Raw genomic sequence first — 576,716 nt, forward strand, 5'->3', positions numbered from 1 at the left:
CTTTTCTTTTCTTTTCTTTTTCTTTGTTAAGAATAAAAGCACAGTATTTGAGATGGACAGGCTTGAGGACACTTTTTTCTCTTTGAGTGAGAACACTTTCTCTTTGAGTGAGGACACTTTTTTCTCTTTGAGTGAGAAAAATTAAGAAATACCACTCTTAAGTTCCATTTTGGCCACTATCACAAATCCTGGCTGGGGCTTCACTAAAGATCACATGCCAAATTCTGCCGTGCCTGTATACCTGGTGCATGAGGTCCGTAATGCTACAGAATTTCAGGTCTGCATCCTTGCTTGTCTGCTAAGTGCATCCTACTGACATCATTTGATTTACAGGGAGGTCATAAAGGAAAGAACTGAGCTAGAAAGCTGCATTTTGGGGATTGCAGGGAGAAATCTATTCTCAAAATAAAAAGCTCTTTAAGAGCATATCTGCTCTGTGATATGGAAGACAGCAGGAAGTGCAGGAGCTGGTAAGAATCCAAACTGGAAGTCCACTAAATCCTATGGGAAGGTCCTAGATGAGGTCTGGAAGTACAGCAGCCATATTCATGGGAACTCAGACCAAATACCAAGACCCTCAGCTGCAAATGAGACCTGGAACAGGATGATTTTTGGAGGTAACACTACGGAAACCAACCTGGGTCCAGCTGCCTCCCAGCCTCCCTCCCGTACAAACAATTTCAGGGGAGGTGAGGATTGCATGACAAATTCAATTAGAGATGAGCCTGAGGGGGAAAGAGGTTGTCAAAACAGATGATTAAAATGAATGCAGTTTGAAGCCAAGGGGAGTAACCAGCATTAAGTCATGCCCACAAGCAAGGAAAAATAACGTGTTAGGAGCTACAAGGTAAAGTGGACTCATTTGTTTTTTTTCATTGTGTTTCCACAGTTTCTCATTTTCTTCCCCTCCCACTCTCTATAATGCTACTGCTTGGCTAAGCATTAAACACTTTGATGGTCACACAAAATCATCTAACATTTCCACGGCAGTGAAACACTAAAACATAAACAGTTTATTTCTCGTGAAATCTGTAAGGAAAACAAACATTTTACAAGGCTCCAGTTCCCTCAGCCTTTTCCTCCCCTGTACCCCCCAAAATTATTGCCAATGTAAAAGGCAGGAGAGAAAATAGACCTTAAGTAAACAGAAACATGAGTGTTATTTACTATCCACTGGTTATATGCCAAGGAGATATCAACCGAGCAGACATTAGGAAAATATTTATCCAAGCATTAATATATTCTTTGCACATGACACATTGCACATCATTATTTAGCTGGGCTGATAACACGGAAGCTTTACTAACAGCATATTTCTTCCTGTGCTTAGAAGTCTTTAAAGCATTTCTAAGCCTAGCAGTAAATCACAGCCTGGTTTGCAGATATATTCTGTATACACATGCATATTCCGCTTCAGCCCTTCTAATCACATTGCTGAACATCCATGTCTTTTCATCCTTGGTACTGCAATGTCATTTTTGTTATTATAAAAGGAAAAGCAAAACAATTAAGGTCAGTCACATCCTAAGTTCCTACTAAAATTCCCAGCAGCATCCATCTCCACTGCTTAATGAGGGGACTGATCGGGTGAAGATCAGAAAATACAAGAACTGACACAAATCTGAAAAGACTCCTAAACAAATCAAAAAAGCCTTTAAAATGTCTGAAGTGCTCTATTGTTCCAGGACTGGGCGGTGGTGGGCTTATCCTGGTGATCTGTCAGTATATCTGTCCCCAGAACAAATCCCAAGAATTCTTATCTTTGGTCTGATTCTCTGTATTATTTTTCTAAGTTTGGCAGATAAAAACATTGGGATAGTTCCCAACATAGTTCTGTCCAAGGAGCTGAACTTCTGGATGTTCAGACTGCTGCAATGTAATAAATACCAAGTCCTATATACAGGAATTAAAGGGAACCTGATCATATTGAGAAGAAATGACATTAATGGACACAGAATTAGGGGCTGGATTTCTTAACTGTTTAGGCAGCAAAAAATACCTGAGACCTTAATTGACCAAAGGACAACACGGACTGAGCTCTGAAGGGAAGGAAAAGAGGAAGAAGGCACAGACAAAGACAGTTTCTTTGCATTAGGCTTCACACCAGCTCCACCAGGACTTTGAGCCCTTTACAGTGTCCTTTTCAGCAACAAGGTTACTGGGAAAACAAAGGTGTGGATGCAGGGAGTCCCCTAACTCTCCCCTAACACTGATCTGAAACACTTCTTCATACTTCCCGAGGATGCCATTTAGCCAACCCTTTCTTTAAGTGTTCACAAAACAATAAAAGACTCCAGATCTGGCTATGCCTGTTTTATGTGGAAAGCTGGAGCCTGGAGAACTTTAGTGACACGGCCGGAGTCAGTGACACTCTCAGGAACAGAAACTGAGTCATGACTCCTCTTGTCCTGCCTGAACTCCCAGGCCCTCATCAAAGAGCCTGGACTGTCTTTGCAGCTACAGATCTGCGCAGAGATCCACAGGGACTCATAAAGGCTAAAGCCGCCTTTAAAAATGACTTCTTAGGCATGCAAAGGCATAAAGTTAAAACTTTCAGAGATAAGTTGTAACTTACAGCTCCAGCACATGCCTGCCTACTAATCCATCTTTTCACTGCAAAACGTCACAAGGAATTGCAACCATTCTCTTTGTAACAGCAAGATTCAGGGGCCAGTCAGTCCAACGGCACCGCTCTCTCACTTAGGGATTTGTCATGCTCTTTAACAAAGAGTTAACTTAATAATGTTCTAATAATTTATCATGTTAAGAAGAGAAATAAAAAAGGGAATTGTTAAGGCAGTAAGATTCCCCCCCACACACACAAACACTTAAAGGTTTGAAATCAGGGTCTTGTGACCTTTCTGTGCCATTGGCTGATGACACACGTAATCGCTTGCATGTGGGGCCTGATTTTCCAGCTCTTGAATCAAAAGGGAAGCTTCAAACCACCCAAAAGCCCAAGACTACTGAAGTGAGTGAATTAGTCCAAATAGGCTTATGACTGTTGGTTTGCATTTTAGCAGTTGTTGGGTGCTCCAGCCATACATTTGCAAGAAAGAGGAGGAAAAAAGTCTGCACGTTATTTCCCAGGGAGAAACTCTACAGGAGATAAGGACATTTCAGAAATAACTGATAAGCTACATCCTGCTGGTGTTTGTTTTTGTTTATATTAATGGATTAGCTGCATTGAATCCAGTATTCTGGGTGAGGAATGCCTTCAAAATGAATGGGATTACAGTGCTCATGTGAGCGGTGCTCCACTGGACTGAACATTGCCTATTGATTTAATGGCACGAGTAAGGCTTGGTTAAGGAAGTGAGGCTTCATCTTAGAGATACATAGATTTATTTTTGAGCCCGGATGGCACTAGTATCCTCAAGGTGGTCTCTTGTGTTCAGTCACACCTACTTCAAGTTTGTAACTTCTGGTTGAATTGTAACTCCTCTCTTAGGACTGTAAGCAGTCTGGATTGAGACATTTCAAATAAGAGACTTTTCCCAGGAAATGTCTCGCACTTCAATGCAAAATTAATAGCATAGCAAGATTTGTAAATTCTACTTAAATTACAGGTGGCAATAACAATACTGCAGCATGGCTGATTTAGTTTGTTTAGAAAGTCTACCATGTGTTTTGCTAGTTTCCCATGCTTAAGCTGACACCAGTCAATTCTGTTTTCTACATACCTCTGGGATATACATCTCCAGCCTAACTGGTGGAAAATTGGTTGTTGATGCTCAGGAAATAACCGATTTTCCATCTATTATAATGTGGCCTTACTGAAAGTATACACTGCCGATATACAAACCACTGATTACAGTTTTTAGTTAACAAATGGGTTTTGTCAATTGCCCCAGGCACTGCCTAACAAAGTTGTGCTTAACAGCTAAGAAGACCGATTTCTTTGGGGATATTGCTTAAATGGAGCACAGATCTAGCATACACAACAGTTGCTATTCATCAGGCACTGGGGAAAAAAAAAAAAGGGAAAAAAAAAAAAAACTGGCAGCAAGCCAGAAATGTAAAGCAGCCTTATAAGTTGACAGAGTAGTTTATAATTACTGCTATTAAAATATACACACACGCACACACACACATACACACACACATGAGATTTTCTGAGATATAAAATGCCAATGCTAACTTCAGGGCAATATTTCTATGATGATTTCATTCCATGATTAAGTATTTCGGAAGGAAGATACAAGATATTAATTAAAGCAGAGGATAAATACTTTCTTAATTAGCTGATGAAATACAATTTGCATGGAAGTGAATTCTTTTTAATAACTGCTGAATGTGCCTGGGGCAATGTTCCAGCATGTCCCCAGCTTTTCCCTTCTGTCATCCTTCGGGAATTCTAAATAAATGATTAGAGACTAATTCTGATCTCACTCACTGTTTTTCTGATTTCATTTAATTTTGGTGGAATTTCTCCTGTCTGAGAAATCAGGAAGAGAAATCAGAAGGGGAAATTTGATTTTTCTTATTATTTCTCCCCTTCCTTTTGCACAGCAATGTGAAAAGAACCACACTCAGACCCATGAAAGGATGAGATTTTCTAGGGCTGAACACAGAAGAGAGCAAGGAGAGATGCTACTGAATGGGTGGGGTTTACTACCCTGATGCTATTGTCATGTAAATCCTCATTTGGGCCTGTTTGCTCACCCTCTTAGTTTTCTGAAGCCATTAGATATTCCCTGCTTAGACATATGCCAACACAGAAACTTTGGAGAAGGTTATTCTTGCAGCTACTGAATTGCAAGGGGTTGAAAGATGTCCTTATTTGTTTTCATTATATTTTGGTTTTGGTAGCACCCTTGCTTAATTTAACAGCCCACAAGCAGTGCTAGCTTAATAAGGAGATGCTGAATATTTTACTTTAACATATATGATCAACATGTGGTCCCATGTCATCTCTTTTCAGCACACTACTCAAACTTTGCTCTGAAGTTGGAATTGTTCATTTCCTTGTGGCCTCTCTATGTCATTTATCACAAAGGAATCCAAGCATTTCATAAATGATGATGATAATGGGTTTATTTTCACAGCTTACTGCTGAGCAGCTAGTTTGGCTGGTTTCACTGCTGCTTTATGGATGGAGAATGGATGCACAGATGTATTAAGATCCACATTTCTCTCAAGTCTGAGAAGTACAAATGGCCCGTGATTTGAGTTTTCAGCTGATAGTGCGCCCTTGTTTATTGCTTATGACCAGACTACCTTTACCACAGGTGAAACTGTGAAAGCTCAGGACTTCCATAAACCCAAACTTTGCAAAGCCAGGATTAATCTAAGTAACCTCTTATGAGAAACTGATGTAAGGATTTGCCCAGAGCAGACCACAATGCGGTAGCTTGTTCTGCCTTCTCCAGAACTGCGGCTGAGCTTCAGACTGCACTTTCTTCACCACCTTCTCACATTTGCATCTCCTCAGTCTTACAAGATCTCTGCATCGCCATGGCCAAAAAAAGGAATCTCTGAGACTGTGGAGGAGACGAGTGATGTCTGCTTTACAGGTGGCACCCCCTGGTTCCCTGGGCCCTCCTAGGAAGTGCTGGATGTGTACATGTTTCTGTACTCTGGAAGTCCCAGTTTGAGTTTTTGATCTCATGCACATTTTCAGAGCTTGCTTTCTCTTTCATTACATCTTCCTTGTACCGTAAGTGGTGCCTACTCCCTTGTAGGGAACAAATCTGTACTTTTGGAGGGGTTTTGACCATCCCAGATAGGGATTTGTTGGCAGCAGAGGCAGATGTCTCCAGAAGATAAGTTATTTCTGTCTGCAGAGTGGGGCTTTCCTGAGCACTCAATAAAGGACTGGAGTTTGGGGGTTGGGAGGATCACACATATAATCATTCAAGGCAGTAAACGCTGCCATAAAAGAGGTTGAATTAAGGTTTTCAGGGGCATTTAGCATCCTCATTAAACAGTTAAGAAAAGAAATACAGCAACTGCATTATCTGGATAGGACTTCAGCCATCTGAACAAAGGCCTGATGAGCCCATTCCAGAAGAAAGCTGTCCTCTCATCAGAGCACAGTGAGGCAGGCAGGTTTCTCCTGGGACTGGGGTCTCTGCTGCCAGCTGGGTAATGGGAAGAGACAGGTATCACGGGTCCTAATCTAGCCTAGTATAAGGGTGAGGTGCTGCAAGTTGTAAATTCTTCCCTTTCTTTCCAGAGGTGTCCATTTTCATCATTCTGTCCCCCCTCACAGAAATTCAGGAGAAAAGAGGAATTGAAAATGTCAAATTAGCTACTTGTTTCACCATGCTGTTAGAAGGGAGAATGAAGATGGCACAGGTATTTAAAGGCCACAATGGGATAGCTTCAAATATTTGTGTTGTTTACATGAGCAGAACAATGCAGTTTTCCCTCTAGACACATTCTAGGATTTTTTGTTTGTTTGTTTGTTTTCTTTTAAAGCAATAATGTTAATGCTGGCATCCAATCTGTTAGATTTCAACCCAAATTTCAACTACATTTTAAAAAGGTGAAAACAGAGTTTTATAACGACAAGGTCTGGCCCACCCTAATATTAAAGCCGTGCTCCTCCTCCCACCTGTACTAACCACAGGGTAGGTGAAAGGTTGACTTTCTCACAAAACATTGAAGGCACAGCCACAACTTCAGCCTCTCAAATCAGATCAAGACAGCATTCATCTGCACTGTAGGCATCAAAGCCCTAGGGCTACATCTTCTCTACATTCTCCTACCCTGGCACCAAAATGCTTCCAGCACTGAAGAAAGCACAGCTCTCACCAAGCAACCTCTTCCATAGCCCAAGTTACACAGGTCAGCCTTTTTACTGGGTTACAAAACCTATTCTGGTTGTCTGTTCCACTTTATTGCATTGGCGACTTCCTTTCAAAGACTAAATTTTCGCTGGGCTTCCTGCTTAATTTTCCAAAGCAGCCTCACTATGCTATCAGGAGAAACTTCGGACCAAACCCACTCACCTCCCCTCTCTGGTGCTGCATTCCCACCCGTCAGGGATGGACAGGTGCTTTTGGACACACCACAGACTCACAAAGAGCAGGAAATCCGCTGTCCAGTCGAGGATGAAAATAGTTACCTGCCCTGGCATTTGACCCCAACTCCAGAGCAACACATGATTTTGGGAGGGGGGGCCCTCACACTGGATTTTTAATGACTGTCATTTATGGCAGGACCTTAGACTGATGTCACATGTGAATGACAACATGGTGTTTGTCAGGAAATATCTAATATTGCAATAACTTCTTTTTTTTTTTTTTAATTCTACTTTTATTGAGTGGCTTGTTTCTACAGCGTGGATGAAGTGAACAAGGAGAAGGCAATGAGTCCTGTTCAGAACTAGAGAGTTCAACAAATGATTTCTACAAAGAAAAATGCTATTCTTTTTATGCCAGCACCTTTCAGTTGGAGGACTTAAAAGAGTTTGGGGTTCTTTGTTAACCACTTGGACCGATGCCCAACAGTTGTTTTCATTTATCCTCGACATTTTCAACTGCTCCCATTGAAGTGAGATAAAGTAGCAGAAAGAAAAATAAACGGGCTTTCTTTCTCGCCACTCTCCCCCCAGCCGTGTTGGTCGCTGCTCTGTCTTATTTTATGGAGATCTGAGCGGGTGCTGGACAAGCGGCCGCGCAGGCACGGCCGGGGAGGCAGGAAGGACAGACAGCCTGCGGTTACGGCGAGGGGCTCGCAGCACTCGGGTGCACCTCCCCGCTCCTCTGCAGCCTTCCTGCGCTGTCTTTGCCAAGCCACTTCACCTCTCCGGGCCTCAGTTCTTTATCTGTGAAAGAAGATACCGCTTCTTTTTCTCATCTTGTACCAGCTTTGTGTCTATAGGCCAGAAGATTTGTCAGACAAAGGTTATTTTTTTACTACCTGCTTCTTGCCCTGCCTAAAACAATGGGGCTTTGGTCTGTGCGAATATTTAGTTAGCAGAAAAATTTAACCAATAACAAGAGTACTTGTCCAGATCTGCATGTCCTCTGGGTTTGCCTGAGCTTCCTCATGGCCAGAGCTGTTGGAACGGTTTTAATCACTCTGTGAATGTACTTGACAGCATTGAATCAAGCCCAAACCCAAATTGAAAACTGATTCAAATTGTTATTTCTTTACAAACCCAGAACTGAACCTAAACTCTTACTTTGAAGCCTCTGTGGGACTCAAAAGAAAACCAAACAGAGCAAAACTTTCTCTGTAGTTGGACCAGAACTTGACCAAAAAAAATGACTGTTTTAAGTTCATAACAGATTTACTTCCTTGTTGATTTCAGTTCCCAGTTATTCATCCTGTTGTTTATCCTCATACCTGAAGATATTAGAAAATCACCTCTATTTGTGTAAAAATTCATAATTCCTGAAAGCTTTGAAGACTTTGGCATGAATGGTTACATGATGGAAACTTTTTATGAAATTTCATGCTCACTCGTAGCCAGTTTTCCACTTAGAAACCTTTGGTCACTTAATTAGGGAGAAAACACAATTAATAAACAACCAAAGACAGTCTGATGGTGACAAGCAATTCCCTGAAGCCATCAAAAGAGATGAAAATCACAAAGGTCACCTGACAATCAGAAATGATGTTTGGCTTTGATTTTCTATCTCAGTTCTGGCTGCTGCTGAGCCTAAGTTACTGTGCTTGGATTTGAGTTCCTCTCAGCTTTGGTTAAAAATAGGTAAAGAGGAATTTGGGATACTGTGCTCGAGACAGCGAGGTGAGTAGCAACAATAAAACCCAGACATGGAGCCAAAGGGCTCCTGGGAAAGAGTCATCCCAATGTTTTTCCATATCTCAAGAGATATGAGTTTGTGCCTTGCTCTTGATTGCTATGAAAAGCTGTCCCCCGTTAATGGAGCTGTGTGAGATATTGGGTCACTGCTGCTGGTGAACCAGAGGCAGCCCAGTTTAACACTGGTTGTGCCTTGTTTATAGCTGGCCAGAGAGGCTGGTGCACCTTCATCGTGCTAGCTAAACCCAGCTGGAATTTTTTCTCTTAATTCAGTTACATTTTTTGACCAAGTCTTACAATCCAGCATGATACATGCATTATGTTTCATCTTCTGGTTTTCTTAGTTTGAGTTTGAAAGGAAAAGTCTTGCAAAAAAAGAAAGTATCCAAACGTTTTACTTTGAGTTTCATGAGGTGTTGGTGTTACTTACCAGTCAGGCTTGTGTACTTAGGTACAGTTTCTCTATGGACTTTGATCTCTGCAACTGCAGACAGCCACTGTCAGAAGCCAAAATCATTACAGATTATCTCACATATGAGACAGGCGTGCACGCGACTGTGCTCTTCTTGGAAACCTGCTGTCTGCTGCTGTTTTCATAATCATAAAATTGAGGCCGTGTTGAGTGAACAGCACTGTCTTGGTTTTGACTGGTCAAAAAGAGAAAGGGAAAAAAAAAAAAAAAAAAAAGAAACAGGCCTGGGAAAAGACCAGGTATGCCAAACTCTGCTCTTCCTTTTGCCATCCGTGAACAAGTAGTGATGAGTGATTGCAATGACTGGAGGTATTAATCTACAGCTCAGATGAATTAATTCCATTTTTGTTGAAAAAAAATTGTTCCCAAATACCCAGGGAAGTCCATCAGAATTAAGGAAAAACAGGGGAAGACAGGATATAAAAAGCAGCTGTTGCTCAAAAAACCCTTACATGCCCCTCATCATTTATCTTACTCTTCCAGAGCAAAACTTCAGCCCCAGTCCCATCCGAGGCTTTTGCAACCACCAGAACAATGTCCAGATGATGTGACAAGGCAGCTAGTGGGTCAGGAAATATGCTCCTGGGCAGGTTATCTGCTGTGTAATATTTGAGGTTTTTCTCCTAGATGGGGCTGTAAAGCACATTACCCTCCACATAGTAGGTGAAGAGAAGGAACAGCTTTCCTTTCTATAGGCAGTCCTATAAGCATTTCCTTTTTATATGCTTATAGGACTGCCCTTTGTGAGCACTCTGGTATGGCTATTAGTGGTATGCCAGAAGAGAGATGCACAGAGTGCATCTGTGCATGGTGATGAGAACCTCAGTTCCCATTGCCTTTCTATGGCTGAAGAAAGAGAAGGCTGAAATGGAAGGTGAATCCTTGCTCCGGTGTTGTTCATCACTCAGATGGAAGAGCTACCAGAGTAGATTATTTGAGACACTCTCATTAGGAAACAGGAAAGTTTCTAGAGGCAATAACAACTCTGCATCTCTGAAGGAAACCCCAGCCATTCCCGAAAACCATAAAGCTCATCTCTGCACCCTTCCTTATCGTACCCCCAGATTCATGGCAGCTCAGTTAAGGCTCTGCTGCCCACAGTGATACCATGGCCAGACCCAAGGCGCTGTGCATGCAGCCCAGCGACAGAGATAAGGCCCATGGTGTCAGAGCAGATGTCTTCTGTCTCCCCGGCTCCTCTCCTTGTTTGTTTGTTGCCGTGACCCATAAGCTGTTCCCACTCCACTAAGTGACTGGTGAGTCACCACAACCCACAGTGTTGGGAAGATAAAGGCAGTATCCAGAGCATCCTGTGATCAAATGAGCCCAGACACCTGATAAACCCTTTCCCCTCCCTCCTCATGGAGGTCCGTAGGCAGTCCTGCCTGCAGGCATTTGTTTATGTGGCCGTGTTTGAAACCCTCTTCCGTGACACCTATGCAGAGGCCATCTAGCTGGGGCTAAGTCCTCCACAATAATTCTCTGGTCCTCCCCCTCTTCCACTTTGAATGGTGAAGATGGGGTCAGTGGCTTGTGAAAATAAGCCAAACCAGATCAGGTGATGGTGTAGGATTAGGTGCGGTTCCCCACTGGGTGTCAAATCCCAGCACACCCACTGCTAGCCCATTATATTTTAATGGGAGGAGGGTGATAAGACAACACTTCAAAGGGAGAAACAGGGCTGCAGAGAGCTTCCTGGATTCCCCTTTAAGGGGAAGAATCAGTCTTAATTGAATTCATTTCTTATCTGCTTCCATCATTTTTATTTCATGAAAGTGGGAGGTTAAAATGGACAAGAAGAATAGCACAGGAAGAGTCTGAAAGAGAAAACAGTTTTTCCTTGTTGCTGCATGTCCCCTTTGTGATTTTCTTCCTCCACCCTGAGTGGATGAAATGACACAAACCTGCCAAAACCTGTACAAACTCTTATCTACACCTTCAATTCCCATAGCTTTGTCCTTTGCAGTCTGCAAGACCCAGTGCTCTGACTTCTGCCCCGTTGCTCCCATACCTGAAAGGGCATTTAAGAGAGCTGACAATCCCTCTTGGACCTCCTGCCACCTAGACAGATGTAGTTTGGCATTAATGTCATCGCACTGGGAAATAGTTGACAATTTCTGCTCTTAGGTTGTACCTCAAGCTGTTTTGGGAGGCCCTCATTTGAGAAGGAAGAGCACTGGCCTTACCCATAGCAAAAGTAATAGCAAAGGACTGAGCTGTAAGGATTTCTGTTACACAAGTGTTTGCTCAAAGACGTTGTCGTTTTCACTGGGGAAAGAGGCATATATCTTTCTGTTTGCCAGAGTTTGGGAAGTAAAATGACAAAGCCAGTGAAGATGGAGCAGGAGTTGTAAAAGCATGTGGTGAGAGGTAAATGTTGGCTACTCCCTATAACCTTTACTGTGGCCTGCTCACACTTGTTCACACAGCAGACTTGTCTACACAAGGGTTTAAACTCCAGGCCAGGTACCTCATGAACCTCAAAGAAGAACACAATATTTTCTCCTAGTGCAGGCACAACCTGAACTACTGCTGTGCCTTCTTCTTTGGTCCCCTTCCTGAGTTACCACTGGACATAGCAGCCTGGGCAAGAAGAACAGGAGCAAAGAGTGAAGTAGGCAAAACCCTTCAGTTACTGCCTCAAGCTGGCTTCAAGCTCATCACTTGCTGTGCCAGCAAAGCAGGATTCTGTTTTGGGTTTTGTTTTTTAAGGAAAACTCCCTCCATTTCCTTTTCCTCTGGGGGAAATTTCTTCAAAGCCCCATTGTTGGAAAAGCCATCACAAAAGGAGCTACTTGGCATTGAAGCTGACCCTGATTTAACATCCGGATTCATCAGCCACTGCTATCCCCTAAAGGTAACTGCTGCCCTGTCATAGACAGAGATGGTGAGATCACACTGATGTGTCTGCTGCACTATTTTTGGCTGAGGCATGGATTATGAAAAATTTTAAAAGATATTTTTATAGCACTAGTATCTTTTTGTTTTTCTCCATCATACACTGAAACCATGTATGTTCTTCTACTTGGAAGAAATATGAAAATTAGGATCTGTAGATCCTGGAGAAAATATTAACATCAGTACCATGCTGGTGTGAAGAAAAGGAATAGCATGATAAAAGGTCTGGGTGAGTTAGGTTAATTGTGCAGTCAAAATACAGCACTCACAGAATTAGCTCACCTTGGTGAAAACTGAGACCAGGTGACGGGCTGGCATCACTGACTGCATTTCCAAACTAACATGGAATAACTTAAGCACCTTCAGAAGAGGAGCTGGATAAAGGAAAAGACAAAAAAAAAAATAGTGAGGAGGTTTTACTTTTAGATTGATTTCCCAAGGAAATGAAACTTGTGAGCCTGTCCTGTTTGTGTCTCAGTACATGACTGTCTGAGTTTCCCAATGATTTTTAAGTGTCTACTTCTTTCAACTAAATTTAGCACAGATGTGGAAGAATAAAAAATTATGTTCTTGCCTATTTCTTGAACAGAAGTCACTGGGTAGAGAAAAATCACTCTACTAACAAAGTCCTCATAGGACTGCATGGATATTTCCTCCTTAACCATTGGAAAATCCACATTACATTGACCCTTGAAGCCCTAATTCATAGGATGCCACTGGAAGTGATGATGCTTATGGCACAACTTGTTTTAAACTAACATGGACCTAGATCATTAAATGAGCTCTCCATGATGTCAGGATTTTGCCCCAGTGAAGATACAGAAAGGTCAGACTGGGCAAAGCCAGTTCTAGTTATATGTAAATGAAAACGTAGTGAGTGAATGAGCACAAAAAATCCTGGAGATCAAGGAAGACAAACATCAATTCCCCAAATGCAGTAAAGTATACACAATCCTAAATATTTGGTTTACAAATCTGAACCAGGTTTGTAAGGTAAGAAGCCATACAGCACTGGATTGCATGCATCCACACGCACAGGTTACAGATGCCAAGACAGAGTGGACACTCCATGTAGCTCCTAATTCAAGCTGTTGGTTCTTCAGATACCCCTCACAGAGCAGCCCAACTAGAAATTGGGGTGTGAGCATTTCCTTATAGCTGAGGAGACCTGGTGCTACTTTTCATTGGACTGAAATAGCAGTTTGGGTGAAATCTAGATTTTAGACTGAAAAAACGGTATACAACTGAGAAAAATTATGGCTCCCTCCCCCATTTGCTGATCAGTGCATCATAGGTGTTGGGTGGGAAAGATCCATAGTGGCATGGAAGGAACAAAGGAAAATGAAAATGAAAGGGGCAGAGTGTTCAGATATTAAATGATTCCATTTTACACTGGTGATGCAATCTGAGCAAACCAGCAATTTCCTTTTGGCCTCCGTTTTATGAGCGATCCTATTCAAGCTTTGATAATAAAAGGAACACAGGTGTGTAATTAAGGAGGTGTGAAACACGAACCAATAGCCAGCTTTTCTCAGTGTGTTCTGGAAGGCTATCTGCATCGAAGTGCTGAGTGATTGAGTGACCTCACAGACTGACCTGGGGACTAATTTTCTTCCAAAACAGAACAAAACTCAAAAGGTTTCTGTAAAAATTTTGCTCTAAAAATTACTGGCAGCTTTGCCACTCCAAGAACTGTTTAGTAACAACACTACATCACGTGTAATCACACTTTTCATAGATTGCAACAGAACATAGAGACACCCATACTGAGTCAAACCAAAGGTCCATCTAGTGCAAGATACATCTGGCAGCAGTCAGCAGTGGGTGTCTAGCAAAGAGCGTAATAAGGCGAGTATAGAATAATCCTTCCCCTCTCACTGCCTCCCAATTCTTGCTTACAGATTTACTGGATCAGAGGTTGTATTTTAACCACCATGTTTAATAGCCTTCTGTGGAGCTCTCCTCCAAAACTCAACAGGAATATACCATCACTGACTTCAGATTCACTGATAAGGTTAAAACTCAGAAAGTTTCACTCCAAAAATACGGATCACTCATCTGAAGTACAATAATCCCTGCAGTGCAAAACCTGAGAAAGCCATGAAGTTACATGCATTCACACAGTCTGAAGTTCTGTGTAGCTTCAGTGCACTCTTTACAAGGCAATAAACCATGCAGTTAGCATTTTGATTTACCTATGTAAACACATAAGAGTCTATGAATATGTTTAATATCTGTTACATATACCACATAAATATTATATATACACGTAGGAGAGCAGATCGTTCTCACTGCTTTTTTAATTTTGTTGTGAAGGATCACAGTGAATAATATACTTAATGTATATGGGTATGTAATGACCATACACTTTGCTAACAAATCACAGAAAGCTGCAGTTAAATATTGAGGAAGACCCTCTCTCCTCCTGGAAACAGCAGGTATGTTTACTTTGTTTTCTTGGTATATTTTGGTCCATGTGAAACCAAATCTAAAATCAGTGATGCTGAGGCTTACAACCTGCCTGACCATTTCTCAAATGCACATCATGAGACCCAAGCAAAAAAAAAAAGGAAGGAAACCTCTGTTGTTAGAGAGGCTAAATCCTTAAAATTATTCCATACATTTCAGTCTGACTCGTGGGGCTAAGTGGGTTAACTCCCAGTTAACTTCTGCCTGTATCATTGAACTTTCATGTTTGTGTGTTTTACTGAAAACCATGATCCCAACTCTGCTTTGATTTTTCATACTGTTATTTCAGGTTTATATTTTGTTTTCCTGTTGTTTTGCTTATTTGTCTGTTTTCCTAAAGACTACTTCAGGATGCAGTAAAGTTTCTAAGCTGCAGAAATAATGCTATATTGTAAAGCTGATGTCTCTGTGTTACCTTCTGCATGAAGTCTAGCTTGATGGTGTCCTTTACCAGGCACAAACAAAAGTTTGAGGCCAGCTGATCACAGTCATCTACAAATTTTCTACCTGTTCTAGTCCTCCTGTCCATGGCTTAGCAATGATGGCTTTAAATGAGGAAGTCACATCTGTAGTGAATCCAACCACAACAAAATCCACAAGAAAAATAATTTCAGAGGAAATATATACTGTTCCCAGGTATGATTATCAGGTGTCCTAAAAGTGCATAGATGTGTGTTTTTGGGTCTTTTGCACTCACCCCAACCCTTGCAAACTGGCACCTCCTCCATTCCTGGAAAGGGCCCTCCTCTATTGACACGAGTACAAGAACACCATTCCTGTGCCATTCCCTTCTCATCACCTGAAGTGTGAAAATCTGGGTAATTGCAAAGTGACCCCAATGGCTCCACAGAGAGCTATAATCTCAAGATTACGTCCTTTTAGGAAGCTTGATACCGAATATCCAAACGCAGCTCAGTAAAAACAAAATCCCCTACCTACTATCTCTGCTCATAAAAGTGATTTAGATTGGTTCTCCCCATACATGAGTTCTCCATCGGCTGCCTGAATCAATTAACAAAACAAATAATAGATTGCAATGTTTTTCTTTCCAGACAGGCTTGTGCTTTATGAGTGAGCAGTTAAAACATACTTCTTAAAATGTAAAAGCCTGGAACCTTGGAGGTCCCTTAGCTGCCAGTGGGGGAAAGAAAAAAACAAAAGAAAACAAAAGAAAACCAAACCAAACCAAACCAAACCAAACAAAACAAACAACAAAAAAAAAACAACAAAGCTCATTTGCAGAGATCTGCAACCAAAGTCTTCTCATCTGTGCTAGAGATGCTCCCTTCAGGGTAGAAGTGCAAAGTGAACTGCAGCTCCTGTTCTGACCATCCAAACACTACCTTTATTAATTCAATCCTTAAAATTAATTCAATGCCTAATTCAATGCTAATTTTTAAAGGAAAAAAGGAAAAGAAAAAAGAAAAAAAAAGAAAAAAAAAAAAAAGCAGAGGCTAGAGGTTGTTCTGCTCCTAGGAAATGTTGCAAGAAAGATGTGCAGTGTCATGCCCTTTGGGACAGAAAGTTCTCCTCCCTCCAGCATGTAGGTGTGGTGAGACAAGGAGGTGATCCCAAATTGAGTGAATACCTTACTGGAGAGTGCAGGAGGTCTGTTGAGGAGTCTTGTGCTCAGCAAAGCCCCAAGTGCACCAAATGTGACTATGAAAAAGAAGAAGCCATGTGTGGCACAGACAGCTGAGGCCATTCATGCTTTGCCTGTGCTGTTGCTGAACCCCGCTGTCCAGACAAGAGCACGATTTACATCCTTCTGACATAACATGAGTGATGCATACCTCCAGGTGATGTGACCTAACAAATGGACCCAGAAAATCCCCTGAGTCAGTGTAGGTACAGGGGAAAGTGGTGGCAGCTCTGGACCTCTAGATAGCTGGCAAGAGAAACTGCATGAGGATTGAGTAGAAAGTGATGCAAAGACATAGACATAGTCATCCTGTTTCTTTTCTTTCTCTTTGAAGACTCAGAGGCTTCCATCATCTAGGGAAAGATGTGGAAAAAATTAGGCAGGCCCCTAATTACCACACAAAATCTCTGCTACCATGAAATCTCCAGGGTCTTCTTTCTTTGGTTAAGGCACCGGTAAACGTGTTTTATCAATTGGCCACAGTAACCAAAGCTGAGTCTTGCTTTGCAGCAAGATAAATATGAAATACAAGTTACATAGGTGCCTGCTAGCCAAACCTGATTCCTACGAGGGATGGGGGAAATGGAGAAAGGAAGATCCTTGTCAGAGCAAAGATGAATAATATCTTGCACATGAACATGTCAGTTGCTTGAGAATCAAGCCTAGGAACTATCCAGTTTCTAGTCACATCATCAGTGTTTACTCTGGAGTAAAAATTAGTGACTTTTGCCATTAAATTCTATTGATCTATTTCTCCAGCAAGAAGCTTCTTCATCTAAATCACTGGTTTATTGTGCCTCTGATTGTTTAAGAGGATGTCATGGGAGCCATTGATGAGTCACTTAAAATGCTATTCGTCCTACCACACATGGGCAAGCAATGTTTCCATTCAAAGCATTGCTGCACAAATTGAATCTTTCAACATAAAGTGGGCTTTGTTTGCAAAATTAAAGTAATATGTATAGTATTTTACATGTTCACAGACTTTTGCAGAAGACTGGCTGAAGCACTCTGCTCTTCAGTTCTTTAGGCCTGAAATGCAAAGGAAATATTAACTGATGAAATCCACATATACTGGTTACAACTTTCTAAATGGGATGCAGGTATACAATGGTTTTGCATCAGTAGGCATAAACAGGGTTTGACAGTTTACATGCATACTTACACAGACAGCTCACCCAGGGCCTAAAATACAAAATGTTTTGTGTGCCACACTCTTTCTCTGCCATCTACCTAAAAGATAATATTTAACATTTTTGCCCATTCAAGTAGCAGAGATCTATTCTTTGATCCAGGAGTCCTTGTATGGTCTGTGACAACCCGTGATACTCACAGTCTATTATAAATGTAAAAAATTAGTGAGTAGACAGTCTTGGCAGCAGACAGAAATTCACTGTTTGTGCACAGTACGGCAGGAGGATATGTGAGGTAGTCCAATACTTGGAAATGTGCTTCTGAAGATGTCCCTGAGCTTTTGGGATGAGAAAGCAGTTCAAATGAAATATGGTCTGAAAGACAGTCCTCCACAAAAGGGGTTACAGTTCCCTTATAATGCCCTTCTTCCTGGCAGCTCTACCACAAAACTTTGGAAAATAACAGTTTTCTGGTTATCCTCAGCCTTACAAGCAACAGAATACAGCCATCTTACCTATTCCTGCATATTTTATGCTCTGGGAGAGACACCGGTATCACTGACTTGGAAAATTGACATTACCTGAAACAGAAATAATCCTCCTCCACTTTAAACTGAATATCCCAGGATCCCTGAATTTCATTATGTTATTATACTATCCAAAAATGTTTTTAAAAGTGCTCCAGGAATTCCACTGGACAACCAGAAATAGACACTCCTTTCCCAAATCATCCAACTATGGCTCAAATATGAAAATAAAATGGAGTGGAGAAAGGCAGTGGAAAAAAAAAAAAAAAAGATAAAGGAAAAACTCTTCCATTTTGCTGGTGCTTTATTCCAGAGAATAATATGTTCAGAAGCCTTCAAGTTGGAGAAATAAATGTGTGCCATTTTCCTTTGAAAATACCATGTCATTTGGACATTTAAAAACCCCTGCATTCCATCATATCCCACAAGGTTTTAAGAGTCGACATTGAAATCAGGCATGCTGATTTCCTCAGAATGAAATACTTTCTTTGTCCAGAAAGAAACTTATTCCCAAAATTTTTTAACAGAGAATTTGGAATTTTAAGTCAGAATAAGAAATCTCTGAAACTTTCTCTTTGCATTTTACAGTTCAAAATCTTGTTTGTTTGTTTGTTTGTTTGTTTGTTTTGTCAGGGAGGAGAACATTCCTCTGAGGGGAACTGTAGCTCTTCAGTGCCTAAGAGTCAGTCCCACCAAGGGTACCAGAGCCCGACACAGAAAGAGGGAGAATATTCAAATGCCTCACTTTTTCCACTGGTCTGCTTTTCTTGGACTGTTATATGGATTTTCATTAGGCTCCCAAATTCGGAGAACTTTTATTATTGTTATAAACCCTGCTCGTGAAGTAGATTTTCTAACCCTTTCATGCCAGACATTTGGCTAAGTTCAAGTGCAGTATCAGTTTAATATCTGACACATGGTCTCATGGGAGCCATATCCTGCCACTGACAAAGGAATATATGTTGTCATCAGATAGATCCATTCTGCCTCTGTGCTTCTAGCGGAGCTACCTGTTTTTAATAATGGCGATATTTGAGGAAAACATGTGTTCCTTCGCCGTGTGATTAGAGTTCAAGAGAACAAGCCACACACTGCAAATATTTCTTGGAATTGTGAACTACTGTTCTATTTAGCAAAGCTCACATCCAGCTGGAGGCTGATATTCCCAAATACTCATGAGTGTAGATCAGCAAATGCCTGTCTTTCATCTAGAAACTCTGATTCCTGTGTCAGCAAGGGCAGGCAGGATTCATGACTGTGTCTTTGCCATCTGTGGTCTCTTTTGGAACAAGTTTCAGACTTCAAATGGCTATGAGACAGCTCCAGCTGAATGAGAGGACTAATTCACAAGTGGCAAGTACAGAACCAACACTGAAGTCTAAAGGAGTTGAACTTTGAAGTGATTCATTGCTCTGGTTTTAGTCTATTTAGTAATATTCTCATCAAGTTGGGTAATGGATCTGCTGTGTGACTGGGGAGACAAAGGGGTGTCAGCTCATCCTGACATTAACCAAGGCCTAATACATTGAGAACTGACCATCTCCAGAACAATGGCAATATTATTCAACCCTGTAATTTAATGGAAAGCAACAGCAATCATCACCGTTCTTGGAGAATCCAGAACTGCATGGGACAGAAACATACAGCAGCTTTCAGATTTCTAAGATGACTGCTATCGAAATTCAGAAGTGCTCTGTTTCCTAAATTATGACTCAGGACAAGCAATGCTTTAACATCTGTCCTGTTTCTGCTCATCTCCTGGCACTGGCTGGACACACACTCAGGCAGCATCTCTAACGAGTTTATTTTCCTTTCAGCCATGTGCAAAGGAACAAGAGGAACTTGGGAGAATTATTGTTATCTTTGCACTCTTCTGCAACTCGATCCACTTCCTATCTCCAAAGCTCTTTGTAAAACAATGGATTTTCCAGTACATTAGGACCTGCCACTAGCCCAAGGATTTTCGCTGCTCCTGGCAGCCGGCTGCATTGGCAGAGTTCCCTCTGCATCCTCGACCTGCTGCTGATTGATCCCCGTAATCCAATCCATTTTCAACAAGCCACTTCAGCTCCAATAAAAACAAGGGGCTTTGCTGATTGCTGGTTTCAGCTGCAGCTGTTGGAGCCACAAATCTGAAGAGAAATATTTTAAGTCTATTTGTAAAAAATCTACGGGTAAAAATAAAATGTTTCACTGCTTTTATCCAGTTAAACTCAAAGGAAAATGAATTAAAGCTTATTTTTATGAATTGAACCATCTTTATTGTTTTATTCCTCTGTACTTTTCTCGGTGTGATCATAGTGTTCCTCTATGTAAATAGGTAAGGAAATGTTAGGATTACATTTCCCCAGGGCTTTGGCATATGCAAGCATGAAATAGCTTTCACAACATGGGTGCTACAAATATTTCACAGACCTTAAATCTCTAATGTAGAAGAAACTGTTCTAATCTGCCCCTTCCACAAAGCACCAGCCAAAAAATAAAATCCCATGTCACTCAAGAATTCTTGCAGTATGATTACACTTTCTATCCGAGCTGGAAAAAAAAAAAAAAAAAAAGAAAAAGAAAAAAAAATTGTCATCTAGACAGCAAATTAGAGACAATTCTCAATGCTTTCAGTTAGTTCATTCTATTTCTGCAATGTTTTTAAACTGAATTTGAAAAGCTGCAGCTTCCAATCAGGGGATCTAGCAAGGTTTTGTTGCCATAGAATAAACCAGTTATCCCACATAGTGCATCAAAAAGAAAGTTTAGCTAGTTTATAGATCAAGCTGTCTTCTTTGAAAAAAAAAAAAAATATCTATATATATATATATATATATATATATATATACATTTAGAGAAGAGGCAACGCTTTCACTCCCCTTTGTAAAGCATGTTTTCTAGATTCAGATCAACATCACTTTTTCTAAGATCTTTTCCAAATTTCTGTAACTTTATTTCTGTTATTAATATTTGTCGCTCCATGGTTTTGAGAAAGACTGTTGACAAAAATTGGCACTGTGATGGGAGCTCCTAAAGTAGTAGCAATATTTTGAAGACATGTTCCACAAATACTTCTAGCACTGAAATTACAAAAGGAAAGCTGGCCTAGGCTGGGATATCCTGGAAAGAGTGGTACAGAGAAGTCTATAAGAGACAGCAGACAACTAAGATACAATCTGGCAGAGCTATAAATTTTTCAGTTATTTTTTAATTATTTTGGGTCACTGCAGTAGTGGTCTTTGGCTAACAGTTTAGCTCTCCTCTTGTTTACAGCTGTTGTATACAACAGCTAATTTTGCTGTGAGGGCAAAGAGGCAGTAGAAATAGAAAGTATGGGCCAGAGAATTGTATTGGGAAAACTATGAGAGCCAGTGAAATTTTTTTCATTGAGCCCGATATGCTACACTTGGCACAGTAGGGGTTTAATGAAATTTTATTGAATCCAAGGCAAACTTCCAATGGAAATCTGCCCAGATTCCTGGGGGTCTCTGCTGGGGCTGAAGACCTTAGAGGTGCAGATCCTTGGCTGTAGCCTTTCTGTTGATGAGTCTGTCCTTCAGACAGCAGACCAAGAAAGCCCCAAAGAGGCTTCTCTGTAAAATGATATCCCTGTCAACAGTGCTGCTGCCATTCGCTCAGAAACTGAAAGGACGATAATTTCCAACAGTCCTTGCTGAGTCTGGGGAACTTCTGGTATATTAGGAATTAAGAGAAGAATAGATTCTGGTCCAATTTAGCCAAATATTGGGGGGAGGAGGGAAAAAAATGGAAATGCTTACATATTGGAAAACTGTACCTCAATACCAGTGTAGAGGAAAGAAAAAATAACTCAGAGGTTAAGTATGGAAAAATATTTATAGGGGGAAAGGGAGAAAAATGGAGGGCCGATAACCCAAAGACACATAAAGGAACACCTCAGACAGCCTCCGTGCAAAGGAGCCATGTACCAAGGTGCTGTGAGGGAGAATGGAGCTGTCAACATCAAGTAAACTACAGCACTAGAGCAGAATGTAATGCTGTGTGCCCAAGGCCAAGAAAGTCTTTTAAATATCCGGCAAGCTTTGAAAGGAACACCCATATCAGTAAAAGAGTTAGTTTACAGTCTTTAAATACACCTACTAGAAGCAAGCCGTATCCATCCACAAATAGAAATTAAGTAGTAGAGATCTGGGGCTGCTCAGAGAGCTCATAACAAACAGATATGCCATTCAGAGCCTGCAGCTGGGAAGCAAGTTCTGTTGTTTTTAAACCTCAAAAGCCTCCTGAGGACCCAGCCCGAGGAGCTGTGGGGTAGTTTGACATTTGCATGTTTGGGATATACCAAAAACTTAGTTCCCTTTGACGTGAGAAGCATGTTTATTTGTGGGGGAAGGAACTCTTCAGGTCACCCTGCCCTCATCTATAGTGCAAGATTTTGCCTCTTACAGTATATAAGGAATTAATTTCTCCAACACCCTTCCGAAGCAAGATTAACACAATTAGCATGGGATGGGTAGTGCATAGCTGGAATAACAGTGGTGACCTTCATTTCGTTGAGTATCTTCCCTTCTAAACAGTCCCAGATTAGAGTGCAAGCCTTTGAACAGGCATGGCAGCATCACAGTCTCCAAGCAACGTGATTTTATTGTGGCACTCCTCCCCATTTTCATTTCTCTAGCGAGATCTTCTCCACATAGGGCCCAGAGAGACTTCTTTCTGCAAATCTCATCAAGTTTCAAAGAAAAATATGAGTTCAGCTTCTTGGGGGTTTGCGATTCTCCTAAATTAAACTTCTCTCCTTGCAAAGACTTCAATCCAACAGGTAGTTAGGGGAGAATTTGCTACTGTGGAGAAAGTCACTGCAGCAACTAGTCATCACTTAACATACAGTTCTCAGTTCAGATGAATGTCATCCTTACCTGAGACACGAATGAAGGCTTACCTTGCTCCCTACTTTGTGTAAACAGAAATGTTTTCATGGGATTTTCACCCACGAGGATCCTGTTAAGGGGTATTTCAACATTTTTTTATGTGTTTTCAGGCCTCACAGGGAAAGAGAAAAAAAAGAAAGAAACAAACAAAAACATAACATCCAAATGCAATTATTGCCGCGCTGTACAGATACAATTCTAAGCAAAAAATTCCTATTGCAGAAAACAGCCACAAAGAAGCTGGTCCCGTAAAGATTTTGCTTCCCTCCTTTACTCAAGCTCACAGGAGGCCTGTGTCAGCAAGTGGGGAGCAGTAAGAAATCTGTCTTCATAGCACTGGCACCTAGAGCCAGGAAGTGAAATCAGCTGGAGCAGCGGGCTCTTGGGCAGACAGTTCATAAGGCAGGGTCACCGCAGCAGAGCACAGACCGCATCTATCCTGCGCTCGTGTTTCCTTTATTCTCAGATGGGGTCAATTCCCCTCACCTCTGTGACCTTGTAATCTTGTTTCTACCTTGTCTGTGTTTCTTTAAATTCACTGTTTAAAAAGCTGTTTGAACAACTGGCCATTCAGCAGCAGAAGGAGGGAGGGTAAGCAGAGCTGAGGCTCGAGCAGTGAAATGGGCATATGAACCTCCCTGCTTTGTTTTGCCAGGCTGCCTGCACACTGGATTCTGCCCAGATTTGTGGCAGAATCCACTAACCCGGAGAACCCAAATTCATTTCAGATCAGCTAGGAAAAGGCATTAGTATGAAGCAATTCATTTTATACTATCTCTGTGGCACAGCCAGCTCCCAACTGATGTGGATGCAGAGTAAGCCAACTTGGAATGAAACCACCTGAAAAGTCCCTCAGTGTTTCAGATCATTGCCTTGCACAAACTACAGGCAATAGTAAAGCTTGGCTTAAAGCAGAATTTAGGCAGAGGGGGAAATGGATGCAATTAGCTTAGGAGAGTTCCACTGCTTGGATTGGAGATTCCCATTAATCATACCAGTCTGTACCCAACACAAAATTTTGCCTGTAGAGACTATCCTCATAGACATGATAGAAGGTAATAATTAATAAAGGCGGGTGGTTTAGGCATAGACTCAAGGCCCCTGCTGTTAGGCCATCATTGAATTCAAGCCAATTACTTTAACTCTTGAGATGGAAAAAGATGGTTTCTAGTTACTTTCCAATGAAAATCATTTTAGAGAGCAATTCCATTGTTGTTCTCTTGTTCTAACAAATGAAAGTTTGTGCTTGATATTTGTACGTGATGTGCTGTACAAAGAGCTTGCAAACACAAATTGTTGTAAAAGCACCAACATTGCTACAGTTCGGGGCCTCTAGAGTGGCACTGCCAGGGGAGGAATCCACTGTGCAGGCAGCCCATTGGCACCACTGGTTTTAAGACAGAAAGCACAATAGGTTCCCCTCTTCAAGGTTTAATTAGGCTTAGGATTTCCATATCTTTTGTGTGCTTCCACTTTTTCCTCCTAAAACTCATGTCCTCACCTCTACAGTTATACTTTTTTATTTTCTGTTCTTTCAGACTTATTTCTCCTTTATCCTCCTGGGTGGTTTACTGTAGGTAATGAGCAATGCACGGTCTGCAAAAACAGATTTCATGGTGATGCAAAGTTGACATCGTTGTTTAGCTTCTAGCTGGATTAATTAGTCTGATCCAGTTACACTGTTTATTAGAATGCCAGTGACATCCTAAATAAATGTATAGTATTGCTTTACATGGTGTGGATATACTCTGATTCCTTCAGTCAAAGCATTTGACCTCCTAAATCTGTGATGGGGGATAGGGATTTCATTCAAGTGCTGCCTCAGAGAAGTTAATATCTTTCACAGCCTCAAATTTCAGCTGAAAAGTGAGAAGGAAAGCTGGTTAGGAGAGATTGCTTGAACAGCAGCAATCAGGGAGAAGGGATGGTGCACAAGAGAAGAAAACAGGGTTACAGGATGGAGTAAGTTTAGATATTATTTCACTTGTTGAAACTGACAACATAATGCATGTCACGTAATTCAGAAATGGTGCCATTTCCTTGAAAATCAGAAGCTAATATATGCAACCCTACACTGTGCAAAAATCAATCTTTCACCTTGCCTTGGAAAAAAAAACACGTGCTATGATTTATGGCAGAGGAAAAGAAGCTTAGATTTTCTTTGACTTCATGCAGTACTCCTTTCACATGTCTAATGTACTGCCTGCAGCTATATTTCTTGTGGAAGGTGAGTATGTTTGTCAGCACTGCCCCTAACAGACTTAGAGAAATACAGGATTTTGTTTTCTAATTGCTATTTTTTTCTTTTTATTTCAATCAATTTATTGCATTTGATCTTTTGATTTGCACACTGTTTTATTTGCAGTGATTTAAGATTCTTGGACACTTCTTGATGATAAACATCTCTAGTGAAATACCCAAGAAGAATGACTTAGCTTTGTGGTGGGAACTATTAGTGTTCTGAGTTTGACCCCAGAGACCATATCTAAAGGTAAGAGAATAAAGTTCTTAACCATGGTCAATTGCATCTTTGATCTTTCCACTGAGCTGGCTCACTAAAGGGCAAATGGTGACAACTCTGATGACTTTTATACTGTAAATAAACTCGTATCTCTGGACATTTATAAAGTATTCACTCCCATGGTGTCTAGCATGAATGACATAGATCAGCAGATTTTGCAATATAGGCGCATGAATGGCCTTCCAGTAGCAGTAATAAAAGCAACACTTTGCAAATCCTCTCTGCAAATCTGAAAGCAGACATTTAATAACTGCTGGTCACTCCTGATCTGGAATGGGTTTGACCTGCTGACCTCAGGGTGAAAGGCTCTGTACTGCATTACCACTCCCAAGAGCTCTCTGACTCTCTCTGAGGCTGGGATTTTTATTATTTTGTAGTTAACTTCAAGACAGCATCACCTACAATGGATAACATCTGCAGAACACTATCTAGGCATCTGAAGATTTTTTGCCTTACAACTAATCATTGGCACTCAATGAATTTGAAGGTTAAAAAAAAAAAAATGGATGGCCACATACTCACTGCAGAAACAGGGAAATCAAAATGTGGGGAAAAAAATAAATAAATACTTAATAGGGCCTTTCTTGCCACTGGTTTATTTTTTCACTTATTTACAGGGGTTTGACGTTTCTTTTCATCTAATGGAAGATGTAATGATTTTAGGGGAAGTCATCAAAAAGTTGTTCTTTTTAGCAAGAGAGAACCAAACAACCAGCAGCCCTCCAGGAACACCCAAAAAACTATTCTAGAGGAACAAGAAAGTTCTCATTTGTGTGATGCCTATACTCCTGCAAACTAAAAATGCAATCTGCAACAAGGCTGTCCTTTACTTCTCTATCATTTTCTGTCATTAGGACACTATTTAAATACCCACCTTGCATTCTGCAATGAGGACATTAACAATCTCATTGCTGAGTTTGGAACAGTAAGGAACGAAGACCTATTTTCAGTGGCACTAGGAGGACTCTATATGAATTATATTGATCTCCACCCACAGCGGATCTGACCACTGGAAGCCATAATTTCCACCATTAACAATGAGTCTTTGTTAATTCTGATTATTTGGGAAGCTCTGCATATGCACCTTTGTATACAAATGACAAATCGTCACTTAATGAGCATGAACTGAATTTACATTGAACTGTCCATCTCGTGAGCATCAAGATGTCCAAGAAAGGAAACTCACTTGTTTATTCCCAGCAGTGCTTTGGGATACAGCCTGCAAAAGCAGTGGGAATCAGACATGAGGAAGCAGCAAGATATTTTCCCCATTACATATTCACCCATCAATCATAGCTCTCTTTGAAACCTGGCTGGTGGCCACTGGTCCCTGCTGGGAAAATGCTAGAAGTGAGAGAAAAAGGGACATTTTTCCTCTTTGTGCCAACTTTCAGTGTAGAGTTAACTTGGAGCCACAAGTAGCACAGCCCAGCTCCTCTCTGGCAGATCTTTGAGAGGAGATCCATTGTGGAATTGCACAGCTGGATCTCAGCATCTCATTCTGCTCCATGGTTTGACATTTTGGACACATTTCACCATTGTTTCTCCAAATTTTCTTCTGCAACATTATTAGAAGAATAAATTTAAAACAAGTTCAGTCCATCAGAGAGTGTGTACTGTCAAATTTATTTTTGTCAGTATAACAGGAAGCCAATGAATAGAGAGCTGAGGGCAGATGCATCACTGTAGATATGGTATAGAAGAGCAAATTAGATGTAGAGAAAAAGCCAGTTGATTGAGCCAGATGGCATTTTCTGGCTGGTATTTCTAGGACTTCATGAAGCAATCTGGTTGGTCTGGAGAAGCAGATGACTCTGGGGTGGTCAATTTTGTGGCAGAAAAGGAAAAAGCAACTATCACTATCTCTTGGATGAATTAAACAGCTCCAGGGGACCAGAAGCCAACAGTGCTGTGGGGAGATGCTATGTATGCCCAAGCTTCTATTCTCCTTTTTGACAGAGGGGAACTAGGAGGAAACCGTGCCACAAGTCATATGGGAAAATACAACTGCAGGAAGTGGTAAAACCAAAACAGTTAAGGCAGAATAATGTTTCTGGGGAAATTAGGAGTACACAATGTGAGGATAACAACTTCTAAAACAGCCCAAAACATTATTTTAGAACAGCCAGATGTCAAGTCTACAGGCAGAGAGTCTCTGTAAGATAAGCCTAGCTCATAGGCAGAGAATCTTCCCTCTAAAATTCTTGCTTTGTTTTTCCTTTTGGAAGTTTATGTGTGATAAGCCCTATCTTTTCACTTATGTACTACCTAGACACAGTGACTTTATAACAGGTGAATTTCCACATTCCAGAGTTATCATTCAAACAGCCAAGTGGTGCCAGGCTCAGTGACAAACTTGGCAAGGGCAAACATTTTGTAAGAAGATTGAGGACTGGCCTTGGAAAGAAACTCACAAGACAGTTATTGATCATTCATGATGCAAACAATTTTTCAGTTTGGCAAAAACAAGAGATCCACTGTGTTTCCTTACTATTTCATTACCACTTACACATAAGGAATTCTGCAAATCGGTTCTTAGCCTTTCTGGAAGGAAGGGGAGGAGAGGAGAGGAGAGGAGAGGAGAGGAGAGGAGAGGAGAGGAGAGGAGAGGAGAGGAGAGGAGAGGAGAGGAGAGGAGAGGAGAGGAGAGGAGAGGAGAGGAGAGGAGAGGAGAGGAGAGGAGAGGAGAGGAGAGGAGAGGAGAGGAGAGGAGAGGAGAGGAGAGGAGAGGAGAGGAGAGGAGGAGAGGAGAGGAGAGGAGAGGAGAGGAGAGGAGAGGAGAGGAGAGGAGAGGAGAGGAGAGGAGAGGAGAGGAGAGGAGAGGAGAGGAGAGGAGAGGAGAGGAGAGGAGAGAAGAGAAGAGGAGAGAAGAGAAGAGAAGAGAAGAGAAGAGAAGAGAAGAGAAGAGAAGAGAAGAGAAGAGAAGAGAAGAGAAGAGAAGAGAAGAGAAGAGAGAAGAGGAAGAGAAGAGAAGAGAAGAGAAGAGAAGAGAAGAGAAGAGAAGAGAAGAGAAGAGAGAAGAGAAGAGAAGAGAAGAGAAGAGAAGAGAAGAGAAGAGAAGAGAAGAGAAGAGAAGAGAAGAGAAGAGAAGAGAAGAGAAGAGAAGAGAAGAGAAGAGAAGAGAAGAGAAGAGAAGAGAAGAGAGAAAGAAAAAGAAAAGAAAAGAAAAGAAAAGAAAAGAAAAGAAAAGAAAAGAAAAGAAAAGAAAAGAAAAGAAAAGAAAAGAAAAGAAAAGAAAAGAAAAGAAAAGAAAAGAAAAGAAAAGAAAAGAAAAAGAAAAGAAAAGAAAAAAGGAAAAAGTTTGTATGCAAGTTGACTTTAAAGTCCTGGACTAGCTCTGACCATCTCCTGGAGCTGGACTCCTCTCAGAGGAATGCAATTTCCCATCCTATCATGGTCATTCTGGCACCTGCTTTGCAGCAGTTATAAATCCCTTGCAGGTCACAGGACTGTGAACTCAAAAACATTATACCCAAGTGCTCTTGTCCTGTCCCTGCAGATCAGGAGAGGAACCAAAAGGCATGCCTCATCCAAAGAAAACTCTGCCTGGCTTTACACTGCTAATAGCTCAGTGGGAAAGTCTGTTTAACTGTGCACATCCTGCAGAGGTCTCTGGTATATAACCTGTTAGACCCTCACCTAGAACACATTTCTTTGGCTTTTGAAGGCTTGCTTGTCTGCAGGGTGCCTGCCAAGCAAAAGAAATGAAGATTAGGGAGCAAAGAAATGCAGTGGCAGCTGTGCATCAGGTCCCAATTAAGACATCAAACTAAACCCTTCAGCCCTAGTTCTCAAACATCCTTGTATATAATATTTCCCATGAGGCTTGAATTCTTCTGTGAGGTTTATGCTGGCTTTAATGTATAGCATCAGGGTTCAGTAAGGCTTCGTGGCATTCATGCTGCTGTTTGAGAGCAGCAGGGTATGCTTTTTCACCCCCACCCTCCAAACAAAAGACATGGGGCATGCCTTACGATATTTCTCAACTTGGACTGAGGTAGCAGGTCTGAACTGTTTAGCATGAAGCCTTGCATCTGCCACTGTGTCACACTGGTTCTGGGTATCCCAGTGCCCCAAATCCACCAGTTTCTAGCTGTAATTTTATAATAGTCATTTGGACCATTATACATTCAATTGAAACACAATTCATCTGCCCAGGACCAGTCTCTCCTTGGGTCCAGGTAGCAAGGAATATTTTTCCCAGATCTCACTAAAAGTCCCATCTGTACATCCCCTGAATTCCTGCAGGAAGTCCTGTATTTCCTACTATTTTCTACAGTTTCTTGGAAAACATCCATAGTATCACTGCAGACTATTACCATAGGGGCAGTGCAAAGTGCCTGGCTAGCACAGTAAGCCCATACTTTGTTTTTTCTTTGCTCACCATTGCTCCCTGATGAGAAGACCTCTGTCACCCAGCTGTCCTTACAAACAATTAACCAAATAATCCTGCAGGAGGTCATTTAAAATTCCTCCACATAACAATGTGAACAGGTGCAGCAAGCCTGGTCTCCACTCCCACTGCTTGACAACTGAGAAGCGATTTGGTTTGAATACAGCCACAATAAGAACATCTACACCATCAAACAGCTGAACTCCCCAGTTAATTCCTCTGGAAGCAGTCTGTCCCAGCAACTCCTTGGGTTAAGATCTAGGAGCATACCGTCTGGCTCTCTGAACATTGTCACTGTGAAACATAGCCCTCATTTCAAGTCCCATGATGTGAAACTTCCCTAGTGGGAAATCACAGCCACTGTTAGAGGCTATGGCACAGTCTCAAGATATTTCCATGCAAAACTACCTGAAGTAAGCATACAAATAAATTCTTCTCAAATTTCAAAGCCATTACATGTGGCTGAGAAGGGATCAAGAAAGTATTGTGAAGCATCGGACAAAGCCCGCTCACTTCGGAGAAGACTAGCTTTGAATTTTGTGGATGCAAACTACATTTCTCTAGGTAGAACCAGGAGCTGTTCCCTGGAGTGGAGGCCTTTAGAAGCAAAGATGTAGCTGACTAAAGGAAAGATAGTAAGATGGTGATCCCAGCAGTCTTGGTACCCACTGTGAGATTTCCTGGAAGCATCGCTTCTGACAGTGAACAGATACAAGCTCATTGTTGCACGGACATGCAATAGGATGTTTCACCTGGCGTTACACCAGCTGCAAGACAGACACTGCCTGAATCAGCATAATGTTAGATAGGGTCTAACATGATTTGTCTGCTCCATTCCATCATAATTGCCTGGACAAAATCCCTTCTCTGAATGTCTTTCAATTAACAGACAGGATTTGCGTCATTTCAGTACCCTACATGATAGGAAATGCCCAGAATGTTTCTGATCTTGAGTGAAGTATTCAAAAGGCACCTGGCTTTTGAAACATGATTGAAAGAACTTCCTTTTAAAACTTGGAAATCATAAGTCAGTTTCTGAAGCCTTCCTAGCACATGGATAAGCCAAATAGCCAAATACAATGTGCGTGATTCCTCTGCCCTTTTAGAGGAGGCATTGAAGTGTTCCTTGGGGCAAGGTGGTTATCTGAAGGAGGGGATGACAGGGTAGAATGGCTCTTTCAGAACTAGTCGAAGACTGTGAACGACAAAAGCTGCATGATAACCTGCACAGTGCTGTAGTCAAAAATGTAGTAGCAACACGCTCCACTAAGAGACAGAGGAATTTGGGTAGGTTGCTGTCTGTCAGGAGGAGGTTTAAGCACTTCTGGCCTCTGGCTGTGCATTGAAGTGTCAACAGTTTGAGTTCGCTTTTAAACACATGCAGGATACCGAACTGTGAACTCTGAACATAAATGTTCTTCAGAATCAAGGAAATAAACATGTTATTTCTAGGAGTACCAGAACTAATGAAGCTTGGCTTATCACAGATGAGTGTCTAAGGGTAATTGTTTTGCTGTCTGAGAGTAAGCTTGTATTGTAAATTGTCTCACATTACCCAGCCTCTGAGTTCCACAACATTTTCAGCTGTTTGACATTTTTGGAATCTGCACTCCTCTGTTATACTTGTGGTTAAAATAAATCAGCAAATTTTAACACTGTTGGGATGGGGGGTGGACAGAGAGAAACAGACGTATGAAGCATGCAGTGGCATGTTTCTCACTTCCTTAGGAAACAATCTTAAAAGATAAAGATGGCAGAGCCCTACCACATTCTGGTGGAGTAGAGTTTTAATTGGTGAGTTGCCTGTCAAGAAAATCCTCTTACTAAAGAAAACTAAAAAAAAAAAAAATAAAAAATATATATATAAAAAAAAGAGGTTATTGCTATTTTATGAGTCATCTCTATCCAGAACCTTAAACTACACAGCAACAAACACCTTTGTTGGAGGTAGAAAAAGATGAATTACTTTGTAAAATGCAAGTCAGATGATGAGGATAAAGTTTTACAGTGGATAATTCCCCTTTTCAACAACGGATTCAGGCAACATTAGTTGTTCTGGGAATGATCTAAGGTTTACCCATCAAGTTATTTCCTGGAGTTAAACACATTAGAGAATCAGAATAGTTAAGGAAAGGCTCCCGCACATACTTCCTTAATCTGATTTATGTTCTCTTTATCTAAGACTTCACCTCTTCAAGTCATCTTTTGACTAACCTGCTGAAAATACAGAAGACAGGAGTTGGAACATTCCTGAAATTGTCAGTGCAAGACACACGTCAGTCATTCACCTGGCAACACTTTCCTAAGTAGCATTTTAGTTTGAAAAACAGAACAAACAGAAGAGAAAGGTTTTTTGTTTGTTTGTTTTGCTGTTGTTGTTTTTTATCAGTAAATTAATAGCAAGTTATATATTAGGGGGTTATAACCTAGCTCAGTGAAATTAAGATGTCACTTACAGGCCAGACTCTGAATTTGCAATTTTTTTTTTCAAGAATTCAATTTCCCCGGCTAAAATTAAAAAATACTTCAGGAGCAGTAAATGATTCCTAACATTGCAAAAGATATCTAAGATCGAAGTGAACTGTGGATTGCTATATATTAATTAGTTAAGCACAACAATGGCTCCATAATCATCTTGATAGTGTTTCTTTCTTTTCATGTTGTTTCATGGTATCTGCCTGAATGCTGCCCATCCACAGGACGACATTTAGAAGACCTTGCCGCAGGGTTCTGCCTGATTTTTAAGACTGTAGTCTTTTAAGACTCTATAATGGGTGAGCTCTTAAATCTTGGGGACTCTTTTGAGCACTTTTGTGATAAAAAGTGTGCTTTCCTATCTCTTCCTCCACATGGTTAAACTGGCTTTCCCCAGGGTCAGTCCTGTCCCTGGCACATCTTAACCATTTCCTTTCCTTAATCAAAGGAGGAAGCTTGAGACTGAAAAGAGCAGACCAACACAAAAAGGCTTGACAGGGACATTCTACTCAGTTTATCCTTAAATAAAACATAAGGTCACATACTACTAGAAAGGCAATTCACTGCACTGCTTCCTAGGAAGTCCTTGGAACAGCCAGATAATGTGCAATGGAATAGGCCTGGTAGCAGGACAGATGTGCTCCTGCCTTTTATTATTTAATGTCTAAATGATGTTTTGATCAGCCTCTTAAGGAATAACAAGCTTCTGCCAGATTTTATTTTCATAGAAACCATCTTCTTCAATTCCCATGTCAGACAGATCTCCTTGGCAGTCCCTAACTCGCCAATTTAGTATCAGCCCCACTATTTCATATCAGTAGTGGATCACTCATGTCAATGGCATCTTGGTGCCAGCTCTGCACCAGCACCTGCAGGAATGATACAACAAGAGGGCAGAAGGAAGCAAGATCAGCATTAAACAGGCATCATGTGGGCTGTATTCAGTCTGTGAGCAGCACATTGCTTCCAATTTAACACCATTCCTCCTGAGTAGTGCATCCTAGCCACTCCCAAATCACTAGGGAACAATTCAGACATAAATGGGCAGAGCCCAACTTTGCAAGTGAGAAATGGGAAAAAAAAAAAAAAAAAAAAAAAAGACAGCAAACAGGAAAAACAAGGGGGAAATGAGGCCGTGGGAAGCTCCTGAAAACCTGTGGGTCAAGTCAGTGACTTTCATTGTGCGTCTGATTGTTGTACCTGCCCATCTATTACTGTTAAATGCTCTCTCAGCTGTCATTGGAACCATTCTGGGTCCAGTCCCAGGGTCAATTCACTCCCTATGAGAAAGAAAAGACAAAAACAGCCCTGGGGAGACGGAGAAGGAAGTGGGAGCCTGAGTGAGTCGCTGACTGATCAGAAAAGACATCCACTCTCTCTGACCTGGCTGCAGCTCAGAGGTAGGTGGGAGTCTTCCAGGGAAATGAGCTGCCCAGCTCATTTCTGAGACCAAAGAAGTCAAATTTGGAATCAGCTTTGCTTGGTGAAAGGGCCATCTTTTCACTCTCACAGAGCATCCCGATCTGGCTTTGTGCCACTGCCACACTTCAAACACAATCAAACTCATTCTCAAACATTTTTCCATCTCCTCTCCTCTTGGGAAAAGTTCCCAATTGTTCAGCTCGACCTTGCTGTTTTCCTATCCCCCTGGAAAGAGCTTGGGAAAGCAGAAACCATGCACAGCCTTCTGATGAGGTGAGATAACTTCGGTTCCAGGGAGATTTCAACAAAATGCCACAGCTGTATTTGACATTGGTAAAACCAGGGCAGAAAGCTTTCTGCATTGAATTCCAGCACATGTTTTGGCTGAGATGGGCCTTATCCTAAAGCAGCTGTCCATGTATTCGACTCTGCTGTGAGGCACAATGCCTCAACTGCCTAAATGCATATTTACACAATGTTCACAAATGTGTTATGCTGGAAAAGATTTATCCTTTAATTATCCAACACAGGCAACCACCTTCATTGGGATCCTTCCCAAGTTTATTCAAGAGGAGGAAAAAGTTATTAAGAAAATTACCACAGCATTTTTTTTCTTTTTGAAAACCAAGAATTTTTGTATCGATGCATAAACCACAAGAATGATCATCACTCTAATAGTTTCCTGCGGGTGAACTCTTTCAAGTCAAGCTGTCAGTTAGAAGCATGGGTGGGGAGCCCATTTGGAGGAGAAGTGAGAATAATTCCCTTTCACAACACCCCCTGAGGGCAGCCGAAGATCAGAATTACTCTGGGACAACTCACTTCACCCTCCACATGCTGTGGGCAGGTCTCAGCCTTCGCTTTCAGCAGTGTCAGCATGTACCGCAGAAAAGTCATTCTTCAGCAGGTTGATACCTCTGGAAATAAATACATGATGTTCTCTGATCTGCAGGTGAACATTACACCACTGGATTTGTGCTGCTGCTCCCAACTGCTGAATCATTCACGTGACTCACAAAAGGAGGTGTTATGTGGGCAATTCAGTTATAGGAGGGCGTCACAAAGCAATAGTTTTCTACTTTTGTTTTGTTTTGTTTGGTTTGGTTTGTTTTTAATGCAGGTTACATTAACCTAAAATATGAAGCCCTTTTTAAAATCAGATTTTTTTCTGAAAAGTTCCTTACCATCCAATCTACCAAAGAAGATTTTTTTTCATTAAAAAAAAAAATAATAATAACAAAGATGTGATACATTTAGAATTACTCTCTGCCCTGAAAATGTTAACTGTAGGCAAAGCAATTAATTCGGGGGGAAGAGGGGAGGAGGTTATGTTATTGGAATAGGATGTTCACCCTTCATCTTCCAATATGACTAATGATCCTCTTCTGATGAAGGCATTGTATGCTTGGCCCTTCGATAACCAAAATCTTTTCCAGCAGTGGCCCCATGATCTTCCACTGACCTTGCAATAACTCTCTCCCTCCTCTCCCCACCCCCACTATTAGAACTGGCTTGTAGTTTTGCCTAGAACTTGCTGTCATTTTTCATTAAAAAAATGTGGCTTTTCTTTAAATACTTGCAAAAAAAATGTATTTTAGTAAGTGTTTCTATCGAAAAACAGTGGCTGATTTTAGGGCTTGGTGATTTTTTTTTTTAAAACATCAAACATGCATTTCAGCTTTGAAGATATTTCAGCATTGGCACTGTTTCTTTTACCTCTGAGATTTTTACAGGCGATCTGGACAGAAATGAACATTTTCTCATGCTTTCGCATAAGAAGTAAATGCCAAGCAAATTTTCAAGCCACTGGAAGCTGAGGTACCTGATTTCCAGGTTGCCCAGTTTCAGAGACATCAATGGGACTGATGTTAATAATCGGAAATCAAAGTCGTTTTTTTAAGATGTCCACCTGAACTTGCCCCTTTTTTATATTAATGTGGCAATAGTGTTTCCCCACTCTAATTCACAGTATCACTGCACAGCTATCATTGCACTGCTCAGTTGTGTTTGGGAAAGAGATACAAGAGAAAAAATGTCCATTAAAAACAAACAAGCAAACAAGCAAAAGAAATGATATATAAACTAAGACAAATCAGAAGGAATGATACAAAGAATGAACACATGGGGGGGAGCAATATGGTGTTAATGCAAAACAACTTTGTGATTCAGTATTTCTCATTTCTGTGTTGGACTAGGAATTTGTTTTGTGCTGCCCAGGGTCCCATGGTGCTGGGATCCTTTCTGGTGATGCTGTTCACAGTTGTCCTTCCTCTCTCTCCTCCTGCACAGCAGCCAAATGCTCCTCCAAAGCACGTGGCATGCAGAGTATAGACTGCCTATCCCTTCTCCTGACTAACAGAATAACCTTGAATGAAAAGTCACCCCCTGCCTACACCTTAGCTTCTCAAGGGCTTAATAACGCCTACAACAAAGGTAAGTCCTGGGGTAGTTGCCAGTAGTTTAAAGGCATTTTGAGATCCTTTGATGGAAGGATGATAGCTGAACCTGCATTTGAAATAAATTCTCAATTGTCTTTTTGCTAACACTTTTTTTTTTCTACTTTTCTATTCTTTAAGCTGTAAATAGTGCTTTCCTTTTCATCTGTTTAATAAAAAGGAAGGATACAAATCTCTTTGGTAAAAATGCCTTAGTAGTACCACAGTATTTTACTTTAATTAACAATGCAAATTTAAAATAGTCATAGATTTTGACTCATTAATTAGACTAAAGCATTACCATGATTAAATGTACCTTTAATTATTATTGCTGTAGAAAAAGTTGGACTTGGTAGAAACAGGAACGGAGATATGAATTGTTTCCTTTATATTAGGACAGGAGTTTTCAGTCTTTTCCCATCTTAGGACCCTGAACAAGTTTCCAGTGAGGATGAAGAACATTCAGGAAATTCATGTGGGACCCTGTATCACACAGTATAACTTGATTTTGCCTCATTCTTAGAAGTTTCACAGGCTGAAACCCACTGACCTAAATGGTCTTCCCCCACATCCTTCTATGCATGAGCTCCCAGAGTTCAAGCCTGGTTCATGCTACGGAGTGTGACGTTGAGACATCAGTTTCTAGTGCTGGCAGGGGACTGAGCTTAGCTTTGACAGGTGAAAACTGTGCAAGAGAGCCCCAGGGCAGCCCACAACATAGAGGCTGCAAAGGCAGTTCAATCTTTATCACTGGGTATCTCTCTGTTGCTTCTGCAGGGATGGTTTTTGAGCTGCAGCTCTCAGGAAGGAGCACCATAGGGAAGGTAGCTGTCAGTAGCTGAAGATGTTAGGTTTTTCATGTTTGTTTTTCTCCTTTCAAGTCAGCAGATCTAAGTTCTTTCTGGGAAATCCTGTCATTGACAGACAGTGAGACAAAAACAGATCTCTTTCTCACTAATATCAAGGAAGCATGACAGCCATGGTCCAATGCTCTGGCATTGGAGCAGACACTGAAGTCTAATTAGTTAACAACACGATTGGGATTTGCCAGAAAAATCCACTCTCATTAAAAACTGTCAACAGAGATTTGCAAAGGAACAATGATGATTACAATTGCAAATACAGCTGGGTGTTACCTCCATGCCCCAAATGCAACTGTTAACATCACTGACTTACTGCGGTGACAGCAAACCACTGGGATCCTGTCGCGCTAGGTGCTTCCCAAAGGGATGGTACAGATAGTTCCTGCTCTAAAGAGATGGTTTACACTAGAATCTGTAAGCTCAGCTTCAGCTAGACAAATGTTCCTTGACCCCAAAGGAAGACATACCGGTCCAATTTCTTGGTGCCCACTGTTCTTGCAACTCCTCCTGCAAATGATTCCAGATATGTGGGTGGACGATGAAGGGAGGTTGTTCTGGCTCTTTCTTTGGCCTGAAAGATCTTGCTACTGGTGTGATTTTCCCAGACTTCCTGTTTTTCATCCTTCTTGGCAAAGATGTAGTATTTTGGTATTTCTTCATTTCCATGTTGTGCCTCCCTTTCTCCCTCAGTTGTGCTTTCTTGCTTTACCATCACCTCCCTTTGCTTTGGTGCTATTTGTGAACTATCAAGGACATCCTGAGTATCCCAGTGTGTAACATGGGATGAGGGCTTGAGCATCTATTGTTAGTGAAGAAGATTAATTACATTAGAGGAGTGTATTCCTCTGAAAGTGTATTCTATACTGTTTTACTACCTGGCTGTTCCTGGGAAAGGTTGCACTAAGTTAGAGAACCAGTCAAAATTTAGAAACTATCAGTTTTTGTTTGTATTCAAAGACACGTCTTCAATAGGTACATTCTCTGGGTCCTTTTCCTCCAATACCATATTTCCTTCTTGACAGACTAAATTGCAGTTCAGGGTCTTGCATAAGCATCTTGACCTTTACAATGTCCTGAATGATACATGTCCCATTCTGTACTCCTTTTTCACTTATCTCCTTTCACCACAGCAAACCTGTCCACCAAGCAGTTGAAGAAAAGCTATCTCTAGATGACTTCAGATGCCAAGAATTACAGGCTTCCATTTCAGGAACCCCTGGGTAGAGGAATTCAGATTTTATCTACAGGCTCAGCCACATTTGTTTCTGCTTCCCGCATTCCCTGTAGCCCTTCACAGTGAGCACCAGCACATCTCAGACCTAACCTGCATCCTCCACGGGAGATGTTTGGCTGCCTCCAGCAACACCACAAGTCCCTTTCCTGCCTTCTCCTTCTGTTACTCTTCAAGAAGCCCTGGCTCAGAACTTGAAAGAATGAAAGTGCTTCAATGTGATCCACAGTCCAGAAACTAACATTTTGGGATTATGAGCCCACATTATTCTACAGAGCAGCCTAACCGCTGGCGTGAAGTCGGTGATAAAACTATCACTGGCTTCCATAGAAGCTAAATCAGGCCAAAGCAGGGAGCAAGTGCACTTAAAAATTTCACCTGCAAGGTCTTCTAGCCATCAGCAGTATATGGCAGCACTTCAGCCGTGTCTGGTTGCCGTGTGTGAGGCTGGAACTGGTTTCACTCTGACTTGCTTTTTCCATATATCTCCCCTCAAAGCAGAGTATTTTTACAGAATTAGCAAAAGGTTTTGTAGAAGTTAAAAAAAAAAAAAAAGCAACAACCAACCAAACAAAAGAAACAACAACCAAACCATGAAGAGAAACAAAAAATTTCACAGATGAATCACTGTGAGGTTGAAACAATAGAAACTTCCATATCAGCCAAATTATGGGAAGCATTCAGTCTAACTGAGGTCTCTTCCCTTAGATGCTGCAGGAGACAGGGGTGTCTGGTTATTGTTAGTGATGAGAAGACGGTGGGGAAGGGCTGGGAGTCTCCGAGCACCTCCAGAAAGCATCCAGGATACAGGATCTCTCCAGCAGCCAGTCGCTCTCTGCATGCTCTGCAGGCTGGACAGCATAGCATGCAGACAGCCTTCCCTGGCTTGGGTTCCTTCCAAGATCAAAAATTGAACCCACCTGAGGCAAACGGACTCACAAATCACCTTATCTTGCGTGACATGACGGACAGATGTTTTCCTGTTATACTGAACTGCACAAATGGGACATGTTTTCCTCCAGTCAGGTTCCCAGGTTAATGCCTGGCACATGGAGCTGCCTGCTTGCCTTTCGCAGGGGGAGGCCAAAGGCAAAGTGCAGACACCACGGGCTTGCCAGCAAGTCAGGAGCTGCAGAAATCAACCAGGAGGTCCCAAAGGTGCTAACAGCATCAAGCCACCACTGAAAATGTTCTTTGTGCTGTTTCATTTGGACCATAAAATATGGAAGCAGGGACGTGTAGATGAACTACACAACCACAATATCTGCTCCTTTCCCATCTCCTGTGGTCTGAATTGCCACACTTAAATGAGGAGGACTTCTGAGGCCAGATGTGCACAGCTATGTTCACAGGAGCTGAGATGTTAATGCCATGGCATAATGATGCTTGCAGCTGATTCTCTGCCTATCCATCGACCGCCACCCGGCGAGCACTCCCCAGCCCATGGAGCACAGGGGTTAGTGCTGCACGAGGACAACCTGCTTCAAGGCCAGGCAGGAACGCACCAGGCCCAGTTTCTGCAGTGTGGCAATGGCTGTCTGGCACCCAATCTCCAACCCCCAGTTAGCAAATGGTCTTCTAGAAGCTCAGAAACACCACACCTGCTACAGTAAAGCAGAAAGGATTTACATTCATGATTCTGGGAAGCTGTTTTAATTGCAGAGGATATTCCCATCAGAGCCTCTAATGTAACAGCTGTATGCTTTCCCTTCTTATTCTCCTAAGAGACAGCTCTGCTAAGCAATGTTAAATATGTAAATTACTGCTGACTTTAACTCCTCTCTCTTCAGTGACTAAACATAGCACCTATATAAACAATCTCCTTAAATTTCGTGATGTGTTTCAGTCAAGTGAGTTGTTCTCCTTCTTTACATTTCATCCCACACCAAAATAATATAGAACATAAGGAGCTTCCTTGCCCACAGAATTCAAGGTGAAACCTTGGTGATGGTCATGTTTGAGACCACTCAGATTCTTCCAGGGTAGGAGCTTTCATTTTGCTTTCTCTACAGATTTATGGCCAGGACTACAAACTGGTAGATCAATGTTATGAAGTTTCTGATGATGAACAAGGGGACTGAACATGCTTCTAACACTTTTATCAAAACTTTGAACAGGCCTTTTATGTTGTCCAGCTTTGTGGGCTCAGCCTAAGCTGTTTTGTTGGACAACCAGAGTTGCATGAAATATTGCTCAGTACAGTACAATAGCTGGCACCAGACCAACTGAATGAAACAAGGATTTGCAGAGATAGTTTGGTATTCCTCTACCTATTTTCATATGTAGCACTCCTTGTGTTTCTGCACAAACAGGATTTGCACATGCAAACCAGATCTACCCATTAACTAGTGATTTGAAAGAAGGATCCCCAAATATTGTAGTATATTGCCATCACAGAGAAAAGATGAATAGAATAAGAGCAAAATGAATCCTTATTATTACTCCTATTCTTGCTTCTATTCCTGGAATAGAATTCCAAGGAATAGAATAAGGAGCAAAACAGTTTCCCAGTGAAGAGAAACAACATAAAAAGCTGACCTGCATGTAGAGCTTTGTAGAACTTCAGGTTGGTGTTACTAGCTTGAACCCAACCTCTTCCACTCCAAAAACTGGCAACCTTAATGACATCATCTCATCTTTATCTACAAAATAACTTCACAAATAAATAAATAAATAAATAAATCCTAATAATAAACAAAATAATTCCTGTTTAAATTTTAGACACAATGAAAATAATTTTAGGATTTTTCCTTAAGCCTATTTTCCAGAGAAAAGAGAGTGATTTTTTTGTTTGTTTGTTTTGTTTTTTAACTGTCTGATACATTGATAAAAATCACAGCAGTTCTGAATTTTACATTGGAATTCAATGAGGCATTATGGATTTAAGTAATATAATTACTATATTTTATATTCATTATAAAATTGACAAAGGTGTTGCTTAATGGTATATAGAGATTGAATCACCAAATATCTTTGAATTATACCCTGTACTTAGGAAGCTCTTGAATTAACTAAAAAAAATAAAATGCATTGCTAACTTATAAATTCCCAGTAAAGTGCAACATTTGACTGGATATTGCTGAATTTTCTGGAGATGCTCAGAAGAGATCTCTATTACTCTCTAGCACACAGTACTCTGTTTTAGCTGTGCCATATTCCACTACTGAGCTAAGATTAAAATCTTCGTATGGCAATTTGTAATTTCTGTAGCATGCAATAAATTGATTTGCCAGAGAGGGGAAGAAACATGATTCTTAAAATGATAAGATTCATTAAAAATAAAACTGAAATGTCATTTCAAAAAGATCATAAAAGGTAAAACATGCCATTCAGAAAATTGCTCGGGCTCATTCCATTTCCTCCTTCCTGAAGAGAATTAAAAAAAGAATCTGATATGAAACAGTTTCTGTTAACCCCATATATTACTATTTTTTAGTGTATAAAAGTTTTCCTTATGGATCTGTGGCAACTATTTTAGAGCAATTATTTGATTTCTTGAGTGGCTGAAACAGAGTAATTGTTTTCCTGGTTCCCATATTTATGATAGCAAGAATGCAAGCAGATAGCGAGCATTTTCAAGGTCAGAATCAGAAGTTGTATTAGCACATTCCTGCTTTCAAGTTAAGCATGTGCTTAAGTGCCATGCTAGACTGAGACCTGACACCTGTTTAAATCAAAACATAACTCCATTGAACTCAGTAATGTTGCATCTGTACGTAAGCAGTATATGTGAGAAGAAAATGAGACCCATATGGTTTTGAAAAATCATAGGAAAATGTTGAACTAGTGTTGTGGATTAAAAGGAGACCTAAAACTCAAAGAAATACTATTATTTTAGTTGACAGCGCCATACTTATCTGGTATATCCTGGCTGCCTATGATATATTTAAGATTACATAGCCTCATCAATTTATACCAGCTAAGACTTTGACCCTAAAAGTAAATTTTAAATGTATTATGCGCTCCAGAAGTCAAATCTTGAGAATTACACTCCTTTAATCAGGGAAAAGTGACATCATACGCTTATCAAGGCACAGCTCAAATTTCAAATGTTGCACTGCTCGGAGCAATCCAACCAAGTGAACAAATAAAATCTTCAGAACTGAAGACAACATCTGAGAAAGCCATGAGGATTCTGTCTATGATGAAGATGATGGCATTCATTAAATCAACTTTGTCTTTCTAGAAAAAATATACAGAAAATGATGTTCACACACAGTATAGCGACACTGTGATCGTATAAGTCAAGAAGACAGCTAATGTACCTTAGACTGAGCCCTACAGTCTACAGCTAGATGATCAACAGACATTGTATAGCTACACTTCCATGATCTGTTTCTGTCACCCCCAGACATACATGTCCTCATTGACATTGGAGAGAATTGTGAGAGATAAATGTCATTCCTCATACTGCTTATGTTGTACTGTACCTCTTTGAACAACTTTGTGAAGGCCTACTGAATGGACTAATACAAATTTCTTCTTCACAAATGTCTGTTTCTAGATTGACCTATTCAAGGACATAAATAAGTGATAACTGAAGATGAAAAGCGTTGGCCTCGATCCCCAGCAGATATAGTCTGGCAAAGATCCACGAGCATCCACATTGCTAAGGTAAAGATCTGAAGCTGTCTGGTTTCTTTAAAGATAAGTCCAGAAACTGTTTCAGTGAACTGCGAGTGAAAATTTTCTTCTGAAAACAGTGCAGTACTTATAACTCCCATCTCACGTCATGAATGCTGCCACCAAGGAAATATTTAGCACAATTATGTATGCACAATTTCCATTCATTTGCTCTTTTTTATTTGAAAGGAAATTGCCAAGTGTTCTCAAGATGCTGGGAAAATAAAAGAAAGAAAAAAAAAGACAATGCCCTGCACAGTAGTTTTTTCCAGTGTTTTAGAGCAATCCCAAGGAACACCTCAGTTTTATTCCGTTTCAGAATGACAGGATGCACATTGCAGGGAGAATCAGCCAAGAGGCAGTGTGAATACCTGAGGAATATCTCAGACCTGAGAATTAGATGCCTGTCTACCTTATGACTGTGGCCAGTAGAAGAGTGCTACTCAAGTTTACCACTATACCACTATATTACCACTATAGGCAGCAAATCTCAATGAGCAAACATGAAGTCAGTAATATTTTATATTAAGTAAGTGAGCAGGGAGGTAAACTCTGATACCCCAGAGTGGATTGTGCAGTTACACATCACTGGTGCAGTCTGAGTCATTGCTCAATGGAATACAACAGTACAAACTCCAGAGTACAGTAAATGAAATTATTAGGAGCAAAGATAAAAATTACAAATGTCTCTGCATATGCCAGGCAGATGAACTGCTAAAGCCCTGGCTACAAGACATTGTGGACAATAGGAATTTACACAGACTCAAGGGGAAAGTGAACAAATTTATGGAAGAAAACTCCACTGAGGTTACCATCAGCTTGTGCCTGCCTTAGCAAGTTCAGGGTGATAGCATTTAGATGTCAAAAAAGCATAGGAGATTTTAGGAGATTTAGAGGTCAAGAAAGCATTAGGGAGAGCTATAGCTTTAGGAAGAGCATGCACCCGGTTCTCGTACCCTTTGCTAATTCCCTACTTGCCAGCAGTAAAAAGAAACGCCTTGGTGGCAAGCATATAAAGGCAGTTGACAATGCAGTACTGCCATCAGAACAGAAACTCTGCTACCTTGGCAATGTGCTGTCTTGGAGAGGCACGACTGCTGCACACAAGCCAGCGTAGCCCCGGGGAGATGAATGCAGTGTGTCTGGAATGAAGGCGACATCCGACTTCACACAAAAGCAAATGTCTACAACACAGTTGTCATTACTCTTTTGTATGCCTGAAAAGACCGGACAATTTATAGCTGTCATGGCAAGTGTTCTAGTCAATTCTTCACGCACTGCCGCCAAGTCTTGGCTGGTACAGAAGGGCACGATGAGATCGCCACAGCTGAGATCTTGTAGTATTGCCAAATCCTCCAACGCTCTTCAAAAAGTCTGGAGCACGTGTCAGTTAACAGCAATTTCAAAGCCACTTCTGATGGCCCACTGACAGATCACAGAGCTGAAAGACTCTGAAGAAATGTTGTCAGCCCCTGCTTGAGCCATGGGGCACAATGCTGACAACCTTGGCTGGGACAGAAGACATCCCGAGTTGTCCCAGGCTAAGAAGATATGGTGCAGTATGAACAGTGACATGGGAAAGCACGCATAAGAAAGTCTGGAGAGCAGGTGTAAGGAAGTCAGAAATCTGCAGTACACACTGCCTTGGTGGATTATGGAACTCTGACTTGTTTCTCACCCAAAAGGCCATTCAATACTTACAAAATGTCATGCAGAGAGGAGATTCTTCTTTGCTGATGTCCTCCACCCTCTGAAGCACTTGCAGTCCAGACCATCAGTGAGCACAAATCACCATCCTCTATGGGGACCTGCAGATTGACCAGTGGGGCCAGCATTGTCACCTGGCAAGGCATGGCTTATGGGAGCAGACATGCAGATCCACTAACTCTTCCTGGTGATTCAGTGTTCTTATCATGCAACTTCAACATTGCCATTTACTCCTGACCCCCACTGAATCATTTTATGTACCAGAATGCTCTCTCCAGAAACAACCCTACGTTTCTTGCTGCATACACTTCTTTTTCCTAATAAATAGATTTTCTTTGGATTCATTTTCTCCACCGAGTTCTTACTTGCTTTCTCTCCCTCTTGTATTATCTTTCTTTCCTGTAACCCATCTCTGTCCTTATCAGTTTTTGTCCAATCTTCTTAAAGAACATCAGCAGATTTCATGACCAGTAACACACAATGTTCTTGAGAATTTGTTTTGTTTCATTTAAAATCAGCTCTGCAGGGTAAGAAGATTTATGCTAGTCTCTTCAGTGACCCACCAAAAAATATACCTTCATCTTAAGGCTGGCTGTTTTCATTACTCTCCTAGACAGTATTTTAAACCCAACAATGCTATTCCTCTCCAGGCCAACTTTGCATTGATTAGCTAAATAGGTTTCACTGCAAGATACGGTGATTGCATATTGCCCTAAAAAGCAAGTAATCCTTTAAAAAAAAAATACAAGTTTTCTAGGCAAGATTGACTTTTTATAAACTCATACTGCTTATTTTCATGATTAAAATATAAGTAAAAATCCAATGAGACAAGATGCTCCACTTCAGGTATAGCAGCCCCCGAACAGATTACTTGAAAAGCAATTGCAACATTTACACATTTTATTTGGAGTTTGAAGATGGAGTGTGTTGCTCTACTCTGCCATTTCACTGTGTCCTTTCAAAAGCTTAAGTTTTTTAAGCTATTCCCTAAATATCCTAGGATGCATAATAACTTATTATCTCTGTATGTTTGCATGTTCCCTTAACAGTTGAGGCTTGATCTTTCTAACCTGACTTCACATATTTTTCTTGGAATAAGATTTATTTTTAAAGGGGATCATTTTTTCAGCCAACTTTTGCATCATTAACCACCTCCTCCTCTTTATTTATTTATATTTTAATAAGCCACTAATTTCCCAATCAAGAAACAAGGACAGCTTTGGCTAAGAGCCAAACTCAAACACAAAGACAACCGTAATAGAAAAAGCTACATGAAAACATTTTTTTTTTAAGAAGGAGTAGATAACATTAAATACCAGTTAGAAGCTATGAGCTGCAGGTAACTGATAAAGGGAGCAAAAGATACCAGGAAAATCACCGGTGGCAGAGTGAAAGCCAAAGACAAGTGCTCAAGCAAGAATGTAATAACAGAAATTCTAACTATTACAATTGCCTGTTACCTAACTGGAGAGTGTAAAATTGCTGATAAGAGATGACTGAAAGAAGAAGAGATATTCAGCAAGTAGTTTAGCTCTGGGTATAGAATACTTAGGATGTTTCACCTTGGACAGTCTGGTCTACGTGGATGTGTGAGCCCCCAAATACTTAGCCATATGTCATTAGATTATTCGTGTGTCCTGAAAAGCTGAGAAATTCAGGAGAACCTACACATGTTCAACACAGGGTGAGTTTCTGAAAGAATATACAGTTTTACTCCGCCAATTTTAATCCAGTGAGCCTGGAGCCAGCACGGGCAAGAGAATGGAAAAGTTGATAGACTATTCTGCTGAAAGGGAAATAAAAAATGTACAGCAGAAAATATAACTAATGCCAGCCAAGAAAGTTTTCTGGAAAATAGAGTTTGATGTACAGACCTGATATCAGCTGGATAGCTGGTTGGTAAATGTGATGTGTGAAATCTGGGTATTTATTTGACTGTACAATGTACAGCATTCCACATACAAACTGGCATTAAGACGTATCGATAAAAGGTACATTTTAAGCAAAACTTGGAGAGAAGACTTCAGAGGGGACACACAGATGATATGAAAGGAATTAAAGATACGGCGTTTCCATGACTAGATCAACAGAGAAATGGGCAGCCATGTAGAACAGTGGTCCTCTCTTTGTGTAGCCCTAGCACAGTAACACCAGCTCTTGTGTGAATAATTAAAACAGATTTAAAATAGTTAAAATAGATATTAAAATAGAAGTTTGGAGAGGTTTTGGGAGAAAAAGTGTAAGTAAAGAAATATAGAAAATAGTTCTTAACAATAGACTTAGAGCTTGGTTGGTTATCAGAAGGACAGAGACAAGTTGATTAGATGAAATAAAAATATCTGCAGCCAGTGAAAACACCACAGGTCAAAGGACTCTTTCAGCCCGCAGAGAAAGGCATAGTTAAAGTCTGTGCCTGAAAGGCAGAGCGAGAGACTGAGAAATAAAAGACACATTTTGAGCAGCGAGGATGATTAATTTTAGGACAAACTACTGGGGGAAGTGGTGAATTCTCATACGATTCAGGTCAGCACTAGGTGGGATCCATCAGCCACTGACAAGAGATCTGATTAAATCATTTGCAGACCATTTTTGGCATTAAGGTCTCTGCACTGCTGAGGAAAACTTGTGTTAAGCCACACCATCTGACCCAATAACCTGCGGCAGGAAAATGTCTCTGGTCATCTGCACGGTACAGCCCCACTCTTCCTTGCTCCCACTCGCAGAATGGATTGCTCCCTCGTAAAGTGCCCATCCTGGCAACACAGGAGCTTAAGAGATGAACAGAGCTGGCTTTGAATTGAAGGGGAACTCATATACATACCTTACCAGCAGGGAAACACATACTTTACAAGGCAAACCGCACCTAAGAATTTTTTTTCCTTCCCTCTCTTTTCCAATCAATCAGGCCCTGTAAGTTCGACTCTATATGCACCTCTCTTGCTTTCTGTCAAAGAAAAAAAAAATCCATTCTAGGTGAATATACAATCTCTTCCATTCAGGACCGGTGCTGGCAAAGCACAGGATGATGGGAATTTGCTGCTGGCAACATGGAGATGGGCTGTGGCCACAGAAATGCAATGAGATCGCCACATGCTGACACGGCTTGGATGCCGTCGAGAGTTTGGGGATCTGGGACGCCCTGCTCTGAGAGGCAGGGTGCAGCAATCAGGGCTACAGCTCACTCGGGAAGCAGCAGCCACCATGGGAACCCCTGCCTTCTGGGGATGCTGGTCCCGTAACCATCGTTGTCCTGTCCTGCCCCAGGTTCATCCCTCGGCAGACTGTTTGTCACCTTGTCACAAACCATGTCACGACAGAGCCTGGCTGCCCCATGCACCAGCAGGGCTGGGCACCCATGAGACACACAGGTCTTGGATTCCCAGCAGGAGACTTTTCTGAGCGCTGCTCAAAGGCTGAAGGGACAAGATTTTAGACCTACATGCAATTTGGGCTTTGCCAGATCGGAGCATAGAGACCTTCAGTTTTCAAGTCCGTCAATCCAGTTTCCCATGCCAACTTCATATTCACTGGAGGAAATAAATGAGAAAGAAGGGGTGGGAGAGATGAACTTTGTAACAAGCCACATCAGTGTAGGGAAGCAGGGAAAGGTAAGTAGAGTTTATTTTATCAGCACTACACAGGAAGTCTCAGTACCAAAAATTGCTCTCATCCCAGCCAGCACTCCATGTTATTTCTGGCACATTTGTAAACTGGTTTGCAAAAAAGCCCTAGGAGTCCCTCAGCATGCCCTGCCTCTCAGCTCCCTCAGCCTTGAGTGCTTTACTGAAAATGAGGGCTGATCCTGAACAGCCGGGTGAAGCATCTCTTGGGGGCTGGTGACACTGCAGCCAGCGTAGGCACAGATTCCTGTTGCTAAATCAGAAAAGCTGCTTCTGGGCAGAGGCTGTTCAGGAAGTCAGCTTTGTGCTGCTCCAACCAGTTAAATTAAGCTAATTTAGGTACAGAAATACAGAGAGCTTGCACCTTCAGCTGCAGGACAGCTCTAGTTTAAGGGAAAGGTCCTGAGCAAGACCCCACTGCCTCATTTCCCCGGGAGAGATCTGTGCCGTATGAGACCTGATTGGGATGCAATGACGGGGGTTTGTTTAATTTCAGTTATTCTCTTTAAAAACAAACCCAAACCCTTCTCCTGCTTTCTAGTGCAAAGGAAGCATTTTCCAAGCTCCTTTTCTAATTCTGTTTCAAAAAGAACCCGCGAGCTGTTCCCCGGGTTGTCCTGCTCAGAGGGAGGATCTCCTCCCTTCGCATCCTCAGCACTCCGGTTTTCGGGCACGAAGCTGGAGCAGGGGGGTCAGACTCAGGCCCACGGCTCTGCAGAGACCCATAGAGGGCACCAGACGCTCATTTTTAGCGCAGTGGCCAGGTGCTCTGCCCGGCCCGGGGACTGTGCAGGGGCTGGGGGCTCCTGGGGTGAGCAGTGGAAGGAGATCCAGGGCGATGGAGCACCTGAACTCCGACCCCAGCTGCTGGGTCGGTGGCTATGCCCATTTGCTGCCACTTCCAGATTAAACCCATAACGTAAGATGTTGGCTTGATACGAAATTTCTTTCACAAGTGTCTGATTAAATGAGGAACAGAATCAGACAAAATGTTTTCTTTTCCATTTCAAGAATTCAAATAAGAAACAAGAGATGCTCAGTGACATGAAAAGTCTCTTTACATGGGAAAATTCGAGCATTTCACTTGGAAAACATCAAAATGATCTCTTCTGACTTCTTTTTTTTTTTTTTTTCTCCCCCTTCTATAACAGAAATAAAATTAATTTAGAGGTCAGTGTCACTGAATCTGCCTTTTTCACCCCCAAAGTAAATAAATAAATAAATCCAAACAGGACATTTCCTCCCCATTCAGCCACAGTTGTCTCAGATCAGCTCAGGGCGGAGGAAGCATTTCAGTGGCCTTTGGAAAGACCACACTCCGAGAAACTCATTTCACTGTTTACCCACCGCCGGCGATAAACAAGAGGTAAATGAACGGGAAGAAAGCGAACCCGCGGCGTGACTCACTGTCATGTGAGAAGTGTGCTGTCTGCCATAACCACAAGCCATGGTATATTATCACAGTGGTTTATTTAATCTGGAGTGAGCTCTAGATATCATCTAACACATCTGCTCCCATCCTGTGGCCCGTGGCTCTCTGTCCTACAGGCAGAGCCTTTCTGAAGCCCATTTCCACAACTGATGGGGAAAACAGGAGCTCAGACAGCCCCACACCACCATCAGCCTGATGCACGCAATGGTACATCTGTTTCCAGGGCATCTGCAGCACCTACCAAGGCCAAAATATTACACAGAGAGCTGCACAGAGACTTAGCGCTACACAAACATGGATGTAGCTTGTTAAACAGATAGGATCTAGGAAGTAGCTCTCAGTAAACCGAAATAAATTTGGGAAAGGGAGGGCAGGAACACCAGGCTCGGAAGCCAGATTATGATCAAAATATCGAGGCAGTTCCTCTCTCTTGGTAACTGTCCAAACTAGAATCCTCAATCCCAGCCCCTCCAAGTCTCTCTGGGTTTGAAATCTGCTTGCTTCTGTGAGTTTCTCAGTTGAGGCCTCTCTCTTGTTTTCATCAACCTTTACTCCCCCTTGCCTCCCATCTTTCAGATGTCTCCTAGTTTCTTGCAGCATAGAGGATGCAATCTTCATGAGTTTTTCATCTTTAGTGGAGTTGGACTGGGCCTTAAATTCCTGCAGCGACTGGAATTTGGGTGCCTTCCTACGACCAAATATTTCTCTGTGCCTAGGACCGAGTTTGCTCTGTTCTCTACAGCCCTTCCTCTTTTTTTTTCTTTCTTTTTTTTTTTTTTTTTTTTAAAGAGATTAGATTATCCTTAAATAATGTGTTTTCCAACTGTTTTGTGTGGCAAAACCTCTCTGCTTCCTATTTTATACGTGGTTTGCATCCTGTGCATGTGGCTTAAGAGAGCAGCCGTTCAGCTTCAGGGGGTAATTAATCCCCAGCACCGTAATCTGCACAGAGGCATTTAATCTTTCAGGAAAGATGCACCTGAAAGGAACTTTTTGAGAAGCTCAGGGCTGATAGAAACCACTGAGTAAAGCCATCAGCTTAGCCAGAGGCTGGGAACCTCCTTTCTGCTCTGATCAGGTTTCCTCAGCAATTAAATGCGGAGCCATCCAACAGAACTATTTTGTCTAAGGGTAATGAGCAGAAGTCCCTGGGATTCAATTTCAAGATCTTCTCAGAGGGCCCTGTTGCATAACCTTGGTTCTCCCAGGACAGTGTTTGATCGTGCTCCCGCTGCTAGAGGAGTCTTTCTTGGCATCATCTTATCCTGCCCTGATACGAAAGATAAGTTTCCAGATCATGGATCTGCAGGGCAGAGACTCTCCCCATCGCACAAACTCCAAATTTACGTTGGTTCCTTTGGGTCTGGAAGTGCAGCTAAGGCCACAGCAATTTGAAAGGTCTTCAGTTATGTAATCAGAGGGCGATACATCCTTCATTTTTGCCACCTTACTCTGCACCAAGTTATTCTGGATGAGTTTTTCAGTCTCTCCAGCTTCAGGATGTTCAGACTCTTCCAACAGAGCCCGTTCCAAACCTTCTGCCAGGGATTTCTCTGGAAGTAGGCTGATTTTCCAAAGCTATTTCTCATTTGGCTTCCTTGACTTCTTTTCCATTCATGCTGTCCCTCCCTGTCCCCTCCAATAGCTCAACCTTTTTTTGTTTAGAGGGTTGGCTGAGGACAATGGGAAGCAGCATGGTAATCTTACTCTGGGAGCAGCAGGGAACTGGCACTACATCTTCCTCTTATGATGTACGCTCAGGTGCCCAGACAGGAAACAAGTATTGGTATGCCAACAACGCTCCCTCCTGTAGCACATTGTCCAGAGATGTCAGAGATGTTTTACAGCCATGAAAAACTTAGATTTATGGCCTGTGGGACTTGTACCCACTGGACTCCCTGTAGGAGCTCCATGCTGGGGACCACTGCACTAAGATAGCCCTCAAAGGAGATAAAGCCTTTTTTTCCCCCCCCTTTCCCTGTTTTCACCTTTCTGTTTTAGCCTCAAAAAGGAGTTTTCATCTCTTTGCTCAGCTACAGACCCTTAAAGCATGGTTGGATGGAGAAAGCAGGTGGGTTTGCTTTTCTGATTCGCCCATACTCAGCACACCCTCTTCTTCCCACCCAGCCCACCAGAAGCACAGCTGCTGCCTTCAAACCAGTGCCATCCACTTGCATTCCCACTGCCTTCATGCCTGCATCTCCTCTGGAGCACCTCTGAAGCATTCACCTGAGTTGGGTACAAGAAATAAAGCTACGTCCCATCCTTTCAGTGGGGCTGTAGGCCCCTTCAGCCAAGACATCTCCCTGTTACCTGCAAAGTTACACCACTGCTCCAGTGCCTGGATAAAACAGCTGCCTTTGCAAGGTCTGGTGCTTCTGCCAGGCACGCAGGTGCGGGGACCCCTTCATTTGCAAGAGGTGAGGCTCACAGGTCAGCAGCACACATCAAAAGGGACACATAAAGACCTACATTCAGGGCTGTGCTTTCAAACCGAGGAGACAGACAGACAGACAGACAAAAAAAGACATTAAGCAGATAATAAGTTTAAGGCAAACATCTCTTGTGAAAATGGCTCCCTGGAAGCCTACAGGCTTTTCCTGCCATTAACGAGGTTTCTGCTCTAAGCTAAGAGATGTCTGTAGTGCATATCACATTAATGTGTTCAGGATAATGGGGCTTTAAATCAGCAACTAGTACTGGACAAGCATGGGATGAGGTCAGTCTTAACAAAACTAAAATTAAATTACATTTGAACTGGTGTCAGATGAAAAGATGTTTTCCACAAAGCTGTTTTTTTTTTTTTTCTTTTTTTTTTTTTTTTTTTAGGAAAAACAGAAGGGGGAAAAAAAAGCAACCTATGAGTCATCAGGTTGAAAAAGGTTATTCAATCATCATGTCCTGCAGCCACATTTTCTCTCCAGTAAAATGGGTTTGAAGCTTGGTGTCTCATGAGCTACTCAGGAAGATGAGCTCAGCAAGAGGGACGAGAGACACTGCCCTCTCAGACCACTGTTTGCTGCTCTGTCCCACCCACCTCCAGCCCTGGGTGGCTGCAGCGGCTGCTTGGACATCTTCAAGGACTGGCTGGTGCTGCTTAGTGTTCCCTTCAGTGCCCCCCTCTGCACCTCTGTTCCTAAGTTTTTGATAAACTTAGTATTTTGCCTCTTTATTTCATTTGTTCTCTCTGTATTTGCTTGGTTTCTCCTCATTATTTGCTTTAGAATCTCTTTGTCAAGTATTGCTGTTAGTTTTTGTTTGTTTGTTTGTTTTTAGGGATGGGTTGATGATATTTCTAAGGGGAAGACAAATGGGAACAATGAATATCTTAGAAAAAAGACTAAAACAGAGGAAAGGGATAGCAGTGCTTCTTCTGAAAAGCTCCAGCCTCCAAGGACTTCCTGAGCCAGACTGTGTGGCTTGGTGCTTGGTAGCCTTTAATAGATTTTTCCCCATGGACTTGTTCAGCCATCCTTTGAACCCCTGTAGGTGTTCAGCAAACATAACTTGCCCCAGCAAGGTGTTCCAGAGCTTAGCTATGAGCTGGCTACTGCAAAACCATTACTCAACCTCATATTACACTTTGAAAATGTTTACTATCATTATAGTGTCCAAATTGCTGGTAGGCTTTCTGAGAGATCTAACACCCACATTACAGTGGATACCCACATCCTGAACTCTGTTGCAAGGTTTTTCAGGTGAAACACGCCCCAAACATAGTTCCTGAAATCAGCTTTGGTATGATTTTTTTAAAAAATCACATGAAAAGAAATGAACTGTATCTGAAAGAAGAGATATAATTGAATATGGGGTAAGAAATGGTGAGCTTTAAAAAGTTTGTAGGGTTGTGTGTAAGCCAACAGGTCTCCATGTCAGCTGCTCTTAGAAAGCTGTAGGTGCCCAGGTACAGGAGCTGTGCCAGAGTCTGTACAATGGGGAGGAAAAAAAAAAAAAAAGGGGGGGAGGGGGGATAAATTGGGCTATATTTAACTAATCAAGTCTCTCCTTATCCTCCCGGTATTGTGAACAGCAGGAAAGCAAACAAGGCAATGTTTAATTGCTTCTCAAATAAAAGGGGGAGAGCAAGCTTGAAATTGAGTTTTAGGCTGAAATTTCCACAGCTCTCTCAAGTTTCTTTGCTCGCTGGTAAAAGACACCTTCAGGAGCTCCTCCCCAAAACCCTGTCCCGAGGGATCCCGGGGGAGAACAAAGCCGGGGATTTATCAGCGCTGCCGGGCACCAAGGGACCCCCAGGGACCCGCAGCTGGGTGCTGGGCGGCCCCAGGGGGGCGAGAGGGAGCCGGGCAGGCTGGAAAGTAAAAGTCACCTGCAGGGACCGCAAGGCAGAAAGCTCAAGCTGAACTCCACCAGGTTTTCATCAGCATTTCCAAAGGGGAGGCAGCAAACTGTGGATTGAAATGTGACATCGCCGGGCAAAGGGACTGAACCGCAAAATGAGTAACTTCCTCCGAGAGCTCCCCCGGAGGGACGGGGATTGCTTTAAGGTGCACGGCCTCTGTTATGTAAATTGTCTTGAACCCTAAGAGGTTTTGCAGATTTACATGATAAGTAATTGTTTTCTCCCCCAGCTATTAAGCGCGGTGTGGGGGAGCGAGCTCAGGGTGAGAAGGAAAGCAGAAAGTGGGAGGGAGGCTGCGGGCAGGGAGGATCTTGCAGCAGGCTGGTGAAGGAAGGTGGAAGTCACTCGGTGAAAAGAGCAAAAGCTGCACTGGGGACAGGGCTGTGTGAAGGGAACCGCAGTGGGTGTAAGGTGGGGGCCACCAGGACCCACCAGCCTCCTGGGGCACCCAGTGCAGAGCCACGGGCCAGTCCGGGACCGAAGCTGAGGGAGCCATGCCTCTCTGAAATACTTCTCCAAAGTTCATGAGTCATGAATTCAGGCAGTTCTAGAGCCAGGGCACTGCGCCTTTGGATTTTAAAGGACGCCATGGGTTTTCTTCCAGGAATTTTGCCTGATTTTCAGCTTCTATGGCTTCACGTGGTGAGGAGACCATACCTTAAGGAAGCACATACCCTGCTCCGTTGCCGAGGGGTGTTGCTTCTCCCATGCACAGCATTTGGAAAGGACCCTGCCATGCAGGAAGTGTTGTAGGGGTTATCTGAGGGTATGGATCATATATGGATCCTTTAAGTCTGCAAAAGCAATAAAGAGGGGTCGCAGAGGCTGCAGGTGTGTGAAGCTCAGGGTCTATGCTCAGGGTGCTGCTCCCGTGAGGAGCAGCAAGGCAAGCTTGGGAGCCTGCAGTGGCATGGGGCTTGAGATGAAGATGTGAGACAAATGGATGTGGGGAACCAACATCATTCAGTGAAGGGAAGGGAGCTGAAGGCTGGCATGGAAGTGATTTCTCTGAGTCTAAAGGAGATTTGCAATTCTTCCTGGGAAGATTTTTTCATCTCTCATTCCTCCAGGTCTTGTCACAACAGAAAGCTTCATTTTCTTCTCAGTGGTGCAACTCCCTTCACATCAACAAAGTTATGCCAATGGAGGAACGCACACCGAAACCCAGGGCTGGAAGAACAAACCTCCCTCATCATGAGTCCCCTGGTACAGCATGTGAGAAGGCTCTTTCCTTTCAGCCTTGGAGAGGCTATCAAATTGCTTTTAATGTTGCATCTATCAGTGCTGGGCCACAAGACGTTTGTTTGCTTCAGGTGTCATGGGAGCTGAAAAATCTTTTTGAGGAATGATATTATCCCTCTAAAGTCTTATCTTAAGGGAAACATACGTGATCTTGCAGAGAAGCCTCTCTCGGTTACATTTTAACTTACTGGTCTTGTTACAGTGCGACTTCACACCACCAGCACTATGCTGTGGGTCACAGCCATGCGAACGGGGGGGAGAAAGTAACTCATACACTGCTGACACTGCTGGAGTGGGAACGGGTGGGTTCTGTGCTCTGAGATAGGGCAGAAGAGGTTCAAGTTACTGACAGATTTGGAGAAGCTTTTAAAGTGGGATCTTCAAAGGACATGTTACTTGTCCTAACTCTGATGGTGTCAAAGAATGTCACGAAGCGGGCATTGAGCACTTTCAGATGTCTCACCTTTAATGTCTCTAGCTTCTGCTCCTCCCGCATAAATGTAATTGCCTACCTCATCTGTGATTTGCTCCAGAGGGAAAACTTTTACCCTATAGAAGGCTCCCATACTCACTGGGATTATAAAGTCTGTGCTGCATAATCACACTGAGAAGAAGAGTGTCTCCTGCAATCTAAACGTTGTGATAGAAATTGAATTCATAAATTGTTAGCACGGCTCTGTAATAAACAACTGAAATCATTCATACCTTTATTCTCTCCTTAACTCAATATCGTTATGATTTTCCAATTGTTTGTTTGTTTCTTTCTGTGGCAGAACACTCTTTTCAAAACATTTTAAAATTATGGCTGTTTTTACCCATTGTTATCCTATTTCATTCTAATGACTTCATTCTACGACTTCAGCAGAAATATGATCATGGCTCACAGGCAAATCTCTGAAGTAACACTACAATGAACTAATAAAAGTGGAAGCATTGCTATTATTTTTCCAGCTCCTTTGGGCACAGTCATCTCTCCTTGGGATAGGTTTGTACAGCACTTTGCCCAGTACAGCCTAGAGCTTGTCTAAGGTTTGTGGGCATCGCTTTTAGACAAACAGCAGCAGTAAAGCAAACTCTAGTAGCATGAGTTCAGCCCTGCTGCCAAGCAGAAAGCTTCATGAGACCAGCTACTCCTCATCCCTTCTGAACCTGGAGGAAATCCATCGATTACACACTGTATCTCCGAGGTCAGCGGTTTGGGGTTGTTTTGAACTGAGGGCCTCATCTAAAACAAACTCAGATCAGCACATGCACATACAGCCTCCCACACACAAACCACATACATCACTTGTGTGATAAAACCCCTTCAAAGCAAGCAGTCCACTGCTCTCAGATAATTTACCCCTGTAAAGAGAGAACAAACAGCATGATAGACACGAGTCACTCTGCCACCAGAAGCCTCTAAAATCTTCTGGCGATAAAGGTGGCATGAAAACACAGCTAGAAAGGAAACAGGAGCAGTCAGAAGCATGGATGTTTTCATGGGAACTGTGGTTAAAGAGAGAACAGGAAACATTAAAAAGCAACAGGGGAAAAATGAGAAGGAAAATTCTGGCCTTTAGTGGATCTGAAGGAGCCTGTAGCATCTCAAGACAAACTCTTCCATCTTCCCCACCTCCTCCCTGAATGTCCTGCTGGAAAGCAGGAGGTGGAGTTTCTGGCAGAGGGGAATGTGACCTTTACTGCTGCTGCTGAAGTCTCCCTTCCCCATGGCACTCCTGCAGCAGCTGTGGTTTTGCTCACTGGACCACTGCAGGTAGGAGGAATCTTGTATCCAGTCTGGAAACACCAGTAAGGAATGAAAAAAAAAAAAAAAAAAAAAAAGAAAGAAAGAAAGAAAGAAAGAAACCTTCCCCCTGAACTCAGCCAGTGTGCTAGGACTAGAAAAAGAGCTGCTGTTGCCACCACCGTAAAGCACAAATCACTTTTGTTTCTGCCCAGCAGCATCTTACCTCGTCCATCAGCCCAGGCTACTCCCCTGCCTTGACTGCAACATGACTGGAAACTTCCAGCCAGAGGATTTTTACTTTGCGGGTCAGGTTTCTTCTTGAGTATTAGGAAAAAAAAAAAAAAAAAAGGCATTTTTTGCATCTTGTGTTGCAAAGTGGCCTGAATCAGAACAGCCTCCTCGAGCACCCCAGCCCCTCTCTCAGTGTCGTACCGTGGCCCTGCTCCCAGTCCTAGAGATATTAGGGCAAGGCAGTAGTTTGTGCCAGGCTGCTCTGTTCTGAGGGATCAGAAAGGTCTCTGTTTTCTTTGTGAATTTGTAAGGGAACATTTTGCCTTGGGATTGCTGGGTCGTTGATGCAATCCTAAGGCTAAGAACTACTTCAAAAATAACAAAAATGTATTTTTCTGCCTTTCACTTCTAGAAGAAATGAGAAGAGCCCAGTTTAATATGCAAGCCTTGAAGAGGTCAAGTAAAATCTACTCCTTGTATACAATCTAATGCTCTTGCTGTAAATTCAGACTTGTTCATGACCACAACAAAGCCCTTCAACGGTTGAGGAAGATCATTACAGGATTTTCCTTGTTATTACAGCCCAGCAGAGAAAGCGGTTTGAGCACAGCTGACAGGAGTTTCCATCTCGCAAACTCTGCAGATGGGCTACAGGCTTCCAAGAGCTGTATCGGGCAGAGATGAATTGGATTAAAGATAATCTGCAATGTGAAATCCTGTTAGAAAAGCCTTCAGGTCTCCACTGCTTCCAGAGCTGAAACTCTCCTGGATTGAAAAAAAGCAGATGATGTTTGTTTTGACAGCTGCGAGGAGCGAGAGGTGTGTGTGTGCGTGCCAGGGAACAACACATATGGTGGCCATGTGACACGACCCACAACCAGATGAAAGAAAATTGTCCAATATCTCCAGCAGCATGGTTCAAATTCCACTTCAGCCAAATTGGCGGGCGTGACAAATGCCAGCTAGTCCCTGCTCCCTACGCTGATTTAGGAGGCAAAGTACTCCATTTGATCACCTGCGTGCTGTCGTTTTCATCCACTCCTAATATTTTGGGACACCAAAATAGGAAAAAGCTGCTGGTTGTTAAATCATCTCATTGCTTCTCCAGTTCAAGTTTCTCACTCTTCCTCTTCCCTTTTTAAAAATACCTTTTCCTTCTGAGGACAGATTCAACCTGTAGCTTCACAAACATTTCCAAAACTGAGTTAGGAAACTCCTTGTTCCCTACTTTTCCAAGTAGTTCCAGCTTGACTTGCTATTGGTAGGTACCAGGGATGTGTAAGATGTTTTGCCTCCCAGCCTATTAGAGTAAAACACTGCAGTACAACCATCTCAGCGAGGGAAGGATCCGGCTTCTCTCAAGATGCTCATCAAAGAACGGGTGATACAGTTCAAGTTGAAAGGAGACCAAGTCTTAGTTTGACTACCAAACCTTTCTACAGACAAATAATCCAGGCTGAGCTACTGCAGAGCAACTTTTTTGAGGAGCTGGTCTGGTTGCATGTGTCCCAAATCATTTTGGGCAGAAAACTCAACAGAAGGAGCAGTGTATTTAAATGATATAATCAAAATATTTTACTCTGAAGATGCTCAAAAACATCTTGTCTTTTCCAAAACTCTACTTCATGGGGACATCAAAAAGATAAAGTTTTTGTGAATTGTCCAGTGGGTAATGTTCTCTCCTTGCCCTGAATGGATCCTGTCCACACAGACATCATGTGAGCTCCAAAGCTGAATTATTAAATGAGCAGTAAACCACATATAATATATAATTAAATGAAAAATTACTTTTGGTGATCTTGAACCTTTTTCCTAACCATTTTAAATTGGTATTACCAGAAATTTATTCATTCAAGACTGTCCACACAAGCTTTGCAGTAAATCCATTAGGAGAATAATTACACCTTTAATTCAATCAGCTCGGTGTTGATTGCAGACCAATGACTGCTAAGTGGCTGCAGATCGCCTAGAGTTTTGTCAAAAATGCCATGGCCAGTCCTGCAGTGAGCTTTGCTAGAAAATAAGAGTATCTTGAAAGCTTGAGCGTGAGCAATGCCCACTGCTTTTCTGGTCAGACTAAAAGTCCTTTCCACAACTGGCTGCTGAACATCACTTTAACAAGATATGCTTAAGACATAAAGACTGTTCCTGACAGCAAATGGGATGGGGGGTAGGTGGGGGAAGAGGGAGGGAATTACGCATGACTCAACTATTTCCTTGCTACAATTTATTAGATTTTAAATGTGTGCATGTTGTACCCATCAGCCTCTCTGCTGCTATGGAGTCAGTGCCAGAATTATGACAAATGAGATTTTTCTGTTCACTACAAGTTTTATCTGAATTATCTACCATGTTAGAGGTCATGGGTATAACACTTCATTTTTCTCTGTACCACAGATATACTGAAAGTGAATGCCAGATCATGAACCATTTCACAGGCCTGCTGTCATGAACTCATGTGAAAAAAAATGTAATGCACAATTAGCCTTATCTTCAGGAGTTCCCAAGGATGAAGTCCAGTCTACACTGATTTATCTGATCTTCCTTGTGAACTAGAATAAGGATAGTGTTGGGGCACAGCATTCACCCTGCGCGACTGTCGCAGAACAAAAGCAGTATGAAAAGAATGGATAACAGGACCTGTGGAATGGGACCCTTAGATGTCTTACAAGAGCTGTCCTTTGAAGCAAATTGTCTTCTTCTAAATAATGACTTGGTAAACACAAACCACACTGCGATAGCCAGCTGACCCCCAGAGGAGAGGAATCTCTGGCACCCGTGGAGAGGCAGAGCTCTGGGGAGAGCTTTCTTTCTGCGGCTGCTCTTGACCCTAAGATAGCGTTGGAATAGCCAAGCCCACATCTTCCTCTCAAAGACAGTGGTGGTGCCTTTCTGTCAACATCTGGGGTTACAAGAGAACTCCAAAGCACTGAGAAAGCAAAGCAAGAACATGCGAAATGTGGGATTATCCCAGATGGTGCACTTTAACTTCAGTTGGCAAAACCACGACCCGAGTCACCTTGTGAGATGGATTGCAGTGCAACTGGATGTATATTACCCGTATTATTGGCCTAATATTTCAAGCTGATCTTCTGCTTACAGTTCACGTCAGCACATAGACTGGCTTATTCAACCTCTTGAAAACATCTTGCAGAGATAAAACACATGTGTATATACTATAATCTTTGGTAAGTCAGTATCTTCTTTTGTGAAGCAGTGACGTTTATGGGGGGGGACTGATCATTTTCAGATGTTTTGTTTAATTCAACTGAGCAGTTAGACAGATACTAACAACACAAGAACAGTCCTGAACTTTTTAGAGTCAGAATCCCTTCATCACCCTGGACCAGTCCCTGATCCACAGCCCTGTGAACGACATTTCCACTTTGAGTTTCATTGTCAGAAATTGAAACTTGGACGTGTCCCCAGTTTTAAAACCTTTTACAACACCGTCCCTTTGAGGAGCTCATGGGATTTGTAATTAAGTGCGATGTCACTCTTTGAGCTAAGCATTATTCTCCCCCACACATTTTTTTTTTAATAGATTTGAACTTGAAGTAGAGACAGGGGCCATGGTAGATGCAAAGCAATGAATTAGAGCAGAAAGAAACACTGGAGACACAGTCATTTGAACATACACCAGCTACATGCAAAGCCCGGTGAATAAAAGCTTCCAGCCCACTGTAATACAACACCTGAAAAACCACTTGATATCCCAGAAGCTGGCCCCACTATGTAACAGGAGATTGCTTGTAAATTTAGAAAAGAAATAGCCAAGCTACTGAACTACCGTGGGAAACTTGCCAGGGCATCACCTTAAGAAAGGCAGCCCTGGCTACTGGGACTGTGGTTGCCTCTCATTAACTGCACGAACAGCTTGTGGAATAAAACATTTCTCTGTAGCATTACTCTGGCAGACTGGAACTAAGGAGTTGGAGAAGACAAGCCCTGCTCTCAGCTGGCAGGAACCTGACAGCCATTTTCTGACCATGCTTTCCCTGCTGCTATTGGGAAAGGATCACCCAGGCTTTCCCCTATGGGACACAATTTAGGAAAGCACATCTTTTGTCCACAGCTCTTCTGCGTGCGGTTTAAGCATAATTGCAAATCAACCACAAGGAAGACATTAGCATATATATTTTTGGAGAAGGAGAAAGTAAGAGAATATTTATCTTTTCAACTCCATGGTCCAGAATGCTTTCTGGTTTAATGGCATAGATCCATTGATTTCAAAAGACTGCTACAAATGGAAAAACTCAGGTGACATCCAGACACTTTTGGATGGTCCTGTTGGTGACCATCCAGACTTCCACAGGAATCGGGAGAACAAGGACTGAAGGCTTTCACTGCTGCACAAACCACCAAGATCAACCACTCTTCCCAGTTGTCCCTAATTACAGTGGAGCAACCTCTTTCATTTCAAGGCCAGGAAGCTACTTCTAATGCAGAATCAGGATGTGGCTGGCTGAGATTAGGGTATGAAAATCTTCACATATAAACTTTGTTTTGATGAATGTCCTATTTTTTTAAAGGACTGAAGCAGAGATTATCATTGCTCAGCAGTCAGATTGTCAAAATATCCCTTTTGCTCTTTTCACCTAAAAAGTTGAGTCAGATTTATAGTGGTGTTTAAATACTTATAGTTGATGAACATGAAGAATCAGATCTGCCTCCCAACTGTAGACAGATACAGAATAAAATACCAAAAATGGAAGACACTTAACTGCACTTTTTTCCACAAGATGAAGTGAGTACTTAGAGCTGTGACTTCCCTGAGCTATTTTGGATGTCTTTCTAAGGATGGGATAAACTGCACTCTAAAAAAGCCCATTTCTCTCTCAGTCCAGTGATGTTTTTCAGAAGCACTGAGACGTTTATCTGCTATTGTAGTTGTATGCTTGAACTGTATGAGGATTGCCAGCATGGCATGCTTTATCTTTGCTCTCCATTTGAGGACAAAGTCGTTCTTACTAACACCATTTCTTACAGCATTTCAAGGCTTGGCTAATATTCAATATAGATCAATACATGCAGTTCTGGAAGGGTCTATATTGCAGATTTCTTGGAAGTCTCGGCTATTCTGCAAGAAACACACATGAAGTTTTATTCCTTATGGCCTTTGCAGATATTGATGGAAATCCAGTGTCTTCTGTTAGCTATCAATGACTCAGCTTGGCCTCATCATATGAAGCTATTAAGGAATAGTGAGAAAAAGAGGAAGAATGCATTGAACTAGTCAAATTGCAAAGTCAAAGTGAGACATAGAGCTAGAACACTGACAAAACAATGGAAGAAACAGTTCTCAACAGCTCTCAGAAACTTTCCTCCCTCTCCTGAAGGTTACTTCTTCTTCTTGTACAACCTTTGGTCTAAAATCCTGTGCAGCATTATGGAAGGAGAAAGAGTATTTGCTGACTGTCTTGCTGTCCCCTTGCAGAGGGGTGAAGGAGTCTAATGAAATGCTGCAATTATACCGACAGACTCAGAAGTGCACTGTGCTCATTCTTCAAAATTAGACACTGCTCTTGAAGACTGTCTGGAAAGGCATTTGCATCTGCATAATGTAGCAAAGCCTGAATGAGGGTTCATGTGTACATTTTATCAGATATTACAGGAAGGCTGGTCAAGCTTTAAGTGCGGAATGGGAAGATACTTTCATGAATTTAAACTAAAATGTTTTATATTTCATATAGAAGAGATGAATGCTGCAGAGCAGCTAATGATTTTGAGACTTATACAAAATGTAGTAAGAAGCTTTCAAGATCATCTGCTCCCAAAGGTTTTCTGCATCTCCAGCAGATGGGATGGTAGCATACGAGCCATTCTCCCTGTCTCTTGCTCTCTTCTTTACCACACTGACACTTTGGGGAAGGATGGAGGGAAAAAAGAAAAAAACAGCTGGAAGTCTCTCCTCCAAGAGTGATAAAATGCTGCTTTTCCCTTTCTTTCAGGATTTCATTCCCAGAGGTTCTTTCCAATCTTGGGCAAGCTTGAAAATACCATGATGTGTTCACAGTTTTTCTCATTCATTTTAAGACCCAGAATGGGGTCTGGAGGCAGATTGCCGTGGCAAGCTATATCAAATTTTAGTGATTTAAATATGGGTTGTGTATGCTGGGGGAAGACACTTGGGTGAAGAGTACAACCTACAGCTTTGTGAAACAAAAAGGCAGCAGGAAAAGTGTGGCTTAACACTGAGCTTCCAAACATGTCCTACAGGGAAAGGGATATACCATCTCTGTGTGTAATGGTGTGGCAGATGAAACCATTTTCTTAAAGGTTATTTCATTAGCTGTGTCTGCCATTGTCTCTCATCTCACTCTTTTGTGCAGAGAGGCACACTACCTTCATCACACAGCACCAGAAGAGTTAGCTGCTCTCCAGGGCACTGGCTTCTGAGACTTCCAGTAATGCAAACACAAATTACAGTGTGGGTGAGATCTCTGTTGCAGTGGCAGCACAGCTGTGACAGAGTTCCCACTGCTTGAGTTTCCCATGAAAAAAAAAAAAAAAAAAAAAAGAAGAAAGAAAAAAGAAAGAAAAAAGAAAACACTCTCCAGTCAATGGGACATATTTTGTAGCCTGCCCAACCAAGTTACTTTTTTTTTTTTTTTCTTTTTCTTTTTTTCTGAGCTCTCCAGAGCTGGTTCTGCTCTGAACATCCAACAGCAGCAGCAGAACTTTTCTTCACCAGATGACTTTGTTATAACCCAGACAAGCTGCCTCTGTGTTCAGCAGCACGGACAGGATACAAATGCATGCCAAGTGGGAGGAGTATGGAAAGTGCGATTTTGTGGTAAAACTCTAGAAAATTGGTTTAGAGGAATCTCACGGAGCTTGAGAACTGAGCATTACTTGAATTTCAGCCAAGTGATGGGATCCGGGCTTCTGATCTGGGGTCTGTGGACCACAGCAGAGGAATCTGCTGGACAACAGAGAAATATCCATGAAGTCTTAGACAGAGCACCCCAATCCTGAGAGTTTCTCCAGTCCTCTGTGTTTTGATAACTCAGACAGGACTCATTCTGCTTTCCAGCAGGTCCCACTCCTGTTGTGCACTTTGGTTTCCTTTTCTTGCTCACGTTCATGCTGAATGACTAGGAGAGACTAGGAGACTCAGGGTGATCGGTCTCCAGCTGACAGGAGGATGATGACCAGAGGACCTTGGCCCAGAGGCCTGACTGCCAAACCAGTGTGTCAATCATACACGTGCAAATTTAATCCATGTTAGCATTTGAGGGCAGCACCGTTTCACATGCCAGCACTGGCAAGGCAGAGGAGAGATCCAGCCCAAATAGCCCCAGAGGCAGCAGACAGCCCAGAGGCACACAGGCAATTGGCAGCACCCCACGGAAACCAGGAGAAGGGCTTGGCCTGCCTGCATTTGTTGTTTGGGGATGGAGAGGAATCCATATCTGCTTGGATGCAGATAAAAAAAAGTCTCTTCCCTTCAGGAAGTCAGCTGGCACAGCAGGGTTATTAATGTATGATAAAAGGATTCACAATGCTCTCCCTTCCTTCTCAAAAAGCCCCAACCCCAACAACCCAAATACATCTCCATGTTGGTACAAATCTCCTGACGACTTGAGCTAAAAACTCAGAGTAATGCAAAATTCATTTCCAGAGTAGACCCATTTTCCTCAGAGAGCCCAACAGTCCACGTGGCACCCTTTTCATTCACGAAGCAGGTACCCTTGGGGTACATTTCTTTTCCCAGGGCTCACATTCAAGCAGCCCTGGTCTCCTTGCAATATAGGATCCCTTTCTAACAGCACCCACCAGCATGGGCAAACCCTTGGAAGTGCTGAAAGCAGGCATAGCAGCATGAGCTATGCGGTAGCTGCCGGCAAGCCCCAGTGCTTCCTTGGCAGCCAAATTCACAGTTTCATCTCTGTTACTCACTTAGCCTACCCTGGAAAATGTTTTAAACGTTGGTGTAGTTACAATTAGTGTTACCATGCTGGCAAACCCTCCTAGCATCAGCATCAGCATGATTTATGACTTCTACCCGGAGTGAAATAACCCCCACCCAGAGACCAGGTAAAAGCTTTCTGTTAGTCCCGTCTTGGGATCGGGATGGTATCCTATGACTCAAGCTTCTTCTGGGGTGTGAGCCGTCCCAGTGAGAAGTGCTGGGTAATCCAAATTCCTGGCTGTGGCAGGAAACGAACCAGCGGGACAGCTGCGTCTGAAACAGACGGGCTAGTTCGAGATGCTTCCCAGTGGGATTCTGAAGGGAGCCACCTCTCTCGCTGAGAAGCTGTCCTGTTTTCTGAGAGATCTACTTTGAGTCTTGTGGCTCTTGGCTACAAGACGATTTTGCTGCAAGGCAGACAGGGTTGGGAAAGTCGGCCACTCCCTCAAAGAAGGCTTTTGCTAGTCCAGAAGTATCATTAAAAGTGAAATCACATTCTTAACTTATGCTGGCAAGTGATTAGGGTAGACCCAGCGTGAGGCTGCCAGTGGCGATATGTCACAGTAAGCCTGAATAGCTTGGGTAGGTTTTATTTCTTTAACAACGCATTGCAACCCGTGGGTCGTGCGTCTGCCAGACTCCAGCATTTGAATCTGCATCACCGACATCTGAGCAGCCACTGGCTGACATCTGATCCTGCTCCACTGAGCTCACTAACTCTGTCTACTTGTCCTGCTGAACTTTTTGTGGCCACTCCATCCATTACAGCTACCCAAAGGGACAGGAAATCAATGCTGGTATCAAGCAAATGCAAATTCTGAGTCAGCTGTGTGGAGCAAAGGCATCACAGCTTCCAAATACGGCATCAGACACAACGTGGAAGCGGAGAATTGTGGTTAACACAGCTCTGAATATTTCTGGGCATTTTACCCAACACAGCAGGAGCGTCTTCAGATGAATGAACTGGGCTCCTGACGCTGTGTGTATAAATTTTCAAGTGGGTTTTACTGTCTCCTTTCTCCAGAGGAAACAAGGGCCACGATAGACACACGCGCACGCACACACACACACACAAAATCAGTAACAGAAACACACACAGACAGAAGTCCCCAAGATCAGCTTGTTGATGTAAACCATAATAGAAAACACACTTTGGTTTGCAGAAGATTCTCTGGAGACTTTCAAGAAAAAAAAAAAAAAAAAAAGAAGTATGCACACTTTCTCTCTACTATTTTTAAGCCTCGTTTTCAAATGGATACTGAAGGTCACCAGAGCTTGCAGGCAGCAGCTTTGACAAAGGAGATCTTTAACTGATCGGGAAGAAAAAGTCAGGGTGGGATGTGGCAGCAGTAACATACTGGTGTGCCATTAGCACGCCTTCTGAATTGCTTGGTGCCCATGGTAGGACACTTTGCTTGTGGACCAGCCATCTGGTGGGAGAGTCCTTAGATTTAGGAGGATCTGTCAGATTTCTGGTTGCTCCACGCTTCCTCCTGGAATGAGGAAAGTAGATGTCAACGATCCACGGATGCTTTGTGCAAAAATGTAGCATTCCATTGGTAATACGCATGGAAAAGTCTAGCTGCGGAGGGCAGAGATAAGATTTGCAAATGATATTTAGCAGCTCTGTTAAACCGCCAGCCCCTTCCTCTTCTCCCTCAGGGTCCTTATTTTCTTATAGCTGGGGCTAACAAGAAAGGATTATTGTCAAGATAAAAGAAATACCCAGAATCCAAAGACATTCCCTGTTATTACCAATTTAGGTATTCCAGTCTGCCTGCCTTTCTCAAAACAAATCCAGAAGGTTGAAAGCATGTTCTTGGAGCTGTAAAATCCTAATTTTGGGGACAGTACTAGCAAATCTCTTTTTAGACTATTTCAGGCATTGTCTGGATAATCGGCCTTTGCCATTTTGCATCTTTAGTTTGAATGCCTGTGGAAAAGTTGGGAGAAAAAGATGTTCTGCTAAAAAGAGTCACTGATTTCACAAAATGCTTACAGCCACCACCACCACAACAATGGAAATCAGTGATGAAATATGGACTCAAAACCAAACCTTCCAAAGCCCAGGCTAGCTTTCTATCATGAAGAATCCTTCCTTGTGAACAATCTGATATTCTTTACAACGACCATAAAAGTTAAAAAAATGCAGGAAAATTCCAACCTTCTTTAAAAGTACAGAAGGCAATTTTTGGGGTTTTCAGATCCAGATCAAAAAGATTACTCTGTTTGTGATTTAAACACATTGCATTTTTGTAGCCAGCAGTCAAAGCATTAGAATAAGAACATTTCTGTCCTGAAAGTCTGTGAATTTACCATCTGCAGAGAGAAAAAAGCTCAGTTGCCTTTCACAGTTCACATACCAATGGCCTGGTTCTGCCTCGAGCTAAATTCCCTTGGATTTCCACCACTGTCCAGTGAGGCCAATACATTTCCCTAAATATCTATCCAACGTGTAGAAAAGCCAGTCAAAAATGTACTCAGTACAAAAACAAGTCTCCCTTCCCTACAATGCTAAATATTTAACTATTGCCAAGTAGTGAAGGCTTGCTAAATCTAGAAAGTGTGGGTTGGTAAAGCTTCCCTTCACTTTTAAAAAGTTTTATTTTTTTCCCTCTCAAGCTTCATGAAATACATACAAGATCTTCAGTCTGGAATTTCAAAATCATAATCTTTAACTTTTTAATCTTCTCCACCAGGTGGAGGTAGATGTGTGCTGGATTTCCTTTGGGAAAACAAGTGAGATATGTAGTTCATAAAGCAACTCTATGTGCACCTAAACAACTGCTTGCAATATTTGATATATCATCTGGTGTTTCCCTTTAGTTACCACTCGCTTTTGTCTCATTCTCAGCACACCTGAGTGAATGAGGAGGAGAAAGTTTTCTGCATTTAGAATGCAAAAATACCTTTTCTCCCTTGAATCCTCTGGAAACCCTGTGTGGATACAATTAAAAACTCGTCGTAACATTGAAAAAGTTCCTATTACTCCTTATTTTTTTGTCTCTCGTTTTCAACTTTTTCCACAATCTCAGTTCGGAGATGGAAAGTCAGTATTGTTCTTGACAAGGTTTTTCTCCAGAAGTCTTCTGTTTCACAAACAGGGGCCAAATGTTTGTGGTAGAAGGGGTTCGATCACATTTGGAAAGTTCCTGTGAAGCCCTTTCTTTATAGCCTGCCTCTCTTTGCCTCACACTTTGCTCTGAATGCTTGTTAGAAGGAAGAGTTTTGGAATATATCCTCCATGTGAATTCCCTCAGACAGACTGTTCTCAGGTCAAGTCCACGAAATTACTGGTGTCTGGACAAACATGAGAGAGGGGTCACAAACCTTGTGGTTCTCAGGGGGAGCTTTCTCTCAGCAGACCTCACTGTGTGGGGAAGGGCCTCTCTCCACTAATGACTCAGATGCTCAACTCCAAACATTCCTATCCCACGTTGATCAGATAATGATCTCTAAAAAATTATAACTGCCATCGCAATGGAGGGCAGAGGAAGCTGGAGACTCAGATTCCTGGAGGATTTGTGTTCCAACCTGATGGAATCTCTGGCTTGTCAAAAGGATTAGCGTGAGCCTAACAAGGCTCATCCGCATCTTCTCGTTTGAGTACATTTGGGCCAACGAGGATTTTTCTCATTGGGCTTCATTTGCAGCCCCCTTTTGATAAGGGCTTTCCCTGGAAAGCCTCAGTTGTCAGGGTTAATGGTTTAAGCAGTGTTGATAGATTCTGTTTATGTTGGGTGAGGGGGTTCAGGTGGCCCAGTCTAATGTAAGCTTTCCATCAACTGTAAACAGCAGCTTTTTATGTCAAAGCTGTGTTTCTGCCTTTTGACAAAGCATTAACAGATCTACTGAAAGGAAGAACCCGGGGTGACGACAGTGGGAAGAGCAACGAGGTTTAATAGGTCATTTCCACCACAAATTCTGATAATTTGACAAAGTGGCATGTCTTTTCCGCTGAGGCCCTGCGAAGAGTTCACATCTGCCATATTCTGGCTCCTGTTCCCAGTTCTGCTCCAGGAGCTGTAGGGAACTTTGTGGTGGTGGCCATGGAACTGGAGGAAAAGCCTCTGCTGTCTCTGCCCAGACTACTGTGCCAACCTGGACTGAGCTGGGGAAGTTTTGCCTCTGATCGCAGCCTTGTCCTGAAGCACACGGTTATAAACAGCCTGGTTGAACTGGGAGACTTTTCCTCCTATGGATTCAGAGGAAGATTTGTGCGTGTGGCCTATATGCACAGCTATTCCTGGTCTGTCAGCTCTGTGATGATGACAGGACTAAATTAAGCCTTACTCTATGCCTGTGGTCTGGCATTAAGACATGACACCTTGTCTGGTATCTTCAATATCTGGTCCCACCCAGGAATTAGACAGATCCAAGACTCTTTGGCTTACAAGATCAGGCAGTTATGAGCAGGATTGGCCACTGGCCCAGCACAAGCGCATAAAGAATGTGGAGCTGTATATCATGGGATGCAGGGATACCATCTTTCCTTTCACATTCCCAACCCTTCTGGCCAGATATACTGAAAGGGAGAATGCTACAAAGCATGCCCTTTGCTCCAGGAACCCAGATGAAATTGGTCCATGGGCTGAAATGTTGACCCTTGTGCTTACAGATGAAGGATTCAGTCAAGAGGTGCAGTGTAAACCTAGGAGTTCTCTTAGGAACAGAAGAGAAATGTGGGAAATGAAATTCATGTTCATTCAGAACAAATTAGACAGTTTAGAAGGAGGAAGGGGTCCTCTGGGAATTGTATGGCTAATTTACTGTTGATTTTGTCCTATGAAGAGACCATCCATAGCCCAAAAAGCTTATGAAAAGCCACAGCAACAATATTTTCCCTTTTACCTCAGTCACCCCTAAAGGCAAGCAGAGTCCTGGTTTAGAGGGGAAGTGTCTGATGATGTTTGTGCAATACAACAACCCCATTTCGCCTGGAGGAGCCATGGATGCCCCATCCCTGGAAGTGTTCAAAGCCAGGCTGGATGGGGCTTTGAGCAACCTGGTGTTGCTCAACCATGGGATGTGTCCCTGCCCATGGCATAGGGGTTAGAACTGGATGATCTTTTAGGCCACTTCCAACCCAAACCATTCTGTGATTCTGTGATTACTTTTTAACCTGGGAGCATCTCAGAAACTTTAACACACTGGGACTCCTCTCAAAGGACAAAGACCTTCAAATCCTGTGTAAATGTGGCGGTATGTGGATAACTTTGGTTGGATCGTGACAAAGCCATGTTTACCAAGGGTACGTGCATGTGGCAGAGTAAAAAGGCACCTGGGTCTGCTTGAGATCCTTGTTTTTGTTGTAACAGAAACCTTAAAAAGCAAATGGAGAGCTGTGTGGTGTGTGACCCTCTTCTCCTCCTGGATGCAGGTGCCAGGATTAGGGACAATCAGAGACGAAGGGATTTAACTGAGATCACACAACTCAGTCTCACTCACTGCTTGTGTTTTCTATGGAGCATACAGGTTCCCAGCGAGGCATCTCCAACATCTGCTCTACCAACAAAGAACCAAGCTGAGACCACCTCCTTTCTTTCTGCAGGGATCTTTTCCATCGCTTGCAGGCCTTCAGGATAAGATGGAACTTATCTTTATAACCACTTATTAATGTCGTCGACTGATGAACTGGCAGGAGAACAATCTGGCGGAGCAGTGAGTCTGCTGAGAAACGACCAGTGGGAGGGCTGGGTGAGACAGCAACGGACTGTAATCAGGCTTGCACCATCTGATTTTGCTTCTCTTATGCTGATGGATTCTTGGCTCAGGCCCAGTAACTAGCAGAGGGTGAAGGATGGCAGCTAGCATTTTGGCACAGGAATTAGCAGAGCTATCCCAGGATGGCATTGCAGGATGTCAGAAAAACCATCAGCTCGAAGGGGTGCAAGGTGGTAAAAATGTAGCTTAGAGGGTTAAGCTGTGTTATAATGAACTTGCTTCAAAACAGCTGAAAAATCTGTTATCTCCATTTATTAGTTTAATCCTTTAATCCACCTTGCTGTCCAATTAGATTAATGAAACTGGAATCCTATTTCCAGCTTGACCTGTGTTATCACACTTACAAAATGGGAATAAAGGAATTTATGTGCCTGGAAGGGGTATGGAGGTTCCTGAGTGAGGACTGCCCCACAGTTTATTTTCTGAGGGCTGAATAGCTCATTAGTGACCCGAAGGGCGTTGGAGGGCTTGGGGGACTAATCCACTGTTGGAAGACAAGCTGATGTTCACACTATGATGTTGCCTAACAAAAAAAGTAATGGTTCAAAGGAGAATTTATTGCTTTGCTCAAGTGCTCCTGAACTCACAGATTTTTTTATTTTTTTTTAAATACATAATGTCTGTGGCCAAATTGCTTTATATATTAAGACTTGGGTCTGCTTGCATGCAGGATCTGTGATAACTATTTAATGGAAACCAGTGAAATGTTTTGCTGGCATTTCTGTAGAACTTTCCTTAAATTGCTAGAGGTGTTCAGAAGAGTTTCACTGACAAGTGCTGACACTCTTTTTCTCTTTTCTTGGGCCAGATCCTGATCCCATGACTCAATCTCCAGAGTATTTTGACTTCAATAGTTGTCTTGACCGTTGAGACTACTTATGGATAAAGGCCAAGGCTGAGCTACTCTTGACACCAGCGTCTTTTAGAAGTCAGTGGGACTGAAAGAGTAGCTACTCACTGGAGAAAGGCTCTTCTGAAAGGACACTACTGCTCCACGTTACACAGTGCCCGAAGTGCATGTGTCTATCTCAGCATTAAGCTCAAATTCACTCTATGTGCCTGCCGAAGAAAGCTAGGTAGAGAGGCAAAAGTGGTTAAGGCACTCTTCAGGGTTTGGGGGACCTTTAATTCTCTGCTCTAAGATAGGCTCCCTGTGTGACCCTAAGGCAGGCCCTCAGCCCTGAAGTGTTTCATTTGTCAAAGGGGCAGGGTATCACAGTGCTCCTGCACAGGAATGAAGCAAGGAGAAAGTGTTAGAGACCAGGATGTCTTTAATGTGCTGGTGAAGATAAGGTGTCACGGAAGCCATAAGAACTTAAAATATGTTGAAACAAAGCTTTAGGAACTCACTGTTTTTCTTTATTTCTCTCTCAACATTATCTGCATTAATAGGTTAGGGCACAAGAAGAGCAGAGTACTTTTCAACTGTCTTTCAACTCCTGCCACTTGTTCTTTGCCCCCAAAGTCCTACTGACAGAAATGAGATACTACATGGTAAATCCACCACATACCACATTTTTTAGTCATTCTGTACTGTGCGATATCTGAATTTACATGTGTTAGAGACTGATGCTTTGGTGAAAGCCACAGGGAGGTGAGGTAACACTCTGCTTTCTCATTCTGAAACCATGGTGTGGGAATGACATGAGCTCACGCACCACTTTTGCACTGGGTAAACAGCCTGCAAAAGTATGAAAAAAAGGTGCTTACGATTGTAAAGGATCCTGGGAAAACTTTAAAAAAGCCAGTGTGGTGAGCTGTTTCTAGCCATTTCTAGCAGTCACATTGTTAGAAGATAAACCTTGGCCCCACTGACTTCTGATTCCCAAACAAGTACTTTCTGGCGCAGGAGCTCTTTCACAGAGCCTTATTTGATGACCCGTAGGCTGTAAAATCACAGGATAATTTAGGCTGGAAGGCACCTTTGGAAGTCTCTGATCCAATCAATGCCACAAGACTTCTCTGGATTTCCCCAGGACCTATCTGGAGGAAAAGGAATGATAATACAAGGGAGATAGCTTTGGGAACTCTAATAGCGACATCTTTGATGATTAGGATGGCTTTATTGCTTTTCCTGTTGGGGAAATTAATAAAGGTGTCTTCATAAGGCAGCAACATCCAGTGGGCTGGGAACAAGGAATTAACAGCCAGACCTTGGCTCTGTTTTGAATATACATTCACTTGTAGGATAAGGCTGAATAGAACAATTGTTCTTTTTGAATTGCCTAATGCAAATTCTATCATCATCTTCAGCAGCAGTAACAGAGAGCTTTGTGTAGTGGATAAAACACTTCCCAGGAGTCATGGATCCTGATTCCAGCTCTGACATTGGTTTATTCTGTCACCTCAGACAATTCACTTTACTTCCATGCCCTCTTTTTGCCCTCATCTGCAAAATGTCCTTTGAGATGTACTGATGAAAAACTCTATATGTAAACACAGACAATGCAAGTTATATTAATTGGGCATATACTTACTCCTGCTTGAATGACTGATGCCTTGATATAAAAATCCTGGGAAACGCAACTTTTCCTTGAGACTAAGTCAGGTGAAAGCTGCCAGAGAAGCAGCGTTTTTAGCTTTCAGTATGTGTTTACTTGACTTGAAAGATTCTAGGATTAATGCAGCCCAAGCTCAGGGCTTGATCAAGTGAACAATTTGTCCCTGCTGTCTGTAAAGCAGAAATACATCTTGAAAGCTTGACTAGAGCAATGCTTGCCACTTCCAAACACAGAGCTCTGAGCACAGTCTGACTGCAGTCTGTCTGCCGGGCTCACACTGAGGTGAGGGACAAGCAGCATGTGGCAGCCCAGGAGTTATGAGCAGATAAACTGGGTGATAAGCTTTCTTTGTTATTAAACATTCAGTTTGGCTCAACAAATAAAATGTCACTGGGGAAAAGCCCTCAGCTCTTAAGTCTTCAAATACGCTGAGGTTAGACTCAGCTCTTCGGAGGAATCCAGGGACAATATGAACCAGTTTCATTTCTGTTTTGGAGCTGATTCTACACCAGGAAGAAGCATGATCTGTCATTATGACTGAGTGGGCACAGAAATCCTGGGCAAAGAAATGGGAGAGCACCTTTGTCCCGAAAACTCAGTGCTTTGTCTCAAGCCAGGCACTGTGCAGCTGCAGAGCGACTGCACATCAGGTCTAGAACATGCCTTTTCTAGAACATAAAACAGTCATTTCCAGATGGTGGAAGAACAAAGGAGAAAGATCATAATTGGATCTCACAGTTTGTGGTTTTATTTTCTCCCCTCCCTTGGCTCTCTGATGAGAGTCAGCGATTTGAAGAGTTTGTGGGCATAGTTTTCACTGGAGGAGCTTTCATTTCATGGTTCCCCATTTGTGCTCATTGCCAACTTTACAGCTAATTGAAACAAAACTGAGCTTGTAGATTAAATGGCAGCCCTTGGGATTTGTTTCTGCAATTACCAGCCCTCCTCCTAGACAGATTCTAATTCAATAGTGAGTTCCTGGACCCACACGCAGAAAACACTGGGAAAAATCGCGCTGCCTGGTGACATCAGAGTTAACTCTGTGCAGTCCATTGCAGCCCCCGCAGTCCTCCACAACAGTAGGTGAGACCCTGGCCTGCTGAAATCTGGGAAGTTTGCCACCAGCTTCATATAGTTAGATAGAGGCTAGGATTTCACCTGGGAAGACTGAAGGAACTGTCTCTTCTTGACAGCACAACATTTCCAGCTTCGCAGCTAGCCTTGCAATGGCTTAAATTTTTTGGAGTGCATTTTCCCTCAGTGTGGTCAAAGCTATTCATGCGTTTCATAAAACACATGCTCAGCTTTTAGAGCAGAATCCTCTGCTAGACCCTAGCAGATACCCTTGTGCCCAGATTGAATTCCCTGGGCGGGAAGAAAAGGGGCTACAAAATGCAGCATTTCCCAAAAGCTTTTTGAAAGTAGTTTCCAGGGGTTAAAAAGAAACCAGTCACCTCTGAACTATTTTCACCAGCAGAGATAATCTGTTGAAATGTATTCACAGATCAGGGAATAAATATGTGGTTAAGCAGATTCATAATGTGATCACTAGGCAAGAACAAAGTTGGCTTTTGCTGGATCTTCTTATTGGCAAACAGAGCTAGGGGGAACGCACACTGACTGGCAGTGTTTTCTACTACCATATCCGTTTCCATGGTGTAAAGCAAAATTCATCTGCCAACCCACTGACAAACTTTCTCCACTTCTAATTCAATTGAACCTGCTCTCCTTCCAGACACTGCAGCTGGAGAGTTAACCTGATGGAACAGAGCAGGAACCAGCCGTATCTGGTTCTGGATCACCTTTCCTTGCCCTCTTTCAGCTCACCAGCAGGAATGTGAGCAGGGAACAAACCCGAGATTGCTCTAAGTGATGTTACATGCCAAACAGCCCTTGGCTCAGCCCTGGGAAACAGGCAGTTACAATCCAGCTTTTCACTGAACATCAAAGGACATAGTAAAAGTGGAATAGGTATGGGAGAGAATGGCTGGAGATCTTCTGTGAGAGAAATCATTAAATGGGCTATGTTGCTGGAAGGTGGAAGACAGATACGTTCAAGGTCTATAAAACTACAAGGGGCATGGAGCGGGCTGTGAGGGGCAGGCAGTCCCGTGCAGGGCTCTGAGAGCTGCAGGACATCAGCTGGGATCGGCTGGAGGTGGGTTCAGAGGAGGAGAAGGGAGACAGGTCCTCACACATCTGCAGACACAGCTGAACTATGGAGCTCTGCCACGTGTCAGCCATTGACACGGGTTCAGAAGTAAGTTAGACAAAAACATGGAAGAAAAATCAATTGCAGGGCTATTAAAACACAACAGATACCACTTCTGGCTCAGTCTCTGAACCACAATTTTCCAGAGGTTGAGAGCGAGCACCCTGAGGAAGTATTTATATCATCTGCCTTGTCTTTTTACTTTTTCCTGGACACCTGCTATAAACTACCGGCGCAGACAGGATCCTTAAGGAACTGGGTATAGGAACATACGAGCTATCATCCTGGGTCAGCCCAAAGATCCTCCCTAGTGGGAAGGAAATCCACCTATACTTTTAGCCTTTACATGAGGTCGGGCTGCTTTAGCATCTCTGTCTTCCTGTCCACCTCCCTTCTGATGCAGCCCGACTCAAGGAAGCAGAGATGGAGAGCTCAGTGGTGTTAGACATCAAAGAATCCACGCAGGGTGGGATGTATGGGGAAGGGGGCAACGTGTTCTGCCCTCACACGGGGATTGCTTTTGTTGTCAAGTCAGCAGCGGAGGCCTGCTCCCTTTCCCCAATTCAACCCACGCAGCTCCAAAGCCCTGTTTATGAAGACAAAAACGGGGACGTGGCGGCTGCCATGCAAATGTCACATTTTATGAGCAAGACAATTGCTCTAAGAAGGGCTTTTTTCTTTTTCTTTTTTTTTTTTTTTTTTGGCAGGCTCTCAACCCATGGCCTGGGTCTCTGTGCCCCCCGGCTCCTCCACCACACAGCACAGAAATGGACCCTGCAAATTTCTGTCGGAGGCCAGCCTTGGCAACGCAGCCAACGAGAAGAGAAACAGCCTGTGCTCTAATAAGTAAAATATTTATGTCTTGCTTTGGCTAACATACCCTCTCTCAATAAAATATTTTTCCCAGGAGGAAATCTATGAAAGGGAGGGGGCTCCTTTATTATGTCCCCAAATCACTCTTTTCTGCTCCCCTTCAAAAGCCTCGAAATCAAAGGACGCTGTGCTCTGAAGCTTTTTGTTGCCATTCTTGACTTTGTTATCATTAGTTATTACAATCATTACATTGATTACCGTTATGAGTTCTCAAGGGGCCCTGGCTAATCAGCACCCCATTCCAGGAAACGCTCTGACAAATCTCTCGCAGCATATGCATACACAAAGCTCGTAGTCTAAAAAGACCAGCTTAAACGCCGTTAACCCGTTCCCATGCCAGGGAACTGCAGTACAGAAAACGCAAACTGCAGCTATGGCTGAAGTCTTTGTCAGAGGGAGCGAAGCTCTTAACTCTGGTCCTAAAGTGAAGAGCCTGGTCCTTTCTTGCTGGAGTCTCAGAAGACCTTTCTGCCCCAGGAAGAGATCCCAGAGATACTCCTCACCTGCTGAGGGTTCACTGATGATGCCATGCCCTTTGGCTCACCACTAACCTCGACAACCATCTCGACAAGTTCCTTCCCCCAGTTTTGCTGTCAGGAGATTAACATGAAGGGAAGCAGCAGACACCCCTGCTGTTGTAGAGATGCCTCTTCCTCAGAATGCTTTTTGTTCGCTGCTTACATGGATTTCAGGCCAGGCTCACGTGCACTTCCATATAATTCTTCTTAGCCATCTATCTCGGGATCCTCATTTCCGTAACACCAGAAATCAGGTTTTTTATATGCTTATAACACTTATGTGAGACTGCATGAAGCTGTGTTCTTGAGAAAAACACCTGAAACCTCTTCCCTTTACTTGTCTCAGGCTTTTTCTCCAAAGCTATTGCACCTTGGTCTTCCAAATTTCCAAAAGGCAGCTGTGGGACAGTCCAGGAGGCACAGCCGTGATCTGAGCTGGCCCTCATTAGCTTCCCAAAAGTGTAGAAGTGACAGAGATAGCAGGAACGTCTCAGCCTTGCAGAAGGTTTCCATGGGGACTCACCTTATTATGTCCCAGAGAATCCAACGCAGTCATAAATCCCTACTGCCCCACAGCATGATATTTTGTGACAGGAAATCAGCTACAGCTCTCAGATGGCAAACCCCCGCGGATGTCACTTCCTTTGGCTCCATTTGAACTAATGACCTCAATGCAAAGGGATCCGCGCTTCCCTCCTAATCCGCAGCCTCGCTCAGGTTCTTCTCCTAGGTCACCGGCCTCACAGAAACCACAGTGGGGTGGGGAGGAGGAGAGGAGAACAACACAAAAAACAACCCCAGACTCTGTTAGGGAACGACAACGGTAAAAGTCACATGGATATCAATGGCAAAAACACACATAAACGGCAAGGGAAGGAGGAAAGAAAACCCTATTTGGGATTTTAAAAGAAAAGCTGAGCACGCATACACAATACCCTTTGGCAAAGGAGCCCGGGCCGGAAAGTGTTGCAACTCCAACATGCTGTGCTCAGAGAAGGTGTTAATGGTCCAGCCATCCTGCAGTATTGCACACAAACAGGAGAGGCCCTGCAGAGCTGTAGGGGTCTTTAAGATCCCCACCCAGATGGAAAGAGCAGAGAGAGTTATGTAGGATTAACGAGGGAAGAGGAAGGAAAGGGGTGAAGGAAAGGTAATGTCCCAAGCACTGGAGAGCTCTGAGCTAATGAGGCAGGTTTGCTGTGTCTCACGCCTTGGGATGGGGATGCTGTGCCTGCCCCTCTCCCACACCTTGGGGTCTGCTTCTCGCACTCAGGGCAGGACACCAGGGCTCCCCTCCTCTCCAGGACTCTGTGGGCCAGACCTGTGATTTATTGACCAGCTGCATTTAGGGTCACCAGTCCCAAACTCCTCTGAGCTCCCAGTACGAGCCAAACGCTTCAGGCGCTCTGCTCAGAAGGCACATGCATCACGTATTTGTAGCTGATGCCTGTTGCTGAGGTCTCGTCCTAATGTGGTCGGAGATCCTGCCTCTAACACGTGGGGAAAGAGATATTGGAAAGTTCATGACACTAGACTATGAATGTTTCCTTAATAAGAGCTAGCAAAATCCTCACACGTGTCAACCTTCCCGGCCCTACAAGCCACACACCGAAATCGTCACATGGCTACGGGCTCCCAGGCACAAAGCTCTGGGTGACAGCCAGGAGTGTACGTGCTTGTGGTTTGGGAATTTACATGCTGCACGGAATGGGTGGTATCTTCCCCAAAGCCTGCCACCACAAACACAATGGGATACCCAAGAGCTCCTTTGCTTTGCCAGTGATGCCGTAACAAGATCTCATGTCCAGAGAAAAGAATTGGTCATATCCCAGTACAGGCTACAGCTTTCTGGGTGTTAGTAGTGAGGGAGAGACGTTACTGGCTTGCACAGGACCACAGGGTGTAGCTGATTCTTCGTTGTCCAGAGGGTTTAATAAAGACCGAAGTTTTCCAAATCGGCCACAGATTAAAAGGGCTTACATGAGGGAGACGCTCAATGAAATTCTGCTAGCTAACCTCTCCGAAAGCCATTTGTGATAGTATTGAACACTCATCAATCTCTTCTGCAGCACATAAAGCCCAGGCATAACCTGGTAACCAGCTCCTCTGAGAGGTATTTCATGTCCAGAATAAAGCACAGCAGACAATTCTGACAGTGAGCTGGACTTCTGGAGAGGCCAGCACTGGCTTTCGCATTTGCAGACATGATTCACCACTGCCATCTCCACAAGCATTCTCATCAGAAATGTTTGGAGACCATTTTTAACTGGTCATTTGAGGGGCAGCTCCATGATTATAGTCAACTGCACACTACTAGGCAAAGTGCTGGACTGTTGAACTCGTGTACAATTTTCCTGTGGATCAGATCAAATTCCTGATGTAGGAAAAACTATTAGGGCCTCCGTTCTGTTTTCACTTCTGAGAGCTTAACACACATGTTACTGACTTCAACCAAGTGATTTCCAACATATACCTGTGAGAATGCAGGATCAAACCACAATGTGTTATGTTTCAAAATATTTTTTCACAATAAGCTGGTTTAGTGAACTCACTTTTAACCCCTGGAGAGCTGACGGTAATGAGATCATGCAGAGAAAGGATATGGAGTTTCACCCCAATCTCCAGGAGACAACAGGCCATATCCAAAAATCCTCCCTCAAATCGGTAGTACGTTTGGCCATGGAGCAATACCATCTGTGGAGATAATTCGAAGGAAAGAGCAAGGTCAGATTTTCAGCTGTCAGAGAAAGATCTGAAGCATACCTATCTGGGATGCTGTACGGATATGCTTGCTCCAACACGGGAAGTGCTTTCAGCCTGTGCTTTTCCTAAAGCCTCACCTCCTGGAGTCCTGTGAATATCTGAGACATTTTTCCTATAGTCCTTTTTCTCACCTCTTTTATTTGAAAAAAAAAAGAAAATAATGCTATTTGGAAGTATATTTTCTAATAGGAACAGCTTCAGAATGAGTCACGAAGGTGGGACCACATTAAATATCGTACTTTGGATAACTCTGCTGTGACTTTTGCTTTAGCAACAGAAAGCATGACAGGTTGATTTGAGGCACCAGCTAGATGTGTTGCTATAAGGAAATGAGACTCATAAAAGTTGCTCCCATAAAATCATGCAGCAAATTAGTGAGATCAGAATCCTGATCTTCCAGATCCTAGTCCAACACTGTAGTAACAAATCTGCGAGGGGAAATGTTTGTCCCTGCCCCATCTGCATCACGCCAGGATTTAACTGGTGTATTTAATCCTTCATTTTCAGCGCTAACATTTGACATTCAAGAAAAAAAAAAAAAGTGGTGTTTGTCAGTTCTAATTAAATTATATGTTCTATTTTTTTAATTAAATAGCCTAAAAGGAAATAAACTGGAAGAAATATCCTAACAAATGATTTAGAAATATTTCATATGTATCTAAGAAGAGAGCCAAATATAAATTGACAACTTAGTGCAAGAGAACTTCAGTCTGGGTTTTATTGCAATAACAAAAGTGCGTATTTAAAAGCCTTCACACAGAGCATCTATTCAGAAACAAGCCCGAAGACAGTCAGGGAATTAAAAGGAGGATAGTGTTTTGAATTAATCTAGAACATTTTTGCGGATTAGTTTACAAGCACAGAATGCCTCAGGGGGCTAGGGAGAGCGCAGAGCACTGAAGTCAGAAGGATCTGTCTTTTTCCTGTTGCTAGTGATTAGTTCATATCTCTTTGACACCATGTTTACAAGCCCCTAATTGCCTCATTAATACCTCATTATTACTTAGAAAGTGAAGAAGCTTTTAGCTTTGAAGCTGCTTTGCTGCACTTGAAGGCAAATATAGGGTGAATTTTGAATGTGTTGGTACTAATTAAAGTTGAAGTCTGTTTCCTGTTGCTTGTGGGTGGGTGTTAATAGCTTCAAAGAAAAAAAATTAGTCTTCAATTTATATTATACACCTCCTAACTTACACACAGAGGAATAAGAGCAAGTAAGAAGCCCAGTGCCACAAACTGGATTTACAAGGGGACACATACCCAAACATCTACTTTCTTTTTGTGCTTTTTACAAGCAGACCAGACTCTATGAGCACTCCTTAACACCATGTTAGAAAGCCTGCAGCAGGCTGAAGATGGCCAGTACAGTCCATGCAGATGCAGCATGCAACCTCCTGTGCTGTCACACGTGTTACTTTTTGCACCACAGTTACTTTTTGCACCAGAACGAGAAAAAGAAACAGATTAACCACTGCATAAAATGGGCCCAGGTTCCTCTGCCTCTTGCTCAGGATGGTCACTGTTCCCAGGGTGAAGTCTGTTAGAAAGCAAAGCTAAAATCAGGCACAAAATGTGCATCCCATGACCTTTCACTTCCAACCATATGTACATATCACATATATATTCAAATATAGTAAAAATGTGTACACGTAATGCACAGTGCTGCAACCACTAAGTGCATTTTTTCTGACTTGAGCCTTAAGCTGTGAGATCTTTGACCAATTTTCAGTTTTCAAATCGCTGTTGAAACACCTATTACAGCACACAAATTGCAACCAAACCAGCGACCACAACTATGGTTACTGGATTATTGCATAAATGAATACATGAGATGTTTAGAAGCTGACTTGGGCTATAGAGATGCACTGGCTGATAATGATTTTGAGGAATTTTCTTCCAGTTCCAAACAGAAGAGAGACAGAACAGACATTAACCACAACAAAATCATTTCCATGGGAAATTTTTAAAAGAAATGTGCTTTCTTTCAATTATCTTGTTTTCAGGGGTCTGGGGGGTGTTGTGTATGGAGAAGGGGGGTGAAGGAGAAGGAAAAGATGCCCATTTTTGGTAAAAGCATTCAGTTTTTCAATAAGAATTTTGGACGAGAAAAAGAGTGAAAAATAGCCTTTGCGAAAAGCAAATGGAAAACCCTACATAGACTGGAAGATTTGGATACAAAACTAAAATGCTTTTCATACAAATTAAATTCCCAAAGAGGCGTTTTTCACCAGTATTGTTTTTCAGTGGTGGGGGCAGAGGGTGGGCGCAGGAAAAAATCAAGTCGATTAGGTTGAACATTCCCAAACGGAGTAGTCAGGACTTGGCTACCAGTCCCCAAGGCTCAGGATTTAGCCCAAAGGGCTCAGCGTCACCACTGATTTTCAGACCTTCTTCTTGCCATGGCCCGGGACAGCGGGGTCTTGGCTATCAGCACTCGCAAGGCACAGCTCAGAGCAACGCAGCCTCTCACGTTCCCCTCACACCTTGCATCTCCTCTAAGAGGACGTGAGTTAATACAATTCTGACATCATTTCATTTTTATATTAAAAAAAATCTACGAATGTCAATGACACTAAATTACATTCTGAACTTGACAGCATCCCTTTACATACAGGACCGTAAAGAATACACGTATGAAACAGGAAATTCACCTAAAATTATTGGTCAGGAACCTGGCCTACAAAACGGCTGAGGGAGGACCCCCCTCCTCCCGAATTGTATTTACAATATCTTTGATTTATATCAAACATTTTAAAAAGTATTAAAACAAAAATAATTAAGGCAAGCCAAATCCTTTTCTTGCCAGCATGCAAGGCTTGTCCGACTGGACATATTGAGGCTATCAAAACGTGGTGTGTATTTATAACCTAGCGCTCAGACAGCTTGGAACGACAAACGCAAACAGCCACAAAGAAGTCACTTTGTTCGCTTGGCACAAACAAATCCCCAAGATGAAAAGCAGCCTGGCGTTTATTTTGGGCCAAGCTTCCTCATCTGGCAATCCCCGACGTGGCACGACAATGGCAGTGTTACCAAAGGACACACAGCACATGGAGATGCATCATCAGAGCAAACACAGGCCAGAGTGCCAGATCTTGGTATTCCCGCTTCTTCCTTCCCAGAAAGGATGTCACTTTCCCTTCCTTCTCCTCAAAGCACATGGTTTTGGGGCTTTTTTTTTTTTTTTTTTTTTTTTTTTTTTTAAGGGCCAGGCTTGTCAGCACAGCCTGAAAGGCTCTAGCAGCTATAATTTAAAGCTGAATTGTGTTGATTGAAAACATGGCCAGCATCTGACTGCAGACATGTCTGAAGACTTCCACATGCGTAGCCAAATGAGGACTGGTGAAGACATGGTGAGATTTGCCAAAAACATTAAAGCAAGCTTAGTGGGAGACATGATCCACAACTGTGAAGCGGTAGTAAACAGCCTGGGAAATGCCAGTTCACAGATCTGGTAGGTTCCCTAAACCAGAGAGCCATGGAGACCCAAGACGCCTGGGAGATGCAAGGAAAAAAAGGACAGTATGGTAGCAAATCTTTCTCAAGAGGTTTTTCAGAACACTGAATCCAAATCCAAGACAGGAGGAGGAAATCTCAGTGTGCTCTGCATTGGTTTGATATTGGTTTCTCATTTATCCTTCCATGAACATGACCAAGGCAGAAGAGATGCAACCGAGGAGAACAGGAGGGGTAAAAGAAACCCAGCAGAGGAGCTATCCAGGGGATATGCAGCCTATGGGATGGGTAACACATTTTTGGGGGGCACCAAGCTGAAAACTACCAAAAGGTAATGAACAGTTTGCAGGAGACCAGGTGCAGTTTGGTTTCAGGAGTGCTGATATGTGTTGCCTCAATTCAAAGTGAGTATCTTACCATCTCCCATGGCTCCTTCAGGGGAGGAGCTGGTAAGGTTTGTAGTCCTCATCTCAGCACGGACACTGGGCCTTGAGTCACATTGCCCCATGCATGGGTAGCATGGGAGCTCAGATAGCTAAAGGCTTTAGAAAGTCTTTATAAAGCCTTAACCTTCTGGTGACTTTCAGGATTTGAAAGGAGGGTCTTAGGTGATCTCGGGTACTTCTCTCTCTTGCCACTTAAAAAAAAAGCATTTCCCACAGCTCCTTAAACACCGGAATAGATATGTGTGTATTTTTCAGTATACGGATTCAAATCCTTGGTTTCTTTGGCAAAAGGCCATATACATTCTCATGGATTTGTTATTGCCTGCTATAAATTTACTACTCAGAAAGAATAATATTTCATTTGCTTTATTGTCGGTGCCTCTAAAGAGGGTGAAAATAGATTTAAGTCTTTCACTGGTCACCTTGATGAGGGCAGAGAAGGAACAGAAAAAGAACCATTAAAAGGACGAGTTAAGAATTGATGTAAGGCTCCATCATTTACAATACAGTTGATAAACTTAGGTCTCCTTTGTAATGAGTTACAATGCCAAGAGATTTGTTCTGTAAATTCTGTCCAGAACTTGGCAACACCATTTCTAAGAAGGAAAACAATCTCCTAGGTCTAGCTCATGTAACCCTGGGGACTTGGGCAATACTTTCCATCTGAATAAGCAGAGGGTTTGGTCTCACTCACGTTGGGTCTGGTGCTTTTCCGATTTTACACAGAGGAATATGGGCAGCAGAGAGAATTCACCAGCACAGGTGGGAACAGGACCTCAAACTCATGTTCAGTTTACATATTCATGATACATATAACTCAACTTCGTGGAGTTAAATCTATCAAGCTAAAGCCATTCCCCAGGCAGCTCTACTTACCCCATGATCCTTTACAGCCTCCACAGTGACCTCGTTTAGAGAATGCAGTGCAGTGATCTTATCTCCCTGTATCAGACCCCGAATGAGGTAGGCTTGGGATGCACAGACCAGGACCTGGACTCAAGCAGGGAGAGCTCCAAGCACCCAGAAAAGTGTGCTTGGTTTGGGTGATGGTGTCAAGTGAAATCAAGCGTTCACCCTGTTTGTACTCTGGAGTTTGTCCCGAACTTACGTTCAGACCCAGGCTTGCCTCCGTTTATCAAGATGTTAGGCAAGCTTGAAGAGCCTGACCACATGGCTACCGTTATATTAGTATCTGAGCTATATTAAGTTTATATTGCTGAACAAATTTATGACTTGAAAGCCTGACCCTTGTCATTGGGGATCCAAGATGTGGACAGATGAAGCAATTTGCACAAAGTAAAGCAAAGGGTGGGTTACGAAGCTGAGGATCAAAGCACAACTCCTGAATCCCACATGGCTGGCCAGCTCCCAGGGTGATCCTTTCTCCAGTGATTGAAAGATCAGTAAATTACTCTCTAAATGCTTCCAGCATGAACTCTCCAAAACACAGCAAATGGGATTTTTCACACTTTGACTAATGAAAACTTGGCACATGGCATGAAAAATAAAATCCTCACTGCCAGCAGTACATGTATATAAAATAATGTTTATTTCTACGGGGCTTGTGAATAAGCAAGACATTTTTCATCTGTGAAAGGCAGTTTCTGTGTGTATGTGTAAGTCAGCAACAACAACAAAAAGTGTGACTGACGATCCCAATGAACATTATCCTAGTGAGACTCAGTCATAACTTCTTGCTTCTGAAAAGAAAGTCTCTTTTTTTTTTTTTTTATTTCACCCTGCAAACTTTTGGGTTTATTGTAGCTATATTTGTCTACTTTTGACAAAAATACATACATAACCAGTCCTTTTGTCTCACCGCGGGGCTATGTACCAGGGCAAGGCATTTATAGGTAGAGATTCAATGAAAGGATGTGCCCAGAAAGCACAGCTCAGTTTTCACATTACCTGCAAGATCTACTTCCATATGAAAGCAAGGCTAGTTTCTGAAAAAGTGGGGATAGCTCACTCTTCTTGACAGTTTCTGATATTTTCCTTAATCTGTTATTTTTTTTCCTGCTTTCTTGGTGCTCTCCAGATGACCAGTGCAAACATCAGAGAGATTAACCTAACTCCTCACACAGGCAGACTGAAAGTGAGTAGCACAAATTGGGAGCAACGGTACACTGTAAACACCCTTTCAAAACAAAGTCAGTATTGTCTCTTTGTCTGCTGAAAAGGTTTTGAAAAAAAAAAAAACAAAAAAAAAACACTGAAAATCATACCATCTGAGATAAACTGATATTGGTACCCTATTGGCACACGGATAAAAGGTGACCCAGCCGCAAACAGTCCTCCAGCTCACAGCTAACATTTGATACTCATAAGGACAGAGCTTAGTAGAGAAGCCCTTGTAGACTTTTTAGGGACTTGCAGAAGTGGGAAAGGTTTACTTTTTCTCAAGTGCAAAGGGATTACTGGGGCTATTGTAAATTTACTTCAAAGAAACAAAAAAAGAGTGTTACAGTTCTGCAATATTCAGAAGACATGTAAGAAGAGATAGGTAAGTTGTGATATGCTTTAGCATAGCAGAGCATCAGGTTTTATTTGATTAATTCTTCCCTACAGCTTGTAATGGATATACACAGTGTGATTTCAGGGCAGAAGTAGCTTCAAAGTACAGTCTGAGTATCACAGATTCAAGCAAGCACAGCTGGATCTCAAATATATAAACCACTTTGAGTTATGCAGGAGGAAGGAAAGGGGAAGATTACTATGATCTGAAATGTTAAAGCTTCTTTCTTGTGATTAAGTGCATTTACATGTTTTACTCAAACCAGCAGAAGCTGTTTCCAGTTGGCAGAAAGAATCAAGTACAAAAATTTTGCCACTCTACATGTGTGGGTGTACAACAAATGCATGGCCTGCTCCTCACCTGAAGCTTCACAAAGATAGTGCAAAACCCATGCTTGTTGATTTGGATAGAGAACTGGCAGTGTTACAAGAAAAATGAAGACCTTGAAAAAGGTCTTATGGGAGAGGAGAAGGGAGACAGCATGGAGAGGGGTAGGATTGCCTTCTAACAACCACCACCAGCTTTCATTGTAAGGGAGGCAGCCAAATTTCTCCTGCAGCAGATGTTCTAGATGACTAGGTACACAGAAGGTAATGCACACTGGCTGTGGTAGCTCCAGTAGCCCATTTATCAGAAAACATTGCCACAGGCTGTGATTTACCCTGGAGAGAATACCATGCCCATGCTGACCCTGCAAACACCTTTCTGCAGTGCTGGCACAAACTAGCAGCCAGCTAGTTTAAACTCTCACCTCTCCCAGAAGTTTGGCCTAAAGCAGAGTCCTTCTAGTCTAGTGATCTCACTATCCTTCTTTAACTTCTTAGGCAAATGTGTCATTCACCATTTTTAGCAGGCTTAGGATAATGTGAAGGTCTCATCAAGTATTTATGTAAAGGTCCAGAGGAGCACAAGTACACTTTGTTCTGGACCAGAATTAAAAAACAGTATGCAGATGACCAGATCTAAAAAGGCATCTATCTGGTGCCTGTGCAAGAGGCAGCCTGGCAGGAGTGCTCCTTTCTGTGTTATTTTATAAACAGGTACAGTCTCGACCATAGTCTCACTCAGGGTGGATCTTGGACTCCACTGTACTCTTGGAAGCATTGGCTGTTCTTGATTTGAAACAGCAGGGAGTCTGAATGACCCTTCTTTGAAGCCACGAAAGCTTCTTAGTGAAACTTGGCAGCTGAAGAGTCCAGTCACCCTCATGGGGAGATCAGCTAGACCATCTCTGAGGAACTCCACAGATCAGGAAGGGAAAATGGCCATTACCTGAACAACTTTCCTAGAACCTGGCCATAGGCCCAGTCTTCTGCTCAGAAAAATGGGGACAGGGCATGAAAAAACGACCTGACGACCACAGGAAATATTCATATATATAATTGTATATTATTATATACAGTATATAGTTATATGCACTATGTTATGTATAGCATTATGATACATACTATATATTATGCATTTATAATAATATTTCCCATGTGTATATATATGGGAATTGTATCAGAAAGAATAATGTGGACACAGAGTTCCAGAAATGAGCTCAGTGGCTATTACTGAGCTCTAGCCATAGCCCCCACTCCTCGGTGGGACGGGGATCTGTTTGGGATGATAGCTGTCCCTCTGATCTAATTCTAGTCAGGCTAGATGAGATCCCTTCTAAACCAACTTGTCTATGATTCATGAAGCCAAGCACACGGACCCATATGGCACTTTGAGATTAGGGAAGCTGAGATCCTGGACAGTTTGTATTGTTGAGCTCACAAAACACTAAGATAAATAATGGAAAATGCTTCAGCTGCTATTTATTTAGGGCAGTTTTGCCATGTGACATCAGAAAATATTCCATGGTGGAATTTATTAACAAAAAAATGGACTTGGTGAGACTTTGTGATCTATTAAACTTCCAGCTAACGAGACTTTTGTTTATCCAATCGACAGATGGTGTTTTTCTGAACCAGTTATGTTGATTCACAGCACTGAAGTGGTTACTGGAAAAAAAAGGACCATGAGTTTAATAAGGAGCAGGCCCATACACAGGCAACAAATATGAGACGTGTTTCACCAGCTCCAAAAGAAAAAAAAAAAAAAAGTGGTTTTTAAACCAAATCACCAGAATATTTGCATGCCCACTATGCATGTTCAATGATCCTGGAACAGGAATGCCATGGGTAAACCAGCTATTTCAGACACACGCACCAAGTTAATTGAATTTCCTTGGAATATTCTGCTCTGGGTTAGAAAAATGACAGTCATACATAGTCATACATACTCCTCCTTCAGAAGTGCTGTCTTGGAAGGCTGGTTTATCTGTTTTATAATAAAGACTCATCCCACTTATGAAACTCAGACTTCTCACTAATAAACACTAACAAATATAAAAAATATAAAGGCTGTAGAAAGCAATGGCAATCTAAAAACCAGGAAAAGAAAAACAAAGTGAAGGACAATAAAGAGTGGAACCTTTATAGGACTCTGGAGCAGCTGAATTCCCAATCATTCTACAAAAATGAAGCGATTTGAACTGTTTATGAAATTAAGTGGAGCTTCTGGAACTGCACACTGAAGTATGCTGAACAGGAAGAAAACTCTTTGCTTACTAGGCCTCAAGGAAAAAAAAATCTGTTGTGCTACAGAAAAGAGATACTGCTTTAGTTGGGCAGCAGGGCGCTTACTCCTGCATGGGTAGATGAGTTGTTTTCGGACCTTTCTTTCACCATCTCTCTAACTTAACATGTTTAAGGAATGGAGTGGTAATGCCAGGGCTTAAGGTGCACACGGGAGGTCTCCAACAGTCAGGATTCACTGTGCTTGTAGTAGAAGAACAGCACTGAAGGGCAGGTGTCTTCCACCTCTACCTGCTCAAACCCAGAATATGTTTGGGAGAATAGGAGAAAAAAAGCTGAAAAGCATTAACTGGAGTGCTAATAGCACTCACCTATCCCATCGTTTTGTGCATGTGTAGGTGTATTATATATGTAAACACAATGATATATAGAAACACACACACACAGTTTCATATCCCTTCATAGGTGTGTGCACATGTAATATTATATACATACACAAATTCAGACTAAACTTTATACAGAGGGAGAATACATACCAGAATCTGACACTGGGAAAGGTTTTCTTCAGCATATTTACACGCCTAGTCTCAGGCAGGATGTGGTCTGTCATTGCAGAGGCCACAGCACAAGGTGAGACTTCGCAAAATGTAATACAAGCTATTAATGCTAGTAGGGCTGCAAAATTCATACCCAGTCCTTAGAAGGGAGGATGTTAGGATTGAGAGGGGATTTTCTTCAAGAACTAGGTTGGTTGTTTCTGGGACGCTGAGACAAAAGGCGCTGAATTGGACACATGAGGACAAACAGGCAAGGAAATATAAGACTGAGTACAATGACTGCATCATATTGGTTGCAATACACAGGGAAAAAAAAAAAAAAGAAAAAAAAGATGTAAAACATGTTAAAACAGTTGTGATAATTGAGCAGTTTCAGTGTGACAGCCTTAATAAGCAGAGTGCTGTTCCTCTAGCAACTGCATGTTTTGAATCATGAATTGTATGACTGAACAATGATGTTATACACAAATACAACTGCTACCATCAAAATCAATCTTCGGTGGGAAAATCTGTATTTGCTAGACACATCACAGCACAGGTGTCATGGCAAATAACAGGTTGTGACATGATAGCTAGCAGTGCAACTGCTTTAGGCTTGTTACTTTCCGAGTCCAGGACAGCTACGTATAATGCCACCTGTGCATAGGACAGCAGAGAAATCTAATTAGGATTCTTACTTGGACCTCAGCAACCTGATCTGAGATTGCAGTTAACCCTGCTCTAAGTGAGGCCAGTTGGGCCAGAAAGCTCATGACATTCTTTACAACCTAAATTATTCTATGATCTGCAGCATACAAAAAGAGGGATTCTCATTTGCCATCTCTGGTTGGAGCAGAAGACACTTTCAGCTTCATTCATGAAAAAAGGACAAAGGAAAAGCTGGGTTCTGACTTCCAGTTTTGCCATAGGACAGCTTTTGGGAGAGCCTGTGGGTCAGCCATTGTCCTTTTTTAAAGGAAAGGCCTAAGAAATACAGAGACTGTGCTTTGAAATCCTTCAAATGAAAGTACAGCATGGCAGAGACAGAGAAATACAGATATGGCACAGGCTAACGGTATGAAATTTTTCCTGGTAGGAAGGTGGGAGGAGATGAAGAGACAAAAGGGTAGCTAGCCCTGTAAGGAGCATGTTCTGATAAAAGTGCTACACCTCCCTGCGTGCAAATACTGATCCTTCACAAGCTGTTTCCTCCAAGATCTAATGATCTTTACCTGTTGGAAACTCTCTGTAATCACAAGTTCCAATGCCAGTTTCTCATTAACAAAGAAACCTACCACGAGTTTTTGCTCTTGGTGATTAAAGATATTGTTAAAGCCTCCACAAATATTTTTTGTACCCACACGGGCTCCTTATTGAATCTGGCTGTCCTCGCTTCCTGTCTCAGTACAACTTACTTGTTAGTTGCTGCCTCACCGCACCCCTGAAGTGGTTGCCTTTAAGTGGCTGGTGAAATGATTAATATTTATTTAGGAAAGCTCTTTGAAGATGATACATGACATAAATATCAGCCAACGTTATTATGCTTCCAAAAAACAATACTGCTTTTGTAAGATTAAAAGCCTGTTCCCCCATTAGATTTCTTGAAATTTGTAAAAACAAAATAACGTAACCTTCCCTTTGCAGTTTATCCCTCTTATCTCTTCACAGTTTTTAATAGTCAGTATTTCCCATCTGATTACTGCTAATCACATTGTTATACTGCTTTTACAGCCTTGGGGTTTATTACAAAGCTTCTCCCTTACTCCATATAGGAACAAAACAGTAGCAGGTAGACAGCAGTATCCATTTTCCAAAGATCAGAACCATTATTTAATGTTTTTGTAAATATTTACTTTAGAAGCAGGCTAAACGTTATTTAAGATTCGTTCTAAACTGCTGTGTTTAAAGAAAAAAAAAAATCAAGAGGACATATGGAACTCATCTGAGGGAGAAAAAAAATGTAACAATTACACAAAAGAATTAATTTCCCTTGCTGTTACCAAAGTGTTATCTTCATAAAAGCTTGTGGCATGCTTTTGAATCTTTGGTTGAACATTGTGATACATATCATGTGGTTTGTGGTCTCTACTTCCTAATGCTTGAAGCTCTGGCTGGAGTTTCCCCAACCTGACTGTCCCACCAAATCGGTACACACCCACATCGCGCTCCCACTGGGATTTCTGCTCCTGTTCCTTTTTTTTTTTTTTTTTTTTTTTTCCTTCTTCTTCTTAGTCATCTTACCCACAAGCAGCATAAATCAAGGCGAGGCTGTGTTTTCACAGCTAGGCAGTTCTTGCAACATCAGGGCTGAGTTCAGGGAAATGGCTGGAAAACTTGCTGTACCCCCCCACACCTGCCTTTTGGCTAAAGGAAGATGAGCACAGTGCCAAAGATGTTTGTTTATTCTTGCCCTGGGTGCTTTGATATGTATGTCATTGATGAGGGTAATCGCCCTACCTCACAACACGGCACCCACGACTGAACAGGGCCTCGCATCGCCTTACAGACCTCTTGGGCGTCTTCTCCGGTGTGTGAGATGTTGGGTCACGTCACTGGAGGTGTTCCTGCCAGATTTCTGATGAGGCCCCTCTGTGCTTCCACAGCTTTGGAAGAGGTTTGGGAAGGAGCCCGAAAGGGGACGACTGAGTCAAGGCCACACAGCCAGACAAAAGCACCCGTGTCCCATGGGAAGCTGCTGTGAACACGTGCAGCAGCCCCTCCATGCTATAGTATCACGACAGCATCAAGCTTATAGCTTCTAACAGGCTTGTGGCAGCTTTCTAGGGAAAGACCGTGTACTGTGTTGTGACTGGACATTTAGCCCTTGCGGCACCACATCTGCTGGGACGCAGATTCATCCAGACATCGTCTGAGCTGGGGGGCTTGGCCACGTTCGGTGACCACCCAGCACCCTGCATGCCCCTGAGTGGGCTGGAGGTGAGCGCTGAGGCACGTTTGGGAGAAAGGTGGGGCTGCAGGAGAGAGTCATGGCGTGGGCACATCCAGCCGGGCCTGAGTCGTCGTCAGCAGCACGAACTGGGGGGCCCAAAGGCCCCAGGGTGAGTGGTGCAGGTGTGAGCTTGCTGCTGACAAGATGGCCTCGCTGGACTCCATGCCACAGTGAGGAGGCAGAGGGAGAAGCAAATGCAAGTCCACATTTCAACTGTGCTATCTGGTGCTGATGCTGTGGTTAGGAGTGTGCTCCTGAGTTTCTGGAGCCCAAGAGCAGAGTTGTGGCGATGCACATGCGGTGCTGCGAAAGCCTCTCCTCATGGCGGCCCGTGGCTGTGGCTGTTTACGGCAGCCCCAGCCCTCGGTGTGCCTCTCACACTGTTCAGGAAGCCACATCTCAGCCAGCCAGGCCCTGGCAGAATCCCTCTCGACTTTGCCCTGAGTTTTGCTACAGCAAGGGCCTTGCCTTGTACCAGCAATTAATACTTCTAATAAAAAGGAAACCTAGTGGCTTTGGTTGTTCTCAATACAGCAAGGAACTTCCCAGTTTGGGGAAGGTTTTAGTCCTGGAGGTGGTGGACAGGCTGGGATCCCATCTCTGCAGTGTGCAGCGCCCTGAGAAGACGCTGAGGCAGCTCCTGCAAGCAGTGGCCGCCAGCCATTGTCAGCCTGTCCTTGCCTCAGAAATCCTCACAGCTTTAACAGAGATGGGCATTTGGGAGGAGGCTCGAGGTGCAGCTGACAGACTTGAGCACCTGTGGCAGTGACCTCCAAAGAAAGTTCCAGGCTCAGTGGTCATGGATGTGCCCTGGTCAGCAAGGACCAGCCAGGAGAAGGGCACTTTCTCCTGAGGCGTGACTGGGAGCGGGGCAGATCACCAGTGATAGCACTACAGGGAACGACCTCAAGTTGCACCAGAGGAGGTTTAGGTTGGAAATTTGGATAAATTTATTCTCAGAAAGAGTAGTCAGGTATTGGAACAGGTTGCCCAGGGAGTCACCACCCCTGGGGGTGTTCAAGGAAACGTTGGACCTGGTGCTTTAGCGTCATGGTTTAGTGGGTGATATTGGTGGTAGAGGGATGGTTGGGCCAGATGATCTTGGAGGTCTTTTCCAACCTTAACGATTCTATGATTTTATATCTAACCACCCAAGCACCCTTCAGAGGGGTTTTCTTCAGCCTTCCTGAGCTACTGAGGCGACAGCGGATGCCCAGGGTGGTGATGGCAGTGAAGATGGCTGAGGCCAGCTCCATGTGGTGCCCATGCTCTTGACCTGCCCTCCACCACGACCTCATCCAGGCTTCGCTGCCCCTGCTGTGAGAGGTCCATGAGGAGCGCGCACCCCAACCCCTCAGCGCCGAGCTCTCAGGAGCCAGCCCTCTTGTTTGAGCACTTCGGGGACATTTTGCGGGGCGGCAGCGCCAGAACTCCCCCGAGTGCCTCCATCGGGCTTTTTGCTGGGCTGAGCCCAGCGCCACGCAGGTGCCGCCGCAGCCCAGGGGTCGCCGCCCTCAGCCCGGTCCCAGCCGCCGCTGCTCTGGGGCGCGATCGCCCCCTGGCGGCGGTCCCGGCCCCGTCCCCGTCCCGGCCGCGGCGGCAGCGGGAGGCGCGGGGCGGCCCGGGGCGGCTGCGCGAAACTTTGCAGCGGAGCCCGAGCTCGGCCTCCCCGGCGCGGTGTGCAGCAGCCGCCAGGTCCCGGGGCTCCGCGGGAGCTTCTCTTCTTCTCCGCCGAAATTTAGAAAAAAAAAAAAAAAAAAGAATTTTTTTTTTTTTTTTAATTGTTGGAGCTATTTCTCTCCCCTCCACCGCACTCCCTTCCAAACCTCCTCCCGAACCGGCGGGGAGGGAAGGGAGCTTCTCCGGTCTGCAAAAATCAAAGCATGGCGGAGGCTGGCGATGAGAAGCGTCCTGCCCCGAGCATCCAGCGGCTCTGACAAGCCCGCAGCCAGCGCGGGTGGGGGTGGGAGAGGGCGGGAGGGGGGAGAGCATGGGAGGGAGGGGGCGGCCAGTCCTTCCCCCTGCACTTGTCAGATGCAGATGGGACTGGCAAAGTTTGTTTGAATAAAAAAAAAAAAAAAAAAAAGCCAAAAAAAAAAAAAAAAGGGGGAAGAGCAGGAGGAGGGGGAGGGAAAAAAAAAAAAAAAAAAAAAAAAAGATCCTAGAAATCCAAAAAGGCTCATCTGGGAAAGGAGAGAGAGAGGAGGAGAGCGAGAGGAAGCGGGATGCAACTCAACCTGACGCTGATCTGCTTCGTCTTCGGGGGGTTCCTGCCCGACGCCGCGGCCCGGCGGGAGCAGATGGACACGGGGCAGTGCGACCTGCCCCGCTCGGTGAGCCGAGCCGAGCCGAGCCGGGCCGGGCCGGGCCGGGCCGGGGGATGCGCGGGGGGAGTCGGCGCCGGGAGGGCGAGGGGGGCGCGGAGCGGGGGGCGAGCGGGGCCGGGGGGGACACGCGTGGCCCCGCAGGTGTGGCGCTGCCCCCGCGGGACCCCCGGCACGGGAGCGCGGCAGCGGCCGGGGGAGGGAGAGGGGAGAAGGGGGGGACACCCTGGTTGTCGCCACGCCGCTGCCCGCGGCACCCGAGGGTCCCCGTGGGGGTCCCCTCGTGGGGCTGTGCTGTGGTTGTGTGCTCGCCGTGGGTGTCTGCTTGCTGGGAGCTGTGCTGTGGGGTGTGTTGGAAGGTGCCCCCCCCCTACACTGCTCTGTCCCCACGGGCCACCCATGGGTGGTTTGCCCATGGGTGGCTGCCACCGGCACTGACCTTCCGTCCCCTGCTTTCCTCCCGCCAGCAAGGAGAGCTCAATTCCTTCCTCTGGACCATCCGCCGCGACCCCCCCGCCTATCTCTTCGGCACCATCCACGTGCCCTACACGCGGGTGTGGGACTTCATCCCCGACAACTCCAAGGCCGCCTTCCAGGCCAGCTCCAGCGTCTACTTCGAGCTGGACCTCACCGACCCCTACACCATCTCGGGGCTGGCCAGCTGCCAGATGCTGCCCCACGGGGAGAACCTGCAGGACGTGCTGCCCCGTGAGCTCTACCGCCGCCTCAAGCGCCACCTGGACTACATCAAGCTGATGCTGCCCCACTGGATGACCCCAGACCAGCGGGGCAAAGGGCTCTACGCCGACTACCTCTTCAACGCCATCGCCGGCAACTGGGAGCGCAAGAGGCCCGTCTGGGTGATGCTCATGGTGAACTCCTTGACGGAGACCGACATCCGCTCCAGAGGGGTGCCGGTGCTCGATCTCTACCTTGCCCAGGAGGCCGAGAGGATGAAGAAGACAACGGGTGCGGTGGAGAGGGTGGAGGAGCAGTGTCACCCGCTGAACGGGCTCAACTTCTCCCAGGTAAGGAGGCTGCTGGGCCTCGTGGCTTATCCCAGGAGCTGGGAGCCATTCTCCTCAAATTTTAGTCAGTTTACCATAGCGAAATTGAAGCCTGTTGCAGTGGGGTGGGATGCTCAAAGGCTTCAGTGGCCTTTGCACTGGTCTGTCTGTTCCATCACACTGGTCCATGCTGCGTGAAAGAAAACAACTGTGATGTGCACAGTGAGCACTATGAGTTTATCATGTGTATTATTTATTTGAGAGGCAAATGTCCAGGGTGTGAATGTGTGTGTCTGCTGGCTTGTCACTTGTGAGGGAAACTTAAACGCCTCTGGTCAGTTTCTGGAGCTGGGTAAAAAGTGCTTTTTTGTTTGTTTGTTTTTAAATAAAGCAGCTCTGTGGTACTTGTCACGAAGGGGATAAAGCATGAACAATGAAAAAAGAAATTCAACATTGTTCAAATAGATTTAAGTATGTGCAAACTGTTGGTCGTCTTTTAGTAGTTACTCTGGGTCAAAACAAACTGGCTCGAGTTGTCCTCGTGGTCTGGGGGAAATTAAGTGTGTAATCTGCATGGATTTTTTTTTCATTTTAGAACAGGTAAAGTTCAGAAAAAAAGAAAAGGATGTAGATTAAGAAAAAAAAGTTATTGGTGTAACTGAACTCCAGAATTCTTTCAGTGGATTTAGCTTTAAACAACCAAATACTAAGCCATGAGGTCTATTTCATTTCAGTGGATTAATCAGGAACACAGTCACAGCTATTGACTTTGCTTTGTGAAACTGTTTATGTGAAATCAGATTTACTAGAAATTCAGGAAATGAACGTGTGTGGAAGAAAACAAATAATCCAGGGGAAATTTAAGACGGTGTCAGTTACTGCTACGATATTTCATTTTTAACCTTCTTTTCGGCATTAATTTTAGATCAGTTATTTCCAGCTGTACCTTACTGTCCTAGTTTTAGCAAAAAAATTGTTGGTGATGTGTGAGTAAGGATTAAAGGACTGATCTTTGGTGTGATTAAAATGTCCTTGGAGTGCCTTCAGCCCGTTCTTCCCTGAAGTCTAGTGGGAGCTGTCTTAAGAGCAAAAAGTCTAGCTTTCACTAAGAGTTGGTCCATCTGATGTTATCCGCTAGAAGACTAACTCTGCATTCAGACTTCACAGGAGAAGATTGGTCATATACACTTTTTTTTGGGGGGGGAGGGGTTGTTTTTCAACAAAAATAATAAAAATTAAAAGCCCCCTGGACATTTTCATTAGTTGAGATACATGAAAAACATGGAATTTGTTTTTCCTTCTTCTTTTCAAAGTGCTTAAGTGCCTGTCCTTGCTATTGAACCGCTTCTTTAAGGTGAGGTAAAAATAATTAATCATTGCAGAGCTCTAGTAGCATTTGGTTGTGTTAGGTCAAACATGGAAGTTAGAATCGAGCATGTGCAAGCAGTTGGTTAAAGACGTACCTCTTGGAAGCCTTTTAAATATGAATCATATTGCATTCTTTTTATTTTTAGAGAGAGAGAGAAGGAGTGAGAGAGACAGGAAAAGGGACAGAGCATAAAACTCACTGCTGTGCTTACCCTAAGTCTGGTTTTCGCTCAGTCACTACCCTCTAAATAGTAGCAAAAATTTCCCCTTCATTTTGCTACATTAGTAAACTAAAAAAAGAACAGTGTTACCGCCATAGGCAAGTAAAGGACAATCATTCCTACAGGAAGTTTGAGTTGATTAAAAAATACATTTTAATTATTGCAGAGAACTGATATTACTACTTATACACATAAGTGTACATGAGGATTTTTCCTAGATTGAAGCTTTTTCTGGGAACGAGGCCACCAGAACAACATGAGACAAAATTAAATAAAACAAACCAGATATTTATTTTCTTGCTTCCTCTAGATTTCATGCATCCTGACACCTGGCTAGTTGTTTAACAATAGTAATTTGTAATGTTATCACACCGTCTGGCAGTCCTACTGCTTGGTGTATTTCTGTGCTAATTTAGTGGAGTGGATTACTATTGCTAGGTTTCACCTCCTAATTCCAGGTCTTAGAGCCTTCCTTAAGCAACACATAATTAAACCACACTAAAATGGAAATCAGAAATTGAGCAGCTTTTGTCTTGTGGGGTGTTTGCACAGTTTGATGAGAACATCTGTGATAAATTACAGTCCCGAATCTGCTAAGGGCATCAGCAGTTTTTACCTGTTTTCAGCATTACTGTTACAGGAATACTGCATGTAATTCCAGCATTTGGAGTTCAGGTTTTCAAACTGCGCCTCGCTGAATCATGTCAATGCTTTTGTTCCCTCTGTCCCCAAAGTCCAGTATTTTTGCCCTTAGCAAATTAAAAAAGAAAAAGGCTTTTTTTACTTCCCCTCAAAGGCAGCTTTGTGCTACTGCAAATATTTAATCTGACTACATGCACCAAATCTGTTAATCTGATACCGTGAGGAGGAGGAAATCTAGGAGTGGTCCCGGTGTGGTACTTGGTTTTGATCTGCTCTGAAAGAAAGCGGATACACTTGCATTTTTGACCAAGAACGATCTTTGAAACGTTCTGTGCGTCACTTTGAAATGTTGATTGTCTTAGCCGGATGAAAAGATTAAGGTGGCTCATATAATTGGCTGCTTCCTGGAGAGCTAGCTCTTGCAGGTAAGAGCACAGCACATTGTTTTGTTGTGTGGTGCGTGTGGTGCGTTTTTTCTTTCTTTTTTTTTTTTTATTGTAAGCTCAAAAACTTTGTAGTTTGAGACCCTATTTGCCCTGGAATTTCTGGTCAGTGTTTTGTGCAGCTTTCCCAGCTCCATTCCTTTGCCCTGCCTTCCCACCGCCTGGCTGCACAGCTCTCGGAGCATCCTTGCTTCTCCTGTGGCTCTGGCAGCCGCTGGGGACACAAAATCCATGTGTGGGCCCTAGGTCTTAAATAGCTGGTGGCAGGGCTTCTAAGGTATAGGTAAGGGCTGGGATGGGAACCTGACAACAAGGGAATTCAGATCAGATTTAGGCCAGGTTGAAGTTTCATAGGTCCTTGGTTTAAGTAGATTCAGGGTTTCACTGAAGGCAAGACCGAAAAAGCTAAAAAACGCACAGAGAAGAAGCAGCAGACAACTTTTCTATCTGACAAGACAGACGTTTATTTATAGAGTGACCAGAAAAGTGCCACATCAAATGTCCCAGGACGGAGAAGAGCTGATAGAGGACAGAAGAAGTTCCGGGCCTTCTCTGTTTGGGATTCTGGCCACGCAGGCAGGCCCATGCATCCTACAAGGCCTAGATAGGGGAGGGCTTTCACCTCCTCTCTAGGACCCTCTCCCCAGACTGAAATATACTTTTTGGGCCAGGGGGATGCTGAAGGTAACTGCTGCAGCTGCTCAGTGTCCTCTGACAGCCCTGTCCCGTTGCAGAGGGCAGGTACTGGGCTGTGAGTGCTGTGGGGAGCTCCTGCTCATCACCCCGGCCGTGTCTGTCCTCGGGCCACAGCTCGTCCACACCAAGAGCCAGCGAGGCCAGCAGCAGCTCCACACAAACTGCTCGGCCCTGGGGAGCTGTGTGTAGTTCTTGTTTCACAGCTCAGGCCTACCTCTCAGCCGGGTTCCCGAACTGAGAATGTAAAGGTGTACGTGTTCCTTACCCAAAGCTGAAAATAAAACCTTCCTCCCGTCCCATCAGACTTCTCACTGCAGGGAGAATCTGCATGCAGCCGTGCCAGATGCCCTTAATCCCAAGCTTTGTAAGGGGAATTTGGCGTAGGGATCTGACTTTATCCTTACCAATCTGTCAGGGAAGTTGTTAGGCCAAAGGGGAGCCATGAGCAGCCCCTTTTCTCTTCCTCTGGTTGAGGTTTTCTAAGCTGTGACTGAGTATTCTCTGGCTGGTATCATTTCAAACTGCAGGGGGAGATGTTAAATATCAAACCGGTGTTGATTGGATCAGAGACTGCCTCAAAGAAAGAAACCTTAGACTGTGCCAGATTAAACTTCACACTTCACCATTCTTCCCCTTTCATTTCTTTGCCGCCTCATTCTCTGCACAAATAAACCTTGTCTCCCTACTTTCTACCAATGAGACAGCATTCAAGGGGCAGAAATTACTTTGTTAACAAAATCAGTCTTCATTTCCCAGGTCCTGCTGTTCCATCAAACCCTGGGACATAGCAGCTTTGATTACTCTGGTGATAGGATTAGAGGAGGAACAAGTGCTGTTTAATAAAAGGCCAATGGGTGGTCCATCAAGTTTGGTCACTGACAGATCTGCAGTCTTGAAGCTAGACCTTCAATGGCAAAACAGCATGACATTAATATATAGACAGGCCCACGGCTGTGGACTTGCTATTCCATCTCCCCTGTTCCCTCAAAAAAATTAAACATTTCTGTAATCCCAAAGCTGAGGTTCTGGGAGCTGACAGGAACTGGCATAACTCACTTCATGGGGAATTTGCCTGTTTGCATGAATGAAAGATCCAGGCTCCAAGTTTGCAGAACCAGATTAAAGGGCTCAGTTTCAGAGCTATCTGACTTTTGACAGCCTGTGTAATTTAGTTGAGAGAATATTCTTGTTTTGTTTTATTTTATTTTATTTTATTTTACTTTATTTGTTAGGAAATATGGTATATGCCTAATAAAAACTATACCTTTTTGCTTTCAAAACATTTCAGTCTTTATCAAAAGGGCAAGAGAATCAAAAATAGTTTTCTATCATCTGTTTAGATTGCTGATTATTGTTGGAAGAAATGTTGTTAAAAGGCTTGATTATGCATGCGTGCACATAATTTTCAGCTTGCTGGCTCTAATTTAATTATCACCCCCTTCACCTCCCTCCCCAACCCCAGAGTAAAAAACAAATACAAAAATTCCCCACTAAAATCAAACTTGGGGTAGAAGTTCATCCAGCAGAACCAGAAATCTTTCCTCTGAGTACTAACGGTGCTGTTTTATGTCTGTGCCGGGGAACTGCTGAGGGTGAAACTGTGCAGGTATTAAAACAGGGGTAGTTGCAGAAACACCTGAAAGGATCAGCAGCTGGTGTTTTGTAGGTGTAAGGGGCTGTACGTGCTGCTCTTTACAGCCAGTTGCTGTGCACTTCTTCACCATAGTACCCTTGAAAGGCTCACCCTGGAGTTTGAGGCCTATCAAGAAAATAGCCAGTCAGCTAATGACAACTTGATCTGGCAGTTCATCTCCTATAATTGTTGGGTATATAGCTACAAGAGGTGCATACCGAGCAGGTGAGGTATGAGCCCTTCACACCTCCCTTGGGAAGATTCAGTTCTGCCGGCCTTCCACAAGCAGGCCCGAAGAGATCTTTGCTGGTTGATTTGTTTGCAAAATTATGGGTGCTGCTAGTAAGAGATTTTAGGCAGGAAGTGTATCTTTGTAAGGTGGGCTTTGAAAGGAATAAACCCCAGAAAGCCATGGTGAACAAGGCGTGTTTGAGGCAGCTGAACGTTACCAATGTATATGAGCAAATTAGCAGGATTTGGGCATTTTTTTCCTGTGTGTGTGGTGAGAGATGAGTTGGGATCAGAGCATGGTCTGCCTCTCCGCAGCAGTGGGGAGCCCTGAGGAGCACAGGGGACACTGGGGCACATGCTTTGCTCCCTGGGGTAGATCTACTCCCCAGGTTATGCTCAGGGAAGTGATCAGAAGAGTACTGATGGCCTGAATCCATCCCTGTCCTCAGGCACTAATGGTGCTTTCGTACTCCTGTGGGATCTTCCCTGGATAGTTTGTCACCTTCAAACTGCTCCCCCAGTGAGTGCAAAATACACCCCTTTTCAGTAAATGATATTCCTACGATGATTTTCTGTCCGTTTGTTGTTTGTTTTCTGTTTCTGATGCTCTTGCAAGAGCTGTCAGGATCCTGCCCTGGGCCCAGAGTGCTTTACTTATAAACAGAACGAACCATTGACCTTAAAAACCTCAACTTGAAGTATAGTGCAACCTACAGTCCTCAGAAAGTCTTTAACAGCCTCCCCTCAGCTCCCTGGTGAGTAGCAATCCACGTTATAAAGCCAGCCCACATCATTCAGGCTTGTCGGAGGTTCCTGTATTGAAAAGGCCAGAAATGATCTTAAGCAAGGGCACTCATTCACCTTGCACTCCTGTGGAGACAGAGATCAGTGGCAGGGCTCCTGGCAAAGCATATTTGGGAACTTCAGAGGGACATACTGTAAAATAACAGGTTTCCCCTGTGCTAGGCCTTACACTCCAAAACCATTAATTTCTTCACTGTCGTTAGGAGTTGATGAGACAGGTAAAAAACAGAAGGAATCAGAGAGTTGCTTCTTGAGCCACATGAAATTTCTTATTTCTTTCATCTTTTGGTCCTGATTAAGGAGTTCCCTGCATGCTTGGATAAGGGATTTTAAGGTATTGTCCCCAGGGCACATACCATTTATGATAGTACCAAACCTGAGTTTTTCATCAAGGACTGGTGTTCGGGAACTTCATTTTTTAACTTTCAAGAGTTAACATTAGAAGAGCCTTATTTTGCAGGGAAACTTGTCTGCTTCGTGCCCACATGCTTTCCCAGGTTCCTGTTTCAAACCTATAAACAATTCAGATCCTAGATGCTTCTAGATTTAAAATCCACAGAAAGCACTGCAGGGTGGCCACAAAGCTTCAATATCTTCCTGAACTTCTCGAATTATTTATGTGTGGAAGCCTCTTAAGACATTTTTCTGAATATTGTAACAATTTGTGGACCTAACATTCTTTCTGTAACCCATAAAGCATTATGGGTTCCAGCTTGCTTGAGATACCAGAAATTAAACTGGTGCGTACAGAGCTTAAAATTGCAGATATCACTGTTTGAATGTAACATCCCAGTTCTTGGACTGGGAGTGGAACAAGGCTGTACTCTCTGCAGACTGGGAACAGACGTGCAACTCAAACGCATGGCTGGTTGTACCCACCACAACTAGTAATTATGGCATCTCGCTCATCTCCGCAGATTTGCTTTCTCTACTGTTTAAGAGCACAGTGTATCTGTCTTCTGTTACTGTTGTTTATTGGATCTAGTTGTCATTTAAATGCACAGACAATTAGAAGTGACACGGTTAATACCTGTATCAGAAACTCCAGCAGGAGTTAGTACAGATGACTGCTACTTTTATCACCAGTTATTCCAACAGCAGTGCTTGCCATTTGACTTTCCAGTTTTTAGAGCTTCTTCTGCAAGTCATTTCAGGACTTGTAGCACAATATAAATGAAAGTTGCTAAAAACTGTAAATTAAAACCATGTGTTCAGCATTTTGGGATGGATGTTGTGTGACTTGAGGAGGCTCATTAGCAGAAGTATTTTTAGTTTGAATAAGATCAAAGACCCAAGATTTTCCACTCTGAGGGTCATTTGACATAGGCCTAGACACCCCATTTCTCATCATACATAGATTCCCATAGCCAGTTTTGCCTGAAGAAATCATCATCCCTCAAATACTGTAATTATATTTATTATCAGTGAGTCACTGCTGATCACCTCTGTCCGGGCACTGCAGCAACAGTGAGGGTTGAAGAGTCCTGCAGATGTCAAAAGGGAGTTTTATTATTGACTTTTTTTCAGAATCACGATTGCAGACCACACCTTTGAATAGCAGTTAGATGTGGAAGACCACTGGGTATGGACCAGATCCTATATGTTGCACTCATTCCAGAGTGTCCCTTGAAGCCAGAGCTAACAGTGAACCATTCCCAGAAATTCCTGTTAGCAAACAGAAGAAAAGATTGTACAAAAAGAAAGCATCCTGATTTCTTCTTTTCCTAGGCTCTGTTAACATGGAAGTTATGGAGCCTTTCAAATATGTTCCAGTCTAGAGGTTCTTCATGCTTGGTTATCCCTGCAGAATCACCGAGTCCACTGAGATGCTGATTCAGGCTGCTAAGCACGGCTCAGAAAAGCTAGCAATGCCAAAATGCTAGCTTAACAACACAATTAAGGGAGTAACACTAAATGCTTTATGTTTTCCCCAGCTTCATCAAACTTGCTTTTTTTACCCTAATTCTTGTATTGGGGTACCCACTGGGAGACATGAATATCCCCAGTACAGAAAATGGAGAAGGAGCTGCCTGTGTGGAGCAGAGCAAAATTCATCAGGCTCACCTCCTGAGCCAAGCAATGAGAAAAAGGAAAGAGAAACCTTCAAGTTATTTTCAAACCTCTTTCCATTTTAATAAAAGTCAACTTATGAGGAACACAGGGAAAATATTTCTTTAAAGTAGGAGCTTCTATGTCTTGAAAGTACCCCCTCAATATTTTAGAGACTTTATTAAATCCAAGGTCTCCATTAGGCTCCCTCACTTTTGTTAACAATCACAATGAAGACTGATTATTCTCTGTACACTTTCTGCCACCACACAAATTTTGCTTTCCTTTGATTTCTTGCAGGCTTTTCCTATTACAGGTGACAGCATAATAGTGATGGGGAATATTTATTTAAATGTGAGACAGAATGCTCCCACTACAGGAGTTTGCAGAGTCAGCAGAGGGGGAGAGGGCAAAAGGGTGATTTGAGAAACATGCCCAACTTTTTGAAGGTCTTTGTATTTCTGGCATGTGATTGATTTACAGTTTTAGAAATAATCATCGAGATTAATGTTATTCCAGCAGTGAAGTATGATGAGATACATCCCAGTGTGTCCCATTGGCTCTATAGCACTGGTAAAATCATCACAGTACAGTTAATTGCAAAAGTGTTAAGCCTTACAGCACATGCAGAGCTGGTTCTAATATAGAAAAGACCACTGGGATCCAACTGGATGCTAACTTCGGTGGTTTGTTTTCAAGCTCAGGTAATGTTTTATTTTTGGGACATCACAGGAAGAAGAGGGGGCATGTATGCCAAAGGGTCTCAAAATGATTGTTTTTATGAGAGTTGGCTGTACAAAAAAAAGGCCTTTCTTTCTCATAATGACTTTCTTTCCTGATTAGTACAGGAAAAAGCCAGAATGAACATCCTCAAAAAATCTCATTATTTGCTTGCTGAAGGAAATAACTCATTAACACATAGAATTGAGCAAAACTGAGTTTCTAGTACCAAGTTATGGCCAAACCAGTTTTAATACAGCCAGGCCTTCAGACACTGGGATGCTCTATTGGTTGACAGCTGCAAGCAAACTGCAGTTCAGTGCCTTTGTCGTTTCGCCTTTCAGTTTGCAGAACAACAGGAAGATATTTTCTTTCCTCGAGGCTCTGAAAGTCAGGCCATGAAACCAGGTTATACCAACCTGAAATAATCCTGTTCTTGTGGTGGCGAGGTGAAGTTCAGAGGGTCACAGCAGCAGGTATTCGCAGGCATGAAACAGTGTTCGACTTTATGGATTGGCTTGTGGCTGTATGCAGACTTGTGCTGACTAGCTTTTTACCCAGCTAATTGTGTGAGGCCAGGGAGGATTTTCTTTATTAACTCAAGTGGCTTGGCTGTGAAATGAGACATACTGTACAGTATATAATTCAGCTCACTTTCAAAGGCGTTTTTGTTGGAGCTGGGTATCCAGAGAGACCCGAGCCTTCAACATATATGCATCTGAAACAGAAATTTAAGAATTTAAAGTCAGCTTTTACACTGCTTCATGTTCCAGCAATGGAATAGTGCTTGCTTTAAAAAATACCCTATGTTTTAGTGCAAAACAGTTGTTGGTGGTAGATTTTATTTATTTATGTTATTTTTGTTATTTTTTTATTTTTTTATTTTTTTTTCTGATGCACTCCTGCCACTCTGATTATTTTCTGTGTGTTACTAGGGCCGGACAAGTTTGTAAGTGACTTAGTATGTAGGCTCTTCAGCAAATTATGGCTCTGCAGTTGAAAGGAAGCATGGGTGCTCACTGCAGTACTTGATGTACATTCTCAAGCCTCCTGAAGTACAAGTTGTTGAGAATCACTTGTGTATCCTTTTGTGTTTTGGGAAGTGCAAACAGCTATAATCTCCCAAAAGGTGTCATATTTTGGCATATTTTGGATGGATTTTGTCATTACTGACAAAGAGATCCCAGTGGAAGATATCCGTAGGAATGCAAAACACAATCACCCAAACCCACACAAGATCCCTTATCGTGCTCTCTCTAAAGCTGTTGCAGATTCATTTGAATTACACTGGAAAGATTTATCTCTTATTAATGGAGCGCTCTTCATTTTTTAAAATTGAGTTGTTGTGCAACACATCAAGTAACAATGTCATAACACATCATAAATCAGTTTGTTCTCTGAAGGATTCTAGATGAGTTAATCTAACATCCTGGACACAGTTCATGAGCAGTTAATTTTAGCAGTTCTCTTTGATATATATCAGTTAAAGCAAAGCAACTCCAGCCATTACGGGGAGTCAAAACTGGTTAACGGCAAAGCAAGTACAGACAAAGATTGTTCAGAGATAAAGCCTCTGGCAGATCATTCAAGGGATCTTTGCTTTTTATAGAACAATTGTAGCTCTAATACCAGCAGTGCAGACACTCTGGGACAAAGAGAAAACACACACACACACCAAACCACAGAATAAACCACACACACCACTTGGTAGTCGCATCGAACAAGAAAGTCAAGCTAAAGTTCACCAACCCTGACGTAGTTACCAAAGAACTCCATGGCAGGCAATGAGATGGGAAGAAATACCCTAAAAAAGGCATTCAGGAATTATTCCCATTGTTAGGGGGAGAAACTGAGAACGTTTGATTTGAAACACAAAGTCATCCGGCAGCCTGCCAGATGCCATTTATCTCAAGGTCATGCAATATAAATAACCCCAAGAGTTAGCTCTAAAGCGGAGGAGCAGGAGGTAGCTAAACAAAAATAGAGGAAGGGATTCCTCTCTCTTTCCTGTGGATGTTCGGCATGCTACTGACAAGGTTTCAAGGCCTGGCACTTGCAACGAGTCTAAAATATTAAGAGCAGTAACACACGCTCCAAACAGGGAGTATAGTTGAGTAGGGCATTGTGGAAGGGCCTGCGGTCTGACACCAAGCCACTAAACTGTCACACATTTCTGCAAGAATTAGTCAGGGAGCCTAATTAAAAAAGAAAAGTCAGCCAGAAAAAATTCCTCTTGGAAGTTAAAGTCTGAAAAGATTGATCCCTGTTACGCAGTAGAGACAACAAGTATTTATTTACTGTTTAGATTGGATGGCCATGTGCATTTTCCCCTTCTTCCAACACACCAAAGTGTCAGAGCCTTCCTACAATTTTTAAGAGAAAAATAGGCTTAACAACTATCAGGTTCTGTAATCCATCATCACTACCAGTCAAGGAAGGAAAGGATGTGCTTTGCAGTGATCTCTTGCACCTGAGAATATAGCTTTGAAAATACCAGTGCAACACTCCCCAGAAGGCTTGGCAGCCATTCTTCCATTCTCTGGAGCAAAGCTCGGTGTGGTTCCTGTTAAAATAAATAAGACAAGTATGTGGTCCTTAGATCTCTGGAGCTCAAAACCATATCCCTGTGCTCCTCAAAACTAGGCAACGTGCCTCCTACTGGTTTATACAGAAAGGGGTTTTGTGTAGCTAAATAATTCATGAAGATAACTAGGAAGAAAAAAATAGTCAATATTTGGCTAATTTATTTGTGATACAGTTAAGCTTAAAAAGTAGGCTGAGTGAAGTTACCTGTGGTTTCATGCTGAGTTGTTGATGCAATGAAAAAGTGACCTAAACCAAGTAAGCTGTCAGAAGGACAGTTTTAAACTGGAAGTGTTTTGGTTCATGTATCTCTTGCCTTGTTCAGCCAGCAATGGTAGAGATCACTATACCGAGTCCTTTGTATGGTCTGAGCTCTGGTCCTTCAGAACAGAAAGCAAGCAAGCTGGCAATCTGGTTAAGACTAATTTCAGACTAAAAACTAATTTCAGCAGGATTGGGGAACCCTGATCACTTTTATATTTATATCTGTATCTATATTTATATCTATACCTTACAATTTTATATCTATAGACTTTACATAATGAGTTGGAAACTGAAGTATGACCTCAGAAGCAGAAACATCCCATTATTATGCCTTGGGCTAAGATTGTGATTTATCCATCTATAAACTTCTCTTTTCAACTTACTTATGTCTCTTAGAAAAAGGTTACTTGTATGTGGCAGGACTGCAGTCAGTGAAGCAGTGATGTGAAGGGCCACTTACAGAAATCCAGGCTGGTTGCCATCTCTGGAGCCCTGTAGTTCTGGCAGGAGTTGGAGGGACACATCTACATCCCTTGGCAAATAGACCATCTCCACCCATCTTTGCACCTCATTTTAGTTCCTACTGAAACTGATTTTCTCAAACCCAAATGTTCTTTAAAAATGGCAGACAGCGAAGAATTGCATCATTAGCAATGAACCAAGGACTTTTGTGTTGCAACAACTTTTGTTGAGGGATTATTGTGTTGAAAATCCACAGATTTTGGCACAGGCTGGAGAACTCAGCAGCTCCACTATGCGTGTCCTGCCATCATTCAACAAGCGGACTTTGTTGCTCGACGTCGCAGTAGGGCAGCCAGTTGGCTTCTCCCAACCTCTTTAGGTTTCCAGATGTCATAACAAAATGAGAGAGAGAGACTTAGCCATCTTTCATTTGTTTACGCTGGAGCTGCTAGGCAGAGACCAAGCCACAACACTGCACAGCTTTTCAAAAAGGACTTAATAGGCCTCTCTGTAAACAGATCTAAATATTTGCTCCAGTGACATTTATCGCATCACACGTCTGGCGCGAGTGTTTCGTCCTTGTTTTGCTTGCATGTTTGGATTCTCTTATAAACATTAATGAAGTGCTTGAATACAAATGAATAACCCCCCCCTTCTTCCCACCCTGAAGGGGAGGGGAATAGAAGGGCATGAAGTAATGATAGTTCAACCTTCAACCCGTAATTGTTCAGTACGTTTTGATGACAGCTTTCATTCTCACATGCTTTAAAAGACTTTATTCGGCATGTACATCCATGCAGAAGGCATTGCACCTTTCTTCAAAGGCAGCTGCAGCTGGGGTTGGGCTGGGGGGCAGTCAGCAGACAGCACTCTGTAGTTTGATGTTCGGTTGGTCTTAGCAGGTTGCCCCGCGGCTGGGTTGCCAACAGGCAGCATTATGCCCCATTAAAACGCATTTAGTAGAGGATATATTTAATATAGTCATCTTGACATCTGTTTTTGGCTTTTGGCTGGACAGAATAATGGGTCTGAAACACCTCAGGGTTCATCTACCTCACGCTGGAGAGCTGAGGTGCGAGGTGCCTCTTTGCTGATCATAAGAGGGACGAAGTTCAGGCTGAGAAAACATTGAATATCTCATTCCTACGTGGGAGCAGTTACAACACTATTCCTTCTCCTTGCCTAGTTCAAAATGTCACAATATCTTCCATGCACAAGGAATTAGCATCACCTCCTACCAGGTCACGCAGTACTTTGCTCAGGACCTTGCTGAGCATCTTTAGTTTCCAGAGCTGGCCTTGTAGCAGTGGTGGTTTGGTTACTTTGGAAGCTGGTAGAAAAAGAAATTCTGTGTTAACCAGGGGAGTTTCTTCAGAAATTCCCTAAACCCATGCAACTAAGCTCTCGGTTCTTTGTTAAGAGCAAAACTGCTGCATTTATTCTGTGGGACATAAAAAAAGTCGTAAATGCCTAGAAAGTAATCAGGAGTTTATTCTTGAGATGGTCTTTAAGAAAAACATCATGCTGTACAAGAAATCTGCGGGTTAGCTGTCTGCAAGAGTACTAAGTGGGAAGGATTTATTTCCCAATAATCAGGCTTTGGGAGGTCAAGATTAGTACCCAAGGAAAAAAAAAAAAAAAAAAAAAAAAAAACGTGTTTCCTTCATCTGAATGATTAGGTACAAAATGGGTTAAAAATAGTCCTGCCTTTGGATCAGTATGTATATGTAACCATTCAGTTTGCACATACTTGTGTAGTATTAGAAAGTGCCTGTCAACTCCATTAATTACCAAATTGCTTATTCATCCTATACATTCCTTGCATAAATCCATATCAGCTTGGCCTTTCGTAACAGTATTTGTTTATATGAACCGGAACTCTCGATCCTGAGGAGTCTTAAAACGCCTCTCGAAAGAATTTCTTCCTCCGCCCCTACAGGGACCCAGGCTAAGTGCTATTGAGAGGATGCTCTGTGGGGTGATTTACTGCTGGGTGGGTGGGAGCAGCGAAATTGTGTGCAGAGGTGTTCCCTTGTCACTTCTGTCCTGTCGGTAGTTGAAATGGAGAGCTGATTTTTACAGTCCTCAGCAGCTGGGAAGTGCACACCAGAAAAAGGAAAAGCTGGGGGAAAAGGACCAAAAAAAGAATTTGCTGATATTTTTGTCATCCTCTGCCTGATGTGCCAACACTAATGGAGGCTTTTTTTTTTTTTCTCCTGATTTATAGTCCAATGCACTCCAGGGTCCCTGTCGCTCAAGCATTCTGCCTTTCGCTCATTTGCTGGAACACAAACATGGAAGTGTATTTGGAGCTTTAAAAAAAAAAAAAATAAGGCAAGCTGCCAGATCAGAACCTAATACACAACATATGTTTACAGGGTTATAGTCTCTTGCCATGCCGGCTTTAGCGGCGTTCCAGTATGAAATAGAGTAAATGCCTTCCAAGACCTTTTATCATCCATCGTGCTTATCAAAACAGTAAAAATACTGTTTTTATTTCAGCAAACGTGCCTTTCCTCTTGTCTGAAGCCTTTTGAATTCCCTCCTGCATTTGGGATCAATGGAAGAGCACGCCCTTGGTCTTGTTTCTCTAGTTCTCCTCTTCACAAGAGCTCATCTGCCTCGGAGCTGGCCGGGTTCATCCACCAGCTTTGCCAGTGTCCCTGCATGGGACCCCTGGTCTGTAAGGAGAGGATTCTGCCTTGTGCGTCTGTAGTGTGAATCATGGCACTCTACAAAGAGTCTGTGAAAAAGAAGGGGTTGTGCAAGTGTAAGGCACAGAGGGCTGAAGTGAGGGAGGTGCTTTAAGCCAGCTTGGGTAACCTCAGCTGGTCCAGGTGCAGGGGGTGCCACTGGTTAGCACTTAGTTCAGGCCACAGCCTACCAAGAATTAGCCAGCAGTGATTCAGTTTACCTTTCATCACCTTTTTTGTATCTTGAGCTTTGTGGTTCCCTCCTGGGCTCTGCTATCTGTGCCTTGCACGGTGCTGGTAGCTCCTCGTGGGGCACTGCCCTCCCTCAGTCCAGGGAAGACAGGAACATTGAGAATGAAATCTGCTGCACGGGGGAGCTGCAAGCTCACACCAAGGGCTCCTGTGACTGCCCCAGATTTAGGAATGGGGTGAAATGGACCATGCACAGGGAATGGAAAACAGGGACTGTTACTCCAGGCTGCTGTCACCTCTTGTGGCTGCTCTGCCTGGCGTGCAGTAGCTGCAAAGCTGCTGGAGCAGCGGCTGGACGAGGCCTGCAGAATGGGTAATGAGTAACAGTACACAGAGCCCAGGAAAATTCAGCTTGAAGTGTCTGAAAATGTTGTGGCATAAGTCAAAGTCTTTTCTTGATGGGTATATACAGCTCTGAAAGAGCAGCAGCCAAAGCAGCTATAAGCCCATTGCTTTTTATTCTCCCGCTCATTCTTCTCATGTCGGATATGCCTCACACGATTTATGAAGCATGCTAGGCCACCTGAACCCGTGGGATCTGCATGCACTCCTCCAGGCTAACCAAGGGCTGTGCTAGCACGCTGGCTGCCTTAGCAGGAGGCAAGACTCGTCTGGAGCCTCAGACACAATCCTGATGCGGCTCTTTGTGTGCGTGAGAGATGGGCAAGATAGTAGAGCTATTTATTTTTGGAAAATCCTTTCTTTCTTTTCTTTTTTTTTTTTTTTTTAACAGAAACAGTGCTCATGTAATTATTTGTATTTTGAGGAAAAAAATGTTACTTCAAACGTCTCAATTTTAAACTTGAAGTGTAGCTAGAAACACCCAAGAGCCTCATCAGCAAATCAACAGTCTGATGATTGACCCAAATGGACATTTTTGTGCCGTTAGTTCATAAAAACACAATCAAGACAGAAAAGACTGAATTCTTAACTTTTATCTGCGGGTACAATTATTGTTCCCTGCTGAACTGTGGAAAGCAACAGAAAGGTGAAAGTCTCTAGGCAGCTTTGAATGAGTATGTTAAGAGAGGAGAAAGTTCGTCGGGTGCTTCCTTCATGGGAGGTCTCTAACACAACCCCAGGATACCTCACTAGCAGGTCATTTGACATAGGGCAACTCCACCTCTACAGCTGTGTTCTCTGCTGACATTGGTAGAGTTACAGTGCTTTACATCTTGTGAGTTGTTCTTGCCCACAGGAAATTTCATGTGTATTTTTCATTGGATTTCCAGCAGGTCGGATTTCTCTAGCTCTGCTAACATTTAGTAGTGTCCTACGCTGTGAGCAGGCATTGTTCTTGAAGTAGTTTTGGATCAAAAATGGGAGGCAGGATGTGGCAGTTCCACCTCGACATCTTATCAGGGACGTCTCTTCTAGGTTGTCTTAACTAAAAGTTCATTTCAGAAATATAAATCATACGTATGGAAGTCACATAGACAAAAGTATAAATACAGATGTTGCGTCTCTTGCAGCTCAGGTGACCCAGATCTCTCGCCTTTACCCCCAGCCACAGCCAGGCAGCTACTGGTTTTGTTTTAGGAGAGGTTGAAGAGGTGGTCATGGACTGGACTTTGAGTCCCTCATCTCTGTCTTTGCTCCCCAGAATTCTCCTCTTTCCATCACCAAGGAAATGAGCTACCTGTGTGCTTGGTTCAGCTTTTGAGTCAAACGTTTAGCCTTCTGCCTGAAATTCTTATTTGTCTTTGCTGCTTGGTTTTAAAGGAATTTCTGTATCTGTTCCCCATTCCATTTCAGTTATGCATAGTTTTATGTGACTGGTAGGCGCAGAGCAAAGTTTAAAGGACTCAGCCAGTAAAAGTCCATATTGGGTAATTCCTTGAACATGGTGAATGCTGGGACAGTGACGTTGCTTGGACATAGGCTCAGTTTCCTATATTTCAACAGTATTCTAGCTCCTAATCACTTGTTCTGTGCAGAAAGCTTTTACTGTATGCTCTGCTGCTGCCCAAATGCAGTTGTAGGTTGCAGATTATGAGATTTCAGGTTCGGTGTATCAGCATGGGTTTTAGTCCTCCGGTGACACAGCCAAATACTGTTGTTATGATAAAATTCAGAATTCGTCTCCGAAGCACCTCTTGGTATTGTTGCCTCATGCATTCTCAACCAGCAACGTATTCCTTTGTCTAAGTGACTTCCAGTGTTGGAACTTTTTCCTAGCATATTTAAGGTTTTTCTTTACTACTTCCAGATGTAGTCTCTTGTTTTACCATTCTCTGACTCTGTAAATATATTTTCTCTGGTGTTAGTACCGCTCGGTTATTTGGACAGAGCTGTCGTGATGTACAAGATGTCTCCATTAGGAGATTTCTTTATTAAAGCATTTTTGCATAACTACGGTCAAACAAACAGGCTTCTCCAGAGACTGGATTTCAGTTTTCTTGTGTTTGTTTACCAACACTCACACACTCTCTGGGACAGTTCATAGAGACACCTCGTGGCTGTCAGGAGCTCTACAGAGCGCATCACAATCACATCAGGTTGATTTATACAAAGCCATCACGTGCAGAGACATTTGTGGAAGAGTTACAAGAGAGAAATTATCTAACCTGCAAATCTGTAAGGACTAGAAATGTTTTAAATTCTGTTTTGATGTAAACAAGTAGGAAAATCTGTTCTAAAGTAGAACTATACCCCCATCACCACCTGAAACAACACAACATATTGAGTGCAATTAGAATTATCAAAGAAAGTTTTCTATTTAAACCTAAAAAAAAGTTGGTTAGTTTCTCAATTTGTTTGTCCCAGTTTATCCTCCCACTCTTTCCATTCTGTACAAGTAATGCAGACAGCCCAGACTGCATGAATGCAATTTGTTGGTGTGATTCTTAGCTTTTTCGTGAAAAGCCACGCTAGTCACTGTGAGAAAAGCAAAAAAACAAGCCCCATTCTCTTCAAACACAAGTCAAGAAGAATGAATTAGACAGTAAGCTTTATGCAAGAGAAACCCAGACTAACTTCTTTAAGTTTCAGGTCATCCATTAATGTAGATAATTTAAACAAGGGAGTCCTGGTAAGATTGTTCACCAGGCAATAAGTCTTTCAAATGTTAAATGAGCAAGACTTTGTATCTGCTATCTCCCTGACTTGGCAAAGTATACAGCCTTTCTTCTGTTCGATAGAAACTCTTCCATGAAAGTGGTACTTTCAAAAACAGAAGCCCTTAGAGGAATAAAGTATATAACCAAGTAGTTTTACTGGATGTAATTGCTCTAGATCTGGCTGAATAGAGGCTTTGTGATTTTATTGATCCAATTATTCAAAATCATATCATATCAAAATCAAATTACAATGATGTACATATATATGTTGAAAGGACAAGGAGGGAAGTAGAAATAGTCATGAACTGTTTGTCATTTCTGTTACTAATCCATTTCTCATTGAAAACTGAATCTTGTGAAATGTTGGAAACTGTCTTTCCATAACAAAGGAGAACGAAGTCCTTCGTGTTCTTTGCACAAGGCAGAAAGAGGCTTTTCCTGGAGAAATTAGTCTAAAGGTCCAAAGATTTCCTCAGAATTCAGGGGTTAGTTCCTACTCTCAGCTTGAGTAGAGAGGCAGAACAGAAACAAGATGTACAGAGGAATGGAAAGTATGAATTCAGAGCATTTTGATGGTAAGAGTCAATCCCCATCCTCACAAATATATAAACATCAGAACAAGAAGTGCCAGTCCACCTTTAAGATTTCTAGAGCATCTCGGGGGAGTAGGAGAGTGCCATTACAGAAAATGACAACTCCAAGTCAGTAGAAGGACTTTACAAAAAATTTTTAGCCTTAATCAGAATTTAAGACCACCTAATTGATTAGAGCTAGGTGTGTGTGTTGAGCATCATGCTTGATTTGAGACCATATCCATATCTACGGGTACTTCCACACATTTTCTCTAAATGCCCATGTAGACTTCTCAGGTTGGGTGCAGCTAACTCTTCTTTCTATTCTGTGAAAAGCGTACGCTATGTAGGGTAACATTAAGGTCTTCCAAGCATTAAAGCTTAAAAAATTCACCATGTTTACTTCAACTTTCCCTTTCTGAATTGCTTTGACAGCCCTGTGCTTTTCTAACTCGTTTCAGGGAATATCCAGTCTGCCATTGGAATTATTTGAATTGTACAGAAAGAAAGGAGGGCCTGTTTTGCTCCGAATTCCATATATTGTGTCGCTGGAGCTTTTCATGTTCCATAAACAATGCTCTCTTTTTCTAACCCTCTCCCCCTCCTGCTCATAGCCTGACTTTCTATAATTTTCTTGACATGGACAACTCAGCATTTTTGTGAAAAGCTATGACTGATTTTCTGCAGCTTTACAAACAGGAGCTTGCTAGTGATTTCAGGAGGATCAGGTAGTTTGATGCAAGTGAGATTGGCTGGAGTCGCTGGAACTTCAAACACGTCTCAGCAGTGCATCTGGTTGTGAGTGATTGTTTTCCCATAAAACATTCACTGTCTCCCATTGGCACGTCTCCTCTCATAACTAAGGAGACATTTGGAAGAAGGTTGGTATTTTTAAATGTCTTCTTAATCCCTGTAGATCCCTGTCCGCATGCAAGCTAGTGGCTTCATTTTTCCACACACCGCTTTTTTTTTTAGTTAATAATTCAGTTATTATCCAAGTGAAATCCCCAGAGGTACTCAAAGTTGTTGGAGCTCTGGAATTTAAGTTCATTTCAAGCTTCCTATGAATCTTTTAATATTTGAATGGTGTTTCATGGTCTGTCTTTCTTTGGTGACTTATGAAGTTGGATCCCAAGAGAAAAATCACAGCCTAGATAAGTTGCCATGGTAGATATTGCAAAACCAGTAGTGCTTCTGTAGCTCTTCAGTGGCTTGATACTTCAGTATTTTTTTTTATTTTCTTTACAAGGAAGATGGATAATTTTCCATCTTGCCAACCACACATGGGAGAGATGAATAACCAGGATTTGGGAAGGGTGTCTGACTGGTAACACTGCCATCTGGCTACACTTACCAGTGCATTTTGCATACCACTTCTGGGATACTTGTGCAGTAGTGAAGGGGTTATTGCAGCATTTGATTTCAACCTTATGAAGGCTTTAAAAGAAGTGCCAAGCTCCTGTAGGCTGGAAGCGGCAACACTGATCGTGTGCCATGTCACGAAGGGGAAAAAAAATCTCTTTCAGTGTTTGCTCTGAACATGAGTGTCACTTTAAAGCTCTAAGTTGCTTTTAAAACTGCCTTGCAGCCCAACTGCTTTGCGGTGGACCTGAAAGGTCTTGGGTTAATGTCATCTAATGCATCCTAATGGGTAGTCTAATTGTAACTGCCATTCCAGCTGTCCCTCGTGTGTTTAACTCATGTAAATGAAAAACACAGCTTTCCAATTTACTCCTCAGCTTGAAATATTATCTTCTCCGTAAGTAATGTGTTTTAATTGCAGAAGCAAGATACATTATATATAGGAAGAGTGGATGAGAGCATGAAGATCATATATAAATAGCAAGGCTTCTTAGCTGTTTCTTTTCTTCACCATTGACCTGTCTCAGCTGACTGCCGACTAAACAGACACCAAATGGGTGACCCAGCTGATCGAGAGGGAGGATAAGAGGGCAGGTAGAGATGTGCCATCAGTATCCCAGCTCCCATCTGCTGCAGGATGTCCAGACAGGTAGAGAGCAACAGCAACATACTGAAGCATGCACATGCCCACTTGATGTCAGTCCGGAGTGATTCTCCTGATTTACAGAGGCAGAGAAGATCAAAACCTGGCTTAAAAATTAGGTGGCAGAGGCAGAGGCAGAGACAAAAAAAAAAAAAAAAAAAAAAAAAAGAAAAGTCAGCAGACACTCGGAGGCTGGGAAAGGCTGCCAAACAAGCATTCCTGCCCTTGCTTACGATTCTCCCCCACATATAACTGGCTGTGTGCGTCTTGGAGCAGCCAGCATAGTGATCTATTCATAAAGGGCCAAATTCAGGAACCGACCTGCAAGGCTTGAGTACACTGACTACACACAGGGAAGGTGGAGAGAGGGCTCAGAGGGGCTTCTTGGAGTTGTGCGGGACAAAAATCCCCTTCTTTCCAGCTAGCTGAAAAGCCTGCACACCAGAGGGAAAGGCTGGTGTAGTGGTTAGGGGTTTAACCTGGGACTTGGGACAGCTCTCTAGTCCATCAGAGACTAGGTCAAATTTAACTTCTGGGTTATTTTCTTTCTGTCAGGACAGGGGAAGTATGGTTCAGCTCTCTCTTGGCTTAATATTGGCAGCATTAGGAGAAAACTTACGGTGTGTTGGGCTCGCAGAAGGAATGTGATGGCTGGGAGAAGCAGCCTGGGCACAGCCCCTGCCCCACAAATGGAGGCAGCACTGTGCAGAGCACCAGCTCCTTGTGCCCCCTGCACCCTTGCAGCACCCAAACCAGCTCGAGGCAGGGCTTTGCCTGGTCCCTGAGAGAGGAGACATGAGGGGTGTAGGCTGAGCTTGGCAGGTCGCTAGCAGACACTAGAGAATGTTTTCTCAGAGCATTTTGGTTTGCAGTGTTTTGCAGCAAGCAGGTAAAGATTAATGCTGTCCTGAAATGGGCTCCTGGCTCTCCTATCACCTGGGCAGTGCTCTCAAAATTGAGACGGGATTATTCCATTTAGTCATTCAGGGAGAGGCGTCTAGGCTTGGAAAGCAAAACAAAACCTAACCCCTGTTGGCATTTCACAGTGTGCACCTGGGCTGAGCTTCTTGAGTCATCCAGCCCTCCAAAAACCAGAAGGTACCAGCACTTCCAAACAGACAAGCCGGGGAGTGACCTTAAAAGCTCCTGTCTGTGTTTGTGTGTCCTTTGACTGGAGCTGGAGGTGTCCAACAGGCAAATCACTGGGTGGTCCTAAAATGGTGGCTGTGGACACAGTGGGGATGAAGGAGTAACCCAGTGACCTGAGATGCTTCTTGATTGCTCCCATCTGCTGAGAGGAGAGACAGCGTCCTGTCATCCCACAGGGGTAAGGAGGAATCTGGGAACAAGCCATGGAAGAATTCATGCACCCCCTTCCATATTATAAACATAAAGGAAGTTAAAAGGAGAAGGATATCAAAACACGAAACATTTCAGGAGATTTTGAATATACTGCTCTGGTTGAAATTGAATTAATGATGAGGACCAGCTGCTGGGCTTTGCACAGACACTTTAAAAGAGATAAAAAAATGAGATGCTGGTTCCACCCCATTTATGCAAGGTAGGAACCACCGTTCCCTATTTGCGTGGGGAACAGAAGGTGCTCGCTGACGGTGGCTTGTTTGTGCGGACACACAGACAGCCTGAGCTGCCCAGGGTCAAAGAGAGGAAGGGGGCAAGCTCCTGTCACTTACAGGTTAATAGAGTAAAAGGGAGCAGCGCTTTCATTTTCCTGTGATCTGCAGCCGCCTGGGTTTTTGTGATGTAGGTTAGAGCTCCTGCAGGGGTGCTCTAATCCAAATACTGCCCCACACGCACTGCAGATCTGTGATTTGGTCCTCCCTGTGCTTGACTGCTTGGCCTGTCACAGGCATGGTCCCAGCAGGGCACGCTGTGGAAAAGTAGATTTGTAGAGCACATGCTGTCACCTAATGACAACTCTTTCTCTGTGCCATTTTGCAGGATTGCTTTGAGACCTGGCGTTGCCTTGATGTAGAGCCCCGGAGGTGGAAGGGTAGAGGTTGTGAAGGAGACAGGATTCTTCTCCAGATGTGCAGCTAGCTGGCTTAGCTGTCCTGGTCAGGGCAAGGGTTTGTGTTTTCTCGTTATGGGCTGTGTGGTCTTTGTCTCCCATCATCCAGGTCATGCCAAGGGAAAACCGTTTGCAGTGCCACATGTTTCTGTGTCTTTTTTCAAGGCCTGGTACATATTCCCATCTGTAACACATACCAAGGCAGAAAGTTATAAGATGGAGAGAAGGAGATTTGGGTAAAACTTTGCTATAAGTGCAGAAACAACACATGGCTCCTGGAATGAGATTTGTCTGGTTTTTAAACTCCTTTGTTAGACATGGAGAAGTGCAGGTAATACCACTGCACTAATGGTTGCAGACGGAGGGGGGAGATTTGTGAGTAGTTTGATAACCTGAAATGTGGGCAGGAAAGAGAGAGACATGTTCCTCCTTGTATGCATTTATTTCAAGCTATCTGCCTTTTATGTTTTGTTTTGTTTTGTTTAATCCCTGCTGTTAAATACAACGTGATCAGAAGTACTTTGCATCCCCTACAAACCAGTATGGTGAGGAAAAGCAGTCAAAGCCTAATCACATCCCCGAAACTGCCATACACTACAGAAGACCCTAAGAGTGTATAGCGAGGAAACGGGTCCTTTTTTAGAGTTGTAACCTCCAAAATTGACATCCTCTGCACCTTAACAAGACTCTCTTGGGATTTGGGGTTCAGGCATGCCTGAAAAGGAAGAGAACACACCTTGTCCACACACATGGTAGCCTTAATCTCTTTGGCCACACTAGTAGCTTTTAGTGGCAACTGTACTGCAGAGGCAGGGAAGGATTTCACTGTGGTGAGAATTTTATAGCTGCAAGTGTGAGGTTTGAGACCATGCACTGTCCTCCTTGGGACCATAGGAGCCCCTAGGGAAGGACTGCACAAGCTCTAGGAGAGAGGCTCAGCCTGAGCATTTATAAGCTGTGCTTATAAAAGTTAAGAAAACATAGCCCTGCTCTACGGCATTTCACCCTCAGGAGGAGGGGAATTAAGGCAGTTTCTTCCTTCTTTCAGCACTTTAGGCACAAACTGAGGTGAGTTTATTTGTGATCCAAACTGGACTGCCCTTATCCAATATTTAGACATCCCTAGCAGGGTTTCTGAATCAGCTGTGGCTTGAAAATAATGTTTATTGGGAGTTCCAGCCTGTTTTGCTGCTCTGTTCGAGACCTAAAAGAGATAGCAAATCTGATTTCTGTGACTTGTGAGCTGTGTTAAGAAGAGACTTTAACATTTGGAGCTCATTCAGGAAATGTTTAATTTCTCCTGTTATTAGTTAGTGGTGTGTAATTGGTAACTGGTCACAGTGGGAACACCTCTAATTTGATTAGTTCCTACAAAGGGACAGAAGGACCAGCTGTGAATGACATTTTTTGCATGTGCCTGAAGAGTGCTTCCACTGTCCATGTCCCAGTTTAGGTCTGGCAACGTTGCTCATCTCAGATAGCTTCTCTTTGGTCACTTCTTCAGCAAAAGGGCTGCGGATGACCAGATCAGCACCTGAACATGAAAAAGCAGTTACCAGTGGTAATGTTCCACTGAAAACTTACTTGCCTTCGCTCAGTATTGGCATGTCCTCTTCTGTGTTTTACCGTGCATTTTGCTTGGGAAGAACGGCCAGTCGTTGCACTGAGCAGGTGCTTCCTTGTATTTCAGCTGCTGGCTCTCCTATGCACAGGTACGAGTTCTCACAGGGTTATAGGGCTTTGCTTACAGCAGAGGAAGCCGACCATTTTTCCCGAGTGCTGTCAGCCAGGGCACTGCAGGTTTAATAAGGGAGATAATCACAAGGCACAAACGCTTCAGAAAGGAATTTCTTTGGTGAAAGATCCTGTGTATGTGTGCCTGGCTAAGCTGGATTTCTCCACGTGCTCTGTACAGAAATACCTTTCCTTATGCTCTCTCTGCCTGCATTTGTGACCCCCCTCTGTGGCTCCAAAGGGTTTCAGACAACCTGGACACTTGGGGTCTACTCTCGCTTCTCTCATATGGTACAGCACTTCCCAGTACTTCCCATTTGGCCCTAGTAATAAGATGAAGACTTTTTGTAAGAGTTTTTTTCCTTAGGTGGCAGTTGCTGTGTAGGACCGTGCAGTGACTGGACTCCGTGCTGCAGGCAGTGCATTCTATTGCATCTGCACTGGTAGGTTCCACTTGAAAGTACAATCTTGTCTCAGGGTTTGCACACAGTATATTTAAGAAAAAGACCACAAAATAGACAGGCTGCTTCAAATGCACGTGTTCACGCAATGTCCTGAGTTTCAGATCCCTAGAGTATGTCAGGCTCTGCCAGGCTTTAACTCTGGATGATATGAAATTAAGAAGTCAGTTCCTAACAGCTACAGCCTGATCACATCTGTACGCACAGAAGCACACATGCTGAGGGAAACTGGAAAAACAGAGCTACAAAAGAAGCGATTTATCCCGTTCGTTGTTTTCCTCCTTCGGCATGTGAGCACAGCTGGGAACTGTGCTCTGCTGGGTGTTTACAAGGGGGCAGGCAGTTCGTGGAAAACCCTCTGCTGAAGGTGAGCAGGGAGTTCGGATCTCAACTCCTCCACTCAGTGTGAGGAGCAGAGCTCGACTGACCTCACAACATGAGAAAATGAGGCTCCCTAAGCAATTCTGCTAAGAAGAATGGCAGAAGAAATGAAAGTAAAGAAAGCCTCTTCCGAGAGGGGCAGAATTTCAGTGGCCTGTTTTCTGCTCATTGTTAGAAGATTAACTGCCGGTCATGTTCCCAGTTAGGCACTCTCAGAGCTTATTTGATCCTGGACAACAGGTTTATTTGCCTAATTTATTATTGCTCTTAGACTTTTAAACTCAAATATAAATTAAAAGTTTTTGTTCTGTGCAATTTAAAAGCATGTCCAGGATGGGGGAGCCCAATATTTGGCTTGGCTTCATGTTCTGAGATCTATTTCAAGAGCTTCTGGGCATTAGTAGAAAGGTTTTGGAGATGGTGTTTGTTTTCTGAAGTATTTTGGTCCTTAGAGTTTCTGTATTAAAGGTCACTGCCAGCTGCTGAGGACTGAGGAAGAGCAATTGTTGGAAGGAGGCTGCCTGGCAAGCCACTTGTTGGGGGATAGCTTATGAAACGTGACAAGGTTAGGAGCTTTTATGCTATCACAGATAATTTTTGCAGGCATTAGGGATAATACACCTCTTTGGAAAGAAACATTTCCAGAGGGGTGATGAGTGAGTAAACCTTGTGAGTTACAGCTAAAAAGATCTGCTGATTATTCCCTAAGACAACTCAGAATGTTGCTGCATCCAAGAAACTGTGAATCCTTCAATAAGTTTAATAAATGTATGGGCAATGTGAACACGCTGGCCCTCTGAATGACCTAAGATAAAGATACCTCCAGCAAAAAAAAAATGTTAGTGTAATCCACACTGACGGAAGAGAAACAAGAATAAAATGCTGAACTGAGGTTTGGTACAAAATTAAGTTTTATTTTGGTAGTGAAAGCGTACTTTTTTCAGAGTTCCCATCATTAAAACAAGGAGGATCTTACTTTGTCTTACTTACTTTGTAATCCTGTCTTGGATGGCAGCATTGTGGGTCTAGTGGATCAAATGCTGAGCTAGGACTTAACCAGTTCATCCGTGGTTCATCATTGTCCTTGGCGTGCTGGATGACCCAGGGCAATTTCAACTCACAAATTTTGTTGGCTTACTGAAGAACACCGATTTTTTATGGATGGTATTTATATCCCCATTATGTGGGGAGATTGTGGGCAAGGAGATCACAGCTTTGAGTCACTTCCACCCAACTGCATCTACCAGATTTGCTGAACTCTTCAGGGTACCGTGCCTCTTCTCTCTTTGAAGCTCGTCAAGATATCCTATCCCGCCAAAAAGATATGTTTGGGATGTCAGTTATTGGAATATATTGTTCTTGGCCCACAGGGAGTCTGACACAGCAGCTCTAGCTTAAATATAGCGATCAGCCTGCAAAAGCCAACAAAATCCCACAGACCAAGTGATAACAACTGTTTCACTTTCTTAAAGCTCCCAGTAATCTGTGGGATGAATGAGCTTCGTAGCTGAGAATTGTTCTTACGTACAATTTACTGGGGTTTGTTTCTTAATAACCATATTTATTACATTTTTATTTTTTTTTAAAGAAAGTCTTTTCACAAGATTTGCCAAAGAACACAAAGGTTTGTCATAACGGATCAGATCACTTATCCCTATAAGTCCGGTACCCCATATCTGCCACTGGTGACTTGGCTCAGCTTGAAAAATCAGCTTGTACTGTGCAGCTGGGTGCAGGCGTGGATTTACTGCCGGGCTAAAGGCCTCCTTCCTTCCATCTCCTGTTAGACTGACCGTGGTAGCCTGGTGTCAGCATCCCTCTCTTGAGATTGCCGAGGATGCACTGCCTGTAGTTGGGAAAGGCTCGGGGAAGGCCAGTAATCTCCAGAGGAGCAGAAGTGTTGGGAAAGAGAAAAATAAAATATGAAATGCACTGGGCAGATCACAACTGTGCATAATAACTGCCAAGAATAATAGGATGGGTCTTGTTCTTTGGGTAATCTACAGGAAAAACAGATTGACTAAGAACTGCAGCAGTGATCAAAGGCTTTGAGCTGTTTCTGGTGTGGGTTGGTGTCGCAGGTGCTTCCTCCACTTCCACTGTAGATGAAGCTACAGCAGCTAAAAGAAGGTGTCACAAGCTGAAGGGACAACCTCACGCTGCTGTTCCTAAGGTTGCAAAAAGCCTGGAAAGTAGTTCTGTGCTAGAAATGTTTTTTTTTTTTTTTTTCCTATGTGTTACCATTACAGTGCTATGCCATTATGGAAAACTAAGGTTGCTGTTCCAGCAAGGGACTATCTAAGTGCGTCTGTCCTGGTGCAGTCGGTGCCGTGCACGCTGGTGGGTGAAGGACCATTCTGAGGGAGGACATCCAGCTGCTCCCTGCTGTGCGTGGGCCACATAACCTCGGGCAGTAGTGCTCTTGTTTTCCTTCTTGCCTTTATCTGTATTCCACCATGCCGCTGCCCGTTGAAGGAGGCAGCTTAGCTTGCCATCCCAGGGAGATGCGGGAGGAGGAAAGAAAAAATGAAAATCCCACATGTATTGGATAGGAAAAAACATCCCAGTTGTGATCTACTGCTGCATGCATAGGTCAGGGAAAGATTACACTGCGGTTAAGGAAGAGGATTGTGTCAAGGGACAAGTCCTGTTCCCAGTTCAGCCACAGACTTCCTTTCGGACACTAACACTTAATTCTTTGTGACTTTGTTTACTCACCTGTCTGAAGGGAATAATACTGCCTACATCAGAGGCACATTGTGCTACTCTTTATGTTGATGCACGTGGTATTAGTTAGAGACATTAAAATGCTTTGAGATCGATAGAATCATAAAAATTAAGTATTAATGGCCAGGGCTGATGCTTGAGACTTAATTTCCAAGCACTCACAAATCAAAGCATCACCTTTTATTTCTCATTGTGGAGGGTTACGAATCATCCAGTGGGCATAAGGCAACATTTACCTACAGAGAGCAAGTGCAAATTTTGGACATCCCAACTAAAATCTAGTTTTATTTTTTAAACTTTGTATATGTTCTAGTTTCCATAGCAATTTATTATGTTACTTTAACTTGATATTTACTTACAAAATGCTCCTTTGAGTTTATTATTGTTAGTTTGTTAGGTTTACTTATTTGTTGTCCAGTACCATTTGGTTCCATATGTGGTATTTCAAGACTTACATTACATCTCCCTTAGCTTTGGAGAACTAAATTATTTCCGTGCTAGTGAGATGAAATTTAGAAGGAACTTCAGATTTATTTATTCATTAAGAACATGTTTTTGTTACAGGCTTCACTAGCTCGTGTAAAAATCCTTTAAGGAAGGCACCAAACAAGAAAGTCATAGAATCATGGAATATCTTGAGTAGGAGGGGACCCACAAGGGTCGTTGAGTCTAACTTCTGTCAAGCAGCAATTCATTAATTCTGCCTGATCTCAAGTCGTCTGACATTGGAGGTCAACTACAGAATATAACCGTGTTCAGGGGTCTTCCTATTGTGTAAAAGGTGCAAGGTTTATAGGCTGTAAAGGTATATAAAAAAAGACAACTTTGGGACAGGTTGTCTAAGGTCATTAGGAGGGCTGTAGGTTTAGGGCCCCTGATTTAAACACCCTCCATAGTTTTAGAGCAGGGAGCGAGCCCTTTGCCCCTGACAGCAGCAAGGCATTGAGTTGCAGCCACACCATCCAAGCTCTGCAGGCAGCCATGCCTTGGGAGCAGCGAGTGCTTCACTCCATGTGCTGGGAGATGGGACACTGGGCTAGCCAGAAATTAGGCCAGCCTGTCTCGGGGCCACAGGGTGGTAACTTTGCATGAGCCTATGGCTGATAAAAGAAGCCCAGAGCTGGAGACAAAGCCCTGTTCACATCTTCACTGGAGATGGACAGCTGCATGGGGATTAACTGCTATTAATTGTAATTTCTCTTGCTGTGTTAACCATCAGAGGCCTAAGAAGGCAATGTGTTCGGTTTGCTTTCTCCAAAGATGACTTCCTGACATTTGGCTTTCTGTTACAGAGGCGGTATCTGTAATTTTTGTCCTACTGCATAAAGAACAGGGCATACAGATACTGGGGGGTAGGGTCAGGAATGATGCACTGAAAGGGGAAAAAGGTATATGTGCTTCAAATGGGTATGCTATAAAGCATGATTTGAATCATGTAAAGAGGGGATTAGCTGTAAAAGCTGTAGCAAAAAAAAAAAAAAAAATAGTTTGAACCTCTCATGTCTTTTTTTTCACATCCTGGTGTAAAACTTTGGTTTCTTACAAATCTTTACTTCTAGGCTAAGCTGTTTAATTTCAATTCATTTTTCTTATCAGTTATCTTTGTGGATGTGAAATCGAGATTTCTGGGATAACACGTTGTCCCTTTCCTATCCCTCTAGCCAGCCTTGTGGGCTGTAAGCAGGGCTCACCTCTTCTACTTCAGCAGTCTCAGGGGTCTTTGCTGGCACTCACCAGGATCCTGCTGGAATTTCATACCACTGTTATCTGCTGCCTGTGTAAAATTAGTCAAATTTTTGCATGCTACCCTTGTATATAAGAGATACTTCCTTGGGAGTGGGGACAGGAAAATGGGGGAGGGACTGCGAGGGAGCGGGGGTCCATCCCTGTGGTGTGCCTGTCTGGATGCAGAGGAAAGCGATGAGGGAAGGGGGGAGGCATAGTTTATTGTGCTAAAGGCAAACAGAGAGGACATTCTGCCGGTGATTATTGACACAAGCCTCAGCAGTCACTCCGGGCTTCCCCTCCGGCTGTGAGTGACGGGCAGAACAGGCCGCTGCCTTGTTCGGCCGGGCCTGGAGCAGACAGGCTGCTGGATCCTCCTAGGGGCTGGGGGACACCACAGAAAGGCAGGGTCCTTGGGCTGGCCTTCTGGGCAGACATTTTAGAAAGGCCACTGCTGTTAAATCGGGGGCATCTTCTCCAAGGAGGCACCTTTGGGTTCTCCTCTAAGCCTGCCATTCTGGTGCTCAAAATTAGAGTTATTTCTGTCAGGGTTGGCCTTGTGGGACGCATCCAGCCTGTCACTGTGGTTCCTCACTCAAGCTCACCTCCATGGCCAGTGCCCCCAGCGCCTGGTTGCCTCCCGCTCAGCTGATGCTGTCACTGTTAGGAGTGACAGAAGTGGGCCTCTAACGCAGAGCAGCTCACGCACAAGGCAGAAGATGGCTCATCCCTGACGTGCTGCTTCGATCTGTGGTCCTGCAGAGCCGCACCTCGAGGGCTGGGAATCCTCGTTCGAGGGAACCTAAACCACAGCCATGGATGTGGCACATCCTTGGTGCGTGCTGTGCCTGGACGTACAGCCAGAGAGTGCTGTTGTGCATTTAATTGTGGTTTGTTCTGTGCTCAGAAAAGCCCCCTGAACAACCCTGTGTGCCCTGGCAATCTATCTTGGCTGTTGTGAGCAATAAACATCCCGTTATAGATCAAGAAGGCTGTATGAAAATCTTACGGTGCTTGTTGTAGGACAGTCTTGTTGTAGGACTTTCCCTTGAGTGAATGGCTTCTGCAGAATGGGTAGAAGACTGTTTTGGCTTTACATGTACATCCACACATACCTTCAGCAGGCATAAAATACATAGGGAGATAGGGAAGAATGGGGAATTAAGGAAGTCAAGATAAAGGAAGAAATGTAGGAGAAAGCACTTGCTGTGGCACTGACCAGTATTCAGGACTGTATTAATTGCATAGTGCTAAAAGAAAGTCACGGGGATGCTGAAAAATGAGATGTAGATCAGCTGGAAAAGATTTTGCCATTGAGTGGTACTTTGCTGGCTGGGCAGGTATATTTGGAGATGTGAGGAGCTCTGATTACAGATCTTTGTGTGCGGCAAGGTTCCTACATTCAGAGTTCACAGCCTGGAAGGACCATTAAATCAGCAAGTCCAACCTCTTGTTTTTCACAGGTCCCTGTGAGCATCAGTCCATTATTTCAGTGGAGAGGCCCACAGTGGTTGGGTGGCTGAAGCACATTTTCCAGAGAGGTGGCCAATTTTGATTTTGATGAGATGAAAAGATGATCCACCTTTTTTTCTTGGGAACTTGTCTTAATGGTTAATTACACCCTCGTTTTAAAATTTGCACTTACCCTTGTGCAGATTTTTCAGGTGTTAGAAGCTACGGGATGACTTATGGGTATCTCAGACAAGAAAAGGCAGGATGAGGGCAGCTGATGGCATGGAGAACTTCCTCAAAAGTGGAAAAATACAGGCATCTGCCTTTCAAAGAGAACGGGTCCTTTATTAGAGGTAAACTCTGGTGCTGTCATTTCTGTGAACTTCAGCTGTGTGAGTCAAGACCAGTAAATACATTGCTCTGCCAAGGTCTGAGCTAATTGAGGGAATGCCCAATGTTTTTAGCTGACCTTGAGGGAACACAAGTCCCTTTCGGTTAGCAGAGTGCTATAGGTAGATGAGATCTGGGGGTAACTGAGGCTTTGCTGTAACCAACTTGGAGCTCATGAATGTGTTAAAACATCACCCTGAAGCCGCAGACATGTGGAGAAAAAACCCATTGTATCAAAGCTGTGGTTAGACAGGACAGTCAGTGAAGGTCAGTGGAATATAAGGCAAATAGTGTGTTCAGGAAAAAACATATTTTCTTGCTATTTGAAGCCAAGACCAGGGTGTTTGTTTTTGGAGAGGGCCATTTGCAAACAGGGAAGGGCTGCCAGAGATAGGAGAAGCATTTTTGATGCATAGCAGGTGCTCCTCAGACCTGAGCAAAGAAGGAGCCAACTGGGAGGATGTTTTTTTCTGAACATTGTGAACTAAAAGAAGATAAACAAGTTTCTAGTTCTGTAGAAAGTAACAGGAAAACAATGATTGCTGTGCTGGAATAGGTGAAAAGTTTGAGCCACATGATATGGGGTATTTAGCTGGGGCGTCCAGGGGTCGTGCAGTGGGAATGTGTACAGGGAGTTGTGTAATGAGCATGGGACTGATCTTCAGCTGAAAAAAGAAGCTGCAGAGCAAGGATTTTTAGAAGGGCTTCTCTGGGTGTGCGTGTTTGGGGTCATAACTTTTCCACCACATCCTACCCACCAAATAAATTTTGTCTAGTTGAGGGTGCTTCATGCTGCACTGCTTAACAACTGGATTTTTCCTTTCATGGAGAATATCAGTATTTCTAAATAACTTTCCAAACAGGAGTGGGAAATCAAAATGCTTGCCAAGGAGGCAGAATATTCAAAGAAATTAAAATTTCAGGAGAGTTTTGAGTTAGAAAAGTTGCCATTGGAAAGGGTTTAGTGTTTCAACGTAAATAAAATGCTTAGCTTTGTCAGGATAACATTACTCTTACATGGACATCAATTCCTAATGAAACATGCCAGTGTGCTAGAATCAGTCAATTTTGAACTATTTCAGTTTCAGTGCTGTGGACAGGAAAATAAATTAAAAGAAATGTGATTTGGAAATATATGTTTTTCCTGCTTGCTTACACTAGGTGAGAATTTGGCTCAGACAGCAGGTCACCGTCTAGTCTTATTGGGGGATTTAGGACTGAATGTCTCAGAGCACTGGACATATTTGAATCGAGGCCACTTGCGGCCTAAACCTTGAATTCAGTAGTGCTTTGCAGCTGCAGATAAGGATGAGGTCATACGCCAGATTGTGGTCTCCACAATACATCATTACCAGGATAATCACATCTGCAAGAAGGACTGTTAGCGTCATGCATTATTGAATGAGATCAGGTACTTGTATTTCTGAAATAAGTCCAAGACTATGTAATTTGCCTGCTTATTAGTTTCCAGGGTGAAGCTGCCAAGAGACCATTACCAGGAGTTATGTGAATTGACAAGGAAGGCTCAGAGGACAGTTTGAACCCTGTGATGGACAGGCGGAGATTTTGCAGGCAGTAGGCTATCAGTCTAGTTTAAAAAAAAATAAATCATAGTCAACAGACGTTCAGTTTCTGGTATATTTGCTATATCTTTTTCTTTCCTTCATTGCCTGATTTCCAAAGGCAGCTTTCTCTGATACCAACATTGAGGTTCAAATCCAACTGGTTTAATTGGATGCTGTTCATTCAGGACAAACAATTTTGGTGCTGAGAGAATTTCGTGTTTTAAAATGTCCGCTGCCTATTGAGCTCTTTGGCATCACTGGGGTCTGCCTAGAGGCAGGCCAGCTCACTTTGTCATTCTGCACGCAGATGCCAGCTCTTCTGACTGTGTTTGTACTGAACAGATGTTGTATAGCCGTATTAACTCCACTGCGAGTTTGAGACAATGTGTGATGGCTTTCAGCGTGGTACACCCAGCTACATACTCACAGCCAGCATTTGTTTTGGAGCTGGCTCATGTCTAACAAATTTGGAGCATAAAGGAAGTGCAAGCCCACATCTGCTGCAAAATCCTTCTAGACATGCCTTGAGACAACAGGATTTCATAGATTGTGACACTGCACCTGAAAAGTAGGGTTTGGCATTTACTCTTTGTGCCAGGCATGCAAAGGATAACAGACCAGAACAGGAGGCTGCAATTTGGATGCCCAAGCCTAGGCAGTTGAAGCCAGGACTGCCAGAAATGGCTGCTTGTCCTGGTTGTTCCAGCTGCAATGGATGATGTGAATCCTCCTTAGGAAAGTCCTGACTTTTTTTTTTTTTTTTCAGGCTGATTTCCAGCTCTTTTAAATCAGGACTTCTGAGGCATCCTAAAGGGAGCACTTCAAAACGGCTAGACTCTTTCCAGGAATGTAGTCCTAAATCCATTCTGTGGGTCCTAAATGAGTGGTTGGAGCAGCACAAATTCATGGGTTTTATAATCCTTAAAGATGTCTCTGGTTTAGCCTTCTGCATAAATGGTGAACCCTACTGAGGAATTAAGCCCGTAGCTTCTCTTCAAGCTACAGCAGAATGGAAAGACTGACGTCTTGATTTGAAACACTTCACTAGAAAGAGGATACGCCCTGGTTTCAGGGACACCAGCGATGTCTTTGATCTCCTCCACTTCCTTCTCCTGGCATGTTGCAGTTGTGACATTTGGTGTCTCAACAGTGCCTCAAAGTGTAGGTTTTTGGGTGCTGTTTTGTGGCTGGGGAGAGGGGGTGGCATATGGAACAAATGTTCTGCATTCAATCACTCCCCTGGGCTTCAATGCAGGCTCAGCACACTAGCAGATCTAGACAAAGGAACATGGTATTTCTAAATTCTGGGATTTGAAAAACTATTAAAGTCATTTTCCCACTATAATGTACAAGGATTCTTGAAACAGAAATAAGTTCCTGTCTCTGCCACTTACCCAGAGCTCTAGAGATGCAATCAACCCAGCAGTCGTCCCCTCACCAGAAATAAAAATATCCATGATGGGGTTTTTATTTCCTTCTTCTGGAGACCTGGGATAAGCAACACATGATTTGGTGCTGCTGACATCTGGCAGCATCGTTCCTATTTACTGTAAACACGAGTCATCGCCCATGGAGTATTTTATTGCTTGTGGTTTCCATCTTGTTGTATGCAGCAATTATGCACATGGCGCAATCTTTCCGTCTCAATAAAAATGTTTCATTCTCAGCAAGGAACATAAGAATAAACCCAGCAATTCTGATGGGCTACTGTGCTGCGTTAAAGGCGATGTGACGGGGAGGGCAGGGGGTTTTTCTCCTGCGGGGTCTCTAGGTGGAACCCACGCGCTCAGGGGCAGCAGAGGAGGGCTGCTGTGTGCGGTCGCTTCTCCGGCCGGCGGCGGAGTCGGGGCCTCGCAGCCTTGCTTTGTGTCCTTGGCAAGGTGCTGTGCAGCAGGATGCCTCGCGAGTGCTGCTGGAGACATCCCCTCATGTTAATTTCTATTTTTGTCCTTATAAGTTCTTTTTTTCTGGTTATTCAGGAGTTTAGAGAAGTTTTTTTGGTGAAGGATTCATGAGAGAATCTTTAAAAGGGACCACAGCCAGGGGAAAGTTGTAAGGATGAGTGGAAAAGCAGTGTTTTAAATTAGCGTGAAAGCTTGGAGGAAGTCACTTCGGCCCAAATCCACATGCTGATTTGAGCCTCTTATTCCTGCTGAGGTATCCTGCTTTCCCTTTGGAGCTAGGCATCTACAGGTCTTTACGACCAAGCACTTACTCTTCATTCTTCCCTTGGCTTAATGGGAAACCGAGTACAACATTTGCCTGCTTTGGTGGGAGGTGTAAGTCTGGGGCTCCAGACACCGGAGCTAGTCTTAGCAAGTCACCCAGCCTCTCTGCAGTCGCTGGGGAGGGACAGGCTCTTCTGGGGTGATTCATCTCCACCGCAGAAAGGTGGCTGAGATACGTGGGAAGCATCGCTCCCTGGAGGTGCCAGCCTCTCTCCACTGGCTGTCAGTGGAGCCTAGCCAACGAGTTTAGGCTAGGCGCCTACGTTTTAGACAGCTAATGGTATGGGAGGTGAATTTCACCCCCAGGAACTTTGGGTGGAATTTAGGCTGTCTGAAAATGACAGTTGTGCAAGCAATAATAAACAGTCTGTAGTTCCACGTCTGGAATCTCCTTATAAACAGGGGCATGCAAATCAATTAGATAAAAATCTGAACATTTTTTAATCTCTTGCCCAAACTTGAACAGAATCTTCTCTTGGATTTGATGAGAATCCCCTTCACTCTTCAAACCCTACGTATCTCTTGTTCTCCCACACGAGGAACCTTCTCCTTGGCTCACAGAGGGTGAGGAAACAGGAGCCTTGGGTTGCTGTCAGATCCTCTTCTCTCTGGACATCCCTGGCGTGGCCAGTACGGTGAGGCTCGGTGCTGGGAACCTTCTGGGAAGAGACGAAGATCACACTCTGGCGTGATTCCTGGCTGTGCTGCTGATCGAAGCGCTCCAGATAAGCTGGCTGAGATGTAGATAAGCACCCCAACTCCCAAGTGCTTATCCAAACCAAACCTTTCAGCGTTTATCCACCTTGACTGTACATGACTTTGCCCTTAGCAACGGAGATTACACCCACTTTTTTCTCCTCTGTTTCCAGCAGAGGAGCAAGAACCTACATGACGACAAGTAAAACACCTTAGGCTTTTAGGTTCCCACACCTTTCTTCTTTCTTTTTCAGAAACCAGTCTGTTATGTATTCCTTTCTCATTGTAGTCACTACCTGTGAAACTGCAAATTCTGGTAGAGGTGCTAGGGAACTCACTGCGAAGGTGGCCGCTTCCGAACTCCACTAAAATGGGGCAGGCCACTGCATGTGGGTCTCGTTTTCATCAGCATCAGTAACCAGTTCCTGGGGACAGGCCTGTAGGCTCATGGCAGCAGTGCACATCTTGTACACATCTGATGCTCATTGGATCTTCTGGCTGTCTACAAAGGGGGGACTTTTATTTACTTATTATTATTTTGTTTCTTCTTCCTTCCTAACTCGGAATGTTTTGTTGCTCTTGGTATTTTCCCACCTTCCCTTGAGATCATGGAGATAAGTGAATAGAAATGACCACAGGTCATGCATTGCTCCATTTGGTGTCTTAAAAATGCTCCGATGCCTTGTGGCTTTGTGGTGCTCGTGCACTCAGTATAAAAGCACCCATTTTACTTAGCGTCAGGAAGTTTTCCCAAAGTTAGTGACAGAAGCTATTCTTTTCCTTTTTCCTTTTTATTTTTTTTCCTTTTTATTTATTTTTTTTAGTGTTTCCAAAGTAGCGTGGGGTATAGGCCACTTTCTGTGACCACTAGGCATTATCACCTAACAAATTACCTGTTCTTGCAGAGACTTAGGGTTTCTTCTTTCTGCCTGTAGTGCATTGTATTTTTTTGTGGCTTTTGGTTTTTCAAATTAAAGATTTTAAGTTGTTATAGATTACGTGGAAGTGTTTTGTGGCTTGTGGTGTGTAGAGTTATGTGGAGTCAAGTTTGGTGGACCTTTCTGAATAAAGGTTGTTATACATCGACTGAGAGGGGCTGCATGTGATGAACCAAGAGATTTCTGTGCTCGGGTCTGGGAGTTCTTTGGCTCCTCCATTCATTTGGGTACATATAGTAAATGCACTGCACTTTCTTTCAAAAACTGCCTTAATCTTTACATTTATGGGGAATTCAAACTGTCTAGAGGTGTGAACTCACCAGGCAGCCTTAGACATTCATGTTCTCTCATTCCTTATTCATAGATCAAGCAACTCATTGGCAACAGTATAAGAAGCTTCAGTTCTTACCTGGAAGGTCATTTCTGAAAAGAGGCCTTTCTTTTTCCCATGTATCTCTCCCCTCAGCCTTTCAGTTAAGGAGGACTGGTTCAAGAACACGTTTTTCACAGAAAACTGGAGTAGAAGTACTTATGTTCATAGAAAAAGATAGTTTTGTTTATTAACTAGTTAAAATATATTTTTGTATTGTATTTGTGGGATGTTTTATGTGCATTCTATGACAAATATTGAAAAGTTTCCATTCTGCATCCCCCTTTTTCTTTACAATAAATGTTGTGGTTTCAGGCCCTTTTTTGATGTATTGGACAATTCTGATGCAAATGGTTTCTTTAATCCCATGAAGTGTTAATTTTTGTCAAAAGCCCACTTTTCATCAAGCATATTTTGATTAAAAACATTTCAGCTATTCCTACTGTCAAGACTCCAGGCACAGATGCTAATTGGTATAAATTGTGGCAAGGCTGCGTATGTACAGCAGCTTATTTCCTGGAATCCTTTGAATGGGCATCAGATGGAAAAAGCCTTTAACCACAGCGACGTGACCTGCATATGACCATGGTATCTAGAACCAGTGGGTCCATATCCTATGGGTTATCCAAGTTGGTTATATTTTATTTTAAAATATTGAAACAGTCTCCTGAGTAAGTGAAAACTCTCACTGGCAGAATGTGCTGAAACACACGTGAATATCAGAGTACTGGACGTACACCTTAAAAATTAAAAGTGCAGTTGAATGCTTCATTTCGCTTTTGCCCAGAAACACAACCAGACCTGCCGAGAAAGGTTAAAGAGGGAAGGTACAAAGAATGTTTACAACAACAGCCTAAGAAACATCACAGACTACCCATGTCATGTCACTCTGAGCTTGCTTCTGGCTCCCTGCTTACAGCAGGGCTGTAACGTCAGGGCCTGCTCCAGGTGAGTGTTGGAAACCTCCAGTAGTGAATCCTTTCGTGAGTCCATTCCTCCGTGTTTTTAATGCACGTTCCAAACCAAAAGAGGTTTAAACGTTCCCTAATACTCATCCTAACCACACAGAAGCTCTGGCCTCTTAAAGCTGTGACCTCTAAGGGCAATATTTGCAAAACAAAACTGTCTGACCAGGGCGGGTGTTGGTAAATGTTGGTGGTTTCTTGGCCTTGCAGACATTGACCAGGTCTCTCTCTCAGACAGTTTTGGTTGCAGGAAGCTTGCTTGAGTTACTGTCTTAAAGATGACGGCAAAATGAGAGCATCTGGAAGTCAACAGAGTGGCCCTTCTTCGAGGGATGAGCCTGCAGAAAGCCAACACATGCTTGGGGCTGTGCATGGAAAATGTGTACGGCACTCGGGTGCTTGTGAGGTTGCAGCGAGAGGAACCGAAGCAGCCCTGCCAGACGCTTGCACAGCTGTGGGTGGGTTGGGGGGGATGTCTGACCACCAGCACATCCTGCTGTGTAATGTCTGCATTTATGCGCATGTATCTTCTCTATGTGGACTTCAGCCTTCAGCCTGGAGTGGTCAGGTCATCCTCAGCTGATGTGTGTGCCTGCCAGCCCCACAGAAATCAGAGGGGAATTTGTCCTTGTATTTTCTATTTTCTTGCCATGGGGTGAGAGCAACTCTTTCTTAGGCATAAAATTGAGCATCGAGGATAGCTTGTGCACTCAGGAAAGCTACAAATGGCCTCTGCAAGTGCAGCTGGATGGCAGTCAGAAGGATCTATTTTTACTTGACTTGCATTTGCACAGAGGCATCCATGCACGACTTTCTGTTGTTCCTGAAGTCTTTCAAGCGTATGGTAAATAGAGTTTCAATGGGTTGGAACCTATTGCTTCAGGAAATGTTACAAATTGTTTTTCCACTGCAGTGCATGGAGGGTTTTTCATGCCACCCCCGACATGTGCAGCGAAATCCAAGTGGTCACCAGAAGGGAGTGGCCAAGAGGATTTTAGGTGAGGTGAAACCCATCAGGCTTGCAGAGAAAGTCATAAAGGCATCACAAAACATATCTTAGTGTAGAGAAGCAATGCTCAGAATGCAGTGAAAGCATGTTTCTCTAACTAGATTAGCTTACATCTTGTGGTACATAAAGAAATAAAAATTCCTTAGATTGCAGTGAGCCATGTTTTTCTAGCAAAATAGATTGACTTAAATCTTGTGGCAGGAGGGGAAAAAAAAAACTGCCTGTAAGACTTATATTTATTTAGTCCCACTTGCCAGGCTGGATTTTTTTGATGCCTGTGTTGTTTAGTGATAATCTTTGGCTATAGCTGTCTTTGGGGCCCCTTCTTTTTTGGTTAGCTGTTTTCCTTATATGCTTGTTGAAGAGAAGTTACCCATAAAACCTACAGGCAAAACATTTTTCTATACTGATCACCCTTACAACTGTTCTCCATCTCTCTCAAACCTTTGCCTCACAGGAACCTGTCTATTATGTAGGACATCTCTTGACCATGAAACATATGGAGACACAGGAAAAAACACTTTTTTCTGCCACATGAAATGTTCTCACCAATTTTTCCTAGAAAAGCTTTGTATCTGTTTTGAGAATGTCTTTCACGCTGCACACCCTTCAAGATGTCAAGGTCTTATCCAGTTTTCTTCTCAAATTAAAGAAGTTGATGTATATGGCAGAGATCCAAGGATTCCAACGTGTTTTCCATTTATACCATTTAGCAGATCTCATTTGGTGAGTTGAAAATGTGAGAAATTGAGCTGAATGCCCAGCACAGCAAACTGTTGTAGGTAGGACTGACGTGAAGGCTGGATGGAAAAGATGGACAGGTTTGCTGCTTATGGGAGACATGCAGAGACGTTGAACAGAAATAGGTTCTCACTTCATGGAAAATCTGAAGTAGGAGATCACAGCATTGAACTTTGATTACAAATTTTGGGGGGCAGTCTCCCTTCTGCTAGACCAAACCATCCATCAGCTTTTGTGGCATCACGCTTGTGGTCTGGGTTTGGAGGTAGGCAGTCAGTGGCCTGTTGGAGAATTAAAGGTTGGGTTCAGATCACAGACTGGCTGTTAACTGAGCACCACAGAAATCTCTGCATTGTCCTCTGAAGCAGCTGATAATCCTCATTTCCTATGATGAGATACTGGATGTAGGACTACTGTTGTGGTATTATCAGTCAATTCTGTTGTTTTGATAGCTAGAAATAGACAAAAACAAGAGAAAAAAGTTCTCTCCTGCAGTGGGTGTAGACTCAGAAATAATTACCTTCTGGCAAATTGTGGTGCCTCCAAATCCTTCTCTGCAGTTTGTTGGAATCCCATCTCCTGGGAGTCACCTTCGTATTGATGGGGTGTGTGCTGGATGTTAACTTCTGTTGAACATGGTAGGATGTGTAGAGACTAGCCAAATTCGTGAAACTCCAGAAAGTAAGTGCTCAACTTGTACCTGAAATGAAGACTGGGCAGAATAAAGCCGGAACAGCAAGGTATCTGTGTGGGTGAAATAATTAAACAGAAAAATCCATCTACCTTGAAAGCCTTCTTGAGACAAATAGAAAGCAGATGGAAGGCGGTTAGAAGAAATTCGGGCTGTCTGAATTGCACTGAGTCAGATAAAAGACTTTACTGAAGAATATATCTTCCACTTAACTTAGAGAGGAAGTCCTACAACTCATGTGGGCTCCAAGTGCTGACATATGGTTCAAGTATCATGGTCCTCTTCTGAGCAAACAGCACAAAGGCTTGTCACCACCCTGGTGAAACATTCAGAAGGCTGTGACAGGACTGAGTCTATTCTCTTGGAACAGAAAACAGAGCCAAGGACTCTGATGACAGCAGATGAACAGAGATTTTTTTTTTTTTTTTTAAGGGAAACAGCGTGTATTTAGAGGCCTTGAACCCCTCAACCGTAAAGGATTTGCCCTTATATTGCATAGATACATGGCGGGTATTTCCAAATATTGATGTCTCTCTGTCGTCTCTGAGCTTCACAAAGGAAAAATTGGCCACGTACATCTTCTTCAGATCCCTGTTCTGTGGTGTGAAACGGCCTCCTTCATAAACACACGCAGCAAAATAAACCACATCTATGAGGAAATCTTTTATTTTATGGATTGCTTTTGTGAGGCTGTAAAAAGTACATGTCCTCTTGTTACAGCTGCAGTTTAACTCGTCTGAGTATGTGGATTGTTTTGGGGTTCACTGTGGCTACCAGCACGTCTCTTTGTTAAAACAGCAAGTCTGCGACAGTGGCCAAGTGAGTATGGATAACTGCTTTCAGGTTTGAAATGACACCTGTTGGTCTTGAAATTTGAGCCAAATTGGGACAATCATTTCTCACCTCAGTGCAGAAATACAGCACATAACCTGCCCGTTGAGAAATCTCAACTTTTGAAGATAAAATGAGCCCCCCAAACCGCCTGAAAGCAAGCCTCTGCCCCCATTATCCCTGGCCCTAATTACTAAGGAAGAAATTTTAAGTACACGCAAGGCAGTTGAGGGTGTGTGTTAGTCACCCAAAAATAAACAGAGAAATTAACTAAAATAAAATGATTCATTATAAATTATTCTCCCAGCTACATTCATAATGATGTGAGAAATATTCCAAATAGTATTAGAAAAGCACTCCCTCCGCCCCTAGTATTTCTGGCACCTCTAGAAACAGCAAGTGCTGAAACTCCCACGTGAGGGATGTTTCCTGTGAGCTGCACTGCCAGATTGTACCTGTATTTTTGGATAAGTATTTGAACATTTGCCTGCTTATGGAAAAAGAGCCTGAAGCCTAAACTTTTCTGAGGGTAGCTGTTACCAGGTGGATCCCCACATTTCTGTGCTGGGGCCGAGCACAAGTAGATAATAGGAACGAATGCGGAGTAATGCCTAGAAAAGGTGAAATGTGAGCTAAGGCAGGATGAGGCTCTGGAGGACCACGATCGCGTGGTTGCAGCCCTGTTTAACTCCTGGAGATCAGAGTCCTCGCATTGATTTGACCTCTGGCTTTTTTAAAGGGCAGTGACATCTTCCTTCCCACTGGGCTTCCAGCGATGCGGCACTGCCCGTCACATCAGATCCTTTTACTTGCTCGTTGTAAAAAACAAGACATGCCTCCTTCCTCCCCCCAAAAAACAACCCAAAGCCCCCAGCCTGGTACGTGTCAGGGTCTCCTAAGGTGCTCTGAGTGAGTGTGTGTGTGTCTGTGTTACACATGTGTTTAATTCACATATTTTCTACTGGAAGGGATGTGAAAGTGTGAGTTTAGAATTTGAAACAGAACAGTTTGGGGTTATAAAAATTTAGCTTGGCTCAGAAAACCTGTGTGTAAGCAAAGGCTTAATTGACTTCTGCTGCCTCCGATGGGTCTCTGCCAGTCATTCAGGCTAGATCGACGGGCTGTCACGTAATCTGTGCACTGGGGGAGTTAGACCAATACTTCCACAAACCGGGCATTTATTTTAGGCATCCCAAGGGACCCCTGGAGGACCAGCCCCCAGGTCTGCAGTCTCTCTCGGGGCGCTGTTTGTGAGCAAGAAATTCACCTGCTCTGTGCCTCTGACTTTGTTGCTGATGTTTAATTTGCAGGTGTTGCCTTGCCTCTTTTTCCTTCTGCTGTTGTGTCTTGCAATCTCTTCTGAAACTGCTAAACAAACACTCTATTGCAATCTTAGAAGTTCCTGAAGAGCAAGCCTACCAAGTGCTCTGGAAGGAGAGGCTCACAGTGCTGCTTGAGGTGGAAAACAGCGCTCAGTAACTTCAAACTGGCTTAAGCAATAAAAAGGAATTCAATGGAGAAGCCTGATGAGTAATCACCATTGAATTCATAAGGCAAGTTTTATGATACCCCAGCTCTGTTTAGCAATACCTTCCCAGAGTCTTTTTCTGCTTACGGTGGTCCTCATGTCATCAAACCCTTCAGACCTTCTGGTCCGGCATTAATGCCATAAAAATCCTAAATCCCTCCCAGCAGGGAGAGCCTGAGAAGTAATTTCAAGACAAACTCGAGGTCTCGTCTGGGCTGCGTATCTGGAGAGGAATCTCTCCAAGTTTACTGAAACAGTTTTTGCCATTCACTGAAACACAGCATTCATTGAAAAACAATGTTCCACCAAAACACTGAGGGGGAAGTTTTATTCTGTTTCATTTGTTTAAGACCAGGGATTTGGCCTGGGAGTTTTGTTTATTGAAATATCGAAGGAAAGTCTGTCTGGCCCCATCTTTGTAGTATCTGAACTCTTTCCAAGTTTTTGAGGGTGGGGATGCAAACTCAGTCTTCTCAAGCCCTTTATAATTTCTCACCCTAAAAGTACTATGACAGTATTTTTGCTGTGTCTTCGCTAGCATAATGGGGCGTGTTTTTACCCGGTGGTAACTCACACATCGTGGTTACGTGCAACAAAAGTACATTGCAGCAGGGTAACTCACCTAGATCAGATAAGGACACGGAGTGTACAGAGCTCAGTATATCATGGGGAAAAAGGGCAAACAGCCTGGTCTTAGTTTAGGGGCTGTCATAGGTATGTATTATGTATTAACAATCTCAGAGTACATTAATAGAATATCACGATCTGTGGAAAGGTGAAATTTTCATCACTATTTCTCCATATTGTGGAGGAAAGCGTTAGTTTTTATATAGCATTTGGAAACTGCATGTTGAAAATAAATCATGGATGTGTGAAGAAGTGATCAGAGGGGAGCAGAAGGGTGAACTTTTGTACTTAATCTTGAAAATGGTGAAATCTGATACCATCTATGACAGCTGGGAATACAGATAACCAAAAAAAATCTAATTTTTTCGACTACTCATGAAAGATATTATATATATTTTTATTTGCTCTAAAATATTGCTATTTAAATTGAGAAAATGTTTTTGTTTTAATTTTATCTTTTTAGTTTAAAAAGGGTTTTCCATTTGCTTTTCTTTTAAACTTAATTGATTTATAATGATGAAAGCCCAAAACATTTTAGAAAATTTGTTTTCCATTACTGATTTTAATTGTCATAGTAACATTTTCATTATGTGTGTGTCTTTGCTGAAGATGACCCATTTCATTGAAACATTTCAGTGAAAATACTTTGATTGGCATCTCCTTGGCTCATCAGTGCTTGTGCCAGATGTAATTTCATGATCGCAAGATTGCTAGATAGCTAAGATATGTGGGGTGGGATCTTGTTTTAAAGCTGTTAGGGAGTTTGTTACTCAACTTCTTTGAAATTAATGAGAAAAATGTGGACTTTGAAAAGCACAAACACCAGTTTCCTTGCACTTTATTTTGACACTTGGTGGGAGGGATGCAGCCTTCATTTACTTCAACTGGAAAAGTGTTTCCATTGCATGAAGAGGATTTCCTGATCCAAAATCAGGCAAGAATAGCGAAAACAGTGTTAGGAAAAGAAAAATCTTCTTGGTCAAGAAATGAGGAGACATTCACTTCTCCTTTCACTAATTAATACAGATTTTTAGGTGCGTTACAACAGGGAAATCCTCTCTTGCAAACCTGAATCTCAGGCGAGGTTCCTTAGGGCCCCATGACCCTCTCAGCAAACCTGAGGCCATTTGGACACATGCTGGAAGGAGCTTGACCTGCAGTTGGCCTGGAATGAGTTACCTCTCCAGCTGGAAACTGTGCAAAATGTGATGGTTTCATATAGCTAGACATAACCCTAATCCAGAAGGATTGCTTAGGCTAAAATAAGCAACTGGAGATGTGGATGTTTCCTCCAAACCACCTTCCCGTGCTTCCTGAAGCTCATCCATCATTGTTGAGGTGTAAATATTCAAAACGCAGTAAATTGGTGATCTTGATGAAGAACAGAGATGGAGTTTGATATAAGTTGATACAATTCCAGTTGGTAGAACTCAGTTTGATTCACTTGACTGAATTTAACCAGAGTTAAGCTCCTTTGGAGGTTACAGTGATAAATCAGAGGAATTGATGATCCCAAAGATAGAGTTCCCCAGGTGAAGGAGAGGGAGTAAACCTGACTTGCCCATGGTAGAGGTCGGTAAGAGTGAATTTATATTGGGTTGCATCACTCAATCCCTTCTGGTCTGGTGCACAATATTTCTGTGAATACGTTGTGAATGAAACAAAAGCCTATCAGCATCTTGATGTGGAGACAGAGCAAATAGTAAATACAACTGTGTTTAAAGGGTCACACATCACTGAGACGAGTGGAGCTGCAGGTGGCAAACAACGCGGTGCAATGGAGGCTGGGCTAGAGCTACGTGGGAGCCAGCATAGGAAATGTGGGCTAAAAGCAACAGTCAGGAAATGAATGTGGAAATTATTGTTGAAACAGCCCAGGGCAAAGCTGCAGAACAGAAATGGCTGCTGACCTCCTACGGTAGGTTGTAAGAGCCTGAATGAGTAAGCAGAGGAAAATGCCTAGTCTGGAGATCAGAAACTGGTGCTTGCTCTGCCAGATAATTCAAGGACAAGGGGACATTGATAAAAATGGAAAGGCGATGAAAGAAAACACATCTTCACAGGGTATGTAATTAAAAAGGGGAACCCATTGCTTCAAGGTGTCTTTGAGATCAGGAACTTAGCAGGAAAAAAAAAAAGCAGCAAGACAAAACACAGCCCCTCCAAACCTGTGCTATTTCCATGGATAACAACAGTATCCAGTTTTGTCAGCAGTTCTGCTTCATTGCATAAAGTCACCTCTGACTTGGCAGGGTTAATTCTCTCTTCCTATGAGACTGATACTCAGACTCCTTGCTGTTGGCTTTGTTGCTCTGGAAGCGCTGGCACCACCAGGAGTCAGGCACAGAGCGGGACCAGGCTGACTACTGATTTGGTGCAATATCCCCGGGTGATGCTTTTAAGGCGTCTGGCTCTCTGTCTATCCCAGTAAGGAACATTGTTCCGACTGGGGCCGCCGGACCACAGACAGGCATTATTGCTCTTGGAAGCCGCTGTCTGGGATAATGAGGTGATAGACAGTCTCCTCGAGGAATGCTTAAAAGATGTTAATCTCACCTAGTGAGAAGGGACTGCAAAACTGTGGCACGTATCACGTAATTAAATAGCTCATTGCTCCAGGATATTGTGGAGGCCAAGAGTGCAGATGGATCTGAGAGGGGAGCAGACATGTTCATGGAAGGCCGTGAGCATCTCCCAGTCCTGATGCGACCCCCAGTTCAGGCAGTCCTTAAAGCGACGATTTCCAGGCACCGGGAAGAGATACCATGGAAAGTGCCCATTTTCTGTGCCACTTTTTCTTTTATGCTCTTTCCCTTTCAGTCAGTATGGAAGACAGAACAGTTAACTAGAGGGATGCACACCTCGATTCTTCCTTTGTTTTTATCTTTACTTGCTTAAGAGGGCTTAGAAATTCCTGAAGGGCAGATGACTCACGTTGGCAAGGGGCTCAGAAATCAGAGGATAGTCTAAAAGCGCTGCGAAGCTAGATGGGAACGAGGCAGACGTACTATGCTCAAAGAGTGCTTAAGCATATGGAATAAGTTACTGGGGAATGGCAAGCGCTGTAAAGACATTATATTAAGACTTTAAGATGATACTTCAAGGCAGCACTTTCTAAGTTCAAGGGACACCTCCATCTTTCTCTTGAGGAGGAGCTTGGGAAAGGAGCAGCCTTACGGAAAGGAGTAGGATTAAGAAGATTGCTGGGAAATGGCAGGCGGATCGTGCTGGATGCCCTTTCCCTGTTCCTAAAATTTCTACCGTCCTCCTGAGAGGAAGAGAAAATAAACCGAGGAATGGTAATGCTCGGGGTTACATAATCAGGGTCGGAGGCTGCCGACCTTGCCGCTAATGGTTTATGGGCAGCCACAGGCGTCCGCCGCTGCCCCGTGTTTTTGTTACACATTATCTCGCTGTTGCCAAATGACTCTGTCCCAATATGCAGGAAATTACTCGAGAGCTATATTTAGCAAGATGAGCCCATATCTTGATTTGGCTGGAAGCTGAGGCAGATTGAATTAATCTAGGGGAAAGATGGAGCGTGTGGGGTCCCGGCAGAACGTTTTCCCCCAAGTTTCCTGAGGTCCTTTGGCCTCCACGGGGTTTCTATTGTGGACTAGCCCGAGTGCCATCTCTGTGAAGGCTGAAGAAAGGGGTGGGTTTGTGGGCTCCTGGTGCCTCAAGGAGGCCAGTCCCAGCCCTGCAGTGCACTGGGGACAGCCGTGGTGAGAGTGAGTCCTCCCAGGGGACCCCTGGACATGGTCCCCCGTTAGCCACGATGCTTCCTAGCACTCTGCCACCTCCAGCTCCTTGCTCTCATGCTGCTCTGGTTCCTCAGCCTCTTCCTAAACACAGGGATCGAGGTCCCTGCTCTTCATGGTCACCATGAAGATAAAGCCGGCTACAAGGCTGGTCCTCCAGGAGCAGGCCTTGTCCCTCCCTGTCCCACCTGCTGGGGCACTGCCTCAGCCCCAAGAGAGAAGGCACCCGTGAGGCCTGAAATCTGCACGTGGAAGGTTTCTCCCCGTGTTTCTGCCTCCCCAGAGCCATGCAGGTTGCCTGCCCTTCCTGCGGTTGTCTTCTTGAAGGTGTGTGGGGAGCTGTTTGCAGCGGGCCTGATTCACAGCCCGCAAGATCAGATCGGTTTGGGATCAGACCCCGTAAGGGGTTTGTGTTGTGTTTCGGCACACGGGAACACAAAAGAGCGGAGCCCGGTTATTTGCTCGGTAATTAGCAGCTTTGTTCCCTAAGGGAAGACAGATCAGTGCCGGGATGAGTCTCCAGCCGAGCTGCCTGACATTCCCCTGCAGCTACCGTGCGGCAGCCAGGTGTTGTGGTGAGGAGGGATTTTATCAGCACTGCGCCGCATTAATGGCATTTACTGTGCAGGAAGCTTCCAGGGTGTTACGCTGGATACAGGCTCGTGTGAGGCAAGGAAGGCGATCTCTGGGCTAATGCAGAGTCCTGATTTTATTGAACATATTGAGGTGTTTTGTGTGGCCTTCCGCACCGTGGTGTGTAGCTGACAGGAGGGAAACAGCAGGACACATACTCAGGGAGACAAGTGCCAGGGAGAAAAGATAAAAGAAAGCTTCTGGCTTAAAGAGTTACCTTGAAATGTCCCCATTTCTCTCCCTCGAGGGAACTTGAGGGAGACTTCAGTGAAACCTGAACTTGGGTGCTTTTGTGAGTCGGGGCTTTCACTGCTTTCTTTCTTACCAAATTAATCGCTGAGATTCTTTACAGATGTCCCGTCGTTTTGGGACATCTGCCCCTTGAAGCCGGTGGCGCAGGGGCTGCTCAGAGAGGTTGGATCTGTGTGTCCCCTGCAGGAAGCTGCAGCAGGCGGTGCCACCACGGCGCTGGGAAAGCCCACCCTGCGAGGACGCGGGTGGCTGCTGGCATCCGCAGGCGCCAGCTCACAGGCAGCCCGTGCTGCCTCCCGCCGTCAAAAACACACTCTTGGTTTCGGCAATCATCACCATTCGTCTCGTGTAATTCCATTTTCCTGAGCACTAAAATTAAATCAGCAGTGACAGAATCTTTACAGCTCAGAAATATTCTGGACGGTTTCTAGAGAAGCTGTTTCCAGTTTGGTTATTTATGTTCTTTTATCATGGGTTTTATAGTGGGAATGGGGAACTAAACGGCAGAAAAACACATGAAACATGCAAAATGATTTCCTTCTTGAGCCAACCCTACGTTTGTGCTAGGCAAAAAGCTGCCGGTCTGCGTGCGTGCCGTTCGGAGCACCCGGACCATGGCCGGTGCTTTAGCTCATAGTCACGGTTTGCGGAGAGACGCCGACTGGATCCTCGCTGCAGCTCAGCTCTTCTGGCACGTTTTCTTCGTTTGGAGGTCACCACCATTTGCTGGAGAAAGGTGAACTTTGGCTTTGTTGAATTCAAAGATTTTGATAATTTTCCTCCCCAGTAATTTTGCCAATATCAGCATCCCTCTGAGGAACATTCTTATATTGGTATTTTATCACATAAAACTGTTCCTTATGCAAAGCCGACTATTCTCAGTGATAAAATCTCTTTACGGTTCCTATCCCGGTTTCAGTCTTAGCCTCTCCGTGTTACTGTAACTTTTTTATCGTGTGCTATAAATAAATAGTAATCATGTACAGAAGGAGTCTTGATCTCGCGAGGGCGTGTCACGATCTAGCCATGACGATGATGTATTGCCGGCTGAACTGATGACCCCGGTACTGATTGCAATTTCGCGCATGGCTTGGATCAGGCCTAGAGATACAGCCAGCCTGCCTTCCTGTGGGATTCCCAAATTTTCACATGGCATTGAGCCATGGGACGAACTGTGTGCCTCGGAGGGCAGAGGGATGGAGCGGCTGTGGGGCTGGTTCGGCAGCCAGTGGAGGCAGCGATTCCCTGGGTACCCCCCTGCACCCACAACGGAGGCACTGGGGAGGCAGGTGATGCTCTGGCCATAGCCTCCTGCTGCATCCTTTCCTTGTGCCACCATCACTTTTCTTTTTTAAGGAGCCGCAGCCCCAGCACAAGCTTGCAGGAGGTGGTTTTTAGGTGCTGTCTGTGGCTCAGGAGGGCTGCAGATGCAAGGACTGACCGTGGCGTCTTTGCATTCTCCTTTATAAAGAACAAAGCAAACCAATGCTGATGATCCTTTTCAGGTTTTCCTCTTGATGGTTTTTGTAGCTAAAGCTGATTTTCAGGCCTGTCCTTTCCTGAGGTCCAAACAGCTATCCCTGAGATATTGTAAAGGAATCCTGTGCAGCAAACAGCACAGCGAGGGAGGCAGGGAGGGAGAAATAAATAATAATAAAAAGAAATTAAAAGGAGGACCTTTGTCTGCCTTTAATAGTCCAAGTGTTTCCTCAGACATTGCAGGCAGTCTGCCCTTCCTGCAGGCTGGCTGGCTGCAGCACAGGAGATAATGGCATATCTTTTTATAGGATGTTACAGACTGTAGGTGGAGAGCCCAGTTCAAAGTGCAGGTCACTGAGCTCCTATAAATCGTCCCTGACGTCCCTGATAAAACCCGTGCTCTCCCTTCCCCGTTGCGTCTTCTTTCGGCAAGGGGAAAGGGCTGGTAGTAAAGATATTATGTTTCCACTTCAGTCAATACTTTGATGTTTAAAGCTGTTTAATATTCATTAAAACTGCTCTTCAAATGTAATTGCAAGAATTACGCTTCCCTTTTTACGATTGTCTGTAAACGTTATAGGTCGGGCTGTTAAAACCATGCCCGTGACAGAGGCGTTCTGGGGAATGGTGCATCCAGCACAGAGCTTCCCCCCTCTCCTCTCCTGCAGGGAAGCTGGATCAGGCCTGAGGTCTCCCTGCTCCCCTAATAAAGGTCAGATGTATGGGGCAAATAGATTATTTCCTGCAAAAAGCCTTTTTTGAGTTAATGGAGAGTATTTGGAAATCTGCGCTGAGTGCTGTCATCCCCGCCCTCCTCTCGCACACTCCATTCCTACCAAAAGTTTCCATTTTAATCTTTTCGGAAAGAAACATTTTGATTTCTTGTTTCACCACAAAATTCAGTTTGAAATTTGTTGAAAAGTTGTGTATACCTTCTTGTCTTTGAAAGGGTTTTGTTTAGGGGATGGAAAAACTCTGAGAGATGAAGCGAGACACTTAACAATCCCCAAACCAGAACTTTTACGTGACTAAAACTAAGAAAATTGGAAGGAATAAAAAAAAAACGGTCTTTTCTTGGCAACGTAATGCAATATTTCCCACTACTGCTGACTGGGAGTTTTTCAAAAAAAAATCTACTGTTCCCCCACCTTGGAATGAGCTATTGGGTATCTTTGTCAAGGTCTTTCTGCAGCTCCTGCAATTGCAGATCTGTCGCCTGAAGAACATCTCTGAAGATCCTTTCATGCCTCGCTGTGACAACGCATCTAAGCATTTCACAATGCTTTCATCAGGACGCACTCACAGGGAAGCACTAATATCTCCATTGTTTGGATGGAGGAACGATGAAAGACTGATTTATCCCATCTAATTTTAGTTACCTAAGTGTTAGACATCTCGTCTAAGCTGCTTGTCTGAGGGCTCATTAGAGTTGACTTTCTCCCACTGCTAGATCTTCTCGCGGGGGCTGTGGAATGTGGCAGGGAGAACAGTTTTGCCTTTAGGAAATTTCTGAGCCGTATTATCCAGGGAGGAAGAAAAGTCAGGAACTGATCTATTTCTTCTGTGGTAGCATCATGCTCCAAATGTCTTCGGAGATGAGAATTTGGACTTGGTGATGCAGCTGGGAGAAACGCTGCTCCTCCGGCCATCTGCTCTTAGTGGTGATTTGGCTGACGAGGCTGGGGAGACATCGCTGCTGGAAGGGAAGGTAACCGCTTGCTGTCTTCATCCTGGGCTGGGAGACATTTACTGAGGTGACCAGGAGGCCTGAGAGGCTCGGATGGCCCTTGCACTATGGCTACATTTAAGAGAGAAGTTTGCTTACCAATGCGAAAGCTTTGAGACATTTAGACTCAGCAATTAGAGCAGGTGGCAACAGCTTTCAGGAGAATATTTCCACCTGTGATGTTAAGCTCCCATTGGGATTTCTTTGCAGTCCGGCTCCTTGCTTCAAGAACTGTCATTCAGCTCCAAATACACTCCAAGAGCTACAAAAGAGCCACTGTCCTCTGCTTAATCCATGGATTGTATGTCTCTATTGGTGCCTGGCTGCAGTATAGTACACACAGCACTAATAGAAGCAATTAATGTCAATCAAATGATACCTCCTCCCACACACCATTTGAACTAATACAGCCATCTTAATTGCCCAAGTTTCTTTGCTTTCAGAAGTACGCTCCACTTAATGATGCCTTTTCTAACACTGCTGGTCTGTTGCAGCAGTCCTGTTTCTACCAGAAATACTTTTCAGCAACAATTCTCTCTCCCTGCTCCCTTTCAGTCCCTTAACTTTTGCTTCCTTCATCCCCGAGCTATGCACAGACCCGTTGGCTCCAGCCAGTGCTAATTTCCTTCGTTGTCCTAGAGAAGCACTTGCATAAAGGCTCTGACATTTGACAGGGTGGTATTGTTCTGCTTGTGTTAGCAAAGCTTCTGAGTTGTACAACAGCGTTTGGAAATGCTCTTCTTAGCAAAGGGAGACGTCCTGAGAAAGGAAAAGCGAATTGGCACGCAAGGAAAGAGCAATTGCTCAGGCACATTAAAGCTGAGGCAAAATGTTTCTTTTTAAAGAGCTTTAAAATAGTCCCTAATGTAAAAGCTTAGCAGCTGCAGCAACACAGAACCTGAATAATTTCCATGCATTTGCTGCAGCAACACGGAGCCCGAATAATTTCCATGTATTTATGTATGTGTGTGCCCACACGTGTGTGTATTTTTTTTCCAATCTGCTGCGCCAGAGCTGCACCGGGCGGCACAACATCACATGCTCTCAGGTTGACGCTGATTTGTTTGCCACTCAGGTGTGAAGAACAACCCGTTGGGTTGTGTCAGGCTGAAGTGGGCCATCTGATTTCAATTCCAGCTCCCAACAATTAATGCCTTGCACACTATTTCGGCACAATACCCAGCTTACAGCCTATTATGTTTATCATCAGACCATGAAGTATTAGTTACAGCAAGCCAAAATATGTCAGATACCCCTGGCTTTCTCTAGCATTCTTGAGAGAGAGTTAAAAAGAAAATGTTTGTTCTGTGAGCAGGAAAGTGAAGCTTTGAAACCCTTAAACGCACATGGTCAGCCTGTGAAATCTAGCTTCGATTCTCCTTGCCAAACTGGCTGTAATGGATTTCCAAAAGAAATTAAACTCCAGCACTGAATTAGAAGAAGGAGAATGATGTATTCTGTGCGCTAGATGGAAACAGGTGGATATCTAGGCGTAAGATAGGAATCACCAGGGAATTGGTTCATTCTTTTAAGCATGGCAATGCAGAATTCTCTAGGCAAAAAATAGGTTTCACTGTGTTCTGCAAAAAGGTGGTTATTTTCTTAATCTTGCACGTTAAATAACTGTACAAGGAGTGCATACTGGCATCGTGGCCCAGTTGGAGGGGGGAGTTAGCATCATGTCTGTGAGAGCTGTAAAGAAGAACAGGGACATTCATCATAGGGACTTACATTGTGACAGTGAATTTTGCCTAAAGTTCCTTCTTGGATGTATGTAGTTACTCTTTTTATCCTAGACTTGCTTTTGGTATTTCTGGGAACTTGTGAACTAAAAAGTCTTGATTTATTGATCTGCAAGTTTAGCACTCTGCTCTCTGAACTGAGATAAAGTGTTGTCTAAAAGATTCAGCACTATAGCACTGCTTTTTCCACATTTCATTCCAGGAAACGCAGAAGTATCGTACAAACTCAGCCTGAGCTCGTACTGATAGTCTACAAGTGATCCCATGACTGTAAGAGAAGTGTTGAAGTATAGGTGGGTAGATGGATATGTTCACATGATGTTAGTGGAATGGGAGGAAAGCAGGTAGGTGATGGGATGCTGCAAGCCCTCAGTGCAGAAAGTTTGTCATGCCCCTTAAAGCAAGTGTGACGAGCCAAAGTCCTGTCCTCCTATTTGCTTGCTGACCTTTCAGTGTGGTGCTGCTGCTGCAGGACCTGAACACCTCCACGTGAAAGCAATGCAAAGTGCTGCCTCTGTGGGTTTGGGACTCTTTGATGAGACACTGGCACCCACAGGGTGCCTCCTGAGCTTCCCTTGTACATGGAGGAGCCCAGGTGTGGTAACATCTCACCACATGCAGCTTTTAATCTGTCTGTCCTTCAAAGAATTAGCTAAGAAATTGCTTTAAGTATTTTTTTATATATATATATAAAAAAAAAGGAAGCTGAAGACATAAATCCTTGAAGTATCCTGTTCTGGATGGGACAAGATATACTCAAGATGTGCATATATTCACTTTATAAATGTGTATGTTTTAATATCTCCACATATAAGAAAGAAATTCAAATAAATAAATAAATAAATAAAGTTATGTCCCATTCAGTAAGGAAAGAGTACATCTTACCAGGGCTAAGTGTTTGTCTTGTCATTTGGTGGAAGTGGAGGAGGATTTCTCAGACACTGTCATGGTATTAAGAGTTATTTAATAACAGGTATTTTAGCAATAGTGTGGGCAATCCCAGCAATGTGTGTAGGGCACAAAGATCTCATCAAATCAAGAGGATGCTTTGCAAGTAGATGACTGGTAGGAGACTTAAGGAGTTTTACCAGCAGTACTCTTCATTTTATCACATGGGTTTTTGTTCCATCCATATGTGTAAATAACCTTTGAATAAGCTATGTCTGCCTGGGGGGCTTATGGCTCTTTAACTCAGCTTGACGCGTTCATGCCTGTAGCTATGGATCTACCAATCCCCAGTTTTCCACTCAAGGTGGAGGCTATCATCTTGTAAAGAGATTGTGTGCTATGCGTCGGGTAATAGATCTCGAATGAGTCATTACCATGAAAAAGTGCTCTCTTGCCAATGTGCTGATTACTGGTGCTGCACAGAAGAATTTCAAGATCCTTGTCTGTGTTTTTTTAATTCCTAAAGTGCTCATCAATTCTATCCTAGCAAACATACACAAGCAGATCAGAGAAATGTTTGTAGGACCAGAACTGAGCCCTTACTGAAACAAAGCTCCTTGTGTCTGCAAAAGTGGATGTAACACTCATGGCAGCAGGGAAGTGTAATCCTCCCACTATGCCCACAGGAACAGGCTAACCATAGAATGATGGGGTGGCCGAGGTTGGGAGGCTCCTCTGGAGATCACCTAGTCCGGTTCTCCATCGAAATGAAGACCAACTCCAAAGTTAGATGGATGTTAAGGTTGCTCAGGCTGCTTCTTGGTAAGGAGTTCCAAGAATGAAACTGAAGCTTCCTGCATCCTAGTGTGGAGCCCCTCAATTTCACCTCTAGCCCCTGTTTTGTAAGTGGTTTAAAACAGCAGTTTAAGAACCAGGCTAACCTAGTCTGGGTTATGGGTTGGTAGCATCAGCTATTCACCAGTAAAGGGAGCATTCAGGGAGAGGACACCAAGTCAAAAGAGTGAGTAATAGAAGGAGCAGAAGAAAAAATAGGTGTTTCACTTTGAATGCATCGGGAAAAAAGGTTTTAGAAAAATGCTGAAGGTTTTAGAAAGGCACCCAAATGCTTTCATTTTACACAGCTGATTACCTAATGCAGTGCTCCAAAGTTCAGGTTTTTACTAGCTGACTAATATCTAAAGACGTTTTCTGCTTGTTTTCTCTGCAAACCTCATGGCACTGACAAGAAATACATTGTCCATATGGGGTGAAGAATGGCATTTAAGTATCGTGTGTTGAAATCCCACTCACTTTTACACATTATGCTTCAAAGCCCTGCTTCCTGGATACAAAAGTAGTTGTGTTTCCAGCAGAACGTTTACATAGTTTAGCATGAAGTGAAAGCACCAGGGTATGAAGCCAGCCATGTATATAAACCATTAAACAATTTCAGCGCAAAGCTGCACAAAATGTCTATTAAATTTAACAGTACTATTAAAAATCCACATTTAAGCTTTCTTTGTTTCTAGCAAAGAGGCTTTGAAACATGGAAAAGTTGGTTAAAAAATCCCCAACAATAAACAACCCAAACCCAGCCTTTGCCTGGTACTTAATTTCATAGCAAAGACGAAACGTCCTGGTCCCATGCTTCCCAATTGGTCTTGCTCCAATCCTGAGCTGACTTTTAAGTTTTCTGCAGTGTAAATGTTCCCTTTATGAAGTGGGCTATAACCAATGCCCATGGAAGCCTCTCCTAAGGAGGTGTTATTTTAATATATGAAGGGCAGTCATTTCATTTCATAAAGATAGCTTGTTCCACGGAGGAAATAAACATCACACTTGACAGATGCAGGGACGCTCAAAGATCCTCAGCTCCTTGGGGGCAGGGAAAGGCCTATAAAGCTTTTCTGTATTCCCCACATTATGGTGCATGGGGCTTTAGATGTCTTCTCTGAAAACCGACTCTGTGGTATTACTGCAACCACCTAATAATTTTATTTTTGCTTTAAAATACTACGCACGAGTGCTGTAGAATTCAAGGAGAAGCTTGATGTAATGTGGAAGGGTGCTGATAGTGAATGGAGAAGGGTCCCTGAGTGACTACACGGCCTCCTCTACATTCAGTTGTAGGAAACTTACTGGGAACTTGCACCAGCAAGGCTTGAGGTGCTCAAAACCAGCTTATGCCTCATCGGTGCCTGGGAGCAGCATCCCTGTTGGCTGATGGGCCTCTGCAAAGCTGGATTTTGCTCTCAGCAGTTTGTCTTGCCGTCTCTAATGATGGCACAGGAGTGGCAGATTGGAAAAAAACAACTGCTGCTACAAATTCCCCCCTTCCGAAGACGTATTGTCCCAGCATGTTGTGGATGACTGCCCCTTTCCGATACAGGCACAGATAAGTGTTTTTCAGATAATTTTTTTTTTTTGGATCTTGCATTTGCTCTGGGCTGATCAACAACTCCTTCTGACTCCAGGTCTAGAGGCCAAAAAGCTGGCTTGGCAATGGGAGGGAAGAGTTCAGATGAAAGGGATGAGAAACCTCCTGCCTTATCTGTTAATCCAGTGCTGCATTTGTTATCCAGAAATTACGGGGAGCTGGCTGCTGAGCAGAGGAGAGGCTTATCCACAGCTATTCCAACCGCATTTCTCAACGTCATGTTTGTTGTGCTTGGAAGGAGCTGGCTAGCTCTGTCGTCTCTCTCCCTCACTCCCTCGTCCTGAACATAGTAGCTATACTATATTCTTACCGGAGACCTGTGGCACTTAATGGGGAACCAAATTTGCTTCATTTTTCGCTTACTTGATGAATGAAGCTGGGGGTGAGGTGATGTGGGGGGAAGCAAGGAGAGAGGAAAATTCACCTTGAGAAAACCCAGGTTTCCTTAGTGATCCGAAAAATGTTACGCTGAGGACAACATATTTCGCAGGAAGTTTGACCAAAAAAGGGAAAAATGCTCCGACTTTTTACAGTGCTTACAACCTTTCTGCTCAATGCAAGCAAAGTATATTGGAGAAAAGAAAACTCTTGGAGAGTGAGCTTAGGTAAAATTCCCTCTGTGTCACCGCAGGAACCTATCTGCGTGCCATGCTGTCACTTGGCATCACTGCTGCTTGAATGAGTGCAAAAGAGAGAGGCTGTGCTGAAATCCACAGTGCTTTCTAAATAGAACTTATGCTATAGGAAAACGTCGTTTAATTCCCAGGGTAAATAGCTCAGATATGGAGGATTTTATTTTTATTTTTTTTTGTGGGCAATGTATTACTTCCCTTGTAATAGAAATAATAATTTCATCATCAGCAAATGCTGTTGTTGGCAGTGGTTTACCACTGCAGTAATGGTTCTGTGATAAAACAGTTTGTTATTTCTTTCTTTTTTTCATTTATTTATTTATTTATTTAATGGTTCATAATGTGTCGTGCACAAGCAATTGATTTTACCGGTAAAGAATGCAGGGGAAATGATGTCTCAAAATAGTGTTGTGTGATGTATCCACTGGTGTCAGGGAATTCGTTATGGAAGTGCTGCCATTTTTACCTGCTTGAAGGAAACACCACAAAATTAATTACGTAAAGTTTCAATTAGACTTCTATTTCCTTTTTTAAAAGCTTGCAGGAATGGCAGCATCCACTGTGTGTTTTTTTCTTGCAAATTTTTATTTCCTCTTTAGATTTTGCTTTTCAAAAGTTTGTGTTTTTATCTAAATTGGTTCAAGCTGTCACCAATATGTATGTGCTTTTCATTTTTTTTTCTTCACACAGCCGTTTTCCCTAAGAAAACAATGCTTACTTCACTGCTGTGCATTTTTCATATAGATATTGTGTGCGTTATATCCCATGCTGTATTTCAGCAGCAGCCAGACAATACTACCACAGAAAAGTTTCTTTGTGATAGAGGACTTTTTCTGAGTTTGGGAAAAAATCTGGGGAGAAACCAGCCAGTGCGATTTGGCAGTTCCATTCTTCTTGCTTTTGTTCTCCTTGGACTAGATGATGGGTTTCTTACTCACTGGTTTCACTGGGGCTTCTTGTGGGGTACAGTACTACACAACATCAGTAAAATCATGACAATCTGTCCCTTCCAGTGCAAAGAGTTATTAAAAGTCCACTCCTCCAGGGGCTAAGAGAATTAGAGAATCTGCTAAATAAGGGCTTTGAAATGCTTTTTTCCTACTTATACATACTTGTTTTTAACAGGGAACTGAATTTCCTAGACTCTGGCAGTGATATGAAGGAAGGGAGGTGATGGGCCAGCTTTGCTTTCTGTCCCTATCCAGTCTGGGAAGTCCATTGTGGGTTAGGGTCTACACAACCCAAATGGGTCTGCTCTCAGGCATCACAGCCTGGCTCCTTGGTCATTCGTAACTGTGAAAAGTAAGGGCAAGGTGGGGGCACAAAGTTCTCATTTTGGCCTAGTGGCATGTTTTTAGCAATCTATGTTTATTTTGCTCAGACATAAACAACAACATGAGATGTAGGGCACAGTGAAGCAATGCTAGGAGATTTTGATAGTGATGTTCCCGGTGTCGGTCTCTAATCCCTTTCCAACAAAGGCGAGATGATGCAGCAGCAAAATGGCTGCCCACACTGAGAGACACACCAGGACCATTCACAGTTGCCGAGACAGTGAAACAGTATTTTGGGGAAGAAAAAAAAAAAAAAAAAGAAAAAGCTCATTCCTTAATATATGGTCTTATAGGGTAAATATTTATCCAGCCATCTAAAGGCAGGAGTAATCACTGCAGTTTTCCCTTCACTCAGAGACTGGAGATTTTCCCTGACTGCAGAAAAAAAAAAAAAAAGGTCCAATTTTGTGTATGTGAAGAAATCAAAGCATTGCCCTTGAAATGGGTTTTTCAGCTGTCTCCTGGGTATTCTGGGGTTAGTTTTCACCACGTGAGGTTCTGAAGTGCATACTCAAAGGTTCAAACACAGGAAAATTGGCTATCACTGCCAGCTCTGTTGGGTGGGGAGAAAGCAGTTCCTTTATAGAAAAAGGAAAAAAAAAAAAAAAAAAAGGAAAGACTTTTTTCTTCTTCTTCTTCCAAGGGACTATACGAGAATGAGCTGGAAGAAGTCTTGACTTTTATTATATCCTGTAATCAAATTTGAGCATCTTATTTGCTTCTTTTCTCCAAGACCACCCTGGTGGTAACAGTCCACACACACACAATTTTGGTATGCATAAACCCATAAATTTCATAACAAAATATAGGAGCTGAGGTTGTAGGAGGACTGTAAGGCAGAAGGTGCTGAAATGTAAAGTCTGTGTATGTTTGAAGGGATGTCATTTATTACATACTTCTGCCTTTAAAAAAAAAAAACAACCTTGCTGTTACCACACAGACTGTATAAATATATATTGCCTAACACAAGATGGTGTGGTGTAAAGATTTTATTGGCATGCAGTAGCTTAGCCTGAGCACTGAGGGCCTGAGCAAGCTCTGTATCACCTCAGATGTCTGCCAAGAAAACACGTCCTTGGCGTGGGCAAGAAGAACATCCCCAGTGAGGCTGCATAGGTGTAAATCTAATGAGGATAATAACCCGTGTGCTTCAGGGCATCGGCCCATTACTAGCTGCCTGGGATTTGGAAGGAATTTCTCTTCTGGTCGTGTGATTTTGAAGGCGTTGATGGTGGGGCTCCGCACACTGCTCTCCGAAGCCTCTGCCGTAGGGTCTGGGTGATGGCTGGAAGGGCCCGGCCTGGCAATTTGTGTGTTCCTCTGTGCCGCCACCTGCTTCATGTGGTTTGGGATACGTTCGGATGGGGCACCTGGTGCACATATCTGCAGTGCCAGCTCCTATAAAGCTTCTTTCATAAATGCCTGGAATGAGTTAGGCTGGAAGGATCTGCAGATCTCCAGGCCAGCTCCCCGCTCAAAGCAGGGTTGACTTCAAAGGCAGGTCAGGTTGCTCAGGGCCTTGCCCAGTCAGGCTCTTAAAATCTCTGAGGGTAAGAAGTTTGCTGCTTCCCTGTCTGTTCCGCCACGGGCACCTTCCAGCATCTCTATCAGGAGTGGCAGGGGTACTTGTAGGTACATCTTACCCTGCTGGAGTTTCTCTCATCCTCACAGAAGCGTTTGAGAGCACCCTTGGCCCAAATTGTTTCTGGCAAGGTCTGTCTTTCTGCAGTGACCCTGGGAGGTGCACAGATGTCCCCATGAGATTTGAGAACTGTGTAGTAGGCAGCAAAGGTGCCTGAAAGCAGTCTCAGCCTGTGTCCAAATACAAAGTTGTCCAAGGAAATAGTGACAGCTTATGGCAGTGATCTCCTTTAATGTGGTGTTCTGTGCTGGCTGGTAAAAAAGCACACAAATACTGGAGGAGGCAGTTTCCTGGATTTCTAATGTCAAAAAACTCCAATTCCTGTCCTTTGCCTGAGTCTTGAAGGCAGCAAGTTGTAGATATGACTTCAAAACTGACCTACTGTTGTACACCTAAAATCAGTAAAGATTTATCCTATTGAAAACGGCCTTGGATTCCAACAATGTCAGCTGATATTTGAAGCTTGAAGGTTTGATGTGGGCAGTCCTTATTCCAGCTGGTAGAAAAATGCAGACTATTGCTGTTTCTTAGGGCTGGAGAAACACATTTCAAATAAAAAGTTGGGAAAAGCACATCTGTCTATTAGGTGGCAAGGAAAAAAAAAGAGGGAGGAAATATTAGGAAATTCCATCTAATAGAAAAAAGAAAAAAAAAGTCAAAAAAAATCCCAAAATCTTCTAAAAGATTCTGGCAAGAAATCATTGGCAGCTGCTAAAATACCACCAAATTCTGGACTTCACTGATAAAATTTGCTTCCCTGGAACTGCTCTTGGAAAGTCCCTAGCCATGGTGTTTGCCAACAGAAAACAAAAACAGGGGTGATACCACTTGGGGAGAAGAGATCCCAAGATTTTGGATGATATTATTCCATTTCACTTCTCCATGCACTGCTGTTTCATTCCTTCTTTACTTTATGGATAGAGGCCTAATGGTTACATGCTTCTTTTGGTTTTGTGTATCTCAATAAGTCCCAGAGAATTTTGTGAGAATGAGTAAGGTTTTCCTATTCCAGCCTAAAGAGAATTAAAAAAATAAAGTCAAGAACAATTCCAAAAATCACTTTTTATTCCCATCTATGAAGCTTCTCTACATTTTATTAGGAAATCTAATTGAAGTTTTTCCTGCAGGGTAAACCCTCTGCACGGTGTCTTATTTTCAGGAGGCCAGTGGAATAAGTGGAGTGATGGAATCTGGAAAGGTCTCGCTGCAATTCAAAAAGCAACTTTCTCCTTCCTCCTCCACCCCACCTACCACTGCAGCAGGGGAAAAGTACGGGAGTAAGAAAAACAAAGTTCCTGCAATGCTAAAACTTGCTGCTCTGACACATAAAACATGCTCTATTTTTCTTTGAATTATACCCCCCCAAAAAAGGGAAAAAAAGGAAAAGAACCAAAAGATTCATGTGTAATTATGCTGCCCAAATGGTGTGCCAAAACGGCATGGGCAGCCCATGCTGTGCTCTGCAGTTTTGGCTCCCCTGGGCTGGGCACAGGCCAGTGGGGCCATGGCTGGTGCCTGGTGGGCAGTGCCTGGTGCAGGATGCTTTCTGTTCACCCCAGGCCTTTTTTTTTCTCAGAAATGGGGAAATTAAACAGGGGACAGGTCGCTTTTTAGTGTGGGAAGGGGTCTGCTTCTTGAAAGAGGTGTGAAAAAGGGTTGCTTGTCTTAGAAACCCTGGAAAGGAGGATGTTTCAGAAAAAAAAAAAAAAAAAGTAGTATTTCTATTTGGGTACATTTATATAATATTCCCTTTGGAGATGTAGCTTGGTTAACCTCTGTGGGACGAGCTCCCAGCTACAGAAACCTCTCCTTGGGCACACTGGCCAGAGAGCCTCGGCAAACAGCCACCCCCGCGTGCTTTGTGGAAGGTGCAAGCAGAGATTTGGGTTTGTGGGGAAAAGGGAACACAGCACGCCCAAACAATGACTGCGCCGAGAACTTTGCTTGTTTATTTTACTATATTTTTGCTGTGTTTTGTTGTTTTTGTTTTCCTTTTTTATTTTTTTATTATTATTATTTTTAAAAGAAAACTATTCTTTTCCAATTAACTATATGGAATTAATATTCTCTTCCTCTATTTGATCCCCAGGCCAGTGCAACTGTGTTTTGCCTCTTTTTTAGAGGGACTGAAATACGGGGTTAAGGTGAATGTGCTCATGTAGTTTCTAACTGGAAGGGTGTTCAGTACTCTGCCTGAAAATTCTCCTCGTTAGAAAAACATTGCCTGAAGTCTCCAGATTGTCCTGCAGAGCCTGTCTTGGTGCTGCTGGTGATTTCTACGGTGTGTAACATGTGTGCATGTCTACAAGCCGTGGTCTTGGTCAAGGAGGCAGCTGGCTGGTGAATCTCCTTCACAACACGTGAGATGTCCCTGGTCACGTCTAATAACTAGGACACTCGGGTTGTGTGTGCAGTCCCCCATGGACATTCTTTGGTGGCCCTGGGTAAATCACCTCTAGTCTGCTATGGGGAGAAAGCCACTGATTTTCCTCATAAAAGTGCTTTAAGATGAACAGCACAATTTGAGAGCTAGGAAATGATGGTAATAACTGCAATAAGAGTTGAGGTTGGACTTGTCATTGAGGAATTTTAGGGATAGATCAGCCGGGGAATGAATACCAAGTTTTAACACTATTTGATTCAAATCTGAGTTCTCAGGCTGTTAATGGGTGCTGTATCTGTTCAGCCCCTTTTGTCTGCCCTGTCTGTCAGTTATCTGGAACCTTCTGTAGAGCAGCAGACTGTGGTAATCTCTTTCAGATGCTCCCATTTCTGTCTGTCAATATCTCGTCCAGATCACGAGTGGAAAGGGTATCATCAAAACCAGAATTAAACAACACAGCAGCCATCCAGTGTCAAGTGCTGGAAATCTGAGGGTGAGAGAAGCTGAGTTTCTACTCGCTGTGGTGGTTTGTTTGTAAATGCAGAGGGCAAGTTGCTGCTTCTCAGCTGTGATTTGCTAGGTCACAGCGATCTGTGGCTCCAGAAAGCTGTGATGTAAGTAGGACGGGGAAGGAAATATTTTGTCAATTGCTGAAACTGGCCATATGTTGCAATCAGATGTGCAGGAATTAGGAAAACAGGAACAAGGAAACTTTGTGTACAGCATCAAAGGCAGAGCTGGCTCACACTTTGAAGAGTGGAAGCATGGCCCACAATTGTTTGTTGACTTTCTCCCAGTTTGCGTGCTTGAAGCACTTGAGCTCATGGGCATGTTAAGGGTGTGTTGACACTGGAAGGCAAAACCTGCGTCTCATGGGTGCAGCGAGCCTGTTGGGCAGCTGAGCTATCAGAAACGGGTTCAGAGTGCCTGGAGTCATGGCAAGGATACGTCTGGATAAAAAAGGTGACGTTTCAATGGGTGATACAGAACCAGGCCTGATACTTGGAGCCATGTGGCTACTGCAGGTTGTTACGGGCTCTCCCCTGGGCATGGCCTGTCTGTACACAGCCACGCAGGGCTCGGTTTGTAGATGCTGAGCAGGCTCCTTATCACCTTTTTGTTCTGTATCAAGCTTTTGTTGTTCTGTCAATACTTGACCTACAGTGACCACGTTTCTACTGGAAGTTATTTTTGGCTGGTTTCTGATTGTCTAGTAAGGCTTGATTTTGTGCTGCAGCCATGCTGTTTGGTTAGTGATTTTTAGCAGACTTCTTCTTCCCTTGTCTGGTTATTTCTCATCAAGAAAGACGTACAAGTTAGTGGCCTTACTCTCCCATTATTTTGATGAAAACTGCCTGGGTGTTTAAAAGTTATTGGAGAGCTACTGAGACAGGTAGACTTGAAGGGAGCACAGCTAGTTAGGACAAAAGAACTTAGGCTACAAAGAGCATTAAATGAGACATGCAAGTTGTCTGAGAAAAAACACTTGCACAAAAAAAAATCTAATATGATTAAAAGTTTGCAAAGCATTTCCAAAAGATGATCAAGGTCTTACGCTGGGACGTGTCTGACAATGTTGACTATTGACAGTAGGTGGATGCAACATCCATGGATGTGTGTTAGGAATACAGACAGGTCCAGTATGCACTCCACCTCTCTTTCTACTTATTGATTCACATGTACTATTTCAAACTTCCCTGTTTTTCAAAGAGTCTGTAACGAAATGTCTTCTCCAAAGAATGGATTTTGTCTTTTGTGCTCATGAGTACACTCTCCGGAGTCCATGGAAGCTTGTGCTCTGGGGCACTCCAGACTGTGTGTTACCAGACAGTCTCCAAATATTTGCATGGATTGCAAACACCTCCCAGAGTCTATCAGAAATGACCCTGCAAGTAACGGCAGCAGGGAAGGAGCACAACATGCATGGGCTGGGTTTACTGACACTCTTGAAGGTGCTTGAAGTGATGAAGATGGAGCTGCTAGGTCTCTAAAACCATGGTCATCAGTGATCTCAGATTGATGGCTGTGACTGAAAGCACTGTCTGTCTGTATTTTCTGAAGTTACACAGGAAAAAATGGGTAAGGTGGGGAGAAGAAAGGAAGGGGCACATGTTGCTTTCAATTTTCTTTTTAAAGTATCATCAGTTTTATTTAAGACTAAAAAAAAAGAGATTTGTATCTATCAAAAGCAGCATTGCTGCGCAGCTAGATAATTAACATAATCATGTACAATTTCAGTATAATTAGCACCCTGTAATTAGAACAGTAGTTAGTATAATAAGAACAAGAATAAAATTAGTACAAAGCTATTTTAGAGAGAGGATCTGTTGCCCTGTTGGTTAATCTGACCTGGTCAGTAAGGCTCTTGCTGTCATTTTGTGTTTCGGGTGACTTCTGGTGCTTGTGCAGTTGCGTGGCAGAGGAACTGGTGGAGGGTGGCAGGGGATGTGACAGAGCTGCTGCTCTGTGCTCTAGAGGCTTTGCCGGAGAGCATGGTGTCCGGGCTAATCATGTTCATGGGAGGATGCCCAAGTGTGTAAATTAGCCCTGGGTGGATCAGCAAGATTTTCCTGCCTGCGTCCATCAGAGCGCACATTTGGGGCAGGGTGTGTTGTGCTTCTCTGGATAAAAATTGTCCTGGATCCTGTGGTTCTTGTCAGGGATGTGTCGGTTTTCACCAGCTGAAGGCGTGACGGCCTTTAGAAAGGAGGCTGGACATTCGTTATTGGAGAGGTTAAGCTGCGTGAGAGCTATTTAATTACAGCCCCATGATGGCTTCTGCATGCTTTCCCTGGAATTGATTGTACATTCAGGAAGGTGTGTAAATCAAACAACCGGCACATCAAGCGGGGGGGCTGAGCAGGAGGAATTATTGGATGCCCTCATAAAACTTTAAAAGGCTTGAATGTCAAGTTTAAACTCTTGGGGCCTTAAAACTTGAGTCTCAAGGCACTTCTACCTGCTGTTTCATCACATAAGCTTTTCACTGTTCATGAGCTGCAAACCCAAGATGATTATGACTTCTATTTCCCTGCAGTGTATTTAATTTCCCTTTACTGTTGTCATCATACCCATGTCTGAACCACCTTTCATCTCCTCCTACCACTCATCATCCTTTCAGTTGTAGCCAGTGATGCATAGGCTTTTTAAATAGAGTGTTCCTTGTAGGCTCTTATATCAAAATCTGTTTAACCTCTGGTGCTTTCAAGCTTAAGGCAAAATCACTGCGTATTAGCAGTTCTAATGCCTAACTGCACTCAACAGGAGAGTTAGCAAATCTGCAGCGTGATAGCGCGGCGCGGAGGGGCTGAGCGTGCCGCCAGCTGCGCCTGGCTGCTCGGCTGCGCTCGGGCTGCTGGGGCCACCCATGCCCTCCTGCTGGATGCCACAGCCACCGGGCACCTCCTGTGCCCCCCCGCTGTGGGTGCCCGCCCCGGTGGACCAGTCCTTAAGGTGGAAGGGCTGGAGGAGGTCCTGAACCCATTGGATAGAGTGAGGAAGGCAGTGGTCTTGTTCACCCTAACACCAAAGACAGGGTTTCTTTCTTTTTCATTTCCTTGCAATGCATTTTTCTGGGGAAACACCAAGTTTCTCGTCCTCTATTGTCCCTGTGTTCCAGAAAGCCCCCTGCAGCCTCCCTGCTTGATCTGTACCTCCGTGTGTGCTCTCACCAGGGTGGTTTTAGATGTTGGGCCTCGGGAGTAGTATTTGATAGTAAGCGTATCATCCAAAATGTTTTACGTGATCCTGTAAGCGATACGGAGATTTGCAATCAGATAAAAGTAGTGGCATCCACAGCAATAGATTAAATTGACAATGTAGTGGCCCAAATTTTAATTTAGAGAAAGGTTAGAGTCATACGTGGTTGAATCTCCCTTTCGTTTAGGGTTAGCTGGAGCACAACAACAACATGTGACAGTTCCTAATGTCCCTGCCAGGAACTAGCTAGTTAGTTCCTCCAGTTAGCTCAGATATTTCTTGGGTCAAAGCAGCAAGACCTGTGACAACAGAACTTGCCGGTGATGGTTCAGTTTACAAAGTGTTCCATAAAATGCCCGCTCGGTGCACAATTCTTCAGTGAGCACTGAAGTCCAGGGAGAATCCTATCATTTGGTCATTATGCAAGAGGGAGAAAAATTCCATGCTAGACCTATACAATGCTCATTTCCTACAGTAAGGGAGCCTCTTGGCTCAGTTTAAGGTTTCTTGCCTATTTCCAGCCCACATATTTATTCTATCAGTCCAGTTTTATAACATCCTAGAAATAATTCACTCAATTTTCTTTCAAAGAGTCAGAAACCATTGCTAGGCATTGGATTGCAAAGTATCAGGATGCTTTGCTAATGAGAAATGGGCAAATGAATCTAAGGAAATAACTCCACTTTCCCTGAATATTTCCTCATGCCTGGGACCAAACCCAAAGTCAAACTGAGCCTTACTACTAGGATAGATTTGTGTTTTTCCAATGTTGTTCTTGATTGCTTCTCACATCCCATCCCTGCTTTGGAGCTTGGGTTTGGATGGAAGCAGCCGTGCTGAAAGGTTTTGAGATGGTTGTTTCCGTCCTGTCCCTGGCCCAGTCAGACACAGAATTAGTCAGAAATTTTCGTGGAGCCTCTGAAAATTCATTTTCAGCCATGAACTTTGGGGAAGTCTTTGGATGGCCTCGGAGAGGCTGTGTTTGGGGGCTTTCAAAGCCAAGCAGCAAGGTTATCGCTTTGGCAAAGCAAACCCTAAACTGGAGATCACAGAGATACATCTTCATTTGATTGTATTTCAGCACCGCTGCTGAGGTGCGAGGAGTAAAAGGTTGAAGGAAGGTTCCTCATCACAGCCCATCACTGTGAGGAGAAAACGGAGTGCTTTGATTCAGCAAAACCTCACCAGTTGTTATGATTTGGTTTTGCAGACCTCAAGCCTGGGAGGTTGGGGTCTGGCTTCCATTATATTCCAACCAGAAAGTTCCTGGAGAAGAGGCACTCTGCTCAAACCATCTTGAACTTGTCCTAAACTTCAGTTTAATCCCAGTAAAACCTGAATTCTCAGCTGGTTAAGGATCTGTTTGTCACTGTCATTAATGTGTTTCAAAATGCTGTGTAGGGTTTGATAGGCAAAGGAACTCTTGTAGGATATTTATCATACACACACACGCACGCACACAAATGTATGTATATTGCAGTATTATGAGGCTCTCTTTCATTTGACCACAGTGGTTTCTACTTAGCCACAGAAATCTCATGCATATACTGGCCAGCTCCTATTTTCATTTGTGCTGGGATGAAATCAAAATCTGCTCTACGTGCATCAGATGCAGGCAGACAGTGTGGCAGCACCGTGCCACCAGGGGAGAGCTCTGTGCTGAATTTTGTCCTGTCTCTCTCTAGTCCTTGGTGAGCTGCAGGCTAAAATGGGCCAGAACGAGCAAAATGAGCATGGTGATTGTGTGCTAGATGTGCTGGATGGCAGCAATACAGAGAAATTTAAGCTGCATCCTTCTAAGTGCTCTTACAGTTTATGCACATGACTAAATTAATAGCAGGCATAACTCTTTTAAAAGTCACTTGACTTTAATTGACATATCAATATAATTGGCAATTATCTTAATTGATATACATGGCATAAATATTGTGCTCTGGAAACCTTCCAGTCCTTCTTTATTAGACTATTAAGCCACAACATATGCAGATTACATGGAAATACCACTGAGGCATTTGTTAAAAGAAATTCCTTTCTTATGTCTCTTTCTTATGTTTTGTATATATATATATACGTATGTATGTATATGTGCAGAAAACAGTTGTAAGGACATACTGAGCATTGTCAATACAGTCTTTTAAACAATTTCAAATGATTCCACTAAAGGGTTTCTACAAGTTTCACACTCTGCTTTTGTGGAAATCAGCTTTCAAGTCAGTCAGGCTAGAGATTAGATCCAAAGATTTAAAACCCCTATAGATCAAAAGCAGATGCTCTTAGAAGACATTTCAGCCAAGACAAGCCGTCTGGGGACATTGTTACAGCGGGAGAAGACAATTTATCATTAAAACATGAAAGCCTCTGTTCAATAATAACCAGATGTATTAAAAAAAAAAAAAAAAAAAAAAAAAGGAAAGAAAAAGAAAAAAGAGAGAAAGAAAAAAATAGGGGTGTCAAGGTCTTGATTCATTTGTCTCCCACTAGAAATCATCTTTATCCCATACTTAGGAAACGAGTGCAGATTCTTTGATGCCAAGACATAATATAAGAAAAATTGAAACATTTCACATTGTAAATCCTTGGCAATTGTCAAGGAAATTTTAATTATATAAAAATCTGTGATGCCCTAGGTAAAGATAAGGAGCAATCAAGTTAAAGAGCTGTTTCCGTGACTTATAGCAAAAAGGGGGAAAGATCCAATAGAAGCTTTTCAGACTCTTCTCTCTTTATTTGTACTGGTTTTCACCTTTTCCCATCAACTGATCTTTCATTCAGAGCTCATGCAACTCGGTGATAGCGCTTAGCTTTAACCTCAAGCTTCCCCTCCAAATATTTCGCAAATTTTGTTTCAGCCATCGCCGTATAGAAGAGGGATTACTGCGAGCCATAGACATGTAGGGAAACCAAGGCACAGAGAAATGGGATGACTTGCCTCTTAATATGCACCATGCTGATAGGAGAGACAGGAAGTGAAATTTTTAAGATTTTGTTTTTTCCAGCCTCATTCTCTAACCACTAGAGAGCATCCCTTCCCAGTGAAATAAATGTATAGTTCTGCAAGGCAGGAAATGCATTTGCTGCCAGTATATGGGAAGTGGGAAGTCCTCTTCACTCCCTATGCTTGTTTTACAGGCCATGCTATAAGGGAGTGGGTGTGATTAACAACATTTGTTATAATATATTTAAAATCACTTCCAGGTCTGTGGTTAGATGTTTCAGGCAAAAGTTCTCTGGAGAACAAGTACATCTAAGGACTCCAAGCGAGCGATGTGAAGTCGGGACGTGTTCGTTGGCATTGCCACCAAGCAGGACACAGAGCAATCTGCTGAGCTCCCTGAGCCACCCGCGAAGTGAGACACAATCCTTACTGCTTTCTCGTTGGGATACAGCGAAACTTTCTGAGAGGCGTGTGACGTGTGCGTATCGCCAGATAGGTGGGAGGGAACTTGTGGAAACAGGCTCAGAAACAAAATTTTGGTCAGTCCAAAGGGGAGAACTGTCCATCCTCCACAAACCCAGAGAGGAACACACAGCTTCAAGGGTGTTTTAATACCTGCTCTGAGCCAGGCAGGTTTGAACTGAGGTCTCTGATTCCCTAGGTATCCCAAGGGATGGGTTCCTCTGTCTATGACTGTGAATAAAACCTTTGTCCTGGACTTGAGGAATCTTCCCAATAAAAGTGTCATCAAAACTAATAAAGAGAGAGACTGCCAGGTTGGATAAAAATATGTGAACCTCTTTTATCACATTGAGTACCTTAGTGTGTAATCATCTGCTTTCTGTCTAGCTTCTGCTTGTGGTGTCTTGATATGGGGTTGGGAGAAGGAACCAACTGGTCAGACAGAAAATGTGATGATAAGCCATTATCACCAAACAGCAGTATTCGAGAGGGGAGGGAAGACAATTCAGAGAGCAGCACCCAGACTCTGTCACCAGAAACCTGGAAGATGTGGGACGTGGTGGTGTGTGGATTTCTGCTGCTCATGGAGCACACAGCACAAGGCACAAGTCTTTTGTCTGGAGGTGGCCTACAGGTTTGATGGAGCCGTGCTTATGGGGTTCAAAACCAGGAGAAAAAAAACGTTTTCCAGGGAAAGCATAAGGAGGCTGTGCCAAGGTCTGGAAAGCATATCAGCATGCCTGCCCTCTAGGAACTGGAAGCCTTTAACAAACTAATTGCATTCCTTTTTCTTTGGATGAGAAAAGAAAGACATTACCATCCTCTAGTCCAACCAGAACAGCTCTGGTAGAAAGCCCTCAGCCTTCCAGAAAACTCAGCTTGGGTTAGCTGGAGAACTGTCACCATGGGAAAAAAAAAATAAATTCATTGTATTTTTGTTTCTTCTCTGTGTGCCAAGCACCATTCATTTCAAACAAATCTGTTTACTGTGCTTAGCATAGTAACGTTGATGTAAAGTATCGGGAAAGCGTGAGGTAGGTGCCAGCTTTTGACTGTTCTGTTGATGTCTCTGAAGGCAGATGTGGTGGTTCAGAGAGCAGAGCAGACCTGCAGCCCCGGGGGATGACAGCGCTTCAGTGACACGTTTGCAACATGCAGCTATTGGCTGAAGGTATAGGGTCTGGTGTTGGGATTTCTGCTGTTTTGAGTGGGGTTCATCTCTTCATTCAGGAAAAAAACCCTGCGCATCTGCCTTGGAAGGCACGTGTTCGTTAGCAGAGCAGGATAAAGGAGAGAAATCAGGCCCACGGCCAGATTTACAGCACCGCTGTCATCAGAAGGCTGAGCACTGAACTTCTTGTTCTGATTCACCACAGAAGATCTGACTTAATTGGATCCAGGCTGGGCCTGTACAAGGATTTGGAAACCCCAAAAGTCTGTGAGTTCACATCTGGGGTTCCTGCAGGAAAAACTGGAGAGAAGGGGCTCTTTGGCAGCGAGGGGAAGAGAAGATTTTTGAAAACAGGGCTGACAAAAGGGAATGACAAGTAGAAATATTTATCCCTTCATGGCCACATGATGTTTCTGTTGTACCTGTACGTTCTGGACACATACAAGCTCACCTGTGCTGCTCTCGTGCCGGCGCCCTGCACAGCCCGTGGTGATCCCAGCGCCTGTTTGTGAGAAGGCAGAGATCCGCCAACATGTGGTTGTTGATGGCCCTGACACTGTGGTTGTTGTAGCTGTGCCTAAACAGAAGTTGCTCAGGGCACACCAAGTGGTTCGTGTGGCCACATACACCATTTACACAGTGTGGGAGATCACACACATAAAAGTTTAGTGCAGAAGTGCACAAGCACAGGCTCACACAACCCTCGGGCCTTTTCTGTTAACAATCAGACCCATAAAGTGCATTAAAATAAACCTATTTTTACAGCTCTGCACTGCTGTTCAACCAAGCATTTCAAGAAGCAAACAAAAGCACCCACTACTCTGGAAATATGAGACTTCATTCCTATCCAGGAGCACAAACTGTACTCAGGAGGGAGTTATGAAACCCTGTTTAAGTTCAGATTTGTATTCAGTTTTACATACCTTTGATTCACCCTTCTGTAGGAGGTGTTTTTACCTTTGATAGCTCTATACTTTTGTTGACAAACCTTTTCCAAACAGTTTTTCCTCAGGCTTACGAGAACGTGTGGCAGAAACAAGTGAGTTTTTTTCTTTCCCCTTTTTCCAACGTAAATAGATACAAGAGAACAGCATGTTCAAGCGCAGAGACCCTTCTTGCCAGCAATTTTCCATCTGCCTACCCGCTGAATTACAGAGGGCATGAGAAGCCAGCTCCCTGCCCCAGCCCAAGACACACGCAGCACCCTTGGGCAAAACCCCTCCACATCTCATTCCTCCTGGTCACGCAGCCAGGGACTGAATTTCTCTTCAGGCACCCAAAACTCCATGGCTGGAGAGCTCCCATTTGCAGCTAGGGCCGCCTCGTAGCACAGGCTTCAGGATTTGGAGCCTAGCAAGAGGTGGCATTGGGCTGGAGAAGCAGCTACACTCAGAGAGGCATCCTCTGAGTCTCAGTTCCTAGCTCTAACACAAAAAATAGTAATTCTTTACGTCTTCAAAGCTGTGTCTTACAGCATCCAGAACAAAAGGGTCTTGATTCTATTCAGAGATCCAAATGCAAAACAAAAGAGCCTTTATAAGAATTGATTGTAAATGTAGAATTGTTTCTTCTTCTTCTACTTTTTCTTTGATTTCCCCGCAATCCTTTCAAATAACATCCCAAATCCTTTTGTGTCTGTTGAGCTAAGTGAGCCACTTATTTTTCCCAAACTTTGCTTGGCTGTAAGAGCTTTAAATATTGCAACACTTGACATAAAACAAAGGTTTTTGCTGATAAGCGTGTGTAATGGTTCAAATCTGTTCCAGCGAGCAAATCTGGTTTCTCAAAGGTAAATGATACAAAAAAAAACTGGCCTTTGATTAAATATTCCAATCATTGCACGCTAATGGTGCATGAAGCTGTGATTTATCAGCCAAAACAATGTGCTGGAAAATGAACATAATTCATTAAGCTTGAACCAAACTCCACTTGAGCTTTCCACTCGCAATAATTCTTAGGAGAGGGAGGCCGGTGTCATGCAGCAGAGGCCTGTTTGGAGGAGGGAGCCTTCCTCGTTTTTCATCCTGCCCTGCCATTGCGACGAGCACTTTGCCGCCCGAGCCGTGCTCGGCAGAAAGCAAACACCCAAGCGTCCTGAGCACAACGCAGCTCTTCCAACCATGAATGGAGACGACGAGGAGTTGTTTTAACTCATGCTGTGCAAGCGGAGAGCTAAGCATTACTGCACAGCATCGGTGGAGCCGGGCATGGCCCTCCTGTGGCTGCCTGCGGGAGGAGGCCCTGGTGGCAGATCCCCTTGCCTTGGCCTGCTGCCTCTGCCTTGCGAGAGCAGCGCAGTGCACGAGGGAGATAATTACTTGTCAGGCCACAACATGTTTATTTTAGGCACGCCGGTGTGAGCCGGGGACATGGCTTGATCAGAAGCAGTTTCATGCTCTTTGCTACCTCCGAAGGGTGTTTGACAAGGCTCGAACGCAGGGCTGGAGCTGGTGGGGCTGCTGCTAGCAACACGTGCTGCTCTGTTTTGGGAACATCCTGGGGCTGGTTATCATGGAATAACAAGGGCCTAGGTCTGTTTATTAAAAAAACATGCTTGTTTTGTTACTGGGCCTTTACTACAAAAGCGGTTGCGGGAAGGAGAGGAGATGATGCCAAACTGATAGTTGGTGTAGCTCCGGAGGTTTGTGATACCGCTGAGGTATTTGTGCCATTAGATTCAACTCTTAGTGTAAATCAGGGTCAGGAAGCAGTTTAGTCTGTTCCCCATAGTCTCAAAACCTCAAAACCACCGTGATTAAGCTCCTTCTCACCCACTTTGCACATCCAGCCCAACAGCGAGGACGTAAACCAGAAGAATTTCCTGCCCTTCACATCACTTTATTTCTGTGTTCGCACACACGGAAGAGAAAATAACAAAATGATTTATAAAGTTTAACCAAAACCGACTTGTCAAGCCCACGAAGCTTTAAAAGGAGACAAGGGGAGAGGGAGGAAGATATTTTTGGCAAGAGAGGTGTATACAAGCGAGAGAAATTCGCGCCCCGGCTGATAGGTGGTCACGAGGCTGAAGCAGCAGCAGGGCTCGCTGGCTGCACTGCCCCAGAGGGCAGCCGGGTCGTTGGTGCTCCAAATGAAGCCAGAAGCCCATTAATGATGGGAAAAGCCCAGAAATGCTCGGGAATGTTGCCTGAAGTAGCATACGTGTGATAACATAGCTGCATGGTTGCTGTGTTTTGCCCACGTTGCTGCAGCACAGGATTCCCCAACTCCAGCCTGCCCCTGCCCTCCAGGGCTGAGGAAACAAACGTGGTGGTGGGGCATCACATCTACTGTGGCTTTTCTGCTCCAGAGCTGGCACGAAGGGGCCTCTTTGTCTACACTTGACGGTTTCCATCAGGGATGATGGATTGCCCTGCCTGTAGAAGTAGGTTACACCTGCGGTTAGCTGGCAGGGTGTACGTAGCTGTTCTGGGAAGCTGGCGTGCCACCGCTGCATTAGCTCAATCAGACTGTGGTGTGATTGACTAATTTGCTTCTCCCTTGATGTAGCAGAAAGCACTTGACAATTTTGGAAGAGGGAAGAAGGGAAAATCCCTCTCACCTCTGCTGCGTTGTGTAAGCAGAGCGCTGTGGGCTGTGCTGATGGTGTTAGACCATGACCGAGTCCTGCCTCTTGGAAATGGATCAAAGCTGGCCTCTGCGGCTGGAAAACAAAGCGTGGTGCTAGTCAGGGAGTGGGACAGGTGAGCTCCTTGTTCAGCTTGGTTCAGGGAAATCAAAGGATGCTGCGGGCTGTGAAGGCACACCAGCAAATCGTTGCCGATTGAGGAGTTCATGGCACTGTAGACTCGAGGAGCACAGAGGTGGGGAGCGGGTTGTGCTCAAGGAAAGCTGAAGGTCTGGCAGTGGGTGGCCTGTAGCTGTTGTGTGGACACCGGTGTTCCCCTGCCTGCTGCGTTCCCTCTACTGCTGGCTCCCTTTGAGACTGGAATTAGATCCCAGGGTAAGAGCTGTGACCATAAGACGAGCCTGCTGTTTTTAGGGACAAGACCTTTATAAGTGGACAGAGTGCTCAAGAGGGAGGCATGAATATAGGGAAAATTATGATTAAACACTCTGGAGATCTAGGAGTCTTTCCAAGCTCTGGAAAACTCACACTCTCTATAAAACCTTTGGAAACTCCTGCATCATCTTGGCCCACCTTGAGCAGACTGAGTGCACTTCCTTTCATCCGCTCTTTATTTACATTATCAGATCTTCTGAGCAGATACCATTTTCTGTCAGGGTTTCTACAGTACCTCCCAATAGATACAGTGCCATAGCGAGTTGCAAGCAGAGGCACGGGTCTTCCAAGGTGCTCAGGTGCCTCATTCCTGTTTAGTTAGATCAGCTCCTGTTCACTTTGGAGACTTGGGCTTAAGTCACAATGGACCACAAATGATCCTCCTGGCACGCTGCAGACTTCTGCAAAATAATAAAATATTTTTTTAACATTTAAAATCCACGTGCCTGCATTGCTAACCTCTCAGACACATTTTGATTTATTGGAGGACACAAATTTTAACCTTCAGCTTCCTTCTCAATATTCATTCATTACTTTTTCCATTGTAGTTTACATTCCCTGTTGCTAAAACTAACAAAATGTTCATGTTAACAGAATGCCTTCTCCCTGCTGGGCCCCAAATTAAACATTCCTGGAGAGGCAGGAGGCAGTTGCTTTATTCTGCGTCGCGAATTAACATGTTTGCATAACTTAATGGTCAGCGCATCAGACAGGAATTCCAGAACAGATCAATCTTCAGCGCCGTGTTTGACTTCATGGGCCAAGCATCCTTCCCTCTGTACGGCAGCGCTGCGTGGCCTGCTGGAATGGCCCCGTGGTACGGGGCTATCCATCACTGGCTTTGCGTCTGGTTTCTGTGAGGAAACCACAGACGAGGAAAATACGTCAAGTGGCCTACTGAAAAGCAGACTTATCACTTCACAGAGCGGTGTGCAAGTGGCAGCACATCCCATTGAGAAAAACAGCTCCCACTTGTGCAGAAGAGGACTGAATTCTTCCACCTTCGGTGGACGGACCTTGAGAAACCCTCTTTGCTTTGAGCTGCAGCACTCAGCACTGCAATACCCCAGCGGAGGGGTCTGGGAAACTCCACTCTGGTTCTGCCATCTCAGCTGCTGTTGTCTCAGCTGCAGCGTGTGAGCTGCTTTGGAGGAGGAAACCGCCCATGAGCACATTATTTCCTGCCCTGTGCTCTGAAGCATTTTCTTCTTTAAGAAAACATGTCAGGATTCTTCCTAAACGTACTCTTTTTTTTTCTCTCTCCATTTCCCTTGCCAAGTTGAGGCCCGATCCACTCTCAGTCAGATAAATGGAAAATACTCCCCAAAGGGCAAAGGTCTAAAGGACGGTTTGGATTTGAGAGAAGAGGAGGGGAGGTTACTGTGCTTACCCTTTTGACTGATGCACAAATTGCACGGAGTAGCAAGTAGCATCACCAATATTTCCGAAATCTTGGGTGGTGCTACCAAGCTTGCAAGGTGCTGACTGAAATCATTACTACATACCTCGCTATTACTATTTATTTGTGTTAACAAATTGCTGAGGCAATCATGGGCAGAGATCCCAATATCTTAGCTGCTATACAAGCAAAAAGCTAAAAAAAATATAGCACAGAGTGCATAGTCTCTGAGCTAGGTTTATGCATATTTATTGCCCATGAGCACAGTCTCACACTACTTCTAGTTTCACTAAAGTCTCTGTGAGGGTGTGACAGTGTCGTGGATATTATGTGCAGGGGATATTTGGGTTGGTAATTAAAATATGAACACTCTTAGGATCTGAAGCATATATTCCAATTGATGGAGCCCACACTTCATGTTGCCACGTAGATCTACCCAAAAATGCATGACACAATTTTTCATAAGATTTTGTAGCAATCTGGGAATAGAAAAGACTGATTTCCTGAAGAACTGATAGGGCAGAGTTATTAAATGGCCTCTTTCCTTCTTTGCTAGCAGATTTTCTTCAAAAGTTTAGGATTTAAAAAATTCCTGGAACTCACTGAACACACATTTTTTTGCCCCAGAAATATTCACACCGGTATCTTAGAACTGATAATAACTGCTCCAGAAAAATGCAACAATTCACAGGATGGTAAGATTTGAAACATTTTTACTAGTTCTGCTTCTTAGAAAAATTGCAGTTTTTTCATATTTATCTTATATCCCCTGCATTATTTCTTAGATCAAGCTATTTCTGATCTATCCATCACATTCAATTTCATCCTAGTGTCATTTCAGTATTTATTTCCAGCTGGACCTCTCTCGCTTTTATCTCTGTGTCCAGTCACCTCTCGCAGCCAATCAAGTTAAAATACAAGGCATTTATCACTCTCTGGTAGTATTTTCTTACTGCTTTTTGCTCAACACCTTGTGTTTTTTCATGTGTAAGGAACAATGGTAGGCTTCGCAGGCAGGCAGTAAACATTCTTCTTTTATTGTTCAAGTCCATTTAAAATCATCGCAATATGCTTAAAGTTTTTTTTTTATTATTATTATTATTATGTACATCAAAAAAAATTAAAGAATATATTGAAATTTGCAGGTAGGCAGTTATCCTGTAAAACTTGCATTGTCCTTAATCAAGCATTGGAGTTGACAGTTTAAGTTAACAAAATCCTCAAATATCCGGGATGTGCCTTTAAAAACCAGATACCCCATTTTCTGAAATTTACTGCAGAGGACTGAATTTTTTTAGTATATGATCATATATTTTCACTTTGTGTATTTAGGAAATATGAAACGAATACATGTTATCAGTGTGGAAGAGCTCTCTAAGTTCTCCTTTTTAATAAATTCCCTCTTATGCTACAAGAAATTGTTTTGTTTGGATGGATAACCACTAACTCCTCTCTGCCATATTGTAAATTATGAAGTGGTTTTGGATGTCTGCTTTCTAAATGAGTGTATTTGATGTAATAAATGCCCAGACGTAACTGTTGTCTTAAACTGGTCAGATTATTCATTACAAAAAATATTGTTTCGTAACAACATTAATTCTGCTCATAACTGTTCAGTGGACGATTTATGGGAATGCAGGCCGTGCCACAGATTAATTTATAAACTGTTAGCATACGCTTTTCATTATTTATTTATTTGTTATTAGTTGTTTTAATCATCTGATGTAGACTCTGTTATTTGATTGGACAACAAAAGCGTGATGAATAGGATAAAAATGAATCGTAAATTCAGATTTGTAATGCAGTAGTGTCAGGCACAAATTTATAGAAAAGGTGAGCTTTGCTCCAGAGGTCTTCCATCTGCCCACATTATGGGTGCATGCAGAGGAAGAACAGGAAAATGGACTTCATCACTGCACTGCTTTTAGTGTCCTGGCAGCCAAGCCTCTCACCAGTTTTATTTCATGTGAAGAAAAGTTGTAAGACAATGACAGAAGACAATGATGTGTAAGAGAGACAGGAGAGACAAATTAATTAGTTTGTTTGAAAATGTAGTCAAAAGGTATCATGAGACAACTGAAAATATAAATTAACCTTTTGATACCAAATAAGAGATAGAGAATGTTCCTGAAGAGTCCTGGAGGTGAAGAAAATCAATAGCTAAAGAGAAGAAGACAGCAAAATAGAGGCATGGGCAAGCCCATGAGCATGATGAGTCTCATAGCAACAGTCTGGAGAATCATTGTTTAACTCAAGCTCTGAAAAAAAAAGATTTTGTAATGACTCCAACATGAGATGAAGAGAGACAGGATTTTTAAATGTCTGTATGGAAGAGAAGGCTATGTCTTACAGATACTTTGCTGGGAAAATCTGGAAGATTTTGACTTAAGTTGGATGTGAAGACCTACAGAGCGGTCCAATAGATGAGGACACCCACTCATGCTGTGAGCCTGAAGGATGGGCAGGGGACATGTTGCTTACAGTGATAAAAGGAGAATGGAGAGGGCCTGACAGAAAAAGACAGCAAGCTGTGTCTAACCATAGTGAGCCTGACGCTGGTGATTGGACATCCTTAAGGAAATGCAGGAGAATTGGGCCAGAACTTCTCATAGCACAGGAAGGAATTACTCTCACCTACAGGACCCATGATTTTCCCCAGAAGGGAGGCGGTGGAACTGGTGTCTGCAGGTTGAGTAACATCTATTACAGGTGTTGTACTGACTAAGGGAGAAGGGAGACTTTTACAGGAATTTGGTGAGTCTGGTGGTGTAAGGTCAATTTTGTCTTAACTAAAGCTGGTCATGTCCTCAGCAGCCATCTGCTTGAATCTGATCTGTAGTGTGTGCATAATGCAGAGGTGTGTGAGGTTGCAAGTTGTATAGGCTTTCTTTCTCTGTTTACTTTCATCCTATCTATAAGTATGGGATGAAATACAGAAAATATATAAGTTAAATTTTGGATGTACACCTTGCAGTGCATGCAGTGAAAATAAAAGTATTTGTCCTAGGAAACAGCACTTGATTTTGTAGCAGCAATTGGGTTCTTCAGTTTGGAGATGCACACCCAAGCCAGCACAGACAGCAAAATATTCATTGTATCTGCTGGTCAGCCAGCAATGCAGGGGAAGGTTCAAGCCATTCAACAATATCTGTCATGAAGCTGCTATTTATTCATCTTTATTATTCTGAAGTTCCATGTGTTTTTGCTATTCTGTGAATATGCTGGTCTGGCAAAGTTCTTACAGATCCCTAAAAAGGTGACTGTTTTTAGAATTATGTGTTGTTTCTGGTTTCTTTTTATTTTTTTTTTTTCTTTTTAATTTTATTTTATTTTTAAATAGCTAGAAATCAATTGATCTTTTTGTAACTGGCAAGCAGGGCTAAAGCATACTTAGAGAAAGCTATATCCCGTGGAATTCTTGGCTAGCTTTCTTAAACTGTGGCAGGACATCCTGATGCTATGAAATTACATGGAAAAAAAAAGTCTTGGAAGAAAAGGTTGGGATTAGTAGCTTTGTTACTGAATGGATTTGATGAGTTCCTGCTTTGATAGGAACATTATGATGTTGAAAAGTAACAAAATCTTTGAAGAGCTCTGGCAGATTTTGAAATGAAAATTGAATGCAAAACTCTGGAACGCTTTAAAGAATAGGCACTTCATGTTTATTAAGCCCCCTCCATGACTTACAGGTACAGAGCTTGTCTTTACAACAGAAACATCTGGCTTCTTTGCTGTCTTTATTAAATTATTCCAGTGATTCAGGGGGGAAAAACAGCACTGAGAGAAGGGGGAAGTAAAGCAAACAAGATACATTTATGGAGAGGGACAATGAATAATGCCGTAATTTCCCTCTAGTTGCACCCCAAATATTGCATGGGGTGAGCCTGACACGAGGGGGAAGGAGAGGGAAAGGGAGAGAACGGACATCTGGACAAGCAGTTTTTCAGATTACCAGAAATTTGTGACATGTTACTTGGAAAAGATGTAATTAAGATTTATTTATTTTTTGAATGCTCTGCTCTTTTGTATTGTTTTAGCACACATGGCATTCATATAAATCAATTATAATAATAATAGCCTATGAATATAGCGTCTCATCCACAGCCCACTGCAGTCTATGTGAGGCTTTCCATTGACTTCACTCGGCACCGAGTCAGGCTGAGAGCCTTTGATCAAGCAGCAACAGCCATCAAATTCCCCCACATCCCTCTGTGTGGGAGAGGTGGCAGTTCTCATTGCACATTTTGTTGTTGGACACGGCGGGGAAGAGTGTGTGTGGGTGACTGGTGGGGCAGAAGCTCAGCTTTTCGGTCACCTCTCCTTCACCATCGACCTTGCCCGGTGGTCAGGTTTATGTTGCTGGGCTTCGCAGATTCATTTGGCTGCTAAGGGGGTTGTGTCAAGGAAATCTTCAAAGGTGGGTCATGCTGACACAAGGGAGTGGGAGATACTGAAATATCTGATGGATCTTTCCTGAGGAAAACACCGCATCCTTAACCTTAACTCCAATCCTGACTCCCAGTTTTGGCATGGCCTAAGGCCCACCAAAGAACTGCTGAGGCCTCCTGAGGGCCTGCAGCTTTGGAGGAGCCCAGCAGAACATATATGCAGCCAAAAAGGATCCAAAAGCTGCCAAAAAGCTGAGTTGAGTTACCACCAGAAAGGTTTGGCCACCAGAAACAGTTCTGAAGCAACACACCCAGCTTCCCAGTTGTGCTAAGGGCACATACAGCCTGCTATGGCAGCTCAGCTGACAGGCCATAATTGCTTTCTCTATGAGAGTACATTTGTTTCTGAATGTGGGACCATGTGTAAGATAAACATGGGGACTGGGAAAGCAGTGTTACAAAAGCGACATTATATTCTTGGTTTCAGCCAATCGGAAAAGCAATCAACTCATCTTTAGCTCAGCTATGACTTCTATAACTCATTCATTTAGCTACTGTCATTTCCCCAGTAAATGTTTTCTGAATGTAGAACTAGGAAAAAAAATCTATTGTTTAAAGCAAACAATTCCATGCCACATTAAACACAGTGGTTTTCTCTTCATTATCTGTTGATGAAAAGGGAAAGATGTCTCCCTAAGAAAAATACTATTACATTAAAATAAGAAATGATGGTAAAGGAGTAAATCACATTCCCTATGTAACCACACACCAGAAAAGAGTCCTCATTTCTTAGTGTCTTTCCATCATTAGTGAAATCCAGGCTGCTTGGAATTACTTTTAAGCATATGCATTCATAAGTAGAGTAGGAATAATTCATTTTGTTTTGAACAATTGTGTTCCAAATAAATTCCATTCCACGGAGCTAGTAGTGGCTATTTGGTAAAAGAGAAGAGACAAAAAAAGAGACAGGCCTTGCTCAGGCTATGGGAATTTGGATTCATTTTCTAAAGGGTAAAGTTATTTTGTGCTCTGTATTTGAGCCTGGAACAAACAAACTCAGACATGTTTAATGGAAAAGATATTACACTAGTAATTTTTACACTATTGATATGCCAGCAAAGCCCTAATCCAATGTCTGTTAATGCTGGTTCATGAGGCTTGGTCGACTCCAGTGGTCTTTGGAGTATACCCAGGACAGTTTTCTTGTACTTGGTAATAATCCTACTGCAGGGTAGAACCTGATACGCAGAATTCAACAGGAATTTCCTCATTTATTTTCTTAATCTTTGAATCAGACCAATGTGGTGATACTCACCCCACCCTATGTTAACAATCTCAGGATTTGGTGTCTCATCATTTAGGCTTACCTTATTATGAAAGGACAACATAGACACATTCAGAGGGCGACTCAGCTCAGCGCTCCCAAGCTGCCGGCTCTGGCTGGCTCTGGCTGGATGCTCCCAGCTCTTGATGCACTGGGATGGAAAGAGCCTGGCTGGTGAGATGAGGCTATCACACAACTGAAATCAGATCAAATCAACCCCAACTCAGCTGATCACCATGTGGCTAACTAGGAGTGTTCTTAGTGCATAAAAGACTCAGACAAATTACTTGGCACTTGAAGGTCATTGGGAATGTCATAGAGAATCAAAACCATAACTTTAATTTGAATAACCACGAGCGTAATAGAAACAACAACAAAAAAGTAATGAATGCAGTACTTTCCGTTTTCATCTAAAAAAACAACTAGTTGCAAACACATAAGAAGGAGGATAGGTCATGGACAAATCTTCAACACTTAAAAATAGTATGAAATGTTGCCATCCTGAGAATTGCTTTGATTAGTAGCAGTAACAGTTTCTGATATGAGATCAGGGCTCACTGTAGATGGTACAATGTAAGTGCATGGTAAGGGATGTCCTCTAAAGAGCATGGAGAGTACTAAACAGAGATAGTATTAAGAGAAAGCAAAGCTAAGTGACTTGCGAAAGCTTGCTCCATCGTTACTCAGTGAGAAAGCCCAGACTAGGACCCGACACTCCCTTATCTTTTTCTGCTGCTCTGTTCTCCGATTTTTGGACAAAATTAAAGAACAGGGATTTCAATCCTAAATGCAATTATTACTTGAAATTGTTATGTGGCTTTAAAGAGGAACCTTGACTCATGTTTACAGTAGACGCTTATTTGTGTTAGTCTTTGGGATTAATGCATTCTGCTACTTTTCCTTTTCCCTTGAAATCATTTGTGTTGGTTTTGCAAGCATGTACAACTTCTCACTGGCCTGGAGCCATCACCGCTTGGGCTGTGTGCTCTCCTTATCTCCCCAGCTAGTCGAGTTCAGGCATGATCAGTCTTTATGTGGGAGATCGCCAAGGAGAATCCAGGGTGCCAGAGGAGCTGCTGGTGAGGTTTGCGAGGTGGGTTTTCTCCTTCTGAGTCAGCACAGAAGCTGTGAGTCAGCCCAGTGTTGGGGGGTAGCACATTGCCTTTGCAAGCGAATAATCCACTGGTGCTGCTTAATATCAAAAGGATGCCGTAAATTAAAAACAAAAACAAAACAGAACAACAACAACAAATAATAAGCCAAAGTGTCTTAGACTTTGCCTTAAATAAATACTTGCTGTACTGATACTTATCTTAGATGAGCAAGGGAAGCTGTGATGAAACACAGTGAAATATTTACACTGAAGTAAAGGTCGGTAAAAGTCTGCTCAGTCTTCTTGCTCAGGGCCCTGTGAATACTCAGGGAAAGCAAGACTGGTCTGAAAAATAATGAAGAGAATTTCCCTTTCCACATAAGATGTCATTCAGTAAGCAGTGAAACCAAGTGCTGTAGGAAGGTACCTGGAACATGACATTTAAAGAGGGCTGAAGAGGAGATCAGTGTGGCTGTACCAAGCTCCAGGGCTGTCACACCGAGGTGCTGCTCAGAGCCATCTGCTTTTGCACCGAGATATTCAAGAACACGTCTCTGGTGAGAGGTGGGGTTGCAGGCTATTTTAGGCTGTGAAGAGTAGGTGCAGGGGTGATCGAATAGCACCCTATAACTATTTGAAAGACAATTACAAAAATGTCAGTGACAAACTGTAAGGAACGCCAGAAGATAAACCAGTGAGCAATAACAAATGACAGCTTGGGAGGCTGAAGTTACACATAAGGAAAAATTTTTCATTAGGAGGGTGGAGAAGCACTGGAAGCACTCCTGGTTACCCAAGCTGTCATGGTATCTCTCTCCTTGGAGGCTTTCAAGGCTTGGCTAGACAAAGCTTTGGCTGACCTGACCTAGTGTCAGCATTAGTCTTGCTATGAGTGGGAGGTTGGACCGAAGACTTGTAGAGATCGCTTCCAACCAGCATTTCTGTGATCTTATGATATCCAGTGTGGAATTTTCTTTAAATTATGTCATTAAAGGTTGACTCTGGGGGATTTGCCAGTCTCCATTACAAATCCCTTGTCCTGATTTCCCTTCTGCTGGTGTCTTTGATCACCTACACTGCCAAATCACATCATACTAACTTGCAGCATATCTCAGGCAATGCACCTACATAAAGAGCGTTCTCTCTGCTTGCTGGAAAAATCTTTGCAAAACAAAAAGCATGGGTGTGCTTTATGCAGTGCATGCACTGCCTTCTACAAGTCCATTTATCTGGCCAATAGCCTGAAAAATCGTTGTTGGCCCCCAGTTGGCATTGTTTATGCCAGCTTTATTTCTAGAGAAGCTGTGAAGTACTTCCTGCATATTTATCTGAATCCTTGGTTACCAGCTTTATCTGACAAAAAGACAACTCCAGCTTTAATCAGCCCTTGACCACACCATGGGTTACCTAGTACCAGTCCATTATGAAGTACTGTGGCATGAAAAACCCACACCTATTCAGTGAAACTATGAGAAAATAAGGAAGATTTGAGACTGTATAGTTCTGGCTGCCATCTCTTGTTGCTATTGCCATAGAGACACAGCCATAGTAGGCCCTCATCTGAAGTGTAGCCAGACATATTTTATATAAGAAGAAGATATTTTGAAATATTTGGGCAGATAAGTGAAAAGCAAGTGGCAATCTACTCCTTTTTTTTTTTTTTTTTTTTTTTTTTTTTTTTTTTTTTTGTCAGTGGCTATTTGCTTTCTGGGCTGGAATAATTTACTGTTCATTTTCTGTCCAATAGGAAAGATAAATGAGGGTGAATTCTTCAATGAGCAAAACATACATTTGGAAACATCATTTTAGTATCAAAATGAGATTTCCATAAGACCTTGCTGAATGAAGCTGTAGCAGTATGTCTTGATCCCTCACTAGGAAGAGAAAAACAGCCAGAAATTTCAGGACTAAATCGTCTTATAGTTCATCATCTTCTTTCTTTGTTATTTTTTTGTTTATAGAAGAAGTGAATTTATTGAGCATGGAAAAATACCAGATTGACAGCTCTGGAAAATAAAAACCTCTCTTAATCCAGAGTGCAGATGTGGCACAGTCAAGATTAATGCAAAATACCTCCCTGCTATCCAAAGAAATAATTGCAAGTTGTTTGGCAGAGGATGGATGCTTTACCCTGGTACTTATCCAAGCATGTTTCAGGGGCACAAGTGGCAGGCAGTGCTGCAGAGCTTAATATTCAGTTGTGCTGTGAGTTTCTCTGTGCCACTTTTGGTCCCAAGACGCTCTGCCAAGGGGAGCGTGGAGTAAAGGAGAGGGGCAGGAGACCACGTAGGAGAGTTTATGCTTGCTAAGAAGTCACGTAAGTCACCAAACAGGCTGTCAGTAATTCACTGCGACAGAAATCATGGGGATCCAGAGTGAAACTGTAGGGCTGGCAGCATTTATAGTGTCTGCAGAGACAATGAGCAGGAAGAAGCTGAATTTGCCGTAAGGCTAGGAGCTTGGAGAGCTCAGCTTCCAGCCTGGGGGCTCAACACCCTAATGGCTGTGAGCTGGTTGGCACTGGTTAAACAGGTACAAGGTGGCACTGGTTAAACAGGTACAAGGTGGCACCATCTGGCAGCAAGGCCGCGCGGCCTAGCACACGGGCAGGGATGCAGGAAGCCTGGCTCTGCTGGTTTGTCGTACCACCTCCTCTCTGGCCCTGGGCAAGTCCTTTCCCTCGTGCTTCAGCGTTTCTGTCTGTAAAATGAGGGCGTTGACATTCCAGCCTAGAGGAAAAGTGACATTGCCTTAATCCCAGGAACATACTTCTCTCGTAATACAAACCTTAAAGTCCACCTGCTGACGTCTGCTGTCAGTAATACCACGCTGTCAGTCAGAATGGATGAGGGATTGTTCCACCAATACTTTTCACTGTATAGCATGAATACGAGACTTGGCATGCACCCACAAAGCTCCTAAGTCCCTGCCTGACTTGAGGAGCAGGAATTAATGTGTTCAGCAAATGCCACCTGCCCTTGGTATTACCTGTGTGCTATGGCTTTAGGTCCAGCATGAACCAGGGGGGTCTTAGCACCAGTATGGTCTTGGATATAGTGCACACGGAGAATCCCTCACCTCCGGAGTCAGGGAATTCATGCTTTTAAGAGAGGATCCAAGCTCTTGCCCAGTTTTTCCTCTTCCCCTACAAGCCTGTAGCCTGGGGAAAGCTGTAGGTGGTTGTCAGTTGGTTTTGGTGCAGTTGGTCTTTATTTTACATGCTTCAGGGGCACTCTGTTGTGTGGAGGGAAGGTTGTTTGTTTTTATTTTGCATTTTTTCTCTGAAGTATATGACTTTTTCATCAGGGTGAAAATCTGTCAAATGGCCATTTCAGACTGCCTAGAAATTATGAGGCTCTGGAATCTATTAAAGCATAAATGTCAAAAGAAAATTACTGCAGTTTCTCTGGCCTTTCTTGTTTCACTCCTTGATGTTAACTTTCCTTGTTTGCTGATGTGTGCTTTTTATGCAGGGATTAAAAAAAAAAAAAAAAACTCTTCCGAAGAAAGATGCCACCATTATTAACTATTTCTCCATGTCTGCAGTGTGCATGCTCTGTATGTGTGTATATGTATGTAGGGTTTTCCATCAAGATAAACCGGATCAGAAAAACACTGTGGTTAGAAGAAAAAAAAAAGGGGGGGGGGGAGGAGAGAGAGACCGGATGCCAGAAAACCAGAACTAAATCTTTCTCTTTTTTCACTGTGAATATTTTTGAATTATACTGTAATGCACCATAACAACAAACAACATGTTTTCTTAAATGTAAGTAGATTTGCTATTGAGGAAGTCTGTGCCAAAGCTATTTTTAAGCAACAGATGTCAGGGACCTGAACAAAACCTGAAGTGTGTATAGCCATTATGAATTACACTTGCATTTAGAGGTGGACTGAAGACAGAGCTTGTTAAATTTTACTAGATTGTCTATGAAAAGATGCCATTTAGATGACTACGTGGTATGAGCTTGATTATGGCATATGTGCCAGCCCCTTCCAAAGCTCAACCTACAATTCATGATTTTCTTTTAAAGCACTTTGTACTTCCAATATACAGTTAAAATAAAATTCAAAGAAGGGTCAGATCCTCAGCTGCTGTCAATTGGCATAGCTCAGCAGGGGTATTTCTGCTAGCCCTGAGGACACTGGACAGAGACTTGGTCACGAGTAGGTGTCATCAGGGGCTGTGGGATGTCCCACGCAGAGGAAGACAAATGGTACCAGGAGCAAGTACAGGGAGGTAGCATGTATCCCTTCTACTGAAATGCTGGAAATAACTTCCATGTTCATAGCAGTCATCAGGAGTTACTGAGGTACACAATATTGGGAAAGTAATCTGTACAGGCAAAATAAAAGAGATCCCAGAGTTTCACTACACTGTGAACTCTACTTCAGTTTCTTTTGGGATAGATGTGTTTAGCGTATTACATATTTGAATACAGCACTGGGAAAAGGTGTGGGACAGTCTGGAGGTTCCAGGGGTTTAAGAACTGGAAACCTACAATTAATTTTAGCTGAGGAATTACAATGGATTTAGATGTTTTAAGCAGCAAAGAATAAACTAAGGGTCCTGTGCTGTTCTGCAGGACTGGAGTAAGTCCAAGCACAATTTGCTGATGTGAGGGAAGTTATGACAATACCATGCCTGGTCGGACAGGATGGCTTCTCAATTCAGTTCAGCAAAGCCTGGGGGCCTGATGCTCTCCTACATGAGGGCTCCCCTGCACTGCAGCGGAGGTGTTGATTATTGTCAGCAGGTTGCGATGCTGTAAGTGAAAATCAGACGTGTTTTACAGGGAACACTAGGAAGGTTGGCAGGAGACCCTTTTTCCATGTTTGCAAATAACATGATGTGAAATTCAGCAGCTTTGTGGCTGTTGAACAGGGCCGCAGAGAGTCTATTAGGGCACATGTGTTTCCAAACTTTACCAGTGCCGAAATACCTCCCAGTAGCTGTGTATCAAAGAATAAGGCATTAATTTTCCCAAGCACATGCTGTAGCACTGAGCTGCACCAGAAGGGAATTTTGCAGAGTTCAGTTTGGTTGGTGTAAGTCAGCTCAAGGGATCACTAAAACCCAGTAAGATAACCTTGTGATTCTTAGAAATGAGCTCATTTCAGAGACTGCAGTGATACCACATCCCAGTGACACCTTTGATCATCATCCCTGTTAGGGCATCTGTCACTAGCAGATGTGGTATTTTGCCAGGAGGGTGCAGGATATGCCACATGTTTTATTATTGCCTCATCATGTATGTTGTAGGACAAGCTGTACAGAAAACTCTGCGGAGAAGATTTAGCAGTTTTAATATATGTATCACGCCTTATTGTATATACTAGCTCACTTGTTTTGTGATCCGCCAGCATTTGGTGTGATTACTCTTAGCAATAAAAATCTTCAAGTTCAGGCATCAGATCCCAGAGCAGGGCTACAGATATGCACCAAAAAGAAAAAAAAAAAAAAAGTTTTTTTTTTTTTCTTTAGCTTTTTGACTGTTAAATGGATGCTGAGATTCTCTCTGCTACTGCCTATCTGGCTTCAAAACTGGGGTGATGGCAGATCCAGTGCTAGATTTCATAAGTGGTATCTTTCTTTATTGGAAGTTCTGTATATTTGCAATATATAGCCATTTATACATGGGGATCTTTGAATTTTTGGAGAAAGCTAGTATTAGTCCTGAGTCTAGAACTGGAGTTGAATCTCTTTAGTACTGCTTCCAGTGAGTTGAGTTAGCTGGCATTTAGGCAAATAACCTCCTGCTTGATTGCTACCAGTGTTGTCAGTCAAATAAGTTGTTTGGGGCTGAACTCAAAAGGATTTTTTTTTTTTTCATATTCTGGATGGAATTAACCAATAGTAGCTTTAACACAAGGTTTTCCTTGACTTCAGACCATAACAATTGTAGAGTATTTTGAAAACTGTCTATTACTGAGATGTGTCAGTCTGAGAAACCAGATTTTATAATAACTTTTTAAGAAAGCCTTGTAGCAAAATGTTTTAAATTATTTTCCTTTTTCCATTGAAACACCTCAGTAAATATTTTTATTATTCCTTTCTAAGTGTTAATAATTTAAGTGATGATAATTTAAATTGATCACATGCCATGTTCACAGTTTCTCAGATTTCTAAAAAGCAGATACAAAACCAAGAAATTGCTTCTTTTTTACTAGAAACTACATAAAAGTTTAGCTTAAGAAAATGCATGTTTAAATGCCTTGCAACACATCACTTCTAGTTTTTCCTTAGAATGACAAAATTGATTTAGTAGATCTGGGCAAGAGAGTTCATCATCTAGGCTTTCATAAAATCCGTATACCTCTGAACAGCCCAGAGTATGAAGTGGAAGCCAGCTGTATTATCTGGGAAGAATACAGTGCGTACCCTCCTTGCAGCTCAAACGGTACAAGCTGGGGTCATTCCACTTGACCAAGTGATCAAAGGAAAGACACAGATGAGCTAAAGGTACAGCTGCCCATCCTGATGCAGAGGGAACATTCCCGAGCTATTCCACCAGCTGAAGTTGGGTGGAAAGGAACATGAGTTTCTCCTCACAAGCTCTCAACGGGAGCTAACAAAAAGAAAGCAAGACGATGCATAGTGAGGTCAGAAGGGATGTCTTCATCCTCTGGGAGGCCCAACAGTGCGGAAGGGGGTGGGGGCAGCAGGCCACTACCAGGTCTGGGGTCTCTGAGTGAAGGGGGACAATACGCTGGAGGAGGCAGTCTGGGAGAATGTAATGATAATAGCAGTGCTAGACCTAGGTTTGTGAGAGGAAACAAGAAGATTACCTCACAAAATAAATATTACTTATGCTATTCACTTAAGAAAGGAAAGTTAATGCCTAGGCATCATGCCTAAATATAAGAGATTTATCCTCCTCTTAGAACTGTGCTCCTTCTGCCAGAAGTTCTGCATTATTGCATTATGTTCTCCTGTGGGACTGCACCGCCATCTGGTTCAACCTATTGTTCTAAGGACTTCTAAGGCTATGTTTAAGTATCAAACATACGTTCTGTATACAGTTATGCACACAATTATTTATGCGGTTACACACGCACACACACTGTTTATTGAGGAGAGCCGAGGTTTATGATATGTAAGCAATGCCCTACAGGCTGCAGTAAGTGTTCACAAGACTTCCAACCCAAGGCACAATTGTTCCACTTACAAAGAAAATCCCTAGTCAATGTATGTTTTATTACACTGCTGAAGAATGCATTTTCCTTTCCAAATCTGATTCACTTTCACTTACTGTCTATTGAAACATCTCTTTTTTGTAATTCAGGGGGACTTGCAAGACCCTCTGCCAGTAGAAGGACTCTAATGAAAGCCATCTTGGATAAAGAGGGAGAGGTTGCTGCTTTAGTCTTTATCCCAGTATACAATGATATGGGGTAGAGTGGGCATGACTGGAGGTCCTTACAAGCCACCATGGGAGCTGCAGGACCTTCTTTGGGGCTTGATAGAGTTGTGCTTGTCTGCATGAAAGTCTCTTGCGTGGTGGTAGGAATTCCAGGGAGCCTCAAGATGAATCTTACCACTCTGGCAGGATCAGTGGTTCGCTGGTCTTGGTAATTAGTGCTGAAGTCAGGGAAGTTTTCAGTATTGAAATCTCCCCTGGAGAACAGCGGCTGCTGATAGGTGATGGAAATGGTGCAAAAGCTCAGAAACATAAGTGAAATGGAGAAGTCGGCAGTGCCGGGACAAAGTCATGCGGGTGGCACGCCAGCTGATGGATCTGGATTTTCCATTAATGGAAAATCCATCATGCCATTGATGATTCATCCTGTAAAGCCCTGTCCTGTATTCCAACTGAGACATCCTGGCCATACATATGAATGGACAAACCCCCCAAATTCCATCTGATGAGCTGTCCCTGGGCCCCATTCTGTGGGCTGTGCTCCTCGGAGGTAGGATTTACTTGCACAGTGGGTCTGCAGGAGGTCGGGATGGATGATCAGCACTCCCCTGAGCTGAGACTTTCCAATTGACTTTCCCGTCCTGATATCCAAGGGCTTTCAGCCATCCATAATTGCACTTTAATTGTTTGTAATTTAGCTGGAGTCGAGGAATTGCTAGTCCACAAGACAAGGAGCTTGCATTTCGGTCCTGGCTGAGGACAGAGTTGCTTGTAGTAGATTAAACCCTCCAGGTGTTGAGTCGCTGGGGTGGCCTTTGGAGGTCTGAGCAATGCACGTCCAAACCCAGGGCACCCTTCCTGCCTTCAGACCTTCCTTTTGGCTGGGAACTGGTGGTAAATGAGCATCTCCTCGAGCTGGGGTGTGTGAACATCGTCTGCAGCCGGGATGGGAGAGTGCTCATCATCTGCTTGAGCATGTGTGTGAGTGCAGGCTGGAAAAGCATTGCTCCACTCACAGATGGCCAGGAGGGGAGTAACCACAACGCTGCAGAGAACCTCTTAACACTGTGGGCTAGAGCTTTACAAGCAAAAGAAAATCCCAACGAAAACAAACAGCCCCTGGGCTAATGATCTGCCGCTCATGTTGTGTGAATGAGGGTGTGAGACAAAGAGGCTGGAGAAGGGCAGGGTGGATATAGAGCTGTTCAGCATGCTCTGTAGCTGGGGGTCTTTTTCCTATCATGGCTCAGTCAAGCATAACCTCAGGTTTCAACAGCTGGTTAGCCACATCCATTCATGTTTTTATTTTATTTTTATTTTTATTGTTATTTTTTTAACCAGGAGGGCTGTAGTGATTTCCAGCATGCTGCCTCTCTGCAGAGCCTGTGAGCTTCTCCTGTCTGAAGTGAGAAGGAAGGAGAAACGTATTTGAAAAGAAAAAAAGAAAAGAAAAAAAAAAGCACTGGTATTGCTGAGGAATGCTCCCCACAATGCTGAAGTTGCATAAGTGCCGTCTTTGTTTCAATCAAAAATCTGCTTTTTGGGTTGAAACAAGGCCACCACTAACAAGGCCAGGAAAAAAATTTCCTAATGGTTCGAAGTGAATTTAGGATTTTGATGGAGCATTTGATTTGGGGTATGGTTCATCTAGCTGAAGAAACAGGAGTGCAGTCCCTCCGCAACAGCCAATCCATACAGAAATGCCAAAGCACAGACACAGCCCAGGCACCCTCGCCACATGGCTAATGGATCTGAAGGGGAACCGTATTCCTCTGTGAGCAGGGGAAATGATAAAGTGACAGATAAGGGAACTCAAAGGGAACGGCGTAAGGTATTTTGCAGCATTTGGGATAAATTTTATGGTGAGATGGATTGATTACAGGCACTGGGTTTTGGCCATACAAGTCCTCGATGGCAGTGAACCAGCCCAGGCTGAATTTGGCTTAGATAGTGCATTATATAATCCTCTGAAGTTTTCACGGAGCATGTTTTCCTATCTGAGGCTTTTTCCTTCATTTCCTTGGTCAGTTCCTGAAACATTCCCTTTTCCCTCTTTTAACATTCGTCCCCGGTTTGGGAGAAATGGAAAGCTCGTGTCCAACGAGCGTGGTGTTTTTTCTGCTATCGCCCTGCATGTCAATCAGATTCAGTGGTTCCAGAGGAGAAGCAGATGAAGTGGTTTGCCACAAAATACAAGTGCTTTGTTGTGCACCTCCGTTATTCAGCCTAACATCTTCTCTGGCTGTGGGCCCATCCCATAGCCACCCTGCAGGTAGTCCTTTGCCTCCTTGAGTCAACCGCGTCACCTGTTAACCTAAAGCTGCTTCTCAGAAATGGGCATGTTGCCCCTATCGTGTTGTTAGTCCGCAAGAACGGGGTCAGATCCCACCCAGCCATCAGGCAGAAGCTGGTGCTGAACACTCAGCGTGTAAGTACAGCGATCCCTTATCTTTTCCCACGTGTTTCTGGCCAGTTTGGGGCAGACGGGCAACTTCCTGACCTGGAGGCTACATCTGCAACAGAGATCTCAGACCATTCCCAGCAGGAAAAAATACACAACTTCATCGTGACGTGTCTCTGAGTATCCAGAGCTGGCTTTCCCAGCAGCTGCTAGTCAAATTACACCACCTGAAAGCAGTGAAACCCCGAAGGAACAAGTGGAGAGATAGCAGAAAACCACTATCTATCACTTTCACAAGCAACTCACCTTTTCTTCCTGTAGCAAGAGTTTTTTTCTGTCCCAGGTAATTGGATTTGACACATTTTAGCCACGCTAACGTTCAGCTTTCAACACATCTCTCATATTGTGGTCAATTATTTTTCAGCAAGGCAAACACCATCTGCAGTTACACCAGTGCAAATAAAATCACACGGGCCATCAGTTCTCATGCTTCAGGGCATAAGCTCGCAACAGTTGAGGTCAGGAAGAAATCACACCACTCACGGCAGATTGAGGCTTTGACACCTTCTCCTGTAGCATCTGGAAGGGGCGACTGCTGGAAGCGGGGTTACAGCCCTGCTGGGCCAAATCCTGCTCTGATGAAGACCGGGTCTTTACGAGGCTTTTCCATGACAGAGCATTGTTGCACTTACCACTTCGTGTTCCTCCCTCGTGAAATTAAGCCTACGTGATTGGCATTGATTACTTTTCGTTCTTGGCTGAGCGGGCAGTTGCAGCAAGAGCAGGTCACGCAGGAAATCTGTGGCAGAGCCAGAAGTAAAAACCCAGCTGCCTTGCCCCAGTCCTACGCGAAAGAACCAAGACCAGATTTCTGTCTCGCAGAAAAAGCCATTTTAATGAGAGCAGCCCAGAGGGGGTTGCATGTGTTGCAGATGAATGATTCAGTGTGTGTCCCAGAGCGCAGATTTTCCTCGACCAAAAATCACGGATTCCATACTTCTTGTTGTGCTTTCTTCTGTGAAGCTTTGTGCACGTTTCTGCCTCAGTTTCCCCACCTAATAAAACCTAATCATCTCTCCCTTTTTTTTTGCTCAGTGAATTAAGACCTTTAGTTGAAAACAACTGAAGTTTATTACATTGGTCCTTTTCTTGGGACTGGCATAGTGTGATTGACTTGCTTTATTGCAAGGGAGGAAACTTGCCTCTTCTTCTCTAAGCTTTGTGTCCTGATATATTGTGTCATGGCCAGGATGAGCGGTGTTGCATCATTGGCCATGCCAGATGGTTTCTCCTCTTGGACAAAGCTGGGTGGACTCATGAGATTTTGCCTACATCTAATTACTGCCCTCAGATGACATTGGAAGATTTCCTTCCCTTAATCATGTTGAAAGGACTTGACAGTCTGTATTATGGCTTTACAAGAACACAAGCTTGCAGGGAATTTTATGGATGGAATAAATTTCTTTAAAGGAATGCCAGGTCTCTAGGATACTCAAGATTTGGGGTTTGACTGTGTGTATATTTATTTGTATATATTTATATAGTTCTCCATTTCCACATGCCTCCCTCTGTGGAGTAGTAATGGTTTTGCAGATTCCCTGCTCTCATGACCACCAAGAAATGTTGATGCATTAGACTGCTTGAGCAAGATGCCGATGCCCTTCGTCTTCTCCTCTGGGGACAGACTACGAGGAACCTGGGCTTAACGGGGCGGCCAGCTGGTGTGCTGGTGTGAAGCCATTGCTTCCCCAGGGAGTGGAGGTTACAGGCCTAAAAAGCATCCAGCAACAAAAAGTGGATCTAAGAGTTTCTGGGTGGCAATATTAACACTTCGGTAATGGCTTAGAGGAAAGCCCTAAGTCCTCTTGGACCTGGCTTCTGCCCGGTTGAGAAACCACGGAGCTCAGATGAGCGTTGTTCCAGCTGGAACAGAGCCTCTGCAGTGCTCCGGCCTGGGGAGGGAGAGAGGCAAAGGCGAGAAAAGAGCCCAGTCAACAGGAAAGACAAGATGGAAATATCAGAAGATTTGAAGAGAAGCATGAACCTTGTTTGCTCTCTGGGTACTGCTGAGCTACCCCGTTCACCTTGAGCTGTTCTCAAGAGGAAACGAGAGGGAATCCAAAGTCGTGCTGGTGCCTTCGCAGCAGCTCCCAGAGGGCATCTTCTCACACACAGACACAAAGAGACACATGCACATTTCCAGTTCCCTGTCTTGCACACTTCACATACTCAGGAATGTCTTGCAGGATCGTGGTGTCAGCGTTTCCAACAAAGACGGTTAATAAGGACTGTGCTTGCCAAGCAGTGTGTGCATATAGCTAGGAGAACACGTTTTTGTTTAAACAGCAAAACAAGCGAATAGGTTCCCCATTCCTTCCCTCCTCCTGTCTGCAATTCAAGTGGACTCCTAGTCCTGGGGTATTATTCCTGGCTGAGAGGGAAAGTTTATATGAGTCCCTTGTTACTGCTCTTGGCAGCTCATCCCACTATTCCTGTAACACTGCAGCACAGGTCTGGCCAGGCAGCAAAATGCAAAAGAAGATGGGAATTTGGGAGAACCAAGAAATGCTTCAGGTCAGGAGCAATATGCTGTGAGGGGAGATGGAGATGTGGAGATGGGGTGGACAGATGAGCTCCTTCAAGCCTCCAGTTCATGCCCTGAGCTGGGGGAGAAGCACAGAGCAGGAATAAGACAGTAATTGCCTCCTGGAGTGTTTTTCCTGGATAAAATGCTGTGAGTATATCCATTTTCAAGTGTAGAAGTTCCCAAAGAAAAACAAAAGACAGGAGTCAAATTGTTGCCCCTTGGCACAGAACACAAAGTACTAGGCTTTAGGTACAGCCCAGGAGAGTCGGGTTTGGCCTTGGTGAGGTCTTTCCCATCAGGAGAGGCAGAAGAGATGAGGCACGATGCAGAGCTTCCACCACAGGAGATTTTTCAGGAGCGATTAGACATGCATTTGTTAAAAACTGTTTAGGTCCAACTGAAAAGAGGGTCTGGTCCTCCCCTGGTTTATTGTCTGCAGTTCCACATTAGACCTAAAGATATCTCTGTGTTACAGACCCTAGGAGACTAAACTGCAGGCTGCAGGCTGACATAATGGTGACGGTTCCCACAGCAAGACTGCGTAGGTGATGCACACCCAGATAACCCTGATGGAGCTTTCTCCACCATCCCAGGCGATTTGGCTGGGGCAGGGTGGAGGGAGGTCACTGTATCTGAACACTTACACAGTGCACACCCGTCAGGCATCAGTTTCTACACCCAGCCCACAGCTCTGATGGAGACAGCTCAAGCTGTCCTCGTCCACTGGTACAGCCTCTCGTGCTTCCACACATAGGGCAGAGCAGAACTAACCTCTAGGCAATGTGTGCGTGTGCATGGGGTAGGGCATCCTTCCTGATCTGAAGTCCTGAAACAGAAGGGTTTTGTCATATCCATGCTCTGCAGGCAGGGCTGGGATTAAGACAGAGTACATCAGAGTGAGTCCAGATAACTCTGTTCTCCTCAGCCCCGTTGAAAAGGTGAGAAGGGAAATGTAGAAAGTCGTTCCAGTTGCCAGAGAGGCTGTGGTGGTCATCTATCCTAATGAAAAACCTGAAGATGATTCAAAATGCGCTTTCTCAATAAGTTATTTTTTGGTATCTTTCTGATCTTAAGTGCAGAAGACAGTAACTCCCTGGTAGCTCAGATTCGTGGCATGTTTCATGAAGAATGCAGACTTGAGACATTTTCTCCCAAAGTGCTAGCCTATATAGTCCATGAGTCATATTATCTTTAATGGGCACAATCCAAAATGACTTCATTGCACTTGTATAGACTCTGGCCCGGACTTTGATACCTGTCATATACACGTAGAGTTTCTGCCTTTATATGGTTTAATTTTCAGTTTGTCCTGTGTGAAGCCAGGAGTAGAACTCGATGATCCCTGTGGGTCCTTTCCAACTCGGAATATTTTGTGATTCTGCAAAATGGGAATGGGATTCTGCAAATTGTGGCAATCACTGAATTTTGAAAGTGTTGCCAGCAGAGATCTTAAAGCTTCAGTACTTTACCATCCAGGCCTCTGTTCTGTGTCTTTGGGAAGGATGCCTGACATCCTGAACTTCTGTTTTATAAGGGAGGTTTGCTTGGGATTAAGCCTGTGAACTTGTGTGGCTTTCATGGTAATTAATTTTAATACAAGCACCCCTGTGTATTTGCAGAGATGTAAAAATATGGTCGGATCAAAAGCATTCGATTTTGCCTTTGGATGAACGCAGAATCCAGCGCTTTGGGGAAAAAAGGAATGCTGGGTGTGCTCGGCGCGATCCAGCTTCCTACAAGATGCACTGTGAATATTTAGTACTATGAGAAAGGAGAAAGGAAATTTCACTCCCATGTAAATGGAGTGATTTGAGTTGTTGTAAAGAACGAAAGGCTGGGGCACGAAAGGCTAATCCTGTCTTCCATCCCCCCTGTTCTGCCCTGTTAGCACAGCCCGGGGTAGTACCAGGGCCTGGGCCACACAATGCAATAGCAGCTAGGTAAGGTCATGCTTGTATTCATTTTATTTTTGGAAACGGTGTTTTTTTCCACTCTCTCCTTGATAAAGCTGTGGTTCTTGCCTGACCCTAAGACTTGTGTGGGGAAAGGTGCAGTTTGGAAAGGCACTAGTGAGAGGGGCTGGGTTTGAAGCCCTGCCGGACAGCCTGGCCCTTGCAACTTGCTGACCTGTGACGTGCAAAGTGGTCTTAGTAGTGCTTGAAGTCATGATCTTTTTAAGCCTATTCCTTGAAGGAGCCTACTTTCTATTGTGCACGATCACAGCCTTCTTTTCCACCGCTTTTCCTCCTTTTCTGTCATTTACCTTTGGTTTGGTCCATCTTGCGGCAAGCCTGTGGGAATACGGGTCTGTAGACAGCTCCTGCACCACCGCATCCAGGCTTCTGCTTTCCATAGCAAGCAGACTAATTATTTGCTCATGATTGCTGTTAAAGTTATTGCCATCATATAAGTATGTGTGATATATAATTTTTCAATTAGCAGAATAATGGCACTAATGGCAGACACTGTAACCCTATAAATACTACAGACAGTACTAACACTACCGACACTATAGTAAGTTAGTTCCCTTGCCGCTCCTCTTAATCAGAGCCACACAGACTTCTTGAGGGCAATACTCCAGGGCCTGTCCTCATGGAAACTGGTTTCAGTGAGGTTCACATTTGACATGGGATTTTCTCTTTCTTCCCTCTCCACTCCCACACCCGGGCAAGAGAAATGCGGCAGGTCCCAGATGAGAAAGGAGGGAAGGAACAAATCTGGCTCTCTTCCCCTTCCTCTCTCAAGTCCTGTGTTGCAGGCACCTCAGGCTGAGCTTGGATTTTCCACCCTAAATCCCGTTAAGCCCCTGATCCCCCTCGCAGGGAGCAGCGATGACACTGTAACCCAGGGCAGCGGAGCGGCAGCTGGGACCTGGGCCTGCGGTACTAAATCAAAGGTTTCTTGCTGGGTTTAGGTAATCCAAATGGGCACAGTTCCCTTTTGTTAACCAACAGGCCCGAGGGGACCAAATCACAATTTTTTAACTGAACTAGTACAAAAAGATTTTTAGAAGAAATAATAATAGCCATATTAATAATACACGTGGACAGTATGTCATAAATTAAGGGATTGAATGCCTTTGGAGTGGGGCTCTTGCCCATGTGAAAACTTCCCTTTTGCCTTTCTTCTTCAGAGAATGGTTTGTGCATTTGAAAAAAAATTAAAAGACTTCCTGCTAGGAGAGAAAAGAGCGCAGAAGCCGCAAGAATCCCAGCTACTTCCTCTTGCTGCCGCATCTGCTAACACCCCGTCTCGCTGCTGGCTGGGAGGAAGACTTGAAGCCATCCCTGGAGAAAGCGATGTCCACCCCCATTTAGGAGGTTGTTTTAGGGCATTTCCAAATAAAAAGCCTAATCCTCCATTGCTGAAACGCCCTGAGAAGCTGGGGGCATTGTGCCTGGATGGAGTCCTGTGTCCTGCATGTGGTGGTGGGCTCCACCTCCCTGATGAAGGTCACTCAATGAAGTGACTCTTGCAGTTGCATGTCATATGTCTGATTGCATTCAAGCCACTTGTGGAGGACACATGAAGTTAGGCTGAATTTGGGAATGTCTGAAGGTAACAACTCCAGGAAGTTTAGTTGCTCCAAAGCTGAGGCTTCGACACTGGGGGACATCTGCCTCACTTGGCAGCCAGGCTTCTTATACTGCAGAAATTTCTTGGAGCTGTAAGGGGGTATCTGATGGAAGACTGGCATAGTCTACAGCTCCAAAAATCTTTCCATCCCACAAGGTACCCATAGCCAACACTGCTTCCAGCTTCCTAATGGATCACTGGGTGGGAAGGATGTCTGTCCAGACAGCTATACTGCACGTGGGTGTATTTGATGTGCTGCCATCGAATGCCTTCTGATCAGAAGCCAGTGGGGGATCTATAATGTACTTTTGGCTTTACTTTCTAAGGCATCATTAACAACAAATCTGGCTTTTGCTAGAGCCGGACCTGCCTCCAGCTGGATGTGGGAAAAGGCGAGAACGCAGGTGACGATGGTGACAAGACAGAAGTTATTTCAGGACAGACTTCCCTTGGAGCAATTTTTACTCTCTGAAGTGTGTACGGGGGGAGAGAGCTGGTTGTCAGCTACCAATGCAGCTCACTCGGGCTGCAGCCAGCCTAGCTGGAGATGGTCCACATGTAAGGCAGAGGTGGAAATCCCTTCAGCCTTGCAGAATAACTTAGTTTGGAAGACATCTCCAGGGGTCTCTATTCCAATCCCTCACTGAAAGTAGGGCCAGCTTCAAAGTTGCAACCCCTGTACGTGCTGCCATGAGCAAGTGGTCATCTGAGTCCATCTCAATTAAGTCAGACGTGCTGTCTTTCAGATAGCGGTATGTGCTACCTCTGCATGTTTGGAAAGCAGAGGTTTCAGGAGTGGTCTAAGACACAGCTGGGCTGGCTGGTTCCAGCATCACCTCCGGCATCAGAGAGGAGGTTATCTCCGGGCTGGAGCAGCTGCAGCTGGAGGGAAAGGCGTGAGCACAGCCATCGGGACCACCCCTGCCCTCCGAGGGCTGGAGTTAGACCGCCAACACAGAACGAAAACATGGAAGGGGAAAGAAGAGGTCAAGTAACATGCACAAAGTCCACCAGGGAGCTGGGAATAGAAAGAACAGCTTTTTGGAGCCGTGGGCCAGGACGTATGTGGTAGGCAAGGTTGCCTCGTGCAGCGCGCTCTGGGCCGTGCTCTTCTCTTCAAGCACTCCCCGATGTCCTGCATCCCTGTGCCAGCTGCAATTCAAAGCACAGCTTTGTGGCTTCTAGAAATAGGCCTCCAGGGAAAGATGAAGCATTTCTGCTGGAGAAATCCCATTTTATATCAAAAAAGTTTTTCGTCTTTTACAGGAAGCGGGTTAAAAAAAAAAAAAAGCGGGCAAGCAGCCCAAGACCAGGAAGCATGGGGGAGCGTTAGCCAGCACAGTGCTGGGGCTGGGGCTCAGCAGAAGCAGCTGCTGACACTGGCCGAGCATGGACACCTCCTGTTGACCTCCCGTGCCTCAGTTTTCCCATCTCTGGAAGCAACTCTCAGGCGTTATTCCTGTGTGTGCTCATTCAGGCGATGCGGGGCCCTCACATTTCATGATGTTCAGGGCCTCTCAGATCTCCTGCAGCTCAGACCTTCGGCAGGCCGTGAACACATCCATGAGTGTGATCAGAGCAAGAACCGTGCCTCCTGCAAGTGGTTCCCTCATCCCTGCACACTTCTGCTGTTTTCCCTAAAGACAACCAACACCTGGGTTTGCGTGGGGTGGCCGCCTTCCCACACCGTCAGAAGACAGAGTCCTAAAACCCGAGAGCAGGTCCAAGCGATGGTGGCTCTTGGGTATTCTGAATATTACCAGGAGACAAGAGACATCGGGCACATGTCATCTACAGGGGTAGGAGATGGCAACAGAAGCAGTTAGGCTCTTATTTTGTTTTCTCCTAGCCGTGTGCTGTTTCTCTGCGATGCCCCCTGCCTCCCGAAAGCCCCGAGCACTTTTCGCTGAGCCCTCTCTGGTGGCTGAGCCCTGAGCGTGGCGCTGAGCAAACAGAGATTGCCGGCGGTGCTCGGTGACCTTCGTTCTGCTTTGACCTGTCAGGCTGGAGATCTCTTTGGTGAAAGTCTGCTATGTGTTAGCAAGTAACTGTTCAAACACAGATGCTGCCTGTGTCAAGGAGGTTTTTTTGCTTAGAAAGTACAGACAAATATTGATCCTCTATTGAACCTGGAGAGCAGGCTTGAGCAGCGCGGTGACATGTGATGGGAGCTGAAAGAGGTCCCACAACACAGGAATTGAGGGTACTAAAGGACCTCTTATTTACCAATCAGGCAAAGCTTGACGTGCATCTAATCCCCCTGGCCAACGTGGTCACGGGGGTTTAGCTTTAACCAATTTCTAATTAAAAGTGTTTACAGATGAGCGCTTTATTTACCCAGCATTAATTATAAAGGGCTTTGCACTAGCAAGGAGCAAAAGAGTTTCCTGTCTGCTTTTGCAAAAGCCTTGCCGGGACCTCGCTTTCCCCAGAAGGTCCATAATAAAGTTATTATAATGACAGTCTTTGTGATGAGATCCTGAGCAGATGGGGGCAGGAAAGGTGGAAGCATTTCCACTACACATGCACCGATTGTCACAGGTTTAGAAGTCCTCTATGACTGCTTTTTTCCTTTTTTTTTTTCCTGCCTGGCCTCTTGCCAGTTGCCATCCAAGGTCTGGGCCCAGAAGTCATTAGTTTAAACCCCAGTGTAATCATTTTTAAGTTAGACATGTGTAAAATGAAAGCGGGGGGATGTTGGCCACGTTAAGGTGCTTTCTGCAGTCTGTGTGGCTGGAAGCTGGCTGTGTGCTCGGGGCTGGAAAGCAGAGGGAGACACCAGACCCCGGCTCCGTGTGTCCCTGTCTGTCCATAGTGAACAGCAGCCTGCCTCCCAACAGCTCCAATGCAGCCAAACCCCGAGTATTTTTTCATGTTTATCTGCTTATTTTGGCTCGAGGAAAAACATTTTTTTTCCCTTCCACATCATGCCCACTTTGACAAGATTTCTTAGAAGAAGAAAATCCAATTGGGAAATTTTCATTTCAGAGCAATTGTGATTTTTGGTTCTGTAAAAAAAAAAAAATAAAATAAAAAATAAAAATAATAATTATAAAACGTCAAGTTTAACAAATGTTTCATTTTCTTGGTTATTTTCTATATATTTTGGTCTGTGTTTCTCTACTGGTAGTATTTTATTGTGTTGTAACAGCCTGTAATTCTATACACATTTGTAACGAAAAAATTTCCAGAACCGCTGCTGTTGGGAAATTTTGGTTCATGGGAACGCAGGCCCCGGGATGTTGACATTTCCCACACAAGGCGCAGTTCTGGCAGGTTTTAGCGATAGCCACCACGGCGTGCAGGACTGCTAACACAGTGCATGGGAATAAGGGATCAGGTGGCAGGAGCATTACGCCAGCCTCAGCCTCCTCCCTCGACGGTGATGTCAGTTGGTTCTTTAAGAAATAAGGGGCTTTGTCAGACTTAGGGTTGCTCTGTCAGAGTGTTTGGTGCTTTTTAAAAGTGATTTTTAGCTTGTAAACAAAAGGTTTCTTTAAAATTCACTAAAGAAACTCCAAATACCTTATCCAAGAGTTGTCACAGAAAAAGAAATGCTAATTCTGGGCATTGCTTGTGAACATGGATGCTGAATTCAGTTTTCCAGAAGACCTGCAATAGCACTGTTGTGGTTCAACCCCAGCAGGCAGCTCAGCACCTCCCGGCCGCTTGCTTGCTCTCCCCAGGTGAGATGGGGGAGAGTTGGAAAGCCAAAGTGCAGCAGGTGGTATGAGAAGCTGGGAAGGCCTTAGCTCTGTGCAAGCACTGCTCTGCAGCGACTGAAACATCAGTGTGGTATCATAAAAAATCCCAAACATGGCATCTTATGAGTTTGTATGCAGAAAATTAGCTCTATCCCAGCTAAAACCATGACAGACGTAATGCGCAGATAATCACACACTTATTCCCACGTGACGAAGGCAGCGCTGTGATTCAGATGGTTTCTCTTTAAATAGCTGAGGAGCATTCACCTTGAGACAGACACTCGGGTAGAGAAGCGTACTTCATCATGAACATGCATTTTACGAATGGTCTGTAAACTTGGCCTCTTCTGCCTTGCATTTCCTTCGTACCGTATATACAAGCCTGTTCTTACCACAGTGCAGTGCTCAGCCTTGCAGCAGTTGTTTTCAAGCCCTCTCAGCGTTACTGCAAAACACCATCCCTTAATAACACGGGAGAAGGAGGGAGGGTCTGGGAGGCATCACTGAAGGACCTCATCAATCTGTGGATCGGAAACCACTTTGGATCACTGTGTTGCATTTGTTACGCTGTGTGCTAGCTCCTCCTCACGTCCCCACACCACCAAGGATGCTTTTAGCCAGCGTCCTGCGAGGATGCTTTGGGGTGACCACGTGCTTCTTCCTTGCCTGCACACATCCCCACATTGTCTGGCCCGTGGTGAGACTGGGGTTTTGCCCAGGCTGCCCTTCACTGTGAATTTGCATAAGGCTTCATTATTCAGTCCTGCAGCTTCCTGGCAATCCTTGGGGTAAAGCCATGTTCCAGGCTGGTGCCCTGTCTGCAACAAATATGCCTGTGAAAGCCTGATTAATGCCAAATTATACTTAGGGGAAATCTTTACCTTCAGCTATGATATTGTAAATTATTGAATGCTGCAGAGAAATTACCACACAGTCCTAAAAATACCTACCTCTGTCATAGTCACAGAGAGCTTCAAAAGGTTTATTGAGGGGGACTGGGAGATTAATTTCCGTTAAAGATGCAATTTCCGTATTAAAAATAAATATATATATAATTTAAACGGTGCCGTAAAAGCTGAGTTAAAAATAAAAGGGGAATCATATGAATTCAGGCCATGTGCTTACTGCAAAGCTTGCTAGACTTTCACCATTCTGAAGCCAGCAAGCGGAGGAGGGACGAGGGATCGGCGGCAGACCGCTGTTTGCTGCGGTTGCAGTGCCGATAGATCCATCGCTCCGGAGCTGTGTGAGCATCGTGCTGGGTGCAGCACACACACAGTGAGGGGTGGTCCTCCTGGCAGGAGGAGACAGCCCAGGGATGGATGGGGGAAGCTGAGATTCAGCTGGAGAGAATTTCTCCTCCAGGCCCTTGGAGGTTTCAGCTTTAGGCTCCCTGTGGGTGAACAAGCACCAAGCTGAAGGTGAAAGGTGTGATTTTACCTGGTTGAAACCGGTCCAGCTGCACAAGAAGAGGCAGACATTACTATCTGCAGAGTGAGGACAAGGTGAGCATATCAGTAAGACAGAAAGGTTTTTCAGACAAGCGAGACACTGGAGAAACATCTCCAAAGCCAGAGAAAGGGGCTGGGGCAAAGCATCTTCTGCACAAGTGCGCCTACCTCAGGGCCTTAGGAAATACGTGAATTGCAGAGAGTTGCTTGTCTCTTGCAAGAGAATTGCCCATTTGGTCAAAAGCATGCCATGAAAACTATCTCCAGTGTTCCTGGCAGCAGCAGCCAGGTACCATGGGCTATTCCCACATATTTTCAGCTGCTTTTTTTTTTTTTTCTTTCTAATCTGACATGGAGGCCCTTTAGCCCAAGTGAACCTGCAAGTCTTAGAGACTTTCCCCACCAGTTTATAGACTGAAAGTAATGTTTTTGTCAGTCCTTCATTATTGGACCTCAGCGACTGAGCGAAAATCCCTTTACATGCAGGTCCTTTATACATGTATACCCCAAGTGCCATCTACGGCTGGTAGGATTTCCTCGATCGCCCTCCACTGCCTCTCCTCTGCCTTCTCACTCATTACGTGATTTCATTTTAACCGATGGTGAAAGACATGAAAGCAGATATGCACAGCAAGATGTAAACCCCTCCTGTCTGTCAGCATGCCTCCAAAAAAAAATGACTGTCACAGGCAGGACCAGACTCTCATCTGTGAAATCTGGTAGCATGGAGTGCAGGGAACTGTAACCCGAGAACTGAAAAATTCAGTGTCTTCAAAATTAGGGGCTGGCTTTGCTAGGCAGAGGGATATTTGGACAGTGGTCCAAGGTTATGTTAACTGGAACACTCCCTGATGATGGCAGCGTTGAGATTTTGCCATGGCTGAGAACCAGCCTCCTTCCTTCTGCAAAACCAAATTGGAAATTTGAAGGGGATCCTGAGACTTTGCATTTTGACAGCACTTCTTCAGCTCAGACACAATCTCGGCATGAGTAAATGGGACCTCTTGATGTTTGTGCTGTGAGTAGAACTGGATGGCAAATGGATTTTCCAGTTTATTGAGGTTCTGGGAAGCAAGCAAAAGAAATTTTGCTCTGTGTTGGAACAAAAAAGCAGAATTGTTTTGGGTCATTTGAAACATTTTCAATATATTCAAAGCACTTCATTCAGATTTCAACCTCTTATATTTTAATAGAAAGTAGAGTCTATTTTAAAGAATGTAATTTTGCAGAAAGAAACCAAGCTTCTCGGTGGAAGTACAGAAACAGACCATTTAAGTCTTAAAGAACAGTTTCCCTGAATTTTTCCAGTAAAGAAATATTTTTATAATGACTATGATTTTATTTTTAAACCATTTAATTAAAGCAAGAGCTTTTCTAAAGAAAGCCGGACATCCAGTTTATGTCAGCTTTGTCCGTTTCTTGTCTTCCCAGGTTGTTCCCTTTCTTATCAGATGTAATGCACAACCGGAGCTAAATTTGATCCCTTGGGATTCCTTTCCTCGCAGCAAACATCCCACAGAGCCACCATGCTTAAGTGGATCTCCTTAGAGGTCCCTTTTCTCCAGGGACAGCTTTAGCCATCGGTCTATGGCTGTTGAAATTCCCTTGTTGGCTTCAGAATATTTTATGATGAAAGTTTAATGAAAACTGATGCATTTCCCTGGAAATTTTCCATATTAACAAATGGGTATTTTCCAACAAAGAACATTTTGTCAAAACACTCCTACCCAGTTGCGCCTGCCTTTTACCTCAATTAGTTTCTTAAGAAACAGACACAAACAGCTCATGTATAACTGGATAAAAGAAATTTAATAGTCTAATTGGGGGATAAAAATCTGAAAAAGATTAGGAGAAAACAGGGAGATTAGTATTAGTTTAGAAGGAGGTGGGGGAAGGCGTTCAGAGCTGAGTAGTCCTGAAGATGTAAGATCTGCACTTCTCTGTGTGCATGTTTCTGTGCGGGCTGCCACGTTCGATCACAGAAATCACCCAAGTAGATCAAATTTATGAAGTTGCCCAGTGATGGGTCTGCATTGTAAATAAAGGCAAATTAGCTGGCAGTATGTTAGCACATATTTCACTTGTGTCACGGTGTAATAATGAACCTTGTATCAAAGTCTGCAACACCATCTGAGTTTTATATGCCCCATTTCCTACATGTTTTGAACAGTGGAACCAATTTATAATGTAATGATTTTTCCATACATAATTTCTTTCTTATGATTTCCATAACTTGGAGCTTTTACTATGACTAGGGCTGAAGGCAGCCTCGTAAAGGATATGAAAAGAGGGCTGGCTAAAGTGTCTCATAAAAAAATAGCTCGAGCGATTTGCTAGTTACTCTCTATGGGTTTGATTGTGCCTTGAATTTTGTACCATGCCAGGAGCCAGCAACCTGCATTTCCAGCCACGCTCGCACTGCACAGCCTTTCACACCAGGCGCTCAGCGTTGCTGCTTGCTGGCCTCCTCGCATCGGAGAGCAGGAGCCTGGAAAGTGGGGATCCGTGGGCCAGGGGGAAAGGTAGAGCTTGGCTGCCTTTGCTCATTGGCTGGCCAAAGGGGAGGAATAGAAATTTTCTCCTGGTTTAAGCCAATCTACGGGTGTGGTGATGAAGTGGCTAAAACAGCTCCGCACAGAGCCAGAAGTGCAAGTACATGCCCTGGGCTGAAGTCAGACACTGTCTCACGTCAAAGACAAAAATAAAAGCATCTGAAGATTAAAAGGGGGCTGGATGTGTTGTTTGCCATGTCACTGGGCACATTGACACCAGACAGTCTGAACTGAGCTGGCAAACTGGATTGGGCAGGTGAAGAGGTGAACACAGCTGCCACAGGTGAGCAGGGAGAAATCAGGGGATGCCCCGTGACTTCTGGGTGAGCTCTTACAGCTAGATTTTCTCACCTGCCTAAAAATGGCAGGTTTGGATACGCTGACTCCTTAATGTTCACAAAGTGATGCCAAACAGAGAAAATAGTTTGCTGTATGGAAAAAGATACAGAAAAGAGAGGGAAACTACCCGAACATTTGTTTCAGCCATTTCAAGACAAAATCCTTCCACTGTCCATTTCCAATTGGAAATTAATCATTCAGGAAGAGTTTTAATCTAAGCAAGTTTAGACAAGGAAAATCTTCAACACTGAAAGACTTCATTTTAGGCACGAACAAAAAGGTAGCTTGACCCAAATGAAAAGTTTGCTTATGCTTTAATTTCATTGACCCCCTCCCCTGCTCCCGCTCCATAAATCTCCTCTAAAGCAAGCCTAGGTTGACCCAAAATGCTCATTTCATTTCCACCGGTTTCCAGCAGCAAATTGAAAAAACAGGGCATTATCTGTGAATCCCTGTATCTGCTGCTGCTGCTCCTGAGATCGTGCCGTATATCCACCATCCCTGCATGCTGAAAGGCACCTCTGAGCCCCATATATCAGGGCTTCCTTAAACGCTGCAGATGAGCTTTACCCCCCTCACTATCCTTTCTTCCTGGACGCTTAATCCCTGCACAAGCAGACTGAACTGAAGCCACTCCAAAATTCTGCTTTGGGAACATGGTACTGCCCTTATCAAAGCCCTGACCTTCTATAATACCGTGGGAAACCTTTAATAGAGGGATGCTTTCTTTTTTCCCATCTGGGAAGAGGTTAGTTAGACACAGGTGCTTGGTTAGCTGATGCAGGTCTTTTGCCCAGAGCCTCCATCCTTGCACAGAAGGATGCTGAGGGATCAATCAGGTGAACAGAGGGGAGAGGCAGGTGGGGAATAGGGAACACCTGGCCTAAGAAACACCAGCCCCATAAATCCGGGCTGTTAAATCCTTTCATCTGTGCACTTTGTAGCTCTGCTGGATCATTTCTATCATGGGCCCAAGGTCAGCTTATTTTTTCTTCTTGCTCTTTCTTTGTTTATTTGGTGAGCTCCCCTACATACAGTTCAGCTGGAAAACAATTAGGGGGTGCCATTTATTTTTCTGTACAACTCCCCAAGTCCTTGTTAACTATATATCAGAAGTGTATCCTGCTAGTACTGAAGTCTGCTCTTGTTGCAGGCAGAAGTAAGGAAACTGTCCATTTAGTACCTCAGATGATGTAGATTTTGGCCACAAATACTACAGAAAACAACACAACCAGTTGATAGACCAGACTTTGTAGTGTTGCCTCCTATTGTTTTCCCCATTTTTCAGTTCCACAGAGTTTCCTTTTGGAAGACTTGGTCCTAAGGCATCTCCTCTGCTGGGTTTAGAAATGGATGTGGACAGTGTGCTGGTATGAAGCAGGTGCTCCTCCTGATCAATGCATCTGCTGGCTGCTAATCACCTCCTTTTCCTAGAGATGTATTACTTTCAATCCAGATAAATTAGTATTGTGGGTTCACGCCACGTGGCTTTTGCCTCAGCTGGATAAATAGCATGAATCACTTTCCCCTTTCAAAGCCTCTCAGCCGCTCAGTTCAAAATACCCATTTAATCTGACTTTATAAGTTAATAAATCACTCATGATAATTAAGCATGAGCTCCACCTGCCAGCAGAGTGCTAGAGAAGGGCTGGTGCGATGCTGTGTCTCTTGGTGTAGCCTGGTGCTGCTTCTCCTGCCTGTGTGCAGCCACAAGCAGCAGCAGAGCTGCCTGGGGAGGGATGGACTTCACTGCAGCTCTGCCCGAAATGTCCCGAGCAAGGGCAAACACCACTGCTCGTGCCTTGCGGACGCAGAGCTGCCTTACAAACCTTTCAGCACCAGAGCTCTCTCCCCTGGGGTGCTCAGAGCCCAGCAGTGCTGCCTCTGCTGGTGTTAAGAGCAGTGATAATTTGCAGGCTGATGGCTGGCTGTTAAACGAGGGTGCGTCCTCCTGGGGATCAGCACTAGCTGGGGCTGTTTGCCGGAGGAAGAGCAGGTGGGCGGCTGTACTCAGGGAAGGAGAGCCCAGGGAACATGTCCTGGCCCCAGAGGGGCCTGGAAGCCTTCCTGTACCATGGGGTGGGAGGAGGGGGCTGTATCCCACCTGGCTTCACCCACTGAGGGGTTAAGGCAGCTGAAAGGACTTCTTCAGGAGGCAGCGAGGAGGAGACACATACAGTCCACATGCCTCTGACACACTGAGAATATATCTGCTCTTACTGAGTGGAGGTGGAGCCTGGATAGCTAATCCAGCATGTCCGCACTGTGTTTATGCAGAGCCAAGCTTGGGACATCTGCCCATAACTCAAAACCACCCTCACCTGGCAGCGTAGCTGTTCTCAGGGATTTAGGATTATGTGTAGGCTTATAAATTTGGTGGGTGTTCCAGTCTGAAATCAAGGTGATTTGCAGGGCCACTCTGAGACTCTATCATACGCACCCAGGCTTATTTGGGTGTCTGAGCTGCTATGATCAGCAGATTTGTCTCCTCTCTTAGGCTCAGTGGCTCTTTGCCTTCTCCCATTCTGCAGCTGTTGTGTCTTTGGCCATGGGGTTTTGAAAGGGAACGTAATCTGTCCTTGAACTTGTATTTTCCATTAAAAAAGTGGTCCGTGTAGTGTAGCATTGGGCAATTGATTATTTATTTTTCAGAGGTGCCCAACATCCTGCTTTGCCCTGAGTCTCTGAAGATTTGAGCAGTAATTGTGGCCGCAATGGCTTGTGTCTCTGGAGTTGTCTGCCACTTACTTCCAGCTCCAAAAGCTGTAGGTGCAAAACCATAGGTCACTTTTCAGTCCTGAAGCTTTTCCCCTGATACCATAACTCCCTCGTGCCTACCCCGTGTTTTTTGGCTTTGCTGTGTGCAGAGATTTATACACAGGAAATGGAGAATATGACATTTTGTTTGTGGCTCCGTGTGTGTGTAATATCTTTAATATGAAACTAGTTGCCACTTAATTATACAGGCTAAAGACCTCCATTCAGTGTGTTGTATACAATTTATGAGTCTCAGTTCTCCCAGACACATTACAGCCGTGTGGCAACACCCAGGTGACTAACATTCCTTTTTAATTTAATTTCCTTACATAAATAGCTTCATTAAGGATCAGTTATTTGGGCACAGAAAATAGTGGTGGAGTAGGGAAGGCTAAGCCATTGAATTTAGTGCCCTGCTACTGTTACAGCCGAGAGCAGCACCAGAGCTCAGTGTCGGCCTCCCGCTCGACAGCTGCCTTCACCTCTACACCAGGAATCTCTCGGGTGAAGGTGGTGGAGCTATTTCAGTCAATTCAATGTACAAGGTAGGATGGGAGTTTCTGGGAGAGCAATGTTAAGGAAGTAGTGATAAGGTGAGGGAAATGGCCTCAGGTTGCACCGAGGGAGGTTCAGGTTAGGTGTTAGGAGAAATTTCCTTACTGAAAGGGTTGTGTGGCATTGGGTCAGACTGCCCAGGGAAGTGGTTGAGTTGCCAGCCCTGGAGGTCTTCAAGAAACGTGTAGATCCAGAACTTAGTATCATGGTTTAGTGGTGGACTTGTCCACCCTGTGCTAAAGGTTGGACTAGGTGATCTTAGAGGTCTTTTCCAACCTGACTCACTCCATGATTCTGTGAAGATGCTTTCAGTCTTAAGATCAAGTCTGACCCTTTTGCTGGGACGTCCAGTCTGTTCACTCATGTCTCATTGATAAAAAGAAGTTCCCTAGCTTACTACGCAGGTTTGCATAGCTCTTGGAAAATTGATTCCTCTCTTTGATTATACAGATTTAGTCCTGGAAACAAATGGCAGTCAGTGAGACATTGCTGAACTCCTTGGGAAGCTCCCAATAGTTACCTTGAGGCACTGCTGTGCTGCTCTCTGCATTTGTGGGATATAAACGTGGGGCTCACAGGACTTGAGGCAGGGGAGGTAAAGGAGAAGCGCTGGAAATGGGATGAGCAGGTGGGTGTCTGTTCTCTGCACCCGGAGTTGGGATGCTTACACTGCGTACCTGCTGTCAAAGCATCTGCTCGCTCTGCAACAAAACTTATCACAGACAAATTATCTTCAGACTGTTAAATTATTTTTTTTCCTGATACCATGTTAACTTATTCCTTTTACACGATCAGAAATACTGTTCACATATCATAGTAACATAAAGATTATTTCCTGAGGTAGCCAAGATTTTTTCTCCCTCAAAACCCCAGTTTGCAAGCCTGCAGGCTCCCAGGTCCTGCAAAATTGGGAAGAAATGTTGCCAGAAAGGTGGCTATGCGGATGGCTTTGTCATTTTCGGGCCATCTCCACAAGATTGTACTGTTAAAAGTATCTTCTAGGAACACAGGAAAATGCAAGGGAAGTTAGACATTTCCATAGCTCTAACATGACACTGTGTAATAGTTTGTAAGTGGTGTAAACACTCCTTGTCCAGGACATAAGCCAAATCTTAACTGTCCACAGGTAGGACAGAACACTCTCCGTGGACGTCCTGTTATATCATTATCTATTATGCTGAAGCATCTGAGGTTTATTACTCTCGGAGATAGGATGTCAGGCTCACAGGGCTGTAGGCCTGGATGTGTGTTGAAGGCATAGCAGTGGCAGTTTCTTAAAACAGCAGCCAAGTGTAAATCTTACAAAAGCCCTTTCGAGATGGGTGGTCTTGCTCGTTGGACACAGGCTTTCGCTTTTCAGCAGGGAAAGGGTTGAGTGATGATTATCTCTCACTTTTTCCCATTTCTTTTCTTTTAGTGATAAATAAAACGAGTCTTGCTTGAAGTGATTGTTTTTTAATGATGCATGTCAGATGTGAAAGCAGTATCTCTCCTGTTTGAAGAGGGCATGTAATGTAACAAGCTGGCTGAGTCTCATTCCCAAATCACCACTGCTCAGAAACATTCCCCCTATCAGCGTGGAAATAAATGAGCTCTCGTTGTCTGCAGAGGCTGGGGAGGCCTTACCTTGCCTGGATATTACCTCCTTGTTCTCTGTGGGGGGAAGAAAGATATAAAATAGCAGACCCCCAACTTTTTTTTTTGATTGCCAGACGACCTCCAAGTAGAAAATGTGTGATCCCTGAATACCTGTCCAAGGAATTACATTTCTGTAGGCTCATAACGCTATTAATAACTGCACTACCTCCCCGCAGGGTCCCGGCTCTAGTTTGGGTATTGCTGACCTAAAGAATAGGCTGAGTGGTTTGGAGAGAGAAATCTTAGAGGCAGCTGGACCTGTGGAGAAGCCCTGAGTAGGTCTTTTGTGTTGTCTAGAGGTTGTTCACATGAACACAAGGGACTGGGAACTTGCTGCTGCTCAAAGGTTTTTTTTGCATGGAAGCTGCTGCCCGCCAGCTGGCCTCCTGCTATTGATGGTGCTGCCATTCTGTGGCAAATACAGGGTAAAATGGGTTCGTCTGGAACTATCTGGAGGACCATGAAGTGCCGCAGCTAAGGAGGGGAAGGCTACCCAGGGAAATCAATACCAGGTATGGATGGTGAGCGTGTTGGTTATTTTCCTCAGTAAACTTCTCCAGTGCTGCGTGTGGGAGATAAGCTTGGGCTTGGTACAAATCTTGAGCTATTTGCAGAGCACGCCATGGAAGATACCGAGTCCAAGAGGCCCAAATGCACCAGCTCCCCCCCTTCATCCTTCAAATTCAGTGCACAACCTCCCAGGAACTCGGATACTTTCCAATGCATTACCCACTCCAATTTGAAGTGACCCATGCGGTGAACCATCACTTCCCCTGGCAGCTTGTTAGGATGTTTTCTCCCTTTATCCAACTCATATTTCCCATTTCTTTATTTCAGCTCATTACTTCCCTTAGCCGGGCTGAGGGCAAATGTGCTTCACCACTAAATAGCCCACAGCAATCATGGCTTCAGTCATGTACCATTAATCCCCGGGGTACAGCAGTACTCGTTCACCCTGCTGCATGCTCCAGGAGACAGTGAATGATTGACACTGGTCATAAATGCTTATAGTGTTAATTCTTTAATGTCCTGCTAATTTTAATTTGCTGTGTTCATCTTGGGAGAGGTGCAGTAACAGATGCTGGGCAGAATACTGCCCCTTGTCTGCTGCTTATCACTGCTGGAAACATGCCTCTCCTATCATAGTTTGCACAGCCTCAAGGCATGGAACAAAAATGAAGGCTATTTTTGTGTAAATAAACACCAAACTGCACAGAGTTCTGCATCTTTGGTGGCCAAGAAAAGGGATCTCTGTGTTGGAATCTGCTCTGTGAAGTAGGCATAACCTTTCTCATGCCCCCTTATTATATGCAAGGGTTTTGCCTGGCTACTTAAACCCAACCTCATTTTTGGGAGGCCTTTATGTGCTGAAATCCTTTGGTGTTTCGGCTTCAGCCTTTGCCAAGCACTTACACAGGTGGAGCATGTTAAGGCCACGAGCTGAATTGCAGGAGATGGTTTTGTACTCATTGTTACTTTGCTGGAATGTGCTCTCAGTTCCCCAAACGAAGGTGGTTACATTGGATTCATCCTTTCCCTCAGAATAAAATAAACACTGACTGCACAAAGTTGCCTTTTTGGTTCGTGTACGTTGTCCTGCAGACCTGGGAGAGAGCGGAGAGAGCTGCGTAGTTTGGATGGAGTTTGAGGTATGGACGGACCAGTGCAAGCTGGGGCGATCCCATCCCAGCTGTCACTTTGAGTTCGTACCTCCCCAGGGCTGGCTGCACCGTTTGGTCCTGTCATTTCTTAGCAGCCCGTGATGCAGAATTCATCTTTTCACAGTTGTCCGTGCCGTACTTCTCAAGCCGATCCCATCAGCATTTCACTCAAGACCTCGCTTTTTGCAGGCTCCAAGCCCCCGTCAAAACCACCAGACTTTTGGCAGAGCTGTGAATGAAGCAGTTGGAACTCGCCTTGTTTGCAGTGCAGGCAGCGGTTTGCAGAGGGGTCAGTTCGTGGCGGTGCGAGCTGAAATGCGTTGGGCTTGGTTCGGGAGGATGAGCACCCCGTAGCGAGCAGCGAGTGCCCTCTGACAGGTTCACAGAGATGCAAATGCGAGTTTGGAATAGCAAGCTGGATAAAGAAATCATTTTGCCCGTCTCTGTTTTTGCTTTCAATTTACAACTAATCATAGATTTCCTTTGTATTTTCTAAAATACCCACTTTTAGCCTAATTGCAGACTATAAATCAAACCCTAAAGTAAGCAAGAATGTCTGACTGTCAGCAATTGCAAGGGGGAGATGTGACAGCGAACTGCCCTGTCTATCCAAACTTACATTTAAAAAAATATGTGGAAAGACTCGGGATGTGATGAGAGATGAATTCCACAGGTCACCCTGTACTTTTCTTTCCCTTTGAACAGCATCTTGCAAGCTCCAGGGGTAAAGAAAACATTCTTTAAAAACCAGCTGGGGGAAGACAGAAGCAGCAGGCGATGCTGGCTTATAGCTAATGGGGCTGCACGATTCCAGGGGGTCATTTTGTCACCGTTGCTCCTGCAAAACCTGAAGATGTCCCTGGTACCAGCGGAGAGGGCGATGTTGCAGTTTGCATCACAGCATCCTTCACGCTGCGGCCGCTGATGAAAGCAGCAGAAGGCCGTGGAAGTCTTCGTTCCTGAGCCCAGATGGCAGTAAATTGTACTTAGTAAAAGCATGCAAACCAGATACTTACAAACCCGAGGGGAAAGCCATGAAATATTCATGAAGTCTTTTCTTATGAAAGAGGCTTATTCATATATATATAAATATATATATGCGCACACTTTTGAAATCTATTCAAACCAAATAAGACTTTCTTAGTCACCTTGCGTAAAATAGGAAAGCAGATGACTTAGATTCTACCTCCATTATGCAGTCATTAGGAGACTGAAATAGCTCTGGAGAAGGAGCCTCTGGTGCTCTGCTGCCTTCTAAAGCTGTGTGCTTTCTTCTGGCCGCGTTGGTGTTTTCAGCAGAGAGCTGCTCTGAGGAAAATCACTTGCTGCTGCTCAGTGTAGTAAATAATTCAGCCTTTATAATTTATCACCTTCTTTGCAAAAATAATGCATAATTTCTCAAAGGTACCAATGGCAGGATTTATGTTATGGGGAGTGAACATTCAGTGTTATGCCTTGGTCTGAGCAGCGCTGCCGCCAGCATCCCTGCCCCCTCCATCCTGCCACATTGTTCCCAGCTCGTCCTGATTCAGGCTGGTGACTCCAGGAAACGTGGCTGTACCAGCACAGTTTGGAAAACCCGCTAGAAAATGTGGCCCTAAGTGTGCCCAAGCCACACAGAAACCCAACTCCTTTGCCAAGACCTTAAGCACAGAGACAGCCATCTTCTGTGCTTGTATTGCTTATGCTCGATCTGTCAATAAACAATCCAAGCTTTTCGCCTTCATCAAAGTCCTTTATAAAAACAAGAAAGAACAAGAAAGGAGAGCGAAGAGACTGTAAATAATAACCCAAAGATAATTTTAGGAGTTTTGCTTGATGTCTGAAAATAAGGAGCTCGGAATTAGACTCCTGCTTGCTTTTTAAAGCGAAGTCATCTGATTTAGAAAAGAGCCTTTTATTCTTAGCCTTATGAAAACATATGAGAATGTTTGTGGTTGCCTTTGCCAAGGTAGCCTCGGCATTTTCTTTTCTGGGAAATTTGTAAGCAAAGTTTGCCACGTGCTCCCCATGTATTACGACAGTGACAGGAACAGCAAGTTAGGAAGTGAAATTGCTGTGACATTACTTTAATAGGAAAGAAGCAGCTGACAGTGTTTCTGTTTAACACTGTCGGGCTCCTTTTCTTTGCTCCTGAAATGTCAGGTACCAGAATAACCGAACGGTTGAAGGACGGAAGGTATTATAACCAGGTGTATCAACATTTCCCTACTTGATCACAAGCTTAAGGGTCTCCTTTCCCTGTTTGGCATATATTCTAGACTGAAACCAGTTGACACAGCTTGCCCTTCGCACCTTTATCAGGGGTGGGGATCCCTGTAACGGGAATACAGAAGGAGTTTCTGCTCAGAGTAGCTGTGCTGGGTAGGGCATTTTGCCACATCTCCACTTAGCTGAATTTTTTCTTAATCTTTTAGCTTTCTTTCTGGTCCTCATCTTTCTAGACCTCAGCTGGTAAATATTTGTGGAGTTGTTCTAACATGTGCTAGCCAGAGATATGTCAACTTGCTGTCTAATTAATATGTTGTAAATTCTTCAAGAAGAGACCATTTATTACTCTGTTTGAAGAAAGTTAGCACAATGTTTTCAGTTCCCATGGGAGTTACCCTGCTCACTGCAGGGAGATGTCTGGTCTGAGACGGTGACTTGGATTTTCTTTCTAACCCATGGACAGAGAGGAGTACCTGGAGAAGACGACTTGCTCCTGCTCTGCTTTGATGGGCATTGCTGCCGGCGGGGGACTCTCCTGGCTCAGGTCAGATGAGTCAAATCCTGCAGCTAATTTCAAACCATGATGTCTCAGGTCGTGGGTTTTATGCTTTTATCTTGTCTTCAGGAGAACGTGTCCCAGGTCAGGCCATTGCATTGGTCTCGGTTTGCTTGTGAAGGTCTGGCAGATGGAGGCTGTCCCGATGATATGTGCTTTCTTGGGCTGAGGAGCAGAGACAGCTGCACATCGCAGTGACCTGGTGCTTCCCCTCCAACTCTTTACCTTCTTTCTCCTAAAATCTTGGTTTTGATCGGTGTATTTTTTTTCCTTATAAACTTGTTTTAAACTGGTGTAGGTGTAGCATTCATGCAGTGGCTTTCCTGGGATGAATGGGTCTGGGGCAAGCAGGAGAATGCAGCTTTGGGTAGTTGTTCTTCACTGGTGTAGCTTCAAGGCAGTGATTTGGGATGTGCCACAGGAGGTGGTGGCCGTGGGCTGTTGGGATCCATCTGCTCTGTCTCCTCCCCAGAACAGTTTTCCATTTCCGTGGGAAGTCTTTCTTAGTTTTTGTTGTTGCTGGAAGAAAAAGGGTCTGAATGAGGAATGTGAAGCTCCTGTAATGTAGCCGTGTGCAACCTGGCCTTGATGCGGTTCTGCGTCTATACAAAATTGGACAAGAGCAGAACTGGGGAAGAGCATAGCGAGCTGAGTTTGAGAAGTGCCTCCCTTGCATCTCCAGATGGGATCAAGCCATTAAGGATCATGCCTGATGTGGCTTTGGATCTGTAATTCCTTGCGCACCTCTTCATTAGCCGCCGTCAGGTACTTAGGCAGAGCTCTCAATGACCACAGTGATTTCCTTTCCCTCTCCAGGTATTCTTCTGCTCACATTCCAGTCCACAGGGTTAATATCTTCATCATGTTTTATCTACGGCCAAGTTTGGCAGCCAAACATTCGCTCTCACCTGTTTCTTCATTTGTTTCACGTGCGCTCCATTTACAGAGAAAATATCACTGGCAAAAACAAAGTCTGACATCACCGTGCCTGGGGTCTGTTTATTTATCCTTTCATCACCTAGTAAGTATCTAGGACAAACAATATTGAACTGGAAGACATGTACGTACCTTTCATAACCTCTTCATTTTGTTTAAATGCCCCAGCCTTGGGCTGTATTTAACATGAAGCTCTGGGAACTGCATTCATAAACCAGATACTCAGCTGTTGTAAGTTACTGTAGCTGCGTTAAAGTCAGCGATACTGGGCTGATTTATAGTAGCTGACCTGTGCAGGAGCCAAGGAGAACACATATAAATGGCAGACATTCCAATAACTAAATTAAGCATGGGAAAATGCAGGCTGGCTCCTTGGAAAATACTCCTAACCAGAGCTCTAAGTGTTTGGAACAGGTACCTGAGCGAAGTGTTGGAAAGTTTGCCTTTGTGTGTTTTGCAATATGGAAGGGATGGAGCATTTTCAGAGCTAGGAGCTACCCAGAAATATATTAACCAGATGCTGCACATGCCTGGGTAGAGAGCGTAGTAATAAAATGACTTCACTCCTGAGAAAAATACTTAGGTTTAAACCTGGCCATTTCATGGGTATTTCTGTACCGAGCCACAGCGTTTACCATGTGCCCCTCCCGACACTGCTCAACATAGCACATGGCAAGGGAGAAATAACAGAAAAATTGTCATACCAGGTCTGGACAAAGAGCTGGCCAGTTCAGTTGCCAGTGGTCAGGTGCACGTTTATAGGCAGGTACGCAGCCATCCCCACCTACCTGCCCGTGCAGCTCACCGCCTCCTCCGATGGAGGCCACGCTTGCACTAAATATCACTTGATGGGATTTTCCTTCAGGTCTGAAATTTAAACATTAATTTGCTCGGCCTCCCACCATGCCGTGGCACTGTGCAGTAGCACTGCATTGGGGTGTAGCACATACTGTCTGTGCGGGTGGCCCCTCTCTGACACATCGCCCTGCTCAGCTTCAGTTCCCTGCTGGGAGGCAAGAGTGAAACTGTTTTCTCCATCTGACACAACATCATTCACAGTCCTTATTCTGCTGTTTGAAATTCATACAAAGTCACTTGTTCTGATAAGAGCAACGTCTCCCCAAAAGCCTTTGGTGCATGGTGGTGCCATCTGCTCCAGATCCTCGCTCCTCTTGCCCTTCATTGCACTGCTCTGAGTGGAGAGCACACTTGCTGCAAACCTGCCAGTGCATGGCTGGAGGGAGCCTTTTCTCATCCTGGTCACCCTTTGCTCCTGGTGTTTGTCCCTGGAGCTGTGCCAGAATCTCCTCCTGCCTCTTCACAACCTCCCAGGGTGTCTTACAAGAGCATAGCCTCTTTGGTTTCAGCGTAAAACACAGCTGGGCTCTGTCTGGGAGGACTCACGTCAGTTCAGCATTTCTCACTGAAGCATATCCCGATGCCTAGACGCGATGCCTGGACGTTCCTGAGCCATTAATGGTTCCCATCATGCTCCCAGCTTTGCAAGCCACCAGAAATCAGCCTGAAGAGTAGCACGTACCTAGCTGGACCTCTCAGGCAGCTGTGGAATCGGTAAATTCGCTGACCAGCAACGCTGTGCAAAGGTGTTTTGTCTGGCCTTGCCTTACGCCGCTGTGCTGCTTTCCAAGTGCCATACCATTTTTCATTCCCGCTCTCAGCCTGGCAGCATGCAGTCAAGTTCTGTAATAACAAACAGTGAGAAAGGACTGGGCTTTATGAACTTTAGGAAGTAAGACAGAGAATAAAACATGGGCCATTAACCTGCCAGGAAAGATACATGGAAGACATAGGAACGACTCTTAAACCACCCTGCTAGAACATGAGGATTTTTTTTTTTTTTTTTTTTGCTAAACTGATTTCCTTATGAATTATTTTTTTACTGCATAATAACTACCAAGAAAAGTATGTTTTAGTTATTCACACTGACCTTTTAAACTTCCAAGAGAACTGCATATTTGCAGAGGCCCCATGTAGGGCCTATTAATAATTATGCACTCCCACTGAGCTCCATTGATTAGTTTGGGTCCTATTTCACACTGTAAAATGAAAAAAAAAAAAAAAAGTCCCTAGTGTTTGTATATGTTTTTTCTTTTTATGTTCAGCTCTCCTCGGCTATAGATCAAGTTTTGCTGTTAGCACAGATTTCGGCCCATATCGATGCGTTGCTGTGCTGTGGGCTCTGAAACCCAAAGAAATGCAAAATCAGATGGCAGGGAAGAGGGCGCGGGGTGCGACCTGTGGTCCAGGAGGGACAGCTGGTGTGATAAGGGGCAGTATGAGTGACAAGACTGTGCATTACTATGCTGTGGTCCCACTCATGCCTACGTTTTCATTTCTGCTAGCAAACATTTCTTTGTGAATAAATCTACTTTCTTGGCAATGCTGTGTTAGTACTTTAGTTTCATTAAAGAGCCTGGAAACACCCCAGTGGTTCAGGCTGAGATATATAATACTGCTAACACAGATTTGTTTCATAACCCACAAACTATTAAAAATATTAGTGTCCTCCTGGGAGTTGCCTTTAAAGATTCCCTTTCTCTTTCTCTCTCACTTTCAGAGCTGGGCTAAGACAGCCAGCAATAATGCAAAGCAAGCTCAATTTATTCGGCTAAAAAAATAGATAACACAGTATTTTACTGCTTCTGAGCACTTTCTTAGTCTGAATGTTGCTTTGTGTTCCACTTCTTATCCAATGTAAATAGCCATAAAGGAGAGTTGCCGAGACAACATGTGGATATTTCAAAAGGTAGACTTTACCCGTCCAAAGGGAGATGGCTTTTTGTTGGGAGTGAATTTAGTCTGGGACTTTGTAACGGGATATGCTGGTCCCTTCAAGACCGAGCAGGGAACTCCAAGTCCCTTCAAGACTGAGCAGATCTGTATGTGTGTTGGGGGTCTGACAAAATCGTAACTGCAGGAAAAGGAACGGTCCCTGGCGGGCAGTCAAGCGGTGACTGGGTCCAGCGTTTGAGGTGAGGCTTCGAGTGTAGGGGCAGCAGAGGTGTCTGGGAGCTGTAGTGGACAATTGGTACCCGTGGGGCTGGAGCAGGGAAGGGAGGCTGGCTTTGGTAGCTTGATGTGAAAGTGCCAGCACTTCTGTGTTGGTGGGGAGACAGCCGCCAGCTTATGTTTTGCTTTTAGTGTCGAACTCTGCTGGGGAAAGAGTCTGGAAAGCCAGTGGAAGTGCTAAGAGGAAGGAAGCTCCAGGTGACTTGGAGTTGTGTTACTGCACCTTTTGGAGTGTTTGGTTGGACATTGCCACTGGGCATCCAGGCAGGAGATGAGATGAAGTTAACAAGGAGTCTGGAGCCCTGGGGGGCAGCTGGGAGCAACCTCCCTCACCTCCAGACAGGAGCCTGGTTCAAAATCAGCAGAAAAGCCCTGTCCTGGATGGGGCACTCTGAGGACCGTGGTGTTCTCTAAACACATCTCTTAGCATTAACACCTCCTTACTTTGTTCAGTTCCCCTAAATGCCACTGATTTCGAGAGAAACGGAAGGTGATTGTGATGTCTGTAGCACTTTCTGTGTCGTGGGAAGAGGAGTGCACATCTCCGCTCTGCTAGTGCTTGCAGCAGCCCCTTGGCCTCTGTGCCCGAGGGTGCTCCCGGGGCTGCTTCTGTCGCATCAGACAGCGTCACGGAGGAACTGGAGCATCGCTGCTGGAGACAAGCAGAAGTAACATTCATCAGAAAAGCCTGAATTTCAGGAGGGAAAAGCACATTTCCAGCTTTAATTTGGATGTTCAGTTAAGCATAGTGAACATTAGCTTTCCACTTCTCTTATCTCCTAGGAGAGTCATAAGTGGGGGGAATTATTATGAGAAGCTCTTCTTATGCTGCTTCTGTTATTTAATGCCCTTCACAATAGCACAAAGAGGACCTGGTAGAGATCAGAGCTTCCTTGCCCACCGTCCGCCTGTGTTTCCTGCTACTCTCGTAGCTTCTGCTGCTATTATATAGTTAAGGGCAAGAAAGGGTGCAGAAAAAGTGGGCTCTTTGTTTTACAAAGAGGGAAGGGAAGCACAAAGAGAAGCAATAACTTGTGCAAAGACATGTGGGGAGCCACAGACAGAGCTCTAGGAACTGTGATGTAGCTCTTTCATCCCAGTCAGTATCTTACCCGCAGAATAATCCAGTTTAGTTCTGATGAAAAAAAGCAAAATTTATAAATATTTGCTTAAATCCCAGCTAGTTTGCATAGCAACCGTATTCATATAGAAGTTTTTATGTAAGATTGGCGAGTCAGACCTTGGATTTTTTTTTTTTCTGGGTCATTTGAAGAAAGTGTGAAGAAACTTCTGAACTGCCGAATCCAAATCTGAACCAAATTTTCCCCCCTTTGAACTCTGCTTATTGCAGACTGTAATAACATTCATCCACATTTCATAGGGTATCCTTGCAGATGGAAGGAAATACAGTAGCGCTGTTTGACACAGAAGAAATTAGATTTACGTGAAATTCCCTTTCCCTGTGTCCCTTGCTTTATTTCCAACAGACCTACAGTTAACAATCAGCAGTGTTTCACTTTCAGACAGTGTGGTTTTCATTACAGAGGCTAAGGGAGTTTAAAATATTCTCCGAGCGCACAGCACACATAACATCCTACCCCATTTCTTTTGATTTCCCTTTGCGGCACTAGCGTTACAGATGCTGTACAGAACGTGTTAGAGGACACTGCTTTTATTTGCCATCATTACAAGGAGGAAATATATTTAGAGCCATCTGTTCAGACTCTTTGATTTCAGCTGAATGTAAGACATCTTTGATGAAGAGCTGCTTTTGGAGAAGTGTGGTGTCAAACCCTGGCAGGCATACAAACCAAGGGAATATGGCATCGCGACATGCCTCCAGCCTAATCGGCAGGTGTGGACAACACAGCTTTACCAGGAGGGGGAATTCAAGCTCTCCCTCCTGTCAGTTACCTTTCCCCAGTTGGAAGTAAGCTCTTTTCAGGTTTCACTTGGGGTCAGCTCCACACGGTGTGGAGGGAGAGGCGAGAAACCTGAACTCGTGTAGCGATTCCATATGTTGGAGGCTTCCCCGAGCTCTCAGCAATAGAGCAGGGAAGGTGCGGTCCCTCCACCTCACTTTAGGAAGCGTAGGTATCCTTTTGCCAGATCCAGACCCTGAAATAAAGTAGGCACGGCGTTTTTAGAAAGTGAAGTATGCTTTTCCTAGGGATGGGAGTACTTTAGGAGGTGCTATAGAAATTGAGCTGGACAGAGTTGTGTGCCTGTTTCCAAAGGAATGGCGAGCTTTCAAAGACAACACTGGGGATTTTGAGAGGCAGGGAGAATTTTCAAGCATAATCCCTGTCTGTTGGCTGTCAGGTCCATGCTTGGGTGAAATCTAGAAGCAGTTGTTTTCCTCATAGGGGCTGAGAGACATTCACACGTTGGATTATACCTTGCAAGAGCTTGTTTCCAGAACAGCTCATTAACTGATGCCAACATTTGTAAGGATGAATTATATGGGGTTGCTGAGACCGCGAAAGGTGTGTTGAGACTCTGCTCCTGCCCACCTGATCTCTAGGTGGCCATATTATGTCCATAATACGCGATATTACTGTCAACTATTCTCAGCCCTAATGGAAAAGAGTAAAATAAAAGATGTCGGTGATCTAGTGTTTTGTAAATAAAGGTAAAGGATTTTTTTTTCCTTCTTTTTTTTTTTTTTTTTTTCTACAGTTTAAGAATGTATCCTTGAAAGAACTTATGTCTTAAAGAATTTGCTTTCTGCATTTGAGTTCCATAAATATGACAAGCAATATTCAATTTATGTAAACTCTTCTTAAGCTGGCATACCACATGCCACAAATATCCTATGATATATGCATCATTGTAGGATTTGTTATAATATCATCTTTTTGCTGTGTGAAAACTATTTATGAGCATGAATTACATAGCTGAAGTTGTGTCTCACTTTCACTGGTGTAAATCCATGGTAGCGGCAGGGAAGTGGCTAATGCTGAACTCACTTGTAGTCAGTATAAGTAGGATATCAGTCTTTGCAGCAGAATCATCAGAAATATCCTTATTTTTGTCAAAATAGGCCAATGTGGGATAAGAAAAAAATAGTTTTCAGAAGTTATGTAAATCTAAGATTGTATCTTTAATTGCCAATGGCTGGAAATACTGGAAGCTTCATAGTTCAGACTTTGCAGTGAGTAGGGATGATCCAGCTCTTCATAAAGCTTTCTTCTCTGAAGTGCTAATCTCTTATACTGTTGCTTGTAAAAGCAGGGAAATCCTCAATGAAAATGTATCATCATGTTAAACAGTTTGTGGGACACTTCTTAAAAAAATAAAGGAAATCAAACACTTCAGAATATATATATATGTATATATATACACACACATGCACACACATCTATGTATAAATCAGCAACATGAGAGCACAGCAGTGTAGGTTACAGCTTTCCCTGGAAAATCCTCATCAGCAGAATGCCAGGCTGAATTATAGATCAGGGAAGATCCCTGGTGTTCTCTGCACTGAATGCATTATGGTGGAGTTAGTTCATTGACTCTAGTGTCAACACTGGTGACATATTCAATGCAGCTCATTTAAAAAAATGCTATCAAAACTTTTTTTGGTGGACAGTTGAGTCCTTGACAGTATAGCTTTTTGGGGTTTTCTCTTTTAACCCAAATGTGTCTGTTTTCTGTGAGAAGCTGGATCAATATTGAAAGCCCATTGGCCCAGCCTAATATTGTTCACTCCAAGAGACTTTGGTGGGTGGCCAAAGGATTAGAGATATTTCAACAAAAGTGCAATATTTTCCATTAAAAAAATCCCCTATGATTTTCTGGGAAACTCTAGTACTTAGCTTCCCATGTATCTTCTCTTTGTCATCATTGTCAGGAACTAACTGGCATTTCTTGCTGACATTTTTAGAAAAGAATATTTATACTAGAAACAATGCAAATAAAAATAAGTTGGCAGAAACGAGTGACATTTACAGTATGATAGAGTCCTGACATTTTTATGCTACCAGTGGGAATATCTCCTGTTTGATGACTGATTCTGTCATTCTTCCATCATCCTGGTAGACCTATTCAGCTCAACACAACTGCCCAGCTAGATTCCCCTGTCTGTTCTCTAGTGAAACTCGTGGCTGGGAAGGGAGGTGAAACAAAGTCTAATGTTGTAGATAATGAGCAGTGCTGTTGACCAGCTGTGCTGTGGTGAACCTCGGCCACCACTTCAGTTGGAATAGCAAAATTTGGATCAGAAGTACTAATCAGTACATCACTGATTTTATTGTCCAGCTCAGGGAAATAATTCGTTCATAATCTCTATGGAGTAGGCGCAGAGAAGGTCCTGCAGTACTTTATTATGTGTCGAAATCCTCTATAGGTGAAACTTCTCTTTATGCTGAGCTCTAGCATAAGGTGTATGCACAGGTGATGGGTCTTATTCGGAGATCTGAATTTCAGATAGGAAGAAGGATGACAAGTTGGAAGCCTTGGGAAAGACTTCAAGATGAGATTCAACACCTGGGTACTTAGTCCATGCCCACACATTCTATGTTCATAATACAAAATACATGGTTCCTTCTGATTTGGTGCTTCACGTGGCTGGAAGCATTTTGCTTTTTCAGAAAGCGTTATGAATCCTAACTTTATGTGAATGCTCAGTGATATCCTTTCAATATTTTTTGAAGTTAATACATTTTTAAGGACATATTAATTACCTTGCTTCTCTTTAAATGTGAACAGCCTTTCCAGTCCAGCAGACTTATGGTTTTCTTTGTGGATTTTATTGCAGTTTGTTGGTTAAGAGAGAAAAGACCTGTGCCTGCCTGAGTGTTGCAATTCCTTTCTCAATTTCTCCCTTGTTTTGAGCAAAGCCACGATGTAAAGAGACTAAACCTAGCCACTGACCAAGAAAATAAATGCATAAAGAGATCTCATGAAACTGTGAAAGAAAAAATACCTCTCAGACTTTGTGCCCATTCATAACCTCTTTTTAAATGGTCTTCCCATGTAAAATATCACATTTTCAAGCAATTAATGTTCATTACCACAACCGGTCTCATTAAGACAGGTTGAGCTACATATAAAGGTTTGGTTTTGCATTAAAAGTAATACCTCTTCCTTCCCCACTGCTCCACAAAAGCTGACTTGTAGCCTGGATACTCAAGATGTGAATACACTAAGATTAGGATAATGGTGTGGCTGGCAGAGATGGTGAGCATCTAAATCTAAAGTATCCCAGCAACGTTTTGTAGCCTGATCCTGGACTCCAGTTGTGCGTGCATGCGCGGATTTGTACAAGACAAGCAGACAAGTGGAGTAGGATCTGCCATTGTTCCTTCTTGTAACGCCTTTACATAAGAATCAGGGACAAGATAGCCTGTTTGATGCGTGTAGATGATTCCATCCTGACCCCATCAGTCAGGCTCGGTTGCCTGAGTGAACAGTGATGTGTGGGATAAGGGAAGGGGAAAAGTGCCTTCTTAAGGACAAGACAGAGTGTATAGGAGCTGCTCTTCTTACTTTGAAGCAGTGTAAGTCTGATAACTGTTCTACAGTCCAGACGTTTATTAAGGATGTGTTGTGTGTCCTGGGATGGATCGGTAGCAGAGAGGACAAGGTGGTCACCCTGAGTGAAGTTCACCTTCTCTGAACAGAGCTCATTAGAAGAAGCCACACTTCACTACAGCCAACCGCCCTTGTCTTATAATGCAGAAGGTGAGAGTCTAAAGCTGTTGTGACAAAAAAGTTTCCAATGAAAATTTGAGGGTATCTCAAATGCTTGCTATTTTTTTTATTGAGGCGCCAAAATGCTTGCTTATTTTTTCCAAGTACCGCAACTGTTGTAGTGAAAAGATATTTTCTCTTTCAACAAAACTTTTCCTGTTATAAACCCTCCACATAGGTTTGTGGTGCTAAAGAAGATTAATGTTAGCATTATTCCATTAAGATACAAATAGGTCAACACCAGTGGAATCTGAGAAATGCTGAAAATTGATCAATTAAATTCAGACCAAACAGTTTTCCTTAAAAATAGGGCACATTCACTGATGTTGAGTATGATTCATTGGCTTGTGCTGATTTTGATGGCAAGTGAATGATTTCATATTTCATTTTACTAATGCTATGGTATGGATTACCTTTATTGACTGTTGTTGTCGTGGTTTTTTTTTGTTTGTTTGTTTTCATTTTGGCATAAAGTATCTTCTCTATTATACTCTAGAATTAAAATTAGAATAAAAATGAGACATTGTTAGTCTATCAAATGAAAAATAAATAACTTTACTGTTATTGAAATAAAGTGCTTAAGCAGATCCAAAATGTATTGCTAGTTATTGTGTTTCCTTTTTTTTCCCTAAGTTTTGCTCCGGGAGAAATTTTGAAAACTTGCCTTTTTTGTTCTGAGTTTGGAATGAAGACAGGCTTTGTGCTTGGTCTCCAGCTGAATAGAAATGCTGCTTCCTTGTACTGCAGAGGGAGAGCAAACAATAAAATGATGCTGACATCTCTGGAGAAAACACCCTCCAGGTGAACAGATTTTAAAAGCTGGAAAATCAACATGCTTGGAGCGGGAATCATAATTCCAATCCATTTGGTCTGTGTCTGGTTACAGAACCAATAAAAACACATTTTGAACCAATGGTCTGCCATCCCCAACTCTTTTGCTCCACTCAGTGCCGTGAAATAGATGAAGAGCTGAGCTAAGGATGCAGACAGAGGTAAATTCTGGCTCTGCGCTGGTTTGGTGACTGGGAGAGCACTGGCAAACAGTGCTGCACTGATTTTTTGAGGTTGGTTCTTGATCATGAGAGGCTGGACAGGGTTCTGTGAGAAGAAAAGGTCTGAAACAGGTTGGCTGAAGACAGACTCCAACCACATGCCATTTATCTGGTGGTTAGAAATTTCTGATTTTTTGAGGGCACGTGAAGCTGCTCACTTTGGTGAGACACAACAGGACACTGACACTTCTCCCGTGAGACATTTCTTCTCGGCCAGTGAAAGTTAGAAAGAAAAGAGGCCAGCTTCCAAATTCTGAGGCAATGAAAAAGTCAGGATCTGGAGGTGGGGGTGAGACAGTGTTGGATCAAACTGATTCAGAAGAGGTGAAGAGTTGATGTTCCTTGGCAGGTGCTGAAGGTTGCAGGGCTTTATTTTTACCTTTCTCTCTACAGAAACAAGTGCATGTTCAGGCACAGATTTTCAGAGGAATTAGGATTTCTGCTTTTAATCTTCCCATTCTCTGAGAAGAAAGAGATGAATAAACTGCAGGTGTCGAATGAGTTGGGGTCGCCAGTTAAGTAGCCATCAGAAAGAAGAACCCCTTTAAAGCCAAATTCTTCTAGCAAACCCAACCGTCTGCTCTGTAAAGCAACCCACAATTCCTAGTACGCTAAATTTTATAGCCCATAGGAAAAAAAGAAACACAAACTCAGGGAACGAGGAATGCCGCAGAAACTGTTTTGTTAGAGGGAGGTTTGACTTCTCTTCCAAAGCAGCGTTCTTGGTTTTGTTGTTTTATTTTCTCTCTCTCTTTTTTTTTTTTTCTCCTTGTGGTAATGGCACCCTTAGCAGGTTTTGTTTCGTACGTGCCAGGTAGTAATTAAAATTAGCAATTTGGTAATCAGCGTCTTGGCCTTGGGTGCTAGAAAGAGATGCAGTAAATAATGCCAAAATTTGTTTCAAAACCAAAGGAGACTGATGGTGAGGACATGTACTGAGGCAACTTTTGGGTTCAGTGGTTCCAGTTGACTGCTGTGGGAAGGAGATGGAAATGCAGCCCAGCATTTAGGTTAAGTCTTGCTGCCTGCTGTGCCACGCAGAAGGCATCAGGTTGTGTGAACTTTGCTGTGACTTGGCCTGAAGTCTTGTGAGTAACAGCTTGTGACGGAGAAAATCATGTCCTTGAGGTCTGTCTGTGGAAATGAACCAAGCCATGCTACACAGCCCCGGCCCTAGAACACACTGTGCAGGCCATTTTGGGACCTTAAGGTCATTTTTCCTGTAACTCCCCTGCAGTTCAGCAGTGGATGAGGAAACTCTGAGGAGGAGCTTTTGCTTCTTCAGGTAAAAGTTGGACTGACATCAGCTTCACCTCCACGGAGGAGAGGGCAAAGGAAGGAGCACAAACTCCACCCTCCCGTCCTGCTAGGCCTCTCCCACTGCCCTGCTGGGAATCAGGGGCAGGGACACAGCCATGCAGGCCCGGAATTACTTCACACACACCACGCATCCAGGAAGACCTACAAAGGGACCAAAACCCTGCTGGCCTCCTGTTATGACCCAGCCCCAGAGTGATCTCCCCCTGACTGCTGCTGTACGGGGCTGTGGCTGTGCAGGCTGCCGGCACCTTCTCCTCCTTCCCCCCTTGGCCACCACAGGCTCCTCTCTGCTGGCCATCACCCCCCGTGCAGCCACATAGCCACAGCCCAAACAGCTGGGATCTGCTCCAGTGGGGCCAGCCAGCCTGAAACCCAAACTCTGCTTCTTTACTTGTTTTATTACAGTCCGCAGGAGCGGGCATTGGCTGTGTCAGGAGACTGTGGTCTCTCGGTGGATTGTGTTTGTGGTCGGGCGCTCGAGAGTCCAGATTTCTAGTCCTGGTGCTGCCGTGTGCTCGGTGTGTGGCCTTGGAAAACTCTCCGAGCGCTGCTGTGCAGCAGCTTTTCCTTCTGTCGGGTGGGGAAGTGACACCTGCTTTGCTGAAGGGCCAAACCGCAGCTGGGATAAACAGCGGTGTCTCACTAATGAGGACAACCTTTTGTACTAGCAGCTCAGAGGAAAGGCATTAAAATAAAGGGTGTTACATGCAAATCCTGCAGATTCTGTTCCAGGCAAGAAGATGCTGAGCTCACCGGTCATTCTTTGCCAATTATTTCATAATAATGTATATCATAAAATTGCACCAGCTACCAAAAATGAATACATTGGCATAATTCTTTCAGAGCAAGCTAACTGATAGAACACACTTGTGTTTAGCCAGGGGATGCTGCATGGTGGTGTGGCGTGGTGGGGGTCAGAGCTCCGTGGCTCCTCTTCCTCTTTCCGCAGTGCTCAGGAGCTGTGCTTGGAGGTTAATCTGTTTGGTGGGTCCTAATTCTGTCCTGAGCTGATTCTGCTCCCTGGGTACAGGTTGTGTGATGCCAAAAGGCCAGAGTCTTGACTCCTGCATGTTGGATGTGTTCGTTTTAGTGTTGTGGAAAATGGTGTCAGAATCTGACTTCGCTCATTAGCTCATTCTCATTTCTGAGAAAACTCAGAAACTAAACTGTGTTAAGACAGTCTCTGAGCACACTGCTTAATTAGAGACACCATGGTTTAGTTGACACAATGAGTAGGGCTGCATATGTAGAGAGAGTTGTGTGCCTCATTTTCCCCAATTGCAAAAGGAATTAGTGGTTGTTGTTGTTTTTTTTTTTTTTGTTTTGTTTTGTTTTGTTTTGTTTTGTTTTCATTACTCTGAGAAGAGGGAATTAATTACTTTAGCTTAGATCACTGCCTAGGTTAAATCCCTGGATAGAAACCTCTTTCCATCCACATTACCACTTACAAACCTGTATGACTCATTTGTCTCTGAGCAGTCAAAGGCACCTGAAGACCTGAATCCTTTCTGTGAATAGCAAGCATTGCTGATGTCTCTGTATGGATAAACGTCTAAGGTTAGAAACCAAGTAGCGGAGTGATTCCTATATGTGTGCATGTGACTTAGGAAGAAGCCTGCTTCTTTCGCCACAGGCAGGAACTCGGTGAAGCAAAAAGTGGTTCCACCATGTTTTTGTCTGAGAGTCTTCAGTGTGTATTGTCCTGTTCCCTGGAGAAGTGAAAGGAGGTCTGAATTGTCCAGGTTCTTATTATATTTGGCTCCCTCCATGCCTGCGGCGGTAACCTCAGCAGAATCCAGCATCAGCTGCTGCAACAGGAGATCTTTGTAAGGTGTGAAGGCATCAAGCTGAAGAAGTATATGGTAAAACAATACCACATGTTGAAAGCACAATAGGAGTAAGTCCATTTTGGCACAGCCTTCCACATGAAATCCTTTTTAATTTCAGTGACGTCACGTTCCCAGTCTCAAGGAACCTATAGCAATATTTTCTGTGCCATAAATAAATCCACTTGGGGACTAATAAACTAAACTGTTGCTAATTTGTAATGTGCCACTTTTGCAGCAGTATCCAAAATTCATATGCACTAAGATTCCAGGGATGGAAAGAATGAGGTGGCTTGTCCCTAACCACTGGTTAACTTTTTAAGTTACACTGGTGAGTCGGGTGCAGTTTGGCTTTTAGTGAGACCCCTGGGGAAGCAAGGCCATCTTAGCCTACAGTCTTTAAAAAAAAAAAAAAAAAAAAAAAAAAAAAAAAAAAGACTATTAAAATAAAAGCATACATATAAATAAAATAAAATTCAGGGAAATGATGTCTTTGTGACCGAAGCAGGAACACTTGTGCCATTCAGGGGCCTTGCTTGTACTTCTGCCTATTGCCACTGATAAGCATGAGCAACCTTGCCTCATTTTATAGGCACAGGCAGGCCTTTATGTGTATGGGGTCTCTCTGTTTAGTGTGACTGTGTGGTTCAAGGGGGTTTTTGGGGGGTCTGGCTGGGAGGTGAGGGGACGGGAGTGTGACAGACATCTCAGCAGGGCAGGTTGGTGTCCCCAACGGTGCAGATAGCAGCTAGTTGTTGCTCTCATTGAGTGTCCATGTGTATCTTGTTCTCCCCCTTTCACTCTTGTGTTTTGCTTTTGGGGTTTGATCTTAGATTAGGCTGAACTTTTTCTGTTGTAAGAGTAACAGTCCAGAAAAAAAAAAAAAAGAAATGCTACATCTCCGGGGCAGATATGTGTTAGAGGTGTTAAAAGACTGTTTTGATTTTGCCCCTTTTGTTGCCACCGTTGAAGACACTGATAGATCTCTATTTTGTCACATCTGGAGTGGAAAATGTTGCTCTTTCAACTTTTTGGGCTCGTATCAGCATGAAAGCAAGTATCAAAGGACTGGGATTTCTCTCAGGACACACCACTTTTTTCTGACAGCTCTTTGGATGGTTCATGACTGGGAAGGAGTTCAAAGCAACCTCAGACAGTTGAGTACCCTCCTGTTATCACAAAAACATCAAATCCCTGCATAGCTTTGCCTCCTCTTTAAAAACAGTGTCTGTCCAGGGCTGGCCCCATCCTGCCATTACACTGATAATGCGCAGCATCTCTTGCAGTGAAGTGGCACTCTGTCCCAGGATGAGGCTGATAGATAACCCTACACAAGGCAAAACCCACATTAAACTAATAATCAGATACACCAAGAATGTGTTTGCTTTACAGTGGAAAGAAGGATTTGCCTGTTCTCCTCTGAAGGAGGTAGGGTCTGCCACACTTCCTATGTGGTTCTCAGCAAACCGGTTAAAGCATGCCTCTCTCCTGTGAGAAATCATCCCAGATCCATCTTTTCATCCTAATGTTGTCACCAGAAGGGTGCACAGTCAGTAGCGAACACACTGGGCATAAACCAACGAAACCCTCAAGGTCTCCTCAGCAGTACCAGCTGGGGCACTGAGCAGAAACACCGACAGTGAAGGTCATGAAAGCACCGCAAAGTGCCTGACAACCTGAGCTGACAACCAGACAAAAAGTGCTGGTTTTGTTCTGTTCCTCACTAGATAACAGCTCCTGTCCTGTTAGCGTTTCCCTGGAGCCGTACGGCAGCGCATGGCGGCCCTCCCTGAAGGCCGGGGAAGGCCTTCTCATGGAAAATTTCTCTGCTTCCAGCACTTCTCCTGCATTTGCATCCATGTGGAAAAACTCTGCCTGTCCTACCTTGTGATGAAGCTCTGTCTTCTCACTTGGGCAGGGCCCACCAAATGCGGTGGCCCAGCAGATAAACCAGTATAGGTTTCAGGAGGGCCTAACAGTAAGAAGTATTGTTGAGTGTTTATTGCAGGGTCAGGATCTCTCCTATTAATCTTTCCCTTCAGCGCTGGCAACCCACCCGAAAGTAACATCTAGGAGTTCAGGTATACGGGACCTGTGGGAACTCAGAAAGTTGCTGCCTGTCTGCAGAGCTACTCTAACAAGCTCTCTTAAATGATGATTAAGTCAAGGTACCTTGTGTGCAGTTGCAGCGGGCTGGGGGTTGGCACGGGGACAGCTATTTACACTTTATCTGACGTGCTAACATCGCAGTAATTCAGCTGTGGTTTGTGTTCTTAGTGCATGAAACTCCTTCCTTACACCATCTCTCCCCAGCATGCTTAAAAACTATAGGGAGACACAAGCTACTCTCAACATGAAAATCAACTCGGGGGTGTCCACATCAGCATTTAGTTTGGATCAGGACCTCGCTTTTGCAATGAATCCCTCAGTCTTACCCCTGTTGCACCTTGGTACTCATTGTGGATTCAACAGGCGTTCCAGTCCATGGGACCAGCCTAGTGCTAAGCCAAAGTAAACCTCCTGAAATGTATATAGTGTTTATTATATCAGGCCCCACTCTCCTGATCCATTCCTGTCGGGCCACACTACTTGCCAATTTAGCCAATTCAGACTCTCATTTTTAACAGCTTCCCCCAGCCCTTCCTCCATCTCACACGTTACAAGAAACCCTTTTCATGCAGTTTCACTGTAGACAATGTGAGCTGGTGCAACTCACAGGAGCAGGATTTACTCACCTGAGTGAAGTCTGTGCAGCTGGCCTGTGAGCTACAGAAAATTATCTTTGAGTCTTTCAGCTGTAACCTGGCGGACACTGACTTGCACCAATTAAATCTATTATTACTTTGCTAGCTTTATACTCGTGTTCACTCCTGTTTATCTATCAATATATTGTGTGCCAACAGCGTTATTTCAAGGCCAGAGGATTATATGATCCAGGCTATCTGAGCTCATCAAGTCTTGCCAGTCTTATAAATCCTTCCTCATTAGTAAAGGATCCTGAGCGATTAGCTAGTGTGTGATTGCCAGGGCCAAAGTAAGCCTTCTTTCCCTGACATTATTCAATATACTAGGTAGAGATAGAGCCTTTTTCTTTTCCTTCTTCCACCTTCCATCTTACCCTTTCCCTTTTTTTTTTTTTTTTTTTTTTTTTTTCCTTTTCCCTCCTGTCTTTTTCCCCCAGCCCTGCCATCTGGTCCTTGCTGGGCTGGAAAGTCACAGAAGCTGTTTTCTGTCAGTTTGTTGATATCTTCTTCCTCTCCTAGCCTGGCAGAGAATCTGCTTTTGTTAGTTTTCCTTTCAGGAATACATGTGCACTTCAGCATGAGGTCTGACAACCTTTACCCTCCAGGCATGACTAATTCCCATTTACAAGACCACTACAAAATCCATCAGATCAAAAATGTCAGGAAGCCAGGAAAACCCCATCGCGTACGGCCGGCTGGGGCTGGTCCCCCTGTGCTGTGTGACAGAGTGCGCTCTGCCGGCCAGGCTTTGCTGCGATAAGGTCAAGTAGAAGTGGCACTTTGAAGTGAAGGGGGACGGAGGGGAGGGAAGAAGGGATTCGCAAGCAGCCGGTGGTGTATTGTTTAATACCGTGCTCTTTGGAGCCAGATACTGTGGCTGTAATAACAGCCAGGGTTAAGGCAATGGTATAAATTGAAAGGAAGGACTTATGGGATGTCTTATAGTGTTGGAAAACCTGAGGTGGCGGCTTTCGTGGGGTTGAGTTTGGAAGTAGGAAAACAGCAGTGCAAAGCCCTAATAAGTTTATTGGAAGTTGCCTTTAAAGTTTTGCCTTTATGTGGTTTAGGAGTGGTGATAGTGATAATCCAGGCTGGTTTTTCGATTTTATTTTTTTATTTTTTTTTGATACTATCTTTTATAGAAACTTGTCTTAGCACTGAGAAACAGGACAGGCAGAGTGTCCCAAATCCTCCTCTGGTTGCCTAATCCAACAGCTTCTTTTCAGCCAAACTCTCAATGACTTCAGCTTCTGGTGAGGCCAGCTCTGAGGGCTCCTGAAAAATCCCTCCCTAAGGCAGAAATCAGTGTTACACCGACAGTCTGTGGTTGAATCTCTTGACATGTTCAGTCATAGCCCAAAAAGCCAGCGCAGATGAAGAGGAATAAAAATGTACACAGATGTGAGGTCTGAAAGAATGAGAGCACTCCGTGAGCGAGACCTCAGGAAGCAGGAGGTGGCCTTGAATCAACCACGGAAGGGTTGGAAATGAGGTTTGTGTTTTAGCTGCCCAAAGGGAGCTGGAAAAAGGAGTGAGAAAGAGAAGGACTTGGGGGAGCAAACCCCAGGGAGAAGGCAATATTGAAAATAAATGAAAGATCTCAATTTCTGTTGTAAGCATGACCCTTTGACTTCAGCAGGGCTGTAGCAAATAGAATTTGGTTTTATGGACACAACTTGCTTACAAATCTGAGCTGGAGTGCACAAGAGAGGCACATGGGCAGCTGATTCAGCAGCGGCTTTGCTGGCTTTTTCACTTGGAATTGCGTGAACCCCTTTTCATTTTTCCCCTTTGGATCTGAGGAGGAAAATTTCAACATTGTTAAAACCTTCTCAGTCACATCTCTGAAACCCAAACCTGGTACGAACTACGGGAAGGTGGTTTGTAGAGCTTCTGTTCTAACCTGGAAAGCTCTGAATTCTCTCTGTGTGGGCCTAATCCAAGATCCATAGAAATCAATCTTAGGCTTGCCATATACTTTAATAGAAATTGGACCAAATTGCAAAAGTTTCCTATTCCTCTGGTTGATTTCTATGGATTTTTGCCCACTCAATTTAAAAGAACAATTTATATCATGAAAAACAAACCACTTTCGTTGTGTTTTTCTATGTTTAGATTTTCTTGGTTAATGTTCTTTCCTTACTGTAACTGGCTGAGAAATGATGGCTATGACTTTTGTATTGTTTGAATGGGATACGAGGAGGAATACTGGTCTAAATACTTGCTGAAGGAAGTTTTATCACTCAGCTTGAAACTAGAAAGGTTGGTGTTAAAGAAGCCCCACCTGAGCACTCAGAAGGGATGAGATGCCCATCATTTGATGACCAATTATTATGCGGTGTCTGAGAGTTTTAGTCTGGAAAGCAGCTATGCCATGGCAGAAAATACCATGCTAATTGAAGACAGCTCCTGTCCGTGACTAGTTCTTACCACCTCTGTGCATCTCGGTCCTTTGGGACATGGGTTTATGAGGCTGCACCAAGTGACTCATCTCTGTCTTCCTGTTACCCTTTCACAAGAACGAAACTCATTGTGTCTCATTCTCCTCTTACAAAAGGGGATTTATCCAAGCCCACATCCTCTAAGTACAAGCTAAGTCTTTACCACTGGGCAAGAACTTTCTTTCCAGCTCCATTGCAAGTCAATACTGAAATACATTGGCAGAGCTCTTGTATGAATTAGGGCTGGAACAGCAGAAAAATTGTATGGGAGGTTGAGCTGAGGTAATAAGTTTTCATTAGCCGGGTCTGTAAATCTCCAGCATTCAGTATCCTGCAGCCTACTGGGGTTTCCCCAGCCTTCAGCACCTATCGCAGCTTTGGGCTACCCGTGCATCTTTGAGCTCTGTTGCATGTCAGGATCTGGTTGTGTTACTACATGTAGGGAATTTACACAGAAAGTACCAACTGCTAGCAGCCTGCCTGACCATGCTCCATGTTCAGCCTCATCTGGAAGCCCAAAAGCTTTGCTTGTGCAGGGCAGAGAGAGGGGAGGCATCAGCTCTCTGGGGTTTCTCTCTAGGATGAAGTCCTACGTGGATTCCTTGAGGGCTGAGATTGCTGCTCAGCCTCCCCTTTGCATCATCTCTGCATTATCACCTTTTTTTGTAGGACTTGGAAGAACATAGTTATCTGGAGACCTGTACCTGGTCCATCATCAGCTTTGTAAAAACAGGCGATAAATTTTGTAGCCTTGAACAAGAAAGCTCCCAAAGTAACAGAAGACCAAATTCATTCATGGCCCCTCAGGCTTCCAACGCTTTATACACTTTATTTTCATGGGTGAAGAAATACGGTGGAAACCATCCACTTACTTCACCAAAGAGAAAATTGAAATAAACTTAGGACCATTTTTTTTTTTTTTTGTGCTCTGAACTTTTCTTAGCTAATCAGGCTTGTAGTTAGCAGCTCATTTTGACAGCTTGTACTAGTAATTTAGTACAGCTTGCAGGATAAATGTCCACTGATGGAAATGAGGGTGATCCTTTACTTCAGTCTACTATATGCTGTATGTTTATATGTGAAGAGTGAGATGCCTAGGACTTTCCTCATCAGCCTTTTGTGGGTTTACAGTTTGAATTTTTTTTTTCCCTCTTAATGTACTAACTAAGAAGTAATAAATATTTTAGAACAAAGTTGGAGGGACTCATTTAGGGTTAGATCTGACCATAGGCATGTGATGAATGGGCTTCAATTTAAATGCCAGTGGTTGGGGTAGCGGCAGGCGGTGGCTGCCACTCGAATCGTGCAACTCGTACACGTTCCAGCCACAGTGGACTGAGTTTAATGAAGCAAATTTAGTAGGGATTTAGCCTGACCTCTGGGATTTCCAAAGCTGCATTTAAGAACCCCAATTAAGGAGAGAGGAAAGATGTCTGAGTAAACGTGTCTCTCTGAAGAAGGTATCTCCATCACCCATAAGAAACTGTTAAAATTGCTCCTTTTCAGTTTGTCCCTTTGGTCAATTTTTGTAATGTATAAGCAAAGGCAGCAGGATTCCCTCACAGAGTGTGATCGATGGAGTGGTGTACCTTGGTGTGACTCCACGCACTTGAAGGAGTTACTGCTAGATTATACCAGTGAGAACCTGAAAAAATATCAGCTGTAAATATACAGGATGACTGATGTAAAGGCAAATGTTTGAAAACCTCCAGGATGCTGATTTAGCTTGTCTGTACTTCAGCCAAGCCAGTATTGGTCTGAGATGAGTTTTATTGACATAAAGCTGCTGCAGTGAATCAAGCTACATTTCTCTCTGCTGATAGGCAAGCAAGGAAGTATGTGCCTCTGAGCAGCAGGCTCTGCTAACGTGTAAGTGGTGGCAATTCTTACGTGAGCCTTTTAAAGGAAATGCTGCGTGCTGCTGGGTTGCATGGACCAGGACCTTCAAATATTAATTGCCAAGCTTACTATTACTAATCTATGACTCTTATTAGTTAGCGTGGTATTAACCAACAAAGTGATGGTGCTTAGCAGCAAGAGATCTAGAACATAATAACTGGGGATTTAATGCTTGTTAAATCAACTGTTGGAGGAAGCCAAGCAATTCCTGAGACTGGCTTTGCTATTTTCTTTTGAGTGAGCTAGTGTTGGCCTTTTTCAATTGAAAGCCATATAAGTCTTTTGGGAGGTAGGGGGGAATCCAACAACTGTATATCATTTTAGAAAAAATAAATAGACCCTGTCATCTATTACAGCACTGTCACATTGATTTGCATTTACAACTGAAAAGAAATGAGGCTAAAGACTGTTCATTCCCATTATTTTCCCCTGATTTGTTTCTTTCTTTGCTTTCATGTGTGGGTGGGTTTTAAAAGTTTTTGTCTTGCTTCGTTTGGCAATTTTTGTGTGTGTGTCCCACATTCTGATGTGTTGCAGCTCATCTGCAGGCTGCAAGGCTGAAGCCCCCAAGGGTGGGCAGTGCGTAGTTCCTGCTTAGCATTCAAACAGGTTGTAAGTGGGTAGGTTATAATTTAGGGAGGAGGAGAAAGACCATAAAGATAAATGTTTCGGAAGTTTTCAAAACGTCCAATGACCACAGTTTGTATGTAGGAGATGTCCTTCCCTTCCTTCTCCTGCCCTGTTTCTGAATGATTTAGCAGAGTGGCTGTGAGTGAGGCTTAGCTAAACTGAAAGTGCCACAGCCTGGAATGACAATCAAAAGAGATGCGTGTTGTTATAAACACTCAATCATTTTCCTTCTTTCTTGTGGAGTTGTTATTAAGCCCAGAGGTTCAGAAGTTCAAAAATATAAAGGAATAATTTGTACAAGAAAAGAAAGGAGTCTATTTCACAAGCCATTGATGCTTCCACTGGGAATTAGCAGTAGCTGTTTGAGTAGCCAGGGTCATACAGAGCAATGATGCATTCTGCTCCCACTTAGGAAACCCCTAATTTTTAACTTTTTAACAGCCATAAGCTTAAGTTTCTGTCAATGAAAAGTGGAGAGAATGTTTGAGGAGCTCTTATTAAAAAAATAAACTTCAAATGATGATTGACTCCCCTTTTATGTCTCTAGAATGGGGCCCATAAATCTCAACAGTTTTCTCTTCAATGGCTACTTGTTCTTTTTGGTTGGTGACAACTTTTATTTTAAGCGAGCTCAATTCTTAAATTAACCCTTGTGTTGACTCAAGCCTCCTTGTTTGTCTTTGCTTTGCCTCCCACAGATGGAGAAAAGCTTAGCATATGGTAACAGATCCATTCCCATTTCCTGGTTGACGTGAAACGTGGGCATCGGTGTCGCTTGAGGAGGGAGAAACCAGACCTCAAGAATTCTGCTTCCAAAGAAAGCAGAGCTCTCAGTTAGCGAGACCCCTTTGAATCTCTGGTGTAGGACTCCTGATAGACAGATGAGCACTAAAGGTTTAATTCATTTGAGAGCAGATACCCCAAGTCAGATGTGCACATTCAAACTCTCAGTCCCATTCCATACGGATGGGTTCTGGCACTCCCTCCTTTGTCATGCTTTTAATAGAAACTGTATGGATACAGCTGTTTTGCAGTCCCTGGATTTTTCCTGTGTTTAGAACTAAATCCAACCCTTGAAGCCTGCTAAGGAAATACCTAATATAAAACCCATAAAAATCTCAGGCAGCATCAGCCACTGAACCTACCAGAAGACACATCTGAAAAATCGGTTGAGTAGCAAGAGTGCTGTGCCCACGGGTGTCCAGGAGCTGGTGGGTCTCCTTCACAGGTATGCAAGCTCTGGAAGCTGGGCCTGCCTGTGTGTGGCCAGTCAAATTTGGGAGCTCTATCTTATATCTTTCTGTCAGTGACCTGTTACACAGTCCTGGGGCCTAATGCTTATGTCAACACGAGGTTAGGTTTCATGGCATCCTCAGCAGAGCAGGAATGTCCTGGCTTATATTCATCTCCCCAGGAGAGAGAGAGGGTGAGAGAAAAACATTCAGCAGCTACTGGGCAATCTTCTGCCATTCCTTGACAGGCAGTGATATAAATCAGGGGCTTGAGTGGGACACGAAGGCAAGACCTTGTTGCTCTGTTTAGATCCCTATCAGCCATGATTAATTCAGTGCTATAGGTGGAAAGATAAACGTGGCTTCCTGTGATCTTAATTGTTTCCACCAGCCTTTGAACTGATGCATTCATCTGGTAGCATTTAGGTTTGAATACAAAAGACCAAACGATGCCCAAGACCACATGGTGGGCAGCAGAACCAGTTCTGAGGTCTGCTGGTGCCATCTGGAAATCGGTCTCTTGGTCATGCAGTGCAACTGGGGCATGGGGACTTGAGTTAATCCTGAATAGGCGGCTAGGATTATCATATGGAAGCTTTTAGGTGCCAGAGGGTCTGGATTTATTGCAGAGGAGATTGGCAAAAGTGGCTAGGGATGGCTAGGGATGGACCGGAGACTTCATATGATGCTACAGGGATTCCTGCTCTGCCCTTCCCAATGCTCATATGACAGGAGAAAACAGTTTGGATTGCTTTTCTTGAGTGATTCCCACTGTAATTGAAATAGTTTCTGTGGATCTTTAGCAGAACTACTAGTTTCTTGCATCAGGAGACCTTCCTCTCCTCCCAAGATTCTTTAATGGCTTAGGCCTGCAGTCTTCGCAAGTAACTGACTCACATTTCCACCCATCTACCTTCAGCACTGTGCACAGGCCTTGACTTCACTTCGATATTCCTGCGTACAAAGGATTCCCATGATAATAACTTGAAAAATACCATGCTAGCTTTACTCTCTCTTTAACTTTGCTATTTACCTATGGGAAATTCTGAGAATGGCAACAATCCTGATATATTTAGTGGAGGGGGGTGCTTTAAAAGCAGAAAGATCTTTGGCAAATGCAGCCTGCAAAGAACAGAAACAGTTTATTTCAGCTGACAGATTTGGAGAAAACCAGCATTGCTAAGTTTCAAATTAGTGTGGGTAGACACTAATAAGAAAATTTAGGGCTAGCAATTCAGAGTGAATAGTTTATTGCTTTTTGGTTAATCCCTTTTCAATTGCTATCAGCATAGAAAGAGGAGAACTCTTTCAGTCATTTGTGCCCAAAGCAAAATGTGATGAAAATAGGCAAACTGAAATGTAATTTAGCTCCCTAAAAGCAAAGAGGAGGGCTCACCCCATCAAGAAAAAAAAAAAAAAAAAAAAAAAAAAAAGAGTCAGAATTTGCCATTTAAACAAGACTCCATGAAGCCTTTGTTTTAATAGTGTTTGTATTCTAACACTTTGAATCCAGTAACTTCTGGTTACCAGAGCTCAGTAAAGAATGTTTCCTGGGAAACTTCTTTTGCAATTTATTCAGTTTTCTACCCTGTATATTAACTGTCTGACATTTTTCTCAGATAGACTCATGCTTTGGAGTCATTTAATGAATAATTCCAGACCTACAGCTCATTTCTAAGTGGTACTGAGCATTTGCCATTCAAAACCCAAGCTAAGTTTTTTAGAATTTATTAATTATATCTCTGTATGTGATGAACAACTAAATGTCAAGCATAACTGCTCTTGTACAAAACATAAACACGAGGCAAAATTCCCTACCAAGAGAGTTAGCAGAGCATGGCTGGGGCAAACTAAGGTGACCAATTTACATCTGCGAAGGACTCAGTCTATAAAACCACCTGGGTACATTCCCCCTCTTGCCTACTTCAGGGAAGGTAGAAAGATCACTGCATAGGGAAGAAATGCAGAAAAGCTGCTGTCTTCAAAATGAGCTGATCTCTCACAGGTTTGTGAAGGGTGATATTTCCTTCCCACCGCATCCATCATCCAGGTCTCCTCCCTCAAGGTGATGCAGGCAGCATTTCAGCAGGTGAGGATCAGCACAGCTCTGCTGACATCATCAGAACTGTGCTAAATTACACCGGCTCAGTCTCTGGCTCTGCAACCCTGCTCCTAGGAGTTAGGTTTGAGAAGATATATCAAACCTGGAGGTGGTCCTCAGTGCTATACTTAGTACCACTGTTGCTTTGGGATGTTTGGATGTTTTTCCTACTGTCCTGACATAACTGAGTGGGCTGAAGCCAAGAGCTTCAGAGCCACAGCCACCCACGATTGTGGAAAAGGCTGCTATTGCTGTATAGTATTCCAGGGCAGCAGCAAAGAGATTTGCTTTGGGAATTTGCTTTTTCACCTTAGTGCATCCTGGACTTGCTTGAGCTGTGTCCCCATGTGCAATGTCAGCAACATCAGTGGGATTTCTGGGAATCTTCCTGGTGAAGCACAGTTTTAGGGGGAACAACCTGGTGAAAACTGTTTCAGGGGATGGCAGCATGTGCCAACTTACTGCTGTGTTTTACAGATTTACAGTGGACCAGTATTAGTCAGGCAAGGAAATAGAGGGGAGGAGAAAAAGTATTTTACTTTTTTTTTTTTTTCTCTCTCTGCTTTGTGGGGGGGAGTGCGTTGCCTGCCCAGAGGAGGAGATACATCTAAGGAGCAGGGAGATGTGGCTAAGGGGACATAAGATGAATCTGAGGCTTCTTTCTTTATCAGGTATTTCTCTTCTGTCTGAGTATATGAACCAGAATGGTGCTTGAAAACAGCAGTAACTCTGATACTTATTTGTTTTGTATTAACATGGGGAAATAGCCCACCTTCAAGGATATTTGAAGCTTTGCAAATAATGTTTTTCAAGGTCTTTTCTTACTGGTTAGAAGAAAAAGGAGAAAAAAGAAAAGAAAAGAAAAAAAAACAAAAAACATTAGCTAAATGAAGCGCTTTCCCCAGAATGTGCCAGTTCATGTAAATTTTCACAGCAAGAATACAACATTTGGCTTTAGCATAAATCTGTGAAGATTCTGCTTGATTTCTTAACAGCATATCCCCTCCAGTAGCTGGTTTCATAGGCATTCTCTGACTGAAATGGAGACTGTTTAGCCTAGACATACAAAGGTTCAAGTAATGTGATCTTTTAGTCCCAACGGTAATGAAAATATGGTAGTTATAGCTGTCTCTAGAAAGATAACCTCCCATAGTTCATAAACAACAGAATTGCATTGAGGGAGACTTATATTAGTAGAAAATAGTGTCTGAATTTAACATTATGACCTTGAAAGCTAACTGAGTAGTTTGTTTCAAATAATTATTTTTATAAATTTCTTCTGTCTTGGCAACTTGACTTGTGAATAGATTGCAGTTTCCTTTAACCTATTTGTTAGTGGAATTTATTTGCTGAATAACTGATGTAAATAACTCGGTGAATAGAAAGTAATTATTCTTGGCCTCCACTTAGTTTCAAGGCAAGCACCTGGCTGCAAGTAGATGATATGAGAAATTTGAGCTGCTGTGATTTGATGGGTAGGTCACCTTCTCTTCCTGGCTAACTGAATATTGAATAATCTTTATGCAACTTGCTGCTTCCAGGCAAGAGTCCTGTAAACTGCAACACAGCTGTAATGCTATACAGTGTATACTGGAGCTGCCGTGCCATATGGGTAGCAGCAAGTGGATCTGGTGCATCCTCCTCTACCCTCAGAGAAGGCTTCCCCTATGTGCAGGCTTCCCTGGCTGTCCCTGAGCTCTGAAATGACAATTTGTGTCTTTGGGTGCCTCTGATTCTCCATTTTTTCTTTTCTCTCTTCCTCCAAAAGGCAGCTGAAGTGGGAGCTCCTGCATTCATATCTTGTTAAGCTCATGGACGCATCTGTAGGTTTTTCTGTAGGTCCCCTTGGCTTGCAGGGCATGGTGCAGGCTGACTGCAGGGCTTGCAGTGAGGGTTTCAGCTCCACAGTAAACATCCATTTATTGGCTGTATATCAAAGAATCGTAGAATGGCTTGGGTTGGAAGTGACCTTAAAGATCATCCAGTTCCAACCACCCTGCCACAGGCAGGGATGCTGCCCACTGGACCAGGTTGCTCAGGGTCTCATCCAGCCTGGTCCTGAACACCTCCAGGGATGGGGCACCCACAGCTTCTCTGGGCAACCTGTTCCAGTGCTTCACCACCCTCTGAGTAAAGAACTTCTTCCTAACATCCAACCTAAAACTCCCTTCTTTTAGTTTAAAACCATCCTCCCTTGTCCTATTATTATCTACACGAGTAAAGAGTCCTTTTCCATCCTTTTTATAAGACTCTGTTAAGTATCAGAAGGCCAGGTGCAAAACAACCTGGTGAGGTTGTTTTGCATAACAAAATAAATTCAAACCTTTTCCTGTGCTGTCCCAAATCCTGATGTGCTTTTTTTTTTCGGGTTTGCCCTGCTGCTGAACTCGCAGGGACACAATCACCTTCAGGGTTAGGAAACATTCCCTTTTCTACAGATGCCAACTTGGTCATGCTCATGTGGAGACTGGGGAACCGAGCCAGTTGTTACCCCAAACGGTCCTTGGCCAGAGGCAGTTGGTTGCTCCATCTGGCTTGCTGGAAAGTGTACCCATTCCTAAAAGGCAGTCATTTATTCTCCAGCGTGCTGTTGTACATTGAAATTGGCACCTGTTTGTGCTGATACCTGGGGCTGGGAGCAGGAAATTCAGGTCTTTATGTCCCTTTCAGCCCTTCTTGCTGTGGGAGCAGCAGTCTGGAAAGGGGCCGTGCTGGCATCGTGAGGTGTTAAGCTGGGATGGCTGAAGGAGTTAATCTGCTGCCTCACTGTAATATAATAGAAAGAAAAACATGCCTGTGGGGCTAGTCCATTTTACTATGTAGCTTCAGCTGGTAATTAAAAAGAAGCAGTTCAAAATTAAGCAGTAATATGAATAAAACCCCAAATTAAATATACCCAGGACAGGCTGGATTTTCAATGGGTGGATGCATAGCATATCATTAAACCAGGCTTTTTAAAAAAAAATATCTCAGGCTGGCTGCCTAAAACCAGGAGCTCCCAAAGCTTTGCTCTATCCCATGAGGGTGCACCTTTCACTGTGGCTCTTGTGCCACCAGGGCACGAGCTGAGCCGTATGCCCCACTGGGGCATGCTCCCACATTCTTTCTGTTACAGTGGAGACAAAAAAGTAAAATTGAAACCCCAGATGGGCCCATAACAATCTTACTTGTGAGTCGAGAGCGCAAACGTGGTTTCAGGTTCTCGGGAAGGATTTCATGTGCCTCCTTTGAAAGCGGTGATCCCAGAGATGGGGACAATGTGCCCATTTAAGATGGAAGAAGGTGATCGTGGGCAATGCCCTTTGGGTCCCAAGTGCCTTTCCAGGCTTCCATTTCAGAAATGCAACTGCTGAGCAAAATAGCAGGCTCAGCTGGGCAATCGATGTGGCCTTCTGCGTGTCTAGACAGGCAGCTGGCTGCTCCCGAATAAAGCACTGCATCCAAGCACGGTGGTGATTTGGGGGTAACCAAAGGGAGAGCAGGGAGGCGAGAGGGAAGGAGCGATATGAGAAGAGGCACTGTCAGTCACAAGCTCCCCACTGGGCTGATTTCCAAAAGATGGACGTTGTGTGTCTGAAGAAAGCTCACCCTCTGCTCACCTCATGTCTTACATTCTTTCCCAAACTATCTGTTACCGGACACTTTTGGAGGTGTTGGACTTATCATGGATGAGTTCTTTCATTTCAGTGACACCGTGGCACCTCTCCTGGAACACTGCTCCTGTCCACAAACCTGCAGATGAACTTCTAGCTCCCACAAAACTTGGTGATCATGGGGGTGGGATTCCACTGACATTGAGGTAGCACTTGGGTTTTTGAATACAGCAGTTTGCTAGGAAGTGGTGAGATTCCCACAGGTCAGGGAGCCTGGGGCCAAGACAGGCTTGCAGGGTGGTGGCACAAGAAGGGACAGAATGGGGTCTGAGGGGTATGCAGGAGCCAGGCTGCAGCTCAGCCCAGGGCATCACCAAGTAGGCAGCAAGGCTGTGTCCGGTTTGTCCTGCTGGACCACAGCTTTTCTTGCTTGGGTGAAAATTGTCTCTCCTGTGCCTGTGGGTTTCATTTGGTCTGGAGGTCTTCAACAGTTATCATCAGGTATTGCACAGCCCAGCTCGTTTCTCCTCACGGAATTGGGTGCATTTATATCATAAGAGTGCCCGAGCCTGTTATCTCTGTAATGGTCTTTCTGATGCCTTTGTTATCTGAAAATCAAGTGAGTCTGTTTAAAATCAAACCCAGTTGCCAGCTACTCAGCCCTGGAAGAATTGCTATTCCTCTGGCACAGACTGGTGTCAAATGTGTAAAGAAGTGGAAGAAAATTATTTACATCATAATGTCTGACTTCATTAATAACTAATACAGTTTTTTTTAGGTTAATAGTAGGAGGGGAAATCAGTTTCATAGGCAGTGTTTTGTTGTCTTGGAGGCTAACAGATTTTTAAGTCCAGGAACTGAATGGTTTAGGTGAGTCCTGGTTAGAAGCCATTTTCTTCGGTGCCACTTTTGGTTCAGCTATAAATAAGAAAAAAAATATTGTCGCCCTTTGAGAGTGCTGTCTCATGCCAGAGGTATGAATTGATTGTGCTGTTGATTTACATTCTTGCTGACAAGATCTAAGACTGCAGCCCAGAAGCCTAACTGGCAGCACTTGGACCTGCAAGTCCTCACTGCCGGGCAGTGAGTCGGCCACTGCCACTTGTTGCACTTCAACCAGGAAAACACTTGCTGAATCAGGCTGCTTGGAGTGTGACTCTTTTATTGCAAATATTTAGACTTTGGGGTAGGTTCAGCCATCAAAATTCATCTACTGAACTCAGAACAACCTAGGGAATAACATTTTTCCTGTTAATCTTCGCAGGGTCAGGTCCTCAACCAGCAAATTTCTTAAACGTAGACCTAAAACCTCGAGGCTTCAGGGATAAATGGGATTTTAGTCACTTATTTACAAGCCTAACTGAAAAGGCCATATTTAAGAAATTAGATCTATGTAAGAGTACTGGATGCAAGTAAATCCCGCATACAAAATCCACAAAAGCAATACATTTAGACTGCAAATTTAACAAGTGTAATTCTATCCCTTTCAGTGTTTCAATTCTGATTAAGTTGCAAATCCTTCCTTCTGTTATTTCTTAATCTATTTGCCTAAGCTTGAATTTGGGCATTGACCAAAGCAGAGAGTAATCCTACCCAATTACTGCTCCCTCCTGCCACCGACTGAGAAAAAGAACCAAGTTGTTCTTGTGTCCCCAACATTTTGGGGATGTTTCGGCCTATTTAACATGTGATGTTTATAGTATATGTATTAGGAATGATAAAGTGTTTCTAAAGTACTATCAGGATGGAAATTAACTGAGCTTGGAGTTTTACTCCATTGTCTTTATTTTTGTCTCAACTCCCTTCTGCAAGGGAAGACCTGTATATAAGAGAACAAACTGAGGCTAACTGACCTGTATCTATCAGGTACCCCACAAAAACCCTGCACAGCTGCTATCCAGGCTCCAAGTTAATTATACACACTCAAGCACTGATGAAACCAGAAACGTTGTACAGAAGCAGTATTATAGTACTGTCCTGTCCTTTACTGTCCTTTAGCCCTGGGAATGAATGAGAGCTGCTGTCGACCAGGAGAGTCCTCCCTGCGCTATGGCAATGGTGTGTTGCAGTCCTGGTGTTGAAGGAGTGGGGGACTCATGGACATTGCAGTGTTTTCTGTCAAGGAACTGTTTCAGAGTTTTTTGTTGTTGTTTTGTTTTATGCCTCGATTCAATGAAACACAAAGAAAATAAAAAAATAATAAAAAATAAAATGGCTTTAGCACTTCAAAGTTCATCATGGGAAGTTTGTGTAAAGAGAAAGGTCAAGAGGTTGAAGCTAGTGCTAAGCTCCTGGAAGTCAACTTAAATACTTCCTCGGGACCTTTGGGTGTGCAGGGCTGAAAGCTGGAGCTCTTAGCTCCCTGCAGTATTCCCAGCACCAAGAAAATCAGTCGTAGTCTCAGGGCTGTGAGCTATTAGCACGAGTGTTCTTCACCAGGCCGTGTCTGCGTGTCAGCATTGTTACTAACCCGGTAGGATCTGCCGTTGTTAGGGGTTTCTCCAGGCACCTTGGTCAGATTCAAACTGTTTTATTAAACTGGTTAATTGCTAGTTTGAAAGGGAGAGAAAAAAGCAGGGTCCTTAGGTCTCCCTGGTCAGTGCCAAGCCGCAGACTGTTAACTACTCCTGCCTTTCAGAAGCAATAACTGCGGGTTTGGGGAACATATGGAACCAACTAGCCGAAAGGCTTTTATGAGGAGCTTTAACAGGGGGCACGGTTTTGTGAGCAGAAATTCCAGTGGATGAGTTAATAGTTTCACTTTCCTTAGCTGTCCCTTTATAGGAACAACAACAACAAAGTCAGGCGCGTTCCTCCAGTGGCCCCGGCTGTACAATGTGCCGATGCATCCAGGATTTCTCTTGGACACTGAGAGAGTCCTTTATAGTTCCTCCTGGACCTGTTTTTTCAGAGCTATTTCCTGATGCTGACCTCATTAGGTGAGTTTCACAGCTCACTAATTCCTAGCAACAGTGCAAAAGATTCAAGGAAAGGGGAAACCCGTCTTCTGGAAACCAATGGAACTGAACAGATTTGGGCAAACACTTTTATTGCTTTTCATTAATCTGGAAAATCGGGGACTTGTTTTTTTCTTTTCATTTTTTTCCCTTTTCTCCAGGCCATTATTTTGAACCGAAAGAGTATATTTGATTTTCCATTTGAATATAGAGAATGATAACAACAGAACAAGAATCTCAGAAGAGCAGTACAGCTCAGTACTTATGTTACGGTTTGTTTTGAACCAAGCAGGAGAGTGGGCACTTCTTTTCTTGAGTGGCAATGTGGGTTCTGATGGGATATAGTCACCCAAACGCTTCCAGTAATGCTTATTTAGTATTTGCCTTGTGGTGGCACTTGTCCAAAAGAGAGAGCAAAAGAAAACAATAGTTCGCTGCCCAAGAGATGACATCATAGCGTGAAACTTAAGTACTTGTTTTTGTGGTATTGTTATTAATCATGGTTCCATGCAGGGGTCATCCTGTAACTCCAGCTACTGGAGTCATGTGAATGTAGTGTTTATGGTTCAGCCTTCATAAGTTTAGGAATGGAAAGTGATTTCTCCATCACATAACAATGAAATTTATCTGCACACCAAAGTCTGGTGCAAGAGTTTTCTCAGGGTTTCCTTTCCTTCTCAAGTGTTTTCAATAGCAATTACACCAGAAGAACACAGATCTCTTTCTTTTCAGCTTAATGCAAAGTTTATTTCTTTGATTGTAACATCTGAATTTGTTTTCTATTTTATTAGCAAAATAGTTCATAAGAATATTTGGGACCACTCAAGTATGTTACTATAGTATGGTAACAAGGCTTCCTTGTCTTATTTTAAGATGGCCCCTGAGATGCCACGGTGGCACCATTTGGGACTGTAGTCAAACTGAAGAACCTTTCCACTTGGTTAGAAATCCATAGTATTGCCTCCTAGACAAAGTGATGGGCACGGAGTTGAGCTGTCATTAGAAATGAGGGAACTATAAATTTTAACAAAATAAACTGAGGCGTCCAAGATCAGTGGGGCCAAAGACCAAAGGTGTGCAGTGTGGCAGCACAGGTACTCTTGGGTAGTGGTGAGAACAGATGGCATGAATATAAGAAATGGAGCAGCCTCGTTCACCAAGAAATTAAACCTGAGGACCCTGCCGATCTCCCCCTTCCTGGGCGTACCTTGATTGCAGGTCACCCATAATGCCAGAGCTCTCGCCTTGTCTCAGGTCTGCCTCTGACCTTGCCAGGGAACTGCTGGTCTGGTACAGACCCCTTATCCGTGAGATGGCAATAGGCTATGCAAAAGTGCTGCTAAAAAGTCTGCCCAGTGGTTCCTGGTGCTGTGTGGGGCCGGTGCTACCTGCTTTCTTCAGCAATAAAGCCGGACCCATGGGTTTGCCGTAAGGGCCGAGCTGGTGTCTCCAAACATGCTCATAAAATCCGTGTGTTGAATGCTTCTCTCCAGAGAATGACACCACTTGGGTGAAAAGGCTTCCTTCTGGCAGGGTGAAAAACCCCTCCTGTTGTCCGTGTTTGATCGCTTGCAACTCAGGGCCAGAGACAGCTGCACAAAAATGGCTTTCAAAGCACACAGATGTGAGGATCATAAATTGCGTGAATAAAAATGCACTTTCCCAGAGCCAAACCCTTAGCTTCCCATCACTTCCCAGAACAAATACTGTCTGCTGTATTTATTAGGTGGGACTGTGTACGGGCAGTCGCTCTAAGTGTGTTTATTTTGAAGTCATCAGTTGTTCGGTAATCTCAGGCACCTCTGGGAGATTTAACTCAGATAGAGGTTTAGGCTGGAGGTCGTGGGGTCACTGATATTAAGATAGGGAGAAGGAAAGGAAGCAGCATTGTTTTTGTGGCATTATCTGAACAGTAAGGAAAAATAAATGCAGCTTTTAAGATGGCTTTAACCAGACTCTGGGGGAAAAAGCCTACAAATCCAGCCGGCAAGTGACTGCTACAAGACTCTGCATCTCTTCAAGTGTGTTTTGGGCCACCCAACCAAAACCCATGGTGATTACGGCGTGATTAAGCAAGACTTCTCTAGAAATCTGCTTAGGCGGCTGAAATTTTGCTTTAGCATATGCAAGAGCTTCAATTTCTAATTTTAACTCCCAGCCTAGAATAAAATCTCTCGAGCTGCTTTTTGGGCAGTTGCTTGAACCCGGCGATTCGCTTCCCTGCGGTGTCAGCGGAGTGCCAGAGCTCAGCTGGCCACCAGCACTTAGGTCCCATTGCAAGGCGGGGAAAGCGAGCAAGAACACGAATGTCCTGACACGGCCACTGCCACTAATGAACTCTGGGGTCCATCTCCTGTGGCAAGCTCTGAATAACTCCTTCTTTCTCATGGTGGTGTCTTATATGAACTCACACTGCGGCTTTTTCTGCAACCAGACGATTATTTTCAAGGAAAATGCAGGCAATTTTCTTTAAGACCTCTAACCCTCTGCAAATATGACTGAAATCAGCTAATAGGTTCCAAATTTATTAGGAGGAAACAAAGAGACAGAGGCAGAGCATGAACGCAGAGCACTGGTTTCCTCAGGAAGCCAGAGTAACCCCCCAAAAAAGTCATTTGGAATAAAGGAAGGATTTGTTTATCATCTCCTTAATATTTTACCATAAAACACTCTGTCTTATCCTCAGGGTTTTTGTGGTTGTTTGTATATATGTGTGTGTGTGTGTGTATACACATTTTTGTATATAAAAATCCAGCAACATCCATTGTTTAAAAAATCAAAAATGAGAAGGATTTTGCTAAAAGCATTTTGGGAAAACCTCTACTCTCGGTTTTCCTGTCAAAGTTTTTCTAAGCTTTTATTTTTATTAGTCAAAATGTTTAGAATCCCCAGGAAATCCTGGGATGAACCGTTTCCTCTTTGAGCTGTAGCCCTTAGGGGAAAAAGAGAAAGCTCAGAGCCTTTCAAAGCTTAGAAATTTTTAAGCTGTATTTTTTTGCAGGTTTTTTAAATTACAGGAAAACTAAGTTAGGTAGATGCTTAACTGTAGGCTATGGTCCTGGGAAAGTTGGATCTCTTTGTAGAAAAGCCTGAAGAGACCCTTAGGTCTGAACAAGGAAATCTCTTAGGCTTGGATCTTAAGAGGGAACCAATTGCAGAACTGCGATGTAACAGGTTCTTTTGAAAGACCATCTTTATATTTTTAAAAAGTAAATTAAAAATAACATTTGCTTTCCCTCAACCAGAATTTGTGTATGTTAGTTAACATCTAACAGCTTCCTATTAAGAGGCTGTTAATGCCCTGGAGATACTTTTATTTTCTTATTCCTTTAAAAAATAAAAATAAAAAATAAAAATCTTGGATCATATTTGTTATATACCTGAGGTTTTGCAGAAGTAAATCCAATTGACAGTGTTACAATTCAATATATATGTTCATATTGCAAAAGGGTAGGTGAAGGGGGAAAGGCTAAGGAAGGGAGACTAATAGTGAATTTCCTAAAGTTTCTGGCATTAAAATCATTCAGAAATTCCCCTGCTACAACAGTGACTTCCTAAGTTTTTAAGATTATGATTTTTTAATTTTTTTTAAATCTTCTAGCTTTATTTGGGCTTTGGATTTAAGCTAGCTGTCAGGAAGCAGAGACAATAGAAGAGAAGCTTCCTACTTCTGGGACTTTTTCATTCCAGTGTCTCTCACGTAGCCAAGTTCTGTGCAGAGATAAGCTAATTGTCCTCAGACCACTTGGCCATGAGTTCCAAGCAGTGTACGTATTATGAAATTAGACTTTATGAAGAATATCAAGGATCCTGTAATAAGGAATTCTATTAGAGAAGGGTGGAATTCCCTTCCAGTTGGGAATACCTAAAGATCATTCCTTACTGCTGTGGGCTACAATGGGTCAATAAACTTCAGGCACATAAGAGTTTTTAAAAGTTTAGTCTCTAAGGCTTTGCTTCTTTGATACTTGGTATCTTGAACTCCTCTCCTGTTTTTATTATTTACATTTCTACAGGTGCTGTTTGCTCTGAACCAAACTCTGCTCCAACATGAAAGTCTCCGAGCAGGTAGTTTGCAGGCCCCATATACCACTGAAGATCTCATCAAGCATTACAATTGTGGAGACCTGAATGCTGTCATATTCAATCACGACACTTCTCAGGTAAGCAAAAGTGTTATGGATGGGCCGGATAACTGAGAACAAATCAGTTGTTTTAATAGCAGTGGTATTCTCCCTTAAAAGGCAGGAAGTGTTCTCCTGCCAAAGCCCCTGATCTAAAATTTCTGCGTTGGATACAGTGACCTCTGTTCGTTAAAATGCTTGGCATCTGTTTCTGCCAGATAAATGCACACATAGCTCCCCTCTTACAGGTATCATATGACAACAAAGTGTTTAATTCAGCTGATGAATAGAGGTACAGAGAGGTTAAGAGCCTGGCAGAAGGCCTGTCAGGTGCCTATAGCACAGAGAAAAGTAAAACTCCGGTCGCAGGGTCATCACTTTATACCCCGTCTCCTCTTTTCCCTGTTCCTTTTGATGCCTTGTGTTTTCTTCTCTATATTTGCCTGGTGAGAGACTGGGGCTTCCTTGGTATTGCATTTGCTCTGGGGAAGTGACTGCCTGGAAAACTTTCCTAGGAATGTGCCTGAAAAAAAGTTAATTATGGATGTTTGTGGGGCTGTTGAATGTGGTCCCCTCATTAAGGGGGGAAAAAAAAAGCTTTGTAATATTTGAGCTTATATTTGGAGAGGAAGTGAACCTTATGTAAATACTCTATAAAGTAAATAACTTCTCAAACATGTCATAATTCAATAATTTTGTATGTGTCTCAGGCAGCCCTTCAGTCTCTGTTTATCTTAGTTATCCACTGCTATTAAAGACTCTCAATGGAGCAGAAATCTGCTTTCAGACTAGTCTGATAGTTCATGGCAAACTCCAGGATTCTCTTTTAATACTTAGGTTCCTCTTTATTCCTTCCCATTAATTCTACGGAAACTTGGTCTTTGGATGTCTTCTAGTTCTTTTTTTTTTGATAAATGTCCCCAGGTTCCTGTCTCAGGTGCAATGACTTGCTTAAAGGGGACCTGTACAACCTTTGGCAGTATTATATACGTTTTGCCAATGAAAGCCTATTATGTTATCTTGTGTTGCACAGGGCTCTGTGAGCTACTTTTTGCTCAGAGAAGGAGCTGAGAAAGTGAGGATGGCCCCAGTCTGCCTGTAATGCAGCCACCCTCCACAATCTGCATGCTTTCATAGTGGTTTTGTATGCCCCTCTTAGAAGTTCTAGGCAGATGTGTAAAAGACATCCACTGCAACTTTTCTATGTCATCTATCACAGAACTAACCTGCCCCTCAATGGGCAGAAAGACATCAACTTGGACAATCAAAGATCACTAAATTCTAGACAAATGGTCGTTTCTCCTCTTTTTCCCTTACTGGTTATCATTTTCAAACAGTAGAAAGAATGATTGATTATAATGAACGGGATCAAATCTCTTTGCTCTCGCAGTGAATCCAGTCCTAGAGAGTGAAGCATTGGTTCAGTATCCCTAAGCAGGACGTGGCAGCGTGGTTAACCTGGCAGTACTAAAGGAGAAGTCTGTGTAGCACCAAAGCTGCCAGAGCTGTTCTTTCTGGGCAGCCCTGAAAAGTAAAGGGAGGAACCAACTCAGGTAAAAACAGGTCTGTAAAGACGTGATATGTGAATTACAAAAGGCAGAGAGCTCAAGACTTTAGAAGATCCTGGAGAAGATGACTAACAATTCCTGTAATGTGAAGGCAAACACATGAGATAAACACATCATGATTTTGAAGAAATCCTCCTGCAAGATGTGCTAATATATTTGCCATGGATGCAAAGAAATACCAGTCATAAAATCATGAAGACAGTCTTGACATCTGGATGTCCTGTGTCATCTTTTTGGGGCTATCAAACAATGTAATTTTGCCAGCGTTTTTTCTCAGCCTGGGTCCGTGAGACAAGTTATGGCCTTTCACACTGACTGCATTGACTCGCAGACATCTGCGATTTGTTGACACAATGTCCTATAACAGACCTGTGTTTTAGACTTGAGAGGCACAGAACGCTGTAAAAACTTTTTTATCCCTGCAAATTCTTGGATCAAATGTGAGTTTAAAAACAGTGTTAAAGGAAGAAGAAAGAAGCCATAACCAATGAGAGTTCAAGCAGTGGTGTTAGTCATGGTCCCAGAGTACACACAGTTGATAGAGATTATAACACTTACAGGCCATGGAAAATTAAAATCTCTGTATGTATACTAGTCCCTGCAGAACTCTAAATGTTGTGGAGTATTTTCATCTCTTGGGTTGTTGTTTTTAATTTGGTTAAAGAGGTTTTTTGTTTCGTAGTGTTTTTATAAACCAGCTTTATACCATTTATTTTTAATTGCATGCAGAACAAAATAGAAAATTAAAACCTAAAATAACTCTCTATGCAGGTCAACTTTTGCCAGTGGTAATCCTGAAGTTTATTCTACCTGTTTTTTGCAAGGATGATCTCCCCGCCACAAAGTCTTTACCATTCAGTTATCAAATTTGATTAACCTGGCTTAAATATTACATATGAAGTATCCCCCATGGCATTTTTCTTTTGAGCCATTAAATCTAAGCACAGGGATTTATCACATGTCTAGAGTTTATTGCAGTCCTCATCAGGTGACCAAACTGATAGGTCTGCAAGTGCAGAAAAACTTTGAATATCCCAAGTTGGCTGCATCATCACTTGAACTTCTGGGTTCATTTGAGGGCTGTTTATAAGGTTACTAGTGTCTGCTGGTTGCTTGAAAGTTAGTGGGAGCTGCAGGATAAAGGTCAGTCTGTCCATCAGTTCCCTCAGTTCAAAGCCGCTATTTTCGGTAACTGTAACATGTTGGAAAGTTTCCTAGACCAAAGCAGGAGTCCAGGCACTGGGTCAGAGGACAGCTCCTTCGGCACCCCGGGGAAGGAGATGGGGACAGGGAAGGGGACAAGGAAAGAACAAGATTACCTCAGGGATCTGTTCCCTGCCTTGGGGCTGGAGAGTCAGGTTTAGTTGGGTTGAGGTGGGAGCATGTCCCCAAATCTCTGCTGTTTTCCTGTCCTGGAGCAATCAACACTGATGAGCACTAAGGAAATTCTTCTCAGTTTCATTTTTTTTTATTATTTTTTATTTTAATTAACAACAGTGAAAGTGGGAAACACCTCTCCTTTCCTGTGGTTATATTACATTCCTCATTCCTTTCTCTCTCTCTGTCTCTATCCCTTTTTTTTTTTTTTTAATTTTGTTTCCAACCACCATTTTTCTGAACATATAAATCCTTATTCAAACTTAATAAAATTTTAAGAGGCTGAGTTTATTCAGTTAGACTGTGACCCAAAAGTGGAGTAGGAAACATCTCTCCTGCTTGTACAGCCTTCTGCAAACTCTTGGTTCTCTTGTGACTTTTTCAATCAAGAGACTTACATCGGAGTTTCTGGGCAGAAAGTCAACATGATATGGAAGAGAAAATATTCTAAGATAAAGATAGGATAGGTTTATTTTCCTTTATCTCCAGACTTTTTTCCCCAAATAAATCATAGTTTCTTTCTCTCCTTTTGAAAAAAAGTTGTCTACAAGTGAAGAGGCATGAGATTAGATCAGCAGCTTTAACTTTGGTATTGTCTGAAGCTTTTACAAAGGAATTAAGGTCAGCATGTCCAGATGCATTAAAACACAAAAAGAAAAAAAAAAAAAGTCCAAAATTAGAAAACTGTCTACCTCCAGAGAACACTTTCTCTTACCTAAGACAGTTAAAAAATTGCTTAATAAGCTGAAGCCTTGGTGAACAAGAATTAGAGTACAGAACAATTTCTCTTGTATTTTGTTCCCTAAATCTGATGTAAAAGTGTTTATTTAACTATGTTGAACTGGTACCTGTAGAGTTTGGGGTTCAGGGGTATCTTGTACCCATTAATTCTGTGATCAATTTTGAGATGTTCAATTGTTTAAGGACAGTTCTGTAAAGCAGCTTCATCTTTGCCAGCATGGATTTGCTGGTTCTGTGTTTCCTTGTATTCCTTTCTATGCTTTATAAAGAGGGGATGAGGAGGGTATTTTTCCTCTAACCCTTCCCAAAGACTATACCCGTGATCTCCAGCTATTGTTTTTCCTCTGCTGTCCTCAATCATTCTTCTGACCTCAGGAAGGCTCCTGTCCAGGACAGGGTAGTTTCTCCTCTCTCTTTGCTGATCTGGCATACCAGAGGCATGTGGCTGCACTGCTTTTATTATAGACAGTTTTCTTCAAGCCAGGTCCCACTGCTTGCATACTTGTTATTTGCCTGTCCCGTTCAGGGTTATCGATACAATGCAAGGGTCGTACCTGCCATTTATAAAGCATCTTTCATCCAGAGACCTCTTGTGTTTTGTGTGTGTTTTGGGCTGTATTGAAATAATTGAGTGTATTTCCATATGAAAATGAACAAATCAAGCTAGGCCAGTGAATAACGCAGTTTATATGCTTTCTGTTCACCTGAGTTAACAATCTTCATGTTGCCAGGAGAGGTTATGTTATTGCTTCATCCTACACAGAAAGGCAGGCTATGCAATGAAGTTATTTGGTGATCACCTCAGCCTTGCAGATATGTCTCAACCCTTTTTGGGTGCTGAGGGCTCGTTGTGACTCCTTCTTATAGCTCTGCCCATCATAAACAACTGAGCTTTTTGTATAACTTGCTGGTATGATGTCACCTGTACCTTGAATTGGTTCTGCAGTTCAAAAGTCCATGGATTCATGCTGAAATGCATTGTTTGGGTAGTGGACTTTGCCTTTTGAAAAGGATGTGGTGATCCTGATATTACAGACCCATATGATAGCAGCATGTCAGTAGTCAGCCTCCCTAAACCACAGAAAAGGTTTAGTTCATCACTTCACAATATACTTGCTGTTTATAAACAGGTTGTGTTATATACCTCTTTAAAAATGGTATCATTCTGCATTTAAACCTGTCCTTTAAGATTTAAGAGTCCTGATAATTCTAATTATATCATTAATTTGCCCCATTCTCATTTTGGATAAAATATGACTGGATTTCTGGCTCACTCCTCGAATCAATGAAAGCTATCTGTGGAATGCCCCAGCTTCAATAAATGCAGAAACACACAGCTGAAACCATTAGGTAGAGTGTTGAATGATAAGCAGACCTAATTTGTCCAAGGAATGGAGTTTTATCTATGGGAAAAGAAGATAAATCCTTAAACTGAAGGCACAGCTATTGTAACACAACACTTTGGAAGCATCTTATCGTTTTCAGCTGTAACAAAGTGCAGACGAACTGGCACAGCTTCTCGTCCTTCCAGGGAAAGTGATTATAGGCTTTTCAGCAAAGCAAGTGCAAGGTTGTCCCAGGCACCAAGTGAGCTGGTCCCAAGAGTTTCTGGGTCCAGGTGAGGGGTCGGTAACACTTCCACAAGCATAGGTTGCTGGTGAAACTGATGGCAGTCCCATCATTGCTTGGGTGTTTGGTGACATGCATTCAGATCTGCTTGTGCTCCAACAGCAAGCAGAGGATGTCTCCCGCCTTCTTGTCTCTTGGCTGTAGCACAGGATGCTCTCACAGAGATGTTGCTTTCCCATAGTCCAGAAGAGCTCCTGATCAGCTGTGATGGGGTCATTCGTTCTTTCCACTTGCACCTGAGTCACAGCTTCGTGTATTGGTGTATTGTGAGCATTTGGAAGCAAAAAAGCAGAAGGGCGGCCAACGTTTTCAGAGTCTAATTTTCATATTATGTCAGAACAGGATTTCAGATTGGAGCAATATTGTATTTTGACTTATGTGTTTTAGAAAATTGGTTACAGATCCAGATTGTGAAAGTCTAGTTGTTGATGACAGTGCTGGGGAAAACACTGCAGAAATTATTTTTTTTGTGAATTATCTGGAACATTCCCAGATAATTTTCATGCTACAGGTTTTGAAAATAGGTTCTTGCTTGGAAATTTTCATTGTATGCTTGCATTTAGCATTGTCTAACTTGGAAGTTCCTTCTTTCCTCTTTTCTGTTTCCATGGAGAAGGCAATGGGAGAGTGAGAGAAAGCAGGAGAGAAATTGGAACAAGACATTTAAAGGCAAAGATTTTTCTTTCAGAGACTGCTGTGTTACTAGAAAAGAAACATTTGCTTACAGAAAAGGGCTGATTTACATTAAGGACATTTAAGGATTGTTGACTACCTGTATTACTTAGTAAGGGAATCAACTATAAAAGAGCATGAAACTGACTGGGAAAAATATTTGGAGCTGAAGGTGGTAGCATGCTGCTTTCTGTGCATTGCTATATGTTTGCTGTAAAGCATTTACTGTCCCTTCTTTTTAAAGAGCTGGTTTATGAAGTGTTTCTTGGAAAGACTTCTTCAAGAGAAATGTGAAAGACTTGTTGGTTTTTGAAACAATATCTTGTGAGTTGAATATACAAAATGTTTCTTCTCTCTTTGTGTTTTATCCAGAGGATGTGTTTGTCACCTCATTAAGACAGGGAGGGAAAAAATGGGGGGTCAATTTGGTTGTCCCAGCTGACTTGGCAGGATTAGTATCCAGGCATTATCTGAAAAGTTGTTGTTCTTGGGTACTCCTTGACACAGCTTTTCCTGGTCCAACACTTACTGTTCAAGGGTGAATAGTGAGCCCAGTAGATCAGGTTCACCAGTATAAACTGGTTTTGCTCCCCGATAGCAATTTCAGACCTGGAGCTTCTTTTCCCTGGGGGAGATGATTGCTGATAAGCCCAAAGTCAAGCCTTGTACGGTTCTAACCACTTAGTAGTAAAACAGCTCCAAGGATAACTAAGCACGATTTGTCTCTATTTAACTGATTGCACCTAAATTATTCCTTACTTTTTTCCTGGTTGGTCCCCATTCCATTTTGAATTGCTTTCTTGGCAATGTTCTGCACCTTCGTGTCCTATTCTAGACCTCCCAAACATCCCCCGAGTCCCAATCTCACACTAGTTCAAAAGTCATCGTCTCGCCTCTGGTCCAGCTGCTGTTGCGTTATCAACCAGCGTTTCCCTTTTTGTTCTTTGCTAAGTTGTGTGAAATTTTGCAAACCGTATCTTTTGGGTCATGCATCCCTTGGGTTAAAATCAGGTTGCAAACTTCACATAAGCATTCAGGCTTTCCCTAGCACCCTACCAAATGTGTATGGGAAGAAACTCGTGGCAGAGCCCTGACAATATATTCTCAAGATGAACAAACTCGCGTTTGTACCCACTGCTGGCCAGCTGATCTCCCACTGTATAAGAAAAGACAAAATGAAAAATACCTTAGGAAAAAGAACTGCAATGCCTTAATAAACAAACCTTCTGGCCCCATTTTTTTTTCACTTTATTGCCCTGCTTTGCCTTTTGATCAGTACCTTTCCTTGGGTGTCATGGCAATATAATAGGTGATGGTTTTAGTGTCAGAACAGAAGAAAAAAATCTTTGTCAAAGGAAACAAAGCATTTGGAAGGGAAATAGAAAAACTTGAACTTTTCCATATGTTTGCAAGCTCATGAAAGCTGGCCTCAAAAAAATCCCAATGTTAAACGGGTTTTAAGTGGGGCAGGAGTTATCAGTCGGTAGTTCAGATTTACCCTCCCCACTGAAATCCAAACCTTTATTTGCATACACTGCAGGCTTGTCATCCTTATTCAATTAATGAGCAGGTCCCTGTAATCTGGTCCTAAATATACACTGCATAGCTGGGTGAAGCTTGCAGAAAGGGGGCCGGGATCATTGTTCTGGCTGTTTTGTTAAGACTTCTTTAATCAAAACATTCGTTCAGATAGAGGGGCCGGCTGCATATTTTGGCATCGCTACCAAGGGGAGCAGGGACAGGCTTGGGGTGGGGAAAGAGGCTTTGGGGGAGGGGTTGGTGTTGCTTTTTTTTTTTCTTTTTTTCCCCAACTGCTTGGAAAGCAACTATTTAGCTGGTGTGGAAAAACAAATAGAAAACACACATGGAGGTCATGACTTTGCAGGGATGTGCTGAAAGTCCTTTTTTAGCAGGGATAAAAGTATCACCCCCCCAAGCTGTTTGTGAGGTGCACAACCCATCCCTGTGGCCTTTCTCCTTTTTTTTTCCCCCTTTTTTTTTCTTTTTTCCCTTTTTTATTTCTTTTTCTACAGTCAGGCCAGCAGTGGCTTATGAAGCTTTTGTTTCACCTGCAGATTATTTTTTTTTTTGAAGTACAATGTGCTATCTTTAGAAAATTCAGTAGTTCTCAGCCTACTTTTCCTCTCTTGGTCTTCTTTGATTTGTAATTTTCCTCCATTTAGAAGTTCAGATGCTCCTGTGGCTCATGGAGCTGAGCTTGCTAATTTGAAACGCAAAGATCTCCTTTTTGGACACTAAAATTGCCGTGCCATGCTAAGCGGTACCCAAGCTAGCTTTTAATCGGGTAGGCCAATTACAGAAAGCTTGCTGGTGAGACCTGCAATGCATCTGCAACACACACATGAACTCTGAGCAGCGACGTGGGCGGGCTCAGGGGTTAGCTCACAGCCAGATGTGGCTGCCATGACCTGGTCCCAAGAAGCAGAGTTGCTCTTACACCAAATCTCTTTGTGCTCTTGGGCTTTGTCCTGCAAGTTCTTTCCTTCGCTCACTTTCCTTCCCCTCCATTTTGCTTTTTTTCCCCTCCGGCCTCATCCTGGTATTTTCGGTGGGCTTCTGGTGCTGCCCTCTGCCCTGCAGTACTGGGTTTTGGAGAGCAGGGGAGGCTCTTCTCCTCCTCTTCCTGCCATTGCTATTGCCAAGGAAAATGGTACAGCCAGGCTGCCTGCGCCGCTCGCCTTCTGCCCTTTTTCTTGGCAGCAGATGAAAGCAAGAACACATTGAAAAGAGCAGGGCTGAGCTTGCTGGCTTGCAGGTGTGAGACACCCCGACCTCAGCTGCTGCCCAGCAGCCCGAGCACCCATCTGTGGGGTGGGAACAGAGCTCCTTAGCAGTGCAACCCAGCCCTCTGAAAGAGAGGACTGAGAGAAGAAATGCTGAGAAGTGCAGCAATGTATCCAAGTTGCAATGAGTCAGAGCCAGAAAATAATTCGGGGTTTGTGAAGCCCCCTCTCCTTCAGCTCCCAGTCTGCTAGACCACACTTTCTGCTGAGGGAGAGGTGACTGCCCCTTGGCCTCACAATTTCTCAGTGCTGTTTCCTGCTGTCAGGGCTTTGGGACACTACAGGGTCTCACTAAGCCAAGGGACACAATGGAAAATCCATTCCTGTGGTGGAAAGGCTGAGCTGGTCCAAACCCCAGAGCAGATCCCGAAGGGCTCCCTGGAGCAGGGGTGGCTGCAGCAGGGCAGCGTGGTGGGCGAGTGGGTGGGAAAGCATGGGTGGGAGAAGCTCGCCTGCTTTTTGACATGCTCCCAAAACTTCCAGGCCGCTGGCTGCAGTGAGGGTTGTCTCTTGAGAACTGCTCTGCGTTCTGCAAAGGCAGTGGGAACAAAGTTGGATGAGCACGGATTGGGAATATGTTAAAGCTTTCTGTGATTTCCAGTCAGACCGTGTCTGTATCCAAGTTTGGTGTCAGGGCATACTTCTGGTAAACCAACTAGCAGCACAAAATCCACCAAACTGACACACCTATCCTGGCCCTGTCCTCCAAAATGTGCTGGAAGTGCCTCTGACCTCCCATCACGGGTAGATGTTTGCTGTGGGAAAGTAGAGAAATGGGGCTGATTTATCCTGAAAATCTAAGACTCCTTTTACAATCTACTCAGGCTTCTAATACATTACTGCAATTTGTGGTGCTTAAAAATTAGAAATTGTCACCTTAAAGCAGCAGGCATTGAAGGACGGGCTAATTGCAACATGCCTGGATCAGACACCATTTTGCAGTCCTGGTTTCCATTTTGCATAACGAACTGGAAGCTTGTCTCCTTGGCAGCTGCCAGCTTTGGGCTGAATCAGAAGAGCCAGACGTTTTTGGCCAAGGTCTCCATCAGGATGGAAACTCAGGAGTGCTGGAGGAAAACCAGCCGAGTCGACAGCAGAGTTTGTCACTCCAGCAGCCACGTCCTCCTCATGGAGCTGCTTCCTCATGCAGCCCATTTTCTTTGCTGGATTTGAATTCTTCATATCAGAGGCTGCAGTAAGTGAATATTGCTCTCCCAGATGCCAGAAGGGTTCATAAATCAGAGAGAAACAGGTGTCTTCCCAGTCCAGGGTAGTATATTTTGCAGCAATGCAATAAAAAACCACAATGCCCTGTCAAGGCTGGCTAACAGGAAGGTATCCTCCCTTCATAAACGAGTGATAACTGGAGCTCAGATGTCAGCCTCTGACCCAGCAAGTGCTGGTGTGAATTTAGGGCTGTTCAGTCTCCCAGAGGAGCTGGCGGGTTTCAGGATGCTGCTTTGGCTCTCCGGAAGCCCGCGTAAGCTGCGCTGTCAGCTCTTGAGATTCTTATCTCGGGTATTGCTCTAGACAATATAAAAGTTCCTGACCTGCTGGTACTGGGAAAATCTTGGGAAGCATGATCCTTTACTTGTCTCCTGGCCTCTGCCCACGTAAAGCTCATAAACCAGGCAGCTAATGATATATAATGGATATCATATTAAATAAAGTGTTGGTGGTGGTGTAACAACTGGAGATAAGAATTACTAGCATGGAGGCTGAGCTGTCCTGTCAGGGGAAGACGGATGGGTTTTGTGTTTAGGTGCGGGACTGGAACTTGAGAAGCTGATGGCCTTGCCATGGTCTTGTCTCGTGACTTGGAGCGAGTCTCCTCCTGTTTTCTCTGTCTAGCCTGTGAACTCCCAGGGGAGAGAGGGGCCATAAGGCATTATTATTAGGAGATTCCCCTGCGAGGAGCAGTGATGGTAATATAAATGGGGTGGTCTGGAGTTCAATGATGCGCATGCCATGAGGTTGGAAAGCCATTAGTTGTCTGCTTACTGGGAGACAGGGAGCAAGGAGTTTCATCAGCTGAGAGGGCTGAGCAAGACAGAGGACGACAATGTCAGGAGAGGTTTCAGGAAAGGAAATTTTCTCAGACCATGTGCCTTGAAGCAATCAAACTTCACCTCAGCTGTGGCCTTTATTTTCTAGGGTACCAGTGGTGCCTAACCCCAAAAGAGGAAAAACACAGTGATGGGCTGTGTGGGCATACGCTGATATGGAGACTGGTTGCTTCTGTATATTTGAAATCATTCTGCTCCTAAATGGGCTTTCTGAGACCACTGTATTATTTTCCATGGCAGGGATTGATTGGCTTCCCATTTCCCTACCTGAGCTTCTTCTCCATCTCTAGCTGAATTATGGATGAAGGTCATTTCTGCACACACACAGCCCTTTAACCTGATATTGGTGGTACTGATTTTCTATTGACATAATCCTATTGTTTGAACAGACATTCCAGGAATAGGCTAGCATCACTGGAACAGAATGAGGCTAACAGGGGTTACTGAAGGAATGGGAAATGGGCAGAAATGTAACATATAGTAGTAGGAACAAAAACACTATTCCTCCACATCTGATTATGATTTGATACTGGACTGAATCTAGAGCAGTTCCACTGTAGCCAGTGGATCCAAAGCAGGGAAAAAATGTTTTACAAAGTTGAAGGTGCTTATATGTGTCCAAAAAATTATTTTCAGATCAACATTCACAGCTTTGGCATTGTGCCTCTGCCCAGAAAATTTGTCCAAATATTAAAAAATAGTAAATAAGAAAATGTATTTAAATGTCATCCAATGTTTATGAAGTTTCAGCTGAACTTTGGCAGTCAGCCCTAACTGTGATAAAAGACCCTGCACCAATATATTTTTCTTTTCTCTTTTTTTTCTTTCCCTTTTTCTCTGTTTCTGTAGACAAAGCTGACAGCATAGCATAGATCTTGAGATACGGCTGATACATTTTTTCTAAGCTAAAGTATGTTGTTAGCTCTTATGCTAATGATTGCAGCAGAATCCCAGCCTCCTTCCACAAAGTATTTGTGGGAAGAGAGGTTACCGCTAAGCGTCATCTTTGATTTTGGATCTTGCTTTGGGTCCTGTCTTCTCCAAGTAGATTCAGCCAGTGCCTTGTATGTAACATCTGTTCTCAGGTCGGAAAGTCTTGCTGTCCCCATTTTACAGATGGGCTTTTGAGAGACAGGAGGAATAATGCCAAATGCTTCAAAGATACTTAGTGGAGGTTAAGTGCTGAGTTTGCTTTGAAGGTCTAAACCCAAATGACAAGTTTGTGATCATGCATGAGATTTGTATTGCCCATGGGAACAGACCCATTTTTTCAGGATAGTGTCATAACCACTCCACAACCCTTCCTCTTTCTTCTTCCTAAAGCTCCTACTGACTTCAAAGGTGAAGAATTATGGCCCGCATCCCACAGCACTGTAAGCTCGGACATGTGTGCAGACCTTTACCCACACATATATTCCATCAGGGATACTGACTCAAGTAAAATTACACAGACTTTGGGGGGGGGTATTTCTGCAAGACTGGGACTTACCCTCTTTTAGTGCTCATATTTCCTCCTTTAACTTCGAAAGCTTGACTAAGAAATGCACGGTGTACCTAATGACACCAAGGGTGACACCCAATGACTAAGTCTGGAGTCCATCTATACTGCACATTGGAGAGTTATAGTCCAGGGTAAATATGAATAGAAAAAAAAAAGTTCTAGTTGCCTCAGTCAAACAAAATATTCTTCCTTTTCAATAGCTGTGAGTGAAATATATTACTGAGTTTCCATGGGAAATACGTATTTTTGTGTGTGTGTGTCTGTATGAGTTGGTTGGATTCTCAGAAAACTGCGTGGCTTGCAGAGGCTGACTACAGAACCTCTTTATCCCTTCTAACATGTATCAACTGCAAAGGGAGCCCAGGTGATGGGTTGCACTGCGCTTTTCTGCTGATACAACTCCTGCTTTCCTGGATGAACAGCAAAGTAAGAAGTTCAGATTTTTCAACAGTCCCATCATGCAGCCCACTATGCACTTGAGTACTGATAGCAGTAGTCAGCTATTATTGCAGAGGTGGTCAGTCCCTTGCCCATTAGCACAGTGAATGTTTCATCCATTCACGCAGCTCAAAATGACAAATACCTACCTTTAAATATTAAAAATAATTCTTACACTGATTTGAAAGAAAATTATTTGATGAAATGGACGGGGAAGGTGCATCCCTTTGGTGTGTTCATCAGCCTATTCTTTTAAAACAACAAATTTTCTTCCTCCCCTCCCCCAAAAAACATTAAATCCCGACTGCGGTTAACAGCTTCCTAATTGCATGCGACTGTTTCTTGACTTCCTGATCCCTGTCTGGTAGTTAGGAATCCAAAGGGTTTCTTAAATCAACAGGAGCAGCTGCCTCCTTGAAGCCAGGCATGGTGTATGTCACCGGCTGTGGAAAGGAGCGGCGATACAGGGAGGAGCGGAGGTGATTAATGGGGCCAGTGTCGTAGCTCAGAGTGTGGTTGCACTACTGTGTACGGCCGTACTTACTTCAATCATTTATCTTCCAGCCTCTGCCACACACACGCACAAACATACACAGGCGCGGTCAGTTTTTTGCCAGTGATGGAGCAGTCATTGGAAATACAGGAACGCACAAGGTGCAGAGGGATCCCTAGCTGGTGATGTGCCTGTGGGGTTGATGCCTTCTTTCCTCTTGTTCTTTGGACAAGCATGAGAAATGCTGACAAAACCCAGTCCTTTTTCTGAAATTTATCTCTCTGTCCTTAGCAAACTCTTTCCCACAGAAGTAATACAAAGGAAAGGAGGAAAAAAAGGCAAAAAACAAGGCAAGGAAGTGTCTCCATTTCATGGACTATATGTTAGGTTAGGTAAGGAAGGGAACCAAACTATGAGTTGAATGTGAATGTAGGACTGCAAGTGTATAATTTGTATGAGCTGAAGCCATTTGATCCCCAGTATTGCTGCTCCTGCCTTGTGCAGGTCGTCAGGCAGTGCTGTACCTTGCTCTCCCTGAAGCACTGCAGGTGATCCGAGAGCAGGTCCCCATCGGTTCCCAGCCTTCGATTCCTTTCACCCAAAACAAGGGAGAAGAGACTTCCCTTTCGTGGGTGTCCAGCTTTCAGATGTTCCCAGAAAATGTCACCTTCCATTTCGGTCCCCCAGAGCTCCCATGACTCCTGGCTCAGCTACATCATCCCCTGAAACACAGGGAATTGCAAAGCCTTGTGATGTCTGTATGGACCAACTGATTTACAGTTGTACCTTGCAAAGGTTATAGCAAGTGTAAAATGGCTATTTATTCCTCAAACGTTATTCCTACAGTAATCTCTCACTGCTTTTCACCAGGAATCAAAGCTGCTGCATCCTTTGCTATCGTAGCCAGCGATGTTTTACCCCTCTGACGCCAGCAGGTTGCTCCTGCGTCCCTTTGAGACAAGCACGGGCTCTTGCCAGACAATGAGGCAGCTTCCTTGTGCATTAACAGGAAACTGGTGTCTCCAGTTGGTCTGGCTTAATGGGACTGTTGTTACTGAGTGCTGGCAAAGGGCTAAAATGAGAACAAGGTGCAAAGAACTTGCTTGCTCTGAGGACTTTACAATATACATTGGAGAAGCCAAGCCACCCTGGAGAGCCGGGAGGAAGGAGTGACTCAGGCTAATACAATTGAATCCGTAAGGAGGAACGTGCTGTGGGAAGTAGGGTGATTTGGCAAAGCAGGTTGGGGAATCACAGTGTTTGAACCTCAAAGGTCCACCTGGTCCTCCTGGCTGGTGCAGGTACAGCAGCAGATTGCTATCAGCAGCAGTGGGACTCTTGGCTCCAGAGATGTGGTGCCCATTTCTGGCTCACCCAGCTGGGTACGGCCCTTGGTGCAAATCCAGGGCAAAGCCTGGACTTGTCCTGCTGAATAATGCATGGTGAGAAATCTCAGCTTCCCCGTCCCCCACACAAATCAGAGGAGTTGTGGCTGCAGTGAGAAAGTTTTAAGGAGAGCCACTGGGAAGGTGAAGGTTGGTTCTTTCCCTAAGACTTGCTGAAAGCTTCTGGAGGGACAATCTGAGCAACGAATGTGGGAAGAGGCAAAAGTCATTGTGGTAAAATCATGCGGCCACATGGGAGGGTAAGAGGTGGGCTGAAAAAAGAAGAGTAAAGGCAGGTTCTAAGAAAATGAGTGCAGGAATCTGGTGTAGTAGAAAACCAGAGGAAGAATTAAAGCAAAAGAGCCCTTGCATCAAGTATTTCAGCACACTGCTTGAGGGATGTTCCCCTTATGGACTGTGCTTGCAATACCATTACCACTGACTCAGATTAACACTGGAAATCCTGGAAGCTTTACATTCACCTGGGGACTCAGAAATCCAAATTGGGGTTTTGCAGCTTAAGCTGCTTTCCAGTGATGAGGCAAAGAAAATCACTGGGAGGTGCCTGGTCCTGTAAACAGTCACCAGACACTGTCCACCTACAGCACTTCTCTCTGCACTGTAGGCTCCCACGTTCTCGTGGAAGACCTTGGGCTCATTGTGTCAAAACAAATCAACTGTCCTAAAAATCAGAGACTTCTGGCTTGTGTGTCCTTTATAGCTGGGGTTTTGGCCCTTTCCTGGGTTTGCTGCCCTTGCTTGAACAACCCTAATGATGCTTTGGGTTTTCACCATGCTTCTTTGTGTGCGAACATCTCTCCTCCCAAAAGTAGGGACTAAAGGAGCACTTCTTGTGGAATTGCCTTCCTCTCCCCCAAAATATCAGGGATTTTCTAGGGACTTACATGTTGCAATTCGTGGTCTTCTCTAGTGAGATCTAATAGCATCTAAAACTGAGGGGAAGGTAAGGAGTTTTACCACATTTACATCTTTCTTTACATCAACATTTCCTACTTTTTTAAGTGTTTGGATTATTCAAAAGCAGCATATACAAGCCAAGTCTTGCAGCCCTTACTTAAGGTCAAGGTGACTTCAGCTGAGAACAGATCAGAGGACTTGTTCTGTTATTAATTACCCAATGAACTGAGTTGAAAAAGCAGAGAAGAGATTTTGGTAAGTTACCCAGGTGTAATGCCTAAAAGCTCAGTCTGCTGAAAGAATGGGGAAAAGTCAAAATGAATTTAAGTTCCATTTAGGAAACATTTGCAGCCTGCTGTTCCCTTCCGAGATGAAGAAGGGTACCAGCTACTCTGAAAAACTGCTTGTTGTTGGGGTTTTTGTTTGTTTGGTGATTTGTATATTTTTTGTACAATTCCCAGTAATCTCACATCCTCTGGTAGTTTTTTCAGCAATGTTCAGATGGCTCAAATAAGACTAGATTAAAACCTCCAGTGTTTTCGAGATTACTTAACTGTTGTCACATGTCCTTTTTGTAAGCCCATTGTCTTTAACGGAGCTTGGTGCCTCCAGCTGAGCCTGTGCCTCTCTCTCCACTGCAGGTCCCTAATTTCATCAACACGACGCTCCCACCCCACGAGCAGGTGACGGCTCAGGAGATAGACAGCTACTTCAGACAGGAGCTCATCTACAAGAGGAATGAGAGGATGGGGAAGAGAGTGATGGCACTTCTGAGGGAGAATGCAGACAAGAGCTTCTTCTTTGCCTTTGGAGCAGGTACAGCAGTGCTTGGTTTTATTTGGGTATTGTGATTAGAAATAAAGTGGTTTGAATGCTTTGGGGTTCTTCTTCTGGTCATGCAGGAAGCCTTCTCAGGGGATTTGCAGAAAGGCTTTTTTCTGTATAAACCTGGTTCTAAAAAATGAAGTGATCTGCTGCAGGAGGTGGGCCTGGGTCTATCTGAGTTGTGATAAGGCTGTGCTTTCTGTCAGTGTGTTTTGGTAGAGCAGTGAAGCTGTTAATACTTCTCACAGCATTGTGTTTGTTCCCTTCCTCACTCAAACCTCTTGGCTTCTTAGGTTGTGTTTGCATCATGGTTGTGTTGGTGGCAGTGGGTGTGGGGTGCTTGAGGAGCCTTTGAATTTGCAAGGTCAGGTACTGATGGCAGGGAGTCTGGGGGAACACAAACCTTGCAGTGACAAGGCACCAGCATGTGGCTCTGGGTCCTGGGCTGGTGTTTCAAACCTTCTGGGGTTTCTGTTCCATGTGTTTCTTGATGTGACTTAGATGCTTTGGTGTGCTGGAAAAGATTGGATGCTTCTGAGCTTTGTACAAGTCTATGATTTACATGTATAGCTAAACAGCAGCATTTTAAGTCTCTAAGTAACACTCCACTGCATCCCTCTGCCTGTTTTAATTTTCTCCATGGAGAGCGCAGAAAGAAAATGTCTCTAGAACTTCTGTACATCTGCAACAACACACACAACTGTCCCGTCTCTCTTTTTAATTATTTACCCTTTCAAATGGAATTCACATTTCTGTGTGATAAGAGCATAAATAATAACTGCTCAGGCCCCTGCTCAGCAGAATCCTGAGTGCCGGCTTCAGTGGTTCTTTAAACTGTCCTGACTTCAAGGCAGTTTGAGATTTCCATGCTGAGAACTGATCTGCTCCTCCTGCTCCATCTCGCTAACTATTTCTCATTTTTGACAGAACTTTGCTTCTCATCCCATGGCTCTCACTGTGAACTCTGGCAACGACTTGCCTCTTGCTACTCACTTTGGTGGGAATTCTGATTAAAGACTGCAGGCTTTAGTACAGATAGATGCATTTTGATGTATTTATTTTTTGAGTGGATCCAGACTGAATTTTCCCAAGCCTATTTAATCTCAAGCTTGCCCGATATTTCTGTATGAGGAGTCTTGCTCATCTGTTTTTACAGTAGGAAAATGTGTCATTATGGTTTATAATTGGAAAGGGACTAAATCTGAGAAGAAAAAAAAAAAAAGCTTGTCTAATCTGTGGAGCTAGGTTTATTGGAGGTTATAGTATGTGATGGGTCTGATGGAGTCTCCAGTTCAGGAAGTCCCTAAGCAGGTAACTCCTGGAGCTAGGAGGACAAACTGGGCACCGCTGTGTGTGGGGTTTGGGCTTTCAACTCCTATCGACATCTGAGAGCAGCTACCCGAAACAGCCAGGCAGCTCCACTTCCGAAAGCTGCTTATAAAGAGCAAGTCCCATTCTATCTCGTAGTGTCCTTTTTGGCTACGCTGGAAAAAGCTTTGTCACTGGATTGTTTCATTTTTCCAGCACAGACTGTAACAAGACAGAGCAGATGCATGTGGCAGAATTTATTGGAAACCAGGGTGGGGGAGAGGCTGAGGAAAGCTTTTTGTTTTGGGTGCTTTGTTCCACCATCCCTTTGGCCTTTCTCACTAAAGCAGTCCCTCCCTGCAGGCCATCCGTACTTTAAGTACAATTAATGCCTCCTCTCTTCTCCAGAGTTTTTTCTTCATGCCGTAAGTACTGAGAAAATTATTAATTCTTCAGTGCCAAAACTTTTATGTGGCCTAAGTGCAAGCAAGTTCATTTTCTATTATGATTCAAAAGCCGTCTTTGTCCTGAAGGTATAATTGTGAGTGACTTTTAAAAAAAAAAAAAAAAAAAAGGCATTTTATATTCTTATATCTACCTCTTGATTTTTAAGTGTTTTTTTTTTTATGTGCTTTGGACACAAATTCAAGCTGTTTTCCAGGTCCTTGAGGGTTTGTTTTTGTTTTTTGTTTTTGTTTTTTTATGTATAAAAAATGGTGTTCTTGATGAAAGTTCAGGCTTTCACATATTCCCATGAACTCTTAAGTGCAAAATTTTAGAAATACACCTTTGATTAGGACAGGCATGAGAGAGCCCTGCTGGAATGTGCTTACTCTTGGAATAGTGCAAGAACTTATTTCACTTTGTTTGAAAACTGGTGTATTTAAGGCTGATGGGATAGAAGAACGCTAATTAGGGAAACAGTATTCTGGATGAAGTACCCCCAAAGGGTTTTCTTCTTATGTTAAACATGATCTTTTTATTAAAACATATATTTTAAGGATATTGGAGTTTATATAATTCAATTCTCATTTGTTTCGAGGTATACTGGTTTCCAAATTTCATAATTTCAGTCGTGGTTTCTGGGAAGGGAAAAACTGGATAAAACTGTGCTGACAAATAAAATTAGGAAAACAAAATGTTTCCCTAAACATGAAACTTTCTCCTGCTACGTGAAAATAACTCTGGAAAAGCTTCAGCAAATGCAGTGTTGTGGTCTTGGGCTGCTGTAAGGTGACTTGCTTGGCCTTGGTGTCATCCTGTGTACACCTGGGGACAGGGTCCCACTCTGAAAATCACCCTCCAGAGGCAGGGTGCTGCACAGTTCATCCGATGGTGTCACAAGATGAGTGATTCCTTGTAGAAAGAGTATGCTGGAGCAAGAATGTGGTGTCCCTGTTAAACTCTTGCTGTGTGCCACACAGAGCTGAGCTGCAGAGACATCAGGGTGCGCCGCAGGGGATGTGCTTTAGGGTGTCTGGTTTGTGAGTGAGCACAAGGCCAGGAAACATCGAGCACACAAGTACTGGGGATGAAGGAGTTGTAAGGGGAGAGGTAGTTGAATATCCAAACAAGATGAGATTAAAACAGGTTTTAGATCCATGAGATGAAGTCAAACCTTTTTACTCTGCTGAAAGGTTTTTGCTCTATTCAGAAATATTAAAACAACAACAAAAATGCTCAATTTTAGCTTGAGCTTTTCGGTTTTCTGACTTTATTTTAAATAGAAGGAACACTTTTCAATAGACTCCCACTTCTACCCTTCCATAGCATTACTCATACTCTAAATAAATTGGAACAGGTCAAACTTTCAATTTATTCCTTTATAAAACACAAGTGAAAATGTCCATTTACTCTTTCCATTTTTTACTTCTTTCTCCTCTCCAAGAAAAATACAGGATTTGGATAAAATGGGACACAATTCTATACCCAGTTCTGTACACCTCATTCTTCTCCTGCCAGAGTTTACCATGGTCTGGCTTAATGTGAAAATCTCACCATGCCTATATGCACACTAACTGTACTCTAGTAAAGAAATGGCATTTATTGTTTGTGCAGTTAAATGATATTTTTCAGGTAACAGGCATGTTAATTTTTCTCTCTGAATGAGCTGAAGTGGTTAAATAGGGTACTTCTGAACAGGGAAAAAAAAAAATGATTTTTCTGCTTGCTTTTTTGTTTTGAAAATCCATCATGGACTGTTAGGAATTATTGATCAGTGAAGCCCCTCAGCCCTGATATATCCATGCGATTAATAAAGGTCCATTTACAGTCAAGAAACAGAGACACTGCCAAGAGCACATGGGCTGTTAAAAAGAGTTAATATTTTGGCAACTAAGACTATACACATGAAGTCAATGTTTAAGAAAAAATCACTCTGGTTTATTTCATTTTTATGGGCAAATAATTTTCAAGTAACACTTATGATAACAGATGGATAAATTTATGTCTGCAGTTAATTTGAACGATAATTTCCTTAGGATGTTTTACTTAGTTGCATTTCTCTTTCTTTTATGAGAGCTGTCAGTTTTGTAACTGAGAGCTGGATTTATTGCTTCAGAAATTCGGATGCTGCTCCAGTTCATGATGTTTATTAGCAGCCAAGTCAGTAGGCTTTAAGATGTTGGTTTTTTTTTTGGTTGGTTGTTTTGTTTGTTTGTCTGGAAAAAAGCTATTTTTCTGTGCTGAACTGTAAGCACCATAGTGGCTCCCATGGCAAGAGGGGAATCAAGCTGTATCTGGGGCTCAGTCCTGTGGCAGAGGACAGTTTTTGTGTTCCCAATCTGCCAGGTCTGTGCAGCCCCCTCCATCCCTGGTGTGTCGGAAGAGCATGCCTGGGATTTCCACAGCTCCTGGTAAAATCTGTGTACTGCCAGAACTCTCCACTTGACAAAACCAGGCCTCTTTCGTTCAGATGTTAACAGAGGTGGCTGAGATTAGGCTTAGATTTCTGAGATGTTCTGTAAGAGAAAAGATTGGGGCTCTGCTGATGTCTACATGCTCCCATAAAAGCAGAGGAATAACTCTTCTGGTGTTCCTACTTCAGTGGTTTTGATTGTTTCTATTCAGGAAAGGTGAATTCCTTCCCCATTCCGCTGAGGTTTTTCTCCGCCAGTGTTAGGCTGGCAGCATCATCAGTAATGAGTCTGTTGTAAACTAGATGGTTAAAAATAATGTAATGCATGGTCTCCAAAGCCTTTTGCAATGCTATCTGGTCAGAATGTTAAATGCTATCTGGGACACAGAAGTGTGTTACAAGTCTTGTGGCTGTGTTTTCACTTGCTGGAGAAAGCAATTGCTGAGCTTCTCTAAAGGATGGAAGTGGTGTGAGAGCACAGGAGAATGCAAAACCTCCTGTCCCTAATCCTCAGCTCCAGCTTTCTCACTGCTCTCTACAGAGGGTTCCCAAGAGGAATTTCATCACACCTCATCATAGATACAGAAGATACCAAAGGCAGGGACAGATCCACCTCTCACCTTCTAAAGCAGAGTGAGAAGGTGGCTCAGGTCATGCGTGGTCTGGATCACTACAGTGATGTGCTTATTTTTCTCCGTAAGCTAAAGAGAACCTGGGGAGACAGCTACAGGTGATGTAGCTGTTCTGAACATTAAAATAAATAAAATAACGATGGCCATCACTGAGATGGAAGGTGGTGGATGTTAAATTTGTGTGAGAGGAAAGATGGGGAGAGGTGGGAATCTTTGTTATGGGAAACTACAATTCTGTTCAGTAGTTTAGGAAAAGGAATGAAGTGATGGATACTATAGACAGCTTAAACACAAAAAATTAAAATCCAGAGGGCCTTTCTGAAAGCTGTTAGCACCTGCCACAAGATCTGGCACTCAGGTTCACATATGTTACTTGAAAGTGATTTTTCAAAGGAGAAATGCCTTGAGGCTGCCGTGCAACTGCACACTGAGGACTGGGGATTTACAGACTTTGAATATGCAAATAGGTGTCTTGCACTCCGCACTGATGAAATATTGCATGCAAATCAGACACAAAGCTGCACCCACTTTTGTGCCATTGGGAGCTAACTCGGCCTCACATCAGAGGCCCAGTCCTCCTTTCTCCAGAAATTGTGTAGCTCTTTTCATTGCTGTTCTTCGTCTTGGATCCTCTATAGGACAAGGGAGGGAGAAATTAAAAATAATAATAATAAAAAAAAAACAAAACACCATACACTCGCAGGCTGGAATATAAAGGGACTTTATCCCCAGGGTCAGACGTCCTGGTCCAGCACTGATTAGTGGTGCTACTGACATCACTAGTGCAGTTCATCAGCGGGCTGTCTCGGTGGAACAAGAAGTTGGCGACCAGGAGATTGAACTTGGCGAGCCTACAAAAGAGGAAAAAAAGGGTGAATTAACAGTCTGCAGATGCTAGAACTCCCTTTGCTCGTGTTTATTTGGGCATCCAGATGCTTGTAGTGAGGTCGGCCTGTTTTTGTGTAAGGACGTTTTAACGTTAATTTTTAAGGTAAAGTATCGCTGCTTTTAAAAATATGCTTTAATGCTAATTTTGACCAAAAACATGTAATTGATTTGTTTAAAAGTCTGTATTAAATAGGCAGGGTCTGATTCCCTTTTCAGACACTGTTGTAAATCCGGAGTTACTCCACTGGGGAACCGCTTGTTCCAAGTGCAAATCCAGCCTGTAGCCTTTTTAAAATAAAATAAAATAAAAAAAAAAAAAGCCACACAACTTCAGCAGAACTTTATGCACATTGATCTGGTATCATATGGAAGTTTGGAAATCTCTGAATATTTTCTTTTCACCTGAAGCTTAAATTGGCACAGAGAGAGAACCTGAGCTAGGGAAGCCAAAATAAACCTGCCTCCACTACCTTATTGTGAAAAGGGAAGTGCCATTGTGAAGGCTGATGCCTGTAATCCTGATCTGAGGAAAAACTCCTGCTGTGCAACAAGATATTAATCATAGAAATGCTATACAGTATACGTGATGTTTAGCTATCTTGAGGCTGCTGTCGCCTGTACCAACAAAGGAAGGTAGGATACCTAGCAAGTGAAAGAACAGATTTATGTCACCGGGCATGTACTTTGCTTGGGTGTCACCACCAAAGCTGCTGAGGGAAGCTCAGCCAGCCCTGGACTCCCTCTGGTCTGCTGGAGAATTCCTCATGCTCAGCAGGGAGTCCTGCCTGGCTGCTTCTCTTCATTGCTCCCAATGAAGTAGATTGCAGCCCAAAATCCAGGCCTTCGTGTTTGCTAGTTGCAGGTATTTAAGTAAATGGTAAATGCAAATAAAATAGGCCTTGAAAAGTGCAGTGTATGCATTTACCATCTCTGGCGTAATTGTTCCCAGGATGAATGGGAAAACTTGCCTGTGCACAGTAGGATTTTGCTTTAAAGAAACGTGTATGTTAATGTCAGGTCCTCTGGGTCCCTGACATTTTCATATCGTATTTATTATTACATCTGTGCCAAGTTCTACTGTATAAGTCTAATTCTGCCTGTCTGTTGTCAAAGAAAAGAAAGCTATATTGGCCCCTTCTGTCCTATAATATAGAGATTTTGGCTATGCCCTAGCTGTATTTCTCCTCAAAATTTGAGATGTAAAAATGTAGACATAATTCAGGAAAATCTCTTATTGGAACTGCAAATAATCATGGGAGATTTACACCCAGGCTTAAGCACTCTGCTGAACAGGAATGGGCTTAAACATGGGATGAAATGTTCTCCCCCCCAACCCTTAGCCATATGCAAGAACTTTCTGTGGATCTATAGGCCACCCTGTAAGCTCTCAGGAGACCAGCAGAGGTCCCATATAATTCTAGATTTCATAGCAGGGGTGTTGAAATCAATATATGGATGCCAGACCGTTCATCACTTTCCATCCCAAAACAGTCTCATCAGAAAGTTCCCAACCAGATCCAACAGCACTGTTAGCGAGATCTGTAAAAGGCTATGTGGAGAACCCCAAGGCTGGCAGTGTTCCTCCTACCACTGAGATTTCTGTGGGATGCTAGTGTGAAAAGGAAAATAGGATACAGATGGCAAAAGATCCAAGGATCTCGCCTCTGCAGTGATTATCCCAGCTGGTAGCACAGATTTAAGATGTTACTGCACCCAAATGCACTTCCAGTCACCCAGCTGTGCGGTGGTGTCCCAGAGCAGAAGGAAATCTGGCAACTCAGCTGCTGAAGTTCAGAACCCTGTGTGTTAGCATAAATCCTTCATTAGTGTCTCATATTAACACAGACTGACAGGGTTGATGTGGGTTCATGTTCCCTCCTGCCTGGAGGAGCAGCACTGCCCAAAGGCAACCTAGACCACCATAGTTATGTCCCCTAAAGCTCCTCGGTCAGGAGGAGCTTTGTACTTCTGAATACTTTGTACTTCTGTATTTTGTACTGCTGAGCTTCTACAGCTTCAAGGCATTTCTGATCAGTGTTAGGGGCGAGTTGTAGGAGAACTGTGCGTGGAGGAAGTACCGGCGATCATCTTGATGGATTGCAAAGACAGGGCACGAATGCTGCTAGAGTTAGTTGTTCTGCAAAAGATACAGAACTGAAATCCTTAAAAAGCCTGGCTGTAAATTATGTGGATTTTTTTGAGAATTTTTACTGGTATGGAAACTGGGACTGGAAATCTCATTAAAGTGGGCGTTCTTGAGAGAGTTCCAGGATTTCTTGGTCATGGTTATGCCAGGAATACCATCAGAGCAAACTTGCTGAGAAAGGATTTATGGATTTGGGATCAGATCCTATTCTCACTGAATTAATGGGACTTCTGCAGCTGACATCAAGGTGACTGGCATATGCACCTGGATGAGACAATATTTATTTGTCATTCCAGTGCTTTAATCTAGGCTGTTACTTTCACATTACTGGAAGACACCCATACCCTCTCTCTCTTTTTAAGCCTATTAAATTCCTGTTCCATTGTTGTTTTCTCTGGTAGATCACAAGAGACGTGTCAAGGAAAAGAAAACGTGTGCACTATACATCTGCCCAAAAAAAATATTTAAATATCAGAAACGTAAAGTGAAGATAGAGTTACTTAGAGAGGCAGAGGGGAAATAATTAGAGCGCCAGCCAGCCAGAAGAGATGTCATAAACTTCAGTTATTCACCCCTCATAGATGTTGAAAACAAACTCTGCCACTGTTCACCCATTTTATAGTGGTGTGTAGAAAGCAGCAGACAAAATTTTGTGGACTAGACCACAAAATTTTGCCACTAGACCAATTTTGTGGACAAAATTGGTCTAGTGGCAACTACAACTGGGCTCAAGCCCAAGTCCAATAGCTGAGCTGCCATCTAAAACTGGAAGAAGATCGGATTCATTCTTGAATCTCGGATCCCTTTCTGGTCTGTGTAATAGACCTAATGAAATGTGAGTCAGGTCTAGACTGGTAGGGAGAGAGAAGCAACTCCAATCCATGGAAAATGTTCATGTTTCAGATTTGTAATTAACCTTTTTAAAAAACAAACTTAAGAATATAAAAGGTCTTAACACAAGTAGAGAATACTGGAGTGAGTGCTGGTTTTGGTAGAAGCTTCAGAGCTGTGGCCACTGCAAATCTGCAGGTGACTGGCTAGGAGGTAGTGCTGGATTTCTTGCAGTTGGTAGACCAATTATCTAGAGCTGTGAACTAACTTTTTTTAAATAAAAAAGATGTCTTCAGAACTACCAGCCTTTACTCCTATTGACTTCCAGACAGGCGATAAGAAAGGGGAGGCAGGTGAATAAGCAAAACATCAGATGAATGTGTTCTGTAACTTTCTGTCTCTAGAGGTATTCACTGAGACTTGCAGAGTACTTTGATTTTGATAAACTGTTTTTCACCAGCCAGTGACCTTTCTGCCAGGGAACCTCCAAACAGCTTTTTCATTTAAGTACTAACACTTTGTTGGAGTTTAGCTTTGGATCTGTCCCTGGCAGAAATGAAATCTCTGTCACTGTCCAGGAAAAATGTTGCAGGACTGAAACTTAGGTGACTTATATCTAAAATAAATAACATGGGTATTTTTAGTAATTTTCTGTAGTTTGTTATGGGAAATACCTTAAATTCTGAGGTTTGCAGACTTTTTTTTAAATTGTATTTATATGCTGAAGGTAATTCGAGAGAAAAATCAAATGCCACCACTGGGTTAACTCGGTATGAAATTCAGCACCAGTTTTCAGTATTTACACAGAATTCATATTCACTTTGTGTTTTTCCTTAAGGTGTTTGAGGTATAGTGAAACTGCTGTGAGGTTCTTATCACTTAGCGATCTGCTCTGGTTCCAGTTGAAAATTTTGCAGTACCTCTCACTGAGAGGATTGGTTTAAAAGTAACAGGAGTCTGCCAAAGAAATAAAGACTTCATTATTGACATCAATGCTATTTTTAATCTGGTTTCCTAAGGAAATGAGGCTTAAGCAATCGTGGTGTTTGTGAGTGTCTGCATATAGGTGTGTGTGAATGTCTTTTCGCCCTTGTAAATTTTTAGTCTGTTGGCTGATTATAACCCAAGTTGACAGATGGCTAGAGACTCCAAGAAAAGTTCTTCCATGCTTCATGAAAATAAGTGATTGGAAGAGAAATTGGTGGTGCTCATCCACTGGAAGAGCACAGCATGAGCTGAACTTTTATTAGATCTCAGAAAATCTCTAAGGGAGGAGGAGGTGAAACCTCTCCATAGTCTATGGCACTTTATTGGTTCCTCTGCATGCAGGAGGTTGTGGTATGTAGTACATGTATCAGTCATGGCATGGTACGAACAGAATAATGCTGTTTAGAGTAAATAATTATCTTGAGCATCTCAGGATCCACGTATCTCTGGACTGCACTCTGAGCAGTTCATTCTCAAGGCCAGAGCAGTATTAGGTAGCAGCTTTGTAAATGTGACCTAGACATGCCTCCAGGACTCTCTATAAACCTAATGAGTCGTAGGCACTCAAACCATGCAGCCTCGTTACTGCTAATTGGCCAAGTGTGCCATCAACCATGCCTGAAAATGTTCTTAAGTAGCAAAGGGGTGCAAAGAGCATCAGAAACTCTTACCAGCCCAAGAAGCAGCCTGGGGCAACATTCCTGTGTGCAGAATTCAGGAACACTTGAAGGTTGTTCTCTCGAGACCTGAAAGGGCTTACTGGCAATCAGAAACAAATTCGAGAAACACAGTGAAGAGTAAACCATGAGCTGTGGGGGGAAGCAGCTTTGCAACCTTAGGTAATCAGAACAGGGGATAGTTTTTAGCAGTTGGAGAAGATGTGCTGAAAACGTGGTGATGAGGACGGTGTTTGGAACCTTTCCAGAGCAAAACACAGATGGGAGTTGGGAAAGTCAAGACGGAGTTGGTTCTTAATTATTTTTTTTCTTTAGATTTCTGAACATTGTCTGGTATCTTGGTAACAGTGGTAACTGTTAGGGTGGGATGCTCCTTCTTGATCTGTATCTGAAAGTTCAACACATCTTCTGTGTAAGATCATCAGGTTCCTTTCACCCGTGAATCCCCATGGGACAAATCCTCCCACTTAACTCAGATACATGCTTTAAGATGGAAGGAATTGCCCTCTGGAGACATCTTTCCACTGGCTACAGAGGAAATGTAGAAAATGGACCTCCAACAAATGCCTGCCTTTCTGGTGGGAGGGATTAACTGAACCCTGAGAGCAGGAGTCAAGAATTCAGGGCTCTGTCCTTACCTCTACCTGACCCTGAGCAAGCTGCTCAGCAAATTAAGACCTCCCTGAGCAACGTTTTGTGTTGCTGCTCATGGAAGAGCCGTATTATTCCTGAGGAGAGTCAGCAAGCAGCTGGCTGGCCCAGAAGTGCTGTCTGCACTTCTCGGAGAGCGCCTTGGTGTGTGCTGTAGGGGTGAAGGAAGTCCTCTGCCAGTAGCTCTGGAAAACTCACACGGGGCTGGATTTCCTCCCCATGGGAGAGGGAGAGCTGTAATCCCCCACAGCACCTAGCAGAACAAAGCTTCCAAGTCTCACCATGTGATACAGTTGAAGCCCAATGTTGGCCAAACCTCTCACTCACTGTTCAGATCCTTTGCTAGCACTAGCGCTCAGCAAACTTTCCATCTCTGAGTGCAGAGAAGAGAGATTCAGACATGCAGAGGGGTGAAGCCTTTCCTTCTTTTTCAACTGTCGTATCTAGGGAGGGAAAGACATTTCTAGTAGAAGTGCAATCATTCATAAGCTTGATATCTGCCTGAAACTGGGGAAAAAAAGAAACAGAACCACTTTCTATTCATCAAGGGTGGTTATCCTTGTGAGGGACAAAGCCAGCAGCCAAAACCAATTAATGTTTTGACATACCATGTGTTTGTTAGATCTTTGCTGTTTGCTTAAAGCAGCAACCAGGCCAAATAAGCAAGCGCTGTCAATGAGAAGCAATTCAGACCTTGAGACCCTCTGCAGCCTTCTGAGATGACTTGTCTTATTGCATGCAAGGCTCAGGAGGGGTGGAAATTGGAGGGTGTGTGGGAGGGTTGTTTTTGTTTTTTCTAGTATTATGAAGAGACGTACCAGACAGTGTCCCCTGTGGAGCCTCTCACCAAGTCTGTAGCATTTATCCAGCATCTCCTTGAAACACAAAAAGCTCAGAAGTTGTCTGTCTGAATTTATGCTCACAGTTCAATCATCTCCCACACAATAAAAGCTCCAGTGTTGGCCTGCCTGTAACTCTTGCACTGTGCGGTGCTCCTGTCAGAAGGGAGCCCGTCCTTCTAGCATTTTTGTTTTTCTTAATACCTGCCAATCACACGGCTTGCCTTTGCCTAAAGTTTGTTGTCTTTGCAGTTGGTCACAGCGTGAGCTACCAAAAACCTTGCTGAGCTTGACGGGGTATTCTGTTAGCCTAACCCTAACACATGATCTTGCACCTCCCCGGCACACAAAGGGCCTTTTCACTGGCCTACCACAGCTCGAAGATTTCATTTCATGTGTTACAATTAATCTGTATTTATTGCCACTTATCTTAAATGGCCAACAATATCAAGAGTTTAAAAAGTGCTTTTAATGTCAAACTGGGTCAATTAAAACTGTACTTAAAATATTTGCAAAACTTCTACCCTGAAAATTGCCCCCTCGATCTGCTGTTAAGCAAAATGTTTTAAACAAATATACGCAGTTTGAGGAGACTGACATTTGGTAAAATTCCCATTGATATTTTAGCAGAATCAAAGATCAATTTCCTTCTGTGCTCTTGCTTTTTGGAGTAACAAGGGAAAAATGAATACTATTTCAGATAGTTATAAATATTTGGAAGACTTTAAAGCCCTGCTTTTGAGTCGAAACCCATCAAAGATTGTTGTTTAAACTGCTTTAGTATTGTGTTCAGGCACAGGACTGGAAGTAGTAAATAACAAAAAGGAATTAAGGTGTTAAAGTTTTTTAGTTTTTTTTTTTTTTTTTTTTTTTTACTAGTCTACATTGAGGTTTGTTGCAAGCTGATGATGCCTAGAAGATACTTTTTTTCCATCCCAGAAAAGCACCTAGTTCTGCCTTGAGCTTTTAAAAAGCTCAGTTTGCAGGATGTCCTCTTTAAATCCTGCGAAGTAAGTGCTGGTATGGTGCCCATGAGAATTCTGGCCTCGGGCAGTGCGGCCAAGGTTGTGCTGTGTTAGGAGGCTGACATCTGTCACATGGAGAAGTCCTAGGAGAGCCCCCTGGTCAGAGCTGGGTTCTGCTGGATGCAGTAGATGCACAGATTGAGATCCCAGGCCAGGGGAGTGAAATATCGAAGTGGAAGGTCTGTCCACGTGGAGCCATTTGGATGTTAAGCTCTGATCCTCAAACACTTACGCTTTTCCATGAGCAGTGACATTAATGAAGCCTGGTTTCCTATGGTTTTAGGTCATTTGCTTGGATTCCCAGTGGTCTAATACAGTTTGAACTGTAACTGAGGCGTTTCTGTTAATTAGGGCATTCGTATTATCTTTATGGGTCTCTGATGTCCCTAAGAAGGCTCACCCTGCAACTTTTTCTTCCACAGGAGAGTTCAGTGAGTCTCTGTCCAGTCATCTATTTTCATAAAACATGTAGGAAAGGACTGTCTTGGAGACAGCTTCTTCTCTGTCTAATAGATTTGAAACTTGCCTGTGGGTTCAGAAATATTTCAGGGGAGATCATAAAGACAAAAGCATCTACACAGAGGGACAGCAGGATCCTATAAGCCTCATTTTTTTTTTTTTGGAAACAAGGTTAAAATGAAATTGCCATATTTATCTAGTGTAAATATTGCACAACTTGAAGACACCAAATGTTTCTGATAATTTCCTTAGTCATTTTTTCTCGTAGAATATATAATTAAACAAATCTGTCTTTCGCAAGTGATCTAAGTCCATTTTTAAAGGTTTAGGGATGGAAACACATCTTGAATTCTTCTTGTGTAAGACATAACATGAGAAAATATTTTTTGCTGCTTGTCACCCATAACGAGGGCATCATTACGTTAGTTTGGAGGAAAGCATTGTTTTCTGGAATCTGTGTTCTAATGAATGCAAAGATATTGGCTTGAAGACATGCTTTCATTGCTCATTAGTTGTTGCTTTTGTTATTTGTTTGTTTTGATTTTAATCTATTAACTGTATCAAGAAGCCAGATGACACTGATGACTAATTGTATCCCAAGAAAGACAAATAGCACAAAGTTAACAGCTTGCAAACAAATCATAGACTGAAATCTCTTCACATAAACTATTTGTTTTCTTAAATGCTTGCATGCAGGAATAGCGCAAGTTTCCCACTATTGCTGTCATCCTCAGATCACTGAGCTCTGTCAGCCTGGTTTCAGATGTGTGGCACAGGGCCTTACATGGACCTGACTCGTTTATATTCTCCTCTTGGATCTGACAATAACGCCTATCTCTGGAAAGGATTGGGTTTGAGATCTTTCTGAAGACCGTTGCCTTCAGCAGTGTGGAGTTAAGATCCTTACAGACCCTTATCTTGGACAAGGAATAGTACTTCAGATTGATGTTATTCACATCTTTCAATTACTTAAGGAGCCATTTGGAGACCGTATGTTAAAATTCAGAGCTTTTTTCTTCGGAGGTACCAAAGTGCTGTGGCTGCCTTCACAGGAGGCTGGTGATGACAAGCTGAGAAGTGTAACAACAGTGAGGTGAAAACTCTAATTTGGTGTCGCTGTGGAGTGAGGGAGGAAACTAGATGCAGTTTCTCGTGAGATGGACTGGCCTAGTTCTGCACATCTGTTAAGAACATTTGAACCGATAGGGTAATTTGCCTTGAATTTGATGGAAGGTGGAAGTTTCATAGGGTTATGTTCCTATTTGGAAAGAGGTGGCTTTGGCAAGAGGAAGAGGTTTATTAATGTTCCCAGTCAGGAAAAGGCTGTGATGTAAGCTCTAACTCACTCCTTGCTAGGGATTGGAAAAGGAGCTCATTCTCCAAACAGATCCATAGCAAAACACCTTTCTGATGGTTTCAGTGATCAGGAAAGAGCTTGTATTTTAATGGCATTTTTTTACTGAACTACTGAATCCTTGTTCGGGATTCTGCAGCCTTGTCAGATCTTCATCTGTTTCCATTAGATCTAGAGAATGGAATAAGGAGACTTTACGGCCAAATTTTGGCTGTAAAAAGGGAAATATTTGATTGAGTCTCACCAAGGGGTCAGTAGCAGAGAGACTGGGTGGGAGCATTGCAGGGCATGGGCACTAGTCTGAAACTAACAAAATACAAACCCAGTTGTGTTGAAAACCTCTTCCTGCTGGGTGAGAAAAGGAAATAAATACAGGAAAATAAAACTTATGCCTTGCAAGCAAAGGGGCTATGTTAAGTGCAGTCTCGTTACAACGATGGATCCCTGTAACTGTGGGAAAATGCGATGAGACAGTGTACCCAAGCACACTTGTTGTTTCTTGTTAATTCTGCACTGTTGTGCATGAACAGGCAATGATGGATTGTCCTGGAGCTCTATGCATAGTATCGAAGAGAGCTGGATTTAATTGTCCTGCGTTCATTGTACAAAAGGAATGAATTATGAACCACTTTACAGCATCTCCAGTGAAAGTGATTATCAGTGCTGTTCCTCGCCAGAGATATAACTCTGTCAAGTAGACTCCCTTCTCTCGTAGGTTCTTTGGAAAAAGCTCGTGAATCTGTTGTCTCCTGCCAGTTAAAGCTCAGGGTGAAACACAAAACCAAAAGCTTCCAATAACTACATATTCAGTTCAGATGTTGTAGGAATTTTTTACTCTTTTTTTTTCATTTATCCCTGTATGGAAGATCAGTCAGGATTTTTGGAGCAAGAAGCTGAAAAAGTGCAGCAAAATGTTTTCCCAGTTGATTGCTCTTTTGATTCTGTAGGTGAGCAGTGTGGCTGAGAACACTTGTCTGTTGGCTTTAATTAGCTTTGACCTGAGCTCATACATGCTAATAATACAATTGGTCATCATGCCATGGAAAGGCAAGCTTCATCCCCAGGCACCCGGCCATATCTCATAGCTGTTTTCACACTGCTCCTCCCTGCAACACTCAGATAACCCCAGAAATAGGTTTAAGCCGAGGCGGATGTATAAAAGGAATGTTATGAGCTCTGCCTCCGAGACTGGACAATAACTCATCTGCAGAAGAGCTGGGAGTTTTAATCTCTACGTTTTCTGTTGACTACTGTGGCATAATAAAGGACAGTGGAATGAATTGTAGGTACCATAACCTCCCTTGCCTCCTAGAAAGTTTGGGGGGAGTACTACTGACCCCAGTGTTGCAGAACAGCAGCTGCAAGTGTCTGTTTTGTCTTGGTGTTTAAGATCTGCAGGAGGTTTTTCACTACACAACGTGAGCCAGCTCTCTTTAAGGTATTCACATGCTTTAGGGAGGTACGGGTCCTGTCCCCTCTGCTGGGAGACTTCTTGGGGCTGCAGGCTTCCAACTTGCAAACAAACACGAGATTCCTGTGTGCTCAGAGATTTTCTGGGGGTAGCCCAGATAAACAAGTCAAACACACAAATAGAGAACAATTGTTTGCAATCGTGCAAATTCCTATAAATGGGTGCTTTTCTGTACCACCTCCATCTGAACAGATTTCACATGGATTTTTGGACAGGTCTGCAGTTGCCAGAAAGTCTGTTCTTGAAAAATAAATAATTTAAAAATAAAAATGAAAATGTAAAAGGCTGTCAATTCTAATGGCACTACCAGGTAGCATGTGCAATTTATTTAACTGTGATTTTACAAATGTGTTAGCTCATAGCTGTGGTAACACTCATGGCAGCTGTCCCTGGGCTGAAAACTGTCCCGCTAATTAATAACAGCTAACAACAGAGGTTATACCGCATGTCATAGTGACAGGTCATGAATCAGGAGAGGAGCATATGTGGTCATGTCTCCTGTATGCAGAGAACTATTTTTGAAACAATTCCCTGTGTAACTGTACTCATGTCTTTTGGTAAATCAGCTGTTTAATGCGCAAAGTAGTGATGATTCCTTCATTTCTTCCACTCTGTCATTCGGTTGATTTGTCCTCAGTCTGCTGACTCCAAGTCAGAGGAGTTTCAGCTGCACCAAGGAAAACTTTGGAAAAAGGACTTGGAAATTCACCCTGTGTTTTGCTGTCTGAAAGGACTGTCCAAATGATGAGCAGAGAGGCTGGGAGAAGCTGTAGGGTTTGGTGGCTGGATGAGCCTGCCACGGGGTGGGGAGCTGTGGGTGGCCACTTGTCCATCACCCAGAAGTAGGACAGAGCTTCCCCCAGGAAAAACTGGAAGACAGCTGTGTGACAAAAACGGGCCCTCACTCCAGAATGCCAGTTCATAGGGACTTCTTTTAGGAAAATAAGGAATCGGTTCTCCAGGGAGGGGTGGGAGTCCTGGTAGGATTAATATTTTTATGCAGTGAGACTTCTAACTTTTTCCTTGGCAAATAGCTCTTTGATGGCTTAGATTCGTTTTGAATGTGGGAAACAGAAGTTTGTGTCCAGACTCTTGAGTTAATACAGGGAAGTGAGTGAGTGCTTTGTGGTTGGAGCAGTTCCTGCAAGAGGAGGACAGCGATGGATGGAGCATCACCACGAAGAGCAGCAGCGTATGGGTGGCACCTGTCACAGACATTTTAATTGCATGGCATTGCTCTTTTTAGGATTCAGTAGACGTGGATCCAAGGGCTAGATTTTCAAGTACCCAAAATTGTAAAATAGTTTGTCTCTTTACTCAAACAGAAGTTAAGTGCTCAGTAACCAGACTGAAAAGGCACCGCCGGGGCAGCGAGGCAGCAACCCTGACAGCAGGGGAATGCAGGATGGCGTGAGGTGAAGAAGGGACATCCTCCTCACTGACAGAGGTTTCCCCATAATAGAAAACGGGGGGAAAAAAGCTTGGTAAGTCAAGTGGCTTGATTCGTAAGTGAACTTGCTCTGAAGTAAACACAATGCCGTATGTGTCTCATTTGCCAATGAGATCATCTGTTTCTTTGTTAGGGGGGGAAAAATGTGTTTCCCTTCCAAGTCCAGGGCCACTCAGGCAATTTACATGAACAAATAAAGATGAGGTTTAGCAGCACTAAATAAATAAAATACAACTCTAAGTGGCCACCAAAGAACAGATCTGCTCGAATGGAATAGTGCTGGGACTTGAGCCAGATGGCTGCTGTTTGCCATGCCTGCTTATGATTCCCACTCCAAGCACTGCTCAGATGCTTGTTGCTGAAGTCAAGTTTATGGCTGTAGCAAAACATATATTGGGAGATAAACAAGCTATGCTAGAGATGAACAGCAGGGCAGAGAATATAAAGTAAATCTGTGTTTTAGTCATGGTCTTTACAGAAAGTAATTGGGCTCTTGCCAGAGCAGCATGGATCTAAGCTGACTAGGGCAATGAATATTCATCACTTAGTAGAAGAAGTAGATGGCTTGTTTCTGATATCTTCTGCCAGCTGTATGCTACAGTCACTCAAATGTATTAAATGAAGACATTCCTGGTTTTCTCCTCTTTGAGATTAGGATCTGGTCACCCCTTAGTTCAATGCTTCTAACCATGGAACAGGTGTATAAAATATCATGGATTCAGTTAACATGTAGATTCCTAAATGCTGTTGGTTCATTGCTATTTCCTCATCCAGCTGGTGTGTAGTCTGCTCCACATCAGTTCTCAATGCGATGGGACTTCCCTCCAGCTCAGCTAAGACTGCACGTTTGCCAGTTCAGTGCAGAACTGGTCACTGCTACTGATGCACTCTGACATCCCAGGTCTCTTTCCTACAGCTCAGTCTTGAGTGAGACTGCACCCTAACAAATCCCCATTACATGCAAAATGATAGCAAAGTGCCTCATACCACTCACAAATCATGGGTTTTCTCACAACTTTTGAACTGATGATGGAGATGCACAAACTGTTTCTGCAATGGATTTATTTCAAATGACTTAACTACAGGTATTTCATCAATAGCTAGCAGAAATGTGCTTCTCCAAAGTTACTTCACCCATCACAGTTCTTCACAGTTCTTTAAGATGCCAGACATGAACCTCTGTCAGCATTTCACTGCCTCCTTTGATAACAGAAACCAAAATAACCAGCTTAAATTAGACATCTAGTGTTTAGTTAGACATCTAATGCTGGGTGGGATTAATCTCATCAAGACATCTAATCTGAGTTTCTTCTGTGCTGTTATCTCTGACTTTCTTGTTTGAAAAATCACTCTGCAATCTGACTTTTAGATGAAAGGCAATTAGCCACATGCTAAATTCTTCTTTCTGCGTCATAGCCAGAGCATTGCTGAGAAACTGGCTTGTAGTTGTTCTTATATATTCTTGCCATGATGGAGCTGCTGTGCTGACAGGCTGGGCCGAGGCTTCTGTTAGTTCTTTTATGTGCTTATTTATTTGTGCGGGTTTCAGGAAGAAGTCAGGTTTGACAGCCCTATCAAATCATCATTCAGTTCCATACAGAATGTTTAAGTAACTAATTTTAGATCCCATCGTTCTCCTCTTTCCCTCTTTTATTAACTTCCCTGCCCTGTCTCTTTTGTGCCTTCACACCCCAACCCCAATTTAAAAAAAAAAAAAAAGTAAATTTAAAAGAAAACAAACACCCAGAGCATAAATATAGTATCAGACTGCACACATAGGCTGGAAAGAACCTATACTGTGCCAAAGTGCTTATTGCCAAGTACTATTAAACCAATGAAATCTTTCAGAAGTTCAGTTACAGTAACATAAATGTAAATGATGTGGAAGTCGTGGGCTGTAACCTATGTGCAGAGGGAGAGTTGGATAAGAAAATTGATGGGAAAGTCAGAACATGATGCTAGAAAGGCAAGTACTTCGCATCCGGATGTATTTGGCCTTTGGGTTTCACATCTGCTATGCTCAAGCATTGCCATGAATGCATATTTGAATTAGTTACTCCTGTCTGTAGTTCAGCAGATGGGATATACTCATTGAGAGCTTTTTTTTTTTTTTTAAGAAGTGTTTTTTGTATTAGCCCATTATTTTAAATATGGAGACTTGGAGTCATGGTAGCTGACTCCAGGTACTTTAGCACAGTAATTTCATGAAATATCAAGAGATTATAGGTTTTCTCATTTATATCTCAGGAGGAGGAAGTATACCTCTCTGGAGAAAGGTATAACTCTCTCAGGAGATTTATCTCATTGTGTCAGTCTCTCTCCATTGACTAGATTAGGGCATAAGAAAAGTGCTATGTTTAAAAACCTAAAGTTAGGTGAAGTGAGGGCTGGTAATTGGTGTATCCCAGGGACCTTACAGGGGGACCAAAACAGCATAATTCTTTCTAGTTGACAGATAAGGGACTGAACTAATATGCCCAAAGCAACAACAAAGTCTGTGGCCGATTTAGGAACAGATCGTGGGTGTTCTGAGGTCCAGTTCTGGCCTTAACCATTTGCTCGCCCCTTCCACTGCACACAGCTGATGTTTTACACCCTCCCTCCCACAAACAAAATACAAATTTCTAAGATATTAGGATATACAATAATATAATCTTGGTAAGATACACCTGCACATCCCTGAAGTTGCAGGACCAGATGAGCATTATTGATATAGTGTTGTGTTTTGTTTTTTTTTGGGGGGGGGCTCATATGGACAATGTAGCTATGGCTGCTGTTGGATCGGAAATGAATCCACTGAGGATTACTGTATCCAAAGACATCACCTGGCTCAGGAAGCCTGTGAGCTGCAGAAGGCTGGAGGCTGTGAGAGTTCAGGGGGAAAGGATCCCTACAGAGCTCTCCTGTTTTCCATGCTCTTCACCAGACATCTGTGTTGGCCATCCACAGTGACGGGACGATGAGTTGTATGGACCTTTAGTGTGATCCAGTACTATTTTTTTTTTAGTCTGTTATGGCAGAAAATATTTATTGTTTGGGGGGCTTTGCCTAATCCTGACAGACACTTCGCATGTCACAGAAGACAGCTAAAAGTTGGCAACATAACTTGTGCTGTGCCCCCGGGACAGCAAGAAGAGCCCGGGTAGACTCTTGCAGCCTGCTCAAGGAGCATGAAGCATGAGCTCAAACTCTTGTTCACCTCTCAAATAACTGCATGGCCATGAATGCAGTCAAGAATCTAACATGAGCAATCTCGTGGGATGTTGTGATGCTGCTAAATTTAAAAGACAAAAGCTATTTTTAGCATAAACAGTTAAGAGTCCCACAAATCATGTTGAGAGGCATGGTTCTGATTATAGATCTGTAACACATTTTCTGTGATAAAAAACAGAGCTGAGTCAGGTGATCTTGTTAATACAATATTTGTACACTTGGGTAATAGATGCAGCTGTGGAAAAAAGTTTAAAAAAAAATAAAAAAATAAATCAGTTTTATTTTACTAGCAATTATTCATTTATAAACTGTAGCAGAGGAGTAGCCAGAATCTGAGGCAAGACCTGCTAGTCTGGAGGTCGGGAAAGACTGTAAAATGTGAAACATGTTCCACTCCCAGGACAGATGTCCTTTCCCCTTTGCTGATTCTCCTCAACACCTGCTGTACTTTAGACATATGCTTACCTTCAACTTGACTTCATTTTGACAGAAACACTGCTTAAAGTTTAGCGTATGCTTGTGGGCTTTGCTGGATAAAGATAGACTGAGGTGTGTGCCTAAAACTTTTCTTAAGTTGTCCTTCTAACTAATTTATTTTAAGAGTGATAAGAACTTCTGCTATTAGATTGCTGTTCTTGGCTCTATAAGGAGCTGAGTGTGCTGGGAGATGCTGGAAGTGCAGACCCTGGTCAGCCTGGTGAGTATTTCACACTTCTGATGGGCATTACTGCAGGGACTGCTTTCTTAGCCAGTGCATGTACAGTTGGCTATAGTGGAAGTTCACCTCTTGGCAGAGAAGCTCCTGTTGTAAAACAAGACAATTTTACTGGGGAAAGGCCCTGAGCATCTGAATAGGGCCCTGCCCACAGTAAGGCTGCATCTAGGGTAGGGAAGTTTGACATAGGGTAAGCCAGTATTTGCCCCAGGTCATTGGGCAACAGGGATGCTCACAGGTCTTAGCACAACTGTGGACAACAGGACTTCTTACAGCACTGGTTTTCAGATTGATTTGTTCTGGTTCCCCTTGGCTCCAGCCAGCTGTTTCTGCAACTTCAGCATGTGTTTGAATTTACCCCCAGACAAGACTGTGAGCCCTAAGTATTCTGAGTCTGGGGAGCATGGGGAAAAATACATGTAGAAATATTTGTTACTTACCTCACCTACTTGGTCCCCAGTCGGTCTAAGGATTTACAAGGAGCTCTCCTAAGAGCAGAGATCCTGGTTTTCATGCAGCTGAGTTCAGCAGTTTGAGATCAAACAGTGAGCACTCTTTCAGAACTTGTTTCAGATACTAAAGTTAAAGTTTGTTGGGGCTTTGAAGGCTAATTTTTCTACTGAAGAGTTTGTTTTCCAAACTGAAAACAAGATCTGGCAGATTGAACTCTAGGTAATAATGTCATTTGCTTAAAATTAAAATATCTTTGCCAGATCAAAAATATGGATGTACTTTGGGAAGGAAGTTCAGTTGGAGGTATTATGTTCCATTAGTGGGACACCAACACGAGCAGTCCTGGTTTGTAACTGTAAAACAATCTTTGATTTTGAGCTGTGTATATGTGATGTTGTAAAATCGAAATTAGTTCACAAGTACACTTCAAAAGCTAATTTCATCCTTTTGGGCCCATGAGAAGCCTTTGGCATCTAGATATCAGTCTCACGTCTTGGCACTTCATTAGCAGCCACATGGCACTATTTAGTCAGCTGCTCTGAATGAGAGCTGTGCAAAGAGCTGCTCCCTCCTGTGACATGTCCCAGATCAGCTCGTGCCAGACTTGCACAAACTCCCACCATCTCTGCAGCATAGCTTGTTCCTCTGGGCTGGACTTCCTTTAGGCCACTGAGCAATTTCCCAGGAGTTTTTCCAGTAAATGTAGATATTGGACTCTTTTCTAGATCATTTATAATCTAGATGTGCTTTCTGCCTCTTTCTTTGCCCTGTTAGAAGGGAAGTGTCTCGAACTGAGGTCCAGGTGTGACTTCAGGGCTGTTTGCAGGTTACTCATTGTGGTGCTGCTTGTGTGGCCGATGTGCTGCCAATCCCTTCTCAAGCCTGTTGCTTCCCATTCAGTAAACGTGCCTCAGCCTCCATCCTGTGCTCACTTTCATGTCTGCTTCCCCTGTAATTGGCCTGCAGAGATGTGTGAGGAGCACACAGAGCCCCTTTGGGATGAAGCCTGATAGCTCTGCACCCCCCCCTGCCTCTGCCCTGGAGACCGCAGGCAGTAGGCCAGCTCCACCTCAGCTGGAGGTCGTGGTTGTCCTCCAGCCAGCCTCCTCCTGCCTGGCCTCGGCAGCCAGCAGTGGGGTTTTGGGTGAAAGGAGGTGGAAGATGAGGTGGACCTACAGCAAGAAGGCAGGGCTCCACATGGTCGTGGTGTGTTGTTCAGGACCTGGTGGCCCTACGCCAGCGGGTGGTGGCATGGTGCCAAGGGGACACGGCACGGGGCCCGACAGCTCACATCTGCTGAGACAGAACATGAGAATCCACAGTGGAGCCAGCCTCTCCCCCTTCCCATTTCTTCTTCCAAAAAATGGCTAATGTAAATAAATTGTCTGTTCACATGTGTTTTGGCATCTGAATGGAAACACTTGTCTGTGCACCCCCACCAGCCCTGCTCCCTCTCTCCCTCAGCGTTTTTGCTAAATGAGCCTTTCTTGCTCAGCCTCAGCTCAACTTGGAGTTATTCCGTTGGTATTTCCCTCATGGACTGATAACGAGCCGAAGGAGCGGGCTGTAAAGCTGGTGACATAGACCAGCCCTAATAATGTCCGGGAGCTAAAAGGTCCCCAAGCCCTGACTGATGCAGCAGATAAACATTCACCAGGGACCCAGGGGCTGCCCCAGGCCCCCAAAACCCGTGTGTCAGGCTCTGCAAATGGTTCTGCTTGGCCTGTTTTTCTGCAGGAGCTCAGGCTTGTTAAAAGCTCCTACCTTGGTGCTAGCGAAAGCATGGCAGTATCCATTGCATAACTTTTCCTAGCTCAAAGACCAGAATAAACTATGCCCAGAAATGCCAGTCTACTCACTGGGGTTTTTATATTAACAAAATATTAAAGCAGGGTCCAGCCCTAAGCTGTAGGAGATCATTATGTAGAGCGAATCATCGTGATCGCCTACCTCGAACTTCTGCAGAAACCAGACTTTCCTGGTACAGTCTATTTTCCTCCTCAAAATAGACTTCCGGCTTTTAGACTTTCCCCCTTTACCAAGACTACAGGGGGAAAAAAGGCAGAAAATCAGGGTTACTTTTCTATGTCCCATACATGTATTTCTCTATCTCTGTGATCTTGTGATTGGTTTTGATATGAGTATCCAAAGCTGTGGTCACAGGCTGTACAAAGGTCTGCTCCAGGCTGTTCTAAAGAGAGCTGGCTGCAATAAAGCTCAAGCTTGGATTGGCAGTCATCGCCCATCAGCTTGCTTTCAAATCAAGGGTGGTCTCCTGTCATTTCCAGGTGGGTCAGTTGGAGTTATTTGCAACTTAATTCTGGCACAGGGTGAGCAACAGAGAGGCTCTTCTGTCAATGCATCTGCCTCAGTAGTGATGTTGAACTTATGAGAATGTTCCCATGGCCAACCTCTTTTTCTTCCCATTAAACCTTATATATGGGCCTCTGAAGCTTAAAGTACTGTTGGACGTGAAGTATTCATGATTTCTGCACATGACTTTTTTGATTTCCCCACTCAACACAAGGTTTACATGAAAGAATCAGATGTGCATGCATGTGTATTAAGGGAGATAACCTCTTTATGTGATAGTTAGGGCTAAAAGAAAAATAAATACTCTTATACTAGAAACAGATGGTGAAAAATATGGTGAGCATAAAAGAGGTCAGTGCTTTTTTCCCCAGCCTTATCACCAGCTGAATCATCATGCTTCTGTGTCTATGGTTTTTCCTTGTCCTTTTTCCATGTCATGAAAAATCATACGATTTTAGTCAGGGTTTTTACTTTACACTGAAACATTAGTTTTGCATGGAAATTCTTCATGTGGCTATACCTTAAAAATCTTGTCAGCAAGTTACTGATGGGGAAAATAACATTTAATAATACGACTTCATTAATAATACAAAAAGGTTATCGCATGGAAAAATGCTCATACAAATTCATTTTGACCAGGTCACTTTTTCACTTTGAGTTGTTTTGTACAGACAAGGAGAAGAGAGCCAGTAAAGTCACATATTGCAAAATGCTTCGCATACTTCCAGTTGGAAAAATAAATATTCAGGCAATTACAATGGGCCTTGTTAAAAGAGGAGATGGAAACAGATTGTCATCCTCCTCACGGTGCGTGTTTCCCGTGCTGCAGGATAATCAGCCACTGAGACATCCTTAATCTTTCTGGATTATTTGCAGCTGCACCTGCCTGAACTTTCTCTCTCCTGATTAACATTTGATTAAATCCACTTTTAAAATGCCAGCATGACTGCAGTGCTGGGGGGGTGCTTGCAGAGACTGTTTTGCTCTCTGTCTTGATTGCATCTGAATTAATTATGCTAAGTGCAATGACAGGAACAATATTGATGTAACAGAAGTTTATTAGGTTGATGTGGTCATCGAGACAAGAGGACTGTGAGCAGCTTTGCATGCTTCAGCTGTGGCCTCCCATGAGGAGAAAATGTCATCTCATTATTATTCAGATTGACCTGATTTGGGTAATTTCTTTCTGGGAGTTGAGGTAGTTCTGGAATCTCATTAGCTTACTGACATTTGCATGTGTTAATAGAGTTCTTGCTTGTTTCAGTCTTCTGTCCCTTCCTCACCATTGCAAATGGGAGTTGGGTGAAAGTCTGAGGGGAGGGAAGCAGGGAAGAAAACTCTAGATCTTGTTTTGGCCCTGCAGTGCTGCTTGCTGTTGTGTGAGCCATTACCTGTGCCAATAGGTGAAGAAGCCCTGGTTTGAGCGTAAGGGCATGTAGCATTTATTTGGTCAGTTGTGTGTTTTCACCTGTTTCACATACATGATTTCCAGTGTCTCAGGTCTATCTGAATTTGTCCTGTTGTATGAAAACCGAGGAGCAAATCCTGCCAGGAAACAAACTCTTGAGACCATAATCCATGTTCAAGTGCGGTTATCTGTGGCCTCAGAGTTAGCGGGCTCCTTTTTCAGCGGGTTGAGGTGTGATGTGCTATGCACAGACTTCTGGGGTAAAAAGGGGGCTTTGGGGGCAGTGTTTGGCAGCTCCTTGTAGAGCAATCCAGGTAGTGGGACACTTCACCGAGTTCCTTGCACACAAATGCACCTTGCACCTCCACCATGCAACCCAGAAGCAAATGGCCCTGGATCTGGTTACTCTACCCAGGTCTTCAACGGAGTATGCCCAGAGTGTTTTCAGCCTCTACAATCTAATACCAGATTGATAAGTGCCTGGAATTCTTGAAGAACAGCAGCTTTACAGCAATGTTCTCAGGCCTCGTGAACATCTGTTTGCTGTGATTTCTTTCCTGCTCTTTTCACTAACAGATGTTTGTGCATAATTTGCTTACAGAAGTCTGAGCAGATACTTCTGTCTTGCTCTGGGATACCTGTCTCTCTCCCACTGGATCCTGTGGCCCATTGGTTTAAAAGCACAACTTTCTCTAGAAGCTGCAAAGCAGCTTTCCCATCATATCAGTTGATGTTTTGAACCTGTAACAAATCAGAAAAGGAAAAAATTGCTTTCTTTGGATCCAAGTATTTTTTCCAAATACATGACAACTGTTCTCCCAAAAGTTTTTCTTTGTTGGAGTTTTCCACTCCCCTTTCTGAAAATTAAAATGAAGGCTGATAATTCATTAAAATAGAGACATGGGGGAAGATTCTTGGGAAGGCTTTCATGGGCGAAATAGGGAATATATTTAAAATCTTTCTGCTGAAAAATGACCTATTCTGTGGCATGTGTGCCTAAAAATAATGCTGGTGGTTTAAAGAACACTTTTTAAAAAATTCATTTTCAGGCTAGCTGCAGATTAAAGGTTACTTTTATTTTATTTTTGCTTTGCTTCACTGTTTGCTGTATGCTCATCTTCCTTTCTACAGCAACTCTCTTCCTGCTGCAGCAGACCAGCAGTGCTCTTCCGTCATCGCATCCTTACTCGGACAGAAGGTCCTGTGGCAGGAGCTGCTTGGACCTAATTCTGCTGAGTGATGCCCCATTCACTCCTGCAGATCTCTGCAGGGACTGCACATTTGTTTCAACTATTTCTCAGGAATCTGGTGAACTCCCTAGGCCTAGAATCATAGAATCATTTAAGTTGGAGAAGATCTCTAAGATGGTCAAGTCCAAGTTAAAACTAGGACTTTTTAATCATTTCAGGAAGATGTTTTGACTAGTTGTTTGTATTGCTTAAAAAAGTTTTCTTGCCTGGTTGCTGGAGGCAGAATGGGTGAACAAAAACATCTGGGCCAAAAAAATAAATTGAAATTAAATTAATTATAAGCTATGTTTGGCGAATTACTGTGGTGTAGCAGAGTAGTGGTAACAATTAAAAGGCTGCAATGTCCTTATTTTATATGTAAGTTCCTAGTAAAGGAGATGTTCTGTACCTTTCAACCAGTTTTATGAAAGGACTTAAAACTGCAGGGATCCTCTAGCTTTGGCTACTATTCCGGGGGAGTCCCTACAGCTGTGCCACCAGAGGAGAGCTCTCGATGGGCTTTTCTAAACTCCTTCCAAGACAGTGGTTGAAAGTCAGTGCAAATGAATGCTGTTATCATCACCACACGTGCAGGATGTTGAAAAGTCAGATTTCTCTTCCAGGGGAAGAAATGTGTTTGTACTCTAAGTTGAATCAAAAAAAGGAACGTTTAAAAGGTTTTGGAACAAAAAATTCCAGCCTGCCCCAACATGAGCCTCAGTTGAAACCCTACTGTGTTTCCCCCTTGATGGTGACCAAACGCTGCCAAGCAATAAAGATAAGAGGTTAGTCATCACGTAAAGGTATGATCTGTGGAATTATTTTGACATTGATGTTAACATTTCAACAAGGCACGACAGTCAAAAGTAATAAAATAAATGCTATTTGAAAGAAATGATGACAATTCTAACAATATGACAACCTCCAGATCGTCAAATCAGAATTTTCTCTTTCAGTAACTGTCAAAATTGATATCTTCTGCAAAGTGTTCTGGAGCTGAGACAGCATTTCCCAGCAGAAAAATGTCGCTTAGATATTCTTTAGTTATGCAGATTCAGTGCATGTTATAAAATTAATAGTTGTTTAGGTTTGTAAGAGGAAAACCATGTAGGATTTAATAGCAGAATGTTCTAATGAAGTGCATCTTTTAATCAACGAATTACTGAGATTCTGGCTCAACATCTTTCTCCACCTCCTCTAGCAGCTGAGTACCAGCTGGGATGGAAATGCTCTTGTTGATGTAACTGAATACAGACAGCTAATTTGGTAGAGTTTTAACCTACTTTGTACTTGTCTTTATCTTTACTCCCATTTTCACATGGCCTCTTGCTACAAGCCATGCACTAGGTGGTAGGACAAAGGGAGATCTGATGAACACACTTTCTTTTGTGGGTTTACAAAGTTGAGGAGCTAAAGGATTGTTTTCATTACTAACATCCTGCTGCAGTAAAAAAAAAAAAAAAAAAAAAAAAAAAAAAACATCAAATTTAATACATATGACAATTGTTATATTACTTAATCCACTGTTTGCCTTCTAATTTAGCTCGAGTTTGCCTTGTTATTTGGTATGTTAGAGGAAGGCTACAATTTAGCTATTTGGCACACCCTTCTTATCACATGTACTTTAATGTCATATGTTGATGAAGCCTCCAGCTGTAAGACGTCACGGGATAGCAATCTCAGCTTGTCCTTGCCGACTTGGGGAGGATGCATCTGGTGTCAATTTTGTCAGAGCTCTCCAATGCGGTTTGGCAGATCTTTTTGCTTACGGGAACACAGGTATACAAGATGCCGTGTACTGTGCATGGGGAGGAGGGTGTTTGGATGCTGGGCTGTGTGCTTGGTGCACAGACTGCAGAACGGATTCGTGCCTTTGGGGACCTCTGGTCCTATGGTGGTGAGCTGCAGCTGTGCTGGTTTTTTGGTTATCCAAGAGGGTGCCTGCTGGGATAGCACTGGAAATCAGCAGAACCAGGTGCTGATCAGCAGGGACCTCCCCAAACTCATGCCCCTATACCATACTTCAGTCAGTATAAAATGGAACAAGTTTCATGAGATGACTGGTACCTTGCAAGGGCAACCAGGCGCATGGCGCTCAGGGTAGCTGCTTGGCCTGTTTCTGTTAAGCAGTGCGTGTACCCTTTGAGAACAGATCCCTGGTGGGAAGTGCTGAACCATAGCTCTTCTCTGGCTTCAGAGCTTTGTGCATCTGACATGACTCAAAGCTTAGGGAAAGCCACCAGACTCTGTGGTAAAGACCAGATGTGCAAGCAGCATGTCTGTGGATGTCAGTTCATGAATCTTCTGTGATTCTGGGTTACTGCTTTTTATTAAACTGGATTTTATTAAGCTAGTTCGCCAAACCTAAGAGCAACAGATTTTTTCTCTTCCATACTCCAGAAGGCATGAGAAGGTAGAGCCAGGCATTGTGCTACTCTGCCTTTCATCCCAACAGGGTAAATTGGCTTTCCATCAGCAGGATACCAAAGTGAGGTTTGCTCCGCATGCTTGAGGACAAATCATGCGGAAGCCTTTCCCTGCCAAGCAAGTTCCACAGAAGGATAACTTCTGTGCAAGGTCCCTCTGAGGTTGTTGAGCGTCATCTGGTCAGTGCAGAGGCAAGTCTGGATACTGCTGAGAGGAGGAATTGCCACAGAGTAATCTGTGAAACTGTAGGATTTTGAGGTTGATAGGATTTGTGCCTCAGTATCATGAGTTGCTAGAAAGGTTTTGAATGGTAATGACCTTCGGTTCTCATCATTTTGGAGTCTTCTGAACCTCCTGTCTAATTCCAGGCAGGCAAAGTATGGATTCATTGAAGGAAATCGAGCTTGTGGGTCACTATTGCTGGGACAGTAGAGCACCACCCTGACTCAAATCAAATCCAAATCTTGTCTATTTTTTTCTTGTTTTAGTTAGATACGGGAATATTTGGTAAAATAGTTGCTGAAATTCAGGATAATAAAGTCACAGATTTTATGGGTTTGTTTTGGTTTTGTGGTGAACAAAATGATTCCGGTGGCATTTTAGGAAGAAAGTCACAGGCGAAGGTACGACTATTGGGCTTTCTCTTGTCTCGAGGATAAGCAGAATTCAGCCCATCAAAGGCGCGATGTTTGCATGTGGCCTTTTCGTTTGTGTGCCACACATGTGATCAATTTAACCGGGGAGGATTTAGGCAGGGTGGGGAGGCCGATGTTTCTTGTGACATGTGGAATGTTAAGCCACAAAAATGCAACCACAAAATCAGCAGATTAGAATTCCCATTTGTAAGGAATAAATAATCATTATGGTGAGATAGTCCATGAGGGATTAACTCGGCTGCTTCCAATTCTGTTGCTCTGTTGTTCGAGGTGCTGTGACACTTTTTTTTTTTTTTTTTCAAGCACATACCTCCCTTTTTTCTGTCTTGTTTTCCTTTTACTCTTTTTCGTGGTGAGAATTGTAGTTGTCACAGTGATTTATGGGGATGAATGCCACTTAAATTTGTCTCTGTGTACCTCTTTGTTTTTCTTCCTACCAGAGGTTGTGTTATGCACCTGTTGTTCCCCCATTGGGGCCCACGTGCTCACAGAACTGATGCTCACATTGCAGTTGGTTTACTCACAGTTTTACAACACTTGTTAGTTACATCTGATAGATCTGTTCTGGCTTTGCGCCGAAGAGCTGCCTGGCAGCATAAATCATCTTAGCATCGAAGAGAAGAGCATGGTATCTATTTCATGTTCCCACCCACCAGAGCCTCATAAATCTACACAAATGTTTTGAGAAACAGGTTTGATATTGGTTGGAATGAGCTAATGCTGCAAAGCCCTTCCTAGTCCTGAACTGAGTCTTGGACTCTGACTCCTCCAGGCTTACAGGGTTAACTTAGATTTATAGGCTATGTCTACATCACTCTTAAAAAGCACACTTCAGAGCAGCACAGAGCAGGTTGTCTTTGCAGCTCCACAAGCTTCTCATCCATATGGAGGCCCTCCAGACAGCATGCCTTGGTGCTGAGTACCTGATGCTCTGTTAACCTGCTCAGCATATGCAGGTGTGTATCTGAACAGGTGTTGACAACATTCTCAGGCCTTTTCTCAGATTGCAATGTGTGTGTATCCTTAACTTGCCCCTTTAGTGCAAAAACAAGGAAGGGGGCATGGATTGCTTTATTACAGTAGAGTAATGCATGCTGCTGAGAATGACCCTGGATGCTCTGAATTGCTTCCAGACGAGCCCCCTCCTCCCTTGTCTGGAGGGGAGCTGGATTTCTCTTTCTGACCTGTAGGAGGTGATGTGAATGACAATAATCCCTGTATTTGCCTGTCTTAGTGCTGTCTGACTTTCAGGGTAGCTGAGTGCTTGATGCAGCAGAGCACTTGCTGTGCCTAACTCTGAATGTGTGAGGAATCCCATTGACTGTTCCAAAAGAAAGTGCTGTGTTTGGCATGGTGTGTGTTGTTGGGAGTGTGGCTGTGCTAGCTGAGCAGATTGATGTGATCATGTATCTGTTTTGCGTGGTTGGTTTCACAGATCAAATGGGGGCTTCAGGTGTTTCATGTTGGCTTGAAATGAACTCACTTGTCTTGGCAGCAGTGACTTGCAAGGCAAGATGCATGAGTGGTTACAACATTTTGCTATAAACCTAAAGGACTGGCTTTGACATTTGCTCTGGCCTTATACTAAAGACCACTGCCGCTTGTTCCACTTTCAAGTGTGTAGATTAAAAACAGCCACGTGTGATGCCAGAAACTTCACTCCATTTTGCACTTCAGACAGGTGCTTTTCTAGTGATGTGAAGGAGGTCTGGCTGGATCTACAGCATTTGTAAAGGAAAATATTAGTAGTAGCAAGCCTTTAAATAATGTGGGTCCTGTACCAAACTTGTAGATTGGAAAAAAAATAGGGAGTAGCTGCTAGATCTGAGGCTGCGAAACATCTGCAGTCCTCAAGTTTTCTTGAAAAACTATTCTTCCCTCTAAGTTGTATCATGTATTGTTTATGCAAACCTCAACAAAAGAGAAGGACATGCAGTTGCAGACTGTCACTGCTTTGGGATAGCTGTGTCACAAAACGAGGGCACTGGTGACCTGCTTTCTATTAATTTCTCTCTTCTTAGTGGATACATGTAAAGTTTTGACACGTTCATAAAAGACAGCTTCACCAGTGGCTCATTAAAGTTATGACCCAGCTGTAACCTCTGGTTCAGCAATTCCCTAAAGCAGAGAGTGTAAGGATATGCTGAAAAAATGCTTATCTGTGATATGTTTTTTTTCTACTAATTCTTCAAGCATAGAGATACTGGCTAGATCCTGGGCTAGAGTCGCTGCTGGGGGAAAATGGCTTTCTTGTAGATTTTAAAATATTAAATCCTCTGAGTATCATTTATGTCCTGAAATGTAGTAAAAGAAATGCTGGTTCTCTGTGCTGTAACCTTTCCTATTTACAAACAGCTGTGTTACTGCCTTAAATCAGGATTTGGTATAAATTGATCAAAAAAACCTTCTTCCAAAATTAGCCTTGCAAAATTTCCAAGAAATTCCCTTAACAATTGCATGACAGAAAACTGGCTGAGTGCTTCTGTGATGCTCCCCAGCCTGTGATTTGGAGAGGTAACTAAATGAAAATACGACCTGGCTTATTTAAGTGTAGAGGACTCTTTCCTTTGCATGCAGTTGTTGCTATATGAGTGAAGCTGTGTCTCTGTCTCTGAGGCCATGAAGTGAATTTTCAGGCTCTGTAGTTAAATACTTCATTACTTAAATATGCATTGTCTTTGGGGAGCACCTTTCTCCTCTCCCCCTCCCTTCTCTAATATACTTCATCATAAACTTCTGCAAAAATGTATAAGTAAATAAAATAATCCAGGTTCCTTTTTCTTAAACAAAAATTTAATTAAATGGAAGTTGGATCCCTTTGGAATACAGAAAAACAGCTTTAAAGACACTCTAGACATTGGCTTTAAGGATTTCCTTCCCTCTTTTTGATTAGCAGAATGCAATCCTAGGATTGTATTTCTCTGCTTCAATGCTAAAAGAAGTCTTAAAAGAAGCCATATTCAAAGGCCTAACCCAGACATTTTATGGGATGTCATACATTTTCAGCTGTTCATAACATAAAAAATAAAATAAAATACTGCAGGTTACTTTATCAAAGAGAAAGCTGATTTGTAATTCCCAAGGTAGAATTATGAAAATACCTTGAGAGCATTACAGGAACAGACATTTATGAGAAGTAATAAAATTAGCTGACTGGAGTACAAATTTGCTGAATGCTTTTGGAGGAGAAAATATGTTCCTTCCCCCATTGCCCAAAGAAATTCAGATGAAAACTGTCAGTTTGAGAGGCCTTTTCTGTGACAAATCAAAGCCATTCTTTAGCGGAGTACTGTTTCTGCAATGTTTCCCTGGGAAGATGATGTAGACCTGATCATTCTCCTGCTGACATAATAGAAAAAGAGCTAATGGTATCGACAGAAGCAGTGCTGAGCATTAACAGAGCTTTCTGTATGAGAATGGAGCTGATTCTGGCCACCTTCCATCCCCAGGCTGTTGCTTCACTGGTTTGGTTAATTTGAGGGTGAAAAGGGGTGGATAGGAAGGAAGACTTAGCAAGGGGTCAAACACCAAATGGTTTTAAAGACATTGGGGATCTCTCTCCACTTCCCTTCGATAAGCTCTTGCAGTGGTTTTTACTTGCTCTGGCAAATTAAATAGATGAAGTACCTTACTTCTCTTTTGAATAAGTCTTATGTCACTTCTGACTGGGTTGTTCCTTTCTCTGCTAAACTAATTAATCTTTCCATGTCAATTGCTAATTTTCCTAGCAAAGATATGTATAACTGCAGTCAGTGCATCTCTGTCTTATGCTAAATTGACCAAGCTACTTAAATCTCCTTCTGTGAGGACTGTTTCCTGGTCCTTGAATTATTCTGTTGATCTTCTTTGTATTTGTGGTTTCTTAAGAAAACAAGGCTTATGTGGGTATACTGAAAGTGGATTTATGTGTCTGTCTGCTCCCCTCCCTCCCTCTCCCCATTAACCCTTGACTAATTTCACAAATACGTGAAAAACATTTAAAAACCTTTAGGCTGTGCATGCTACCTGAGAATACAAGGCCAGGAAGGGAGGGAAATCCTATCATTGCCCTGCTGAGGGAAAAGCTGGAGCATGTGTGCTCAGCCTCTATTAGACATCCAAAAATCCTACTAGAAACAGTCTGCCAAATTTTCTTGATTTATGCTGCTCCTGATGATGCTTGTTGTCATGGCTGGTCACTGGAGCTATACGTAGTGGTTCTCTTTTAGTCTTACTGTATTTGGATACTGGACCAGCCCACCGGGTCTCTGGGCTGTGCTCCTATCCACATCCAGCGCAGGACAGCAGCACACCAGGAATCTGGGTCTGTGGTCACTGGTGTATGTCTATACTCATTGTCTGAGGGCACTAGCCAGTATCCCCTGTCTGCAGCAGTCTTTCTCAGCACTGGCCATGTTCCTGCATGCCTTGTTTGAAGAGGCAACTCTGTGCAAAGGGCTCTGTCTTCATAATTCACAGTGCCGACAGTCTGTCTCGTGCATGTGGACTTCATCGTCAGTGTTTTGAGAACAACTTCCAAATCATGGATGAAAATGTTGACTAGTGCTGAGCTCACTACCAATCCCCCCCCTCCCCCCCCTTTTTTATTTTTTGGCTAAAAAATGCTCTGATCACAGATGATTGCCCATTTACAGCTACTTTCTGAAATCTTTTTGGATAGTCAGTTCTGAAGTATTTGAGATTTTCTGTGAATATTACATGGCTCTAGTTCTGTAACCAGAAGCTTGATCTCCTTTGGATTACTGTTGTAAACTGATGCAGTTTTACCAACTAATGCTGAATAATCTCAAAGGATTTTTTTTGTTGACATGGCTGTTTTCTCTAACGTCATACTGACCACCACAGATGATCTCACTTTTCTAAGTATCTTTTCTGTTCAGTGAGTACTCTGTCCGATATTCTTCTTTCTATGACTTATTACAAACCAGTTCATTCAACCAAAGTCAACTGAACTGATTTAAAAAAAAAAAAAAAAAAAAAACTAAATTTGAGTTTTTCTTTGTCTCTCCCGTATCCTGAGTACAGTTTGTTTGCTTGCCTGAAGTCTGTAGTGTAGTAAATAGCACTGAGAGAAAAAAGAGGATTTGGAATATCAAGTACTTTAACAGTACAAGAAAACTGAAACTTAAATGCATTTCCTTTTCTCAGATATGGATTTAATCTCCATTTCTGAGTCTGTGCCTAATTTATTGCAGAATTCTCTCACATGTTCAATTAAATTGTGAGTGTTTAGCAAAATTGCCTAAGTGAGAGAACATATGCCTTCCGGATATGTATGTTCCCTGGGCTGAGTATGATTTCCTTTTTGTCTTCCATTGATTAATCATTTTGTTTTTCCCTCTCCCTAAATCTAGCTAATGAACCAACTTTCCTTAATCCCATGTGAAATTTACTGTATGTCCCATCAATAGCATTGTTCATAAATCTTATGTTCCCCTCTAGCTAATAAGAAACAACAGTTGAGATATCCATCATCTCCGCTATGGGCTGGAGCTCTATAGAGCAACGGAAGGAGGCTGGATTACTCCATCTCAACATCTCCTCCAAGCAGTTGTTTATATGAGGCAGAAGTTAAAAATGTGGGCAAGCAAACTTTCGTCTCCATGTACAATTATAAATGATCTTTAGGTTTGACTAGAGAACAGACTACTGTTAGTAACAAACTGTACAAATAACATGGGTTGCACCTCCAGGCACCAACTTTGTCTAATTTCTTTTGTAAATTGGAAAATTTTCATCAAATGCATCCTGGCATCATATTCCCTATTTAAACCTCTTGCCATTCTTCCTCAATCTACTGCTCAGCAGATAGGCACTGTTATGTTTTTTCTTGGTTAGGGCAGCTTCTTCCCCACATCACCGTTCATAGGAAAAACTTCTGCAGCTCCACAGAAAAGATGCTCTACATATCCCCACAGCACTGGTATGAGAGGGAACATGTAAAAGGTTTAGTCCATGAGCAGCTTCTGACTGATAGCAGAACCGAAGTCCTAGAAAAAGACTAATTTCACAGTTCTCTTCAAGAAGAAAAGAAAGGTAGGGAATATGTTCTCTACAAATGGGAAGACATTGAAAGGAGGAAGAACAACTTTGTAGCTCAAAGCAAATGTTAACAGGTATAGATTGGCCAGCAGTGAAGATAGACTGGATGCTTCTGCAGCATTTATTGGCTTAAGGGTAAAAATAGAATGTCTTTAGGAGAAGCACTAGGCAAAACCGGAAGGACATCAGATTAATTGTGAAAAAGATTGCGTGAAGTCATGTCTTTGGTAAGAACCTCGATTTGTTAATCTGGATAGCCGCCTACATTTGAAGCATGGCCCATTTCTGAAAGGCTTTCCTGCTCAGATCAACAAGTCTATAGGATTCTCTAATCTTCAGGTCAGCTACAGCTTTTCCACTTCTTTCTTAGTCATCTTCACCTTCCTTTGATGCCTACTTTTGTCAGAAACAAAAGATGAGTTGGGTGTCGTTTTTCTTAGTGACATTTCAGTACAGGAAAATACTGAAAAATAGTTGTTAGAATCCAGTCAGTCTTCATATCACTTGAGTCTTTCTGTTAAGTGTGTGTATACATAAACATACACACACATTTTACATACACATATTATACCCATATATAAGTCATTTGTGTGTGTAAATGTTACATATATATCAATGTGCAAAAGCAGTTGTAAGGTTTTCTCCACGTTCATATCTTTTGACTCTGCCAATTCCAGAAAAAAATATAATAATTTTTACTTCCTGCTTATTACTCCATTGCAAATCTCTTAGCATTTGAAAAGCTTTGCTGCTTTCCTCTCAGACTGAAAGCAATAACAAAGCCTTTCTATAGAGCAGCAAAACATAATCCTAAACTTTTCAGGGAAGGCTTTTGAAGTTCCTAATGTAGCAGTGGGCTTATCCGGTTCTTAGTGTGTTGCTGTTTCTATTCCTTGGTGTCCTTAAATTATTCCCAATCAGTTTTAGATTTAAGGTGCTCATTATTTCTATTTCTTGATGCACATTCAGTGCTTTAGATAACTTGCATAATTTTCCTTTGCTGTAGAGAGAATTCCTAAAAGTAACCAGATTCAATCCCAGTGCTACTCACACAGCATAATTGTGCTGAAAGTAGAACTAATTCTCTTGCTCTAAAATATCATTTTGTTTCAATTAAAACTATATAGTTTTGTAGACCCAACTTGGGTCGAGGGTGGCAAAGAAATAATTGAAATACATAATTTCTCCAATGTTCTGAATTTCAAAAACTCCTTTTTTTTTCTGATGTATTCAAAATAAAAACACCTTGACTTTTTTTTTTTTTCTCAAAAGAAAATTTCTGAATATTTTAAAAGAGGAAGCTTGAAACTCTGGAACGAAATGTTTAACTTGGAAGCATACATAATACATTTGGCTGATCCAAAGTAATTTTGGAAATACTGGTTTTGTTTGCCCAGAACAAATGCCTTAAAATTTATTTTTCTTTTTGATATTTTTATTTATTTTACTGAAATAGTTTCTGAACTGGAACAAGAAGAGTCAATATCTATGTACATTTACATACGCAATGCATATTGTCTTTCCTCATAAAAGAAACAACTGGGGATATGACAAATGATTTTTCATTTTTGTCATTGCTGTTTATTATTCTCATGGCTTGGCATGAAGGCCAAACTCTGGTTCATGGCTCCATTACAGTCTGTCATACTATGCAGAATGGGAAGTAGATCCTGTGCTAATATGGTTTTGAAAGACTGAAGCCAGAGTGTGTCAAGCTTCATGATGCATTTCAGTCAACTAATTGTGGTTCATTCTGTAGTCACAAGGAAAAGCGTTCAAGATATAACCTACAGTTGTACATATTTCTTGACCTAGAGGCTACGGGAATGAGGCTTTAATGCTGTTTACCACCTTGGGGAACATTAAAATGATGGGACTGAAAGGGCTGTTTAGGTTATAGCAATCTAATTATACCCAGTGGAGAGAGTACCAAAGTGTTCAGAACCAGCTGGTAGGGGAAATCTCCTGTGGATCCAATTGCTTTTTTTTTTTTTTTTCAGTTAAGAAAAAAGCATCTTTAATTAACTGAACAACTAAACTCTGCAGTTCTTTATGCAGTTCATATCCATCAAATGTGGGGAGTTCTGTGTTAAGTGGGTATCTTTTGGTGCTTCAGTATCTCAAGAAGTAAATTTCCCAAGTTCTGTAGGGTTTTCTGGTCGTTGTTTTTTTGTTTTGTTTTGTTCTGTAGTTGCCAGAAGCACAGCAGGTAGAGATTTACTTCATCTTAACACATGCAGAAGGGCTTTCTATTGGTCCACGTAATTATACCAATTTTAAACTGCAGATTGCTTTATATGATGTGTCTCTCTCTCAATATCTGTTTGCTGTTCCTCTCAGCAAACACTTGTTTTTCTTCTCAAATTCTGTGGCAGCTAGTTAGAAAGTGAATGTAAGGTAGGACTCTGCCATAACTGTCTGATTGGTGTTAGATAAGAAAGGAGAAGCCTAAGACACCAGACACTGTGCTCTAATGAAAATAGTGAAGCTTGCTGGGGTAACTAGAAGTAAGGAAAAATGATTTGTCTCCCCTAGCATGTTAAAGTATTTCTGATTTGCTTCTGAACCTTACAAAGCTTCATTTGAAAATCTAAGTAACTAAGCTTAGATCTGGGTTTGTTTTCAAATGCTTCCTAGGCTTTTGTTGGGACAACCACTGCATTTTATCGTGTGTTTGTACATGTGCATAGATACAGATACAGATTAAACATCACCAATACCTAGTTCCCCAGGTCACGGCCCACTTAACAAAATGACTGTTCAATCCAGGAGTGCTTTCATTAGGATAGGATTTCTGCCTGTTTTCAAGGTAAGACAGAACATTCAAATATTTATGAATGTTACAACATTCCAGATTTCCTTTCCAGGGCTACTTGAGGCCACTTGAAGAAGTAAATCTGTCGTGGTGATGGAGACAAGCTTCATTTGCACACTTCCTTTCATCTGCTTCCAAACAAATGGTTCATTCACACTTCCTAGGTCAATGGTAGCAACTGTGCTTGGTTTCTCTGTGGATTGAGGAGGACTGATTGTGGTCATTTACATGAATCTGGCCTATTAGTTAGGGAAGGGGTTGTACACTCTAGATACATGTTCTCTTTGCTCTTTTCATGCATTTGATACCCTCAAGTGGACTACTAATAATTGAGACCCTGTGTTTACCCTGGAGTCAGGCAGACTGGGCAGTTATCTTCCTTGCACGACTGTTCATCTACAGATCTTTCTCCATTAGAAATTATTCGGGTCTCTTCCCCACTGCAGTCACAAGCTACTGAAGTGACTCATGAACGCTGATTGCTCTGTATGAGGACAGATTTGAACCTGTGACTTCAAGCTGAGTGATGACCTTTTTAGTGTCTCTCTAGTCCTCCCCCTGCCTGCACCTTCCATGCTTACATCAGTGCTTTCTCAATTCCTTAATGAAGTGACAACTCCAACCATTTCATAGTCATTTTTCTCTTGACCTCCCACAGTTGCTGTCAAGTTCAGTTTGACTTTGCTGCAGATGGGGCTCTATGCCTAGAAATCTCTTTCTAGCCCTAAAACTTAAGTCCCTCAGCGGCAGCTGAGGAAACTTGGCTGGATGCTGGGAAACTCTATCACCACAGGGCTGGAAGGAAACCTTCCTCCCAGCTGTGAAATGAGAGCAGGCTGGTTGTACCTCCCGTCTCAAACTAAGAGCCCCATCCCATGTCCTACAGGCCTCACAGCCCAGGAGGAGGGAGGCCAGCTGGAGAGCCAGAATTCCTGTGGGCTTGGGGCCTTGGTGTAGTCCTTCCTGATGAGTAGCTATCAGTGCCCCTTGCTGTTATGCTTAGCTGGTTCCTCGTTAGCTTTCCTCAGAGGAGGCTGTGCTGTCATCAGGGAGTTAAGAGAGAGCTTGAGCGGCTGTGGATTTTCATCTCCAGCACTCATCTGGAAGGCACCTGTTATGTTGGGCCGGGGAGCTCAGTGGGGTCAGAGGTGGCTGGAAAGCTACGATGGGACTTGAGAGTAACCCCTGCTGTCTGGTGAAATCCCAGGTGTAGGGAGCTGGCAGCTGAAGCCATGAGGGAAACTCCCATGGGTGTCAATGGGGCAGGTTCCACATATGATATCCTCCTAGGAGAGGAGGTGACTGTGTGCCCCATCAGCTTTAATGGGAAGTAAAATGAAGGTAAATGGTGGAGGGGGGACTGTGCAAAGTCACCTCCTGGCCTGCCCTCTGTGGAATCATGTCATTAAAAGCAGTGGTCACCTCTCCCTGGACTTATCTGATGGATGTTACAGACAGGACTTAGCACTGAAGAGCGCGTTGGGCCTCGCTGCCCAGCCTGATTCCCCAGCTGAGGCATGGAGTAATGTCTTAGCCAAATGTTCGCTCGAGCACACCGTAGCTGTTAGTTTCTCCTGTGTGAAAGAACTTCCTTCCCTTTAGGGTATTCCCTTGATTTTTGAAAAGTCAAGCAAATATTTAAGAGTGGATTAGAGTCTAGCTCAACATATCCATCATTCATCATCAATTATCCATGTCATTAATATGATTACACTAGGCTCTGGACTTCTCCATGTCTGCATGTATGAGAAGTTAGGAGGGACTAAACGTAGAAATTTATAGCGAGAAATTTTCCCTCCCCCTCTTATTTAATGGCACACAGGCTTTGACCTAAAGTGTAATTTTCTGCAACATTTAAGGCAGATAAAGTGTCTTTAGCAGCCAAAGGAAAGCTCAAAGGTAACATTATCTAACTAGCAAACAGATGGAGGATTTAACATTCTTGGTAGCTGAAATTTTGGACCGTGGCCAAACCATGTTAATGGATTTTTTAGCAGTCATTCCTTTTCTATGAAAGTGCAGGACACAGATTTAAAAAAAAAAAAAAAAGTTAAGGAAAACTTCTAGCTATACAGGCAGGAGCAAGGAACAACACCAACTTGATCATGAGCAGTGTGTGCAGAGGGGAAAATAAAAGCTTGTGTTTCAAAAATTGGGGCATGGCTTGTAGGATTCTATTAAGGAAATACAATAGTTCTGAGAAGCCCCAAATCTGTGACTTAATGCAGGAGGCAAGCCTGTTTAATAGTGAGGGCAACTGTTATTCAGTGTTAACCTTGCCTTCCTATGACAACTGTAGAGAAAGATGTCTTGTGAAGAGCTCTTGTTCCAATGAATTGCAGGAAACAAAGCAAAGTAACCAAACTCCCTGATCCACCAATATGTCCTTGAAAGAGCATTCCAGCTCTTTGTATGCTTGCAGCAAGCCATGATGCTCCCTTACGGTCTCTGGTATTTTGCTGTGTTGCACAGGGCTTTCCCAATTACCACAGCCATAAGCCTTCTTACTCCATAGCATATTCTGTTGTGGTGGTTTTAAGTCAACCACCTTTCTGTCAAGGTTTTAAGCAAGACAGAGCAGGCCCTGAAAAAGCTATGTAGTGGAGACCACAGGGCTCAAGAGACAAGAATGCTTTCTAAGAATTATTAGTGAAAACTTTCTAGTGTACAAAGGGAAAATGAGGGTGTTTGTGAGCCTTGGGAACCCTGAGTTACCCGCCAAGTCCTATTGCTTACTTTTATCTGAAAATTGTGTTTTTATTTTTTAATGTCAGTATTTCATGGCTCTTATCTCAACACTTGTTGACTGAGTTTTGTTGTTATCCTCTACAAAAGATTTCAGTGTCTCTAGCAGGGAACTGGGAAGTATCGTTGCCAAACTGCCTAACAATCGATAGGAATAAAGATGTTAGTTCAAGAGGATTCGGTTGAACTGTCAGGCACTTCTGCAGAGATCTGGAACCATTCATTTTGCAAAGAAAAGAGGCTGATACTGTAAGGGTGAAAGGCATTTCCTTTGACTAGCCTTGCTCTTTTCCAAACAGAGGTTTGGGAGCAAATGGATGACATTAACACTACAGTGATTACAAAATGCTGAATAAATCATACAGAGGTCTAATTCTACCAGATCTCATTACCACGGGATTGAACTATTCGCTAGCTTGCATGCCTCCAGTGATCTGAGTCAGCACATCAGCTCTGAGCATCCCAGGATTCGGGAACACTGGAAACAGATTTGGTTCCAAACACTGGCGCTCAAGAGCATTCTCACAAGTCATTTTCCAGCAAGCAAAACCAAAAATATTACAAAGAGAGAGTTGGAGGCCAGCAGAAACTCCAGCTGAGCACTCTGAGCTGCTCCAATGCCAGAGCATCCATCTTTCAAATGTTTAATGAGATGAATTTCCATCAGGCATTTTCACAACCAGGCCACCAGCAGTGGCCTTGGACTTGGTGTCTCACTCCCCATGGTGTGTGGACAGCAGGAACTGTGGTTTAGACCTCACTGCGAAAGCAGGATGGTGAAAATTTGTGAGAACTAATTAAACGAGACAAGGTTTTGCCTGGCAGGAATTCATGCCAGATATACTACATCCTGGGAAACCATTTTAGGCTTTGCCATAAAGCTCTTGGGGAGCGAGAGTGGGACGTCTTGCCAGACTTCACTTCAAATATAGTACTGCAGTTTTTCCCTTTGTTTTTCAGAATTAGTGTGGTCATAAATTATCTATTTAGCACGAGGTTAAACATGTGACAATGTGAAGCCTTCATAGATGAAAGGCTCCAGCATAACTAGGGAAGGGGTCGTACATAACATTATCAGGCTGTGCTTCAGCTGAATGCCCCTCTCTGCTGTGCAAAGCATGCTCTGGGGAGAGCTCAAGACATGACCATTGGTCTTAGGAGGCCTGTGTTCGTATTTCTGCTCTGCTGCTGCCCTACCTGGGACAAGGTTTTAGCTTCTCCATACTTTATGTTCCCATTGGTAAATAAGAGCGGTACAGTTCTCTCCTCTGCTGTGAAAATACCACATTATTGCTGGAGGACTGCATCCAGGAGGGCGCAGAGGGGCTGAGCAGCAACACATTCTTCCCATGGAGACCTTCCATACCACCGTGTGGAGCCAGGGCTTCCCCCTGCACACCGGCAGCTCCTGGATCTAACCAGGAGGCTGCAATGTCTCAGGGAATGGTTGCAGTGATGAGTGGCAGGTGAAATTGCAGTTGATTTTTTCACTGAGGACCCAGCTTCACATCCTGAGTGAAGTTATTTCAAATCGTGTGAATCAAAGACGGGTGAAAGAACAAGCCGTTAGCAGGAATTTGCCTCTGCCCAGACACCCCAGCACACCTGCTCCTTGAGCCCTGGGTTACCACAGAGGAAAAGCCACTCTGGCTGTATCGTTAAATCTAAACACAGTAGCAGGACGTGAGGAGCAGATTATGTTCCTTCAGAGCTCCTGGGGGACAGGTCGGGCTTGCTCCAAACCTGGCCCCTGCATTTGTGCCTGAGGTCTAGAAGTGGGAAATGATGGCGTATGTAGTTCTGCTCCATTTGTAATGCCGTGTTGGATCTCTGACTTAGGGGGGATTCACATCAGTAATTCCTTGGCTCAGAGCTGAAGGTGCAAAAAGATCTAGCTGATACTGAGGAAAGTTTCCATTGCAGTAGGTAGTAATTGAGCTTTCCAGAGAAATGAAGCTAATGCTAGCTGAGACTCTTAGCGAGAGATATTACTTAGACAAGATCAGGGTTGCAAGAGAGAGACTGCAGTTACAGGTCTATAATCTGATTATTGATTTTGTACAGATCTGTATTTGTCATGTTCTTCAGCTGCCTACAGCATTTGAAGCTCATCATAGGTCCAACTTTCTCTATTAGAGTCATAGCTGCCTTAGCTGTTGCATTGTATTAATTCACCTGTTTCTTTACCACGTATAATACAATTTAATTAAAGGCAGAGCTAAGGAGAACCTCTTCCAGAGAAAGAAACTTGAACACTTCTGAGCTGCATTTCAGAGGGAGCAGTGAGCGGGTGTAAGGAAAAGACAGATGAGTTCTGTGAATAAAATAGTGGACTGGAAGAGCAGTAGCACACAGACATGTTCACTGATTCATTGGAAATTAGAAGCAGATACAATGGTTTGGGGAAAAAGTTCTTCAACAACAAGTCCGCCTCTGTGCACAGACACACACGGTATTGTTCCCTGGTTCAGGAAGGAGAGGTTTTTGATGTTGTATGCCAGTCCAGACTCATCCAGTCCAGATTTTAGTCTCTTGTGGGTAGACATCAGTCGTAAACACATTGGAAAACCTAGACACTTTTCTTGGAAGGAAACAGTTTTTTTGGGTGTGTGTGTGTGTGTATGTTTTTTTTCTTTTCAACGCACCACTAATTTCAAAGCTGTGTGGTTTGGGCAATAGCCCAGAATTCTTGGTTTTCTGTTCTCCTTGTTCATCTTAAAAAGCATAAATATATATCCTCTACAGGAAAATATATACGTGCTCATGTATCTGCGTGTATAATACATCTGCATTTGTGTGAAGGCAGAATTGTTAATATGAGTTTTCAGGATCAAGGTACTGGATGCTGAAAACAGCGTCATGGAAAAGGCGCTTGACATTGGAAACAAAACCGATCCCTGTTGTGCCAGTCCCGTCCTCACATCTTAGCCTTGCAGGCTGCCAGCAGCCCCAGTGCCATGGGCTGGCAAGGGGTCTTTAACACTGTCTCTTAATTGTTGACGGTTGGCGCAGGTTGCAGATGGAAGAACGCCAAGGCAGAGCAAACCAGGTGCTGGGGGAGGCTGCTGGCAGCTCAGAAGAAATTCTCTGCCTCGTGAATCAGCGCTGGCCGTTCCCCCACGAGCTGTCAGGGGACGATGAGGTCCTCTCCTTCCCAGTGACTCAGGAGCCTTAAGCGCGGGTTGCAGTTACTGAGGATTCAGTAGCATGCTTTGCAAAGAGACTCCTTTTGCTCTGATCTTGTGGCCAAATTCTTTTCTGGAAAATTGGATGGGATGAGTTGCTCCTGCAATTCAAAATGCACAGAGCATTTATTCCTTGCTACTCCTAGGCTGTCAGCTAGTCATGGTTAAGGTATGTTGTCTTTTCTGGGATCAGCTCAAAGATTCCCTGAATATATTAAGTATAAAAACAATATTTATAGAGTATAATAGAAAGAAAACTAGGTTGCTACTGCATAATAGTATGGTACTCATAATCTTTTGATAAAGTGTGCTGTATGTATTAGTTACTGAAAGGTAATTTCATTCCTGTCTCCATCTGCAAAAGCAGCATGCTGCAGAAAGTGTATTGCAGTTCTCCATAATGAGTGAAAAAATGGTGGGATCTGATCTTTTCTTTAAGCATAGTATTTACAGGAAAGCTGTTCTCAAGAAACACACAATTCATTGAATCTCAGTTCTTTCAGCTCACTTTCCAGCTATCTCTCCTTCTTTGACTGCTTTGACTGTATTCGATGCTCAGCCCAGATTTGGGCCTCATCCAAACAGCAGTCAAGTGATCAGAAAGTGGGATCGGTGAGTGATGGGGCAGAGGGTGCCCAAGCATGGGTGTAGCGTAACGCACAAGTGCAATGCAAACACTCTCACTGAGCTCTTGCACTCAGAGGTAGACTTCAGATAACGTGTTGACAGCATCAGTCAAAGAAAAATAACATTCTACCCAGCCCAGTGCATTTCGCACTATGTAGAAAATTGCCAAGGGGTTGTGAAAGGCGCTCTCTGTTGAAATAATATGGTGTACATAACCTCTGCTTTCTGCATGCAGTTGCAGTGACACAGGATAGAAGGGATGATAATACCACAAGAAAATCCAACCAACTCTGGACACAGCGGTAATGATACTGAAAAACAGTGGTTCGATATCTTACGTTACTATAGGGATTTTACTTCCAAGATTATAGTTGAAAACAACTTTCTTATCAGCAAGTTGCATTGCCTGTTGGTTCAGGCCAGGCTGTACGCAGCAGAAGTAGTTGTTCAGCAACTGACTTGTTGAATTTAGGCTACGTAATAAAACATGAGTATGTTGTAGATTGCCTGTGGACCTGGAAAAATGGTTATCTGTCGGTTCCAAGGTAGTTGTGTTTCTCACCAAGCAACAGGGTGTCCTGGAGTAGGAACACTCCAAGTTTCATTTATTTTAGTACAGCACCAGGAGATACGGTTGGACTGTGGCTTCGAGAAACAACCACAATATAAATCATTATAATTAAAATAATAATAATTGTGTAGCCACACATTAAACAGACTTCTGTGAGCAACCCTGCTTATTTCAATGGGATGGCTTTCTAATTAGCTTGCACTTGTTAAGTAAGGGTCACCGCGTTGGACCCTAATTCCTGTCCATAAACTGCTTTGAGATCTTCTGAGGCTGCACATGAAATTTTATTGCTATGTGTAATTTACGTTCTCTGTTAATCCCTGCAGCTATTATTTGCTCACAGGGTGTTCTTGGTTGAAAGCTCCTCATGCATCAAGCACAGTTCAAGCCAGCTGGCAGTTGGCTCGAGATAACGATACTATGACAGGAAAGCTGACCAGACATCGCCAGAGCTATTAGATGGCACGTCTGCCTGCTTTATGCCAGGATCAACACTGTGCTGCCAGTTCTGGTCTTTTGATTGCAGAGGGAAACACCTTCCAGTGTAGGTGAAGTGGGCAACAGCTCTTCAGAGAGATGCAGGCAAACCTAAAGCAATGGCTTCAGTCAGAATCAGGGTGTTTCAGCTATGCTTTGTCTTGTTTGGGTTAGCATCACCACTAAGGGCAGCAATATATGCTGGAAAACGAAAAATGATCAAGTCTGTTTGACAAACCTGAAACCTGAATTTAGCCTAAAGGGAGTTTCCCTCAAACCATTTTGACAGGAATGTTTTAATTGGTTCTGTTTAGCTGTTAGCAATGAGAGCACACAAAGTGTAAGTCATTGAATGAAAGCTGATTTTCCTAGAGAAAAATAGCTGTTTTCTGCTGTCATGCTGATAGCGAGTTCCCAGATCTGGTTGTTAGAATAATACTGCCGACAGAGAGAAAAAGAGAAAGAGAGAGACAAGGAGGATCATGTTTCACGGGCCATAAACTGGGGCACACTAAAATAATCCTCTCAGATATGGTCAACTGAATATGAATCCACGTAATCTTGAACATACTCTGCGTGAACTCGAAATTAATCATTAGAAAAAATGAGCCCATGAATACAGAGCTAGATGTCAGGAGGAATATTTTGTTCTCATGGTGAAATATTCAAGATCAACTTGCGGCATTGTCCTACAAAGAGCATCATAAAAACTAACCCAAAAGATGTCATTATGAATTATTTGCTAGGAGCCTGACTATCCCTTGCTCGGTGTATTATGATGCCATGTGGCATTTATTTTCCAAACAGATTAGGAAGTGCAAAGTCCGTCATTAAATAAAGCTCAGCTGAAAAACTGATTTTTTTCATGATAGCAGCCTTGGGCCCTCTAAGACTGATGCTCAGTAATCCACTGAATTTATACTTCAAACAATTTGAAAAGTGATCTTTGGTTCTCATACAGACAAGCCTGAAGGTCTGGTGGGGCTTCTCATCTTGGAAGTAGAGTTGATTATGAGCATTGTGGTGATGGTGGGAAAAGCATCGGTTGCAGTATTTTGAAGTTCATTCCAAAATTCAGTCATCAGTAATTTTATCAATATACAGACATGTAATGGGATAAATATGTCCTGGGAGGAAAGCAGATCATGCTGCTTTTAAAGATGGCATAGCAGGGGCACAGACCAGTTACTTTCCTTACTGTTGCTGAGGAAACCAAGTGACTGTTTCTTGAGAGAAGCAGTCCCTGCATCTCAACTACAACAAAAAATATTTTCAAATTGAGTTTTGATTCCAATTTTTTTTTCAAAAATATGAGGAACTTTGGGGCATTGCATTAGACGTAGATTCCTCAACCCTTGGTTCATTGCTACGTTGAATGTCTGGGATCTCTGTAAAGATCTCTTGACTTATCACCCTCTTTCTGGAGCCCCATGATATACCGCAGAAAGGAATGAGAGACGGAGAAAGTGAGACTTCTTAATGTGCCTTGGGAATTCACGACAGATCTTGAACCTCTCTAGGAATGTTTTTCTTGTTTCACTCCATTGGGAATTGGCTCTGACATAGTAAAAAACATTTTCAGAACAAGCCTCTTTCATTTTCTTGGCCTCTCTATTGCTCTTGTCACTGACCCAAAGCCTTTTGATTTTTTTTTTTCTTTTGACGTTCTTGAGCTAATTGGCCTCAATGAAAAGTGTTTTGTTTCCTGCAGAAACTTGGCTGTGAGAAAAATTGTGGAGGTTGGGAGAAAGCTGGGGCAGACCAGTGCCAAAGGGCTTATATAATAGCCCAGAATAGTCAGCCAAAATATAGTGTGAGAGCTCTATAGGTGGAGCTCAGTGGGATGAAAAATACTGCAGGGTTTGGATGTAAAAATGCCAATAGGGCAGGCAATGAATTTCTTATTTCAGTCAAGGATGATCTGAGTTTAATCCAGCAAAGTGAGCAGATAATTACTGAAGTGAAACTACGTGTTTGGCCAAATTTCTGCAAGAATAGTTATTCTTTTATACTTAATAACATGGGGCATTGTTTAAGCAAGAGTTTTCCATTAATGTTCTGCTCACCTCTAAGTCCATGTCCTCAGTGCTCTGGAGCTCTTTCATCTTTAATGTAGCTGAAAGTCTGGAGAGTGAAGGAGATGCCTTCTAGGCACTTTTCTGTTGATCTCAGGGGACTAATGTTTAGATTATACACAAAGTAAGACTTGGCAGCCAAGAATAAAGAGTTAGAGCTGGACAGGTACACAGACCTGGAAGTTAATTTGAGCAGTTTGAGTTGAATTCAATGGGATTCTCATTATTAAATTAAGTGAAGGAGATGGGACATCCTACAGAGATTTTTGGATCTGCTAAGCGCCCATCCTGGCCCACTTGAGTTGGCCTTCGCATGAACCTCTTGTACCACTTGTCCATGGCTATGGCCTTAACAGCTGGGGAAGTTTCCACCATCATATTTGGGCTTTACAGTACTGCCTACATAGATCTTGAGAAGAGAAAGGCTAAGGGTTGGGAATTCATTTGCATTAACAGAGGCCTGTACTCTGTCTAGAATAGTAGAAATAATTTGTCTTGGTTTGTTGGCTGAACCAGATGATTGAAGGAAAAGGAAGGAAAATTGCATCAATGATGAACAAAAACTACTTTTTTTTCCTCACCAGAACAAAAGCCTGGAAGAAAATTCAGGTTGTGCAAAATGTTTAATTGTTTAATTTAATGTCCACAGTTGTGTTCTTTTTGAAAAGAAATCTACGTATATAACATTTTGTTAAATTATTTCTGAATGCTTTGAAACAAAACCATGATTTTTTTCATTTTGGAAACAGCAAAAGACACTCAGTACTCTTAAATTATTAAACAAATGTAGTTCATGAGCAGTTTTGTTTGACCCCAAAATGAATTTTTAGGTGGATAAATTATAAAATCTGAACAGTCCCTACCCCATGATTGTACAGCCCCTAGCTCCATCATGAGCTCTGCATGGAAGCCTGAGACCCATTCACTAATCTGTAGGATTGGTAAATATACACAGGCATCCAGCCTGGGCACGTACAGAGGCATAGCTGCACCCTTCCTATAACATCCATCACAGATGAGGAAAAAGGGAGATGGGACTGCTGAGTTTATTCTTTAGGGAGCTTTTTCTTTTCCAAAAATCAGACTTTAACTGGGGAAGTGGTAACTTTTTTTTTTTTTTTTTTTTTTTTCCCCCTAAAGAAACAGTCAGTGTTATCTTCCCTGTTACTCTAAGTGATTTTTATGTTCTGTCTTTTGTAATCTTTGGGCCAGTGCAATGATGTTTTAAATCACTGTGACTCAGCTAACACAAGCTTTTAACCCGTAGTGCTACAAAGCACGCAAGCCCTGACTTATCTCAAGCAAATGACTGCTTCCCCTGAAGTCAGCTCAGGCTGCTGGTGTTATTAAAGTTAAGCAGGATTCTCCGTGTTCAGCCGTGTTCAGGTTTAAACAGTAAGGTGATGACACTTCTCTTTTGTTATTTCTTGGGGTTGTTCTCCTTCCTTCTGGAATGTGTGGTTTAAAAGCAGTCCGTCATGTTGCAGACTCTATAAACCATGGGCTGCTTAATTTCTGTCATTCATAAGAAAAGAAAAAAGAAAAAAAATAAAAATAAAAACAACCTTCACCATTCTTGGTATTACATCCCGCTCTATTATCCAGAGCATTGACCTTGACCAGCTAATGATAGGTATTTAATACATGTGCGTGTGTATATAGAGATATAAATATTCATTATGTGAGGTCTGGGAGGTTGGGATCACAACGGAATGTTGGCAGTGCCAAGTTGCGTTCGATGGTTCAGGCCTCCAGCTGTGCCAAGCTCTGGGCTCCCTTAATGTGCCATTAAAACAAAATCCAGGCTTTGCTTGAATGTCATCCAGCTTTATTAAGAGAAAGATCAAGCGTAATCTTATTAAGCTTGTCACTCAGAAACCATAAGGGTGCAGCCTTGGTGTGTCTATTCGGTCCACATGTGTGAACAATTTTGCTTCATGATAGTCAAACAGGGGCTGTTATTCTTTAATGAATGCTGTGAGTAACAGAGCTACAAATTGGAATGCGAGCTTGGTGATGTGTGTGCACACTTGTGTATTAACAGAACAGAGGCATAGGAATAGATTGTTTGCTTGGATTTTAACATATTCCTCAAGCGCGCTTGAACCCACGTAACCACAATGTTTTTCAAAATCTGTTGTGTATATTTTGCGGTTTCTAAACTTCCATAATAACTCAACTTCTGAACATGACCACCTATCAGAGTGGACATCCATGTCTCGGGGAGAAAAAAAAATCAAAAAACAGGACCACTGGATTTCCCTCTTTTTGGTTTAACTCAATTTTGGCCCAGTGAGCAGACTTTACAGAAAGATATTCAGATAAAATGCACTTATCTCCGTTGCTGCTGCTTTTCCTCTGTGTTCACAGCTCGGCAGCAGGAGATAACAGTGAAAACCACTAGTGTGTGTTTATACCAGCATAAAGCTGGAGTAATGCAGTGGTGATTCAAATCAAATATTTCTACTTGCTCAAAATGTATAAACACACAGATTTTCTATTTACATACACATTTATACAGAAAAAAAATCTACACTGAAATTAGTCAGGATGTTTGGCCATGTGGCTGAGAATAGATCTGTGTGGGTGGAATTCACTAAGACAAATAGTAATGGATGGAATGTAGATACACATTTGATGGTCTAATTAGGAATGTATTTGTGATATAAAAAAAGTACTCCACAGGCATAACATGTACAAATCAGTACTTCAGGAATACAGCTTCCCTTGATTTGGGGTCAATTAAATTTAACATCTGTGAGCAAGGTACCCTTTGTGCATGGGAATGTGGATGCTTGATGTGACTGCGTGCACGAGGCAGCTTACAAGTGGAAGTATTTGCGGGAGGAAACTCACCACTGCCATATTGTAACAGGCAGTATCCAGGACAGGTGGCATATGAGCTTGGGAGGGATATTGTTTGTATTCATACATTCACAGCTGAGAGTGGATCTCTTAATACTGTAGGACTGTTTTTATGCTCCTTTTCTCACTACAGAGATGGTCTCTTTCATAACAGATGGGATTTACTGTCCCTGCCTAGTAGTGGCTTTGTCATTGCCGGCTTGGAACCCCCACTCCTTCCACCATGGGACCTTTAAACAGAGGACTGTCCTTCCTTACCCTTGTGTTTCTTTTTTTTTTCTGTTTTGCTTTTTTTAAAAAAGGAAGAAAACTCAAAACCAAAAATTTCCTAACTTTTATCTAAAAATACTGCGGTGGTGATGCTCTATGGAGATCCTTTTTCTAATTTATATGAACATCCCGCAGAGTCAAAGCTGATCTGATCTATCATTCCCAGCTAGAGGTAATCTAGATTTTTGACGTTTAGAGGGATGAAAAGAGGTACTTTCTAGATCAATTTTCTCTTGTTCTGCAGCTTTAGGCATGCTTTGCGCTTCAGAAGAGATGGATCTCCAGATGGATGCATTCTATATCTATTCCCTCAATGTGTGTATCTCAGGATCTTCCAACATCCTGTTAAGCAGCTTAACCAACACGTGTTGTGCATTCATGCCTTTATTTTCTCCTTAAGGGTAATAGTATATAAACCCACAAAACAAGGGAGATCAAAACAAGTTATGTTAGAGCAGGCACTTAGCAAGCATCAAGCCTTGAGTTTGAGTGGAAGACAGGAAGACCCAATGCTTAGCTCCTGAAATGCCACAGCAGCACTACCTGCACCTGGTAGTGTACCAATGCCCTAACCCCAGGGGCTGAGTTTGAAAAGTTTTTTTTGGCTTGTTTCCTTCTGCTTTTGCAGAGTCAAAGGCCGTAGTCTACAACCCCAAAGCACCCCTTAAGAAAGCCCAGTTCCTACACTGCTGAGGTTCTCTGTGATAATGGAAAGACATCAGCTGAATTAAAAGGCTCAGGAAGGTCTTCCAGGGCAAGTTTCGTTTCCTCTGTGTGGTTGAGCACAGTTTGAAAATTCTTAGACTAATTCAGAGCAAGTAAATGGTCTATGTAACGCAAAGCTGTTTTCACTGGAGATGCTAGCTCAGACCCTGAAAGCCATACCCTGTGCTAACCTGCACTTTTGGCAGGACAAGCTAAAAGCACAGAGCAAGGCTATATACGATTGCTTTTAATCCAGGAGCAAGGGCAAGCTTGGAAACATGCTTGCTGTGATGTTTTCTACAATATGGTAGAAAGACTGAGCCCAAACTGGAGGGCAGGCTGGACATGTCGTGCTGAGCAGGGGCACAGCTCAGCACACGGAGCCAGAGGGGAGCCAGCAGGACAGGGGACGCCTATCTGTACACCACTGAACTGGCGTCCGTGAGCTCTGCACCCTGAGCTCTGCAGAGGACTTGCCTTCAGCTGATGGTAGAGACCTCAGCCATGGAGCATGTGTTGCCTCCAGTTGTTTGCACTGGCAAGGCAGCCTCCAAGTGCCACCAGCACTGTACCAGTTAACTCAAATTAAAGGCACTTCCCAGGTTTGGGTGACTTCACCTTACCTTATTCACAGCCTGATTTGTGAACTTTCTGCTGTGTTTTTCTGCAACAACAGTGACATCCAGTGGCCAGCTGGGTTTTTCTTGGAAAAAGATGAACCATCGATGGTCTTAAAAATGAAAAGCTTTCTTATATGTATAAAGGTACTGACTGAGGAGGCTAGGCTTTGATGTTATTGAAAAGTTTCCTTTTTGATGTTTTTTTTCCCCTCTCCCATGAAGTCTGGTAAAATGGCTTCCATTTTCCTATGCAGGGCACTGTGCAAGAAATTGGCTAGAAGGCATTGGTACTTTCTGCTCCTACACAAAGCTCGTCCTTATCCATAAACATCTGAAGGCCAGCATTTTTCTGAGGAATCACTGGTTTTGTGCTATGGTATTGCCATGTTTTTAACTTGTGAGACTTCACGGTTCAATGCTGCTGCCACAATACCAGTAAACCACTAGAAAGGGGCTCCTGGAAAACATGAAGAAATCAGTGGTCTGTTAAAATAGTGAGGTCAAAACCAGAAAGAATAACTGAGGATTCATATCCTGTCAACTGGGAGCTTGGTTTTTACTTTTTGAGCCTGTTTTCAAAAAGAAAATGACACCCTGGCTGTAGTCTTCTGGAGTTTTTTCACAGATCTGTCAGAGCTGTGGACATTGCCACCAGCACTGTCCTGGGTGGTTTAATCTCACACTACAGCGATGTTATAGATGTTTTAGTTCTGTTTAGAGCCATACCTGTGCAGACTGTAGGTGCCAGGAGGAGCCTAATGATACGATCAGTGGGCAGATTCTTACCAGGGTCCTCCCCACTGTTTCTTATGGAGAGCTACTAAGCACTCATGCTGCTGTGGATGGGCTAAATTTCCCAAGCTTCTTTTGTATTGGCCCTGCCCATTGCAGAGGGGCACATGAGGGGCACAGGCAAATGCTTCAGTCCTGTCCACATGATTTTCTTCTTACAACTTTTTTGTCCCGGTAAATAGCTCCAGCTCATACAACAACTACCTTTTAGAAAAACAAACACCTCAAAGCTGTAGGCATTGTTGCTTGCTCACAGAGGCCCTTTTTCTTCAATTTATACATGCTTGGTCAGGAAGGAATACATGGTCAGGAAGGAATTGAACTCATCATACCTCAAACCTACAGAGATAATAAGGTATTGTGAGCTACTCATCCACCTCCCTCTGCCCTTTAAAATTGAATCCTTGATATACCCATGAGTTATTTCCTTGAGAATAAGTACTGAGAGGGTCATGAAGAACTGTTGGACCTTCTGTCCACAGGAAACGCTTTTAATGCCACATAAGAAAAGCTAGAATATGAAGCAGCCCCAGAAGGTCATCAGGTAGAGATCAACACAAGCCCCCTTCCCTTGCAAACCCTGGTACAGAAAGGAAGGTGAGGGACAGGGCAGAAGAGGGAAGGATGGAGAGAAAGGATGGAAGGGCTCCATGCAGTATTCAGGAGCTTCTGGGTAGTGGTGGGGCAGCTTGGTGGGCTGTCGTATCACGTCTGATAGATGCTGAGGCTGAAGGAGCTGTTTAAACTCATGGTCGATAAAGAGAGAATTGCACAAAGGGCATGCGTCCTTCCTAAAACTGCTATTTGAGATGGTGAAATGAATTGCTCTGTGGAGGTGCCTGAGCTCTCCAGTGAGAGCGACCAACGCAGACTTCTCACTTCATTAGAAACGTATGAAGAGCGATGAACCCTGCTCTGAGTTCAGCTGTTGCTGTGGTCTGACACAGAGACCAGAAGATGTGCCAGGGAGGTGACCTCACTTCAGTTCTCGCTTATGTTGTTTTTCTTAACCAAAGTGAAACAGATGGTGTAGGCCTGAAGAGAGAACTGAGCTTTCTGTTGGGTGTTGGCTCTGCAGATCCACCCTGATGGCACCGTGTTGGGTCTGAAAGCAGAGAGCTGTGCCAGCACAGTGCCGGTCCCAAATCAATAAGCTGAGGGAAGAGGATTGTGCCCCATCCTGGGCTGGCCCCGTTGAGGTCTCCGTGCATCGTGCTTCAGGCTATTTCCAGAGGAGGTCTTCCAGTGTGTGACATTTATGTGCCTGGAGAATTCATGCCCTCAACAGGAGGGATGCTCAGGGAGGTTAAGCAGAGAGGAAGAGCAGAAGGGGGAAAGAGGCATGAGGAGTTTTTATTACACGGAGGAGCAGCAAGAAAGTAGAATTAGGCAGTGGGAGTCTGCCCCTCCTTCAGGCTGAGATGCTCTGAGCATAGCCTTGCACTGCAGCTCTCCAGGCCTCCCCAGGGAATCACAAATCTCTGCTCCACTACCCTGCCGTCAGTCTGGAATGACCCCTCAACTTTTGGCCCTTCATCACTGCAGTCCCCACCCGGCCATGGTGTGGCCCTTCTCCAGAGCATGTCCTCTAAGTGCTCATGGGTAAGAGGGAAGAGAAGTGATTACATGCAAGGAAAGAATGGAGAGCCATGGGGGGATTGCTGGACGTCCAAAGTGCCGCACATTTTGGCCTTTCATGTTTTATTGCTTTGCTTCCCGTGACTGTCTGAAAGTGGCTGTGAGTCAGTTCCTCACAACTGCAGAGAATAACAACATCAAACAAGAGAGGGAAATGATTTCTCCATCTGCCTTGGAGAAGTGGTGGCATGATGTAAGGAGGCTATGATGAAAGCCTGCTTTACAAGACCATTGCACATGGTTTGTACAGAAGTATTTTTAAGGCACGCTCCTGCCAAAACATGGGAGGAAGAAAGGCTCATTCCCTGCACCCCCGGCTTTCCTTCCCAGCTTTTTGCGTAATACTGACATTTCAAAGTGCAAAAGCATGTCCTGCAGCAGGGGAAAAGGCAGCAATTTGGGGTGACAGGCTTCTGGGAAAGGTGAGGTGCAGAGTTCCCAGCTCTTTCTGAGCGCTGAGCACTCTCCTCTATGGGAAGGACCCTGGGGGTAGCATCAGCAGACCTGCAGGGGGTGATCTGAGTTGGCTAGGTTTTGGTTCATCCCTTCCATTGTCCATCGTGTTTGGGCACTGTTACTGCCCAGCGCTTGCCCCAGAGCATGCCCAGTTCTGTGCTGTATCTTTTAAAGATGCTTTCCCTTTGGAAAGCCCAACCTGCAGCTCTCAATTTGCACCTGAATACCAGCCTCCAGGAAGCCTTTGTTACATCTGGTCTGTTTGGGACAGAGGTAGGGATGCATTTGGGATGCTGATGAGTATGATGCATCCTCCATTCCCTGGCACTGAGTACAGCCTGGTTTGTTTCATGCAGATGTGGGAAGGAGGAACACTGGGGCCCCTTCTGGAAAAATCTCCTCGCTGGGTCTCCACAAGCATGAATTTTGTTTATGTTGACAGTAAAATGTAAAATCAAACTTTTCAGGCAGTCCTAGCAACATACTCATCACTAAATGCTTTATCACCCTTCTATCACCTACCTCATCTGTTAACCAGGTATCCTTTTGTTATATGCTGGTAAGATGCTTCACAGCAGAAGGATACTCAGGCTGGAGGAAACCTTCTGCTGCATCTAGATCCAAGTTGAAAAAGCAGGATGTGTGTGTAAATCTACCTCTTGCTCCTTGCCAAGGTGTGCTTGAGACAAGTAATCCTTGTCTCTTGAGTGAGATTTCAGATAAGTGGTTTAGAAAGATAGAAACAAACCTCTAGCAGCAATAGCAGTTTAAACCTGAGTGCGTTCACCATAAGAAAAAGAAAAGTGAAAGATCCGCTAGTTTTTAAAGGATGAGGATGATACTCATTAGAAAAAAATGACTTAATGCAAGGATAGAAGCACCCATCGTGCTGGAGGCAGAGTGGATAGGAAATAAAAGTTTGGAAGGTCTGTTCACAAAACTGGTTCTCCATCATGGATCTGGGACATCTGCAATGGCAGGAAATAGTAACGTGGCTCCCCCAGGAAATTTGTGTCATTGTCCAGTGACCATTGGTTTAGAGTCAAACGATGTTTGGCAAACCCAAACAAAATTCACTGCCTGAACTGTTTGCTGCAGCTCCTTGTCGCAGCCTCCTCCTGACGTGTTCATCACTCAACCTCCCAGAATATTTGGTTGGACCATCACAGAATAAGAGAAATAGCATACTTCTAGAGACAACATGCAAAAGAGCAAGTAAATATTTGCCCCAGTTGTGAATGTGCAGCTTCTGGCATTTGCATTTTGCCCGCACTAATTCTTGTGAAGTCTAACTGCCATAAACACGCCGGTGGTGCCAAAAGCCTTGAAAATCAGCGTTGAGAGAGAAACAGGAATAGAGACTGCTGCCTCCTGATTGCAAAGCAGCCTGAGGTCTAAATGGCAACAAAACGTTATACATAACGTCTGATTCACTGTGTGGAGAATGTAAAGAATTGAGACCTCCCGACACAGTTTACATTGGTCCTTTTTATGACTAATTGTGCAGAAAATAGCTCTGCTTGTAGTGTGCATGGAAACAGTTCAGGTTTCTGCTGTGTGTCAGCTAATGGGCTAGCAAGGCTTTTTTAGCACAACTTCAAAGGCTCTGGCAATGGAGGTCCTTTGTGAGGGAATTATCTCCTGCTCCTTTGTACCCCTTTATCCTGCTAAGCTATGGAACAAAGAATCATGAAACGAAGAGACGAAGTAATTTGTAGTAGATCTCTAAACCTAGATAAAGTACATAACATTTGCTTAGAAACATTTTCCTGCTTCTGCCATCAAAACAAATTTGTATTTTTATGTGTAGGAACACCCAAGCTCATTTAACTTTTGAGGGATGAAATCTTATGCTTGGATATGCTATTGATGGGGTCACCAAGATGTCTGTGATGGTAAAGGAGAGCTTTAGTTTCTACAGTCAATTAGAAAATGCATAATTGTGACTGTTAAGAGTTGGCTGAGAAGTCTATTTTTCTCCCCATCTCCCTTTTGCCCAGCATATTCCACTAAGAAAGGAAGAAAATGTGCCTTTTCAGAAGCGTGTATACGTGTTTTAAGGAAAACATGCGTGGTTTGTTTTTTGTTTTTTTTACCTCTTCATAAAAAAACAAAGTTGCTTATTCTTTCTTTCTACCAGTGAAAAATGAAACCTTGGGGAGATAAGGAAACGTGTTACGTGTATCTGCTTTGTGTAGTTCAAAACACGGTTTTTAATTAAAAAGAAAAAACAGGGATGGAAGATGTTTGATTAATGTTAGCAGCCATGCTGTATAACATGTTCTTCCAGTGTTTCCAGTCTTAGATCCTCTGTCTGAGAAAAACAAGGTGCAAGAGACAGGACAAAAATCTTGTCCTCATCAAATTTAACCTAGAAACTCCCACTGTGTGCAGTGAGATGCTCCAGCCAGTCCTCTGCATTTCTGTTCAAACTCTGAAATGTCTATTCAGTACTGGGCCTTGTCCTCAAGTAAGTCTCAGGAGTATTTCCTTATCCTTAGAGGGCAGAAGGACTGCATTCACACCTTTCTTGATAAACTGGAGCCAGTAACAGAGTAAATTTAAAATGTGTGTGTGTTTATATATATATATATATATTGTTCTAACATTTTACTTAAGTTTTACTTAAGAATTCATTGAACACTTGCGCAGTTTGCCTGGTATCATCATGAATTTCCTAAGCACAAACACGTAATGGACTGATGTCACAATATTGCATTTTATTTGCAGGAATTATTATTTATTTATTAAACTTAAACTGTTAGGAGAGGCTCTACTCGGGTACAGACTTCCACATCAAGTCCCTATCTAGAAAATCTTTTCTGTCTGCTTTCTCACTTCCTCCCCTACTTCCATACTTGCATGGAATTCCCAAGGTAGTTGGTGTTCTGACCTCTTGGATCCAGTTTTCATCAGCTGTCATGGTAAATTTGGTTAAAACTGCAGGAGTATTTTATCCAGGTTTAGAATGAAGAGGGAATAGTGATGCAGCAGCAAGAGCATTCCTCTGTGTCTTTAAGTTATCTGATCTACCTCTGGATGAACAAACTTTTCAATAGTTTTTACTTGTTTGTGTGTGGTGAGACTTTTGCCTTTTGGAATGAAATTTCGTGGCCTGGCAGAGAAATCTTTAAAGTTTTCAGCAGAAGCAGATATATGCATGCACGTGCACATGTACATATACACATATGAAGAACAGTGTGAGTACATGTGTGTATATATAAATAAAATCCACTGCTGAGGATTTTTCATCCTTTTTTATATATATAAAAAAAAAATAATAATCTGGCAATTATTACATATTTGTTTGCACATGTTGGCAGCCAGAGGCAGGGACTTGATGTTTTTTGCTGACCTAATTCATGCTGAATGCGCTTCCCTTTCTGGTCCATCTTGTTTCAGCAATGAGTTGCATTTGGAACTGATGGCTGCTATATTGAGATAAGTCTCATTGAACAGGTGTCTGCGTAATAAATATTGTTATTATGAGCTGTTCCAGTTCTGGAGCATTGTGGGGCTTTGCTGCCATATGGCCAAAAGTGAAATTCTGTGTGCATCCAGAACCAAAGTGAAAAACGTGCTGCTGGACAGTCCATGGTCTCCTCTGCTGTCGTGCACAGCAGGTCACCAGGCCAAGAGGGTTATCAGCTTTCGTCATGGTCTCAACAGAGGAGGCAGGAAAGGAAGGCCAGGAGATATCATCTTTTGGTCCTCATCTATTGCTTGGAAGGGATTCACAGGCTTTGCTCAGGAGCTGACATTCCTGACAGGCCTGCCATTTTGTGGATGAGGAATCAGAGCTGTAGCAAGTTCCTTTTTTCTGGACTTAAAGCAGTTAAAATTGGATTCTTTTGTACTGTTATAATGTCAAAGATTTGCTGGATCCAGGACAGTTTTTTTTTTTTCCATTAGGAAATCTCTTGGCATTTAGGACTGGTTCAGGGAAAGTAGAGCTCTACTACAGTGAGCATGGACACAGAAACATCTCTGACCTTGACACTTTTGACTTTGATTCCTCAGTGTCACTTTGCCAGTGTCAGAATCGGGGCCATTGTTTGCCTTGGCCACTGCATAAAAAAACAGGATATGATCAAATCCAGTTAATCACTCACAAATGTCTCGTTTCTCAAATCTCTGAGGGTATGTAACACGTTTTTGGGACTGCTCTCTACTCCTTTGGCTTTTGTTATAAGTAAGTTAGGGGAAAATCAAATTTTGAGTTTTCTTAAAAGGAAGTGGAGGAATCCTGGAACACGTTAGGGCTCTGCAAATGTACGTTTAATCATTTAAAGAAACGTCTTTTGGCTAAAAAGCTCTTACCACTGCTTGCAAGTTGCACTAAAAGCCATACAGCTACATCATTCTCACAACTGATGCGAATTAGCGCCCTTGTTGGCAGTGTAAGCAGAGAGACGCAGGCTTAAGGAATACTGGAGACTGAATTACTCTCAAATTCATAGCGACTTTATGCAGCATTGGGGAAGTATCCTAGGGCTGACTGCTCATGGTTGCATCAACTCCTTACATAGTGGCATGAATGGGGAGAGACTTGGGTATGTCCCACCTGCCTTTTTTTTTTTTTTTTTTTTTTTTTTTTTTGAGAAAAATGTTTGATTCTGCAGTGGAGATGGGTAGTTTGGCATCTTCTGAAGGCACATACTCCATTCGTAAGGCAAACACACACTCTCTAAACAGCAAGCCTGAAACAAGCCAGAGGAGTGCACTTTTGCATGCGGTAGAACTCACTGCTGCAAGACGTCATGGGGCAAAAAGTAGACGGAGACAGAGGCCTGAGCACATTCATGGTGAATTGCTCTATTCAGAGCTGGCAGCGAGACGTGATGACCTGGGTGTAAATGGGGGTCACCCAGCCATGCAGAGAGGGGAGCTAAAGGACACAATGGGGGAGGATTGTTCTATCTTTTCTATCTCTCTTTCATTTATATATTTATACATATTTAAAATTTACCATGGGCCACAGTTGGAGACAGGTGAGGGGGCTACGTGGACTTCAGTGTAACCTGTTAGTGGAGATCTTGTGTCCTTACTTTTGTTTTCAGGATGGGTTCGAGGTACAATATGGAATTCTGACAATAAGTTGAAAGCTTTGGAGGGATTACATTGCCTTATTGAGTCTGTACCCAAAGCCCTTTGAGGATTCCCATTGACTCCGGCAGGATTTGGTTCAGACCTCAAGTGTATAGGATTCCCTTAAGTAAACTCTTTCAAGGCCCATACATGCTGCAATACTTACTGGGCTCTTTGTTACTTCTGTGAATAGGAATGCGACCTTTACACTTGTAGCAAAGTGCACTGGTTTACAGGACTAAATCTTCACATTTGGGAAAAGATAAGGTTACCATCCCAGCTCCTCCCAGCCCTGCCGTGCAGGTGGCGGAGTGGTTTATGAAGCAATTTCTGAACCGCAGCCATTTGAGGTAGATGAGCACTGAGTGCAGCAGCTTCAGAGCTTCTTCATAAGCAGATGTCCATGAATGATGATGGGCAGGGTGGACATCTGGGGCTGTAAATTGTTCCAGTTCATGAGTCAATGCCCAAATAATATTCTTTTCACCACTGTAGGGTCACTTGGATATCCACGTTAGAAGGACCTTTAGTCCATGCACATAATAAAAATTTCCATGGTAGCAATTTGCAGATTCCTGGACAATCAAGCGCTATTAAAAAAGAACACATTAAGGTTTGGGTTTATACGCCCAGTCCCTTGGTCATGTGAGGGTTGGGAGGGGTAAATAAGACAGAAGATCGTATCAGGTTGTATGCTGTCTGTTCCCCTGCTCATTGCCAAAGGCTGCAGTGGGCTAAGTGGTGAATAGTTGAGACAACTCCAACAAATTGCATAATGTGCCTTTCTTGCTTTTAGAGCTAGCCTAGCTTCTGGTAAGCTTACCTCCCAAACCTGTTGTTGCAAAAGGAGAAAGTCATATGAGTGAGAGGAGCAGTTTAATTGACAGTGCTATTTTCTACCTGTATTTTAGGTCACTTCCTGGGTAACAACACTGTGATTGATGTACTGAGACAAGCAGGATTTGAAGTGGAGCACACCCCTCCTGGACAACCAATTGGAAAGTAAGCAGCTGCCTGCAGATTATTAATCATTTTCTTTCCTTTTTCTTTTTTTTTTCTCTCCCTTTTTCTGTGACTAAGCAAAATTATTGCATTAGTACAGAAGGTGGATGAGGGCGTGAGGTACCTCCCTTTCCCACGCAAGTTCCAGACAAATAGTGCATTGTAAAGCATCTATGGCATGAGTTTGGAAACACAGGGAGCTTCAGTGGCTGTTTTTTTCACTTGTGAACTTTATTCATATCACAGCTGCTTAAAACTACTAGATCAGAGGCACCACAATTTCTTCCCGTTTTCCAGAAAAATTGTTCTGGTCATTTTCCTGTATAGTTGGTTTGAATTTTTCTCTCCATGGGGTTTTGGTTGCCCCTCCATCGCAGAGCAGTAAAGTGCCACCAGATTCATTTTTCAGGCCTCTCTGTAAGGCTGATCTTCTTCAGGTGGGATTTCAATTTTGCCTGAAGGACCAGGTGTGATGTAGCAGATGCATCTTACACATTCTGGAAAGTGTGCTGAGTAGGTAAAAAAACAACTGGATATTCCCCAAGCATCTCTATCCATCTGATCAAGTGTAAAGCAGGAGAGGAAGATTGATTACTGTGCTCTGGGCTATCTTTGTTAGTATAAGCTAAAATATGTCACAAAATTGTCTTCAAGCAGTGAAACATTTCCTTCTTACCCTAGACTTCTCTTTCTTGGAGATTTAGATGAGGTCTCTTTCTGCTTGAGGTCTACAAATATCTCAGAGAATAAAACTGGAAGGAGTGGTGAGATACCATTTAAGTTTGCAAAGTTAACCTTTTCCTTGCATTCTGCAGACAAAAATTGGCTGAGATTGCTCCATTATAGGATTGTTATCCTCCTTAGGAGAAAGTCTTAGGAGCATGCGCCTGTCCCTGGTGGGGCAGACATGACATGGTCCAAATATGAGATGAGTTTCAGTATGGAGGATTAATTGTGGGGCTAGGAGACCACATCTGAAAAAGCTATATTTAATATACTTGGAAATTCTGTCTGATTCACCCTTGTTTGTGAAATACTCGTGATGATTCATAAGGAACACAATATGGCTCAAGTGTACATAAGTGTCTTTGACAGAGCATTTATCCTAAATGCTTCTTGGAATATGTTGAGCCATTAAAGTCCAGTCTTAAGTAACAATGGGGGGAGAAGAGGAAGAAAAAATCATCATACACAATGCAGCGCATATACTCAGAGGAGATTTAAAGAAGCACTTGTGACAGAGAGAAACATCAATGTGACACTGAAGAGCAGTAAATTCTGTAACTGACTGAAACTGGAAATTTTGGCTAAAATTAACCAAAATGCCTGTGTCTAAAAATACAATGTGACAGAAAGCCCAAACAAGCAATACCAAAACAGCTGAGTTTTGCAGTTTCTGCAGGAATATAGTTCCTACATTTCTGACAGAGAAACTTTCCTTTCAGAGAAGCAGGCACTTTCCATAGCAATTTTCATTTAGTTGAAAGTATCAGCTTCCCGTGGAAAGTATTTCAATTGGAAATTGTGAAACTATTAATTTATTGGCTGTTAGCAAATCTTTAAGAGAAAGATACAGTAGCGTGGGAGATATCCAGGAACAATCTTAGCTCTTCATGGTGTTGGGATATGTCTTTATTAAGTCATCACAGGCTGAAGTAACATGGTGGGGCAGGAAACATGAAACAATGCTACTACTTAATATTGACCTACTGGCAATGTGGGGTACCTCCATGTATCCATTCCCCAACTTGGCAGCAGCATCTATTGTTCATGATGTCTTGCCTAAAATTGTCAGTCCCTGGGAAAAACGTACTTGAAGGCAAGAGGACTTGGGCTGCTGCCTAGAATAATGCATATGTCCTCAATTGAATTATCCTACAGATGGTAGCTTCTGTACCCGGATCCAGAGCAGAGCATTTGGCAGGTTGGTCCCTTTGTCTGGACTAGGTCCCTAATTCTGGTGGTGTCTGTCCTCAACAGTGAACAAAACTTATATTGATGCATATCGTATATATCTACGTATATACAATACTGATGTGCATGTATTGGGTATGTTGATGTGCACGTGTACTGGACTGAGTTGAGAGAGGGCATATGGCTGTATTTCATAAAGATTAGATGCTCTTGATGAACCCGTATGTGTACCTATTGACTGATGATCCATGCAGATCAGTCCATCTTAAATGAGAATACAGAAAGAAAGACAAATGGCATGGTAAAGAAATACAGGGTTGCTACTAAATTGCATGGTGCAGAAACCGTAGAAGATTATAGAAAGTTTAAATAAATAGAATTTAAATATATGTCAGGGAAACATCTTGCTGCTTTTAATTAAAAAAGACTCCCAGACTAGCATGTCAGGACAGTTTTCACTGTCCTACAGCTGGGGCTGCATCCATCAGAAGTGCTTGGAGCTGCCTCTTAGAACAGAGGAGGATGCTTCAAACTATGCTGTAGCAGATGCATCTTAGAGTAGCCTGCATTTAACATTTTCTGGGTGAGATGCAAAAGAATCTAAGCAAGCACAGTAATGACAAAATTTGACAGCATATTCTGAAAGCATGACCAGTTAATTGGTGTAATTCTGGTCTTATGTTGTTATTAAGAGTCTTATGGAAACTTGCATCTTTGTCTGGGCTTCTGTTTTTTTTTTGTTTGTTTCTTTCTTTCTCTCCTTCCTTTTTAAAAGGTGAAATAAAAACATTTGAAAACAGCTAGAAAGGCCCACAAGAGGAACTGTTTTGTAGTAGTGGCTATACTAAGCATGTGTACACATACAATAAACAAGTAGAAGCTCAGAAAAAATGGAGCTGCTTACAATATGGATCATAGAGATGCAGGTGTTTTGGTCTTCATTCTTGTAGAATCATACATGAAAGAGGAAGTCTTTCTCTCCTCTGCTTAAACCCAAAGGGATGTTTCTGCTTTAATTCCAAGTAAGTTGTATAAGGGAGTCAGGACTACTTCATTGCATTCTGGCACTGACAATTGAAAAATTGGATACTGTGCAGGGAAGATCAGCTGGACTCCAGTGGAGAGAATTGGGGGAGTGTGGACAGCACATGGAAAAAATGCAAGGATTGGAGAAAAAAAAAAAAAAAAAAAAAAAAAAGCAGCTGTATGGTTATGTTTTGGCCAAGGGAATTCAAAACAGGATTTTTGTGCACAGAGTGTGCCCAGAAGGGCCAAGAGGAATGATTTGAGCTGGCACACAGGAACTTTTGGAGGTAGATCATATTGAAACTAAGAGGGGTTTTGGCTGAATATGTTGGCTATCAGGACAGTTAAGTTGCTGGATAACCTGAGAAAGATTGTCAGAAGCCTAGCTATTTGCAGCAACGAAAGCACCTTTAGCAGAATACCAGCACTGCATCCTAGTTACTAGCAATACTGTCTTGGGGAAAATAAATAAATTATTATTTTAGATCGCAGAATCACGGAATGTTAGGGACTGGTAGGGGACCTTGGAAGTTCATTCAGCCCAATCCCCATTCCGGCCCCCTCCCTCTGTCCGACAGCGACAGGGCAGGGGCTCCACCACCCTCTGGGAGCATCCCCCTGGTGCCCTTATCTCTGGCACACCAGGGGTTTACTCCACCAGGCAGTGTCCTGCTAACACACTCTGATGCCCCTCACTCTCTCCTCCTCCTCCTCCCTGTGCTCAACCACCATTTGAGCAGCCTCTCCCCCTAGGGGCAGGCAGTCTCCACGCTGACCTCCCCCCGGCAGCGGCAGGCTCAGGCGCTGCCTGCAGCCAGAGGCTTGAACAGCCGCCACCCCGGTGGGCAGGGTCTGGGTCGCCTCAGCCTTTTTTTAATTTTTTTTATTTATTTATTTTTTCCCCTTTTTCTCGGCAGAGGGCCTGGGCGCAGTCACTGTGGCCTTGGCAACGCCCAGTCCCCGTCAGCCTCTCTCGAGGCCTGGTCACACTTCCCATCTAAGATGCCAAGCACAGGTTGTTAGAGGGCTCCTCTTTGAGACAACCAAAGTGATTGCTTCGAGTCTCACTTTTCTGTTGTCTGCTGACAACTACAAATTTGATCCAAGCTCTTCCTTTCTTAACGAGAAAAGTAAAGTGAGGCCTTAGCAGTCTAGAAGAGAGAGCTAAGACATGGAGGGTTTTGGTGGCTCCAGAATCAATGAACTGGCAAAGAAAAGTTCGTGTAAAGTAAATTTAACTGGTGTAGAGCTATCCCAGAGCTATGCCAGCACCTACTGGATTTCTGAACTCTGCTAGCTCCTGTTGATCTGCCTGGTGGCTCTGTGCTGACTTTTCTGAGCCCCTTCTAGAATCCCACTATCTGACTATTGGAAATACCTTCTTTAAAGCTCCATCCCTTTCTGTAAAGGACTCTGTTGTGCTCAGCATGCACAACAATGCTGTAAACACTTCAGAACTTACCCCCACAGTGGCTTCATTTGTTTATTTTGTTGCCTGAGGGAAAGCATCCTGAATCTGTTTGCCTGACAACCTTCAACAGCATTCGTGTTTTTTTCTTATTCTGTTGGCTGTCTTTGTTGTCCCCAGATAAAGGCAGTGGAAAATGAACAGCTGAATCAGTATCTCATTGCTTTGCCCTGAGATGAAAAAGGGTAACTTTTAATAGTGGGGTTTCTGCCAATTGGCTGTCCCCTGCCCCTCTCTTTCTTCAGAGAGCAGGGCTGTCTGCTTGGGGTGGGGAGAGGAGGAGATGGGAGAAAGTTTCCCTTTAGATGGATTCCAGTGAGTCGAGCAGATAAAGGGCCACAGCTGCTTCACATTTAATTGGAAACAGCCAAATTGCGAGATCAATTCAGGAAGCACCTGTGTCCAGTGATGACTCTCTATTGTTACTGAGTTCTCAGAATTGGCTCTGACCTTCTGCCATGCGCCAAGCCTTGACATACTGCACACAGTTTTCTAGGCCAGAAAAACACACGGCGGTGCTCATTTCCATCAGACTGCTCTCTCAGATATTATGCTCAATGCTGCCTTCTTTCAGAATGGGAGAATTCAGGACAGGCTTTTATTTCTGGCCATCTGAGAGTTTATTGCAAACTCTCCGAGCTCTGCTGTAGAAATTAATTACCCTTCCTCCTTATGGTTGAACTTCCTGGCCCAGTTGAAGCAACATGTCTTTGCTATTGTAGCTTCCTTTCCTTTTTCTGAAGCAAAGCACTTGCTTGTTCTCCTTTTCTCACAGCATTCTACAGGTGTGACCCTGGCTCCCCAGCATCAGCATTGTCTCATGATGGAAGTGTTTTTGCTCTACTGTAAATGTTTTCTTGTTCCCCATGGGATTGGAAGCACACCTGATCCACACAGCAGTGCAGCCTTTTCACTCCATCGGGATCCACGACCTTCAAAGGGTGGTGTGCAGAGCTGGGTGGAAAATTTTTGACATAACTTTCCCCATAGCTCCTACTTAGTAAAAGCGCCAGTTCAGTAGATACCATCCCAGAAACTTACAGATGCCATCAAAGCCCTCAGGCATCTTCCAGCAGTTGCCACGTTTGTTGGAATACCCACGTGTCTTGTTTGGGGTGCCAGCATGGCAGGGTTCCTCCACTTTCATTCTTCTTGGACCACTTAGCTGTAAAAGTTTGGGATACCGTTGGGAGAGCATTAAAGTTGTGAAATAAGTAAAGTTTTATTTATAAAAGAAAGAAGAAAAAATCGTGAGAGCTGTGGCACTTCCATTGGGAACAACTGAATTAAGGAAAAAAAAAAAAAAAGACCTGGGGAGATATTAGGCCATTCTGGATCTTGTCTCTTCTGAGACAGGGAAAAATGCACACTTTTTATTTCTGTGGGTGGAATAATTTGCCCATTGGGATGTTGCAATTCTTCTTAATCCTATTGTAAACCTTTGGATCTTTCACTTGATCTGAGCCTGAAGATCATACTCCCTTCACAAGCTTCCTTGCCCTCAGAAGAAAAGCAAACCCATTATTTAGGGGTTTTCTCTGACAGCATAATTTGCGGTAAGTGGTGTATAGGGATTAAACGGGGTTCATCCGCATGCATTGGCAAATTTATTGCCTCATCTAACATTGGAGAATATAACTGCTTAATGCTTAAAACGTTTAGTCATGAAAATATGCACAGTACATTTTCAAGGGTTTCCCGTGTGCCTTTAAAATATCCTCCTTTGTGATTTAATTTTCTTTGTGCCTGTAATTGCCTTACAGCCACAAAGCATAGGGTCTGAGCCAATCAAAGTAACTCGTAGGGGGAAAGAAATTGAAGGAAAGCTCCAAGTCATGGTAGAGAAGCGAAGTCAACTTACAAGTTCTCAGCCATAGAAACTTAATTATCCTGTCACTTCCTGAACAACACATTGTTTAGGGCCAGTGTGTCTGCATGTTCTTTAGGCCATCTTTAAACATTGCCTGCCTTCTGAAAGAATGGGATTTGCTAAAAAAAAAAAAAAAAAAAAAAAAAAAGTACTTATTTTTACTACTCATCCTGCTCTTTCACAGGATAATTCATGATGTTGGTGAAAAAATATGGAACAGAATTTCTCAGGAATTTTGCTTGACTTTTTTTCCCAGTGGGCCATTCACTTTTCCCTATAATCAGATTTTATCTTTGGAAAATTTCTAGTTTATTTAGAAAAATTGTTTCATATTCTATATGATTGTATTCCTCGGAACTTGCACTCAGCGCCACTGGGGAAGCTCGGTCTGGCTCTGTTGGCTCAGAGGACAGCTTGCTCGTTGAACTGTCATGAAACCAGCACTATGGTTCCTAGCTTTTCAGCTGCCCTGCAGCCCATCCGTTTTAGATCTGGTTCTCATGCTCTATAAACTAATAGTCAGCTTAGAAAGCCTTGGAGACTTCAGAAGATCAGAGCTAGCTCTTATTTTATTTCCTAGCCAAATTTTGGAATTCTTGGTTCCAGAGGGAAGTTGATTTTTCATCCTCTTTCTGCTTCCAGCCAACTCTGATGCAGATCTGTTCACGCTAACATCGTTAATGTAAGATTAAAATCCTGGCCTGTAGTTGCTAGAGATAAAGCTGATCCAAACTGTGCTGCTATCAACATCAAGGCTTCTATTTGTGCCAGTAGCTTTACAGCAGGCATCGTTAACAGCGATTGTAGCTGATCATCTCCTGTCTTTGGTTGTGAGGAGCCGTGAAACAGTTAAAAACAGAGAGCTTGCTCATGTATTATTATTATTATTATTATACTCAATGTAACAAGACTGGCTTTCCTAGAGGAATGTCCGTGGGTGTCTTAGCTTGCTGCGCTTGCTTGCAGTAGACGTTTGGCTAGTTTTAGATGCTTAATCATTTTGTGAGATTAATTCCCCTCCTATTTGGAGGACTTGGGCTCTGTGTTCAAGTCAGACAATGTCATCAGACTCATTTAAGCCTTTGGAAAAATTGCACCATCCTCTCTCCAGCGTTACATTGAAACAGGGAGATTGTGTGAATTTTCTGTTTGTGTATTCAGCCTGCACTTGTCCTGTGGATTGATGGTCTCCGTCCCAAGTGATATCAATCTGGGCTGAAGTGCAGCTGCACTTTGTAACAGCTCAAGGGGCACAAAGGTATCAAGTGGTATTGTGTGGTTTGAAAGATGTCGTTTATCTAAGGAAGTTTGTGGTCTGTTTGCTGTCACTCTGCCTAGGCAGTGCCGACTTCCCTTACCTTCACTATCACGTTGTCAGGCAAAGAGACCTCACACGTTAAGCCAGATAGCTTTTCCTCTTCCAAAGCTGACTTCTCTTCCTTCAGCCAGGAGGTCTGTGGGTTGTGCTGCCATCAGTAGAGCTACTTGATTTAGCATGAGTGTAATTACTTGTAATTCTGCTTGCGGGGATCTCTTTCACATGCATGAGTTCCTAAAAATGGAACAAGGCAAGTGAGTAGTCAATGAATTTTTCATTGACACTTTCACTCAAAACTCCTTCAAGAACACTGCCTTAAAAGGGAAAAAAAAAAAAAAAAAGTTTGGGAATATAGTTTTCTACATAGCACTACAGTGACAAATAAATTTTACATCTTCCGTGAATGTTCAGCTATTTATAGGGACATTTTTCACAGTCCCAATGGGGTTACAAGCTCTCCAGAGATTCAAAAAAAAAAAAAAAAAAAAAAAAAAAGGCAAAATTGTATGACTGGACTGGTGACATAGCCAGATGAAAACTTGCGGATCTTGTAGCAAGTTTTGAAATGTACTTTTCTCAATTGCCCCCGCAAGAAGATGGTCATTCTTACATACATATACATATGAGATGAAATCTTCTGCCATTTCTTGTCTATTTCAATGCAAAATAGCCTCACTTTTAACGACTCGTGATATCTCTGCCAAACCAAGTGACTTTACTCTGGCCCTGAACCAACTTTGGGTCTGAAATCTCTGCCTGAGTATCGCTGTAGGAGAACCATGGTGAAGGATCAGACTAAGAACAATGTGTATCAGCTGCTCCTTCTAGTTAAGTGCTAGGAGCAGGAAGGCCAAGGAAGTAAGTTCTTACAACATGACTAGTAAATTAAGAACAGTGAATATATGAAGCACTTGTCAGAGTGAATAACTTAAAAGCCAGAACATATTTTAATGTTGTAATCATTGAATCATTTTTATTAGAAGTCAAAGTAAATTCCCATGTAATTTGTTATGTCGAGTTTAATTCATGCAGTAAATCATACGATGGGACTACTTTACCCAGCTCCAGATCAGATATACTTCAGAGAAGCTTTCAAGTTTTAAAACTCTTCCACGAGCTAAACTGATCTCCAGAACCTTTGGAGGTTCACCTTTCTCTGGAGCTTGTGCTCTGTACAAGCGAATGTCATGCCAATATGTTTCCCATTTCCTGGGAATTAAACTGCTGTGTTTGATGACTCAGGACTTCCCAAGAAAGCAACTCAATCACTTTGTCTGAAGCAGCCTCTGGTGTCTCAGAGGACAAGTCTTCTCATGTGCATGACAGTGATTCATGATTGCAGAGCAGAGGATCAGCTCTCTTATTTTTTTTTCTTCCCACAAACTTAATTAATAAAACAAATTTGTATTAATGGGTGTTGAAAGACTTTGGCTTTCCACCTACACTCCCAAATGTTCTACATTCCAGGAAGAATGAAAAATGGACCTGTGAAAAGAAGCAGGAGGGAGGAAAAACAGGTCAGATGCAGTATATGCGTATAGAGGTAATGGGAGTCAGCTGATACAATGGAAGAACATCCTGCATGAAGACAACTTCCTACCATCGTGATTGCTAAAAATACACTGATACAATATTCTAATTTTAGAATTAATATATGCAAAGATTAGAGTGTCTGACAGAAAATGTATGTTTGGGTCTCAGCCTTGATTTCTTGTTCAGGCTGGTGTCATGTGGACTGCAGTTGTTGTGCTTGTGTAAAACGGCTCTTGTGCTACTGTGACAGATCTCTGAGCCTCCAGTTTGTCAGCAGAAGTAACTGGAGGATTTACACTATTGTGACCACTGTGGACCTGGCAGAGCCTATCTGTCTGCCTCAGCTGTTTTCATCAGCACCAGCAATTAGCCTAAATTTACACCTAGTGCAGCTGTAACTTCTATTGACCTCAGTGAGACAAGAGTTGCTCCCACCAGGCACTAGTGTTGATGTAAGGAGTAGCACTGGGATATTTCCTCTTCCTTCCGCTGTATGGGAAGTCACACCAGCTCACATCTTTGCGAGTGCCACTCTCTGCTGGTCACAGTTTGCAGAGCAAATGAGACCTAATTTGGTGCTCTCGGTTGTGGATAATAGCACAATGAATCCTATCCTTTGATTCCCATGAAACACTCCAACTCAAGGCAAGATTTTCCAACTACCCTGCAGCAACTCAGCAGCAAAGTCATAGAGTCCAAGTGCTTCGGTATCCAGTGTCCTGTCTGGCCACTAGATTTGAATCTCCCACCATCTGATCCCAGCTTTGCATTTCCAAACTGCTCTTGCAAAAATAAAGGCAGTCACAGAAATACCTCTGTCGAGACAGCACATCTCTGTTTATGTTTGAAGGGACGATACAAATCTGGAGTCCCCAGCGATCAAAGTGCACGTTCACAGAGATGAGCCCCATGTTGTGTTTGAAGTCAGCGCAGCACTTTGAAACAAGGATGAAGCAGGAATAAATCAGGATGAAGGATGTGGGGCATTAACTACTTTACATGAAATCCCTGCTGGAAAGACATGGCCCGTGTTCCAACGTTTTCCTTGGAGAGTGCTCGGAAGTTGCATACCAGCCTATTTGTGGAAAGCCAAACAGTTCCCCTATTGTCCTTGATATGAAACACTTCCCAGATAAACACATCCCCCTTCCATTGAGGAAAAATGATACAGCCTGTCCAGAGCTCTAACACAAGGGATTACACTGGGCTGCTGTTCAGCCTCTGTGATGTTGCTGGTTTCTGTTGGCACTGAGCTTTGCTAAAGGCTATAGTTTGTATAAATGCCAGTGTCATTAAGAAAAGGCTAAGTTATTGAGTGAGACTGGGATAATCTTCAAGAGCTTAATAACGTTGTGTGCCTGCATCCTTGCGTCTCTGTGTTCATTATACCCCTGGAATGTAAATCCCAATCCGCAGTGGCTAAGCGAGGTTCACATGGATCTCAAATACTTTTGTGGTATTGTCTCCTCCTCATTTCTGAAGGGGAAAGAAAACATTGCTAGCTGACATAAACTCACGTGGCTCTCTGTACAAGGAGAGCAGTAAACCTCTGGTGTTGCAGCGGGTTTAGATTGTAACATTGCCTGCATTTGTGGTGTTTTAAAACATTGCACGAGGAATTATTCCCAACATCCATGGAGTCTACGCATCAAATTCTAGCACTTGGGAAGATCCAGAAATCCCTGTGTGAACTTAGGAGATAAAAAGATTTCTGAAATCAGCGGGTCTAAGAATCAAAGCTGTCTAATGCCAGGGTAGTACTGGCGGTGGTACAGTCCAGGTGTAGGTGGCTCTTCCTCTGCGTCTCTTATCTTGACAGATGCAGATTTGGAGGACTGAGTTGTGCCCTAACCTCTGACCCAGCTTTGGGCACACACTGAGTTTTGCTGTGCGCCCCTTTTCTTCCTCTGCAGTACCACTCTGTTGCTCCAGACTCTGTTGCTCTTTCTTCCCTCAGAGGCATGTGATTTCTTGCTAATGTTAAATTAATATTTTGCATGTGTATCAACTTTACGTGTAGATCATGGTTTTGGTCACAAATGAAACGGGAAGTGTAACTTCTATTAACATTTACCAGACATAGAGGTTTTAAATCCCTGAGGCAATTTTTGAAACATCCCCCTTAAGCAGAAAGGGGATATAGACTTGAAGCAAAGCAGAGTTAGCAGAGTTTTTTTATAGTTTGTTTGTTTGTTTTACAAATACAGCCATGAATTCAAGTCAGTTTTTATGTATTCAAGCATTTATGCAGATAGCAATCATTGCTGAATGGTTAGCAATTCCCACTGAAATCAGTGAAAGAAAGCAAATGACATGCATAGGCAATCAAAGCTGTTTGAAATGAAGTTGTGGAGCAGGACACATTTTATTTTTTATCAGTGGCTGGAAGGCATGTCCTGTGAGCAGAGACTGCGGATGCTTTGTTTGTCTGGTCTGGAGAAAAGGCTGGAAATGACAGACCTGATGAGGTCTAGGTGTCGTTTGGGTTTTCTCATCATTGGACTCTGATGTCTAGGAAAGGGCTGAGCTCACACCTGAGCCTTTCCTTGGAAGGTCTTTCTCCTTGCTGCATATTTTCATACAAATAAAGACATTTAATCTGTTCTGCTATCTGTGCCACTTGGGATAATTTGGTTACAATGGGTTTTTACTGGAGAAGGGAGTGGAGAGAGGGACAGACAGGCTTACGTGCAGGGTGTCATCATTTGGTTAGGAAACTGAGCTAAAAAGAGCAGTGCTCGAGTAGCCTGTGCTTCAGTTCGGAATAAACTTCTCTGTCTCAGAGGGCCCGCTGGGGCAGCCCCAAGTGCTTATTCTCGTTGCAGAGAGATGAGTCGGATGAATCATTCATTCTGCGGTCAGAATTAAAACATCTTGTGTGGGTAACCTCTCAACGACATGGGGACAGTTTTGCTGTCTGGCCCACGCTTATCTGTCCGTGATGTTGACAAGACCCCAGCAGCTCAGCATCCCTCAACCTCTGCTGTGTTTCTTCTCACTATCTTCATGTGAGGTGGGGATTTATTCCCATGGAAAGCTGGGGCGTGACGGGATTTTTAACTCCCTGAGGGAAACGGTGACAGCACGGCTAGTTTAGCATTAGTTAAGCTACTAACCGCTAAACCGCTGGGCAATCCCTGCCCTGTTGGGATGTGATGGGCCACGCTCAGGCCTGTCGAGAGAGCTGTAAAACCACTGGCAGCTGTGTGCTGCTCTGAGTAAATACAAGATACGTCTTGGCTACTGCAGAATATGACACAGGGGTCACTTGAGTCTCCTTTTCAGTGCCTGAGACTTATCAACACATACTCGTACAGATGTTTCCTTTGTAGAGCTGCTTCTAGTGAAAGTAGAAGATTTATATGGGGCTTTTCTGTTTCTGATCTTAGTGTTGGCTGGTGCTTGCCTGTCAATCTCACACCTGGGGTATGGAGATACTGCCTATCCAGGACTGATCTTAGCTGCCAGGCCAGACTGCCACAGCAGAAAAAAAAAAAGTCAAGGGCTTTCTGTGTCTGATAGCAACATAAATTCAACCTTACTTCACCCTTTTGGTGAAGTCAACATCCCCAACCTGTGCTGCAAATTCAACACCTAGAGGGGAAGATAGTCTGGGGCAGGAGGAGCCCTCACTTATTAAATGGTGAGGGAGAAGATGAAGCCCCTTACAGGAGAACTAGCAAACAATGACACTCAGCGTGGATTAGGAAGACAGAGGCAGAAGCTGAAGGCAGGTTGCAAGCACAACCCTTGTTCCTCCAGACCCTTTGAAAATAAAGTGTATGTGCAGTGCAGGGCCATGTGGCACAGATGGCCTGATCCCATAAGGCTGGAAGAAGGGGACACTCTTTGTGGACAGATAAGATGGTTCACTTTAATAATATTTATTTATTTATTTATTTATTTTAATGAAGCAAATTTAAATTACCAGTCTATTCTGAGAATAAAAGAGTGATTTTGAGGTAAAAAGCCCCCTGTTAGCAAAGGAATATTGGCTTTCCTGTAACGTGAGCTGGGTTGGAGCACCTCCTCAAACCAAACCAGGTTTGGTTGTTCTGAAAACGTTCCAGCTTTCCACGGTGATAAGAGGCTAACAAGACTGCTAGAACCAAAGCCAAATGCCAGGCATAGTTTTGATGAGTCTCTGACGTCTGTTATACTTGTTAGAAGTGGTATTACATGCTTTTTGTAGCTCAACAGTGCTACAAATGCTGGTCTGCGATACCCTCTGAGAGAACTGGCACTTAGATAAAGCACTTCCAGGCAAACAAACAAACACACACAGACTAAGCAAACACACACGCACATACAATGGTGGGAGGAGGATTCCTAAGTGACATACTGTGCTCTGGGGACAATAAAACAAGTGGTTCTCATTTTCCTGGTGTTTCATTTACTGCCACGTGGGGTTCTCTTCATGCGAGGAGAGCTGGGCTTGATTGCTGGTATTGTGTACGCTCGTGTGCGTGTGTGCGAATGGTTTGTGTAGAAGTTGGGTTTGCTCAGGCTTGTGACAAGAGCTATTTGTCACATTCACAAAGTGCCCCCAGTGAAGGTTTCAACCCCTGCCAATCCCCAGCCTAATTTACTGCTTTTCACTGACAAATGAAATCTCTAAAGACTACATAAAGAGCACCTGAGGGTGTTGATATGTCCCTGTCCAAGGAAGCCAGCTGGCTGAATTCCTCTGTTGGGGCAGCAGAAAGCTCTTGGTAGCCATGCATGGATGTTCCTTCCTTTTGCTCCGTGGGAAGATGAAGGGCACCAAAACACCCATCACTCTCTTTCTCCCTTTTCAGAGGCTCTGTAGAGGACCCAGGTAGGCTGATGTGTCTTTCTGGTTCTTATCCCTCGTCCTATATGAATTGTGCTGAGCTCTGAATACCTTTTCCGTACACATCTCACAGATGTCAAAAAAAAAAAAAAAATCCCCTTTTTGGCTTTCATTTCCTGATGAAAGCATTCAGCAGTGCCTCTCAGGGTCCTCTCCAAGGATGCAAACAGCATCCTCTCAACATCAGAACTGGTGTCGGAGAGAAATGATGGAGCTCAGGAAAGCCCCCGCCTTGTAATGCTGCTGCAAGGCACCAGCTCGGGTCAGGAAGAGTTTTTCTTATCTAAGGAGAGCAAGACCTCAGCCCCCATGTTAGTAACTAGCTGGTGAGATTTGCCTGAATTCATTAAAAATCAATTTTTCTTGTGGCCTCAGATATTCCTAGATATTCAATCTGTATTTTAAGATCTAGTCTCATAGGTTTCAATTAACAACCAAAAAAAAAAAAATAGAATAAAGAAGCTACTTTTCTTCCCCAAGGCTTCAGCAGCAATATGCATGCTTCATTAACAAAGAATTATAATGAAGAATGGATTTGTCAGGCAGAAATGAGTATTTGATACAAGCAGTTTTATCAGCATGAGTTAATATAGAGTGGGAATTCGAGTGAAACCAGGCTAATATATAGAGAGAACTTATGTGAAATCTGTTAACGTTAGATTTGGTAAAACATCATTAGATGTTAAAGCAAGTGGAGTTTGGAGGAAGAACTCTTCTGCTTTCATTACGTTTCAAGGGCTCTGTCCATTACCGTGCAGTAAAAATGCCCACAGACAGGCTGAAGTGTTGTCTGAATAGGATTTCTGACAACTGTTTAGTTCTTTTCTTGGAAACACTCAGGCTTTGTGATAAAAATGATGCAAATGGGCTATAGCAATATTTTGGAGAACAGCAGCCTGGCTCTGGGTTCCTTTTTTTAGCTCAGCAGCCATTAATGGCTAAGCAGATCAGATGTTTTACCATGTCAGCTACAGAGAGACAGAGTGGGTTTGGTGTAACAGAGATGTCGGGTCTCTTACAGGCATGATCTTCCGAGGGCTGTTCAGTTCCTCACTTCTGCCTGCTGCTCAGTTTAAGTGGTCCGTGTCTCTCCTCTTCTAGAGATAGCAGCTGGCTTATGTGCCTCCCTTATCTGTTATCTTTTAATGTAAGAGTCTGTATTGAACAAGGTACTTAAGGAAGACAATTGCCATGCTTGTACAGATCTGTGATCCACCCAGTATCTCATCCCTGCTACAGCCCAGCTTCAAAAACAGCAGGAGAAAGTGCGGAAAACAACACCAGGATATATTGAATAGCCTGCCCCTCATTTAAGTCTAAAGTCAGCAAAAATGTACTGAGTTAGGCATTTAGTACAGTGCTTGGTTGATGTCTCTGTAGAGAGTTTATTTTTAAGATGTGATGAGAAATATGTATTCCTGCAGATGTTTCCCTCTCCAGAGGATCCAGCCTAGAAGGGAAATCTGTTTCTGAAGGACAAAATCTGGGAGCAGAATTCAATTTGGATAGCGAACAAGAAAGATACACAGATCGGTTACGTTTTAACAGTAATTCTATCAAGGAATTGGTTTGTTTGTTTGTTTGTTGTCAATCTTTTTTTTTTCTTTTTTTTTTTTTTGTCAATCTGTTGCTTAATCTTGAAACTTGGATGACAAATACTGGGATGAAGTAAGTTCATCCTTTTTTTTTTTTTTTTTCTCTTTTTTTTTTTTAATGCTTAAACAGAAGGTCAAGAATGGTTTGGGAATAACAACACACAAGACAAGAGACTAGTGTTTGCAACTGAGTCAGCAGACCTGCCTTTATGCATGTCCATACAGCTCAGTGCCCCAAAAGTTGACCTCGACTGGAGAGGAGCAGACAGCCACAGACATCACGAGTGCGATTGGCTTAAGATGAAATTAGGAGAGCGATGAATTTCGGTGACTATTTCTAGTTTGGTTATGGCAGCTGGGGAAGAAAGAACGATTTTTTCTAGGCCTCTTCTTGTTTTCTTGTCTCTGGGGTCTGAGTTCATAACTGTTGAGATAAGTCACTGGTATTTGGTCATCACTGTCTAGTTTCTAAGACTCTGCCCAAACCATAAATAAACTGTAGAAGCAGAACTGGCCCCAAACATAAACCTGAACCAAAACTATGGAAACATCAGAATTAGATCCGAAGGAACTTAATGTTGCGGATTGGGCTGAACTGGATAAAAATGTTATGCTTTGCAAAACCTATTGAATGATGGAATTTAATTTCCAGCACCTGAAAAATCTGCTGTGTATAATTAATATGACATCACCTCAAACTAACATAGAAAGCTCTGAGATTTTATAAAGAGGAAACAGAGATTACATTGCCCAGTAATAAGTCCACCATTCTTCTTTATTAAAGTAATACACGTGTGCTTATTAAAAAGTTAGGTTAAAAAAGAAAGAGTAATATGTTTGCTCTTGTTACTAATGGTTTTCAGGAAAAAAAAAAAAAAATGTGTGGAATAAACCTTGAAAATACTCCAGTTTAATAAAAATGCAAGCCTAAAATGTTGTTTTGTGGGGTAATCACATCACTTTAGATTCATCAGGAAAACTGTGTGTTATTGGAAAAATTGGCCAGAAGTTAGGATTTCCACTCCAGAGACAATGCTGACACTCCAGCATTTGTTTCTGTCCAAAATCGGGGAGGAAAAGCAAAAAATATTGTAAATTCATTGCAAAGTCAGCATGCAAAAATTCATTAGAAGAAGTTTAAACATTGTGCTTAACATTATGTGACAGGTCTTCCAGTGGTATGGACATACGGGAATTGTAATTTGAATGCCAGGCCCTTTCTGTCCTCTGTGGACTTCCAGAACAAACCAGATTTCCCAGGGCAGCCACGTAGCTACATGAGCCCATATTGAACCAGGATGCTGGAGAAGAAAATAGACTGTCTTGAGCTGTAGGACAGATATTTTGTCCAAAGAGCTCTGGGTAAAACTTCCACGAGGCAGTGAGGCTCCAAAGGCAGCAATATTATGAGTGTTTTGCATAAACCACACTACCTAGGTATAAATAGCTTAACGCTAAACTGGTATGGTCATCAATAAGAGTGTGGAAATTTACAGAATAGAGTCCAAAGTGAGGCTACGAGCCCTCCTGTGTGCCACTGGGACACAGAAGGATCCTATTTACTTATTAATGTGGGAGATGGGAGCAAGACTGGAGAGCCAGCCCATCCTTCCTCTGTGGGCACAGCCCATCTTCTGAGGCCGGAGCGCACTGCTCCTACAGCTTACGCTAGAGAAGCGTGAACAAAGAATGGTTTAGTTCAGGAACCGAACCAAAAAAAGGGTTGAGAAGGGGGAAATAAGTTCACAGCAAACTGAAAAGGAATATTCTGAGGACATCTTTGAAGGCAGGGGTTGGGTTTTGTCATTTGTATTTATTAGTTGGGTTTTTCTTTTTAATTGAGATCAATTTTTAAACAAAAAAGGACACTTTGTAGCATTTAAGTCTTTGAAAACAGAGGATTCAAAAAAAAATCAAAAGCTTTTGTTCAGAAAGTGCTGAAATGAAACATTTTGACTTTTCTGAAATAAAAGGCCATTTGAAAATGTGGAAATGGCACATTACAAATGTTTTAGCTCTCTCATTTTTTCAGTAAATTCAACCACTCAAATCACAAAAAAGTTTACATTTCTTCTATGCTGCAGATCAGCTCCACTTTTAATGAAATGGAGTAGGCAAGAAAACTTCTACACACTTCTTTCATTTTATAGTTTCTCAAACTAGGAAGGAAAACATTAAAATCCATGGGAATAGCTTGACCTCACAAGCTTTTCGCTTTGTTTATGCACAGAGTTGAGTATTTGCATTTATATGTTTATACGGAGGACCAAATTCCCTCTCAGACTAAGGTCACAGTTCTTGAAAAGCAGTGGTTCTTCCCAGACAAATACTGTGATGTGGATTTTGAGTCCAGAGATACTGTCCAAGTTTTGGGTGGACTGTAATCTAATTTAATTACTTAACTTAATTTAACTGATTGTGAGTTGTAGTAGACTGGTGCAAAAATGAAAACAACTTTGTTTCCAAATTCTGTTAAGAAATGGCAATGCTTTAACCGTAGCATATAGGCCTAAGGCAACAGCACACTAAATAAAATAACCTCGTTATAATTAAGGCAACCAGAGCTTTTTCTCAGGTGATTGAATAGCCAGGGATTTCACAGGTATTTTGTTTTGCTGTCTCTTAAGCCCAAATTCATCCTCAGTAATTTATGGCACTTGTCTGAATCAGCTCAGATAGGTTAGGACTACATGGTCGCTAAAGGAGCGGGGTGGGTGTCTCCAGAGAATCCAAATGCAAACACAGAGGATAAATCAGCAGCCTGAGTTTTCACCTTTTTCCCTTTGACTGTAGGGGAAGCATATGGTGATTGATTAAACAATTTGACTGGACACCTGAAGTGGTATCGGACAAATCTAGTCCTCAGATCTCTTCTTTGGAGTTACTCTCTTTTGCAGTAAGGAATAAATAAATCCACGCTTTCAACTTGAAGGAGATTAACTCCATGGTGGTATGTACTGGTGTCACCTGGTAATGTGAGAGACCATAGCCTAAATCTGTAATGTACATCAACAGTGAGAGGCCCTATAAGCTGTGCTGGGGTGGGTTAGGATTTCTGCCTGGTTTTCTCTTCTCCTTTTGTTTGCTGCTCTCCCAAGAGCTATGGAAATCCCGAGTTTCATCCTAGCGTGGAAAAGAAAGAAATGTCAAGCTTCTTGTGGGACAGGACATTCTGATGCCCATCTTGTGGTAAGGATGACTGTTTTCTCTGAGAGATGCGTAAGGAAAAAGAAAAGCAAGAAGCAGATGTCTCTGTGGCCTGTGGCAAGGGGAGGCAAGATGCTTGTGAAGGACTGATGAATTCTTGCTTTGACAAAGACTCCCAAATTGGAATTTATGGGAATCCATCTATAATAAAATGTTCTTAACTTAGTGCCTGGCTGCAGTCCTGGTGCATCCCAAGAACGGTGGCATAAGGATAAAGCTGCCACATCACACATTCCTTGCTATCACCACAGCTTGTCTCTCGACACAAATTCTTTCCTTGTCTGACAGTCTTGAAAATTGAAGCAAGGAGCAAAGGAAAAAGCTCGGCACCGGCGCCTTGCTTTGAAAGTGCATGCAAACCATGGCAGTGTGCTGAACGGTGCTTTTCCATTTCTCACACCACAAAGACAAGATGCAAATAACAAATTGGCAAACTTGGGTTTTAAGAGATTCTGTGCATATCCAAGTGAACAAAGACATTACCACAAAATTGCTGAAAAATAGATGAAGGATTTAGTTGTGTGGAAGGTAGCAAAGTGCTTTAAAAGTGTTGTCTTGGGGAGCAGGTTCCTTGTTGTTGCTGAGGAGTGGCTGAAGTGAGTTGGCTGTAAGAGGAGGTGCTTCTGTGGGGGCCTCTGAATGGCATCTCCTATCTCATGAGCTAAAGCAAGGGCAAATTTGTGGCCCTGTGGAGGAGGTGTTCCACTCAGGAGATGGTCACAGCCCTCTGAGCTGCAGGAACTGGACAGATGATGTGAGGGCAGGAGGGGTCCTTGCCTGGCGGGTAGGAAGGCACATCTGCACTCCCAGGTGGCTTGGGGTTGAGGGGAAGTAGGGCTAGAGCAATTATGAGCATGGGAATTATGAAAAGAAGCTATTACAGGACTTCACCATGTTCATTTTGTTTTTCTGACCAGATTCCCTCTGTAAGCCTGGCAAATCCTGATGATGAGTCAAATTTCTATGATCAGTGCCAACAGAGACACTGGAGACCACAAGGCAGAAAGAGAAATGCTGAGACAGTCTAATGGAGGGTACAACTGCCTAATCTACTTGCATGTCTTGTTTTGTTCTTTTAATTCTTGAAAAGAATTAGAAAAGGATGGCAAACCCACCAGAAGTGAAACAAAACCACAGGGGTCTTTGTCTGTGGGATTAAGCATTTTCAAGAATGAATAAGAACAAATGTTTTCCTGTTTTTACTATTTTCTGTACCATAGGATAAAGCAACTTAGGTTGTTTGCTGAGACTCCCTACTTTTATTATTTGGACTTGCATGATTTCAGGGAAATTGTTTTGCAGAACTGTGCATCCCAGGAAAGGAAATTAAGGTCAGAGATGAGAGAAACCCACCTAAGGGCCTGAAATATTTTTAGTTTCTCAAACACTGTCCCATGTGGGAATGATACATTTAAAAATGGGTGGAACCTCTGAGCTTGGAGTTGTATCAAGTTATTCATGAAAAATCTCCGAGATCTTTGTGTGGACCAAGATATTTGGGTGGTTTCTCACCCAAGAGTTTCTCACTCCTTCTCAAGAAAAGGCACTGTGGCCTCACAAAGTGAAAACCAGCTCTACTTTTCTGTGGCTTTAAAAATAGCTATGTATCTTGAAAAGCTGTCTCAGCACTAGTGAAGGAGTGAAAAAAAGTATATTATATCCCCACGGTTTCATCCAGTACAGCTGTGCTAACAAAGTGCAGTGAGACTGAGACCAAAGGAAAGGCATGAAATAGTCCATGAAATCATCAGTGAATCTAATGGTAAAGCTTCATGCAGCGAAGAGATCTATTGCCCAGGTATCCTATTGCAAATACTGGGGGGAAGGAGGGGTCTTTTTTTTAGGGGGAAAATGCAGAATAGGAATAAATTCATTATAAATGTATTAATAAAAAAAAAATAATTAAATCAGTGGGAAGGTTATCATCTGATAGGCAGTCTACCTCACTTTGAATTGAAATATCTTTATTCTTACAATGTATTTGGATTAAATGTGCATATTCTGCTGGATTAAAGGTTTTATTTTTACTTTTGGTTAAATGTCTGAAGGATGATGATCAGATTTGGAAACAATTAGCTCTCTAGGTTTTATTAAGTCAATTTCAAAAAACAAATCATTTTTAAATGTCTAAAACTTGACAACTGGCTTTTTGTTATTGTCATTGTATCTGTTTTTTTTAGACCATTTTATTTTTCACATACTGTGTGTGATTTTGTTTTCATTTATTAGGAAGAGTTGTTGAGTCTGCAGATGTTTTTACCAAGGATATTTCACCCCTCTGATTCCCAATATTCTCAAGCTTCAGTGCTTCAACATAGCTTAAAACATATAGATGCAAACATGCATCAACATATAATCTTCAACAGTCTTTCTTAGGCCTTGGGATAATTATTAGTAGTAGAGGAATAATGGAACAAATATTGACCAAATGTAATATGCAGTTGCCACAATGGATATATTCCCTATGCGTCAACTCTAAAGAACAAGTGGTTAGTTTATGACCCTCTTTGGGTTACAACATTTTAACATTTCTTCAATGTTTATTTATTCTCTTCCCAAAGAATGTTCTGAAATATCGAGTTTACAACCTGTGGCTCATGTGATGGCAGTGGAAACAATTAAGCCAGAAGCTTTTAAAGCCACCATTGGGATTTTGATGCCCAAACTCATTAATTTTAATAAGAAGTGAGCTGCCAGTCCTATTAAGTGGTTTCTAAAATCTCAACCCTTAAAAACACCTCTCCACTGATTCCAGTTTACTAGGAGTTCAGAGCAAGATAAACATGTGTAACAAAATAGTAGGTGTTAAAAGGTGGAAAGTATGTGTTCAGATGTCTCTAAAAGCATTCAGGGAACCAAGTGGTGGCCCCAGGCTTTTACTGGCAGATGTCTGATGTGGGGGCTGCTCCTGCCTTGAGCATCTCGAGGAATTACTGATGTGATCTCACTGCCAACTGATCAGAGCATGAGACATGGTTTTGGTTCCACAAAGCCAGTAGAAACAGAAATTTGGCAGCAGCTCAGCTTCAGGTTCTTGCATCTGCTTCATTCTCTTGCCTTCTGACCATGTTTCTGCCCTCTGCAGCCTGGTAGCCAGGGTCGGGGCTCTTCACCTTGATGTGCATGTGGGTGGATGGCTTGTAGGAAGAGTGCATTCGCACAACACTGATGAGCAGAGGCATCCAGGGTAGTACCAGCACAATCTATCTTTGGGCAGTAGCAACCAACCTCTATTCCCATTGCTTTGGCATAAGTGCAGGAGGCGATGAGGCCAGGGATTTCTGCTGCCCACTGTTGTTGCAGTTGCCCACCTGCTGCTTGTGTACGGTTGGTCCAGGCCCTTCCCAGCTGCCCAAACCATCCTGCCAAGTTTGCCGAGTGTTATCTTCCAAGCCACCAAGTGGCTGCAGTTGCACGTTGATACCTCACTGGTCCACCAACATGATTGGATAAAAATTAAGAGTGTCTTCTGTGACCTGAAGGACCCATCCATTGGAAATCTTGAGAGCCTTTCCTTTTACTGGACTGTGGAGATGGTGTTGCTACACAGTCATAAGTGCAGTGAAAAAGACATGAAAACTTTGGAGAGCTCCAAGGTCTTGCAAAGAATGTTGCTGCACTGATGAAAACTCATCCTCAATGTGAATCATGGGAGAAAGTCTTACTCGAAAAAAAAAAAAAAAAAAAAAAAAAAAAAAAAAAAAAACACCTAGAACCAGTAGATCTCTCTGTGCAATAAAAACAGAGTGTGGAATGAGTGTGAATGAGTTCAAAACTGACTCGCTGAAAGTCTGAATGCTTGGAAAAAAACAGGAAAGTATGGGACTTCTTGGTCTGTTATTAATGAAAGCAACATTGGAGAATTTTAGAATTTAAACAAGTGTCTTTCTTTTCTGTATGTCATATGATCTCTGAAAAAATTTCATTAATGTTGGCTATGAGTGACAAAGTTACTGTAGTTGCCAGTGAGTCTCATAGGAGTGATAATTAATACTCAGTAGCTAGTAAAGATGGAAGGACCTTTAGGTGAAACGTGATGCGGTGGAAATAGATACGACCATCCTGAGTGCTATTGTAATGGACATCAAAAATATCGAAAAGAAAAAAGCTGCCATTATTAGTAGTAGATGTGACTTTTTTGGAAGAGAACAAAATGTTCCGTAAATGAAACATGTGGTTTCACTTGCAGCACATTTTGTACATTGTCACCAATGAAGTTTAGGATTTCTTATTACTTTTTCATTAAAATGTCTTACTGGTTTCACTCAGGAGGCAAAGCTTTTCACGTGGCTTTAATTGTTTCTGTCATAAAAGTCATAGCATCCATGTAATAGAAATAGTTTCACAGACCACAGCTTCATATTGCCTATTATTTCTCTTCCATTTTCTCTACCTGCAACTCATTGGACCATCCTCTTTTGCAATTAAGACCAAACAGGAACTTCTACTGAAGTTCAAAAAAAAATAAAAATATCCCGTTGTGTCAGTAGTGCTTTATTAGATTTTTGTTTCAGATATCATAGCTCAAAAATGTAAATTGACATGGCCACATATCAAAGAAGAGAGTTTATATTGACTTTTTTTCTAAAATCCGTGAAACTCTAGAAGATGAAATCAATAGAAGGCCTTTTGCTGCAGATTTACAGTCAGATGCAAGAGGTGGTAGTATTTCAAACAGCAGAAGTGAAGAGCTCTGGCAGTATTGTTTCATGGTGCCCCGGGAGAGGTCATTTACTCCCTTTTTTTGCCTCACTTCTTAATTATACAAAAACTGCTATAGTTTGGGTCTCACAAATCCTGTCCCAGCAGCCCAGCCATTAGACTGTGCTTCTGTCATCAGTTTGGGCTTCCCCATCACCAGTCCTTACTCAGATGCACTAATATAATTAGTGTTGCAGTCAAAACAATTATTTGTTTCTCACAGATGATATCAAAAGTTGAAAAAAAGAAGGGATCTAGTGGCACCTTATTCATTTAAGTTTTGCTTCTGTTAGGATACTCGTTAGTTGAAAATTTGTTTTCCTCAGTGTCTCAGTTTTGCCATTTAGCCTTCAGACCACTGCAGGATGTGATAGTAACCCATATAGGAGGCTCCAAAGCCTGTAAGAAACAGTTAAAATGTAAGAAATCAACAATGGTTTATCATCTGTCTCTTCACCCTTTTTCAGATTGGTGTTTACCTGGTAGTTTTCTAGGAAATGCACTGCTGTGTTTAGGCACTGCTCCAGAAAAAAGCCTCTCTCCTTGTACACCTCCTTAGCAGCTAGCAGCACCCAACAAGTAGTGTAGTCCTCTGTCTTCACCTTTTCTTAGCATTGCCTCTCACGTGTTCACCAAATGTTTAAATATGTTTTGCAGTTCAAGAACGACAAAGACAAGTCCAGCCTTTGAAGGGTCCTCAGCAACAGCCCTGCCTGCCCTCCAGCTTTCTGAGCAGGTCCCACTGACGTCTCCTTCCCTGAAGCCCCAGCAGATGGATGAAGAAGACAGCCTGTCTCCTCACCTCCTGTTGCCAGACAGTATCAGCCAGCTGGAAGAGTTTGGCCGGCAGAAGAAATGGCACAAGAAGCAGCACAAACATCATCGCCAGAGGCAATTCAATGACCTCTGGGTTCGGATAGAAGACAGGTGAGTCATAACTTTTATGGCTCTTGTCCTCATCCTGCTGTCTCCTAAATAGTTGCCCTTTACTGATCCCAGCCTTTGTTGATAGGCCATAAGAAGGGTTGGAGAACGGCTAAATGGGAGAGATGGAGAGGGAGGTGTTGTTTTTGGAGCATAATGAAAAACTTGGAGGAAGGCTCATAGGAACATTTAATCTACAAGTCAAGAGAAAGAAAGAAAGCTAATACTCAGAATATTTAAAATATACAGAAACAAACAGTTACCAGAGTGAAAACAGGAAAAAAATGACAAGGGAAAATATTCTTTTTGCCCTACTCCCACTAATTATTTTCCAATATTTACTGTCAGGTTCAGCCCAAAGACTGAGCCATTTTCCAACCATTTAGACTCCTCCTGGGAGTTTTCAAGATTTTGAGATATCTGACAGTCTTCTGCGTTCTGGGGCTGAAATGTTTTTAACACCTCAGGTTGCCTTGAAAACAACAAACTGGGAACTGGCTGCTCACCTGTACATATCATTATTGTCTCTCTGTTGGCATTAATCTTATTCCCATTTTCATAGCACCTAAAGTGCTTTTCCATAGCAATCCAAGTAAGTCAGAGTCTCTTGGAGGCTTCTGCCTTTACTAAGGAAAAAACTCTACATATTTGCATTCTTTTATTATTATTATTACTAGTCATTCTTTTTAAGGAGCAGTTGCTGCCTTTTTCATTGTGGTTTGTTGTTTTCTTTTCTTGGGATAAGTGATATAAGGGTTGTTATTTCAGTGGTGTATAAAAATCTTACTGTAACAAGGGTATATCTGATGTCAATGCCAGCTTTGTTAAGAAGAATCAGATCTGTTTTGTTCTTAAGGAGTGTTCAGTGTTGGATCCTCTCTACTGAGGTTGCTTAAGCATGAGATAAAAAGCACTTGGTCCTACATAGTTCATTACCTCAAAAACAAGGGAATTCTGTATGTCTTCTACCTAGGACATACCAAATCGTGGTGTCCCACGATGGCCCAGTGTTCCACATGGCTGTCTAGGCCAGCTCACCTTACCAGTAATGTAAGTGGGGTGCTTAAACAGTCAGATCTTGCAGGATCCTGGCAGTTAGCCACATTCCTCCTGCCCCCTTCTTATCTATCCGGAAAGGATATTGGATATTGGGCCTGATAGGGCTATGGAAATGTGCAGCTGGGAGCTTAAAGCAGTGGTGCTTGCATAGCTTTGGCAGACTTTGTGCCTTTTGTTGTTTTTATTTCAGTAAGAAATATTCCTAGGAAAAGTCTTTAAAAGGGTAGCTCTCCAGGTTAGAGTTAAATTATTCACCCTGTGCTCGTGAGAGATTTCATCTGAATCAAAACCTTTTATCCCTTTTACTTCCATTTCATTAGGATGGAGATTGGGATGAGGAAACATAAGTTTCCGCTCCCACCATGCTGGTGCTGAACCAGACTCTGTGTGTAGCCTGCTTGCTGAAAGATCCCAGGGAGATATTAGTGGGAGATCACAGCCCTAGAAATGAGGAAAGGCTGGAATAAGAGAAGTCTGCCTTGGTGCTTTCAGATGGATTTAGTGCTTCTGCAGTTCTGGGGCAACTTCTGGAGTTTTCCTGGAAACAAAACAAAACAAAAACTACAAACTGTTCAGCTAAATCACAGACTCACTACCAGCTCTGGTTTCCCCATAAATTGGATAGGGTCTCAACTGTCATAAACCAGCTGCTGCATATTGTGCTTTTGGCAGTTGTGTTTCATCAGTATTAATTGCAAGCTGGACCTTGCACAAGGCAATAAACAGTGTGTTCTTTCTAACTGGTTCCCTCCTGATTGGCAAGAAAAGAGCAGAAATTTGTGACTGTCACCAGACTTTGTAGCACAACTGTTCCTGGGAGGAAACAGGTAGGAAAAATAATAATATGGGCAAAGCACGTAAGCTTACACTGTGTTGCCCCAATAAAGTTCACCAGCACTCAACAGTGAGACTGTTAGCACTCATTTTTGGAGGATAACTGATATACTAGAAGCTCATACTCTGGCCTGTCCACATATCCATTATGCATTTGCATGTACTTAAATTGGAGCCCCCCATCCTGTTTCTGGATGTAATGTCACTGTGTGGACTGAGCTCTGTGCATCTAGTGTTATGCTGAGCTGTGGCTCAGTCTCTCCTAATGGTTCTTCTTCCACTTTGAGTTTCCTAATTTACCTGTTGTCATCTGAAACTTGACTTTGAGACAAAGTAGAGGGATTTAGGTCATTATTATGATGGGGGGGGGGGGGGGGGGAGGGGAGGGGCGTAAAAGCTGTGTAAAATTCATTGTTTCCATGCAAGGTCTTCAGAATTCAGCTGTTTGAGCCACCTTTCAACCTGAAAAGTCAAAGGGAAATTTACAGGTGGAGGAAAAATCCAGGCGAATTTAAACCAGATTATTGATTCTTGTATGAACCTCATTGAACTGTGAAATGACCATGGTTCATACAGCTCTTTTCCAATGCTTTATTGACCGTGGATTACAGGAGTTTATGAGCCATGAACTGCAGGGCTTTTATGGACTATGGATCTCTAGGCTATCTCCTACACTCCTATGGAAATCTTAAGGTGTTTTTTCAAGCTACCAGCACAGAAACAAAGGAAATGAACACAGGAGAACTATCTTAAAGGAACATCAAAGATCTGACTCCAGCCTATAAAAGCCAGGAAATCCATAATTAATTGTTCCACTAAGACTTCAGCTCACACAGTCTTTCTGGTCTGATCCGAGGTTATAGCTACAATCTGAAATGGCCTCATGAAAAATGAGTCATCATTTAATGTCACACATCATTATTAGTATTTACTTTCAGCTATACCTTGGAGATTGTCCTTTCCTTTTTGTTCTGTCTTAACAGCTGAGGCATTTGAGTTGGCACCCCTGAGTGGACGGTGTTTAGATTTGTGTGTTTGAAGGTTAGTACCGCTGTGGAGGATGAGAAAGCTCCTGCTCTGCCTTCTCCCTGTCTCTGACAGAGCTAAGATTTGCTGATCTCCTGGGTAATAGGCTTCACTGAACAATTCAGTGAAGGCTATTAAAAAAGTAAAAAACTGATGAAATGTGTGGTTTCCTCTCCCATCTGCCTCCTTCCCTCCAAATCTAAACAAGATGAAAAAGCCCTGCCTGGCTACAACTCTCGTTTGAAATTGTTTGTCAAGAACCAGAATGAAATGGAGATTTCAAGTAGCAGGATATTTCTTCTAACTACTTGATTTTGCAGAAAGGTGCAGATCTGAAGTCTGTCATTGGGAGGAATTTGAATGGAGGCAGTATTAAGACCCTAGCTAGCTCTTGTAGCCAGAAGTCAGTTGGGGCAGCGAGGAGTAAAAACCCTCGTGCTGTAAGGCTGTAGTCTGGCACACAGAGTATGTTATTGTTCCTGTTGACACTGTGTTAGCTAAGCTTCTCCTTGTAATATATAATTAATTACAGATCATTCACTGGCTTTTCATGAAGAGCTGCTAAGTAAATTGAAAGAACAGAGATGCCTGTGATGTTTCAGAGTAGTGAGCAAAGGCCAAATCAGTGGCACACCTTTGTTCTAGGTCAGGTAAACAGTTTAAGGTTACAGACAAGCAGCCCAAAACAATAGAGAACCTCTCCCAAGAAGAATGGGAGCATTACAGCTCCCGTGGCCCTCAGCAGGGCGGGAGGGAAGCTCCCTGGGAAAAGGGAGGAAGGGGAGTTAGTAGCTGGGAGGATGCTTCAGGAGGCGTGAGGTTTGGAAGGAGCGATGGCAGCTGGAGGATGTGAAAGAGAGAAATGCAGTGATGAGAAGAAAAAATTAGGAAGGACATCATGGGCAAATCAGACGTTCACTCCAACTGCTGAGGCAGAGATCTGGGCAAAGACAGCATTGGGAATACACTGAGGATGCACAGATGCTTCACTTGTATAGAAAAGAAATTCAAGGAAAAGAATCAGACAAGAGAAAAAGAGATTATTGTCCCAGGTGTAAGCTTAGCCCTGCAAAGCCTGCCATTAATGGGAAATAAAATGAATTCCCTCTGTAATTGGAAATGGCATTTCTCTGATAGCCCAGTGCAGACTGTTCAACCCCAGACGAATGCAATAACATCACAAATATCAATTTCTTCTGGAAGCAACAATTATTTTAGGGGAAAAAAAATAAAAGTTATACCAATGATAGATGAAGGGAGACAATGTGTAATAAACTGCACTAAGTGTGCCTGTGTAGAGTGAGCCTTATCAGTTTGGATGGAATTTAAGCACTTAGCCTGTTATCCTTTCTTTCAAGACAATGCAGTGATGGAAAACAGAACTCTGTCAACTCAGACAAACTTTTAATTTCACTTAACTGCATCTGAAAGGTAAATTTCAGTAAATGAATCCAAATTGCTTCCTTTTCACAACACACGGTGCTGAAATACAGTACTTAACTTCATTAAAGAAAAGGCTGCTTTTCTTTAGAGGAGACCTAGACACTTTTGAAGTCTAACAGGTAAATTGTGGTCAGATGATTTCCCTCCATATGGTGGCTTTGAGATAGAAATTTCCATCACTGGGGCCTTGTTTGTTTAAATTACCCTCTCTGCCTCTCTGGTAAGGACACTGCACAGATTCTGCGTGCCCACTGATGCGGGATCCCTCCCTCCTCCAGCCTGTCCCCACGCAGCCAGGCAACCAGTTGCCACCATTGCATTTGCCCCGTGCTCAGCCTAATCTTAGCTGAAGGCTGGGGATTAGGAAGTGCTTCAGGAGCTTTCTGACTTCTTGCAGGGTCCCTGTCTCCCTGAGGGGCTATTCCAGCAGGCAGGATCAGAGGTGTGCTGAAGTCGCACCTTCCTCCTCTTGTCACATCGCTGTTTGGGGCTTAGCTAGGGTGTGTGGCCCCCTGGCCTTCCTCCAGCACTTCTGTCTGCCATTTCCTTCGCTGTTCTCCTGGAAGGATTTCCTTCTCAGGAAGCTTTCACGATCACAATCCCTATCAGCAACTGCCTCCAGCCTCCAGGGCATGGCATAGAAATACCTACACATCAGAGAAACCTCGTGGTTTGATAGCTGGGATACGAGACACCTCCGTCACGCTGAGTGGTCTCAATACACCTCCTGGAGAAATTCTCCATCCCAGTTCCTCTGCAGATGGCGGCTTTGTATGTCAAACCAGCCTAAAATCTGCTCCTAGTTTGGCCAGTTTTCAGTGAACTCTTTTGGATATACAGGGGCCAGAAGATGGCATTTTGGCCACTGAAGCAGCGTGTCCATAGGTCCTTCTCTCTCCCCCCATTGCATGCCTCATCGTGCTTCTGGGAAAGGGTCTTCACCTCCTCCTGAGCAAAACATGGCCTAGTCTGTATTTTCCTCTCCTTAGTCTCCTACCATTTCCATTCGATCCCCTCTAAGATGGGCAGATGGCTTGATGCCTCTTTTACACAAGCACCGATGTTGGTACCTCTCATCCTGCCCTTCACCCAGCCCGAAGCACTCAAGCCCTCCCGTGGAAGTAAAATAACAGCACAGGATAACTCGGATAACTTGGTGCAATATAAATAAGAGGCAAATCTCTGGACTGTAACATATGATACAGTGATGACATATCCCTCATCCCTAGATATTTTCTGTAGAGGTTTCTTGGATTATCGGGTTGGTCAGAGTGCACAGAACATATTAATTAAAGCTGTGAAACCCGCACTCAGCACAGAATTCTCCTGTGCATCGCAATAACGGATGGGAAATCTTGACATTTGTGTCCAAAACTCTAGCATCTCCATGCTAATAGACCATCCCTGTCAGCAGGCCATGAGTGATAACTTCTTTCCCCTCGTAAAGTCAAGGAATTACTTTGTTATTCTCCAGATGGGGCTGCAAAGATGTGCAGGCACACTTTCACATGCTAGACCCACAAAAAAGATCTGCACATTTTGCTTCGTTCTGTTGATTTTACGTAGTTGAATGTTGCTGATGTTTGCATATTTATTTTCATTATGATTTGTCTCGTCACTGATATAAATGATCAGTATGTGTACCCTATGTTAATGAAAGCTAAAAATACGTGAAAATAAAATCACTAGATATAAAGAACACTGAAGTTTCTTGGAAATAGAGATATGATTGGGATATATATAGATTTCAGTTTTCTGTCATGAAACGAAATTCTTTATTGGTAATGTGTTAGGTATTTTATTTTCAAAAAATTTAAGTCCATCACAAATATTAAATCCATATTTTTGAAGGCAAGCAAGTAACAAAATTGGAGCACATAAAAGCTAAGATTTTTGAGCAGTGAGGTATGCTTCAGCGCTGGATATCCAAGAACACTTTCTGCTCCTTCCTCCTCAATGCTGATTAAGGTTGAAAATACAAGATGTTTTATGGAACCTATTAAGAGATTTCTCTTCTTTCTTGTTTTTTTTTTTGTTTTGTTTTGTTTTGTTTTTTTGGTATATATTAAATAAAGGTAGTCCATATTCCATGTTTATATGTGCCCCATTTTTGTGTACTTCTGACTTGGACGAAATGTAGCCCTGCCATAGCAAGTCCTTTTAAGCCTTTTTGAGCCACTGCATCTGCCTGATGCAGCACAAATAAAATGTTTGCTTAGGATTCAGTTTCAAAAACGAGCAGCTGCTGAGTTATGATAATCTCTTCGCTAGCACTGCTCAGTGATGCACATCCCCACTTGTTCCACTGTTTCTTTCAGCCAGCACGGTCTCATTTCCTTACCCACTGCCAGCACTCCTCTTAATCTTGAACAGCCTGTTCACTTTTCAGTTCTGTGGTTCTCCATTTTCTGCTTGAATTTTCTTTTTCTCCCATATTTTTTTTACTTGCCCCGTTTAACACTAGCTACATGTGGTTGGCATAGGCCATGGAGCCAAGTACAAAGGGACCCCTCCACCATAGCCATCTATAAATACACTCCCTAAATTGCAGTTCTTGATACAAAAAGAGGCTCTCCATCAGCAAGTTTATTTTACCTACAGTTTATTTTTATGTTAATATTAAGCTACCATGATTGAATAGGTTAGACTCTTTTGAGATTCCCATCCATAACTGCTCCACCATAAATATTAGGTTTCAGGATTGGAGCTCTTGTACAAAATGCCTCCTGTGCAGAGAGGCAAAAAAGGAGAATGTTTATTCCACTGAAAGAGTTAACACTAAATGAGTTTGTCTGTCTTCTGTGTTAATGCAAGGCTTTTTCTCCCTCTATTTTTAGTCTGTACCAGCAGCATATCCCACTGTGGTCTGGTATGCAAGAGCTTTGCTGTGAGGTTTGCACACACTTGTATTTTTGTGTTATGAGAACAGAGCATTTGTGTGTTGTTGGAGTATGTGTTCTTCAGCATCTGAAAGGGAGTGCAGGCTGTGCATGTAATCCATGCACATGTTTATTGTTGCCTGTGAATAACCATGTACAGCAAATGGGCTCTGGAAGAAAGCTTGTTAGCAGATGTCTTCATGGCCCTTCCAATTCATAAATATGAGCCTTGACATTTATATTTTCCATATTCAGGGCTTTCACTGGCCAGACGTTCAGAGGATTGTCTCCTTGGAGCATTTAATTATGGCTCCTCATGGCATATTGTCTATCGCACACACAAAAAAAAGAAAACTGTCTTTCTGACTCATATCAAACAGATAAGAATAAATGCTGTGGGTACCCTCAGGTAAATGGAAATCTTCTAAACCTGGAATGCACTTTAACACAGTTCTACAAAGCTGTTCTTATTCACTCAGCTGAAAAATAAGTTGTTGGGTTTAACAGGCAAAGAAAATTCAATACACAGTAGCACTTCTTCCCTGCTGTTTGGGTTGGGTGAAGAGTGTGGTTTGTGTTAAACTTGCAAGGCTGACTGCAGTCGCAGATGCTGTAAGAAGTGCTGAGTAGGCTTATGCCCAGGGTGAGCTGGATTTCTTAAACACAGAAGTGGGTAGTAAAGCACCTGCGCTCCCTAAATTGCAACACTTGATACAAAAAAAGAAGTTGTCCATCAGGAAGTTTTGTTTTTTCCCTATTTCCCATCAGCAAGAAAAGCTAATAGAGCCGTGTCAAAAGCTGGGCGTGGGTTGAAGGTGGGACCTCTGAAATTAAACTGTTTGCTGTGTTAAAGGCTGGCTGCCTCTCCTCTCTGACAATACACAGATATGGCAAAGACATCACTGGCCATATAAAAGCTAGCACAAACCTTCATCTCAAACACTGCAGCCCTGAGCTGAACTTAGGCATTTGAGTGACCTTCGTATCTAGCAGGTATCTAAGTACCGAAGAGTGCAGATGTGCTCTTCCTCAAGGTTAAGCTTCAGGCTTAGCAGAGCTAAATAAAATCCATAACATAGCAGAAATATCTTCTAGTGAAGGCACTTGGATACCGTAAAGAAAAAGAAATCTGTTGTTAAAATTCCAGGGAGATGCACATGTGAAACTGTCAATGCAAGACCAGAGGAAAAGGGCAAAGGATAAGGGATTTGTTTTGGGTTCTGCCATTCCCCTTCTGAGCTTTGTGCCCTGTGAAATTGAGTGAAGCAAAGTACGACAGAGAGGAAGATGACATTATTGTTGTGGTGGGCAGCTGGCTTATAAGAGGGGCTTAACCGCAGTTATACTCTGGTAGTAGGTTTATCTAAGAAGACAGATTCATTGTAGAGTGAAATGGGAGGAAACCTGATTCCCTGCCACTCCCGGCAGTGCTGAAAACCCAGCAGGACCTCAGAGGGCAGCTGTGGTCTAAGTCCAGTTACTGGGATGAAGGAGAAGTAGGGTTTATTTAAATTCATATGGTTTTAATGCTATAAAAGCTGGGTTCCTGCAATTATGAAAATGCCAGGCCAAATTCCCATTTCGCTCAGATCTCCCCTTTACAATTCGTGAATAACTTAACTGAACAAAGTAAGCATTATACCTGGGGTCTGAGCCCGCCGCACTGGAAAGCAAGGGAGCCAAGCCAATTTCTGGAGAGCTGCTGGATATCAGGGATGCTTCGCATAGCGCTACCATGGGGAGGCACGGTGCAGACCATGCTCACAAAATTCTTTGGCTCCGTTCCGTGGAGACACTTCAGGGTCCTGGTTATGATACCTGGCAGGGAAAGCTTTTGCGGCCTTTCCAGCACTTCAGGCCAGCAAGTGGCTTTTCGTGAGTCACCAGTGGCATCTCCAGGCCTTCAGGGGGTTTGGCAGAGTTTGTGGAGAAGGAGCTCGTGTTGTGTTGGTATCATCACAGTTGCTTTGCAAGCAGCAGGAAGAATCCCAGCCTTGTGGGCATTGCAGCAATTTAATGTCCTTCGCATTACTGCCTGGTAGATGTGCCCTATGAACCTTTTTTTATTTATTATTTTGAGAGCGAGTCTGCTGGAAAGAAAAGGAAGGCAGTGCTTTTGTTCAGTGGAACAAGCTTGAATTCAATTCTGCTCCAAATAACAGGTTCGAAGATCTGACCCAACCTTAATTATTCTTATTAAGAGAGACTCTGGAAAAATACAAGCAGTGAGGAAGAAAGTGAGCCCAGTGAATTAGAGAGAAAAATGTGATACAGACCAAGCAGAGAGAAAAAAAAATGTTATATGGAGATGGAAAAAGAACAGGGAGAAGGAAAAAGAAAATTAAAATCAAATGGAAAAATGCAGTATGTTGGACATCCATTTAAGCCAGTTTATATTTTGGTTGTTCATTCTGTTCCTTAATACATTGCACAGGCATCTTCTTAGCTGAAATAATTGTGTGTCTTAGAGAACAGTCTTGGAGAAAATACTTAATTTGACAGGATGTTTTAGGTATTTCCCCAGTACTGCCTATTCTAAATCATTTTAAAATCTGGAGGGGAAAGTCGATATCTTTTACAGTGTTTAACAAGAAAGTGACAGGGTCAAATATATACATCTCTATGAACGTATGTGTTCCCCAAGCACATCTAAACATGCATGGTTAATTCTGTGCATCTGCAAAAAATATTTGAGCCATAGGGCCCACACAGTACCAAACAAACACTTCAGTGCACATTGGAGAGGGCAGACCGAGTCACTCTGTTTCTAATTAATTGAAAGGTTAAGCCCAAGAAATAAGATAGGGATTACGACTTTGACCACCCCAAAAATTGCAAATTGTTTTGTATGTTGGGCTGGTTTAATTTGAGGGACAGTTTGCGAAATACAGACAAAAGAGAAAGATTCTGCTCATGCTTGGGGTTTTGTTCAAAACCACCTGATTGCAGTACTATCAAATGAACCCTTTGCATGTTGTATATCAGCAGATTGCCCCAGAAACAGCACAGATTGCATCACTGGCAAGATTTTTACCATTCTAAGATCATCTGTATATTCAAACCTTGATGTTCTTGCTTACTTTGGCTATAAATACTGCAATCATTATCTGTCCAATGACCAGTGGAAGAAGTATTTGGTTATTTGAGCCATGATGATGAGTGCCTTAATTGCACATACAAATCAGGTACACAACCAGATGTGTACAGAAGGTGGGGGTGAGTTTGTGGATGTTTTTGAGGCCACATCACTATTCAGGCTCTGGCGAACTCATCCTGGCTCAGACGTCTGTGCAGAGCCCATGAAACAAAGGGCTCTGAGCTATCCCCTGTAAGCAAGGGCCAGGCCCTGGGTAAAACTGGGATGCATTATCCTGGCTCTGTGATTGCCTCGTCCCAGTGCAGAATCACAGGGGGATATTCTTAGGATATTAGAGAATCATCAAAGCATTTCTTAGAAGGGCAAAGGAAAGAGCTAATGTTGTCATCTCCTGCCTCAGGACCACCCAGACACTCTACAACAAATCATGGGTCTTCAGCTACAGTATCTTGAATTATTGTTCACAGGGATTTTAAAGAATTTCATTTCTTTTTTTCTCCTTTTTTTTTCTTTCCTTCTTTTTTATTTTTTATTTTATTTTTAAGGATGACATGTAGTTTCCTGACGGGCTGGTTTTAATAAGGTCAGAATCTTTGTTGTTGCCAAATCAGAGAGGAATATAACATCTTTAAGTCATTAGATGGGAATGGGGTAATTACTCAGAGGGTGTGCTTCAAAGGTTATTGGTTTTTACAGCATTCTGTGTATTTACACCACTCTGCAGTTGTCTGAAAAGGAGCTGCGGGCCTGATTCTGCTGCTGCCACGTGTGGGTGCAGGATTTGTGGGTGAGATATTTGCAAGGTTTTCTTGCAGCATTTTAGGGCAGGAGGTTGAATAGGGCCATATGCACTCTCCAGTAGGGATGGGGGAAACCTAAACCTGACCACAAAGTACAAATAAAACTTTCCCACCTGCTGAAAGTTCAGTTCAGAAAAGTGCCTTCAGAGTGCCCTGTGCTGGAGATGCTTCTCACCTGCTCCATCCTTACCTGCTGATAACATGCACGTCTCTCTTTGCACCACGCTGTCCTCATGCCTGAGGGACCCACAGGCTGTGTCACCGTGACAGCAAACTCTTCTCCTCACCTTTCCCCATCTCCGATGCAGCATTCCCCATGGCCTCCATCCCTCTCCCCTCCTCTGGCCCCACAGCATAAGATACGCTTTGCCCTAACAGGATGTCCCACCCATGCCTGGAAGGACCTTCTGCCTTTCGGGAGGTCCCTGTAGCATTCCGCCCCAATGCAGGTGGATGTCACAACAGGGCTGAATTTGCCATCACAAAGGTGTTCTGCAGGTGGCCACCTGGGCCTATAGATTGGAGCAAGAGCCTGAAAAGTCACTCCATGGTGGGTACGTGCTGGCGGTGTCACACTGAAGCTTCAAGGTCTCAACTCAGGTCAGAGTCAGGGGAGGAATAGAAGTGAAGTGCTTTAACAAAGTTTTGACAGTTCATTGATGGGTGTTGTGGGGATAAAAACCAAATCTCCCAGCTCCAGCCCCTGGCCCATCCACAGAGGGGGGACAAAACTGCTCCAGGGACATCAGAGACATCATCTTTCTCCTAGAGATCCCAACGAAGAGTGGGGCTATCAGGAGATGCACTGCCCTTTGCCTGTACACGGGGCTTGGAGGCTCCCAAGCACCCACTTTAAAAGGGGGAAGAGCTGTCTGTCCATCTCCATCAGAGCCAGAGCCATGAAATAAAACTGGATCTGAGCTCCAAGTTGCTCTCAGGTGGGGATATGGTTCTCATTTGCATCTCGTCGGAAGGCAGGCTCAGATGGAGAGCGGCAGGTTGTTGAAATGCCCCCGATGTTGTTGCCTGACCCCTCTTATCGACAGCGTGGCTGCAGCTGCCTGTCAGTGACTCTCCGGCTGTGCTGCTCACAGGGAGGGTGGATTCTTGCTCTGTGGAAAACGACCAAAGAACTGGGGTCCCAATGACCCCAGGGTAAAGAGAAAATAATAGAGATAAGGCTCTTCCTTGGCTCATCCCGCGTTCTCTGTTGGCCACAAAGCAGTGTGTGAGATAGCTCACTCATTGAGACATGCAAAGGCAGTTTACTACACTGCTGCGAACACGTAGTGGCCTCCCCTGGACCAAAACCCAATTCTTTAATCTGATCCAGGTTGGATTTTTCTCCCTTTTTTTTTTTTTTTTTGATGAACTGAACCTTGCCAAAGCATGAGCCTCTTGGCCTTGATCCCATAATGGGCTTTAGGACGTGCTGAGTTGTAGGTATGTGAAAACTAACCTTGCTGGGAGCACTCGTGCTTGCAGTGCTTAGCGTCCTGCTAGTCTGGGACCAGGAGACTCAGCATCTTGCAGGATTTATCCCTCAGGCTGCAAGAACAGTGTCCACGAGAAAGGCAGCAATGAAGAAAGACACAAAGATTGGGAAACTGTAGCTTATGCTGATCTAAAGAGCCCCTTCCAGAAACACATTGAATCTTAATCTAAAAATATCAGGAGATGGAGGCTTCACATTCCCTTTCAGAGGTTACAGTAATGGTCTTCAAATTTTAAACCTTGTAACATTTCTAGTGTGATTTTTTTTGCCCCAGCTTACTCTTTTTTTTTTTTTCCTTTTGGTTAAGCACCTACATTATTTTTTTGGGGGGGTATTTTTTTTTTTAGAAGGGTGGTGAGACTTCTTGCCAGGCAGTTTGTTTACATACCACAACAGGTTGGTCACAATGCAGATATATTTTTCAAATCTTGATTAGTAAGTTTTGGTGACATAAACAAGTCTGGTTAGTTACAAGAATAATTGTCTTCACTAGCAGGACGTTATTTCTGATCAGCAGAAAAATTATGTGATCAACTCCTTTCACATCTGTTCATTAAATAAAAAGGAAAAAAAAAAAAGGCAAAATTTGTTTGAAAAGAAACAGGAAGCATATGCTTAATATCACTTAAAAAATCATAAGGTTAACATCAAATCACAAATGCAAAACAGCCATTATTGTATTTACTCAAAAAATTTTCCTCCAGTTTACTAGCTCATTAGGGTTTCAGTTGAAAAATGCATGTTTTCAGGGTTCAATCTATGCTGGCACATCATCTTGATAAGCTTCTTTCATCAGATGTTGTATTGTAAGAAAGGCTGTCTGAGTCCACATTTGTTTACATTTATTAAAAATACTTGTCATGTGTTTATATAGCTCCTTTGATCCAGAAAAATCCCCAAATACTTTGTAAGTTATGCTTAAAAAAGGCCACTTCCTCCGCCCTGAACAGAAACCATGTTGGGACTGAAAGATGGCAGCAGATTAAATGTGCATAGAAATATCCCTGTAATTGAGCCAGGGCTCAATCCTTCAGTGTACCACCAGTTTTCCATCAGCTTGAGAACAGTTACTGGGAGTATAAGGGTGGTTTGGGGGCAAAAAGCAGTTGAAAAAACATCTTCCTAGAGATTGCAGAGGGGCAGCATGTGAAATAAGTGTCTTCTAACTGGGAGCCAGAGCTTCTCGTGCACTTTCTTTTGCTGATTATTATATTATATATATTAAATATATATTTGGCTGGTAATACCTCAGAGAGACCTACAGGTCCCAGTTTGGGGCAGCTCACTTCAGAGAAGATGCAGATCAACCAGGCAGAGTCAGGGGGGAAGAGAAGAAAAGATGGAGGGAGAGCACGTGAGGACTTGCAGAAAAAGGCAGAGGGAATTGTTTGTTTAAATGAGAGAAGGCCGAGGTGAAACGTGGTTAAGTCTTCAAGATATGTGAAAGGCTGCTGAGAGTAGGAATGGAATAAACCTGCCTGTGGGGACAAGAGGAGTCACGAACTTGTGCTGTAGCATGGGATATTTGGTGAAACATTAGGCAGTAATTCTGGATGTCAAGTCTCTCTGCAGAGACTCTTGAATTGCAATCACTGTAGGGTTTTTTTGAGGCTGGATTAGACATACATGTCAGGAGGGGCTTAGATCTCATTCCTGTCTTTGGGACAGATGTGCCAGAAAGTTCCTCCTGGCCCTGTCTTCTGTGATCCTGATGCAGCGTCACATGTGGTTGTATGTACCCTGCTTGTGTGAATAAACCAAGTCACACTAAAACTTTATTTGTGAGTTCCTTGCAAAGTCCTTGCAAACTAAACCAGAACAGAAATTCCCCCAAAGGGCTTTGTGTGTGTTTGTTTTATTTTTCAAATTTAAAATGCTCCCACATCATCAAGGTGCTTCAACATGCCCCCAGCGTAAAGGACTTGACTCATTTAATTGGATTCAGTAGGGTCTGTTCACGAAGCATGTGCCTGGGGCCCCATTTTTTGGGAAAGTTTTACACGTCCTAATGGTGGTAAGACAATGTATGACTAATGCACTGATTTGAAAAACTGCTCTATTATCTGATCAAAAGTACAAGCTCATGAATATGATACCCCAGGTCATTTGGCTAAACGGTACCTGGAGTCTTCCAAATTTTTAAAACAATCCCATACACAGAAGCAAAAAACAGGCATACGAACAGTGGAGCCAGTGGTTGCCTGTTCATCATAGCTCATGAGGAATGTTTTATTAAAGATGTTTTTATCAGACACAAAAACCTCAAACATGGAATATCCTGGACTGGCAAGAGAAGGTGTGATAATAATTCGGATTATTATCCTCCAGCTCTGTGATTCATTTATATTATTCTCTGAGTACATTTCAGGAATGATCAAAACCTCCCTGAGGACAGTGGAAAGTGTCCGGTTGAGTTCAGGGGTCTCTGTTTTTGCTTTCATCTGAGGGTCAGTGAGATCCTATGTACAGAGGCAAACAGGCTCAGAGCGAGTTTGGAGAAGCCATCTCCTGTCACCCGAGCCACCACTAGGATTAGTTTGTAATCTAACATGGCTCTCTAGACCTCCTCCATAGCCCGCAGGAACAGAGGGACCCCCAGCCACACTACGTACCCATAGGGACCTACACTGGAATGAGGCAGACCACCTTCTGGAGATGCTTCTCTCCCCATTTGCTATAGAAACAGCCAAGTTGCAAGCTTGAACCAGAGGTTTTTCGAGGAGTTTTGTAGCATTTGTTAGAAGGGTCATTTGCTTTAATTATCTCTAAACTACCTTGGTGGTAGGCTAGCGTGCTAAAAGTAGAGCCGCATTTAAGGAAATATATGGCTAAACCAGGATTCCTTTGCTATTAGCATGCCTTGTACACATGCATGGAAACTCACTGTTATCCCCTCTTAAATCACTTAAGGATTTTTTAGTAACAAATAACTCCACCTAACAATATTTGTCCTAACAAAGAAGCATTTATAGAAATTTAATGTCTTGAAACCAACAAATGACCTCACTGACTGAGAAGAGGGGTCAAAAACTTCTCAGGTCTTTTGACAGGAAACCCTGGATTTCAAGTAAATTGTTTTCTTTTTCTCAAAAATACCTTTTTTTTCAAGGGAGGAAAGAAAAAACAAAAACAACTAAAAAATTTGACAAAATACTTCTGGCAGTTGACTAGAAGATGGAAGCACATCATACAGAAATGCAAACTGTTGATTTAAGGTTTCTTTAGGAATTCCTTAGAGGTAGTTGGCTGATGAATGGGCTCAGTTCTCTGGCCAGCCTGATCCCCTTCCCCAGACATCTCATACAGTACGTCCCCAAGGTGCAGAAAGGCAGTCTGTGCAAGGGACATGTTAGTCTCAAAGGCGGATGAAGCCATAGAATGAGTCAGGAGTAGGATATACCCAAAGTGTATGCAAGTCCCATATGGCACTGTGGCAATAATTTTTAAATTGAAGTTGAAAACCAGACCCTTCTTGCAGTCTGAAATTTAATTGAGGGCTAAATTGCTTATTTCTGTAAGTGACAACCTAAAGAAGATTACAAGCACCTTGCCCATACATACTAGGGAAAAGTGGTGCAGAGTAAGAACCCCAAAGCTGTGTACCCTCTATCATCATTGCTAGATCTCTGCACCACAATATCACTCAAAAGGATAAATGAGATCCGGATCAAAGGTTGGAGCATGACTGCATTTCTGTTGAAGTACTCAGCATGTGTAGTTTTGTCAGAAGTATGCTTTAATGATGCTTTATATTCGCTGTGGGTATGCCATTCATACTTGATGTTACATACATTACAGGAGCCTGAATAGACAGTACCTAATCTGCCATCATTTTTGCCAGCACTAAATTAACTGCTCAAAAACACTGGACAAATCTGAAACAGCAGCATTAACTTATCCCAGATCTATGCTTTCTTATTAAGTGGCTGCAGCAGTTTTGATGCAATAGCACAAGTTCTAAAGCTGTATGCCCTATATCATCAATTAAAGATATAAACCAACCACTTGTTATGGGAATTTAGATAAGAGCTTTCTCCAGCATGGCTAGATTTCAAATTCTTTATTTACAGCAGTTTGTACCTCTGGAACAAGTACCACTTCTCACTGTCAAGAAATAATGCTGCTTAGATGTATTATCTGCTCTCATGAAGCAATTCCCATGTCTTTAATTATAGACTGCCTTTTCTTTTTGCTCTAATTCATTACACATTAGTTAAGATCACTTCTAGCAGCATAACAACTGTCCCGCCCAGAAGATGTGGTGACAGTGTAAAGAATGAGGGAAGAGCTGAAATGAATTATTCCAAAACTCGGGGTGAAGTGTGACACGCAGTGATTGTCTGTTGCGTTTGATGTTGACCTTCCTGTGTCAGTGCCCTCTTCTGGGTGGACTCTGGTCTTCTCACGGTTTATGATTGACTCCATGCTTGTGAGGTGTCCAAGCTAGAAGCTCGAACCGATGGTAATGGCAATAGGCCATCTTATTAATGCTCAGGCAGAAAAAGACAAAAGCATTCACTGCTGCTAAATTCTCTTTCTGCACACGGATCTGGAGCAAGGTATTGTTCCTTTTATCTGATGTTATGCAATACGCAGCCTTTTTTTCTCCAAGGTCTCAGATAAGTAGCTAAATAGTTATAGGACTGCATAGCTTCTTACCCCATAAAAAATGATGTGAGGGCTGTTTTAGTAACCCTGAATCCCCTCTATGGAAGATTTAAGAAGTAACATGGAGAATCTGCAAGTATTAGTGTCACATCTTGTTTTCAGAGGAACTTGTCTTTTTTCTCCTTGCTCCACAGCAGTGCCTTAACTCCAAAATCCACCTTGCGCAATCTTGCATGCTCAGTTATGCTGCTCCATGACAACTGGTGGATTATGGATCAGCTGAAGTGGGGTGCAAAGGAAGCATTTAATGAAATGGAGATTACAATTTAAAACTTCCTAATCAATTGCAAATGGATCTTTTTGACCTTCATTGTCATGGGAATTGTGATGAATTCCAACGTGCACATTTAAAGCAAAGTTCTGGCTCAAGCTACAATCAATAAGCACCACTACTGAGGCAAAGCTGCAGCCAGGGAAACTTCACATTGAGTCTGGTTTTGGCATTATGATAGGATCCAAAATGTCTTAAAGCCAGGAAAAGAAAAGAAGCTGCTTGGTCTCCTGTGCTCAAAGTTATCTGTTTTGTAAGGGGATCCTGGAAAATTATGGTTTTGAGACAGGGAAAGGAAATGTTTTCTGGCCCCTCCTGGACTTGGTATCCACTCCATGATGGGTAAGGCATGGCTGTGAGACAGGCCAAATTTTGAGACCTTTGTTGGTGAGAAAGTATCTAAGAACATAAGAGCTGGGTCATCCTGGTGGATTCTACCAGCAGCCGGAAGCTGAGGGACATCCTGAATCAGATCTGTTTCCAGACCATCACAGTTACTGTCCCCTGGGGATCTCTCTCCGTGTCTAATACATGCAAATAATAATAATAATTGTGATTGTCATGGCTGTTGTTACTACGTATAGAATGACAGATCACAGAACAGAGATAAGGGCTCTCCTGTTTAATTTCTTTCTCTTTTGTTTTCTTGTAGCACCACCACGTTGCCTTCCTACATCAGGATAACCAATGGCTACATCACAGTCAAACCTCCCATTTGGATTTCCAACCGGCTGGATCAGAGACCACACTCAGACCGCCCGTCCCAGCCTCAGCCGACGAGCTCAGCTTCAGCCACCGTTTTATGGCCATCAATAACTTCTCCTCTCTGCGTGGCCATAGCTTCATTTCTTCTCAATCTACTGCAGCCTTCCTGACCGCATTAGGATTACGTGCAATCTCTTGGAATAGAGAAGAGAGATAATTTATGAATGAATTGGAGGTTATGACAACATTTGCAGACTGGACCTTCTCAGTGAATCAGTAGTGCCTTCTAGCTGATTTTGTCTCTTTGCCCAGATACGTTTTGAAACTCTAAAGCTTTATTGTAACACTGACTTACATCTTCTTTTTGTAGAAGGATCTTTATTTCCCATAGTGCTATGGGGTTTTGTAAAATATTCATGTTCATATAAAGAAAAAAAAAAGAAAAAGAAAAAATGTATTTATTCGACTGGTAAACTTATTTTTTCTTGTTGTATATGTTAATAACATCCCTAGTAATCAGTAGTGATGGTGAAACAGATAAATTAATATTTCCTATATTTGTTTTCTAACTGACAACTCTGCAAATGCCTGAACTGACACCAGATGAATGGCTTTTTTCTTTAACCATTACTTTCTACAGCAACTATCCAATAAGTACATTTTGCTGCATTTCTGTATTTTTCTTTTTTAAAAAATTCTTATTAACATAACTGAAACTGAATAAAGCAGATCCTGCTCTCTGTGGCCTCTGCCCATTAGAAAAACTTGTGCATTCTTAGCTCAAGTCAGCTGCTATAACCTAAAATTTCAGATATTTTTATATGATTTAGTAAGTCATTAGTCAAAATAACCCTCTAAGATCCCCTGTTGTCTTTAACTCAGCTATTTAACTTCTCTGGAAATTACCAATTTCCATCTTTGCCCTGGGATTAATTCATTATCTAACTCAAAACATCTTTTTCTTAATAAAATATTTCATTTTAAATCTGGAATTTTCCCAATGGAATTATTTTCTTCTCTCCCTCATCTTATATAAATAGAAGCCCACAGTCTTTCCCAGCATAAATGAGACCAGAATTTGGTCTGTTTATAGGTTATAAAAATGCAGTTTCCTGCTAATCTATAGAATTGCTTTGCACCAGTTATTAATGAAAGTGGGCAACCTGCAGGCGGGGAAAAAATGTCTAGAAATTCATCATCATCCTGCTATTGTGCTTAGAGATGGTATCTCCATGCTGAATTAAGATTTGTCCAAAATTATTTCAAGACCACAGGAACCAAGCCCCTTTTGTCATGGAGATGTGCAAGAACTTTCCTGTTTGTAGACTATGGTGCTTCTGTTGACTATGATGGAAAAATTAAGACAATTTGCATGTAGTGCAAACTTTTCAGTAATGAGAAGAACAACATCTGTGGGAAAAAAAACAAGTCCATCTTTAAAACTACCATGCTTAATAAGGCATGCTAACTTTTTCCCCAACAAAACAAGATGAAAAATCACTTTTGATACAGAAGTTTCAAACAGAAAATTAATTTTGCTTGAAATAGTCTTTTTTTTTTTTTCCTGAAGTCATCTACAAAACAAAAATCTGAAATCTGTGATGAAAACATCTTAGTTAAAAAGAAAATTTAAAATTTAAATGTTTTTAAAATGTGATGCAAACCTTTTTTTTTTTTTTAATGAAAAAGTAGTGCTTTTTCACCATGAAAAAAATAGCAGATAATGATGACAATAACACTAATACTGGTAAAAATCTGACTGAAAACAGTCATGTCACTTTCCCACCAGCCTCACAGCATGGTGTTCAGGACTGGAGACAATTCTATGTAATATTCAAGTCTCCTCAGTGAGAGATGGTTTAGGATACACTGTTAGTTTGTCATTATACCAGTGAATTCAAGAAAGGAGTTAAGGGAATTATTAGACTGTAATATTCACATGGTTTTATTTGAAACCATGATAAATATTGAGCTTTTTCACCATGCATCCCAACCCACTGCTTTGCAAAGGCAAGGGAGAATACAGATGGCTTTTTTGACCTACTGCACATCATGACCTCTAGCTTTTTTTCTACTTTTGTCAGAAGGATGTGTAGATTTGTGGTCAGTTTAAGTGGGTACAGCAGCCAGTGCTGTAAGCTACCCCTATATTTTAAAGTACAGCAGTTGATAAGACTGAATGGAAAACTTTGAGCTTTGCCACGAATGTGAGCTTCAAGCACACCCTGTGCATACCTTTATATTGTGTATTTTGGCTAGCAGAAGATCAGAGATGTTAGTTTTGGAGAGAAGCCATTCACCTTGCATAATATTTATTGCACTGGGCTGGATATTGGAAACATGTTTTGAGAACTTTCATTTCAGTTTTATTTGCGCTATTACTCTAGAAATGCCTTCATTTGAATATAATAGCTTAACAGACCTTCAAATTCAACCTTAATGCGCTTAAAAAGATTGGTTCTCCTGCTGTATTCAAGACAGAGCTCAGACCCGAATAGTAATGTATTATTCATAAAAAGAGAGCAGAAAATAACATAGGCAAATCTTAAGGGTGATGATAAGTTACATAGTAAAAGTAAATAGCCAATGAACCGAAGCCCATTGAATTTTATTTGTTATAGTCTGATCAAGTCCAGAAATGATTCTATGGTACCATCCCAGAAATAATTCCAGGTGTTGGAAAACTTACAGAATAAATAGGCTAGACCATAAAAAGATAAGAGAGAGAGAGAAAAAAAAAAGAGCAGAAAACAGAATCAAGTTGTCCATAACCATAAGGAAAACCACCAACAGGACCAAGACTGGGACTTGCAGTTCTCCTGTTCCTATCCTGTGGCTTTCTCCAAAGGCCTGTGAGGCTTTTAGGAATATGATGAGCACAGATGTCACCACACTCACAGCTGTCACTATGCCACACAGAATACTCGGTTTGTCACTAATGAGTTTTTTGTGAATCACTTCTCCATTGGACAGTAATGCTAGATACTTACTAGCTCAGATATCACGGCATGTGTGGATATCACAGTATGTAAATAGCTTGGATATCAACGTATGTTCTGACATATGTGCATTTCTTGGCATTTTGTCTGTAATTCCTGTGAAACGAATGAATGTTGCTGGAGGTCACCAAATTTCAATTGTGCTCGTGCCCAGTGTTTGTCATTCTGCAGTGCAGGTTTCAAAGCAAGGTGCCTTCTGGGTTTGGAGTCAACACACTTGACTTTTGCTAGCTAAAAGCATCTAGTGCACCCAGTCATCTGAGCTTCCTCTGGGTAGGGGAGAAGAAACCACTTGTGATAAATACAAGATTAAGTAGCTTCCCATAGATAGCTCAGGAACCCCACGTGAACAGCTGTAGCGCAGTTCGCTGACCAAGCATTTCTTTTATTCTGTTGTCTTCCCTAAAGTGTGACTTAGGGTAACTTTTGTTAATCCTTGGTGTGTAAGCATAGCAATACTAGAAAATGAGACCCTCACTGTGATTGATAGAGTATTTATTCATCAGCAATAGCAGCTCAGTATTAATTAAAATGCACCAGTACTGGTGTGTTTAGCACAGATCTATGCACATCCATTGCAATGGATCATGACTATATTCCACGTGAGTTTAGAGCGTGTATCAGATTTGATGCGAGCTCTTGAAGTGACACTGACTACCGGCTTCATGGGACTTTAGTTTTATTCTGTGGGTTTCTCAGAAAATGGGGAGCCAACTGCTTTGTCTCTTCCTAAGGGAAGCTCAGATTCCCATGTAATTGCAAGATTCCAGGAGCAGGGGATTTAAAAATAAATGAATAAATCCATGCTATATAAAATAACAAACTTTGATGGTACTATTTACCCGTGAGAAACACAATCAAGAGAGTCGTGCAATGTGTAGCAATCAAGGACATTTTGATGTGGTCAAGTCCAAAGCTGAATGAATGCATGATTCATCCTTTCAACTCAGCTACAGCTGACACTGCTGCAGCACACAGTACCTGTAATGGTAACATTATAAAGGAATGCTAATTATCTGCCAAGCTATTGCCCCAGTAGAATAAATATCCCATACCACCAGCAATAGATTTAACTTCTGCTGTTTCATTGTTTTAATGCTTTTCTTGCCAGTGTTTAACTATAGATGCTGTATTAACATGCATTGCCACTTGAAGAACCAGCTAGTAGGCTGGGACAGAAGGTATGTTATATTTTACAACTGATGTAGTTCTCTGCAATCCCTTGGGCTGTTGAATAATGCAATACCTCTTCTGGAAATAAATGATGAACGTGATTTATAAATATGCTTTATACAGGTGTCAAAAATCTACTTTGTTGAACTTCCCTTCCCATTCCTCCAAGCTCCGCTGTGATTTAGGAACACCCAAGGTACAGAGCTGTGTATTTATCTAAGTTCTTCAGTATACAATTATGGAGAGAGACAGAGGGGCAGGCGGCGGGGAAGTGAGAATTAAACCTATGTTTAGTGCATTGATTAGTCAAATGATATGTCCCCATCAGTCATTATCATGTACCACTGATAGGGAGGAATTTCCTATCATGTATTTACATTAGAGAAACCAAAGTGCCAAAGTCATTATCTCAGCATAAATGTTATCATTCCTAACTTTGCTTAGTACCATATTTCTATATTATATCCAAAAAGCATATGAGCTTGTCATATCTCTGAAGTGATCAATGTTCCATGGAGTGTGTTAGATTTCAGCTTCAATTTAGGCTTGTTTCAGCTTAACTGGAGCAGAAAGCCAATTTCCTAATTTTGAGCATATGGGTGTGGGTATGTGTGTCTGTGTGTCTGCGTGTGAGCGTGTTTTGTCCCAACCCAAATGCAAATATTCCTGTGACTAGCTTTTCAGGAGGTACTTTAATCTAACTAAAACCAGTGAGATCTTTCCAACTAGCAGTCGATACTTTTCTGCCACAGGAATGAACAACCACCCTGCAGATTCACTGAATTTTAAATTGCACATTTGTCAGTTTTCAATTCAAATGTATTTCAAATATTTTTTCCTGTTCCGCCTCCTGCTTTTGTGAACTGTTTTGAAGAGTGTAATAAAAAGATGCTTTCTAATATTATTTTGTCAAAATATTTTTGTAGCATAATATATTAATAAAATGTTATTATAAATCCATAGCACAAGAATCGTGTATGTCTGAGTTCTTTCTTTTGCACTACAAGCTAGGGAATCGCTGAAAAGGGGAATATTCAGTCTGCAGCATTTCCTTTTGTTCAAGACCAACTTTGATGATGAGGAATTAATTCTCTGGGGAAGGTTTCTTATAGAATAATGCAAATAAAAATATAAAATAAAAATAAAAATGGACCTGTGTCTCCCTTGGGGATGGCTCAGAAGCTACCTCTCCGCACCAAGGTGCAGTGACACAGAGCTCTGCTCATTTTTCTTGGCATATTCCTTTCTATTCCTGCATCCAAAGCCTGCCTCGCAGCTGACATTTCAGACTTCTTCCTGGTCACAGGATTGTTGCTTACTTATTAATTAGGTGCTAAATCATTTGCTCTTAAACACACTATTTTGGAGAGGACTCCACCAGCAAAGCTGGTCTAGAAATATCCACCACAGGAAACAGCGCAAGTACTTGAGCTAGTCTGAAGTGAACTAACTAAGGCACAGGAAGGGATCGCCACTGAAACACAGAGAGGAATCTCTCTAAAAACATGATAAAAAAGACTCCATTGCTTAAAATACACCCAACAACCTCCACCATGGGTCTCTGAGCCAGTCCAGAGTCCACATGGTCCAGCCCTGGCCCTAACCATCCCTGCCCCTGGCCAGCCTCTCACTGCCAGCTATTCCTGGCCCTGACCAGCCCCAGTCTGCCAAATCCTTTTGCTCTTAAGTGTTCTGCTCAGCCACAGGTCTGAAAAGCTGAAAAACCTTCCATCAGCACAGCCAGATATTGGCTCAGTGGTGCAGTTTGCTTAAGCTTCTCCTTCCCTTGACCCCTGTCTGTACTCCTAGGCTGTAATTGCAGCTTTCTACTCCAACGCGAGATTTTCTTGTTTATAGATTTGCACTGGGAAGAGGCGAAGCTGTGATGAGAAAAATTCAGGGCAGACAGTTTGGGTTTCTTGTGGGACAGCTCGGGATCTGTGCTACTGTCCAGCAGCCCATCTCCTTTTTGGATCAGCGCTTCCCAGGACTCTCTGGTTCCCAAATCGCCCAAGTGCCAGCCACAAGAGCTCCCCTCGCTGAAGGGGCTGGGTGTAGCTAAATGAAGCCTCACTGTGACTCCAGCTTTCATTTTGCTCAGCAGTTTCCAGGATTTTTGGCTTGTGAACTCATAGAAATTTTCCACTCAGAGTGCAGACCACCCCCTGCCTCAACTGACTTGTGATGTACAGAAGTGCCTTCTCTGAGTCTTCTGCTGCAAACGCTGCAGAATTAGGCCAGAGATCCCCAGGGGCCTGGGGACCACAGGCAGGTGTGCCTGAGCCAGCATCCTCCACCCTTCTTTTGACCATGCTGAGGATGGTCATAGAGAGCTGCATGGTGCAGAAATAGCCAAATGCAGTCTGCTGTGATATATATCTCTTGATATATTTTTTTCCTTTTGATCACTTTGGGCTTTAAATAAAAAGCAGCATATTTTTGGTTCTCTCTGTCCGAAAAGCATTTAAGTGGGTGAAAAATATTCCCAGGAGAGATTTTGCTTTTGTAGGGGTTAGGAGTCATTTTCTAGCAAAGACCTCAAGCATAACTTGTGTGTGTGTCTTCTTTTGGTACAATGCCTTTTTTTTTTTTTTGTCTGCTTTTCTTTGCCTTTTTTTTTTTTTTTTAAGTGTTTTGTACTGTGAGCATCAAAGCTAATGAAGTCTCTCTTTTTTTTTTTTTTTTTTTTTTTTTTGTCTTTCCCTTCTACTCCCGGTATTTATTGACAATTGATCTTATTAACTTACCCTGTACTAATAGAGCTTCCCTGCTGCCTATTGCCTGCTGTCTGTTCTTATGAGACTCCTAGAAATTATTATACTTGAGACCTCCAACCCCACGTAAGCAGTTTTAAGAACTGCTGGCCAAGGTGCAGTTCTAGAAGACAGTGATCACATAACCATTGGCATTCTAGAAACGAGTCCACAATGTGGCAAATGTATTGAGGCAACACATCTGAAGGAAAACACATCATTGCCCGTGCGTTTAACCACTACTGAATCAAGGCAGAGGTGTTTTTATTGCACTTGATTTGTGGAGGGGCTGAACATATTTTACCAAGCAGGGGGAAAGCTGGTGTTTAGCTTAAAGTTACGGTGGGCTGTGCCTCTAGCCGCAGATTCCACTGAGGACTTTCCCAAAGATGTGCCCACCTATTGCAGCCACGGAAAGGAGCTGTGGGGCATCTCCAGGGGCTTGGCTGGAGCAGAGGGGACTGCTTAGAAATATATTTAATGGTGAGAGCCCAGTTGGGTGTACAGATGGAGCCAAAAGAACAGCAAAAATCACAGAGGATATCCAAAGACAAAAATAACCAGACACCCATAAGTCTGCTGCCAGTAACTGAAACAATAGTAATGGAAAAAATAGTATGTGTATAGGTTGCTAAAGAACTGGATGGTGGGAATATGATTACTTAATTTCACTGGGGTCTTAAACTGTAAAACACTGAAAGTTTTTATTGAGCATTACAAATTCTGTATTAGCTTTTTTAACAGACTGTTTCTCTCACTTTAAATAGGAGCCCTGCGGTATCTCCCTGTGCATTCAGTGAGTGTCAGGCGCTGGGTTTTGGAAGGGCAGATAGCAACAGAAGTGCAAACACACACAGGGCCCGTCCCACCTGCAGCTGGGCTGAAGGTGCCTGGCCACCAGGCATGCCCCCCCTGCACCAGCCTGTGCCCAAGGATGTGCTTAGCAGAAACACCTGGAGAGCTCTGTGGGCTTCAAGCACCAGGACTTGAGGACCATGGGACAGACCTCAAGGCTCAAGGCCTAGTACTACCACCACATTTTGTGGGTGTAAAATAGGAGTCAGGACTCAAACCCCTAATATCTTTAAGTTAACCTGTGCCTTCATAACACCCCATAAACTTAACAAACCATTCTGCCCTTTCTCTGGGTGTAACACCTGGCAAACTGCATCATGTGTGCAGTGAGAGCCAATGTGCAGGCAGAGGCCTTCCCCTGACTGCAGTGGGCTTTGCACCAGGTCCTGAACACCTAAGGCATTTAAGCAGCGTGTCCCAGTCCTGCAAGTATAAACACCTTGCCCTAAGGCATGCCAGCACTTTGCTAGGTTAGTCGCCTCTTTTAGGTGAAAACCACCGTCCAAAGTACTTCAGTGTATTCCACTTTCACATTTAGCATGGATCAGGTTAAACTGGCAGAACAAATTACACAAGAGCCAAACCTCCATCGAGCTGATTTCCAGAGGAATGATAACAATAATAACAGCGACAGTGAGTTCATGCTAACAGCCCTCATTCACACCTGGAGCTCCCTGCCTTCATGGAATGAGAAGCAGTTTGAACAAAGGGACCAAGATAATGTGAGAAAACATCAACAGCAGGCCGATAGAGGCAAAGTAAATGAAAGACAGATGTAGAAGGGAAAGTGGGAGCTTTCTGCTTTGATTTGCGCAGACCCCATATCTTTATTGTCCTAAGGAATATCAGTTTGTTGTCCTAACAGTATCAGTTCTCCAGTCCTCTTGCATGACTTATGATGCACCTTTTCCTCCTTCATATGAAACCCATTGGTTTTAATTATAATGTGATGGATGCACAGCCCAAGATAGTGATATGTGGGTGAATTATTTGAACAGCAGTGCAGTGGGCTCTTCTGCTTTTCAGAGATTTCTGCAGCTGTTTATCTTGGCAGGGGTAGGTTTGTCCCCAGCTTCATCCTGTGTGAAGTCCTTTCCACCCACTCAAGTTAGCCTGTGCATTCACCTCATTTTTAATGGGAGCATTATTATCTTCTACTACGCACTGGCAAAAGCATCTCTCAAAAGGGGATAAGGCAGAAACCCACACCTACCCGTCCTTCTTGAACAACTGTCTTCATTACCAAAGTAGGAAGCGAGCACTTTGAGGAATCTGCCAGGAATTGTTTTTCTCTTAGCCTCAGTCCAGACCAGAAGTGGACACAGAGTGTGTGATATCATCGCTCAGACAGAAGGATCTTCTTGAAGACGCATTAGTTCAGATAATGTGCGCACTGGAAGCACAATAGCTGTGGTTGTGTGGTTGAATGACGGACAAAGCTAGTTGTGTTTCCTGGCTGTGCATTTGCCTAGCATGGCCCTGAGAGCAGGATCCAGCCCACACAGTGACCCCTTCCTGCTCCTGCATTTTCCTCCAAGGGAAATGCAAATAGTTCATGAAGATCCATACTTTTTTTTTTTTCTTGGCCCTGCTTGTGGCCATGTGTGTTGAGTCAATGAGAGGAAAGACGGTTGGGTTGGAGACTTTTCTCTGCTGACGTTATGCAGAGCCTGGGGCTAGAGACAGGGCTTGGTTGCCCACCACTGGGAGGATGATGAAGAGGCACCATCACCTGTGCCCTTCCACATGGCCAAGTGAGCCTGCAGAAAAACAGGCAAAGTGAGATCATGATGCACGTGGAGACAGTAAAATTCTGGGAGCTGGATAGATTGTGCCTTCACAACACTGTCCTTCACTTTCCTTGAAACCACAGCCTTCCTGGCTCATCGTCACACAAAAGCAGTAACTCTAAGGGAAGGGGGAGAACACTACAGTGCTGGTGTTAATGGAAGACTCAGACACAAAGACAAAAACGCATACCAGGCTTGGAGACTCTATAGCACACTGCCAGCAACAGGCCCTGCTTGAAAGGAAAGTACCTATCTCAGCATGCAGTCGAGAGGAATAATAAAACTCCAGCCATTCAGAGGCAGGGAAGAGGAGAAAAACACTCATAAATGTGACGGTTTATGTTTCTCCTGAACTTTGAAAATAATTTTTCTCTCCTTCTCAGATATTACTCACAGAAGCACATGATACCGTATCTGGGAAAAAAGTTGGGTGGATGGAAATGATCTTTGGGGAGAAGGAGCGGAGGAAGGGAGCAGCCACATATTTCTCTGTGTGCCTTTCTCACCTTGCCCTTTCTCTGAGCCTGAACATACAAATGAAAGAGTTGGGGAAAAAAAAAATGAGCACTTGGGTCTAGCCTAAGGCCAGTGGGAAGCTTTCCACAGCCGTCTGGTGGGTTCAGGGAGCTGACCTCACAGCTCCACAATCTCCCAGTGCTCCCACTCTGCAAGAAGCTTGATTTCTCCCATAGGCACCAGAGAAATGATTTTCAGCATATTTTCCAGTCTCAAAATGAAAGAGAAAAAACTGAGGGACTAATGAAAGTATGCTCATAAACAACACTGAATGGGAAAGGCTACGCTTGCTATGGCTTTAAAAATAAAAAATGCAGTTCTTCCAAGCACTTCTGAAGCCTTGAGTTAGACTTCACAACACCCAGAGGTGTCAGGTGAAGGAACAACCCCAGTCCCACCGTAATAAGGTGGGAAAATGAGGTGGACAGGGGATTTTATGACATGCCTGAAACCACAAGGGACAGGTGTGGGATCAGGACTCAAAAGGCAGCCTTTCCTCTATGGTACACTGTTCTCAGAAGCATGGCTCATTTATTTCAATTAATACAGCTTTATAAGAGCTCCCCTGCCTCCTTTTTTTGGCATGAACTGCTGCAAAGACAGTGAATTAAAAGCACCAAAGGGCATAATTTTTATTTAGTGTTTAAAGAAGCCATTTCCATAAAAGCAGAATATGTGAAATTTGCCCAGAAGAGTACATTTAGAAACAACCTAAAGAGTTGTTCCTAAAAAAAAGTCTTTTTTTTTTTTTTTTCTCTGAGAAGGCTGACCCAACAGTTCAGATCTGGAGTGGTCTTTCTGTGTAATACTGTCACAACTTCCACTCAAGCATTGCAGGAGCATGGGTGTCATGGGCATCTCCAACCTCATCTCATTTATCTTCATATTTATCTTCATTTATCTTCATAAATGAGATGAAACATTTTAAAAAGCATAAAGCTAATGCACGTAATCCACTGCCTCCTTATTTTCTCTCTTCAAAAACATTCAAGGTGGGATTCAGTTCACCTGCTGTGCTGTCTGAAGGCTTATCACACAAACTTCTGTCCTTCAGTGATGCCACCCAGAATTACTTTTACTTTAGCCCATTATCTCTACCCCATGTCATTTGCTTAAAAGGTGCTGATGTGCTTTGTCCCAGCCAGCTTCTGACCTGGGAACAAAATTATGTGTAAAGCTTGCAAAGGTACTTCACTGTTTGCTTCTTATAAAGTATGTCCAACTTCAAAATAATTTTTAAAAAGTGCCCAACCTGACCACAGCTGAGTAATAGTCAGTGTTTGTGCAGCTCTAGTGTTTGGCATGACCATGCAAAATCTCTCTGATGTGGCCAGGCTGTGTTAGGGCAGAATCTGCCAGGCAAGCTGGGGAATGGACAAGGTGCAGAATGGGCCATAATCCTCACTTAAATTATTTGCCCTGCATGGTCTACCTGGAGCTCAACAAAGACAAAACTTAGTTTCCTACAGTCAGATCCCCTGCATCGTCTTCCACACAGTATATTTTGGTGGGAATTGCAGCACTGAGTGGTGCTGAGATATTCAGCAAATGACCATGCATAGTATATGTAAGGTAAATATGAGATGTTCCCTATGAGACAGAATTGTGAAGTTTTTAACTTTGGCTTGGAATGACTTCTTGTTGAAATGAGTTTTCATACTTCGAGTTCAGAAAGAAAAGGAAAAAAAAAAAAAAAAAAAAAAGGAAAAAAAAAAGCAACATGGCTTGGCTTTGTATAAAATTTATAATCCCAACTGAAACAATACCATTTTCGGTTTTCTGAATTTTTGCAGTGCCAAAATAATAATAATACATCTTTCACTGATAAGTAGCAGAAATGCTGAAATGAGAATGAATGGGGGGAGGGGGGGTAAAATGACATTTGTACTCCAGATGAAAATGTTGCTAACATTGTTCCACTACTGACTTGCATCTCCCTTCTCTCCCAGCAGCAGCAGACCCCCTGTTTGCCCTAGTTTTGAAGCCAGGCCTGGATGTTACTTACCTGTTGTGCAGGGCTCTGAAAGTAGGGCATTAAGTACTCCTTCCTTCTGAGCTTGTTAGACCAGTCATTAAGAATAATTGCTAATGGATAGTCTCTATCCAAATCAAACCTGTTGCAATCCTCCCATGCTTCAGACTGCTGAAGACCTCAACTCAATTTTCTATTCGCAAACACGGTCCTGAATGCCATCTCCGTGTGGAGCAAAATGTCACTGCAATGTGATAATTTGATGATGATATTTCTGAAGTGCTGGGCTGCGCAAAGTAATAATCTTTGGTTAAACCATAATCACAGCACTGCAAACCGTTGGTTAATCATGGAAACTTCATATTCAGTGTGGTCTCCTGTGCTGTTCCAAGATGTTATGAGAAATGGCCATAAGCAGGCTGACAGGAATGTATTTATGCTGTTATTCACATCTTGTGGCATGCACACCATATGCCAGAGGTCATCGGATTTTGGTTTGTTTTGAAAAGCCGGGATCATGAGTGAGACTCAGTGCTTGAAGATGAAGAGGTTTGCAGCCCTCTGTCTTCTTCCACTAGGAGAAAAGGAGTGCCATGTCCAACTTCATTTAAATAAATTGCTCCCTCCTTTACCCATGATTTCTTCCAGGTTGGTGTCATGCCTAGAGCATTGTGTTGGGTTGTGCTACAAGGTGTAGGTGCTGCTACCACGTTCTGCAGATACCAAAAGTCTGCCTGACTTGTACAAGGGCAGCTCACGTCCAGCTCTGCTCTGTCTCTGCGTTCCACTGGGCAACACCCCCAGCTTTCAGACACCGACATGCTGGGGACGTGGCATCCACAGACATTCCCTGAAGCAGCATTTTGGCTGGCCGTGCTTCCCCCTGCATCTCCTCTCTGCTGGGACATGCACACACAAACCCTACTGAGACAGCTCAGCACTGAAGACGCAGCACAGAGGCCTCTTGCCTGGGTGGTTCCTGAACAGCTGTTTCAGCTATGACATAACTGCTTTTAAACTTAAAAAAAATATTAATAAATATATTTCTGAGCTGGCAACATATGGATCATTTCATAAAAAAGCAAGAGCAAGATTTAAACTGGCCATGTAGCAGGTAGTGGACACAGTGGAATTGCAGAGTACACACAGCATCCCGTCAGCCCTGTTGTCTGCTCAGCTTTCACTCCTTAGGGGTCCGATCCTGTGGTCCTTTCTCAAGCAATAACCTCATCCATGCCATCAGGGTCTCCTGTTTCATCTGCTGGTAGCCTGACTGGAATATGTTTGCTTTGGGAGTGATTGTGTGCTTTGCTGGTGGACTCTGAGCACAGATAAAAGGTAGTGCCCAGCTCAGCAGAGCAGTTTCTATTGGGGTGAATGAACTCATTAGTAAAAGATGCCTTTAAAAAGCTGGGTGTTTTGCAAAGCCAATGTAGTTTAGGCCTCTTCAGGACAGGTGGAGTTGAAGCATGACCAGGCTCATCTCAAACCTGTTTCATGCTATTTGTCTGCTGCCCTGTGAAAACATGTTTCTTTCTGATGCCAGCTGGGGAAGCCTGAGAGAGTGAAAAAATCAGTCAGGCTGGGCCTGGAGGTCTGGAAATCTTACAACACTCAGAGGATGCCTGTCTTGTTCAGACAGTGTTGCTGCAGCAGGTCCCACAGATGCTCTGTGTCACTGGATCTGCACCTGAAATTCTGACCCTCTCTCACTCCTCCCCCCCCCCCCCCCCAAAAAAAAAGATGGAAAAGTCTTCCTGTAAAACCTGATTGTTTTCTTACTGATATATGCAAGGAGAAAGGAGGGATTTTGTCAAAAGCAAACACACAAGCCAAAATAATAATAATAATAATAATAATAATAATAATAATAATAATAATAATAATAATAATAAATCCTGTAGGGCTACATCATCAGTTTTCTGGACCACAAGCTTTTCTGTGTCAATTTTCTGAGAATGATGACAGCCTTCTGAATTAAAGGTCTCTCCTTGAAGATCATCCCTCCTCTCCTGAGGTCAGGGGGCCGGAGGCATCTCAGGCACGTGAGGGTAGGTGCATGGGGATCTGCCACTTCCCTCCTACCTTGTAGAGCAGCTCCCCAGGCAGCAATAGGTGGTCCCTTCCTCCAACCCAGGGACACTGGGGACAATAAAACAGACAGCACAATCTGCTGAGTATAAAGTTGTGGTCTAAACCATGAACTGGTGGTGCCAGTATGTACTGAATACCTCCTGTGTAATTAATATCTTTGTGTTAGGAAATAGTAATGACTTGAGAGAAGTCATTAAGAGGGAGCTTGAGAGAAGACTCTGATGTGAGTCATCTCAACACCTGTTGAAATCCTCCTGGCACTGAGCAGCCTCAGGTTTTTAGGGGCAGACTCACGAGCCAGGCATCCAGTGCTCCGTTAGGAGGTGAGCAAGTGAAGAAATCCTCATGCAACCAGCAGCCCTCAGGAAGGAGCAATTTCAAAAATGTGCTGGGAAATGTTTCAACATCACTAAAAGGGTTTGCTTGGAAGTCTTGCACTGCTGTCAGGTATTGAAGCTCCAAAAGATACTTAATTAGTCTGCAGTTAAATCACTCTGCTTTTAGATTAAGGATTGCACCGGGGAGTTGCTGTCCTGTAGGCTAAATATTCTCACTTAAGCGCGCCCTGGCGTCAGAGATCAATCAGAGTGTCTTGGCAAGGAATTCATGCTAACTCCAGAGCCAGAGACTGTGCAAAAGAGCCACCCCAAGCTGTCCTTTGCACAGTCAGAGAAAATGAGTGATTCTCCAGTCCAAAACCACAGTGTTCCTCAAGCCTAATTCCAGCACGAGGGAATTGGGCAACTTTGGGTGCAAGTGGCCAAGGGCGTGCGCAGGAGAGGGGCAGCCCCAGGGGCTGCCAGGCAGCGTGGGTCTTTGGTAGGGGATGAAGCCGATGGGGACAGCAAAACACATGGATCACCAGCCCTGGTGAACTTGAATTTCCAGCGTGCTGCCCCACAGAGAGCCTTTAGCAAGTACATCTCCTGTTTTTCACTTGCACTGTAATAGAAGGACCTGCTGCAGCTCTCAGACAGCGGCTGTCAGTGTCCGCATCACCACCTGCTCGGGTCTAGCACTAGGACTGGAGGTCAGATCCAGATGTGATCTGCACCATAATCTGTGGCATATTATTTGTCTTTTTGGCTATCAGGGATTGGTGTGATATTAATTTCCCTATAAAATGCATGCTTTGTGTAAGGATGGGGCATAGCTGTTGAAACAAAATTGCTTTAAAGTTACAGCAAAAGCAACAAAACAAGCACTCCAAATTTATTCCATATAAATGCTGCACCTATACAGTGAAAGCCTTCATTTATCTCTATGCAATTAGATTTGGTTTCCACCTTTTTTACAGGAGTGTTTTAGTCCAGAGAGAAAAATGAAACACATACAACAGCAGGAGGCCACAGTCAGAAACGCTCCCTTCATCCAGGGAAGAAAGGGCTCTTACATTGTGAAAGGGAGCCTCCTGTTGTTTTCCAACTGGCATTTTCTGGCCAGCTGAAAGCTAAAATAACCCTCCTTTTATGCTTGTGATACTGTGATCTAATAGCTAAATGGATTTTTAGTACAAAGCATAATTTCCTCCTTTGGTTTCACTTATCACTTAATGGAAAGGCCCCCTAATGTATTGATCACCAAACCATTCTGCTTATATCCTAGGTAGGAACTGCTCAGTGGAAGTGAAAAACAGGTTGCCTTATAACATTGCACTTATTTAATAACAACAACAATTATTATTATCATTATTATAATATATTGTGGCCTGAACCTGCTGCATGCTCACAGTGTGCAGGCAGAAAGCCATCAGCAGAAAGGCACAATTAATTTCTGCACGACACACGGTTCGTGTCTCCTCATGTTTTGCTGAAAGGCAGGCACTGTTTCCCAGCTCTCCCCACTCACTGCAGCAGAAGCATCGCCCCTTGGATGGGGCAACCATCGCAGGCGCAACACCACTGAGAAGAGGGATGGAGAATTGCCTTCTCCTCTGGGCATTCAAGTAATGCATCTGAAAAGGGAAACTGCAAGATTGCATGCTTCACTACGAAAGGAAAATACCTTCTTGAACCTAAAATCAAGAACTTTGTGGAAAGAAAAGTCCTGGAAGCTCACTGGGTTCCTATCTTCCATTATTGGTCCCTATAAAGAAATGTTCCTGCTCCTTGCTTCACCAGTCCTAGGAGACTCTTCTGACCAAAGATGGGCATGTGCTTCAGCTTATTGCTTCATCCAGCATCGATGTTAACAGCCATAAATTAAGATTCCTCTAAAATAATAATAATTAAAAAGAATAGGAAACAAGTGAAATAATTCATTGTTTTGGGAGAAAATATCCCTTGAGCCTAACTACTGAAAATCAAACAGCATTTGAAAAGCAGGACATTGAAGCTAGCTTCAACTTGTAGAACATTAACATTGTTCTGGCAAGAGCACAAGTGATTTTCTGATAGATGCCATAACAATGCTGCAATTTCATAAAACAATACATAAACTGAAAATGCAACATCACCCTCCTGTTTGTACACTCCCTCTTGCTCTGTCATCCTCTTATTGTTAGCTTTTTAAGTATTGTCTCTCTTAGGTTTTAAATACGTCGTTAGCATGATTTGCCACCAGTCTTTTTGTCTTGAAGAAGAATATTTTTTTTCCACCAGGGACCGTAACAAAGCCAATTTTTAATGTGAGGGAGTTCAAGCTTCAGCGATAACTCCACACTCCTGATGGTTTAAGTGGGAAAGCCACAGAAAAGCACTTGATACTAGCAGAAGAATAACACCTGGAAACCTGGTGTGAGGTGGGAGGTATACAAAAAAGCATCCTTGCCTGTGGGGAAAAGTCTCTGAAAATTTTGTAAAGGATGATGGAGCTGAAACAGATCTGTCTGTGCCCTACTGCCACCTCTGAAGCAGGGCACCACCCGTACCTAGAGATGCTCTAAGAAACGAATCCAGATCACAAAGCTGGTTTTAACACACGAGAAAAAAAATAAAATAAAATAAAATAAAAATAAAAGTTGACTTGTTTTGATTGACTGTGTAGCACGCAAAAAACGGTGTAATTTCTTTCCCTCCCAGCCCAGGAAAACCATAGCTGAGGGCAGGAGCCAGCAGCCTCCCGACGCCTGGCCTGTTCCCGTCACATTTCTCCTTGTGAGACTCCTACTGCCATAGTGCCATCTACAGACAGATATAGAAATCAGAGATTCTGGTTGCTGCTGAGAAAGGCAGGGTTTAGTGTTGTTTGAAGATTTGTCTAGTTTTACTGCAGTAATAATTGTTGCTGACTAGTACAGCAGCCCTTAATTCTGCATTGTGCTCCAGTGGTTTTGGTCCCAAGCCCCACTGAAGCCACCTCAGAGACATCTGCTGGGCTCACGGCTGTCAGGATCAGTCTCATCCCAAATTTGTGGGTTGGGGATCTCAGCGTGGTTAACTTGTTATTAGCATAAAGGTGCTGACAGAGCACCCACAGTAGCAAACAGCTTCAGGCTTGAAAGTGTGACTCCAGGGACAGTGATGCTTGAACTAAAAAATAATATTACACTACTGCAATGAATACATTTTCCCTAAAAACAGTGCAAACAGAGAGAGGGAGAGCAAATGCTGCTTGTTCTGGTATTTTAACATCATTGTATCTCTGTGACAACCTGAAGAATGGCAAGCATTTTGAAGGGTAAAAAAAGGGATGGCACATAAGTGAAAATTAAAAATCTGGTCACACTGAAGAGAAAAATAATATGCTGTCTTTTAACCACCAGCTTTGCAAAGATAATATGTTTTATTCCAGATTTCCAACTGTATCACAGACAGTGCAGGACCTGGGACTTTTGAGCCTTCATTTCCCTGTTATAGAAAAACATAACACTTACTCCTCCACTTTTTTTATCTCTTTTTTGCTTTCAGATATCTGTATGGTTGATCAGTACCTCATTCATGGCTTACACTATTACAAAAGTAACTAATAATATTAATGAAAAAAATTTGCAATTGTCTCTCATCATAGCAAAGATTTACAGAAGATGTTTTCTTGTACTCCCAGCAGAACAGATTTACAGGCAAAATTAAGCTATTCAGTCAAAAGCAAATTATGGAAACATGCTGTATAGATAAGGAGAGAGGAATTACAGGAGATAAAATTAATGATCATCTTGCAAGCACTAAAACACTTCTTCTTAACCGTAAGGCCAAGGGACTCTGATGGCCAAACATCTATTTTTCACTGTAGCTGTGTCCCCCAAGAAGTGAAAGCTAGATTAAACAGAAGGCAGCAAAATGCAGATCTCCCTCAGTTGCTGCATAAAAACAAAACATTCATTTTCCATACATCCCTAAAAGAGCTATTATTACCCATCGTCATGAATTTCCCAATGAAAGAATTTTGAATTGAAAATATATTTTTGGTCATTTGGAAAGAAAATACAATAACAACATTGTCAAAAATCCCACTGACAGGCTGGTTTTGTTGGGGAAGGGTTTGTTCTTCTAGAATTGTACCTCGTCCAACAAAACAGGTCCACAAATAAATGCCTGCAAGTTTCTGTAGGTCAGAGTGCACAGGGACATGGTAAAAGCATCTGGAGATGTGATTTTTGAGCCTGGCTGTGACTGTGAGGCTAGCATGGGTGGAGGCTGCTGTAGATGGGCACCTTGAACGTTAAAAGCTGGGCAGTTAAAAGTGAGTGGATGAGTGGACGTAAGACTGGAAAATCACTCAAGAGGCTATACTAATACGGGTGTTGTGGAGTCCAGCACTAAAAACTAAACTAAACTAAACTAAAATAAAAATAAAAACAATAAAATAAAATAAAATAAAATAAAATAAAATAAAACAAAACAAAACAAAACAAAACAAAACAAAATAAAATAAAATAAAATAAAATAAAATAAAATAAAATAAAATAAAATAAAATAAAATAAAATAAAATAAAATAAAATAAAGCTGAAAATAATGGTAGGATTTTTTTATTTTTTTTTTACTTTTCAGCATTTTTGTCATTTTAACTATTTCCTACAAGTCATCATTGAACAATTACTCCATTTCCAAACACCTCTCACTAAAATATGGTAGTACAAACCACCTACTACACAGTTACAAAGAACACACAGCAGACTTTAAATTACCATTTGCTTTGGACTATGTGTGTTAAAGTGAGGTAATAAATCACTCCCTAAGCAGGTCTATCTCTGAGACAAAAATTCAAGTCTCTGACATTCGTGTGCATTTATTGACTTTGTTCCAAAACCCTGTGTGTGTGCAAGTGACATATAAATATGAGTCTGACAAAATGATACTTCCCCATGAGCAGACGTTACCCTCAGAGAATTCTTCCTAAAAAGCAACAAACCTATGAGGCAGATCCTACTGCTGAATCTCCACCAGATCAAAGCAAAGGTGGATGTGAGGATCTGGTCCTTACAGAGAGTTCGGAGTATGGCTTGGAGGTGGATCGGGGGGACTGATGGGGTGTGGAGAGAGCCTCCTGCCCTGACACAAGGAGTCTTTGTGGATGAGATGAGCAGCGTACGGGCCCATGCTGTCCTCTGGGGTGAAGAGCTCAGGGCTAGGATGAGGGACCTGGAGGAAGGGAATGGATGTGCAGCAGACCCACGGGGGGACTGTCCCCATCCTGTCTGCTGGTGTGGGGCTGAGACATGTCCCACTGAACCCCCATGGGCAAGGCAGGCTGCAAAGGATTTCTGTCACGGCACTGCTCTGATTTGGCCTCCTGCAGCAAGCCACAGGCCTGGTGCAGTCATCAGGAAGGCTCCCCACAGCACTGCCTCATCCCCTTCCCAGGAAGGTATCCCCCAGCACCAGAGGGGCTGAGACCCTCAAAGGTGAGGAATAAATTCTTCCCACGTGTCTTCTCCAACGCAATGAAATAATGCAGGCCTTGCTGACATTGCTGTCAGAAAAGTGAGAAGATGGCTCTGTTTTAACATCGGCTCCGAGCTATAATTTCCTGTAATTGTGCAGCGCTTCAGAGGTGCTTGTGAACTTGGGCGGATTGCTCCTAACCAAGTTGATGAATAACCCGGGACTGACTCTTCTCCTAAACAGACCGAGCGCTGAAGGAGGGAGCGTGCAGAAAGGTTTTGCCTTCCATTAGCAACACTATCCAAACAACTGACCCTCTCCCTGAGAGATTAGTTCACAGCAGGTGAACTGTAATCTGCTCTGATCGGCAGGCAAGGAGAGCATTCATTCCAGCTGCATTGCAGCCCAAGCTTTTCTTCTCTCTCTCTTTTTTTTTTCCACACATTGTGAGCCCCCGACAAAGGCTCCAGCTATCAGATCAAGCAAACATTTTGCCACTTATTTGCAGAAATGGTTCTGGTCCTGAGTTGGGATGGTAACCAGCTAAAGACAGGGATGATGAGTATTTTTTCCTGGCATCACCTCCAGCGCTTTCTCTGCTGGAAAATGGTCATTAGCTAATGTCCAGAACAATAGGCAAGCTTTTGATCAGGGTCAATTTTGTGCTGAGAAGCTGTTGCCAATTTATGATGTTCAGGATAATCTGCTGGAAACTATTATTTGAACATTACATGGTATTACCATCCATCTGATGCACTCAGTTGCCAATTGAAGGACATTTTCCACAAAATAATCATACCACCTCTAGATTTCTGGTTCAGACTTGCAAGAGAATCCTAAAATATACCATTAAAAGACAAGTTTAAATTCCCCAATTTGCCATATATTAGTGCTCATGGACTCATTAGTTTTTATGGCAGTTATATTTCCCTAAAACCAGCAGTAAACTCTTCATTACCTCACAGCCAGTAGACATCCATCCCTCCTTTCCTGTTTCTTTCTCTCTCTCTTTGACCGACAATCTTATCTCTTCCCTCCTTGCTAATGTTGATACCTCTTCTCTGCAGGTATCAATCAGCCTTTTTTTCCCCAGACTGAACACCTGACAAAACCAAGATAAACTCAGAGTGACTGTTCTCAGCTGAGATTTAGTCTGAAGGCAGTGGCTTGTATTTTTGGAGTGAGAAAGCTCTTGAGTATTTGAAAAGCTATCTGTTTGGGTCAGTGTGTGTTTGTTGTTTTTTTTTTTTTTCCTTTCCCACCTATACCTGCAGGTGGTCTAGATAAAAGGTGTCACCTCTGCTTGCACATGCAGCTTTGCTCTCCAATCCCCTTTACTACAACAGGGGATGCTCACCAGGGCTGGTGCCAGATTTCGGCCCCAGGAGCTTCTGCAGAGCTTGCGAGCCAGCTTGGGCCCAGTTCACCGGGCTGGAGTCACAGATGGCTTAAAGAGACATCTCGTGGCCATATCCCGTACTGCAAAGAAGTTATTTTGTGCATCCAACAGTGCGTGTGTGCAGAGGGGACAAGAAAGGCCTGAGTGTAACTAGTGACAGTGGGCCAAAGAGAGCAGAGGATGCCAAACCATACAACGTGCACATAATTCAGCACCCCGCCATTCTCTCCAGGTGTCTTCAGATAATGAAAAAATTGGAGACAGGCACATATTATGTTCCTGTTTATTTAGCTGGGACTTCTATGTATGTAGGACAGAAACAGCTTGGTGAGGGACTGCTGCAATGTCCTGAGACACTGGAAGAAGCCAGAAAGGCAGCAGCTGCTCACCGTCCTCATGCTCAGGACTCAGAGCCACCCAGGGAACCCTTGGGAGCCATGTTCAAGCAGGAGGAGGAGGAGGCGATTCCTCCAAGCCTTCCTCCTGGTGAGTGTCTCAGAGGAAGGAATCTGAGAGCTGCCCAGAGCAGCCAGGAGATGCACTAACCCCTCGGCTGGGAGTGGTGAGGCTCTGGTTGTGCTGTGGCTTGTGGCAGCCGTGTAATGATAGCCTCACTGCCCGTGGCTTCCTTGCCAGGGACATATGGCTAGCCTGACCCACAAACGTCCCCTCGGCACGTCCAACACTTGGCATGGGGCAAAGTCTGTGGCAATGCAAGGCAACAGTGCTGATTTGGGCTTTCCAGCTGGTTCATCCTCTCACTGCAGCCTTTCCTCTCGTGTGTGACCCAGCGGTGGGCAAGAAGGACCACAGAGGGCTGGGTGCTGGAAGGTGCAGTGCTCAGGTCCCACCACTGGTTTGCCATGCCCCAGGTGCATCCCCTGGGTCTGTTAGGACCTGCTGGAGGCCCAGCTCCATCCCTGTCTGGGGAGGATGGGAGGAAGGGGATCTCTGGCTTCACCTCCTGCAGTCCTTGTTCAGTCCTCATCCCCACCAGAGCATGGAGAGGCACCAAAAAATGTGTCCACCCCCAGTTTGAAGTCTGGTCCCACTGCCCCACACGTGCTGCTGTGTGAGCCATGCCCCAGGCTTTGGGAGATGCACTGCACAGCCCACAGCTCGGTAGGAAAGGGGTTTAAACTAATCTTTGTTGGTTCCTGCTAAATGCTTCCTCCGTGATTAGCACCAGAGGTGATTTTGATAGCAGGATTCATTGTCAAAATAGCTTATAAAACAATTCCATAAAACTGTGTAAATCTTGTGTTGATCTTGCGTTTTACAAGGAGTCTTAAAGCCATATATCCCAGCGCCATTTACAACGTTGTTGCAGGTGTGGGACCAGCCTCAGAAATATAGCTACTACTTAAACTGTATATTTTATGAGCCTGGGGAAACATCCGTTTGGACTGTAAAAGGAGCTTTCCAGCCCCCTTGCTGCTTTGTGCGAGAGACTATGCCACTGCCCATCGGACCTCAGTGCCTCCTGAGGCACAGCTAAGGTGCGGGGACAGGATTCCTTTGTCAGCACACCTCAGCAAAGTTTTCCATGACGTTGAACTTTGGCTTCAGGAGGAGCTGGGCTCCTCGGGCCCGGGTTTCACTGCAGGCCACTGAGCACGTTCAGGCCTCTTACAGACACGGTGCTGTTTTGCTATGGGCTGCAGCCATCCCTCCAGTGAGGCTTGCAGGCTATTTACTGGTGCTCTGGAGCGCAAGGAAACAGGTGGAAAAGGGAAGAATGAATGGCTCAATCATGTAAATCAGATAACAGAAGGCATTTAAGTCAGCAACATATACTGCAATTACGGAATAGGTATTTAATAGGCATCAGGCTGAGTCTGCTGGGGGTAAGGGAAGAGTCAAGTGATATTTTTCCCCTTGAGTTAAAATTTATCAGGATTTTAACCCTGTATTAATGCTCCCTTCTGCAGGAGCCCCTGGCTCTATGGCCTCTGAGCTCTCCTCCAGCTCCCAGCACGACAGTCATGAGATTGTTCATATCATGGGGACTGAGCCCTCATCCCATAGTGCCTATTAAATACAGCATCCATTAGGCATCAAGCCATCACATACCTCTGCTCTGCAGGGAACATGGGCAACCACCTGCCTCGCTGCACTCCAGAAAATACTACACTTTTCAGATGAATACATGTGCTCCTCATTTGTAGTGTGGGATGCAGTGGGTTGCACTTGAGTTTGAGGCTCAGGACTCTAGGTTTGAACAAGGTTGTGTTCTTTGACCTTGGCCGAGCTGCTTATTGCTTCCTTTAAGGGGTGATGAGGCTTCTCCACCTGCATCTGACCTGGAAAGAGAAACACGGGCGAGCTGCAGAGTGGTGCCACCATTGTGACATGGACTATGGGCAGTCCTCTGCCCCAGTGACCCCACCTCATCCTCCTCACTGGATGCCCAGCACCTCCCTTCCCAGCGGATGTGTCTCAGCACCCTCTTATCTCCTGCTCATATTTTCTGTGTAAGACCAAATATTGACACTGTTCAGGAATGCCTCTTGGTGGTGGGCACATCTCCTAACCTTCAAGATAACCCTTGACCTCTCCCCTGATCCCTGAAATGCACAAGATAAATGCAGGAAGGGGTCACAGCAACACACTTAAAAGATGTTTTACAGCAGATGGAGGGTTAAGCCCAACATATGACTTCTGCGTTGCAACAGCTCATTCTGAAGGGGCTCAGAGACACAGGGATACAGATGGATGGCTCAGTCTCACATCATCACCCCCGCAATGAACTGAGCTTCTCAAAGCTCTAATTCACGATGTCCCTCAGATTTAACAACAAAGAAAATCTCTCCCTATTTTCCTAAAATAAGCCTCTTAAAATAGCTTCCAGCTCTGGAATTTGACAGCATCATAAACCAGTGCAGTGGCTGGGACTTGCGGTGCCTGAAGAGACACCAAGGTGCCCACCCTGCCCCAGGAGCAGGGCCTCAGGGCACAGGCACTGAGCTGGTGCAGACCCTGGCATGAATCATCTCCTTGGCTGCCACAGCAAAATCTGGGCAATCAGGCATCAAATGGGCCTGGAGAGCATTTGGAGGGGCTGGGATCATCTGCAGGTTACACGTTTGTACCTGGCACAATAGATTTCTTCCCTAACCTGGTGCTGTTAAAATGCTGTCACAGCTAAATTAATAATATGATGTCATACCAAACATTTTAGGTATTAAATTTAGTACACTAATTAGCCATGATAATACTTTACAGATGAATTTATGAAACCCCATTTCCTGGAATCCACTTGTGTGTGGCTTCACCAGGACTTGATAAAGTGCTGGGCTCACGCAGCAACCCTCCCTTCAGCCAGGGCACTGAGCTGGGGTCCTTCCCTCTCCCCTGGATATTTATTTCTAGGGGACATGAAGGAGTCTGATAGAAGTCTGCTCCATGCACAAACCTGGCTGAAACCTGCCTGCGTGATTCGGCAGACTGATAGACAGATGTGGGCAGAGCAATCACGCAACCCTCTGTTTCCTTTGGAAACCAGGCTAAAAATAGGGGAGATGTAGTAGAAAACCAGACAGGAAGGCAGGAACGGGTCTATCAACAGCCCCCCACTCCTGCCCTGTTTCCTGCCCGTTAGTGTCTCTTGGCAGATGTCAGGTAACCTTTAGAAACCCTCCAAAGAAGCATTCATTTATCAGACACTTCTTAAACTGTGACAGGGATTTGGACCCTATATATGTGTGATCATCCCAGAAAAAAAAAAATTATATATATAATAATAATTAAAAAAATCTTTGTTTCCATACCCAATACAGCCACAGACCACCTGCTTATTTCATATTCCATTATTAGCTAAACTACCATGTCACAAAGATCCACAGCCCCATTCCCTTGGTGCTGCCGGGCCCCTGCCTGCCATCCCAAGCAGAGCAGGGGAGAAAATGTCTTTAGCAGCAGTGGTCTTTCCAGGACATTAAGTGCTTAAATTCTGGGTAAGATCAATCTGCTGTATATACAAGCTTGTCGGCAATATGTTAATGACGGTGGGTAGGAGAGTACTGTATAGATTTCATCATGGCGTGTTAGCGTGTTCTTTCAGAGGTGAGAAAAAAAGGGGTTTTCGTGGGGGAAATGGATCAGCCCTTCCTTCAGGCGCAGCTGCCGGTGATGGTGTATGATGCTCACTAGATGGCGAAGGCTGCCTTCCTCCCTGCACAGCAGCCTCCCCACAAAGCTCCGACTGAAGCAACTGGGGATGCTGCTGGGGATGGAGGCAAGGGCTTGGATTGAAGAGGGGAGATGCAGGGGAGACTTCTGGAGCCTGCTGGGTGCAAAGAGGAAGAGAGGTGTGTTAAGGTTCAAAGGGTGGGAAGGTTTTCCTTGAAGAGATGGTGCCACCTGTTTGGGGACTGCCCCTTGAAACAGAGCTTTAGGTGAGGTCCCAGCTGGTGAGGAGAGAAAGAGAGATACCTGTGTAAGCTTCTCCTGTGGATTTCCTCTAGCCTTCAGGAGTCTCCCTCTCTTTTCAGCAGCAGGACCAAGCTGACATGCCCTATAGTCAACCCTCAAATCTATCTAGGGAGAAGACAGGATGATAGAAATGGTCTGTGACCATCCCGAGTGCCTGAAGTGCTCCTGGGGCAAAAGGCATCCTAAAAGATGACAGCTGTCTAACAGAGGTGCTCCATGGCAGCATCCAGAAGCCACAAGAGGTCTTGGTGTGAGATTCCTGCTGCTGTCACGAACAGAGCCCTGCCCAGGTAGCAAGCTTCGTGCCACCTTCACAGCACCCTTCCCCTGCTGCCCCAAGGGTGTTGGCAGACACGAGATTGCAATAAGGTGACCAAGAGAACAGGAGTGTGGCAGAGCCCGATTTAACTCCTTACACAAAGACTGTAGATGTTAAAACCAAAGAAATCTCATGACTAGCTAGGCTGGGGGACTCAGCTGCCCCAGGGACCTGCAGTCTCTCAGCCAGGAGTAAGGAGGCACGAGAGAGGACAATGGCCTATGCAGAATACTTAGCTACAAGCCCAAAGTATTCTGAAAGAAAGAAAGAAAAAAAAAAAAAAAAAAAAAAAAAAAAGAGGAAGCTGTAAGCCAAGCAAGACTGTTTTGAAATGGTTCATCTGCACCAGTGAGTCATAAAACAACACAGCAGCTATGAAAGTGAGTTAGAGGAGGGTAATTTCAGCCCTGTTTTCAGCAGCTGCCAACTCACAGCAATGCCCCATTCTTGCAAGTCATCACTGTTTACAAAGCAAATTTCGCACCCTTAGCCAGTCTTTTATATCCTCAGCTATCTACAAATGGCTCCTCACCCATAAGTGCCAGTATTTTCAGTAGCACCAGCCTGAGCAGAGGAAGAAAGCCCTCCACAGACGTTTGCCTTGTCAGGTGAAGAAACACCTAAAGTATGCTCAGCCCTTTTACTTCCAGGCTGTCCACCTGCACTGCTGGCTTCATTTTGGCCTTGGCTGGTCTGTAATGCAGCTCCTCAACAGCCACATTTAGGCATGAGCATCACAGGTTTCCTGGCTATAATGGGCTGGAAAACCTCAACTCAGCTGTTCTCCTGGGGGATGCTGGCTACCTGGGTCCAAGTGTGCTCGAATTCACTTCTGCTCTGTCTGCCCAGACCACACGAGCACACAGCTGAAGTCTGCAGACAGGGGCAGAGCGAGTGTGTGCCCTCAGGAGCACCCAGCTTCGGCATTAGTGCAGGGTTCATGGAAAGGCAGGGAGCACCGAACCAGCTGGTGCCAGCTCAGGCAGCCAAAATATAGCTTCACAGGGTGGAGCATCACCCATCACTCCCCATGAGATGCCCTCATGAGGGTGAGAGCCCATCCACACAAACTTCTCAGCAGCAGCAAGTGCACACCTGAGCCTACAGACAGGTGCTGACACACACCAGTGATGTGTGATATATGCCCAGACATGGGTATACAGGAGAGCCAACAGGTTTTTTGAACATCGCTCACAACCATTTGGCACAGACCTAGCCCTGAGGGTAATGTTTAGCAGCCTGAGTGTTTATATTGTTTCCAGGATCCATTATACCCCATCCTACATCTTTTGCAGAATAATGCAAGCAGCCTGCCATTCAGAAACCCAAGGCTGTTCCTTCCCATCTCGCTGGGATATGGAAATACCTGAAAGGTGGTACTGACATTTTTCCTGAAGCTCTTTTCTGTTTAACAGAAGCAAAGTCACGTTGCTGAGAGACCCCTTAGTAACAGGAAGCAGTTGTCCAGTTTAAAGAACCAGCTAGAAAGCAAACAGCTTTGCCTCCTTTTTAAAGCCCCTCAGGACAATATTTACCTTTCTAAAATATCATTGTGCCACGGCTTTGGGACTTTGCTTGACAAACTTGGGGGTCTCTGAGCAGTTCAAAGTGGGCTTGACCTATAGCTGAGCATGGAAAACAGGAACTGCATATAAATAACTAAATTACAGAGAGATCAATTCTCAGTCAACTCATTAGCAATGCCCGGCGTCTTTAAGTGATAACTCCAGTCTCTAAGACCTTTACGTAATTACTTGCACAAGGCACATTTTACCCTTTGGTTCGCAAGTTTCATAAATGAAGGTTAAGTTTACTTAACCACCCAGGATTTACCAGCCATGTTAAAGCATAAAATGCGCATGCTGCCAGGTGTCTCTGCAGAAACTGCCTTGTTGATTCAGAGACTCCAAGGTTAAATGGTGGCTCCTGAGTCCAAGTTAGCTTCCCACTGGGGAGCAGCAGGATCTGCACTGTAACATTGTACCACAGTTCAGCCGAGGTTGATTTAACAAGGCTTGGAGTTAAGATAGCAGTGATTGCAGAAACCTGAATGGAAATCAGGGGTTTGCTGTGCACCGCACTCATAACAGGAATCCTGAGTATGTCACATTACAGTCTGTTTCTGAAAGATGCATTTATGCATTTTTGTCTAACTAGACACCCATTTCTGTCCTCCATCTCCCTATACAATTCATACACATGCACATCTATAGTGTACATGTTTGTGTAGCCTGAATATCTCTTATTCCACACCGTCCATACAAATTCTCAGCTGATGTAAATCAGCACAGTCATATTAACAATTTGGCAGGTCATATTAGTTAAAGATCAATTAATGTATTCATTCATTTATTTTTTCAGTGTGTTGGGTTTATATCTACGAGTTTGGTTAACTCTTCCCTGAGAGCATTTTGGGTGCCCTGGCTGTAACCTCCTCCTTTTCACACACATTCAGATTAGTTAAGATTTTCAGCCACTTTTGGAGCACCCAAAGGTTCCTGACAGGAGAAGGATCGGTGTATCCGCTCTTCCACTGCCTCCCAGTGGAGTGAGACAGACCACCCCAGTCAAAGGTTCGGTTCTTGTGGCCTTTCAGCCATACCATAACTGATCTGTCACTCAGAGCAACTCACTGGTGTTCTGACAACCCCATTATCACCCTCTGATCCTGGGGAAAGTGCACAAAAGCATATGGTAATGTAACCTGCCGCTCCTTTTTACCCTGACCAAACAGTGACTTGCACTCAGTCAGCCTCACAGCAGGAGAAAGCTCAGTTTTCCTCCTTTCCCAAAACTACAGAGAAGGTTCAGGCAGCTGAACCAGAAAAACATTAACTTAATCGTATTCTGTTCAAATTCCCACTGCTATCCTCTTTTTTTCTAGAGACCAAAAGAAGATCAATGAATGAGGGTTCTTTCACTGTGATTCCCCATAAGACTGACTATGCAGGGAGGTCTACAGTCCTAATGCTCCTGTGTGTGAAAAGTTATGTCCAAAAAATTATTTATTAGACATCTTTTGGCAACTACATCCACTCACTGAATGTTGGAATATCACGGAGGAATTCATATATACTCAGTAATTCCTACCAACAATACAGGAGAGTTCTACTGGGTCTTAATTCTGCCTCCACTTTCCCCAAGCACCATGGAGTTGCAGTTATGACTAAAAGAGGATCTTTATCTCCAGGTTTCAAAGTAAGTAGATGGCCACCAAAGCAAAACAGAGAGATAGCCTCCTAGCTCTGGGTGAAACTTCTCATGGTCAAGGAAAAGAGTCCAAATTATTTTGATTCAGCTTTAAAGCTTGGCTTTGTGACGTAACTAGGACTATAATCTTTTCCCAGGTGCTGACAGGTTTTTGAGCTATCTGGAAAGGCAGTTTTTAAGCCATGATGCAGCTGAACAGTGAGCAGAGTTTGGCCTCTGCTGATCTGGAAATGTAAGCTCTGCTCACACTGAGCTCACTGTTACATATTTAACATTATATTTAATAATCTATAGTTCCTGTTATTGTGATTATAGCCACTGATAAAACAGATTTCTTGTATCTCAACAGGATTATAGCATCTCGCTACCACTGATTAACCACATGTATCAACAAAAACTTGATAAATGGTGGGCAGTTATCTAGGAGCTGAACCTCCAGTGCAGTCAATGGGGAAAGGTCAGAACTTCCACCCTTTACAGGGTGTTTCTATGCTTAATGTAGTTCCCATTGGATTCTTGGTGCAGCCATCATGGTCTAGGAGTACAAGCAAGGCAATGTTTGCAAGGGGAGATAATATTTTTTGTTAGAACACAAATGGTTGGAAAAAGAAGGTTAGTCTTTAGAGCATGAGCCCCTCTTCAAGTCTTCCATAATTAACAATCTCTGACGATTCTTGCAAATCAAGTGCAATTTTAAAGGCAGGATGGAAATGGTGGTGCAAAGATTTTGTAAAGGGCTTGACAAAATCAGCTATACATCGCAATATCTAACCATTAATTTTGGGAAACAGTTGAACCTCTGATCTGACATCTTAGCAGCTAAGAGCTCTGGCTAACAGATCCCACTCTGAACTACTCTCTCAGAGCCTTATCAAAAGGAAATGGAGCCTTTTGAAATCATTGGCATCTCTGGAAGACTAGTTTATCAAATTTCCCCCAGTTCAAGCAGAAAAACTCTGTTTTCCTTTGCTCTTTAACCTCTTATTTTAAATGTCATTTTACTTTGAACTGTCAAAAAAGGCAGCAAGGGAAGCAGCTTGCTTACCATCAGATGGAGGTGAAAACTGAAACTCTACCCGTCCTTAGTGAGCTTATCCACATATCAGTGGCATGCTACACCAGTGTGTTTATTTTTGTGACTAGAGCATATCCCTTAACCTCAAAGATCCGAACATTTCTCTGGAATGTACAGACGTTTCGTATCATTTATTTCCCAGTGGTCTTTCCCCATGCCAGTTACACATATACATACATAAACACACACACTTCTATTCACATTCTCTTGATCATGCTGGCATACACAACCAGACATCAGCTTTATACACACGCACATTCCTATCCATAGCATCAGTCTTATCTAGCCTTCTGTGTAAAATAATTGCACACATTCCTGTATTTAATGCACATTTACAATGCATATTTGAACATAAATGGGTATGATTTGTGCTGCATTTACTTATAGAAGCCTACATGCACATATAGGTACCCAAACATTTGTGTGAAAATGCACATGCATGGAAAACCAAGACTGCAAAGGGCACTGACACGCAACACTGAGTCTCACGGCTGCTCAGAGCCTTGTTGGATTGCTCCTCTAACCAAAAGAGAGCATTTGGATATGATCCAAACAACTTCCATCAGCTGAACATTTCAATTTCACTTACCTCTGTCTTTGTGTCAATTTTAAGGGGAAATCTACCTACTAGAGGTAATGACCAAAATAACAGGCCAGATTCCCCCTCAGAAACCCAATAGCAACTAGGATTCTGTGAAGTTCCTGCAGCATTGCTCTAGTATAACTATGCCCCCTTGCCATATTGACTCAGTATCTAATGGTTAGACTCCATTTTATCTGCTTGTGCTGTTTACCATGGGCCAGGGTCTTTGGCTGGGGTAAATCAGCACAACTCCACCAAGGCCATGAAAAATGAGGTGCGTAAGTTAAGCATCTGTCTCAAGGGCTGATGTTTATCTTTGCTCCCACGGCCTCAATTGCACTTAAGATGAACGTAAACCCATGAAAAAAGAGTTTAATGGGACAACGGTTTTCTACTGATCGTCTGCATGCAGCTGAATTTTACCCTATTTGTTTGCTAAACCAAGTTTAACAGATACGCATGTTACAAATAATCTGTCATGCTCTTAGGCGCGTTCCACCCCAGGCCACAAAATGTTCACAGTAATTGAAATATACAACCAAATTCCAAGCTAGCACAAATCTCCACTGATGTCAAGTCGTATGGAAATCCATATGATTTGAGGGCTGTAAAAAAAAAAAAAAAAAAAAAAAAAAGCCTTCTCCTAACAGACTTACGCAGCTCAATCTGATTAATCTATCGCAAAGAAGATTAAGAGGTGACTTCACTGGTTCACTGAGATGTCCAAGTACAACTGGAAAAAGAAAATACCAGGTACAGAGCGGGTCTTTAATGTAGCTGAGAAATGCCTACCGAGATTTGATGCCTGGAAGTAAATGCCAGACAAATTTGAATAAGCGATAAAACATAGATTTTTTTTTAACATGGAGTCATCGATCAAAGGATAGGGTGGACTCCATCGTTGAAAGTCTTCAGACCAAGGTCAGATGTTTTTCTTCATGAGATATTTTTGTCTAGCATAGCTAGTCGTGTTCAACACAATGATAATAATATCAGCTGTTTCAGCCTAAAATCATCTAAGGGGCTATGACTATTTATAAGTAGCTAATGAATTGAGATCAAGAAGAACCACTGAAGTATTGACAGGATTAAGTTTACTACAGATTGATTTAACTTCCTCTTGAAAATGCTTGCAGGACTGTGAAGTAAAAAGATAAAAGCTGATAAAATAGAGAACAGAAAGTCAAACTAATGATCTCTTATCTTCATAATTACTTATTTACTTTAAAGCCTGGTCAATTGGTTCCTGGAATCACATCAGTTTTAGAGCTGCAAAAATGAATTCTATTAATTTTCTTCCAATTATAATGCAAGTAAAGAGATGAACACTCTCAAGCCTGAAAGAAGAAATAGTACTTATCACACAGAAAGAAATCTGAATCCCACAAAATGTTCTGTATCTTCCTAGAAATGCATTCCTCTGTAGCAAAATCGCTGGTTTTCAATGGATCCCAACCGCCAAGTGCTGTGGTTGCTCCAAGTTAGAGCATTTATCCTAAGAAAGGCCCAGGTGCCAAGTTCATTTAAAAAAAAGTTTCCAAAAAATGTCTTTGCACCATCTGTTCTCTAGCAGTGGTGCATTCCTCAGGCCACGATGTCATCAGCTTCTCATTATTATTCTTAACGGTTCTTCTAAGTCAATCAAAATCAAAGACAGAACAACAGATTTGGGGTGTTTGTGCTCTGTTTGCACGCTACGTTGTGCAGGAGGTACATACAGTTATTTGGTTATTTCCATCCATGGCTCTTTGGCAGCAGAGCTTGAATTCAGAACCCCAGCTTGTCAAATAGATTGTGATTATAAATTGTAGATGAAAATCTAAAATTGGGATGGGGTGGGAGCAAAACCAGCTCACTCCAGGCAGCTTTCTAATTCGAGCAATTGATTCAAATCCCGCCAAAAAACCCTGTGCAATACAGGATCCCTGAGTCTCTCGGGAACCAGTCCCATCCTTTTGCTGCAGTCAGTGGGATGCTTTGTTGTGACTCTGCTGGAAACTTGGGAAGGTTTTAAGCCAGGGATGCCCCAATCCAGGATGCACACTCACCCTTTGCAGTTTGTTATGAGGAACACTGGTGCAGACCAAGGGACTGCTGGTGCTGGGAACACGCATTGGCTGACTGCACTTCTGGGAGGGGAGATACCTGCAGAGGAAGAAAAGGTTGAGGGAAGCCGTGTTCCAGGTGCAGAAATAAAACCCACTTCCCAGCAGCAAAACCCCAAAGTCCAGACCTCATGAACACATTATTGGCTTCCCCGTGGCTCTGCTCAGCTAACAGCTGTGTGAGTAGCTGCTGCTTTATCTGGCCACACTCCTTAGCTGTGGTTTACGGAATAGACCTGTAGAGACTGGGATTAAGCAGCCAGGGTGGAGGTACAGGGCATTTCACTGGAATTAGCAGCTGCCTATGGGATTGGCTGGTGGCACCTCAATGCCAGATAAGGCTCCGCAGCACTTCTAGGACTGGAGGAAGACAGGAGCCAAACTCCAGATGGGGGAAGAGGCACTGCCCTTGGTAAAGGCACAGCCCCTGAGGACATTTTTGTGGTATTCACTGGCCCATAGCAGTGATGAATGTTGTTGGATAGAGCCATGACACAGGGCCTGAAGGACCATGCTTCTAGTGCCAAAATGAATACAGAATAGTCGTGCGCATTTTTCCCTAGCAAGCTCAAGCCCAAGGCAGCAGGGTTTCTCCACTATATCGTGCTAGAAAGCAGAAGCAGATAGAAATCACTTCAGAGCAGAGACCATGGACTGCACTTGGCAAATAGGAGGTCTCCAAACACTTAGATGACAACAGTTTAGAGGATAAATGATCCTACTTTTCAAGTCCTTAAATGACTGGAAAGTAGTAATGTAACAAGTGTTTTTATTACAAACTCCTTATTCCTGAGCCCATCAGACAGGTAAGCATTGAATACTTTACAGCATGTAGCTGAACTGTAGCCCCCTGGGGGATAACTACATGGCAGAAAGTAACTTGAAAAGTTTGTGAACCTACAGCAAGGTGCTGCACAAAGCCCATTGCAAACCCTCCTCTTAAGAGGTACAAGCCTGATTCAAAGGTTGGCAAACCATCTGGTTCCCTTCCCTCTCCCCCACCAGTTTGTTTTTGATTATTTTGCACAGGGTTCACAAGGGGAAATAAATATTCCTAATTTCACGAGAGAGGGGAAAAAAAAATAACAACATGCTTGATGGTACTTTAAAGAAACTTTTTTCTTTCCTTTCAAAAACAACGATTCAAGTAAATTAATAGGTCCAGTCTGATGAGTATGAGTCACTTTTGGTACAAACTAACCACAAAAGCTGGAAATCTGTTTTTAAATTTAGAGAAGGCAGAAAAGAAAAAAAAAAAAATAGAAGAAATGGTTGATTTAAAAAATAGAAGAAATGGTGGATTATTTTTTTAAGTACACACTATTACCAGTGATCAGAAGAGAACTATAAGCTGCCAGCATCAGAGATTGTAATGTAACCTTTAAGCCATGGCCAAGCAATAAACAGAGCTCTTTAGTGACCAAATAATTACAGAGTTTGAAATCGGAAGATTATAGCGTGTAACTAATGCAGAGAATAAACCCCACTCCACATTTTTTTACTGCTTGATACTCCATTAACTTGAATATTTTTTCTGTCAATTTGCATAGATTACCCTTTGAAAAATATCACCCTTACTGACTTCTCAAATTATTATTTTTTTAAAGCTGTGATCAGTTGCTGTGTCGTTGTCTACCCATACTCTATATTTTTTTTCTGTATCTTATACATAGATATCCTCCCCAAAACATAAAGTGATTTGCTGGGGATGTGCATGTGTTTCCTATTGACAGCTGTGGGATCCGTGTGGGTGTTTGTCTGTGACATACAGACACGCACATGCAGACCCATATGCCCTTACCACTACCACTCTCTTGAAAACTTTAAGTGATTTCTCCAATACCATATAGGAAGAGGTATCGGAGACCAGGGGAAAATACAGTTCTCTAAAGCAGCAGCCCATTATGTTTGTTAAGAGATGTTTCCTTTCTACAGGCTGGAACAGCTACAACAGAGAAAACTGAGCTCCTAAGGACAACTGTAATGTGCACCCCTGGCTTCAGATCACAGTCGCTTCAGCAACATACAAAAAGACACGCTAGCTCTTCTCTTCTCTGGCTTAGCTCCCATAGATTTCTCCTCCTCCTTGTGCACTGGGTCACTAAAAAAACTGCAGAATGAAGCCTCCAGCTTTTCGCCCAGTCCTAGAATGGGCAAAATTCATACCCCAGAAGTGCAACCAGCAAGCTGGCTTTCCTTGAGCTCAGCTGCAGCTCCCCTCTAGAACTATTTTCCTTTCTTTCTTTCCTGTGTTTTTGGATTTATTTCAAAATCATGCACATCGCTAATAAAAAACCCTTCCCAACCTCAAAATTTTACAGTTCTACAGAGAAATCCTATCTGTATGCATTTATAGTGACTTACATACACACACAATGCATCTTTGCAAAGAAATAGTCAATATATGTTGTGAGTACATACACACATATATAAATTAGGGACAGGACACAGCATTTTCTCGTGCCTCAGCCCCAGAGACAGCTGATGTATTGGGGCTGAAAGATTATGTAGATAAAACCTGAGGCAGCAGTAGGGTGGGATAATTTAGTCCCAAGGGTTAATTGACTATGAATGATGTAAAGATCACTGAACAGCCTAACTAATAGCTTGTAATATGAGCTTTACCTACAAGGCACAGTACCTCGTGATGTCGCACACATTCCTATATTCCTGCATTATTGCAGTTTCAGTATTATATGGAATATGGTACATGTTTTATGCTGTGCATTGTTTCTCATGTATGTATTACATCTTGTGTGGCATATTCGTACATGTTGTGTAAATTTGTACATGAAGAAGACTGGTCGGTGCTGCTGGCACTGCAGCGGGCGGGGGGCACTGCCCTGCTGCCGGCTCGGGACCATTTTTCCCGTCTGCAGAAGGAGATGAGCGATGCAATTTTCTGCCTTGGTCCCTGGCTGCATGCAGCTTCCAATTTTCTGAATTTCATCAGTGGCTTAAAACAAAACCCGCGAGAGGATTTCGGCTCTCCTCTGCCTCAGGCAGTGCTGGAGTGGAGAGACGCCCTTTTTTTTTTTTTTTTTTTTCCCAGGTGGGCAAGCAAAAGCGAAACGAGAGTACCCGAGACCAGAAAGCAGTCGGGTGCCAGCAGGAGCAGCTTTTTGCTCCCCCCAGACCCACCTAGCCGGTAGCCTGCGTGCCCGGGCTGGAAGAAATAGAAGGTTTTTTTCTCCTCCCCCCCCCCCGCCCAACAAAGCTGCTGCCCAAGGCAAGTGCCCACCGCAGCGCCTGCATTCCCTGTAAACTGCCGGCTCCGCGTTTACATCCTTGGGCAAGGAGAAAAGTGGGGCAGGAAGGGGGAGGGTTGCGGATTTCTGTTGATTTCGTGATTTTTTACGAGAGCCAACCCCCTACCCTATAATAACGTTTTCTTAAGGCGCATCGCCTCGCCCCTAAATCCTTTCCCCTGCGGGGGGACACGGGAGCGGGGAGCTGGGGGGGCACCACAGGAGGAGGAGGAGGAGGAGGAGGAGGATGCGCGTTCCGGTGCCCGGCCCCCCCGCAGCGCCCCCGGCCGCCCCCGCAGCGTGTCCGCACCCATCCTTCGGGGCTCCCTGCAGCCGCTGCGGGTCGCTCGGAGCTAGAAACACACGTGCAAATCTCGATATACGTAGGAATTCAGGGCTCTTTTCTGTAAATATGGACAGTCCCGCGCAGACGGCAGCGTGTTTTAGCCACTCTGCGCGCGTACACCGTGTGCGTATGCACCCAGACACGTCTTAAGGAGGTTAAAAAATACCTTAAATTGTGTGCATCGTATACAAACGTAGCAATGCTACAAATTCTAATTCTCTGTTCTCACTGAAGAACACAATTCGTGTAAGTATGTGTAATAAGTTTTATACTTAAATCAAGGATATACAAACATTTACTTCGATTTTTTTCTACAGTATGTAGAACGGTATATCAAATTTTCGAATGACATGTAACGCGTATATAATGTGCCTCGTACACACGAGGCGTATTTCATCGCCACGACAAATGCATCGTGTAATGAATTACGAATTTGTCATGTGTGTCATGTACAAATACACAGACACGGCCGTGCGTTTGGGCGCTAAACTTGTAAGTTACCGGGGAAGGAAGAGGACGAGGTAGGAAGCACAAACCCCGGGAAGCCATCTATCAAAGAAAACCCACCCTGGGGGACATAAACACGCTGATTTGGTTTCGGAGCCTGGCTGGGCTCAGAGGGAGAAATGCCGCTTGGAATAAGCACCGCGCCTTGGCCCCTGGTCCCTGGCACAGCTGCCCTGGGGCAGGAAGGCTGCTCCTCCTCCTCCTCATCATCATCATCCTCTTCTCCGCACCCTTGTCCTCGGGAGGAGGACGCGCGGATGCCTGGAAACAAATCACCGCAGCGAAATTAAAATAAAGATGTAACAGAAACAAAAATAAAGGAAAAATCGTGTCGAAACGGAACCGGCAGCCTCCCTCGGCGGAGCCAGCCCGATCCAAAGCCCCTCCTTGATCGCAGTAAAAGAAATGAATCGAGAAAAAATAAATAAATAAATGCTGGCTTTGGCTGACTCGGGAAAAAGGGATTTAGGCATTTCTGAAAAATTATTTTAAGCCAGCCGATGTGATTGTGTAAAAGGTCTTTCGGGGTGCAGCCCGCGAACGTCTCTGATGTTCCAGCAGAGCCGGGGGGGTATTGAAGGAAGGACTGGAAAATAAAAAAGGTGTGCGAAGGTGCTGCTAAGTAGAAAGAAGGAGGGAAAATGAAAGATGCTAAAGTATAAAGGGAAAAAAATATATATGGCACATTACACGACCGGCAGTCAGGGGGCCTGTGCGGTGGGGAGGGTCGGGGTGACGAGCGGAGCTCCGGGATGACGAGGATTTCGCTAACTGTACAGGAAGGGTGAAAAAAATTATAGGAGAGGGAGAGGACAGAGAAAGAAGGGAAGAAAACTACAAAGCAGGAGGGCTCCGGCTCCAGCTGCGCGCCAGGTGCCGGCGGGCAGGATGCAGCCCTCGGCCCCGCAGCCCGGCTCCGAGCATCCCGGGGAGAGCGCGCCTGCCTTGGATGTCGCTCGCTAATGACCAACATCTTTCTTTGCTAATTAGAAGTGCCTGGCGATGCCGGCGCCCCGAGGCTCCGCCGGGAGGGGGGCACGGCCACCCTTCTTCCCCGGGAGACCACCCCGCTTGGGGCTCCCCGCGCTGGGTGCCCCCTTCCCGTGCACCTGCACCGGGGGCGGAGGGGGGAGCAGCACCCCCCGGCCACCCGTCCCCAACCCAACAGTGTCACCCTGACATCGCGCTCACGAACCGGGCGTCGCTCTCCACCAAGCCTGATCCAGCCCTTTTAAGCTAACGCAGTGAAATTATTATTATTTTACTTATTTTTATTTATTTCATTTTATTTTCGCCCCGGAGCGGCGCGGTTCCCACACAGCCGGTGCATTTCCCTCGGCGGGGCGCAGGGGGTGCAGCGGGACCGCACGGCGGGCCGGGCTCAGAAGAGCCGCTGGGGCTTTTACTCCTCGTTTATTTCCTGCTCTTTATTTACTTATTCCTCCTTTTTCTTTTCTTTTCTTTTCCTTTTTTTTTTTTTTCTTTTTTTTTTTTCGGCCGTCCCTGGAGCGAGGCGAGCGAAGCCGCCCCAACAGACCCTTCTCCAGCCGCTCCTGAGCCCTGGCATCTCCTCCTTTTGGAAAGCCGAGATCCACTTTTCCAGCTTGGCAGCCAAATTCCCAGCAGCCCGACGAAATAAACGCTGGCACCTCCTGCTCCGGGACGGGCGGGTCCTGGCCACCCCCCCCCTCCCCCCGGTGAGGGACAGCCCTGATGGAGAGGCAGATTTATTGTCCCTAATCAGCAACTCGTTTAGGTCGTTACAAGCCCATTACCGAGGGACCGGGAGGGCGAGGAGAAACTTGGCTACACCTCTTCATGTGAATCAGTGCCTCTGAAAATCAGAGGAGAGACCCCTGTAATCCTTCTTCTGTGGGAATGCTCCCCCCTTATTCCTTCACCCTCATCTGTTGCCTCCTTGAAAAGGGTCCAGTCCTGCTACATCTGGTGCCCCCACCCCTGCCGAGACCCCTTCCAGCATCATTTGCAGCCAGGGAAATGCATCTTCCCAGTAAGGCCTAGGGAATGAGTCTGTTACAATGGTTCTGGTGGTTTCTTTTACATCACCACCATCCCTTTCTACATCCTTTTTCCCTTATTCCTTTCCTCTGACTGACAATAAAACCACCAGGGATCCAGTGCTGCCCATGCTGTGGGTAACCTGGGGGTTGCCACTCTCACACTTCAGAAGTGCATCCCACCAAGGAGGAATTTGGGGCAGATTGGGTCCACTTGGATCCACACTAAGGATCCGGCTCAGAGGGAAGGAGAGGGGGCAGCTCAGCCTCCTGAAAATCTGGGCTCCTGCCCCCCATCCCTCAAAAGGGCCCTGGTGTGGGTGGCACCCTGCAGCATCCCTGGTACCTACCCTGGCCCCCTGTCACCAGCCACATGGAGCTGGGGGGGCTGCACAGATCTCCACAGCAGGGCCAGAGACACCCCTGTCGTCTCCCCCCTCACCCCTTTTACCTCCACCCTAGTAATTATGCAACCTCTCCTGACCCTGCTTTCTATCCCTTTTATCCTGGCCTCAGTGCCTGTTCGCCCAAGCAGGCAGTGCTGAGCCGTTGGAGATTGCTCTGAGGTCCTTCCATCTGGCACTTTCTCTCTGTTCCCCCACTCAATAAATAAAATAAGGGTCACCTTTTTTTTTTTTTACTTTTTTTTCCTCTTTTTTTTTTTTTTTTTTTGGATCACACACCAAGGCCCATCACAAATGAGACCCCCGAGGCTTTGATGCCTGTGTTTGGACACAAGCAATTATCTCTAATTATTGTTTTGCTTTTCAGTTTGCCCAACTTTCCAACAGCCTTGAAAAGAAACTTCAAGGAGGGGGTTCAGGAGACTGAATGAGACATTTCTCCAAGAAAGCCCCTCCCGGAGCCCCCTCTCGCTACCATATTGAGAGAAACAAAATCTTCACAAATGTTTAAGTACAATATGGGTTTGGCAAGGGGGTTTCTTTTCTTTTTCTTTTTCTCTTTTTTTTTTTTTTTTTGAAGATGATTTCTAAAGACACGGGAACATTTGTACAAATAAGGCGCAGATGGGAGTGGGGCGGGGGAGCACACTGGAGCTGAATATCTGGGAAGGGAGGTGAAATGGTTTTCAGCTGGGAAGGAAGTGGAGAAACAGAGATTAAAACCCCCTTAGACTTTCCCACCACTCATAAATAATACATTAAATTGCACTTATTGCTTTCTGCTCACTGAGAAGCACTGGGCAAAGGCCTTGAGTCCCGTAGAAAATCCTGGGGGAATGTCAGGATCAGGAGGTAGAAATGGGGGAAAAAGTGATATTTTGGGAAGCTGTCTGAAAGGATGGGTGACTAAAAATAACATGCCAAGCCTATGCTCATACATGTGGCACACACCTGCGTAGACACACACGGAGCTACATAGGCAGGTTTTCTCCTGCTGGCAACATGCACGAGGCCAGCCCTACCTACACACACTTAGGCACACAGACGTGCAGCCTGGGCACAAATATGCTCAAGGAGTGAAACAGATGTATGCACACCCAGAGATACATACAGGGGTGTAAGTGCACAGAGGGATGGGTTTCGGTAGTACGTGCACATCCACGGGTCCATCACATCTGTATACACATGCACAAAAGGAGGTGGGCAAAAAATGCAGAGGAACAGGCAGATGCACTTGTGCCAATGGCCACATTCCCCTGCACCGTACAGATACTTGGTAAGTCACTAAAGTCATCCCAGTAATTCACTTGGTAACTCACTAAAGTCATTTAGAGTCAGGAAAGGCACTCTGTAAAGTGATGATCGTAACAACTTTGCATCACAGGTTTTCAGCTGAAAATCCCCAGCCTGTGTGTTTTCACTGCTAACCCACCGTTTGTTTAGCAGCCCTTCAGAGCAAACTAAGCAAAATATGCACAGCCTGCTGAGAGCCATCTTCGGCTGAAGGACACCGACCTTTATCTGCAGCTAAAAATTCCTCCGCAAATCAATGCCATGCAGTCATTAGTTCCTCACGAACCGGCCTAATGGGCCATCACTTCTCCGCCCAAGAAAAGGAAAACACAGCCCTGCTCCTAACCCGGACCTAATTGCACAGGCCAAGAGTGGCAAAGGTGGGGGAGCCTTTGTTTATTGCTTCCATCCTTTGGCAGTAGCACCGCCAAGAAGTGTTGCTCTAAATATTTGTCTTTCTGCCCGGCTGTCTGTCTGTCAGCATGTATGTCTGGAGAAACACTCCAAGTATAGACACATAAACACGAAGTGATAACCATGTGTAGTTGTACACACAGTGCTCAAATACAGCGTATCACGATAGGCATGTGTGTGTGTACATATATATACACCAAAATAAACACAAGCATATATATCTCTTGGGCATTTTATTTTACCACCCGATTATTAGCAGTGGTAGCAGTAATAGACATATTTCTGTAGAGCTAGACCAGTAACATAAGAGCATATTATCCTTTTAGGAAAGTAATTAGCATCAGGGATCTGATTCCTTTTGCTACCCTTCTAATTAATTATACTTGGTAATGCCGTCATTAAGAAGAGCGGAGTGTTTGTTCTTTTAATCTCCGTGTAAGGGACATGAGTTGGGAACAAGCTGCTTTGGGGTAGGTTTGCTGCGCTCTTTATTCCACCACTCAGCCCTCCGCTTTTCTTTTCCTTTTCTTTTTTTTTTTTCAGCCAGAGCCTGCACCCCCCCAAACAAAACAACCCCAAACAACTCCCCCCAAAACCTCGCTCAAACTCCTCCCTGCTCAAAAAAAAAAAAAAAAAAAAAAAAAAGGAAAAACTAGGAAACACAGTGAATTAAAGGAGTCTTGACTTAAAAACGACCCATATGTTTGCAAATGCTTTCCAAATGATCCCTTTCTGAATCCGTGTGTTGTGCGCGGGGCGGCGGGCGGGGGGACACCCCGCTACAGATTGCGGCTCTGATCCCGGGTTTTTTTCCTGAGCTCGGGGGCTGTCTGTGACCTTTCTGCCAGGGGTCGGTGCACTCGCCCCGAGGGCGGCTGTCCCCACTGCTCTGGCACAACCGCCGGCCCCGCTCCCACACGTGGGGTCCCGGATCTAAACCGCTAATTGCACGGGTTCACAGATCCTCCAGCGCAGCGCCTCGCCGAAAACCGGCTCCTCGCCGGGCCCGCATCTCTTGGGGACCACACACAAGCACCGCACAGAGCCTTTGTGTGGCAGAAAAAAGGGGACGCATAATAGAAAGGGCGAGAAAGAGAAAAAGAGTTGGTAAACACATTGGCTGCGGTACCTAGAAACCACGGCAGTGCGACAGGTTCCCAAGAGAAGATCAAAAGTTGGCCTTTGGGATAAGCAACTGAGCAAACTCAAGTATGTTTCTATAATGAACTGCACAAAAGCAGCAGGAGGGGCACTGTGCTGGACTCAATGAGCTGCTCATAATGTGCTGATATGTATATTATATAGATATTCCTCTACCTGGCGCCTGCATCCTGCCCAACATAGGTGTGTGCGTGGGCAAAGTACAGCACATAAATCTGCCATACGCCCCATGCACCAGGCATTATGTAAATAGATGTGCACCGCAAAGATTTTTGCATGCATTTCTCTCCACAGGGAAGTGGAGCCAAAAATTCAGAGCTATACCATGAGAGCTCAGTGCGGGTAAGTATACAACTTTATGTTGTAGAGACGTGTGGGTTTATGGGCACTGGGTCTGTTTAAATAGTGCTGATGACACAAAATATGTGCATGTACATCACACATACTGAAAAAAAAAATAAATCTATGCCTTTAAGTGCCCACTTTACCTAGTCACATAGTTCTGTGTATATATTTCAGTTGCAGAGATGTACAATTGATTCTGGGTGCAGCGTGCACAGATGGCTGTGTGCATATTATCATTGTGTACGGGCTACTTTTACTTATCATAGAAAATATCACACTAAAACTGCTCAAAGATATTGTATTTTTCACTCAAATATATATAGTGACAACTTTACTGAGAAGATGGGATGTGTTTTTGTACTACAAAACTTCAGGAGCCTGAAAGATCATTAATAGTCATTTATCTGTCACCTGACATGACATCTGTCATGTCACTTAGCTTTCCATTAAGAAGAACAGGGAGCAGTTGTATTAAGTTATGTCCCAGCTATCTTCTTAAAAAGAAAAGCCCCCATTTGTTCCAGGAGCTAATATGCTAGTTTCCTTCACTGCTACTCACTGAGGCAGTAAGCATGGATGTGACAGCCAAATGGCTGATATAAATGCACATGGACATTTAAGGTCCAAAAGGAACATAATACAGTGTAATCCCAATTTAACATTATTTTAAAATAACAGGGAAACACTTGAACTCTCCCTACATAATCATACGAGTTTTGCCCTGGATACGATTACGTGTTTTTCAGGCATGGTTAGCCATATGTCTAAACTGAAATTAGACAAAAACAAACCAGGCAACTTAGTAGTGCCTCGTGCTGAGCTCAGCACTTTTTAAAAGGGACAATATTGAACTCATTCAACTGAAGTGTAGTCATAGCGATTGCTTCATTGAGAGAAATATGTTGTTAGAAAACTAAGTGGGCACAGGAGCTGAGAGTAGTCCATTGCTTTAGAAGGGGAGCACCTGATGTGACCTAATTATTTAGCCTGCAGTATAAGTTACAATCTGTTTGAATCCCATGTGGTAAATCTTTACCTTAATGAGCACTGGTTTCTTAAAAACATAGACAGTCTCCTCTCTACTAATTCATAGTCATTCACTAAGAGTATGTCTCTCCTTAACGAGATAACCAGTATGAACTTGTAAAGAAATATGCCAGTGGGGACTGGGAAGGGTCAATCCATGAAAACTTGTGTGGGGAGTATCTGAGCTGGACAGGAAAGAAGAAAACCAGTGTAGAGCTGTTGGTAATAGCCTTTTTTTTTTTTTTTTTTTTTTAGTTATTTTTTGTCATTGTCTGCAGGCTCTTTTGGGGGCTCACAGCTGAGCAGGCTGGTTTAGGGGGGCAGCATGTTAAGATGTGCTTTGCATTGCTGATGAGGCAATCGCATCAGGCTTCTAATGGAGACTGTCATAGGAATGAGTGCTTAAAGTCATCCCCAATTTGACTCTCTCATCTTTCTGGAGGATCCACCTCACTCTTGAGTGACTCTAGAAGGAGTCTAACTAACTAACTAGCTGATGCTAAGCAATTTTCGTATATTCTGAATCTGCAGGTTCCCAGACCAATCATTTTAAGCCTTCAGAGGATGGACCACCTGCTCTCAGATGACTGTTGAAGTCATCTCAAAGTAGCTCCTAGAATCTTCACACTGTGGGCTGAGAGCTGCAGGGGAAAGATGACTCCTTCCCCAGAAGACATGGTCTTTTGTGGCTCTGCAGCAAAGCTTTCATGCTGCCTACCCAGAACTAAGCACACTCCTTGCTTTTGCTGGTCATCACCTTTCCTTTAACCACTCCTACAGGTGAGACAAGTTGAGCCAAATGCCAGCAGTGTGTGCAGTGGTACAAAGTCCTCATCAATAAGCAGCTTGGAAGCCACCTGCAGTCAAAGTGCTGTACCACGGCCTCAGCAGAAGCCACCTGAGAAGCATCTTGGCTTTTGGGGACCAACTTTACGATGCAAAGGACTTTGTCTGTACCTCCCTGGCTGCACTGTTGGTTGGGTAGAGAGTGAGACTGATGCTTCCCTGGGATCTTTCCTGTGTGGGTTGCTGGGGTTTGTGTGCCTTGCACCAGCTGTACAAGTGGGCTGGGAAGGAGCAGCTGGGGGAGCAGAGGAACACCTTCAAGTCTCACAATTGCCATCAGGGATAAGGCTACTCTCATGCCAGCTTCGGAGCTGTCACATGCAGCACTGGTGTCTGTTTATTTACAAGAAAAGAGTCTTTCTGACACCACTATGTGCCTTTCCTTTGGCTGACGGCTGAAGAAAGTGATGGAGCTCAGGCTGCCAGGAAGCTTTGGAGGAATTTTAGGAATGTGTCAATTAGCTGGAGAGAGTGATTAGCAGTGATTCATAGGGGCTTAGTGCCTCTTCCTCGCTGCTTTCTGGCCACATGACTCGACAGGTGAGTTTGCCCAACTTGTGCTCGTTTTGGCCGTTCGAGCCCATTTTGCAGCTGATGACTTAAGAGGTGTCACTTCCCCAGCAGTAGCTGGGTGTGAGTTCAGCCTGGGTGTGAGCTGGGTGTGAGTTACAAGCTGAGAGGGAAGATGGAAGTTATTCCAAGTCAACATCCTCCAGAGTCTTTAAATACTCCAGTTCACCTCAGCCCCGCCGAATGCGGTCCCTTCGCTTGGCTATAGCTTTTCTGTCAGCCTCCCACACTCTGCATAAAACCAAACTCCAGCCCTCTGTGTCCTTTAAATTATTTGCCTTTATTGTACAAGCTCCAAGAACAAAGCTAAAGAAAAACAATGAAAATAAACAAATTTTAAACACAACCACATTTCATGCCCATTCCTCAAGCCAAGCTCTTGTTATTCCAAAGAGCGGGGCCACAAGTATGAAGGACAAAAAGTGATAAACGAGTTCATCAGACAATCAGCAGATTATGGTTCTTGCTCAAGAAAAAGTAGCTCACAGTGCTCTTTTTAGGTCATAGATACCATGAGACTTCATTAATGACTCACAAAGTGTGCAGAGAGCTTTAAATGAAAACTATTTTCTTTGTGTGCAAAATAAACTGATATTAATGGCTGGAGCAGGAACAAGTTGGCAAGCTATAGGCAGACCACAGTGTGGTCAGCACAAATTACTGTCATTTGCTGGAATAATTGCAGTGGCAACTGTTGCTGTTGTTGCTAAGTGTTTTTTTTTTTTTTTCTTTTTTTTTCTTTTTTTTTCCCTGTGTGTCTTTGTGGTGCACACTATTTATGGCTGGATTCTGCCATTCCCGTGGATTCAAGGCTGCCCCCTCTGAGATCTGGATCATCCTGGCTCAGTCTATTCTTAAGGGTGGACAAAACTTAATTCCCCCCAGCTACACTCACTGCCTGAGGCAGGTGACTCCATTCACATCAGATTTTGCGGAGCGTAGGAAGAGATTATGGCTTATTCTCTTGCAATTTAGTGGCTGCACCCCCTAAGTTGGTGGGCAGGAGGGGGTGGACAGTTGTGCAATGTGCCCGGTGTCCTGACACGTGATGGAAGGATGCCCCGTGCCATTTGGCAGGCACGTGGCTTGGAACTTGCGCAGACCTGCTGGCTGTCTCCAGCGTCCTACTTTGGTCACATAGGACCTTGGTGTGGGGAGGATTCATGGCATCGTGCTTGGTGTTAGCGACTTCCCTGGGGGAGCAGAAATCAGAAGAGAAGGTCTAAAGCCTTCTTTCTCCTTTTACTTCTGTGTCCAAAGAAAAGTAACTAAATTGTGGAGGAGCAAAAGCTGATCACCAGAACGGAGTCTTAACAGAAAGAGTGGAAGAAACACACATTGCAAACCAAGGAAAGGATTAAAGAGACAAGAACGTATTTTTTTTTCCAGTCACTAGAAGCATTTTAAATATTGTGAACCAGAGAGCTGATTTATTAGCATCCAATTACCCTATGAGAGCAGAACAAAGAGCCGAAGCTGTGCCTGAAGGGAAGGTGATGCTTTCTAACACTGCTAGCCCCAAGCCCCCCCAGAGAAGTGTACCTGATAATTAAAATCAAAGAGGGCCAGGTGCAGCCTGGGCACAAAAGACAGAACAAAGAGGTGAACTGCTCCTTGAGTGAGAAAGTGCACATTTTCCTTGTTGCCTTTGACACAGCTTTATGCTCTCAAGTGATCTCTAACTTCTGATGTGCCAGGACTCTCCATCACACACTACAGAAATATGGGAGGTGCCACCTTTGAACTCTTCATGCTCATATTTAGGCTCACAATGACACCTCTCATGAACGGTGGATGCTGAGATCCCTTGTTTTATGTATCTCTGAACCTTTCCCAGTCAGGTTGCTCCCACTTTGTACTGGGGGTGCCAGATCAGAATGAGAACAAACCAGGACAGGTCTGAGGTGGGAGATTCCCACTGCCTGTCCTGCTTGTGAAAACACAAGCTCAGAAAGACCTGAACAGTCTCCGGGTTTTGGTGGCTGATCCAGACTCAAATCTTTGAGTTTTTTTGTTTTTTTTTTTTTCCCTGTGTGTGAGAAATTTGAAAACTGACAATATGTTCCACCTCAAAATAATTCAGATGAATGGGTATCTGAAAACTGCGTGAGGAAAGCACAGCTTCAAAATCTGAAAAGCAAGCATTATGACTGAATCTTTATTTTCCATTATTAGTCACAGAATAATGGATGATTTTGACTTTTCATCTCAATTAATGACCCCAAAAATACTAATATCCTGAAAAGTATTGCAGCACATAAACATCATATCCATCACAAGATAGATTAGAATGGAACAGATCAGAACTGTTCCTCCAGTATCGGAAATACCCTTCTCCATTCTCCCTAGAGGATCTGTGTTCAAAACACTGTCATTTTGCCTTCACGTTTATTTCTGCATGAAAAATATCATCTGAAAACAAAGCAAAACAAGCTTTTGCTGCAAGTCAAGCTTTTGGACCCCAACTTATGCTGAGCCCTCCATTAGGAGCAAGGAGTGAAATGATTTCTCCGTGCAGGAGATCACAGAGATCTGGCTGCAGCATCCTTCATGATGAATGAGTCTTTTTTGCTCCCTCTTCTTTCTCCTGCCTCCTCACCTACTTTTATCTGCATAAATATTAATACTACAACTCCTAATTAAATCCAGGAATATATTTACCTTCACAGATGAGATACTTAAGCAACACAAGAGGGGCCTCTTGTTTCCATGAAACTTTGCAGCCTGTAAAATGCAGTGGTTCTTCCCAGGGTTATTGCTGCTCAGTAAATAATGGGAAAAGATGAGGAATATTTCTGAAATAGGTCAAGTACACTCCAAACAGAAACATGCTAATAGGGAGAGATGTAAGAACAATGTCAAATGTCAATGATCACAAAGTAGCTCCCGAATATATATTTACTGAATGCAATGCTTCTCCGCCGAACAGAGTTGACATAATGACATGCTCTTAGTGGAAACTTTCCTGGTTATTTTATCAGAGGTGTTATTATTTTATTTATTTATTTATTTATTACAGACATGCAGCTAGAAAGTTCCTACTCTCAGAAGACAGACTCTTTTAAAAATAATAATACAATAGAGGCCTGGAAGAGGCTAACAATGCCTGTTTTTCTCAGCATGGGTTTTATAAAGCCATCAGCTTAGCTCCGTTTCTCTCCACACCCAGTGGAACAGTACAGCCTAACTGGTATCGACTAAACTATTGTTTGTGGGAACATCACATGGGCTGATGCCAAAGTCCAGATAAAACACCCCAACTGCAGCTTCATTGTCCACAAAAACTTATTTCCCTGTTATGAAAAAATCTAGACTGATTTGATATGAGATGTGATAAACCCATGCTGTCTGGTCCTTATCAACTGTGTATGTGCAGGCAGTTTGACTGATAAGCTGTTGTACTATTCATGCTGCAAACACTTGCAAAAACACTTCCAGGGTGGACACCAATGGATCCATTTCAAACAGGACATGCTGAATGGGGTTTTGCAAAAATTTGTCTGGAGCCTGGCAAATCATTGCTCATGAGCTGGATGATGTGTGACGAAGCAAACCAGGAGGGCTGTTATTTCAGTAAGGCTGTGAGCAAAGTTCAACTTTTGTACTGTCCCTCCCTCTCTTCTATTCCGCTGTTCCTGATTGATCAAAAACCGGTGTAACATGTCAAAGAGAAACGCTCAGCATCATGCTCAAATTAACAAGACAGGGTGTCTTATGCAAGACACATGAGCTAAGCCTGTCCCACTGCTCACTACCAGGAAGGCCTCCACTGTGTTTATTTTCTGCTGCTGCTTCAAAACTGCCACATCCCACGAGACCAATGGGAAAAAGTATCATGGGATTTGTTTGCTTTGGATGCAGTTCAACTCAAAACCACAAAGATGGCTCCATAACCAACTTTTGATCAGAGCTGATCAAGTCCAGGGATAGGCAGACTTGGAGGGAGGTCTCTGAGAAAAGCATGGAGCAGCTCAGAGCCAGAGGAGAGTAGCAGCCAGAAAACTTGGGTCAGAAATCTAGAAAACATATTACATAAGAAATGGCTGAAAATGAGTGGGTTTGTTCAGCCTAGAAAAGGCACACACTCGTAGTCCACAAACACATGAATGAGTAGAGGGAGGTTATAGAGCTTTGTGTCATCTATGGGAGAGGGAAAGCGGTCTTGTTTAGAGTTGCAGCAAGGGGGGGATGATGTTAGACATTACAGGGAAAACTGTTCAAAGGGAAGATAGGGAAGGGCCGGAAGAGGTTGCTGAGGGAAGCTGTGGTACCTCCGTCATTAAGGAGTGTCAAGAAGAGGATCAATATGCATATGCCAGGAATGGATTACGTCTGACCTTGTAGGCCCTGGATGAGGATAAATTGACACCCTTGCAAGGCCGCTTCCCATGCTGTCTTCTAGGAGTTGATACTTTGAGTACATGCAAAAATTTCCGGCCACGCTTCCTCAGATACACGCACAGTTCAGTCCCCTAACTGCTGCCTCTGATGTCTGGAGGAGGCCTCACCCAAAGTCTCATGAGAAAAGCACCAGGCAGTCTGGTCAGTGTGAGCTCCAACCCACCTCAATGCACTAAAGATGGCAGCATAAATTTATGTGAGGATGAGCAAACTTCTTACCTTGGTGAATCAATTCTGGGATGCCTGGGGACCAGGACACAACATGGACCTGGCTCCATATCTGAACTGCCCCCAGGCCCAAGATATTTACATGCAAACGCTTGGTTGGGGCCTCCCTGCAACTTTCCCATGTCGGCAGTTATTGTGAGGCGCCACATGAGGGGTTTTTTTGTGTGTGTGTCAGGAAGCCTTTCAGGGATCCTTATTTTATCTAAATAAGGACAAAGAGCTTGTGCAGTGCCAGCGCTGCCCCACTGGAGTCAAAAGGCAGCTCTGCTCAAACGCCAGTGGCGTGAGGCCCGAAGATGTGCAGCTCCAGCGAGGACCCAGGAGGCGACAGTCTGTTCCTGCCAACCAACAACGTGGCTGTTTATCCAAAGGAACAGTGCTCTGTGTGAATGATGATAGGTTTATTTTGCAGTCAGCGTCACAAATTATGGCACTTTTCCATCTATTGTCCTATATGCTAAGTAAACATCATAAACCATTCTGTGCTATGGGCTTCTGAAAATCATAACGCAAGAGTCACCATCCAGGAACAATGAGAGAGCAAACAAGGAAGCCAAACCATATACGTTAGCTTTGTTTTCCATATGGCGGAGTAGTGTATGACTTGGTTTCTCCTGTCATGTCTTTTATGGTGTTTTTTAAAGCTACTATGCTGTGTTATATGGCTCCATTCATAAAATTAAATTGTACAGGACAGGAAATCATTCCCTTTTTCATGATCGTATCATCTAAACCCATGCTGCAGGCGACAGGGAAAAATTACTAGTCCTGATGCATATTTAAGGAGTTTCTTCTGCTGCATGGATCCCACATCAATAAGAACCTCTGCACATGCAGCAAGGCAAAAACCCACGGGGTAGACTGAAAAGATTTGTGTGTGTGTGTGTGTGTGGTTTGGTTTAATTTAAAGATGTGCAGATAGAGTTTTCACTCAGCGCGCGGTACTGATTAGTGCAAGGCAGCAAACTTGCCTGGAGATCTTATGGCCCCAGAAATCAAGCTGTGGGCTGGTAGTGATTGGAAAGGTTTAGAGGGTGATGATTTGATAATTTCTTTAGTCCAGAAGCCTGCAGAGAACACACACATGCAAAGTCTGGTCTAGGGCTGCCCGATATCCCAACTGCCCTGAACACAGGTACTGAAGACTGGTCAGTATGGACATACTGACATGGGACAAACCTACCTAGGGGCATCTGCAGGCAGGCCCAGGCAATGGCACATATATTCCAGGCCTGTTTGGCCCATGGGCTCTGGAGGTGCTACAACCAGCTATTTAAAACTAGATAAAATAGATCTTAAACGTGCAACAGCAGTTTGAAAATGAGGAGATGAAAGATAATGCCCATCCCTAGATAATAACCCAGTCCTATCTGAGTTTGCATTGATAAATGAGCAAGGCCTAGTTCCTTGTGGCTCTCAGTCACGTCAAACCCTCATGTTGCTCTACTTGCCTAGGATGTGCACAGCACACATGGATTTCAGACACCCCACCAGCATCCAGGCTGAAGCCACATGAACTCAAAATTCATCCCAATGCAAAATTTTCCTTGGAGAGGAGAGACAGCACGTCCTATATTTTTTATTTTAAAATAAAAATCTCTTCATGTTTTTTCTTACCTGCTGATTCTATCTTTTGGCAAAATACACCACCAGATTGAAATACTGGCTTTTGGAAAAGGGTGGTAAATCATAAATGAATGTTGTTTTCAGCATCACAATAGGGCATTTGGAAGGTTCTGTATGCTTTCCATATCCATGACATGAACACAGCTGTGTACTCACATATGAAAAACAAGCTTTCAGAACTGAACCGCAGAGATCATTTATTGTTTGGAGTCCTTTCTCAAGAGAGCTCATTACATTTTATAAATTTAAAAAAAAAATTAAAAAAAAAAGGAAAAAGAAAAAAAAAGAAAAATAACAAATCCTTTATATTTCAGCTCTGCTCATTCAATATAACTATGACAGAATACCAAAAATCTGTGGAGCTTTAAGTATAGTATAATATATTACCTTTATACTTTAAAACTATTTCTCTTATGGTGTAAGAATGCTCCAACTCTCTTCTGCAAATGTGTACAGCAAATACAGACTCAATTTTATGTTGCTGTACACTGTGCGTTGAATATTTCTATATGTGCACAGCTGGAAATATTAATTCTTGAGAGTCTACTTATGAGCAAATGTAGATTAAAGATCAGCTACACATAGTGTATATTTACAAACGCACATCTCTCCTTACCCTGCAAAATACACACAGTTTGATCTTCAATCATTCATCTACCTGGTATATCCCATTTCCTAAGCTCTTCACTTCTCCTGCCATTGACTATCACACCAGGCAGAGCATTCACGGTGCTGGGCTGCCCTGGCAGGGAAAGGTCACAGTTCTCTGCTGCAAAGACATCTGACCTGGTTCTGCAAAAATCACAGGGCTCTTCATTCTTTAACCACCTCCCTGGACACAAGCACTCAAGCACTGTCTCTAAACCCTTTCCTCCCTGAGTGTCCACCAAAGCCTCTGTTATGCCATGGGTGTTTTGCTGCACTGTTCAGTGAAGGCATGAAAATCTGTGTAAGTTAATACAGTGATGCTGAAACCCTTCCCGCAGGGTTTGGGCTTGTCACCAGTTAACCCAGCTTTAAAACCTTACTTAGCTTAAAGGGAGCACGATTCAGCCCTGAAGTGGGGGGTGGGGGAAAGAGAAGGAAAGAGGGTAGACAGTATTCATCAAAAAATTGTGCTAGGGTGGGAAGTGGAGGGAAGGGAAGGGATGCCCAACTTCTTTCCTCGGCATGAGAAGTAAAAAGCACTGTGGAAAGTGAGCGAAGCTCCTTTGCATTCCTGCTGTGCCCATCTCCAGAGAGGAGAGCAAAGCACAGATGTAGGAGAAGCAGACAAACCGCCCGGGAGATGGAAAACTCAGCCCCCTGTGCCCCCTCCCTCCCCTCCCTCCCCGCTTCTCTCCTCATCTATGTTGCTTGGGGGCTGAAAGGATTTTTTCCAGCAGTTTTGCACCCCTGTCCCTGCTGGAAGCCCCAGCCGGGTGCAGGGGCTGGATCCCCGTGGCTCTGACAGCTCCGTGCGTGGGCACTCCCGCAGCCAGGGTCCCTGCTCTCCAAAACCTAAGCACGACACTGACAGCCGGGTTTTAATCACGCAAGGGCTGATAACCATCAAACGCCGCTAATTTCCAACAAATTATCTAATCCAGATGCTTGCTGGATTTGAGTAAACACTGCACCCAACAGGATCATAAAACAAATAAGCACAAAGCGGTTTAGGGTTTCAGCTCTCGCCTCGCCTAGCCCAGTACCCTCAGATGGGGAAAAATGCAAATCAGGTGATCCTGCCCTTGTGTCTGAAACCAGATCGGTTCCTGGGGGGTCATGTGCAAGCCCCCCACATGGTGTGGGTGGGCTGCGGGGCGCTCAGGATAGCTGGTGACAGAGCAAGAGGGGTGAAGCCAACACTGCTGCAGGCAGAAACAGCGACTGAGGCTGGGAACACAGCAGCCAGGAGGCATTTGTGGTGTGAGCGAGCAGAGGGGATTTGCAAAAACCTCATCAGGACCGTGATTCAGCCCTGGCTCTCCCCCTGGCACATGGGGAGGTGGGACACCGCCAGCATCGCCCTGGTGGAGGAGAGCATCTCCGGCTGCTGGCTTTGCATGTACAGGCAGCTGCCCACAATCTGCCTGCCCGATGCCATTTGGCTCGCTGGCATCAAGCTGCCTCAGAAACCTCCCCAGCTGGCTTTCCAATGCAGGGAGGTATTTAAAATCCATGTGTTTGGAGAGCTGTGCACACACATGTGAACAGAGGAGCATGTTTTAGGCAGCGGGAAGCAGTTTGGGAAATGGTTAATAGTTTTTTTCCTGGCTTGAGACAAGAGACAGATCTTGTCTATTGCAGAAGAACATTTAAGCTTCAGTTTTGCAAGGGCAAAACTGTGACCTGGAGACAGACAAATGTGCATGTACGCACACACACACATGAAGCAGAGAGATTTTTCCCTTCCTCAGGACCAGACTATTCTCTTGACTGATTCTCCTGTAGGATCACAGGCAAGACAGCCCTCAAAAGGAAAGACGCATTTTCTATAGCCATATAATATTTTGTGAGGTACACATGACTAAATACCCTTTCTGCAGTGTGTAGGCAGGGTACATGTTGTGTATATACATATATAAAAATGTGCACTACGTATGCTCACGGACAGACGCTGTATGAACACACATGAAATAACCATGCTCTGCCAAGTCTGGGGTCTTATTTAAGTAAAGGATTTATTTTACAAATTTCCTTACACATAAACATGCGCACACACAAACACATACACACTGGAAACATATGGGATGGAAAACATTCTTTTGCATAAATCTGCAATACTGGATTTAAAGACAATTACCCAGAGGTTATGTAAGCTTTGAAAAAGGAGGAAAAAAAAAAAAAAAGAAAAACGTAGTATGTCTGAGCCGGCCTTCTGGTGAAGAAGGGGAAATGGCACCTCCCCACTCACAGCGTATTGTCTATTCTGTTTCAAATTGGGAAAAAAAATGTTTTCCCAATTCCATAAACAACAGCCATCCTTCTTTCAGCAATTCATGGTGGTCCTAGTTCACAAATGTTCATAAAAAAAAATAAATAGCCCCAAATATTCAGCTTCCCAACCTTCTTTTTTTCTTTCCTTTTTTTTTTTTTTTTTTTTTTTTTTTTTGCCATATGAAGAAATAAACCAGCAGTGTTGCCTGTTCCCAAGAATTTTCCATCTTCCCCCTTCGCAGCTAAAGCTGATCTCTCCTTGCTGCTTCCCTCCCCTCTGCTCCCCCTCCAGCTCCTTGTATGTATAATCTCCTGCTCCCCTCCAAGTGTGTTATTTGGTTTTGGAATTATATCTATTTACCCGGAGTGGAAGTTGCACAACGGATGTGTTTATGCGAGAAAATTATATCACTGACAAACGCTGATTGGCATGTGGACATTGCAAGAGAAAACTACAGAGGACATTTTCATCAGCTTGGAATAACACAATGATTGTGTTTTCAGCAGAGCTAATGGATCACATACCCCTGCTCACTCTGATAGCTGTTTACACAAAGGACGGCTTCCCAGATGCAGCCAAAAGAAAAAAAAAAAAAAAAAAAAAAAAAAGCAAAAAAAAAAAGCTTGGAATAAGAAAACCCATCCCAGCAAACACAGTAATAACAGCAATAATGGGTGACTGGGGATAATCCTCCAAAGGAGGAGGATGGGGCTCTCATTTGCACCAAGATCCCTTCACAGAGGGAAAGTTCACAGAGGGAAAGGGGCATTGAAGAGGGTGCAAAGGATGTGGTGCATGCAGGGCTGGGGGGGACGACCCCTCTCCCCAGCTCATGAGTGCCCCTGGTCCCACCTGGCTTCGGCTGGGCTTCAGGAGGCTTCCTCCAGCTGGGGACTTCAGTGAGGTTGGTGCTTGGGGCAGGGAACTTATTTTCTTGTCTTTCAGCAAAGAGAAAGTTGGATTTTTAACGTGGAAAGACAATGATACCGACCATCTGGTCAGTCTCCTCTCTTGAAAATACTCTCCCCGTCTTGAAACAAAAATAAGGGAGAGAAGTGTACATGGGCACAGGAATCAGAGTCCCCTCCAAACCCGAAAGCCTCCTCCCTTCTCATCATGCACTTGGCCTTCTCTGGAACTCACCTATTTATCATGCAAATATGTATATCAGGAACAAAGCTCCCAGCCCGGGGAAGAGATGTTGTACACATTTCCACCACTGAGTCACCAGGGTATGCCAGATGAGATCAACAGAGAGAAATATTCATTTTTTTCAAACATTGTTTGGAGACCAGATCTACAACATCCATTTTACCTATCCCCATATTCTCCCTTCTTTCTTTTTCTTTTTTATTATTATTATTTTTTAAAGGTACCGTTCATCTAAAGATCAAACAAATAATGTCTCCTTGGAATCCAGACTGCTCATCTACCGCATGCTCCCAGTTTCACATCTATTCCTGCCTTTGAGAAATCCAAATCTGCCACATGGTGTCCAGCGAAACCTGCCCAATTTTGCTCTTTATTGCTTTTTGCATGCCTTGGTGTTTAAAGAAGACCCGTCTTTTGAACAGCAGCTCACAATCTGATAATATTTCTCTTTGAAAAGTCAACATACTATCCTTGTTTCGAATTCAATTATACAGCAGGCTTTCTCTCCATGGTATGCAAGCACTGTATTTAGGTTATATTAAATTATGTTTTAATAACATCCACTGGCTTTTTTTATCCACCTCAGTCTTTAAAAGTCTTAGTCCCTCCAAAGGAGGGGGGGAAGCAGTTTATTAATGCATCACTTCAGAATTGTTTTTTAATTGGAAACATTTTGCAGAGAAAAGACCATTAATAAAATTCGATTCCAAATCAAACTTCTCTGTGTATGTTATTTTTACTCTGCAGTCAAACGCTTTTATTAGATTTAAAACTTTCACTGTTCTTTTTTATCTCTAGCTGTATAATGTTCTACAATAAAAAATTTAAAAAAAATAAAAAAATAAAGGTCCTAGCGACTCCGAAGTCTGGCAAAATAATATACTTTTTTGGATGTCTGTGTATGTTGCCAATTAGTTTTGCTGTAAATACAGACCTCCATCCATCATCAGTCTCTGGGTGGCTATAAGAGATCTAATTTGTTTCAGATGCCTTGTGCTTTCCGAGCTATTCACCAACTCTGCTGACCTGCTGCGAAGACCAAAAGCTGCAGAAGGATGACTGACAAGGGAAACTGGAGCGAGACCTATCTGCTCAGGGCCTGATCCTGCCTCCCAAACGAGGAAGGAAGCAAGCTCCCCCTCTCCAGCCCCCTCCTTTTCTCTCTCTCCTCTTTTCAGAAGCTCGCAGCTTTGGAGAGGAGCGCAAAGGCGTAGGACCCGCGTTAGGGAGGCTATGACAGGGTAATGGAAAACTCTCCTCCTCGATCCCTTCTCCCACCTCCCCTCTCCTCCTTTTACAAGCCGTGCTTCAAACCTCCCGTTCCCCAGGAATTTTACGAATGCCTGAGCTGAGCCAAAATAAACTCGTAAAGAAAAAGTTTCAAAAAAAGGTCACAGACCCATACGGCAAGTGCGAACCGGCAAATATCAAACCTTGGGCCAAGCAGCATGGGGAGGGAGCCCTAGGGCCATATGCAGCCCGGCCACATGCTGTTTGTCAACCCAAAGAGGATTCGATTCCTCGGTTCCCGCGCCCAGGCCCTGCCAGCTTTGTGTCCCTCCCCGTGGGCATCCCGTTGGCCCCAAGAAGGCACCCATGGAGGGATCAGCACCTCCAAAAAGGCACAAAGTGGGGACAACTTTTCCTCCTGGGAAAAGTTTTTGTGCTGGGGAGGGCCAGATCAGAGCTGCAGTCTTGGGGGCTCATAGCAAACAGCCAAAAATGTCCCTCAAAATTGTTTTTCCACAGATAATTGGGATTCCCATTAAATGCATTGTTTGTGCATGTGTGCAGAACGTGTCTTCTTTTCTGCAGAAATAATTCCGACTTGTTTAGGGGCAATTAAAAAATAAAAATAATTTAAAAAAAAGAAAAAAAAAGAGAGAGGAAAAAAAAATTGCCAGACTGAAAAATGTGACCCTCATACCAGAGAGGCTCAGATCTGCGGTCCCCAAAGGGTAGGGCCTGGGTGGGAGCATCCCCAGCCCTCCTGATGTGGTCATGTAGGAGGCAGCTCAAGAGACGCTGGGATAAGGCATCAAAGGAGGGAGCTTGGCTCAGCAGGATCCGCTCAAGGGTGCTGGAGAGGAGTTCTGGGTGCTGATTGTTGTTGCAATTGCTGAAGTGTTTTGCATGGGAAAGCTGCTGGATAACAAACCGTGGTAGAAACAGTTCTTTAAGCTGAGACCAGAACAGCTGAGGAAGGAGCCAGCCTGCAAAGGACAGCCGCTGGGAATGAGAGCAAGGATCTTGCTTCCTTGTGCTCCAGCCCTTCCAGCACAGGCACTTGCACACTCTGCTCAGTCCACACCCAACAGACAGGCTCCTCTACAAAATCCTTTCCCTTCCTTGTTTCCCAGTTCTGCTCCAGAGGTGTTTTTGTGATCCAGAACACGCGTGTGCTCAGGATCAGTGTGCACAGATCACCCCCATGAGGTCAAAAACTTGTCCCAACACAGAAAGCTTCAGACAGCCATTTGTGAGGCCACACAGTGAAGCAGACTGGTGAACTGATCCAACAGAGAATGAATCCTGCTACAAAGAAGTAGAGTTTATGGGTGCATCCACCAGGAGAAGGGTGCACCTGGGAGTGAGGAGCAGAAGGAAGGGCTGGGAGGGCTTAAATTAACATCTTTGCTAAAGTGAAATGGAATGAAACAAAATGTAATGAAATGAGATGAAACAAAACAAAACACAGAATTGTAGTAGCTTTGATGATGCAGAAAGGTCTGTAAGTGCCCTACGGTGTCCAAGGATAAGATTGCTTTAGGGGAAAAGGATGCAAGTTGCTCCCTGCCCTGGCACCACGTGCCCTGGTAGGGGACATTATCAGAAACCCACCCCTGCTGGCAGCACAAGCAAAAGTGGGCATCGTAGGGGAAGCACCTGAGCCCCCAGGACCTGCTGGGACAGCTGGGAACGCTCATGTCCTAACCCATGCTAGCACTGCTGCCACCTGTCCAGGCACACTGTTACAGACATACTTGTGAAAATGTGATGGCACTTCTCGAAATGAGCATCGCTGTTCCAGTGCTCAGGGAGGGGAGGAAAGTGACAGGGGATCCTCCTTTTTCTATTGCAGGGCATGCTTCGTTTTCGTTGTGCTGGGGGGGTGGGAGGGGGCAGAATTACTTTTACTCCAAACCATATGTAGAGCATCAACAAATGCACATCCTGTGAAGTTGGGCGTGTTGCAAGAGGGATTACAATGCAGGCAATTTATAGCAGCTGCCTTAGTAGCCTCTTCTTCCACGCATTATTCTGTCAACATTGTATTTTCCTTGGAAAAACATCTACAGTAGTTTAAATCTCTTTACTGAAAACAGATCTACTACAGGTGCTTTAGAGTTCATCCACGGGATATGAGAAGGTTGAACGTCCCCAAGAAAGGGAAATTTATGTCAGTAATGACTAATTGATTTGCTTGGCTTTAAAATCCCTAATGTATTTTCACATTTTTCCCTCCCTTCTATTTTACAGTGCTAATAAAAGAAGCTACATCATATATTTGTGTTATATGTGGGTTTATTCTGGGAAATCCTTACTTTTGCAATGTGTTTATGTTTTCCCTCATTTCCTTTTACCTTTCCTTTATAAAAGGGCTTGTTTTTATAGCAAATCAATAGGTTAAAGGTGAACATTAATGAAAAAAAAAAAAGTGTGTTTGGAAAATATATGGTGAAAACAAGGCCAAACTGGAAACCAAATCTTTGTTCACTGGAAATTAAAGACACGCTTTCCACATTGAAGTGGTCTAAATGCAATATATTGTGGTAGGGCAGAGTGAGAACTGCACACTCTTCTCCAAAGGCTCCCAAACCCGCCCCCACCCCAAAAGCCTCCAGAAATGTTCTGATCCTCATAGGGATGAGGCGAAGGGTTAGTGCACCCCTGTTGGGGGTCGTTTATGGAAAAGGTTCCTGCAAGATCCTTTGCAAAAATAAATATTTTTACTAAATCCCTAGAGCTCCTTGCAATTCCCCCTGCTCACAATTATAATTTCCCCATTAGGAAACTTCCTTGAAAAAACCACTTTGGCTCAATAGGAATGTGTTTTTTCAACAAAGCTGAAACATTTTGATTTCAGCCTTTTTCTTTTTCTTTTTTTCACTTTGCTCTACAATCATTCATCATGCTCCAACACAGAGCATTCAACAACAGCAGAATGGCAATGTCACACATAGGAGTCAAACCCGCTGCTCTGCTTCCATTTGGGGGGAAATATTGTTCCATTTTGAGGGAGGGATAAAAAATAAAATAAAATAAAATAAAATAAAATAAAATAAAATAAAATAAAATAAAATAAAATAAAATAAAATAAAATAAAATAAAATAAAATAAAATAAAATAAAATAAAATAACAATAAAAACAATAACGATAAAAACAATAACAATAAAAATAAAACTCTGGTGACAGCAAAACAATTCCCTTAAACTTTGTAATTTCCAAGGTAGCAGAAATTGATTCTGCCAAGGGTTTTGTTAATGCTGTCACCTGGTGTGCCAGTCTGACCAGACATCCACTTGGACATGTAGACAAAGGCCCTTTTAAGACAACCAGAAATTTTCAGCTGAGTTTAATGCACAGAGATGGGCACAGACAGCTTTGGAGGTCTTAGTAACTCTCCTATGGACTGAAGAGTCCTGTTGGACCAACTCATTTCACCGCGCTGTGCCTCAATTTCTATCTGTGCTCTGAGGTGAGCAATGGGAAACACCTTTTACAGCATGTTTTGAGATTTACAAGTGACATTTTATCACAATGTGGTACGATGCTCAAAGTATCCGAGCATACCACATTTTCTGACTTCACACTATTTACAAGTTAAAATTACTGAGAAGGCTGTTAATAGTTAAAAGCACTCAATTAGGGCTGTAGTCAGCCCCACTAACCAAGCAGAGAACAAAATTATTTACAAAACCACTTGAAAGGACATCAAAAGAAAGAATTCGGTTGTCTTTAAAATAAAATCTTCAGCTCTGTGAAATTCATGTCATTCTGCCCAGAAAACTCTCCTTACTAAACATGCATTTTGATTTAAAATGAGAATACTGAAGGGATACTCCATGAATCACTGAAAGCCAGCTAGGAACAGAGGCATTCCTTTAAATTATAAGGAGTAGAGGAGAGACTGGGCTAGGGAACACGAGGTCTCCATATGTCTCTATATGTGTCCATACAGGCTCCTGCACACGATTTATAAACACCCTATGGAGCAGGGAACCTAACTTGCAAGCTGACAAAACCTGTGGAGGTTACAGAATGGATGGTTGCCCATTTCCTCCTGGGATCCTACTGCCAAGATCTTCTGGGATGCAATCCGTTCTAGAATCAATTAATTGTTACAAGGACCACTCCCGCTGAACCTTGCAATATCCATCCTTTGCCACTGTCTAATCGAGTTATTACCCTCAGGTCACGGGAGCTTTGGCACACCAAAGCGTGCACATGGTGGTGTGTGTTGCTGGAAGCTATTATCTCAAGGAGCTCACAGGATACGACAACTTGGGGATGTTGTTTCCACTGAGAACCAGAAATCACTTTCTGGGCTGACTGATGTTTGAAGAGGGGCCATCTGTGCTGCCCAAATTGATGCTGACAACTGTGTTTGATGTCTCTGTCTCAAATAGTAAAGAAAAATCACTGTTTTGTTTTCTCGACTCTGCATTTTCTAACTTTGTGTCAGTGGAGGATAAGAAGAAAATTGATAGACTCATGCTGCAGGAAAAGAGTTTTTGTAAAATATCAGGGAAAAAGAACAGCACTTTTAAACAGGAAGGGTTGTAAAAGCCTGGAATAGGTTGTATGGAGAGGTGGTGGGATCTCTGAAAGCAAGGCCATTAAGAACAGGTTAAACAAACAACTGTCCAAGAGGTTTAGGCAGAGCCAGTCCTTGCTTGGGGCAGGAGGTGGACAAAGATGACCTCTGATGGCCATTTCCAACACTATTATCTGTTCTTAATAATGCTTGAATATCCTGTTGTGTTTTAGGTTGAGGGTCTTTCTTACAAGGCGCTTTCTCAAAATGCTGTCCAGAGTTAATTAACTCATACCCAAGGGGCTGGAATGGACATCTGTGAGAGCATAAACCCCTACTTCTTTACTCAAAGAAGCACAAGAGATAGCTGTGACCCACACATGTGACCCAGTGAGGAACTTTGCCACCCCAGACCTCACAGCTGCAGGACGGACCCATTGGGCATCCTGCTGGCAATGTTTGCAGGGAGCTGCCCCACGGCCCTGCTTCAGGACTACAACCACACGTGGCCTGGAATCAAGGAGCCATCAGACTGGACAAGAGCAGAGCCACTGCCTCAGAAAACAGGAGAGGGCTGTCAGACGAAGAAGCAGTTCAGGAGCAGAAAATACAGAGGATTATTTTAAGTTACTGTATTAGGTTTCTGTGCAAGTCAGAATATCAGGTGCATGTTGCTCAGCAGCTTCAGAATCTCTGCTGTGGTGAGTTATTATAAATCACTGGTAAACTGCAATAGTGAATTTCTTTGGAGTACTTGTTCTTAAATACCAACATGTCAGGATTACCTGTTTCATGCTTGATGCTGTTTATAAAATTATTCTAAAACCAATTACAGAAGCTCTAGAATGATAATGGTTGATATTTATATTGCGAAAGATTCCACTCTCTGGGCTTAGAACAGGGAGTACATGCCTTGGTTTAGTTTAGTGATTTTAGTGTTTCAAGATATCTAAATATTTTAACCCAGATTTGGCAGACCTCAGTTATTCTCAGTTATTTATATATATATATATATATATATATATATATATATATTTTCAGATAGCTGAGTTATTCTCAGCTATCTAAAAATTAAGGATGCATTTGAAGACTCCTCTAGACTCGCCTCTAAAGTCAGGGGCAAAAGGTTTACCTTTCTGGAGAGCTCTTCATTCCTTCCTACAGCAGATACCTAGCTAGGTGGGATGAGAGCCTGTGAAGTCACCACACTTACCATACGGGTTATAGAAGCAGTTGAAATTACATGTCTAATGTCTATACATCTGATGGGAAGTGATATTCTATCCTTAGAAATATTTCTACATGTTAAATTGATCAGTTTAAAAACCCTTTCTGTCCCAGTGCTTTATGTCCATGACCCAGTGTGATGAGAAATTTGCTGTGTGATTTTCCTAAAGAGATAGAGCCAGAGCTCAGCCTGCTCCAAGCCAGCAGTGCCGTGTGGTCCTTGCTTTGAGGGGAAATGCTTTCTCCAAGACACCGGAAATCTTTGGTAACAGAAACACAGGGTTTGGGATGTTTTCTCGTGTTTCTATCAAATCGAGATATCAGATATGGTTGTTATTATTTAATAATGATAATAGTAACAATTTCTTAGATGTAAAAGTAACACAATAATGATAGGTTTCATGGAGCATAAAAAAGAAGACTAACAAATATAATCAGTTGCAGAAGGAACTGAAGAAAATGTGGGACATGAAAAGCAGAGTAACAACTGTTTGTGGTGAGCTGGGCTTTCATGATGGGGTTATCACAGCAGCAGAATAAAATGGAAACAGGGTCTACTGTAAAGCTATGTGTCCTCCAGATGGCAACATTGATTGGTATTTCTGAAGGAGTTCGGAAGAAGCAATCTTTCTCTGGGATACCCAGATGAGTCTTTGACACAAACTTGCTGTAGTGCTGCCCTCAGGACCCTGGACTTTGGCATTAAAAGGGAACGACTTTGACAATATTTGTGACACTAAAACGGAGGAGCAAAAGTAGGAGCATTGAAAAATGGTGGAAATCAATAAACAATCTTCACATTCAGGCAGATTATTTCTAGGAAACCAAACATCATTTATGACAAGACTATCTGACAAAGGACAAAGAAAGATTTTAACCACATAAAACAATCCCAAAGAAGAGATTAAGACCATTAAAGATGAAAAATGACTGTTATTTTAAAGATGTTTCAGTGTCTTCTGAAATCAGTGTACTTCCATTAGGATTTTGAGTCACCAGGGCTGCTGGTGTGAAGACATTTCTCATTTTGCAACAGCAATTTAACCTCTAAGTCTAGAACTGCCAACTGATGGATGTGACAATGACACCAAGGACTGCAATAGTAATGGTATTTAATGTCCTTCTGAGACTTTTCATCGAGGATTTCATAACCATACAGACAGGAGATAAGAGAATGAGCTGTAGTGAAATGTGAGACTTGTATGCACTTGTCATGAACAAATTTTAGTCACTGAGCTAAAGACAGGTGAAAGTAAAGAAATGGGATAAGCTCTTTTGCTTTTATTAGCTTTACTAAGGTATCATTTTCTTTGCAGTACGGTGCAGGTGAAGTTGCACTGCAACCACATGATACAAATTCTGCTTGGATTTTTTGATCTGAAACACATCACTATCATCTCCTGACATCCTGCTCCTACAATGACCTGGGTGCAAGATAAGGGTCAAATGTCATGTTAGCAGGGATTTATGGCTAAATGGCAGGCTGGTGAAAACGCTCAGCTCAGGTGACTACAATGGAGTGTCAGTAGGCTGAAAGAAATCAGTTTCTGTTTCTGGGTTAGAAGAAGTGACTCATATTGGTTCAAATCTTCCATAATATTGCCATTTAGAGAGCAAATAAAAAATTAAATTCTATCAGTTTCTTACACAGTCTCCCTCTCTCCCTTCCTTCATCCCTTTCTCTCTCTGGTTAGTTCATATTAAAAATGTCTTGAGGTCTCTGTGACTCATCTGTCCTCTCTAATAATGTTGGCTATTAATGAAGGGTTTCCTGGAAAACAGAAGAGTTCAAAGTTTCAAAAATCCCTTTTTCCATTGAAGTTTAATTTTTAGAATAATTTTCCACTTTAAGCAAGAATGAGACTGAAAGTCAGAAAACATTTTCCATTAAGATCTGCAGAAAAACTTCCTTTACTTTCTAAAAGAGGACTGCAGGACTTGAAAGCAGCCCTGCTTTCACCACTGCTGCCAGAACAAGAGTTAACATCTTCTACTTCCCTCCTTTGACTTACATCAGGTGTAAAAAACACCGAGTACTCATTTTCTGGGCACAGATGAGCCACTGATCCATTTTTACTTCCTTTCACCTACCTATGCTACTTGTGATAGTCACATTTCAGGCCTCACTGTTCCAAAACACTCAATATACTTGGCCCTACAGAAGGAGATGAAGTTAATCTCTTTGTCTGGTGCAGTTCTGTCTGGAATAACTCTGTCTGAAACTATTTTGTCCAGGGAAGGGTTAAGATCACAGTCATTGACTTTCTTCCTCCTTTTACCTATCTAAGGTGATGAAACTTCTTCCTTATTTGCACTCTGCTTCCCATATATTTTCCATGCTGAAAGGCTCACCAACAGGTTTTGTAGCAGCCCAGGCATGAATTCAGCCTATAATTTCTATTTGTTTGTTTGTTTGTTTTTATAGGTCAGTCCTGTTCCCAGTGGCATGAACAGAAAAAAATTAAATAAAATACAAAGTCCCATAGGTGCTCTTATGGGGACTCTAGGAGCACAGGACAATAGTAGGGCTTTGGTTGCTTTGTCCATCAAAACTGAAAGACCTACAATGCTTTGTTTTGTTTTGAGAAATATAGATTTTAGTAATGGAAAAAAATGGGCAAAAAGATTTGCAAAAAATATATTCAGATTAAACTTTTGAAAAATCAAGCCATATGCTTAATGAACACTGGGAACGGTTGCAGAATTTTTTTTTTTCATTAATTAAATTTTCATTGAAAACCACCCAGCCAAATGTGCTGGCTTGGAGCCATTCTTCTCCGCAAGCAATTTGTCACCAGGGCGGGCCCGAACCAAGTCACGGGTTACATGTGGCACCTTCGCCCACCATCAGCACAATCTGTGCTCCAGCGGTGGGAGGGCAAGATCTGTTTCTTCTGCCTGTGTCGTCCTCGCCAAAATTAAAACAGCATGATTTAAACCAGCAGTAGCTGACTCGATCAGATATGCTCTGGGATTGTAGATGGGAAATGATGCAGCGATCCTTCCTTATTTATTATCTTTGTAAGAGCAAGGCAGCCTTTAAAATGTGACTGATGTGTTTGCGAGCTAATGCCCGGGTATTAAAAGGGGATCGCTGTCTTTTTGGGAAGCACACGGAGCAAAAGACCCTTCTGATGAAGCCGCAAAGCTAAAATGTTAATCAGATGAATTCTACCTCTATGGCTCTGGAGTAAGAGGTTAACAAAATACTTTCTGTGCCAAGAAGCTGTAAAATAAGCTTCATTTTAGATGTGATAGGGGAATATCTTCTTACTAATTATACCAAGGTGTCTGCTGAATTAGCTGAGATATGATATATCAGCAGTCGCTGCAAAACCTCTGTGTGAAAACATCTAATCGAGTCAAAGAAACTAGCACTGGAATAGACCTCAAGGCAAATCAGCTGTGCCTAAACCTAAACCAGGCTCAGCAATGTCCAGTCACACGATCCATCCCCTGACCCAACGGAGAAGAGCTCTGACTGCATTCGTTCCTATTTACTCCTGCCAGGTCAGACATCCAGCAGTGGGCTCACTCAGAGCCCAAAGTTACCCCTTCCTAACTGCATGCACTGCTGTGATTATTGGTACAGAGGTGAAGCTCAGACTGAAACCCCATGATGACTTTACCTTTCCCTAGCCTCTCTTCTAAAAACCATGCAGAGAGAACCAGCTGGAAATACCATCATACCTGTTCTGCCGGTGAGCATGAAATAGCACAATTATTCCAGCAACTGTCCCACTGAGATATTGTGACCTGTCTGCAAAGCCAAGAGAGTGATGAAAGATTCAGACAAAGCATGGTTTCTCCATAACCCCAAACAGATGCAGTCATGAAGTCCTTAGCAAGGTGCTTTCCACAGGGGGTCCAGATAGCACCCTGGCTTTCTCCTCCCATTTTGCTTTAACCATGTTATAGTATGACTTATTGGTCACATTCATGTTATATCTTCAAAATTTGGGTCTGCTTTGGAAGTGTGAGTGGTCCTTAATTTTTTCCTCTGAAAATAAAGGATCATTTCCAATATTCTGCATCTCTCTTAGCAGAAGAAATTGTATAGAGGTAGATTGTTCTAAAATATGTGTGTTCTTTTTCTTTTTCTTTTTCTTTTTCTTTTTCTTTTTCTTTTTCTTTTTCTTTTTCTTTTTCTTTTTCTTTTTCTTTTTCTTTTTCTTTTTCATTTTTTCCTCTGGCACTAGTAGTATGAGGCAATTTATATGTCCAGTGGAAGCCAACATTTATTTTCAGTAATTTCTCCTAATTATGTTTATCAATAGGTATCTCTCAGCAAAATGCCAAATCTTGCAAGCATGTTTGGAAAGTCAAATATGTTTGTGTAATACAAACCTATGTCATGTCAGGAATTAGTTTGACTAATAGGGCTTTAATTAAATCCTTGTGGGGTCTTGGTGTGAAGAATAGACCTAGCTTCCAAAAAATTTAATTTATAAGATAAATTCACAAATATATCCATCTAATAAATCTGTCCTACATCCAATATTTGTCACAGAAACAATAACAAGACAGATAATTTATTAGACTATTTCCTATTGCATTATAATGACTATGCTCGATACTTTAAACATATTCTTCAGAGCACTGGAATGATGGAGGCTATAGCTAATGAAGATAAAGACTTCCAGGGTGCGTTGATCCAGGGGAGACATACTTAGAGTAACTTCGAGACCTATATGTAATCACAGAAATATTTCCCTAGAGAACACAAATTATAGATGACTCTAAGGTAATATCCAACTGCCACTGGAGATACTTTGCAGAAACCACAACAGGAAATGTTTATTTTCTCAACCCTAATAACCTTTTCAATACAAATTATTTTAGATTTTTAAGAAAATTACATTAATTTCCAATTAATTTTTTCCTGCGAGATGCTTCACATTTATATACATATCCATTTTTTTCTCCACTGCCTTTTCTAAAGTTAGCTCCTCGATTTCTTACTTACATGACTGTTGTGTGGGAAATAAAATGTTACATAAAGTGTCTCCGTTTCTCCTCCCTCAGAGAACAGCATGCTTGCAATACAGATGAGCACAGCAAAAGGTCATTTTTGCCCTGGTGTAAATACATGGGAATCTTAGTAACAGAGAACAGAACAGAAGTGACAGGTCCAAAATGGAGTCCCAGCAACCCAGAATAACATTCTGGTATTTGTAAACAGTCTGCAGAGTTAGATTTGTCCCTAATTGATTGAGGTACCATTCACCGTTCAATTTCAGAAAGATCAGAGGAAACATGCCCTTGCAGCCCTTCCTCTTGCGCTATGTCTGCTTGGAACACCCTCTTTCTCCAGCGGAAGAAACCCCAGGTTTTGCATTCTTTACAGTCTATTTCTTTTATTTAATATCGATAATAATATTAACATTAGTTTTTCATACCTCACAAAGCAGTTGCAGGTAAATCTAGCGAGAGACCATATGTCTGGCATGGAAACTGCACAGCCTTCCTGCTGATGTGAACCGATGGATGGCTTCACTTAATTTAGGCTAAGGGGGAGGAAAAGGAGTGAAAGACAACAGCTGAGGAAGGAGGTGGGTTATGTTTTGATCAAGCTTGCTGGAAGGTTCTTGAAGGCTCAGAAGTATTTGATTTATTTCTAATTGTATCGAGTAAAGTTCAGCTCTTAGAGCTTTCTCAGCACTGCTCCTGCTTGCTATGCAGCCACTGCTCCTCAGCCTTTGGGACTTGTGTCTGGGGTCAGGCTGCTGCTCTGACTCCAAAGGCTACTGAGATGAACTCTAGACAGCCAGCTTCTCAAGAGTTTGAAAAATAAAATGTATATATATATTAAAAAAAAAAAAAAAAAAAAAAAAAAAAAGACAGCTTGGGTATGCTGATGATTTTTAGAGGAAAATCTGATTTGCAACCTGTGGTTTGGCTTTGAGCATTTTGTGTGCATGGCTTTCATAACGGTTTCATAAATGAGGCAGTTAGCAGCCTCAGCTGGAACCATCCCACTCTGGACAGACACGCTCCTGGGAAGTCTCACACCTCCCCAGTCCAAACACCTCTGCTCCAAAACTCTTAGCATGGGATTGCAGGAAAAGATCTTTGAGCAACAAACTCAACTACTGAATACTAAAGACTTTTTTGAAGAACAAGATAAGGTTCCTTTCCTGCGGGTTTAGAATGCCTACCATGCCTGAGGACTTGTTTTCATCCCAAATCCACAGACAAAGTGGGCACTTGTTTTTTCCATGTTTTCACATGCATCATGCACTAAGCCCCCAGCACTGCAAAGATTCTTACTTCCCTATCACACCATTTCACTTCTTGCTGCAAAGTACATCCCCACATAGGAATGGAAGAGTGATCAAGTCCCCCACAGCTGCAAATGTGATGGAAAAGGGGGATATATGGTATTTCTGCTCCTGTTTCCCCTCTCATAAACACAAAGAAAGCTGCAAAACATTTTCCCCAAACTTGTAACAAGCTCAAAATAAGCTGCAGAGAAGACCAAAAGCCACAAATTGCAACATAAACCAGAAGGAGAGCAGGAAAGATGACAGGCGCTGAGATATCTTGGGGTCCTGCACATAGCAAGGGAATTTGCTAGGTGCTAACCCCCAGGCAATACCCAGCACCGGGCTGCGCTGTGTGCTGCAGCTGAGGACAAAGAGGCGACAGGTCCCTGCCTCTGTCATCTGATGAAAAACGTATGCCTGACCCTAAGCTCGATGATTTAAAGCTGGTCATGTGAGCAGGGCTCCTTGAGGAGGCTCCAGAGGAATTGCTAACACCAGCTGGAGCGCCAACACAACCAGCTCAACCTCCTGCCTCTGGCTGTGGCCACTTTCCAGTGCTTCACAAGAAGGCAAAGAAAACTCTCAGAAGCCAAGTTACGTAACATTTACACAATATTATAAACTAACACAGTTCTGGTTTGTTTTTCTGTTCCCATGAACATGATATGACTCAATGGAAACTACTCTGCAGGAAATAGGCACATTTTGAATCCTAAGTCTCCAGAAATAAGATACCACTCAAAGGAATTTGGAAGCAGCATACCTGTTGTGGGGATGAGCCCAGGTCACAAATTAGAGCTGAACAAAATAGAGTTTGGAAACAGTTGCGGAAAAAAAAAATAAAAAAAAAAATCAATAACTCTGCATATGGCCCAACTGTTGTAATCATGGTAGCTCTGGACTGAGCCAGGTCATATGTGTATATAAGTCATGAGTCGGTATAACAAAAATCGTTGCGACCTTCGAATAATACAGAAAAAAAAAAATCAATAGTGTGACTTTTTTTTTTTCAGAGTCCTTTTAAATGTTTGTACCAGTATTTTCTAAGTCTCCTTTCAGCTTCTAATTGTAATCTACAGTGTTGGTTGAAATCTGTCTCTGAATTTCAGGGTGTGAAGCCAATTTGAATCCTGTCTCCCCATCAGCTCTCCTGACAAGGATAAAGAAGGACAAAATGTTATGCAGACTTGTTGATAGAGGTGAAACTCAGTGGTTGCCAAAGATGGTTTCTGGAAACAGTGCAAACCCTCCACAGAAACCTTACTGGCATGCAAGACAATCTTTGCTTTTTACTAGTAGGCCCAAAACTAACATTTTCATAATAATTTTCCAGTATCAAAGTGATAGTTTTTATCCAAGACAGCTGAATACTACAGAACTGTGTAACAACAATTCAGTGCCAAACATATGCTATGTATATATTTTAACACCTTTGATAATAATAAAAAATGCATGTTCCTAGCAGTTTTCTCAACTTTCATTCAATAACAACATCCTCAAGTTGATGCTTTTTGTTTTCCTTTCATATTATTACAAACCTGTGTTTAATTCTCAGTGCCAGTTTGGCTTTTTAACCTCTCTTTCTACATTCCACTAGTAATGTCTGATTAAGAAATTAGCCTTTCAAGTGCTATAAAAAAATCCAAGAAATACAGTAACACAATACCATGGAAAACTGATATAATCTTTTCAAAACTATAAAAATTGGTCACCCGGAGGAACATCTGCATGGTAAAAATTTTAAACAAACTGGAAGGGAATCAGATAGCTCATAAAGAACCGAGCGGCTAGAAGAGTCATTGGTCGTTTACATATTTTGCTGTCATCCTGACTTGGAGAAGACTATCATTTTGAAGCATGTTTCTTCAGTTTTAGTTACCAGCATCTGGAATGAATTCCAGGATGGAACACTGAAAGTTTTTAAAAGGAAACTCAACCTTACAATAATTATTCCTTAAATCATTAATATGGTGAAAATGCCAGATGTAAAAATATGAACAAAATAAAATAAAATATGCTCCCAGGTATCAGTCAAATCCCTAATGTACATCTGTCTGTTTTCTCAGTTCATTAATATCTGTTGTAGTCTCAGATATTTTCTTTTATGTAAAAATTTCCACTTGCTTGTTATGTCTTCTGTCTTGCATTAGAGTTATTGCCCTAACTCTGGCTGTGTACATTGTAGAGCTGTGGATCTACTGTAATGCAGGCTTTCCTCCAGCAGAAAATATCAGTGTGTTTGTCTTCTGTCCATCAGCATGGGATAGATTTGGACTGGTGGGTAATCAAGACGGATCCAGGATCCAGGTTTCACTCACGGGCACAAGATATTAGGCAGAGAGACCTAGTTGTGAGGGACTGCTTGGCTTGCAGTGCTGGACGAGCACCAGGACTTGGCAGTTCAGTCTGCACCTTCACGCCCTGCTTCACTTTCAAAGCAGAGGGATGAAAGCAGCAGAGGGAGGCATGGACGACACTGTAGATTGATACAAACCATTTGATGCTCCATTTGTTTCAGGATGACAACCCAAACCATTAGGCCAAAATCAAATTATTATATTTTTTATCCACTTGGAATACAGTAGCATTACTGTACAGACCAGTAGAGTTGTATTTAAATCATTCAGGAGGAGCAATTTCACTGGAAACTCCTGGAACACCTAGCTAGACCCTACCAAAGCCCCAGTCATTCATTCATTTGCACTAATGTCCTCCCTCCTTCCACAAAGGAGATGCCTCCTCAGAGCTCCACTGAGCACTCCAAGCGCCACTTAGCAGTTTTGCAGATTAATGCTCGTCTGAATGTTACTAATTTGGCCAGGCGACCATATAATGAGATGCTTACAAAGTTTATTCATCACTAAAAATAAATGTTAAGCATCTGGTTTGCAGGCTATTCCCATGTGCCATTCAGGTCTGCATGCTGGAGAACCAGATGGAGCTGGAGGGAGACCAATCACAGCACAGAGGGATTACATGTCTGAAAACCATGGTTAACTTAAATAAGCAAGTTGCCATCCCTCCATAAATCCTGCATCTACCACCAGATGTGTGACATGACTATTGCACAGGGCTTTCTAGCCCAGGCTCCCCTGCTCTGGGGTGGCAGAGGAGAACGCAGATCATTTACGGGAAGGGGCATCTCTCCCTTGAAAATAGCCCATTTGTCAGCAAAGCTACTATCCATTGGTGACCATCTGAAAATAAAGCCTAGATGACTCACAAAGCAGAAAACCATCAAACGGTGGGGGCTACGCTATGCTAGGTGAACCGTCCTTCTGTCCCTGGCAGAGGTGGAAATGACTCATCCCCACTAAGCCTGGGGGCAAGATTCTCTCTGCTGTGTTAACCAAATGTAAAGTGGGTTTCTCAAGATGTTTTTTGCAGTGAAGCCATAGGTGATGTTTGCTTTCAAGCCCTGATTTAAGTACACAGAGTAGCACTAGATCTAAACAAAGACATTGTCCCTACTGAAAGCATTTACTGGCCTGTGTAAGTGCTGCCAGAGAAGGTTGAGCTGACAGATGGATATTCCTATTTTCCTTTTCTATTACTGTGTGATGCAGTGCAAGAAGAAGCACTTTTCTGGTGTCATAGGTTTCACATTAACTGGGAAAGTAAGGTTAGGAGATCTAAGGTCCCCAGGATCCCAGGAGAAAGAAGGTCATTCCTCATCCAAGAGAAGAGAGGAGGAAGGGAAACAACCCAATTCAGCATTAGCAGAAAGAAGAGAACAAGCTGGGCTTTCCCAGAGCTGGCTGAATCAATTCCTCCTATACCTTTAGAGAGGAGGTATATTATAATGCAATGTAATGTAATGTAATGTAATGTAATGTAATGTAATGTAATGTAATGTAATGTAATAATAATAAATAAATAAAGGAGCTAACTTCTTCTCCTCAAAGAACACATTCTTTAAGGTAGCAACAACATGCAGCAGATGAGGGAGTAACTTTAGAGAGAAAGTAATTTCTCAACAGTTACAGTTTTTCTCTAGAAAAGAGCACAGGTTGATAAATTCATATCTAGATTCCAAGCACCCCAAAATTCAGGGTTTTCAGATTCTGGGGTTTTGGTATTCAGTACTTTACATTGCAAGGGGAAACATAATAAAATATGTTGCTTCCAGGAACCACAGAGTACAAGTAAACTATGTGGATGAAATTGTTATCATAAGAAAAATATTTCTTTCCTCTGAAATCAGAAATCAGTTAAAAAAAAAAAAAAAAAAAAAAAAAAAGCATCTCCCACTCTTTAAATCAGCTGTGAACATTTTAGCTACTGCTATTTGAACATTGTGTCTTGCTTTGCCATATTTACCAGTTTGCCTTGAAATACCAAATGTCAGGATGGACAGAGTAAGATTTTCAACGTGTCTGATCCCCCCAGATACCAAGAATCTCAGGAGAAGCTGCAGCACATTAGAAGTGCACAGTGCCCCAACCTTGGACAACAGTTAATCCAGCTAGCAGATGCAAAGCTGCAGGAAACAGGACTTCTGAAGCCACACTGCTCACCACGCAGGGTGTTTGCTGCACGGTCCGGACTTCCTTTCCTGCTTGCTGCCACCCCCTGACACTGCAGAGTCCTTGATGTGGGGTGGAGAGGGCTAGGAAGAGCTGCTAGGGGCTACAGCGGATATGATCCACTCTTGTCTGCGTGACAATAAGCAGAGACACAACAGAGCATCAGGAAGGGTGGTTTTGTGGTTGTGTGGTTCGCCCACGGCCCAGATAATCAGCCTCCACCATAACATTTTTGCTTTATCGGAAGCAAGTGCTTTAATGTGGCTGTGGCTCAGGCCCCATCTGTGGTGATAACACATTAAGGGGATGCTGTGCTGATGGGAGCCACATAGGTGTGATGCACAGGGACGTGGACAGGCAGACAGACAGGCTGATGATCTCATGAAACCTCACTGTGTTAGAGTCAGGTTAGACAAAATGGGGTGGATTACGGACAGTTAAAGCAAAGCGGGAGAATATATTGGAAGGTTTAATAGCACTGGATCAAAACTGACCATCTCAGGATGGGAAGGAGCTTCTACATGTTTGGTATAAATACTATCTCTGGCTAACTTGAAGTAGTGCAGACCTCTTCTTTTGATATCACTCAGTGCAGGAGGAGAAGCCAGGCCATGTCCAAAAGCACTCCGGATCCTGGGCATACTGAGTGGACCATATGAAAATCATATCTAAGCAAAGCACATGTTAGTAAGGTAGCCCAGAAAAAAATCCAGCTGTTCAAGGACTCAGGACACCCCCATGGCATTCTTCTTTATGGAAGGCCTGACGCCAGAACTGAGACCTCTGCTCCAAGATTTTGGGACTACTTGGAAGCACTGAAGTGAAGGAGAAAGCAATGAGTCATTGGGTGAGGAGTGTGCAACAGTGCAGTTGGGACAGTTTTACAGAAGGTCAGATTGCTCCTAGCAAAAATATTTTGTGGGTGACATGAAAATTGTCCTGCTGGCTAGTGTCCATTTTGACTGACAGAACTATCACTCGTTATCACCTGTGATTTTTGTCTTTTTTTTTTTTTTTTTTTTCCCCAGTTATGATTTATGGATTAAGTTTAAAAAATCATAACTAATAAATTTTACCCACTGCTATTTCTGGATCCCTGAAATACAATTTGGGGGTTCTAACTACATGGAAGGTTTGAGATATGACTCTTGTCTTTTAGTCCAAAGGAAAGTGATTGCTCAAACAGAGTCAGGGTCTTGTGTCCAGTACCTAACAAATGGAAGGGGAACAGAAGTGAGACAGAGCACATTCCACAGCCTGGTATGTTTAAGGAAAGGGGTATAGCTTTCACTCTCCTGCTGTTAGACAATAATGCGCTGACTGAAAATGTCAAGCTTCAGTTTAAACAAAATAAAAGACTGGAGGGCCCAGGGCAGAGAATTTAAACACATATTAATTAGGGCTGGTAGTACTCTGACATTTGCTGGATTTTTAATAAACTGATGAATATTTCTCCTTCATATTTTAGTGACATGAAATTTTTGCAGCACAATTAATTTCAACGAGTTTTGGTCAATGGGTGCGGAAGGAAAATGAACATACAACATCATAAACTTGAAACAGAAGTACTCTCACTGAGTAACGAAGAAACTCATTGCCATCTGCATGAGAAAACTGCAGCTCAGGATCTTGAGAGGAATTTATTTACTTGCAGGATGTGATTTATTTAAATACAAATAATGATACGAAAAGAAGAGAAAGACAGAGAAAAGATTAATAACGCTCCCTTAAGACTACAATGCAGCAGAGTGAAAGACAACACCAAATGTGGAAGTGCAACACAAACTTATGTTAGCATGAACTCTTAGGTTTCTATGTTCATAAATAGCAAACAGGAAGAAAGAACATTTTCTGGAAGACATTGGAGATTCGATTGTTATTATAGTAATGAGCACCAGAGCAACATCTCTCGACTAGTTTGCAATCCCTTCCATAGCACTCATGCAAATTTAAGGTTCAGGAGGTACCTACACCTAAACAGAGCAATAACACTTCCACACAACTGGTCGCTGGATGTCGGAGGTTTTCCTAAGTGCTCCCAACCTCTTTGGCACAGTTCCTCCTTTCTCTTTTGCTAGCTACAACAGTATTTATTTATGTAATGAGGGGCTTTATGGACTAGGTCCCTGTTGTGCAAGCTGTGGTTGCACTCAAGAAGCACAAGTCTAGCCCAGGGCCATCTGGGAAGTTCAGGCATGACTTATAGCTGAGCACAAAATGGCACAGCAACAACTTAAGCCACTGCACTGGCACAAATTGAGATACAGCACACAACTAGCGTCTGAAGAAAAGCAACTGGACAAATGCTACTTTTGCATCACTTCATGTGTTACAGAACACGTGCTCCATCACAGCGATCCTGAAACAAATCACATACACATGAGCATGCTCTCTTCCTACTAGTAAGTGAAATTTGTATGCATGTGGGGGTCTTAGCTTTGCTAAGAGAAACCCTAGGGTGCAGTTATCACAGAAAGAAATGGACTGAGAATGTATATACTGTAATAAAGAGATTTTTTGTAGCATTTAAAATGTTAGCTCTTAGACTAAGCACAGGGTGTTCAAATCCTGCACATAAAGACATTCAAGCAGAGAGTAGAGATGGACATCCTCTTTCCAGATCTTAGTGAAATTTTATATTTTGAAAATAGAGCACTCACATTTCTTCATATTTTTTCAGTCTGTGAATCTACAAAGTTTTGAAATTAAAAACTGAAAACCTTGAAATATAAATAAACTGCTGTTTAACAAAAAATGGAACATTTTTCAAATAAACATTAAAAATTATTTATTTTTATAGTCACTTGGCTTCAAAATGACAGAAAGTGTTTCTGTGTTAGGCTGTGGCTATTATTGTTATTCCTATTATTATTATTATGCTCTTGTATTGCCAGAATTAATGAAATACTGGTATTCACTAAAGCCTAAGAATGTCTATCAGAGACTGTCCTGCTTTTGGCTGGGCTAGAGTTAATTTTCCTCCCAGTAGCTGGTATGGTGCTATGTTTTGGATTTAAGATGAGAATAATGCTGATACCACACTGATGTTTCAGTAGTTGCAGTAGTTCCTAAGGAGCTGGGAGAGGAGCTTTTGCACCCCCAACCCCTCAGTGGCAGGGCTGGTGTGAGAAGCTGGAAAGGCCTTGGCTCTATGCAAGCACTGCTCTGCTAAAACTACACTGTGTTATCAGCATTATTCTCATCTTTAATCCAACACACAGCACCATACCAACTTCTAGGAAGAAAACTAACTCTAATCCAACCAAAACCAGGAAGACCCATATGCTGGTTACTTTATTGATGATAATTTAAAAGATTGTCCTTGCCTCAAGCAAATTCTAATTTATTCTTGCACTCGGGAGAACACTGAACAGAAATAGTTGCTTAGCACAGGAACTGGATTATCACAGATTCCCAATGTCACAAAATACAGTAAAACCCAGTCCATCATCATCAAGAGTAACACAGGAGACCTGAGATGCCCCAGGCAAACTCAAAACACCACTGCAACTTGGCAAGAAGCAGATCCTGACCTAAATAATTTGCAGACTAGATAGGCTTGGGGATGAGAAAAAAGAGAAAGGAAAATACTCACTCACTCTTAAAAATCATGAGGTTAAGAAATTTCAACAACAAGCTAGCAGAGCATGGCATACTGGAAGAGTTTCTCAAAGTCACTCAGATACAGCAGATCTCCCAAATTCCAGCCTAGATGTAGAACTACCAGAGCATCCTCTGCAGACAGCACAGCATGTGGCAGGGTGTCTGAGAAGAAAAGGCTCCGAGAGTTACTACAAGATTAAGTAGCTAACATGAATTAGGATGGCATTTAATTAGCATGACTCAATGAGCTACCAACACCCAGATGGATTATGGTCACTGAGGATATGGATGTTCAGCAGGTCAGATGTGCTGCGGGATGCCTTTGGGGAAGGATTTGCTGCTCCAACCTGTGTGGGCAGCATCAACCTCTGCCACTGCAGCCACCCTCAGTCCTAACCTGCAGCCCAGCTCCTCTGGGGCTGCTGGAAGCTCCCCACATCCCCATAAATGCTGGAGATCACCATCGTCGAGACACTGGAGGTCATGCCCATAACCCTGATATTTTCTGAGGCAAACAAGAAGGAAGTTGAAGAACATTTGGTGTTTGAAGCTCGTGGAGGTGTGTTTCCCCTCTTTCTCTGCTCAGTCATGGTGTGGGGGCAACGTAAGATCTGCAGGTGAGGAATGAAGATTGTTCCTGGCCAAAACAGCTTCCCTGCCTGGGGACAGTGTTCTTATGACCAGGAGCATCATTTAAGATTGACCTAGCCCCCACAACTCCACAAATAATACGTAAATAAACTCCTTTCAGCTCAGCTGGGCATTAACAGCATAAATCCTGGCACACAGACTACAGTGCTCTAATTTCTACTTCAAATGAAGTCTTAAACTATGGGCAAAATGTGATAGATTTGTAGGCATTTTCTTATGGATGGAGGTACTGCAAGGGATTGGTTACACTATGGGCTAACTACTGATACCTGAGTTTCGCAGAATGAATTGGGTTTCCAGAAGGAGCTTAACATGAAATATGTGGTGAAGGAGCAATACAGGCTGCAGAACTCACGGCAACCCTGGAGAGACAGATATGAAATGTAAATTACTGAGGCCAGCAATGACCACGGAAAGAATAGGGATCTGGGAAATATTGGAATATTGGATCCCAAATAAGAAGAGTTGAGTTCCTCCATTTCCTTTCTAGGGCAGCTCTCCTTGTAACCTGTGCAACTCAAGAGATAAGCTCCCTGTGATTGATGTTGGTGATTTCGGCATTAGATTTATAGCCTGTTTTACCGAAATGGGAGTCTGGAGACCTGGATTCTTGTATCTCAGTGCTACTGATTTCCTGCACAACCTTAGTGAGTCATACAGACCTCCTTTTCAACTGTGGCAGCCTGAAGTTTGGTGAACAACCCCATGGCCAGCCCCACAGCAAATCCCTCCTACAACCTGAAAGAACCACTCTGTAAACTGTGAAGTTAGCTTCAATTCTGTGAACCTCAGTTTCCTAAAATGTTGCTAACATTATTATCTTTCCATAAGGTCCTTTCAGGTGTTCAGTTTATAAATAAAATACAAATACAGAGATAGAGAAGGTATGAAAAAGCAACCCAGATAAAAGCATTGCCTGAAAACTGCACTATCTCCTCAGCAAGCAGAGCTCTGTCAAAATATGATCCTGTAAAGACTAGGGCCTGCTAAAGTTTTTCAAAACCAAGGGCAAAGGAAATAATTGTTTTCCCTACCTCCCCTCCAATCCTTCAGACAAACAACCCTACAGACACCTGATAGGAAAGGGAATAATTAAGTTGATCTGCTGATAGTTAGAAATAGAAAACAGCAACCCCAGAGGATTATCTAGAACTACCCCAAATAACCCCCCAGAAAAATAGGCTTATAAATAGTGGGTAATCATTCTGCATGTGTCATTTTATAATCTTGGGGCAGCTTACAATGTCTGCTTAGGGAGCAGCAGACCCAACATTTCTGAACAGCAGACTAAGTTAAATGACTAAATATGGTATTTTTTGATGAATTTTGAGCACCCACTTTGGAGTTCTTGGCCCAGGATTGATTCCTTTTGAGAACTGGTCCTTTGATCTTGCTGCTAGACAAAATAATTAAAGGAACTGAAATGCAATCAAAGTTTCTTTCCAGCTAAAAAAATACAATAATATTAATAATAAAAAATACTTGGACATCTTTTGTTGGACTCTTTAGATAAAACATCACATAGAAAAAAGATGGTGTCTCGAGCTTATTCCATCAACTTCTTTCTTCTAAGGTTACATGTGAAGCTGCTCAGATCTTCTTTTGGGAGGGACAAAACATGGAAGTATAAGGTAACCCTGGGGGAGATGCTTGTCTTTGAATGAGAGATATTCCTCTCTAAGGACCAGTACCTAAAATTCTATTTTCATACTGCATGGCCCTACTGGAGGATTTTGCTTTGAAAGCCTCCCCTGTTTGGAAAGAGAGTTGTTGTTTATTTTGTTGTTTCAGACACAGATCTGGTAATTTGCTTCATTTTTCTTGATTTGGTGCCGGCCAGCATGATTGATGGCACCATTTTAGTGGCAAAGATGATCTACCTGGAGGTTTTGTGGATAGAGCAGGGGTGAGATAAGGTCCATGTATGGGTCCAAAGGTACCAGTTGAAGTCTTACTTGGATATTATGCTACAAGCTGTCCCAAATTAAGCCACTGGGAAAGACACATAGTTGTTTGGAGTGAGAAGTCAAAAGCAGATGTGACATGGCAACTTCAGTCACCTCTCTGGAGAGCTTGGGTTCCTCAGGTAGGCTACATGACTCATAAGGACTGAAAGAGTCGCCTCCAGCAGTGAATTTTGATATCCACAGAGCAAAGGCTGAATGAAGTCCACAAGGCTACCAACAATCTTATTTTGTCTCTTCATTTAAGCAAGTTTTGTGTCCTCTTATTGTAAACCAGTATTCATAAACTGGTGCCTGAAAGTCCTCAAAAAACAAACAAACAAACAAACAAGAAAACACTACCTAAAAGTGCACTGTTTTTATCCTTCGTGCTCACCTTCTACTACGAGGAATATTTAATCCCCCCCTCCTCCCCCCACACTTCTTACTCTTTTGCTCCCCTTCTGTCCCCTCCAGTCTCACATTTTGAGATCCTGACAAGGTAGGAAGGCAGAAAACTGGATTTCCTCGTCACTGAGCCAATTAAAATGGCTATTTTGGTGATGCTCCCAGCCTCAGATATGTTGCCAGCATGAAGGCAAAACCAGTGTGACCACACACTCTGTGTGAGCCCTGGTCTGGCTTTGAAACCCTTTGGAGCAAGCAAATCTCACTCCTTGCAAGCGTTTCATACGACATTCTTTCATTTTACATTTTGTTCTGTGGAAGTACATTTGTTATTAATCACTGGCTTGCACATTAGTGCAGTGTTTTCTAACAGTTAAACCAGATATTCCATCCTAGCAACTCAAATTAATATTTGTTTGAATAATCTATTTAAGATGATGTCTGGCCAGCAGTGTGGTCTGGCTGGCAGCACTCTGCTCTCCCAAGCGGACGTTTTCATTTGGTTTGTTCCATATTTTCTTCCTCGGCTCTTATTTTATATCATCCCCCAAAATCTTCCACTCAAATTGCTTTCTCTAGCAGTGGTTCCTCTTGCATTCAGTGCATGTAGGTCAAAGTACCTTTTTCACTGCTTGTCCTAATTGTTTTGGACAGATGGCTCAGCTGAAACCAAATATTTTTGAAGAACTTATTTTTATGGAGTTCTTTTGTGTTACTTAATATTCAAGTTTAGATATGTATTTGGAGTGCAAAATACATGATATATGAAACAAAATATGTGGTTTGCATGCATATATGTGCACCCATATTTGTTCTATTATTCTTCAACTTGGACATCGACTGTGAAATAAATCTGGCCAGTGTTTGTACATACCATTGTACTCATATTGCTTTAAGGATTGTCTTCCACAAGATCAAAGTCCTGCTAATTCAATTACTTTCTACTATGATAAAAATGATAAAACACTTCAGAATAATCAGACACTTTGAGGGGGCTGGATATAAATTCTCTTCTTTTTTGAAAGACTTGAAGTTTGAAGCCAACTTTCACAGCTCAGACTTCTCTCTAGAAAATACAAATGAGCAGCAATTCATGTCCAGTAGCAATTTCTCCACTGAATCATTCTCAGACTCTGGTCCAAAGGCCTTCTGTGTTCTGGGAATGTATGAAGCTTTTCTGGCTTGGGTTTGCCCCAGACTGCTTTGGAAAGCAAAATTTTCAGAACTGTTCATTTTCAGAATGTTACACTGGTAAAAATTCACTTTGACAACACCCCTCTGAGGTACAGGGATCAATGTAACGTGCTCTGACTTCACAAGATGCTGAGAACGCAACCTGTGCTGTGGGAGTCAACTTTGCCCTGTCAGCTCTGGTCCAGGCCCACAGAGAATAAATGTATGGAAAGAGGCAAGAGCATGAGCCGGGGGAAGAGGTGGGACGAGTTCTCCAGACCTCAGTATTTTTCAGCCCCTAAGGCACTATATGTCTTGTGAGGTATTACTGCTTCTCTTTACTTGAGCATGTTTTCAGAAATAAATTTAAATCAATGGTGTTTGCAGAAAAATAGCTGTGAATGACTGCTTCCCAATGAAATGTGTACTAGGAAAATTAATATACCATATCATATAAAATGTTTCCCCAATCTAAAAAAGCATTTTCTCACCGAGATTAAGAGAGACATTTCTGTTGCCAAAAGAACTAATTGTAATCTTCTCTAGATGCAAAACAGTGGATAAATAACAACGTCCAGTCTCAGAATTACCTCCTCAAACAAGGGAAATGAAGAATTATTCTCTTAACCATTTTAAAAAATATACTCAATTGTGATAAATTACATTTTCCTGAAAATCCATGTTTAAACTGATATCCACAACAAATTCCAAGAAGAAGTTTCACAAATCTTAACATCACAGATGATTTCTCTTTATTTGACCTCTTTCAAAAAAGTGATAATCCTGGAACTGATAATAGCTAATAAATGATAATACCATATGGAGCAAAACTTTAGCACCTGCAAGATATTTCTCCTAAAAGCCAAACAAGTTGGGACGTTCCACCAGGTATTGATAGGTTGGTAGACCACTGAGCACAGAACACCTTTAGAGGTATATATCTTACATAAAGGAGGGATTTTTAAACATGTGCAATACCTTTTCATGTATAGCTATTGGTAGGATGTAACAATTTTACTGTTTGGGGCTTATGTTCATGACCTTGTCTTTGGTCTTGAGATTTGTCCAGGATAAACCCTTTCTATCTGCTCACTTCTGAAATTGAAAAGAGTTTTCAGCTAATCTTTGTACAAACATATTACAGTCAAATTTGTTTGGAACAAAAGCCGGTATACTATACTTTAAAAGCTCTTTTTGTCAATGACCTTGGTGTAAGAGCAATACGCTCCATTGCTATTTTTTCTCCTCTATTGTTTGTCTTGAAAAGCAGCTGGTCCTTTATGAATATCTCACTATTTGACTCAAAAGCAGAGTATTTTAACTCCCTTCAGGAGTTATTGTAACTCCTCTTCTAGCAGACTCTTCCTTGACCTCACTCCCACCCTCACCACTTACAGAAGATTTCCAGAAAGGTCAGAATGGAGATTTGCAAAATAAGCGGTGGAAGATTTTCATTCTGCATCACTAGATGGCAATTTCTAATTATTGTTGGGGCCAAGTCATACACAGAACTGACTGATCTCATCAGAAACTATCACTGATTTATGAAACTAAATAAAGGAGACAGAAGGAGGAAGGAAGAATTTTTTTCATGATAATCTGGAGGCCGTTTCTTTGGTGCTTTAGTTTGTTTTTAATAAAAACTTTGGAAAGAAGGCATGGGGCAACCGTTCCCATTTTTTTGTACTAACTCTAAAAAGTTTCTGCATTTGTTAAAACCATCTCTAGCACTAAGTCCTTGTAGCTCCCGTGTAAGTCCCTGGGAACTGCAAGCCCTTCCAGGACTGAACCCTCCAAACGCTGGCTCGCTGTAACTCACTTCACATTCAGCCAATTCCCGAGTCTTTATCCAGGTTTTACTCAGCCTTTACTCAATCAAAGCTCCCACTTAGGGGCAGTAAATAAGGACTTTAGGAACTGGCCCAATGGATAGGTTCCACAGCCTGCAAGACAACTATTATTAAGCGTGGGCGTTAGTCAGCAATAAGCCCTCCTCCACCTCTTAAACTTTTGGTGTTCCCACAAGGAAAGCTATTGAAAGCCTGTGCTTTGTAAGTTCAATTCCCTTTGCTGGCTTATAACACAGCTGCTATATATTATCTTATACATTTGACCACAAAGGTGCATTCTATAGGCAAGATTCATCCACTCCTGCCATCCCTTTTTATTCATTCACCGCTTTTCAGTGTAATGTTTGGGGACCCTGTTCTCAGCCACTTGTACATTTCAGCACTTGAAACACACCAAGAGGGACAATCGCTTGACTGATATCTCCATCTTAGTATCTATACCCGTCTCTCTGTTTCTCTAGCTTTCTACCCAAGCCATTGTGTGCGCCAATTGTGCTATCATAAAGCAGAGTGTTGGGCTGTTTTGTGATGATGAAGAACCATGCAATCACAAGCTTTATTGCATACCATCCCATCCAGTGACCCCTGTTCTTATCATGAGAGCCCATTCAAGGGGAAATTACACCAGACTTCAACGGGGAAAGTGTCCCTCTGTTTCCAGGCTATTCAGGACAAAAGGTGAGAACCACAGAACAAGCCTCTTCTGCTTTAATTGTGAAATGTTTCAAGCAATTGGAGGGGGGAAGGCAGGAGGAGGGGTAAGGGGGATGGGGAGGGAGAGAAAAAAACAAAAAAAGAAAAACTCTATTGAGATCAGGTGGTCCCATTTCCCAGAGATAAACAAGTTCAATAATATACTGGTCAACAGAGTTACCCTATCTTCAACAGGCTTTTGTTTTTTAAAAAAGGACTAAAATAACCACTTGGAAATGTTAAACCAAGGCATGGCATTTTAATATGAAAATGGAGGCCTAGTATATTTTTGGTCCCTCTGACAACGATTGCCCTCAATTAGATCACTTATACTCAGTAAATTGGTTGCTGCAAGGGGTTTATGATCATAAAAATAATTCATACATGGCAAGTTGCTTTCAAACCTGTTCTTTTTTGTTGTTGTTGGTAGTGTTTTTTCTCTGCTTTTTGCTTATTGCCATAGTAACGACAAGTGCATATTTTGGCTTGCTTCCAAAATAATATTCAAGAATGTTCTTTTCGTCCGTTTTTAAGAGGAATCATTATGAATATTTGAATTATATTTTCCAATTAGGTGAACTGAAGTGTTTTCCAGCAACTCTGTTTTTTTCCCCTCATTTATAGAAAATGTGAAATTTTTATTACACCAAGGACTTTCAAGACAATAGCTACAGAGACTATTTTTCAGTACTGTTTGTAATATCTCATTCAGAGCTAATTTTTAATGGACAGGGTTCCATGGGGATTTGTTTGCAAATTTCATCAACTTGAGTTCCTGCTTCATTTGCTGAAATGCAGTACTTGGAATTGACCCAGCGAGCAGGAACACTCTCGTTCCTTTTAAAACATTACTGTATATTACAATAAACAGTGACTGGTTATCAAAAATAAAATGCTTGATTGTCTAGAGATTTAGAGCACACATTTTGTCTTGGATGAACTGTCGAGTTAGATTCACCACTGACACGGCTTAAACAAACACATATATTTTATTTTAAGCCTTGTGTTTCTTCAGAAGCCAATAGGATACGTTCACTTCAAAACATAAAAGCAATTTCATGAGGAAATGCTTCTGTGATGTACACATCATTTTGTGTCTAGCTATCTTTACTAAAAAGCTTAGCTGAATAAATCTCAGTACCTTCTCTCTGTCCTTACAAAACATAACTATTACCACTCATTTAGAGTCTCCAATGATATCGGTGTCTTGACCTTTTTTCTAGCATAGTTTCATATTTTCTCCTCTCACATACTCTTTTATATTTGCCCTGGTAAAACTCTCATTGTTCCTTATCCTGTGTGGATGAAGTGAATCCTTTTACCCACGCTTTCACCCTCCTTCAGCAGTAAAGTGTCTATCAGTTGAGATGGAATCCCAAGTGGCCAAATCATTAGTGACTGATTCGCTCCTGTCTCTGAACTCTAGAAAAACATCTGGTGTTGGGCTTTTTGCTAGTGGACAGCAACGGCCATTTCAGGTGAAGAGAATAAATATAAAATAGAAGGAAGCATTTATGAACACAGGAGCTTATTTTAGCAGAGCCTGTTCCTGGTGAGTCTGTTGCAGACATCTAGGATTTGCTGAAGTGCCAGAGATGCTGGTCAATGGAAATCAACATTTGCAAACACTCCAGGCTAAAAATGTTGGGACTTGTTGGAAAATTTATGTATTTTCCACCTCTAACAGTGTAAATATGGTCAACGTGCTGTATATGTCTGCACAGGGGTAGAAATACCCTCACACATGCAACTCATACAAGACCCTTTTCCAAAACAGGCTGCAGGTGAAAAAGGTCCTGCAACTTCTGAAGTGTCATCCAGGGCCTCTCAACTTCCCTTCCCATCTCGGCCTTGATATATTATTGAGTCAGACTCGAAAGCTTTTGAAACTCTGAAAAGCCATATCTACTCATCATTGTTTGTGCCTTGTAGAAGCATCTTGTCCCAAGAAACCGTTGAGATGAAAAGTAGCAGAAATGTCAAAAGCATCAAGCAGCGTTTATGTGGCACTAGGGGAAGGAGAGGGAGCAGAGGAGGGTGATGCAGTGAAGGGGAGCGTGAGCAGCAAAGGAGTTTTACACCAAAGCGTGATGGGCTCTTTGCAAACAAAGGTGAAGGTCTGGGTCTGCTGAGTTCCTCTGATTTCAGACTGCAGTGAATTAGACCAACAAGTTCTGTTTTGTAGAGGTTCAGCTAGGCAGGCAAACAAACCAAAACACTGTGCTGTATCCATCCACTCTTTCCCTACAGCATGAAACAAGCAATTAAAAAAGAAAAACTACTTGGACATGTTTGATCAGAAAGCACTTAAGCAACACAGAAGGAATCTGTAGCTTTTGATATTACATTAATACACTAATATCTTAATCCTTTACCAGTGACAGACTACACATTTAAATCCCTAATGGGACCTGGTTTCCAAATTACATTATTTAATGTTTATTCAGTGAATAATCCAAATAGTATTTAACACCACTGAAGAAAAAACACACACACCCCCTGGGCGGATTGTCTGCTTTTCCTTTGCTTCGTAATTACCCAACCAAGGGCCCTATTAAATAACTCCATTTTTTATGATCTTAAAGTGAAACAAACCCTCTATTTGAATGTTCCACAGAAGAAACACTTCAGGCACATATGCAGTCCAGCTCCACATCCATGTCAAAAACTTTTCCAACGATCAAGACTGTTTAGGTCTATTTGGGGATTTTCTAGCCAGAACGATTTACTACCAAAGGACCTGATCCAGGCCCCACCCTAGAAAGAAAATGAAAGCAAGAGCCAAGAGAACATCAAAGAAATAGAAATGGCTCATGAATGAAATCTGTGTGTGGAAGAGGGGAAGTTAATAGCCTGTAACGTTATAATGTAGTTAAGGCACTTTCAATAGGAATTGTGCCACCAGCTGTGGACACGGCTGGCAGGGCTGTAATCACCCAGAAACGCTCTCCCTCTTCACCGCGGTGGAAGCTCAGGCTGCCATGAAGCTAAGGGAGGCCTCTGCATGACAGGACTGGTGACAGCCTCATCCATACCCCACTGCTGTGCACCAAAGGGGTGGAATAGTCCAATTTTGGGGAAGGCCATTCCCACATTCAGCAGAAGTCACTTGTTTCCCTAGGGAAAGGTGCTTGGTTCTGCTAGTGAACAGAATACAGCCCCTTGGTAGCCAAAGATAAACCAACCTTCATTTCTAAGGGGCAATGTGTTTTCTTGACCCACGTGCTCCTTGGGTAGAGGAAATCACTGCTGACATATGATACGTGCAAAAACAGATGCTCCTGTTGCGGTCCCCACATTTTCATGCCTCTCCTTCAAACCTGTCTTAAATAAAGGCCAGTTTTGTTGTTGTTGTTTTTTCATGGAACATCTCTAATTGAAACCTTCAGTCTTTGATATATAAATCAACTTGAGTAGATTCTGAGGCTGTGAGTTAAAAAGTGTGTGTGGAAGAGGAGCAAAGTTGGGAAAATGAAGGAAAGGTATTTTTGCCTCTTTTGTGGAGTGAAGAATAACTTGGGATTTATTTATACCATTCTAAGAAAAACAAGGCTTTTTGAAGAGATCTGGGCTCAGATCTGTTTTATATTTGTCACAAATAGCCAATGGTGCTTGAATCCAGAATTTAACTGTTTCAATCTGCATAGTTTATAAAATACCCAGCACAATCCCAGATACACATGTTTTGACATCAGAGCTCCCAGTAATCTGTCAACATTTCCATTAAGGAGCCCTGCTTGGAGAGCTGGACATATCAACAATTCCAAGAGCATATGGCTTGCAATAAAGACGCACATGTTACTGCCATTTGGGATGTAAAGGGATAAATGCAGGGATGCACAGATAGACAGGCAGACAGATCCTCCTAGTAAGCCAGCAGAGTGATGCTCTTTCTGTACCAGATCATGAGTGGCTTTCTCCTACAAGAGCAGGAACCACCACAGCAGATTGAAGAGACCCAACAGTGGGTTCAGATCCTTTGCTTTACAATTCACAGCCCAGCAAAGTACCAAATGCACGGCAGAGGGAAGTGGTGGTTTTCCCCTGTTAATTCACAGCCAGGGAAGGAGGGGTTAGTGAGAGGTTGCCCACCCCACACAGCAGCACAGGGGCTTTCAGGGGGATGCTGATCTAGAGACTGCATCGTAAGTGCAGAAACCCAGAGAGTGCAAGAGCATCTGCTCTCAGCATGAGACTTTGAACTTTCCTACCTTAATAATAAAAGGAGAATTTCGCCCAGCATTACTGTTTGCATTTTTGTGACATTATTGGCTAAAGGAATTTTCTTGAGATGAAGACAACTGTCTCCAAAACTTATACTTTTGCAGGGGCTTGAGAATGGTTTGTGAGTAGGTTTTTGTTGTGTTTTTTTTTTTGACACTTGGCCATAGGGTGCATTACCAGAGGCAAGGAAAAGAAGAAATAACACACATTTCTTTACCTACAGAGCAGGGAACCTCAGTTATTAATGAGATACAAGGGATGACATTTATATAGGCCTCACTGTAACAGAGCCTCTCATAATCACCAGTGGATTTCATCCTATTTTTATGCAAAGCAGTGGATATTCATCCTCACTACACTGAGGGGGTACACAAGCACTGGTGAAGGATTGCCCCCAAGGACATCAGGCTGAAGAACCTGCCCCACACCTCCAGCACCAGCTCCAACCCCCTCTGCTTTGGATAGCACAGCTGCACTGAGTGATGCTGGGAGCCAACACAGGGTGTTGTGGGCATCACAAAAGGGAGAGGGAAGACAAAATATTCTGCACGTTCTGAAATCTGAATTTACCGGCAGGGTCAGGGAGCTATTTTACTTGCTGCCACTGTGAACTCCAGGAATGGAATCAATTAGTATTAGTTTAAAACATCATCTGTTTCAGTTTAACAGAAAGCTTCTGTTCAATGAAATACAGGATTGGTAAATGAAAAAAATAAAAGTTGATCTGATTTTAGTAACTCCTAAGGTACTATTTTAGGTGTGTCAGAGGTATATCATACATATGCCACAAATGCATATGACAATACATTACTCTTGCTGTTCTTCATCTCTTCAGATAAGGAGATCACTGTAAGTCATGCATGAGCGCAAATCACAAATCTGTGCTTAGGAAGATGTTTCACCAGCAGCTCAGCAGATGTGTGGCCGAGTATGTTCTCCAATGATAGTTAGGTAATAACCCTAATAATTTTAAATGGCAGTTTGCCCAGTTAATTTAAAATCATCTTTGAAATCACAATGGAAGGATTTCTTTCCAAGCACCATCTCTACCTTTAGAAAAATACAGTCTATACGTGCTTTTTTTTTCTTTTTTTCTTTTTTTTTTTTTGTTATCCTAGATTTTTACAATTTATGAAAAAGAATTCATCAAAGATCTGCAGAATATGCAAATTTTCCAATGTAATTAACTTGCTCCAAGTAATATCAATTTTGTATTTAACAAAAGGTTTTTCAAGTACTATCATACCTTCCAATTCAAAAGACTTCTAAAATATTTCAGCTCCTCTGGGGCACCACCAACTTATTCTTCATCTAAACATCTTAAGAGGCAAACAGTATGCACTACTTTATAGGTAAAACAGGAGTGAAACACCTGGACTTATGTCACCCATAACAGGTGATGGCAATGCTGCTGGCTCTGTGCAAATCTTTTTAGGCTGTTAGTTATGCAATGCCCCATAAAGTCAGGGAGAGAAAAGCAGAGACAAGTTGGGTTTCTCTCAGAGAGGACAACCAAGTCCTCAGCAGCATGACAGAGAGCTGGTGGACCTGGAGAGGAAAGGTCAGCATGGGCCTCCCACAGACACCCAGCACAGTCAGCAGGTCAGCAGAAAAAGCCCTGGAGAGGGCTATGGAGGGAGTGTGGGGTGAGACGAAACAGCTGCTGGACTTCCTAACTGCTGGAAAATGGCATCACAGCCTGCAGCAGCAAGGAAATGCAAAAGTGGAAACTTATAGATATATTTTTACATGGTGATAATGATTTTAGCATCTGCATGACGTGCATAAGCCAAGGCCAGGATCCCTCCTCCCTTAAATCACTTAAAGTTCTGTTCTGACTGAAAGTAATAATCTGTTTGCTTTTATTGCTGCCTTATAAACTTTCCATCCCCATCTACTGATGAAATTAAGTGGCACTGGGACTGTCAAATAAATTCTTCAAGGAGGGTGGGAAGTTTGGGTTTGATGAGGCAGAGCAGCAGTAGCACATTGCAAATGTGAAGTCCAGAAGAGGATGCTCATTGTTCTTTGGGGCTTCCAAGGTTTTCCAGGCTTGGAAAACCAACCCTGAAGCATGACTAGCAGCTTCCTGCTAGATGTTTGCTAGGCCACCAGTAGACCTCACTGAAGGAAGACCGCTTTAAGTGGGGAGCTGAGACCTCCAGTGATGAAGTATTAAGGAGCTATTCCCTTTCCAGATGGTGTAACTGATGCTGATTAGCCCAAATTATGTCATGCAGCGAATGGTATCAACCCATGCTGAGTACACCATCTCATATTGCAAGAGAACAATGAGGAGAGGAAAACGAGACAATGGAGGCCATAGGAGTCTGGTACACAGCAAGGTCACAAGGTACAGAATGGAACAGGAAAATAGATATTTTCGGGATGCATTTTCCTTTGATGGAGATCTGCTTTGCTTCTGTGCTGCAGGAGAGAATGACACGGTGTCCTCGTGGGTTAAACACACTGTGAGGTAACTGGGAAAGCTGAGATGCGGTCGCACTTCTGTCAACGTTGTTACTGGTTGCTAGCCTTTTTAATATTTCTTTTCAGATTTTATAATAAATTAATATATTTTTAAAAATAAATTCAGACTAAACCTATCTTGGACCTGTCCAACACCACACAAAACTTAGTCTGTATTTGCAGCATTTGTATTCTCCACATTAGCTCATCTATGTTGCTATTCTCCAAAATAACCTAATTCACACTTATAACACAAATGACTGAGAAAAGTTGTTTGTTTTTTTTATTTTAAATAAAAAGAGTGTTTTTCACAATTCTCAGTATTTCTTATAGAACAAAAAGATCATTTTAAGTTCTTCCAGATCTATCTGAATGGATAACTGGGGAGACAAAGAGGAAATCAAGCTCTGAGAATAAAGATGGTCTGATTGCTCTAGGGGTGAGGATATATGTATTTATGTGTATTTAGGTCTGTTGTTTATCATGGGAATATGTTGTGCAGGAGCACAAATCTGGAATATATGGGGGAAAATAGGAGAAACAACAGAATAAAATAAATGGTCCCCTCGGGCATGGATCTGAAATGACTGACTTGGTTCATCTCTGCATGAAATTACTATGATTGCATTATTGTTTAGATTTCTAATGTATTCCACTGGAAAGCCTTCAAGTATTTAATTTGAACTCTAGTCCTGCAGGGACCAGTTGGTCCATTAGACACTGAATATGTAGTGGAGAATATCAAATACATTGCTCATCAACATAACCAAAGGGAAAACAATACTTGGTTTATTCCAACAAAAAGAAACCCTTGATGGTTATGATTTTAAAGGTCTTATTTTTTAATCCCTCTCCTAGAGCAGAACTGATGAATGTGTGATAACTGACACATGCAGGAACAGCGCAAAACTGGGGCATTCACAGACCACAGGGTGTTTATGGATAAATCCCCTGCCTTTGATTAACATGGTCCTGAATCACCCGGGCTGTCAGTATAAACTTCAGCTTCCAACAAGCCTAAAATATTAAAGATGATTTTAGACATAATAACCTTATTCCCCATGTCTTGCACCAAATCCACATGCAGTCATTAGAGCACTACTTGCTGCGTTCCCATGAAAAACCATAACATTGACCGAGGTTAAATTAATCCATTTGTCAGCATCTGCTGACCTGTGCACCTGCGTTGGAGTTTGTAACAAAATCCTAAACTAGCATCACTGAGCTTCAGGTTCTGGCAAAAATGGCTTGCAGAGTCCATGCTACACTTCTTGAGACTTCCCCAGGGATGTGACTCAGTGGAGAGATGGATGGATACTTAGAGAAATGTATCCAGATCAGTTTAGCTAGAAATTTCAGAAGATCAAGTTCCCCAAGTGATTCCCTCTCTTGTTAAAATATGTTTTATCATTTGTTCCTATTAAAGCCTGTGTTTGATTTGTCATAAAAAAAGCCACTGTAGCATAAGCGGTACTCAGAGAACAAAGCAGCACAGATGGTATTAAAAAGAAGGAAAGAAAACAAAGCCAAATATTTGAATGAGACTGTTTTAAATAACACCAAAACTGTAACACAACAGCCAAATTCATACATGAGGTTGAAGAAAGGGGGAGCTAATTTCCTCCAGAAAAAAAAAAAAAAAAAAAAAAAAAAAACTACAGTCCTTCCTTTATATTATGTTATCCTGACTTTTTTCACTCAGAAGTGTTCCTGAACACTGTAGACACACATAAGTATTCATATTCCAAATATTCCTCTTGAAAAATTGTGTGTGGGAGGACATTGTGGACATGAGGCTGGAGCAATACCACAGTGAAAATGGGATTCAGGCCTACTAAGACATCAGTATGATGAAAGTCCTGGGCACAGGCTTTCACTTCTGCCCTTTTCATGGACTGTTATAGCAGTGACCTGAGATCTTTTGGGGATGGATAGACAATAGCGATGAAATGACCTGGAGACTAAAGAAATGTAAGGAATTCCCTCTGTCTAGCATATCAAGAAGTTCAAAAGTTGCCACAGTCTCAGTGGCTAAGCAGCAGAAATGTCAGGTGTTAAAATATTTTTTTAAAGAAAATGAGAAAGGCTTAAGAACCAACAAAGGCTTGGTATGAGGTCCAAGATAACTCAAAGAGAATCCGCATACATATTTGACACACCGGGTTATTTTCCATCAGACTAAAATAACAAGAGAAATTCTATATTCTCAATTTTTTAAAAGTTCATACTAAAATCAAAATTGTGATAAAAATCTGGGCTGCATATATTCATCCACCAGGAAATGCAAATCCAGGACAATTTATTTTTTAACACGTATTTGCCAGAATTGTTGAGCTTTTGATCAAAACAAACCATATAGTATATGACATGGCAACAACATAAAATGAGCCAGATGAGAAGCTGGAGATTCATAGATTTTCTCCAAAGCATTTGCAGAAGTCAAATAATCAAGTCCCTCTCTGGTAAGATTAAATTTAATAACCATTTTCTGCACTTTTCTTACAGGCATTTTAGGGGCCAACATTAACAATGGTTAAAAATGAAGCAATGTAATCCTTTTTTTCTTCAAAAATGTGACATAAAGTTTAATATTTTCTAATTCCATCACACCTCCATATCTATCAAGGTTTTTAATAGGTAGGAACAAGTATGGGATGAGTTTCCATGGAGGTGAAAAGAAAAGAGAAGTAGACTAGACCCAAAATTTTCTCCTGAGCCTATCATTGGCATTTTTAAGCCAAGACATCTCATACAATATCTGACAAGGGAAGAAGGTTTATCCTTTATCAGCTTCCTGGAATAATCTTACTCCACAAGTATAGGAACTGCAAGGAAGAGTGATTTTACCTGCTACCAAACCTGGCTTGGATGTGCCCAGGAGTCTTTGCTGCTATAACATGACTGCCTGTGAGCCTCCACATGATGGCACCTGGGGCAGGTTCTCAGCATATAAAACACATCAACACACCACCAAAAAGCAAGAAAGCAGTAATGACAGTCAAGCAGAAAATCAGGACTTTCCTTAGAAAGCTAAAGCGATAACTGTTTAAGAAAAAATAAAATCTAGTAATGCTTGTCAGAACCGGTCGAAGACAAAGTCAGTGCTATCACACTTGCTGGGAAAGATGTTTCTCTGGATGCTGTTTTGTTGTGCTTTCTTTTTTAATTTTTAATTTTACTTTGGAGAAACAAAAACTGTTGAAGTTATGATAAAATATAAAACCCTAATTTCAACAATTTTTAATAAAATTCCTTTTTTTTGTTTGTTTTGCAGGGAAAAAAAAAAATTAAACAACACATTTTATTATTTTTCCCTTATGTTTAGAATAAGATAGAATGTGACAGGTAGGTCAAAAGGGATTTAGAAACCTACTTAAGTGAGGAATTTGAGAGTTGAGGAGTTCTTCTTTGTAAGCAGAATAAAGCCAAATTTGGATATTCTTTTTTTTTTTTTTTTGTATCTTTTTTTTTTTTGTATCTTTTTTGTTTTGTTTTGCTTTGTTTTGCCAGGCAGAAGACCTGTTCTCTGCAGAGCACCAGGAGTCACAAACAATTAACATTCTGATCAAGCTGTCCTGCTAAAAATCCAATCCCTCCATCATATCTGAATCATTAACAGGCCACCCAAGGAAGCGAAAGAAAACTGGAACTTGACTTTCTAAGGATATTTCCGTTATTCCTGGTGGTCTCTGCCATTCTTAGGGTCTCATTTTTGCTAAGCAAACAAACTGGCATGAAAAGAAAAGCTTTTCTCATCCATAGATCGATTAGATTAGATCATATCAGATCCCTGTCGGTCAGCTGAAACCTATAGGGTGCTTTTACTCTTGGCCAGCTACGACTGCAGCTGATGAATGTTAGTACCAAAAAGATGACAAAAAAAGATCAATAAAAGCTTTTCTCTCTTCCTCTGCTTAAATATATTCAATCACACGGAGGAGAACACAAATATATACGGCAATATAATTATTTAAAACAAATATTTCTACCACTGGACATTTTCCTTAGAGACATAGGAACTTTTCTATAAAAAGTGTGATTTCTATTTATTTCCCTTGAAAATAAAATAGTGGCGACAAAAAAAAAAAAAAAAAAAAAAAAAAAAAGTCTGCCCTTATGGAATGTCTTTAATTTTACATTACTTTTTCCATCTGTAGTCTTTCTATGGAAGTAAACCTCAATTCCAAGATGTTTTTTAAGATTTACATGTTTATTTCATTTTGTTTAATATCCTAATCGGTTCACAGTAAATTTGACCACACACAAATACACAGTGCTCCCAGCTGGTTGATTGTGGTGAGCCAAGCCAACGATACTGTCAAGAATACAGCCCTACAGCTGAAAACCTTGCAAAATTATAAACAAGACCCTTAAAATTATGAACTTGGCATCATGCGCCATAAAGCAGGATGATAATGTCGTTTTGCAGGGAAACAAGCTAAAAGCAGTTCCCTGCTCTTTATGACTTCAAAAGTTAGGGGAAAGGGAAAATTGGCATATAAATACCATTGATGTACAGGCTTTCTCCTGATTTGGCCCAACGGTGTGGTTTCCAGAAGCAGGTCTGAGGATGCTGTGTTTTCCTTGTAGGTATGCGAAGGACACAAGTTAACATCTGAGTGAACCCTTCCAGCCTGTTAACCCTCTTCCTCTCTCTCTCTCTTTTTTTTTTTTTTTTTGGCAGTTAATTCATTATCTTTTGCCGCTCCCTTCATTGTAAAGCCCAAAACAAACAAACCCGAGGGTTTGTCTGCAGCCTTCAGAGCTGCTTTCGGAAAAACCACGGGGAGAGATCTGGGGCAAGGATCTTCAAAAGTGTTGAAATAACAACTAAAAACAAACCAAAGCAAACAAACAAACAAAAACATTTCCCTGGAGGCATTTGGTGCGTTCTGGTCCCTACCATGCTCCGTGCGAGGAAACCCAGAGTAAAGGGGAAGGTGTTGGGTGGGAACAAAAAAAAAATGAAAAGAAAAAATGAAACAAAAAGGATTTTCAAACCCCCTTTTCCCAGGGAACGCCCTGGGACTGAGCCTGACCACGGAGGGACAGATGAAAACACACAGCCTGTGTCTGCAAGCAGCCCGGGCTCTCCGTGGTGCGTGGATGCTCTTTATGGAGACCTCGATGAGCAAGGGTGAGATCAGAGGGTGCAAAGATCAAATACGCCCACGATCGGAACGAGATAATGACGGGAGGACACAGAGGCGCTCTGTGCTGGCCGCGGCACTGCTCTCCTTGCTCTGCCCGTGGAGCTAATCAAAAGCCGAGCTGCGCTGCGCTACGAGGCTTCTTATCAAGATTTCACATCTGGCCCACACATCTTAATTTAATGATGATACGGCAGCATCCCCTCTCCACTGCACAGCCCAAATTATCGCATTGCCTTCTGAGGACATAAATCTCATTTAGATGTTGTTCCCCTTCAAGGAGTTTTACAGGCCAGATAGCAGGAAAAAGATATCCACCAGGATGCGCATGGGGAACTTCTTATGCGGGCAGAGTCTGCAAAGCCGCCCATCCCCGATAGACACCACAGCTTTGCATGCTTAATACCTTTCCCTTCACCCCCCTCGCCAGTTCCTCCCAGGGTATAAGCTGGCAGAAGGCCATGGGAGTTGATGTGCACCAGCTGGGAATGTGGCCCATCTTGTGCAGACCCCCCTCAAACCACCCGCCTGTCACTTCGACTCAGCCCTGTTTCTTAGGTGGGTTTTTTTTTCTTTTTCTTTCCTTTTCTTTTTTCTTTTTTTCCCCTTTGTTTTGTTGGATTTTATTTTATTTTTTTCTGATAGAGACGCTGCAGAAAAATCCTGCTCCTGTTCAGTGGAGACCTCCTCTATTTTGTGCTCCTCTCCAGGCACCAAGCAGACGTGAGTATACGTAGGAGGCTGTGGGACTGGCCCACGGCGGAGGAAGAGCAGAGAACATCCCAAGACATCCCATAACAACATCTGCGTCCTGCCACCCTCACTCGGTGCTTGCCCCCACTTTGCAGGAAAACCAGCGTTCTGGCTCTGTGAATAAAATCAATAATGGGGAAGAAATTCCCAGCGCCGTAACAGGGACAGTGGTGTCCGCAGACCCATTCTTTCCTGAAACTGTGTTATTATGGGATGGAGTGTTAAGGATCTGTCAGCATTTCTATTACAAACCTCAGTCTTTAGAGGTTTATAAACGCAGCCATTTAAAATAACACTGCATTAAAAAGTAGGTATGTGAGTTGTCAGCAGTGGTGTTTCTGTTTTCTTTAAGATGGTTTAAAGACGTTTTAGCAGATTATTAGCCTTAGAGAGGTCAAAAATAATCAGAGGTGGTTTTTCGGCTACATTTTTGGCTACCTCTGGATAAATAATGGTTTAATTTGAAAAACATTGAGTACATAATATGAACTGTCTTTAAGCAACAACAACAAAAAAAGGAAAAGCCTCAGTTAATGGCCATGCTATTTTTGTTTCAGAAACAGCTCCTGCACATGCACAGCGAATGCTCAATTTTTATAACTTTCCCTGTGATGTGGGTAATGCGATACAACAATAGTTACATTGACAGGGCAGTTTTTCCCATGTCCTGATCTCACATCACTACCCCACGTCACCTCCGACGGACAGGCCACCCCCGAACAGGGGCTGGCCCCATACAAGATGCTCAGTATGGGGCTCCAGAGGCTCAGGGACAGGGTAGGAGAGCTCCTCACTCCCTCCCATCTCAGCCCAACATCCACCAGCTGATGCTGAACAGCTCTGCCCCTGCTTTGCAGCCCTGGGTAGACCAGGACTGGTCAGGAGATGAGATGATGCCCTGCCTGGTGCTACCAGTACCAGCACCTTCTCCTACACAAGAAAGCCCAAGTTATGGTCAGCTTACCACCGGCAGCATGGACACAGGATTAAATAGAAGGTATTTTAACCTTCATCTAGCTGGGCTTTTGGACTATCTCATCTTAGCTGAGCAAGAAGCACACCTAAGTTCATGGTCAGAACATTTATGGTTTAGGACAGGCCACTGCTGTGGACCACAACTAGATGAGGACACAACCTGGACATTTCACAGTCTATGAAACTAAGAGGGAACAGACTGGATAAGGAGGGCGAAACTGCCTCAAAAACTGCCTGTGTCATTAAATGCTGTTACCAGCAAAAAGTAAAAATGGCATTTTTTTTTCCCTCCATGAAGAAAATTGCAGGCCTGATATTTTGTTACAGCAATAATTGCCCCTGAGATTGGCTTGCAATTATTTTTGTGAGGCTGACCTTCCAAAGTGAAATGGCACGAACAGCACAGCATCCATGGGCCCAGGTAACAGCCAGCTTAACAGCTTCTAATTATTTCCCATCAACTCTTGATCTTCTTTACCTGATTGTTGCTTCAAAGTATTTCAGAAAAGAGAAGATGGACTCAGCACTCTATTTATCTCAGTGTCTTGGGGAAAGTTTTGGAGCGCTTTCCCCAGGCAGAGAGCAGAGACGGCCTGTGTTGCCTGAAACATATTTTTTAACTAACAAAGCAACGGTTTGAGTGCAAAACTTACTATATTACTCAGACAAGAAATTTGAGGTTTTCTGATACTTAATTTTAATGCTTTTACTAAAAAAATCTATTTTCTTTTGAAGCTTATGCATAGAAACTTGGTAAAAATCTTGACTATGGACTGTTTTCTTCAGAGTAATTATGTCAATTTAAAACTTGGAGTGTAGTCGTCTTATTCTGGAATAAATAACCAGATTTGAAGCTGGATAAGAATAAATGTAATGAATGTTACATTATGGACAATATCTGCTTTGCCTACCCTTCACCTTGCAGAATCCATCTGTCAACAAGAATGTGATGAAGAACCCACTGCCTGCCCAGAGCAAGTGTAACAGCTTCATCTAGTCTACTCCTGAGATCCCATCACTTCCCCTAGCCCTTCCATCCTTAGAGCCGACCAAACCCACTCTTGAAAGGGTCAGATAATATTGCCTCTTCCATCAGCTCCAGACACACGTTGGTTGCTGCCATGATTCTCATTTCTGCTGTCCTTTCCTCTCCCATGTCTTCTTTCTATAGTTTATTCCTTTGCTCTTTCTCTAGCCTGCTATATATATATTTATATAAAAAATCTGATGTAGGCAGCCAAGATTACATTGCTTCTTCTATTTATGTAGCTGTGTTTCTGTGAGCCTGCAACCCAAAAGGCAGCAGGAGGCCATGCCTTAAATATGCCTCTGCAGCACGGAGGCCTCGCCATGACTCAGCTCCAGAAGCTGTCCTAGCTTTGCTCTTCTTTTCTCTTTCCTTTCCATAGGTGTTTGTCTTTGGGACTTGGTTTTGCTTTCTCTGTCCTGAAAGCAGGATTGGACTCCAGCAATAGCAGTAGCAGAAATAGCACTGATCTGCCTTTGTTAAAACAGCTTCTTTCTGCAGAAAAGGCGATTCTGCCATCGCTAACACCATCAAACATGGTCAGAAAAGGGTTTCTTCAGGAAAACTGGTTGGTATTAAGGAAGCTCATTCAAGCGAGGGCCTTAATATTTTGCATTTGAGATTCCTTCGTGTCTTTTATTCTGCTTTCTGGAGTCAGAGATCTTTGTATTCAAAGCCCCAAATGTTATTTATAGCGCTTTATGGAGACAGACCCATCAGCATGCCGGCTCTCCAGACCCCTTCATCCGATTTTCGTTAGCACTGCACCGCAAGCCCACAACATTCAGCAAATGAGAAACTGAGATGCAGAAGCACAACAGCACTGCTCCAAAATGAGCCCGTGCCTTCCCAAATCCCACACACGCATCCCAGCCGCTAGTGTCGCCATCCTCCCTTGGAGGAACTACGTTTTTTTTTTTGTTAGCAAAAGGCCCATTGTGCTACCTCCTTGCAGTCATCCACAGCATCTTCCCACCCACTGCTGCAGTTGATTTTTATTTTTATATTTTTTTGCACTCTATTGCTCTGCAAAAGCAGAATTTGAGGCTATGGCTTCATTTCATGCTGGTACCCAGCACCACCTCCTCACCCGTTCCGGACAAGGAAAGCAGTAATGATGACAAATGTTGTGGTAAGCAATGAGTATGGGCTCTCATACCTTCACCCCACTAATTTCTCTCTGTCGCAAGACTTTGGACAAATTTTGTTCCCTCCCTGGTGAATCTCCTGCTCAGACCTCAGAGGAGCTCGTGCCTCTCTCCCCTGACACAGCACGCAGCCACCACAGGCACTGGATCAAGCCCAGACCACAATCCACGGCCCACCTTGTGCAAGTGGATACATTTTGTATTTAATACCACGGTAAATTAAAAAATGGCAGACCACATCAAGCTTTTATTTCACATACAATAAAAGGTTTCCTCAGCAATAAAAAAAATGGGCAACGAGAGTGGGAAGAGGCCACCGCGCAACAAAATTCCTGCCTTGCAGTCTTGAGAATTTGAGGGGGCGGGCTGGGGGGAGATTTGCCAGTTAATAAAATGTCGTGTATGAATTATACTTCAGGACTGGCCCTAAACGTGAACCAGACGCGGGCTGGTGTGCTGGGATCACCACGCCAGCACAGTGCAGGGGAACGGCCAGTCCTGCACGGACTCGCACGCGCGCTTATCTCCGCGCGTTAAGCTCCTCCTGTCCCCCCTCAGACAGCGATGGACATGTGTGAGCGTTCACATGCTGCAGGACTTAGCTTACAAAGAGCGCTTTGTTCTGCAAAGGTTGCCTACGCTGGAGGAAATACTAAAACAATACAAAACATCACAACTGTTTATCCTCTTGGCTAAAAAATTTAAAAAAAAAAATGATGCAAGCACCTAAATATATTTGCCTTGTAAATGCATTTAGAATTTGTCCCACTTTTTTTTTTTTTTTGTGACAGATTGGGTGCTGATGTTCATAAATTTCCATACACTAAATTCTCATACATCAGTAGAAAAAAATCCACTGGCTTAAACCCGGACTGCCTCTCTTCTAAGGTGAAACCAAAACTCATTTTAGAATGACCGTAGTGACGATACTGCCTTTGTAACAACCCAGGCGTTAGGTCCCCTAACCCAATAAAACATTTATGTGCTCTACATGTTTCTCACACCGCTCAGTGCCCAGCAGCCCCAGGAGGGTGACAGTAAGTGATGCAGAGCCCTCACCCCACGCTCCTGGCAGTGCAGGTATAAAACCCACGATGGGTAGCAAATGACCCATGGTTAAGTCTATAGAAAAAAATAAAACAACCCACGTCAAGATGAGAAGCAGCGTTTTCCATCCCCAGATGCCCAGATTCATCTTTACCACGCTACACTTGCCCACCGCTGACAACAATTTGCCTTACAGAGCTTTTGGGCTCAGCAGCGGTCGCCTTCCAGACCTACATGCGGGACAGCCCCGGCAAAGCCCGGTGGCTCCAGCAGCCCCGTTTCCCTTCCCCACGGTGCTCCAGGGCTGCACCAAGCCCCCGTGTCGCTTTTATCCTGCTTGCCGCAGCAGAAGAGGAACGCTTACAGCCGCACTCTGCAAACGAGACGTCACAAGCACAGTGCGCCGAGGACTCCCACCACTTCCACACCGCATACCTCCCATGCAGCCAGCCTGATAAATCCATCAGGGGAAAAATAAAAAAAAAATAAAAAAATAAAAAAGGGGGGGTGGGGGGTGGGAACAGGATATTTTAATTGACTTGACACTAAATTCCACTCCCCGCGTTGAATCAACCAAGCATTAAATTCATGTGTCTAGTATGGTATGTGCAGATGTGTCAGGGTGCGCTTGGAAGTGTTTCTACTCATTCACTAAGCTGTTGTTTTTTTTTGTTGTTGTTGTTGAATAAAAATAATGGGAAACCCATTAAAGGAAAGACCAACAGAATTTGATAACACGATGCAACAGCTATCTAAGGGTTTTGAACAACCCCAGTAATTTCAGGCAAGAAATCTGACTTTTCAGCGCTTCTTCCTAATACTCACTAGAGGTACAGTATTTCCTGGGGTATAACTGAGGGATTATTTTATTTTATTTTTGAAAATGTTAGTGTATTAACATGCTCTTTTTGTTTGCTTTTGCTTGGTTTTGTTTGTTGGTTTGTTTTTTTTTTTTTTTACAGAATAAAAAAAAGGGGGAAGTGGAAAAAAAATCAGTATTTGTTCTATTTGTTATTTTAAATAAGAGCCTTGATAATGCTGAAGCAGAATATTTTTTTCAGATAAGAAATGTGTTTTTCTGACTTAAAATATCTTCTAGTTAAAGTTATATCTAATAATCAGTAAAATTATATCTAATAACCATTAAAATTATATCCAATGATCAGTAAAACTGAAAGGAAAGGCCTCAGAATGCTTTAAATAATTTTTTTTTTTTAATTGAGGAGATGAAGCACTTTCTTCTTTTTTTTTTGGTACATGTGAAATTAAGAGATTTCAATGAGAAAATGAATAACATCTCAGAAAACTGTGCCAACAACATTCACAGGAGAGGGGAACCACAGCTCGATCGTGTCTGCTCTGAAGTGGGAGAGGGCCCAGCTCCCTGCTGGCACGATCCTAGCAAAGCGAGGGGCGTTAGGTGGGAGAGGACAAGTCCTGTGGAAAGAAAATGGTCTCCTCTCCCCGTAGGCAGCCCAGCAGAGGATGCAGTCCCACACTTTTCAAGCGATTCCCATCAAAAAATGTCTGCAGGAGCCAGCAGGGCTTCGCAGCAGCCGCGTCCTTCTCCACAGCCGGGATTTTTACAGACCGGGCTTTGTACTGAAATGAAAGCAGCGAGTCCCTTCTGGGCCACAGAAGTCCCTGAAGTCATCGCAGTCATCTGCATGAGGCTCATGAATTCTAAGCAATTCCTTTCTCCAATATATATATATTTTTTAAATAAGATTTAAATGGGAGGAGGGGGGCAGAAAGCCACTCTGCTACCCGTCTGTCCCCGCGCTGGGGCTGGGGAGTGAGGGAGGGCAGCAAGAGCAGCAGGCACCGGGTCCAACATATTGTTATCTAAGTCACACGCAGCAAACAGCATCCGATATTTCCCTTGAATCCAAAATGATCTACCACAGCAATTTTCATTACTCCAAGAAAAAGAGAGAGAGAGAGGAGGAAAAAAAAAAAAAAAAAAAAAAGACATTACTTCTCTGAATTACACGCCACTTTCATAATTCTCCCTGAAGTACCACACAGGGACTGTGTTGAAGGGAGGAAAATGAAAACAGCTGTGGAGGTTTTGGGTTACACTGCAGTTCAGTGCTGCCTTTGGCCCTTGCCCACCAGTGCAGTTTGTTCTAATCCTGGTCGTGAATGTCCGTATTTGTTACTGCTCGCTAAGGCGAGGCTTCTGCCTCGTGGAATAATAAAAACCCTTGTGCGCTTATCTGCTAAGCTGCCTCGACAGTTGCAAAAAGTCACCAAGTCAGCAGCGCGGGCGCTGGGGCTGTCACTCAGGGGGCTGCCACAGCACCAGCTGGGACAGGGATGGGGCTGGTGGCCATGGGGCTGGGGGCGATCAGTGTTGCCTGTGCCCCCCGGCTGGCATAGCGCCTGTGCCCCTGCACTCTCCTTCTACTCCCTTTTCTTTTTCTTTTTTTTTTTCCTTTTTTTTTTTTTTTTAAATATGTGGTACGTATGCCTCAAAACAAAGAAGGTGTATCCATCGGTAAAACTGGCTCCTAAAATAGGGCACATCATTTTGGGAAGGGATTTTGGCTCTTATATCCAGATTTTGATAAATATGAGGTAGCTCTGCTGAAAGCAAGAAACTTAGGGCCATAATTTGGAGCCAGGAGCCCCTCCTGTCCTCACTCTCTCCCCCACCACATCAACTGGGTCTCCCCTCTGTCCTCCATCCTCTGCCTCCAGGTCCTCTGCACTGCCATACTATTTCCTGCCACTGTGCTCCTATTTTCTCCCTAATCCCTGACTTCCCCCACACTCTCCAAATAGTTCTCCTCAGCCTTGGCTTTATTAACTTAAGCTGTTTATTCTTCTGCCACTAGAAAGTAATTCTGCGCCTTCCCTTTTCCTCTCCTCCCTGCGTCCCCTGTCTTCCTCCCACCCCGTCCCCAACCTCACTGCATGCTGAGAAACCATTCGCCCCTTTGGAGAACTGTGAATTTTTTTTCCCCGATGCGTTTGGGAAAGAAAAGTTGTGGGGGGGCTCCTGGCACCTCCCCACTGGAGGATCTGGTCTGGTTTTAATTTAGATAGTTAAAAATTGCAGCCCCGCTGGAGTCTGGAAGAGGAGCGTGTGTGCGTCGCTGCGTGTGTGGTTATATAGGCGCGCATTGTTTTTGTCTGTATGGAAATAGGGTGACATGTTTATTGTGTGTGTGCACGCGTGTTGTTTTTGCCTATGTGGGAACGGCGCGGCGCGTTGCCTGCGTGCTGCGTGCGGCTGCGTCGTGAGCCTGACATTTCCACGCGCACGGGAGCGTCCGAGGGAGCTGTCATCTGTGAAAGGTGCCACGTAGCCAGCTTCTGCCCCAAACCCATGGGATGTCCCACAGGAAGCCCAAAAACCTCCCCCAGAAAAGCCGGCTCCAGACTTATGTATAAAAAGACATATATGGGGTTTTATATGTATGCTTGCACGCCTAGAAAGTTTTCCATGTAACCCTCTATGCGTGTCACGGGGCTGTGGGAAGCACCTTGCTGAGATCCTGAGGCAGTGTGGAGGGGAGCCCAGGTAATGCCTCTGCCTCTAATGCACTTCACTTCCTCTCCGGATCCCAGCAGAAGTGACTTATTACGGGAGCTTATAAAAATTCCCCCAAAGAATAACTGCAAAATGAAACAAATTGTGCTAAGTGGTGGCCAAGAGCTTTGGCGGGGACGGGGGCCGTGAGACCAGCTGGGAACCTCGTCTCTTCTCTGCCTCCCCATGGCTGCAACAAGCCCTGTGGCAGGGGCAATGCAGTCTGAGCACACGGTTAGGAGGCAATTAATTGTGCCTCCATCGAAGGGGAGATGAAGTCAGCAACTGTTTTTGCTAAGGGGCTCATCACAGGGGAAATGCTTGATGGGCACCCACGAGCCTGCTCCGGTCACTTCACCATCCATCCAGACAAAGATTTCCTGGTGGATATGGAGCTGCAGCCACCAGCCCTTCTTGGGCCACCATGGCAAATCCCAGCTCCTTCGTGCTGTTTGTCTCTGTGCTCTTGGGAACTGCCGAGGGAACAAATTCCCTGTAGCTCTAACCAGTATTTTTGGCCTCTGCGCAACAGCTGACCCAAGAGAAGATATTCATGTGAGACAAAAAAAAAAAAAAAAAAAAAGACAAAAAATAAATAAAAAATAAAATAACCCAGCACATTCCCTGCTTCTTTCCCTCCACCTCTCCAAAAATAAAATAAAATAATCACACAAGTGATGAAAAATGGGCCATGTGTAAAGAACAGCAGACCCCGGGGGCAGCTCGGGATTGAACTCCCTATTTATACATGGTTTTACATTATTATTTACTACAGTAATCAATGTAAAAACACTGCCTACCCTAGCAACCCCTGTGTCATATGGTGTGTATACATCACCTCTGGGAAGCAGGTCAGCTCTATAAAGAAAATCAGCCATATTTAACGTGAAACTCTGTAGTTTTTACAATGTTTTGAAAAATGTTTTACAACATGTAGAAATGCTTCCATAAAAGCAGACTTATTAATCCCAGTTTTAAGCTGTCTTTTAAAGTGTAGTTTTCTTACACAAATATTTTCCTTGTCTCCCCACCGCTCCCCCCCCTTTTGAATAATGTTATAAGAGAGAAAGAACCAGACAGGGAAGGCGGTCCAGAACCAGTCACCTCCACAGACTCCCAGATTCCCCCTAGAAGATGTGTTATGGGGGGGACAGGTTTTTTGCACGGTACAACTGCCCACCCCGGAGCAAGGATCCCTTCTGGGTGCTGTCAGCCATGGGGAATATCCGCAGGATTTTACATGTTTGTTTATGCTTTTCCCAAGGCTCAAAGTCTTTGCACCAAATGTGAGGCTCTCAGCTGAGACGCCTGAGTTAGGAACCTAACCGGGCCCCTTTCCCCACAAGAGAGGAATACAGACAACGCCGGTCTGAATTGCCCTCTGGAGGAGCTTGTCCCTTATTAATGCTGGAAAGAACCTAGTGCAATTACGTGCCTCATTTAGGAATGAGATGTAAACGAGCCCAGGCCCTATTCCTGGAGTCGCCTCGCTGCTGGGTATCTGCCACCACACACCCCCTGCAGTCCCAGAAGAGCTGCCCAGCCCACCCTGCCCACAGCCCGCACACCCCTGAGCTCCCTGCCTTCGAGCTGGAGGCACCACGGGTCCAACCAAGACATCATGCCACAGGTCCAACCCATCTTCATGGGGCTGCCATGAAGTTTCAATTCAGTCCTTTGCTCATGGAGAGGAGCAGAGACCCCAGCAATGCCCCAGGAGAGCACCAGTCCCAAAGCAGAGGCTGGGGGCACTGCAGCAGGTGGGCACACCACAGCCCTGCAGCTCCCCACACACCTGCCCTGGGAAGGGGCTGGGATGCAGAGGGGGGACACTGCAAGCAGCACAGCTGAGCCCCTGCTCCTCCCACAGCCTGCCCACAGGAGTGAGGACACACAAGGGAAGGCTGTTTTTCACAAGTTCATTGCTTAAATCTGCCCAGTAACATCTCTGAGGAGCACGGCGTATCAGAAAACAGCCATACAAATGATGGTTCTGGATTATTGTTTTAGCAATAACTAATATAATAAAAAACAAACAAACAGAAAATATTGCTTTCACATTTCCATCAGGCACAGATTAATAAAAAACAGCTCTCGGATAAGATAAGCTGCGTCCTCTTCACCCCCAGTTTCTAATCCTCACAGCACACCCTTTTGAGTAACAGCCCATTTTACAGATGGCAAAACTGAGTGAGGGAGGACTTGGCAGCCTGCCCGAGGTCACACATTTTTCTAAAGCCTACCAGCTGGTGTTCAGAAGCAGCACATCTTTGTGCTCAGGACTGGATGCAGCGACATTTTTAAGATGGGGGACAGGAGCATCGGTCCCTACCATCTGGCTAACTCCACGCCTGCCCGCCACTGCCCTCCTCCCTGTAATAAGCTCGACTGCTCAGAGCAGGGGATGCTGTTTGTCTTTCCCCCAGTGCGACCCCGCTCCGCAGCCTCTCTCGCGTGTCCTTCATTGGACCCAGATTTCCACCCCGCCTGCTGTTTTTCCAGCAGTAGCATTTTGGCTCCTGGCAGACTGGAGAGACGTTTCTGTCGGCAGCTCAGGAATTCCCTTTGTGTCTTTCCTGAGCTTAGGCTCACCTTGATGCTAGTCTCTGACCCCTCTTTAATGCAGAGGAATGTGTGAAAAATTTATTCCCCTTTTCATTAAGAACTCAGTTAAATTCACCAAAAGGTGACCTAGCTCCCTGCTCTGTGGATATATTGTTCTCCGAGAAGCCGTTTTATTTCTGACTTCGAGTTCAACAGAAAAGTGAGATCTTGCTTCCACCGATCCAATACTTTAATTCTTTGGCATCGGCTCGGAATAAAACAATGCGGAGACACGTTTGAGGTACATTTCCCATGCTCATAAACAGTCTGACCAGCTACAAGGAGAGGAGGAAATATTGCGTGTCCCTGGGCGTAGTGTCCTCCTTTTAGCTTACTTAATTAGCGACTGTGGTAAGAATGGGAATCTGATTTTCCATTAAAAACTTAGAAAAATATTTGTTTTGTTTATTTGTTTCTCACAACACGCAAAGTGAAAGCCAAAACCCGTCATTTCTACTCTGGTTTGTTTTGTTTTTTTGACAAGTGAAAAATCGACAATCCTAGACTTGAAGTGTTTTGGGGGCTGCTCCGGAGAAGGTGCCAATGAAAATAACGTCATTCTTTGTGCAAAACTTCATCCAGTTAAAAATAAAAACAAGAAAAAAAAAATAAAAAATAAAAAAGGGGAGAGAAGCCAATTTTCATCCAAAAAGCACTTTGGAAAATCAAAACCCAATTGTCGACTCACTTTATTCTCAATCTGATTCTTATTAATGGCCCTTAATCTCCGGAGCGCTCGGGGCTGGACGCGCTGCAGCAGGGATGTGCAGGGCTGGGTGCAGCACTACCTGTCTGGGGGGGCTGCAAGGACCCCTCACCTTCAACAATATCAGGGCAGAGACAGCAAGGGGTCTGTCCAGGCAGAGATACCCACGGCAATGCTCCAGCAGGCACCCTGATTGCCCAAGAGCTGCCGATGTCCCCGGTGTGCCGGATGGAGCCGCCTGCCCAGCGCAAGCCGCAGCCAGCTGCAGTTTTCTTTTTTGTGTCACTTGTGTATTTGGTTTGCAGAGGGGGGAGGAAAAGGCCCTAATACAATTTATTTTTTAAATGAACCTATTTAAAGCTATGGATGCCGACTTTTCAGTAGTCTTCTGGGGGCTGTTACAAAGGGGCCCTGGTTGAAATCTATCTGAAGGGAGTTAACCACAGCCCTTTGCTCACACATGTGGTATAATGTAGGCTCTTTATTGCTTTTCTTTACTCCCCCCCCTCTTTTGCCCCCCTCCCCACACACACACATTTAAGATACGCAGAGTAGAGCTTTTCTAAATATCTTACAAGTGTGTTTGTGTGTATGCTGGATTTATGGCAGAGCGGGGAGCGTACTTCTGCCCTCAATTAAGGAAGCCCGTGAGCAAACGGGACTCGGCTCCAAGCTCCACGCAAGAGCCAAGAGGGAGCTGCTGGAGGAGGGTGTAACACAGCCTGGTGACACTGGGGGATGACAAGTGCCCCAGTCTCACTGGGAGAACAAGCTCATGCCCCAGGATTTCAGGAGTGAGGGATCCCCAGAGAGAGAAGCTGAGCCTCCAAACTAAATCTGAGCCTCCAAACTAAAGCTTGGTCCTGCAAATGGGCACAGCTTGGGTTCGTCTGCTCCAACTTTTGGGCAGCCAGAGGAGGCCAACAGTCTGGGAGCATGGTCACCTGAGATACCTTCTGTGGTCAGAGGTTGGAAATCAGCTCCCTCAGGATCAAATAAGAGGCCTCAGACCATGCCCAAAACAACTAGCAGAGGTGTCTCTGCCTCTGCACTGCCTGGGCTCAGGCTGGGTGTCTCCAAGCCCAGCTGCACATCCTCTTCTCCCTCGGGCTCTGCTGCAATGTCAGGGCTTTGGGATACGAATGTAATGGGCCAGACATCATTTATCACAGCCAAAGCTGGTGTGCCGGGGGGAGGAATATTCAGACCACCTACCACGGCACCTAAGACAGATGTAGGTGTCAGCAATGACATCTGTGTTCAAGAGGGATGAGCAGCTCAAGCACCTACCAGCTGTTGATGCTAGATCCTGGCTCACCAAGCACAGGGAAGAGGCAGAGAGCTGTGCTTCAGTCATGCAATAATCATGCAAAAATCATGAGCTGTCACACCTACTTCACCCCCTTGACCACCAAGAGAAGCCAGGAGCCAGCATCCCTGGATGGCAGATCCACTGAACATCTCCTTTCTGACAAACCAGGTGTCCTGAGATGGTCTTTGATTTCCTCCAGCCGCCCTTCAGCTTAGCGTCAAGATTTACAGTGGTTTTCAATAGCAGCCTTTTCAGATGCCTGCAGATATCAAGCACCGAGGGGTGGCACAAAGGAAGGGAAGCTCAGCTGGGGCAGATAAGCCCCGACGGGCTGAAGTCACCAGTAGAAGACTTGGCCCAAAGTTGGCAACCCAATGTTTAAGATGCCACAAACTGCAAATCCAACCCCAATTTTAACTCTGTGGTGTCTTGTTTTGTTTTATTTAAGTCTTGCTTTGCTGCTCTAATGTGCTTTTAATGTTGTTTCTTCACTGGTATGCATGTTATATTAGCACACATGCACACGCGTACCCTGTATACACAGAAAGTCTATAAAACAGGGCACTCGTATAATTTTAAAATAGACAAATCAGTTTAAAGCATTAAAGCAAATCTGGTAAAAGAAAATCTCTCCTGGGTTGACATTTTGTTTGCCAAGTTTTAGCTTGGAATGAATTTTTATGACTGAGTTATAAACCCTCGAAAATAGAGGTTTATAATGGAAATCTTGACAAATCCTTAACACAGGCCCCATTGTAACATATTCTGTACATATCCCATTGATCTATGGTAATAACAAGTTTTATATAAAACATTTTAACCATGGGAGCGACGTGGTTATCTTCAGGCTTCCAAAAATATTTTTCAAATAAATAGGTGGCTTTTTCTTTTGGGCTAAATCAAGGAATTGAACATCGAAAATGACATCTAAATATTCATCTGGATTTAAGAAAAAAAAAAATCACAATAATCCAGAACCCATGATGTTTCTTTGGCTGAGACGCAGCCACTGACTAAGCAGCAACTCTGCTCTGATACAACTCTCAGTGCAGGATGGGGTATTAGCCATGAGCAACAGAAATGACTTTCTTAGAGGATTAGCTGTTGGTCTGAAAAAATAAGCAACTTAATAAGCAAGCTATTCCCTGATCAGGGGAGCTGATAAAGCTGGGATTCAAAGGATTTGTCCCCAAACCTCTCTCTCTCCTGCAAGACGCTGGCTGCCTTGGCCCCACCAGTTGCCTGCCCCATCCCCAGCCATGCACAGACGGACAGACAGCACAGGGACGGACGCATAACTTCTTTCCCCTCTCAGGCCCATTGACACCATGAAGCTTAAAAGAAGAAAACATTTCCTGCATGTTGAAGGGTGGTTCAAGGGTGTCTCTCCCCAGCACCTTCCACCACCAAGCCTGCAGTGAAGCACCACGCTTGTTCCCGGACACACAACCCCAGAGTGTCCCTCCAGACTCTAAACCACGAGAGTGTCTGGATGGGCAGCCTCCCTGGGAGTGAGGATTTCTAAAACATGGATTTCCTAATAGCTGAAAATTGTGCAGTCTTCACTATTCATCCTGATGTGATTCTCATCAGATAAGGAAGTCAAGTTCACAGATACGAAACTGAAACATGATTATGAGGTTCTAGGGGTACTTCAATGTCTTCAAAGATAACTAGAAACTGAACTGGACATGCGATCACGATGCTATAAGCTTTTTGTGAACTGCAGTGCTGTGGGCTTATTTGCTTTACAGTGACATATTTTGCCTAAGTGAGATGATTCAGAAAACCTGAAACAACAGGGACGAGTCACTGCCTGGATGTACTTGTCTCTCTTTTCCTGATTACAGAGGATCCTGAACAAGCAACTTTTATAAGTCTCCTCAACAAGCTGAATGGCTTATCTTGGCAAAACCAGAATTTGGACTTGCACCTCTACCACCCTAGGCAACCCTGGAAAAACTTCAATTACAAACAACCAGAGGGCAAAAACTGGCATTGAGTGTGCATAAACGGGCACGCAAAACACAGCTATGCAAACATGGTTCTGTGCGAACCAACGTGTGTGCCGATGGACAAGTACCACTGCCGAAAGTCTGATTTGCTCTCACAGATAAAAGCAACTTCCTTTTCATGCAGTCTGCCCAGACTGTAGGTCTGAATTCCTGCACTTGCATCCAAGGGAGCAACCCATTTCCATCTCTGATGCATTCCTCTTGCTTCCATTGAAACCGATTACTACACTGCTGCTTTAGCATGAACATAAATTTTTCCAACTTAACATGTTGCTTTAGGACTCAGTTCCACTCGACAGTAGACTTCCATATGTGCTGTAATGTTTGTGTTTCTAAGCAATGCCTCGGCAACCACATCAGGGTTGCCGAAATACGAAAACGAAAAGCCTGCTTTTTAATTTTCTTTTTCTGGCGATCTCAGCTGGAAACTCGAAATAAAAGAAGGTGGTCTATCTTCCCCAGAAGAAATGTGGCCCATAGGGCCAACCTGCTGTTAACACACACCAAAAACATTTTGGTGGCATGTGTCTATTTAAAAAAAAAATACACATATACTATGCTGGGATTAGTACGGAAGAAGAAATGTTAATTTGCTGACATGTGAGAGGCATAGCAAAATATCTTGTCCTTGTGGAAAATGCCAACAGGTGTTGTCTAGGGATGTTATTTTTGTTTTGTTTTGTTGTTGTTTTTTTGTGTTTTTTTTTGTCTTTTTAAATGCCAGAGTATTTCCACACACACAGCCCTGGCAGCATCCTTTTGCATATTTTGCTGAACGGTTGACAAATTAGCTGCATAAACTTGCATGAATTCCATTCCTCAGCTATTCATGAGCAAGCAATAGTTTATTCAGATGCCTTGACCAGAGAGGATAATAGCTGTCCTTTTTTTTTTTTTTTTTTTTTTTTTTAAGGGCAAGATCTAATTCTCACTGATGTCTATGGAGAAATGCAGAGGTTTTAGGATCATTATGAAAATCTGGTCCGACACATACTATACAATTTCACTCAGCTACCCCTGTAGTGAGCCCTAGAATTTATGCTCGACTAAAGACCCCATTATTTTGCTAGGCTTTGAGAATCAAGCATTTATGCCTTCATTCTAGAAAGCATTTAAACACATGCTTAAGTCCCTCCCTAGTCAATAAAAGCACTTAAACACATACTTTGTTCCTGCTGAAGTCAACTGGATGTTGACACAGCAAGTAGCTTGCTGGGTAGAGCAGACTGCTAACGGGGAGCCTTGGTGAGCTGCGTTACTGGATGCCGAAGCTTAAATTTGGGGATGCATTACTTCATTTTTATAGCGATCAAACCAGGGACTTTCCATCCCATGTGATGTTCGAGGATGTTAAGATTTGGTCTTGCATGGATCTGGGGTGCAAAGTCAAAACCCACAAGGGTCATTTTATTTTTAGATATATATATAAACAAAGCACAAATGTTCTCAGCTATTTCATGTCACTCTTAACAGTGTGCTTTCGCTAGGCCAGAGGGAGTCTGTTCAATGCTCCTGTTCAGTCTCTGTTGGGAGGTGTCTATATGCAATGCAGCCCAAGCCCATGCCAAAATGACCACCTCCCACCAGCCCTCTGTGCTGTGGGGACACAAACCCACTATGGAAAGGGCACCCAACTCCCATGACATCTCCTTACACAATGCCAAGCTGCTCTGGTGGAAAATACCTCCCCTGGTCCCCTTGATACCAAACCATGGGGTTCTTGCTGTCGAGCAGACCACCATAAGGCAAAGCACAAGGTCTTTCCCCGTGGCAGCTCCCCAGCCCCTCAGCTGCCCCCACCGCCCCCGGCAGCTGCTCTGTGCCTCGGTGATGCCGCAGGATGTGCTGGCCGCCTCTGCCTTTCCTCTCCCCTGCCCAGGAATTTATCCTAACCTCAGTGAAGTGGTTAGGGGTGCTTAAGAGCCAGCTATGGCTCATTAGAAGTGGTGTTGGGCTGTGGGAGCACGGAAGGTGCTGGGAGCCGCTATGGCAGGTTTAATGGCATTTTGCTCCCCGCTGATGCTCCATGGATTCAAGGGGGCAGCAAGACCTAGAAAGCAGCAGCTGTTTCTTTTCCCTCATTGACAGCAATGGGTGATGCCTCCCCTTTTGAAGCCCAGCAGCCACAGCCCAAACCCAAAATGCTGCTCTGTGCCCCAGCTTCTGCTCCCCGATGCCCACGTGCAGGACAAGCAGGGCTTGCTCTGCCCACAGCACACAGCAAAGCCCCGTAGAAATGGAAGTCCCTGCAATTACAGCTTGCCTGAACATATGGTTTCAAAGCTCTTTCAGCGTGTAGAATGCATGAATATGTATCGTAACTAGATGTCACTGCTTCAGTTACATAATCCTGTGCAAACATATATTTAAGAAGGATCCAACATCCTCTCTTTTTTAAGGGGCTTTAGCAGTGATTAATTCTCTGAGCTTATTAATCACAACATGTGTTAGTGTTTGATAAATTGCCCAAAAGTTGCATTAGCTAATAAGTATAAGAACAAAACGAAATAGTTTCATCTGTTTTTATAATAAGACAAAGAGCATCATGGGAGCATACACGGTGGTCATGAATAAAAGAGAAACATTCATTTATGATAATTGGTTTCAGCTCCCCGTTTGGCTGGTTCTTGTGACCTAAATGTATCCAGTTGTTTCCTTTCTTTCCCGTTGGTTTTTGGGTCACTCCTAATGGTTTAATTCAACAAAAAATGTCTACCATTTCCTGTAACCTCTGTCTTTTTTCATTCCTCCTTCCAAAATGTTTTTTTTCTGTGCAGCATCTAGAGAAATCTCCCTCTCTCTCTCCCTCTGTTTCCTTCCAAGTGAACAAAGTCAATATTGTTGACAGAGAAAAGGTTTAACTCCAGGCAAAAGAAAAAAAAAAAAAAAAAGTAATAGTCATTTATTTGTCTCCACTTTTGAGTTCACAAGGGTTTTTTGTTTGATCCTGGCGGTCAAGACTTTGACACGGAACATGCCCCCTCTGACCATGAACAATTTATGGAGGGAGAAAGAGACAAAAATCCTCATTCATGTTTAAGAAAGCAAAGGAAATGGCTGTAGATTAATATTTGTGCATTTGTAGCAAAATTTCTGATAGGTCTGTAACACATTCAACCACCCTGGTTGAGAAACACAAGAGGCAAAACTCAGCCCTGGAGAGTTGAGTTTTGTTACTCTTGGACACCTTTCAAAACATCAGCCCTCATTCTGCTTTTCTTAGGGCAGCTTTTTATTCCAGCAGAGAGTGAAAAATATTGCATGGCATTTGCAAGGACGAGGCACACGCTGGCTGGGTTACCTCGAAGCACAAACAGAGAGTGCTTGCCATGTTCGTGCATCTGTACTCATGCCTGATGCTCCCTGAATACCACAGGGTGGTTTTACATCTCCCATTCATTCTGCTCAAAGCAACAAGAAATTAGTTTTCTAGCACAAAGTCCTCAGTTTTGGCTGGTGGGCGATGTGGCGCAGCACAGCACTGGGGAGCCAGAAGGTTGTTAGCACCTGGTAGAGATATCCTAACATGTGCCATCAGAAGTCCCTGCTCTGTTACATTCACCACATTTAAGCTATTTGGGCTGAAATTCTCCTTTGCCAGGTGTCTGCCTCCAGCAGAATTTTCTAGGAAATTGCAGGGAGGGTGGGAGAGAGGAAGGGCTGGCGGCTTTCCAAAACAAGATTAGAGAAAAGTGCTTAGTCGATGTAAAAACAAATTCTAACAATTATTTTTTGGAGACTCTCTCACGCCTCCATCCTCTGGAAAGGGGACTGGAAATTTGGTGTCACCCTGGGAATGGGGATGTGCCTTTTGCATCCAAATTTGGCAAAGTTAAAAGCCTTTGAAAACATCCCACTAAAGATTTATTAGCTTTTGGGAGAGAAACCTCTACAGATTCTGCTTGCCTTGATCTTGCTCCATTTTGGGGCTTCTAGGGCTTGCTCAGGACTTTCCTTGCTATGACTCCCTTCCTGGCTGCTGGACACGGCTGCGGCTCTGGGCACAAGAAGAGAGAGCCAGAAAGCTGTCTGTCACCTCGGCCCCTGGGTTCTCCATGGTCCCCTGCTGCTCAAATCACATTAAGGGAAAAGCAACAGGACTGCAAAGAAAGAAATGGGGGAAGGACCATGGAGAAAAATGTCTTCAGGAGAAACTGGGTCCAGCAGGACACTTGCTGCTCTATCAGGAAACGGGGACCAGGCAGAAAAATGAGGCAGGATGATTTGGCAATGATACATAATAAAAGCACAGATAAAACAAATGCACAAAGAAGTGGATGAAGGACACTGTTGTGTCCTTAATTCCAGCGTTTCAAGGCTTCTGAGTTTCAGTCTTACATTTCTCAAGCATTAGTGTTTGCATCTCCTATCGCTTCTGAGCAGCCTTCTCCACCAGACCAGGACAGCAAACAGCAAAGTACTTCACTGTTACATCGACCACCCTTTGATACAGCTGACAGGCCAAAAAATCATGCAGGAAGATGTAATGAGAGAGCAGAGAGTCAGTCCAGAAAATGGTGTGATTTTGAGCATGTACAAGGTGTACTGAACACTGCAGCAGTAAATCAAAATCTGCTCTCGAAACGCTCACTGCTGTTATCCAGAGACCCTCTGGCTGGAAATCAGTTCCCCACAAAATCATGAGAGTGACTTAAATAGTCATGTGATTTTAACCATAGAATATCTAGGAAATTTTTAGCCCTCAAGAATTGCCGTTCCTTTCAACTCTGAGCAGATGTAATTCCCGTATCCAGTTATCGAAACCCACCGTCCCAATTGGATTACACAGATCAGAGGCTTTCAGAAAAAAAAATACATATATATATATATATATATATATATATATATATATATATATATATATATAAATATAAATCCAACCTGAAGAAACTCCAGCTAAAACATGATCATCACCAACAGTTTGTAAACTATCTGTGCTCATTCCTAAGTCTTCGTAGAGGCCAGGAGTATAAATAGGTTCAAGACACAAGGGCACACATTCAGAGAGGATAGCTCTGGCTGCAGCTCGTAAATACAGAGGTTCAGGCACAAATCGCATCACAAGCACTTGCTGAAGGATGCTTTGGGAGAGACCTCCTGCTGTATTTGCCCTGTTCCTGGGGTGCACTGAAGACTACTGCTGGCAGCTGGGTACAGGCCACACAGCCCTGTCCATCCAGGCAGTTTCAGTCCTTCTGTAGGGCTGCTTACTGCAGCAGCAGCCAGCACTGCAAACCCCACATGCTCCCCTACAAGCAGACCAAGGCCTGTGACTGCAGGAAGAAGAGCACGCGGAAGGGCCAGAAATCTGCTTTCACGTCAGAAAACCCACTGTCTAGACGAGAGATCAGGAATTATCTTAGATTCCAAGCAGTGATAGGTGACCAAGGGGAAGGGTGGAAAAGGGGGAAAGGTTTTATTAACAAAGAGGATGATTCTTTTGGGGTTTGTCATACAAATGAGAGGAAACTATACTATTTTACTGTCTCAGTGCTCCTAAAAGACTCATTGCAGCAGGTTTTCTTTCCTCATCCTGCACTTCTCTATCAAGGAAAATCTGTCCATTTTATTATCCCATACAGTCCAAGTGCCAACATTTTCAAAGGAGACAGGCTTGTTACTGCCTGAGACACCTGCTTTGTGTCTATTTGCATTTGTCATGACTGAAAACATATTTTAAGGGAAATGTACATCTTTGACTATGACAGGCACTTACTTCTTCTTGTATCTCTTCAACAGCTTCAGAAAATTGTTTTTCTCTACCCTTATCCAACTAGAGGAGCTGGTGAAGCCAACTTTTATGGTGACCACATGAAAACAACTGCACCCTGGGCTTCCTGACAGAATGGACTGAGTCACTTAGCGGGGAAAGCTCACACGCTGTTGGATACTCATACTATCTGTGGATAAGCTTAACATCTAAAAACACATGTGATATTTGAAGTTTTCAATAATCTTCAAAATAATACACCATAATCACTGCATATACCTAGTTTCACTTCTAAAAATTGCTGATCACAAGCCTGCAATGAGATGAGCCCCTCCACTCATCCATCACTTGTAAAGATGTCAAAACATTAATGAGAGTCTCTGATCTTCTCTCCTTTGCCCTACCCCTCTCCTCACCCTCCTCCACAGTCACATCTTGGAACATGCTTTGTCAACCCAGCTGACAAACACCAAGCACACAGATCAATCAGTTTTTCATTTGAATTTTCTGCCTATTGATATTTAAAAATCCCTGAAAACTCTGCTTTTGTGAAAAATCACACTGCTTAGAGCAGGGCACAGGATTAAAATTCACATTTTTCTCCTTTGAGGAGCTACTGGTGAAGTCAATACTCAGAAACAAAACCATTTGGTAGGACAAATGCACCTCTAGTTGTTTTTGCAGGTGTCAGGTTAATTAATATTGGGTGCCTGTGATGAAGACTGTGGAAATCTTGCACTGTTCTCTTTGTTTCCAGATCTGCCTGACAATGATATCTACAGATGCTCCAGATATATAAAGGCATGTGTTAGCAACACACCCTGCTTCAATATATCTCAATTATCTCAATAACACCTAGAAATGATCTGCAGTTTTATGGGAAAACAGGACTTACAGTCAGTTTTGCATTACACATTATCTCTTCTACCTGTTTCAGATGAGCGCTTTTTGCTTTTGAGGAGGACTTTTAGACAAATTCCCACTGCACATGGACTTCCCTCTCCCGAGGTGCTGGTACAAGCTTTTCCACCCAAGCTGAACCGACTGCGAAATAAAAATGTCCTCTCCTTCCTGAGACTTGAAGATTTAGACCACTGTAAATAAGAGGTAGGCTAGATCTCGGGAGCCCTGCATGGTCTCTGCACAGTAACTTACATCTTCTGCCTATTTTACAAAGAAACCTTCAGCTGGGCATTTGTCCCTTGCACACAGTAATAGCTGTGCCACTTTTCAGTGTCATCGCATCAGCCACATGCTCTTGTAATGGTTCCATTTCATTGTATCCCATTTCTTCCCATTCTGCTAGCTGTTACAACTAATTAAAGATATCTCCAATCTAAAAGGAATAAATAGTGACTTTTACATGAAGAGATGAGCACCTCAACCATATTATTTTTATTTTCCCCATTTGATGATCCTGCCTCTTCATTGTGCCTCCTAGCTCACTGAAGGGTGTGTTAACACGTGCAGTTACAATGTGATGGAATTTATCCATCACATTGGTGATGCTTATGGAAATATAAATTGCTTGCATTGCAAACCATGAAAAGGACTTAGTTGTCATTAGGACAGTGCAAGACATGACCTGGCAGGGAAAACCTAACCCTGCTGCAGGTGCCCAGTCTCTTCTTTCTATCAGGGGCTGAGGCTTAAGGGGAAGAAAGGGAGAAAGGCTCTTCACCAAGGCTTGTAGTGACAGGACAAGGAATAATGGTTTCAAATTGAAAGAATCTAGATATAGATACTAGAAAGAAATTTTTACCACAAGGGTGGTGAGACAATGAAACAGGTTGCCCTAAGAGGTTATCGATGCCCCTTCCTTAGTAGTGTTCAAAGACAGGTTGGATGGGGCTTTGGGCAACCTGAGCTGGTAGAAGGACTCTGCAGGAGTGCCCAGCTCCCTGAGCCGTCCGCAGGTGCAGCACCAGGGCTGCACCCAGAAAGGGGGCTGAGCAGAGGGCAAAGTGCCAGTCCTGCTTCTTTACAGGTTTTGTTCTAAAGGTCTGCCGTTTTTTGCACTTCAGCCCAGCCAGGAGGACAGCAGTGTCAGCAGCTGGCTGTGCAAGCCATCTGCATGCAGGAATCAAGATTAGCACAGCATGAGCTACCAAGCTATCCCACTGCCCTACAGGTGCTGGGCAAGAAGCAGAAGTGACATCCTCAGTGGCATTTTGCTGCCCTACCAACCTCAGGTCAGACTTAAAACCCTAGCCTAAATACCAATGATAAAGCAAAAGCCTTTGCCAAAAACATAGGCAGGACATTCCTGCCAGAATATATGTTAAAGAAAGACACACAATTATTTTTTAGAGTTGCTGGCACAGTGCTTTCAGGAAACCTTTCCCTTTAAACACTAAAATTAAACAAACACATGAAACGCAGGGAGAAATGTAATTACTTTATAGCTTGACTTTGGTCTATTGCCTTGGATATCCAGTTCCTTTTCTTACTGATGTGGAAACTCAAATTCCCCCCTAACAGTGTCATTAATTCCTTGGCCTGGGGAGCCCAGCCTTCCTGCTGCATCGTGCACCAGGAAATCCCAGTCGCCCGCACCTTGCTCCCAGAGCTGCGGCTCTGCAGGTGATGAGGGATCTCCCGCCCCTCTCTGATTGAAACAATCAGTTTGACAAAAAGAAACAGAAAATAATAATAATAAAAAAGCACAATTATAGACCCAGGCAAAGATCTAGCTCCTCTGACCCCTTGTCCTCACAAAGCTCCCCTTGCCTGCCAAAAATAATGACAAGGGGTGTCTATTTCTGCTTGCCTTTCTCCTAAGAAAAACACCTTCCCTCTGCCTCCTCATCCCCCCTGCTGCTCTTCCCCCTGCACACAGTTGGGACCGGCTGAGGTTGGCGCTAAATGGACACCCGTTCCTAAAACACAGCCGGGACGCCGGCCAAAGGCTGTTGAGAGTCCCGCTGACGTGGGTGCATGCGGGTGCCTCCCGCAGACCTCCCTCCCCAGCTCTGGCACCCTGCAGACAGAGCAAACAGCCCAAAGGAGCCCTGTGGGAGGAGAAGCATCTCGCCCAGACTCACCTTCTCGCTGCCCTGCGTCCTCGCACGCGGATGAAATCCTCACCACCACGTGCCCGCCCAACCGGGCGGCCACCCTGACTTCTTCCCCTTGCTCAAGCTGGGGCAGCTGCTCCTGAAAAAGCCTTCCCTAGGCACTGTGCAGATCCTCCCAGCTCCCTTCTGAGAGAAACCGTTTTGAGGTTGGTCCTGGAAGCAGACCGGTAGCAGCCTGCCCATTGCAAGCGGTCATGTAATTTAGGAGGAACCGAGACGGACTGTGTGAGTATATATACCACGGTGACACACGCGCGCACACACACGCTGAATGTGCCTGGCATCCGAAGCAGCCGATGCTGGATTTATCCCTTCCCTTTTTGCCAGTGACTGACATAAGTGCCGGGAACTCTTGGTGGAAAACTGCTTATGAGCTTTGGGACCGATCCAAACCCCGCTGAAGACAAAGGAAAGACTTGCGATTGCCTTGGAGCTGGCTTGGGATCAGTCCCATTATCTCTGCCCAGAGAGCAGCACACAAACAAAGCAGGCAGGCGCTGGGGCACGGTAAGCTTGTGCCCAGAGGCCCATCCTCATCTGGGACACAGAGAAGCAGCCAGGCACATCTGAGCCTTCCTTAAGACGTTTGTCCAAAACCTTGCTGGGAGAGGAGGCTGGGGACTGTGCGTGGCCAACACAGCTGCCTCCGCCCTGGGGGGAGCTGGCACCCACCTTTCTCTGCTATTAGCCATGCTACACCTCCCGAGCCAGACTTAAACTGTGGCTTTCTTTGCTATCAGCTGTGCTAAACATCCCAAGCCAGACTTAAACGGTGCCTGTCACCAGTGGAGCCTTCATCCATCAGACACCACTGGATCGGGTGCTCCAGCCCTGAACACACACATGTATCTCAAAGGACACAAAGATCCCTATGAGTTCACTCTCTTTTTATATTCCAACAAGAGATCAGAAGAGTCATGTTTGCAGACTCCCTCCCACCTAAAATTCACAAAACCATTTGTTTTGTCAACAATTAGGCAGCAATTTGCATTCTTCCTAGGAGGCAGCCTGAAAAATGGTGTGACACCATTTCATTCCATTGCCTCTAGCAGTACTACCTTCCTCCCCATTTACTAATAAATAAATAACTGTTAAGTCATGACTTTAAGTCATTTGTTGTAATAATACAAGGCTCTTTTGTTTGTGTGTTTGTTTGTTTTCTCAGGCGGAGAATAACCGAGAACCATGAACCCCACCAAACCTACCTAAGCAAAGTACAAAACTAGCTTCTTTCCTAAGAGTACAGAGTTGAGGACTCATGACCCTTAACTTTGTTGAGTTTAAGATATGCAACATTTGTAGCCATAGAACTGTTTCCACTGGAAATAAGAGGTTTTGGTTTGGTTTGGTTGTTATTTTTTGGTTTTTGTTTTTGTTTTAAACCAACACCCTTCTACTAGTGACAATCCCTAGCGTGGGTATTGTTATATCATGACAGCTTTTCTTGGGAAGCTGGTATAAAGCCTCCTTGCACCCCAAGTTTAGAAACACATGTGAATTCCCACATTTTAACAGACTACCATGTGTCAGCTGAATGACAATAAACAGCAATGTGTGTGTCCTTCAGATGAGACGAGCATGAGCCAGAAGGACCGACTCTCAACTCTTTCTGCTGAGGCTGATGCTGTGGTCTGGCTTGCATCTGGGACAGGCTGAGGGCCGGCACACAAGCACCTGGGTTTAGTGGTGGCTGGGGAGGTGAGTCCAGCTTAAACTACATTCAGGCACCCAGAACGGGGCAAATCTAAGAAACAGAGCAGCTCTTACAAGTTTCAAAACCTTCTGACATTTTTGTGTACCCAAACCCTGAAAATCACAGCTAGCATTGAAAGTCCTGAGCTCGAAACATGCAGCACTGAGCTACTTTTCAATCCTGGCCTGAACTGCAGCCTTGCATAAGCATAAGGCTCTAGGATTTCCCACCCCTTGTCCAAAGAAGTAGAGAATAGAAAGTGGGGATTTAATGGGAAATAAGTTAAACCTCATAGCATGCAAAATGAATTCCCTAACCAGAAGGGTCTTGCCACATCCTCTGTATGGTGTCACGGCTTGAAAATATGCCTTGTTTTCTAAGCTCATTTATTTGCTAGGAAAACCCAGCAACTAAAATATGTCTTAAAGAAATCCCTAGAAAGGCATCTGCAAACAGTTGCACTGAAACTTCAATTGCTGCTGAACGTAATTCACGGCAGAGCGAAACCCTGGAATCTCTGCGAGTGTGGGGTACAAATAGCTCAAGGAGGTGTTTGGTACGAAGGAAATGGTGATGCTTCTTCCATTTCCCATGAATATCATATGCACAGCTCCAGCCATATGTTGTGTTGAATCTGCCACATTCTTCGGTGGTGGGCACAGATGTGGACAGATCTGACAGATCAGGGTCTTAGGGTCACAAAGGAGTAAATTGGGGGCAGATGATTTGAGAGTCACAGCTTATTTTTAGAAAAAAAAAAAAAAAAAAAGGAAAGAAAAGAAAAAAAGAAAAAAAAAGATTGCCAAGAATCATTTCTACCATGTGTCTGAACAAGAAAAGCATTTATCTCACTTACTAAAAACAAAGAAGAGTTTCTCTCAAATAAGGAGTTTGTTTTAAGAGGCTAACAAAGATTTTTCTATGCACTCTATAGATCACAGGTGCTTCAGAGAATATACTTTGCCATGTATTTCCATGCTTCATTACTGGGTATTATTTTCAGATGGTCTCCAACAATGTTCCATCTCTGCAGGCACAATAGCTATTTAACAAATCAGCAAAGTTTCTCCTCAATTGCCTGACTTTCAATATCCTCTGCTTGTTCTTCTGATTAGTGTTATTTTGCTTGCAAGTGAACTGTGGATGATAAAAGACATTAAGGAAATGGAAAAACCTTTCCTGAGAATAGAATCACTACTGGAAGGTGGAATTAAAAACAGGGAAAATGAAAATCAACACTAATCCAAACCCTTTAGATCACTAAAATATTATAAAAAGGTAGCAGGCACCTGCATATCTCCTATTTACATGAACAGGAGTACATTGCAAACATCCTCTGTGCCTCCTGCTGTATGATGTTTAACAGCAGAGAATGAGGATGCAGTGTCTTGTTACTTCATCAGTCTCACAAACTGCACTGCTGAACATTTATTTGTACACCGTGAGGCTCTGAAAAACTAAGGAAAAACTCAAACCCAAACGGCATTTGCCAAAGCAGCTAAAGGAGTGTTTCACAACATGGCCTGCCCCTGAGCACAGAGATGTCCCTTTGCAAGGCTGCTTTGAGAAGGAAGACAGAAGAAAACCCTGGAACAAAGAAGATGGCTAGGAGAAATGCTGATGGCAGGACTGTCCCCGCCAGCCCCACCACCTGCGTCTTTGCACAGTGCTTGAGTCCAGTCATTTATAGTGGATTTTTTCCAGGCCATCAGCTCAAATTACTGATGGCCAGCCTGGGACACTTTTATTTGCATCAAGTTGAAGCTTGACCTGGAATGTGCTATGGGTGCGAGTATCCCAAGCAAGGCCCCAGACGTGCTGGGAAATGCTCAGAGAACAATGACACCCTTTTGCTCCCCATGCTGGAACAGGGGGAAGCCACTGCTGAGAGCATAGCTGGAGCTTTTCCATTTCCTCTTATGAGTCACTGAGGAGTTCTAGGTGTGATCAGTCTTCTTTTTCTTTTTCCTTTCTTTTTCTTTTTCCCCTATGTTTTTCCTTTCTGTTTGGCTAAGAGTAAAAGGCCTGGGTTGACACAGCCTAAACTCTACCATTGTCTCTGGGCCTCGAGATTTCTTGCAGGCTGTTTCTGGGTCTTTGGAGAGGTCACACCAACTGGCAGAGGATTCAGATGGGATTTGAGCTGTGTGATGCTACGCCAAAACTGTATGAAGTGTAGCTTAGTGATTAACTCATTGCAACAGGGATCAGAAAGCCCATGTTTTTGGGTAAATACGGACTTTTCAGTGCAGCCATCCTCGCTCTGGGCAATTTGTGTCACTGAAATCCTTTTGACAGGTGGCTTGAAATCTACCACCTGGGCACAGTGCTGGAAAGGGTGGGAGATGGGGGAAGGGAAGGTGGTATTTTGCTGCTCCCATCCTTTGGGGTCTCCTTGAGCTCATTAGAGCTGTTTTGTGCTCCAGTGCCTACCACAACAGCCCAGTCAGGACAGCCAAGGGAGAATCAGGTGTTTTGGGAGAAGCAGTCACTTCAAACTTGTCTTTCTATGGGATTCATTTTTAGTGAGGGGGGTACACTAACACAGGTAAGCACAGAAGGTTCTGTGAAAGCAACAGGAGCAGATGCCCAGTGGGAGCAAGAGGTGGGACCACCACTTCCAGAGGAAAGGCAAGATTATGAGGGATTAACTGGACACTAAACTTGAATATGTACCTATAACTTAGTGATGTAGGGCAATTCCCATTGGGCAAACAGACAATCGGGGACTGGACATTGCCTTCTGGAAACATTTACCCCTTGCAGGTGGGTTGCAGAGACTGGACACCTGTGGATCAGAGCAGCACCACCAGGAAACGGCAGCGTGGCACAGCCCAGGAAATGTGGGTGCTGCAAAAACACAACAGGCTGCAGTCACTCTGGGAACAAACCTAGGGAGCTGGGGTCCATGCATCCCTACCATCCCCTGCCAGCAGAGCTGCTTCCCACGAGCCAGGAGTTCAAACCAGTCTGAGACACTGGGAGGAAGGTTGTTCTTTGTTGGTGGCTTTTCTCCCTGACCACTGGTTTCAGCCATTTCTGTCTACCTGTCAGTTGTTTTGCAGCACATCAAATAACTCAGGTTCCACAAAAACTCCTCTGTCAGTGATTTATTTTTTTTTCCTCCAGTTGAAAACCAAGCTGAAAACCAGTACTAAAATGCATCATCTGTTGGCAGAAGGAGCGGTAATGTTTTATCCATCCTCACCTGCCCTTGTTTTCATATCTGATCACTTCCATACCTGTGCAAATAGCATCACAAAATAGGAGTTTTTGCAAGATAGTTCAGCTCCTAATGCTGTCATAAACTCCCTCTGAGGCCTTGAAAAAGTTGTGCTACTTCAGTAAGTCTCAGTCTAGGTCAATCTGCTGCTTAGGAAAAAAAAAATCTCTGCCTTGCAGGGCTATTCAAAGCTTAAACGAACATTTGCAAAGCTCTAGGAGAAATGGGGTGAAGGGTGCTTTCAGAGACACAAAACATTATCATCATAAAGTGTAATCTTGATGGTTTTTATGGGCAAGCATCAGCTTCCAGCAGTAATCTTTAAAGCAACGTCCATTATCCAGAAAATCGGCTTTCAGCTAATGGCCTGTTACAAGTCACACTTGGTAAAACTTCATGCCTTTCTTCCTTTTTTTCCCTAAGAGCACTTGGAAATCCCATGACAGCTGCCTGAGAGAAACAACGGATCCTGGCAGGCTGCTGGCGCAGAGCGGCACAGAGAGATGAGGAGGAGCGCACGCCTACAGAGCTTTCCTCTGTGCACCAGGAAAATCTCCTGCCTGGGCACCCCAAACAGCTCGAGATGCCTCCCCAGGGCACAGATTCACACAGAGCTGCATCTGCCCCAGCACACAGGGCTGGTTTGGAGACAGATGCTCTGTATTAGAGCTCTGGATGGAGATGAGGATCTAACTCGGATGCCTCCTTACTAGGAAATTTGGGCAGCAAAAAGCATAAGGGGGTGGTGTTCCCCTAAACGGATTTCTCTCAGTTAAGACTCCCAGAAGTTATAACAAAAGGCCTGAGCCACAGTGTCTGGAGGTGGGGATGAAACCCCACTTGGCTCTGCCCCTCAGCACCCTCGATGCACTTCTGCTCTGTCCAGAGATGGTGCTCTGCCTGCTGAGCAGGTCCATGAGGGTCACAATAAGATCCAACAGGAGCAGAAAGCACCAGATCTGCCTCCACCCTCGGTCATTCAGCACCTACCTCCTGGTCTGACACCAAGCTTCTGCGGGGAGATTTTGCTGTCTGTACCATCAAATGCTGACAAGGGACAGCAAGCAATGGTCAATTGTAGAGAGGAGCACCAAACCATGAATCAGATGGTGGTCAGGGAACAGAAATAACTCCTTGTTTGTCTTGGAGATCCAGGCCTTCTCCTGGAAGGGTGAAGAGCTACTATTCACTGCCACCAATGCGTGAAGCCAAGAAAGCAGTTTGCAACTCAAACTCAGCAGCATATAAAGGCAGAACGGAAGAGCAAAGAAGACTATTTAATCACCGGGAGGTTATGCCTAGGGCCTTTAACCTGTCCTTCCTTGCCCTGCTACTCTCGGCCCTCTGCAGGTGGAGAGTACAAATGCCATCATGAGAGCCCTCGTCACCAGGAAGCATCCAGCAGGCAGAGGTGTCAGGACCACGTCTCTCGAGCAGGTATGAGATGGCCACGCTCCCACCAGGCTCTGCCATCATCCAGGACTGCCCTGAGAAACCAGCTGGCTGAAGCAACCGGTTACTTTGCTGGGGTGCAGAGAGATCCCCATTTTTTTGGTATTCATGGCTTCAGGACATCAATTCACAGCCAGGAATGAATGGCTCGAAGAGCACAGATACAAACGGGAAAGCAAGAAATTTCCCACAACAGCCACAGAGATCTGGGACTCAGCTGAGGAATGTGTCTTCTTTCTTGGCAAAAAAAAAATACAGATAGGATGGAAATAGTTGGGTCTTTTTGCTTGAATGAAAAAGAAAAAGAATTACTCTTCATTTTAATATTTTTTTTTCATGTTATGTCATGCTGCCAAAAATGTTAAATTTCTAGAACCTGGTCATTTTAAGGTTTTGGTTGCCAAAACCAATGGAAGCAAAGGGTGCTTTTCAGCATTCAAAAACCGAAGTCTCACAAGGAAAAATGAAAATTGTCACTGCAGATTTTTTCATATTATTTACTTTGCTAGAAACAACGTTCTAATGAAAAAGTGGTAAAAATGGAAAACAATAGTTGTGCAGTTGCTCACCCACCCTTTTCATGCATATTCTGGATCTATCTGAGCAAAACACAGCAGAAATAAAAATCTGACTCATACCATGACAGGTCTTTCTATGTTTCTGAAAGTTTATGGCACCACTGTGGGGCCGGCTTTGTTTTTAAACAAGCAACAGCTAAACCCGGGTTTGAAGCCAGCTGAGACAATCTCAGAGGAAACAACACCACTCTTTTAAAGTGCTGTTCTGCTTCCTCCCTCTGAGGGTGGATTTAATGTCTTATTTATGATACCAAAGAGTGAAGTACTTCCATTTATTTTAATGACAAGCAAAGACATGGCTGGAGAGCGAAGGTAACGTGGTTTCTTCCTAGCTCTCTCAAGGATTACTGGGAGAATTTTGCTCCATAGCTCCAGGCTCTCTGCAGCAGCAGCAGGGTGAGGACACCCACCCAGCTGCCACATGGAAATCCATACCCAGTGTCAGAGTAGATCTGAAGGTCAAAAATGAAAAGCATTTCCCAGATTGCCTCCTGCTCCCAGCTGCAGCATCCCTGGGCCCTAATCTCCAAACCAATTCCCTCATAAAATTTGCAAGCAGACTATGAACCGATGGGAGCTGCAATGAGACCTCCTAATCCCAGCTCCCAGTTGCGATGTAAACCAGTGTCTACCATGGCTGCTGGCTGACACTGGAAAAACAAAACAGGAGGGAGAGACTTGAGACATTTCCAGCTTTTGTCTGGGCCAGGTAGTCCCAGCTGCTCTGTGCAAAGTCTGAGCCTCCAGGACTAAGTCTGGGGTCTTGGTGGGAAGGGATCAGAGAGCAAAAGCAGCAGTGGTGTATGACTGACATGAGGAGCAAGGCCCTGTCATCTGTTTTGCCCAAGAATCTAAGGAGAAGAGGGAAAAAATAGATAACAGTTTTTATACAAGGAATAACTAAGCAAACAACAGGCTGAAAAAGAAAAGCACAAGGAAGAGAGAAGATTCAGTTGTACAAAACCTTGTGATTGGGTAAGGATCATGTATTCTTGATCCCTTCCAACACAAAACTGGGGTTGCTGGAGGGGCACCGACCAACCTAGCCTGTGGCAGGTTCAAAACAAATGCAAGGGAATGGCTTGGGTAGTTCAAATGCAACCTGGAGTTAAGCTGTGGGACTCTCTGCCACTGGATTTGTAACTAAAAGATGATAAAGATTGAAGGGAAGGCTGCACAAGTTCAAGAAAAACAAACAAACAACAAAAAAACAACCAACCAAAGCCAAACAAACACTAAGATTCATTAAAAATAAAAAAAAAAAAATAAAAATAAAAAACAAATTAAACACCTCCTCTAGGTCAGGAAGTCCTTGGAGAGTGGCTGGGGAATGGACAATATTTGGAAATCTCCTGCTTGTCTGGCACCTTTCCTCTTCTGATTGTACCCACTTGCAGCCTCAGTCAGAGACAAGGTCCTGGATTAGCCAGACAGTCAGGGTGGCCACCTCTACATGCTGAGACCAAACTCTTGAAATGTCCCCCTGGAAGCCTGCCCAGACCTCACTTGTCCTCACTCCTGGACATCCTCCCACCACCTCCAGAGAAGCTGCTCAGCTCCAAACAAAGCATGATGGAGAGCTGATGTGTTGAAGACGTACAGCTGCCACGACTGCTGCTCTGGCAAACACAGACCTGCACAGAGGCAGCTACCAGTTTCCTGACAGCTTCACAAACAACGAGGTATTTAAAATGAATCAAACCGACCATTGAACTTTACCCATAGTAGAAATAGATTTTTTTCCCCCTTTTTTTCCTTTTTTGAAAAGGCAGCACAAAAACAAGCCTGGGTGTGAGGAAGACACCCAGTCCCTAGGAGCACTCTCTGCCAGAAAACTCTGCTCAGCCACACACAGCCCTGCCCCTCCAGAGCCCTTCCAGCTCCTAGACTCTGCCGTGAAACTGTGCAGGACTGCGCTGAGGACCATGAGGATTAAGGTTCTCACTGTGTATGGGTTGGAGGAAAGAAGCAGATGAGATGAAAAGTTTCAACTTGATTCCAGTTTTGAGGTTTCCGATTGCAATTACAAGCCGGGATTAGCAGCCCTACAGCAGACCACCACCGCAATCCTCCCCGAGAATCTCCAACACCGTTTTTAGCTGTGCACGATTATCCTACTGCTACCCTGCTCCAGGTCCCAGTGCTTCCCCCAAACTCCCATTCCTGGGGCCCAGAAAAGACCTCCTAACACTCCTGAATTCAGCTCTAATCTGGGTGTCTCATGCTTCGCCAGCACGTGGGAAGAAGAGCAGCCACCTATACACAACAGAGCTCGCAACGGGGCTCAGCCGGGGAAGGCGTATAAAACGACATTAGCAACAACTCGGTAGAAAGGAGCCATGTTGGTGTCATTTAACACAATGAAAAGCGTAATTGGTTACAGCTGACAAACACAGAATTGCATTAAACAGAACATTGGATGCTGGGCCATGGTTTACATCAAATTGTCAATCTCAATACGGCAGTCCCCTAAAGAAGCCGCTTTTTCTGTAAACCCTCAGGAAACATAGCAAATCATGGCAACATGTTTATAGTCCTCAAATGCCACACAAGGAACCTGATATGTATCTTTTATGGCGGGATATACTGGAGGGCGTTTCAGTGCGTCTATACTCATTTTCCAAATACATTGCACAGCTTTGTTAAGCCTTCCTGAATCTCCGAGATCTACTTTTAGATGTAGCTGTAGAGTGGGCAGTCCTCAAGGCCAAACTCGCTCAATAAAAATGAGATCACGTGCCTTATCTCTACGTTGTTTTCTCTCTTAGAGCCTGGCAATTAAGGCTGGAAACAGCAATGACGACGCAGATCTGTGCAGCCTGCCCCTGAACCTCACTGACTGCTGTTGCCGTATAAACTGATGGCTGCTCTTAGACTTTGGCACTAATTTGCAACCAGAATGGAAGGACAACATTATTTATGTCCAAACAAATGTTTGTTTCTAAGCTTACAGTGGCTGGAATTTAAGTTATTCTAAGATACCTACTAACCATCAGTCCTGACCCCGAATCTTACAGGTATTTGCTCAACGTAGGTAATATAATTAGGCTTAAGGGAAAGAGTGCTTTATGGGTGGTTTGGCTAACATTCAGATGGCCTTTGCCAGGTCACTTACTCTGCCTGCTTGGCAGTGCTGAGCATAGGGCACTGGGGCTGCTGCCCATCTCTTTGAGGATCCTTACACGACAGGTCCTTGGGCAGTTTTGTACAGTGTCCAGTAAAACCAAGACCATGAAATGGCAGGGAGACACCCATGTTAAATAAAGAAAGCACCTCCAAAACAGGCAAAAGTGACTTTTGTTTGGGAAGATGCACAAGCTTCATGAGTGGCAGAACGTGCGAAGCCTGGTGTCCTGCAACATTTGTCGTTTAGACATTCTCCAGTGTCTAAAGCCACAGCTCTTTCAAGGGAATCTAATCAAAGCTGTTTCCTTCATCCATCTTTGGATTTTCATGCATCTGGTAAGAAGTTACTCTTTTTGAGACCTCCAACTCTCTGTCAGTTTTTCCACCAATCTGACAAACGGGTCAATGGAAATAAGGACAGACAAATAGACAGCATAAGGAAAAGAAAACACAAAACTCAGTACACAGAGTTTAATTTTCAACTTCAGAAGAAGAGAATTACTTAGAATTACATAGCAGGAAAAAAAAATAAAAACAGAATGAGCTCTTTAAAATGACAATCCAAATTACCCACTATGTAGATGACCTACTATCAACATACCTTCAAGGTTTCTTGATAAGGAACTAAAACACAAGAGAGGCCTTTACAGCAGGATGGCAGCACCCTGAATTTGTTGGCAGTCTGGGTTTACTACTCCGAGTACTTGAACAGCCTTGCAGAAAATAGCTTTGAGCTAACTTTATTAAAGAACAAACAAGAAGAAGAGTCAACAAAACCGTTCTCTAAGTTTTAAATAGCAGGAGGAGAGGAAGCTTTATTGCTTTATGCTACTACATTACACAGATACAACAACAGCTGTCAACAATAATATTATCTGTATTACAGCAGAGATCCCAACTGAGACTAAGGTCTCATTGTGCTGGACACTTGTTTAAAAAAAAAAAAAAAAAAAAGGAAGAAGAAAATAAAAGCACTCTAAGAAACCATCCCTGCCCCAAAGAAACTTAAGGCTAAATAGGATAGAAGAAAGAAAGGGTGAAAAATTATATGCACCTTTAAAGAATAAATGACTTGCCAGTGGTTGCAATAATATGTCTGTGGCAGAGCCATAACCAAGCCCAGATTTTCCAAATCCAACTCCAACGCCATCCAAATCCAGTAGCAGACTTTCCTTTAAATCAACCCTAACAGCATTACAATTGGATCTCACTTGTAATCTAAATGGGGAAATCAGAAACGGATATGGTTGTTCTTTGTTTTATTTTGTTTTAATTTTTTTGTTGGGGGAGGCGTTGTTTTTGGTTTTGGTTTTGTGTGTGTGTGTATGTTTTAAGAGCAATCTTATTTAGTCCATGCCATATTTTGCTTAGGACTGTAAATTCTTCACAAAATGGGTCCTTTGTGTCTAATTTTCTCCACTTAACCTAGAGGCTGCATTTTTGGGTGCTGTGCCAGACACAAACTTGTTCCAGCAACTGGGCACCCCCCTTCTTCCTAATGCTCCTTTGCATGCTCAAAGCTAACAAATCTGCTCCCCTCCTGCTCCCTCCTCTGCATCTGCAGGAGATGCGGGGACATTTAACACAACTGACACGTTCCTGACTCGCTGATGATGATGGGAGGCTCCCAAACGAAAGTTCTCCCACAGCCCTGTAACGCAACGTGTTGGTTGAATGCTTAAACTCATGTGGTTAACGAGAGTCAACATGATAATTTGGTGTTCGTCAGAATTACCACGGTTGGATTACCCGTTTTTCAGCTTCTCCGGTTCTAAGCCGTCTTAGTGGCCTTGATTCATAAAAGACACAAATCTACCCATTTCAAATTGCCCCTTCATGTAAATACTGTCAGTACAAATAAAGTAATTACCGTCAAACCATCTGAAAATGATCAACACACTTCACTACGAAGTAAGTAGAGTGAAGTCCATAATAAGATAGTAATTTGCACCTTTTTTTTTTTAATTTGAGGAAAAATTCACTTTCTTCGGTGCATAAGTTAAGCATGGAACATATTATTTAATCCTAATGCAAATCACACCAGCAGGAAATGTCGTAAAGAAAAAAGTAATCTTCTGAAGGAAAAATAAATTATCGACCACGTTAAGAAGGAAAGAAACATTCTCGAATAATTTCTTTCTTTGTTGGTATTGGCTGGCAGCATAATCCTTCCAAGTAAATTGTAATTTCCAAATTAGATTATACATTATGTCATATTAGTTTTATATTAGAAAAACAAACTGACTTAAAGGAAAAATGCCAAAGTCGACTTGCCTGGCAATGTAAAAATTTTGCTTTTCTACTGTGAAATGTTTAACGTTTCTTTTTTTTTTTTCCTTTTTTTAACAAGTTTTACAGCAAACATAAAACCTAAATTAAGGCAAGATATTTACTTTACCTGACCAAGCCCTGTTTGAAACGTAAATAGGAAAAGGAAGACTGAGCATTTTCAGGATACCATATAACCATAGCAACAGCTATCTCTGTGTATAAATACATACAGATACTGGCATGAAAATTTATGAGTTATGCATCAATTTGTTGGAGGTATGTATTCAAAAATATAAGCACCTATTTCACTCAAAAATAACTTACATTTAGAGAGAATTAATCTCCACAGGTCAAGTGATCTAAAGTCTGGAAATGCCAGAATTAAGAATGTCTGTGTAACTTTTGCACAGATCATTGGCTGGCTAAGTTATGCCAGAGTCCTTAAATACATCATCCTCTATTTGTTTTTTATTTCACACAGCCCCTGCTTTGGCCACCAGTCAGGATGGATGGTGTTTGATGGATTATTCATTGTGTCTTTATAATCTTCAAAAGCTGATGCTTGGCTCAACCAGTGCACAAGAGGCACTGCATCCTTGCTTTTCACATGCTTAGCCTATACTGCAGAAAACCTTAAAATACTGCTATAATGCTTTAGCTTCACTGTACATCAGATGAGGTGCAGAACCATGTGATGACCTAGAAACAAGGCCTTATGGCATCAGGGTATAAAGAAAGCAAAGTAGGTACAGGGCTGCAGGGGAAATGAGGCCGAAGATGTTTCCTATTACCAGCACACATGAGCTCCTGACTGCAACAAGTGGCAGAACCTCTTTGAGACAACCATCCACTGTGAACAAGGAAATTATGTTATTTCTGCATCACCTGCTAACTCTCCGAGGAGCAAAGGTGTGTTATTCTCTCTACAAACTTTCAGTAAGATTAGACAGTTAAAAACAAAGTGTAAAAATAGTCAATTAATCCCGGGTGCAGCAGGAACTACAAACCCACAGGCCTGCCTCTCCAAGCAGTTGGCTGCAGATACTCAGGAAAATATTCCACCTGAGTGACACCTTTCACCCCCTCACCTGTGCTTCTCTCCCCATCTGACACAAGGCTGGCTGCCTTCTTTTCCTCTCTGTTTGCAGCTCAGTGTGGGGTACCAGCAGACAGTATAGACAGCTGTGGTCTTATGCCCAAAAGTAGACTAACTACAAAAAAAATCCAGCTTGGACATTGAGTAAGCTTAGGGAGGCTGGACACAGTCAAAGCAAGGATCTTAATGAGGAAGCTGGGTAGATTTCTGACAACTCTTTCACGAGCACAAATTCCTGAGTAAGTTTTAACATGTGTTTTCTTATATACATATACACAGACAATTTGCTGAAAGCAGTTACTACTCACTAAGAAGTTCTGAAGTTTAAAGAAAAAAAAAATATTATTTTTTTTTCCAATGCAAATCCTCTTTTCTTTTATTGCATTTCCAAGTGCAGATCAGCCGATAAAAACAAATGCTTTGGTATTAATTACAGAAAATGAAAGGTAGAGCACACACAGTACGTCTTTATACATACAAAGGGAAAGTAATCTGCAAAAGAGGAAGGAGATGTAAGAAAGGAAGAAAGATCTGTGCATCCCAGTCTAGCAGACTGACAGCATCTATGGACCCTGACAACAATTACTTTGAAATTGTGTGTTTGGTATCCCAAAGTTACCTTTGCTGCTAGACTTTTCCCAAATCAACCACAATTGAAAACTGGCCTTTCTGTGTCCTGAGGAAATATCTGGACACAGAAGCATCTTAAATGTTAGAAAAGAGAGAGAGAGAAATTTGGCCTCTAAAGACCATTTTGAACTCAAGTTTGAAATGAACTGACAGGGAGGCTTAAATGCAAGTTCTCACTTCATCTTAGCTACAGTCCCGCTACCCACATAACATATTATAAAATACAACAGGGTGGGTTTAGCTCAAATATATTTTTATATTGTCAGAGCTACAGCAACATTGCCATCATAAAACATAGACAGATAGACAGACATGTCTGTCTCACTTCCTGCTAAGGCTGCACTTATAAGTTTTTTAAAAGGAGCCAAGAGGTTATTATTAGATGTAATAATGTGGTGGTGAACATGAGAACTATGAGGTATAAACCATTACAAAGCCCTTAGTAAAAGGTAGCTCTAAGCCTTGATTCTACAAAATATGTTGGCTTCCATAATATTTTATAATCTTTTTTAAAACATCTATTTATCATCTGCTAATCCTTAACAAACTCTTCTAAATAGATTTGTCATAAACAGCACACATATAATCATGGGATTTTCTGTGAGAATATCACCCTAGTCACAGTGTCAATTGTAGTCTAAAGCAAGCAAGGAACCAAGTTGCATGGTCTCACTTCATTTGTATATTTGACCACATTGGGTGTAGGTGTCATGGCACGCCTACTTGGAGACTTTATACCCAATTGTCTTATTGTGCTAATCTCCAATGATGCATACATCCCTGCTAGTCTTGCCCAATCACATATATGCATGGTTTACATTTAGATGGCTAGAAATGGTTTACTAAGTTGTAACCCCATGATCATGTCAATTTTCACAATGGGCCACAGATACCGCTTCTGCCTAAACCTCATCATAGTGACGTACAAGACCAGCTAGAGTTCATAGGTTATTTACTGTGGTTCTGATCTTAATCAGCTTCACCTATCTCATATTCATGTAGCCATCCTAAACAGCTCACCTAGAGCAACTGAGAATGACTTCACAGAATAATCAAATGTTATTTTTGCATTTTCTCTTTTCCATCACAACTGAAAAGAAGACAGTTGATGAATACACAAGCCTGCAAGATGCTTTATGTCTTGATTCCAAACTCAATTAGCCCATGGGACTTCCTTTCCCATGACAACACCAGATCCAAGAGTCCCTCTGAATTTGAAAAAAAGGATGACATACTGACAGGAAAAAAAAAAATCTACAATGTAGCAAAGGCATAAAACACAAAAATATAATGCTTCAATCTTCTATAAATCAATAAACAAATTATGTGAGCAAGAAATTTCCTTCACTGACATCTTGAAACAGAATTATCCACTACAGATTTTTCTTAACTCTACCTCTTTGATTGACCCCAATCAAAGAAAGGACTAAATGAGTGGTGACTGACATGGTGGATCCTTCTAACCCACTCTCTCTCATGCAGGAAATCAGCATTTGGTTTTGGTGTGAGGAATCTTTACATGTTTTCCTTCCCAGACCTGAGCCCAGGTATTCCTTTCTCTGATGACATTCCCAGAGAGGCAAAGGATGTGAGATCTGTTTTTCACACATTCATCAAAACGTCTTTTTTCATCTTTTCTTTTCTTTCTCTTTTTCCCTTTTTAGACAGAGCTCACAAGTATTTTGCCCAAGGACCAAGATCAGGTTCTAAACTCCATACTCAGAGCACAGCCCTTCACAAAACCTTTTGTGACACGCAATGCAAACGGCGGCTGGGAGGGCGGGGGGAGGAGAATAAAAGCAACAATTCTGAACACCAAAGGCTCTCACAATGTCCATAAAACAGCAGTTTCAAGAGAGTCAGAGTCTCAGCCAAGAGAGACAAGACACACACATACACATACATACACAAAGAGTCCAGGAGACCACGTCCAGAATGATATAATTGGCTTGCAGGCACACTTCAATCACTCCTTCATTTTGAAGACTGCCATTATTTAACTTAATAGGAACTCAAAGAAAGGAAGGCGGAAGTTAAATGAAGTAACCTCCCACCCAGCCCTGATGTATTATACTGGTTTCCTTTATACTGGCTCATTTGTACCTATAGAAACTGTTCTCAATGACACAGAGACCAGGGATTATTATCAATAAAGAACCTGACTTGATCATAGTCACCCATTACCATGAATGCTACTCAACAGCTTCTTCTATTTAAGAAAAAATCCCTTTTTAATGTAATATTTGTCGTCAGGGAACTCCACTGGAAATACATATAATGCAAACATCTGCTTTTAAACACAGCTACAGCCTTTGTGCTGTGATTTCAGAGGAAGCCTGAAAGGCTCAGTCCAAGATAGTTATCTGGGGACACATTATTTAAATGAAGATCTTTAATACACCATGTCAGAAGGCCATCTTCAGCTGTGTGGTTCCAGTGAAGTGGAGGCACTGCACTGTGAAGAATTTGGCTCCTTACCTACATAAAATAAACAGCTTCAATGCCTGTAGGTCTCAAAAATAGTAGTAAGGGTTCTTTTTAATAATCCTCAGTCTGCTGTTTCAATAGCTAGACTACACACTGCATCTCCCTGTACGTATAATACAGCTGCTTTATGTTGGCCTTCTAACTGTTCATTATTTTTGTTTTTATAATAAGAAATGTATGGAAACAAATGATCCTTTCAAAGTGCCGATCTGTTAAAAGAAATAGCAAACAATCCCAAAGCCACAGAGACTCTTCTATTGGCACAAGAACGGTGGCTCTTAGTCATTTCAGGCCCCAAATGAGATAACACTTTGAAACAACATTCATTAATGTTTGAAATCCCAATACAGAGCAGTTTAATTCAACGAGCTTTGTTCTTTAGAAGAAACCTAAAGGGGAAGGAGGGAAGGGTAAAAAGACAGCTTAAGTCATATAAACTTCCACCAAAGAACAAATCAAAACATCTGAGTTTCATTCAATAGGGCTAACTGGCCTCAGCAAGAAGAAGACAAACAAAGAAGCATTGTATTGTTCCACGGAGTGAGGTTTTTCCAGGAACATCCAGTCAAATGCTTTCCAAGCGAACACCATGCAGCTGAGAGTAGGTGGATTTGAAACAGTGCAAGATCAATAAAATCCAGCTTTCCATTTCACAGGAAGTCGACTTAAAACAGTAACGTACTTGTCCGTAGCATGTAAAACAGAAAGGCCACACAGAGGTTGGGCGTGAGATTACTGCTTGATGTGTCTTAATAACATGGCAAATACATAATGAACATCTTCCTTATCCCACCCTGAAAGCCTCAAGAGCCAAAGAGTCCAAGCTTTTTAAGCAAATGAACATGGATAATCTCTGATAAAAGGCAAAATTCAACCGCATTTTCCAAAAGAACAAATGATCCCATTTCCCCGTCAACCTTGTAAAGAGCTATTTAATACTGCACTTTGTCACCCTGTCTTTAACTCCCTGGGGCTCAGATACGTGGGGAGCAGAGGCGGGTCAGTAGTGAGGAATGTTACTGATGGTGTCCTGACTCACCAGAAGAGCAGTGGGTGGAGAGGGCATCCAGTGTGAAACCAAGTAGATTCTGCTGGTCTTGGATGTCTACTGTTTTACTTCTTGTGTGATCCCTTCTTCCTGGAGTTGTGAGTGGAAATCTGAATAAAAAACCCTGATGCAAATGATCAGTGCATGCACCCACATTTGGACCAGCAATGTGACAAGGATAAGACAAGGTCTTAAGTAGCTCCTGCCTGGGGAATAATTAAATAGATAATGACTTCTCAGATTGGAAGAGATGACTCAGATGGGGTGTCAGAGAGGTCTCTGGGACCCTGAGTAATCTGGCCACAGCAAGGAGGAATAGGTTGTTCTCTCTCCTTTCCAGCACAAAGCCTAGGAAGCAGAGAAGGAGATAGCAAAGAGCAGACTGAAAACATATGAAAGTAAATAGCTCTTTCCCTGGTACCTGGTAAAGCTACGGAACTCCTTGCTTGGGATCTTATGAAATGTATATGGGTTCAAAAAGTAATCAAACATTAATCTGAGAAGAAAAAAAAAAAAAAAAAAAAAAAGAAAGAAAAAAAAATGGCTTAAATACAAAACACCACCTGTGTCTGATGTGCCTTTGAGGGGTAAAATGCTGAAAAAATGTCACCAGATGCTTGCCTTGTGGTTGTAGTTTTCCTTTTGTGTACCCTGTTGATCACCATCAATGGCAGAGTAATGGGTTAGAGAGACCTTTGGCATTACCCAGTATAACTGATCTTACATTATGTGAACTACCACAGCAACCGCCTGTGTGTGTTCCTAGCCCGCAGCAAACATGAGGTAATTTGGATTAATTTAACCCACCCAGAAGGAGGGTTGAGTTAGGCTGAATTGTCTCACATTTGCCAATGACCAAAACACATATGCATGAAGTTATCTCAAGCTAGCCACCAGGAGCCAAGGTAGTGCCAAGCCTCATGGGACTGACTCTGCATGTTACAGTCTGGCCCCAGAGGATGAGTTCATCTCTGGATCTGCTTGTCTGTCTGAGCCTCCCACAGATCCTACCAAGCTGACAATGTTTCGGCCACAGCCTGATCTCCAGGGTTTGCTTTCCAGCCAAGACATCACAGAGATAACCCAGTTGGTTCTGACAAGACTCTGACTGGTTCACGTCTTAGGCACCCTGATGGTTTGGGACGTAAAGATTTTCCCAGAGAGGTAAAAGCCAAAATCAGAAGTAACAATTCAGTTCTGCCTTGTTGGCTGGGCAAATCCATCAGCTTTCCAGGTCTATTCCCAGGTTAATGTTTACAGATCCCAGCTCCGGCACCAGGCTCAGTCAGCCTAACCTATCATTTCGTTACGAACATTCAGCATTGTTCCAGTGATTTCTCAAGGACATATTGCTACCCCAGCTTTCCAGGTTTACTGCATGTGCAAATGTTTTTGCTTTTGAGGGATTAATCACACCATCTCCAGAACTTCAGGGCAGCTTTTTTTTCTTGCTCTGGTAACACTGCTGCAAGGAATCTATGCTGACGTCGATAGTCTCCCACAGGAATGCCGCTGTGGGAGCATCTGCAAGTGATTAATAACTGGGGAAGAGGCGAGATGAAAAGGTTGCAGTTGGTGATGAGGCTCCTTTGGACACTCCTGGGGTGTCAGAGCTTTTATGATGATATTTAGTCTTCTTATCACCATTTGTTTGCCTTTCCAAAATATGGATGTGAAGAACAGCCTGGAAGCATGAGTGGGAAAGATCAGCAGCCCCAGGGCAAGATGAAGTGACTGATCCTTCTGTGTCAACAGCCAGGTCTGCAAAACCTTGCCTGTAAAGTCTCATGGATCTTCTTAATGGTAAGGGGAACCAGATGCTCATTAGTCAAAGATGTGGCTGATGTTCAACCAATAGTGCACTGGTTGAGCTTTTAACCTGTGGGTTTGTCTGTCTGCAAAATGGCAATGGGACCCTCTAGCAAGGCTGGGGGAGTTAGCAATTCTGGCTCAGATGGATTTGTGCAAACTTCTTGCAAGAATACTTGACTCCTTAGTTCTCCAAGTCAGATTTGATCCTCACCTGGGGGCAACAGAGCAGTTCAGCTGGCTAACGTGGAACCAGGCTAACTTACACCAGAGGAGGTGGTGAGGGATTGAAATAAAGCCAGCATTTATAGCAATCAAAAAACCTGAGTTTCTCATAGAGATGGATCCTCCAAGGCCTCTGTGGAGGGAATTTCCACTGACTTCAACACACAAGGAGAGCTTAGAGGAGCAGACCCCTGAACCTAGGTCAAAGCAATGAACGATACCCAGTTCTGCTGCGAACGACATAAATCAGCCACATTCATTCCAAACTAGGCCCTGCAGCATGACCCTTAACCAACCTTTCAGTGAACCTGAGATATGGTTTTCAAATTTGTAATGAAACCTGAAACTAAGTGATTTTCACCTGGTTCTGGCTTTCACAGAAAACATTTCTCAGCAAGCTTTATTCCCTAGGTGTGATCCCCTAATTTCTTTGTTAAATTCAACCAGTTCTTTGAACCAGGAGAGCCAAAGAGAAACGTGATGATAATTACCTGAAATATATTAAATTTTGTGTAAGAATATGAGCTCATCAAAGTGGATGAGTTCCATGGAGTTCACCAAGGAATTTTCAAGACACTTCATTTCAAAACCACGTGCCTCCAAAAAATTAGAAGGATAAAACCTACATTAAATTTTCCTCCAATGGTTTCCACAACCAGTAACACCACCGAGAGGTTTCCTGGGGCAGGGAGCAATGAGGGAAGATAACAGCAGTTAGTGCAGCAGTCAGTGAACATGAGAACTAGTCCCTTCAGGATGGTGCTGGTCTGCAGAAGGGCTTCCATGCCATAGGAACACCAAAACATGGAGTAGGTTCTGCGCCATTAACTTGGGCAGCTCTTATTTCAGACTGTCTGCTAGCAAAGATTCCTGAAAGGTCCTTCGACCTTTTGGGAAAATGTACATTTCGAAATGCAACTTCTGGTGCCTGAGCCATACATCAGATGAATTACCACTGAGGTTACTCATATCTTTGGGCACGGGTGCACTGACATGCAAAAGGAGAACAACAATGCTCAGGAACTCTCACAGCTTTGTGTCCCTCTTGCTTTGCAAATATTTGCTCAACAGAGACGATCCTGTCAACCAGCCTTTGAACCAAGGATCCATGTGTGTTTTCTTTCACGCTCGATTCCTAGACAGGTAGCATTGCCTCATGTTTGATAATACCCTTGTTATAAAGGATACTAACCCATGATTTACTCTGTGAAAAGCATAATGCTAACTGAAAATAGCTTAGGAAGGATATAGCGTCATACCTAACACTACATTAAATGCAAACTGAGAACCTGATATATTTTAGGAAAATTCAGCACACTCTAGACTAATAAACATTTTACAATATTATTGCACATGTTCATTTCACTTTGTACAAATAATCATTCCCTTCACATCTAATAAGTCTGCTTGACACTTTTGTGGCCTTATAAAAACACCTTCAAGGGTCTTGTTTTGAGGCATTGATCATTTATTTATACAAAGCTCAAAGACAATGACTAATGATTTTGGTGGTATAAAAGTCTTCAACTGTAATCTTTGTCTTGCTGTTTGTTATCTCAGAACTGTAAAATAATTTAAAGGAGATTTTATTTTAATGAATGAAAAATGGCTTTTTTTTTTTTCTCTGGCAGCAGCATCAAATCAATCAAGGAGAAGGAAAAGACCAGACCTGTTTGCCTTTTAGTGTATTTCCAGGGCTGGAAATAGAGTGCACTTGCAATTCTGAGATCTTATTTGCAGTTTGTGCTGCCTACACAATTGACGGAGGTGCCAGAGGCTGGGAAAGCATGAACTGAAAATCAGGCCTCCAAACCTCACCTGTGGGGACGTTTTGGGTAGACTTCACCCACTCTACAGAGACAGAGCTTGGTCTATCCTCACCATAAACAGAAATAACTGATGCTAATGGGTTAGAAGAGTATCAAACCTGTAAGTGCAAATGGGCTCATAAAGCTGGACACTCAAGATGGTTTGCCTTTCTAACCTCCTCACTGCAATACCACCTTCCTCCCTGCCTCTGGAAGCAAATCCCAGCTGCCTGTCTCTGGTGGGCCACATCTCTAAGGAATGCAGATGGAATCAGCAGCTTATGCACACATGAAATCACGTGGATTTAGGGTGGCAAGTACACTCATTTGCAGTAATGACTTCTCTGTGGCATGCTGTGACACAGCAGTCCTGTGCTGACAGACAGGAACAGTCACTGAATGTGCCATTGCTTTTCTAGGCTTTCTTTTTTAGCAAGCCACTAAAATGACAACACTTTCATTAAACTCATGATAGCCGATCCATGCTCCAGAGTTAACCAAAAGCAGAACCTCCATTCGTTATGACCTCAGATACATGTAAATTCAAATGAGGTGCCAGGGAAATATGATAGAAATAGAAGAATTATAAGCACTTACGTAACAATACAAGCATTCTGAACCTTGGTTTACAATTAAAATGGATATATAATTAACTGTATTTTACTGGGCCCAGATTATGTTCAAAGCATACTGAAGTAGATTAGCAGATTTATGGAAACACATGTTAACTAGTTGTACAAGACCAGGTTTCCCCCCCCAGCCAACTCTCCATCATGTTTTGTTATCATTGCATTTAACATTGCATGATACCCTATAGCACAATACAAAAATTAAATGCCAGAAAATAAAACAGCTGCTAATCTTGGGAGATCTCCGAAAAAATCCATGGCCTCTCTTTAAGATATTGCACAAGGTTCATGTTGCTGTTAACTCAGTTTTCACTTTCTTCCAGCCCTAGCAGCCCTAGCCAACTGCTCCAGGTACATCTCCATGGGGTACGACAGCACTACCCTAAAATGAGATTAATATTTAGGAAGAATACAAAGATATCCCTGGAGATATCCTGAAGGCTGCACGTGCATTTAGCCTGGGTCCTGTTGTAGTGTTCTTGGAGGGAGTCCCAGTGAGAGCTCTTGGTCCATGCTGGCACCAGCTGGGATTGCTCCAGGGGTGCAACAGATCCTCCCTCTCCAGGTGATGCTGCCTTAGGACCTGGTCCCTCAAAACCCTTCATCTCATGCATTTGCAAAGACTCACAAGCACATGCTAGCAAATCACAGTGGATCTGCAGCTCTCAAGGATCTGCTCTCACTGTGTTTATTCAGCCTTCTTTTCTGTGCTTGTACCCACTTTCATTTCTATTGGAAATTTACCAGAAAATGTACAAAACCCTTAAATCATACTAAAACCCATTAAACCTGAGATTAATTTAGTCTTAAAGGTTAGCTCCATTTTCTTACCACCATTTCTGTCTGCAATCTGTCTTCATCAGACACTAATTAATAAGCAGACACAGCTTTGGAAAACTGCCTTTAATCTTAGGAAAGTGTAAATACTCATGGTTACTAATGTAAAATCTCACTACACAATTCATCAGTAGATTGGAACATATAATTTTCCTTTATAACAGCTTACTGATTTAGAGGACTAAAAGCACAGGTGAAGCTGAAAAGAAATATTACTTTAGAAGTTTAAAGCATTTTGCTTTATTTTTTCCTCTCTGCGGTGCCAAAGCAGTTGTATTTTCCTAAGATGTTTTCATTTTTTTCTCAGGCGACGGGGTTAGATCCTCCTGTGATTTACACCAAGAGCCTTTGCTTGAAGTCAGGGTTTGTTACTCCTGATTTACAATGGTGAAAGTCATTTGGGGATTAACCCTGTCCAGAGCTGTGTGCAGAAAGGGGGGTCTGTGACAACTAGGAGGTAAAATATTGCTCTCCAAATTATATTTTTAATGATCACTTCCCTTCATAATGATGCAAGATTATATATTGACTGTGAAGAGCTATTTATATGCCATGACTAAGATATGTTTTCATCAAACATTTTTTTTCTCATGCTTAGAACTAATTTGTATTTGATTAAAGGTTTTCTACGCATTTACAGGAAAAGATTATTCACGTTGAATTGCTTTTCTCAACAAAACAAAACAAAAAGCTCGCGAGTACTGCCAAAATAGCGGTTTTAAATACATCTCTTTTTACTCTGTGCATCACAGTAGGGATTTCTTAATCAATGCCACGTTGGCTAGCGCAGATACGCTTGCGGCTGGGCTAGGCCAGAGCAGCAGCCCAGCAGCAGCAGATGACAGACAGCAATCCCTCATTGCAATTGCAGCCTTTACCTGGACCAGAAATTGTCTTTTCTGGTGCACAGTGAGAGCCACAGATCCACAGCATCTAAACTGGAAGATGGTTTAGTATATATCTCATTGGCAAAATGTAGGAAAAGTTATTCTTATATCATTCCTAACCTGTATTGTAGACCCACAGTGGTGGCCACTCCTCTTCTTCATCACGCAAGCTATTTTGACAGGTACCAGCTTTTGGTCTCATTCTGCATTATCTTGGGAAAATAATCTGTGCTGGTTTATCAAACCATATCTGATCAGCTACAGAGACTGGAATAGTTTCTTTCTCCCTTCAAAACAACAAAAATTCATGGAGCTAAAAAGGGACTCACTGAAATCTGCCTTACCAGACCATCCAGAAAGTATCACTGCACTCTGCCACCCAGAGCAGATTGATAAATTATAGACTTATCTCTGCAAAGAGCCTTCAGGGAGTTGGAGGTAAATCCCAAATCACTCTCACGCACGCTGCCTTCAGTACCTGACCAAGCACTGGGGCCCAAACTCATCTGCTTTCCATCATTTTTCCTGAGAAACTGGGGAAAATGGGATTCATCTCGGCTGACCCCAGCCACCAAAAATACAGGTGTCTAATTCAAACTGGTCGTTTGTCCCCCACAATAGACACTGGGGAGACAAATGTCCCTCCCAGCAACTTTGGTACTTACCTTTGGATAATAAGGATCACCCTGTGGAGGTGCAGTCTCTCCCATTGATTCCAGGAGAAACCTGGACTAACCAAGACCAGATGCCTCCAATTAACATGTCTCTAAATATACGAGACCATTCTCACTGCATACCCTTCTGTGCCTCAGTTCCTCAGACAACTGAATCTCCACGAAGACCAGAACGGTTCAGAAAAGCAAAACATCCAAGGCAGCAATGCACCCATAACCCAAAGGGCATCACATAATGGCGAGTCCATAAAAAAAAAAAAAAAAAAAAAAAAAAAAAAAAAAGAGAAGATGTAGGCAAATCCCATCATTTTTTCACCTCTTGCTTTCCCATTCTTTTTTTCCCTTTCCACTATCTCTATTATCACTCCTGCTTTGTGCTGAAGCAAAGCCACAATATGTTGAGCACATGGGGAAGAATTCTCTGCAGCAGCATTAAGAAAAAAAAAAAAAAAAAAAAAAAAAGGAAAAAATCCTCTGAAAAACGTTTTAGTTATTAAGACACTTGGATTTTTCAATATAAATAAATTTATTCGTGAGAGCACTTAAGACAAGTTCTAAGGTTAACAAACACTGCACTATGCAACTCACAGCTGCGACAAATATTTAAGAAATCTGATACAGCATGCCTAAAAATTATTCATTTGCAGGCCTCGTTGCTTTTGAAGATCAACTGTTTTATTTGTAATTTTTGACATTTTCCTTCTTTTCCTGTTTGGCCTGTGAATTTGAAAGGGTTGTAAACACGTACTCCAGCTCTCTGCCTGAGGCGCTGGGCTGTTGTCAGAATGCCAAAAAGGAAAAGGAAGCTGATAGGTCCTTTGGTACATACCGATATGAAGGGCTTGTAAAGATAGTATTTGTTTGTTTTTTTTGATCTGACTTTGAATCTGGCTGTAGTACCTACCCTTCAGGGAAAAGCAACTTTTAAATAAATGCTTCAAGATTGTGCAAACATTTCAGTAGTTTCGGAGTCCTGGTGTTCTGGGTCAGGGAAGGAAGAAAATACATGTCAGTCAATAGAGATGGAAACGATAAAAAATGGTTAGAGCTACAGTCATAATTTTTCCTGTGCCAGGTGACGGGTTCTTTTGGCTGCTGCATCACTCGCTGCTGCACTCAAGTGCGTTTTGGCCAGCCTATAAAATGCACTGTGGATTTTCTACATGCGCACACACGTGCTTGGAAACAGATTAAAAATGTGGTTCTTTCAAACTCATTATCCTTTAGGACCATAAAGATCTGCTAAAGTTGCAGGAAGAAAATACAAGCTTGCTAGTTTTTCAGTTTGTCCTCTGAGAGCTTAGGAATCGCAATCTCCTTTCATCTCTCCATTTAATAGCCATGTTTCTGCATTTTTTTTTTAAATCCACTATCTGCTACCCAGCACCCGAGGACCCCAGCATGCTGTGACGTGAAGAACAGGCAGGCAAGTCGCACTAGGTGCACCAAGCCGTGCAGGGGGCTGCACGAGCTGCTCCCGTTCACCTTGGGAGCTGATAAGCTGGAGGGCCAAAGAGCAGGAGGAGGAACAGAAGGAAGTGAAATGGCTCATTCAAGGCCACAGAGCAAATCAGTAATAAATCTGGGAACACAAGCCACATCTTCTGGCCCTTTATCATAGCAGAGTAAATCAGCTTTTTCTCGTTTGCCTTCTGTACTTCTCTCCACTAATTCCTAAATATTTCAGCAGATTGCAATGAATGTTTACAGAGAAGTATATTCTTCAAGGCAAAAAAACTGTTTCTTGCCTCATGGGTGGCTAGGGCAGCTGGAAGGGCCGGGGTCTGGAGGACTGGGAGTTGCGGGACTCACTGCCCTGGGAGCACAGAGCCTGGACTGCGCGCATGCAGCAAGGAACCGGGGCTGACAGAGGCACCTGGGCAAACACAAGTCCCAAATTGACATGAAGCCAGGAATCAGGTCCTCATTCACACAAACTGATTTGGTTTTTAAGTGGGACACATGGAAGATCTGGAAGCAGTGGGGCTCAGGGTCAGCTCATACGGGGGTTGAAACACTCCCAATCTACTGGTGTTAAGTCACATTAATAACACACTTTTCCCAAAACCAGCCCTGCAAGGCCTGAGATACTCCACAACCAAGGCGCTGGGGCACATTTCTCCCCATCAGCAGCCTCTGCGCATGAACATACCAGAGGTTTGGGCAAGGAGAGGGAGAGAAAGAAGAGAAAGAGGAGAGGACAGTTTGTGCATCCAGAGCATTTTTCCGTGGCTGGGACTTGCCAGCCCTACGAACCCAACACTGGCCATGAAATTCAAAGCAGCCCAGGTTGTTCCGCTACTGCTAGACCACCAGGCCAGCTCCACCGTGTGCTCCAAGGGAATCTTTCCACCAAATAAAACCCTCAGGCCGCTATTCCTCGGATGCTTGGCAGTGCACTGCTGTCACGTTTTCATGGCAAGAACAGCCTGTGGGAGGTGGGATCCCAAGCGGAGACAGTTATGAGGCTGTCAGGCATTTGTGGCACAAGCTGGGATAGGGTTTTGTTATCCGGCATCTCGCAGGGTAACATGTCCTCTCCTCGGCCTCTAAGTGCCCCACAGAAAGCCCCGCTCTGTTTTCCCCGCCTCGCCCCCGCCCCTGCGCATCCATCCCACCAGTGGCTGGGGTTTGGGGGAATTTGTCTCCAAATGGGAACCAGATTGGAAAACGGATTAGCAGGAATAAGATAAAGAATTAAACTCAATCAGCAGGCGACCGCGTTTTTAAAAGGCACAGATGCACGCGATTAGCTTGCAGCATGTGTTCAAGTCAGATCTCAACATCAGAGATGGGCTGAGAGAAAACCTCAAATCCCCCAAGAGCCCACCGGGGCCCTGGGGCCATGCCTGGGAAGCGAGGGGACTCAGACAGCCCTTCGGCTCCCCGTCCCCCCAACCTGTCCCCTTCGGTCCCCCTGGGGGGAGAGGGCATCGCATGCTGCACGCTCACAGCAGCTGGCAACCATTTCCATGCCCCCAGCGTGGGCTGCGGGACGCAGGCTGAAGTGGAGAAGTTTGAACAAAGCTAATCCCAATATCACAGTGCCTGAATATTCCCAGGCCGCGTTTGGGAGGGGTGAGGGGGAGAAATTGCTTTTTTTTTCTCCTCCGCACCCAGGTCACAGAGTGAGTCAGGGGTCAGGGAACAGGGGTGATGCTCCTGCTCCACCCACTCCCCAAGCAAGGCCAAGGAGGGTGAGAAAAGTTCAGAACAGGCTTCCCACCTCCAGCTGGAGGAGGCAATGGACGTTTCATTGTGCCGAGAGCCACTCCAGTGTCTCCTGGCCTCACACTTACTTAAGACCCATCCGAAAAGTAAATATTACCGAGAGACAGAACAGCATCTGCACACTATCAAGTTTTCCTGGATCTCAGGCAGCACTTGGGTTCACCAGCATCAGGGGGTGGTTTTCTACTGGGGAGACAGAGGTGGGGTGGGGAGAAAGTGAGGAGAGGGAGGAGGAAGGGATTGAGTTCGGTAGAAGGAGAGCTCTGATTTTTGGGAAGCCCTTTTTCTCTGGCAGAGCCTCACCATCGAGTCCTTGTTGCTTCGACATTCGATACAGGTTCATGAGTTCAGAAGGAAAACATGAAACCAGAAAGGGCCAAATTCTGACCCCAAGCAGGCAGGGAAAGCACTGGCCCAGCCCAGGGAGTGCTGTAATTTAGCAGCCAGACCACCCTATCGTTCCTAGAAGAATAAAATAATCTTACTTCTATAGGACTAAATCCCGAGCCCAGCATGGCTCCTTCCAATTGGTGACAGCAGAGTCAAGCTGTGTGGTTTGCAGCGCCATTAGCCAGGGAGCTCTGAGCAGTTTGCAAATATTAATTCAGAGGCAAAAAAAAAAAAAATCCAGCTGTGAGAGAGGGGACATTTCTTTCACTGCTCTTTGCAGCGGGGCAAGCAGAGGTCAAAGAAGAACCTGATTTCATGTGTACACCACCAGACTTTCTGCTGGACCTCACCCGGGCAATGCCTGAGCTGTCGTGGGAATTGCCAGGGTCGGAGTCTCAAATTGTCTCCTGTCCCTGACCATGGTCAAGAGCCACCTGTCTGAAAGGACAACACAAAGAGAAATCCCCTGGAAGTGGTACATCTGGAACCATTTACCTGCAGGACGGGTTCACTCTGCTCTGGAGCAGGACTTCAACAAAGGATGGTTTCACCCAATGCGTTTGGCCATAGAGCACGTGTGAACAAGGGTGTTACCCAGTAAGTTACAGCCCTCCACCTGACACGGGGCAACTGGCAAATTTGCCACAGCTTTGCCATGTCTGGTTATGTGACATGAATCCTCCCCTCAAAGGCTTTTTAATGTCCTTTCATGAGGTCTGTGTGACCATATGTGCATGCATGGGGCCAGTTCCAGTGGATTTTGAGTCCAGAGACTGACCTCCAACACATCTTTACCTAGGGAGGGAGACTTTAACTGTTCATCATTTGCTGTCTTCTCCTCAACAATTTTTAATCAGTTAGCATAAACAGACATTATCGGGCATGTTTTAAAGAAATGCTGAACCAAGTCAGGTGAGTTACATCCCAAAGGTGCCCATCTCTCCCCACCGAGAGAAGTGGTGCTGACTAACTGCATGGATCCATTTTTTCCTGTAGCCAAGACAGAGGTGGATCACACCCTAAATTCCTGTGAGTTTTCTAAAAGTCTTCTTAGAGAACAGAGAGGTTCCCTGAAAGGTTAGGGCTCAGTCCCCAGTGGGACCAGCTCTCATATTTGTGGTCTTCTTGCCTCTTCATTTCATCTAGTCAACCCTCAACAACAAAGTCGCAAACACAAATGGCCTTGCTCAAGCTCCCCAACATGACCGGGCTTGGGGGAGCTGCCCCTCTTTCCTCCCCAGCTCCCAGCCCATCTCACCCCAGGGGAAATCTTCCACCTTCTGGAGCCCACACGGTCACTCCAGCCCCAGCTGGTCAAATCCAAGAAAAAGATTTGTTTAAGCTTTTTCCAGCATGTATTTCACTGCAGACATTGCTTTTAATAAAGGCTGCACCACAATCCTTTTCATAGTGGCACCGAGCAATCTAGCAATATCCTCATGCACTTAGAGAGTGAGTTAATGAAGGAATAGGTTAATTGAAATCGACTTCAGTGCTGTGCACGAGCGGTTGAGCTGAAACGTGGCATAAAATAGAAATGAAAAGAAAACCCAGCTTCTCAAGCCAGCCTGTAGCTTTCTGGCCATACACGGAAAAGAATTATTATTTCTTCTTCGTCTTCTAATATGTTCGACAGTAAAACCACCAATAATATGAAAATAAATTACACCTGGGGCAACCTTATATTGCACTAACAGTCTGGCTCTGATTAGCCTTGCCTTTATCATGCATGCATCGTATTAGTCCGTTTCAAAGAATTCGCGGAGAAATTCATACTTCGACCTTAAAACAGAGAGTAAAAACACAGCTGAATTTAATTACCCGCTGACCGCATGCACTGGGTTAGGTAATAAAATATAGAAGCAGTAAGATATGTAATGCTTTATTAAGCTATCTCAGATACAAGAGCATGCCTGGCAATTATGCCTGAAGGCTACTGAAGGCTACTCAGAATCTCCTGCGGACCACCCAAAGAGAGCTAAACAGAACCTGGTTCTCACCGCACAGCGAGGACATCCATAAATAACACAGCTATATGCAGGCGAGGTGCCTCCTTGCTCCTATCTCCCTTTAAATCCATATGTTTATCAAACACACATTGCCCTGGCATCAGTCTATTCTCTGCCTTGCTCAAGACACGGGTTTTTAACGCTTACCCGGAGCGCTCTTAAGCCCGGCTTAGGCCACGAGTTTATGAACATTTAAATAAAACAGTCAAAAATTAAATGCAGCCCAGAAATGGCTGGATGAGAAAGGAAAAGCCAAGCCTGCCTCCCCTCCTCATTCCTCAAAGGAAACCTTGGCTGCAATTAAAATGGACAGGGGAGACGGGAGCCAGCCTGCAGAGCCACTCTGCAGATAAAGAAAATGTTTCAGAGCACATGCCAGTGAGAGGGCTGAGTGGGGAGGAGAGAGAGGAGAAAACAAACCCTATCTTAATTCCAAAATTAACAATTTAAAGGATTCCAGTAAGAGGCACGAGCTGCAAATACTGCTCTGACCAGATCAGCGTGTTCAGGCAGTAATTTTTGAATTACTCTAAACTAACATCAGCCCTTTTTATGTGCTTCAGCCGACCTTCTGCTGCCCATAACATGTAAATTTATGCTAGTAAAAGGGAGCTATACAATGAATAATGAAAAGGTTGTGATAAACAGAGAAAAAAAGGAAGAAAAAAAAAGTCCATCGAAGGATACATTGCCAAGGAATTGTACAATAAACTGGATAACCAAGTTTATAAAGAGATTCACATTTTCGGGCCCCCATCCAGGCAAGGGGCCCAGGTTGTGGGTTTCCAGGGGGAAAGACAGCTCTCTGCCCTCTGCTCCCACATCGCTCCCAGCCCGTGGTGCTGAGGGGTACCACCAAGAGCTGGTCACCCCAAATCACCGCCAGAGCTGGCAGGCGGCAGGACCAGCAGAGGAAAGGAGGAGCTGGGATAGGATCGGCAGAGATGGAGGCAGATTCCCCGGCTGGAGGGGAGTCTGAATCAAAACCTCACGTTCAAGCTTTTTCTGGTGACCACCCCTTTTTCTCTTCTTCCATTTCCCTTCTCAGTTGTTGTTGGCTTAGACTACAGACAGTTTAGGGTAGGAACACTTTTGCGTGTGGCTGTGCCATCCCTGGAGACACCACACTTGGTTGGAGTCTGCAGGCTGTATATAAATATAATCACTGCCATAAGAATCAAATTAGAGAGGGATCCAATATTCACATCTAGCCCCTCTCACTCGTAACCAGCTGAACCCAACTCACAGATCCCAGAAAATTTCCACCTCTGGCAGTCTTCTCCCCCATACTTGCCATGGAGGTCCACTCCTCTCTCTTTTCCTGTGACGGGAAACCTATTTCTTTGTGTATTTAAGTTGAGGTTTTAGCTTTTTTTCTTTTTAATAGAAGAATCAGTCCAAAGCAAGGGCCAAAATTTGAATCAAATCTTCGCAGGAAAAAATAAATAAATAAAATAAAATAAAATAAAAAATAACCAAAGAGAGAACAACCAACCCCAAGTTTGGGTCACTTTTTCCTTTCCCACATTCCCTGGCTCCTGTTCATTTGTTGCTCTTCTGCATTTCAAGCTATCTGGCCAGGATCAGAGGCAGACTTTCTTAAACATATTGTGGTGTGAAAGGCAGCTCTGGAAGGATTTCTGGCCACCACTCTCAGTGCAGGATGAGTTGGAAATCTCCAAGTAGAGCTGATTCTCAAAGACTTCCACAGCAATGCTGGAGGGGAATAAAGACCTCTGGAAAATGGCCATACTCACATCTCCAGGAGCTTGTGAACACTCATGGCAAAGGGGAACTGAGCAGCAGCTTCATCAAAATGACATCTCTCTCGCTGGAAGATTATTTACACGGATCACGGTTTGATCTGCAAAGCCCTTTAGCGGTGCTGGCTGACAAGTCTCCTACTCCTTGCAGCGCTTTTCCCACCTTCAAGCTGGACAAACAGGGAGCAATTGAGTACCTTGCCTGCTGCTGGTGGAGAAGAGGAGCCAGGCACTCAGATCCTAAACCCTGTTCACACCAGAGTCTGGGAGTTTCCTGGGGTTCTACATTTACCATAGGTTTCCTGAAATCTGTCCATAGAGTTTCAGAGTGGGGGGCTTGGAGATAAAAAACAGAACCTTATACGCCAGATCAGGAATCCTTGCAGAAAACGCCTGCACGGAGTGCCCTTGCAACAGGCAGTGGGGGAGCCCTGCTTGTTCGCATTCTCTTTATAAACAGTTGTTTATTTTATTATCTTTATTTGAAACAGATTATGCAGCAGAAGACTTCTGGAAAAATCTTTTCCATCTGACTACTATTTTTGGCAACATACGGTACAGGATAAAAATGCGCTTGCTCGTGTTTGTTTATTTGTCTTCATCCCAAAGGCTGCGAATGGGGAGAAGGATGTATTAGATGTAACTTTGGAAAGAGCCTGCAACGGCAACCGGTGCAAAAAGGGCTCAGGTGCAAATCAAAAGCCTTCACCCGGGGCTGCCTGTGGGCCATGTACAGCAAGACAGAATTAATCTTTCTTTGAGAATTCATTTTTCCTTCTATATCAGGTCCTTTCTGAGCTTTCCCTAGAAAAAGAACCCAGGAAACGCAGCACTGAAGCCAACAATCCCTATTGCCAGCTCTAAAGGAGTGGCTCCTGCTGCAAGAAGCAGAAGACAACTGTGATCCCCGTATGGGAACCAGAAATAAAGAATGAAAAAACATCTTGAGAACTGCCTATGATATACCTAATGCAGCAGTGGACTGCTCTATTGAATTAAAGGCATTACCACTTTTTCTAAAGAAATTACCCAAAATAGCTATAAAAAGCAGTACTAGATGATAGCTAGTGGGTCAGATTTTTAGTCAGTTGAAAGCTCTGATTGACCTCTGATATCAGAAGTCAGTGAGTCACAGGACAGATTCATTAATTTCAAGAAGGCTAGAGAATTTTATGGATGATGTAATAAAATGAGGTGTAATAACACAAAAATGCAACCAATCACTTCTCTGCATATGTAAGAAACTTCAATGAAAATTAAAGGTGGAGGTCACTTTGTTTAAATGTCCGGGTTATTTTTGTTAATGCCTTGATTACTGAGGGCGGATTTTTTTCCTACTTACTAGTAATTTTCCCACACATACAAAATCTTTAATTTCCATTCCTCCATTCTGAACAGAAATGATAAAGAAAAGAAACAAGAAGAAAAGACATTTTAGAACAGAAATGGGGAAATATTGCTCGAAGTAGAAACCATCCTTTGAAATTTGTACTGAGAGGGGAACAAGAAATTATTTTCTGTCAAAAAAACATTTATACAGAGAAAACACCCAAAACCTCAGGCTTTTCCTTCCCATGTACATATAACTACTGAACCTGTCTTCATGATGTAGCCTTTCTTTATGGGACACGAACACACGCATTCGTAAGCCGTCAACAAGGCTTTCACACAACCTGCAGTGCCCGTAACGTCTCTATAAAATTTTCACTTAAACATTGTTCATTGATCTGCTTGTAAACTTCCCAAACAGCACGTCGCCTAATTAATCATTTTTATACTAGATGCAATTGTGTGTTTAAGCTGCAGAATGGTTTGCTGTGGCTAATCACATCCATGCACTGAGCAAAGACGGAGCTGTTTGACAATTGAATATGAAGCTTTAATTATTCTATTCAGAAACAAAGTTTTCATTAGAGGATCCCAGAGCAGCTGGTTACTGTAATGATGTCCCTAGTGGAATTACAAACAGGATGAAAAGGGTTGGACAATGTTATTTGACTTACAGCATCGCGATGTTCATTTTGAAAGCCATGAAGAGTTGGACAAGATTCTTTAAGCTTTCTGTTGCTGGTGCCAAAACCCAGCTGGAGTGTGTTTTCACGACACTCTCCACTTCCTATTGTTTTGCAAAATGCTTTTTCCACCTTCTTGAAAGGACTCTGAAAACAATACACCTCTGAGAGTGAAGATTTTCTGCTAGGAGGAGCTACTGAGCTGAGCACAGACTAGATGCCCTCTCTAGCTCCCAGCTGTCTATGTCTGCATGGAAATACAGTGCGTGCGGTTTCGCTCTCCCACTTCCATACCCACTCAGGGAGCAGATGTAATGGGAGAATGTGACACTGCCATTAACACTACACGCTATGGCACGTGTTCCCCTGGATGCAACCCTACCTGAGTCAGATCCAAACGTGGATATTAACTGTTCAAAGATGTGGGTGCAGGGCCATGAGGAAGTCCTCGGTGTGAGCTGGACTGGTTCCAACCCCACATCAAGGGCTGGCCTAATGACTGAATGCCTACCTGGGAGAAAGAGGAAAGGGTGAGGGAAGAGCCTGTTACTCCTTGCGCCTGCCCTGCTTTCCATACCACTAAGAAAGCCTCAAGCCCTTCGTGGCCTTCACAGCCACCATCTCAGCACTATACTCCAACCCAGCCCAGGGGCTGGGAAATTTTGCCAGCAACTCTCCAAGGACACAAACAGGGAAGTGACGGAAGAAAAAACAGAAAAGCAGCCTGTCATTGGGGCTCATATATAAAAGACCCCCACTGGAACAGCTCTTTGTGGTCAGAAAATCCACCCACTACAGAGCCTGACAGCAATCACAACCAACAGGAAATGGACAGCAAACACCAAAGGATGAGATGTGTTGGGATTGACCCTTCCTGTGGTGGCTACTGGCAACTAGGTAGGATATCACATTTAATAGTCACCAGTAGACCCATTCTTCATTCACCCGTTTTGATCCCCAGCCTCATTCCATCTACTATCTGGGTCTGTACAACATCCTGCAGCAATAAGTCTCACGGGTTCTCTCCTGTGCAAAGTTGCACTCACTTTTTGTTTTAGCCTGCACCCAACCAGTCCAGCAGCTGTCCTCCTAGCTCCAAAACTGAAAGAAACAGCAAGGAGTCATTCCTCATTCTTCTTCTCCATCCCGTTCCAGATTTTTTTACCCTAATACAAACCATGCAGCATTTCTCTTCCTCTCCAGCCATTCTTTCTCTATACACAAAGATTCCTAGAAATCCCAGGATTTTGTTACCAGGTAAGAGGGTACAATAAGACGTTGGAAGAGGAAGAAAAATAATGAGACACACTTCCCACACAACTGCATTAAAATTAGGACTTCTACTGAGGCACCACCAGCTTCCAGAGAAATCTTCCCAATGCCACCATAAGCACTATTCCCCCTGAGAAATTTATCTTGGTTTGTCCCAGTATCTTCCTTTGTAGCAAAGGTGATGAAAAATTAAGTTATTCCCTCTCTTAACATGTGCCCATCTTTTGTGGGGCTGGTCCCACAGGACAGGGAGAAGGAAGGAGGTTAGGTTGTCAGTGCACCAACATAAACTCTCATAAAAATCTATTTGCCTGCAGGGGGAAAAACTTTTTTTTCTTCCTTTTTTTTTTTTTTTTTTTTTTTCACAACCCCCTGAAGCCATACGTGCTAGTGTCCAGAATTAGGCCCTGACTATAACATCTCTATTGAATTCTCTCTTCCCTTGCTGCCCTCCCTCCAGGATTTCCCTAACCAGTTCAGGCTGTGGAGGTAAAAGTCCAAAGTCTGTTAGTAACGTCCCAAATGTAAGCCCACCATGAGAAGAAAAAAAAAGGGGGGGAGAAGGGGGGGAATGCTCATGAAGACATATATCCTGCTGAGCCACCAGAGAAGCTCCAGGAACATCAAAAACAGAACCAACTCTAGTGAGTTCTGATGTGGTTTCAATTTTGGATTCTGTCATTGGGAAAGTAATCAGGTCAATCAGAAATGTGGTGGAAACCCAGCTGAGAACATGAATTACTGCACATTCTGGACCACCCAAGACTAGAAAAGAAAAAAAAAAAAAAAAAAAGGAAAAAAAAAAAAGCCCTATATCCTAGTAATACTATAGCTTTTATCATTAGGGGTAGAATTATAGTTGCAGTGAAACTATGGAAACAATACAGGGTTGTAAATGCTTCCATTGAAACCTACATTTATTTTTTAGTGTGTGTCCTATTGCTGTGTAAAACTACTGCAAAAGTTCAGTTGGGGCTGAGGGCTGGGGGTCACATCCTCAACGGATGCAAATGTGGAACAGCTCCAGCGCTGGGAGGACTCAGCCCTTTGTTGAATTAAGTTCCAGCTAGAGTCTGATTTTTTTTTCCTCCTCAGTTTATAGAAAAATCTATTTGGGGCATTTGTGTGAGTGAGTGGATGTGATTTCTTCTTCAAGGATGTTTGGAAATGAGAAACTGAAGCACTAGAGAGGTCTCAAGATTTGTTAGTGTCCCTTTCTTCCACCCCCCCTCATGCAGCTGTGAAAATAGTCTAGCTGGAACAAACATGTGGATTAAAATGGAGATATTTCACAAGTACAACTTCTGTACCCAGGCACCACTCACCAGTCACTCTGAACTCACTATAGCCTTGGTGTGACAGAGACAAAGGGAGCGAATGAAGGAGAAAACTCCTTCCAGGCTTGGAGAGCACCTGCAAACACTCTCTATTGCTTACAGGTTCACTGCAATCTCACAAAACAACTGGCCTGTCCTTCAGGTGAGGGGAAACAGGAACAATCCCACTGCTGTAGCAGAGCCAGATGCAGATCTGGCCCAGCTGAGGCCAGAAGCACTCAGAGAAAAAGGAACATGAGATGTCTGAAATGCAAAGGGCAAGTCAAAATCTGCATCCTAGGAAGCCACATTTCAGGCACTGACAGCACCCAGGGAAGTCTAAAACTGCCACCTTCAATCTGGCCTCCGCTAAAAGAGGCCAAGGTATGTAATCTGGACAGCATTTGAAGATTGACAAACCAAAAACAGAGACTTCCTTTCACCCTCTTCAATTAAATCTGAAGAGTAAGGAAACCAGAAGTTTTTTTACATTGAGGACGGTCAAACACTGGAGTAGGTTTGCCAGAAAGACTGAGGAGTCTCCATGCCTGGAGATACTCAGAACTCAGCTGAACCATGTCCCAAGCTACCTGTTGCTGTAGCTTTGAACACCCTGCTTTGAACACAGGGGGTTGGAGTAGATGTTCTCCAGAGAAGCCCTCCAACCTCAACCACTGTGTGTGAAAACTTTGCTTCGGTCCTGCCCCAGCCTGAAAAAGGCTGAAGAGCTCCCTCCTCTTGGGGACATGGCCAAGAAATTTCTCGGAGGGCAGAGACTGGGCAGCCAGCAGCCTTCAGACTGCATGAATGAACAAGGACATGCAAATCCCCCGCCGCACAACGTCAGTAACACGGGACCCCAAACACCGCAACCTACAAGCTCCAGCTAGATGCAGCCTGCGTAGCTCTGAGGACAGAAATATGTGGAATATTTTTTTTTTCTATCTGTTTTTAGACAGGAACGTGGGGTACTGAGTAGCAGGGTCATGCTCTCTTCCTCCTGTGGTCTGCCTCAATCTAAACACTGGCCACAGTGGAGTCCAAAGCACGTTCTGCTATGGTAATAAAAAGATCATGGTCATTTCAAAAGCAATTAAGCCCTCGTAATCGATTGTGCCGTTACCGCAGCCATCCTTGCCCTTGAAGCACACACCCGAGTGGAGAGGAATCGACAGCCATTTTCACATGCCCTGCGTGCCACTCTAAAGGCTTCTCTTTCTATTTCTGGCTAGTCAGATCCCAAAAGACTTCCAAAACCAAAATGTTATAAAAGCAAATCCCTAAGAGGGGGATGCTTTTACTGCCTCATCACTGTCACAGAAAATGAGAGGGAGAAGACCACAGTGGTTCTAGTCATCCATAGCAAGGATAACTAGATCATCAGGGGAGGATTATGGCCCTGTGGCCTGGACCAGCCACCAGTAAAGCTGGGCTCTGATCCCATGGCAGTGGATCAGAATCCTCTCAAGGTTTATCATCCTTCTTTCATGGGGCTGGTGCATGCAAGGGGCTGCCCTCTCATGGCACCTTCACAGCCATTTCCAGGGGAAAGGAAATGTGTCCCTCCCATGCTTGGTGCTGAGCAGGTGCTCTGCTACGTGGTGCTGAGTCAGTGATAGTGCACAAGGCCTCATGTTGAGACCTGATCCAGAAGTCTATGGGTTTCTTACTGAACAGGTAACATGGCCAAACAAAACCTGCTGAATTCAGCTGCAAAGCTATAAGGTTGGCATCAACAGTGCAAGGCATATTTGTATTCCTTTGTGAGAAAGAAAGGAATATACCTTCCAGGTCTCCTTGCTGCCTTCCTCCATTTTGCAGCCCATGAGACACCACCTATGAGACTCAATTCAGGTCTCAGTAGATCACCTTCCTCACCAAGCAGTCACTGCCTGTCCTCCCCCAGCTTTCCCTGGCTGTATTTAAATCCATGATCCTCTGTCTGAACCCTCATGGGTGTGGACAACAGATTATTTCTTGCCACTGCAGCAGCCTTAACATGTTGGTAGGCTTGTACCTTATCTATTTTTTCTTTTTCTTCACCTTTTCTTTTTTGTGAGCACACCTTGGCTGACCCAAATTTTGTTTGTGCTGGATTCTCAATCCCAGATATATTTTTTTTTCCTGCAGAGCTACTGTCTTGAGTTACAGAGTTACTGCCTTTTATATTCATGCATCTAATTTCTCCTACAAAATTTCACCCTTTACCAAAATTCCTCCTCTCAAATCATGCTTTGCCAAGCTCATTTATGTCCTATGCCTACTCCCACCAACTCCTCAGGGACACCTTCAAAATTAACAGCCAAGCTCTCCTTCCATCATCCCAGGTGGTAAGAGAACAATTATAGAGCAATGAGCACAGGACACAGTCCTCAAGATCCCCCAAGCTGTAGCATGGAAGTTTGATAATGCAATTAGGACAATTACTCCCTGAATATTATCTCTAGACAGCCTTACAGCCTTGCTAGAGAAGATTTGTCTCAGCAAGGCTTTCCTAGATCGGTTATGAGGCAACAAAGCTCCTGTTTTCTTTCAAAGCCTTCTGAAAATGATAGTCAATACAACAGTCTTAGCCTTAAATTACTATGTATACATACATACATATATGTATCTAAATAAAATAATCAGAGAGTGAGTGAAAGCTTGCTGGCAGCCTGAGGCTTCCCTCTGACCAGATGTACCCAGTTCATTTCCAGTAAAATTCCATGAAAGCCGCTGGCAGCCCACTGGGATGTGCTAGGCCCATACTAAGTTGCTAAAATAACACGGAAGATTTGCATGCATTCTGCTGTAATCTATTGCTTCTCACTTTTTTTTTTTTTTAATAGTCACTACAGTATCAAAGCACAACATGACAGCATGGAAATGCGGGGTCACAGGGCAGCTTGCTCCTGCTCAGCATCCTCAGCCTGCTGGGCTGGGTCCCCATAGGCTCAGCTGACATGCTTGGAAATTTCTTGGCCTCATCCTGCACCACCTGCGCTGCAAACAAGCTGCTGTGTTATAGCAGAAGGGCCTGGGGAAAAGCCTGACTCAAAATCTCCAGTCCTAGATGCCCCCCAAATTTTTGTGAAATCTCCCCAGGGACCGACATCCAAACTGCCTAAATCCTGGTCCTGCTTTCAACCCCTGCTCCCTTGTGACGAGTGGGGGACAGGAGCACAACACCAGCTAAGTGCAAAGCGGAGCTGGCTGCCCTCGTGAAGTGTCTCTGCCTAGGACTCTGTCATCTCCTCCCACTCATTCATGCCCTCCATCCTGCAGCCTCATCATCCCAGACCCCTAATCACTTGATGCACACGCTATCCATAAATTAGGAGACATCACATTGTTATTTGGGGCACTGAACAAGATTACCGTGCAATTACACCAACGAGCCACCTTTATCTCCAGGCTTGAAATCATGCCTTTACTTAAAACACTTTAAATCAATAAAATTATACTGTAGCTGTCGACAGTACATACAGTTTTGCTTACTGCAATGACCCCCATTATGTTCAACGGGAGATATGTTTCTGCCTGATTCAAGCACAGCAAACAGACTTCAAGTAATGACAAATGTCAAGTGGTTTCAGGAGGAAGTAATTATAAATCATTCATGACACCCTGCTATGTCCTAGCTGTCGGTTGGCTTATTCCTCCTGATTAGTGCTAATTTGCATACGACTCAGACCAGTGCATCAGTGATGGAGACCCCTCCAGAGAGAGGAAGGTACCCTGGAGCACAAAGGCAGGTGGGTTGGCTACAATGGGAAAAATGCTGCAGAAGGGTGAGAGGGGTGCAGAAAATCCTGGGTAACATAGAGAAAGTGCAGAATAAAGGAACAGAGGAATGTTCTTCACGCGGTGTGTAGCGGAGCTGTGGAACTTCCCCCCGCCAGAGGCTACACAGAAAAAAGCTTTCTGTGGGCTTCATCTCCAGGGCCAAAATCAGAGCAAAAGATGAAGATGGAAGGCTGGACTTCTATTTCTTCACAACAGCAGAGGAATAGGATGCAGACAGGTATCATCTGTAGCCTGGCTCCATGGCTGAAGGCACCACTGATGCAGTGTTGACAACACTACTCACATCCATGAGAGCAGAAAGACGTTGGCACAGCTGCCACAGTGATGGGAGGCAGAGGATCTGCTCCCCAAGAAGCAGCCGTCAGCCCCAAAGCAACACGTATGAGACAGAAGCTGAGCACGACTCAGGCAGGCACTTCCAAAGGAGAGGACAGGGAACCCAACCCTACCCCAAGAGGCTGAGACTCTCTCCAGCCTTATTACACTGTCTTGGGAGGTGCAGGAAATCTGCAAGCAGCTCTGAGTAAACGGGGATTGTCTGACGCAGTGACAGAGCCCTGATTTAACAGGCTGCTAATTAACTTCATGCATTTGAAATTAGGCGAATGCTGAGCATCCCTGTTGAATCAGGGCCTACACACAGCACTGAGATAGCTTAAGCCTGAAGAAGTAGGCTGGAAACATCTAACAACAAGAGGATTTCCCATGATAAATCTGGTACTTCCTGCTTCTGGCTGTGCTGGGTTTACCACACAAATAGTCTTTCTCACAGTCCTTCGGCGCTGCTCATTCCATTCTCAGCTGGGCTCCAGACGCACAGAGGTGCAGGGGAAGGAAAATAATGAGACAAAGTTGGGACAGGCAAACCTCGTGGTGCTGGAGGCTTTTCAAGGCTCTCAGACGCTTTGGTGGGTTTGCAAACTGGGATAAGATTGGGAACCATTTTTTTTCCTATAATTTAAAATGCATGCTCTCCTTCGTGTACCACCAAGGGTGGCTCGGATATTAAAGGAACAAACTTTTTTGGGGGGTGGGGAGAGCCTCTACCACGCCTGCGGGAGAGGAGAAACCTGGACCACCTACCCTTAGCTGGGTAGTCAGAGGATATTGCCATTGTCCATACCCTGCCTTTTCTTCCCATGCTACTGCTCCCACTCCGCTGCCCATCTGCCATTGTAGCATCCCCATAGTTGCTCTATGCAAACATTCCTCATTTTCAAAACCAGGGATGATCCTAGAGTTGTAACACTCACACCCAGATCTGGAAATGATCTGGATTTCCCCCAAAGCCTGGCATCCCATTTCAGGTCCATTGTATACAGAATGACCAGAGTGAAGCCCAAATTAAACCCTTGATGTAAGCTCAAGTCTCACAGAGTGCCAGTGGCTTTGGCACTGTTTCCCAGTTCAAATTCATCTCCTGTTTATGCTGTTCCCAGATCCAAAAGATTTTTCTTTATCCTTTTACACAGCTGCATCCATACACGAGTTTCATCCCTTAATCCTGCACCAAATTCACCTTAAACGATTCCTTCTCTTCCCTTGTTTGTAACTCAGCCAATATTTTTCAACAGCAATGACTGTCCCTATCATACTGACTCTTTTTGCAGGCACTGTCTCGGCATTCCCTACAGCTCAGTCCTTCTAGCTCTTTAAACATGACCTGCTGCTCTCTGAAGCCTGACTCCTTGGTACCTTTGTACAACACCGAGAAGTCGGTGCTTGTTGTACTCGTGCCTACAGAAGGCTGCCACTCCAGGCTGGATGGGAGGTCTTAAAATAGCTATTTTGTTCCCTGCCTTTGGCACTGTGTTAAGAGCTTGGATCTCATCTGCTGCTCTCACCTTAAGGTCACTTTGAGGCATATTGTGTTTCCAGCCCACCCACCCCCCACCACCTCTAATTGCATGAGTTAAGATTGCTTTCAATTTTAATTTCCTTCCTTTTGATGGTTTCATACCACTCTTAACATGACTTGAACATGGGTCAGGGTTTTTTGTTGCCTTTTTTTTTTTTTTTAGGCTTCTTCTGAACATCTCTGCTGACCAGTTATTGATTTAACCCACATTCACAACGTAGAGCTAAGAAAGTGAGACTAAATGATTGAGCGTTCATTAGAAACAGATCAAGAAGAGACTATGTTAACATCCCCCTGACTGCTGCTTATACCCTCACATCTGGCCACTAAGTGCCTCTATAAATCAAATATGGCATAAAAGGATGAGGAAAGCTGTAGGGTTGCAGCAGGCAAACACTGTCTCTGCTCCTCCGCCGGTTTATCTCAAAGGAGCCTGAACGCAGCCAAGCTAGCGCTGGCTTTGTTGACTTTCTGCTGGTGCAAATATCTCCCTGCCTTTTCCTCAGCACCCCTTCAAATGATCCCTTCCCAAACTCACAGCCACCCTGCTGGGGCCCCCCAGCATGGGCAGAGACACGTAAAGCAAAAAGCACAGCCCAGGCTAATTAGGGGATAGCTCGGGTTGGAAGGGACCTCAAAGATCGTCCAACTCCAACCCCTGAATGGTGAACCTTGCAAGGTGGAAATACCATTCTTACTCTCTGTACAAATATACACAGACAGTACTGCTCTTCTTGCTCAGCATCAGAGGAAAACCTTCCCATAATTGCCTCCCGTGGCTCCCTAACACCTCTCTCTGCATCAGTTCTTCTGATGTCTTCAGCGTCTACAGCATTGCTCCAAAGAGCACCAGAAAGCCTGATGTTGGGCTGGGCCTCCCACCAAAGCTGCCCTCAAAACAGTGTTCCCATTTCTGACCACACACCCCAAATGGAGATCTGGCATCTATTTTGTCCACCACCACCACCAGGCTACATAACCAGCTGAAACAAAGAATCCAACCCCGGCCTGCAGTTACAGGTTACTGTCCCGTGTTAGGGCTATAAGTTCTTTGCCCATTTAGGTAGATAGCTATGAAGTTAAACTGGATGCTCACTTCCACTTCAATATAACATTTTGTACTCGATTCCTGTTATTAGAAGGAGCAAGTCTCTTCGCTAATACTCTTTTATAGGCATTAAAACATTTGAGGACTGTATTCTCAATTTTCTACCAGCGTAACCCAGATCAGATTTGAACAACTGTACCCCGGAGGCTTTTTGGTTACCAGAATTTTTCTCAAAGAGACACGATATTGAGGTACTAAAAAACCCTGAGCTTGCATTTTCAACCTTAACTTATATGGGTCCAAGCCAATTCAGAGTATTTATAAAGAGTGTAAAACCTCAATTTCCCTGCACACAATCTCTTGAAAATCACTGGCCCAAATGAAAGTGTGGCTCCTGTTTTCCTGTGGTTTTTTTGTTTGTTTGTTTGTTTTGTTTTGTTCATTTATTTTGGTTTGGTCATTGTTGTTGCTGTTGTTGTTTTGTTTTGGGGTTTTATGTTTATTTTGTGGAAAGCCCTGTTTCTCCCTGATCATTTTGGTGATGTTTTCTCCACAAAACTTGAGCATTTCTAATTATTTTCCAGCATCTTCATGCTCCAACTGACTGTGCTGCCAGACACTTCCCTTCCTGGGTCCATGTTAGTACTGCCCAAGGGCCGTGCATGCCTGGCCCTGCTCTCACGATGTCCATCCTGGCTGCTCTGTCAGCTCAGAGTGGGGATGGTGCACCTGGGGCTGAGCTGGCTGCCTGGCCCATGCTGGATTCCTCACAAACGTGCTCCCTGAGCCTGATGCCAGGGCAGCAAGGGCAAAGCCACAAGCAGTCAGGAGCGCCTTAGTGACAGCTGAGACTTGCTGCAGACCCAGGAAGGCAGACAGCTCGAGCAAGGCCATAAAATAAGGCTAAAAGCTGCTCTTAATTTATATATATATATATAAACTAATATAAAAATATAGTTTTATTTAAAGGGTGACCTAAATTAGCAAGAACCAGCAACTTTGTTCTTGCTTTGCCACCCATCCTCCAAGCACTTCTCCTTTCCCCTTGCCCTGTCCTCAGCCCATGTTCCCCCAGCTGCTGTCTGTGCTGGGGGTCCGAGCAGCTGGGACACGGCCAGCAGAGGGAGGGTCCCCACTCCCAAGGCTGGCTGGGGACACGGGGCCAGCAGCCGGCAGCACAGGCTGGCAAACGCAACACCAGAGCAGCAGGGGAAACGGGCCACAGCCAGAAAAGCATTTGCCAAATGCCACCCAGCAAGCCTGGGGAAAGAAGGAAAAGAAACCATAGCCCAGTCCCCTCCACAAGGCAAAATCTCAGGGCTTTGGTAAGCCCCATGCAGCCAGATTCGCAGCCCCTGCGGAGCTCAAGCACGGCGGCACACAGGGATGGGGGGTGCCAGGAGGATTTGCGGTCTGATTCTGTGGACACCATTTCAAGAGAAATCCCATGTCAGAACAACGCAATGCAAGCAAATTTATGGAGGGTTTGTTGCCTCCCCCCACAGAAATGAAGAGGGGGAGAGAGAAAGAGAGAAGGAAACTTCTCTGTGCTCCTACTGATTAACCACAATGCAAACTTCATAAACGTGCTCCTGACCTCCACCACAACGCGCAGACTTGAGTCATTCCAATAAAAGAGGAAATGACACTTTGCCACAACATTACTAAGTCCACATCCCATAAAACCATTCAGGGAAGGAAGAAAAAAAAAAAAAAAAAAAAGAGAGAGAGAGAGAGAGAGAGAGAAAGAAAGAAAGAAAGAAGAAGAAAAGAGAGCGAAAAGCAAGAGTAAAGCCAGGCAATTATCTGTTATTAACCCAGCCCTGAGTGGTATCACATTGCTCCTAAAAATAATGACAGAGCAACAAAGCTTGTTTGTGTCTCCTGTGTCCTTTGTGGGTTCCTCATTATTCTAATGAGCTGCTGGAAAATGCACTTCGGTTCCATCCCCGTCGGTTATTTCACTGATCACCCTGCTTTCATTTCCACCTGGCACCGTAAGATGTTTTACAATTAACACTTTGATCCTTGCTTTTCTTCTTCTTCTTTTTTTTTTTTTTTTTTTTTTTTTTCCCTCCTCCAGCTAGCCCAGGGAGGAACATAGACACCCACTTTGGGAGGAGCCGGCAAAGCTCTCGGAGCAGGCTGCACCCATGTCCCATCCGCATGTGGTGCCCGCCGTGCATCCCTCCATTCACGGGGACCAGGCTGGGCAGGGTGACAAAACGTGAGCCTGCTCCAGTGATGGACATGGCCCCACGGCCAGTACCAAAAAGAAACCAGGAAGGATTTAAGAATAGATCGGCGTAATGTCTGCCACGTGGGTTCGGGAGCAAAATAAGGAAGGGATGGAGGAGGGCCGAAAGGCAGCCGTTGCACAAGCAAACACGCTGTGGCTTGGTTGGTTTTTTTCTGTCGCAGTGAGTCACGCTGCGCGCTGCAAGTCAGTGACCACCTTTCAGCACGTGGAGAAAACAAAAATTAAGAGAAATCTCCTTTGGTTCAACGAACTTCCCTTGCCATCCTGTAGCCCACCCTTTGCAGACATTACTCAAGCTGACCATCCCTCCAAGCAGGGGTGCATGCATGCCCCATACGTGCTCCTGGCCCCTTGCAAGGTGCTGGGGCACGTGGCGAGCATGGAACACAGCCAGTTGTCATGGGGGAAACCAGGTCCCCACTCTTCTGGCAGTGGCAAAAACAAAAAACAAAAAACAAACAAAAAAAAAAAAGCCCACCTTCCAGCCCATCTTCTGCCCTGGAGTAGTCAGCTCAGCAGTGAAGTCCCCTGGACTGGGAGCATCTTTGCCTAGAGCAAAGAGCATCTTTACCTCTTTTTTGATTAAAAAAATTGGAAAAGGTACCAAAATTGCTACAGAAAGTGTTTGTGTGCCCCAAACACCCCAGTCTTTAAAGAATTTGGAAGGGTTTCTTGTTTCACTTGTTGTTGGAAAAATACAGACAACACTTTAAGCAGCATTTAAAGAAAACAAATTCAGCCCCTCTAGAAAGTATTTGAAAAAAATTGTAGCTTCTTTTTTTTTTTTTCAGGAAAATAGATTTCTAGCTAGCCTGAATATAAGTGCTGGTCATAAAAGCGTTGACAAAGGACATTTTATCAGAGACTTTCTTGACATTTCACAGTTCTGAAAATCTAGTCTGATAGGAAATTCCACATTTGAGCTCTTTGGGGCCAATTCAGGACTTCAAAATATTTATTCCTGGCTATTTTATTGAGAAAATGTTGATTCTTCCAACACTTGAGTTAGAGCATAACTTTACTACGGTTGTATCTGAATGAGGGTATTTACGAGGGTAAACTCATGCACACACACTCGTGTTTACAGGGTCGGGGCTTCTGGTAACTCGCTGACATTCGGCACAACCTATAGTGCTGTACAATGCTCGCTTTATGTACACCAGACTTTGACCTTATTCATCAAAATACCCTTCTGACTTTGCTCCAAGAGCTTTCATGTTCTTTGAAAACAATAAAAATTCCCTTTTATGACATTACAACTTCAATTTCAAAGTGTGATGAGTGAATGTGTTGTTGTTCTGCTTATTAAGGCACAACAAGCTCGTATGCAGCGGCTCTAATTATTTTTACTTCGGGTTTACATAACCCTGATACGACATGCAGCTCGGGGTCCAAAGTGCAGTGCCAGGACACACGCGATCTCAAACCCCGCCTTCCAAAATGGAGGATGACTTTGACCTCTGCAGCCATAACCCACTGCAGCAATTCCTACCCTGCCAGGGCTCCTTTGCTCTGCAGAGCCACCAGCTCTGGGGCACTAGGTGCTTTTCCACCAGTCCTCGGGTCCCGGAGTCACGGGAATGCAGGCATCACAGTTCCAGCCCTTTTAAAACATGACTTTTTATTCCCCATGGATGCATCTGAGGCTTTGAAATACAATAGCCCAGTGGCGCAAAGGCAACGGATACCAAAATGTCTTTTGGGGCAAGGGGTTGATACTGAGCTTTCAATTCCCACAGTCATCAGTGCAGAGCAGGGAAGAGCAAAAAAGAGCCTGGGGCTCCGTTCAGCCCAACGCAAAGCTCTTTGCTCCTTGAATATTAACACAGATTTGCTCAAGGTGTTGTTTCTTGGGGTTTTTGTGTGTGTATTTTTTTTTCCTTGAAAATATTCTAATACAAAAAAAAAAAAAAAAAGGCAGGTTGTCATTATGAAAAACCACACACGCACACAAACATTAAGCATTAAGCTACCCAGACGTTCTAGCTCAAATTTTAAGCATGTAAGTAACCTCCCCGGTACGAGAGTTCGAACAATGCCGATTCAGTTCCAAGGCCAAAGCTGCGTTAGTAATGGCTTGCTGGCACTGCTCGCGAGCCTACCTTCCTCAACTGGCAAAAGGGATGCTTCCGCTGGGATAATTTATACCAGTTTCCCTAAGGAAATCCACTGTAACTGCAAAAGTGCTGTTTTGCCAGGAAAAGCTATAACATTTATGCAGCATTTGCCAACATACATATATATTTCAAAAAACTTATGAGAAGCCGTGCCTCGCTGCAATGCTGTTCTACTGACAATGATTTGGCTTGAAGCGCCGAGTGGAGATACAAAAGGCATTATTATACGAGACTGGGGACTGGCTCCAAGCTCTGTAGAAGTAATTGAAGATAGGAAATGCTGAAAGGCAAACTCAAAGCATGTACACAATCCAGGAAAATGTTGCAAACCACTTCTTTGAACAATGGAAGAAACGCAGTCCTGAACTAGGTCCTCAGCCGGTTATGGGCTGTCAGAGCTCCACTGTGGTACATCGGTGAAAACATAGCCCTGAAAATTTCTTGTTTTCAGGTGTACATCTCTGGGGAGCTGTGTTTTATTAAATTTGGAGGGAGGCTACCTGTCACCTCTTGGCTCAGTATCTTCAGCTGCTGTGAGAAAAGAGGAGGAGGTGGTTCAAGGCTCCTGGGACCTCAAATATGATCAAATGAAGTCAAGATTTGGCCCCAAAGAGGACATCTCTTTGCAAGTGAGGATGGCCTTTAGCTTGGATCCCCTCGGTGTGAGTGTAAAAAGAACAAGAGAATGGACAAGAGGGAAAGAAGTAGTCACATTGGAGGGGATGGATGGTAAACAGAAATTCAGAGGGGAAAAGGAGATGGCGACAAAAAACAAAGGGTGAAAAATGAGGCAGATGAAGAAATAGGAATTAGAGGTGGAGGAGGGAGAAGAGGAGGGATGGGCAGTGATAAAGGGAGCGGGGTTAAAATGAGTAAACAGAGAAGGCATAAAGAGAAGGGTTCGGGTTAAAGGAGCAATTGCCCTCTGGCAAACATACTGCAGAGTAAATGGAAACACGTATGTCAACAAGGAGAGCCCTGAGATGGGCTGAAGAGGAAGCAGTTTACATGACATGAGCTTCTGCCAGGAACCACAGCAGCCTTCTCCCCCTGCCCCAGCACCGCCCCAAGTCACCCCCTTCCTGCAGAGGCTGATGCCCCCACTTCGGGCAGGGCACTGGCAGAGGGGTGCCCCAAACCCAGCCACGGCCCAAGGTATGCCAAGAGAAGCACTCCGGGTAAATAAACTCTTGTGTATGCTAAGGATTCATCCTTTTCTGTTGATGGGATCTGTGCACGCTGGTTTTTGTGGCCAGTGGCACAGAGGGAAGTGCAGTGACTTGGTATTTATGCTCAGATGCGTTTTCCTTACCCAGCAGCATCCAGCACAAGTTCAGGGCATGGCTCTACCCAATGTGTCAGGGTCACCACCCACCTGAGCAATACCTCACTGCAGTGCATTTACTCCTGCTCCTGCCTAACAGCCCACATCAGCAGAAACACATTTATCCCAAAATTAGGCCAGCTGTAAGCAGAGCATTGCACCATCTTAAAGACCCAGCAGGGCTGCAGAGATGATGTATTGGTACAGACAAGCTCTTAGACTACTGCACAGTTAATCTGTGCATCATCAAGGTATTGACAGCAGATCTATTAACTGCTAAGGAGGTTACTGTGGAGAAGCTGACATATGGTTATTTCTACAGCACTAAACTCCTTACAGGGGCATGTTTAATACACAGCACATCGTGTGTTGTAGGTGGCTGTTCCCAACCACCATCCATCTTTCTTCGCTTGTGCTGCTGTGACTTCCCTTTGAAGTGTTAAGAAACACTTTTCAGACATCCTCCATCACTTTTCTGAGTACAAGATGTGCAACCGGCATCATTAATGTCTTTATGCAGAGGCCTTTTTGTCTATTAAAAGTACCCTTCAAATGTGCAGGATCCAACTCTTCGCATTAAGGCAAGCTTGAAGATGTTACAGAGATGGAGGGCTTCCTATAGCTATAAACTGAGTAGATAGATGGACGTTCAGTCACAGGCACTGAATCTTTCTGACATTTTAACATTTTCTACTCCAGAACACATGACAATCCTTCAAACAACCATGTTGTTTTATTTTTACAAGGACACCAATTAGCCTGTGTTGTTTAGATTGGTAATACTCGCCATGTATAAACTTTCTTAGCACATGGCAAGTGAAAACAAATAACTTCCATCAGATATGCATTTTCTATGTCAAGAGGGCGAAGGAAAATTAAGTGGCATTTCTGTAATAAACTGCCTCTAGACTTCCTTCCCAGAATCTGGAGAGAAACTCTCAAAGGTAGAAACAGAAACGTACATAGTGGCCCCAAAGTAATTCTCCAGTGGGTACTTTCTCCAAACGAGTTGTGTTGTTGTAGCTGTGATGGTCCAAAAATAGAGGAACGAGGTTTCTAGACGATCTTTTCCTAGATCAGCTGATATAGCTAAAGAAAACAAGCTTTGGGCACACAGAGTTTTATAAATTCTATTCACATGAAGAATTCTATTCTTTCCTCACGAAGCCTTGATGCCAGCTCTCGAGGCTCTCCAGCCACTGAGGTTTGACAACAGCTCTGCTTTTTTCTATGGTACAAACTGCCCTCCTGAGAGGGTGGCCTAGCTCTTCTCAAGACCCGGGTTCAATTCCCTTTTGTCACAAGCCACTTGTAAGGTTTGCAGAAAGTAACACGACAGCTCTAAACATCCATTTCTCCATCAGCTACAAAGCAGGCTGGGAACACTCCCAGCCCAGCCAGGTAAGAGGGAGGCAGCAGCAGCACAGAGCAGGCTGGAAGCAGATAAATCACAGTGCTGTAACTGGCACAGCTGGGGATGGGCCTCCTCTCGTGTACGCTGAGAGCTCTAAAATGATGTACCTGGACTGCTCTGGTCTTCCAGGCCACAGTAGCAGTCATCTCAGCTACCTGAAGTGTTCTGCTTAAGATGCAGATGCCTCACCAGGCTGCTGAGGGAGCCAGAGAGGAGGAACAGAAAAGATGCCCTAAGGGGGAGCAAGTTGCAGCCCTCGTAGTTTTAATGGGATTTTAACTCAGCCCTGAACTTTCATCCTGCTGCTCTGGAGCTCGTAGATCAACTGAAATGCACTGCTGCACCAGGATACAAGGATGTGTCTCCTTCCTACACTACAACATAGCCAAGGCAATAATTTCCTTTAATATCAGAGAGAAAAGACTGGTATTGCTGGATTTTAAGGCAATAGGTATACCACAAACTGCTAAGAAAGGGAAGCTGGGCTGCCACTGAGTAACCAAGGACTCCAGCACTCACAAGCAATCTGTACACGTCACTTTTAAATAGACCATTTTCTGAGCACGAGATATCAGTCTCCTTTTAGAAATGTTAATGTGTTGTGTTACAGAACTCTTTCAAAGACAGATGCACAGAGCTGTTTGTTCAGTGTCCTTAAGCCAAACAAACAGTTGCATACTGTTACCTTCAATATAAGTCTCTCTTCTTAAGACTCCGGCCAAGAAAAATATTATCCTAGCTAGTTTGTTATGAAAATGTTTGAATAAAAGAAGCAACATCAATAACTTATGTAAAAACTTCAACCTTTAATCAGCTGAGCTTTAATAAGGTTTGAGATAACAGCACAAGCATTTTGCCAAGAGTATAAAATAATCATAAAATATTATAATTGATGTGCTGTTCTGGTTTATTACATCTCACAAACTAGATAGTTGATTGCATGGAAGAAAACATCTTGGACCTTATGTTAACATATTGCAATAATTAATAGCCATTATTTGCATTTGAGGAATTTCTGTGATTTTTTTTTTCCTCTCAACAGCTTGTACAAATTTGGCTAAAGACTCAAATCTCTCTGAAATCATACAAAACTATTTATGGTGCAGAGATTTTGGCCCACAGTGTTTTGAAAGAAGTGAAGATGGCAGAGCTTAATGCCTGCTCAAATTAAACCCTCAAAATAGAAGGAGAAAAAAAAAAAAAAAAAAAAGCCCCAAACTGCAAATAAACCCTTGACAATAAGTTACACCAAGTTGTTTCCTTTTTGGAAGGTAGTGAGCTGCAAATAATTGCTAATAAAAGGTTCACTGTGTTTGGTGAATACAAATCTTTATTTAGTGGCTGCAGAGCAAGTCTTTTTCTTGCTCTCTTGACAGTTTAACTACACGCCAACAATATTTGCTTAAAGTCTTTGGCTCCATTAATCTCAAACCCTGCTATGCAGATTGCCAAAGCTGATGACAAACCCCAGTTAGCATGGATCATCTACTTGCCCATGACAATATTTTTCCCATGACATTAAAAGGATATTTTTTTCCCCCCCAAAGAGGGCACAAGTCTACTGATTCTCCAGAAGGCTTGAAAGGATAAATCTGTGGCTTAAGGTGAGTGATCGAGATAGCTGGGGACTATGCGGAAACAAGGAGGAGGAAGAATACCCTTGCACTCTAATTGGCTTTTTTGTTTGCTCACAGTTGCTTCTAATATGGACAGATCTCCATAGGAAAACACAAAATTAGCACCTGTTAGGACAACTTAACCTTCAGAGAGAAAAGCAAACATCCTTGGGTTGTCAGGATTTTGAAACAAAGGTTACAAAGGAGGTGATTTTTATCTGGATTATTTTAACCCCTTTCTTACAACACACTGCAACTCATTAAGGAAGGTCTTAATGAGCTCTTCTGAAATACTGTACATGAAGCAGCACCACAAAATGTGATACTAATCAACCACAGCTGCACACCCCAAGCATCAGATGGGGAAAGCATGTGCACGTTGAACTCATTATCAAGGGAAACTGAGGCATGGTAAGCAATTGCTTCTCCTGTGTCCCCTTCATGTCTAGGGAAGTTGTCCCCATTCTGAGTCCTACAGATAACAAGAGCTTGAAAGCCCCTCTGCTGTGGTTGTTTTTGGTTGCCCTCTCTGAGAGAAGGCAAATGGGGTTGGTTCGTTACCGTTTGGGCAGTCAGAAGTAATAGGACCAGGGGACAGGGAGAGGTGCCCCGGCCTCTCTCAGACATCCCGACCCCACGGTATTTATCGTGGCCACTTTCTCCTCTCGAGCCCTGCTAGGAAGCAGGCATTAGCAGTGTCCTTCCTCCAGCCAGGGAGGGCAGCACCACCCAGAAGACAACTGCTCTCCTCTGTCCAACATCCAGCTTGAGATCACCATGGGCTGCAAGGACACTTTGTGCCTGCTCACCCCGAGCAGCGCCGAGCTCCGCTGCCTCCCCAGGCAGTCAGGGCATCTCTCAGACTTCTCACTTTCTTTGCTTCCCTGCAAAGAGCCAAAAGATTTAAAACAAGCCGTGGATCACAAAGCAGCTCTGAGCCCCCCCTCCTGATTGACCAGCGGGTGTTGCAGCTGACACCGCAGTGGTAACAGTGTCACCTGTCCCAGCACCAGCTCCCACACACAGATAGCAAAATGCAGAATCTGGAGGGAAAAGCAAGAGAGCTAGTGGAAAATCAGGGGAAAAAATAAATAAATAGTGTTTCCAAGTGAAAGCAGTGGTATTCAGCCATGGCTGTGGACAATGCAAGAGGAGTACGTATTATGTGCACCTGGCTAACAATAACATCACCTCCACCACCCAGGCTGGGGCTTGTTCTTGATAGACGATGACTTGTTTAAGCTAAGGGCCTCAGTGAAACTATTCAAATGTGAAAGCAGAAAGCCTTCACAGAACTCCGCAGGACGGTGACCTCCGTAAGTAAATTGAACTCAAGTGATTGTAAACGAGCTAACATCTTTCACTTTGCACTGCCTCCTGTTCCTCTCCAGCACAGGCACCAACCTCTCTCGCACTGGAATCTTCCACTTCTCTATCAAAACCACAAGCATCTCCCAATTTTTCTACACTTTAACCCCAAAGGGGTTCACACTGTAGCTAACAGCCTCTGAGAGGACCGTAATAAAAACCAAGCGAGCCTTTGTTCTGACTGCAGATTAAAGGGAACAATCTGCAGTACAAATGTAAAATAGCTTGCCTCTGAGTTTTCTTTCCTCCCCCCTTTTTGAATAATCGGTATCTGCATGCGAAGGTTCAATGTCACCAAACATGAAGCTTGTGTACAAAAGCAGTGATCCTTGACTAAAGCACAGCATACTTAACAGCTCAAAAGCAATTGTTGTAAAACTTGATGGAATTGTGCCTGGCAATCGTATTTTATTGTCGTTTGTATAGGGACGCTTCAACATTTTCTGGGCGCTTTTTTTTTTTTTTCCTTAGGGAAGTGATGGATATTTGATGAGGAAACTTGAGCTCAGGAGTTCACGGCCATATTTACTGTTTTCTCCAGAACATACGTACCTTACACAAAATACAACCCAGGTGTTGAGAAGAGAAACACTTTTCATTTATTCAGGTAAATATATAGCCCAAGGTCATACAAATGATCGTCACTGAAGTTTGCACAGACTATGGAACAGCAGATAAAGGTCCAGTTTGACACAGCACTGAATATTTCTGTGCTTTGTACCACGTTGAACCCAAAATCTTTACAAGAGCAAAGGTACAAAGGAAAAGAGAAAAAGAGAGAGGTCCTGCAGCCAGAATTCCCCTCGGGCATGAGAAACCCAGGGCTCTTTCCTTCCACAGCCTGAATCAGAGCAGAGATTCAGATTGCCGTCCCTCTTCACCCCAGGAAGGAGCCTTCACCGTCTCACTGCCCTCTCCTGCTGCCTCCCCGCAGCAGGCATGGAGCCTTTTTGGCAGCTGGATGGGCTATGCACATCCCATCTTCACTCCCTGCTGCCCAAGGGACAGAAACGTGCAGGAATGGGAAAGGGCAAAGACAAAAGGCGTATGGTTCTTAAAAACCTTCACACAACAGCATCTCAGAAGGGCTGTTTCCTTCTGGTAAGTGATTTGGGGATGGCCCATGGTACCTGCATTGCTCTGCCTGAGGCACAAACAAGCATTCAGGAGCAGGTGGCTACAGCTCTGCAAGCTGGCTGGGAAAGGAGTCCCAGGAAAGCTGAGTTTTGCTGTTGAAGCCCTGGTCTCCATCTGGGGTCAGACACAGGTGGGGAGGCAGGGGGGCTTCTCCCCCGAGCCGGAGTGCTGCGGAGGGGACCCCCCTGGAAAACACGCCTTGTGCATCCTCCTGCCTCCGCTCATTGTGCTCGGGAGCATACGGCACATCCACAGCCAGCAGGTTTTAATAGCACAGTTTGTTGTTTTGTTTTGGTTTAATGCTGGAATCTTTATCTGGACACCAGCTGTTTATGCACATGAGGGCTTAAAACAGCACTTCTGGCACTGGGAGCAACCACGCAGTGTATGTTTCTTTGCCTTAGTAGGAAGAACATATACATATAGGTGACCAGCTGAGGTAGTTAAATAAAGAGACAAAGTGAAATACATGACCAGAAAGCATTTCTGTCTGCCAAGCACCAACCACAAGCCAGGACTGTCACATATCTGGGTTGTCCTTTATGCGCTCCTTTTTTAACCCCTGAAAAAGGTAATCTGGTCCTAACATCACAATGTCAGGAACCTCAGAATGTCCCTCAGCCTGAGGAGATAAGCAAATTTATTTCTTCTAAAATGCACATGCACTAATCAATGTGATCCATGTGCATACGTTCTGTGCATCATAAATCCTGCATAGCCAGTACCTGTCAGCCATAACCATACACATGAGTATTTCTGCATCGGATTTTCTGCACAAAGGGAAACCTTAGTACTCAGTAAGTCTCAGCCACACAGCTGGAAGGGATCTCCAGACATCCAGTCCCTTCCACTGCAGCATCCCTGTTGTCTCCACATCCTCACCCACAAGCCTCTTGTGGTTAGATTAAAAAAAAATAAAATAAAATAAAAAAACAACTCCTAGCTTTAGCAATGAAAAAGATAAAAGAGAAATGCCAAGATCCCTGATCCTAAATATCAGGAATGCCCATGGGAGCAGTGGTTCCTGGTGCCCACTACCATGGGCACTTGTAGTACTCACCCAGCACTCAGATCACTCCCATCTCCGTGCATCCCAGGCAGAGACTCAGCCTCCCCCCAAGTGCCAAAAACAGGGTCCAGCTGCATTATGTAGTGAGCACGTGCATGTGTACACCCAGATACTCATATTTATGTGCACACACACCTATATATATATATAAAAGTGCCAAAGACTTTCGGGGGAGGGAGGAAGAGGGAAATCCCTCTTTTAATCTGGACTTAAATGGGAAGACCTGGTTTGCACTGGAAGTGAGATTTCAGAAACGTAAGGAATGAATGGTCTGCTTTGTATCCGCAGCTTTGATATATCAGTTCCTTCAGTGACAGACTTGTTAATCTTTCCAATGTTGCTTTTTCAAAAAAGACAAACACAGTGGATAAATGCGAAGGGCCAACCACATCCCCTCCCATAGGAAGTCTCGCCACATGGGCAATTCTTCCAAGTAAAGAAAACAGCCCACTTTATTTACAGGGTAAATCATTTTGACTTATCTTGCAGGGGTTTGCTCATAGCAAACTGACAGTTTCCCCCTGTTGCACAGTAAATGGCTGACGGGGAAAATGTTTTCCTTCCCACCATGTAGAAACAACCAGCCAGAAGGGAGGAGGGGTCGGGGACTTCATTTTTCTAATACTCCATTAATGTTCTCCTGGCTGACAACCACTGCAAAGGCCTGAACTCACCACTCCAGGCAGCTTGAGCAAGAAACCTGAATCTCTACAGGGAGTTTGAGCTAAGTACATCGACTTGAGTTAGAACTTTTGGTCTTACAGGGTAAGGTAACCATTAGAACTATTTCCAAGTAAGTGGCATTGCTCGAGGAAAAAATAGTACCCAAAGTTTCTCCTTTTTTTTTTTTTTCTTGTTTAAATCCTTGCTCTCAAAAAAAAAAAGAAAAAAATTACATCTTTATTACCTGAAATGACAGGACAGCAGGGATAGGAACTTTTTAAAGGTGTAATATTCCCAAGCAGATGATTCAATGATTTCTTATACAGTTTTTCTACTGTGATTCGCTAATCATGACTGAATCAATCCACATTTTTTAAGAAATATTTTTAAAATAGAAAAGCAAATCTGGATATAATGCAAATTGGTATGTTTTGCAGATAAAGTTTGGAGCTTAAGGAATTAAGGCCAAGCTTTCTTCTATGGAAGTCCATGAGGTCTTAAGACACCACCTTCCAACAGCTCACTTCACCTGCTCCTCTCTGACTTACAGCAGCAGCTATCCCAGGTTTTCAAACACGACCCTGCAAGCACATTTTCCTTGTATTGTCTCATAAAGTGAAACACAAGTGATAAAAGGACTAAAAACCTGCAGGCAGGTGTGCATTTCTTACCATGCCCCATCTTTGCACGACACCCATCACGATCTGAACGTCACTGCCAGGTGAGCAACAACAGAGATGCCGAGAGTCCTAGCGTTGTCCCAGGAGGGTACAGGGAGAGACGGACAGAACATAGGAGTGCTTAGATGCGCTTGCTTTGGGACAGAAAGAGGAAAGCATTTCTCCTGCCACATGTGCATTCTTGCATCTGTGTAAGCCACGACACAGCCTTTGTTAATGATCTTATCCAAATAAATTGGGAAGAACTGCAAGTGCTAAAGTCAGCCTTGCTGATTTCAACAGCGATTGCAACAGGACACATATGCTTAAGTGTTGTCCACACCAGCAAACTCAAATAAACAAACAAATAAATAAGCCTAACATGGCAGTCATTGCACAAACACCACGGAGAAATCCACCAAGAAGTTTAGATGCCCTACGCATGCACAAAGAAAGCAGGAATGGCATTTTGCAATCTTAAATACAGCAGGTTAAGAAGTGTGCATGTTCCACATCCCCAATAATGTCTTATTTAAGAGAGACATCAATCAAGGCTAGACCTCAGGCAAAATCCACATAATTGCGGTGATTTATACCTTTTGACACTCTGGTCTGCTGACACTGGAAAGACAATGTGCATCTGACTTTGCTGCAAATATTCACTAACACATTTTTCTGCTTTTTTCAGTTAGAAATATGAAAACATATGTTCTGATTTATAAACTGCAGGTCAAACATGCAGGTGTTAATGGCTTTTTCCCCGAGATTTTCAACTCCAGACAGGCCTGTGTATGAACAACCAATTAAAAAAAATAGAAAATAGCACAGCATAATGGTGTTCCCATCATCTCATAGTAACAAAATAGCACAGTGAAATTAGAAACACAGACCTTTCCACCAGGACTCAACCTCCAGGTAAGAAAACAACTTTGGATCCTGCTCGAATCCAACAAATACTTCTGCTTTGACCTTAAATGGTGTGATTTACTGTAATAATAAATATTTTAAAGACCCTTCCAATTTAAATGACTAAGAGTTGAAAGTTTTCACTAGTACAGTTAGCTGAATGATTAAAAGTAACTGTAACCCTGCTCGTACTAATGAAGGCTGCGCAAAGGTTCAGCTTGCCTAATAGGTACATTTTTTCCTTTTTGTTTTTCCTCCGTTGTTCTAATATCCCCTTTGGGTCCCATCTGCACAGGTAAATTTATGATGTTGAGGATTACCCTGAAATACAGGCTCTATCTGGGCTGGGAGCCCAGGCAGGTAAATGCAGACATATCACAGGACCTGGTGAGCCCAGCTGCCCTGCGCCCGGTCACCAGCTTCATGCCCAAGGACAGCACGGGTTAGGACCTCACCACTGCTCGTTCTGCCAGTCCACAAGTAAAAAGGCACAATGTGAGAAAATTGATATAGTAAAAGCACCAGGGCCAGGACTCACCCTCTGATTCCCATCTGTGGTTCCATGAAAGAAAGCACCACAGGTGCTTTCTTTGACCAAGGGCAGCTCAGCTCCCTTTTTCTCAGATGAAGCTAATTTTGGAAGACTGAGCTGCTCCTCACTGCATTTTTTACTGCCTAGAAAGGAAACTCACACTTTTTCAACCAAGATTGGTTGCAAAACCTTACAATGGAAAAAAATCATGTTTTTAGGTCCACATGCACATTACAGAGTGCAACGCACTGATATGTTTGCTGCAAGCTCAAGACTTCAGATCAATGTTCAGCATGTGGTGCACCCACGCTGTGTGGGAAGCTGCTCTGCTGTCCCCAAAATTGGGCAACAACCTGAAGCTTCTTTGGGTCAACACTGCTCCACAGCACACCAGAAGATGCAATGCTTGCAGATGTGAAGGAACTGCAGAAGCACAAGTGTGTTGGCTGGAAAGGGATTCTGGAGGTTGCCCAGCCCCACTTCCCACCCATAGCGGGGTTACTGCCAACACCACAGCAGGTCGCCCTTGCTGAGCCTTAAAAGACTCTGGGGATGGTGATCCCACAACCTTCCCAGGCACCTGCTCCAGCACCGCACCACCCCAAGTGAAGAAACTTATCCTAATATTCAAGAGAGGTAATACAAGACCCATGCATCCAGATGTGCAAGTAGAGCAGGGGAAATACTACTAAAACTGAACATTTGGTGATCAGGCTGATTTTTCATTTCAGCAGGTGGTTCACATCACAAACTCACAACTGCTTGGTAGGGTTTTTGTTTTGCTTTTAAAGGTTGGGTAGCCCTTTGGTTTACACAGGCTGAGAAACATTGCCCAAATGGTCTGAAAGAAATCCATGCACAGTTTCTTCCTGTTTTAAAGAGTATTTCTCCATCAGGTAACATAACTTATAATTAAGCCAAAGATTTGTGAAGACAGCAAGGCAGTATTGCCTCGAGACCACAGAATTGTTGAAAATTATTTTTTTTTAATGGGGATTCAAAGTGGTTTTGCATCATTTGGAATATATAAATCAGCTACATATTTTCAAAAAATGAACTGGCCACATAATTCCCACCAAGTATAGCTTCTAGCAACAGCATTGTGAAGAAAACACCAACGTTCGCAAACCCAGTAAAAACATGTTATATGTGGTAGAAACTACAACCAAAGAAAGCTAGAGTACATCCTTTAAAAACATTCCAGGCATCTTTCTTTTTCATGCCATGAGAGATGATTTTTCTATTTCTTGTGAGGCACTCTGCTGTTTTGCTTGCAATTCCTAAGGGAACGGTGACCTCATGAAGAAAAACAACCAGGACAGAATTAGACTGTATTTATATATTAATAGCTTTACCTCCAGCAGTAGCAGATACAATTCTGAGTCAAAAATCATAATTTGTGAGTGTTTGGATAGCAGTGTTCCTGCGAAGTTGTGGTAGCAGGAATCATCGGGGAAGGCAGGGTTGCGGTTCCCAATCGCTGCGTTTATTAATGATTGGATCTGAAAATTAAGGGCCTACTCCAAAAGCTACGAAAGCCAAGAAGATCCTTCACATTCCCTGGATTTTATATCAAACCTTAAACACATACTGGAGTTGCAGCACAGCGGGGGATGCAGAAAGGGAATGCGAGACAGCAAAGCTCTTCCAACGCAAGCTCTCGCAGCAGCGATAGCTAACGGGGTGGTGCTGGCTCAGGAGAACAGGGTGTCAAAAAGTCCCCTCCCCACTGCTGCCATCCCCAACCAGGGTCACCCAGGCAGGTGACCGACCCCTGTCCCCCCCCTGCCTGGTGAGGTGCCAGTTCCCTTGGCCTCCCTCCCCAAAATGCCCCTCCTGGGCTGCGAGAGGGAGCCTCCACCCCGAGGGCCTGCAAGGCGGTGAAAAATGATACGGACCGAACGGCAAAACCAATATTTGGTCAGGCCGAGGGGGGACTATCGATTCTTTTCTCATGATATCCGTGTCTCCTGCACTTCCTGCTTCTCTGGGGCACTGGAAACTCAAGTCCCTCCTAGACCAAGGGTGGCCAGGCTTTGACTCTGCAACATCTGTGCCTCACAAGAAGTTCACGTGTGGTCCCCGGGGCCAACGCTCGTCCACATGAGTGGCAGCAGGGCCACGCTGGCACAAGGGCTACCGGGTAGGCTGGGAGGAAGGGGACCAGCGGGAGATGCTGAGGGCAACCTTACCGGGTCAACGCAGGAGAGCACCACGTGGAGCTGCAGTCGCCTCCCGCCTCTGCCCTCTTCCTCACAACCCTGTGGCTGCACCGAGGTTTTAGCCTCTAAGTTTTCATTCAGTCTCCCCCACATCCATTTTCTCCATTTTTTTCATTCATTTCCTCTTGCTCTCTGTCCCAAAGGTCTCATTGTTTTGGGCAGGGACAGCCACAGGGCCCAGGAAAGGTTCCCAACCCTTGCATCCAGGTCCCATCCCAGCCCACATCCTGGTGAGAGTTGGGTAACCGACAGCCCTCATCCTCTCTCCTTATTTCCACAGGGAATGGGGACTCAGGGACAAACTGTGACACTCACCACAAGTTTGTACAGACACAGCCAAGAGCGAGGTCTGTATTCCTGTGAAGCACATTCACCTTTTTCTCCTGTTTCTCCCAGTTTCTCCACCACTGAGGGCCTTGTCACAGGGAGCCATGGCCAACACGATGGCCAGCAATGGGGACAGCATGTCCAACGGGAAGAAAAACCGCACCACTATGACTAAACAAATCATCTTATCTCAAACTCTGGCAGCTCTTTTCCAGAAAAGTTGCTATTTTAAGTCTCCTCTTCCCTTGAGAAAGTTAGGCTCTCCCTACACGTTACCCCAGATGCCTTGAACTCCAGGATGGAGAGCGACCAGTGAAACTTTGAACTTCTTACTGGAGCAAGGAGGCAGTGAAATGGCTCCCCACACCTGTGCCTGCTGCTCAGCACCCACAGACCCAACCCACACTGAATATCCGTGAGCAGATATCACAACAACTGCGGCCACCAAAGCACCACAAGCCATCCCCTCCGGAGCAAGCAAAGCAGGAATTCCCACATCACTGAGTTCACCCAGGGTTTGAACCCACAAGAAAACCAAAGCTCCTTGGCTGTCCACATGTTGTTCCTGCTGATTCCTTTTCTTGTTCAGATTGGGAACATGGAAAGCCCTCTAACCCCAATCGTTCACACAATCCAGATACAGGAGACAACAGCCCTGCTGGAGCTGGCTTCTGCTTCATTATCTCCGAAGGCACCCCCAGGCTTTGTGGGCTCTTGGCCTCTCTCACACTGCCCTGTCCTCAGCACTGCCCCAGACAGAAGAGCCCAATGGAGGTGGAAGAAAGCCTGAGGCCAGCCTTGCTGAAGCACAATGAGAGAAAGACATAGGAAAGCAAAGGTCACCAGTGCTGGACAAAATGCACTGATGGAAACGTGAGCCCTGCAGCAAGACACTCGCCTGGGAAAAGCACAACCACGATGGCACATTGCTGAGGGCACCAGGTGGCACTCAGATGCCGCGGTGCCAAGGACAAGGTGACCCAGTGCACAGCTCTGCCTCAAAATAAATAAAATCAGCAGGCACCTGAATGAGAGCTGCTCTCATCAGTGCTCACAAGAATATGAAAAAAATCACCACCATGAATGATTTTTTTTCAGGTTGCATCTGGCAAAAAGTGCCTCGCAAGGGCTTGGGAGAGTCTATAGGGAAAGCACTCAGCCCACAAAGACAAATACACAGCGGAGTTGGCTAGGTGGTGGCTGTCCTTGTTAAACTTCACAGAAAAACACAACTTGTGCAAACCAAATTCCCTTGCTAACCTCTTCCCCTTGTTGAAATATTAAACAAAAATAACTTCTCTTTTTATCTTTGAGCCAGCAGGACAAATTCATCATTAATGGAACTTCACTGAAGTCAACAGGGATCTATCTGAGATGAAGTAATGAATTTGACCTATTGTGTCCCGTGTCCTTATGTTCTAGATAATAACTGAGTTGTACAGGCTTTTAATCAAAGGAATCTGAAAACCTGGCCAAAATGGCTTGCTTTCTTCCACCCAGTGCTGCTGTTACTTTCATATTGCTTTCTCTTTATGCAATTTTTGAAAGCTGGTATTTTCAGCTAATTTAATCACTTATTTATTTTTTTTCCCCCATAAGAATATTGTCAAAATTGTAACAAAATTTTAATAAAATACTTGCATTGAAGCAGAAAATAAGGAGCTGAAAAATAAAATCTTAAAACGTTCAACATTACCATCAATGCTCACAAAAGCAACACCGTGGGTGTTCTTGGGCACGCACACTTGTTAGCACAACCCCAGCTGAAGGATGCCTCGTCTCACCCCAGGACCACCCTGGAAAATGCATGGATGAAAGCAAAAAGAAGCAGCAGCACTCCAGGAGAGCTCCAGGAGAGCACAGGCTCGTGAGGCAGGACATGAAGAACTCCAGGAGGAAGAGCTTTTCCTGGAGGAACGTGAAGATGATGAAAGAGCAGCTACCAACATCGGTGTTGCGTGGAAGATGACTTTTGTGCATCGCGTTGTACTGCCTGCTGGCTGATGAGGGCCTGGCCCGCACTAACACATCACGTGTGCTCTGACAGCGAGCCGGGGTGAAGCAGGGTGTCAGGGTAAAGCAGAGGATAATAAAATCACTTTAGATTTATTCCTCTAAATTGGAAACTTCATGCTTACACCTGACTAAATCATCAGCCTGAAACTTTAGCTTGACTCCCACAGAAAAAGTATGAAACCTTATCCCATCTTTGTTTAACAAAGGCCAATCAAGCTCGCCTAATGAATTCTACAGATGGAGGCGACGCGACTCCTTTGGCCACTTTAATTCTGTGGGGCTTCATCAAACCCACCTCCACCGTACCCATCTTTCAGCAGCCGAGGAGCCCGGCAGGGACATTTCCGCACTGGCAGCCAGGTTGTCCCACACCAGCTGGGCATCAGCAACAGCCTCCATCAATCCCACAGATATCGAGGAAAAGGCATGAGCGGCTGGCTGCTGAGATGGCAGCGCTCAGCCCCGCTGCCCAGCGGGCACGGGAGGCAGGGCACTGCTGCACCACAAGCCTCCCTACTTGCCAAGTGCAAAAGGACTTCTTTAAAAAAAAAAAAAAAGAAAGAAAAGAAAAGCCCGGCATAAGGAGCTGGTTAAAAAACAATAAATCAGTGGTGAAATGTGGATAACAACCTTCTCTGTAAAATCAACATGGATTGTGTTCCTGCAGAGAGCTGTCTGACAGGCTGGTTGAAGCCTGACTGCTTGCAGCCAGATTTCCCCCTGTGCTTTTTTTTTTTTTTTTTAAACAAAAGGCTGGAGGAGTATCTTGGATCAGAGGGATGCAAGGAGGTCTCTTCCTTTTGTACGTGGTTTCATTGAAAATCAATAAGCACAGTCCCAACCCAAGTATAACTTCAGACATCGTTCATGACTCTTCAGGATCTTGTTCTCCCCCGCTCTTCCTTTTAAACGTACCCACCAGAGGGAATAGTGGTGGGGAGGCAAACCCTTGCTCCAAAACCAACATGCACCGATCCTTCCCAACAGATAGGAATCCAACCCGAGGACGAGCAAGTCTACAGGGAGCTGGGGTCGGCTGAGGTAGAGCCCAGCCCTGCAGGAAACGTCGGGAGAGAAACCATATGGAGCGTGGAGGTGCTATGGATTAATATCTGAATTCCTGCATTTTTTTATTATTATTTTTTTTAACCCCAGAGGAGGGGGCATCAAAAATAAAATGTACATTTTTCCCTCCATTCTTGTTTTAGCGCAACATTTTCTGTTAAATCCCATTTTTAAAAAAATAAAAATTGCTTTGCCACACATTTTCCCTCCAGCACACTCCTCAGGCTGGCTAAATTGGGTGATTAAAATATAGGAAGGCCTCCAGATTCCCCTCAGGACTGTTTTTAATATCTGTAAAACTGCCACTTTGTCTTGCCAAGGTAAACACCATCGCATGCGGTTCAAAGGTGAGCAAGCCTAAATGTTTCCCTTCGCCTGAAAGGAATCTGCCTGGGGACCCGCGGGCCGTGCCGGAGGGGGACGCGCCGAGCCCGGCCGCAGCGCGGTGGCCGGAGAGGCATCTGTGTACACAACGCTAACTTCTCCCACACAAATACTAAAAATTTCTCATTAAAAATTATTGCTGTGTCAACATGCGAGGCCACCAGCCCCCAGTCTGGAAAAGGCGTTCTGGTTTTTTCTTTTCTCTTTTGCTGGGAAACCGGCGGCAGGGAGGGGGGAAGAGAGGGATGGGACGTGAGACCAGAGTCATCTGCTGCTGACTTTGGATCTCTGTGCTCTCCCCTGTCACTCAAGTCGAGATTTCCAACTGTTCCACTTCATCTATTTTAGTTCCTTGCTACCCAGATATTTCCCTCTCCTCCTTAGCTGCCTATCGCGGAGCTTTATATGTACCTCCCGTGGCCGCGCCGCTTGGCGTTACTTTAAATGGAAATGCAATTTTAAGCGATCTTGTTGTTGTAGCGCCCACAGCGCCTTCAGAGCAAAAGATTTGCTGTTATCCAGACAAATCCACACAGATGCTGCTGTAAATCTGAGCATGCTCTACCCATCCACGATCTGTTCCACGGGTGGCCAGGAATTTATAGCAAAACAGCGCATGGACCGAATGTTTTTCCAGAGCCAACAAGACGAAGTTTGCATCCAGGTCAGGCTCCTAACTCTGCCCCCAAAACACCGGGCATTTTGCTCTGATGCACCAGAATAAAGCTTCAAAATATGCTCTGTTTTCAAGCGGGGTGAAGGATGGGAAGGTATCCTGAGGAATGAAAATACGGGACGGGGTGGGGAAGAGAGGGCAGGGAGCCAGCTGTGCGCCGTAGGAGCGAGCAGCCGCCCGTGCTCAGAGCATCCTTCCCAAGGGAGGGCTCAGCAGCGGCTCGCGGTGCCCCGCTCTCCAGCACGATGCCGTGATGCATGCAGGTCCGTGGCGAGCCAACATGAAATACAGCAACGTGCAATTAACCTGATGTAACGCTATATATCAATAAGTTAAAAAAAACAACAACTTGCTTTGAGGTCAGGCACCCACACACGCAACTCAAACAGTGGAGACCTAATCCAAATTTATTAGAGTTTGCAACAGCTGGACTTATGCCTCTAATACCTTTTAAGTGCCTCTTTTAACAGTGAACTGAGTGTGTCTTTCATTAAGGTGGAGTTGAAAGTATGTTAAGTTCATAAGCATGAAAATAGCCATTTAGTTCTCTTGGAGATTAATTCTGCCTTCAGTTTACTCTCATCAAACCCCATTAATGTTTGGGATTTGGTCTTTAGTGTCCCATTTGCATAAGCTCTGTTTATTATAAGGCCTCTTGATAATATGAAAGTATTAAAATATTTCTTTCCCCAAATATATAGGCATTAATCTTGGAATCCTCCTAATGTCCTCAATTTGCCATCAAATCCCACAACAGGAACAAATGCACTTTCTAATCAGCAATCTTTTCTCGCTTATAGGCCCTGATCCAACAAGCTTTTAAGCAAACAATTTACTTTAAGCAATGAGTAGTCATAGTGGAACCAATGGAACAGCTCGTGTGTTATGATGGATCGGGGCCATAGAAAATTGCCTTGATGAAAATGTCAATGCTCCCAAGAGCTGGTGAAAATATATTTTTATTATAAACACGCAGAGGAACTGTTTTGATCTGAACATTATGGGGAACAAGCTTTGAACCAATGCTTTTTCACGGTCAGACCTAAACAGAAATTGAACACCGCCAGGCTTGGATGACAGTTTAAAAAGGCAGTCCAGAGCCAGATTGATGTTTGTATATAATGAAATTTAGTATTGATGTGATATGGACACTGTCCAGCCTCTAAGACTTGTTAGGGCAATGTACAAAATACGTGAAGGAGATAAAAATCAAAGGAGCACGAGGAAAGTAAGTCTCAACACTAAGAGGAAACATTGTTTTGAGGAGCTATTTTGCTGAAAACATTTTGAAGATAAGCTACAGCCAGATATAAAATACAGAAGTGACTGCGATGTCCAGGCACCCTGCACAAACATCTATCGTGCACAAGTTTAAGTCAGCAAATCAAAGCTGGACCATTAACCAGATGTGAGTTAATAACTGGAAAGAGGTTCACAACAAGAGCCTTGGCAGAAACATCATTTTGTCCCCATACCCATGCGTGCCCAGGGGCAGCAGGCAGCACCCAGCTGGGAGGTGAGGACATCCCCATCTCCCCCATCCATGGGCAACTTCAAACACAGCACCCTACTGCCAGGTACAAAGCACTACAAGAATGGGTGTTATGCAGCAGCACATGGGGCTGCCAGACGAGGTGGCAACAACAACAGCAGCTAAACCCCAGAGACTGGCACGGAGTTAATCCCAGATCCCCACTGCAGCACAGGGAATTGTCCCTTTTAAGAGCACCACATGCCCACATGCTGGATTTCCATGGCATTGCCTGCTCTGCGAGCACCAGGGCTTCCTTCCACCAGGAGGGTAAGTGCACACAGGAGAAAGGGCTGACGACAGCCCCAGCTGGCCCTGCTCACCAATACCTGAGGGACAGGAGTCCTTCACCTCTGAGGTTCACCTTTCACCATGTAGGGTTTGATGCCCACAGAGGAGGAGAGGGACAGGTGTCAAGCCAAAATGAGGAACCTTATGGGAAATGAAAATGCAGGTCTTAAAAGCACAAGGGAGACAAGCTCTTCTGGGAAGGAGCAGAGATCTGCAAGACTAGCCAAAAAAATGGCTTATAGTAGCCCTGACTTGCTGCTTTTTTGCAGCTTGTTTTTCCCAGTTCCCACCAACCAGGCCCAGCCCCATGCAGGATGCTGGGTTAGGTTTGCCGCGGCCTGGCCCAGCAGAACGCACGCTAAGTTTGCACCTAAAGGAGTGGGAAATCATACTTTCTGCTATGCCCTCCCTGTGCCTCTGCACTGGATGCTTGGGAAATGGAAAGCTGCTGGACGAGGGGAAAAATGGGAGGAGAGCCAGCGAGGAACAGGCAGCGTATCGGCCCCAGAGCCACATCCCGGCTGCAAATCAAGTGTGCCCACAGGTTGTGGGGTTGCAAAAGCAGGGGAGGGAGCTTGTTTTGCTTTGCTTTTCTTAGTAAACCACAGGGCTATTTCCTAGCACTTCATCCCGGGAATGACAGGCAGGGCCAGGGCTGCCGGGTGCCCAGGAAGAGGCTGCCAAGTCCCGAGGATCACCATTGCTAATTGGCTCCTCTGAAACGAGCGTGACAGAGCCACATTTTCTCACCCGCGGGTTTCAGGGTTATATTTAACCGGCCAAGGCAGAATTAAATGTCAGCCTGGCTGGAAGGGGAAAAAACAAAACAAAACAAACAACAACAAACAAAGTGAGAACTTGTCATTAAGCCGGGGGGGGGCTCAGCGCTAAGCGCGCTGCGGACGATGCCCACATGCAGGGCTGGCAGGAAGAGGCAGCCTTGATGGCAAGGAGGGACCGAGGCATTCAGCCCTTTAAAAACAAATACTTTAGATGCAGGTCATTTATTTTTGAGGTGTAAGCAACGCAGCACTCTGGGCGGGGAGGATCTGGGTGCTGGGGAACATTATCCCTTCTGATTTCTCTGCTGGAGGTTCCTACCCTGCGAATTTGACCGGAGCCACAGACTTCTGCACCACCGAGGGTAGACAGGGTGCCCAGCACAAAGGGGATGGGGTGGCAAAGAGAAACAGGGACAGAAGCCTTCTTGAATACATCTGAGGCCACTCCAAATCCTCCACTCAGCTAGCTGGAGGATGCTTCAAAGCCAGTATGGGCTTCACCCATCTGGATACAGAGAAGGAAGTGCTTGCCCTCTGCCAAGTCAGGGTGCAGGACACTTGCAAGAAGACAAGGCACAGAGGTCCAAAAGCACACCTAACTGCTTTGGCTGCTCCTCACTTGCTTTGTTGAGAAATAAGAGGACTGTCACTATGCTGTGCATGCAGCAAACCACCTAACATTGACCTTTCTGAGGTCAGGTTTACACGGGCAAAACCAGGAGTACAGCCAGGGAGAGGCACAGCCCCAGGACACGCTGGGCATTGCCAACTTTCTACCACCCCAAAAGCAGCACAGCTGTGTGCCCCATCCAGGGCCATGGGCAAGGGAAAAGAGCAGGATCATGGGGAACAGTCAGAGATCTTGAACCATGGGGACTGACAGCTTTACATGCATTAGCTAATATGAAAATAAAACCAAGAGAAAAGAGGTCCTCGTTAGGATTAGGACCAAGAGGTCCTAGTTTTGCACTACAAGAAATTTACATTCCTTTCCTCCTCTCCACCAGAAAATACTGTTTAATCCAGGTAGTCTTTTCCTTTTCTTGCCCCCAAGCAAGAGAAAATGTCAAATTTTAACAAAGTAGAGCTCCTTCAGGAAAACAAAAGTATCGCTTCCCAAAAAAACAAAATGCAAGGTTTTGCTTTCCAGTTTGAAGCAAAATATTCCAGACCAAACTGCTCTTTTGATTTTAAAAATCATGTTTTTCAAGTCAAAATGGATACTGCAAATGGAATCATTTGTTTTGAGACAGTTTAACCTCTTCAGAGAGGAATGACAAGTTTAAACTTTTTGGCACTATTGAGTCAGAACTTCTTACTCAGGAGAGACTGGTTATTTTGGCTTTTTCATCTTAACTGGGGACCAAAAGTCTTGAAAACTCAACAAGATGTTGACACATCCAAATTTCCCTCAGGCTGGCAGGTCCATCTTCTAACCATCCCTTCATAAACGAAGATGGAAATATTAAGCCTTAGCTCATACGTCTACAGGCTTATTTTCTTTAGCTCCCATCTTTAAAATCTGGAGACCATAAATAGGCTGGGTTTTTTTTTGTTTTTTTTTTTTTTTCCTCTAGACTGCAACACAGCCTTTTAAACCAAACATTTGTAATCGTCACAGCTGTAATAAGTACAACGTTTCTTCAAAGGGATAACATTGGACTGTGGTTTTCAGTATTGCTCCGTTGTCTGTTGCGAAATCTCCTCACCATAAATTAATTTGATTCTATTATCTTTCTGATACAATCTGCTTTCTGACAGATCGTTTTTATCTTGGCTCATTCCTGTTTCTTATTGACAGCTCAGAGCACTGTTGAAGCGATGTGAGTTATTAACGTTGACAAGGTTTGTAACCAAATATCTTTTATCCAGCAACTTATCCTTTGTAATGTTTTTATTCCCCCTTCTCTGGCTACTTTAAGAGGCTAAACAGCAAAAATCAAACAAGCCATACAGCTAGACTTTCCTGGAACCCTTTTCAGCTCTTTCTGGAACATCCTTCTACGTCCACCGAGGATGTTATGGTATAAGGTGTTATTCATATTGGACAAAACTACTAAAACAATAACATACTGAAGGTTAAGTACAGTGCAATCCTGTTGGAAATCCAAGCACTGGATAAAACACAAGTTCATATTTTTACCAAGTGACGTAAGCCCATAATGCCAACCAACAGAAGCGGGGAGGAAAATTAGCAGGACAGCTTATGCGCTGCCTAAGCTTCAGATGATACCTCCCTACTCACCACAGAGTAGGAAAGCAAAAACCACTGCAGATGGACTCAGTCCATTCAGTTGGAGGTGCTTGGCTGGATCTCTGAAAGTTAGACACCTATCTGCCTCCTGCATGCCCGACATGCTGGGGCAAAGCAGGGGGCTGAGCATGTCTTCTCCATCCTGTTTTACCGCTATCCTCAAAACCCCCTTCCATTCTTCATATGATTAATTTTGCTTTAAATGCCTATTAAACATATTCCTGAAAACATTAAAATTGCGCACGGAACACAAGAGAAGAATTAAACTGTCACTTCTCTCCCTTTGCACCTTCTCTGCTGAAGCAAATAAATTCCAGGCACCACAACTTCAGCAGTGGTGACTGCAGTTATACCAGAGACAGAGGATAAAACACCTCTAAATCGATGTAATTCTCTATTCAGTTTCCCCGCAAAAGCATTTTACAGCCACACTGGGTTCACACTGCACAAGATACCAGGATTTACGATTGGGATTTCAGCAAATCTAACTTCTAATGTATAGGAAAGGGCATGTAGGGAGCATGGCCCCCACCAGCCTCCCTGCAGTTTCCTATCTCTCTTTTCAAGGTGTATCGTGCCAGAGGCAGCAGAGGGACCAGGTGTCCAGGACTAGCTCAAATTGTCTCAGAGTATAGCAGGAACTATTCCTGCATCCAGAAAAAAAGCCTCAACAGCCCCACATTTCCCCCTGAAGCAGGAGATTTTCCCAGTGGTCCTGCAGGCACTGTTGGCAACGCACCTCTCCCGACAGCGCAGCAGGGGAGGACCTCGCCTCCTGCCTCTCGCAGGAATTTGCTGCACTCAGGGCTGACAAATCCCCGTGCTGACATTCACAGATGGGGACTGTTTTCCCCAGATCTGCTGGTTTACTTTGACCAGCTTCCACCTTCTTATCTTACCTCCCAAACCATCAGGCCCCGTTTCTCGGTATCTTTAGCAGTAGGCTCTTAAAGCTCAGGCGGCTTGCCTTCCAGTAAACTTAATAGTACCTTTTCCCAATTATCTGGAGCCCTCGAGAGCCCCCTGTTATTACTGGAGTGTTTTTCATTAACAGGGCTGGTTCCAGGCTGCAAGAGGATGGAGTTCAGCACAGGAGTTGAACTGTTCTGGACAGAGTGAATGAGAAATCCTGTAACACAATTAGGAGTACCCACAGGGTAATGTATAACTTTACTGTCAAGCCCTGAAATAACACGGCCAGCTAATGAAATAACAAAATAAACTTTGTTTTAATTAAAATTAAGAACATTTTTATCTCTCTCATTTTAGTCTTAAACGAGGGTAGTTCAAGAGTCATGCTAGAACAAATGGAAAAAAAACACTTGCAAAGCAAGGGGCAAGAGGTGAGGGCAACGTGACGGGCTTAGGATTGACCCGTGCCAGACTCCTGGTGGGATCCTTGTATGAAAGCAGCCTACAGTGGATGCAGGTGAAGTGGATTCCTTAGAAGGATCTAAACCTAAAACAAACAAACAAACAACAACAAAAAAAAAAAACACACAGGGATGTTCACGTGGGATCTTCCAGATTCAGACTGAGGGGAGGAGATGCCCCCATCACATCAGGGCCTGAGCTGCTCAGAAGCCACCTGGACCCAAGAAGCACGACAGGACCATGTCGTTCACTTTAACCTTGAACTGTCCATCAGTGGACACAGCACAATGCTACAGCCAGGCTGGATGGGGCAGGGCAGGAATCTCCAGGACATCCAACCCCTCCTGGGCTAACCAGCTGCAGCCTTTCTGACTGCAGAGCCAAGCGCAAGCCACTACGGACCTTGCCTCGTGACACTCCGGTCCCTTGTGCCTGGGGACAGTAAGCTCTGCTCCCTGCAGGGGATTTGGTTTGTGACAACGAGTTGTCTTCACCCATCAGCAGCAGCCTGCTGGCTGGCAGTGCTCCCAGGATGCCAGCAGCCGACAATGCACCCTGGGCGGGTGCCACCCCACAGCCCGCGGTGCTGAAGGCAGGCCTGGCCCCTCACTCCCCTCACGCTGGCTTCTGTGAGCACACTGCTGGGTGCTCCCAGCTCCTGCTGAGCTGGGGGCAGGTGGAATGAGCCTGGATTCTCACTCTTCTCATTCCCCATACAGCACCCCAGTGCCCACCGTGCAGATGCTCACACCAACAGCAGGCACAGGCTCCTCCACAGCACCCAAAATAAATCCAAGTGCATGGCTTTGCTGCTCCCATTGCAGTCAAACACTGTTTCACAGCAGTCCTTATCCTCGTCTCTCCTGCTCTTTCTCCTACAACTGATTTTCTTAACCGTTCTCCAAAGCCTTGAAGGGGCACAGATGTATGCTTCAAGAGGGACACCGCTGTGCTCCCTGAACTTGCCATGGCTGCTGGGCACAGCAATGAGCTTGCCTCAAAACAGCCTCACAGAACAAGGTGTGTTGTAGAGGCTTTACGTACACAAGTGGGGAAAAGGGAGAGGTGGTACAAATAATAAACTTTCCTTTTACATATATACATAAACAGACATTCTGGCAAAAGGTATTGGGGCAAAAAAAAACGTTCCATGCTTGACCTGTTTTAATGAACAATGGAAGTATGCAGAGAGCTAGACTATATGATCAGAGTCTGATGAAAAGCAGAAATCACCCAGGGGAAACAAATCCTCTTGGTTGAGATCCCAGTTTTCTCTCCAAAGGTCTCCAACAGATTTTCAGCAGTTTCAATATAACCTTTTTAAAAATCAGTTTGATGTCTAGTCTTGCTGCAAATGAGACTCGAGGAACTTTCTGGTCTCTTAATGCTCTACGTATGTGCATATCACCAGTACATCCACCACGGATACAGATGAGTGCACCCACACAGGACACAAGTGCCAATGTAATTCCAGAAAGAGTCAACACATTTTTTAATGCATCCATCTCGTTCTAAAATTCTGCATAACCTCTGGACCACCACATCTGTTCATTGCCTCCAGACTTCCCTAGCTATTTCTGCATGCATAAAATGAATTGCAAAAGACAGATCAGGACTAAAATGTAAGTTTGGCAGGGCAGGGCTATCAGTTGGTTGGGCTTTCCCTGCTCACAGCCCCATTCCCCCAGTCTGTCCTTAAGCCCAGTGGAAGCATAGGTAAATAGCTACAATCCTCACACCCCCACATTAACACGAGTGAGCAATATTGGTGGCTGCTCAGTGGAGAGTGCTGGAGGATGGTTCAGAAGACAGGTGGCTCCTCAGCCCTACATAGAGAAATCAGGCCCCTCAGATCCAACAGATCTGCCACCCAACTCCCTCGTTTCTCAGACAGACCTTAAACCACCTGCCCAAACCAGAAACCAGCTCACTGCAGAAATATTTGCTGTTTCCCAAAGAAGCAGGCAGGATCTGTAACTTGTTCTCAAGGTCACCAAATGCAGAATATAGAAAACAAAATCCCGTACCAAAGAGGCAACATCCAAAACCAAGGGGCATGAGATCAGCTCTCCTGCTTTCCTCCCTTGCTTACTGCAGAGAGGCTCACTTGATCCGGAAGGTACCCACAAGATGGGCAGCCTTCTTTGGCCAGGAGTTTAATTTACCTTTGGATCGACAAAGGTTGATCAACCACTGGATCCAAAAGCCAGGACCTTCAGGTTACTGGGAAATCTGTCAACAACCAGGTAGAACTGGGACATGCAGCTGTGGTGGGATCTTCACGCTAGACTCAAAATTATAGATTAATTTTTCTTCAAGATCTAATCTCCAGAAGACCTGAGCCACCACACAAAGCAAATGAAGGATACTTCTAAAATGACCAGTGTAGGTGTCTTGAACTGTGACATGAGCAAAGATCTCCAAGGCTCTTTGATACTGCGGCCAAATTGCTTTCTGATTAAAAACAGCTCAAATTTGCTTACACATGCTACAGTCTGTCTACAGACTCTTTGTGGAAAGGGTATGCTGTCTATGACAAATATTAGATGACCATTAAAAGGAAAAGACTTCCAAAGCCAGAGCAGGAAAGATTAAGGGAAGAGGTGTGAAAGGAAAAGAACAGAGGAATGGGAATGAAAGCCTCAGAAGCAAACTCAGGATGTCAAGAAATAAGTGATGTAAAAATAACACACGGAAGGTCAATCACCAGTGATACAGTTCACAATTCAAGACCTGTGTATCTTAAACAATCTTAAACTGATTCATTCCAATAAAAGCAACAATTCTCATTATACACTTACTATAGGGAAGTATTATTTCAGCATTGGCTTACAAATTGTCTCCCTCTTTCTCTCTCAAACTCATCACAGTCTTAATACAAGTAAATCTCTGTGCATGAAATATGAACCACTGGCAGCTCTAAGACTCGCTTTTCATCCCAAGCCTAATGGGCAAAGCGCAGTGATTTCATTTCACGAGCTTTTCCAACTGAGCTCAGAGTCGATCACTTGCCAGAGCCTGACTCTTGCAAACAGCCTGCCGGAGCCGCTGAACTCATGGGTCCAAATCCATCAATGGTGCAACTCCAGCTAACCCGAGAGTTTAGGCCAGAGATCAGTTTGTTCCAAAGCATTAAAAAGGAGAAAGATACGTCTTCTGAGACCCATGATTACACGACATTGTCATAACACTTAAAAAGTTATGGTATGATAATTAAAAGCTGTCAAAATATATGTATGGCCCTGCCTGCGCTTCACTTGGATGTGCACAAGAAGCCAAGAAGTTCATTTATGACAAGGAAACCTAAGCAGAGCTCCACAGCCCCACGCCAAAGTGAAGTGGCTCTCCAGACCAGCGGGACAGGCCTTCAGGTGGGAGCCGTGCTCCTGCCCCTCTCCAGCACAAGGTTCCCAGACCTTCAACAGAGCTTAGCAGTGCTCCCAGGCTCAGTCACTCCTTCCAAATCCTGAAGAAAAGCATGCAGTTCTCATCTTAACATCAGAACTTGGTGTCCCTCTCCAGGAAGGGAGATCTTGTAGCCTAAAAGACCTCAGAGAGCTAACTCAAAGCAAAAATAGGCAAAGATCCTACGGGGCTTCAGAGATGCAGGATTTCCCGTATACCCAAGGGAAACGAGGTACCAAGTATTTAAACACATTTGCTACTGAGTTACGGCCATTGCCAAGATGAGGAACACACACCTACTGAAAGGCTAAGAGCTGTTTTATAGGAATCAGGAGTTATATGGGAGTGAATCACGCTTCAGGCTCCAAAACAGTGTCCCAGGGTGAGTTCCCATCACTGAGCACAAGTTTACACAAGAATCTGGACCTTCAGTCACTTTCTCATTTCAAGAATATTTTGGACGTTTTGGAATTTTCTTCTGCAATTGGGAAGAGACAAGGCTATGGCAGAGACACGCCAGTCCTCATCCCCTTGCAGATATCCCAGCAGTCAGGTCCTGACCCCACAGTGATCACAGCTGCGGGTCTGCAGACCCCAAAAAACATCCTACGGCAAACCCCTATACCCTTCCCAGAGAGACATCTGGAGCCTCCCCACAGCCCAGTTTCAGGTCTCAGCCAAAGGGCTGTTGGAGGGAGTCATTCCCCACAGAAATCACAGGGAACACAAAGTTTACTCTAAAAGGTTCATTACTGACAGAGCTGTAATTTCCAAATGGGGTTAGTGGGACAGCAGCAGGTAAATGGGCTGTCCAAAAGCTCTCATAGTGCTTTATTTAAGTGCTTTGTTGGATCTGGATACAAAGGAATTAAAGGATGAAAAGTAACGACAACACTACAAAACATATTAGAAGAATTTAAATCCTTGGCAAAAGTATTTTGGTTCCCATTGTGTTTGATAATATATCATAACATGTCAGTAAAAGCATTATATTATGGTCTGTGAAAATAGCGTTTTGCAAAGCAATACCTCATCACTGCTTTCTGCCCAACTACGCTAGAGCCACCAGCTACAAGAAAATGTGAAACGACGGCAAGCTAAGTGCATGAACTGGGAAATAAGGAGGTGTTGGATTGCTCAGCACAGCAACAATTATTAAAATTCAAGTCACAAAGACTGTACTGTGAAACCAACAGGCAAGAACTTTCCACTGTTACCGCAAGAATACTGTCATGATATTCAAGATGATACTCGGTTATTTCATTTTAAGCCAGTTATGCAGAACAACATTTGGGTGGGTCTAGGGAAGCAATATTTGTTTCCAGAAGGGCTGCATGCAGTATTTATTGACTGTTCTGCTAGGTAGCTCTCCAGTTATTTACCTTTTAGCAGAGAGCTGGCAGGAGCTAGTACTCAGAGACAGCAGGACTTGTGGCAAGGTTTCTGTTAAGCTGAATAATGGGAGGAAAGAAAATTAAGCCCAGAAATACATCAGAATAAAAACAACATGAGGGAAGAAAAAAAAAAAAAAAGACTTCAATGCCAGAGTGTAGCACCCTGACCTAAGATAATCTTAGCCAAAAGAGCAGCGTTAACAACCACGTCACATGCCCTGTTTGCTCTACAGTAATCATTAATAGGGGTGAGCCTGGGAGAAGAAAGAGGTGGGACAGAGCTTCTCACATCCTTTGGACTCTGGGTTGCCAAAACAGCTCTGGACGCAAGCTTGAACTGCTCTGATTTCCAGTTGCTTTCTGTGGGGATGCTTCGCCCTGTCCTCCACAGTGGAAATGCTGCAGAGGGAGAGGACACCTCCTGGAAGGCCACAGTGGGGATGAAGGCACAGTAAAACCCTGTGAGGAGCCAGGACACCCCCGGGAAGCACCAGGTTCAGAGCTCCAGCAGCTCCCTGCCTGCAGACGCTCGGAGATGCTCATGGGCTCAATGGGGTAAGTGCAGAGCAGTCCCTGCTCGCAGCCCCCGGCCAGCAGCTTGTGGGTTTGCCATGGTCGCCCATAGGACAAACAGAAGAAAAACGTTCAGCTAGTGAAAGCAAGGGGCAGCTGGAAAATATCCCCAGCTTCAGGACACTTGATCTACCAGCTATTTTTATTCCTCCCTCTTTGTTTCACCTAAATTCCTAATCCTGTTATTGAAATGGCAGAAGACAAAAAAAGTGATGGCAAACTGCACGTTTTTACAAATCTCTGCTGAACTTGGCAGCAGGCCCTGGATGTCCTCAGAACACTCAAAATTTAAGGGCCTGAACCAATTCCCACTGGAACCTTTCCACTCATTCAGCAGCAGATGGATCGGGATGGTCAGCACAAGGGCTGGCAGGGGAGGGCACCAGGGAGGGCAGCTGCCAGCTGGGATGCCTGGGTTGCATTCCCATCCCTGTCCCCAAACTCACAGCCCAGCAAGCCCCTGCTTCTCCCCGCAGCTCCTTCCCATTCATCCCCTCTTTGAAAGCAGCCCTCAACCACTCTAGCTGCTGCAGCTCTGCCCAAAATTCACTCCTTTCCAAAAGGGTTTCCCTCCCACCCAATCTCACAGACCAGAGACAAAGCCTGGGAAAGCCCAGCCCAGAAGGGAACATTTCAGAGAGGTATGAATATGTGAGGGCTGGGCGGGGAGGCTGCTTGGGCTTTGCCCAAAAATCAGGCTGCCTGGGTAACTACATACCATTCGGCACCCCAAACTCCTGGAAAAACCTCTTCCCTTCTCCAGGATGCTCACAGCGGGAAGGTGGGAGGCAGCTTAAGCATTAACAGCTTGTGCTACAGGATCGGGGCCTCCATCGAGGTCAACGAGGCTCTTTATTCCTGGAACAGCTCCAGTCCTGGCCGCCCCTGAAACCCGGGAACATAGCCACCTTTGCCCCACCTTCCTGGGTTGCGCCAAGCCCGGGCTGGCCACCACCCAGCTTTGGGGCCACCAATTCTCATTTTTTAAGTGAGAGGAGAGAAGAGAGAAACCAAGAGATGGAAAGGTCAGGTGCCTTCGCCAAGGCTACACGGCACATCGGTGGTGGAGCTGGCATTCGCGCGCAGGAGCGCCTGTTTTCTACGCCAGTGCTAAAACATCCAGACCACCCTGCTGCCTCCGAGACCACACCGCCTCTGTGAAATGTGTGGAAATTCGCAGGCATTTTCCCTGATTTTTACAGGGATTTTTTTTTGTTGTTGTTCCACACTTGGCTTACAGCTGTTTGCCAAAATCAAATTGCTGAGGTGTTTCTGTCTCTTTAAAACTTCATAAACAGACACTTGGACAAAAACCATCAGTGCATCGCAGCTGCGGTGGGGGATTTGGTTTAGCTGTGGTGGGCTGGAAGTGAGAAACCCAACCCGAGATGCAGCCCCGTCCCTCTGCCCTCCCGGGCAGGGGCTCACGGCCACACACAACCCCACAGGCATCACCCGCAGCCCCTTCACCTGGCAGGAGAGGTGCACCAGAAAACCAGACTGTCCTTCCATTCTTCCCAAACAAACAAAACATTCTCTGCAATGACCATTTTACTTCTTAATTCCAAAGGAAAAAGTCAGCAAACGTTTATGTTCCCACCTCCCAGAGCTACCTGCCTCCACTGCAGTTTGCTATCTGTAATTCAGCAGGACCCCAGAGCCTTCCCTGGACCCACACATTTCCCTACAGAGCAAGCCCAGGACACATCAGGTGCATCAGCATACTGGGGAAAGATATCCAAGGCTTACCCAGGCAAAGCAACACTGCAAGCAAAGCACACGGAGATGCTGTGGCTATTTTTAAGTCCTTAAAAAAAAAAAAAAAAAAAAAACACAATCAATGCCTCTGTAACTTGCCACACAGCAAACAAAAGGTTAAGCAAACAAAGCCCAAGCAATGTCTCAGGCTTGCCAGATGCAAAAAAGCTTTCAGCCAGTGACATTTCTCCTTCCCCAGCTGTAGGTTCATATTTTTAATGTCAGATCGCAAAAATAATAAAAAAAAAAAAAGCAGGGGGAGAAGGAAAAAAAGCAAACATTTAGCTCACAACTGGATGGGAAATGAACTGGAAGCCGGTGTTTGTGTATATTTCTCCCTGGCAAAGAAGCCAGCTGGTATGTGCAAGGTCCTGAAAACCTGTCCTGACATCGGCAGAAGTGTGACCAGCAATACCTCTCCCGTGCTGGCTCATGCGTTTTCTCCTATCTCACTTCATCTCTCACTAAGCTCAAGCGAGCCCGTGCTATTGCAGATTTATCGCCATCTGAAAAACATTAAATATCTCAGGGTTTCAAATATTTGCAGACAGCTGAAGAAGTGGCTGTGATGGAACTGTCTCTTTCTGGCATAAAGCTATCAATTTTCCATGAAAGCTGAGGCCCGGATTTTTTACTTTATTTTATTTTTTTTACCCCTGGTAAAACACTGTAACAAATGACTTATTCCCCTTTTAGCAAACGCGAGGGAAGCGGACGGTCATTATTACCAAATGTGTGCACACACGAGTAACTAAGGGAAAATAAATCCCATTTGAAGGTTAATTAACTAAGGCAGGGTCACAGCTTGACAATCTGCCCTCAGCAAAGGGAAGCACAACATCGCCGGCTCTACGAAGCAGAGCTGTAATGAATTGTGACTTGGGGCTTGTCTATGCAGGGCATTACCACGTTGCGAGCTGTGAGCTGAATTTATAGCCCTCGCTCCACATTTATGGCATTAGGCGCTTTGCGCAGACTAATTAGGAACTAGTTTACCTCGTTTACCTTGTGACAACTGCTGCTTTTGCACAGAAGCCCACAAGAGCCCCGTCAACTCCTCGTTTTTTGCCAGCACCTCTGGCTTTGCATGGCAATGAGCAAGTCCAAACTGAGGAACAAGGGAGGGAGAGGCTGGGGAAAACACACTCAGCCCCAGCACGTGAGCAAGAGCTGGGGCTTGCGCATCCCCAAAGGCCCCCAGAAAGCCCCTGGGTTTGGACATAAATAAGTTTGCAACAATGGGCACATCTGGTTCTTGGGAGAAGGCTGAGGCTGAAGCCATGGAGAAGCCTGGATGCATTTGTCATCACAGCTTCTTGTTCAGTTTGCTCCTCGCCCCATCCCTGCACATGGCTGCAGTGCCTCTTGCAGCCCTCTGTGCCCAACAGAGCAGGAAAACCTGTAGTGATTTAGCCAAGGCGGCTGCAGACGGCCGGAGGGGTGGTGGAGAGAGGGCCTCCAAGGAGCTCTGGTGGAGGGGAGCCAGGCTGAGCACCACCTAGATCTCTTCTAAAGGGATTTCTGAAGAGGACCAGCTGGCTCGTTTTCATTTTGCCTGGCTTCTCAGCCAAGCTGAAGGGCACCAAGCCAACACAAGGCCACCTCAGTGCTGAACAAACACACCCACCGCAGAGGTTTTGTGCAGGTCAGCTGTTCTGCTTGCTCCCCATTGCCAGGTGGCGAGCTCGGAGGGAGTACGGGGTCAGCAGGCTGTGCCAGGCAGCAGCCAGAAGAGGGAACAAGAGTTGGAGTTGGTACATGGTGACAGCAGGCTGAGGGTGACAGAACCACACTCCTGCACATGGGGTGACAGCTCCCTGCCCATCTAAAGCCAAAGTCCTTCGGGGTTGCTTCACAAAATCAGAGTCACACCTGCAAAACTAGTCAAGGCACCACATGTCAGAAGTGCTGGGGAAGGTCAAATATGTCATCACTGGTTAAAAATAATAATAATAATAATTCTTTAGGCATTTGGGCCTTTTGAGGCAGCAGACAGACAGGAGAGCTCATGGGTTGGGATCTCCTGCCAGCCCCTACAGAAAAACTCAGAAGTCCTTTCACCTCCTTGTGCTTCCTTTTCCCTGCAACAGAAGGCAGCAGGTGACCTCCTCTGGGGGAAGATTTTACAAGTCTTAGGGGGTAGCAAAGCTCTGATAAGAAGCTGCTCAAACCACAGCTTCCTCGGTGAAGCATTGCTACTTTCACACCTTCTTTTCCCCACCTGCCAGAGAGGATGGTTGAGTTTCAGGGCCCATCCACAAGGTGCAAAACATTTTCTTTCCAACAGGGTCTCCAGAGTGAAGCAGGCTGGCCAGTTGGGGGGACACGTCATGCAGTGGGCTAAAAGCTCCCCCTTTTGGGGAGAGCCCTTTGGAGACAGCTCCAGCACAAGGATGCTGTATTTCACAGACTTTTCTGTGCTAAAACCCAAGATTAGCAGTCATTTCTGCTCTTATCTCTCATCCACCCACAGAACTAATGAGAGGGGTTCACTATTAGCATTCAATCACACTCCACCCCTTGGGATTTGGAAGTCCACTACCTCCCGTCTGTGACAGCAGGTTTTCACTTGCCAATTTATCTCATTCTGATTTTCCTCTTCCTAAACTGTGGGTTTCATAAAGTTTCCAAGACAGCTGCTTCATTGAAGAGGAAGTGCTTCAAGCCAGCTTGGCTACAAGGTGAGCGCTGCTGAGAGCACAAGTCAACTGGTGCAAAGACCAGCTTCTCCCTAGCGGCCCAGAACCCAAAAGATAGAGATAAAACCATCAGAGAAACAACTGAAACAAGAAACAGGCACACAGGCCACCAAAAGACAGAGCAGGCCCCAAGAGGCACTAAGCAAAACCAGATGGAAATCTCAGCTGAGCCATCAAGAGACGCGTTCCTGCCCGGCGCCTGCCAGCGTGCTCTCCCAGCACCTTGTAGCAATCCACTTTCAGCACGGACACCCCAAGCAACCTGCCCAGCAATCACACCAAGCAAGCAGTTCAGCTAACATCTCCCAAGCTCTACGTGACCCTTCTATTTTCCATCTTCTGCACTGCTTTTTCCTTCCCCTTCCCTTTAACTTCTATGTATAAATATCCTTCCACTATACACTCTTAACTCATCTATTATCTCAGACTTCCCTTTCACCTACTCCTCTCTATCTCAGCACTGAAGAATCAAGTATCCAAAGCTTTCATGGTATTTGCAATCGACTACCAGCACTGGCCAGTTCCCTGGGAAATCAAGTACAAAATGATCTTCCATCACAACCCATCAGATGGGTCCTTTCACCAAAATGCTCAAGAAATTCAGGGGAAGGAGAAATGCCACTGGGAAGGGAACAATCTGAGTTTTTAGCCTTATTTTCAATGGCCTTTTTCAAAGAACAGATTCACATTCACCACTGGATATACAGATTACATCCCCATGAAAACGTAGATGGCCCCTTCTCTACAAAAAACCTGGTGAGTAAATAGGTATAAAGCTGCATACTCTGCAGGCTGGTCCATGATGTCACAGCCTGCCAATGTGTGCATAATCTCATATGTTTACCTACTAAAATATAAATAATATTTTATGTAGGAGTCCATTTATGGGGCAGTGTTTATGCAGAAATGGAAGAGTCTTTTCTACAGGAGAGAGGGAAGGTTAAAAGGGCTGCATTGCTGCACTGATTTACAGGCTGCCTGATTTAATTAATATTTGAATATAATTATTTTGGGGGCTGTGGGTGGTCGTTCACAAGGGAATGAAAATATCATCATCTGAAATCTCTTCATTTATTTCATATGTTCACGTAATTGTGTATGAAACTCAAGTACACGGAACTGCCACATTAACATTCTTTTCAGGTACGTTTGTATCGCACCTTTACTCAAAACACCACAAGAAACAGGAAAAAAAAAAAAAAAAAAAAAGGCTTTATTCCTCAACCTGCAAGGTCAAGGCTGCTACATCCATTACTCGGACACAAGTTTTGGGGGAACAAAGAGGTTTAGCAGCCTCTCCACCACAAGGAGGAAAGTGGCTTCCAGTGATGCTGTCCCCACCATGAGGCTCCCCTCCCTCACGCCCCCACCCTCCTCATATTTCTATGCTGTGTGTGCTCATATAGTCTCATTCTTATTTTAAGAGCATTAATATATACATTTGAAAACCCAAACCATTAAAAAGTAGTTGGCTCGGACTTTTACTGGAACACGTGCACAAATATGTTGTTTGGATATTTTTATGGCCATTAACTTTTCCATATATAACCCAGACCTCCCATTAGGTGTTGTGAACTGGATCGCCTCTTTACTTGCCAAGTTATATTTCAATTAAATTAAAGTCACCTTTGGTCCTAATGAACTCTTGTTGTTTGCCTAATGCCATGATTAATTCCAGCTGCAAGAAATGGTATTAGCCTGGGTGGGTACATAGCTGAAGATGCCGATTCTCCTCTGATATTTATGGGTGCTGGAGAAGGCTCCATGACTCCTTACTGTTCAGACAGTAAGCAGAGTTGATTTGTGTCCCCAGAAAGATGGTCACAATAGGAAGCATCTCGGCACCTGCCTGCAGCCTAGGGTGCCACAGAAACTGTGATTCACCCTAAATTTGTTCCTGCAGTTAGAAACTGAGCACATTTCTTTGGGCACTGGTGGCCATCTCCTTTCTTCCAAGACACAGCAGGGAGGCAGCCCAAAGATCTTGAACAGCTACATGGTGAAAAGCACCCTCCCCTGAGGAATAACACAGCCAGGAAGGATTGCAGCCTCCATTTACACCTGGTGGTGATCTCAATGCCATTAAAGTGGTCTTAGATCTTCAGGAGATGCAGACATGAGAAACTCAGCTGGGAGCCAGACATCAGCTATGGGACGAGACCTCAGCTTTCCCGAAAGGATGCTGCCTTGGAGCTCTTATTCTACCCAAATTTCTGGTACCCCAGCACTTAAGAGCAGAGGTCCATTCAAGTGCAAAAGTTTTCTGAAAAACTTCCTTAAGGGTAAAGATTTCTGCGACCAACAGATATAGATGAACTTGTCATCATGAGCATATCTAATCCCCTTTTCACCCCACTCAAATTTATGGTCACCATGGCATCAAGAGGCAGAGTCCCACCATTTTATTACCTGTGGTGTAACAGAGGCAGGTGTCTGCCAGGGCACAGCATGGTGCTGGAGGAGCTTTATCAGCTCTGCCCATGGTATCTAAACTCTGACTATGCTATTGCACGAGATCCAAGAGAAGATTGCAGTGACCTAAAAAGTTTTTTTTCATTATTATTTATCAGGTTTACAGGTGAATTATTTGTGGTCAGTCATTTTTCCATTCCCTTCTCATCCCTCCTCCATTTATTAAGACCATAGAAATTGCTTCAGTATTCAAAAATATCACTAGATTATCAGTCCTTTCCTTTTATTAGTGCCAGTGGCAATCTGTCACCACGACCCTGTTTAACAACTTGCTTCACACCTTCCCAGCTAGCTTAAGCTCTCCCTGATCATAGTTGCAGTTCTCCAGAGAAGAGGGGGAACTCAGCAAGTCTGGCACCACAAGCCCAGAAAACAGCTCACAGCTCAGACTCCATCCAGAGACAGAACAGGATAAGAACAGACGGGATCTCAGATATATGAAATCTTCTGCCTTCTTCTCATAAGCATCATTACAGAAGAAAAAAGAAAAAGAAAATAAAAGAGGTTGTTGCCAGAACCCTGTTTCAGGATTGTATCTGAGTGAGATGATACCTGCTGCTGACATCCAAGGCAGTCCTTCCTTGACAATCAGCCCACAGGATCAATTCTTAGGAGAATTCTCCTGTATTTAAGCCCAGATAGATCATGAATATCTCAAGCTGAACGGAGCTTAAGATAGAGAGGAGAATAAGGCCTATGATTTTAGAGGAGCTGGGTTAGAGGAAACAAATATCCATGAGTCAAAGTTTCAGAACTGTCTTAGTTCATTCAGCATTTCAATGCAGATCACAGTCTAAGTACAACAAAAAAATATTTCTGTAATCATCATAGTTCCCATGATTTCCCTGGCATCTGCCTCACCTAAACCAGGACTGCATCTGAGCAAGAGCAAAAAGAGCCAAACCATATTACATATAACTGAAAAAAATAGAGGTTCAATAGGATTCAGACAAACCCAAGAATAACCATTACATTGTGGAAAGTATTTGCCATTAAAACATTTTTCATTAAAAGTGGCATTTCTGAGACTTCTATCCTGCTGAAAAGCAATACCAGCCTCACGTCAGAAAGTCTGTAAGAAAAATTTCCATTGCTATAATTAACTTCTCTGTTGAGGTTGCATTGTTCCCCTTTTGCAGAAAAGCTCAGCAAAGTTTCCACGGATTGAAGGCAGCCAAAAAGGTGTCCTGTCCCATTTTTAGGAGGAACTTGTGGTCGGCAAGGCATCTAGGAGAGCTTTAAGCTATACAGAAGATGCAGAGCAAACAAGTTCATCTACCCCACTGAAACCAGATGAGACTAAGCTCTGTAGGTTAGCTTCGATGCTGGAGCAGCTAAAAAGTATTCTGTAGGCCAGCAGCTGCCACAGGACCACAGCAGAGTCAGAGAAATAATGCAAGAACCTGGCTTGTACAGTATGTTCTTTCTCCTGATAGATTTTTGTCTGCAAGCTTCATTACTGAACTGCAAAATAAGATGTGAAGAGCCTACAGAATGAAGAGAGACCTCTGGAGGGAAACTAAAAGAAAACCCAAGATGTTCAAGCAAACCAGACCCCACAGCAGCCAGTGCTAACCCAGCATGGTTTTAACCCTGCCAGTACTCCAGCAGAGACCCTCATCCATGGATTGGTGCCATACAAACCCAGAACCAAGGAGCCCACACTGAGAGCACCAGGCAGGAGACAGTGGAGAGCATTGGTCTTGGCTCATCAACAACTCAGCTCCTGCCAGATACATCAGGCATCATTACAGGGGAAAGCTTTATTACTCTGATATTTGAAGGAAAATAGCAAAATAAAGCACTCTGGTTGTTAAAACACCCCCAGTTCTTAGAACGCAATCCCAACTGCCAACTCCCCTTTTTCAGATAGATGCAGCCCTGAATGAGGCCCCAGTATCTGCTTTTGGGTTATTAAGTCATGTGAATCATTAGACCAGCCAGTACAAGAACCTGCCTCACATGGCATGTGGCTGTGAAGCTTTGTGTTGCATTTCAGGAATGTGAAGAGGCAAGCAAGACCCTCTGGAATAACACCTACAACAGAACCCAACTCCTGCACTGAGCCCAGTAACTTCTAACTGGCCAGGACATCTAAGGAAACATGCATTCTGCTTTTTAAGACTAAAGATGAAAACTCCACCATTTCCCTCTGCAGCTTGTTAAAAAAAAAAAAAAAAAAAAAAAAAAAAAAAAAAAAAAAAAAAGGAATGTACTATAGTTTTACTTTGAGTTGGTTTGCTATCCAGCCATTGTTTTTCTTTTCTTTTTTTTTTCCCCCCTTTCAGGAAAATTAAGAATTTTTCTCTGGGTGATGGCACTTCACATACTAACAGTCATATCATGCTCCTCTTCCTAAGTTGAAGATATTTAACTCTTTTCAACCTTGTGAGCTAACACTAACAACACTGATGCAACAGCTCTGTTGATTTCTCCATTTCCTCTAAAAATACTGAATGCATTCTCCCACTTCTACCCCTTGACCTATCATTATTATAAAACTGTTGTAAATTGGGTGGGCTGTTTGCAGAAGCAAAGGAGAAAAAGAAAGCAAGCCTAGTTAACATCTCTCAAGAGAAAGCAAACAATTCTCCAGTGCTATGAACATGGAAATTCATGTCAGCCCCAAGACTTTGTGCCAGCTAAACACCACAAACAGCTCAGAAACAGATGTATCTTGTACATATTCTTGCCCAGAAAATCATTAGATTGGGGAATGAGACACAGCTTGGCACAAGGACACAGGAGTTGTAAAGGTTGCAGTGATAATGATTTCACTAGATTCATTGCTCAGGAAAGCCTTATTTCCTTTTGCCGTAGCAAAATTTTCTTACATTTCAGGAAACGGGTCAGAAACAGCCTTGCCATTTAAGCTGGATATTTCCAGGATGCAGCTCTGTAGCTGACATGCCAGAGAGCTGGTCAAGAGATGACAAAGCAGTTGGTCTCATTCCCAGCAGAAGACATCCTGCCCAGATACAAGGCATCATCTCAGCTCTTCCGCTCCAAAACCAAGCACACCAGAAATGTGCTGAACCCCACTCCACCAGCCCCTGTTCCAGATCTAATGCTGCCTTCTGCATCAAATCAAAGCATACTTGAGTAGCATCCATTTCTGTGGGCTCTGGTCTCCAAGATCCAGTACCGAAGTTGCCAGAGATTCCCTTTATAAAAGCAGTGCCCTGTTTTGCTTCTGAAACTTGGCCCAACAAAACTTGATCTTTGGCACATCTGCCCTCTCTCTGCCACTTAAATATCACTGACACATGTAATTAACACCAGGTCGAACATACCACGCTAGCATTTTACAGAGTCTGGTTTCAGCTGCTGTACTGAAGCTCCTTGATTGGGCCAAAGATGGGTAACAGACACCAGGACAAAGCAGGGTCAAGAAATAACTGCAGGAAGATTTTTACTCAATCAGTGAGGATTTAAATCCATGTTTTAGCACCTAGGTAAAGGACAAGGAGGTTGTTAGGAACACTGCCTTGTAGTGTATAACCTGTTTACACAAAATATGCCTCCTTATGATATATAATAAAATACAACATAGCCCTAAATGATCTCCCAAACCAACTGGGCCTAAAGCTGAACGGTTATTATCCTGGCAGTCTGCAAAGAGACAAATCAGTCAAAAAATCAATTTCAGATTTCTTCCAGGCCTAAGCGTGTCACACTGAAGTATCTCCATTTGAGCCCATGCAGAAGGAAGAATTCCCACAAATCAGATGCTGCACGCACATCCTTCTCCAAGGAGAAAGGGAATATTTTCAACATAGTTTCACAGGGTTATAGGACCCAGCTTGCTGAGTTAGTGTTTGATTACAATCCCAGCTACACCTGATCTTCACAGCTCATTCACCACCCCCTGAGAAGTACCTGTAGCAAATCAGCCCACCTGTCCTAAGACAACATGGCTGGGTAAGAAACACAAAATTGGACTTGAGAAACATTTCCCCCACCCTGGACCACTGTAAGAAAGTCAGACCCACATATGGTGCTCAATAGGCTTCTTCCACGCAAAGCCTCAGATTCTGCTGCCTTACTGATCCCATAAGCCTACCTTAGCAAATGGGACAATTTAGCAGACAACCCAGTAAATATATCTAGTCCCTTGTCTCCAGAAGGCCTCCAAATGCCATACTTGAAGGCCCACACAACAAAACAAGATAACGTTTGCAGCAAACAATCTACTTTCCAATAAGTAGTTTGGAGGAAAACACACTTCAAAATACTTAAAATTCTTTGATACTATAAGTAAAAGTGACTGCCATCCATACCACATCAGTCCTCAGGTCTAGGAGGCCCATTCATCAGACAGGGAGAAAGTTAACCTTAAGCAGTATTACAAAGAACTCAGGCAGAATTAATTTGTAAAAACAATACAAGTAATCAAGGAACAAATATGAACACGACAATGTTGTGTGAAGCACCACAAAGCAATAAAAATATTTCAAAAATCAGCTCCAACTTTAGACTCATCTCTACAAGAACAGTAAATATTTCTCACCTGTGAGTCCATGATGTCTGGAGGTTTTCCCAAGCTTTCCTGAAGGCAACACTGCTCAAGCTGGACTTTTTTTCTGCCTTGGCTTTAGGACCTCACTGGTGTTATCAGACACTCCCCAAGATGCTCCATTCCACCCAGCTCCCAGTCACCCAACAGTCACCAACATCTTTCTAAAGTGGTGGGTACATGCAAATTAGACTGCGCTGGTAATGGAGGCTTAAAAGCTGCAGCCAACATCTTTGGAAATGGGTAGAGGAGTCCAGGACAGGTTCTTCTCTTTCTCAAATGACATCCCAGATGGAGTGTCCTCCTAGAGATGGGGGTTGACACCTCAGGCAGATTCTGTTAGCTAACACTTTTCACCTGGGATACTCATAACTAAGCCTAAAATGGATCTGCTGGCAGTGCTCACCCCTTGCTGTCATATTGCTGGCACCTGGCCCTACCCTTGAGCAATAAAGCAGACAAAAGAAAAGTGAAAATTATGGGATGAACTCTAGGAGTAGCAATAGGCTCCTGCTAAGGTTTCAGACCCTTCATTTGCAAATCAATTCTGGCTGACAGTATGGCAACTGGACCACAAAAGTCTTCCTTCTCCAAGAAAAAGAAAAATTACAGCCTCATTCCCATTGCTTTTTTTTTTTTTTTTTTTTTTTTTGATGTTCATTACTAAAAGCTTTACCCAGACTACAACTATTTCATCACTGACTTACAGCACAGGAGGTTTGGAGGATCATCAGGAAAAAAGGCAAGCCTCTTCAGCAACATCTCTCCATTGCTCTGCCTAAAAAAATAGATATCGGAGTTTTAAAAAGGTAATGGAAGGATTTCTGAGCATGCAAGGTGAATTCAACA

General features: G+C 43.5%; 1 protein-coding gene across 1 annotated transcript; it reads left to right on the forward strand.

Annotated features, from left to right (window-relative positions):
• Positions 1-94,234: 94,234 nt before the first annotated feature.
• Positions 94,235-368,676, forward strand: TRABD2B (TraB domain containing 2B; the record flags this gene model as incomplete). The annotated part of the gene is made up of 7 exons (XM_084290816.1): positions 94,235-94,345; positions 94,804-95,364; positions 247,353-247,499; positions 263,694-263,868; positions 325,749-325,839; positions 349,963-350,232; positions 368,454-368,676. Exons 1-7 carry the CDS (start codon positions 94,238-94,240, stop codon positions 368,674-368,676), a joined length of 1,575 nt encoding a protein of 524 aa, XP_084146942.1. The 5' UTR covers positions 94,235-94,237.
• Positions 368,677-576,716: the final 208,040 nt, after the last annotated feature.

This window comes from Netta rufina (assembly GCF_964035555.1).
Source record: "Netta rufina genome assembly, chromosome: 8".
NCBI lineage: Eukaryota > Metazoa > Chordata > Aves > Anseriformes > Anatidae > Netta > Netta rufina.